The following is a 553,745-nucleotide window of genomic DNA, read 5'->3' as shown; positions in this document are numbered from 1 at the left end:
GCAGCGCAAGGGACCTGGCCTCTGCTCAGCCGGCCCTAGAGCCCAGCACAGCACCGACACACCGAGTTACTGCAGCGCAAGGGACCTGGCCTCTGCTCAGCCGGCCCTAGAGCCCAGCACAGCGCCGCCACACCGAGTTGGGACCTGGCCTCTGCTCAGCCGGCCCTAGAGCCCAGCACAGCACCGACACACCGAGTTACTGCAGCGCAAGGGACCTGGCCTCTGCTCAGCCGGCCCTAGAGCCCAGCACAGCGCCGACACACCGAGTTACTGCAGCGCAAGGGACCTGGCCTCTGCTCAGCCGGCCCGAGAGCCCAGCACAGCACCGACACACCGAGTTAGTGCAGCGCAAGGGACCTGGCCTCTGCTCAGCCGGCCCGAGAGCCCAGCACAGCACCGACACACCGAGTTACTGCAGCGCAAGGGACCTGGCCTCTGCTCAGCCGGCCCTAGAGCCCGGCACAGCGCCGACACACCGAGTTACTGCAGCGCAAGGGACCTGGCCTCTGCTCAGCCGGCCCTAGAGCCCGGCGCAGCGCCGCCACACCGAGTTACTGCAGCGCAAGGGACCTGGCCTCTGCTCAGCCGGCCCGAGAGCCCAGCACAGCACCGACACACCGAGTTACTGCAGCGCAAGGGACCTGGCCTCTGCTCAGCCGGCCCTAGAGCCCAGCACAGCGCCGCCACACCGAGTTGGGACCTGGCCTCTGCTCAGCCGGCCCTAGAGCCCGGCACAGCGCCGACACACCGAGTTAGTGCAGCGCAAGGGACCTGGCCTCTGCTCAGCCGGCCCTAGAGCCCAGCACAGCGCCGCCACACCGAGTTAGTGCAGCGCAAGGGACCTGGCCTCTGCTCAGCCGGCCCGAGAGCCCAGCACAGCGCCGCCACACCGAGTTACTGCAGCGCAAGGGACCTGGCCTCTGCTCAGCCGGCCCTAGAGCCCAGCACAGCGCCGCCACACCGAGTTACTGCAGCGCAAGGGACCTGGCCTCTGCTCAGCCGGCCCTAGAGCCCAGCACAGCGCCGCCACACCGAGTTAGTGCAGCGCAAGGGACCTGGCCTCTGCTCAGCCGGCCCTAGAGCCCGGCACAGCGCCGACACACCGAGTTAGGGCCCTGGCCTCTGCTCAGCCGGCCCTAGAGCCCAGCACAGCGCCGCCACACCGAGTTACTGCAGCGCAAGGGACCTGGCCTCTGCTCAGCCGGCCCTAGAGCCCAGCACAGCGCCGACACACCGAGTTAGTGCAGTGCAAGGGCCTCACCCGACACGGTAACATCACACATTCTAGAACACGCCCCCCCTTGGCGCGGTGCTGAGACCGTCCCTTCCAGCGCCTGCCTGAACCTACCTGCAGGAACCCCGGCCGCTGGCTGCCCGTACTGCAGCTCACCTGACGCCCCAGGCCCTGTTACCCAGGCTGTGCACTGAAAGGTATGGACCGCGCCAAGGGGGCCAGCCTAGGAACGCCCAGTCAGAGACAGCAGCACGAGCCCCCAGTGCAGAGGTTTATGGGGACTCCCTTCAGCAGCTTTTCACTTTAGCCACCTGTCAGGTAGGAAACAAAAGGGGCAGGGGGGAGCCATGTGCCGAAAACACAGCACCACAGGCAGAACTAACTACTCTAGTGCGCACTCAGCAAGTCCCACACAAAGCCAGGCCAGGCGCGTTAAGCAGCAACACGCAGGAGACCCTGCCCTGGGCCAGGCCCAAGAATCCCCAACCTGCTGCTGTTTGACTGGTAGTCACCCGCCCCTAGCAGCTGGGAGTCACCCAGGTGCCTGCCGGAGCGCTCGCTGACCACAGCAGACCCGGGCACAGAGACATGGGGGAAGGCCTCTAAGAAAACGAGTGTTTAATCAGGAAACAAGAGACGAGGGCTAAGAAACTGATTACAGGAGAGCAGGAGCCCAGCCCACAGGAACACGATTGTACAACTGAGAGTGGCCAGGGTCAGTAGGGCCCAAGCCGCTCAGCCCAGCCTCCAGGCAGCTGAGCACAGACCTGGCCTGACTGCCCAGCCTCTCCCCAGCAGCTGCTGGAGGGACTATGGAGATTGGCAGCAGGGCAACCCTGCTAGTCCTGTCTCAGCTCCTCAGCAGAAGGGCCTGGGCGCTCCGGTGGCGCCGAGCCAGGCCCAGCCTCCTGGGCAGCTCTGGCCTATGCCGCTGCCCATACAAAAGAGTTTACACGTATAAATGCCAAAATAAATATTTGCTTGAAGACAGACGCTCCCGGCCCCTGCACACACACTGCAAACCGCACGTGGGGCAGCCTCTGGGGCGCAGGGCAAAATCGAGGCTCCGCCACAAGGAAGCCAGCTCTTCGGCTTCTCGTTCCCTCCCGGCGCAGCAGGACGCGCCAGGGAAGCCGAGCGCCAGGAATGTCACGGCATCGATACGGCAGATCAGCGGCTGCCAACCAGTTCAAACTAAAATCAGGGCGAGCGTGAGGCGCGCTGGTGGGACTGGAGCTCCGCTCCCCAGGGTAGAGGCCTGCATGGCCCCGGCGGTCCGCCCGCTCACGGGGAGAAGGTGGCCATTTCCAGAGACACCCGCTGCCACAGCTCCTTGGTCTGCTTGCTGCGCTTCAGGTTCTGGAGGATGTCGTTGAACTGCATCATGCCCATGGGCGTCAGGCAGAAGGCGCTGCGGGCGCTGCGGATGGCGTTGACGAAGTCGTCGTAGTCGGCGGGCGTGAGGTGGATCAGGCGGTGGTGGATGTACTGGGACAAGGGGATGGCGTTTAGGTGGCTGCCTGCTCCCCCGTACGCGCTCAATCGCTCCCAGGGAGACAGAGCGGCCCGGGGGCTGGACGAGGGGCACTGAGTGAACAGCCAGGTCTCCTAGCAGAGTGCAGCACCAAAACCCCCTCAGCCCGCCCGCCAGACGGGCCGTCTTGTTCCTCCCAGGCCAGAATATTCGGCATCTGGCTCCCAGGGCAAGGGCCGTGGTCCTGGGACAGCGGCTGCAGGTAACCAGGGGATGATCCTTTGGGACCGTTGCAGAAACATTCCCACCAGGCCCGTGTCGTTCTCAGGCCCCGCGACACCAGAGCTGTCCCCTCACCCCACGCAGCTCCGCAGAGCAGCAGGGCTGGCTCCCTGCTGGCTGCCCTCGTGCTGCCGCCGGCCCTGCTCTCCAGCTGGGCACACGGGGCCGGGGGTTTCCACAAGCCCCTGCTCCGCCGGCCTCTGCGCACCAGCCATGAGCCTGCCAAGGGACTCCAATGGCAGCGAAAAGACCCAGGCAGAGGCAGCCAGGTGGACAGATGGAGAGAGAACCAGGAGGGGAGGGGGAAGAGGATGCAACGGAAGGGGCCCGGCGCAAGGGGCGGGGCGAGAAGGGGGGCGAGGGAAGGGACCAGCGGGGCGGGGTGAGAAGGGGGCAGCGCAGCGGGGCAAGAAAGGGGGGCGAGGGAAGGGGCGGGGCGAGAAAGGGGGCAGCGGAAGGGGGCAGCGCAGCGGGGCGAGAAGGGGGGCGAGGGAAGGGGCGGGGCGAGAAAGGGGGCAGCGGAAGGGGGCAGCGCAGCGGGGCAAGAAAGGGGGGCGAGGGAAGGGGCGGGGCGAGAAAGGGGGCAGCGGAAGGGGGCAGCGCAGCGGGGCGAGAAGGGGGGCGAGGGATGGGAAGGGGGGCGGGGCGAGAAGGGGGCAGCAGGGGGGCAGGGTGGGGCGGGGCGGGAGGGAGGGGGGCGAGAGGGGGGCGAGGGGGGGCGGGGCGGGAGAGGGAGGGGGGCAGGGGGCGCAGGGGGGCAGGGGGGGCGGGGTGGGAAGGGGGGCGGGAAGGGGGCAGCGGAAGGGGCCAGCGCAGCGGGGCGAGAAGGGGGGCGAGGGATGGGGCGGGGCGGGGCGAGAAGGGGGGCGAGGGATGGGGCGGGAAGGGGGGCGAGGGATGGGGGGAGGGGGCGGGAAGGGGGCAGCGGAAGGGGGCAGCGCAGCGGGGCGAGAAGGGGGCGAGGGAAGGGACCAGCGGGGCGGGGTGAGAAGGGGGCAGCGCAGCGGGGCAAGAAAGGGGGGCGAGGGAAGGGGCGGGGCGGGAAGGGGGCAGCGGAAGGGACCCGCGCAGCTGGGCGAGAGGCTGCCTGCAGGGGCTGCGAGCGCTCCGGGGCCCTACCTGCATGTAGGCCTGCTGGCAGCGCTGCACCAGCTGGTGGAAGGCCGGGGTGCGCAGGTGGTTGTGCACGTGGGCCGGGTTGAGCCGCTGCAGCGCCTCCATGATGATCTCCTGCAGCACGAAGGGGCTCAGCACCCCCTTGGCGGCGCCCACGCAGAACTGGTGCACGTAGTTCACCCCTGTGCAGAAGGGGAAGAGCCGGAGGCTGCCACCCAGGAGACGCAGCCCCTGGGGCCCTGCTCTGCTCGCACGGGGGGGCACGGCAGAGGGGCTGGCGGGGGAGGGAGAGGGTCCCCTTCCTGGCGCTGCTCCCAGGGGACGTGAAAGGAAACGGCCGGGCGTGGGGGGCTGGCCACCGAGCCATCAGCGAGCAGGAGGGCGGTGGCCGCAGCCCCTCCCCACGGACCCGCCTTAGGGCCTCGGCAGTCCCCAGGGCTACAGCGAGCAGCGCCGCGCTCCCGAGCTGGCAGGGGACGAGCCGTTTGCTGGGCAGCCCAGAGGGACGCAGGCCGGGGGCACAGAACCTGGCTCTGTGCTGAAGTACCACACAAAACCAGGCAGGCCCCCGAGGGCAGCCAGCCATGCAAGCAGGCCCCAGGGCGGGCCCCACAGCGAGCCTCACGCCAGTCGCTGGGGGAGCCACCCCTGGGCTCCCTGCTCCTTCACCAGGAACTTCTGTTCTTCATTGGGCGCCTCCGCCACACGGCTCCCGGTGAGCCAGGCATGTCCACAGGCTCGGGGCAGGCACAGGGCCGCAGCGGTGGCACGGGCTCTAGGTTTGTGTCCTGGACTAACACCCAGGGGTCGCTGAAAATGCCAACACAGAGCACCATGGAAACGCACAACCGGCAGATGGCTGCCGAGGAGCTGGGGCTCTCCAGCGCCCCAGGGAACGGAGGGAGAACTGGACCCGACCAGCTGTCTCCTGGTGGGCCCCGGATTCTGCCCTAGGAGAGGAGGAAGCAGGCCTTCCCTCCAGGCCCTGCATGCAGGTGAGAGCCCGACTCCCCGGCTCCTTACCCAGCTTGGCAGCCAAGCCCAGGAGCCACTTCACGTCCTCGGTGTACGGCGGGCTGCGGGAGAAGTTGTTGGGATGGTCGTTGTGAGCTCTCCGGCCAAGCATCTCCAGTGCCAGCATCCCTGCGGGAAGGGGGTCATCAGCCAACCCGCATTCCACCCGGCCCCCCGCATCTTCCCGCCCCGCCAGAGAACCCCTCCACCTGGGGAAAGGCCAAGAGCTGGCCTGGGTAGCGGCCCGCGGAGTTTCCTGGGGCTTTGCTGTATTGCCACATGGAAACATGCAGCCTTTCGGTCAAGGCAGCACGCTGGGCACTGGGCTCCAGCGGGGGGGCTACGCAAAACGGGAGTGTCTTTGTTCAGCGCAAACAGGCCGGGCCCCCCTTTGGCTCGTGGGATTAGGACGTAGCGAAGGAGGATCGTCCTCTGCCAACCAGCAGGGGAGACAGGACCTGCACTAGCGCCTGAGGACAAAGGGATGGGGGGGAGATGGAAGGGTGTGACCCAGTAGTGACGTGGGGCAGTCACTCAGGGGCCGGGTGGAGGGGCTGGCCAAGGAGAACGTCCAACGGAGACGCGTGTGGTCAGCAGGAGGTGGCAGAGACGAGTCCCCTCGTAGAGCTCCTCCCCTTCCTTCTAGAGCACTCAGCCAGACAGGAGCCTGGGGCATCCAGGGAGAAGGCCCCTCAGAGGCCCTGGGGACAGAGGCGTGCCCCGGGACCCCAGACTTGCTGGAACTGTAGTGCCATTTAATACACCAATTTGAAAAACACAAAAAAGGAAACTTACAAGTCAAACCCCTACCCCCGATAAGACACCGAGCACAGGCCACACCGACAGCCACCACAGGCGGAGAGGAGCCGAGCAGGGCTGGGGGCAGCTGTGCCCTTTAGAACACGGCACGGCAGCACGAGGCTGCAGAGGACAGGCCCTGCTCCGGGCAAAGCTCAACGCCAGTGCACTGGGCGTGCGCACACCCACAGTGGAATAGACAGGCAATTGCTCAGAGCTCCCACTCTTGTGGTAAATTCATCGGGGGTGAAGCTCCTAGCGCGGCATGAAATGCTCGTATGCGGCCTGCCCCCGCCACGGGCGCTCAGGCTGCTGCTCCAATCGGGCTCAGAACCGCTAGAGGTGGCTTTGCCCTGCCCTGCCCTGCCCGCAGTTTGCTTCTGAAACCCTGCTCTGTGTGTGTGAGCGGCTTCGAGAAAAGCCACCAGCAAGTGGCAACAGGAGTGCAGCAGCCAAGTCCCTGCTGGCTGGAGAGTGCGGACCGACCACGCCGACGCCCCAATCGAGACCAGGATGCGCAAGGAGGAGCCGGGCTGGAGAAGGGTGAGACCCGCCAGCGTGCAATTACTGCCCCGAGCACGGCACAGCAGAGACCACAGGCTCACGTGAGGACGTAACTGTCGAAGATGGGCAAGGACGGCAGCGCATTAGGACGTGTCCAACAGACTCTGCTCTCGGCCCCGTAGCAGGGAGGGCGGGGCCCAAGCTAACGCTGGCTCACGTTGCAAATCAAGGCGGCGGATTGCCCTGGAGAACAGGTTCCAGGAGTTTTTCTAAGCCAAGCCCCGTCACTGGCGGAGCAGGTTCTCCTCTGAGCACTCGTGGAAAGCGACTTCTCTGCCAGGCACCGCTGCCCCCGGCCTGTCTTTCCTGCCCCCACCTGCCGCCTTGTGTCTGTCACCCTTCCAGGAATGTCCCGTGACATTTACAACACCCGCAGGCCAGTGACCGCCCAGGGGGTTTCTGGCTAGAATCAGACACTAGAACAGGAAGGGACCTCAAGAGGTATCGAGTCCAGTCCCCGGCCCTCACAGCAGGACCCAGCACCGTCTAGACCAGCCCTGACAGGTGTCTGTGCAACCTGCTCTTCAATATCTCCAGGGATGGAGATTCCACAACCCCCCTGGGCAACTTATCCCAGCGTTTAACCACCCGGACAGGCAGGAAGTTTTTCCTAATGTCCAACTTAAACCTCCCTTGCTGCAGTTTAAGCCCAATCGTCGCTTGTTCCATCCTTAGGGGCCAAAGAAAACAATTTGTCTCCCTCCTCATTGTGACCCCCTAGTAGGTACTCGAAAACCACTGTCATGTCCCCTCTCAGGCTGCTCCTTTCCAAACTAAACAAGCCCAGTTCCTCCAGTCTTCCCTCACAGCTCATGTTCTCTAGGCCTTTCATGCATCTTGTTGCTCTTCTCTGGACTTTCTCCAATTTCTCCACATCTTTCTTGAAATGCGGGACCCAGAACTGGACACAACACTCCAACTGAGGCCTAACCAGCGCAGAGCAAAGCGGAAGAATGACTCCTCGTGTCTTGCGCACAACACTCCCGTGAGTGCAGCCCAGACTCACGTTTGCTTTTTTTGCAACAGCATCACACTGGTGACTCATTCAGCTTGTGGTCCACTCTAGCCCCTAGATCCCTTTCTGCCGTACTCCTTCCCAGACAGTCGCTTCCCATTTGGTGTGTGAGAGACTGATTGTTCCTTCCTGAGTGGAGCACTTGGCATTTGTCCTTATTAAACTTCATCCTATTTACCTCAGACCATTTCTCCAGATCATTTTGAATTACGATCCTGTCCTCCAAAGCACTCACAACCCCTCCCAGCTTGGTTTCATCTGCATACTTAATAAGCGTACTTTCTATGCCGATATCTAAATTGTTGATAAAGATATTGAACAGAGCCAGTCCCAAAAGAGATCCCTGCGGAACCCCACTTCTTATACCTTTCCAGCAGGATTGTGAACCATTAATAACTACTCTCTGAGTACGGTTATCCAGCCACTTATGCACCCACAGTAGCCCCATCTAAGTTGTGTTTCCCTCGTTTATTAAGAAGATCATGCGAGACCATGTCAAATGGCTTAGTAAAGCCTGGGTATCCCACGTCCACCGCTTCTCCCTTATCCACAAGGCTCGTTGTCCTATCAAAGAAAGCTATCGATTGGTTTGACAGGATTTGTTCTTGACAAATCCATGCTGGCTGTTCCCTATCACCTTATTATCTTCCAGGTGTTTACAGATGAATTCCTTAATGACTTGCTCCATTATCTTCCCTGGCACAGAAGTTAAACTGACTGGTCTATGTTGCCTGGGTTGTTTTTAGAGATGGGCACTGTACTCGCCCTTTTTCCAGTCTTCTGGAATCTCTCTCATCTTCCCTGATTTTTCAGAGGTGATACCTGAAGGCTCAGAGACCTCGACTATTCTAGGATGCATTAGTTGATTAGCTGTTGTCTTGCGGCCAGTTTGCCAAGAATGCATGTGGCCTTTCTGGGTGCGTGTCCATGTTTACACACATGCACGTATCAGAATCACAGAGCTAGAAGAGCCCTCAGGAGTCAAGTCCAGCCCCCCCGCCCAAGGCAGGACCAACCCAACTAAATCAACCCGGCCAGGGCTTTGTCAAGCCAAGACTTAAAAACCTCTAGGGATGGAGATTCCACCCCCTCCCTAGGGAACCCAGCCCAGCGCTTCCCCACCCCACAGGGAAATAGTTTTTCCTATTATCCAGCCTAGACCTCCCCTACTGTAACCTGAGCCCATTGCTCCTTGTTCTGCCATCTGCCACCACTGTGAACAGCCTCTCTCCAGCCTCTGTGGAACCCACTTCAGGAAGTTGCAGGCTGCTATCAAATCCCCCCTCACTCTTCTCTTCTGCAGATGAAACAAACCCAAATCCCTCAGCCTCTCCTCATGGGTATACTCTGCTCCTTCCTCCCTGGGTGCCTCCAGCATCATGGCTGGATCAGCACCAGGCACTCCCCTCTGCTCCAGAGACAGACAACTGGCTGCACCTTGACAGCTAGGCTGGGAGCAGCAGAAACCAAATCCCATTTTCCCGTGTGGCTGCTGAACACCCACTTGTCTGGATGCTGTATTTCAGTCGTCCCTGCTACCCCGACACCTGAACACCCACTTGTCTGGATGCTGTATTTCAGTCGTCCCTGCTACCCCGACACCTGAACACCCACTTGTCTGGATACTGTATTTCAGTCGTCCCTGCTACCCCGACACCCGAACACCCACTTCTCTGGATGCTGTATTTCAGTCGTCCCTGCTACCCCGACACCTGAACACCCACTTGTCTGGATGCTGTATTTCAGTCGTACCTGCCACACCTACCCTGACACCCACTTGTCAGTCGTCCCTGCCGTACCTACCCCAACACCCATTTGCCTGGAGCACTGTATTTCAGTTGTCCCTGCCGTGCCTACCCTGACTCCTGAACACTCATTTGCTGGATTACGGGACCGCGGCCACACCGCACATCCACCCACCCCTCCTGCCTGCATAGCGACAGCCGACTGACTGCTGTCAGCAGACACTGCACAGTCAGAGATGGCTCTGCTGCCACTCCCGAGTGCCTTCCCCACAGGGCCTGGCGCAGGAGGGCGAGGCCGCGGCCGGCTGTCCTTACCGACGCGGTAGGCAGAGTGGAGGTAGTGCACACCCTGGGGGCTCACAGGCTGGCTGTGCTGTTCGTCCTCGGGAGGAAAGCCCCCTGTGACAAGGGAGTTGGGCTGTGACGAAAGAGCCGTCAAGGAAGCCCCCTGGATTGCTGGGAATGTCGATCCCGCATGGACGCTCCCTACTGCAGAGAGGAAAGAGCAGATTAGCACGTACAACCTTCGGCGCCCGACTCCAAGCCGCTAACTGCCCGGGGAAAGCTGCAGACGCCCCTCAGCGGGCTGCGAGGGAGAGCAGCTCCAGGATCCCTGCTTTGCTTAAGAAACGGGGCTGGAGTCTCTTAAGGAGGGACGGTTTGCACGCAGCCCTGGCCCCAGAGCGCGCCGGGTACCCCACCCTGGGAGCCGCTCAGACTGCCCTGCCCCAGGACACGCCTTTGGGCGAAGTGGTCTCCACGCTCCCCTCCAGTCGACAAGGGCTTTGGAGCGTCAGCTGCCTCCTGTCCCCCAGCACGCTGCCCACCGGGCAGGAGGGGACAGGAAAGGGGCCAGCTTGCCAGCAGGCGCTCAGACGCCGCTCCTTCCGTCTGAGGGTGAACACCCTGGGCATCGACAGACCAACACGGGGCCTTTTGCTGGCTGACCTCCGACGTGGGCGTCTGGTTTCCCCAGCGTGGGCCTAGGCTGCGCTGCCCATGCCGGGGCCGTTTCAGCCTAGTGCGTCGGTCCCGCCTGGGATAAAGCGGGCGACTGACCCACGCGGCGTGGGGCCAGGGTACTCACTTGCGACGTTGGAAGACAGCGACAGGCCTGTCTCGGCGTGGTACGGGTGCACTGCGATCTGGGTCATGGAGGGGACGGGCACCCCAGGGAAGGACACCGCCGTAGCTGCCAGGGATGGCGTTGTTACAGAATAGGGGTACTGGGCTCCTATGAACGCTGGGTGGACACCCTAGAAAGGAAGCTGGGTAACAGTCACAGGAACAGCGGCCCATCCAGCCCAGCATCCTGTCCGCAACGGTGGCCAATGCCAGGGGCCCCAGAGGGAGCGAACAGAACTGGGAACTCCTGAGCATTGCCAGTCACCCAGCTCTGGCGTCAGAGGGTCAGGGACCCCCAGACCTCCTCGGCTAACAGCCGCCGGCAGGCCTGTCCTCCACCAACGCGCACACCTCCTTGGGGAACGCCGCAGGGAGTCCCCCAGAACCGCCTGCTGCCTAGTAACTCACTGGGTGACTTCTCACTGGTGTTACGTGAGGGGGTAACCTCTGCGTGTACCCTCCTCGCAGCCCGAGGCAGGGCAGGGCTGTTACCCCATGGAATCAAGCGACGTGTTCCATGTCACAATCTGCTGTGGCAGGTGGGACAGAACCTGCCTCTCCCGAGTTTCAGGCTTGTGCCCTCACCACGGGAACATCTGTCCTAGCTGGGCACCAGGACTAGCCAGACGAGAACCTTAGACAAGCCTGGGGCTCCAACGCCAGGAGCCTCCAGAAAGACCCCCCAAGCCTGACAGTCACTAGGAGGCAGGGGAGCCCGACACGGGGCTGACACCGTAGCTCTCTGACCCGCTCCTCCTCCCTTCCAACCCACAGGGCGGTGAACAGAACCAGGCGGACGAAGCATTTTAAAACCAGAACAGGCGCAGGAGCAAAACCGCTTCCAGCACATCCCCCTCGGCTGCCTCGCCGGCAAACGCCGCAGGCCCAGGACATTCCTGCAGCGAGCCTGGCCCGCCCCAGCCACTGCACCAGTACAAGCTGTAATGGCAGTAGCGGATACGCCACAGGCACCACCCAGCCAGAGGAACTTTACAGCTGGGAGAGATGAAGTGACTTGCCAAGGCCACCAAGTGAAGCAGTGGCAGAGCTGAGACTGGAGCGCCAGAGATCTTGGATCCCAGCCCAAACTCCTCCCTTCCAAGGAGCGGAGCGAGGCCGCTCCAGGCCACGCGGGTGACTCACCTGGGGGTATGCTGAGCCAGGCACAGGGAAGACTGCTGGGCGTGGCATGTGCTGGATTGGGTGTCCGATATACTGGGGGTTACAGGGTATATGGGTCTGCAGAGTAGTGTAGGGGTGCAGGCCCTGGGTGTGCGTATGGGCCATGGCTGGCCCGGCCATCGTGTGCTGCTGGTAGATGGTGGACCCCACCGAGATCACGGGCACAACGGTCGCCGCTGCTGTCACTGCAGCTGCCACCGTCACCGTGGTGGGCTCAGCCGCCACCCTGCTGTCCGTCAGACCACGCACGGCCTCAGAGGCTGCCCGGGCACCGCTGGCGCTGCAGCCAGTGGCTCCTTCTCGCTGTGCCGGGGTCCCCCCGACAGTCTGCTCGTACAGCCAGTACCACTGGTGTGCCACTTCAAACAGGACTTCCGGGTACACCCCTCCGCCCTTGGCCGCCTCTTCCACCGCCAGGCAGGCCTTCTCCAGCATCAGGTTGTCCTGCGACGGGGCAGAGTGGAGAACACAAGACCAGCAGCATCAGACACAGGGAAGTGCAGGGGGACAGGGCCGGGACTGCAGCTTGCCTCCGAACAGCCGCCGCCCACAGCAGGGTAACCACCGGGCGCCCGCAAGGACAGGAGACGTCTCAGTGCAGCACCGTGATCGGCACCAACCGGCTCCTGGCAAGTCCAGGCCCTTCAGAGGTCAGACTGCCCCCAAGACCCGATGCTCACCTGCTCCTTGCACTGCACCAGGGCCCTCTGGATCTCGTTTGGGTTCAGGGCATGGGCATGGGGCAGGCAGCTGAGTGCCAGTTCAGCGGCCGCGCGCACCATGTTGGAGTCCCTGGCCCGGGACGCCCTGTCTGCCAGCGACGCCACTTCCGGGGGAGTCAGGTGTCCGTCCCAGCACTCCACCAGGATGTTCAAGGCTGCGCTGCCGATCTCCATGGCCTGCCCTGGTGCCAGAGGGGAAGAGAAGGACATCACACACCCCCCTCCGCTGACCAGCATCGAGCGCCGCCAGGGAGCCTCAAGCACGTCGACTCTGAGGCCAACAGAAACCCCTTGGGCTCGCCTGCTTGGACCCGGGCCCACACAGGCCAGCGACTGCCCCAAGTCATCCCTAGCCCAGACCTGCCAGAAACAGCCCTTCGGGTTTTCAAACGGCTCAGCGAATCCACCCGCCCCTGGGCGAGCCGCTCACGCGATGCCAGCGCATCCCCTCCGACTGCGCCCAGCCCCCGGCTCCTACCCCGGGAAGGAGAAGGATGGAGACGCCTGGACTGCCCCCAAGTCCCAGGGTCCCTTGGAGAAGGCAGGCAGACCCCGAGCTTCATGCCCAAATGGCAGGGCTGAGCGGACACGAGTTGGCAGCCCTGGAATCCACGGAACCTCGGGGCCCTCCTGGGAACCGCAGCGGCAAGAGGAGACGAAAGCGGCGCCTCTGCTCTCAGGAGCCAGTCCCCTGCACCAGCAGCTCCTCCAGCACAGCTGGACTGGCCTCCGCCTGCCCCAGGCCTGCCACACTGCGGGCTGCATCGCTCACCCGGGGCGCCCAGGGTGGACTGCTCCTGGGACGGACTCAAAGCTGCAGCCAGACCTGAGCCCTGGGGGAAGCACTGAGCTGCTCTCAGTGGTACAAGCGCCAGAGGTGCCCACGCCCAGAGGCTACCCCCAAGGCCTGGCTGCTGCCGAGACACCCCTGGGATGGGGAGCAGTGCACTGAGCTGGGGTGCCTGGAAGGTGGGTCCCAGGGTGCGGTGCGCACACAGTGCGTCGTGCGTGTGGACACTGAACGGCGGGAGCCAGGCTGACTAACACACACCGGGGTAACTGCAGTGGCGGGCAGGCAAAGCGACAGGGCAGCCGAAGCAGCAGACGCTCCAGCACCATGACAGGCAGCAGGAAGGGACTGAGCGCCCCTAGACTGCGCCACGCGGGTGCCACACCCGGAGCTCCCCCTGGAGCCCGAGTGCCTGACGCCGGTGCACGTGGTGAGCGTGCTCGCCGGCCGTGGCACGAACGGGGCAGCACGCCAAGCAGCAGCTGTAGGAGGCAGCCCGTGGCCATGCTCGCCCCCGGCCAACGACACTGCTACGCCCCAGCGCCACGCCGCCCTGACCTGTGATCCAGGAGACGTGGGAGGAGTAGGTCCGTGAGAGCCAGTTGGGAGACACGAAGTTGTGCAGCCCGAGTGCATAGAGCCCGATCTCAAAGGCGCAGAGGTGGAGGTTGCGGTGGGGCCCCTGGTGCCCGCCGCTGGAGGAGGGGTGGGTGAAGATGGAGGTGCTGCTGTTCCCGCCTGCCTTGATGAGGACGGTCTTGGCCAGCTCGAAGTAGAAGTGGGCGGCTGCTTCCGAGGGCTGGTTCGGGACATGTGGGGCGTGGCTTTCCGGCCGCCTCCCTTTGTACCTGAGCGAGACGACACGGGAGCAGGCGCTTAGCTCCCTCCCCGGCTCTCCCAGGCTGCCGTGGACGGGAGGTGGCGCACGCTGGCAGCCCAGAGGGCCCTGGAGCTCACCTGCCCACTTCCACAGTCTTGGCGCGTGCTCCGCCGCTGGCTCTCCTGCTGCCACTTGACGAGGAGGAGCCCAGCGAGTCACTGGACGAGCTGCTAATGCTGTCGCTGTCCTGGCCTCTGCCCCAGGAGGTGGCTGCCCACCCCCCGCGCAGGGGCCGCCGACTGAGGGTCGGAGAGCTGTCCGAGGTGGTTTCGGGAGCACTGCTGTCTATGCTGGCCATGCCTACAAGAGCGCAGACAGCGTGGCAGAGGGTCAGCGCCTCTCTGGCGCCCTGGCACTGCCGGTGGTGGGAGCGGCGTGGAGGGTCAGGCCAAACCCAGCCAGCCGATGCCACGCCCATTTGGCAGGGCCCGACCCGGAGACCCCGGCATGCCAGCGGAGGGGAAGGGAAGCCCATTGCCACGGCGCGGTGCCACGTCCCCGCTGTATGTCCAGCACTCACCACCCAACAGCCCTTTTCTCCACCTGCGCTCCCAGGGCAAAGGACTCCTCCAAACCACCAAAGGGGGGGCCAGCTCCCAGGGCCAGCACGGGCAGTGTTCAAGGCAAGGGGCTGTACGAGAGCCAGACCCGCGTCGGCCCAATAAGAACAGCCTGCTCCGCTGGGGAGTGCACGGGGATGGTTCTGTCCCTACAGGCGGCCTTGCACCGCTCTGGATGCCACGGCCTGATCACCTCGCACCTGTATGTTTCTTCTTCTGCCTGACGGGGGAGCCCCAGCATCGCCCGTTGTATCCCCCTCGACTTCCAAGGGCCAGACGACTGGGAACCTTCCCCTCCTGTTTCACGACACCGGACTCCCCAGGCGGCTCGCAGGGAGACCTCTGAGAGCTCTCTGGACAAGGGGAAAGGAAACAGATGGACGCGTACGTGAACCCCACGCCCTGGTAAAGGCATCAACACTGCTCTCTTGCGCCACGAAACGCAGGCAGGCGAGGCACCTGCCGCTGCACAGGATAACTCCAGAGCCCCCTCCCCTGGCTGGGTGCGTGGACAGCCGCGTTCCTCACGGCGCTCTGGCTCCCATGCAGAACCCTGCCCCCAGCGAATGCGCTCAACACCGGGTCTCGGGTCCTGTCCCGGCTTGTCTATTCCTGCAAACACTTGGCAGCACCGCGACACGACCCAGAAGACGCTAAGGGAGCCGTCCCTTTTACATGGCTCCGGAGCCCCTTTGCCGTTGGCTCTCTAGGGGCCGGGCGCTAGAGCCGAGAACTGCTCTCTCGCACCGGGGGGGCATGCTTGGCGTGGGCAGCTTCACCCCAGCAGCAAGGGGCAGCGGAGGGAGTCCAGTGACAGCCCATGACAAGTCAGCCCAGGCCTCCTCCCGGTAGGAACCGGGACTTCAGCTCCCCCTCCCACCGGTACAGGGCACAACCCCCCGGAGCAGCAGACCTCTTACCTTGGGCACTCTTCTCCGCCAAGCCCTCGGAAGGGCTGCTCTGCGCTGCCGTGGCGACCCCGGCCTGCTGAGCCACCGGCGCCCCGGGCAGCTGCTGGAGCGCGGCGGCGGACTGGGCCGCGTGTTTGGAAGGAGATTTCTGATTGGCTGCTGTGGGCTTGCTGGATGAGTAGAAGGAGCTGAGAGTCTGTGGCTTGTGCGTCTGGCTCTCTCTGTCGAGCAGTTTGTCTAAAATCTTCAATGGGGAGAAAGTGTTGGGAGAGGCCGAGTGGGGGCGCCCACTGTCCCTGGGGTACGGGCAAGGCACTAGCTCGCCTTCCTGCAGGGGCAATGGACGCCGCCAGGCGAGAGTGCAAGAACCCCTGGCCACGCCCTGTAGGGACAGCAGCCAGACAGGCTCCGTACTCGGACTGCATCATTCTGGAAGGGCCGGTGCACACGGGACTGCTCCATCTGGAGCCAGAGACCCTTCCAGCGTCATTCTGACGCTTTGCTCCAGCGGTAAAACGCTTGCGGCAGGGCTCTGTACAGGCACCCGGGGACAACCTGTGAAAAGAGCCCCAGGCCTCCGAGAGCACAGGACTAGCCCTTTGGCAGGGCAAGACGGAGCAGAAGTAGCCTGAAAACCCAAAGGCAGGCGACAGCATCCCTGTGGGTGAGGGGAGAGGCCTGAGGGAGAACGAGGTGAGGGGTGCAGCCCCGGGAAGCGTGGCTCTGGGCTCCGAGAAGCGTGGCTCTGGAAGGAGAGCACAGGCAATGGCGCGCAGCCCCGTGCCAGGAGAGGGCAGCTCAGCTCCTCACCTTTTTCAGTTTAGACTGGTCATCCTTGTAAGTGATCATCAGCGCGAGAGCCAGGTCGCCCTTCTCCCTCCGGGTGCCCTCGCACAGCAGAGGGTGCTCTGCCTCGCTCACTGTGGTCTTCATGCCTGCAGAGCCGAGACCAGGAGGATGGAGACAGGTGACTTCAAGGGGCTTATCAGTATCGGAGACATTTTATCTCAGGGGTGCGCGAAGACCAGCCTGCGGGTCTGCCAGGGTTAGCCCTGGCGAGCCCCCACTGCTGGCGGGTTTGCCACTCCTGGCCAAGGGGAGCAGCGGGAAGTGGCGAGAACTGGGACACCACTTCCTGCTCTCCCATTGGCCGGGAAGAGTGATCCACGGGCCAATGGGAGCGGCCAGGGCGCCCACCTGCAGAGGCACAGGTAAATACAGCCACAGTGGAGAGCAAATCATTCTGTTAACCCTGCACACGCTCCCTTTACACTCACCCAGGTAGCTGCCTGGCACCCCCCTTGCTTGCTAACACACAGGACTGGGACCAGGGATTCTGTGTAACTCGCCCATGAAGACCCAAGCCAAGTCTGTGTCCCGCAGAGGAATTCTACTAGGCTTTAACCCCTTCCAAACTGACTGTGCGTAACTGGCAATTCCGCCAGGCCAAGCAGTCAGGCACCGCACCACAGAAGGGGCAGGATTGAGACAAGCCCCCCAGCCCCAGCAAGGTGGAGGAAAAGCTGGAGTCTTACCAAGTGCGGCAACAGCTGCCTCAAAGCCGAGCTCCTCGTCTCCAGGCATTTCGTTATTCCAGTTGCGGCTTGGGGGCCTGGACCCTGTGGGAGAAACCACTGGGGAGACAGAAAGGAAGTTAGTGAGCAGCTGAGTGAAGCCAGGACCCCACACTGCCGGGGGTCTGTATTCACTGCAAGTCACCGTCTGCCCTCACCTGGCCCTCCCAATGCGAGCCCTGCCCGGTTCTCGGCGAGCTAGGGGTGCGTGTCCCCCAGAAGCAGCAGCACTGGGGCCAGAACACGCACTGAACGGCTCCGGGCCCATTTGAGGGATGCACATGGGGATGCAATGGGGTCAGGGTCCCCATGCCCCTGGGCGACAGGCAAGCGAGGCAGGAGGCCGGCTCTGAGGGAGGGAGCAGCAGAAGTGCAGGGGAGAGAGGAGAATGGGGCTGCGACCATCAGCAGCGAGGAGCAATTTCCCCTGCAAGTTTCTTTTGGCCGCCCGGCTCAGAGCCCAAGAACAAGCCAGCGGGGCCGTACCTGGAGTGCACAGCACATCGAATATGAAGCTGGCCAGCATGAGAGGCAGGACAGGGCGGTAATCACACAAGGTCCCTTCTCTCAGCTCCTCCGCCCTTCCTCGAATGGTGTTCATCTCATTGGTGCCCAGAGGGATCTTCTTTAGCAAGGCCACAACCTCCGATTCCTGGTAGGCCAGCTTCACCTGCAGGTCCCCAGAAGGAAACCAAGAGAAGCCATCAGAGACCGTTGGCTGTAGAACAGCCTGCCCTGTGCACGCGACCAAACGGAAACGGTTGGTACCGATTCATTGGCGTCTAGCCAGCCGGACACACAAGTCTGACACATGGGCTTTCCCCTACACACAGCCTTCTCCCCTCCCTTTCCAAACAAGCACTCTGGTCTGGGGGAGGGGAGGGTCCGGCTTCACCAGGACCCGTGGAGAAGCCTCCAGCCAGACGGTCGCTAGGAAGGCAAGCCGCCAACCCCTCTCTGCAGTACAGAGCAAGGAGGCAGCAGCTGACCATACTCCGGTCACATTCCACTGCACAGACACTGCTGAACTCCCGTGGGTCCGCCTCCCGGCCACGCCCCGTGCCAGGCTTCTCACCAGGCAGAGTGTGTGGAGAGCCTCAGGGAGCAAGTTTGTTCCAAGGCTGGGGATTGGTCAGCACGTGGCAGGAGCAGCGACTCCCAGCACCGTGGTCTGAGCAGATCCCATTTCTAGAAGGCGGCACACAGGCACTGGCACACGGCCGGCGTGCACACGCCGTGTCGTCCAAACGCACGGTCTGGCAGGAGCAGCGACTCCCAGCATCGTGGTCTGAGCAGATCCCGTTTCTAGAAGGCGGCACACAGGCACTGGCGCATGGCCGGTGCATACGCCGTGTCATCCAAACGCACGTGGCAGGAGCAGCGACTCCCAGCACCGTGGTCTGAGCAGATCCCATTTCTAGAAGGCGGCACACAGGCACTGGCGCACGGCCGGCATGCACACGCCGTGTCGTCCAAACGCACGGTCTGGCAGGAGCAGCGACTCCCAGCACCGTGGTCTGAGCAGATCCCATTTCTAGAAGGCGGCACACAGGCACTGGCGCACGGCCGGCATGCACACGCCGTGTCGTCCAAACGCACGGTCTGGCAGGAGCAGCGACTCCCAGCACCGTGGTCTGAGCAGATCCCATTTCTAGAAGGCGGCACACAGGCACTGGCACACGGCCGGTGCACACGCCGTGTTGTCCAAACGCACGGTCTGGCAGGAGCAGCGACTCCCAGCACCGTGGTCTGAGCAGATCCCGTTTCTAGAAGGCGGCACACAGGCACTGGCGCACGGCCGGCGTGCACACGCCGTGTCGTCCAAACGCACGGTCTGGCAGGAGCAGCGACTCCCAGCACCGTGGTCTGAGCAGATCCCATTTCTAGAAGGCGGCACACAGGCACTGGCGCATGGCCGGTGCACACGCCGTGTCGTCCAAACGCACGGTCTGGCAGGAGCAGCGACTCCCAGCACCGTGGTCTGAGCAGATCCCATTTCTAGAAGGCGGCACACAGGCACTGGCGCACGGCCGGTGCACACGCCGTGTCGTCCAAACGCACGGTCTGGCAGGAGCAGCGACTCCCAGCACCGTGGTCTGAGCAGATCCCATTTCTACAAGGCGGCACACAGGCACTGGCGCACGGCCGGTGCACACGCCGTGTCGTCCAAACGCACGGTCTGGCAGGAGCAGCGGCCTGCAAATGGGAAGTGATCAGTTCAATTAGTGCAACTCCTGTGTGGCGCTCCAGACCGGCTTTACCGCCCAGCCGTTTCCAGTGCCTGCACAGGGTTCCACTGGCTTAAATCCAGTCACTTGAAATGCACCTTCCTCCTCCAACCAGCACTGAGCTCCCTCCCACAGAGCCAGCCCGCTGCCTCTCAGCACAGGAGTGATGCTGGCGACCAGCCTGCCTACTGCTGCGAGAACGCCCACAGGTAGGAGGCAGCGGGGAAACCCCAGCAGCATGGGGCTGCCCAGAGGCACCGCCTTTCTGAGCCCCTTGGTACCTCCAGGGCCTTGGTCGAGGCCGGGGGTCTCTGGAGCTCCAGGGCGAACATGCCAATGCGGAAGGCCAGGTTGTGGTATTCCAGCCGCTCGCTCAGCACCGTCAGCAGGAAAGCAGCCTTGGACAGCGTGTTGGTCGCCATCCACGTCTGCTTGCTGGTCGACACCTTGTTCTTCTTCCCCTGGGCGAGGAGTGGCTCATAAGAGGTCTGCAAGGGAATGAACTGGCCCCAGCAGTGCGAGGGTGGGACAGCGCTTCCCCTGCTCTGCAGGCAGGAGCACCTCCCAGCTGTGCCACGGGGAGAGCACACGGAGCAGTGCCTTGCCCCTCCGTCACTCAGCAGTTTGGGGGCGATGAACAGACCCACATTTGCACACGGCACCCTTCTGGTGCAGAACCCCCATTGCCACGGGGTCTGGGTGGCCCCTCCTGCCCTTCCCCCACATGGCGACGTAATGCTGGATGCCGGCTGGGACTATGTCCCTTCCCTTCCCATGGCAGGGACCCCACCAGCACGTGCTTAGTGCCATGCGGATTCCCAGCCACCCCTTCCTTCCTCATGTGCCCCCCCCAAAACCCCCAAGATCCCCACGCAGCTTGCGGCAGGGTCCAAGCAATGGAGCATGCTACCCAGGAGGAGACTGAGGGCTGAACAAGCACAAGCCCAGGCAAGCAACGCAGGGCTGTGGGAAGACAAGGCATTTCCCAGCACTGGCACTGCACCACACAGCGCGGCTCAGAGACGTGTCTGGCTCCAGCGGGGGACCATCGGCAGGAGCTGGTCCCTGGGGTTCCCACGTGGCAAACCAGAACCAGGGCGAGGGAGGCTGAAAGTCCCTCCAAGGCCCTGCCCTCCCTGGTGAAATGCTCCCCAGCCAGAGAGGCCCAGGGCAGGCGAGAGCCCAGCACAGGAACCAGTGCCCTTACCAGTGCTGCCGTGTCAGTGAGAGAGGTCACAAGGCAGGAGCCAACACATACAGAGTAGCCCAATGTCTGTGACTAACGCTGGCTGTTCCCTGGGCGGCGCTGACGCCTCCCGCCGTGGCGCTCGGCTGACTTCTGCGCCGCTCAGCCGGGCCGCTGCACGGGAACAAGTGGCACAAGCGGCCATTTGGGGTGTGCGCACCCCATGGGGAGCGCAGGGCCCAAACCGCCACTTGCTCCCCTGCGGCGGCCCGGCTGAGCGGCGCAGATGTCAGCCGAGCGCCACGGCGGGAGGCGAAGGGGGGCGGGGCGGTGATGTACACGCCCAGGGAGAGGGGCCTGGACAAATGTGCATCCCTGACAGAGACAGAGGAGAGCGGAGAGAGAGTGAGAGGAGGAGGGGGAGGAGAAGAGAAAGAGAGACAGAGAGAAGCAGGAGGGGGAGGAGAGCGGAGAGAGAGTGAGAGGAGGAGGGGGAGGAGAAGAGAAAGAGACAGAGAGAAGCAGGAGGGGGAGGAGAGCTGAGAGAGAGGGGGGCAGCAGTAGGAGGAGGAGAGAGAGAGAGAAAGACGGAGCGAGACCGGAGGCTCAGGAGAGAAGACCGACGTGGAGGAGAGACCTGAAAATCCCGTCTTATGACGGGCTACTTGGCTAGTCTGGCAATGAGGCCAGAAGTCCCAGCCCTAATTTCAACTCCTCGGGGGGCGGGACCCCATTGACTGGCTGCTCTGCTCAATACCCTGGTTCCTGGGAACGAGCAGCCGAACACGGCTGCTGCAAGGAGCAGGCAGAGCTGTCCCCCACTCCACTGGAGCCACGGCTGCTCTACCTTGGTGGGGGGCTGCTCCACCTTGAGATCCGGAGGGTTGGCCAGCAGGTCCCTGGCCAGGTCCACAGTCAGCCGGCACGCTTCGTTGCTGTAGCCGTGCGCGTAGAGCGCCTCCGCACAGGCAAAGAGGATCTGGAAATGAAGGGACAGCGGGTCGGACTGAATCCACGGGCTCGCAGTGGGAGGCAGCCCCGCCCAGGGTGAGGCGAGGGAAACACGCTGGCTTGTTCGTGCAGAACATTTGCTTTGAGAAGCTCTTGTGCCCCATGGCTCAGAGCAGCAGCTTGACATTTAGAAGGGCACTGGCCTGCCAGCGACATGCTTTGGGGATGCCCCATTCAAATCCACCCAAATTTGGCCAAGCGATCACCTTAAGAAAAAACGCCAGCGCGCGTCAGCTGAATTCCAGCCCCACGGGGCTCAGCGCCCTCGACTTGGCCTGCCCTCGGCCCCTGTAGCCAGGCAGGGCCCCAGAACAGAGAGCGGGGAGCCTGCCTCTCCTGTGGAGAAGGAACCTGCTTACCTGGAATGCAGAGGGGGCGAGCGCTGGCCCTGGGTGAGGGATCAGACTGGAACCAAGACACCTTGGAGAAGGGAGGGGCCTGGAAGTTGGAGGGGTTGGCTGGGCACGGAGACAAGGAGCGGAAGCTGGGAGCCAGCTGGGGCGAGGAAGCGGGGGGGGGGAGGGAATCTACCACCGAGCTGGGGGTAAGGGCACTGGGACTGGTTGGGCCAAAAGACTGGGACAAGTGCAGAAATTGTCCAAGGAGCCCAAGGAGGCAGACTGGGCCCTGGAGCAGCGGGGACAGGGAATGAGACTGGTCAGACAAGAGCGGGAAGGGAGAGCTGGAATGGGCAAAGGAACAAGGAGCCGGGCTGGCTATGGGGACAGGGAATGGACGGGGAGCCGGGATGCTGGCATGGGAGATTAGAGACGGTCAGGCAAGGAGCAGCCAGGGAGGGGAAGAGACGAGCCTTGGCCGGGGCGGGAGAAACGAGCAGACGCGCTCGCCGCGGCTAGAACACACTGCCCCGCAGAGCCTAACGCGCCAGGTCCTACCATCCGCTGAGCTTAGCAAAGAAGGGCAGATGGCTGATCCTAGTGGGGACCAAAATAACGTAGCACAGCCAGCTTCAATTCCAGCCTCTCAACCGGACCGTGCCAACGTGCAACGTTCCTTCAACGTGCTTCACGAGTGTAACACACACAGCAGTGGGGAACCCCAGGCCCACAGCTCACTTTCATGTGCCCCAGGGCCAATCTCATGTCCTTCGGTCCTTAAGCACGGGGGAGACCACAGAAATGCCACACGCTGCCCTGCCCCCAGCGCTGGCTCCACGGCTCTCATTGGCTGGGAACCATGGCCAATGGGAGCTGCAAGGCAGTACCTGTGGGCACAGGCAGCATGCACCATACACAGCTGCCTGGCCACGCCTCTAAGGGCCAGACGTGGCAGCTACTTCCAGGAGCAATGCAGAGCCAGGGCAGCCTCCTCCCCCCCCCCTCACCCCCCCCCGGGCTGTCCCCCATGATGGATTGGTCTGTGCACCAATGGCCCGCATGGAAAAAAGGTTCCCCCCCACGTGATACAAATATGAAAAATAATCCCAGGTTGCTCTTTTCCCACTGCCGCTAGCTCACCTCCATCCTGTTCTCCTGCTCCAGGGGCTTTATGCCAGCAAAGATGTCCTGCTCCTCTTCATTGCCCCCCTCCACTTTGTCCTCCTCCTCCTTGGCCACCTCCTGGGGATTCAGATAGTACACCTGGTAATCATCGTCCTCTTCTCCCTCCTGCCCGCCCCCTGCTGCGCCATTCTCGCCCGCTTCCGCCTTCCGGCCCGGCCCACCGCCGTTCTCGTCGGCAGAGGGCAGCTCGTCGTCGCCGCTGCCCGCTCCCTCTTCAGGGTCCTTGGGCGCTTTCTTGGCAGCGGGATTGCTCCTGGCGCTGGGCTCCGGCCCTTCTGAGAAGTACACCCCCCCGTCCTCTTCAAAGGTGTCCCTGTAGCTCCTGCTCACGGGGCTCTCGGTGAAGCTGAAGGTGTTACTGGCCTCCGCCCCCAGAGCCAAGCTGCTGTCGTCCAGACTCAGCTCTGCCAGATCTGGCTCCAGAGAGCTGTCCTCACTGCTCATGCGGCGTTTCCCACTGTGCTTACTGGCGACGCTTTTCCCCACCGGCAGCTTGGCCTTGCCTGCTGCTGGCTTGTACACGGCCTTCTCTCCCTCTGCCGAGAGGCGGCGCAAAGCTCGCTGCGGGGCTTCCGAGACAGCCTTCCGCTTCCCAAGGAGCTCCTTCGGGCGGACGGCTGGCTCTTGCGAAGAGGGGCGTGACCTGTCCCCAGGCTCCTGCCCCAGGCCTCTGCCTGCTTCACACGCGGTCTCTGCACATTGCAAGCGGCAGCTCCTCTGCTGGACCGCCTTCACCCAGCAGAACGAGTTCTTCTTGTCCGCGCTGCTGTAGGTGATGCCAGGGATGGGATAGGCCTCCTCCCAGTTGAAGTAGCAGGCTTCCACAGCGGGCTTGAAACCCTGGAAGAGCTTCTCCAGGGACTTCTTGTGCTGCCCCCTCTTGACATTATCTATGACTTTCAGCTGCCACTGGCGGAGCTGGGTGCAAAGGTCCCTGCGCCTGGAGCACGAGGAGAGGAAAGAGAAGCCGCTGTAAGGCACCATGACAAACCACTCCCCACCCCGCTCACAGGAAACCCGCCCGCTGCCGTAGCACGGGCCACCCCGCACGCAGGAAACCAGCAAGGCGGCGACAGAGAAGGGAACCAGCTTCTAGGCAGGCCTGCGCCATGGAAGCCCAATGCTGCCAAGTCTAGCTGGGCTGTAGGCAGGGGATTCAGGGGGAAGCGCTGCGCAGCCAAACCCCCCGAAGGTGACACTCGCAGGCTGCCCAGGCAGCGGCTGTACAGCAGGGTGGGCGGCACAGGCAGAGCCAGGCGAGGAGGTTTGCATGGGGTTTGACGCTGGACTATGCTGGCTCCCATCAGTGCCAATGGCCCTCCTCGAGTGAGCACTCAAGGGCTCAACTCATCTACATAAATGTCCACAACAAAGCAACAAGACAGCTACACCTGTCAGCTCTGCCGCGCGCTGGTCCAGCGGGAGCGGAAATGGAACGCAAAGCAAGGCCCGATACTTGGCAAAGACTGTCAGTCAGAACTAAGACCTCCCGAAGCCAATTACGCCACGAGGGTGGGTGTCATGTAACCAAACCCTGCAGTGCACTGCCACTCAGAAACCTCCCTCCGCCCGCAGAGATCAGAACTTCGTGCAGAACCATACGGGCACGTTACAAAGGGACCAGACAGACAAGACGCAGACGTTCACTTTGGAAAGCAGGGCTAGAAACGGAGGAATGCCAGCACGTAGAGCCGAAAGCGATTACGTTTCTCTCGGACAGGAGAGCGCGTCTTAGCGACAGCGCAAGTCCAACGAAGGAAGTACAATTCCATCACGAGGGGTGCAAGGCCCAAAACCAAAGTGCGTGTGGCCCACAGACTACATCAAGGCAGTGGAAAGGGACTCGAAGGAACCCGTTAAAGATGATCTGACCCTGATGCTCACCTCTGTGGGCTGATGGTTGGGTCTAGCACAGCCAGGCGCCACAGAACCACCATCTCATCGCACATGCTGGCACAGGCATGTGCAGCCACTTCCGACTGGCCATTGCTGCGCCCGGTGTGCCCGCTAGCACTGCTGTGGGAGGCGGACGTTCGCACGCTGTACCACCAACCCGTTATCTGAGGAGGAGACACATTCAGTGCAGCCGCGCCCTCCGCTCCCGGGTCCCACCCACCCACATCTGCACAGGCTGGAGGACATGAACTCTGGAAGTAAATGGCAAGTGACGAACAGGAATAGTCCGTTCTGTGGCTAGACATGCGACGCCTGGGTTTGTATTACGGGCATGAAGGCAGAGACCCATTGAAACCTGGGGGTGGATGAAACCTCAGACTAGAATCAAAGCGAGAGCAGACTGACACGGGATGGGGAAGCGCGAGGAAATATAGTCCGCAGTACAACAGTGGCAAATCCAGCACACTGGCAGTGACTGACGTTACCACCAGCTGGCTGCAGCTGAGTGCCCGACATGAAGTGAACTGGTCGGCTCAGTCTGGTCCTAAAGGACAGATGCCCTCACAAATAGCTCTCTCGTTTGCGGCATCATCAGACACAGCAGGGACTGAATGGGCCTGGACCGAGCCCTGGGATTGCCTCGCTCAATCTGAGGCAGAGGCAGGCACTGAGGAGGTCCATGGTTACACCTCTACTGTGTCCTGGGTTGTCACAATGAACCTTTTCCCTTCCACAACATCCACACAACATTGTTGTTGGTACCATTTGAACAGATTTAGAGAAAAGGCTCAGAGCTTCCCACATGCAGTGAAGCGGCTGCCATTCTGCCATCCATGGCCCTTAAGTCAAAGTGTAGCAGACGGACTCTGGCTTGGAAGCATCAGCAGAGCTAGTCACCCTGGCTGGCCAGAAGAGGTGCAGGGGTCAGAGGATCCGACATCGCCATGGGATGCAGTGGTGTACGGAGCATCACAGCCCCAGCACCCACGGGAGAGCAGTTCCTTGTGGAGGGAGGGGCACAAAGACTGGGCGTTTTTCCAAGCCAGGGATTCTAGCAGCACTGAACAGCTGTGGCCATCGCCTGGTCCCTCCTGGCCAGCGTGCTGCCCCGGAGGCACTGAATACCTGCTCGTAGGTCAGACACTGCTCAGTCAGGATCTCCAGCAGAGGGGCTGCGTTGCTGTCCCTTCGCTTGAACATCTCCCGAACAATGGAGAGCAGGTTCCAGATCCCCTCCGGCTCTCTGCCTCTCAGGGGACGGAGGAGACACGCCCACTCTGCAGCAGCTGGCGGCTCCGTGGAGGAGAGGTACATCGAGTTGACATCGCTGTGGGAATGAAAGGGGAGGGAGAACAGGAATGAGACGGGGCAAAGCACAGCCACATCCACAGAGATCCTGGGCCACCCAAGACTTGCATTTCGAGAGGGGCTTGGACAAACGTGTCACTTACGAGTTAGCATAAGAGCCAGACAGGAGCAGGCAAGTTGGACACGCTGTGCCAAGACTGAACGAGCACTAGTGGGTTTTATCTCCCCAGACTCAACACTGCCCCGCACGCGCAGACAGAACGTTACCTGGAAGAGTGACCCCATGGCCTGATGCCACTTACACACTACGGTCTGTGGAGCAGCAAAGGAGAGCACTCCCGTGGACTCTGAGCCCAATGCCACAGCCCTTTGTAGGCAGGGGTAAGTCCCTACTCTGGGGGAGGCGCCGTTTACCTGAAGACAACAGGAGAGGGCCCACAGAACTTGTGAAGGGTTTTCTTTATGTTGTCACTTAAAGTAGATTCATCCAGGTACCAGGTGCTTTGGTCTGAGGCTGAGGGACCAGCAGTGGGATCTTGAGAAAGAACAGAACAGTCGGCAGGTGTTGGAGAGTTGCCGTCTACGACCCACAGCCCAAGAGACCGCAGGCAGCAGATAAGCAGCGACTGTAACTTCACCCCATCTAGAGAGCAACAGTCTCAGAACTGTTCAGGGGGCCTGGAAACACACTGCAGTCACTGCACACAGGGTCACTGGACAACACCTTCTGCTACAAACAGCCAGCCTGTGCAGAGCCAAGAGCACACACCTGGCCTTCTCAGCAGGCTCTGTTCCCCCAGTTCACACAAACCCTTCCCACAGCCACCCCAGGAACCCAGTGACAGTCAGAGGAGACACACCCGCTTCCCACCAGACTATTCCAGCTACCTGGGGCTCCACACACTGTGTTGATGGCAGTGGACTGAGAAGACAGCAGCTCATCCAGTAGGCGCTGAGCGGTAGGAAGGATCTAAAACACAGGAGACGTATGTTGAGTGTGACCTGAAAGTGCATCCGCACACCTTGCCTTGTCACAGCCAGCCGAGACCCATGTCCATTGCTGCGACCGCGGGCCGGCTGGCCTGTCAGCCGCTGGAAACACTTGTCTGCGGGCTAGCTTTCGGGGCTCCTTTCCTAGTTGTCCACCCAGGGGCTCCTGCACGCCTGACACGTGCAACAGCCTATAAAACCCAGGAGCGCGGAGGGAACGCCCCGTGCTATTGCACTACAACCCTTCTCGCTCCACCTAGGCACCTTCCTCCGCTCAGCGTTTGCATTGCACAGCCTGCACCCTACAGGCAAACGGGGGCGCCTGGGGAGGGGAAGGGTGACTAGGAGAGCAGTGAAAGGACTGTGCAATCCCAAGCGCCGCTTCCCCCATTCTCTTGTACCCCTCGATAAGCTTCCTTTCCCGTCCCCAACTCATCCCTTAGGCTACCGAATGGCTGATTGGGTGCTGGAGCCCGGGCAGCCCCGCTGACCCAGGAGCTGCGGGGCAGGGACAGAGGCTGGCTTTCTGGCTTCAGGCCATTTGCTACCAGGATTCACCCGCACAATAACCACAACCGACTATGGAGACTGAGTGGTACAGCCACGGGTCAGACAGGACTCCTCTCTGCACCCACTCCCCATCTCCCCAGGGCAGAGTGGATCGGGTACCTGAGACTGGAGTAAAATGCTCCCTGCACACCCGCCCACATGGTCAGGAATTTGGCAACGACATGGACCCATCTTCACTTTGAGATCAAAGGAAAACAACACCCGCAAGAGGGCAGTAGGGGCGTTCCGTGCCGGAGACACAGGCCAGGCATTCAGGGAGAAGTCACTGCTAAGACCACTCACCCCTTGCAGGCTGTAGCCCCAAGGAACTCCTCACTCCACACACTAGCGCCTGAGGGGGAGACACCTCAGAAACACACTTGTGCACCCAACGGCTCCAGGGAGACAGTTCCCCAGTGCAGGTAGCTCTCAGGAGCAGGGCCCACATGCTCTCCTGCGCCATGGCACAGGCGTCATAAGGCAGAATCCCCCAAGAGCTCCAGCCCTTACACTCATGCTCCATGACCATTTCCCCTGCACACTGGGAGCGACTAGCTTCCCTGGAGTAGGACATGTTTTTCATCAGCTGGAAATAAGGAGAAAAGGCCACCTCACATGACTCGCCAGCGCTTCACAGAAGCAACGCTTTACAGCGAGTACACAAAGTACTTGCAAGTACCACACTCGACACCTTGACCCCCAGCACTGTGGGGGCCAGAAGATGAATTTGGGCAGACCCTCCCTTAAAGGCCTTTGGGAAGCGACAGCTATCCAGGATCACACGCACTATCGGAGGAGATGGGACACCTTCCATATGCCAGCCAGCCCGCCCATTCATTGCTGAGGAACACCTGCCAGCAGTACTATTCGTGTTTCCAGGGTGCCGAAGTCAACAACCTCTGGAGAGAGCAAGAAAGGCCGGTTCTCTCTCACTTCTCTTCCTGCTGGCGCATGCAACTGCATCTATCTAGAGCACAGACACAGCAGCTGTATGTCAGTGTCTTTACAGCACGGATTTGCTCTCTTGTCTGCTCCTGACCAGCTAAATACCTGTGGTGGCTGGAGTCTTGCTTGCACTGTTCTGACTGACGTTGCACGAGGTGCGAAAGGTGCTGCGTGCACATGGACAGAGCCCTCACTTCTAGTGGAAATGAGCCATGCTCCACTGTGCACCGAAAACCCAAATTCACACAGAGGAAGCAGGGGGATTGAGCGGCTCACTCTAGCGCTGCTCGACCTTTCCAGGTTAGCAAACCCTTTACTCACCATTCACACCAAAACCGCCTTACATTTACTAGTTTTCTCTCCACCTGTCTCCAACCATAAGCCTATGCTTTGCAAGAGGCAGACGGACAATCCTTGCCCTTGAAGGATAAGGTGGGTGGGGATGGGGAGTAGAGATTTAAGAATTTCAGCCGTTCACAGCTCCTGATCCACTGGTTGAGAAATACCAACTCAGGTAAAAATCTTACAGCCCATTCTCACTGATCTGAATGCAGCCCAGGTCGGTAGGGACCAAGGACGGTACTGCAGCCTGGGAGAAAGACCACGCTAGCCGCACCATGAAGCCCATCATAGCTGTCCCTCTGCTTTGCAAGCCTCAGCAGAGACAGCGAGACTGGACAGCTCAGAATCAGAAACTGAACTATCCTTCCACCCCTACCGGTGGGCGGCCTCCTTAGATGAGGGTTCAAACACTGGTGAGGCAGGGTGTGGAACGCCACTGGCCCCACAGTACATGTTCTGCAGACCATTCCCAGGGCTGGCAAATCAGGCAACTTTCCTCTGCACTAAATTCATATACAATCAAGAGGCCACCAACAGTGACTTGTGCTTGGAACACTAGGCCCTTGCCCCTTGTCATTGCTTTTCTTCTGGAAGATCACGCTCTTCATAACCATGAGCTCTGCACCTGTGTATGCCCATGTGCTGTCTCAAGACATTTTAACATTGGCTGACCAAGCACCACTCTCCTCTCCCCTGTTCGGGATAATTCTAACCCTTTACCTGCAACACAACTGTTAAACCACACACAAGCAACAAGAGAAAGCCTCCCCAGTTACTAGAAAGCGATCGGACAGGAGCTGGCTGTCTGGGGAGGAAAGCGTTACAGGCAGAGGTGAAAGCATCGGAGGGTGAGTTTAACAGGGTTCCATTGATACAAGACTGTCTCCACTTACCTGTTGTGGGAGTTCACTGATCAGGTACTGAGCAAATTTCTGTAGCTGATCTCTCTGAAGCCGAGACAAGGACTCTGAAACGGGCGCTCGCAAGCACACCGCAGATGCCTGGAGGGAGAAGAGAAGAGATGCAACAGCCCTGCTGTCCACAGGATGACTGAATCAGTGCTAGTAACGGCCATGTTTAAGCACAGGTGTTGCCAGCAGGGTTTTAGCCTTGGTGCCGGCTCCATGCGGATGTGAATGTTTCTTGATATCATGTAGGACAATGCTGTAGCCTGAACTCAAACCATCTAGGACTAGATTTTACAAAACCTGTTTTAAAGAATTTCCATGACAAGGGATTCCTACTAACTGCTATGCACAAACTCCATTATTGCTAGCAGGTGCACCAACGCTGGCAGAGAATTCACAAACAAACCTCTATCAGGACAGGATTGTTTAGCTTTTGGCAAAAGAGCGAGCCCTTGGATCACCGCTCCTTTCACCTACAGTGCTAGATGCTTCTTCATTCGAATTCTAAATTCTGTTTCTCTTCATTCCAGCCTTTTAAAAAATAGATGGTAGACAGTAAAAGCCAGGTCCATACATTCTTTCACTATGCAGAACACCATCTCCCAGCAGAAGCCATCTACATTTAAACTAGAAAAAAGCAAGAGCATTTCAATGAGTAGGACACCACTGCTAAATGACTTAGTTCTGCATCTGGGTAGGTCTGCATATAGCAATACCCAGGGCTGGCCTTACCACGAGGCGAACTGAGGCAGCCGCCTCAGGTGCCAGACTGTGGGGGGCGCCACTAGGACCCAGAGTGTAGAAAATTGTGTCTGTGTTGGTGCCTATGTAGGTAGCAGAGCAGGACCAAGAGAGGAGTGGAACATGAAGGAGGCAGAATTGAGACCTTTCCAAATTTTGACCAAAGCGAGGAGGCATGGGGGTGTCATCTGAGCTCCCCACCTCCGGCCCACAACGTTTTGGCACCTGCCCTGGCAATACCCTTTACATGAGGCTCCCTTTCCATGCTCAGGCCAGGTTCGTACTACGGGAGAAAGCCAGCAGATACGCAGCTCCAGCTACGTGAGCAGCACAGCTGGAGTCAACATACCCTGAGGTCGAATCTCCCCGGCGTTCCCACCGCAGCAGGTTGAGGGTAGAAACTCTCCCATCGACTTCCCTTGCTCCCCGTGACCCGGGGAGCCATCAGCAGTAAATGCAGTGGGTTCTTACTAGACTCGCTAAATCAAACCTTGGGAGGTCGATCTCTGCAGTGTCGGTCTCCAGGTAAGCGGAGACAAGCCCTCAGCGTGTGCAAACCAGGGATGTAAAATCCCGTCTATTTAGTTAACTCGTTAATCGGGGGCAAGGGGCCACTCCAGGCCAGGCCAGGCTCCAGCCCCCAAAGGTTAACTAACAGGTAAGCAGTGAGGGTTACCAGTCAACCATTAACACAATGCTCTCTGGCGGGAGAGATGCTGGTTTGCTTTTGTCACGGCTTAATGCCATGAATCAGGAAACCTGCTGCCTATTTGCAGCCTCCCATACCAACCTTTATTTTAGTGGAGTAACTACTTGAGAGCAGACATTTGGCTTAAAATACTCAGCTGCCACCTGGAGACTAAAAGCAGCATGCATCAGGTTACGTACATGCTGCTTCTCCATGGTGAAATGCCACTGGAAAATTAGTGAACGTTCACAGGTAGTTAGCACCTCTTTAGGTATTTATAGGCCTGAATGTGAGTAAAAGCTACTATGGACTGTAACTGCTCCATAGCAAAGCAAAAGCTTCTTTGCCTGTCCACATGCTACACTCAAATCCTCCTTAAAAAGCATTTCCAAGCTTCTGAAAAACCACGCACTCAGCAGATCAATCTGCAAGAGAAGGCTACATGGAGCGTGTCCCAACACTGCATTCTGGAACACGCTGGGGCACGGAGTGCCTCGCCGCTGCTTGTGCATCGCCATAATGGCACTAATAAAACCAATCCAGGCTCATGCCGTGAGGGTCAGCCTGGCAGGCAGCAGAAACCCTACCTGCAGCACAGCACAGAGAATGAGCAAGGGCACATGGAGATCACGACTGACAAATGCAACTCAGGACGACTGACCAGCACAAGAGCTTTCAAATCCCAAGACAGCCCAGGCTTGCAAAGATTTCCAACCCAAGACTGACCCTGTCATGACCTTGAGGGATGGGGAGCAGCCTGGGGAGTAAGGGGTTAACTGTACCTAGCTAGGTAGCAGTCAGCCAATAGAAATGCAGATAAGGATTTCAAACTGGAACAAAGGAATTTTGGGTTTTCCCTCCTTTGTCTCTGAGCCAGTTTGCCCTAGATACCGAGGGAGACAGAAGACCTGTCTCTCTCCAAGAAAAAAAAAACTTCATAATGTGTAAGTAGGGTAAAGTTTAGATACAGCCGTTAGGTTTTATTGTTTTCTGTCATGGGACTTTGGATCTGATGTCTGTGCTGTTAGAAATGGGTTTCCCTCCCTTTTGTAACTAAGTCCGGAGCCCATGGGCATCCCCATGAGTGTATTAATTGGTGACTTTCTCCATCTAGTCATTATACTTGCAACAGGAGTATTGTTGTGATAATAAAAGTGCTTTCTTTTCTATTAACCTGGTATCGGTTCAGTTCTGTGTCCTGGAAGATCTGTCCGTGGGACCTGCAGGCCTCTGACTAGGGGCCAGCAGCCACAGACTGCAACTGGTATTTTCTATTTCTTTTTCGGGCTCTTTGGAGAAGAGCTTGGGGTGCCCTGGGGTTGGTTTCAAGTGTCCACCCCTGTTTGTGGGTTCAAAAGCACTTGATGGTGGCAGCGGATTTTATCCCCAAAATCCAGGGTTTTGCGATTTTGGGGGGAAGCTTTATACCAAAGCCTGCAGAGATCAGGTTTTGGGGTGGCTTTTGCGGGCCCCCACTTTGGCATTTATCGTGCCAGAGTGGGGGAATCAGCCTTGACAGACCCTCTGCAGGCGGGAGGAGGAATACCCCCCCCCCCCCCGGGAAACACTAAACAGGGCAGAGGGGCTGTGTATCCAGTTGCAGTGGGATGAACAGTATCAAGGGACTTTCCATCCTACCTTAATTCAAACTGTGACTGTCTAGGGCCCGCATTGCCACCCAAAGGCTCCAGACTCCAAAGTGGCCTGACTCAACGATCTTGCCATTAGATAAAGAACAGACACTTCACTGGAGAGAAGGAAGCAGGGGTCTCCAAAGCCCCAATGGCACTACAGGGCAATACCTAGAGAATGACAATTGGATTTAGACCTACATTGTGTATCCGGAAGAGGCAGAGGGCCACAACATGGGCACACCACTTGGCCCCGGCCCCACATGTACAGCTGCATGAGGTGATCCTGCATCGGTCGAACATCACTGCCACGTTGTACGCCCCTTTCGGGGGCACCATCTGCGGTGGTACCACTGTGGCGCTGAGGTGGAAACCTGGTGGAGAACAGGCCAAAGTTACGGTCAAGGTGCGACACTGGGCAGTGTGCATAGGAACATGTGGGGCTGTGCACGTTTCCGATTCTTGGAACAGCAATCAGACTGGGATAGCCTCTTGTTACGTCTCAGAATGTAACACTATTTTACCAGCAAGCCATTGATTTACACCTGGCAAGAGACATCAAACCCCAGGTTTAATCTCTCGTCCAGGAAAGCTCTGTAAGCTGCCACAAAAACCTGTGGAACTTCATCAGCAGAGACGTTCCAGGCTGCACTGGGCACCTAGACTAGGCAGGGCTTAGGAGAACTGAATTCAGCCCTGCTGCACTGACGGGGAATGGGCTAGATAAATCCTAAGATGCTACTTCAAAACCAAAGGATTCCAGCCAGACCCACTTGCAGAACGTGCGAGGGATGTTCAATATCGGTTAGTTGAATAGCCGAGTAGCCTCATGAATTCTTATCGGTTACTCGACCATTCTACAGTCCCTGGGGGCGAGGCCGGCAGCCAGTGTATCAGAGGCAGCAGTGCAGGGTGCCAGGTGCGGGCTGGTCCGCAAGGGGAGCCAGTTTAAAAGCCAGCTCCCCTCGTGGGCCAGCTGCCTGTCGCCCTGCGCTGCTGCTTCTGAGAAGGTGGCCACAGTCCCTGTCTTGAGGGGGAGGGGAAAAGAGTGTCGGAGCTCCTGGACCCAGCGTGAGCCTTGACTGAGCCGGTCCACCTGCCCTCCCAGCTCCTAATACGATTTAAATGCAGAGCTGCAGCGGGGGTAGGTCCTGAACCTGTCGCGAGCCAGCACTGAGCCAGGCTGCTGGCCAGACTGCTAACAAGTGTACTGGCAAGGAGTGGGGGAGAGAGGAGTGTGTGTAGTCTACAGCACTAGAAGCTGTGTGCTTTCTTAGCGGTTCCTCCACTCCACCATTACATCCCTAGAACGTGCAGCTCTGTTGTGCCTGGGCACCTGTTGGCACTCCTCCCACGCTCAACAAGTCAGGGACGACTGATCCAAAAGGAGCAATCCCCTTGGGATTTGGCAGGCAGCCTGTGTTCTCTGGCTCTACAGCAGCTTTCATACAAATGAAAACAAATGGTCAAGAGAAATTCCAGGGACCCTCTTAAAAAGGATTATCCAGGAGAACACAGAGGCAATTCAATGACAGACTTCTGCTCAGTTCGGATGAAAGTCTCTCTCTGAACCTTGGCTTCCTGAATAGCTATTGGGGATCCCCTCGGAGCTGAGGGCTGCTGCCACCCCTCTCCGCACTCTTCTGCAGACTACAGAAGCCACGTGCCCCAGCCCCCTAAGAACGATTGTGGCCCTCCACTGGACTCTCTCCAATGTGTCCACGCCCTTTCTGTCCTGGGGGTCCAAAGCTAGACAACACTCCAGATGTGGCCTCCCCGGTGCTGAACAGAGGGGAATAGTCACTTCTATCTGCTGGCAATGCTCCTGCTAATGCAGCCCAAGGCGACTAATGGCACGTTGGAGAGAAGGGAACCCTGTGACTCCCATCCAGCTTCTCCTCCAACATAATCCCCAGGTCCTTTTCTGCAGAACTGCCACTCAGCCACTGAGGGCCAAACGGGTTGATCCGCCCACGCAGGCGCTGCCACTCCTCCGCCGCCAGGCCAATTTGGGCCTGGGAGCAGGGGGAAGCGCACAAAGGAGCGAGGAGCATGCAGTGCTTTGAAGCGCTGCCCACTCCTGGCAGGGCAGGAGGGGACTTTGCTTGCACGCTCCCCCACCCCTGGGCCCTGACTGGCCTGGGGGCAGAAGAGCACAGGAAGTCTCCTCCCATCGCCAGGGGCATAGGTATCTAGAAGGAACCTGGGGGGCAAAGAGGCTCCCCCACCTCCAGACCAATCCTGGTCTGAGGGGGAGGAAGCATACTGGCCCTGGCCCTTCCATTTGAGGCCCCACACCTTGTGGTACAGCCCAGGGCCACTCCGCAAATTTTTGAAGTGGCTCCTGGCAAAACATTATTGCCCACCCCTGCTCTACACCTTGCTGTTGCCATTTTCTTACTAGGACAAGTTTTGCTGGCAGCCTCCCTCGCAGAAAAGGAGAACCTATTGAATGTAGTTTCCCAAGCATTATTGCATTTCAGCCAATTTCCTTTTAACTCATTCTTCAAAGTCCAATAGCTATTGTACAGCTCCTCTTTCAGGGCCCTGCCAGCATTTCAGTCCAGGTATCAGTGGTTTGGATGTGCCCTCAAATGTCAACTGAAGCTAATTTGGCTCAGTTCCACTGTTTAGCTCCAGATTAGCGTGGGGCATGGTTCCCAGCCCATATACGGTCATCGAAAGAAGCACACACTGCCTCCTTCCCTAGAGCTCAGGCTATTGTTGTGACAGTCAGCCCTGGAGTAGCTGAAGCCCCTTCGCAGTGCTGAGCAGTGGCATTTTTACAGGCTACCTCGATAAGCAAAAACCACTGTGATCTACCTTCCAACCTGCCCAGGTCGACAGCAGCAGAGGGTCATTAGGCGCAGCTACAATGCCTTTAGAGTGCCTGGCATCCGGCTGAGAACTCTCTTCCAGCCCTGCCCCTGCTAGTGAGCAAGAAGTTGTGGCATGTCTGGGGTGAGTCTTTACTCTGCCACAGCCAAGTCTGAGTAATGCTTACAGGACAGAGGAAACAATCAGGGGAAATGGTGGAAGTCATGTCACTACCCTGATCCATGGGAGCCGCCTTCACCGACCCTGCTCCAGTTCTTTACTAGGACCTCTGAAGGGGCCCTTGGTTCCATTGAAACGTCATGCCCCTCTTGCAGTACAACTGCAGGCCTACAACCGTCAGTCACCTGCTCACATGGATTCATCAGAATTGCACACTTCATCTCTGCAGTACATTTATTTTATTAGCAGCGTGAACGTCATCCTGCCATTAGGAATCTAGTAATAGATTAAGTTACTGACAAAGAATTAGACCATCATGGAGACAAATGCGTTACATGACATTTCCCCAACAAGAGGCACAGATTAGATCACGCATCCAGTTTTCAGGAGAGTGCCTGCTTGTCACACTGTTTTCCACCAGGACTAACGGGGCTTCAAGAAGCCAAGTAAGCTGTCCAAAACTTCAAGGCTAAGAAGTACATAGCTCAGCAGGGCATTCAATCCTGGATGCTTCTGGTCACAGGTTCTCTGCTGTAGCCTTCAGACTACAAGAGTCCTTGGGCAAAGAAGACTGCTCTTGAGGCCGTGGTCATACCATTTGTCTGAGCTAGGATCACAGATTTTAAAGTCTCTACAGAAGTTTAGATGCAGCGTTCTTACCTATCTGCAGAGGGTCTTTGACAGCCCGCATCCGGAAAAGCTGCTCCCCCCGCTGGAATTCATCTGCACTGCCATTCGCCAAGCAGGAGTACAGCCTAAGAAAAAGCAAACAGTCCCCTTTCAAGGACAATCTTCACCAGAGAAAAGCAGAACTGCACCCCACCCCCGAGCTATGGAAACACACTTTGAATATTTGGAAACCGTTTAATTGGTTATCTGGATAGGGGAGGCATAAGAGATGAGTGACTGCAGAAAAGAGTGAAAATCCACTTGAAGTTGCCCTGTGTGAGAGAGAGACAGACAGGTCATTTAGGAACATAGACCAGCTGATGCACCATTAGACCCAAGCATCCACAGTTGTGTTCCTCTAGTTTTTATTTTGGCTAGGGACTTTTTTTTGTGGTGGAGGAGGGGGGAGGAAGGAATAGGAAAGTTACTTTTGAGGAGAGGGAATCAAATCTGTAGTTGATATTTTAAGGTATAAGCCAGCAATTTAGTGTTGGGCACATCTGAAAAAGTTTGGTTCACAACTGTATGAGCAGTTCAAATTAAGCTTTAGAGTAAATCTTAAGATTTTATTAACCAAATTCTTCACAACATGTTCGGAGCAGGTTTCCTCACGTAAAAACTATTTTTATACCAAATTAAATTAAAAGACAATTTATGAAATATTTTGCATGGTGCTTTGATCATGTAAAGAGACATTTTTATGCAGACAATGCACACAGACTACACAGATTTGATTTTAGACTTAAAAAATGTACCTGAGCTCAGGGATGAGAAATGTCATACTTGTCTCAAACATGTATTTTCAAGGCTGAGAGATGAAGAGGGGATTTAAGAGAGCAACAGCTCTTTCAAATTCATGGAAGTTGTGATGTTGCTCTGGCAAAAGAGCCAGCAAGTCAGTACAGTAAACTTCCAATAATCCGGCACCTTTAGGACCCAGGGGGTGCCGGATTATCAGATATGCAGGACTATCGGAAGGGGGGGCTATAAGGGATGGAGGGATGCCACCCCAGACCCCTCATAGCCCCCCCTTCCAATAGTCCGGCTCTGCTCCAGGCGTCCCCAATTTAGCCGCTGCTGGTCAGTTTCAGCCGCTGCTGGTCAGTTTCAGCAGTGGCTGAATCGGGGATACCTGCGGCAGAGCAGCTGGGGTGCTGCCAGGTTGGTCTCGCCGCGCCAAGGGTCGGCGCTACGGGACCAACCTGGCAGCACCCCAGCTGCTCTGCCCCAGGCTTCCCCAATTCAGCTGCTGGTCAGTTTCAGCAGCGGCTGAATGGGGAAGCCGGGCGCAGAGCAGCTCCAACTGTCCGGCTGCCCAGAGCACTTCCAGGTTCCTGATGGTGCCGGACCATGAGGAGTGCTGGAGCATTGGGATGCCGGACCAATGGAGTTTTAGTGTAGCTGTAATTTCAACATTTTGGGCAATTAATTACCGTTTCCAATTTTGTTCATATTGTGTGTTATGTTTTTGAACACACGTGCACCATCATCTGTTTGGATATTAAATAAGTTAGGGCTTGTTGATAGCCATTTTTACCTCACCTTTAAAGTGGGGGCCACGCTTTTCTATCATTTTTCTCTAACACCCTATCTACAGAAATCCTGACTCACTGTCTAAGAGATCCTGCGAGTAATCATTGACATTCCTAGGCATTCCGCCAGGGATGGTGTAGTATTTACCACAGGTGATTTTTAACCCCCAGGTAAAACCATGGTTTATACCTCCTTGGGAAAAAGCTACTAGCCACAGTTTAAGGCACTTCCGATTTTAAAAACGGTTTCATGACATGCTACTTCATGAACACACAGTTATAACACTGACACCTTGGCTTGGCATGCTCTCAAGGAAGTTACGCGTCAGGACTCACTTCAGGATTTATTGTTATACAAATGAAAGTAAAACATCGGATTGTATGAAAATCCCAGTGCAGAGCTGTAGGGTTGAAACAACCCATCAGAAGCCTGGTCCCTTTGGGCACGCAGCATTGTTTTGCAGATGGCACCAAGCCTATGCCTCCGTTCTGAGTGGATGGAGCCAAGGTTTGAAAGAGGCAGTCTATGCTTGCTGGACAATTCTTCTTCCCACTTGCCTGGTTCAAACTGGGTTCAAGTAGGTATTTCCTGTACCCTGACCTAAACGAATTCAGGAAATTGCCACGCCTGCATATTACCATAGAGCGTTGGGGCTACACCTTCTTCAGAGGCTCACATGAGTTTGACAGGCCCTTTTCCAGTTCCTGGGGTCACTTGTTACCATGACTACGTACCACTCCTTTTTAATTGAACCAGTCCTTTCTAAAGAGACAGACACCAAAATGCTTAATGAGATTTGCTGTCCTTGTACCCATTAGATACCCTGTGCAGATACCAATTTTTTTATCCACCTCTGTATCCACAAAGATGAGCTGCGGCTATCCATGGATTTGCAGGGCTCTACCCAATTGGTAAGTTATTGGATGACTTTTAAAGTTATCGCATACCAGAGCTAGCTGCCTGTATTCTTCTACAGCTCCAGTGTACGCATCTGGGACGGCTTCTCCTGGTGGGACCGTCCCCTGGCCATGTGAGTTTCCAAAGCAACTCCTGGAGCACAGCTTTACAAGCGCGTTCTGGCTGCAGACTGAATGCACACGTTCCCATCCCACAACCAGAACCATTTATGGGAGATTCCAGAAAAAGCAGCTAATAGCCAAAACCCAAAGCAACCGAAAGCAGAAAGATTACTGATCGCTACACTGGAGACCAAGTAAGGAATCCGGCCACTTGTCTGGCCCACCCTGTCCTGGCCACCCAGATGGTCAGGACCTCCCCAGTTCTTGAACTGCCATAACTAAGGGTTTGTCTAGACAACAAACAGCAATGAGACTTAGCACCTGGGTCCACGGCCTTGGGCCCGCATGACAGCACCAAAAATATCTCTGGCAACATTCAGGCTTGGGCTGGATTATGAAGCCTAGAGGGGATGGTCTTCAGACCAAGCCACTCCTCCTACACAGCTGTTTTTAGTGCCACGGTACAAGACCGAGTCTCCCGGCTGCCTCTAGGAATGCAAGTCTTGTCCAGCATTTCAGACGTGTGCAATCCTGCCTCTTCAGCAACAGATTCAAACTGTGCCGGAGATGCAGGAGTTAGAACAGCACCAAGAGAGCAAGGGACCCCAATCTGATCCAGGACTTGGAGTCTCCTCTACAGAGATGGGTGTGTTTCAAAGCCCACACAGGGCAGAACAGAACACATTACCTGATGTCCTCCTCGTTCTCCGGGAAGCTCCAGAAGGCGATGCGAAGCTGCAGCTGCTCAGGTACAGGGGGGTAGACTTTCTCCACCACCTCGAATGGAATGTGAAACGCCACCTGCTTCGCAGACAGTTCCACCAGTGGAATCACCAAACCATCTAACAGAACAAGGACCATTAGATACAGCTGCCCATAGGGAGAGCCAAACTAATCGGAGGCTGAGCTACTCCCGTTATTTCTCTCCTCCTATTGCATTTAGATACAAGTAGCAGCAGAAGACATTTCTGGAGAGTCACCTGCCAATCCAACGGCTGCGTGCAGGAAGATGCTTACCAGTAACTGGTTAACTGACAGGCTAGCCAGGCCCCTGGCACCACACTGTGGGTCACTGCAGCCTGGCTCGGCCCCCACATTCCATTTAACCCGTTCACTTCTTAACCAGGATTTTACATCTCTAGTCATAACTCAGATGTGCTGGACGCAAGACGGCTCGTGCAACGTATCACTGGAAAAGCTGTGATTTGCTGAATAGGACTAGCCCATCTGTGTAGAGTAAAATTAGGAGCCTGTGCCGATAATTTCATATTTGCTGCTTTGCACAAATGACAATTATGTCACTGCTGACACTTCAGGCACAACAATGAAAAAGGTCAGTGCTGAGGCCCATCAGTGAGAGACAATGAACCGAAAAACCCTGCTGAGAACTTGGGGTTCAGCTGGTGAAGAATAACTAGAGATGTGTGACTGTCACGTGAAACTGGAACCCGTCTTTATTTGTGGTTTTCCATGAGAGGCTGGGAGGGGATCAAACCTAGAACAAGTTATGCAAGCTCTCATATAACTGCTCAGATGCTACCCTTTATAAAATCACTTTTGTTTATTAATAAACTCAGCCTAAATAATTGTAACCAGGGGAGGGGGGAGCAAGGACTCTGAATCTCGTCACATTGACAGAGGGTGAATTTTCATTAGCTTACTCTGTATGGGATTCTATATAGCATAAAACAGATTGCTATGGGGTTTGGCTCCCAGAGGGGCTATATACTGAGTGCTGGGAGGGGGTCTCGTCCTGCACTGCTTTCGGGGTGCACCTGCAGCCTTGGAGGTGCAGCCCTGTATGTCTCGGTTGAAGAAGGCTGGAGAACTGGGCTCAAAAAGACAGTCGGGGCACCAACCCTGTCAGGGGACACAGGATCAGTGGGGTCGCAGCACAACTAACAGACAGCCCTAATAGGTACACAACGCATGGACACAGCCTGTGCGCACATCTCCACAGCACCCTGACTAGGGCAATACAAGCACAACACAACGACCTTACGAAGAGAGCGAGCAACTCAGTCAGGCAGCCACACTTGGATAGCAGTGATGCAGTCTGGGGACTGCAGCCCGGGGCCCCAAAACCAGAGACAGGCCTTACCTCAAAGCACCTCACTGCTTCACTGAGACCCACTCACCTCCCCGCACTGGGACAGCAGCTCTGGTCATGCAGTGCCCCCCTCTCCCCCCCGTGTCTAATTAATACAGCTTCAGATCTTCCATACTTAGGTCTCTGAATCTCCCTAACCAGGGTTTAGACCTCACTGGCAGGCTGAACTTAACCAATCCAGCCACAGCCTCTCCCTCCCTGCCAGCAGGCAACATTTCAAAGGAAAACCCAGCCCTGATGTCACTAAGCACTTTCCCTCGCTCTGCCCGGAGACAGCCCTCCAGTCAGAACGGTCTGCACTCCAACTCCGGAGGACCGGATAGGATGGGATGGAAACGCAGGCAGCAGAGCAGCCAAGATTTCCCCAGCACAGAAAGCCCTGTCAAATTGAGGGATTACACAAACAGATGGAAAGAGCGCACACAGCTTGCAAATGTCCACATTCCTGACCATCTGAGTGCACTGAAATTACTAGCCATGCTAAGCAGCATTCCCTTTGAATGGAGTCAGTCTGGCATTGGGTTTCCCCACACGAGAGGGATGTGAAACAGGAACCTTTAACCTGCACTGAAGAGGGGGGCTTTGTTGTGTGAAGCATTAATACTATCATTAAATCCACAGGATCTGGGCATAGCTAAATTACAAAGGAAAGGGATTGTCCCCTCCTTTACATTTAACAGAGAAACTAGTTTGGAGGAGGGGAGACCAGATCCACTCTCGTTTTCCAGCTAGTGTTTTCTACCATCTCTCTGCAATTGTCTGGCCATCAAAACCCCCTGGCCATTCTGAGACACACTGACATTTTAAAAATCACATCTGTTGCTACACTAGGTTGAAACCCAGGCACAAATTAACTCCTGAGATCTCTATAGCTAAAATATTTTGAATCATCCCTTTTTCCTTTCAATAGACTTTGCATTGAGTCCGTTTTTCCGGTTTGTCTGGGTCTTTCACACAACGCCAGAGAGGAGACGATCTAAAGACTCTTGATGTGTGATTGTAAAACTGCAAAAGCTGACGGGGATTTCGAGCAAGTGAAGCAAGTTCAGACTGCAAGTTGTAGGTAAACCGCTCAGCGAATTTAGTGCTGGTGACCTGACAAACTGGATTGGCACCAAGGGAGTCTCAGTGGAGGTAGGGAACGAGAGCCCGTCATTCTGCTGGCCTACGCGACGTGACTATTGACCCACTGGGAGTGGAAATGGGACTGTGCCCTGGATCCACAGGACTGCTGCTACACCCCAGCTTTGGAAGCAGCCCCTTCGGAGTGCTCCCCCCCAAGGGACCTCGTTCTTTCTCCAGGGTAGGCCACACATCGCTCGTCTACATCTGAACCACTGACTAATGGGGATAAACCAGCCCAATTTTCTAGTCTAGTCTGGCCTGCCCCTCGGGCTTCAGCATTCCAGCTTCACACTGTGCACTTTGGGTGGATGCAAGAATTCTGTTAACCCGGCTCCCCCCGCCCAGGGAGGTAGACTGCCTCACTGACGAAAGGGCCCCTTAGATCAGCATGTGAGGTGTCCATAAGCCTCACACATTCCCTGCAGGTAGTGAGGACACACAAACAGATGTGATGTGTCTCAGCCTTCCCCGAGAACCAACTCAGTCCACACACGCAGGGTAGCCATGAAATACACTGAAGCACACATGGGACCCATAAACGACTACAGAAATGGCCTACTTTGTTACTGAGCACTCGCCCATTCCACAGGCAGTGGGGACGCGAATGGTGAACCAGTTATCCGGTACCGGGGGCGGGAGCAGCCTCCCACCCGGGAGTTGAGAGCCAGCGGCCTGCTCCCCCTCCATCCTCGGTGAGCGGGTTTGGGCTGGAGCAGCCCCCCGCTGGGATCCCACACTTCACCAGTTCAAGGCTAGGTTTAACTGGGGTTTTTCACCCCTCCCGGGCAGTGACTTCACATACGTCTAGACTGCCCCAGAACAACTGCAGCCGGCGGAGTCGTGTTCATGAGGCGGGGCTGGAGACTGCAGGGTGCATGTCCAGGTGTGGACTGAGCTCCAGCCTAAGCCCAGATGTCTGCACTGCAATTTTAAAGCCCTGTAGCCAGAGCCGGAGACAGTTTCACTGAAGCGCACACATGCCCTTCAACTGCTGCTTAGCCTTGGCAGGGTTTCAATGGCTGACTGCGAGGTGCTCTCTAGCCTGTATCCTGACTCACCAGTCCCCAGCAAGCACCAACACAATCCCCCTCCTCCTGTGGACAAGGCTCACAAACTCGCAGCAGTAGGGCCCCTGGCCTTGAGAAACCTACAACTGGAATGGCAATCCCACAGACAGACAAATGCCTCCAGGGTCTGTATTGAGCATTCCTAAAACTGGAATAGCCACCCAGAGAAGTGGAAAAACAGATCGACAGGGCCGGACCAGTACCCAGACGACAGCTACTTCAAGATAGGCTCTACAAGAAAACAACAGGACACCACTTGTCGTCACCTTCAGCCCCCAACTTAAACCCCTCCAGCGCATGATCAACCATCTACAACCTGTCCTGGAAAATGACCACTCACTTTCGCTGGTCTTGGGGGAAAGGCCAATCCTCGCCTACAGACAACGCCCTAACCTCAAATAAGTTCTTTCCGATAACCACGCAGTACACCTCCACGCTCACCCAGGAACCCACCCCTGCAAGCAACCCTGATGCCACACATCTCTACAGGTAATATCACAGGACCTAACCACGTAAATCACCACATCAGAGTCTCATTTAACTGCACATCCACTAATGTGATCTATGTCATCAAATGCCAGCAATGCCCCTCTGACACGGATACTGGCCAAACTGGACAGTCTCTATGAGAAAGAATTAATGGACACAAATCAGACATCCAAAAAGGCAACACCCAGAAACCTGTTGAGAAACATTTTAACTTCCCCAGGCACTCATTAATGGATCTCAAAGTCACCGTATTATTCCAAACCAATTTCAAAACCCAGCTTAACAGGGAAACTACAGAACTTAAATTCAGTTACAAGTTGATTCCTACAATAGAAGCCTAAACAAAACCATTGGCTGGATGACCTGCTACATTCCACGCTCTAATGACATAAAAAACAAATAAAGGTACTTAGAGCGGGTACTAAGTATTCTTAACAGCTTCATTGAGCATGGACACTCTGACAATTTCTTTCCCCTTTTTCCTTCTCTTCCCCTTCCCCCACCCTCTCTGTACTATTTATTTGAAAACTGGACCAATCCCTTCAACTCCATCTGTGTCTTTCATCACAAAAGTTTACTTCCACGCCCCACCCCCATGGAAACCTCTCACCATTTGTGTGCGCTTCAGAATGGTGGGCACAAGGCAGTTGTAGCCGTGAGGATACCGCTTTCACGGAGGTCTAATTTAGAAAGCAAACAGCAACAGCGCTCCTCTAAATGGCCAAAGCCATCGTCAACCACTGAATAGTTCCTTGCTGCTGTCCAGGTCCACAGCCAGGTCTCAGCAGCATGACTGACATCTCATCGCCACTGTGTTCAGATGCTGCACATCTGCCAGCAACAATGGGGAATTGTTTCATTCGAGGGCTGCTTGAAGGATATTGCCATATTCAGCATCGCAGCTCTTTCCCTGCTCTGGAGTTACCATAGACTAAAGGGAGAAGGTTGTACTGCTCACAATACAGCACACAGTTCAGCGGGATCATGGCTTCTTGGGAGATGGCACACTCTTGGCTATGCGAGCCTTTTGAAAAAAAACCACAAAAATACGATGGGTTCCAGCTGAGACTAGGGAGCAGGGGTGAACACTGCACCAAGGGACAGCAAAGCCACATTTCCAGTCCCCTCTGAGAAAATGTTCTGATTCCAGTGGGGCTTTGCAAGCCCTTGCCAAAACCCCCTGCAACAAGCTGCACTATGGGATGGCTAGCCACCACATGGCATTCTTCGCAGCACTGACAAGTGCTACTGGTGAGGACACAGGCCTCTGACATGTGGCCTGGGGTGTAGTCATGCACTATTGCCGTAATTACTGCAGCAGCTGGCTGCCGACTCAAGTCTGTAGTGTAGACATGCCCTTTCTGGTTTTGAATGTAGGAACAATTTGATTTTTAAGGTAACAAGTGAGATTTTTTTCCCCAGGCAACTCATGAAAATGCAGCATTTCTACAAGGCAAGGCTGGGGAGAACTCTACCAAAAACTGAGTAGGAATATTATTTTTCTTTTCTGCTTCACAAACAAGAAGTTGTAGATTTTACACACAACCATAAAAATATTTCAGCAAACTGGGTTGAGTTTGGCAATAGGCCCAAATCAACCAAGTTGGAAGATTCTAGTTTCAACCATCTATGTTATGAAAAAATTTAAAAACAACCTATAGTCCAGCAGCACCTTAGAGACTAACAAAACATGTAGATGGTATCATGAGCTTTCATGGGTACAACCCACTTCAGATGACTGGAGTATTAAAAGTCCAGATCCATGAATAAATAAGGGAAGGCCGGGGAGAGGAAGGAGGAAGAGAAGAAAAAAAAAAGACAGTGAATTGAATTGTTCAAGTTACATGATGCCATCTACATGTTTTGTCAGTCTAAGGTGCTGCTAGACTATTTGTTGTTGTTTAAGTTTTTCCAGTTATAGACTAACTCGGCTGCCCCTTGGAAAGCTTATGTTATGAAGCACATTTCTGATTGCTCGAATAAGGTGTTTGTTTTTCCCTGAGCACTTCATTAGAAAAAATAAAAAGGGAAGGCTAGTTTTGTTCCACTTTAAGAACGAGCCTTTGTGCTATACCTGGACGCTTCAGCCCCAAAGGAATTCGAGAGAGTTGTGAGCAACTGCAAGGGGACGATTCCAAACAGACACTGAGCACCTCACTGCAGAGACTGCTCTTGGCCACTGCCACATGGAGATATACAGAACTGGTCCTACACAGAATCATTTCCAAAGTCTCTCCCTTCCCAGCAGATGTTAGCAGCTCTGAAGAGGCGGAGTGTCTGGAAGAGGCAGGCTTCTGTTAACCCATCAAACATAAGCACAGCTGAGTAGCGGAAGATTTGTCTTGAAAGAACAGACATCAAAAAATTACGCAAAGTTGGTGTGTGTTAAAAATCCCGAGCGCCCTATTAGCAGAGTGTCCATCAGAGCAATTCATTGGTTAAAAGGGTCCAGGGATAGTCAGAGGGTGGCCTTGAAGACTGATTCAACTATTTTAATTCTCAGTAGTCAACAACTGCCTCTGCCTCCTACCCCCACCCCCGCAGAGTAGAAGTAGGCTCAATGGGACATTGTGCTACACCCCTGACTGCAGATTTGCTTAAAATAGATGCGAACATTCACTGAATCCCATCCAACTCTACACCAGTTCTCCATCTATTCCTGTTTCTCTGCTGCCCACAGCAATACCCCTCACTCCGTTCTTGTGTAAAACAGTCACGACCAAACTGCACAAAAGCTTCCTTTGAGACTTTCTCATTCCAACACACACACACCCCTACCTCTCTCCTACTTTAGGAGACTAAACCAGTCTTGAAAAAGAGTATGCAAACTGCTCAGAGGTGATGTTTCTTTTCTTAGCCTGCAGAGCAGACTGACAATCAGAGCAGTGTCTGCTTCTTACGAATTTAAGGCACATTTGTGAGAAAAAGGTTCCTTTGGAGGAGAGTTCAGAATTTTTCTTTATGAGACTCTTGGAGTTTCACAGCCCTGTGTTACACAAGAGCCGAATTAAACACCAGTGGTAGCAAATTTAGTCCCTGGCAGAGTGAACGTGAAAACTTAAGAACGGCCATTCTGGGTCAGACCAAATGTCCATCTAGCCCAGGGTCCTGTCTTCCTACAGTGGCCACAGCCACGTGCCTCAGAGGGAGGGAGCTAAACAGGGAATCATCAAGTGATCTCTCCCCTGCCGCACATTCCCAGCTTCTGACAAACAGTGACCAGGGACACCCTCCTACCCATCCTGGCTAATAGCCATTGACGGACCTAGACTCCCTGAATTTATCTAGTTCTTTTTTTGAACTCTGTTAAAGTCAAATTAAATAAATTAAATTAATGGAGATTGCCTACCTCCTAGAACTGGAAGGGACCTTGAAGGTCATCAAGTCCAGTCCCCTGCCTTCACAGCAGGACCAAGTACCATCCCTGACAAATTTTTGCCCCAAATCCCTAAATGGTCTCTGCAAGGATTGAACTCACAACCCTGGGTTTAGCAGTCCATTTCCTGCCCGGCACATTTTCAGTGTAGCCCTTTGACTCCCCGGGTCTCACATCACGTCTCCTGGAGGAAGGGAGGTGGCTCACAGAAGCTAGAGACTACACGCGGAAACAACATTCTTCCATTTTCTGAGATCTTAAGTGGGACCAAGCCCACCAGTTTTTTTCAGAATCAAGAAGTGTTAATAAAAGCCACTTTGTGCTAATGAGGGACCCTTCTCTTGCCCTAAATGTGACAGGAAACAGACCTCCTCCTTCAGCAGGCTCTCTTGCATTCGGGGTAGGAAAGAGTAGGCTTAGGACAAAAGAGGGTTTTCAACTGTATGTAGTAGTCACAAGTAACATTCTCTAGAATCCACTTGTTTAATGTTACCAATTGCCCTGACAATAGCAGTGGGAAAAGCAGTCCCCAAGTGGGTGGCGAGGAGCACAGAAGTGGTGAAGACGACTAGACTTGGCATCAAATCTGTTGTCTTGAATCACAGAACACTAGAACTGGAAGGGACCTCAAGAGGTCAGAGTCCAGTCCCCTGCCCTCACGGCAGGACCAACCATCATCTACATCAGGGCAACTCAACATGCGGACCGCGGCCTGTTTGTTTGCGGCCCATGGGATGGGAGCTAAAAGAAAAAAGGAGTCAATATAACGGTCTTCTGTTGAGATGTATTTTAGTAGTTAAATTCCTGGACTGTCATTGCTCATTAAAAGTGCTGGAAATTGGGTAAATGTTGCATTTTATTAATATCAGCATAACTGACTTAAATGGGGCCTGTGTGTTGTGTGGTCTTGCCTTAATTTGGTATTCATGTCCATCACTATGAAAGAATCTATTTGCATATATATTTGCATGTACATGCAACCACACTTAAGATGCAGCCCTCAGCATGTGCTGTGAGTATCATGGTGGCCCCCAGGATTACTCAACTTTGGAAGCCCTGATCTAGATCATCTCTGAAGGATACCTATCTACCTTGCTCTTAAACATCTCCAGTGATGTATATTCTACAACCCCCCTAGGCAATTTATTCCAATGTTGAACCACCCTGCCAATGAGGAAGTTTTTTCCTAATGTCCTAACTAAACCTGCCTTGCTGCTATTAATGCCGACTGCTGCTTCTCCTATCAGAACAACAATTTTTCTCCCTCCTCCTTGTAACACCTTTTTAGGTACTTGAGAGCTGTTATGTCCCCGTCTCAGTCTTCTCTTTTCCAAGTTAAAGCAGCCCAATTCTTTCAGGTTCCCTCAGAGGTCAGGTTTTCTAGACCTTTAATCATTTTTGTTGCTCTTCTCTGGACCTTCTCCAATTTCTCCACATCTTTCTTGAAATGTGGTGCCCAGAACTGGACACAATACTCCAAGGCTATGTCTACACTCGCGGCTTCTTGCGCAAGTAATATGCAAACGAGGCTCGGCGATATTCCACGCTTAGCCTCATTTGCATATTACTTGTGCAAGAAGCCGTGAGTGTAGACATAGCCCAACTGAGGCCTAATCAGCACAGAGTGGAGCGGAGAAGATACAGAAAAAATAAAGCATGAAGATTCCACTAAGTCAAACTCAGCATGTACAGATACAGCAACATTTTCCTTAGCATATTTACTCAAAGGAAGAATCTGGTTCTCTTATACAAATTGGCAAGATGCCAGTGAGAATGGTTTGGACACACGCTGGTACTGTTTTCATGACTATATCTAAAAAGAGGTCAGATGTGCCTCCAGCTTTCCCCCACCCAGCTCTTGTTTTCCATTGTTTACATCTGGAAACCATGTAGGATGGGGGGAGGGGGCAGGACTATGTCATGGAGATTCTCATTATATACACTAGAAAATCCTGGAGAAGGTTCCATTTGTTACATCATGTCTTTACAGGCTTCATTTTACTGTCTAATAGAGCATGGCAGACTTGCCTCTCCGGTTCTCCCCCCTGCATTGTGGCCTCTAACTCTTCCCTTTTACCATTGTTCCACATTATTTCTTTCCTATGTTACACTCCATTTTCCCCAAAGAGGGGCTGGGAAACTTTCCATGACACCTGACAGAGAACTAGCGAAAGAATGATCCACGATACAGGACCATCCCGATGCTTTCCGCATTGCAACTGGTGAAGAGGCTGGATGGAATTCCACCCTAAGGTCCTGTCCCTATTTCAGTAGCAGGTGTGCTAACAGAGATGCAGCATATTCTCTCTATCCTACACCAGGGCCTGTGGATACTGCAAGCAGATGCGAGCTGGGCACATGTCTGCTATTCTACACAACCCTCACTTCCATTTTTGGATCTTGCCACGCTTTAGGAGTTCACCTAGGAAAGTGCACATGCTGGACATATAAGGTTTTTTCCACATGAAACATTCCAACACCTAGGTTGGGCATCTGTCATTCACAAAGTTTTCTATAGCAATTTTCCTTGGAGCGTAGCTGGACACAACCTTAATTCTCAAACCTATGTTTGCCTCATGTCTTAAATTTCAAGTGGCTAATAGCCAGGTAAACTGTCTTAAAGTGCAGCCAAATGCTGAAGCAGGAATAGGAAGCCACCTCATGGCTGAGCCAATGAAATATTTTTGCAATGAAAATTGTAAATACTTAATTTTAAATGCAAGCACTTCACTGGCTCAGATGAGTCAATTTCCTTTCACATCTCCTGAACTTTAAACAGCTGATAGAATTATTGGTTCTTCCTAGCTTTCAGTGACCTGAACTTCCCAGGACACAAAATCTATTGAGCAATTTAAGGCTTTTAGAAGACACACAGAAATCAGATGATAGCTTGGCCAAAATAGTGCTTATGCTTTAAAATTTGACTTTTCCTGATATGAACTGATTATAAAAGTTTCTTATTCATTTTTTAATGTAATCTTTGATAAAAATGTGTGCCATTACTTTTGGCATTTCAGGGGGGATTGGAAAGGAGTGAATGGGTTAAAGTGGCTTCAACTAAAATTGCAACTTTTTTTCTTTTTTAAACACGACAAATAGTTTAAGTAACTTTTATAATTGGATTTTAGGCTTCTTCAGATTTCAGTATTTGTGTGAAATGAATTGTAAATCTTTAATTACTATAACCACCGTTGAAAAATACGTTCCTACACTTCAAGCACCAAAAGATAAATCAGTTTTGACTGTAGGGATAGGCAACTTGGAGATATGGAGAGACAAAAAAGCTTCATAAAACTCTTGGAATTAAGTGACCATTGGACTTTTTGAAATCCACGATATTTGTATGATTTCCCCAAGTCTTCACAGAGATATCCGCCCTCTGACAAGACATGGTGAAATGTCATGATGCAGTATTTACAATATGAAACAAATGAGCAGGCGAGCCCAAGTGCAAGAACAATCAAGCTTGTAATGGAAAGCTAGCTTCAGTTTTAACCACATCTCACCATGATCAGCTCAGGGAGTGGCCTTCCTAGATTCCCCATACCACCCAGGTGTCATCTTCAGAAGGGCTTGGCAGAGCACTTACTGATACTTCCTGTGCGCTTCCCTCGTTTCTTTAATTTTGACCCAAGTCTCCCAGCACCTTCAAACTACTTTTCACATTTTGCTTGCCTGATTCTTTTTTATGTTTGTGGCTGTGTTGCTCCCAGGATACAAGAAAGACCAGATAGGTGAAATATCGGTTATTGAACCAACTTCTGTTGGCTGAAGGGACAAGCTTTCATGCTTTACCGAGCTCACCCAAAGCTGGAGAAAGTAACCAGAGCATCTGAACTAAATACAAGGTGGGACGGATTGCTTAGCGTAGGGATTTCATACATGCTATAGGAGACCAGTTAGAAAGGAGCAGGTGATTAAGCATTAGCAGATAACAGGATACCTTGCTGTAATGAATCATAAGAAGGAGCATCTCTGCTAAGTCCACATTTTTTAGTATCCAGCAGAGTCAATCATCTAGGATACTTTTGCATAGTAGTAGCTTTACCACCCCTCACACAATTTTAATAGGGGCAGGAGTCACATGTCCCCAACCCTCCATGAAAAAGAACAAAACAAGGAATTTAGAAAGACCTCTGAATAAAAGGGGAGAGAAAATCCAAGTCAAGGCAACGGCAGAAACCCACAAAACTCTAGTGAAAATAAGGGAAGCAAAATGGGTAATCTTAGGGGGAGGGTTATATCAGTCTCTACAATGTCCAATGCAACGGTGGTTAGTAGGGAAAAAAAATCAAATCTCTCCGATACATTTTTAGGATCTCTCCCTGTTCTCATTCTTGGTAGAGGGACACACACATTAAATGGTCTCAAGGGAGCCTGAAAATAATTATTTTGTGCTTCTCCAAGGAGAGGGGAATAGAATGCCAGTGTACAGGAAGGCAGATGCTTTTGATAGCTATTTACCTAATACGAGACTTCTAAAGGATGGAGCTACCGTTGGGTACAATCTGAATCACAAACACCAAACACTGAGTTTGGAAGAGAATACTGTGTTGCCCACATTTCTGCACTAAAGATTGTTCCCGTAATTGTGGTACCAAGGTGCCTGGAGGACCCAGTCATAAACCAATTGCCCCCTTCCTCCCAGCACCAGGCACACTACAGAGACAGAACAAAACCAAGCCTGACAAAGCAGTCCAACGCCTCAGTCTCGCCAGCACTGGTGATTCCGCAGCCTCCTCATACAGCCAGTTCCAGAACCCCAATCATTCCAATAACCCAAGACTTGTTTGCTAATTAAACAGAAGCATCGGGGAGAGGGAAAGGGGGGGAGAATTAGAGAGCCACCAACACCTGTAACACCCACCACAAAACAGGTGAAACGTTCCCTGGGTTGACTGGTAGTCTAAAGCAGTGGTTCTCAAACTGTGGGTTGCAATCCCAAAGGGGTCCCAGCCAGGGATGTAAAAATCCCATTTAATTAGTTAATCAGTTAAACAATGTTTAACCAGTTAACTGCTTAAATAGGAGCAGGTGGGGTCCCATGACAGGCCTCGAGGGGCTAGAGCAGACCACTGCCATGGCAGGTGGAGGGTTGCTCCAACGCCTACTGGTTATGGTTAACCGGTTGGGATCACCTGGTAAGGGTGATGCTTAGTTAACCATTCACACCCCTAATCACAACCCCATTTCACTGAGGTCGCTGGGCCAGCCTGAGACATGTTGGAACCTAGGACTGGAGCCCAAGTTCCATCCCCAGGTTCAAATCGAGCTCTCTCCCCTGACCCTGAGCCGCAGAGCTTGGGCTGTGACCCCTTCGCCCTCCCCACCTGGGATGCAGGGCTCAGTCCCAGCCCTCTCCCGGGTCATGCAGTAACTGTCATCAGAAGGGGGCTCCTGTACGACAGCGTTTGAGAAACCATCTAGAGCAGTGGTTCTTAACCTTTGAGTCCTGGGACCAGCCTGCTGCCTTCCTAAACTGCATCAGAGAGCTCAGGGAACGGAGCCGGTCCACAGACCAGAAGCTGAGAAATGCTGGTCTAGCGAAGTCCACAGAGCGGTAACATTCGAGTCCTCTCCTGAACATCGTCATGTGAGGAGAGCTATTCTCAGCAGTCTGAGCTTGCTTGCTCACTAGTTCATGTGCTTCTGTGGTGTTCTCACTAGTTTAAGCAAGTTTACGCTCCAACTGTTCAGAGCTTTTGCTGAGTGTTACGTGTAGCTTTTGCACCCTGACCACCACGTTTTTAATAGTTACTCTGTTAATATGTTGGGGAGCAGCAGTGCATCATGATGTTTGCAGAGCTGGGTGGGCAGATTGGTTAGGTGTCGAAGTAGGTTCAACCATTTCAGATAGAGCACACCGGCTCATATCTGTGTGTTCAATATGCATACAGACTGGGTTATTTGCAAAACCTCTTCTTCCAACAACACAGACAAATAGGAATTAAGTTCAGGTCATGCAACATAAAAGCCGCACCATCGCAGCAGGCCATACAGTGTGCATTTTAAACCCCATCACCCACGAGCTCTTCTATATCGGTATGCAGCACACCAGAGACACCAACTCCCATCCCTGCACGAGATCTCTCCAGTAGGGAGAGCAGTAAAACAAAGGGACAGCACATGACCTTCAAACAAGAACACACTACAACTTTCCATTACTACTTTGAGCATTTAGGGTTTGACTTCGGATCAAATTTTCACGTGTTGTGTGTTTCACAGGAACCTTGTAAGAGAAAGAATTAATGCAGTTCAAAGAGCAATATCTTCTCCTCTCTGTCCTTATTAACTAAGGAGAATTAGTCTCTGTCCTCTTTACAACACATTTTACAAATGGGCACACTCTTTTGTCCACCATTGAGTATTCTCTCTAACCCAATGGCCTCCAACCCCTCAATCATGATCAACCGGTCGATCTCGGTGTCTCCAACAGTCAATCTCCAGGTTCCCTCTGACCTGCGCACTTGTGTGGCTGCACACAAAAAATGTTAGGTCCACCCTCTTCATTTGCAGAGCTATGCAGCAGCACTCACCAACACTCACTGTCGTACTGCAACAGAAGGTGAGTGGTGGTGGCAGCGGCATGGTGAGTTCTGGCTGGGTCGCATGGTGGATGGGCAACTGCCCCCCTTTGCTTCGACTGGAGCCAGGGAACGGTGCGGATGTCCCTGCAGGGGCAGCCTTGGCAGACAGAACACCATGGCTGGCTGGCTGGGCTGCGTGACTGCCCCCTCTTGCTCTGGCTGGAGCGGGGGCGCAGTGAGGTTGTCCCTGCGGGGGCAGCCATGGCAGACAGAACGCCACGGCCGACTGGCGGGGCTACATGGCTCCTCCGGCTGGAGCACAGGCAGATAATGTGCAGTCAGAGATGTCTCATGGACATGGAGAAGAGGACAGAATGAAGAATTCTAAATACCTGGTTTTCGATGTAGATAGCACACATTACACACAGACTCCGTATTCAACACCATTGTCTTAGGCGTCATCTTGGGTTGCACGAAAATTCAAAAAGTGATTTTGGGATGAAAAAGGTTGGTGACCACTACTCTGAACTGACCATGCCCTTAGTCCTCCTTGGTCTCCGTCTCGTTCTGGCTAGATTTTCAAAGCCTGGCACCCCAAATTAGGGATGTTAAAGTGCATTTATTTGAGTGAATGGGTAAGCGCTGAAAATGGCAGAAGTTGGGGAGGGGGCACTTGGAATTGGCGGGGGAGGGCTGCTCTGCGTGGCTCTGAGGGCTGGGAGGAAGGGCCCAACACTGTGCTCAGAAACATGAACCAAGGTAACCAGAGTAGCTCTCCATGTGAATATTCAAAACCCCTGGAACTACCACTCAGAAGTATGACCTTACCCCTCCACTCCAAGGCATTAGTAATGATTTACGTATTGTGACCATTTCACGTTCGAAAGACGAGAGAGGATCACAGACCTGCACAATTTACTTTGAGTGGCTTCTTATTTTAGGGTCATCAGTGCATGACAGTTGGGACATATGACCACATACCTGCAACTCAACCAAGAAACAAGCATATCAAAGTAACCTAGCAGAGCCTGTGGAACTATTCAAGCCCCACGCAGCGGAGCAGAGATCAACAGAGCCTACCCAACAGCTCTCAGCTGTATTTTGAACTTCTGCACAATCTAGACACGGCCCCATTCTGGCAACTCGTGGGCAGCCCTTGTTTTGTGATGGAGTTGGAAAGAATACCCTCCCTTTGTTTCCCCTGCATGGACCAGTCTTACACTAAAACTAGTGGGGAATTCAACCCCTTCCTTTGCAGTGCACCAGTGTGTGCAACTGGACTGAAAGGGACACAGAAAACCAAGAGAGCCATGTTGTCTATATGCTGCGTTGGACAGGGCTCGTGTCTCCCTATCAGTATAGCATGGCTTGTGCTGCTATTTCTTATTCATTTTACCTAGGAGTGCCCAAGTACTGACACCAAAACATGCAACAGAAGCACCTCAAAAGCACCATCCAGCTTACATTTTCACTCAGCGAGATTTCCAGGCTCCTTCCTTCCCCATCATTTGCCACCCCACGACACTCGGCAGAGACACACAAAGGAGGTTAAATATCCTGGACGAGTGCCATTGTTCAAATTCACTATGCAGAGAAAAATGAAGCTGTCTTGGGAAGATGATGATTCAAAGTAAAATGCATTGTCTAGTCTAAGCAGACATTTGTGCACATCACAAAACTACCATATTTCAGCACAACATATTACAAACAAGGTTTTCTGTTCAGGAAAGACCCAGGTTTGGAAAAGCAGGAAATGCTGCAGTTCAGGGATAAGAGGTGCAGTACAAGAGTTGTGGGGAGTGTAGCCATAGAAAAGCAGGTGAGGTCATATAGGTCAGAATTAGCGTGACCCGCAGGACAAAGAGAAATGGTCATGATGTAATCAGGATTGAAACAACTCTGCCAGCATTATGCCTGGGTCCATTCAGTACGATAAGTACCAGAGTTTTGAGATAAGGTCACCAGAGGAAACAAGTGATTTTAACACAAGTGCTCGATACAAGGGTTTAATACAAACGTATCAGCTCAGACAAAAAGTTAGCAGCCTCCACTATTTGGAAACCAGCTTCTGAGGCTGGCACTGTATGTTGGGCTTTCTCCAGCAAGAAGGGAATAACTGGTAGTAGGGCAGGAATAACATCAGCTTTTGAGGCACAGCTGACACTTGTCTAGCTGAGTCACATCTTGCAATAAGGTCTCCACACCTGCCTGCTCAACAGCTACCACTGAAAGTTTGCTGCAGGCACCAGAAGGATAAAGAGAAATACAAGAGTGAGAGTGAAAGTGGGTTGCTGCACACAAAACGGGGGAGCCTACAAAATCTTTATGGAGCAGTTTTTTCAGTTAATTAGTCACAACTGGGAGCCTATGACTAATTATTCCAAGTGAAGCATGTGCCTTGCTTAGTGCAACATAGGTTTGGCTTCCCCCCCTCCAGATTCCCAAGCACACCTTTGGCAAATGCAGTGTGGGTCAGAAGAACACTACAGAAAAGCTGCATTAACAATCTCCTCCAATAGGAAACCATCACTGCATCCAAGTTTCTAGCATAATTTTTGTTCAACCTGTACTCACAACCTCCCCCTGCTAGATTTTGGCTCATGCCTTGATGTCCCAACCCCTCTCCAAGTTTCCCCATCCTGATGCAGCCCAGAAGTTTCACTCAGACTCCCAGAGCACCCCCCTGAAACTCAGGGCTCTCACCTTTCATTCTGACAGTGGGGGAGTTGGGTCCAGCTGATTGCTTCCTCCATCCTCTCCAGTTCTGGCAAAGGCTCTCCGCCTCAGAGATGAAGGAACAAAGGGAGTCTTCCTCAAAGCGGTCAGAGTCTTCAAAGGAAAACCTTTCCCCGTCCTCCCACTCTGCAAACATGAGTTCCATCACATCCAACAGGCGCGAGGAAGGAAAGAGACAAACCTGCTCACTTAAACAGGTAGATGAACATGACTCCAGGGCAACTTGATTGTTGATAAAAAAGTCCAGCTCCACTCAGGTCCCCCGTACTGCAACACCAGGAAAAAAACAAGGGCAACAACTGTCTCCAGTGCGGAGAGCAGGAAAGTGACAAAATAAGGGAAACTCATAAAAACCCCAAGGATATCAAGTTCTTTAAAAAGTTTAAAAACACGTATGTCCACAAAACATACTGAGCCCTGCAACTCAGCTAGTTCATTGAATGCTGCTTCCAGAGGGGAGATAGGCTTGTGTTTGACAGACCCAGGAAGTCGGACGGTGTCAGCTGCAAATGACCCCAAAAGTCTGATGGGGGGAGGGAAGAGGGTGTTTTGTCTTTTCACTTTAGGAAAATATATTTCTATAGATGCAGATCTCCCTGAGGTTGTGCTTTTCTCTCACTACAAGTGCAAAAAACAATCCTGCTTTCTCCCATCATAGAAAAAGGTAGTGGGGAGCTGGGGCCAGGATAATCCCTGGGATTCAATGGATGTAAAACCTCCCCAGTTCTTGTGAGGGGTTGGAATAGTGGGTGTTTTTCCCTACACACTGCCAGGAGGCAGGGGGGTGTCACAGGTGTAGTGGCCCCAGGGATAGGGGGAAGAGCAGCACCATGGGCAAGCAAAGGTCTAAAGGGAGCAGCGTCAGGGCAGGGTTGGACGAAAAAAGGGCTTTGGAGAGGAATAGTGCCCTAGGTCAATGCCCCAGGAATCAGTGCCTAGGGGAGGACAGGAGAGGTGTCCCCACAGACCAGTGGCTGGGTGTGGGGGGGCGGGCAGGGAAGGGAAGGGGAAGCAGTGACTCTGCCCAGAGGCTGCAGAGGGCAGGGAGGGGAGGAGCAGTGCCCAGGAAGAAGAACCAGGGAAGAGAAAGGCAGACGGGTGCTCCCAGGGCAGAGTGCCCGGGAGAGGAGGCGGAGAGGGCAGAGCACTGCTCCCACAGGGGGCTGGAGGAGGCAGAGTGCCCGGGGGTCAGTGGCAGGGGAGGGGCAGGGGCCCAGGAGGGACCGGGGGGGGGGGGGGGGGCAGAGTGCTGCACCCGGAGGGAGGGAGGGGGTCGATTCCCTGGGAGGGCAGAGTGCTGCGCTGGGGGGGGGGGGTCGGTGTCCGGGGGGGCCGGGAGGGGGGACCGGTGCCCGGGGGTATCCGGGGGGGGAGAGGGCCGGTGCCCGGAGGGGGGCCCAGAGGGGGGCCGGTGCCCCCGGGAGGGGGGGCCCGGCCCGGAGGCCGGTGTCCAAGGGGGGGGGGGGGCCCGGTGCCCGGGGGGGGGCTCGGGGGGGCGGTGCCCGGGGGGGGGGCCCGGGGGGGGCCGGTGTCGCTGTCCGGGGGGGCGGTGTCCAAAAGGGGGGGGGGGGCCCGGTGTCCCAGGGGGGGCCCGGGGGGGCGGTATCCAAGGGGGGGCGGTGTCCGGGGGGGGGCCCGGGGGGCGCTGTCCAGGGGTCGCTACCCGAGCGCGGGCGGCCGGCGCTGCCCCATGGGGGGCGGGGCCCGGCGGTGTCTAGCGGCCCATGGCCCCGGCTCCCCGCAGGCTCCTCTCGGGCGCAGGCCGCGGCCGGACTCCGCTCCCCGGCGCTAAGATGGCTCTACGCCGAGCCTCCGCCGGGACCGCTTCCGGCTTCCGGCGCGCCTGACACGGCCGCTCCCAGCATGCCGCGCGGCGCCTCGCGGCATGCTGGGACAGGTAGTTCCGGGGGGCGGGGAGGGAGCCCGTCGCGGTGCATGCTGGGAGGTGGGCGGCAGGGGCGGGGGCGCAGCGCGGCCAATGCCGGCTCCTCCCTACCTGCGGCTCCACCCCCAGCATCAGTCGCACATTCCCATTGGCTGGTTCTTGGCCAATGGGAGTCGGGGCGGTGCTCGCAGGTGCACTTGCCCTGGCGGGAGCGGCCCGAGGGGAGCCCCGCCCGGGGAGGCGCAGGCCTCGCAGTGGAGTTTTGCAAGGGCAGCACGTGGCAGCCCAGCCCCCGCAGTGAGGGGGGGCACCGCTGTCCTGCCCCCCCCCCCCGGGGCGCCCAGACCCGCCACGTCTCTCTGGGGCCACTGTCCCTGCCGGTACACTACAGCATTGCTGCACCCCTCCCAAGCCTGGGCCCTCCTGCTCCCCCAGCACCTCCAGATATAGGCCCAGTCTTGGAAAATGCAAGTGACCCACCTTCCTAGGGATGCTCTGTTCCCATCCAAGGCCTCTGTGGGTCTTGCAGCAGCCAAGGACCTTGCCAGCCCTACTGCTCTGGAGAGAGGAAGACCCTCCTCCCTCAAATTGCAATACACTTTGCATTGCACCTTGCAAATGGGCTCTTATGTACGTGGGAATACGGAGCATAGATCCCATTCTGAGCTGTGTGGGAAAGGTTCTGCATTCTGTGGGGTTTCCTCAGCACTGTCAGCTACACCACTCATTTGCAAGCTCATTTTGCTCCGGTGGCTGCTTTGACACACTCAGTGGCTGGTCCCTTACACATGGATTAGAATCGGATTGCCAGTCCAAACCAGCAGGGCAAGCCAAAAGTTGTTACAAAAAATGTGTGAGGATTTTAAACACCTTTTGCAATATCTAATATTCCTCTAGCTCCACAACACGCCTCTTGCATAGCGGACCTCTGTCCAGAACACACGTGGCAGAATAAAGCACTGAGCTAAGCGAACAATTCCAAGCCAGGGACAGGGCACCAAGCACTCTGCAGGAATAGAGTTCCTTTTTGAAGAGTAGTTTTACTTGAGCATTACTATGAGAAGAAGCACCCTTTGTTCAGCAGATCTGCTCATGCATGTATCCATCAGTATCCATCACTTTAGTCACTAAAGTTTTGATACTCTTTTACTTAACCACACAGCAACAATATAACCAAGAGGAAGTGAGCTGGATTCTGCTCCTTCTTGTGCATCTATGGAATTATTGGTTATGTCTGTGCAAACCCACTGGACACAATGGGGCTTCACACATGGTGCTGAGAGCAGAATTTGGCTCATCAGATCTGTTCCTGGTGAAGTGGAATGAGACAGGGATAACTTAACTTCATTCTCACTTGATCTTAAGTCCTGGACACAGAACAAGCAAGGAACCCCACAATGACACTTGAATTTTAAAAGTATATGGTTTTTAATTGGGAAGGAAAGTCTACAGGGGAAAGACACAAAACAAGTAAGATGAGGGAAATTCCTGCATGAATATTATGCCTGGAATAATATTTAGTGGAAGGAGCCATGTTCAGCTGTCCAGACAAAACTAGAAAACCCACTTTGCTTACCTCAGCTCAAGAAAGAATCTTCTTGCTCTAACAAAGCTTGTAGAAAGATGAGTGTGGGGGAGGTGAAATGGATTTAGATACTCTGAGAAACACTATTATTGGAAAGGAGAAGCAACCAGTGCCACCTATTCAATGTATATAAGCTAAGGTGGGGCTAGATACACTGCTCCACCCAGAACACAGGTGATCCCACCTACTGCTGGACGAAGATATAAATCAAAGGGAGTTAGTAGAATTGCTTTTTGGGGGAAGGTCTAGAGAAAAACAGGCTGCTAATAAAGTAAATGAGCACTGACTCCATAGAAGTCTTTTTCCCTCTTATCCTAATGAGGAAAGTCCGTATTTTCACATTGGTTAGCCAAGGTTATTTTATAGCCAGTTTGTGGAATGGTCAGTCCTAGGACTTTGCTCTGGACTAGAATAACTGAATGTAGCAACCAGAGTGTATGTTGCCCTACATATAGCTAGAAGGGGAATGGTGAGAGGCCTAAGGAGATAAAGATGGAACTAATGAGAAGCAGGAGGACGGGGGAGGGACAATAAACCTCTATAAAGGGAACAAAGCTACTTGGCTTAACAGCTCTCAAAACTGGTTTAATCTTACAACTTAATGTAGAGTGCAGGCCTTGATTGGCAAGTGCTAGTTTAGATCGGTCATTTCAGGGGAACTCCTCTTGTGGATAAAGGCTACATGCTCTGTCTGTCGGTTCCTATGGTACCTATTGCCATAACATTTGAGACCCGGAACTTACAAACATATGCTTACCTTACCCATGTGTGTAGTTCATTCACCTGACTCCAGCAGGATTACTCAGATGTTGTAAATGTCTGCAGGGGTGGGAGTCTAGTGACAGTCTCATACGCGGAGTCCAGAGTGTGGGCCAAGGGGGCGAGGCTGCTGTCCTAGCTAATAAAGGAAAAAATACTCCACCATCTGTCATGCCAATTACGATGAGCCTGTTTAGGATTTCTTGCCACCTGGCCTTTCCCACAGCGTTGCATTCTAAAAAATCAAAGCACTTCTTCTGTTAGTCTCTCTCCATCAGAAGGCATCTGAGATACCGGCTGGCTATGTGGGGAATGGATTTCATGTGCTTTTACAGAGACTTTCCCTACTTGATGCCCTGTCAGTTTATTCCTTTAATATGATTGCTTTGCTTATGTCAGGGATTCCTGGTAAAGCCCTTTTCTATGGCCCCTCTCCTGCGACACTTGGGCACATGCTTATCTTGCAACACATAAATAGCTCTGTTGAGCTCCAAGGGAGTTCTCATGTGCTTAAACTAAAGCAGCACACACAGAACGGTGTATGGGATTGGAGTCACTGGGTGTTTCTCAAGCATAGAAATCCATCCTTTAAATAAATATTCCTTTATGAAAGATTCTTATTCGGCCACTTCAGAATCTCCAATATGCAGAGACTTTTTCCCTCCCCCTTGTGAAAAGAGATTGCCTAGGAATCTGGACCTGTTTTCTTGCTAGTGTAAGAGATACTATTACTTAACATTGGCTGCTGTAATTGCTCTTTGTGCTAATAACATAGCCAAACAATTGGGTAATTACTGTACCGTGCGGAGGGGAGGATAGAGAAGGCTGCTTTTAACTGAACACAAGGGCCTGGCTCCTTAGTTGGCATAAACAGCTGTGTTTTACTGACTTCCATGGAGCTGTGCCCATTGACACCAGCTGAAAACCTGGCCTCTGAGCAATGTTTCACTTGTGCCCAGCCTCGGCACCTCTGAGCTGGAAAATAACTGCTTGTGCCCCAGCTGCTCCGTCCTCACCTCTAAGCATTAACACCAGGAAGTAGGTTTCTCTGCTCAGTTGCAAAGCAAACACTGGTGCCGCTACCAGAGGTCACTGAACAGTGTGAGAAGGAAAGTGTTCTCCTGCTGGTGTCAATGGCTGGGCCCTGTCAGCTACTGGAGAGCTGAGGAACAGTAAATTTCCATTTTTCTTTTCTCTTGCATCTGGGTGCCATATTCCACCCCCACCATGGTTAAAAGGTGTATGGGATGGTTCTCCTGACACTGGACATGCAAATCCAAATCCCTTGGCTGGACAATAGTAAACTAGCTAACATGAATCAGCCTTCTTAGTTCAGTAACAACTGTATTTTAAGTAGAACAGTTTTGCTCTCTGTCCCCCAATTAGGCTCAAGATCCCATAAGGACAAGGAAGTCTCCCTGCCAGGACCTCACATCTAGAATTAACACCTGTCAGAAGTACCTTAAGCCTGAATGACGTGGGGGATGCCTGATCTGATCCAGTAATGCCTCACTGATACAGTGGCCTTTACTAACAGCTAGCTCTTGCTTTCAAGCCCATCACAAGTTTTCTTCTGGCATTGGGACCAGCAGCACTCTGCAGTCATGGATTGTGTCTAGACTGCATCCCTTTTTTGTAAAAGGGATGCAAATTAGACACATCACAATTGCAAATGAAGCGGGGATTTAAATCCCCCCCGCTTCATTTGCATAAAAATGGCTGCCGCTTTATTCCGGCTCGGAGCTTTGCCGGAAAAAAGCGCCAGTCTAGACACGGACCTTTTGGAAAATAAAGCCTTTTCCGAAAGATCCCTTATTCCTTATTTTAAGAGGGCTACGGGATCTTTCAGAAAAGGCTTTATTTTCCAAAAGATCCGTGTCTAGACTGGCGCTTTTTTCCAGCAAAGCTCCGAGCCGGAAAAAAGCGGCAGCCATTTTTATGCAAATGAAGCAGGGGGGAATTAAATCCCCGCTTCATTTGCAATTGCGATGTGTCTAATTTGCATCCCTTTTACGGAAAAGGGATGCAGTCTAGACACAGCCATGGTGTCTGCGCCAAGCCCAAAGGGAAATGTGTTAGCTTTTAATCTCAGCTCTTTAAAGTGCATCCAGCTGCTGCAGAGACGGGAAGCTTTAGCAATATCCCAGCAATACACCCAACCAGGGAGAGCGGGATTTGAACCGACTGCGGCTTCAGAGATTATGGGGAACTGAAGAAATAAAACTCCAAGTGGAAACTTTCACATCAGTCTGGGGGCTGCAGTGCATACTGTGCATCTGCTCTGAGCACTCACGACCCAAGAGTATTTGTGCTCATGGGGGTAAGAGACATAGAAAACCCCCCTGCAGCTCCCACTGATGGCAGTTCCCGGGCAGTGGGAGTTAGTTGTAGGGCAGCGTGCGGCACCTCCCTGGCTGCCCATGTACCTAGCGGCTGTTGGGACCTGGTGGCTGCTTCCAGAAGTCATGTGGAACCAGGGCAGGTAGGGAGCCTGCCTGAGGGGAAGGGAGATCAGTGACTCAGTGGGCCCCTGGAGCCCAGGGCTCTCCAGTCCCCAGTCTGAGAAATGCTGGTCTCCGAGTGCAGAGACAGCCCTAGGACTGTATACAATGCGAACGCACCAGTGAATAGCCCGAGGGGTCACTTGGACTGGCATAAAGCTAAAATGGGGTCACAGGGAATGAAGTGGAGCATGGGGTTATGGATTTCTCAAAGAGGAGGAAAACGCAGTAGGTGTTCCCAGGAGTAATGGCGGGGGCAGAGTCATGTGCCCCCCAACACCATGGGGGGAAGGGGCCAGAGCCTCAGGGTCAGCACCTGGCCCCACACATGGAGTCCTGGCTACTGCCCAAGGCTCTGCTGCCAGCCCTATGCCAGCCACATCCAGGTCCTCCCCTCCCATGGCCCTGCTCTGGTTTCCAGCAAGGAGGGGTGGAGAGAGGCAGAGCCTGAGGGGGGGAGGTGTCCCGCCCCTCCCCGCAGAGATGGCCTTGCCGGGGGAGGCGGGGGAGTGGTCCTGTGGCCCATGCTGTTCCCCCGCAGTTGTCTCTGGGTATTCCACTGATAAGTCTGGACAAACTTTGACTCACTCTTTTCTGCTGCTGATGTGCAGAGATATTTGAATGTTTCCACAGTTAGATAAGCTGGAAAAAACCTGGTTTTGAGAAAGAAAGGGTGGCTGAGGACACTGGGATTCCACAGAAAATCTTGATGGCTGCAAAAGAGATGGGGTGAGGAAACTGCATTTTGCTTAATGTGCCTATAGAAACAATTGTCTGACTAGACTCTTCTGGAAAGCGTGCAGGGCTGCTGCCCTCTGCAAGCATTAGCAAGCTGTTGCCAGTGGAATAATGAAACATAGTTTCCAAACTGCAGCAGTGTTTTCACACACAAGCTAGACACAATTTCTGACCCCAGCTACAAGTAACAGGACAAGAGATACACTGGCGGGCGCTGCAGCACACCTTCATTAAGGAACCGCATTCATGCCGCCGTAACATCCTGCTGGGCACAGCGAGCAGGCTGCCTGATAAACCATGAGAGACAGGAAAAGCTTAAAACACAACCAACAGGACTCTGGAGTCCCTTCCAGCCCTACGACTGTATGCAGGTGTTCCCAGGAGTAATGGCGGGGGGGGAGGGGGGCACAGAGTTGTGTGGGAACAGTCCAGCAGCACCTTAGAGACTAACAAAACATGTAGACGACGTCATGAGCTTGCGTGGGTACAGCCCACTTCTTCAGATGAATTGAGTATAAAAGTCCAGATCCAAGAATAAATAGAGGAGGGGAGGGGACAGAACAGCCAGCCAGTCATAATGGCTGCCCCCAAACCAGGAACACACTCACAGTCCTTCCTGGCTCATTAGCAGCGAGACCCCTGCTCTTGCCAGCCAAGCCTCCTGTAGGATCACATCTGTCACTGCCGGGGGGAAAATCTGCCGGGTGCAAACTGGGCTCCGCAGCCACTTTCACTCGCCAGTGAGCCCCCTGGGCAGACATCAGCCTCGCATGCAGGGCTAGCCAAAGAGGCGTAGAACGTTGCCCTTGAACAGTGCTCTTCCGCTGAACAAACCGTGCCTTCCCTCAGCGTTCCCTGCGTTCGAGCACAGGTACGAGTCAGAGAGATTGCAGTTCTTAAGCGCTTGCTTCATTGTGGCAGGCCAGCTGGATGTCTCTGTCCCTGGAAAAGGGGACCCAAACTAGCTCTCGTTTTCCTTTGCTCCGTGCCAGAGTAACTAGGGTCTTGTTCGTGGCAGTCTGTAGACTGGCTGTAAAACTACGTGGGTAATTGCAGCCAATCTTGTTAAATTTCATGTCACCTGTAAATCAGGTAATTGTGATCATTCAAGTAAAAGGCGCAGGGAATGGGAAGGGAGATTCAGGGAGAGCCGGGAGTCCTAGATTTAAGTCATCAGCTATTTTCAGTTTTGCAGCTTTCTCTGATTAGGTGTCTGTCTCTAAGAACTGAAGACGGGTTAATTCGAGCTGACTGATTAGGAATGAAATCTCTCTTCCCAGTGAGCTGGGCTAAGAAGGATTCTCATTTACTATCAATTATTACAGCTAAACTTAAGGCAACCTCTCGTGTGCTTCTGGTGGGGTGATGATCACTGGGTTCTGCAGAGAGAATGATTCCACTCTTGTGTCCCCCTTCCCCCCCACAGAGTTTTGGTGTGAAATTTAACAGGGCCAGGCTACGTTCTTGGGCCTATCTTCATACGGGAGTTGCACAGGTTTATTGATGTGAAGCTGCAGCAATTGAGTGAAGTAGGTTCAGCTTTGTGTCTCAAGAGTCTAGCGCCAGTTTAGCAGGGTGCTTGTCAAGCCCGCCCAGTTCAGCACACACAGTCCCACCGGTGGAACGGCAGGTCAGTGGCTCTAGCAGTGGAGGTGCAGCTGTGGAAACACCAGAGTGACCGGAAAAGGATAGTCAGGGTCTAGCAGTTCCTCGTGGCTTGAGTGCTTGGAAGGCTCCTGTTATTAAGGGATCTCACAGAAACCTTCCGACAGGCAGGCAGGCAGCCACACGTCCGAGTGGAGCTGGAGGGAGACGGACGCTCTCGACACTGGAAGCACTGCAGCTTGAACGAGTCCCCTCCATTGCCTTGCAGATCAGAAGGGTCCCTCGCAACTGTCTAACTCGGGAGGAATGCATGAGCCCAGGCAGAGCCACTGCAGTCTCTTATCAGCATGCTATGGGAGCAGCCCTTCTGCTGGCAGCTGGCTGCTTTGAGGTCTCCCGTCCCAGGCTGAGAGGAGCGGCTCAGCCCCGGAAGATGGAAGAGGTTTCTCACGAGACCAGGCTGGCTGCTCTCCCTGTGTCTGGGGATTCGAGCAAGTGAAAACAGAGCCCAGGGGACGTGCAGCTGCACATGGAGCACCCAAGGGGCTGGGGCATTCTGCTAGCCCTGAGGCCTCTGCCCACTCAGGTCTCCACTGCATCTGGCTTCAGGAGACTCCCTTGTGAACCCATCCAGGCGGCTCAGAAATCCCCCAAACACTGTAGCCAATTGACCTTCTCAGGCCATCCCCGGACGGCCACTGCATGCAGCTGCAAACACATCGCTCCGTCCTGTTATGGCTCACACCAGCTGCTTTTGCTGCAGTGCCTTTAAACTTGCGGTAAGCCCAGCCCTGGGGTAAGTGCGCTTGGTAAGTGCATGTATAATAGCTGTTACCCTCCAACGCAAGGGCAGCTGGCCACCTGCACAGCTTCATAAGCTGCGGCATGGAATGTAATTCAGAGAGATAATCCGCACCGCATATAGCTCCAGAAAAGGGATCAGGGGCTTTGGTCAGCCTCAAGTAACAGCCAAGCCACAGCGTGTTCCCCAGCCGGTTGCTGGCACTGCTGCCGTGGGACTCAGTGACTCAATTCGCTCCACGGCAAACACAAGGCAGTATTCACTCCACCTGCCCCAGTGCTTCCCTTCCCCCCGGGGGTCAGTTCAATGGAGAGAGGAAGCTGATCTGTTGGACGGGGATTTTCTGGCAGCCTTTGGGGGCCAGCAAACCCCCAAGGAGCCACACAAGTCAGGCCTGCTGGTGCAGGCCACATGGTTACAGTGCTGCAGCTGCATCTCACATAACTGACTCTGCAGGGTCTCAGCCTTTCCCAGGGGCGCTGACCTACAGTCTAGTCCTGTACAAAACTGCCCCATCCCACAGACCTGTTTGACCGAAACTTGATGGACACATTCAGCCGGCGAGTGTTGGACACAATCAGCTGTTTGAAATAGTCGATCACCGTGCAAGCGGTGGACAGCCTGCAAGAGAATTATTCAGTTTAACATAGGTGGGGAAATCTGCTCAATTTTTAACCTGACAGGTTTACTTTAACTAAGGTCTCTTGGTGGAGCTAAGGCAAATGTGGTTTACAGCTGCTGCCTGTCAAACCTCACATGCCTGTCTGGAACCCCACCACCATGTGTCTTGAGGCTGCCTACGGTAACAGCGCTCGCGCATGGTGGCTTGTTAATTCCCCCCACAGGTGTGCTACCCCGCGCCAGTCACCTGTTCTGGCACTGAGGGGTGAAACTAGGGACATGCTATTGCACACTGATAGGATATTTACATGTAACATGTGCAGACACACTGAACCCAAAGCATGCACAGCTGGCATGAGACCCACACCTCCCCCTCCTGCACCAGCTTCATCCTGTGGTCAGGTATTATTGCTTCCCATCTGTCGCTCTAATTTGTCCCTTCACTCCTGGCTCTGCCTTGTGTTGCTAGAACTATGGGGACGCTGAGCCTTCCAGCCTGGCTTCGTTTGCATCCACCCACTCGAAAGGCATGTGCTGTCCCAATACACAGATAAAGTCCCAGGATTTTCTTATGCTGGTCACCTGCCGCAGGGTGGGAGAAACAGAAACCAAAGAAGAGTCATGGTGAACATCAGAACCCTTCTGCGCTCTGAAATTGACATTAATTCCATTCCACTGAGACTGCAGGTCAGACCCTTACGGTTACCTCAACTGACTTCAGCTAAGCAGCTGGCCGCCTGCTTCCTGAGGGGCTAACGGGGCAAGCTGGAACAGCAAGCAGACAGCACAGAGGGCCCGGGTGGCTGTGGCAGACCTGAGCTGAACTCTGCAGATTTCCTGTCGCGGTTTCACCCCTCCAGGAGCAGAGGGACAAGGACAGTTTCTCCACATGAGTCTGATGCCGTCTGTCTCCAGCTCAGAGCCGCGTCCCCGTTTCAGGTCTGGGACTACGGAGAGAGCAAAACTTCCAAGAGCCAGGCACAATCATTTCCCTGGTGGCTAAGTCTCTTCTCAGTGTTCAAGGCCCCAACAAGTCTCACACACACAGCAGCCCACTGTGGAGGCAGAAGAAACCTGCGTTTCCCAAGAACAGGCCACAGTTTGAATTTGCTGTGGGCAAGGGGGATTACATGCTGAAGAGCTCAGAGCTCAGGGACTTGCATTATAGCCTGGTCACTTTCTTGGTCTAGGGCACAAATTTGCTGACCTTAGTGTAAACTCCAGGGGAGTCTTTCCGGCCACACCCGTAACCCCAGGAAGTGATCCCCAAATGACCCAGCGTCCAGTTGACCTCTGACAGATGAGTGGCCCGCCGCTGTCACCTGGCAGCTGTCCACCCGCTTCTCTTCAGAGAGGTTTCCAGCACAGATCATGCAGTTAGTAAACTTGCCCCCGTAGCGAGCCGCAGTCTTGTCTTGGGAGAAGGGGTACCGCCCTCTGGAGCAGCGTCCTGGAACAGAACAGAACAGAACAGAACAGCAGGTCAGGTCTACCCTACGTGGCCCCCTGCTTCAGAGAAAGCTCTGAACCACCCCCAAGGAGCAGCGGGAGCACGTCTGCCTGCAGCACAGCGCTGCCCACACGTGTCGGCCCTTCCGCTTCACCCCACAGTCCCCGGCACCTGCACCTTCCCTTAGCCCTGCACCTGCCTGGTGTTCCCCTTCCCTCACTGCCCCTGCCCTCCCATCACCTGCCCCCTTGCCCTCTTCCTCCCCACTACCCACCCCCTCACCACCCTCTGCACCCTCACACGACTTGCTCCAATGCCTGCCTTCCTCATGCCCACCCCTCCTTGCAACCCCTCTTCTCCTGGCACCCATTGCCCCTCCCCTTTCCTCTCCCACCCCACCCTGTCCCTCCACTCCCACTGACACCTTCCCATCCCCTCCTCCTCCTGCCCTTTCCCCTCATTGTCTCCTCTTGCCCCCTGGCATTTGTGTCTCCTCCGCCCTGCCCCCCCCTCCCCTCAGCACAAGCCCCTTCCCCTTAGTCCTCCGCCCGCCCCTTCCGCCTTCCTGACACTCGCACCCATCAACCTCCTCTAGCTCCCTGGTTCCGGGGCTGGGCCATGGGGCGGTCGGCTGCTGGCTGGACCTGGAGCCATGCTGCTATTTTTAGTACCCTGGCCCAGTCTGGGCACACGGGGCAGCTGCCCGCCTCATGGCTCAGCCCCGGAACCAGGGAGCTAGAGGGGCTTGAGGGGTGCAGATGTGCTGGGACTCAAGCTGAGGCTGCAGTGCTATTTTTAGTACCGCGGCCCAGGCTCCAGCTACAGCAGCTAGCATGCGGGCCGCGTGGTGGCTGCCCCGCTGCTCCTGGGGCCATGTGGGTAAGTCCAAGGATTTGCCTCCCTGGGGAGGATGCTGCCTCCACCCCAGCACATCCCTTCTGCTCAGGGCTCATGCCACAGCCTGGTCTCTGCCCTCCCTGCAGCCACCCTCTCGTCTGGGCTCCTCCCTCACAAGCCCTTTCAGTTGGGAATGGAGCCTCACCGCTGCCTCCCCAGAGCGCCACGCACCTCGGGCTCAACTGTGGCCCCCCAGCCGGACGTAATGCAGGCTTCAGCACCACTTGCTTGGCAGTGCCCCAAGCAAGAGCCGTGCCGCCTGGCCACTTCACCAGTTCCTCCCAGTCTCCAGCAAGGCTGGGCCAAGCAGGGGCCTGGTGGTTCCCGGGAGGAGAGAAGGGAACTTCCGCTCATACCACCATCACGCACCCCGACGCTCTGTCTGACGTGAGCCAGGCTATGAATTGTCAGCCGGACACTCCATCAGCCGTCCCAAACTTTAAAGGGTCATATCCCCATTTTCCCCATCCATGCCCTTCCACCCCCCCAAGCCGGGGCTAGGAGTGGAACCATGGCTCTGGGGGCCCAGGAGGGCAGGCTACAGCCAGGGTAAGGGAGCCAAAGTGGGGGCCACAGCTGAGGGTGGGGCTGGGAGCATGGCCATGGCTAGGGGCCAAGGCTGGGACGGGAGCGGAGCCACAGCTGGGCTGTAGTGTGGGGCCAGTTGCCCTGCCTGGGCCCAGGTGTGGATCTGCTCTGCTCCTGGCCTTGCCCCCAGGCTCAAGGCTGGGAACTGGGACCGGGTTGAGCTGGCGCTGGGGAGGGGCTGGTTGGGGCTCCCTCCCTGCCCAGGGAGATGTCCTGGGCCTGCCACGCCCCGCTAGGTGTGTGCCCCTCACTTTGGGGCCTGTTCTATGCTGGACCACGTGACTGGGCTGAGCCTCTCCAGCTCCTCCCCCTACAGGCACGGTGCTGAGAGCAGGTTTATCCCACGCCATGGCTCTTGGCTCAGGCTGAGCATGGAGGTACATCAAGGCCAACGCAAAGGGGCCTGGGGCCGTGCCCACACCCGGCCACGTCTCTCTGGCAGCAGCTCCCGCCGCTGGTTACAGGCCAGAGCCAGACAAGCAAACCCTCTTTGGCTGGACTGGCCGGGTTCGCGGGGCAGGGGAGCGACGGGATTATCGTCCCGGCTGTCGCTGGCCCCCCGCAGCCAGACCGCCCTCCCGTTACCTTCGGAAGCAGCGTGCTGCCGTCACCGCCCAGCAGCTGTGACTCGGCGTCGCTCCACCCAGCAGCCCCCTTAGCCGCAGGGAGGCCTGCCATGGTCAAGCCCCCCTGAAAGAGAGACGGGACTGATGGGCTCCTCGCACACAAGGCTTGGGGCTGCCCTCCCCTCCCCGAGCAGGACGGGTGTGAACTAGCGCTTGGCTGGCCAGTCGAGTGGTCGGCGGAAACTCCCGACTACTCACCTAGTGGATGGGCACGGCCACGTTCCGCCCTTGGCGTGGACAAGAGCTCCCAGCGGGGAAGACCCCGCGGCGGGATGAGGGAGCCGTGTACCAAGGAGAGGGGCGCTGGTGGCAGCTTCGCTACAGGCTGCTTGCTGGCCGGAGGAGCTCCCCGAGAGGCAGGTGTCAGAGCCACGGAGCCCTCGGCAGCCTGCGGACGAGTTACCCGTCTGTTGGCAGGGTGGCTCCGGCACGGAAAGCCTCAGCACCGCTGGCATTAGCTGACCCCCAACAGCCGCAGCAGAGGGGCCTGGAGGCTGACCACTCGCACCCAGGCAGCAGGGAAGCTGGCACGGCAGTAGGCCTGGCCCGTGGACAGATTTCAGTCCTGCGGTGCCAGCAGCTCTCCAGTGGGAAAGCAGCACCCCCATTCCGGCCCCTGCGGTCTGCAGCTGTCCCAGGGAAACCTGCATCTTGTAGGTCCTCCAAAGCGCCACTGCCCCCGGCCTGCTGAACCCTGGCCGCCTTGGAGCTGGCAGGAAGGCCAGCCGAGGGCAGAACCTAAGGGCCTTGTTCCCGCCAATTAACCTTTTCCTGCACCCGTGAAGCAAGCGTGTCCCACACGTGCCAGCTGTGGAGCCTGCACAACAAAACCAGGGCAGGTAGGGGGCCCCCTCTGCTTAATCGACAACTGCTGCTGGAGCTGAGCCCCCGCGGCCGAGCCCCCGCAGCTGAGACCCCGCAGCTGAGACCCTGCACCCCGTGGCCCGCCCCCGCAGCCAACCTCTGCGCCCCGCGGCCGAGCCCCCGCAGCTGAGACCCCGCAGCTGAGACCCTGCACCCCGTGGCCAGCCCCCACAGCCAACCTGTGCGCCCCACGGCCGAGCCCCCGCAGCTGAGACCCCGCAGCTGAGACCCTGCACCCCGTGGCCAGCCCCCACAGCCAACCTGTGCGCCCCACGGCCGAGCCCCCACAGCGGAGACCCTGCAGCTGAGACCCCGCAGCTGAGATCCTGCACCCCGTGGCCCGCCCCCGCAGCCAACCTGTGCGCCCCGCGGCCGAGCCCCCGCAGCTGAGCCCCCGCAGCTGAGACCCCGCAGCTGAGATCCTGCACCCCGTGGCCCGCCCCCACAGCCAACCTGTGCACCCCGCGGCCGAGCCCCCGCAGCTGAGCCCCCGCAGCTGAGATCCTGCACCCCGTGGCCAGCCCCCACAGCCAACCTCTGTGCCCCACGGCCGAGCCCCCGCAGCCAACCTGTGCGCCCCGCGGCCGAGCCCCCGCAGCTGAGACCCTGCACCCCGTGGCCCGCCCCCGCAGCCAACCTCTGTGCCCCGTGGCTGAGCCCCTGCGGCCGAGCCCCCGCAGCTGAGACCCTGCACCCCGTGGCCCGCCCCCACAGCCAACCTCTGCGCCCCACGGCCGAGCCCCCGCAGCTGAGACCCCGCAGCTGAGATCCTGCACCCCGTGGCCCGCCCCCGCAGCCAACCTGTGCGCCCCGCGGCCGAGCCCCCACAGCTGAGACCCCGCAGCTGAGATCCTGCACCCCGTGGCCCGCCCCCACAGCCAACCTGTGCGCCCCGCGGCCGAGCCCCCGCAGCTGAGCCCCCGCAGCTGAGACCCCGCAGCTGAGATCCTGCACCCCGTGGCCAGCCCCCACAGCCAACCTCTGTGCCCCACGGCCGAGCCCCCGCAGCCAACCTGTGCGCCCCGCGGCCGAGCCCCCGCAGCTGAGACCCTGCACCCCGTGGCCCGCCCCCGCAGCCAACCTCTGTGCCCCGCGGCTGAGCCCCCGCGGCCGAGCCCCCGCAGCTGAGACCCTGCACCCCGTGGCCCGCCCCCACAGCCAACCTCTGCGCCCCACGGCCGAGCCCCCGCAGCTGAGACCCCGCAGCTGAGATCCTGCACCCCATGGCCCGCCCCCACAGCCAACCTGTGCGCCCCGCGGCCGAGCCCCCGCAGCTGAGACCCCGCAGCTGAGATCCTGCACCCCGTGGCCAGCCCCCGCAGCCAACCTGTGCGCCCCGCGGCCGAGCCCCCGCAGCTGAGACCCTGCAGCTGAGATCCTGCACCACGTGGCCAGCCCCCGCAGCCAACCTGTGCGCCCCGCGGCCGAGCCCCCGCAGCGGAGCCCCTGCAGCTGAGACCCTGCACCCCGTGGCCAGCCCCCACAGCCAACCTCTGTGCCCCGCGGCCGAGCCCCCGCAGCGGAGCCCCTGCAGCTGAGACCCTGCACCCCGTGGCCAGCCCCCACAGCCAACCTCTGTGCCCCACGGCCGAGCCCCCACAGCGGAGCCCCTGCAGCTGAGACCCTGCACCCCGTGGCCCGCCCCCACAGCCAACCTGTGCGCCCCGCGGCCGAGCCCCCACAGCGGAGCCCCTGCAGCTGAGACCCTGCACCCCGTGGCCCGCCCCCACAGCCAACCTCTGTGCCCCGCGGCCGAGCCCCCACAGCGGAGCCCCCGCAGCTGAGACCCTGCAGCTGAGACCCTGCACCCCGTGGCCAGCCCCCACAGCCAACCTCTGTGCCCCGCGGCCGAGCCCCCACAGCGGAGCCCCTGCAGCTGAGACCCTGCACCCCGTGGCCCGCCCCCGCAGCCAACCTCTGTGCCCCACGGCCGAGCCCCCGCAGCGGAGCCCCTGCAGCTGAGATCCTGCACCCCGTGGCCAGCCCCCGCAGCCAACCTGTGCGCCCCACGGCCGAGCCCCCACAGCGGAGCCCCTGCAGCTGAGACCCTGCACCCCGTGGCCCACCCCCGCAGCCAACCTCTGTGCCCCGCGGCCGAGCCCCCGCAGCTGAGACCCTGCAGCTGAGACCCTGCACCCCGTGGCCCACCCCCGCAGCCAACCTCTGTGCCCCGCGGCCGAGCCCCCGCAGCTGAGACCCTGCAGCTGAGACCCTGCACCCCGTGGCCCGCCCCCGCAGCCAACCTCTGTGCCCCGTGGCCGAGCCCCCGCAGCGGAGACCCTGCAGCTGAGACCCTGCACCCCGTGGCCCGCCCCCGCAGCCAACCTCTGTGCCCCACGGCCGAGCCCCCGCAGCCAACCTCTGTGCCCCACGGCTCAGCCCCCACAGCTGAGACCCTGCACCCTGTGCCCCACGGCCAAGCCCCCGTGCCAGGACAGAATGGGAGGCAGAGAGAGGAAAGGGAAAGAAAACGTGGGCTGCACAGAAAACCGCAGCAGCATTCAACGTGATGCAGAAATGATGCTGGGAGAGAGGGAAAGAAACAGAAACCCAAGGGGTCAACAGAACAGAAAATGAAAGAACGGTGGGAAAAGAAGAGGCGTTTCCATTCTGCCCTCCGTCTCAGCTCGCTGCAGGCAGTAAGGAATCGGAGTGCTGACTGAATGAATTCCTTCTTGTTACCTGCACTCTGCTGATGGTTTTGGCTGGGCCGTGCTCCCAAGAGAGCCTGAGAAAGACACACAGAGCAAAGGCAGAGATGACTAGCCCACGAGCTAAACATGGGCACGGCACGGACGCTGCCCAATGTCTGACTGCTCTGGGGACACCACCCTGTCACCATCTCTGTCCTGATGCTCCTATTGCTCCACTTGGAGGCCAATCACAGCTCCGCCCACAAGGACTCACCCTTCACACAGCCATGCTGCTACTCCACATAGTCAGGCTCTTCTCCACGTGCTCCAGGAGGCACAGGGCGCTGGAGCCAGTTGGAGTGGAAAGGAGAAGTAGGGGCCTGAGCAAGCTGGAGCGGGGAAAATGGGAGAATGAAAGAAATTGTTGTGCCCGCCCCCACGCAAAGCAAGAATAGCAACTTCCGGTGGCCGCGGCGGAAGCGGGCGTGAAGAGAGGCCATGGAAGCCGAGGGGGATGAACAGTCACAGCGAGAGGTCGCCCACACGCAAAACTCTGAGTGTCTGGGGGACTCAACCGGGCCCTGGCGCCTTCCCCGCTGTGCAGTTCAGTGCTGGGGAAGGTGCGCTGCTGCCCCACACCAAACAGGGCCTGGCGTGTTAGGAGCAAGCACAGGGGATATGAAAGAAAGGTCTGAGGTTTCTGAGGCTGCTGCCAGCCCCAGCTGCATATCCTGATGAGAGCAGAGGCCTTCTGGGGGTGCAACGCCACTGCTGGCGGGGGAGGGAGATCTCTGCTTTGATGGGACCTGGTGCTTTCCCAGGGTTTGCAGGCAGGTATAAACGCTTCCCAGACCAGCGGCATCAGGGGGAGGCAAAGAGACGGAGACATTTCTACTAGCTCCTTGCATTCCAGTTCCTGTCTCAATAGCCAGCAGCTTTTTCCATGACTCCTGAGCAATGATCCCTGAGTTGAAGAGAGGGCCCGTGTATCTTTAGAAGTCTAGTCATCGGGAGCTGCTCTCTCCTTTTACCGGTGCTGCCATGGCTTTGTCTCTCAGCTTCCCCTCTCACTCTGGAAAGGCGGGGAGAGAATAGTATGGCTTGAGGCAAATTCTCTTGCTGTATGAGGTACCGTGGGCCACATCTATTGTTTCAGTAACCAATTCCCATTGGTTTCAACAGGTCAGCCCTGCTTACACCAGACCCGAATCTGAGCAGCAGGGGCTGCTGACCATGGGATAGTACCAAGATCGCCTGGGAATGCATCAGTGACCTGCCAGCTCAGCTGGGACAAGGAAGAGTGTGTGGCCATGCGTAAACAGCAGCTCGGTTTTCACACGCCGTTGAGTGGGGCGCCCACCTCGCACTCGGTGTCCCACAGCCTGGAGCCCACGCAAGGGCAAGTGAACCAACACTACAGCCGCCTACAGATCTCAAAGCACTCTCCAGACCCCGGAGTGACTGCCCGCCCCAGTTCAGAGACAGGCAAGCTGAGCCACAGGAGTCCCGCACCTACCCAAAGCCCCCGGCAAGGCAGGGGACAGCACCAGAATCCATGTCTCCCGACTCCCACAGGCTGTGCACGCCCAGGCATGGAGAATGGAGCCCCTGCAGCTTGGAGACTGATGGTGACGGAAGAGTCTGCTGTCCAGACCACTGGGCAGTGTGCTGCCTCAAAGCCCCCTTCGCAGACAGCCTGTCCTACCCCTCAGCCCAGGCCAGAGAGCTATCAGTGATCAGTCCACAACGGTAACAGGAGCAGACACACAGAGACCCTCCTGCTGTGGTCAGTGCACCGCTTGAGAAAACCTGAGCCAAAGCAGCCGCACCCCATGCACCCCGCACAGCTGCCTCTGCATTGGCTTCTGAGGATGCAAAATCCCTCCCTTCTGGTCCCGAGAGAGACCTCCCCTGCAGCTTGGAGGTCTCTCTCTGCCTCCCCTTCCTGGCTGCTTCCCCGCCTCGTCTCTCTCTGCCTCCCCTTCCTGGCTGCTTCCCCGCCTCATCTCTCTCTCTCTCTGCCTCCCCTTCCTGGCTGCTTCCCCGCCTCGTCTCTCTCTCTCTCTGCCTCCCCTTCCTGGCTGCTTCCCCGCCTCGTCTCTCTCTGCCTCCCCTTCCTGGCTGCTTCCCCGCCTCGTCTCTCTCTCTCTGCCTCCCCTTCCTGGCTGCTTTCCCGCCTCGTCTCTCTCTCTCTCTGCCTCCCCTTCCCGGCAGCTTCCCCGCCTCGTCTCTCTCTCTCTCTGCCTCCCCTTCCTGGCTGCTTCCCCGCCTCGTCTCTCTCTGCCTCCCCTTCCCAGCTGCCTCTCCTTCCTGGCAAACTAAATTGCAAAGGGCCCCTTTATGCCAAAATAAGTGTCCACCCGAGGAGGCAGCTATACCAGTTAAAGTTCTCACCTTACCTTCTAACTTCTCATGTAGACAAGACCGAACTAGCTGCAAATCACCTGTCCTGTGTGCTTCTGTAGAGAAATCCCCCAGGCCTCTTTGTTTAAAGCTCATCCCTTGGTCAGGCAAACAGACACTCATCTTTCCCCCCGAGCCACCAGACGAGGCCCTGAGTACTTGTGCCAGCGGTTAGGGCATAGTTGTGGGCTCAGCGTTTGTTTAAAGGCCAGGAAGTGGCACTGGCTTCACGTTCTTCAGGAGAGGCAATCTTTTACCTCCTCAGCGTTGCAGACCCCCCCCCCCACGCAGGAGCTGTACTCCCCTCCCAACCATCATGCTTGTAACTAGTCAAGCCAGTTAATCCAGAGCAGCTTTGCTGCCTGAACCCTAACTGTAGTGCCCTGGATGTTGTTTAGGTGGGTGGACGCCAGGGAGAGAGGAGAATGTTTAGCGGCCAGACTCAAGTTACTCTCTTCCTTCTAAGACTTCAATGTCTCTCTCTAAATATATTCCCTCCACGAAGAGAGAGCTTGGAGAGCAGAGGCATTCAATCTGAATAATCACATGTATTATTTAGCAAGTCCACACTATATCAGTACAGGTCCTGCTGGCACTGTGCCCAAAAGTCAGAGAGCCTACAGGTGTTTCAGTAGGCCTTTTTTTATCTTACCCTGTGACATAGTGGGGGTACCTGGCTGGTTTCTATGCTGCTGGCTCTGGAGTAACCCCCACTGGCTGCCGTGGGTACCACGACCCAGCAAAACAGGATGAGTCACTATGCAAACCAGTATGGCCAGACACCCCCCATGGAGAGGAACAAAGGAAGGTGGAATGCTGCCCTGGCTGGGGGGCAGGGCTGGAAGAGAGGGAGTTGAGTTGCGGGCTGGGAGCATGGAGGAGACAGCCCAGGGAAAGGGGCAGGAGTTTAGGGGCCCAGTCTCCCCCATCTCAAGGGGGCCTGAGGCATCCTAGCCCAGCTCTGTGACCAGAGTACATCTGTGCTGGGCTGTATCCTGGAGAGGCAATAAACTTCCTCTATTCCACCGGCTGGTGCAGTCTGTTTGTGCCATTTCGGGGTGCAGGAGACGGGGGACCCCCAACGCGCCGTCACATACCCACAGTAATCAAAGGTAGAATGAGTGCCAGAAGACCGTTAACCCACGCCTTCATGTCTGTGTCATCCATGGGAATTCGGAATGATTCCTTGCCTCCTATGAGATCACGCTGTTCAGGGAAGTAAAGAGACATTGCCGCCTCCATACAAGATCTTATGAGATCCAGGGACACGAGAAGGATTGAAAAGCGCAATTGTGCCCAGAGTTGGTGTTAGCCAGGCTGTCAGGCAGCACAAGAAACAGGGAGAATAAGATCAAGGAATTCCAACTGGTCTGCCTAAAGCCTCCTTAGGGAAAACCAGCAAGCAAGCTTTCATTGAATTAGCCCTCCCCCATTATGCAGGCGTGAGGTGCTAGAAAAAGCCCCTGGTGCCACATGGAGCAACAGCATCATCACGTGCATCCCCCCAGGAGTGTTCCCACAGAACTCATTCAGAGGAGAGAGATAGCTGCACACCTTAAGAATCCCGGGGATCATCTGGCAGTAAGTGAACGTCTCCACAGGGATGTAAAATCCTGGTTCATCAGTTAACCATTAAACATTATTTGGAGCTGGAGCATCCCCCACCCACGGTGGGCCCCGCAGAGCTGGAGCAGCCCCTTCTGTCACAGTGGGCGGGAGGCTGCTCGAGCCCACCCGTTAATCATTCACATCCCTAGTCTCAGCATCCCAGACTCTCTGCTTACCTACTAATGTAACAGTCAGCGGGTAATCTTAGCGGCTAGACCTGCCCAGGGCACAGTCAGCATGGACACTTAATGATCGCAGCATGCCATCCAGAGCCAAGCCAACTGTCAAAGGAGTCTTCAAACAAATACCAAGCAGTGTAATGCTGAAGTGCAGTGACCAAAAGGCTGCAGCAGAGCACAGTCAGTACCTGAGCAACTGCAAGGCCCTCGCATGGCGCACTAAGGCAGTGGAAACGATATCGCAGAGACTGAAATGACCAGAGAAAGCAACTATATCAGTGGGCAGCACTGCGTAATTTACTAGTGCGATTGTAAACTTGGGGATTAGTTGGCCTGGAACAGACAGTGAAAGGGATCGCCCTGTGTTATTTGAGATGGTGGATGAAGAAGAAAAACCTGATGAGTTCCCTCTTTTTGCCCTGTCATGTAATAAGAAGCTATTCACTGATGTTCACATTGGAGGCATGAGAACAAGAACTGGTCTCTCCACTAGAGAAAAGGGCAGCATGAGGCTACGCTCAACACTAAAGTACAGAACAGAGCAGTCAGCGAGAGTGATCTTAGAATTCAGTCTCCGAGCTCCCTGCTTAGCCAAAGGATATTTGGCAACTCTCATCCACAGCGCATCATCTGGTTCGGCAGTGGTGTGGTGGCCAGGGAGATGACTGCCTCTGAAATGCAGAATGCACTACACACTCCAGACAACGTGAGAGGTGTGCCCTTCCACACAGGGCTTCTTCCCTGGATCAAGAGGTAGGGGCATCATAGTCTCTTTCTGATTCCTCTTTAAGACTCATGATGCAACAAGAAATGTCTGGCCAGGCTGTGGAACAATCCAATGAAGTCAGTGTGAATGAGATTATAGTTTAAAAAAGCACAGATAATTTGAACAAAAATTGTCCAGTGGATAGGGCGCAAGATTGGGAATTCCTTGTTTCAATTTCTCACTCGGCCCTGCTGTGTCATCTTTGATAAGTCACTTTCCCAGTCTGGACCTGCGGATTGTTGTGCTATACAGTTTACTTGCTCCAGAGACACGATCTTAGCTGGGGCCTTTCGGTGCTACCAGCAGAAATGAATCCAGATAACTTGTCTTACTACAGTTACAGATGTGCCACACTCCCCCTCATCCTGTTGTCCACTAAGACCACGTCTAGACCCACAACACTGCAGAGGCACAGCTGTACTGATGCAGCCGTGGGATTGTACCAGGTCCGGCGAAGACACTCTGTTGATGGCAGAGCATTTCCCTATCAGCATAAAAGCCACCTCTGTGAGTGGCAGATGCTATGGTAACGAGAGGAGCTCTCCACACCCATAGCGCTGTGCATACGAACACTTATGTCAGTGTAACTTGTGTTGCTCAGGGGTGGGGTTTATTCACTCCCTAGCGATGTAAGTTATGCCAACAAACTCTAGTGTAGACATTACATTACAGTGCTTTTTTGGGGCTGGGAAAATAGGTGACAGTATGCCATTCCGGGCAATACCGTCACAAAAAAGGCACTGTTACATTACCTCAGACACATAAGGGAGAGAGTCAAATTGACTAACAACAGCTCTCCAGGCCAAACTGTGGGTCTTCTTATGTGATGTTACTGTGTGATGTTACTGTAGTACAACTAAGAATGGAGCCTGACAAATCCTTTGTTTTTTCCCCTTGAAAAGCAGGTGATCTAAACTAGAACTGCCTTGGTGGAAGTCACACATGATACCCCACACACATAATGCATTCTGTGACTAAAGGGGTGCTACTCTGGGAGTTGGTCAAAGATTTCTCTCATCATAGATTAATGGAAGGTCCAAAATGTCAAGGGATAAGAGAAGCAAGATTAATACACACATGGTGACGCCCACCTTTACCAATACCAACTGTAAATTAGTTTATGACCCAAAATTGAGTTATAAACTATCTGCCAGTGATTCAAAAGTCAGGCAGGATGATTGCTGTAGAATCTGCTTGTGCCAACACACACATGCATATTCACATCCTAGTTGCGAACTCCATTTATTTCATTCCTCAAATGGCTTTATTTCATAATGAAGCAAGATTCAAGACCACATTGTGGCTGACTGAATAAACTTAGCAAACATCCCTCCTGTCATCACAAGACCCTGTGACCACTTCTCAAAGTCAAGAACCCCTGAGGAATGCTGACAAATACCTTCAGTGCCACATGCTCACTTGTACTCCTTTTAACTCCTTCTCCAAAGAGGTTACCAATGGTATCTCCTGGTCTCCAGTTACTTGGGAAAGCAAGTCTCCCTTTAAAAATCGTGTGTGATATTAGGGAACCTCTTCAGCAGTTTGTTCACTGTCTTTGAAGAAAAGTTTCCTGTCTGGCCCAGGGACTCTTGTTTGCGTCTTTCCTTGTGCTCTGCCTGAAACACAAAAGAATTAACCTCCTTTATTTGCTGAAATGATTCACGCACACACCCAGCAATCTTTCTAATGACGCAGTCATTTCCAAAGCATACCATTTGCACAATGAGCGAGTGTTAGGGTACCAATTACCTGGGCAATCCTAAGGACTGTTTTCAGAAGCCAGTGACTGCTGCCTTTATAAGACTCATGAAGCCATTTTCAATACCGGACGATTTGGATTGCCATTGCTCTTCAGTGACCAATTAAGTCCTCCTACCCCAACATTACACTTGTAAGTGGATGTTTCTGTGCAGACTGAGCAGGTACTGTCTGGTACACTGTACTAACACCAGTTATCTATCAGCAGTAGCATTTCTGATGCATCTGAACTTTCATTTGTTTTTATATTTCCAATCTGTATAGTTGGAAAAAGCTCCAAAACAACAGAACAAACCTTACAACATTCCATCATAGTTAAATTGAATCTGAAGCCAACTTGAGCTTAATGATTTGAATAGACGTAACTGCCTTGTGTTTCCCAGTGTGAGGTGGTGGGAGAGATGTTAGCCAGTGCCCAAGGGGAGCCAGCTTTTAAGCAGGCTCCCCTCCCCCAGCAAGTGCATGTTTACTGCTTGTAAACATGAATGTGTCATTTTAAAAAGTAGATTAATCAGTCTACAGCTCACTCTGTTGGGGGTAATGGCAGACCCAGGACTAGGGCTGAAAAGTTACAACATACTTGCACAAATTTACTTGCACCAATAGGCTTACGCCTCTCAGTCAAAACTCTTGGTGCAGAGGGGAGCAAATTTTTCTACCTCTCAGCACTGCAGAGTCCATAGTTAGCCAACTGTAACAGACATCAGAGCCCACTCCCCTCCCCGTTTTAAATTTTGCTCAATATCTGTTTAGTTTAACAGCTGTACTGGTCAAAAGTTGGTAAACACTTAACTACTCACATCCAAATGCTCTCAGACACACAAGAGGCAATGTGTGTTTGATCCGATGTGGATCATCTCCCTCCCCCAGGTCAGTTCAATACAAATGAAATTGCATAGTAAATGTCCTTGGCGCTACTAAAAGAATAACTGCAGGCTTCCTCCCTCCCTGCCACTAATGTAAGACAACCAAAGAGGCTTTAATTACATCTGCCTTTGCCACACAGTCACAGAATGTCTGGATCTCCTTGGCACAAGCTGCATCGTTGAACTCATTCTGCTTCCAGCAAGCCATCAGCAATGACATCTCTGTAGTACACGAGGCCTCTGGAAGGGAGAGACACCACAGTAAGAAATCTGTGACTTGGGAATAATCCACATTAACAGCCTCCGCGTTGCACAACTGTCAGGAGCGCGGGAAGAGGAGAAATCTCAGCAGGTCAGCCCGAGGAGCTGAGCCCAGGCACCGATCCGCTCTCCACTCAGGCTTTACAGCCTCCAGCCAGTACCCAGCACTTTGTGCAGAGCTTCCAAGCCACATCCCATTCTGGCAGCCCTGGCCCAGCCTCTGCTGCCAAGGGGGCTGGTACAGCGCTTCCCCCAGGCCCAGGCTGGCAGGCATGAGCGCAGGGACTGGGCAGGGCACCGGGCTGCAGGCGGTCAGCGGGGCTGCGGGGGCTGGAGCGTGCCCGGTGCCTAGCCCCCACCCCAGGCACACAGAGCCCCCAGGTCCTCCCTCATCTCCTGCCCCCGCCCCGAGACCCTCTCCCATCTCCCCCCTCCGGCACACGGGGCCCCCCAGGCCCCCCCGGTCACACGGGGCCCCCCAGGTCCCCCGGTCACACGGCCCCCCCATCTCCCACCCCCCGGTCACATGGGGCCCCCCAAGCCCCCCATCTCCCACCCCCCCCCACTCGGGGCCCCCCAGACCCCGCCCCCCCCGGTCACACGGGCCCCCCCATCTCCCACCCCCCGGTCACATGGGGCCCCCCAAGCCCCCCCATCTCCCGCCCCCCCAGTCACACGGGGCCCCCCAGACCCCGCCCCCCCGGTCACACGGGGCCCCCCAGACCCCCCCCCCCAGTCACACGGGCCCCCCCGCACTCACCGCCCAGGCGCAGCCGGCGATTGGCTACCCGGTCGGCCAGCACGAGGGGCCGGGCGGGGCGCACGGCGGGAGCGCGCTTGGGTCTCCCGGCGGCCGCGCGCCGCAGCCAGGCCGGGTACACGGGCGCCGCCATGGGCCTGTCGAGTCCGCCGCCGCCCACGTGACTCTCGCGAGCCCCAAGAGTCTGGCCCCGCCCCCTGCCGCGCGCTGGCCCCGCCCCCTGCCGCTCCCGCCTTGCCCGCTGTCCCAGCGCCCGAGGACACAGCCCCGCGCGCTCCTCGTCACGTGGGGACAGGCCCGCTGCAGAGCGCTCCCACCCTGGCTGTGTAAGTGCCCGGACCCCCCCTTGCACACGCACGTTTTCTACCATTGCAACCCACGTGTTAAACAGCGGAATTGCAGCCGGGCGGGCGATGGCAGGCTGGGGTGCAAAAAGCACAAAAACAATAACGCGCCGTGAGCCTTAAAACCAAAATTCCCCTTCTCCAATTTTCAGCTGGGCTGTACAGGCTGCCCCCGGCTTGCAATGCGATTGGCTCCGGGGGTAGCGTCGCAAGTCGGGGCATCGTAACTCAGGCCGCGTTAACGACAGGCGTCGTACGGCACTGTAAATACGGCGCCAAGGACGTAAGTCGGGGGCATCGTAACTCAGCCCGCGTTAACGACAGGCGTCGTATGGCACTGTAAATACGGCGCCAAGGACGTAAGTCGGGGGCATCGTAACTCAGGCCTGCGTTAACGACAGGCGTCGTACGGCACTGTAAATACGGCGCCAAGGACGTAAGTCGGGGGCATCGTAACTCAGGCCGCGTTAACGACAGGCGTCGTACGGCGCTGTAAATACGGCGCCAAGGACGTAAGTCGGGGGCATCGTAACTCAGGCCGCGTTAACGACAGGCGTCGTACGGCGCTGTAAATACGGCGCCAAGGACGTAAGTCGGGGGCATCGTAACTCAGGCCCACGTTAACGACAGGCGTCGTATGGCACTGTAAATACGGCGCCAAGGACGTAAGTCGGGGGCATCGTAACTCAGGCCCGCGTTAACGACAGGCGTCGTATGGCACTGTAAATATGGCGCCAAGGACGTAAGTCGGGGGCATCGTAACTCAGGCCTGCGTTACCGACAGGCGTTGTATGGCGCTGTAAATACGGCGCCAAGGACGTAAGTCGGGGGCATCGTAACTCAGGCCTGCATTAATGACAGGCGGCGTATGGCACTGTAAATACGGCGCCAAGGACGTAAGTCGGGGGCATCATAACTCAGGCCGCGTTAACGACAGGCGTCGTATGGCACTGTAAATACGGCGCCAAGGACGTAAGTCGGGGGCATCGTAACTCAGGCCTGCATTAATGACAGGCGTTGTACGGCGCTGTAAATGCGAAATTCAAACTGCATTTGCAATCTAATTATCACAAATTTGAATAAACGTGGTTAAGAGTAGGATCGGGACCTGAGTTTCAAACAGTCAAGTATATGATTGAGTAACTGGACAAAACCATTGGCATTGAAAAGAAGCATTGCGACATTCCAGCTCAAATGATAATTTTGTTTTCAAGAAGTTGAGCATGCCTGAAATACGCTTAGACTGCAAGAACCTTCATCATCACAACTACAGTGATGTTAGCACTAAGCAATAATAAATCCAGCCTTCAGATGAGACCAGGTTGTCATCTGCCAGTTGAGAAATTACAGAGGCTACGTGTACACTGCAAGGTTTTTGTGCAAAAATGGCGATTTTTGCACAAAAACCTGTGGAGCATCCACATCTCAAATGCACTTTTGCGCAAGTAAATCAGCAGTAAAACAGCAGAACAGAGAGCTTTTGCCTGTGTAGGGAAACCTCCTTCTACGAGGCATAACTCCCTTTTGTGCTACAGCTACTGCACAAAAAGGCAAGTGTGGACACTCCAGAGGGGTTTCTTGCGCAAGAAACCCCTATGGGAAAAAGCACAGGTGCTCTGATGGCCATTCATAAAAACTTCTTGCACAAGAGCATCTATGCAGTGTGAACGCTGTCTTGCACAAAAGCACATCGCTTTTGCAATGCGCTTTGAGGTGTGGATGTGCTCTTGCGCAAGAAGTTTTTGCGCAAAAACACTTGCGCAAAAGGCTTCTTGTACAAGAAGCATGTAGCGTAAATGTAGCCTAAGATTTCTTCTGCCTTGTGCAACCATCCCCAAGGAAGTTAAAAATCCCAGGCACTTTCCAAAAGGAATAGGGGTTACCTCATTTGCGCAACATTTTGAGCCCTGCATTTTCAATGTGGTGCAAACAAATAAAATACATGAAGACTACAAGATTTCTCGAGCTTCCCTGATCCATCCTGCTTCAAGACCACCCGATCCATTCCAAGACTTCAAAATTCATTTTGAGCTTCCCTGATCCTTCACAGGGAATTGAACTTGCTCCAATCTGTTCTACTCCGCCCCTTCCCAATCCTTCATGAGATACCTCCAAAATATCCCAGTTTGTCTAAAAATAAATTATTTATAATTATATTATTCTTTTATTTCCCAATAAACTTGTGTTGATCTGCTTCAAGATGCGTAAAGCATCAATTTCACTAAGCCCCACAGCTTCTCCCATCTGCCTAAGCCATTCCATTTGCTGCATATTGATACTTGGATACCACCATAATAGAACAGGCATCTGAGCAGCCACTACCTACCCCAAACTTTTCTAGCAGTCCCAACCAAACCACAGCTCTCTGTAATTCTCCCTGTATTACTCTGAGCTCTCTTGATTTTCTCTAAACTGCTCCAGGCTATCCCAATTGATCCTGATCCTAAATTGCTCAGAATTCTTTTATCCAGGCTGATCTAAAGTATTCTATGCCATCCTTGATGGTCCCTCATTTTTATCAGAACTGTCCCAATTTATCATGATTTGCTTTGAACTATTCTGAGATATTCAGATTAGTCTCTACCTATCCTGAGACACTTCAAGCCTAGCCACTTTCCAGGACAGGCTTATATACTGTACAGAAACAATTGTGGACAGAAATATGAGTTACCATATAAATTAGGGTCCCAGTCACATCAGGGCTTTGGAAAAGAATTCCACAGCCCTTCTCTTCTCACCTCCTCCAAGCCTGCAGTGCCCACCTATCTTGAAGCACCAGCTCTGACACAGCATCTGAGACAGAGGAATGCAGTTAAGGCATGACAAATGCCTTTGGTTCAGCTGGTCATATTACTAAAAGGGTTTTGTGTCTGATTAATTCCATCTGGTCAGTGGAGGTCTTGGAGCAAAATAGCTCCTTGTACACGTCTGATGAATACATTTTCTAAGGGCCCCTCAGGAGCTATCAATCATCCCAGTCAAAGCAGCTTTTAGGAATGAGAAGACAGGTAAATCATTCCGGGTAGGAAGAGCCAGGGGTTTGTTGTCTAATATGGGGTAGCTGATTGGGTGAAATCCTTGCTGAATGGATTCCAATTCAATTTACCCAAGTCTAGTGCTTTGGCAACTGTTCATTCACCCAATAAACTGTATTAGGAAACATTAGTTAAAACTGCTCTGTTAGGGAAGTGCATCTGGACAGTGAGTCTCCAGCTGTTTCACTTGGCAGATCACTTTGTGGGAGCTAGATCAATCACACAGAACACCTCATATACCAGCAGTACTTGGTGGTTCTCAGAATGTTTCATTCAGTCCTAGAAATACCACTATCAAAATTAAGTCAATGTGTCAGCCAATCGTATTTTCCAGACCAGTTTTGTCCTTCCTAGAATCACTGACCTCTGTGAAGGTTGGCAAAACAGATCAACTAAACACATAAAATACCTAACTTCCCCTGGGACATGAATCAATTTCCCTCAGATGTTTGTAGGTCTGAAGTTTATATTGTGTTGTTACAATACTTTGCGGCTTTTGCACAAAAACTTGCCACCTGTCTACACTGGCAGGGAGTTCTTGCGCAAGAACAATGACATTCGAATGTAAGAAATCAGTGCTTCCTGCGCAAGAACTATGATGCTCCTGCTCAGGAATAAGCCCTCTTGTGCAAGAGGCCAGTGTAGACAGGCAACATGAATTTCTTGTGCAAGAAAGCCCGATGGCTAAAATGGCCATCGGAGCTTTCTTGCGCAAGAGAGCATCTACACTGGCACGGGTGCTTTTGCACAAAAGCACATCTCTTGTGCAAAGGCATATGCTAGTGTAGACGCTCTCTTGCGCAAATACTTTTAATGCAAAAACTCGTGCGTTAAAAGTAGTTGCACAAAATCATGCCAGTGTAGACGTAGCCTGCATGTACATGGTGCCTTTCACATGAGTCGAGAGATGGGCACCTTAATATACCAGGATGGAGAAACTGAGAAGTGACTTGTGTCACTGTAAATCAATTATTTAATGGCAGAATTAGGGACAGAACCCAGTCTTCTTCATGGCCAGTTACAGCACTGGCTTCCTTTATTATGAGGATATGAAATGTCTCATAAAATGTAGTTAGTGGATGTGTAAAGCATGAGGTCAGAGAAGAAATACTTAATTACAACAAAGATTCCAATAGTTTTATAGCCATTAAAACAGAAGCCTCACTTATCAAAAATGTACAATGTAAATAACCTTAAATCAAATTGTAATAAGCTATCCAGCAGCATTTTTTTCACTTTAGCTGTAAATATCAGTTATTTCCAATGGCAATATTTTTTCTTTAATTGGTGGGGGTATGGGGAAAATTGATGTTTACTGAAATTTGCCAATAAAAATAAAATCCTTCCAAGCCTAATTATTTGCTCAGGTGGGATACAAACTGCGCAAGGAACAACAACCTTGTCACCACTTACCCAGAGCAACTAACCATGCCTGCTCTGCCCCAGCCCCCTGTGCTACTCCGGAAGAGCACCATGAATGAACATTCTAAGTTAGGCTACCTGAGAAGTCTCCCATGCATTCAGCTCAGGGCAAGGAAGGCCAAACTTTTGTACTCAAGTGTCAAGTGCGGAAATGTGGCAGTGGACATGGAAAGTGCTAGATAAGGCACCACGCTTTAAATGCATTTGGCCATGCAGAAAGCTGCAGGCACTGGAAAAGAATATAAAAGTGCTTGAAAGAACAGACGGAATCAAGGTTATAGAGGGGATTCAGGACCTGACAAATTTGATGTGGGTTTTGCCCATGAAAGTTCATACTATATATTTTAGTTTCTAAGGTGCCACAGGACTACTCATTTATTATTTGTACTGTATTAGTGTCTAGAAACCCCAATATGGGGATTAGCACCCCATTTTTCTGGGCAATAAACATTGTTATTGCACCTTCCATCCAAATTCTTTACCAATAAAAGAATAGAGTCTTGCAGATCAGCTGTAAAGTAGATTACTCCCATTTAGGGAAAATGAGGCAACGAGGTTAAGTGGTGTGTCCAATGCTACTCAAAACTCAAACACCCATTTTCTGCTCAGGTCTGTTTATTAGAGATATGAAAGGTTAAGCAGCAAACATCACCCTAAGCAGGTGATGCTTACCCCTGCAGGTTAACCACAGGGGCTGGAGCAGCAAAATTGATGTGTTTGGACCTTATGAATAGTTTGTAGGACGTGGCTTGTATGAGTCTCACTTATGTAACCCACATTACAGTGCAACAGCAAATGTTTGCATTGAAAATCGCTAACTGTATAACTTACCAAATAGCAAAGTACCATGAATTTAAGGCCCTGTCTACACTACCGTGGTAAGCTGACCTAAATTATGCTACTCCAGCAATGCAAACAACATAGCTGGAGTTGATATGCGTGAGACTGATTTATTGCGGTGTCTTCACTGCACTGTGCTAACCAGAGATGCTCTCCTGGAGACTTACCTTACTCATGATGCTTTGGTGTAGTACCAGTGCTCAGAGAGTGGCTTGCAGTTGATTTAGTGAGTCTTCACTAGCTCTGCTAACCAATACCCACTGCATTGACCACAGCAACATGAATTTCAGGTAAGTGTAGCTATAACCAAAGTAAAGTGTTTTCACAGAAGAAGGCCCATTGAAAGCAAATGACCCATTCTGAAGCAGCAAAGGGACCTTGTTGACTGCATCCCTTATCCCCATTCCCTCTCCCTTCACAAAAGGGAGATTGGCAGATAAACATGTCCCATAATCTTGGTTCTGTGGTGAAAGGAATACAAATCCCTGACAAGGAGAGAGTTTTACCTGCTTTAAACTTGTAAATAACTTATTTCTTCTCAGTTAAATTTTAGTTTATTGCAGGATTGGTTATACTTTGATTTGAAATCAGATACACAAATTGACCTAGGGTACAACTAACTGCTGCTTTGGGACTCTGAGTAACCTGAATATTATTGGGATTTTTGGTGCAAGTGACAATCTATCACATGATCAAACTTGCCTGGGTGACCAGATAGACTTGACTGCCCGAAGGGATGGTCTGTGACTCCATGTTAAGACTGTTACAATGTTTAACGAGTCCCTACTTGCTTCAGAGCTGATCAAATCTAATTATGGAACATACAATCAGTTTGGGGGTTTGCCCTGTTTCTTAACAGTCTGTCCTGACGTTGGCACTTGTGGCAGTGAGCCATGCCAGACAGCCTGAGATATGTATTTCATCTAAATATGGGTTCTACATTTTTAATGTTTGTTGCTGTTCAATCTTGTGCCAGACGGTACGTATAGAGTGTTTGGAACTGACACTTTAATTTAACTGAACATAAGAATGGCCACACTGGGTCAGACCAAAGACTCATCGGCTGTGTCTACACTGGCCGCTTGAATTTCCAGAAAATCACTGACGATCTCATGTAAAATCATCAGTGCTTTTCCGGAAAAACTATGCTGCTCCCATTCGGGCAAAAGTATTTTTCCGAAAGACTTTTGCCCGAAAGGGCCAGTGTAGACAGCACGGTAGTGTTTTTCGCAAAAAAGCTCCGATCGTGAAAATGGCGATCGGGGCTTTTTTGCGGAAAAGCGCGTCTAGATTGGCCACGGACGCTTTTCTGCAAAAAGTGCTTTTCCGGAAAAGCGTCCTGCCAATCTAGACACCCTTTTCCGAAAATGCTTTTAACGGAAAACTTTTCTGTTAAAAGCATTTTTGGAAAATCATGCCAGTGTAGACGTAGCCATCTAGTCCAGTATCCTGTCTGCCCACAGTGGCCCATGCCAGGTGCCGCAGAGGGGATGAACAGAACAGGGAATCATCAAGTGAAACAGGCACTTGATGATTCTGGTGCTGCTTTCACACTCCTAATCATGGAGCAATGGCTGGTTAGTGGGCCCGCCGTACACTGGTTAATGGGACCGCCACTGTCTTGCGCCTCTCCATACCCCAAAACCTCGCTGCGTAGGGATGCAAAGGGAGTCTCAGAGAATGGGCCTCATGCAGTACATTGGTTGTAGATGCAATGAATACAGCTGACCCCCTAGCCTATGCAGCAGAATCACACTAGGTCTGCTATAAGTGGGGCTTCCATTATAACATAAGACAGAACTGGATTTTCTCCCTGGAAACAATTATATGTGAGTTTGAGTAAGAAATCACAGGAGATAAGATCAGGGACAGAATGGCAGATGCAGGGGTAAGTTAGAGTCAAAGACTCTAACAGTCAAAAAAGACAAAGGTACTATTACTAAAGGACAGAAAAGCACGCAGGATAAAGCAGCACACGGACAGCTAAAGCATACAGTAAGATCCCTCGCATAAAACAGGAGAGGACCAAAAGAAATGTTTCAGTCTTCAGTTAAAAAAACCCAACAGATTTAATGCAGTGATGGTTAACCGGAAAGAAAAAGGCCACAGGGCAGCATTATCTAATGCAGTCAATAGGCAGGGCCCAGGGAAACTTTCAAGCCTAATCCCTTGCAGAAGTCATATCAGAAATGGCTATTAGTTCTGAGACCTTATGGAGTACATGCATGGTCTTGCTAAATTGTTGGAAGACTTAGGGAAGTAGATGATTTGTAGGCACCCAAGGAAAAAAAAGATGAAAATGTAAAGAATACAAGTTCATTAAACAAATCATGCTAAATTTGTGTGTGTGATTGAATACCAAGTTTAGCTGCTAAATAAAAAGCAGAAGATGGAACATATTTCCATTTTAGTAAGGCATCTTATATGGTTCCATGTAGCAGTCCATTGAAGACAGATTATTTTGGAGAAATGGATTAAAATTCTCTATTGATCAATTGAAAAATAGTATATAAAATTAATTAAAAAAGAGAAAGATAACTGCAAAGAAGCACATCTATGAAGGATTAATCAACTGTAAAAACCAGACAGCAAAGGTATACTGCCTATAGGCACAAAACAGCACTTGGTCACCATAATGGATGTTAAATGAAACAAGCCAACAATACAATATTATTGTAAAAGAGGTTGTATTAATAACAGTAATAAATGTAAATCATTCCACTGTCAACAGCCCCATGGGTATGGTTTAATTCTGAATATTGTAGTTTAAAAAACACAAACAAGAGAGGGTTTAGAAGAAAGTGACATGAAGACTTCATGATTTTTGAAAATGAGATCTTTAAGAGGATGCTTAGGAAGCTGGATAGGTTGACTAGAGAAAAGACTGAGGGGAGATATGCTAGATGTCTACAAATAGGTTAAAGGGATATTCAAATACCAGTTGTCATTTGTTCATGGGTGGGAGTAGAAATTGCACATTTCTTTCCATATCCTAATTATGAGATTTACAGGAGTAAGAAATATCAAATTTGAAGTGGTTTTTGCCAAGACCACTAAGACTGTCATCATTTAACAAAAGAGACCATTGTCTGATAGAGGAGTGGGGAAGGGAAACATGTACTATGAAATATACTATGTTGGAGGCATATTCACTAGAGGAGGGAATGCTTATCGCTGAAGTTTCATAAGGCATAACCTCTCTCCCCAGAAATTAATATAATTTCTTCACTGGAAAAATTACATATTTATAAAAAACCAGGCATTTACCAGTATCCCTGATTTTAAAAAACACCATCTTAATAGGAGGGATAAGTGCCTGGAGAAATGCCTGAATAATACTGAATACGTGCAATTAAATTCCCTGAAACAGCTTAGGATACTTCAGTTCAGCTTGATCAGATCTCTGATCCAAGTCATCTGGCACTAACTGTAATACCTTTTTGGTCAGAAGGAAATAACACTGAAAGCACAAAAAGACTGAATTCTTCTCTGACCCCAGAAGATGGTGCCTCTAGGACAGGGATGGAAATCCATTGCTGAGGTGGTGTATATGTAGGGTGAATGCAAGCCTGATCAGAGACTGACTGTCCTCAGATTCCATGAAAGGAAGGCCTCCAAAGCTGAGCAATTCCTCTTGCGTTTTGAGACTGAGTCTTCGGAGACAGGTAAAAGTCCCTTCCCTCCCAGCCTTCTGGGCAACACTGAACCAAGTGCCCATGACTATGATCCATGCTGTCTGGTCCTCTTCAGGAAGATCTCATGCATATAATCCCAAAATCTTCCCTGATGAGTCTCATTGTGGTGAATCATGGCAGTGAGAGCCTCACCCTGGTCAAGACTCTGCCAATAATCCTGAAGCCACATCTCCTTCCAGCTGAAATACAGAAGAGGGAAAGCATAACAAGCCATTATTAAGAGGGGGAGACTGAAGCTGAACACTAGGACTGAATTCCTCTCTCACTTAAAAGGGGACTATGAAGATGAAAGGAAGTTTATTAAAGATTAGAAGTACTGAGCTACTGCAGGCACACACTCTCTCTCTCTCTCTCTCTCTCTCTTAGTGATTCTTAAGATTTTTCTAATAGTGACCCCTTTCACTAAGCAAGTCTCTGAATGTGCCTCCACCCTCTTGATATATTACAAACACATTTTAATATGTAACACTATTTTAAGAGCTTAATTTATCATACATTTTATTGAATTGTTGTTATGGGCAGCCAAGGTATTTGTAACTAGTTAAGTTTAATACTGCAAAAAGATATGAAGAAACATTGTCAATAGCACTTTTCAAAGCAGACTGAATGCCCCCTTTCCACCCTTATTTCAGTTCAATCCTATTGCTTTGCAATGTAGATGCAGACCTACTGGACTCACATTCTGGGAGTCCACTAAGGCTGTGTCTACATTGCGAATTGGGGGTTCAACAATTTCTATTCTATGAAAGGTCTTCAGGCAACAGAGCCAAGCCAGCATCTTTCAACAGCATTAAATTCAATGTACTTATGATTAAAAAGATAAAATTATACCAAGTATGGCTGTACATACAAGCCTTACCCATATACCTATCTCATAGACCTGCAAAGGACCTTGAGAAGTCATCAAGCCTAGTCCCACACCCTCATGGCAGGACCAAGTGCCATCCCTGACAGATTGGCCCCCTCAAGGATTGAACTCACAACCCTGAGTTTAGGAGGCCAATGCTCAAACTATTGAGCTATCCCTCCCCCTCACATCAGAGAGTAAAGTAATAGGGTATTAGCTCTTTAAATGGTTTCAGAGTATTCTTGCTGTTATGTATGCTCGGAAGTTATCTGATCCTGCCAGGGCAGCTATCTATCTATCTAATCTATATATATATATAAAAAAACCTCCAAAATACCAAATTCCATATACATTAAGTTATTAGGAGATCTATTAACTAAAATCAATTAAGGTAAAGCAGCAGTGTGTCCTTTTTAGAAAGTAAGTCTTTTGATATTTGAATCATTCTGCTTTGGCAACAGAAATTTTCAGTATAAGGTCATGGGCCAAGTACAGCCAATGTCTTTAGTGGCTGGAAGGTTTTACTATCTGATGGTCCACTCAGACCTAAGGGGTAGGTGTCTACAACACAAAAAACATCATGAAAAATTTCTGACATCTTACTAGCCAAATTAGCAGAAATACAAAGGACTAAATGGACTATGAATTGGAAATGTTCCTCATTACTAGAAGTGATTGCTTAAGAACAGATTGGAGGTTACACTTCTGGTAAAGTTGAAGGAAGCTTACACCTGAGACTTTATGGCTGTTGCTTCCATGTAAAGGGTGTCACACATTTCAGAAATACTGTACATAGAATCATAGAACACTAGAACTCGAAGGGACCTCGAGGTCATCAAGTCCACTTCCCTGCCCTCACATCAGGACCTAGAACCATCTAAGACATTTTTCAGGGTTGGTCATCTAACCTGCTCTTAAATATCTCCAGAAATGGAGATTCCACAACCTCCCTAGGCAATTTATTTCAGCGTTTAACCACCCTGACAGGTAGGAAGTTTTTCCTAATGTCCAACCTAAACTTCTCTTGCTGCAGTTTAGGCCCATTGCTTCTTATCAAATGTGAACCGTTAATAACTACTGTGAATGGTTATCCAGCCAATTATGCACCCACCTTACAGCAGTCCCATCTAAGATGTGTTTGCCCAGCTTATTTATAAGAAGATCCTGAGACCGTATCAAATGCCTTACTAAAGTCTGGGTATACCACATCCACCACTTCTCCCTTATCCACAAGGCCCGTTATCCTATCAAAGAAAGCTATCAGATTGGTTTGACAGGATTTGTTCTTTACAAATCCATGCTGGCTGTTCCCTATCACCTTATTATCTTCCAGATGTTTGCAGATGAATTCCTTAATTACTTGCTCCATTATCTTTCCTAGCACAGAAGTTAAACTGACTGGTCTATGTTGCCTGGGTTGTTCTTATTTCCCTTTTTAGAGATGGGCACTAGATTTGCCCTTTTCCAGTCTTCTAGAATCTCTGCTGTCTTCCATAATTTTTCAAAGACGACAGCTAAAGGCTCACATAACTCCTCTATCAGCTCCTTGGTTATTCTAGGAGCATTTCATCAGCCCTGGTGACTTGCAGACATCTAACTTTTCTAAGTGATATGTAGTTTGAGACGCATTTAGGAATCCTTCAGCATCAAAAGCATTATGCAAACCTGCATTAACTAGGCCTTTTAAAACATGATTTTGCAAAAGCAACATTCATACAATACCTGTCTCCTTCAGGGATGTCCTCAATGTTTCCAAAGCCAGGCACTGGCATGGGGCATCCCATGTGTGTGACCTGAGCTATGTGGGGTTCAGGAGCAGGTACTTTCCCACGAGATTTCTTATGAGCTCTCTCAGCATCAATTCTTATGTTCTCTCTGTCACAGACGAAACACTCGAAGGCATTCAGGTAATTAGGCAAAGTCATGTCATTCACTCCCCACTCACGCCTCTCCATAGTCTCCAGCAGAAACTTGTTTGTAATGCCTCCCGGCTTCTTATACTCTAGGTATTTCAGATACTCCTCTTCATTCTGGTCCAGGAAATTAAGGAACTCTGCTAGCTCTTGGGGGCTTCCAAAATCATCCACAAGAATGATGGAGTGGTTATCAGGCATCCAGTCCCGCACCGAGGGGGAACCTCGGTATACAGGGATGGCGCCCAAATGCATTGGACGCCACAGCTTCTCGGTCATGTAGTCATTGCAGATGGCATTCTCCATGGCAAGGTGAAACTTGTACCTGGAGATAAAGTTCATGAATTCAGAATCCTCTGTGGTGGCTGTAGAGGTGTCCCTCAGCCTCTCACTGGGAAGCTCTCGGTTATTCAGGCATTTACCATAGGAGTCTACCTAAAATAGTAATAATCATCTTTACAAAAATAATTTCTCACATCTCTTGGGATAAAGGATAGAAATGCACCCTGCTCTTACCAATGGTGGAAAGTAGGGGTGCAAAATCCCGGTTAATCAGTTAACCGCTTAAACCTTAGGTCGACAATGTTTAACTCGACATAATGTTTAACTGGTTAATCGACTAACTTGGGATCTGAGCTGGGGATTGCTCGTGCTCAGCAAGAGCACCCCTAGCATGCAGGCTACGGTCCTCAGACCTGCACTTGTGCTGGCTGCTGGCACCCAGCCCTGTGCCTGGTTTGGGCTTCTGCCGGCTCCCTGACGAAACTGGAGCAGCCCGTAACTGTGGTGAGCCCTGTGGGACTGGAGCACCCAGTGTGCAGAGCTGCTCCAGCCCACACCTGTTAAGTGAGACCGGCAAGCGTTACGTGTTTAGGGGGATTCCTACCAGTTAACTTTCATATTCCTAGTGGGAAGCAGAGTGACAGGGCTGGAGGCAGAGCACTTCGCACCCCCCCACTGTGCAGTCCCAATCCCTGCTGTCAGCCCCCGCAGCCACTTGGGGAAGGGGTGCATGGGGGCGGCTGTCCCCGGCGCTGCACCCCGAGGGAGGCCCTGACCCGTGTGTACAGATGTTAAGGCGCGAAACACTCTGCTGCACCACGCGCTTCCCAGCCCGGGCACCCCAAGCCTTTCTGCCCCCCTCGGGCACGCGCGGGGGCGGGGCCCCCCTCGGGCACGCGCGGGGGCGGGGCCCCCCCTCGGGCACGCGCGGGCGGGGCTCACCGGGATGTGCCGCATGAGCTGGCGCACGTAGCGGTCGCGGTCGGAGGGCACGTCGCAGTGCGACTGCAGGTAGAGCACGGGCGCGTAGCCCCGCCGCCGCCAGCGCTGTCGCTCGGCCAGGGGCGGCGCGGCGCGGCGCAGGTAGGCGGGGCCGGGCAGCCACTGCAGGCTGAGCGGCAGGTCGGCCTCCCGCCGGAAGGTGGCGCTGTGGTTGAAGAGGCGGATGCCGGGCGCGTGCGACAGCAGGTAGTTGTTCATGGGCGACTCCTCGTGGAACAGCGCCCAGCTCTGGTGCGCGCGGCGCGGCAGCGGCGCCTCGTAGGCGCGGAAGTCGGTGCCGTAGAAGAGCAGCGCGGCCGTGCGCCGATGGGCCGCCACGTGCCGCCGCCGCGTCACCAGGCAGGAGCTGCGCGCGCAGTCGACGCGCTCGGTGTCGCCCGGGAAGTGCGGGAAGAGGCCCGCGCTCCACCACAGCAGGATGGGCAGCGCCCGGTTGGGGCGCGCGTCGCCGTTCCCGGGGCCGCGGTACGAGGCCGCGCCCACCGCGCCGAACGCCGCCCGCGGCAGCCCGGTGCTGGGCTCGAACGGGGAGCGGGGCTCGGGCTCCCAGTCGCCCGCCGCCAGCGCCGCGCCGCACGCCAGCGCCAAGCCCGCCGCCAGGCAGCAGCGCAGCCGGCAGGCCCGGCCCGGCCCGCCGCCCCGAGCGCCCATGGCCGGCGGCTCCGCTCGCGCGCCTAGCCCCGCCCCAGCCTCGCGCGCCGCCTAGCCCCGCCCCCAGCCCCAGCCTCCCGCCCCGCGCGCCGCCTAGCCCCGCCCCCAGCCTCCCGCCCCGCGCGCCGCCTAGCCCCGCCCCAGCCTCCCGCCCCGCGCGCCGTCTAGTCCCGCCCCCAGCCTCCCGCCCCGCGCGCCGCCTAGCCCCGCCCCCAGCCTCCCGCCCCGCGCGCCGCCTAGCCCCGCCCCCAGCCCCAGCCTCCCGCCCCGCGCGCCGCCTAGCCCCGCCCCAGCCTCCCGCCCCGCGCGCCGTCTAGCCCCGCCCCCAGCCTCCCGCCCCGCGCGCCGCCTAGCCCCGCCCCAGCCTCCCGCCCCGCGCGCCGCCTAGCCCCGCCCCCAGCCTCCCGCCCCGCCCGCCGTCTAGCCCCGCCCCCAGCCCCAGCTTCCCGCCCCTCCCAGAGGCGGGGCTGGGGCTGGGGCTGGGGCGCGCGCTAGCGGTTGCCAGTCCCTGGCGGGCCGTTGGGCGCCCCACTGCCAGTCCCTGCCCGGGCGGGAAGTGAGGCGGCTCCCCCTCCTGTGTCCTTGAGCCCGGCTGTGCGCGCTGCGCCCGCCTGGAGACAGGCCCGGGCCGGCTCTGCCGATGCCCAGTGTCACGCAGGGATCGACCCGAGATCACAGCGCTTCGGCCGGAGCTGACTGGCGTGTCACGTGCCATCTCCTGCCCTGTGCCTGGGAGCTGCCCCCCCTTGCTGTGCCGGGGAGGGGCAGTGATGGCAAAGCCCCCCCCCCCCCGTATCCTACCCCCACAGGCAGAGAGGGGCTGCAGCAGGACGTGGGATGGAGCTTGCTGGCTGCTTTCAGGGCAGAGGGGAGCCTGCCTTAGCCCCCCCCGCACCACCAGGCAGGAGCCCCCTGAGGTAAGCAGTGACCAGTGAGAGCACACACCCTGAGTCCTGAACCCCCTGTACATCCCGGCATCCACACTTTCCCAGAGCCTGCATAGAGAACCCCTCTGACAGCCCCACGTTCAGCTCAGAGCCCCTCCTGCACTCCCACTTCCTTAATCCAAGACCAGAGCCTCTACCCCAACCTGCTGCCCCTGCCTGGTGAAAGTGTGGGAGGATGGAGGGAAGGAGGATGGAGTGAGCAGTGGCAGGGGGCACAAAGGAGGCAGGGCAAGGGGGTTTGAGGTAGATCTTGGGCTGCACTTAAATTCAAAAAGCAATCTCATGCTTAAAAAGGTTGGAGACCACTGCACTAGAGAAACAGTAATACTAACCTAACCCCTTGGTTCAGCAAGCTCTCCGGTCAGAGTGCAACCACCTCTTAGGGAGGCAGAGTCCCCACTTCACCCAGCACTGCAGGGGTCATAAGGGTTAGCCTTAGACTGTTATGCAAAAGAGGGAGGGCTGAAATTGGTCATTAAGAGTTAGCAGGCTAGCACATGTTACAGTCTCTATCTGTGGGGAGCTATTTTTTAAACCGGCTCCCCTCATGGAGCAACTTACACCTGCCACCCTGCCCTGCTGCCTATGTATCATAGGCAGCGTGGCAGGGGGGCCCCCTGGGAATGGGGCCACAGAGTGTACTGGCTGCCAGCTTTGCCCCAGGGACTATTGAATAGTTGTGTAACTGCTAAAAATTGACGTGGTTACGTGATTATTCAATATGCGGTATCTAACATCCCTACACAGCAGGGAATGGCCATAGGAAAAAAAGCACAAAAGGATACTGGAAGCTCCAGAACAAAGTGGTGCCTGACAGGAGATTTTGCAAGTGACAAATGATGTTGCCAGGCGCTGTGAGATACATACCCACAGTGCATTACTCCCACTGTCCACGGGAGAGTTAAACATGTAGACACAGTCCATTGCTTGAGGGAACAAGCATAAACATGCTTTGGCAACTCTTTTTTGGTGATTTCTTCATGTTGACATGAGTTTCTTCTACAAGACTAATAAATTAATGTAGTATGTCCAATAAAAAGACTGGTACAGAACAGCCAATCAGCTCTTTTTATAAATATGTTAATGCAAGAAAAAGTTAGCAGCCCATTCCAGCCCTATGATTCTATGATAACAATCTGTAACCCATTTCAACTTTCCTCCAGCCTTTTCCGCTATGACAGGAGAGGTGTTAATGGGTCATTTCCCTGGAATGGGCCCTTGAAATGTGTTAACTACTTATGCTAAACAATGTATTCCACCTATTTTGCTGTCTCAGAGAAAGTGGGTCTGGCCCACGAAAGCTCATCACCCAATAAACCATCTTGTTAGTCTTTAAAGTGCTACATAGTCCTGCTTTTTGTTAGGGGTAGCCCTGTTAGTCTGTAACTAAAAAAAAAAAAAAAGTAAACAACAATGGTTCTGTAACTTCATTTGCATATTCGCATTATGGCACTATTTCAAAACAGCCCTATTTTGAAAAAAGAAACGCTGTCTAGACACGGTTATTTTGAAAGAAAACCCTTCTTCCGAAATAACTAGTAAACCTCATAAGAGGAGGAATAAGGGTTATTTCAGAAGAAGCATTTTCTTTTGAAATAACCGCGTCTAGACAGCATTTCTTTTTTTCGAAATAGCACTATTTCAAAATAGCGCCATAACGCAAATATAGCACAGGAAATTCAAATCCGCGCTTCATTTGTAATTTTGCTCAGTTGCATTTGCATCCCTCTCTGGAAAGAGGGTGCAAGTGTAGACATACTCTTAGAGACTAACTAAAAATAGATAGACATACCCTATTGTGAGCTTTCGTGGGCACAGCCCACTTCATCTAGAAGTGGATTGTGCTCACGAAAGCTCGTATCACATCACTTATTTAGCTGTGACACCTGAGAACGTTTCCCAGAGTTGAAGAGCTCAGTGTAGCTCAAAGTATTGTCTCCCTTGTCAGACATTGGTCCAATGAAAGGTATTACCTCATCTTCCTTGTCTCTCTATTTTAAAGGTAACTTATTTAAGGTCAGTTTAAAAAAAAACCCCAGTGCTATCTCTTATCACTGAGGCCAAAACATAATGGGGATTTACTAAGGATGTCATTTTTATTGTTAACATCCACACTTACATAGGAGCAGCTGAAATTGTATAAAGAGTATTGCTCATGTTTCAGGATATACAACAACTGTATCTCAGGATAAGAGACTTTATCTGCTAGCAGTGGATTCTATAATTGTTTCTTACACTTTCCTCCAAAGCTGCCAGTACTGGCTGCCGTTAAAAGATAATGGATTAGAGCAGTGATACTCAGATTGAGCCTCCTGAGTGTAGTACGGAGCTCCTGTGGCTCTTTGCAACACATTATATAGAAACACTGATATTATTATCCAATCTAAGTTATTAATCAGGATGTTTTTACTATGTTATTAACCAACATAATTGATAAGATACTTGATCATTTATGGGAGAATAATTTTTATATTTATGCACTTTCCCATCCTATTGTTTAATACTATAGTCAAAGAAACAGTGAATTCACATTATTGTGGCTTTTTTTGGTAATGATCACTAATTTGACTCCTAACTAGAGTGTCTGATATGGGTGAGCAATAATTTTTTACGTGGGGGGGCACTCCACAAATTTGGAAACTAGTCAAAGGCTGTACTCTTCCATATTAATGGAGCAGGTGCAGGGTCTGGGATGGAAGTTGGATGCAGAAGGGAGCTTGCAGTAAAGGATTGGGGTGCAGGAGAGGGAGTTTGGGTGAAGGAGGCAGTTGTGACCTGGGTTAGGGGAACTAGGGTGCAGGAGGGGGTGGAGGGGTTTGGGCTGTGACCTAGGGCAGGAGGGGGTTTTACCTTGAGGCAGGAGACTGGGGGTGGAGGATATGGGTGCAGGAGGGGGGCAGAGGGTTTGGGTTTTGTGGGGTAGGGATGAAGGGAGGGGTAAAGGGTCTGGGTTGTGAAATGGGGCAGGGGATTGGGGTGCAGGATCTGGAAGCTGATATGGGGATAGGAGGGAGCAGAGGGCAAAGGGTTGGGATGCCACAGGCAGGCTCTGGCTGGGAGACTTACTTGCTTGACTCCCAGCCAGCAGCCTTCCCAAGCAGACTCCCTGCCCGACCTGCCCTGGCTGCAGGGCCATGTGGTTTCTGAACAGCTAGAAACCTGAGGGAAGAAGGGGAGGGTGCTTCTCAAGCTGCCTGTTAACAGTGTGCAAACCCTTTCCTCCCTCTGAAGGGCTCATAGCTGTTCAAACAGCCCTGCGATGTTCTCTTTCATCAGCAGCGTGGAGGGGGTAGGCAGGGAGTTTGTGAGCCGGCATAATCTGACACAATGAGGAAAACAAATGGTTACATTATAACAAGCAATGCTAGTTTAGGCAGAGGTCCATCACTTTCTCGAATGCTTTGCTTAGGTTAAGAGAGAGGTTTGATAAAGTATTAGTAGCCAGGAAACTTTAAAGAACGGAGGTACCAGTGGTAGATTTAAAAGTGAGAGAAAGTACGAAGGGCAAAGATTTTTCACAAGGAAGACTGACCTCATAATCAGTTAAGAGACACAAGGTGACTGAGGTGATGTATTTTATTGGACTTTGGTGGTGAGAGACAAGTTGGCCACTTGAATTTGTGCAGGAACACTGACAATCTAATGTAAGATTGTCAGTGTTCTTGCGGAAATACTATGATGCTCCTGCTTGGGAAAAAGCCCTCTTGCGCAAATGCTTTTGCGCAAGAGGGCCAGTGTAGACAGGTAAAAACTATTTTGCGCAAAAAAGCCCCGATGGCGAAAATGGCGATCGGGGCTTTCTTGCGGAAAACCGCGTCTAGATTGGCACGACGCTTTTCCGCAAAAAGTGCTTTTGCGCAAAAGCATCCATGCCAATCTAGACATTATTTTCAGCAAATGCTTTTAACGGAAAAACTTCCGTTAAAAGCATTTGCAGAAAATCATGCCAGTCTAGATGCAGCCAATAGGTTAGAAAGAAAAGACCACATAGTTTAAGCCTCTGAGGTTTTGATACAAATAAGTGATGAGCAAAAAGAAAGGGAGAAACTCATGGATGGGGAGATTATAGGGCTTGTCTACACCCAAACTGGAACCTGCATTCCTCCCTAAGGTCATGTCTCCTTTCCATGTGTCGCAGGATATATACCTGCCGGTTTTCTTTCCTAAGTCCCACAGCTCCCCCAAGGAGCAGGCTTTGCACTCCCTCGACGCGAAAAGGGCACTGGCGTTTTATATTGATAGAACCAAGCCTTTTCGCAAGACTTAACTGTTTATTGCTTATGCGGACCAGATAAAAGAGATGCCAGTTTCAGCCCAGAGGATGTCAGGGTGGATATCATCCTGCATCCGGGAGTGCTATGCTCTTGTACATAGGGAGCCTTCTCGCCTGTCAGCTCACTCCACAAGGCCCACGCATAATCTGTTGCCTTTGGGGCCCACGTCCCGATCCTTGAGATCTGTTGGGCAGCCACGTGGTCCTCCGCCCATATGTTTACAGAGCATTATGCTCTCACCCAGCAGGCATAGGAGGACTCTGTTGGGTTCCCTCCTGTGAACACATAAGGGGACATGGTCGAGTGACACACAGTGTCACAGATATGTAACTTGTTCTGTGGGGTTCTGTTTTCAGTTATGCATTAAAGTTCTTGTTGCGCTTTATGTCGGAGTGAGGTTTTGGTGGTTGACTCCGACCCCGCCTCCAGGGTGGGGGTAGCTGGGTAGTCACCTACTTTGAATGGATGAGCAATCACTCGAAGAAGAAAACAGGGTTACTTACCTGTAACTGTTGTTCTTCGAGATGTGTTGCTCATGTCCATTCGATCCCCCTCCCCCCCACACACCTCCCCTGCGTCAAAGTTCCAGCAAGAAGGAACTGAGGAGGGGGAGGGCCGGCAGGGTACTTATGCTCCGCTATAGCGGTGCCCCTCCAGGGGGTGACCTGCCAGCCCGACAGGTACCACTGGGGAAAAAAGCTTCAGGGAACCGTGCACGCGGCACGCATGCACCTACTTTGAATGGACACGAGCGACATCTCGAAGAACAATAGTTTGTGCTTACGCCATTTCCTTTTCATAATTCCATCCATTCATTGCACTGATGCAAAAATCACAGCTAAGTATATTTAAGATAGTTGATTCAGCTAGGCAATTTCCATAAACACAAAGGGGTAATATCACAGAATTCCTGCAGGCACAATTTATTCCAGATAATTAATGCACAACCCATCGCTCAGCAGTGATTTTTTTGACAAATATAGGAACATGCCCTCTAACAGAATGGAATCTCTCCAGAAAATCTCATGGCAAACTAAACACTGATAGGTATTTAGCAACCATTGTCTTGTTTTCATATACAGATTACTGAAAAGATCATTTTTATCAGTATTAAATGTTCATTATCTGTTTCAGGCTGCAGACAAGTGTGTAAGAGAAAGGAGATTCACACTGAAGTGCAATGCACAGATTTCAAGTTTAGCCTAAACTGGTAAGAGTGCTGTTGCCAACTGTTTAATTAGAACTTTATTATTGGATTCAAAGAAAAAAAAGTAATTCTACCATTTTAACAATGGGATAGTTAGAGAAAAATGGGATCCTTGAGAGTCTAACTGTAGCTAATATGGTCTTAAAGTATCAACTAGAATGGGTATGGAAATAAACCAAAATGGCGTTATAATTTAACCAAGCCATCTCAGAGAAAAGGGAATGTTCTTAGCAAAATAAAGATTCAGAAGGGGGTGGAAAGTTAAACATATCCAAACAGAAAATATTTAAAAAAATACAGAACTTGATTGACAGCTGGTTGGATTGTGATCACTCACCTAAAACCCCAGCCCTTTCCTTTCCTCCCTCTTCCCCTGCCCCAAAATACAAGGTTTGGAAAAATAATCAGCAGTGTTTATTTACTAACAATGACATAAAATACATCTTAATATATTTATTTCTTTACAAATTAAAAGATGCATTGGAAAAAACAAGAGTGAAGAAAATGAAAGATTCACGTACGAACTTATTTTCCTCTCATGTTAATACTAGAAATTAGTTTTGTGGAAGTCTGTGGTTGCCAAACATTGTATTCCTGGGAAGCTCTCTTCTTCAGTTAAAAAATCCTCTATATTTTTGGTTGGATGCAGTGTGTAGGGTAAAAAAATGTCAGCCACATACATACAAAAATGCTGAAGAATTGTCTACTACATCTTCAAGGGGTTTCTCCATTAGAGTTCTTTTATTCCCCTTTGTATGTAGTGATAAGAGGGAAGACAAACTAGTGGCAGTAGAGGAAAAGCAGATTTACACACATTATAGGTCATGGGATTAAAACCACAAAGCCTTTTTTTTTGTTTTTAAACAAAATAGGTCTTATGTACAAGGACCCTATTTTGAAAACTGAAGTCCAGCTAAAACATGTCGTCTAACTGCATCCAATCTATTCACCCATTATTCTGCAAATTCTCTCATTTCTCTCATCTTCAGTGCTGCTGCTCCCTCACTAAATCCTGGGTTTTGCAAAAGCTCTGTCAGTGTTTATAGTAAATTATTCTCCTTTCAAAAATTAATGAACAAGCCCTTAGAATTTGGAATCTGATTTAGACTCATTGCTCCCCTTTGCAGGCATCTTCTCTTCCATCCTTACAGATGGAGAGTCAGAGTGGCTTACCATAAAATCGATGGGTTATCTCACTGAGGTATTTTAGGTTAATGAACAGGCTTATAAAAAGTTTGTATGCAGACGCATTGGTAGGTAGAATGGGGGCATAAGCAGTGCTGAAAAATATTCTTTCCACTGGCACCTTCCCAATAACTGAGGTCAGGTACTTGATATTACCTTCTGCAGTGCAGTTGAAACTATTTTTGCATCCCCTTCCTTGCACTCTGCAGTACAGAACAGCCTCAAGCTTGCACCAATAAAATCCTTGCTTATTTGCCATGGAGTTTGCACTAGTCTGAACAGAAAACAGCCACCTTGCCACTCAGCTCCTGTTCCCTACAGCCGTGTCACCTTGCTAAAAATATTTCCTATTTAAACTGAAACAGGGAGGAGGGTATGAACACCATGAATAAGACAGTGTAGGTAGGTTCCAACAAAACAAGTCAATGAAAAGAGGCCATAGAACAGGGAAGGGGGTAAGACGATGCTACACAGAAAAACAAGACAGGAGAGGTTGCTTGCCCAAGGAATAAAAGGTAGTTGCGTGGGTGCCATTCATGCCAATAGAAGGCACTGGTTTTACCCTCTCTCCCATTTACAATTATTTATTCTACTACATTTCTGCACCGCAACTCTTACTACAGTAGAGATGTAGAAAGGATTTGTCCTGCTAGCCCCTGGCTCACAGCTCAGTTGATGATTTTTTTTTTCAAATCAAGACAGGGCCACAAGCTGCAGTGTGTGTTCTGCATGTATTTTCCCCTAAGCTAGGAAGGGGATTTAAAAGAAATGCGTAAGTGCTCCAACTCTCACCAATCTGGCTGGGTGACCTGCCTCCTGACCTCCCCCACCTGGCTCCTCTTTACTCTTGGAGCATGCGCGCGCGCACACAAACACACAGCAACGACTAGTATTTCTGAAGAGTTATCGCTTTTTCACCCAATGCTGAATCATGTACAGTAAACTGAGAAACTACATTCATTACAACAGGGTTAGCGAGCATAGGGGGGTAGATCCTTGCTAAGTACAGGAAAAAACTTTGAGACAGGTAAAAGACCTGGGTTCAATGACCTTTTTTCTGCCCTTGCCAGGAAGTTTTGCATCTCAAATGGGGCTGGGAGAGGTTGAAAGGATCTCTGCTTAATGCAATGTGTATTAAAAATGATGGCATTGTACAGGTTTCTGGGTTGTCCTTCTTGAGGGAGCTAGGCCCTTGGAGCAGGTGGTTAGTTGAGATTGAAATGTCACTGCTGGAGTCCAGCACCACTCTCTCCTCTAGCTCAGTAGCTGCCGAATCTCCTTGTGCATGTGACAGAGGAAGTCCACATATGAAGCCCCCCCACTCATGCTTTTGTCCTCCACCAGGAAGTGTTTGAATAGCATCTCCAATTTGTCTTCTTGTTTCACAATTATTAGCTATAAGCAAACAAAAAAGATTTGAGTGTAAGTATCAGCTAATGATTCTGGTACATAAGACAACATCCAACTAATATAAGAATGTTGAGCAACTAAAATTTCCAGAACAAGAAATCACTGAAGCCACCTACTCAGAACATCTGAATTTCTGTGACTAAGGTTAACCTCAAGGAAGCGTAGTAGTATTATCGTGTCCAGGGTTGGCCACATGTTGTAGTGTTTCTAGAAATTCCAGTTTTGGCTAGGTAACCAGCAAAACTGAGGAATTCTACTTTTGATCAGTGGCCCAGTGAACAGAGCACAGGACTGAAAAAGTCAGGAGACCAAAGTTCCATTTCCTGGTTGGCTACTGTCTGACCTGAAGTCACTACACATTTGTTTTTCAAAAGCTTCAGAGGGGCAGGCAAGTTAGTCTGTACAGGATAAATTAAACAAGCAACAAACAGTCTGGTAGCACTTTAAAGACTAATATAACATGTAGATGGGATCATGAGCTTCCGTGGGCACAGCCCACTTCTTCAGTTTTCCTATCTGAACACAGGGACAGTGACTTTTAGTCACCTAACACAGTATTTTAAGATCTATGGACTACATCACGAACACACAAACTGAATAAAAATCCAAACTACAGGGGAAGTAAAGTAAAAAAAAACCCACAAAAACCTGTGTGGGGTCATGCAATATTAAGCCAGTTCTGATGAGCTGAACATCAGGACTTTCTACCATCACCAAGTAACAGCAGGGGTGCATTAGCATATGGTAGGAGGTGGCACAAGGTTGAAGGAAAAGCACCTGCAGCCACCTGACAAGTGCATCCCTAGCCCAACGTACTTCAGCTGTGCTACTAGCATTTGACTTCCTAATGTAGGTTTCTTTTCAGAAAGCCTTGTAAAGCTTTGCTGGGAGAGAAGCAGTAACACAGAGCCCTGCAAACCTGTGGCTATCTGCTTTATATCTGCATCCGCAGATGCGGTTATCTTTGGACCATGTTTGCAGATTGTGGATGGATGCAGATCCTAATTTAATATCTAGAGCCCTGTAAATATCCATGGACCATGTTTGTGGATACAAATTTTGTACGTGCAAGGCTTTAGTAATACAATGTATTTTGTCTCCACTACAGATACACAGCTGAAACAGGAATGTTATACACCCTCTTTCAAAATGCACTCTAGTTTTCCCCTTATGGACTGTGTGGAGCAAACAGGCCTTTCTGCCACTAACTGTATGACCCAATAGCTACTTCTGTATCTTCCTTTCTATTACACTACACCTACTCACACTGAGCACCCAGGTGTTTCTGATAGTACAGCATATAAAATTTAGCAGACCCAAGACTGGAGATCAAACACTGATAGAGGAACAGGCAGTCTCTCTGATGGGGTGAGGCTGTTTAAACTTGCCCTTTTCATCTTCCCTCCCAGCTTAGCTGTACTGGGTTTCTATCAACTTTTCATCTAGGAATCCTGACCTGTTTTTAAGAACAGAGCCTAATTCTTTTCTTTAAGTTCTGGACTGTAAGTTCTGCAGCTGAGCTGGAAGTAGAAGGGATGGCCTTTCCTTTTACACACCACTACTCTCACTGCTCCTGCAGCAGGGTTTCACAGGAAAATCATTGCTTCACCTCAGTGCGACTGATGAATAGCTTATACCATCACTATGAAATGTAGTCCAGTTACTTCTATGGGAATCACAATAATTTACTCAGTCTGACCCATACGACAATGTTTGTGGTGATGAGGACTCAGACATGTTCATTTGAAAGTTCACGTCTGGCTAGATCACTGCCATCTCCTTCAGGCTTCTAGTTCTAGCATCATATACTTATAGCTCTGCATATCCAGGTATCTGTGAATTATTTTTGTAGTTTGCAGCTTGGATGCAGTTACAAATTTTGTATCTGCACAGGGTTTTGCAGCATACGCTTGCTGGAAGGAGCAGCTGTCACTCAGTCCTCAATCACACTGCAGCAGCAATAGCCCACTGGGCATTCTGGAAATTGTAGTCTCCAGCCTGCTTGGACGGAGGAGAAAGCATGACTGCTCTTGTGCTGTGCTTGGTTCATTGCATGTGTTAGAGGGAAGTGCTGAATACAGGGGGACAGGATTGTAGCCTCTGCCCAAAAAAGGGAAGGAGAATTGGCAGGTGGTGGGAGGCTGCTAGTTAAAAGTAGGGGGCAGTTGACACAAGCCTTGTTTCCCTGTTGTGTGGTGACCTGTGGAGCTTTCAGTAGAGCCCTGCAAATCCAGACCTCCCCAAACAATGTATGCGGATTGCAGATCAGATGCCAACGGAAAGGGCTCTATATGACCACACCCACTGGACACCAGAAGAAAATAGAGCCCTGGCCTAATGTTAGTAGTAAATACAGTGAGCCAGAAACACAAGACAACACTATTATGCCACTATCTCACTGCCAACCACATACTTGAAATTAACCGATCTGAATCGGCAACTGAAGGCTGAGAACAGTTTAATTTTACAGATTATGGAAGTAGGATTGGTGTCACCTGCTCAGAAAAGGCAGGAGAGGGAGATTAAAGAGCCACAATTAGGGGCCACATTCTTTACCTTCATGTAGCGGGATCTTTGTGACTGGAACATGTCAATGATGGATCGCACTCTCTTCGAGAAAGAGTTTTCCAAGACTGGCAGGGTACTCTGTAAATGGGAAAGACCAGGCCCCCATTACACACACACAATTAGAGTCATGCCAATAACCAATTTTGCTTTCTTCATCATACAGGTTCAAGTCTAGGCCTTAAGGTCTGACTAGCTATTTGCAAGCCAAAAAATGTGTGAAGTCATTAGAAAGCCTTTTTATTAAAACTAGACTGCAGTCCAGGGAAGGAGTGGGCAAACTGCTTGTTCCTCCTTGGGGCCAAACTTACCAGGAAAAGCTAACAGGCACAGGAACTGAACTGCTAGGGAGCCAAGGGTCAAAGCAGGGTATAAATCTTATATACATATGCCCCTGGCCTGTCTCAGCCTCTCTCTGATTGGTCGGGGGGGTGAAGGTGAGGGGGGAGAGAGAGAAGACAGACGCTACTGTCGGTAACCCTCTTCCCATATTCCTCAAGAGGTGCAGTGGGACAACATCTGCCAAAGCCTGCTATGATTTCTAAATAAAAAACACCTCAGTCTCATGCACATGGCAGAAGGGGGACACTGTGGCACTATGCTGGCTACACAGCCAGCTTTCCCAGACTTGAAATCCGAATAGGGATACAAGGAGAGAGTTCTGAAGCTCACATTCATACCAGTTAAATCAAATGATTAAAATGTTCTTCCCCATGGGTGCTCAATGAGATTTTAGGATGACAGCTTTCTAAGCTGGATGTTCATTGCTCTGCTTATTGGAAGCCCTCCACATAGCCTGCTCCCCACATCCAGCTCACCAGAGTGCTGCTGATGCTGCTGAAGGACGATACTCCAAAGAGGTTCTGGATCAGGCTCTGCTGCACATTCACTCCTACCCACACAAAGATGTTCAGTCCATTCTCAAGCAGATACAGGTCACCCTTAGAGAGTCGCTCCTCAGAGTTCCGGATTGCAGCTGGCAAGGTGTCACTGTCAATATCTACTTTGCTCTGTTCAAATATTAAATGAATTGAACCGCTAGTTAGACATTCTTACCGTGTAACTTTTAGCTAGGAATTAAGTGTTGCAGAGCAAGAACTACACAGATGCCTGTAAGTCTTGTGAGCCACAGTGATTCCTGCCTCCAAAATCCTAAGGGGTTTTCAGTTTCTCTGACTCAGAAGGTACCTGCACATACCCCTCCTTCTAAAAAAAGGACATCAAATCATGTACCAATCTCCAAGTGGCATCAACTGGGAATGAACATCCTTCCTGTTGATTACCATGTGCAACAGATTGGAGAGGATTTCCTGCTAATGAGAACAGATGGGGCTCCTGGCTCTAGCAGCAATACTCTGTAATCCCAATTATGAACACTGGATGGGAGTGCATTCTGTAGCCAGCTTTATGCCAGGGGTCTTCCTATTTAATTCATCATCAGCAAAAACCCAAGTCCTCCTAGGCTGCAAGGATTATGGTCGTAATGTAGGGTTACGAGGATGGAAAATGAACATTTTCCAGTCTATGAAAGTGTACGCAGGACCCTGCTTACACATTCCCACAGGGCAGGAGAAGGGATAAAACCTTGTTAAATTCACACTGCGTGATAAAGAACATTCCTGATATAAAAGGCCCCAGCTAATGGCACATCTCAACTCCTCTCTCACTGCACTCTTCTCTCAAGGAAAGGTTACTCTGCTGAGTAGAGGAAGCTGGACTCTCTGGAATGAGGACTTCTCCTGTGTATCAAGGCTCAAATGGACTTGGAACACAAGCACTTACCAGAGGCAAAAGCCTGGGATAAAAGAAAACATTAGTTTCTGCTACATCCATGGAGCTGACTAATTGGCGGATGTAGGCACGGTCATCAGTGGTGACGTCTGCTCCAGGCTGCAGGACATCACTCTTCAACACACAGTTCAAGTACACAGGAAGCAGCTTCATGCATTCAGGGAGGATCAGCTACAAGATGGAGAATAAAGAGACCAAAGGTAATCAGCTACCTTAGGATATGTCTACACAGCAACATTTCAGAATAACTGACATTATTCCAAAATAACAGTCTGCATCTACACTACAAGCAGTTATTTTGACACTGTCAGGCTGGAGAACTTACTCCGACTCCTGTAACCCTCATTTTATGGGAATAAAGGAAGTCTGAGGAAGAGTGCTCTCTCGGACTTCCTGCTGCGTAGACAGCACCAAAAGCCGAAATAAGAAGTTTCAACTTATGCTACACAACTGACGTAGCTCAACTTGCATAGCTTATTTTGGCTTTAGCCCTGCTGTGTAGACATGCCCTTTCTGAATGAGACAGCAGGTCATTTCAATGCCTTACCGAAATGGAGACTGGAAAGAGTCAACAAAATGACCACAAAAGAGAGAGGGACAAACTTATGTCACAATGGATTACAGTTAAAATTCTTTAAACTTTGGGTCGTCTATGAGTTGCCACATGTAGGGAGTTCATTCAGACAGGAGCTCTCTCTGGATTATTATGGCATCCTTACTTCTGTAAGAGTTCTGATGCTGAGATTCAGACTCCGGGGAGGGTCGGGGGAGAGAGAAGAAGAGAATGACAGAATCTCAGCATCATATATCACAACTGTGCTTGAGAAATACTGAAGGAGCAGAGACATCCAAAGGATGATTGCCCAACAGTGGAAGAGGCTCCTCCCAAAACATTTTAAAAGACCCATGATTAAAGTTTAAAATATTGAAGTGTTATGCCATTCATAGAAATTTACTATCCAAGGAATAGGATTTTCTGCTAAGGAGGCCTCTCAAAGAGGTCAAGTACCATGTAAGGTACCAGCAGCTAAGAATCACGAGGTTCCTGATATTATTCTCTGTTTCTCCTGAGGTGGTAGCAACTGGCATTCCTCAATGTCAGGAAAGTCTGCCTGCAAAGTGACTCCGAACAGAGCTTCTCTTCCCAGCTACCTGGTTATAGTTCTGTACTCAGCTGCTAAGGGAAGCTCCCCACTTAGATTACAAGGAACGAGAGGAGCTGCCCCCTCATGCTGAACCTCCCTAAGCTGCCATTCAAACCAAAGCCCATGCAGTCACCTGGCCAGCAGAAGAAGGACTAGCACAGTTTTTTCGGTAACACGCCAGAATCTGTGCGCATTGGTTGATCAACGTGTCTCGCACTGTCTTGACTGGATTATTCAGAACCCCACGATACGCTGCACAGGAAGGCATGGAAAAAATATGCAGGAATGTTAAATGTTGCCAGTAATGATTTAACTTATAAAGTGATCTAAAATCTTTACACGTCTCAGAAGGACAGCCATGTTAGTCTGTCACTTTAAAAACAACAAGTAGTCCTGTGGCATCTTAGAAACTAACAAAAATATATAATAGTATCATGAGCTTTCATGGGCAAAATGCACTTCTTCAGATGTAAACTTAGAGCAACTCTCCAATGGGGGGGGGGGGGGGAGAGGAGAAACCTTTCCCTTTGTGGGGGGGAAAAAAAATCTACCCAATCCTACTGGAAATTCACAAACTCCATTTACTTTGGATACGTACTCACCATCTCCCCACCACGCACCCCTTCAAGGCCCTGTGGCACAGCCAGCCACACTTCTGGTCATGGACAACTGGAGACTCCTTGCAGACCTTGGCAATGCCATTCCCTAAGGGGCCACCAGGGGACTCTGCTGAACACAACTGACCCTCTCGCCCTCTTGGAGGGGACAGCACATATGGCTTCTGCAGTTCCAGGAAGCCCATTTAATCTGTACACTTAATACCCAATGTAGCACTGAGAATGTTCACTGGTCTCACTACTGTGTGCAGGATCTGGGAGCAGCTGTGTGTGTTTCCATGCCTGGAGCAGAGGAACTCAGGAACATGAAGGGGTAAAAATTGTGGCTTCAGGAGTGAACATGTGCAGATGGCAATAGCTATACACCCCCGCCCCCAATTCTGTTGAGACAGTCCACGGACCAGTCTTAGCATCTGACTCAACAGGCAATAAGGCTGTGCCTCTGTCAGCCCCATGTGAGAAGAGTACTATAAGCCCAGTTGTCTGGGGGACTGGAGGAGCACAAAGAGTTGAAAACTCCAACCTCTGCCTGGCCAACTCTTTGGTGCAAGGTAAAAAAATAAGTGCCACTGGCTGTGAAAGAGAACTACCATGTAGTAGTAAGATTCTAGCACTCTCCAAGACAGTCTCTTACCAAACTTGGCCAAGTAATTGATGAGCGTGTCGGTCTCACAATTCCGGTAGAGGTCAGCAAGTTGAGTGCAACAGTTCAGGGAGAGGTTGTGAATGCGGAGTCGTCGCTGTCCTGCACAGCTTGTGTACAAAAGAGCACACTAGAAGAGAGACAGGCACAAAATGACAGAATAGGTAAACAACTCAGTCCTACTATAGTAAGCAAATCAGCACATGCCATTTTGTTTCTTGGCTCTGGAGAGTAACCACATTTTAGCTACCTAAGCCTGAGAAAGGTGAACTGACTTAGGAGTACAGCAGGCCAAGCCCTTTTTGAAAAGTTGGTGGTTTTTCAGCCAAAACACTGTGCCTCTTCCTTCCTACACAAAAGCCTACATATGGTGCATTACAAAGCACTTAACACTATCAAGTCCCACCCATGTGTGAACTGCTATTCCAAACAACGTGTGGGGTTAGCTGGACAATTAAGATACTGTTCTAGCAAATAGACAAAGCATGGGGTTAGGAGGCAATAAGCAGAGTCAACAGCTTCTTTCTAGTTCTCTCTCCGTCTTGGGGAGTCCTAGAAAATGTCTGAGTGGAGAGCTTTGAAGAGTAGGTGGAATGGGAAAAGGACCCCAGGGAACCAGCTAGTTTTGTCGCTTGGGCAGAGAGGAAAGAGACTGTTCGCTGAAGTATCACCAGGAGTCAATGACAGATGATAGACAACTTGTTCTTTCTATAGGCCATCAGCACTGGGACTGGAGAGAGCCTCAGTCAAGTAAGGAACCAAGCAAACTTCATAGCAATGCAGCTATCTAGTCTGCGTGTGCACGGCTGAGAAAGTGATTCCAAAAGAGGGAACCTTAGAGCAAGTTACACAGGGCAAGGCTGTTACTCCAAAGATCAATATTCTTGTATCTCCATATGGAGGAGGTCTGGTAGGCCAGCATATTTTGGAGTTTGAATGCTCTCATCCCCCTCCCTTCATTGCAGACTGTCTTCTGCCTCACCTGAAGAAGTGCCCCGCTATCTTCACTTAGCTTGTCATCATGTTTGAATTCCACTGTGATTGTTTTATCACAGTCCAGACCTGCCAGCTCCACATCTGTCGTGTTGCTCATATAGAAAGCACCAAAGAAGTCAGTTGCTCTAATACCTGAAAGAGAAAAGGACACTCTAAATCAATCACATTTTGTAGCAGACGAGCAGGCAACATTTTGGAAATTAGGGCAGCCCTTGTCTATCAGGGACACTGGAGAGCTCTTTTTATAGCTTTTCATTCACCTTTCCCCAGGGACGTTCAAGCTTTACAAGGCAGGGTCAACAACCTAACCTCGGTATGTTCCAGGCTTTGAGTAAGTCTGACCCTTCCCAACCTACATGTTTACTGACCAGTTTATTAAGCCCCAGGCAATGCAAATACCTACCTGTGCTTGTGCGTACCCTCATCACAGCGTCAAATCCCACTTCCTTCTGGACATCTCTGCGCAAGTCATTCAGGAACCGCTCCTGATCGGTCTCCAGCTAAAACACAAAGCACCAAATCAGGCCTGACATTAAAACAATGCGAGTTGCCCCATCAGCCTCCATGCACAGTGACCAGTGGTATCTCAAATCCCCCCCTTTGCCCCCACAAGATCAGCACCACCTCACAGATCTCAAATTCCCCAAGAGCCCTGGGAGCCACTGCCTTTAAAGTTCCCAAGTAAAATATACCGAGCTAGGATTTAAGAGATCCTGATCTGCATATGTATTATTTCCAAGTATGTGTAGGGAACCCTGCTTCATGCAAGCGGCTGTGACCACCACAACTGTGACTGCTGAGAGAGGGACTCAGAGCCTTTACTGCAGAATGCCATGGGGGAGATCTACACCAGGTGCGAGAAGCAGAACTATGGCTAAGTGCTCCTGCAATCCACTGTAATGTAAACAGAAATCTCTGGCCACTGTTCACCACATACAGAGTACAGGCTTACAGTCAGTGTCTGAAGTGCTTGAATCCCTGCTAGGTCATAGAAGATTCTCAGGACATGGTAGATTCCTGTAGGATTTAGGCCCAACTACAGACAAATTTCATGACATGAAGCCTGAAACATTGTATACCATCCTAATTTCAGAGCACATTTGATCCAGCTCATATTGACAAAAGAAGCCATGAAGGGTCTATTTGGAGACTTGCCAAAGCCCTTTGTAGTTTCTCTTGAGAGCTGCCTGACGTATCTGAACTTGCTCCCCAGGCTGTGCAATTTGCCTTCCAGATTCTCCCACTCTCTCCCACTAACACTGTATCCATTTGTAATGAACGTTTATTATGAATTAAGTCTAGTTTAGCCTAGTAAGCAAGCCTTGAACTTACATTTTCATGATGCAGAAACATCACTGCTCATCTTCACTGCAGAACATTCTGATATTTTAACGGAAAAGCAAAGCTTTCCCCACATGGTAATTTAAGAAAGATACCTCTAACTATCACAAGTTTGAATGCTAAGTGAGGCTGTGGAGCCAGCACTGTGGGGAGGTTCTGCCTTGTGGACAATACACTGTGATGACTGTTGCAGGGCTGATAATGTTTTCACCTTTTATTAGATTTTTCTTATTAAGAAACTATATAGCACTAGGAACGCACAAGTGTAACTATTAATAGTTAACAAATCAGCTTATCTGTTTCCATGACCGTTACACGCTGGCTCCCATTCCCAGTGAGCTGGCTGTCACTCCACACTATGGGCTCTGCAGTATAAAATTATACTGCAGAGCCCACATTGAAGCAGACTCCCTGGAAGTGGGGCCAGCAGCCAGTGTGCACCAAAAGCCAACTCCCGGTGCGTACCTGTTTCCAGCTGCCAGCCTCACCCCCCGGGAGCCAGCTGCGCTGCGGGCTCTGCAGCACAAGCTTTATACTGCAGAGCCCACAGCATGTGTAACCACTAGGATTTTTAATGGTTACATTTTGTAACCAAATTTTTATACCCCTATGTAGCACAGGTTCATGCTGGTACAAAGTAAGTCTGAAATATAGTGCAAACAAAACAATATTAAGATTCAAGGGTAAGACAAGATCTTCACTTATGGCCTATGCCCCACCCCATGAGGGGGGAAAAAACCCCAACAGGGAACTAAGTGATGGGTTTTGTTCACTTATACAGCGCAGGTGCTAGCCTGACCCAAGAAAGCACTTACCTGGAAATAGGCGTACTTATAAATGGAGCCACCTGTCTGATAAGGGACTACCCCCAACGTTGCCACATCCAAATACTGGTTTGGAAAAAGGAACAGATCTACGCAGCAGCCCTGGGCCACACAGTCCTTGGCTAAGTTGCTGTAGAAGCTTGTCTGTGGCTGAAACAAGGTCTAGGGAAGACAGAGATTGAAAGGGAGTGGGGAAAAAAGGAATGAGAGACCAATGTAACGGCTACAAACAACATAGGTATTTATTCAGGGCATTAAGGTATGTGAGGCACCTAGAATCAATGAAGATTAGGACTGGAAAAGATCTTAGTAGATCACCTCGTTCAACTCCCTGCTCAAAACAGGGCCAACCCCAATTAAATCTTCCCAGCTAGGGCTTTGACAAGCTAGGCCTTAAAAACCCTCTAAGGATGGAGATTCCTCTTTCCTATGTAGGATTAACTAGGTACTAGCTGTAACCTTTCTACAGCGAAAGCACAGAGCTTTTTAGTTATACAATTATTCTCTCCCTTGGGGTCTGGGTTCTAGTACCACCCACTCTTGTCCCCAATGTAGAATCATTTTCTGTCCTGGTAGTGAACACACTCAGTTCCATATGGGAAGCCATGGGGAATAGGGCAGCCATTAGATAGAAGGTTTTCAGTTAGCAGCTATGGAGCCTCTACAGCTCCTTGGTTCCTTCTAGGTTATGCCAGAGCAACATGCACTTTTCTTCTGAGCAGCACATCACTTGTTACCTTTTCCTTGTCTGTGTTGATTAGCTTCCTGTCATCTCTGTTCTTCAGCTTCCCTGGGGCCTCTGCAATGGGCAGCGAGGTGTGAAAGATGAAGAGCTTGCCAGCACACTCTGCTGCCTACAGAGGAGGGGATGGAATTGCTTTGGTGAGAAACAGTGGTGAGGGACCATGGATTTCTCAAGACGAATACTTTTGGGACAGTATCATCGCTGTCTGATTCCTCTCTACTAGTTAGATATTTAACCCTTGATGGGACCAAGCAGCCAATGGGTCTATCTGTCCGAGATTAATAGCAACCATGTTTGGTAGGTGAAACAAGTACTGTCATAGGGAACGTAATGGATTTTGGAAACAGCTTCCTCAGCTTATTATTTTTAAATCTCTATTCCATGCCTGAGATCTCTTTAATGGTTAAACTGCTAGCAGGTAAATCCCCAGTCCTTAAACAGCCTGTGAATGGGATACTGAATGGCTCATCTTTGCTTTTCCTTTCAGTGTAAGCGAACACGGATAGAAATTCTCACGATCAGCCGTGTTTTCTAGGGAATTCTCACATGGTTAGCCAATGGATCCACACATACGAGTTTCAGATGAGTCAGCTATTGGGATGGGAAATCTTTGGAAATCTTCTGGGTCCTAAACCACTCAGAAGATCCCTTTGTTAAAAAAGTACCAAGTACTTATCAAGCCCAGGGACCTGACGAAATTTCATCGCAGGCAAGAATTCTAAATCACAGGTAAAAACTTGTGCAGTTTCACTTGCATAGTGTATTCTTTGCTTTTTATGGTAAACAATGAATTGAGGTTTAACAGCTGCTAACATGAACTACAGAGGTGGCTGCATTTCAGTGGTAGGGTAAGCATTTTCTACCCTTTGCATACACTTCTGAGGAGAGCAACAACCTTTTTTATGAACAGCTCTGAGAATCACTGCACAGAGGTGCTTCCACTATAAAAACAATCTTCCATTCCCCACAACAGCAGGTCAACAAACCTTCAAAGCCTCCATTCCTGCCTGAATTACTGGGGCAAAGACAGTTTCTGTTTCTCTTGTGTCCGCAAACATTTCTGGGATCTGGTCCAGCAAACTGCCAGGGAAGAAGGAAAAGGAGAATGCTCAAAGGGATTCAAAGCTCACCTGCTAAATTCACAGCTGGTGACCTTTGGGACTGAGATGCCCTGAAGATAGTGATTATTATATGATTAACCCTTCTCTAACCTGCATGCTATTGCATTTCTTAAAAACTGATCCTGTCAACTCTCCATCCACTTCCTCTGCCTGCATGTCTCCGCAGTGCATACTCTAGGGCCCCAATAGGTGCTTCTTCTAATAATTTCCTCTTCTCCTTAGAAGTTATGACTTGGGCTTCCTAGTCTTTGTCCCTCTGGAACATCACAGGAAAAGAGAAAGCAAACTCTAGTTTCTAGATTAAAGCTTCTATGGCTTTCTGTTCATTCCCCTTCAGTTGCTTCTCTGCTCAATTTCTGGTTAGTAAGTCCCAGTCTCACTCAGTTCAGCCAAACATCCCCCTTTCAGCACTCCAAGCTTAATACACTTATTAGTTTTATGTAAGCCATTCACTCAGCTCTCCTCACAGAATCTATTTGGTCAGCACAGTCCAAGTGTAGTGGTGCTATAGCCCACTCCAGCAGGGAGAGGGTCACAGACAAGCCAGAGAAGAACTGCACAATCCTGGCCTATCAGGGCAGGGAGCAGTCAACCAATCAGGGCAGGCTGGGTCCTATAAAAGGCTGCAGGGCTAAGAGGAGCTCACTCTTGCTCTGGCCAGGAAGGGAGTAGAAGCAGCTGGATAAAGCGGTGCAGGGCAGGCTCAGGGGAGCTGAAGAGAGGCTCCAGCCTGTTACTGCCCAGGCTGTGGCCTTGATACAAGGGTCACAGGAAAGCAACGCAGGGAAGGGGAGAGGAGGGCAAAAGATGCCTGCCACCAGAAGATCCCCAGGTTGGGCCTGGGTCATCCCTCCATCCCCTACACCACACCTAGCCTCTATACTGACTGTCGGTTGCCCTTGAGGCAAAAGGCTGATCTTTGGGGCTGCAGTTGGCCTCTTAGGCAGGTGCCAGAACTGAGGACTATTGATACATCCCCAGAAGTGGGGAGAACGGAATGGGTCCCTAAGAGGACGCCACGGTCCAGGGAGTGATGCAGATCTCGATGAAGGAGATATGAAAGCGGATAGTGATGATGGGTGAGTCCCTGGCCAGAAGAGGGCACCCTGGTGAGGAACAGAGCTAATTTTTGGTGTGACCAGGAGGCAGCACTGTGGCAGAGAGTCAACCCTGCTACATATCAACTCACAGAAACCTCAAACTGACTTTGAGAACTCCATTATGATCTCCTGCTCTCTAGGACATTCTGACAGTCTTCTCTAAAGAAGCCTCTCCCTATAAGTCCCACTTTGCAGCCTCCTGTCAGTTCAGTCCCAGTTCTAGTGGAGCAGGCTCAGGCAACCATGACAATGAAGACAAATACAGCTGTATTCCAAGGTGTGCATCAGTTGCTTGTACATGTTATGTGCCGGTTATTAGCTTTCAGTTTTAACTAACTGGCACAGTTTTAACTAACTGGCACAGAGGCCATCAGAAAGGCGGTATCCTGGCAAAGAAAGGACACCCAAGACACAGTGCACCTGATTTTTGCCAGCTCCATTAGTTACACCTAAAGACTCCAGAAACACTGATAGCGCCAAGCCCTGTACAAGTGGGCACTCTCAGAGCTGGAGCCTATTTCAACACAGTATGGGTCCCCGTTACCTGACAATCACTGTCCTTGACTCGTTCACATTCACCAGGAAGCCATCAAGCAGCGGCACAAACATGTCAGCTACATCTGAGACAACCATCATTTGCGGCTGGGCCAGCGAGCTCTTCACGTTATAGAAGTGCAACACTTTGTTGTAAGTGACAAAGCCCACCCGAATGGCTGACTCTTCAATGCTGCCTTCCCTGTAAAATAAAGACACTTAGTGCATCACAAGGGCCATGAAAGCACAAGAGCTACAACATGCAGAGGTCAATAAAATGACCCGGGAGCAGGAAAAGGAAGGGAAGAGAACAGGCTGCTGTACCATCATTCCTAGTGGACAGGTATCTCAGTGGTTCCTTTGTTGGATACGAACTGAACGGACCATGAAGGCAGCCACCCTCCAAGCCATCCCTTCAGGACAGGCTGACTCATGTCACTGGGCCAGTGTGGAGGCTGGCAGTGCTAGCCAGGCTCCTGCAAGCTGTCACTAGCAGTAAAAGCCTTCTAAAGAGAGAGTCTCAGAGAGACAGCCATATTAGTCTGTATCTGCAAAACAGCAAGGAGTCCTGTGGCACCTTAGACTCACATTTATTTGGGCACAAGCTTTCGTGGGTAAAACCCACTTTGTCAAATGCATCCATACAGATGCAATGCATCTGACAACGTGGTTTTTACCCTCAGTTTATACCCAAATAAATCTGCTAATCTTTAAGGTGCCACAGGACTCCTCATGGTTTTTCAAAAGGGCATGTCCCCTCTGCAAGGCATGGAGTGGTGGCAGCTTTTCTGTGGTCATCGGCTGTGACCGTACAGAACAAAGGAGTTAAGTTACCTGGGCAGGTAATCCAGGAGAGACTTCAACTCTTCACAGATCAGCCTCACCAAGCCACTCTTCACAGCATTGTAAGACACATCAATCATGAAAATGAAAGCAGGTGGGTTGGGAAACTTGTTATTCTGTGGAATACAGAAAGAAAACCATCGCCCCTTGCTTAAGAAGAGATCATACCAAGGCTAGGCTACCCAGACAAATTCATGCCATCAAAACCCCAGTAACCTCTATTTAGTAATTAGTCAAGAGTAAAAACTAAGATCCTGGTAATTCATTGCTTCTCTGCTCCCACCCAATTCAAGTACATCTGAATCCTAATGTCCGACATCACAATCATGCATGGAAGAGCTGGAATGTGGCATCCCTCGACTGAGCAGGCAGAACAGGATTGGTGTAAAGGAAGTTCCTGTTTACATGGAACAGCCCTGACGGAGTGGGAAGCAGGCCGGCAGGATTCCCCAGAACTCTCATGCTCTAGAAGACTTTGAAAGTTAGAGACTAAGCAGGGGTGTCCTTGCACTACAAAGGAAGACTTTCCTCCTCCAGAACTGGGTGCCCTTATTTCACAGAGCACGGATTCTGCTGGGAAGAGCCTGGCTCCAATCAGCACTTCCTTTCTTTGCAGTCTACATCAGAATGGGAAGTGGAGCAACAAGGCTGACTGACCACTGGAGCAACAGAGTAGTCAGTACCTCAATACTGGCATACATGGAAACAAACACACAGAAAAGAGAAGGAAGAGAGAAATTCCTTCCAGGGAGGATGGGAAGGGGGAGAGAAAGGACTTGAGGAGGTGGCAGAACTGGTGGAAAGATGTGAGCTATCAGAGGGGAATACAGCGAGCAGAGACGCAGGGATAACGGAAGAAGTAAGCTGGAAAAGAGTCAAGGGAAGGCTTTATACTCTCCAATCCCAGTCGGCCATTTTGCATGAAATTTGGGGATGTGTTTGGCTGTATTGCCAGTTCTCAGTAAAATCTAAAATATGGCCCTGACCAGGCCAGTCAAAAGCTGCAATCTTTAGAAAACTCTTTTCCTATCTTTTTCAGCAAAAAGAGGGGTCCTTCTAATACAAAACAGTAATGCACGTGTCTTTCCCCCCAAAAGTGTCTGAAAAGTTAGGGAACTGTTTACACTGACAAATGTGTAGAATCTGAAGCAGGTGAGTTTCCCAGACTATTCTAGTGTTTGAAATATGGGATCAGATTTACCGCCTTTGCATCTTTGAAACCCTCATTACAGTGTGTGACTACTGCCAGTAAATGCATTGGGGCTTGCTCTATCCCATTGCTTCTCATCTCTACTGGGGCAATTCCGACCGACTAGTAGGTCACAACCTTCCTTCTCTAGAAGGTGGCAGGCAACATTGCAGCTGCCACTGTAGAGAAATGGCATGTACTTTCCTAGATAAGGTTTTAACTACTGGTAACAATTACAGATACGATGGGACGTGCAGTCCCACTTAACAGGGATGTAAAATCTAACCTCTTCAGATGTACAAAGAGATGCTAGTGATGACATCAACTGGAAAGCCAATCCATCTGATTCAGCCTCCACTTGCTTTCTCAGAGGAGCTAGGATTTATTTAACATCACAGCACTGCATTAAATGTACACTATTGTACCTTACAGTAGCTGGCTGTGGCCAAAAACTCGTAGGAGCCCAACGATAATTCAGGTCGGTCATAGAAATCCACTCTCCTGCCAGTATGATCCAAATGCTGGAAGTAGTGAGGTGGCACTAGGGACAAAGACATCCAATTTTAGGCATGCAATTTGTTAACAATTCAACTGCCAGCAGGCTGCAAAATTGGGATGGGGGCATTCAACTATACAAAGGGAAATCTAGCCAGTGCCTTGCAGTATTGTGCACGTGACCACAACTAGGGAATCTTTATTGGCAATTCAGGAGCATTAACAGGCTCACAAGTGCTCAGTCAGAAAAGTTTCTGGACTATGGAAACAGAATAAGTGAAATTAATAAATCTAAGATGCTACTTATGTGTACAACGATGAAGAGTATACATTATAATTTGAGAAATATGTCGTCACAGAGTGAGACAGGACTGTAAGGCAAATACACAAGGCGTATGATTCAATTTACTCCCACAATCTTAACATTAGCATTTCAGATCTGAGCACTAACTGTGCCTCAATGCACTGTTAATGGACTATTTTGAAGAACAAAGAATTGCAGTGTAGAAGCCAACACAGGGTGCTGTACTGTGCTCTAGAACTTATTATGCCATGAAGGCATCCCTAATTAAATAATTTACAGTGAACCCTCGCTACTTCGCGGTTCGACCATCGCGGATTCACGACTTTGCGGACTTTTTTCATTACATTATGTATATACGTGAATCCGCGATGGTCGAACCGCGAAGTAGCGAGGGTTCACTGTACTGTGAACATAAAATTGATCCTTACCAAAACTTTAAAAAGCCTCGGGGGAAGCCGGCGGGGGGGCATCCCAGGCGCGCCTGGGCTGCTCCCCCGCCGGAGCCCCTCCGCGGCTTTCAAAGCCTCGGGGGAAGCCGGCGGGGGGGCATCCCAGGCGCGCCTGGGCTGCCCCCCCGCCGGAGCCCCTCCGCGGCTTTCAAAGCCTCGGGGGAAGCCGGCGGGGGAGCAGCCCAGGCGCGCCTGGGATGCCCCCCCGCCGGCTTCCCCCGAGGCTTTGAAAGCCGCGGAGGGGCTCCGGCGGGGGAGCAGCCCAGGCGCGCCTGGGATGCCCCCCCGCCGGCTTCCCCCGAGGCTTTGAAAGCCGCGGAGGGGCTCCGGCGGGGGAGCAGCCCAGGCGCGCCTGGGATGCCCCCCCGCCGGCTTCCCCCGAGGCTCTGAGGATCCTACTTCGCGGATTTTCATCTATCGCGGTCGGGTTTGGAACCTATCTACCGCGATAAACGAGGGTTCACTGTATTTGCAACTCCTTGAAACATCATCATCTAGAAAGGCGGCTTACCCTCAGTGACACAGCTGCAGAAGCAACACTGGAATCTCCTTCCACCCTCAATAAACTGCATAAAAGGACACATGTAGGCCTTGCACCGATTGCACCGGATAGGACCAGGTTCCCCATGGTCTACCAAATAAGGAGGGGTCTGAGGAGGGAAACACAGGTCAGGCACACAGTAGTGGGAAAAGGAAGCGTATATAGGCATCACAGAGCTTGAAACTTCCTCCTGGTAGACTATGCAGGGCTTAGCATTGTAACAGCTGTGGAATCCAAGAGTTTGGGATACATTTCTGAATTGCTGCATTGTCTCAAGTCCGTAGTACAGTTCTTCTGTAGGCTGCAGTTGCCAGAAGAGCGCAGTGAGTACCAGAAGAAATGGAGAAAGATTAAGTGCGGAAGCATTTCCTTAGATGCAGTTCTGGGAACTCTTTTTGTATACACAAAATAGACGACTCCTACGTGTTTGGACTTTGGCTCAGTGCTGTTCAAAGATTACTTCTTTCCCCACCCCCTAAGCTCCTGTGCTGAATTCTAACACCCTGCCCTCTGCACTTTATCCCAACACCATGGCAGTAACAGGACAAGCCTCTTTCTACTCCAGTCCAGTAAGAGTACGATCAACTATGTTAGACTGTCTCAAATGCCATATTCCCATTCTCACGTCAAAAATAAACTCAAGGCAAACCCATGTCCAGATACAAAGAGGCTTACAACTACTAGAATTAATTCCACTTCCAAAAGTGTAAAATAGCCACTTCACTCTGAGGCGCACTTAACCCTTGAATTCTTTGCAAAAGACTGAGAAAAAGCAACCCAGTTTGAATGTAGCTGTTCAAGAACAGGAAAACACGGATGCCTCAATTTTCAGGCTGCAATCTTATCTCAAGTAAATTAAACCAAACTGTTGTTGCTGCTGTTATTGTCCAAAATATGTGTGTGTTTGCTGTTTGGGCTACTGGGCCAAACTTACTCATTTTTCATGTGACTATTTTAGTCAGCTGTGTCGCAGCTTTAATATAAAATTAAAATACCACTACCAATGTGAAAGTCCAATCATAGACAGCTTCAAGTAAAAAGTTAAATCAGTCCACATCAGGGATGATGTCTGTCAGATTTGAAATCTAGGGCCAATCATGCTGATAGCACGTAAGTCCTCCCCTACTGCTCCCTGCTGTTGCATGCTCACTGGGGCTATGCCTACATATCTTTTGCTCCTTGTTTATCTTTAAGCCAGTAGAGAACTTCTTGATGGGGCTGGAACGCATCTGTATTTGGGCTATTCACTCATCTCTGCATCAGACCCTGGATCGTGTCTTGCTGCAGATGAGAGCATGGGCTTACTTTAGTTAAGATCAAAGTGGGAAAACTTCTCCTTGTCTTTTGTAGTACTTAATGACCAGTAAACAACATGTCCCAAAAGGTGGGTGCTCTAGCAGTTAAGTCCATGGCTTGGTCTCTACTCTACATTGGGGGAGGAGAGCAGAGTGAGCGAGTGACCTTGAGGCACAAAAGAGACTGAGCGCTCCTGGGGAAATGAATGTCAACACTTGCGCCTGAGTGTGAGGAATATGCCAACCTAATCCCTGTGCCACCCATGGCTAGGCTGATGGAAGAATGCTGGTGAATTCCCTGGGGACAGAAAAACCCCCATCCATCCCTGTAGGACACGTCTACACTATGGCATGACAGCAACTGTAGCTGAAGAGTCAGACCTCATCTTCTCCCCCCAGTTGTGGATCCCAACTGTAACGACAGACTATCCTCTTGGATTTGCTGCTGAACTCTGCCCCTTCCTTTTCCTCCTCAACAGCTCAGTTCTACGGCTTTACCCAGCCATTTCTCCTCCCTCCATCAGCCAGCAATGCAGTTCTTTAGGTTACACTCCCATTTGCTCCTATCAACCCTTTTGGCACTTCAGTGCTGCTTGTGCCCTATATCCCTCTGCCCATCCCTTGCTGCCTCTGGTGGCCTTGGCCAGAAGCCAAAAAAGCTATTTAGGGATGTAAGATATTAGTCAATTATCCAATCAGCAGAAGCTGATTGGATAGTCAACTAGTGATGTGACTAATCACTCCTTCCCTACCCACTTACTGCCTCTATCAGAGAGGGGCAGCAAAGAGGGGGAGGGAGAGGAGCAGGAGCTGGTGTTGGGGGGAAACCAGTTTAAGAGCTGGTTGCCCCCAGTACCGTCTCCACAGGGGGCAGGGGAGGTAGAGGCACAGAGGAAGCAGCACAAGTGGGGACTGAAGCAGTCTCTGCTCCTTCTGCTTCTGCTGTGAGTCTACTTTTGAAATGTACGAGAGCCCCACCAGGGCTCTTGTACATTTCAAAGGCTCAGGTGCCAGGGAGCATGGGCCCACGCTCCCTGCCAGCTTTCTTTTGAAATGTACAAGAGCCCCACTGGAGCCCTAGGAAGGGCTCTTGCTACAGCTCAAAGGCAGAGGCGCCCTTATCGACTAATTGAATATTCAACGGAAATCCCATTGACTATTTGATTAGTTAATGAATCTAAATTTAACATCCCTAAACCTACTGTTTTCCTTGCCCACACAACACACTGACCTGCAATTTTCCCCTGCCTGCTGAGAAAGAAAAGGCCACCACCAAAAGAAAACCCACACTGCAGAGGGCTAAGGAGTGCTCTGAGTGAACACAATATATCTGCACGCCACTCATTCCCAAGGCTGCAGAGACAGCCAGTTTCCTCTCAAAGCTTCAAATACTTGGCTCCTTGAATCCTGCTGTCAAACACCGATCATGTCTGTTGAGCAGGCACTTGATTTTAAATATTCTAGATTTGTCTGAATGCTTTGATTTCGACAAACTCTGTTCTCCTCCCCTCCACCCTGTACATACAACCTTAGTTCCATTTACAGCATCTCATTTCTCTCAACAGGTGCAGCATACTCAGCTGAGCACCCATCTGTTAGCAGGGCCCCTTTTCAAGGGAAGCAGCCCTTATCCTCAGCCAAGCTGTTTCTAGTGCTGGCCGGCGGAGTGAAGTCACTAAAGCAGCTTTTTGCACTTGGCCACATTTTGCTGGATATCACAAAACACATTTATTCAAAGCATGGTTACGGTTTGGAGAATGAGTAGTGGGGTGTACTTAATACTTCCCTTCCAAACAATCACTACTGCCTCATTTCTGAAATGAGGCCACAGCTAATTATCCCCTTGTAGTTCCTTTTGCCCCTCCCCCGACCCTATGTACAAGAATTAGATTCAGGGCAATTCAGATGATCAAGAGAACAGATTTCCAAAATCTACAAACTACCCTTAAAATGACAAAAGCCCTGCAAGAGAAGAGGTTCAGAACACCATACGATATTGCACTAGGTAGACTCTAGTCCGAACAGAACACAGCAAGGCACTTGCTGGCTGAGCAGACTGCACTACTCAATGTAGACATCCAACCTGCAGGGACATGGTGAATTCATGGTTAGAAGCAGCAATACAAAGACAAATAAAGCAGGCTTATAACAGCAGCGGGTATTCATAGCACTTTAGGGGAGTTAGGATTAGCCATATTCTACAGATGCAAAGTAAAGCAGCGGAGGCGTAAGACTAAATGGGGCAGAGACATGGGCAGCCCTCGGGCACATGCTCTCTGCCAGTCTATGCACTTCCATGTCCCTACACATGCATGTCAGTTAACTTGGTGCTATCTGATGTACAACCTTTGATTTGACAGCTTCAGATGGTTTCGAGTCACTGAAGTCTTCTGAAGTGTTTATAGCAAAGCGAGCCCAGCCGGAGTAAGGGCAGACAGTGAGCAAGCAGTGCTGCAACAAACAGCTTAGCCACACAGCTAATGACTTGCGTGGGGGAGGCGAAGAAGAAATTATCTGGACTCCCTGTTGATGAAGCGGTGAACTAACTACTTACTGCAGTGGTCAAATTCTTCACTTTTCATAGCACATAACACAGCCCGCTTATGTCTAAGCGTTACTTGACACTGCACATCTGTTGAGGATAGATGCTTCCTTAATCTTCACCCTCTCAAATCTCCTTACACAAAAATGTAAATTATCTAACTCCCTTAGAGAGAGAGATATTGAAAAACACATGCTACTAGGAGGTCAGAACCTCTCAACCACACATCCAGGATGTTGCTCTTACCTCATCTGTGGGCAGGGTAGCCAGTGGTTTAATGACAGCAGCTAGGGGAACCTGGGATTGTTTGGCCATGTCGGAGGTGCAGGGGATATTGTACGATGTGCATCTTATGTAGCGGGGGCTTGCATTACCTGGAGGGCAGAACAGAGGTAAGTGCAAAGCTTTAGCAAAGGTGATATCGTGGGCAACAAGTCTAATCACAATGCAGGCATCCCCGCTCTAAGGATGATAAAGATTCCACTTTTATTATAAACAGTCTGTCTGGCAGTACAGAGAAAGTGACACCACTGCAGAATTGGATTCTATAGCTAAGCACGGAATTTATGCACTTTTGAAAGTGTGGGAGTCATAAGTCAGACTGAACACAGGCAGATACAGGGAGATCTTTCCTTTCTTCACCCAGCCCCCAGATCACGCAATGCCTCCCATTCACAAGACGAAACCCCATAATACAGTTCTATTCCTAGACAGTGTCTGTTCCCATAAAATTGCCAACGCACCTCAGTCCTGATGTGTCACACCCTGCTACTCCAGGGTGGGTGCAGCTTTGTCTGGAAGTGGGTGACAGATCATGTGAGGATTCCCTGTTGTGATCCCTCCGTCTGGGGCAGCTGGCATTGGGCTGGATGGACAGTTGGAATGACCCAGCCTGGCCGTTATTATGTTTACCCATGATAAATAGGTCAAGTGCTTGCATGTGTCCATCGCAATGCCAGCGTGTGCATGCCCTCACAGCTGCTGGAATTTTTTCCCTTTGTAGTACCCATCAGGTCAACTCCAGTGCTCTGGTGCCATGTGCTCAGAGCAGCGGCGTCAAGGGCCCCAATGACTTTCAGTTCCTTCTTACTGCTTGTGACAGGCAACAACAGGTGGGTTTTTTCACATGAAATGGTAATGCATTTTCTCAGAGGCCTGGTGAGTGTACCCTGGGGTAAAGGAGCCGATTTCACCTTGGCACCTGAACCTCAGCCTGTCCAAGACAGGCCCACCTTTGAGCTGCTAGCAATGTGCTTGCTGTTGCACCTCTCCTGGAAAGTGTCTGCCTTAGTGACATCTCCAAACCCCTCCTGGCTGAAGTGATCTGAAACCTCACGTCGGAGCTCCTATATACGACTTCACAGAGTGAAGTACAGCTGTGCCTGCATCCCAAGTACTCTCAATTCCACTGCAGCAAGAACATTTCTCTCATCGTATTGCTTCCTCTTCGCATTCAAGATGGAAGAGTGTAACCCTTTAAACGGTTAGGCTTATGCTTATCAGTTCAGACTGGCACCCGGGAAACCGCCCGCTACCCCGCGCTGCTGCCTCTGAGGGATAATATGTAACTGGATCTTTGGTCACGTGCTGTTTTTTGGGGAGGACTTAAGGAGGGAAACAGTATTTTACCTTGATCTTTCACCAGGAAATTGGTTGTAACAAGGGGTGGGACCTGCCCTCTAACTCCAGTGATGAATGGCTCTGATCCACGGTTATTTCTGTCATCTTCAATTACTTGGATCTAGAAGAGAAAGCAGCATGTTAACCACAGCAGGCTCCATTCCATGGAGACAAGGGAAGGGAGGGGCGAGGGGAGACAGAATCCGGAGCGACAGAGCAGACAGACAGGGATTGGGACAAACATTACCAGTGCTAAGAACTGAGAAGCCTAGACTTAAACTTTACCAAGCCGTCAGTTCTTATTGTCTCTGAATTGGGAATAAGACTGAAGATGGGATTTTTGTTGAGATCAACCTATTTAAACCCCCTTTCCAGTTTTCTGTTTTTAGTTATTTTGAAGACTGGCATGCTTTACATTTTAAGAGCTGATCTGGACTCACTTAAAAGCAGAATTTGGCCCAAGAAAATAATTTGCAATAGCATTCAGCTGTTTACTGCTCCCCAATATACTCTGTTGCAACTACTGTCGCAGCCCATCTCCCTGGCAGCTTTGTTATAGCTTCCAAACATCTTTCAGCTTGCACTTCCTTTTTTGTCAGCCTTTTCTTTGTGAAAATACTGGCAACTGTACAGTTCAGAAAGTGAGGCTGTTCCACTGTATAGCTGACTAAACTCTGACCTAAAATATGTGAACTCAAGAATGTGATCACTTCTATACACTGCTCACTAGTTCATACTTTGAGCTATGGGGACCGAGAGCCTCGCTGGGCCCCTGGGCAAGCTGGAAGGGCCAGCTCTGCGCTCCTGGAAAGGGCAGGACCTTGGACGGAAGGGGCAGGACTGGGGCAGCTAGCCCTCAGTGCCCCCCCGAACGTGGGTTCCTCCCCGCCATCCCCCCCAAGCTGTCCCGAGTGCACTGCAGCGACAGTGCTCCAGGGGCCATTTAAAGGGCCAGGAGTCCCAGGCCCTTCTGAATCACTGGGCTGCCGAGCAATTGCCCCCTTTACGCGCACCCCGCCCCATAAGCAGGCCTGCCTGTCTGCAACTCAGACTGTTTCAGATCATCCAAGCTGAGCTCAACAGGATGGTAACAGTGTGAAATCCACTGGTCACCACCATAAACATGCTGAAGAACAAATCTCATTAGGGATTATGCATTATGAAGTTCAACAGCACTTTTGGATTCAGAATAGCCACTGAACTCTGCAATCGAATGGAAGATTATAGGAAGCACTGGGCCCTTCTGACTGCTGTCAGTACCAATGCCAAATCCAGTCTAAGAACTGATCTGGCCCCGATCCCACTGAATAACCTATCCCCACAGTTTACAACCCCTTTTACCATGCACAGTGTTCTACAGCAGGAGCTCTTGCGAGCCTTCTGCAGTCTATGTTCTACACCAGTGGGATGCTCAGCCACAGAATCAAACCAACAGTTCCAGGAAATGTCTCTTGTCAAAACTCTACAGATTAACTGAAGTTGGTGTCATCACTGATTAGATAGGAGTCATGTGACCAACTTGAGCCAATCACCAATGAGGCAGAAATGATATGGGGTAATAGAAAATCTAATCCACCATTTTCTTCCAGTCCAAAGGTAGATACTTTTCATTTAAAAGATTCTCAAAGCACATTTCTGATTTAGAAATTTAACGTTTTAATTTTTAACAGTGATACAGAATCACAGATAATGAGAGAATGTTTGTAGCTCCCCAAACTTTAGAGGGAGTCTGCTCAGAGATTCCAATGAGGAATTCATATCAAAACAAAATGGTTACTTCAAACATGAGATAATGGCATCAAATGCTGGCTCTGTACTGGCAGCTCAAGAATGAACAGTAACAAAATCCAGCTTACACAGATTGGAAAAGACTTCCACTAAGGAACAAACTGTGTACATGTAACTGTGTACACATGTAACTACTCAGACTACATTTGTCACGTGATAGATGTTCCAACTGGAACCTGATGTAGGTAGATAATTTGCTTTTAAGACTAGACGATGTTGAGGGGAAACATTCTTCATAATCTGCTTCCAAAGTGCTGCCCACTTTCTATTGCCCCTTATGTCATGACATAGGACATGATGAAATAACCAGTCTGTGTGGAGTTTATTGTATTCATTTTGATGGGGTAAGCAGAAAGGGGTGGGAAAGAAGGCTAAAGGATTAAAACTGGAGGGTTAGTCAGGTGAGGTTTATGCCACAAGCATGCACAGGTGCTCACTATCACACAGACAACAGACAGACACTGCACTTACTGGGCTAGGAATTGCATCTGGGTCTATTCTGTGCCTGGGTTTCTGCTGTGGTGGCAGCTCACTGAGTTGCTTTTAAAAAAAAAAAAGCAACAGAGTGCCACAAAAAGAAAACAAAGAGTAATAAAACAAAAAGTAACAGTGTTACTCCTCTTTGCCCAAATGTATAGCACTGGAGTTAGATATATACAATTGTACAATCATGCAACAAGAGGAAAAGAATACACCTGCTTTGATACTACACAATCTGAGCATCTGTCTTGCCACTGAACTGCTCTTGGGCTCTGAACATTATCTTGGCAGAGACAAGGGCTAACGTACTTGTTGTGTTAGAATTGGGGAGTTACACTTTAAGAACATGCTGCAACAGAGGCAGTTTATGCAAGTTTCTTGAGATTTAATGTAGCGACAGAGAAGAGAAGCAAGCAAAGCTATTAAAATGCCCCATTCCTTTCAAAAACCATGTCTACAAACAAACACTGAATCAAGGATTAAGACTTCTAGCTAACAGCATTGATCAGGTGGTAACATGAAGCCAGATTTATCTCACACCTAGCTGTAAAGTAGAGACTAAAACTATTGCCCTGAAAGTCTGTCAGCATCAGAAGCAATTCAGAAACACTGCCTGAGCAGACAGAGAAATGGAGGAGAGTCTTACAGGCTAGTGGCAGTAATTATAAGTGACTGTCATTTAACACTGCTGCTTGTGTGCACTTCCCTGCCAGCTTTTTGGAACTTCCTTTTGTTGAGAAGTCAAACTGGAGAAATAGCTTATCCTTAACTACAAGCATCTCATGGTTCTGTCCAGAACAGCCTTGGCAACAGCTAGTTAGCCTCTTTGAAGTTACATCTAGAGCAGGGGTGGACAAATAAGCCTCTGCGAGCTGGATCCAGCCTACAGCCACCCTGTCACTCCCCTGCCCCCAGGCCAATCGAGACCGAAGTCTCCTCCCCCCACCGCTAAGGCCACGCGGTGGCTAGAGAGAAATGCCAGCAGTTTAAAAAAGTTTCTCTATAGCCATTGCGTGCCCCTGGCAAGGTGAGAGACTTCATGCTCTCCTGCCCCCAGGCCCTGACTGGGGGGGAGGAGCACATGAGGTCTCCTCCTGCTGCAGCATCTAGAAGGAACTGCCAGCAGTTTTAGAACAGCTGGCAATTCCGGGGGGGGGGGGGGGGAAGAGGGAGGAGAGAAGACTTCACCCACTCCCACACCTGCAGGCCAATCAGGGTCTGGGGGGGGAAGGGGGGGACACACAAGAAGTCTCCTGGCCCTGCCCCTTCCGCCTGAGGACCAGGACCATTTCAGAAATTTATGAAGTGGGCCCCTTTTAAAAATTATCGCCCACCCTGATGTAGAGGGACAGCGAAGACAAACTTATAGCCATGCCTTTAATAAGCACTGCTGATGAGGGCGCATGTGTTCGATCAGCTCCTGTCCCGAATGCATAACAGTACTTGCAGTGAACGACTCACCATACTGTAAACAAGCTCTTCAGGCCTCCTCAAAGGAGCCACCATTGTTTTTTAACTCGCCTCTCTTCTCTCAGAAGCTGGGGAATCTCAATGTCAAGTTTAATGTAGCTTTGGGACCCAAGTCAGTTAGCCGACTGCTTTGACTCAGATAGAACTTACTTTGTTCCATCAGTGAAGTGGGAGCTTTCAGGTGACAAACCCCACAGGATATCTGACCACTGACAAGACAGATCACATATTGTGCGTAAGCCAGCAGACGTAGGCCCTTTCACAGAACCACTCTCGAAACATCAGCAATCGTCCAATTCTGTGCTGAGGGACAGCTCTGCTTTGTAAGAGGCATTATGCACTGTTCTGACAAATCCACGTCCACCTAGAAGTCCCCTGTGCACCTGCGTTTGGGTTAACAAGTCTGTAGTCTAATGAGAGTCCGTCCTCAAGAGAGGGGATCAATGTTGCTTCTGAGGAATTCTCCCCCTCCCACATGCCAACATGGAACAAAGCAGCACGCTGAAAATTAGTGCTATAAATTCAGGATTTCCTATGTTATAGGGTTAATGAGCAACAGCAAAACTATACTTGTACAGCAGCTTCCATCCCAGGTTCCAATATGCAATACAACCATTAGTCTCCACGGCCCTCTGAGGTAGGTAAGTATCCCAGTATTACAGACAAAGAAACAAAGGGAAAGCAGGCTAGTAATCTGTTTGAGGCCACAGGCTAACAAAGACGGAGTTCGGAACAGAACTCAGGTGACATGAAACCCAGTTCCATGCTCTAACCACTAGTCAATATAATCTCTTTACCAGAAGCAGTATCCTCAGAATTCCCGTTCATGGGCAGAAGCATGAAAAACAAAGTCACAAGATAGAACATCTTGTAACTCAAACTGATAGGTCCCAATGGCCTATGGGGAAGTCCGTGTTGGCGAGAACAGGATTGACTTACGGGGCTAGGAATGGAGTCTGGATCTAAGCGTTTTGGCGGGGGAGGTGGTGCAGGCTGACTCCCGTAATTTGGTGTTCCTGGGTAAGAGCCACCGTAGTTTGGTTGTGGGCCCCTAACCTGTCCAAAGGAACCTGAAAGAGAGAGACAACAGAATGAAAGCACATCGCATTGTTTGGTACTTCTACAGCACCTTGTACAATAGGGATCCCATAAACGACTAGGTCTCCCGGGAGCCTCGAATTCAAATATTACTGCAGCTGTTCTTTCCAGTCATCTTATCCACACATGGACAGCTACCTGCTCTTCACGCAATGAGGGCTGAAGAGATTTATCAGAATCTCTCAGTTGTTAACCTGTGCTTCTTGCAGAACAGTCCAGATTTAATAAATCCATCTTTGGAACCGGTTTCAGAAATGGGAAGAACCGGTCCTTTAAATCCATTAAAGAAATAAGTAATGGGTTAGATCTGCATAAAAGCCTCTATGAAAACAATGACCAAAGCAATAGCGTACCCCATATTGGACCAACAAAATAAAGAAATACTGGCAAACATGTCAGCCAACTTTTGTGGTGCCTGGGATTAGAATAGATTAAAACTCCGATACTCTAATGTACTTAGTTTTTAAATTCTGTAGTTGTTTCACTTTGCTTTATACTTCATTAATGGACATTTCTGGGGCGATACAAGGATCTCTCAGAGGCAAAAGACGACCTTAGGGTGCCAGAGCAGGGAGGTTCATCCTGTACTACAGCTCTTTATATTTAAATACTTTCATTCTTAGTTCTAAATGAGCTGCTCTGTGGTTCACCAAGGCAGACAAATCAAGGCAAAAGGAGATAAGAAGAAAGAGATAGCAGTCCACTCTTAACATGCTACAAACCTTCCCATATACATGCAGAGCGTACACTTTAATCCCCAAGCCCTGACAGTTAATTTTTGTGAATTCTCTACTTCTGAATACAGAAAAAAACAAAATGTCAACTTAACCAAAGCTCAACATATTTAATATAAATCACCAACTCCTCAAGGCAGGAGACTATCTTCTTGTGAAAAACAAGCCAGCATACGGTACTGAAGGTTAGCAATTTTTTGTACCAATGCAAGCCAGAATAATTCAGTTTCACTCAATTCTCATCTACATTGACCAAGCCACCACAGGTGATCTCAGGACTTGCCCCTGAATTCTGAGCAACTTATAAGGAGCATGCTAACAAAAACAACATAGCTAAGACACACAAATCAGGAACCAGATCACAGCGACACCCAAAACTCAACGAGCCCACACTCTCCTGCAATACAGAGAAAGCCTGCTTTGGGCGCACTAGTGCATTTGGAAGAAAGACATCCTTCAAAGGACAGGGAAAGATGGAAATCTTCAATCACTGCCAGAACCCTGGCTGAGTGAATACCAGTGGCTGACTCAGACTGCCCTATTACCTTATATGAAGTATAAAAGGAGCAGGAGGGTGACTTACCATTCTGCTGCATTTGGTATCCTGAGGGGGAAGGATGAGTGGGTGGAGGTGGTCCCTGGAGGCCAAGCACTGGAGGCCCGGGAGGAGGCCCTGACATGGCTGGATGAGGTGGTGGTGAAGACACATGATTAGGCTGGGAAGTTGGTAATCCAGTCAGAGCATGTCCAGGTAACGGTGAACCTTGCATGGTTGAAGGTCTTGGGGCCCCTGTAGTAGAAGGGTAACTGGAAGGTCCAATCCCTGTGGAGCAGGGAGGTGAGACAAAACCAGAAGCTTGAGGGGGGTGCTGAGCTGACATTGGTGGACCAGAAAAAGCAGGTTGGCCTAAGGACAGATTTGGAGACAGGCTGGTTGGAGGCAATCCATGGGACACATTTACAGGAGGGGGTCCTTGGCTTGAAGAGTAAGGTGTGTAGTGACCAGATCCAGTTGCAGTAAAGCTTCCTGAGGCTGAAGGAACTGATGTCGAGGAACCTGATGAGCAGAAATCAGTCATAATTTACTTGTACACACATACCCGGGTTAAGAGAGCACACGCAAAATCCATGCCCTCTAACGGACCTTGATCTCTTCTCCAAACCTCGTCATCCCTCAAACTACAACCTGCTCCTAAATCAGACAAACTCTCAGGGTGTGTCTAGACTACACCTCTGTTGGCATAGGGATGTAAATGAAGCACTTTAAATATCCTGTGCTTCATTTGCATAATCACATCATGGTGCTGTTTCGAACAAGTGCCATTTTGAAACTGAAACCACAGTTTAGACACAGTTTTTCCGACAACAGGGCGATTTTTCGACAACAGGGTGATTTTTTGAAAGATCCTGTACTCGAAGTGTTTCATTTACATCCCTCTGCCAACAGAGGGATGTAGTTTAGACGTAGCCTCAGAGAGACCTTCTGTAACTGAGGAGCAGGGAGGCTGGGAAAATGAAGTTTCTAACAAGGTCCTGAATCACAAGTTGTTCCCTCCCCATCCCATCCCCTAAAATGACCTGTGATCCCAGGAATATAATTTCATGCTGTCTAACATTGTGAGTCTTTCCATTAATGAACAGGGCATTATGAAGTGGGCAAAGCCAGACCGAAAAGCTACCGAAAGGCTCTGTCTACGTAACAGGCTTTACAGTGGTACAGCTGTACTTGCTGTAAAGTCTCCCATGGAGCTGCTCTTTGCCAGCATAATCCAATCACTCCTAGCAAATGCTGTTTGGTACATCGGCGGGAGAACTACTCCTGCTGACAGCATGGTCCACATCAGTTCTTTTATTGGCGCAAAGTATGTCAGTAAGAGGTGTTTTTTCAGAATCCTGACTGACAAAAGTATGGTGTAGACAAAGTCTACGAATGCAGAAAATGATATTCTTAATGCAGATTTCCTGTATCTCAAAATGTGTTACTTTCTAAAGGTATTTATATCACACTGTTTATAGCGGGAAGTTTGAGAGGTATTTTGCCAAACGTGTACAATTTGTAAACTTAAATTCCACTTGTCTCCTAAAAACAGGAAGTGTATTATTATATAGTGCAAACTAGGCTTAGTTTACACACAAGACGACCTAGTTCCATTGCTATCTTCAGCTTTCTGTAGAAGGCAATGTTTTGTCAACTGCAGCAGCAGGAATGACATGGACAACAAAGAAAAGGGTACTCAAATTCAGCTCTCCCCAGTAACTTCCTATGACTACCAGATCTATCTGAATACTACCATGACACCCAGTGTCCAAAAACACCACCTCTTCCTGGAAGAAGCTCACTGCCATTCAACAGAGAAATGGCTCCACTAGCAAAATATGAACACAGACAAAGCAACTGTACATACACAACCATAAGAGCCATAACAACTCACCATAGCCCAGTCCAGCTGGGGGAGGAGCTGAGGATGAAGTGCCTATCTGCATTCCTGCCATGTGATTGGTCAGTTGTTGTGCACTGGTTGGGGGAGGGCCATATTGCTGGAAGGTAGCTGGTTGGCTAACAGGTGTGGGTGCAGTGCCTGGTATGAATGGCTGAGATGCAGAGGGCCTGTGAGAGGAGAGAAGGAAAGAATTCAACCATTAGTGAGAGTTTCTTTTATGTGAGGAATTACAAGTTTCCATGCTTATGAAACGACTGAGTGTGTGACACACACCTCCTTGCTTTCAAGTTGTCGCAAAACCTGAGAACTAAGCATGCAGCCATGAAGTCAGATACACAGTACAATTACAGCTTCTGCGCATCTTTCAATATTCTGAAACACTTCTGCTACCAAACCCCAATGTCTCTCACAGCATCAGTATTCTTATCGATTCACATCACTACCCACAGTGCTTTTGGCGTCCCTGCAGTCTACTGGCAGAGTAGCAATGCTCTGCATGGCCAAGGGGGATACCTGCCTTGTACTTCTCAGTCTCACCCCCAGTTAGACTGGGACACCAGGACGATCAGCCATTTTGGGCTGTTGGAAAGGGAAATGCTCATTGTCAATCAATGGAGACTATGGCAGACAAATAAAGAAATGCTATCTAGCTCCTGAAAGGGTCCGTGCTCAGCCATCTTCTAAACATACTGGCATGTCAAAGGAAAACCCTCTGAGCGCCACAGGGGACACGAAGCCAGGAACAATGTTAAAAAAGTCAGTCCCACAAGGATGAATACGGTGAAGTTTAAAATAGAAGGATGATGAGCTGGAGCTAAGACAGGAATTAATGCGACTAAGAAAAATCAACATACAGAAGCTGAACAGGCTACTGGAGCATATGACAACCAAAATCTGAAGTTTTTGAACAGATAACAGTAACTACAGAGAGCCACTGTTTGCACTGAACTGTATGTATGAGTGTCTGTTTGTGCCACGTAGGTCCTTCTAGAAGCTTTCCAGAGGCAAACATTCAGATTGTGTAGCAAATTCTCCCTCCTGTGAAATGTTTTATATGCTTATCACATGACAGTATGGGAGGACACTCTCTAAGATCAATATGTAAAATCCACTGCAGGAAAACACACGGCTAACTTTTGGGCCTGCACAAAGCAGTGTATTCTTTCCACGCAAGAGAAATTTAGAGACAACATAAACCGGTTACAAAAGACAATCATTTTTGCCATGCTCACACTGCTTATGATTGCTTAATACTCATAAAGGGAGAGGGAGAGAAAAGTTATTCCATAGCTCAATGACTCATTTCCATAGTACTTGGGTTGAGAGTTTGAACTCCCTCCCCCCCCCTTCAGACTTACACACAAGAGAGACCAGCCACAGGCAGTAACTACCCACTTTCTATGCTTCAATCTTATTCTGGTCATTACAAAGACCAGAATTTTTAGTCTCCTTTCAGGGACTAAGTCTTAGAAGCATGTACGTCTGAATACTAAGTGGCCATTCTTAAAATTGGTTGGTTCAAAGTTTGGACTCCTTTCTAGTCACCTGTATTTTAAGTACATGCGATTCTTTAAATATGGTCTGCATCCAGGGGACGATACTTTCCCCTAAAAACCTAAAGACATCAACTCGGTACACATAATAACCCTGAGCTAGGTAACAGACAGACTGTTTCAGGAAGTGACATTAAGTCTCATGAGCTTGAAACTCTATTCTAAAGGAGTAAAAAAAACAGTTTAAACCTGATTTTCCAAGTGGCTGAGATGTCACTTCACACAGACGCCAAGGAAATGGGGAAAGAATCTCCGAGTTCTTTTGCTGTTTTGATTGCATTCCTTTCCATGTTAATGCAAAACAAAAAACTCTAAAGACATGTCAAAACCTCTTGCATGTCTTCAGTAGCAAAGAGATGAAAAGTGGTTTTGCCCTTTTTGGGAGGGTGGGGGAGGAGAGGAAAGAACTAGGGATGTTAAATATCAGTTAATTGAATAGTTGAGTAACCTCATGAATTCTTATCAGTTACTCGACTAGTCGATAGTCCCCAGGGGTGGGGCTGCCAGCCAGCGAGGAGCCCCCCCTCCCCCGCCCCGCCACTTCGTGCTCCTGCCTCTGTATCAGAGGCGCAGTGTGGGGTGCCAGGTGGGAGTTGATCTGTGAGGGGAGCCAGTTTAAAAACCAGCTCCCTCACGCACCAACTGCTGGTTGCCCCGCACTGCTGCCTCCTACGGGAGCTGAGCTGGGCCGCCTGCCTGGCTCCTAATACATTGTAAGTGCAACAGTGGGGGTAGGTCCCAGAACCTGCATGGGCCAGGACTGAGCCAGGCTGCTAAAAGATGTACTGGCAAGGTGTGGGGGGAAAATGCACGTAGTCTACAGCATTAACCTACAAGCTTTTGCTTGTCGGTTAATCGACTCCACTGTTACATCCCTAGAAAGAAGTATTGCACGCTAGCAGCTGAGAGAGTCAAGGTGTCCCAAGCTGCTCCTATGACTTGATCTCCTTACAAATACCTTTGCATCTGGACTGCTGAAGCTCCAATCCCATTCTGCACATCTCCTTGCCCAAACTGACTATACACCGGCTGGCCAGCAGGAACAGGTGCTCCAGAGGTTGGAGGGGGTGCTCCAGAGGGAGGAGGAGCCCTTAATGCACCTAGGGACACACAGAAATTTTAATTGCATAGATCACCTCTCAGAAATCTACTAGCACTGACCAAGTACCCCCAAAACTAAGGGAAACAAGAATCCATGTGCAAGAGGAGATGAATCACGTGTGAACAAAGACTGTGTCTACTCAGGGAGGGGGGCAGCCACAGTCCACATCCACAAAAAAAACCACAAACAGCCCCACTCCTGGGCACCACGCCAACAGCCCCAGCACTCTGGGTATTGCCGTCAGGGGTCAGATAGGAGGCTGGGAATCCCAGGGCTGGCTCCTCTGGTCTCACCTTCGAGACAGAGCCTCAAAAGCACCCAGGGACAGCACCCATCTAGCTAGGATGTCTCCACCCGTGGCAGTGCCTGGTACAGTTGCTTTGGTGTCACTGCCAGTAAGGCATGTAGGAATTCCCGGTACCACCTCTGTAGAGGCCCCCCTCCATGAGGCCCCCTCCCCACATGGGGAGCATCTGCATTCACAGCCCTCCACACAGTTTCCACACAGCTGTGGCCCTTAGCCCAAACATTTACCCTCCTCTGGTCTACACCGACCTTTCACCATTGCAGCTCCATTCATAGCAACAGCAAAAGCCCTTACGTGAACTGAATGCCATTGCTTTTAGCCACTGCTGCCCACCCCTCCCGCTCACAAGAGCTCTGGATAACATGAGGTTAAGTCTCAGCAGTGGATGTGCCCCAATGGCAGCACAACCCAAATATTGAACTGAAGACAAGGCTCCAATGTCTATCACACTGTCAGCTACAGTGGAGAGACCCCTTTTGCGCTAGTGGCTACCTTATTGCCAGCCCAAGGAAAGGAAGTGACCAGGTCACTTTCCACAAACCTTCTGGCTGATGAAATCTATTAAATGACTGTTTCCTGGCTGACTATTTGTGATGTAATTGGAAACAACATGTGAAAACTGCTGTTTCTGGAAACTTGGAGTTTTGTGGCTAACAGACATGGTCTCACATGTCAAATCAAACTGCTTCCGTTACATTGTGGACATAATTCAGCAAAACTAAGTCTGTCTTCTCTAGCAGTCCCACCCCACACAAGGTAGTGCCAGAGACCTGTCTGCACAAGCTTAGGTTTGGTATGATCATGTGAACACCACACTTACGGACACTTAGCAGCACTATCAAGTCACCTATTCACAAAAAGGAATACGTATTTGTATTATACACAGGATTAGCTGCAGAGGACTTTAATCTGATGTAGCAATTTCTGTTTTATCACAGGTGGTGCCCTGACCGTAGGCATCACTAAGGATGTTAACTAGTGGTTAATTTACTAGTCGATAGGCACTTCCGCATTCCCCCTCTGAAACGTACAACCACCCCCCACTGGGACTCTTCTACATTGCAAAGGAGGAATGCGGAACTCCACGTGCAGCCAGGGCCAGTGGGAAGTCCCACCGACTCCCAGCTGCATGCCGGTGCCAGCTTTGAAACGTACAAAAGTCCTCAGCAGAGGCTCCTGTGCATTTCAAAGAGCCAGCACAGCATGGAGCCTGGGCTCAATGGGGGACTAAGTCCTCTGCTGTCCCTGGGCTCCATGCTGTGCTGCCAATTTGAAATGCCACACAAAGCCTGGGTGATCACAGGTTCCGCGGAAATGACATGCTGGAGCCTTGGATCAAATGGGGAATCCTAGCTGATCCTGGGTTCAGCTGTGCGGCGCTGCCCCTTTGAAGTACCTCCTCTTCCCCCACCTCTGCTGCCTCTATCTGAAATTGACTAGTCAACTGACTATCCAATAATTATTTGCTTATCTGACAGTTGACTTGTCCTTAACATCCCTAGCCAGCACCAGATACGACGCAGTATGCTGCTAGCATCCGCCATCATGGAGTTCTGAAATAAACAGAGTCATAGGGGAAGCTACTTCTCAGTCCCAAGAAATTGGGTTTTGTGAGGGACTCACTCCTTATACATTCTATTCTGCCTCTATAAGCATGATCTTATTTAATCTACTGGCCTCAGAGATAGCACAGATTATGCCTCCTGTGAACAAGTTTCCCCCCCTTTATTAGTTTTAGGAGTTACCAAAATGTCACTCAATAGCCTGCCTGCCTTTCCTCACGCTAAAAGAACAAAGGGACATTTAAGTTTGCTGTCTATAACCTTTATTATTGTATCTGCCTCCAATACATCAGATCTCATTAGTCTCCTCTCTGAACAGTCCTCACACTTTTTATCTTTCCTTCCCATACAGCAGTCCCTCCAGGCCTCTAGTCATTTGAGCCCCTTCTATTTCTGCTATCTTTTTTGAGATGGGTGACAATTTCATTTAAGAAATGTTAAAAGACACTTTTTAAGTTGATTTTCAACAAAGTGGTGGAAAAGGCGGCGTTACAGATGGCAAATAGGAAACAGAGGCCGAAGACATTTGATGAAGCAAAGCTGAAGAAAGTGATATCTGGGTTTGACTGGAGCCAGACAGAAAAGTGTGATGAGGACTATAGTATCTTTGCTGACAAGCTGAGATGTTGCTTAAAAGCAGCTGAAATTGAAAAGTTGAAGGTGAAGGGAAGAATCTCGAAAGGAATGAAAAGCCTGCTGGAGAAGCGAAGAAACATGAAAAGGAGCTCAGATAACATCGAGTACTCCATTCTATGCAAGCTTATACAGCAAAAGCTGAAGGATGACTGAGAACTTCCGGAAAGAAAAACTCCTCAAAACAGCTGAATCACACAAAAGCTTCAGGACATGCAAGCGGGAATTGACGCAGTATAGGACTGAGCATAACAGCACTGAAGAACAAGGATGGAGAGACAGTAATCGACAGAGCAGGGATGGAGGAGGTCTGGTAAGGAATTCTACATAGAACTATTCAAATCAAGAATCAACGTCCCCCTCCCAATGCTCCAGGAGTCAGAAGAACGCGTCCCCCAATAATCGTCAGTGAAATGCAAAGAGTACTATACCAGATGAAGAAGGGAAAAGCTCCAGGCAAAGATGGAATAACGTCAGAAATGATTTCTGCAGGAGGCAAAAAACTTTGGAAGGCCCTCGCTTTAAGATTAAATTGATATCTTGAAGGAAAAATACCATCAAGCTGGAAGGAGTCAAATACCATCTTGCTGCATAAGAAGGGTGATCAAGAAAATCTTAAGAATTACCACCCTATATGCCCACTCTCTCATATTTACAAGCTCTTTACAAAGGTGATAACGAACCAACTTTCGCAGAGCTTGGATGAACAACAGTCAAGAGAGCAGGCAAGGTTTCGAAGAAATTTCAGCACAATCAACCATATATTTACCCGTATCCAGCTCCTAGAAAGAGCGAGGGAATACAAACTTCCGCTGTGCATTGCTTTTGTGGACTATGAAAAGGCCTTTGATAGCGTCGAGTTCAATGCAATATTAAAGGCACTCGCAGAGCAGGGCATTAACAAGCAATACATCAATTTGTTGACGGAAACGAATACTGGATGTACAACAGATATTACTCTCCTCGAAACTCCCCTCCATATCCCAATCGAGAAAGGTGTGAAGCAAGGAGATATGATTTCACCAAAACTATTCACTGCATGCCTCGAAATGGTTATGAACAAGATCAACTGGAGGAGTGATGTCAACATAAATGGAGAGTGATTATCTCATCTCAGATTTGCGGACGACATAGTATTAATTGCTGAAAGCACCAACCAATTGCAGAGCATGCTACGAAGATGTGACAAGAAAAGCAATCAGGTCGCTCTGAAAATGAACCATGCAAAACGAAATACATGCGATCAGACGTTTTACGAAAAGCCCAAATAACGACAACAAGAGAAGAAATCGAAGAAGTGGAACAGTACATATATTTAGGCCAAGAAGTTAATATGCGCCAAGACCTGAACTGAGAACTCTCGCGAAGGATTTGGGCAGGATGGTGGGCATTCAATTCCATCAAGGACATCCTCAAAGGGAAAAAATCGATAAGACCACACGTACAAATATCTTCAATTCAACAGTGCTGCCAGCCATGTCGTATGGCAGCGAAACATGGGCACTGACGAAGAGAGAAGAGCAGCAAATATTGGTAGCTGAAAGGGTAATGGAGTGAGCTATATTGGGAATTTCCCTCCTGGATCGTATTCCAAATGAAATGATTAGAGAACGCAGTGGCGTAAAAGATATTATTGTGGAAAGCAGACAAACTGCAATGGGCAGGCCACACAGCACGGCTCACAGACAATAGGTGGACCGTAATTATTGCTGAGTGGTACCTGCGAGAACAGAAAAGACCATCCCGTTGGCCTCCAAGAAGATGGGAAGATGACATTGTTAAATGTTTTGGATGAACATGGAGAAGAAAGGAGAGAGTGCAAGAAAAATGGTGGACGTGTTGTGATTGGCGCAATCTTAACGATAGCTGAAGACCAATCGATCCAGGTGAAGACACTTTTGGGGTTTCCTTCTCATAATGAGACAGACTATGAAAAACTGTTAGGGATTGTGGGATATAACCTTGCTTTGTGTCCATCCAATGCACCCAAAAAGTGTCTCTAAACTCATTCTTAGAAGGGGATAGTGGAACTATTCTCGTCAGCATAATTTAAAATGCATAAACACATGAAAAGAAGTTTTTGATGGTGATTTAATTTTGTTGATAGAAATCAGTCTCTTGCAAATTTATCACTGCTACTCATGAATGCACTTCTTTAATTGTTTCCATGCAATTGCTCCAAGAAATCACAGGAACATATTTGCTTAAAGCCGTTGGTTAAAATTTCCAGATACTATTAGTGTCACAGCTGGAAAGGAAGCCCCCCTCTTTCTTCCCATCATTATCCTCAGGCCCGTCTCCAATGCAGGCCCCATACCAGTGACAGACTTTCAACAGGGGCATTTTATTTACCAGTCACACTGCCCTAAGACTAAAGATACTTTGACCAAAAAATCTCACTCTCTCTAGTGAAATGGTTTTAGTGGATTTGCCCCAGTTTAGACCTCACAATGCCTTGAACGAAGACGACAGACAACTGAACATAGGTTTAAATCAGGCTAACTACAGGGATCCTCAGGAATTTCTACTAGAATTCTTTCTTTATACTGTAGGCATGTTTCTGGAGGGTTGCCAGGGAGCGGAACAATAAGAACACCACCAATCTTCAACTGATACACTTTGTTACTGTTCACCACCAAAATTCCCTTTAATCTTTTCCATCCATGAATGGAATAAATCTGCACATGTGCAGAATACTTTCATGTGCACCAAGGCATGCACAAACATGCTCCACCAGCAGAAACACACACACTAGTGTGGGTGCTCTACTAAGTATATGGGCGGCTTTTGAGTTTCTCCTGAGCAGTCGCACAAGCGCCCAGTCACAGGGAACTCTGTTCACCCATTCACCGGGAACTCTGTTCACCCATTCACCACTTCCTTGAAACAAAACATTCAGATCAAACATGGAAGTAACAGATTTCATAAAAACACTCAGAGAAACTATTTTTGCTGTAGGGACAGCAGGATGTCACCACCACAAACACTCCCAGAGAGAAGAAAGCCTTTACCTATGAAGTTAGGTGCAAGAATAGGAGTGTCAGAATTGAGGCAAACAGGAGAGCCCTTCGAAGGGAACCCCAAGGAAGGGAAGTAACCTGGAAAGACAAAACACATCAGCAAGTGCAGCCCAAGAGACAGTATTCAGAGGTGAAGTTGACAATGCCAGCTGAAGCTGGTTAGCTTTGGAGCAGAGGAAAACCCATGGAGATGTAGCATGGCTCTATTTATTATACCCCACAAATCCTGAAGTTCTCTCCACTGATATGCCATATTACTATTTCATCGTCTAGAAAACACCTACTCATTGTAGAGACTACAGGCTTCACTAGTATCAGGCCTGGTTAACATCAAGTATTCCAGCAGCAACCAGGCATTCAGAGACCATCGTAGGCTTGCTTTCCCCACCAAACTCATCAGAAAAGCAGCCCTCTTGTATGAAACATTCATACAAGTTCAGCCCATGGCAGATTTCTTCCACATTTCGCTAAGAAGAACTAGCTACTGGTCAACGTGTCTCCATCCCACTTATCGGTGAAACCTCATGGCATGGAACCTCTTCTACTCTGCTGCCAGCTGGGACTGTCACTACCATAAGAGTCTTGCCAGAAAATGGGGATTTCCCCTCTAAAAGCAAGTCATAGCAGCCACTATTTTCTGTCTCCGATTCCTCTCCACTGGTTTTTAAATGTAGCTCCAGCTGCAATTCTGAAATTCCATGATGTTAAATTTCTTCCAGCCCCTTGCAGTTCTGGACTGGGTCATGGACTCTACACCACACACCTTGGTATGTGGTAGGGAGGAGATGAGATGGCCAGAGAGCTGGCAGAAAAGGGGAAGAATCAGAGAAGGAAGCTGGTCAGCTCCAGAAAGTGATGCAAGCAGCAGAGCAAGGGAGAAGTCTCTGGTAAAACAACCCCGCCCCAATTCATTTTAAAGTTGCCTGCATTTCAATTATATATATGGCTGTACATCTATCAAGCCCCGGATAATACTATATCAAGTAAAACAATAAGTATTTAATCTTCAGGGGAAATTTCATGAATATGTACGTCAGTGGTTTCATGTCCCTCACATTGGGGGTCCATTCATCTAATTCAAATGGGCAATTATGTTATCTGCCCTCCCTGTGGTATTGCTTGTCTCCCTCCAATTCCTTCTCACATCTCATGTCAGGCAGTCATAGGAACAAATGTCCACTTCTGGCTGCTATGTTAATAGAGCATTGTATATTTCTCTTCCTCCTCACACAAGCTTTTTAGAGAAGCTCGTCAATTTCATGTTGGTGAGAAGCACTGGACTGATAGATTAAAGGCTCTGTCCATGAAGTATGGTAAACACGAGCAGGTAATTCAAACATCTTTCACACCATCCCACTAATACCCTTCCACTATAATCTGCAAAAACCACCTCTCAGCACTACATGGAAAAAAGACCCCAATGCTCCATTTAATCACTGGCCTCATCTTTATCATAAGCTGGTATTTTGGGATGTGGGCCCCTGTCAAATGGGAACAGGCAAGACCAAATTCACTCCACTTAAGACTGCCACGAGCCATCAGATATTGGCACCTTCCAGTCACTATTGACCTGAGCTTGTTTTGTTCTGGGGACTTAGAAGCAGAAAGGTTGATAATCCATTACCCCCAAGTTACTGAGACATTCAGTATCTTAGATTTTTGAGAATAATACTTTAGCTACATCTGTAATTGAGTAGTGCTTTGTTGTTACTGCAACCAAAATAGAGTTGAGCAGAAAGGGCTAAAAAGTAAAAACAGCCAATGGTCTTGAAAAGTACCCTCAAGCCTTACATCACTGTAGTATCCAACAAAACCAATCAGCAGTTTCATTTCATAGACATCAGAAGGGGTAAACAGAGAACATGGCATTGTTCCCCCAGAACTAACTCCCAGATTCTGATTACAGTAGGAGGACAAATATTAAACTTTCCATAGTAGTTCCTAATGAAAATCTGAACTAATGTCATCTTAGCAGAAGTGATTCCAATCATGCACACAACAGTGAAGGGCTGACAGTCATCAGTGGTTGACATAGTATTAGGTATCAATGGCAGAATTGTAGCCCATAGGAGTCCAACTTTTTTACAGACACAAGGTACATTTTTTCATGAAAATTGAGTTATTTAGTTGCTTTCCCTCCACCATAATCTAAGAGTTGTGCTCTTCAGTTGCTTTTCTGCTGGGACTGCATTGTTTTGTTACAGCTGTCTTAGAGAAGATGGAGAACGTTAGATCTGCCTTGCAAATAGAAACGAAATAAAAGCAGATCTTATTTGGATCATCACTGACAGTAAACCAATAATGTTTATTTATTCATTTATTGTTACTGGGGCCACATGTCTACTGGTCATTTCACCAACTCTACCACAGACTGAGTATGTGTAAGCCACAGATCTTTTCTGCAGATGAGTATGGAGCTGCCTCAGTCACATGCCTTTGCCACTATTACTGCTCTCAATCTAAGCTTAGCTTAGATTCCCTGTGCATTCTTGCTTCCTGACTACATGAGTGGGGGAACTATAGGGAACAAGCTGCCACTGGATTGTCTTAACTTTTAATCTGTAGGATAACAAAACATGTAAGCCCACAGTGAGCTGCTCAAATGGCATCTATGCAACAGTGTGATGCTGCATCACAACAAAACCCATCTTTTACCTTGATTTCCAAAGAGTTAGCAGGGTCATTTATATTAGCATTTAGCTAACAGCAGCCCACCAGCTCTGGAAAAGCATTTCCAATGCACCCAGAAACTCAGACTATAAGCTGCTATGTCTTGATTAAGAGTACCTGGTGGAGGAGCTGGCTGCTGATACCCCGGCATCGGACCATTGTAAGCTCCATACTGAGAATGATGAACTGCAGGCATTTGCTGCCCTCCATAACCAGACTGCTGGTATCCCTGATATCCAGGCTGAGGCTGCCCATAAGGAAGCCCTGTGTGAGCTTGCTGGTTTACACTCATTGTGTTCACATCCCCAAACTCGTCTCACCTGCAAGGAGGAGATAAGAGAGAACACAATTAGAAAACAATAGTCCAAACTGCAGCCCTTGCTATGAAAGCAGCTGAGCAGGAGCTGGCTACTAGTAAGCCTGAGAAGCTAGAGGAGGAAGTGTATTAGTAAAACATTCTCACTTGGCTTCAATGAACTAACTGCCTTTGGAATTCCTGGGAGAAGAGAATTGTTATCTACATAAAGAAAATGCTTTACAATGACCTTAAGTGCTGGTAACACCACTGAGAATCACCATCAGCACACCACCTCCTACAAAATGCCTCAAATAATACTTTGCACTTATGTCACACTGAAGAATTATTAAGCCTCACACCACCCAGAAGAAAACTATTGCCGCATTTCAGACAGAGAAGCTAAAGGAATACAGGTGTCATGCCCGAGATGAACTTCTCAACAGCAGAATGGAACTGTACTGAGGAGCTCCTAGCCCCACGCCCTGTGCTTAGCTTGTTACACCTTGCTTCCTTGATACAAATGGATGTGTACTAATTACGTCAGCGCACAGAATCCAGAATAATTTTAAAATGTCATCTTGACACTAAGTGGATATAATTTAAATCCTATTTATCTCCATAATGAAATTTAAAATGACAAATGCTCAAGAGAGACTTAACATTCAAGGGGAACACATCTCAAGCTAGGAGAGGTATATGGGCAGAGTTACATGAAGGCCAGGCCATGAAGGGTAGGGAAATATCTTTGCTTCTTTCAAAAAGGCCAGAAAGAATTCTCCATCTGCATAAGAATCAGGACTACAGAGGATTATGCCTTCTGGCCAAGCACATCAAATCTGACTCCTTGTTTTCAGGGCTGGGTTTACACTCACTCAAGCATTAGATCAATCACTTCCAATTAAGATCTCATGCAGTCCTAGCCTAGAAAGCAAGAAAAAAAACACAATATAGATACTTCTCTTAGGACCCAATATATAGAATCAAGCTTAGCTATCAAATAAATATGGGACTTTCTGGTCAAAGCCATTAGCATAATTGCCAGAGTTATGGTCAGTTGCCTTCAGAGCTACAGTGGAAAAATCTTGTGTCCAAGTAGAGAAGAAAAGGAAGCAGCTGAGAGGTTTTTTCAAAGGATGAGTAGAACAGGCAGTTCCTGGAGAGAGATCTTGGAGTCACTGTGGATTGTTCTCTGAAAACATCCACTCAATGTGCAGTGACAGTCAAAAAACAAGCAGAATGTTGGAAACCATTAAGGGATAGAGACTAAGACAGAAAATATATTGCCTCTATATAAATCCATGGCATGCCCACATTTGGATAGAGGCCATCCTCGCTATAAGACAAAGATATATTCCAAAAAATTTGGCCTTACAGTGAAACAACTTAAAGCGGGGAAGTTTTTTCCTGTGGCTGACTTCCATTTGCATGACTTAAGAGCAGAGAATGGGAGGACTTATCCGTTCCTACAAGCAACAATGACTTTAGCGTGGAATGGATGTATACTGGGGCGACTTATGGTGGGAACACTCCTGTACTGCATGCAGATGTGGTTGCCTCATCTCAAAAAAGATATACTGGAATTGGACAAGGCTCAGAAAAGGGCAACAAAATGATGACAGGCATGGAACTTCAGTCATATGAAGAGAGATGAATAAGACTGGGGCTTTTCAGCTTGGCAAAAAGATGACTAAGGGGGACATGATAGAGGTCTACAAAATCATGACTGGTGGGGAGAAAGTAAACAAGGAAAAATTATTTACTTCTTCCCATAACACAAGTAGTAACGGGTCACCAAATGAAGTTAATAGGCACCAGGCTCAAAACCAACAAAAAGTGTTACTTCATTCAATACACAGGCCAAGACTAACAGGGTTCAAAAAAGAGCTAGGTAAATTCATGGAGGTTAGGTCATGAATGACTATTAGCCAGGAAGGAAAGGAATGGTGTTGCTAGCCTTTGTTTTGTCAGGGCTGATTAATCATTTGATGATTTCCTGTTTTGTTCATTTCCCTTGGGGCACCTGGTATTGTCACAATGTAGGAACTAGTTCTTCTCAGATCAGAGAAGTCCATGGCACCAATCTTACCCCCACAGAACAGTGGAATTCACATATCTGTTAACAGCACAAGTTTGCATCAGAACTGAGAATTCCATGATGCTCACCTGAAGAAAACATTTCTGAAGGAAATTTTGAGAGAAGAGATCTGACATCCTGAAACTCAAGGCCTAACACCTGGGAAGGTTCTGAGTTAGCTGACAATCCCCTCCACTAGAGTCTTGGGAGGGGGTCAGCTACTTTATTATGCCTGGTCAGACTGATCTGACCAGCGCAGACCCACTCAAAGAACCAGCTGTGTCTTTATGGAAGTGCCTTTTTCTTACCGGGCAGCTTAATAAAACTGCTGGAATCACAGCTGGTGTTTTCTTCATTCAAAGAGTCTGACCCTAAATCAATGGAACTTGTTACTGTTCCTTTAGAGACACTTTGATGAAAGGACATGCCTTTTCAACCTGAGACTTTACAGTGCAGAAGCAAGGAAGATGTAGATGGTACCCTACCTATGCTGAAGGCACCTTTTGGGGGATGTGGTACACCAGATTTATGAGCTAACAGAGAATTTGGATACAACAGGTCCTGAAACAGAGTTTTACTATTTTTATCTGGAAATGGGTGACAGGGGTGGGATCACGTGAGGATTACCTGTTGTGATCCCTCCCTCTGGGGCATCTGGTATTGGTCACTGTTGGTAGACAGGATATTGGGCTAGATGGACCTTTGGTCTGACCCAGTATGGCTGTTCTTTTGTATGAAGTTTATCAGAAGGTCTTGCAGGCTTTATAGTCTTTAGTTAAATGCTTTTCCCTAATGCATACAAAACATATTCACCATTCTAAGGCAGGGATCACATGGGCAAGGGAAGCCGTCTCCAACCATGGTTTGGCTGACTGATCCCTCAACTTGGGCAAGACCCAAGTTGACCTATTTACAGTAATGTGACAAAAATTGTTGAAAATGTCAAGTAAAATTTTAACTTAGCCTAAACCTAACTTTAATCACACAACTATTTTAGTATCAGAGGGGTAGCTGTGTTAGTCTGGATTTGCAAAAGCGACAAGGAATCCTGTGGCATCTTATAGACTAACAGATGTTTTGGAGCATAAGCTTTCATGGGCAAAGACCCACATGCATCTGACGAAGCTTATGCTCCAATACATCTGTTAGTCTATAAGGTAGTTGTGACAAGGAGTCCTGTGGCACTTTAGCTACTTATAATAAGATTTTTGTTTATACTGCAACAGAAAAAAAAAGATGGCTCTGTGACTTATGGCAGAGAAGAAAAAACTAAAGGACTGCAAGTGTGTCTATTTACATGATCTTTGGAACATAGGCTCCAGAGACACAGATGGAACCCCAACTATTTATCAGAAAGGTTCCTCAGCACCTTGCCTATATATGCAGCTACTTCACACATCATTCTCACATCTTGCTGCCTAGGAAACTATGTGGACTTTCTTCCCTGAACTTCGCACACTTTAGTACACTTGATAAAAAGTTGTAACCGTTTAAGATTTGTACATGATAGTAGGGTCAGGAAGAAATTATGTTAAGTAGTTACAGATATGGAATAGTAAAACCAAAATATACAACCTACTAAAATTGTACTCACATAGCTCTAAACATACAAATGGCCATACTGGGTCAGACCAAAGGTCCATTTAGCCCAGTATCCTGTCTGCCAATACAAAATGCCCCAGAGGGAGTGAACACAACAGGAAATCATCACGTGATGGTTCTCCTGTCATTCATTTCCAGATAGAAGATAAACATTCTGCTTATATATATCCTTCACACAGTATTTTTTTCCAAGGCCAAACTATCCCTTTTTATATTTTGGCACACCACCAACTGTATTTTGAGCACTACTGTAGCACACACAATAAATAATCACTTTTTACAAGATGGAAAAGGTTCCAAATTACTCATTCTTCGAGCTTCCCAGTGCAACACATCATCTTCACCTAGTCTTTCAGACAGTGAGCTCTTCAGAGCAGAAACTGTCACTATACTGAGTCTTGCTCAGCAATGAGAAAATCAGCCTAAAAAATACATTGTTAACATATGAACTCACTTCCACAGGAGCCAACACCGAGTTCTTCCCTTGCCTCTTCCTTGGCGGGTTTGAGGCTGACGACAACCTCGGTCACGTTTTGTAACAAGCTCAGTTACCATCAATTAACTCTAGGGTTAAGGAGTAACAAGGCTACAGGAAGAAAACAGCCCGAGTCAGAAACTAGCAGCGAGGGCCAGAGGCCAGGAAGGAAACACAAGAGCTGTGCAGACCCCGCCTAGCCCCTCGCGTGCAGAGGCCACGGGCCCGGCGAGCGGCCAGCCCCTCCCCCCAAGCCCTCCCCCGCGGGACGCTGCACCGGCCAGGCGCGGGCCGGGAAGCGCGCAGCGAAGCAGGGCCCCGGGGAGGCGCCGCTCGGCCCCCGCCGCTCACCGGTCGCTCCTGCTTGGGCCTCCCGGCGCTGCTGTCCAGGTGCCTCCGCCGCTGGGGCCGCTTCCGGTTCCCGGCCTGCCGCTCCCGCCGGAAGTGCCCCTCCCCGCCGCTCTCTGCCACGTCCCCACTCGCGGCCAACCCCCGACGGCCGCGACACCAGACCACGCAGGGCCCGGATGTTGCGCAGGCGCCCTGAGGCCGCGCAGCTGCGGTGACCCCCCCCGCTGACTTTGACGTCGACGTCACAGGGCTCGCACGCCGGCGGCTTCGCGTCTCCCCGCTGGGGAACGCCTATATGCGTGACGTCACAGGAATGGCGCCGTAGCGGCGATGCCTGGGGAAGGACCGTGGATGCTACAAACTGCTCGCTCATTGGACCACAGCCGTGGGGTCACCAGCCAATGGGGGTCGCTCACCCACTGGGATCACAGCCCTCCAGCCAATGGGGGTCGCTCACCCACTGGGATCACCAGCCCTCCAGCCAATGGGGGTCGCTCACCCACTGGGATCACAGCCCTCCAGCCAATGGGGGTCGCTCACCCACTGGGATCACAGCCCTCCAGCCAATGGGGGTCGCTCACCCACTGGGATCACCAGCCCTCCAGCCAATGGGGGTCGCTCACCCACTGGGATCACAGCCCTCCAGCCAATGGGGGTCGCTCACCCACTGGGATCACCAGCCCTCCAGCCAATGGGGGTCGCTCACCCACTGGGATCACAGCCCTCCAGCCAATGGGGGTCGCTCACCCACTGGGATCACCAGCCCTCCAGCCAATGGGGGTCGCTCACCCACTGGGATCACAGCCCTTCAGCCAATGGGGGTCGCTCACCCACTGGGATCACCAGCCCTCCAGCCAATGGAGTCGCTACCCAAATTGGCCCCAAGTGTGGTGGTGCCATCACCATTTCAATGGACACTGAACTCAGGGATCACCAGACAGTCACCCAATGGGTCACAAAGTTGACATTGTTAGCTGCTCATCTCCTGTAACACAAGCTCAATGAGTTCACCAGCCCCAGAGCCAATGGCCTCACTTGCCCACTGGGCCAGAAGCTGTGGTGGGTCACCACCCTCTCACTGAATAGGCCATGAGCTAACTTGACCCAGTGAAGTTACCAGCCTCTTACCCATAGGTAGGGCACTACCAAATTCACAGTCCATTTTGGTCAATTTCATGGTCATATGATTATTAAACATGGTAATTCTCATTATTTCCGATATTTAAATTTGAAATGTCACATTGTTGTACTAGTAGGGGTCCTGAACCACACAGTAGTTGTGAGGGGCTTGCAAGGTTACTGTATGGGCATTGCGGTATTGCTACCCTAACTTCTGCACTGCTGCTGAGAGCAGTGCTACCTTCAGAGCTGGGCAGCTGGAGTCTGAAGGCAGAGCTGCAGCTAGCAGCTGCGCAGAAGGAAGGATAGCCTGGTATGGTGTTGCCCTTAGAGCTGGGCCCTTAGTCAGCAAATACCACTCCCTGGCCACCCAGCTCTGAAAGCAGCAGTACAGAAGTAAGGGTGACATCAGTATTGTTGGGATATGTAAAAATGAATAGGGGTCTGGGATAGTGGTAAGGGGTCAGCCACAGCAGGCATTGTCTTTAAACATGTTTTTCCCCTTTATCCTGGCAGCCTTGGTTGCACTGAACAGTGTCTTGTTTTGTCTTCGCACTTGTTCTGTAAAAATATTTGCTGGGTCAAAGTGCTTTTCTCCTCTCTAAAAGATGCTGCCAAAGACAGTATGTAATGCTGATTCAGCTAAAAACCAGTAAGCAACAAACAGGGGTGGGTATAACTGTATTCGTCACCTGCTTATTAATATTCATTGTATGCTATTTTACATTACTAAATAAGGCTTTAGGGAAAGTAATGATCGACGTGTGAATTAACATACTAAAGTAGATAAAAGGGTGTAATTGGTGCCATGTTGTTGCCACTTGGAATGATGTGTTGGGGATTCAAGGTTAACGTGCATGGGCAATAAAGCAGTTCCGTTTACCCCATCTGCTCCTGGGTCGCCTGTTTCTTCTCTAACAAGTATAGTATTTACCACCATCACTTCTGTGCTGCTGCTGGCAAAGTGCTGCCTTCAGAACTGGGCTCCTGGGCAGCAGTTGCCACTTTCTAGCTGCCCAGCTCTGAAGGCAGCACTGCTGCCAGCAGCTGCACAGAAATAAGGATGTGGATGCCCGCGGACATAAAAGTGGAAATCTGCGGATTTGCAGGGCTCTAGTTCCATGCTCTTAGCTGTGGAAGCCAGATTCCTGTTGCACCAAAAATCATTATGGCTGGTTTGTTCCCTTGCAACAAACCCCGTTGCCAGCTTTGTCCACATATTCATTCTGCTGATACCATTATTGGACCTAACCAAGTGAGCTATAAGATCAAGAACACATATTCCTGCGCATCCAGAAATATAATCTATGCTATCATGTGCCGAAAGTGTCCGTCTGCTATGTACATTGGACAAACATCTCAGACACTTCGCCAAAGGATTAATGCCCACAAAACAGATATCAGACAAGATCACAAAGAGAAAACAGTTTCTTGCCACTTTAACCAGAAAGGACACTCTCTAAATGACTTAGCCACCTGCATTCTGCTACAAAGACCTTTTACATCTGCACTTGAAAGGGAATCCTCTGAACTGTCATTCATGTTAAAATTCGACACTTACCAACAGGGACTTAACAAGTCTTTGAACTTTCTCACCCATTACCAAGACAGTTTCCTCAATTATCACCTGTAATACCATTAACTCACAAACATCCCACTCTCCCTACCTTTAATATCAGCAATTCACAGACACTTACCTTCCTTCCTCCCCCTTCCCACCCCCCCGCATCCCCCTTCTGTTCTGCAATGTGATTTGTCCTTTTCATATTTGTTCATTTTTTTAAATTCTATCCTTTGGTATATATGGTTGTGACTACTTTCTTCCACTATTTGATCTGAGGAAGTGGGTCTGGCCCACGAAAGCTCATCATCTAATAAACCATCTTGTTAGTCTTTAAAGTGCTATATTGTCCTGCATTTTGCTTCATTATGGCTGGGGACTTCCTTAGCTGCATTGGGTACCCAGGGCATCTTCCATGCCTTGTCACACACTAGGGATGTTAAGAAGGGGGAATTTAATGAATTGAGTAGTCAACACATTTTTTTCGATTACTCAATTAGTCGATAGGCAGCTGGCTCAGTCCTGGACTGGGCCAGATCTGGGACCAAACCCGCTGTGGCTCTGCAATTTAAAAGGCAGTAAGAGCCAGGCAGACTGTCCCCTGGCTCCTACTGCGTTTTAAATTGCAGAGCTGTAGCAGAGTTTGGTTCTGGACCCCGCGCGAATGGGGACCAGGCTGGGCTCCCTGCCTGCCGGGCTCCTACTACATTTTAAATGGTAGTAGCCCTGGCCCCGGGGAATGCACAGTAAGAAGAGCTCCTGCCAGTATTCACAGATATAAGGGAAAATGTTTCTCCATTCAGATTCCCTGAGCCAGGCCAACAACTGAGCCTGCTGCAAGGGAGTTTGATCTAGTGTCATATCTCTTTCTGCAGCTGTCATTTTAATGACTCCTGAGTGCTGGGTGAGCCCAGGAGCTCTCGTGGGAGTGAGAAGCAGAAATATCAGTTTTTACTGAAATGCTTAAAAGAAATCCCTCCAGCTTTAAGGGCATGAGACAAAGCTCTAGAGACAGACAGGAGGTGAGCTATTTTCAGCCACACGGTTGGAGAGATGGGGGGGGGTGAGTGAGTGAGATTGACATGACACATGTGAGGGACAACTCTGGCCCCTTACCAAAAGCAGAATCAAATACTAAATCATAGGCAGCAGAGCCGCTGAGAGTGCAGAAGAGCAGGGAGGCTGGGTTCATGGGTAGAAGCTCTCCTCTCATGCTTGAGGGAGAAAGTGAGGAGAGGGCTTTCCAGGCAATTCCAGAAAAGGTAGAGATGGAAGGGGGAGCTGCTACCCCGTAAGAGCTGGGGGTTTGCCTTGAAGAGGGGAGGAGGCTATCAGAGAAGACAAGAAACCAAAAGCACTGAAGTCATGGGAGCTGAAGATGAAGTGCTGGTCACGCTGTCTGGTGGGCCCCCCTGGGGCTTCCGGCTGCAGGGGGGCTCTGAGCAGAAAAGGCCCCTTCAGGTGTCAAAGGTAGGACTGGAGGACGGTAACTGTTCAGAGCAAGGCAGCGCACTTGATCCCAGATGTGCTAGGAGAGCCGCTGCCGTTAAGGAATGCTCTACTAACACAGAGGGTCTGAAAGGAGACGTGGGTGGGGTGGTCTGGCAGTGCGCGGGGAAGGCTGAACATTCTGAAACGTGTGTTACTGAGATGAAAATAGACAGCCAACGGGCAGGTGAGGGTCTGCTTCCACTGATGCACATCACTGCTCTGCACAGCAGAACTGTGACAATCCGGACACTTCATAAGTTGCTCAGTTCTCCTCACTTATCAGCAAAGCTGTAAAAGCAGTTCATATTACAGAGGCTTCATGATTTGTGTAACACATCCAGCAGCACATTCTGAAGTGTGCAAAACATTACAATTATTTGACAAGGGTCAAATTAACGGAACCAAAGCCATTTTGTGATACAGTGTCTGTGGCTTTTCTTTATCTGTATGTGTTCATTAACTTGCAGTATTCTACCATCACAATGGGTCTCACAGCCATCAATGCAAATCACTGTGGGTCTCCTGTTTTGGCAGAAGCTATGTAATTGCTTGCTAAGCTGAATGAGAGCAGCAGCTATTGGTTCAGAGTCCAAGAAACTGAAGGTAGGAGAGGGAAGGATGAGCAGGAATCAAGATGACCCTTGAAGTGCATGCTTACCGATGTGCAGTTGCTGTAGGTCTCTCTTTTCTTTGCTCAAAGTGATCGTAGAGGAGTGCTGAAGTATGACAGCTAGAAGAAAAATTCCTCGGCTTGCTTAATGCACAGCTACTGCCTTAGGCTTGACCCATGGATATTTAAGATGCCACGGCAGCAGCAGCAGCCGCAGCAGCAAGGGCAGGAAGTGGGTATAACCAGAAGCTTCTGGTTTCTTAGGAAGTTTGTCCCTATGTACAAGCTTTGGAAAAGGGCTTGTTCTGCAGAAGTTCAGCCAAATGACACAGAATATCATATCTTGGTCCCCAGCGGCAGGTCCCTAGAGCAGGGAAGGAGGATGATCACCACCAGGAGAATTTCTTCACATATGCTGTGGGGTCCTGACTGCTGTGGGGAAACAAAGCCAACACCAATGAGCTTAGCTAGCCAGAGGTTCTGTGCAGAATGAGGGTTTTGGCATTCCCATAAACTGTGCCAAGTCCCCAAGGTTATTTCTGTTGCCAGTTCTGCATGGCACTTAGGAAGGGGCTATCTGTGTGGCCAGGCCTGTCATACACAGTCAGGGAGGGAGCTGTCATTGAGACAGGCCTGCCCAGGTGGGATGGTATGGCATTCTGATAGTGCAGTGATGAATGGGGCATAGATGCATGAAAAGAGAGAGAGAGAGAGAGAGAGAGACAGAGAGAGAGAGAGAGAGAGATGGGAAAGAGTTATCAGTGAGCTCAGAGCTGAAAAAAGAGCTGGCTAAGAAAGAGAGATGCCAAGGTGAAAAACATTGCATTAACATACATGAACTATGACTTGTGTTGTGACTCATTCAGCAGAGACTGGATGGGGAGGGCACAGGAATAAAGGTGAACTTTGAGATGGCGCTATAGATGTTATGGACATGACTGTGCTGTAGCTAGTAGGAAATGTTTGTGCAGACAAACCAGGAGGCCTGCAAAAAAGTCCAGTGATGTGATCCTAGGGAATGTCAAGGATCACATGCAGCCCAGGAAAGCCATTGTAGGAACCCCGTGGCAGGATGTACACCCATGGGACAGTACCAGATGCTTCAATATACCCACACAAATTCTAATGATATGGCAACCAGGCCAGAGTCTAATCTGGGCCTAACGTGTGGAAATGAGCCAAGCATGATGAATGGCAGATACATGGGGACATGGGCATTGCCATACTGAGTCAGTCCAATCTTACATCCTGTTTCTTGCCATGGCCAAAGCTGGATGCCTCACAGGAAGGTTTAAAACCGCCATAGTACATCTAATTATCTGTTTACTATGGAGAAAAACTATCTCAACTCAGCTTGTTATCAGCTTCTGTCCTGAGATGTGAGACCTGATAGTCCTAGTAACTGAACCCTAGTTTCACGAGGCATAAAGGAGTGGTCGACAAAGGCGTTCCCTGTCGACTGATCCACGTCTTGACTGCTGCGCTGTGCCGACGATCAGCTGACCCAGTACAGCGTGGCGGCCATTTTTATTTTAATGAAGCCGGGGATATTTAAATAAAATAAGGGATAAGGGATCTTTCGGAAAAGGCTTTATTTTCCGCAAGATCAGCGTCTAGACTGGCACTTTTTTCCGGCAAAGCTCCATGCGGAAAAAAAGTGGCAGCCATTTTTATGCTAATGAAGCGGGGGAGATTTAAATCCCCGCTTCATTAGCAATTGCGATACGTCTAATTTACATCCCTTTTCCGAAAAAGGGATGTAGTCTAGACGTAGCCAAGATGTCTACACAGAGGATAGACATGACTTTGCCTGTATGAAGTGCAAGCTAGTTTCCATATTGGAAGAGAAGGTTAAAGGACTAGAGGTTCAAGTATTAATGCTGTGTTGCATCAGAGAAAATGGAGACTTTCTGGATAGAAATCAGGGTTTGGTACTGCAGGTGCAGTGTACTGAGGAATCAGAGGCCAGTGCAGAATGGGGAAGAAAATTGGCAGCATGTGCCCTGCAGAAGAAGGAAGAGGAGAACCCATGTATCCCCCAATGCAGTAAGAAATCATATTCAGGCTCTCTGCACAGGTATTACAGTGGAGAATGACTTGGAAGCGTTATCTGAGGGAGGGAATCAAAAGGAGACCCCGTCGAGCAGAAGATATGGGATGCATCACTCTAGGGATGGGGGTTCCAATGACCACCACTCTCAAGAGGAGGAGGTGGGTGTTGGTGTTGGGGACTCCCTTCTAAGAGGGATGGAGTCATCCATCTGCCGTATAGACCAGGAAACTCAAGAAGTGCGCTGCTTGCTTGGTGCTAGAGTTCAGGATGTGACCGCATGGCTGTTGAGACTGATCAAGCCCTAGGATTGCTACTTCTTCCTACTTCTCCACGTGGGCACCAGTGATACTGCCAGGAATGGCCCTGAGTGGGTCACTGCAGATGATGTGGCTCTGGGAAGAAGGATCAAGGAGTTTGAGGCACAAGGTGTGTTGTCCATCCTCCCAGTTGAAGGAAAAGGCCCAGGGAGGGGCCATCACATTTGGAGGTAAATGCATGGTCACCCAGGTGGTGCTGAAGAGAGAGGCTTTGGATTCTTCAATCATGGGATGTTGTTCCAGGAAGAAGGATTGCTAGGAAGAGATGGGCTCCATCTATTAAGGAGAGGGAAGAGCATCTTCACAGGGAGGTTTGTTTAACCTAGTGAGGAGAGCTTTAAACTACGTTCTCTAGGGGATGATGACCTAAGCTCTGAGGTAAGGGGGAAGTGGGATATTGAAAGAAAATGCAAGAAGAAGTGTGCAAGATTCATATGTAGAAAGCAGGACAGTCAGCTAGTTATCTTAGGTACCTGCACACGAATGCAAGAAGCTTGGGGAAACAAACGGGAAGAATCTGAAGTCCTGGCACAGTTAAGGAACTATGATGTGGCTTGGTGGGATGACTCACATGTCTGAAGCACGCCCAGGGAAGGGTATCAATTGCTCAGGAAGGAGAGTTGAGGGACAAAAGGAGGAGGAGTTGCACTGTATGTAAGAGAGCAGTGTGATTGCTCAGAGCTCCAGTATGAAACTGGAGAAAAGCCTGTTGAGAGTCTGAGAGAGAAGTGAGAGCAACAAGGGTGATGTCATGGTGGGTGTCTGCTGTAGGCCATCAGACCAGGAGGACGAGGCTTCTTTCTTGGACAACTCCCAGAAACTTCCAGCTCTCCAGCCCTGGTCCCCCCAACACCTGCTGGGAGACCTGTGCACAGACAATCCTGGAAGATTCTGGAGAGCATTGGAGCAACTTCCTGATGCAAGGCACTGAGGCCTACACCTAGGCCTAGCAGCAGTCACTGAGCCTAGGCCGTGGCCCAGGGTGGGGTCTCTCAGCACGGGTGGAGGGCTGACAAGCACAGGCAGTTGGCTCAGAATTGTGGAGGGAGGGAGAGATGGTCACCCTCGGATTGGGTGGCAGGGTGGACGCAGGCCCGCCCGCTCCACAGTGTCCCAGCCCAGGGCTCTAACAGTGGCAGCTCAGTCAGCAGGAATCTCACCCGCAACATGCTGACTTGCAGGTTGTGGTCCAGCCAGACTAAGGTCGGCTTTCGCTGGGCTACTTCCACACCTTGCTCAAATACAGAGCCTGTGGCCGTTGGGGGGCTGGAACTTCTGTGGAAGTTCCTCAGGGCCAAAGTGTCTGCAGGCCCAGCGGTCCTGACCAGTCCTCAGCATCTTTCAGGTCTACAGGAGCCTCCCAGCAAAGTAGCATGGGGCAGGCACTTGGCTCCTTTGGCAGCTGGGGCCTGACAGAGCTCCTGAACTGGCCTTTTATAGCTCTAGCCCCGCTTCCTGACTCTGGGTCAGGTGCGGGAGTGAGGCTAGGCTCTACCCAACAGGGCTCAGGGAGGGGCTCCTCCTTCTCTGGGTCAGTGGGCGGCCACTCTACCTCACTACAACGTGATTATTCCTCTCTGAGGTCACATCTGGAGTATTGCATCCAGTTCCCATCCTCCCCGACTACAGAAAGCTTGTGGTAAAATTGGAGAGTCCAGTAGAGAGCAATGAAAATGATTTGGGGGCTGGAGCACATGTCTTACAAGGAGAGGCTGGGGGATTTGGACTTGTTTAGTCTGCAGAAGAGACGAGTAAGGGGGGATTTGGGAGCAGCCTTCAACTCCCTGGGGGGAGGGGGATCCAAAGAGGATGGAGCCAGGTTGTTCTCAGTGGTGGCAGATGGCAGAATGAGGAGCAATGGTCTCAAGTTGCAGTGAAGGAGGACTAGGATGGCTATTAGGACCAAGGACTTCACTAGGAGGGTGGGGAAGTACTAGAATGGGCTACCTAGGGAGGGTATAGAATATTTTCTGTTCCTTTCCTAAGCCATCATGTAATTTGATTTGTATTCGTGTGTGTGCTACTGTTGCTGCACCTTGAGCCAACATTTTTCTTTAGCTTTTTCTCCATGATGCTGAGAAGGTTTTTTAAAGCTGCAACTGATTTCGAGTTCATCATGTTTTAAACTGCGCTTTCCAACGTATAGTCACTGAGTTTGTCTCAAGTGAATAAAGAAGTAACTTAAAAGTGGGATTTGAAGCTGCATCTCCACACAGAGACAAGGCATCTCACAAGGAGAACACAGTTTGACTAATTGTTTTAAACCTTGTGGCTACATGAAGGGATCAGATGCAGCCCCAAGAGGAGAAAGCAGCTGGGTCCGCCTGGTGGGCTCAGCTGAAACAGAACTGGCATAGCTGGCTTCTGTGCCACCCCATTTTAAACCCTCTGGTTTAAAGGGAATGCCCAGAGTGAGCTATACTCTGACCGTCATTCTGATGGGGCCAGAGTCAATCTGATGTAATTTAAAGCAGCCCTGAGGTTGCTCTAATCTACACCAGGGGGCAAACCAAGCTGGTCTCAAGATCAGGGAGATGCATAGCAATGGGCGTGGGATACCTAGACATTAGTGAGGCATTTGACACAGTCTCTGATGATCTTCTTATCAATAAACTAGGGAAATACAACCTAGATGGGGCTACTATAAGGTGGGTGCATAACTGGCTGAATAACAATTCTCAGAGAATAGTTATCAACGGTTCACAATCCTGCTGGAAGGGCATAACAAGTGGGGTTCTGCAGGGGTCTGTTTTGGGACCGGTTCTGTTCATTATCTTCATCAACTATTTAGATATTGGCATAGAGAGGATGCTTATTAAGTTTGCAGATGAAACCAAGCAGCGAGGGGTTGCAAATGCTTTTGGAAGATAGAGTCATAATTCAAAATGATCTGGACAAACTGGAGAAATAGTCTGAGGTAAATAGGATGAAGTTTAATATGGACAAATGCAAAGTGCTCCACTTAGGAAGGAACAATCTGTTTCACACACACAGAACAGGAAGCGACTGTCTAGGAAGGAGTACAGCAGAAAGGGATCTAAGGGTCAGAGTGGACCACAAGCTGAATATGAATCAACAGCGTGATGCGATTGCAAAAAAAGCAAACATGATTCTGGCATGCATTCACAGGAGTGTTGTGAGCAAGACACGAGAAGTCATTCTTCTGCTCTACTCTGAGCTGACTGGGTCTCAGCTGGAGATTATGTCCAGTTCTGGGCACCACATTTCAAGAAAGATGTGGAGAAACTGGAGAAGGTCCAGAGAAGAGCAACAAGAATGATTAAAGGCCTAGAAAACAGGAGCTATGAGGGAAGATGGAAAGAACTGGGCTTGTTTAGTTTGGAGAAGAGAAGACTGAGGGGGGACATGATAGTGGTCTTCAGGTATGTAAAAGGGTGTCACAAGGAGGAAGGAGAAAAATTGTTCTCCTTGGCCTCTGAGGATAGGACAAGAAGCAATGGGCTTAAACTGCAGCAAGGGAGGTTTAGTTTGGATACAAGGAAAAGCTTCCTGCCTGTCAGGGTGGTTAAACGTTGGGATAAGTTGCCTACAGAGGTTGTGGAATCTCCATCTCTGGAGATATTTAAGAGCAGGTTAGACAGACACCTGTCAGGGCTGGTCTAGACGGTGCTGGGTCCTGCCATGAAGGCAGGGGATTGGACTCGATGCCTTTCGAGGTCCCTTCCAGTCCTAGTATTCTATTATTTTATGATATGGCTCCCTCTGCTCATCTATGCCCAGGTTCCAGAGACCACTGTACTATCAGCAGATCTGAAGCATCAATATTAAATTGTGACAGGGCCAGCCTTGGGGTTGACTCATGCCTTAGGTTAACTGGCGGATATCACGTCTAGCAACTCACAGCCAAGTACAGTAACTCTTTTGCTCAGCATAGGCAATCAGCTGTAATGCCAGTATGGTAAAGCCACAGGTAAGGTATGATTTGGTGTGGGGGAAGGGCAGCACCAGAACTCTCAGACATGACAGGAATGAAGAGCGCATCAGAGGAAACATGCTGGACTTCAATAATTCCTGGGAAACCCACAGTGGAGAGGGTAAATGGTTTAACATGTGGCTGCAAAAGCTGCCCCCAAAGCCAATCCCAACCCACTAATAAATAAGACAAAGGGGCAACCGATGTTATTAACAAGCCACACAAGCAGATGCCCTTGCACATTGTGGCACAGAAACCATGTTGCTGGCAGCATAATGGATAACGGCCAGACATGCCGAATCCCTGCAGGCTGCACCGTGGAAAGCGCCAGCTGTTCTGACCAGCTTTCAGAGTGCTCCTCAGCAGATTTCATGGCCTCTCAGACGATAGCCGGGCTGAGGTCCCCAAGACTCCAAAGGTCTTTTGGAAGCAGTACTTAGTTTGTGGGGTGTCATAGCCAGCGCAGACAGCCCTGCAGTGTGTGTGGTCCCACAGGTGGCTGGAGTGAAAGAGGGCCGCAAGCCTGCCTGGATAGGATCAGCTCTGCTGCTGATCTGCAGGAACAGGGGACTCCTGGAATTGCTCCCTTCCTCTAGGTGAGGCACAGGGATAGGACGGTCCGGCACAGGGCAGAAGATGAACTGGACGTGGAGAACCATGGTGCAGATCTGCAGAACAGGGTTCCATCAATTGACAGTCCTGGGCCCAATTCCCTGGGATTCCCAGGGCTCAGGATCCGGGGCAAGGAAAGAGGACACACATGGCCATGCCGTCGCAGAATGGAATAGAGACGAGAGGAATGGCTGGACAAGCACGTGTGAAGTCAGAGGAAGGCTGTTCTACGCGCTTTGCGTTAGTTTTGCTGTGATGTCTGGGCCAGTTCTTAAATCACATAAATGTGTATTCAGGGTCATGCTCCAGCTGCCATGACTCCCGCTGGTTCACTTAGCTAGCGACTCAGTTTACCCTCAGTGGGAATTCCACTTCCTGGTCTCTCTTAAACTCTTCCCTTTTGACTGCATTCCCCTCCCCGTAGGACCCATGCTGGCGCTTAGGACTCAGGCTTGGCCTGCTGTCTGAGAACTGGCCCAGCGTTGCATGGGAGCAGTCTCAGATGGCTCCATTCACAGCCCGGCAGACACTAGTCTCCCCTAGGCAGCAGAAGGCTGTCAGCGGTTGCAGTGGGAATCCCCACAGGCTCATCTGATCACCTCCATGATCAAACCTAGCGCTGCCAACCCAGAGGGTCCGAGGCACCTGCAGACTCTTGCCAGCTTTGTACCAGGAGCCTTCCCGAGCACTAGAGATGGATGTTGCTCTTGCCTTATCACCTGCCTCTGGGAAAGGATTTCTGATGGGCTCTTCACCACCGCTGCGCTACCGATCCACACTGTGTGCGTTCCAGCCTTGTCCCCTCTCAACAGATTCTTCACCTAGGTGCTCCGCCAGGGCCTGTGGCACTCTGCATTTGGCTGGCCTTGGGGTACACACCGGAGGACTGTACCTGTGTCCCTCTCCTGGCATTACATCTCCATATTCTACTGGGATGATTGGGAGAGGGTTTTCTTCTCAGCCCTCATTGGCTCTCAGACTAAAAGTACCGTAGTGGTACTGTATGCGGTGATCCAGTCTGCTGTGTGTACTGCTGGTGGCTGCCAGCCTGAAGCAGTATTGTTTGCAAGGGTTTTTATTTTAAGCTTGCATGTATCTCTTGGCTGCAGGGTGAGAATATGCAGCAACTGCACTTGGTGCCCTTTCTGCAGACTAGTTTTTCTTCTCATCGTTGTTCCTGATGGCATATGAAAAACTGGGGCTCCAAGGTAGAAGTTGAACAGCAAAGTGTTCTCTTGGGTGCCTGGGCTGCCTTTGGGCAGGCAGGCCTGATTTTAATGTGATGCTCTTCTGCCTTTCCCTGCAACACCCCCTCCCCCACCATGCTATTTATACCCTGTTGATTTAGTGCTGGCAAGAGATAAAATATCAACTGCTCTGGAGACTGAGTTACTGGTTTACCCCTAGAATGCATGTGGCACGTGGCAATCCAATGTCTCCCACAGAGCTTCACTGCCGTGCCCAGAGCATAACTCAAGCCTAATAACCATTCCAGCTTTGGCCCTTCTGCTGCCAGCAAGAAGAATCAGAGGTGACAATCATGGTGCCCATTCCTGCTGTCCTCAGGCCCTGGGCTGACACCCCAGGCGCTTTCCACACAGGTCAACAACTAAAGGCCGACAACTTTTGGCCCCTCTTGTCATGGGCCTCATTCTCTTCCATGTTATTCCAGTTTTACACCACGGTGACTCCACTGCATTGAATGCTGGAGTAGCATACTGTGCAGCAAGGCCCAAGGCTGCATCCCGACTAGCAACTGACAGGCGAAAGGCTGTTACATGAAACTGAGCCATTTAATTCCTCCAGCTTTTGCCTTCCTGCTGCAAATGTGGCACTGACACGGACTGGGTCTGGTTCCCACTCTTCTTGCCCATCCCTGCCCCCACTCCTGGCATTCTAGTTCCCATCTATTCCTGGGCTCACCGTGCTCTGTCCGTCTGTTGCAGGCTCAAGTTTCCCCCACATTCCCTTTCCACAGCAGAAAAGTTCCCCTCCCTAGGAAGGAGCATTTGTCTGGGGCTAGATCTGCTTCTCAGAGCCACAGTCCTCCGAGGGCTTGCTCCTGTCAGTGGGAGCAGGGTCTGGCCTGCAAGCGGATATTGGGGAGACCTCGCATGATCTGGGTTTCTGCTGAATCATTTGTATCCCAAAAGCAGGGGCTCTCGGCTTGCTGACATATGCATCTGACTCCAGCCTTCATATAAAAACCTGATAGCTTGCTGCTTCATTCTGATTCAGGCCAAATACTTATCTGGTGCCTTCAGTGGCTATTCCTGTGTGTGGCATTATTGCTTGGCAACGCTGCTTTAACGCACTTAGTTCTCAACTTCTCTCCCCAGCGGAGTAATCAAAACCCTTTATTTTCACAGCTTCCTCTTCATCCTCTGTGGTCAGTTCTGTGCACAGATCTGTTGTCAGCCTCTAGTCTGGAGTTGGGCTTTTGGTTAGGAGACCAGCATGGCTGGTCGTTCCAGCCAGCAATACTGTCTCCATAGAGTGGTCTGTGTCTGCTGATTTCTGTTTGAACGGACTAAATAAAAACAAGGGGACTGATTCTCCTCTCATACTCATGCAAATGAGGAGAAAGCGGGTATATGTGAGATCAGAATTGGCCCTGCTATCACAAAAATTTCAGTGCCCATGTCACTAGAAAGGCCTCCCATTACTAACATGGAAATAACGTTACAAACGTAGTTCCCTTTTCACCATTGACACTTTTTGTTTTATTTTTTGCTATTCCTCAGCTTGACTACCGAAACTAGGCTGGTCATTTCACTCTCTGGTTCATATGAGTCCTGGAGGAATTCTGCAATTTTACTATGCAGAATGTTTACTATGTCTAGAAAATGTGACCTATGAAGGAAGACTGAAAGAACTGAGCTTGTTTAGTTTGGAAAGGAGAAGACAGAGGGGACATGATAGCAGTTTTCAAGTATCTAAAAGGGTGTCACAAGGAGGAGGGAGGAAAATTGTTCTCCCTGGCCCCTGAGGATAGGACAAGAAACAATGGGCTTAAACTGCAGCAAGGGAGGTTTAGGTTGGATATAAGGAAAAAACTTCCTAACTGTCAGGTGGTTAAACACTTGAATAAGTTGCCTACAAAGGTTGTGAAATCTCCATCACTGGAGATATTTAGGAGCAGGTTAGACAGACACCTGCCAGGGATGACCTAGACGGTGCTTGGTCCTGCCATGAGGGCAGGAGACTGGACTCAAAGATCTCTCGAGTTCCTTTCCAGTTCTAGTGTTCTATGATTCTATGGCTCCAAATGTAACAATAGTAGAATCCCCCAGACTGTCATATCGCGGGCAGAATTAATCCATACTATTGAAAATAAAACTGCAAACAGCAGGCTAAGCAAGAGCTATAAAATCTGCTCCGCAATGTAATCAACTTCCATTTGAGTCAGTGGGTTCAAAGATTAACTTTAACTCACCACTTCCTAGCATAACAGGGAGCGCATGGTGCTAGTGATAACACACATGTATATACAGGGCACCTCGAAGTTCCCACAAGTGTCCGACCCCTTCCCTTCTGCTAAGGTGAGGAGAGACTAGACCAGGGCAACTCAACTTTGGATACTCACAGCACGTGCTGAGGGCCGCAACTTAAGTGTGGTTGCATAGACATGCAAATATATATGCAAACATATGTAAATAGCTTCTTTCACACTGATGGGCATGAATACAAAGATGAAGGCAAAACTACACAACACGCAGGCCCCATGTAAGTCAGTTCTGCTGATATTAATAAAATGCAACAGCTCCCCGATTTCCACCCCTAGGACAGCACTTGGAATGAGAAATGACAGTCCAGGAATGTAACTAGTAAAACACATCTCAAGAGGAGACAATTCTATTGATGACTTTTTTGTTTTGGCTCCCACCTGCGAGCTGTGTGCTGAGCCCTGCGTGAACTCAAACTGCACTGCGGGCCCAAACAAAGGGGCCGCAGACACATGTTGAGTAGCCCGGGACTAGAGGCTGGATGACGGGTGTGGCAGATGGGCAGAGCCAGCCCCTCGTGCTGGCCTGCAGGCAAAGCACTGGGCTATGACACAGAGGTGGCAAGATAAAGACAATCGACTTGAAGCAAAACCCTTCCCTTCTTCCCAGCCTGGGTGAACACAGCCTCCCAACTGAAAGTCTGGGGGCAGAGATCTGAGTCCCCCCTGCCCGCATCGCGTTTTATCACTCACACCTGTGCTAAGGGCGTGCCACATGGGGTAGAGGCCGGCAGACCAGATTCTCCTTTCGCTTCCCTGGTAACAGCGGTTTGGACCCTCTTGGCACAGCTGTATGTGTGTTGCTTCCACAAGTGGCTGGCTTGGCTCGGGGAACGTGCCAGCTCAGACAAAGCTATTTTCAGTCAGGATTTTGGTTTCGATTTCATGGAAAAACACCTGTGAGAATGAAGTTTTGTAAAAGCTTTGTGGGCTTCATTCTCATTTGCACTAGGGCCCCTTATACCACGTTGGCAGCATAGAGTGGCTTTAAAATGGGTATTGTTGTAAGTTATTACAACTGGAAGGCCTGCAGCACCCTAGAAACTAACCAATTTATTTGGGCACAAGCTTTCGGGGGCAAAACCCACTTCATCAGGTGAATGAATTTTATGTTTTACCCAGGAAAGCTGCTGCCCTAATAAATCTGTTAGCCTCTCAGGTGCACAGGACTCCCTGTTGTTTTTGTAGCTACAGACGAACATGGCTACCGCTCTGAGACTTACAACTGCAAGGCCGTTTGCCACTGTGAGGTACATGGGCCCTAGTGTCAATGAGAATCAGGCCCTTTATATGTTTAACTTAGTGGCCAAACTACCTGGCAGTGTCCATTTTACCCGCACCCCTGCTTTTCAAGAAGGGGCTGCTGTTTGATGCGTCACAGTGTCCTAACGACAGGGTGCTAAGCCCAGGAACAAAAGGGCGAGTGGCACAGAGAAAGCATGTGTTCAGAGGTCAGGGCTCTGACTTCCACTCCCCAGAGCTGGCCGTGGCAAAGGCCTGTACTCAGCAGTGCTTATGTCTGCTCAGCCCCCACTTGCCCTGGCAAACTTTCGTCAGTTGAGGGAGAAGCGAGGGTTAAGCACTTGTGAACAACAAACGTTTTGCAGCTTGATTGCCAGTGTAGACAAAGCCTCCAGCCCGTGGGGGACACAGCCATGGGCCCCGGGCCTGTGCCCCTGGCACTCCCCACCAGCCCCCACACAGCACGCTAGCTGCGCTCGAGGGAGAGGGGCCCAGGAAAAGCCTTTCTATCTGTGGCACTGCAGCTCCCAGGGGCAAATTCAGCAGTGGTGTAAAAGCCACGATGAACTCTGCCCTGGGGCCCGGAGCAGCCACATTCATCCCTGCTGCCATTCCGCTGCAGCTGGGCCTGGACACCCGCCTGCTACCCCAGTGCCGATCCAAGGCAGCACCAGTGTTCGCAAAGGGGTTGCTCCAGAGTTACAGTCACGTAAGTAGGCAGGTCTCAGGGGGTGTAAATGGTAAAGTAACACAGGGAGCCCTGCAGAGGCAAAGTGGTAGGCCACATTAGAGCCTTCCCCTGGAGGTGACCAGCATTTCCTGAGGTGGGCCTGGGACTGGCAGGACAGGGGTTACCAGGTGGCTTCAAAAAAATTACCAGACACACTTGATCTCAGATAGTGAGGGGAGCTGTCCAGCAGGAAGCAGGGCTAGCAGTGAGGGGGTCGGGGGCAGTGGGGCTGATCGAGGGAGATGGGGGCGACCAGCCGGCAGGAAGCAGGGCTGGCTGGAAGGGGGTTGTGCGGAGCGGAGCTGGCTGGGGGAGATCAGGAGCAGGAGTGGGGAGAACTGGCTGGTGGGAAGCAGGGCTGATCGGGGGCAGCGGGGCTGGCCGGGAGAGATGGGGGGGGAGCCGGGGGAGATGGGGGGAGAACCAGCCGGCAGGAAGCAAGGCTGGCCGGGAGAGGGAAAAGAATCGGCCGGTGGGGAGTGGGACTGACCCGGGCGCACACAGGTCCCAGGGTGCTGCCCATCCCGTTCACGGTCCTGGCAAAGCACGAGCAAGTCCGCCCCGGGGATTCCCTCCTGCCCCAGCCCCACCTGCCCCCCCCAGCATAGTTGCATACTTCCTGGCTGGTAGACACACTGACACAGTGTGAGCGTGTCTACCAGCCAGGCACTTCGCAACTAGGTACTGATACTCCTGATAATAATAAACAGGGCTCGCCAGCCATGCGGTTCAGCGTGCTGCACATGCACTGATTGCACTGCGGCGCCATGCTGGGCTATAATCTACTCGCCCGTGGTGAGTTGCTTACCTTAATTGTCGAGCCCTGATAATAAACGTACCTAATTAGAAAATACCTGACACTTTAGATGTCCGGTATTTTCTCAATTTGTTTCCTGGACAGAACCCTCCAATACCAGACTGTCTGGTTCAGAACCAGACCCCTGGCAGCCCTAGGCAGAACAGATGGAAGGAACATGTTGAGTGGGGAGCAGGAGCTGCAGCCAGCAGGCTCCCAGCAGGCCGGGCCCCTGTCTCTTTCATTCATGCCTGCACCAACCCCAACCCTGCTGGGAGATTCCAACCAGGCAGGAGCAGCTCCCACTGATTTTGAGGAGTGTTAGGTCCCCTGGTCCCATGGCTGGCTTTGGGCCCATAGAATGCAAGATCTGGAGCCTGCTGGCTGCAGCTCCTGCTCTCCACCTCAGCGTGTTCCTTCCACCTGCCCTGCCAGTCCCAGCTGGGAGCGGTTACAAGTCAAAATTCAAACTGATCTGGACAAAGTAGAGAACTGGTCTGAGGGAAACAGGGTGAAGTTTAATAAGGACAAATGCGAAGTGCTCCATTTAGGAGGAACAATCCATCTCACACACAGAACAGGAAGCGGCTGTCTACGAAGGAATACAGCAGAAAGGGATCTAGGGGTCAGAGTGGACCACAAGCTGAATACGAGTCAGCAGTGTGATGCTGTTGCAAAAAAAGCAAACATGATTCTGGGATGCATTCACAGGAGTATTGTGAGCAAGACACGAGAGTCGTTCTTCTACTCTACCCTGTGCTGATTAGGCCTCAGTTGGAGTAGTGTGTCCAGGACTGGGCACCATATTTCAAGAAAGATGTGGAGAAATTGGAGAAGGTCCAGAGAAGAGCAAGTAGAATGATGAAAGGTCTAGAAAACAGGAGCTATGAGGGAAGACGGAAAGAACTGGGCTTAGTTAGTTTAGAAAAGAGAAGACTGAGAGGGGACATGATAGCAGGTTTTCAAGTATCTAAAAGAGTGTCACAAGGAGGAGGAAGCAAAATTGTTCTCCTTGGCCTCTGAGGATAGAACAAGCAATGGGCTTGCACTGCAGCAAGGGAGGTTCAGGTTGGACACTAGGAAAAACTTCCTGCCTGTCAGGGTGGTTGCACACTGGGATAAGTTGCCTAGGGAGGTTGTGGAATCTCCATCCCTGGAGATATTTAAGAGCAGGTTGGACAGACACCTGGCAGAGATGGTCTAGACAGTGCTGGGTCCTGCCGTTCTAGGATGCTGTGCGTGGATGATCTCTCGAGGATGATCTCTCGAAGTCCCTCCAGTTCTAGGATTTTAGGATCCTGTGCATGGCACTCATTTTGCATAACCCCCGCAGGCCATCTTACCGCTGTGACACTGCCAGCAATACCCACCTGTTCGTCAGCCTGCTCCCAGGGCCTGGTTCTCGTCTCAGCATTTCCACGCTGGGGGAACGCCACTGGCTGCAGGGGAGTGACTTCTGATTTATGCTAGTGAAAGGGAAGTGAAAACCAGGCCCCCAGGAGTAACTTACCCACCCTGGTCTCATCGGAGGGTTTGGTCCTCCTACCACACGGACATTTCCCTTACAGCATGTGGCGAAGGAGCGCACTGGACAGAGAACAGAGGGTCTCGTGCCCGGGAGATTTGAGGGGCACTTCTCTGCCAGCCAAGCCCCATGACACAGGCATCGCTGGCTAGGAATGGAGTGACCCACTCGAATTCCTGTTCGCTACTCTGTGCCTATCTTGTCTGCATTGCAAGCGCCATTTCTTCTGGCCTTAGCCCCCGTCTCTAGCGGCGACAAAGGGAAAATCCATCTGTGCACAGCGCACCTTCTGGTCGCAACCATGGGAGAGAGTTTCAGACGTCCCAGCCAGGGGAGCACAAACCCAGCCAGATTAACTGGGAAAGTGCCCCCAGTCTCCCCCAGCACAGACACCATTTGAAACCAGAGGGTGGGGGAATGAGAGGTGGGGAGAGGAGCATCCGACTGTTAATTCACACCAAGAAACTGACGCTAGCTCAGCCTGCACCTAGCAGGAGGACCCCTTCATGGGCACTGAGATTCACAAGGTCCTAAAATCAGCCAGGATTAGGGTCCACAACCCTCCTAGCAGCTCCCGGCATTTGCTGAGTGAGCAGCATCCTCTGCCTTCGTGTCACTTGTCTGAGGACAGTCTGCAGAGCAAGGACTGTCAGCCAGTCACTGAAAGTCAAGTCTCCTTCCTTCCTCCCTCTCTCCCTTCCTTCCTCCCTCTCTCCCTTCGTTCCTCCCTCCCTCCCTCCCTCCCTTCCTGCCTGCCTGCCTGCTTCTCTCGCTCCTCATCTTCCTCTGTTCCCCTCTTCCAGATCCGCAAGAGAAGCAAAGCCTGCCGGGGGGGCCTGTGGGAAAACGATGAGCTGGTGTCCATCAACGGGAAACTATGCGCTGGCCTTTCCCACGCCAGCGCCATGCACATCATCGACTCCTCCAGCGACACGCTCCACATCTGTGTAAAAAGGTAACAGCCACCGCAGTGGTCTCTGAGCAGGGAGACAGCCTCCCCCTCCCCCCCCGAGGGCAGCTCCATTCTGCACAGTAGCTGTCACACAGCTGGATGTGGGTTCACTCTAGCTAACAGAGCCAGGCAACCTTGTCCTAGTGCTTGAAAATGAGTCAGAAAAACAGTACCATGGAGCATGTTGCATTCAACAAGTACAGTCTCCTCAGGCTTCCTGGTAGTCTCTGTGCCTGCCGGGGCTGAGTAGACTGCCCAGCAACAGTGGGGAACAGAACTCAGGTCCTACTGCTGTATCTAGGGGAATCGCTGTTAGCAATACAGGGAGTATGACTCACAGATTGGCAATTGGGATCCCATCCTGCAGCACGCAGTGGTTCACAAAAGACAGCTCATCACAGCTAATAACAACATTAGTGACATTGCTTTACTTTGGATAAATGAGTATTCTGTACCAGTGGGTTTCGTCATGCAATGAAGAGAACATTTTACTAGCCCTGCATTCAATAGTAAAGTGAGTTGTAACCCACCACTTCCAAAGCTGATCACTTGTTGCTACATGGCCCCATCTCCTAGATAACTACATGGAGACTCAAAACAAGTCTCTCCCCCTCCTGAACCAGCTGTCCAGACAGGTTCTCTCTGACCCTGCTCACGTGGGTGATGCTAACTTACTTCCAAATCAGCAGCAGGGGGAAGAGGGAAGGAAGGGAGACAAACATCACTCCACTTTCAGGCTCAAGGGGCACGGCTAGCGAGAGGGAAGAGGGGTGTGAATGGGACTGCTCTCTGTCAAGAGGAGCATGTGGCCCACGCCGTGGCAGTGGCTGAAAATCCCTGAAGTAGCCCCTCAACAGAACCAAATTCCAAACTGTCCTGCCCCCTGAGCAGCGCCCATTTGCATTCAGATATCGCTCTGGCATGCACTGCACAGCTGGGCCCGCCCAGATAAGCAGCTGGCCATGGGAATTATTTTGTGAGTTAGCCAGATGGCACTAGCATGCACCCTGCAGAGCTGCAGCACTGAGCATGTCGGGGTCCCTGGACTAAACCAGGCAGCTTATCTCTAGGGTGCTACTGTCCTAGTTACAATATATAACAGTGATTCTTGGTGCTTCCACTTCTTCCCTCCCCCATAGCGCACACACAGCTCTGTCCCAACCCTCTTGCCCACTGCTCTCTCATGTTAACCCCTCCCTGTCACGGAGAGGAGGCCCAGAAGTACACTTCTCCAAATGAGCTAGATGGTGCTGGGTCCTGCCAGGAGGGCAGGGGACTGGACTCAATCACCTCTCGAGGTCCCTTCCCGTTCTAGTGTTCTGTGATTCTATGTAAGCACCTAAGACCCAGATTTTTAATGGTATGTAGGTGTTGCTCCAGTTGGCACTACAACAACTAATTGACTGGGGCTATGTCTAGACTGCAGGCTTCTTTCGGAAGAAGATTTCCGGAAGAGATCATGCAAAAAAACTTCCGAAAGAGAGCGTCTACACGGCAAAAGTGCATCGAAAAAGTGATCTGCTTTTTCGACAGACAGCGTCCACGCTGAATGGGTGCTCTCTCGCACGTAAGCTGTGATTACTGTAGATGGAGTGACCACCAGGACACCTGTGCTTTTTCCTCTTTCCTCTTCTTTCGAAAGAACATCCTCTTCCCTGTCCACACACGTCTTTTTCTGAAAGAGCTCTCTCGGAAAAAGGCTTCTTCCTCCCCCAAGAAAGAGGTTTACCAATGTCAGAAAAACCCCTCTGTTCTTTCAGGGGGTTTTCCAAAAAAACCTCTGCAGTGTAGACGTACCCTGAGAAGCCTAAGACTCATTTTCAAAGGATTTAGACCCTTAGGCGCCAAAATCCCACAGACAGTCAACTGGATTTAGGCTCCTATGTACCCAAATACCTTTAGGAAAAAGAAGGTAGGGCCTGTCATTTCAGTGTTTATAAATGTATTAAATTGGGGGTTTCAGTCCACTCAAGCACCCTTTATATTTAAAAGAGACCCACCTGCTCTGAACATGTGCAATACAAGCACCCACGAAGCTCCGCCTCCCTTACAAGGCTCATGGGAGTTAAAGTCTGTCTGCTTCACCACACACGATTTTCACATCATCTCTGCTGCACCACCTTTGCCCTGGCTGCGTGCCAGCCGCCAAGTCCTTACGTGGTGCCTGCATGACTGTGGTGCGAGCGACCAGCTCTGCACACACAGGCATACGCAGTAGAGGAGACGGAGAGACACCGTTTAGGTGAGTAGAGTGCCTAACACGCTTGAACCCCCGGGGACGTGCCCTGCTTGGCTCTCTACACACCCAAGCTGTGCCTACCACAGCTGAGACTGCCGTTTTAGTAGTGTAACATCTAGTCACCTCCCTTGTCTTGCACTGCAGCATGTAACTGCACCACAGAGGCAAGTACAGATACAGCCTGCCTTCCTCTACCAGGTGTAGCTACACCCGTACTGCGCCTGTACTGCACGTGCCACTGTGGGTGTAGGCACAACCTTGTGGGAGTTCTGATACAGCAGGTTCTGGGCAATTATAACGGCAGGACTGGGCCCCAGTGAGACACCAAGGAGCCAAATCAGGGAGTCCTGACTCAGCCTTTTGCAAGTAAAACTGCCATTGACTTTTCCTGGCAGGAACTGAGCCCTTGAGAGGTACAGTCAAAAACCAGTGCACAGGGCTGAGTTACAGCTCTCCCCAGCCAAGCTGGGGTGGTGGGCCAGGAGGATGCGCCTGGCCCCAGCTGGGGGGGCCTGCAGGCAATTAGCCTTTGAGAGGCATAGCAGCCCCCGCTGTCGGGGGGTGGGGAGGTGGGTTGCCACTTGATGTTCTTGTGTGGCAGGTATAGCTCACATGCTTTCCAGCACAGCCACGCCAGGAAGCAGGGAGATGTCCATGCGGCAGGGCCCTGGTGCAGGCCCCTGAGCTGCGCCTGCGAGCAGTGGGTTTGAATTTGGGCTGGGCCATCCAGGGGTAGGCACATAAGGCCCTGTCCCTCCCCTATGCATCCCAAAAATCCCACCATGGACTGAAATTCACCAAGTCTCTCCTCCTCTCCACAGGGCGGCTGGTGAGGACAGGTCTGGCCAGCCACTAGTGCTCTGCCCAGCCTCCCCAGTCAGCCCAGAGACAGCTGGGCCCACCCCCACCCCTCCACCCGAGCCACAGCGCCGGCGACAGCAGCAGCTGGGGAGCCTGACGTCACCTCCTGACAGCGAGGCCTACTACGGCGAGACAGACAGCGATGCCGATAACATTGCCCAGGAGAAGCACAGGAGGGCCCGCAAGAAGAGCCCTCGATCTCCACCTGGGGGCTCCAACAACAAGCCGGGCGAGCCGCAGGATGAGGTGTCCCTGTCGGAGCTGAGCGGCTATGACAGCACCCCCGAGGCAGCGGCGCAGGCCGGCCAGGGCGGAGCGGACACAAGTGGAGTGGCTGAGAAAGAACGCGGGTACCGGCCCGGCAGCCACATGGACACCCCTTTCTCAGAGAGCGAGGAGCTGCTGCAGCGGCCCCCAGCGGAGAGCAGGGAGCTCTCCCCAGAGGCCATGCTCCTGCCCCATGCCACCAAGACCATCCGAGCGGAGCGCCACCTCATCCCCATGGTGGGGCCCGTAGAGCACCCCGTCGATGAAGATTTAACCACCACCTACGCAGAGAAAGCCAAACTAGCCAGTAAGTGCCCCCTACACACCTCCCCCTCCCCTGGCCTAATCCCCTGCCCAGGCTGAAGGGCCTTCGCCTGGCTTCTCTCGCATGGAAGGAGGCAGAGCCAGGCCAGCTCTGCAGGGTCTGAGCCGGTGGCTTAGGTCTCTCAGGCTCCCCTCCAGCAGGCAGCCAGCAGTCTAGAACCCAAGCACATCCCCCCCCCCTGAGTTCTACTGACAACAGGAGGGTGATGGCTGGCCCTGGGACTGAGCAGGTTAAAGAGGATGCTGATAGTGCCCGTGCTCCATGGGAGCGACTCAGGGGTGAGTCCTGAGCCTGCCTAGGGACAAAGCAGCCCCATTCACTCGCTAGCCACTGCTGTGTCCATGCAAAGGAGCAGGGCAGATGGGCTCCAAGGGGCTCACCCCCAGCCCTCCTGCTTAAGGAGCATTGCGGGGCAGGGCCAACCCCACAGCCTGGTACCAATGGCTTATATTGCCTTGCGCCTGGTCCTTCCCCTGCCATCGCAGGGGGCCCGTCCACTTCCCTACCCCTTGGGAGGTGTTTTCTCTGCAGCTCTGTTTGCACCCGCAGGCATGCGCATGTGTCTGCACGTGGCAGTGGATGGCCAGTTCCCGTACAGGAGATTGCTTCTCGTGCCTGGGCAAATGGGCGTGCCCAGGAGGTGAAGCGAGGGGGAACTGCAGCCAAATGCCCTCACTGGAGATATTTAAACTGGGACAAACACCAGAGAATACACAAGAGGGAACAACCCTGCCCTGGCCTCTGGGTAATGGACTAGACGAGTACATCGACACTACACACTAGGCCTGGCTCTGACTCAGGTCTGAGCCCAACCCCCCTTCTGTCCACTCACAAATCAGTGTGAATCGAGTGACCCAGCAGCCAGGATCTAGCACCCTGCGAGGAAATGGGTCCAAGCCTGAGTTCTGCTATGACTTGGGTCCAAGCCCTGCTGGTTCCCGGTGTGGATGCAGCTCAAGCCGCAGGCCCTGATCAGAAGGTCTGTGCAGTGCCATACGGAAATGGCAGCATGGCTGTGAGACCCAGGCCCAGCCAGGCTAAATCCAGTTCCACACTGTAGTGTGGCTGCCCAAGTACAGGCCCACAGACAATGCAAGGTAGGCATTCTCAAGGTGACCTAACAAGAGCTTTGTATCTCACACTTCTCTGGTTCTGATTTTGAGTTTTTCCACTCAGCCTCTGCCTGCTTCATAGATCAAACTGAGCAATTGTCAGGGTTCGTGGGAATCGGGGCTGGAAGAGATCTCCAAAGTAACCAAGTCTAATCAGCTTGGGCCAGTGTGACGGAGCAAGCTGGGTCTGGGCACCGCTGAGGGCGTCCGCTCAGGGCAAATTGCTCAAACTCGGGGCTCCTTACAGCCCCAGATTGGAGACCTTCAAACAGGCCACAACCAGTCCCACCGAGTGCTCCAGCTGCCATTCCGGCCAGCCAGAAGCCTCACAAGCAAAACCCCTCCAATATCCCAGCTCTCCCTGCGCCACCATCAGCCCCAGGCCTGCACACAGGTGAGGGGTTATAGAACCTGATCCCACCTACCCCAGACAGGCCCTCTCGGCCCCAAAGAAAAAGTCACAGATCATAGAATCATAGAATAATAGGACTGGAAGGGACCTCAAGAGGTCATCGAGTCCAGCCCCCCGCCCTCAAGGCAGGACCAAGCTCCGTCTACAATCCCTGGTCAATTTCCACTTTAGAGCTTACCCACAAGGTCATGCTGAGCCAATCCTTTAGAATCTACAATCTAAAGGTTTATTAACAAAAGAAAGAAAAGTGTGAGAGTCAGGTTGTTGAGGAGAACATGTTACATGCACCAGTCACCAAGGGTATGTCTACACTACCCCCCTAGTTCGAACTAGGGGGGTAATGTATGCATACCGAACTTGCTAATGAAGCCCGGGATTTGAATTTCCCGGGCTTCATTAGCATAAAGCCGGCGCCGCCATTTTTAAAAGCCGGCTAGTGCGAACCCCATGCCGCGCGGCTACACGCGGCACGGACTAGATAGTTCGGATTAGGCTTCTAGTGGAACGAGGCGTACAGATAGTTCGGATTAGGAAGCCTAATCCAAACTATCTAGTCCGTGCCGCGTGTAGCCGCGCGGCACGGGGTTCGCACTAGCCGGCTTTTAAAAATGGCGGCGCCGGCTTTATGCTAATGAAGCCCGGGAAATTCAAATCCCGGGCTTCATTAGCAAGTTCGGTATGCATACATTACCCCCCTAGTTCGAACTAGGGGGATAGTGTAGACATACCCCAAGTTCTTGATGCAGGCTCTTAGCAGAGATGTTACAAACTGCCAGTTTAGCAGTCTCCAGTGTCCATCCTATGTCAGGATGGGTCAGCAATCCTTCCCGGCTCTCTGTCCCTCACGAGGCTGCATCTGGGATCAGTAGCAAGATTGGAGACAAGATGGAGTCTGCCTCATGGCATTTTATATCCATTCCTGGGGTCTCCCAAGCTGGAGCAGGTCACATGGTCAAGTGACCTGTCTGTGTTTCACATGCTGGCAGCCGTTATGCCCTGATTGGTTGCAGGTTTCCAGTCGCATTCCTCAGGTGTGTATTGGCCACCCTGAGAACCATTGTTCTTGTGGCCCTGCTAATCAGCATAGTCATTCATTAGACATTCCTTCTTTACAACAGGCAGTCCAGGCCCATTGCTCTGTCTCAGGCAGAGAACATTGACAGTACCAGCCCAGAGTCATGTCTCCACATTCATGACTCCACATACAGACATCACACAAATACACGAGTAGCATATATAGAATCAGTAGAACATGAGCTTTCATTTGACACCTCACATGGCCCCCTTTGGACAGACTGGGGCAAACACCCCCGGGGTGCAGCAGTGATCTGTCTGCTCACTTTAAAATCCAATAACGTGACAGCCAGCTCCTCCATCCTCATTGCTTTTGAACATTTCCATTGGTAACACCTCTGTGATCTCCTTTGATTGCTGCTCCTCTACTTGCTTTTCCAACGAGTGTGTTTTCCCTTTCATCTGATCTAAATCTGCCTTTTTCATCATTAGCTTAAGGCCATTTCTCCCTGTGTTACATTCTTCGCCGGCCTTCCTTGTCTATTTCCTTCACCCTTCTACCATTTCCTCTCAAGAACTAGCAGCAAGGAGAAGGGGAAGGAGAAATCTGGGTTCCACCTCCCTCAGTCTTGGCCATCTTACCTGCTACCCAGGCAGTATTTTAACTCCTTCCATGGTGACAGGGCAAGATCCACCCTTTCTTTAGAACTGTGACCTGGGCAGCTCTATCAATATGTTGTACAATGGCATCTGTCATGCGAGAATCCCAAACTGTTGCACAATCAGATAATACACACCTTAATTCACACTGTGCCGCAGGTCAGTCCTTTACCCCCATATTACAGATGGGGGAATGGAAGCACAGAAGCGTTAAAAGACTCGCCTGTGGTCACACAGCAAATTGGAAATAAAACCCCAACTCCCAGCTTCCTGCTCTAACCACCAGACTTGCTCCTGCTAGTAGCAAACATTTCCAGTGGCTGGAGATTGGACACAAGAAGGGGAGGGCACACAGTTATACACAGAAATTCTTTCCCAGGTGCCTGGCTGCCGGTCTTGCCCACATGCTCAGGGTCTAACTGATCAGCGTATTTGGGGTTGGGAAGGTTTCCCCTGGGTCAGACTGGCAGAGACCATGGTGGGGGAGTTACTTTCTGCAGCGTGAGGCCCAGCTCACCTGCTGCTCTGAACTAGGGTGAATGGTGGATTCTCTGTAACGTGACATCTTTAAACCAGCTATGAGGAGGTCAGTAACTCGTCCAGAGGCTAGCAGCTATTGCGAGGTGGGGGAGGCTCTGTGACAAGCAGGAGGTCAGGCTAGATGATCATGACGGTTCCATGGCAGGACCAGCAAAGGCGTTCCCAGGTCATGGTGAAGAGCACCAGGGGAACTCCTGCACCTAAAATAAATCCATCCTACAGTTTGTGGGTTTGACTGAGCCCGGGGACTTGCTGGCTGCCATGGGAGCTCGCACTATGGGCCTGCGAGGGGCACACAGCGCCCCTTGCTGCATGGGCTCAGGCCAGCCGGAGCAGCCCCACAGCAACGTGGTGCTGACCTGGAAAGCGGTGTTACTACACCGCTTGGATTCAGCACAGCTGCTGCTGGTTCTGGGGGAGCCGAGTCTGAGAGTCAGTGTTGAGGCCACTGCTACAGCGGTTTCTCTCCCTTTCTCAGAGAGATGCTGCCGTGTCTCCTTGCCCGAGAAGAGATTGCTAAAAGCTAAGCTCCCTCCTCAGGGCAGGGCCAGGAGCTATTGCTCTGCCCCCGTGTCACAAGGCAGATGCTTCCTTAGCCTGGACCCAGTGTGGCAGTAATAATAGTGCAAGGCCAGGCCTTGCCTGGCTCTGTTTGCTCCATAACCTGAGCAGAATTCATCCCTGTTTAGGCCATTTCTGCCTCCCCTGACTGAGGCTATTTTTTCCTCTTTGAATAATGTACAAGCATGAGGTGAATGCTGGGAAAGGCATGTCCAGCTGCTCTCTGCCACCCGATCGGCGAGCCCGCCATGAGCAATGGTTTTACATCAGGGCTTATTTCCAAGGATAGAGTCAGCACAGAGGGCTCCCAGGAAAGCCACACATTCAAATCACAGCATTTCGGAGGACAGAATCATCACTCACGGCCGGAGGTGACGCGCAGACGTTGCTAGCTATAGTGGGGGTGTCCTAGCGCTACTGCAGACTGAGCTAGTGCCTTCCTCTCCGGATACGCACCGGTGGGGCTTCTCTCAGCCACAGCCCTGATGGAAGAGTCCCCAGCAGCACCCCCTGGCACTTCACATGGCCTCTTAGGGTACGTCTACACTGCGGCGCTATTTTGGGATACTGGAAGTACGCCGAAATAGCTACTCTGTGTCTACTGAAGCAGCTCGTTATTTCGAAATAATGGGCGACTTATTCCAACATCCCAGTAACCCTTGAGGGTTAGGAACAGCGAGTTAGTTTGAAATCTGGTGCTGTGCAGACAGTGCCAAATGAGGAAATAAGCTGTTTTGAAATAAGCTATGCAATTTGGGTAGCGCAAAGTGCGTACTTATTTCCAGCTCAGAGTGCTGTGTGGACACACCCTTCCTGGGCTGCCTGAGAGGGTGGAGGCAAACCTTTCTGCCTGGTCAGGCCTCAGCACAACGGGTGTGATCAATGACCAGCCACAAACCCGGGGCACAGAACCCTGGGCGGGCACGGCAGGAGCAGCAAAGGTTCCCAGGCCATGGTGAAGAGCACCGGGGAACTCCTAAAAGAAATCCATTCTACAGTTCGTGGGTTTGACTGAGCCCTGGGACTTGCTGGCTGCCATGGGCGCTCGCACTATGGGCCTGCGAGGGGCATACAGTGCCCCTTGCTGCATGGGCTCAGGCCAGCTGGAGCAGCCCCACAGCAACATGGCGCTGGCCTGGAAAGCGGTGTTACTACACTGCTTGGATTCAGCACAGCTGCTGCTGATTCTGGGGGAGCGGATACACAATTTAGAGCTGCCCTCCCTTGAGAAGCCTCTTAGCTTCCTTGGGCAAACATCACCTGCCCTTTCCTGGTGCAGGATCCCCCCCTCCTGGAAGCCCAGCAAAGCCCACAGGGATGGTGGAGGGGGGGTGCACTTGGAGCCTCGGGGCAAATCAAGATTTTGGTCCGAACTGAGCTGTTTTTAAAAAGCGGACTGGACTCTGTGTGTGTGTGGTGGGGGGGATGACTCAGTGGGTCCGTATTGGGAGCACAGTGCTGGACTTACAGGCAGTGAGACTACTGGAAACCATTTCCATTGTCCAATCAAATACCTGCTTTTCGCAGAATATTGCCCCATCACATTGTAACACTGTATCTAAGCTGTATAACACTGCTGCCCGCTGGGCATGAGGTCTGTTCCATGGCTCACCTGCTCTTATGGTCAGAGGGCTTCCATTGTTAGCTTCAGCCACAGACCCCTGTCCTGCCCTGCAGCGTGTGAACAGACAACCCCATCCCTGAAGGTCCTTCTGATTCTTCTCGTTGCTCCAGTTCTCTGGTCTCTCCTTTAAAGCTTCAGCTTCTTTGTCTGCTCTGTAATTCATCATTCTCATTCTGTTGCTGCAGAGATACCCAACTGCACACAGAAGGCCAGGGGTGGTTGCAACAGGGCTATGCAGAGTCACCCCATTTCCTCCCCTGGATGAGCCTCTTGTCCAAAAACAGGGGACTAGCTGAATCCTTATCCACATTCTGTAGGAGTGTTGCACTGGACAGAGCTCATGCCACAGCTGCTATCTCCTACTTGCCTGGGGCTTTCACAGACTCAGCCTTGTAATTATGCTGTGTACTGCCTAGGACACACATAGACCTTTACATTCATGGCCTCTCCGCTCATCTCACCTCATGCAGACCTTCCAGATCACATTATAGGTCACGTCAATACCCCTCTCCACGTTTACTACCCCTCCAATTCTGGTGGTGATGGTAAATTTGATTACAGTGGCATTTAAACCTTCATCTAGGCCAGTGGGGGCATTAATAAATAATAACTAGAGATCCAATGCTCACCCACGTGATGCTCTGTCTTTAACAAGTCCTCTCTTCTCTGCTTATCTTCCAGTTTCTAACGCAGACTCTCGTCATTTCCATCTGGGCGGTATTTATCCAATGTAGCTGTTCACTGGTCTGCTTCACCTGCTGCCTTGCGCCTTGCGCTTCTTTTCACACTTGTACAAGGTGGATGTAAAATGCACCCCCATTTTCAGAGGTTCCACACTCACTCATCACAGCAGAAGGAGCTAATAGAGTTTCCCCATTAACACCAGTGGATGGTTTGATCCTGTAAGTGTAGAGCAATGGAGAACCAAGCCTGTTATGCGATGAGAAGCACAGGCAATAGTAAGGGTGGACAATGGACATATGGCTGTGGTAGCAGAGTCAAGAGGACTAAGAAGCAAAGGAGGTCGATAGGGAGCAGAGACTGGAATCAGCGGGGCTGGCACAAGCAGTCTGTAAGTTTCCATGGTTCTCCAAAGCTGTATGAGAGGCAGAACTGGGTGAAAGTTTTCAACTAAAAATATTCACACAAAAATGCGGATTTAGTGACACCAAAATGTTTCTAGTATGTGTCCATTTAGCCAAATTGCTCGTTTTAGAGAAAAAATTCTGGAAAACCCACCCAACACTGATATTTTTAAAATGCATGTTTCAATGGTTTGATGGAAAATGACTGCTTGGAAATTTCCTTTTATTAAAAAATTAGTTAAACCATTGAAAAGTGCTGAAAATGGGGGAAAAACAACTTTCTGAGGCACTGAAAATGTTGAAAACCATTTTTCAATTTAAGCTGAAATCACGGTTACTTTGTGCTTGGTCAGAATTGCTAGCAAGCTGAAAACTTTGTTATTCGCCCAGCTCAAAGATATGACTCAGACTGCAGGCCCATAGCTATGACCTCAGACTGCAGGAAACCTTTGCACCGTTTTATTGTTCTGAAATCCATCTTTCACCAACTTCTTTCCTCTCATTCACCTCATTAGAACAGTTTCTTTTGTTGCTAGCAACGCTATCGATGGCCTCAGATGTGGAACAGCTTCAGACTTTCCCACCCTTCCTCACAGAGGTGCCAACCGCAGGCAGAAGACAGATACACAGTTCAGGACTCTGGTCCCAGCTTGTTATCTTGTGGTAGGAATTTAAGTCAGTGCAGAAGTGCCTCCAAATATCTCAATTCAAACTTATCTGCGAGGCTATTTTTAGCCCCTAGAACTCAAGTCTTTCTATATATGGTGTGGAGGAAGGGTGGGGAGAATTTCCTCCTCTGCTTGAGATGGACCCAGCTGCCTAAGTGGATTCACCAGGATCCGGCACCCTGCACTGGAAAAGGAAACCCTTTTATTTTAGCCATTGCTCTGACGTACAGGCCACCCCATTCAGCGTAGCGGGCTGCCTATAAATAAACCCCTTATGCAGTGGAGGGTGTGTACAATTCCCTGGGGATGGTGACAACTGCCTCACTCCACTGCAGCGAGGGGAGCCTAATTGAGGTGTGATCTGCCTGCTACTGGCATGTAGGTACTAGGGTCATTGACCATCTGACCAGTAATTTGAACTCTGAACCTGCTGCAGCAGGGTCGGAGCTTTGCTGCTTCACCCCACAGCGCTGACAGCCGTGACTCTTCCACGGTCCCAGTCACATGCACTAAGACCGAGAAGTGCTGTTGCTCAGCGAGGCGCTGTCTGACCAATGGGTACGGTTTGGGGGTGGAAGGTGCTAACCAGTTCTGGTTCCAGTCCCTGTCCTGCTCCTTCTTGCGCAAAACCCCCTCTTGCGCAAGAGCCATTCTGCCACTTGTTTTCAGGCAGAACGGCTCTTGCACAAAAGCCCTTTGCGCAAAATGGCGGCTCATTAAGTATGCAAATGAGGTATGGAGACATTCATTGCCACTCCTCATTTGCATATGTTCTTGCACAAGACTGGCCAGTGTAGACGTAGCCTAAGTATCTTATTGGATCCACCACTTCTCCTGAACCAATTTAGGAAAGAGGCGCAGCAATGAATAGAATTAGAGCAGCATGTTTAGCTCCAGTGAAGTTACTGACACAGTCAGCTTGGAAGCACCAGCAGAAAATAAGGTGATAGATAAGAAGCAACATAGAGTAAGGAAAGCCAAAGTGATCAAACAGCCATGTGAAAAGAGAAGAGGCTTAGCGGCTGAAAGAAATGCAGTGCACACAGCACACGCTGGCCTTAGTAAGATACTTCATACAGCTCCCCATGACATTCTCCTAAGGCAACGAAAGCCATGTGGATTAGGCAGAACCGCTGTGCAGTGCTACACAATTGACTAAGAATAGAATAGAGAGAATAGTTATTAACGGTTCATGATGTCTGGCTGGGAGGGGGTTTGGACTGGAGTCCTGCCAGTATCCATTCCGGGTGCGATAGTACTACTTCTGCCTTGTCTCCCTCGCGGCCATTGGACACTCATGTGTCTCAAGCAAATGTCCTCTCCACCTCCATATTCTTGACTGCAGAAGAGAGGAGGGTTTACAACAAACAGAACTTTAACTCAGCATGTCCCCACTTCTCCCAGCACGTGGGTCTGCCTGTGGGAGAGTGGGAGGTATAATTTACAGCTCACATAGACATATCCACATTAGCTCAGATCACACTAGCAAGTGACAAATAGCAGGTTAGCCATGGCTGCAGGACACGCAAGCCACCCTGAATAAGTACCTGCGGTTTCCGATGGGATTGTACTCAGAAAGGCTGGCTCCTTGCTTGCCCATTTTAGTGCAGTCGCTCAATCGGAGCTAGCACAGGTATGTCCACCTGTGCTGGAAATTACACCTCCCACTCCAGCATGGGCATTGCAATCTCTTCTGGGCAGGGTTTTACTTGATTCTTTTGCAGTCCTGAGCACACTGCGCTTAACCGCTAAGGACAGTCAATAACACTAACACTCATTTTGGTGACTTGCGTGCAGTATGGAGAGGCGAGGCCGGTGCATGTAGCAGCATGCGAAGGAGTTGCGCAGTTGGTTCCCTGGAGGACGGGCTATTTAAATGTAGCAGGAAGCCTGACATGGGAGAAATGGGCTGAAGTCAATCAAATGCAACGAGACTCGGGACTAATCAAATGCAAAGCTACAGGCAGCGAGGATAGCTGGCTATAGTTCCCCTGAGGAGGGGCTAGGGTTCCAGTGAATGACACCCTGAATATGAGAGACACACGGTGGGGGAGGTCATATCTTTACTGAACCAACTTCTGTTGTTGGAAGAGACACGCTTTTGAGCCAGATGGAGCTTTTCTCCAGACCTGCTTTGTGTAGCTCGAAAGCGTCTCTCTTTCACCAAGGGAAGTTAGTCCAACCAGAGCTATTACCCACTTGTCTCTCATGTAACCTGGGGCTCACGTGGCTACAACAACATTGCAGATGAGGGGACACATCAGTGATGCGGTGCAAGCACAAAAAATGCAAAAGCCAGACTCGCTGCTGGGCTCTGGCTGCTTTGTGCTACTCCAGTGAGCCGTGGCAGCGATGAACCTCGCAAGAAGAAAGTCTCCCCAGTTGTAGCCTGGGGGATGCTGAGAGCAAAGTGTTGGGGAGGCAAAGCTGGCCACACATGCAGTTTTCTGAAGTGGGGAGCACTTTGCCATCCAGCCAGTGAGGCGGGCACTTTCTGACGGGAGGGACCTGGCCCGAGGGAGCAGCATCTCCCCCAGATAGTTCAGGGCTCCAGGGAGAAACAGCAAGGCTCCCAGGACTTTGCAAGAAATGGAGATGCCTTTGCTCCCGCTCTGGTTATAACTCTCACCTACTGGCACAGAAGGTTAGTTGGGTCTTAAGTCTTCCGAGCCAAGAGTTTCCAAAGTGAGTAGCGCCTTGGGCTATACATTAATAAAGGCTGATTTGCAGAAAGGGCTGAGCACCGTGTCCCTGAAAACCAGGGCTCCCTCAGGTGGTCTCTCAAATTGAACTCCTAAAAATCACTGATGACTTGAAAATCTGGACCCTCACAGTATTAAGGACCTGATTTAGCAAAGTACTTAAGTATAGACTGAATTTTAAATATGCGCTGAAGTATGACTTCAGCAGAATTTAAGCATATGGGTTAGTGCTTTGCCAAATAAGGACAGACTTAAGCACAAGCACACAGTGAAGCATGTTTTAAAACCTTTGCTGATTGAGAGCTTAAATCAGTAAACCATTTTTGATGGTTGTGTTCCAATACCTAGGATTGAGGAAAGAGCTTTTTTTGTCCTAAGAGTGATGCCTTTAATTTAAAGAAACTAACATAGTCCTTATTTATAAACTGATTGTTTGCAACTCCAACACTAGCTGTGGGTTGATAAGCCGGCAGTGAATACAGAAAAGCATTGGAGTCCAGTGGAACCTATTCAAAATCATATTTTGAAATAACCTGAAGTGTAAAGAACATGAAGTTTCCACGACCTCTAATGACTAAGTGAGTGAGTTATCTCCAACATCAGCTCTGGAAAAATGACCTTCAGAAACAGAAATAGCTGGGAAATAGAATTCCAGGGGACACCACATGAAAGAGCAGCTGTCCATAATTACTAAATCACACAAGAATAGATTCCCATTTCTGATCGTAGCAGTATACCTGCCTTCTTTTATAGAAAAACTTAAAAAACAACAAATAGTGTAGTAGCACTTCAAGACTAACAAAACATGTAGATGGGATCATGAGCTTTGGTGGGAAAACCCCACTTTTATGGAGAATACTTCATAAAGCTTTTTAGGACTTGGGTCTCTTTCAATAATAGCTCTTACTAAGTCTAATTAGTCTATGGCAAACAGTTTTAGGTATGTGAATGGTTCTGCTGGTTTTTGTTTTCACAAGTCGCAATCCTGCAATGATTTCCGCATATGCTTAACTTTAGTACAGCAAGTAGTTCCACTGATTTCAGGGTAGTAAAGATGATTTTTCTGCAGGGTCAGTGCCAAGCTTGCATAAGCTAGTCCTTATAGAATATTTCTAAAGAATCAGAACAAATCAGCATTCTACAGTGCTGGGTGGGGCAATTAAATGGCAGTGGTTCCCTGGGGCTAGTTCCTGGCAGGCTGCTGCCACTGTATTTACCTGCACCTCCGCAGGTATGGCCACTTGCAGTTCCCGTTGGTCTCCGGTTGCTGTTCCGGGCCAAAAGGAGCCATGGGAGGCAGCGCAGAACTGGACACTGCTTCCAGCAGCTCTCAGTGGCTGGGGATGGTGATCTATGGCCATTGGGAAGCGCAGGTAAATATGGTGGCAGTGGCCTGCCAGGTGCTAACCCTGGGGAACCTTAACAGACTTAGCGGAGAGCCCTGGGTTTTGAGTTCAGATGGTAGAGGAACGTAATTTTAGCCCCTAAGATGGCAGGTTCTATCCCTCGTGCTGATGGCCAAGGTCTATCTGCTCTACAATAGAAATTAACTAAAAGGGCTCTATAGAAATTAACTCTCAAAACCTATAGAGTGGCACTATATCCCTCCTGTAGAATGGTTCAACTGTCTGTTTGACTGTGATAGGGAACAAGATCCCTGCTACAGACACCCATGGGTTGGTTAAAATGGCTTGAAGAGGTTTCCATGCTCTAGGGCTACGTCTACACTGGCATGATTTTCCGAAAATGCTTTTAACGGAAAAGTTTTCTGTTAAAAGCATTTTCGGAAAAGCACGTTTAGATTGGCAGGATGCTTTTCCGCAAAAGCACTTTTTGCGGAAAAGCGTCCGTGGCCAATCTGGACACGGTTTTCCGCAAAAGAGCCCCGATCGCCATTTTCACGATCAGGGCTTTTTTGCAGAAAACAGTACTGTGCTGTTTACACTGGCCCTCTTGCGCAAATGATTTGCACAAGAGGGCTTTTGTCCGAATGGGAGCAGCACAGTATTTCCGCAAGAACACTGATGATCTTACATGAGATCGACAATGTTCTTGCGGAAATTCAAACGGCCAGTGTAGACAGCTGGCAAGTTTTTTCCGCAAAATCATCTGATTTTGCGGAAAAACTTGCCAGTCTAGACACAGCCTAAGAGATTCTATAGGACTTTTCCCTAAAATACTTTATTCCTGAATGCACAGAAGAGAATTAAATGCTATTGTTTGATCATGCTCCGAGAGCCCAGGTTTGTTAGAGCAGATCTGTTCTTCAGGGATCAAACTTCCCAAGCTCCCATTCCCTGGACTTCATGGGCTCGGCCAGTTCTTTGGCCTTTACTCTGATTGTGCGAATACTAGAGAGGAGTTGCCTGCTTCCTGGGGCACTGCGGTGCTAAATCTCTGGCTGTGACAGGAGGATTGCCTGGCAAGGCTTTTTAACAGAGAGTTGAGCTGCAGTGTGGAGTAGGGATGTTCAATATCGGTTAATTGAATAGTCGAGTAACTCCAGACATTTTATTGATTAGTCGACTATTCTACAGTCCCTGGGGGTGGGGCCAGCAGCCACTGTATCAGAGGCAGCAGTGCAGGGCGCCAGGTGGGAGCTGGTCCACGAGGGGAGCCAGTTTAAAAAACAGCTAAAAAATGTACTGCCAGGGTGAGGGGAAGAAGGGAATTTGTGTGGTCTGTAGCATTGACCTATAAGCTTTTGCTTATCAGTTAATCAACTCCACTATTACATTCCTAGTGTGGAGAGCTTTGTGAAGCCACCGCCACCCTGCTTTGAAAACAAACTCCAGCTCTGGCCTGCACATCACTCCCTACCCCACCCCCACTACCCAGGCCCAGCTGGTCCTCTCATTATTCTAACCCAATTCTATCCCACATCCCCCTCCTCGCTCCAGCGCCAGGCATTGGCACAGCTCTGCCAAGACACCCCAGTCTGTGCATCCAGGGCCTTGCTTCTAGTCCCATTCCTTGGCCCTTCCAACGGACGTACCAATACCCTTCAGCCCTTTAGGTAACAACCCCCCTGCAGCCAATCCATTCGTGGTCTCCCATACTCAACCATGAACATACAGGCAGGAGGTGCCATGCCACCCCTCTGTCAATGTAGTCCCAATCCCTGTCCTGGGTTGGCTCTCCTAGGGCACAGTGATACACACAGGAAAAGAGCAGCTCTCCCTCCTTGTCTTGATCTGAGAACGTGGTCTCTGAGTGTTTGCTGAATGGACCCCTCCTTTTGTGGGCATTTCTCCCACTCCCCATGCTGGGGGACTGGGAGCAGCCACCCAAGGATGGGTCCAGAAACTAGTACGTTTGCTACGAATGCTTCGCAAAGAAGGGCCGGAATCACGGTTCATTGTCTGACGCTTGCACAAAGATTGCCAGTAGCCAGCATAGTTTCTTATTTTTAAACCCAGGCTAGAGAGGGTGGAAAGAGGAGGGGAGAGAGTGTAAGTGGCAGGTGACAATGTCCATCACGCTGCCCAGAAATGAAGCTCAGAGACCAAAAATAGAGCGGGTGACCTCATGCTTTGGGCAGCAGTGCCGAAGAGACAAAAGAGAGGCTTTAAAAGGCTTGTGGAGCTGATAGCACAGGGCTTGGACACTTGAGAGTTTTGGTTTTGCTCCAGCAGGGAGCCACTCTGCCTCTCTCCCTATGGAGAGCTGCGAGTTAAATGGACTGTTTGACATGCCCGAGTCTCCGGGCCTGGATGCTGCTTTCAAGAGCTTGGATCAGCCCTATGCAGGTACAGACCTTCCTTCCTACCTCTGCTCTCCTCGCCAGGCGCTGTGCGTAGCCAGAGGAGCATTTCCCTCTTGTGTCTGTCTCACCGTTGTGACTTGGATCCTTGGACCATTGTGCCGGGGAGGATGGGGAAGCAAAGTGCTTTCTTGTGGTTAGCCGGGCAGTAGGAACTGAGGGGTGGGCAGGAAGCCAAGGTGTCGGGACGGGGCTGAACAAGCAGCCATAAGGGGCCAAGGAACCTCGAAGCTCAGGGAGTCCAGCTCTAGCGAGCCCAGAGGAGGCTGGGATCTCAGAATGATGCGAGATGCACTGGCCACTTGTGACTGGTGGAAAACTGAATCTGGAAATTGTTACTGAGGCAGGGCCCGGTGCTGGTGAATTGCACCCTGGAGACCTTTCAGCCTCCCCATGGCTTACAGCCCCACACTCCAGAGCCAAGACTTCACCTGTCACCTGTGCCTGCACCCACCATTTGCCAGATGTCTCCCCCACCCAAGGCGAGTGGTTCTGGACAGTGAGGCTAGCTCATTTCCTGAAAGAAAACTCAGGTGTGACAGCTGCCCTGGGTCACGGCCGGGTCCAAAGGGCAAAGCCAGGCGAGCACCAAGTCGCAGGGAGCGAAAGTGAACAGCGAGTCTTGATTCAACGACGCTGAACTGACCCACTCTGTAAGAGTGGGGGGAAGGGTTCCTAGCTCAGCGCCTGCCGGTGCAAAAGTGGCACCTGTTCTTTTCCCTTTAGCAGACTGGCATCTCTCCTCATAATTACCAGCCCTCTCGCTGCACAAGGGAGAGGGCTGGCTCCCTCTCAGCTGGGCGATGATCGGGAGAAATTCAAATGTGCCCAGCTGATTAGCAGAGCTCCCAGAGCTATGTTTGTGTTTCTAGTGGTGGTGCACATTTGCACATGCCTTGGAGCAGATAAAAACATTTATTCCGCACATGGATGGAAAAGATGTGGCAGGGTTTCCCAACCTATGGTTCGGGACCCAAATAGGGGTCACCGTTACATTTCAAAAGGGTCACCAAGTGTCTCCCCAGGTGGCTCTTAAGGAGCCATTCACACATTTTTTTAACTGCCCTGGGTCACCAAGTCTTCCTGAATTGTCAGAATGGGTAGGTCCCATCTGGCAAAGGTTGGGAACCGCTGAGCTGATCTTTTCCTTGTTGGCCCTACGGCTGGAGCTGCCTGACTAGCTATCCTGGAGCCTTGATGTTGTTTACGAAATGGTCCAGGGAAACCTATGGAGGAGTCTTCCATTGTATTCATTGAAAGCTTCCATGCATGCAACCCCCTCTGGAATTCCTGGACCTGTTTTAACAGCCTGCAGTGAGTGGACGATGCTCCTGAATGGCGTAACCTGGAGTGCCCAGACCAATGACACTTGTGGCAGCTTTGTGAACTTTGCAGAAGGGGCTGTCAGGGTGGGAAAGGGGGTGATCCAAAGGGCCACGAGGAGTCATTGGGATCATCGTTAGGAAGTTCTGTGCCCACTGCTGCCTCACGTTGTGGGCTAATTTGGCCACAACTGCTCTTCCCTGGTGCCACAAAGCCCTGCAGCAGAGCAGCCCAAGGTGAGGACTGGGGCAGCTGCACAGCTCATGTCCGGGGAGAAGTAGCAGCATCCCCAGCAGTGCATTGGTGCCCTCCCCTGCTACCTCGGCTGTGTGTGGGGTGCAGGAATGCTGCGGTTCCAAGGACAGCCAGGGGAAGGGGCTGGGCAGTTACTCCACAAGCTAGTGGAAGGTGTGGCTGCTTGAAGTGTGGAGGCTGCCGTTAAAGGGACGCAGGGCAGACGAGAGGCAGGCAAAGGCCTTTCCCCCAGTGGAACGGGTCAGGAGCAAGAAAAAAGGAAAGAGAAATCTCTTGGGGACCCTTTTCCCTTCTGGCTTCTGCTGAGTCCAGGTCTTAAGTGGTGCCTAAGAACTCTCCTCTCTCAGCTGCCCTTGGGTTCAGAGCTCCCCCTTCACCTTGCACCGGGGGCAAAGAACACATCGTCCCATCCCAGAAGCTTTGCTGGCAGCTGGCTGGCAGAGATGGTGGAAAATGACGAGCCTGTGTTTTCGGCCAAGGCCCCAACAGGTGTTGGCTTTTTCAGCAGCGAGGGCCAAGGGAGAGCCTGTGCAGAAGTCTTTCTGGCCTGGCTGACCATAGACTCCATGCAGGCTGGGCACAGGCAAGAGGCCACGGGAGAGCCATCGGCTCCGTGCTGGGACCGCCTGCCTCCATTCCCCCGGGAAACAAAGCTCTGGAAAGGGAAGGACGAGTCTGTGTGCCAGGCCTCCCACAGGGCTTCCCAGGGGTGATCACAAGTGGCTCTGCGGCCATGCAAGTTGCAAAGGTGGGATTCTAGACTCATGCTGAAATGTCCTGCTGAGTAACAGGAACACGTATCCGGTACACAGCGCGGCCATCGCTGCTGAGAGACAGTGTAACCCACACCACCTGGAGAGGGAGTAATGAGCCTGCCCTACGGCCTTCGCTACCAGCCAGCTGGCTTTTAGTACCGGTCGTAGGGGCTCATGAACTAAGCTCCAGAGACTCCAGGTTCAGTTCTGCCAGCGATATAAAAGCAGAGGGTCTGTCTGCGCAAGTTATGGGGACCGAGCCACCTCTGGCCCCTGCCACAGGCTGGCTGGCCAGGAGTGAGGGTCCCTGGCAGTAGGTGGGGAAGCCTGCCCCCTGGGGTGTGCATGAAAAAAGGGAAGGCTGCAATTTTCATTATGTTCAAGTCACTTTTCCCTAATGTTCTCGTCTGGAGTGAGGGGGGAGTGACTCCCAGTGTGGGCACCAGAAACAATCAGTCCCGTTGTTGCTCTGTAAGCCCAGCCCTCTGCAGAGCCCTGAACCTGCCTCCTTTTGTCCCTTGCAGAGCTGCACCGCAGTGAGAGCACCCAAGAGAAGAATGTGAAAGAAGCCAAAACCAAGTGCCGGACAATTGCGTCCCTGCTGACGGACGCGCCGAACCCTCACTCCAAGGGCGTGCTGATGTTCAAGAAGCGCAGGCAGAGGGCTAAGAAGTACACCTTGGTCAGCTTTGGGAGCGTTGATGAGGACCGCTGTTATGAGGAGGAGGATGGTGTCTTCCCAACCAGTGAGTCGGAGTTTGATGAGGAAGGCTTCTCAGATGCCCGAAGCTTAACAAACCACTCGGACTGGGACAACACGTACCTGGACATTGAAAAGCCCAAGCCAGAATCTGAGCAGCAGGAGGGGCAGCGGCGGCAGGGTCTGAGTGAGGCCTCTGGCAGGGGCGCCCGGCTATTTGAACAGCAGAGGGAGAGGGCAGGTCAGTATACAGTGGAGAAAGCCCCAGCTGGGAAGCCAGAGAGCCCTCCCGCATCAGCAGGGGTCAGGCCAAAGCAGAGCATGGTGAACGGAGATGTGCCCACTCCGCAGAAGGCCAACACGGCCCCTCTCAGTATCCACATGGAAGCAGTGCAGGTTCCCAGCAAGCTGCCATCTTTTACCTCTGCCCACTTCCAGGCTCCAGTGGGCAGCACTGGAGGAGGTGCCCAGCCATCCTCTGGCACAGACAGTTTCTTCAACAGATCCGCACGGCCCTTCACGCCTGGCTTTTCCGGGCAGCGCCCTGTGACTTCCTCTGTCATCTTCAGGCCTTTAGCTCCCAAGAAGAGTGTGGGGGGGCATAGCCCTGTTGCCCCCCCTTTCTCACCAGGAACCCCTGTGCCACCTCCTGCTGTGCCTGCAATGGCACATGGTGGTCCAGCAAGCGCCTCAGCGCCTCTGTATATTCCAACAGCACCAGGGGGACTGCAGCCCGCCTCTGGCGAACGTGCTTCTGAGACTAAGACACCCACCAACCCAGCCAGGACTTCCAAGGCTTCCATAGTTCTAGCCACTCCCTCTAAAGCAGGGGGGGCCGCAGTTGCAGCCACACCTCAGCCACCACGGGGGACAGCTTCTTCCTCCTTGTATATCAGCCCAGCCCCACCCCAACCCAGCACGGCGAGTAGCTCTCTGCTACCCAGCCAGCCATATCCTGTGGTTTCCCCAGCTACTCCACGACCTGCTTCTGAGACCTTAGCATCCAGGGAGCAACGCATTGCGGTGCCAGCCCCCCGCACGGGCATCTTGCAGGAGGCGCGCCGGCGAAGCACCAAGAAGCCCATGTTCAGTCCTAGAGAAGAGAAGAAGAAGAATTCGCCCAACCCCGAGCTTCTGTCTCTGGTGCAAAACCTGGATGAGAAACCCAAAGGCGACCACCCAGGGGCGGGCTTCGAGTCGGGGCCTGAGGAGGATTTCCTCAGCCTAGGAGCCGAGGCCTGCAACTTCATGCAGCCCTCAGGCCGCAAATTCAAAGCCCCCCCCCCAGTCGCCCCTAAGCCTCAGCAGCCAGGTGCCTCTGCCAGACTAGTCAACGGTGCCCATGACATGCCACAGCTGAAGGGTAAAGGGGCAGAGCTTTTTGCCAAGCGACAGAGCCGCATGGACAAGTTTGTGGTGGAGGCGGCTCCAACACCGGGCTCCAAGCCCAGGGCACCCTCTCCCACCCCTTCTCTCCCACCATCCTGGAAGTACTCCCCCAACATCCGCGCCCCACCCCCGATAGCTTACAACCCCTTGCATTCCCCCTTCTACCCCTTGGCAGCAAGCAAGTCTCAGGCTAGCAAAGCAGAGAGCAAAGTGAAGAAGGCAGCCAGCCAGAAATCGGGGATCAAGGCCATTGATTTCATGCGTCACCAGCCCTACCAGCTAAAGTCAGCCATGTTCTGTTTTGGGGAGCCCCCGAGCACTGACACACAGAGCCCTCCAACCCAGCCAGCCCAGCAGCCCAGCTCCTCTTCCACCCCAGCCAAGCAGGCGCCTGTGAAAACAGCCAGGACCTATGAGATCCGGCGGTTCTCCACCCCTGCTCCCATGCCCACTCTGAACAGCCTGGCACCCACTGTCCTCGCCCCTCGATCCGCCACCACGCTGGATGAGCCAGTATGGAGGACAGATGTGACCTCTGCACCCACCACCCCGGCCCCTTTCCAGGCTGGTCCCAGCCAGGCCCCACAGCTGAACCAAAGCTCTCCAGAGCTCGGTCAGGCGAGCCACGCGACTCTCCCACGCCCAGCCTCCTCCTCTGGCTTCCAGGTAGCTAGACCCAGGTTTTCAGCTGCCAAAACTGGAATGCAGGCCCATGTGTGGAGGCCGGGCTCCGGGTACCAGTGACCCAGGAACTGCCTCCCTCTCCCCCACATGGGCATGTCTGGTGTCTGACCAAGCTAGTTTCTGTGGCTGTTCTTTAATGCAAGCTCAATAAATTGGGACATGAAGCAAAAAGGGGGGGGGGCTCCCATTCCACCCTCACAACTCCCTTTGTTATCAGCCTGGCAGCATCCCTGGGAGCCTCCCACTGCGAGCAGAGAGAAGGCAACAATCTCCAGCCTGCCTTGGCCCCTGCTGCACGGCCGTGAACCCGGTCTCTGGGCCACAGGCAGGGAGGGGCAGAGCGTTAGCCCTTTCAGTGCCCCAGTGCGGCAGGGCTGCTGTGGGCAGCAGGGCACCGTGCACACGGAGGGCGAGGACACAACTGGGCCCTCTAGTCCCCCCAACCCCATGAAGTGAGAAACGAGGCCCCCGCCGGAGGGACAGTGTTGCCAGGCCCATAGTGGAGCAGCAGGTGCTCCAGGGGAAAGGGCCATGGTGCCTGCTCGGACACACAGTCCCCTCTTGAGGATGGCTCTGGATCACCCGGGGAGGGGCAGTTTGGGGGTGAAAGGTCATTGTGGAGGATTGTGAGCGGGAAGGAGGGGTTCCTGGGAAGCTAGAAGAGCAAAGCTACTGCCTGGTGAGGTTAGGGGGCCCTTGCAGCAGCAGACGCTGTATGTGGGAGGTGGTTGCATGGGAGTGTGCAGGGCCGGCAGGGTTGTGGCTGGCGTGGAGGTGATGAGCAATATGAAGTTCCCTGAGAACTCTGTCCACCTGGGAGGGCTGGAAGCAGTGAGGGGCAGTGCATGAGGATGCGCATTAACCAGGGAGGGGTCTGTGGGGTCTGGCAATGGCAGAAGTGCCTAAGCCCCTGGGAAGCAGTGGCCAGTCACTCACACAGCTCTCTCTGCCACGGGAGGCTAGTCACTCCCTTCCTGGCTGGGCGTAAGGCAGCTGCGCTTCCCTGCAGCAAGGGCATGCGCCCCCCACACGCTGCTGAAGCTGCAGCGAGGCTGGTGGAAGCTCTCCCCCCTCTCTGCCCATGGCTGGGCTCTGTGGTGCCAGGGTAACACCTGGGCCCATTTCTCAGGCACAGAGCTTGCAGGGCACATGCCACGGGGGGCTTGAAGGCAGAAGCCACAGACTGGAAGGAATGGCAGCCACCCCAAGGGCTGAGGGGAGCTCCGCAAAGGGCCGATTGTTAACGAGTGGGGCCTGGCTGGGAGGGAGCAGCCATGCTGCAAAGCCCTGGCCGTGTTAGCGTCTGCCCCCCGGGTGTGCTCAGCAGCCAAGCGCCACTCGCCACTGGCCTGCCAGTCTTTCCCGGAGCACGGGGGAGAACTTGCCTCGCCTCCGGGCAGAGCTGAAAGGAACTTACATTTCTTACGGGGGGGGAGGGAGAGTTCTTGGGGGGGTGCGATACCACAGAGCCTGTACAAATATTCACTGTGGGAGGAGTGCAGCGGGCAGCATCGTGTGTGGGAGCTCAGGGCAAGGGGTGGGAAGTATTGGGGGGGAGAGTCAAGTAGGGGAGCTTGAGGCTGGCCAGGACAGTGGGGACTTTGCTGCCTGGGGCTAGAGTCTGGGTGTACCACGGCCACCCCGCCCAGCGGGGGCTGTATTTGCTGCCTCGGGCCCGCCCCTGTACAGTGCCCAACAGCATCCAGCGCTCCACTCCCAGCCGGCCACTCGTACCGGCACGCCACACTGGGGCGTACTCGCACTGTCGCCTTCTGGGCACAGCAAGGAATTGTGGGAAGGTGCTGGAGGACGATCACCACTCAAGTGGCTTAGCCCGTGTCCACTCTGCAAAGCAGGTGGGTTGCCAGCCCAGCCCAAGTGAAAGCCTGACCTGGGGTTTAGCGTATAGATCCACAGGGCTGTGTGTGAACAGGAGTGAGGCTGGGGCAATAGAAGGGAAACCCTGCAGGTAGCTCCATAGCAAAGATGGACCCTTAGAAAGGCAGGGGGGCTCCAATGTCACTGGAATTCCCTGGAAGAGACGGGGACTGTTGGGAACTCCCGTTTGGCACGAGAGGCTCAGGAACGGCAGGTCTGAAAGTGGGACTGAGCAGGAGCAAGGTAGCGAGGGCGTGTAAGAGGTGAGAACGGGGGGAAGAGGGGTGTTAGACCTGGAGCCAAATCCATATTCAGAGCCAAGTTAAAGGGGGCTCCTGTCTCTCTGCAGAGCGTTTTGCTGAGCAGAGTTCCTATCAGAGCAGGATGCCACCACTGTCCCCTGGCCCGGCAAGGACCAGGACTGGAGCAGAAGGGGGCGCTGCAGGCTGAGACTGAGCCAGAACAGACATTGGGTGAGAGTCATGGTCAGCTGAGGGCTGTGTCTGTCCCGCACCCCCTGCACCATTGCTGGTTTCTGCCCCTGCTGCCACCATTTATGCAGGACGGGAGAGAGTCGGGATTTTCAGAGCCCATAGTTTTCCTTTCTCTCTCCAGCATGCTGATAGGTTACAGAATTCCAGGGACTGCAGGACAGGGACGTTCCGTAGGTCTCCTCCCTGCACTAGGGACAGGAGCGCCCGTGTGGCACTCCCCAGCAGAGGCAGGTGGCCCTGCACAGGAATGTTTGTCCCCTCACGCATGCAATACAAAGGGAAGGGGGCCCCAAGGCATTGCTTAGTCCACTTCTGCCTAGTGGTGGGGGCTCCGAACAGAAGCTTTGTGCCAATGGGCTGGCTGAGATGGAGGCACCGCATGAGTCTGGTACGAAGAAGCAGCTGCCTTTGGCCACAGCTGTTGCTCCCCACTCCCTTCCCCTGAGTTTTGATGGTTGAAGGGCAGGAACAAGACTAGGGAATGGCTGTGGGTGCCAGTGAGAAGGTGAGGCTAGGCTGAGGACAGGCTCCCAGAGGACGGCCCAGGCCCCTGCAGCAGGGCAGCTCTGTTCCCCAGTCGGATTCAGTGCACCTCTCTCCTTGGCAGTTGTGACTGGATCATTGGAGGACGTAACCCTCTGGAGAGGGGCGTGGGGGTGGCAAAGGGGAGTGTAGCTGTTCTGGATGGATAACACTGGAAAGCTGATAGTTGTGCCCCAAAGGTAAGCAGTGTCGTTTCCCTGTCAACTTCCACATCACTGTGCCAGGACATCTGTAGGGACCTCCCCCCGCCCTTTGTTTTCCACGCAGTCAGGTACAACCTAGAGGCGTTCCCTTGCTAGACTTTGTTCCCCCTCTCCGACAGAGGCGAGCAGTTCCCCTCTGTTCCTGAGAAGAAATCTGTCAGTGCTCAGCAAGGGGTGCAGAGCCGAGGGGAAGGGAGCCTGGAAGGAGCACCAGGGTTGGCTTCTATATCACTGGAAATAGCTTTCTTCTTTGTTTTGTGTTTGATTTACAGTCACTTTACACTTGTTTGTGGAGAGGAATAAACTTCGGATATGCACTTTACCCATTGCCTCTGCCACCAATTTGTTCAGATTCCAAAGCTGCCAAACCTCACTCACCTTCCCTGCACATTCCATGTGATCTCACTGTACAGAGAGCTACACAAGGAAGATGAAATTATATTTCGATTCCCTTTGATTTATAAAAATCAAAGTAGTGCCATTTAAAACAACTGAAAGGAAATGTTGTAGTTACAGAATCCACAATTAGCCTGTGGAACTCACTGCTACAAGATATCGAGGCCAAGAGATTAGCAGGGGTCAAGAAAAGGACTGGAGATTTACATGGGTAACAAGAACATCCAGAGTTTTATAACAGCATTTAATACCAACGTACATTTTAAAATACCAAAAAATAACCTTGGTACTTCAGTCTTTAAACTAACCACTATCTGAGGGGGGTTGGGAAGAAACGTTGCCACAATGCAGGCCAGTACTGCAGGAGTTAAGAGTCAGTTCCACCTGTATCTAGTTCTGCCACCTCAGTCAGGGGGTTCTCACAACATCTTTTGGTGACCTCACTATGTGGCCACCAACTCTTGCTGGTGGCCACCTGGAGATTTTTTCCTAAAATACTTGATTAACACTAGCAAAAGTAAATATGCGCACACATGCATCCACATCATTGTAATGTATGTAGGCTTTTCCTGACTCTGAAATAATGCTGTGAAAAGTGCTATTTGTAGGTTTGTTAATATCACTTTTCATAGGACACTTGCCACTTTTCACAGCCTCACAGGTAATGAGTAAGTAACACTAAACATACAACTATCACTTTTTGCAGCCTCCCATATAGCAAGTCTGCAGTGAAAGGTGATACTTGCAGGTTTGTTACTATCACTTTTCTCAGCAAGCTGCAGGATCAATTATGCCTGAGGTGCGAATGTTGGAGGGGGAATCAGCAGGATCTAGGGGCAGTGAGGGGGTGATGGATGCAGGACTGGGGGAGGCAGCAGAGGCAATGGGACTGGGTAGGGAGTCCTGCAGAGCGAGGCTGGAGTGGGAATAGGTGCCCAGGACAAAATGCCTGCTGCTCTGTGGCCAGAGCCAGCATCTGTCCCTACATGGCCAGAGCTGGCACTTGCTGCTGCATGGCCAGGGTTTAGGACCTGTGGTTGGCTCCCCACTCCTGCGTACCCAGGGCTGGTGACCAGTGCACAGGGCCAGGGACAACTGCTGAATGGCCAGTGCCCAGGCTCAGCATCCAGGGTCAGTGCCTGGGATCAGTGACCAGGGCCAAGACTCAGGGCCCGCCAGCACAGATCTGCATGGAGGATCAGTGTCTGCTGCTTCATGGCCAGGGTCTGTTCCCCATGCTGCCGGGGCCAGAGGCCAGCAGCCAGAGCTAGCGCCTGGTGTGAGTGGCCAGGGCTGGGGGTCAGAGTGAGTCGCTGCTGATCAGCACCCAGGGCTGCTGGCTGCCACCAGGGGTGGTGCCACATGGCCAGTGCCAGGGTTCAGGGCCCACTGCTGCAGACGGGTTGGAGCCTGAAGCCCAAAGGCCAGGGCCATGTGGCCAGAGCGGGGGCGGTCAGTGCTCAAAAATTATGACTGGAGCTGGGTGTTGTGCCCAAAGCCCATGGCTGGAACACTGGCCCAGGCTTCTTGGACAGGTTGTTTTTTTTGGGTGGGGGGAGGCAGCAAAGCATCACCTCCCCCATCCCCCCATTGCCCCGGATGCACTGCCCTGCCTCTGAAGAGGGGTAGTGAGCTGGGGTTTGAGAAGAGAGAGATTAACAAACCTACAGATACCAGTTTTCACAGCATTGCTGGTACGATTGACTCTACCCCAATACGTGACAATGACTTGGCTGTGTGCCTTGCATGTTTGTTATCCCGGATCTGTAGTGTTTTAGGAAAAATGTCCGTGTGGCCACCAGCCAGACTTTGTGGCCGCTCTGAGGCCACCAAAGGAGGGGTAGTGAGAAGCCCTGACCAAGAGACTGGACTCACTCCTGACAAGACAGCGCAGCTCTAGTCTCATTCATTCAGAACATGCTTGTCTATTGCTGTCACACACCCCTTCTTCAGTGCCCTTCCCGCCCCATCCCCTGGTAGCACACAGGCTGCAGCTACACTGCACGTGGGGCTGTCCCATGCCAGCTGACTCAGGTCCTCAGCTGGGGCCAAGAGGCTAGTTAACTGCAGGGCAGGTCAGGCTGGGGGGAGAGGACTCTGCAAAGAGGGACTGCCCCAGAGCTCAGGCTACGGCCCAGGAAGCCTGAATATCTACATGGCAATTAAACAGCCCCTTAGCTTCAGCCCTAGCAGCCTGAGTTAGCCGGCATAGGCCAGCCATGGGCATCTAACTGTAGCGTGCGCACATCCCTCACTGACTGCTGCCCCTTGGATCAGGACACTGTAGCATGGTGTCCGAGGGGCCCAGTTACAATATTTCTTACGGACTAGTTAGAGGGAGCATCTGGGGAACTGGAGCAGTTTGCAGAGGACATTAGATTAGAAGCTTGAGTCTCTTGTCCTGGCACATCATAGTCCTTGCTGCAGTCACTGTTCTGTGTGCTCACTGCAAGGCGGGGCTGTGACTAGTTTTGCTTCATAAAGCTGAGTGAGGAAGATTATGAACAACTCCAGGTGGCTGTAAACACACGGGAAGCCAATTGCTGTCTCTATGGCTCTGTCTGAGTCCCTGCTAATGTCATCAGCCTTCTCCAGGGCAGGTCATTCCTTTCCTCACAGAAGATCATGTCAGTGGAAGCCAAGCAAACAGACTTGACAAGACTGCGGGTCAGGGGAAGCGAGGTCAGGAGCAAGATAATGAGCCTAAAGCAAACCAGGGGATTTCTAATGGCTAAGCAGGATGCTGAGGAGGGTCCTGAACTCCAGGGTACAGCCTATAAGGGGAGCTGAAGGCCAGAAAGTTTTCCAAGGTGCTTGATGGAAGCATACACCTAAGGACAATGAGGCGTGTTGTAAGGTAACTTACGAATGATGCAGCACAGTACAGTGTACTTTCCAATGGCGTGGGATAAGCCACAGGCAATATCAAGCTATAATTTAAACAACCACTAGATGTTGCCACTGTTCTTCTCAACTGCAGCTAGAGATTTCACATTCATCAGCTGTGGTGTTAAGTCTGGGGGCTTTAAAATCTTAGGGCATATTTACCAAATCCCCCCTCCTAATCTTTTGCCCACTGGCGTTCACAGATCACAGGCAATTACTCTGAGCCACATGTGCAGGGAGGGCTGGTTGCCTCCCTGAGTTCAGGCAGCAGGTGGCCTGTTATCTCTTGCAGAGGGCGCCTGGCTTGCTGGCATGTTGGCTCCCTGGGAGTAAGGCCTCATGGAGAGTTCTTCTCCCTTCATTAAGCAAAACACTTGGGGCTGGCATCAGTCCAAATTCACAGCACCCCTACCCCGGGGCCAAAAGCATGGCCTGCCTGTAGCCATGCCTGTCTGCTCTAGCAAGCTTCAGGGGGCAGCCGAGTTAGTCTGTACGGGGGGGGGGAGGAACATAACAACAAATGGTCTGGTAGCACTTGATAGACTAACAAAATGTGTAGATGGGATCATGAGCTTTCGTGGGCACAGCCCCCTTCTTCAGATGACTGGAGTTGTGAGTTTAGGATGTGCAGACCCAGAATAAATAGGGGGGGGGAGAGACAGGGAGCAGAGGGTATAGAAAATAGGGGGGGTTAAAGGAATCAGTGAGTATCTGAAGATTGAGTAGTTAAAACGAAGCACATAAGAATCAAAGTCCACTGACAGTCAGCAGGGGCAGATGAGAGTGCCACGGGGCCCAGGGTAGCACCGCGGGCAGTGAAATTTTGCGGGGCCTCTCCTTTGACACGGCGCATGCGCTGGGCCTCGGGAAGCGCAGGGCCCGGGGCAGCCGCCCCGCTCGCCCTGCCCTAAATCCGCCACTGACAGTCAGGAAGGTCATCTAAAGAAGTGGGCTGTGCCCACGAAAGCTCATGATCCCATCTACATGCTTTGTTAGTCTTTAAGGTGCTACCAGACCATGTGTTGTTTTGCACTAGCAAGGTCACCTGCTGCTGCAGAAGGGTCTTGGAGGAAAGGCCCTAGCACGCTGCTGGCGGCACAGAAGCAGTGACACAACTAACAGTTGAGGGAAATCTTAGCTTAGGTCCCTCCCCCATGTTTGGTGCACAGAGTCTGGGCAGAATGACGTGTCCCACGAGAGGGCTCACTGTGCTTTTCAACCTGCTACTCCATCCTTTATGATCACCCCATGGTGCAGGGAATGGGTCAGTTCCCAGGTGACAAACACCTGGGCCTCATCTACTTCCCTAAGGGTTAACTGCTGCCTGGAAAGCCATGGGAAATGGGTGGAAGTGGCAGATTTTAGCATAACCCTGCTGACAGGAGGAAGGATTCTGGGTTAAATTGTCTATTTCTCTCTGGAGTATGCAGAGATCCCTCTATCAACCCTGAAAAGATACACACGCCAAGCAAAGTACACTCTTATCAGTGGGTGAGGAGAGAGTTACACCAGCAGGCAGGATGGGAAAGGGAAGAGGAGAACACAGGGTGGGGGATTTGTGAAGGGACAAGAAAGGAAAACAGGAGTTGCACTGAGCAGGGGAGAAGCAGACCCCAGGAAGCCAGGAAGCCAAGGGACAGATAATGCTGATTTTATAGACACTGCACTAAAAGGAGAGTGGCTGTGTTTTGTAGCAAAACATCCTGGAGCCCAGCAGCTTCTCATTCCACCTCTGCCACTATCCCTCTCTTCCCACCCACCAGCACAGCTGAGTGGCAGAGGCGGAATGCGAAGCTGCTGGGCTCCAGGACGTTTTGCTGCAACGTGTAGGAAGGAGGGGCAAAGCTCCCTGGACAGGACTGCCCACATCTGGGCAACTTCATTCAGCCAGGTCTAGAACAAGCCCCTCCACACACACCCCTTATGGCAGTGCCAAAGATGCCTACACTCCCCAGATGCCCAGGAAGACTGGGGCACTCCATTCTTTTGCCTTCTAGTGCTGCACTTCCCTGGCCCACTTCTCCATGGCCACAGCCCCCTCAATCTCAGCAGCCCCCCTGGAGGCCTTCTTTGTTCCACAGCATTAGAGGGTTAGAGCCTACTCTAAACACAGTTCTCCCTCCCCAAGTTCCAGGCAGCTTCTCTCTCTGCTCTGCCAGCCCTGCTGCTCTTAGGGCCCAGCAGGCCCATCTGATGGGCCACTACTCGTAGTTCTCCTAAAACGTGCTTCTCATTCAGCCTCCCCAGGGCTCTGTTAACTTCTTAGTGGCCAGTGGGGGGCAGATGCCCCACCACAATCCAATGGTTGAGAATTAACACAAGGAGAAAGAACATGTAGATTTTTAGCTATCACTACAGAAGACCCCAAAAGATAACAAGCACTACGGAGAAGGTTCCAAGCTCCTAAAGGAGCTACTGAGACGAGGATAATTGATAATGAGTCCAAACCAAAAAGCAAACAAAAACCCCACTGATGCAAGGCATGCATCCCATAACCAATTCAATACAAGCATCACACTGCGGCTACGTCTACACTGGCATGATTTTCCAAAAATGATTTTAACGGAAAACTTTTCCGTTAAAAGCATTTTCGGAAAAGCACGTCTAGATTGGCAGGATGGTTTTCCGCAAAAGCACTTTTTGTGGAAAAGCGTCCGTGGCCAATCTAGACGCGGTTTTCCGCAAAAAAGCCCCAATCGCCATTTTCACGATCGGGGCTTTTTTGCGGAAAACACTACTGTGCTGTCTACACTGGCCCTTTTGCGCAGAAGTCTTTCGGAAACAGACTTTTGCCCGAACGGGAGCAGCACAGTATTTCCGGAAAAGCACTGACGATCTTACATGAGATCGTCAGTGCTTTTCCGGAAATTCAAGCGGCCAGTGTAGACAGCTGGCAAGTTTTTCCGCAAAAGCAGATGATTTTGCGGAAAAACTTGCCAGTCTAGACACAGCCTACTAGTTTAGTAGTGTGGTAACAGCTACCAAGTCAGACATGATCTAGTTCCTCGTGATATTCAGTGTGCTACTCTTCCTGGTCTCCTTCTTTGGACCCACCTACAGTTTTTTGCCAAAAACAACTCCACTTTTCACCTATAGCGTAGGGGAGGGGGGGTTATACCAGTTGTTTCCTTATGTTCACACAAGAACTCACAGTCACCTTTGGCCTTGTGGCTTTCCAGACAAAGCTAACTCCCCCCATGCCTGCCAGTATTCACTCACTTGTCCTCCACATTTCTTCTGTTTATAGCACCACCCCAGATGGGCTGCAGCTCTAATTAGGCCTGGCTTAGGGGTTTGTGGTTCTCTCCCTGCCTGGCAGGGCAAGAGACCACATCCCCTCGCTCTACTCACTCCTGGGGACTCTCAACCCAAGGGACCCAATGAGGGGTCACTAGGCTCAGTCTGGCCTGTGGTGGGGCAGAGCAGCAGGGAGCCCATCTGTCCTGCAACCTCAACCAGGGCAGGGCAGCCAACAGCTCACAGGGCATGGCTAGCAATCAGTCCAGGCAACGACTCAGTCTCGCTGCCCCAGGCCCTCAATCAGGAATGGGGCAGCCAAGAGTTACTGTTCTACTGGTGGCTCAGAGGGGAATTAGCTCCCAGGCAGGAGCTATAACAAATGCATCTGGCACCCTGCCTCCAGCAGGTAGCAGACCTATCCAGGCCTCCAGGCTTAACAGTTGTGCAGTGAGCAGCGTGATGGGGATTCCGGGGGGGAGGGGGCAGTGACAAGTGTGGAACAGAGGAAGTGACAAGGACTTGGAGGAGCATGTCAGGGAGGCAGGCAGTGCGGGAGCTGTGTGGATGTTGGTGGCAGACGGGGAGTGACTCAGGTGCTGGGGAGAAGTGGAACAGGGAGTGACTTGGCTGCAGCGGGAAGGCCCCTAGAGAGGGAGGTGCACAGAGCAGGCAGGGCAGGGACCAGGGCAGTGACATGGGTGTGTGGAATGCAAGGCAGTACCAGAGCACGTGGGATGTCAGGATCTCCTCTAGGAGAATGGAGGGGGAGTTGTGGGGAGGCCAGTGGTAGCAGAGTGGCAGGAGACACCGCCTCCCCAGGAGGAAGGGGAGTGGTGCCTGCTTGGTTTCTGGTGGAGGATAGCGGGAGCAGCTGAACGGAGTGCTGAGGTGCACTCTTTTCCCTTCCCTTCCCGCCTCTCCCCATTGCTGGTGCTATCTGAGACCCCTTTGCTTGGTGCCATCTACTATTAATAACCATGGGATGCCTGCGTGAGCAGCCTCCAGGAGTCAAATTCACAGCACTCTGCATCAGCACTTTGTGTTGGGCAGGTCCTGGCTGAGAGCGGGTGCCCTGGATCAGCAGGGACTGAGAGCAGAGGAGGGACACACAGAGGAAGCAGCCCACCACCATCTCGCTGCTGTGGGGCCGGGGCAGAAGGGTGTGCATGTTTACCTGAGCCTGGACCAGTGAGCCGAGGTGAGTCCCCCTTACTGCCATTGGGACCCAGAGGAGGGACAGTGCTTGCAATGGCCTAGAGATTAGGGACCAGCCTCAAACTGCAGTGAGAACCAGAACATTAACTGAAAAGTTTGCCGAAGTCTGGCAGGAAGGAACTGTGCTGAAAGCAGACCAGTCCTGAGGGTAATATCCTCTTGCGGCCTTGGTCCCATGCCTGAGATGGCTGGGGAAGAGGAACCAAACTCTGCCAGCCTTCCTCTTTGTCTGGGGTCACTGAATGCTGCTTGGTCTTGGTGTAGCCCTGGGATCGCTGAACACTGCAGGATCCCTGTCCTGCCTGGAACCTCCCCAGAATGCTGCAGGTTCCCCTGCCTGGGATCAATGAAGGATTATAGAACAGTGCAGGCTTTCCCCTTCCCCTCCCTGGGATCAGTGCGTCATAGGGCACAGCCCCCTGGGGACACCTCCCCACGTGCCGCAGGGAATTCACAATTCAGGCAGGCAGGCATTTTCCCTCCATTTTTTCCACACTTCTGACCTATCAATTGTGCCCCCTTGAGAATCCCAGCCCCCACCATGTGTCCTGGCAGCATTACCCCTTCCTGTCAAGCAGAACTATCCCTCTTGTATATAGCCAAACAGATGGCCAGCTGCTCAGAGGAGAAGGCATGCAGCATGCTTTATTGGTGCACCTGCTGACACTTGATTTGGGGATATACCACGTCTGGCACTTTTATGATGTGAACTTCATAGAGATCATACCAAGCCCAACAGAAAATAAACTGTGGAAATCAAGAAGAAACTGGCCCAGCAGGATGCCTGCTGAACTGATTGGACCTGATCTGGTCTGGCTGGAATAAAAGTAAAGAAATACCGAACAATATCTGGAGGACAAAATGTCTTGCTGGCAACTGAGACCTGGCATAGAATATAGAGCCATTATTTTTAACTCAGCTCCATTTACTGCCTGCAGTTCTGTACCCATAACTAATTAAAGATGCAAAGTGCTAGGGCCCAATGACAGGATTTAGAAGTCTAGCTAGCTAAATGCTCCTGAAATTTGAAGTTTAAGTCAATGGTGCTAGTCCAGTTTACACTAGTTGAAGATTTGACCCCTAAATGTTGTTTGCACAACTCTGGGGGCCAAAGGGAAGGCTGGACTGTGCCCAGTTAAAACCATCCTCCTTAATCTTGATGCTCGATTGTGAGAGGATTTGCAGAACTCTGTTGCTTCCTCTCTCAGTCTTGCAAAGCAGATCTCTCAACCCACCCAGCCACAAAGGTGAGAGACAAGTTGTGGAATTAAATTGCCCAACCAAAGGGATGCATGAAAAGCTGAATACATAGGACACAAATGCACTTGACTTCAAAGGATTTGGAGGTTTTCCTTTAATCTGATGGCTACTTGCTTCCTTTATAAGAATGGCCCAACTGAGTTGTGCCAATAATTGTCCATCTAACCAGTATCCCCATTCGCACAGTAGCCACTGCCAGATGGCTCTGGTAACTAAAGGTTCAGGGACACCTGGAGCATGGGCTACATCTCTGACAATCTTGGCTAACAACCATTGATGGAACTATCAGTCAGCCCTTCAGGAGTAAATCATCTACTGTTTCAAGGGCCTTTTTGAAGGGCTTGCTCTCTGCTCACCTTTTGAGGGGCAGATCATCCCATGTCACACAAGTTTGTAGGACATTCATGTCTCCCAAAGTAGCTCCTGGACAGACATTCTTACAGTCAGATGATGGTCTATCACAGTGTTTCTTAAACTTTTTAAGATGGAGGAACACCAAACAATATTTTTTTTTATGAGTAACACCAAGGATTTTTTGTTAAGAAAAAAAAAAAGAGGCTGAGGAAAAGTTATTGAGCAAAAAAAAAAAATAGAGTCGAAAATAGGGTTGGGGGGGAAAGTTATTGAGGGGAAAAATTTTTTGCCTGCCCCTTTAAGGGTGGCCATTTTGAACTCTGCTGTTCTCTGCGGCACACCTCCGACTGCCTCACGGCACACCAGTGTGCCATGAAACACAGTTTAAGAAACATTGGTCTATCACAACCTAATGATGTTTGTGTAGTGGTGTTAAGTTGCGCTGAAGTGACCTCCCATCAGGATGTTTTGGCACAGACTCACGACAGAATCAGAGCGTTGCAGCTTGTTGTCCAATAGTGCTGTGAAACTGTTGCACGATGGTGGTGCAGTGTAGGAATATTATGTTATAAGATGGTGATGCCATCCTGGTGAGGTATTGGCATGTTGTGTCATGACATTAAGCCACCACAAAGCAGGTATCAGCACTTTGTGATGAGAGAACCTGGCCCTGGAGGATGGTTTGCTGCCACCTGTCTGGATTTTACCCAGACAGTCCAATTTTTGGCTTCCATGTCCAGTTTTCTGCTGGAAAGTCCAGTTCAAAAAGGGACCTGGTAACCCTAAATGGCCCCCGAACCAACCATCCAGTCACTGCAGGGCAGGGGCAGGTGACAGGTCATTGACCCACAACAGACCCTGCTTAGCCTGGGCCATCTCCTACCTGCAAGCAGGTCTCTTGAAACAATCCAGTTAGCGATGTGGAGAGAGAGGGAAGAGGAGAAAGCGAGGGGGGCAGGGCCTTGGGGGGGATTAGAGGCAGAGGAAGCACTGGGACCCGGGAAAAAAGGCAGGGCAGAGCTTTGAGGGATGAGGTGGAGCAGGGTGAGGACTTGGGAGGAAATGGTGCAGCAGGGTGGGATCTTGGGGATAGGGATGAAGAAGGCACAGGGCCTTGGGGAAAGAGGTGAGGCAGTGGGTGGGCCCATAGGAGTCTGGTTACCAGCAGTTAGAAAAGTGGCAAGTTGGCAACCCTAAGAGAGGGGGAATGCAGGTAAGAAAGGAAAGAGAGGCAAGAGAGTAGTTTCCATTCTGTCACTACAGTTTTCCAGTGTTTCACTCTCCCATCTCATTGTCTCTCTAAGTTGAAGCAGAGAACCCTTTGTGGTAATGCCCCTTGCAGGAACTCCGGCTCCTATCAAGACGAAAAAGTCCACTAAACTCATTGGGAAACTAACTCGTGAAGGTAAGATGTATGCACACAAGCGCCAGAAATCCCGAGTGGTATGTGGCTCAGTCCATCTCACACAGCTCTACAGAACAGTAGATGTGGGTGGAGCTGGGTGAAACATTTGACTGAAACTTTGTGTCAATGTCACCAAATTGTAGATTTTAAAAGAAAATCAAGACACTTCCTTCCAACATTTTTTAAAATAAATGTTTTGATTAAAAATAGCTTTTTGTTTAGAAATTTCATTCAATTTTTAAAAATGTAAAATATTTTTAAAAGCTTGACATCAAAAAGAAATGTTTCAGTTTGGGTTGAACACTGTTTTGTTCAACCCAAAGTAATTTTTTTCATTTGACAAGAATTTGGAAAAATTTCAGTTTTGTGTTGATCCAAAATTTGATGTTTTTGAACTTGCCAGAGAACCAGACAATTAGTTATTCACACAGATTAGTATGGGAGCCCCTAAACAAGACACAGAGGTGCGTGAATGTGCTGGGTTCTTACACTTGGTGGCAGATGAAGTCAGCCTCCTCAGTGATTATCAATTCTAAACTTTTCACATTGTTTGTTATGTCCCATGGTTTCCAATGCACTTACTGGTAGTTTCTGTCAGTTGCTGTGCAAGTCTGAATTACTTTTGTGGAGAAGGAACCAGGTTGTCAGGCAATGAGAAGGGAAAGGTCCTGGAAGCAATAAATATGTTCAGAGAAATCAGGAGGAGAGTCAAGCAGTGGTCACCAACCAGTTGATCGGGATCTACCGGTAGATCTTGGAGCCTCTGACAGGTGATCCTGACTGGTTTGGCCAGGGCGCTATCAAGCACTGGCACTTCAGTTGCCCCTCCACCCACTGTCATGCTGCTCCTGCCCTCTGCCTTGGAGCTGCCTCCTGCTTGCTGTGCAGAGTGTGGGAGGAAGAAGGAGGGCCCCTGATGTCAGGGTGTCCCTCCTCCCCCCACTTCTGCACCCTGTCTCCACACAGAGAAGGGGATGGAGGGAGCTCTGCAAATCTCTGTCCCTCACACATTGTGTGTGTCTGTCATTCTCAAACACACACGCTGTCCTTCACTCTCATCTCCAGACCCATCACATACATGGGGAGTGGTTGTCACTTCCATTACTGCCTGCAAAGTGTGGTATCTTTGGGTTTTGACTGGTCTGTGCATTTCATCATTTTCATTTCTTTCTTACGCTTAAATTTAATTCTTTGAGTAGTGAGTTCTAAATTGCCTAACCTGTTGTGGCTGGAGTCATCCCTGTGGTAATTGCTGCTGCTGGACGTGGCTGGCATGTCCCTGCAGCCCTTGTGGAAGGCAGAGCAGAGGGTCCCCGCATGCTGTCATTGCCTGCAGACACCACTTCTGCAGCACCCATTGATCAATAAAGGGGAACCGTGGCCAGTAGAAGCTGTGAGCTCAGTGCCTGTGGATGAGGGGCACCATGTGGTGCCATGGCTGTACATGCCAGCTGCTTTCAGGAGTGGTACAGGGCCAGGGCAGGAGCAAGCCTGCCTTAACCCCACTGCTCCACCACCCGTAAGCCATCTCAGTTAAACAGTGCCCAGCCAGAGGCCTGCTTCCTGAACCCCTGTCCCAGCCCTGAACCTCCTTCTCCACCCCCCCCCCCGCACCAAAACTCCTTCCCAGAGCTTGCACCCTGAAACCCCTCCTGGATCCCAATCTCCCTACCAGGGCTAAGCCCAGAGCCCCTCCCACACTCCCAACTTCTTGGACCAAGACCAGAGCCTGCACCCCAACCCTCTACCCCAGCCTGATGAAAGTGAGAGAGGATGGGAGAGGAAGGGGGATGGAGTGAGCAGGGTGAGGTCTTGGAGAAGGGGAAGAGCAGGGGCAGGAAGGGAGTGGGGCAAAGGTATTTGGGTTTGAGGTAGATTTTACATTGCACTTCAATTGAAAAAGTGATCCTGTGCTTGAGAATGTTGGAACCAGTGGTATATAGTGTATTTAAGCATTCTCTGATGGTAACATCTGGATACAAGGTGCAGTACACATGTTGCCAGTCGGCAAGGACTTTCAGATAGCCTCGCACACCCGCCTATGTGGTTGGCTAGTGTTCCCTCACAGGGATTTAGTTTGCTAACCTTCCCCACACAGGAGCGGTATAAACAAAGAGGGCCAAACTTAAATCCATGTTTACAAAGGGGTTACTCCAGATTTACACTGGAATAACTGAGAGCAGAATTTAGTTCTGACTATATGTGTCAGTGCCCCAATGCCTTTAATTAGCTGTGCACCAGCATGGATCTGTCTATCATTACCTCCACCCTTAATTTATTTTCCTTCTGCAATAGCAACCTCTTGATCGTCACTCACTGGTCAGTAGGCCATGTTCTCTCAATGGGGTTGCAAATAACAGGAGAATGCAGTCCTAGGGAGTGCTAGGAACACCTTACCTTGAGCAATATTGGAGGGGGTGATTTGTACACGGCTATCATGCGCCTTTTCTTCTCACTTTAAGTGGAGGGACGAGGAGATTTCCAGAGGTGCTGCAAAGTAGTAAAAAGCTAAAGGTTATTCCCTTCCCAAATTGCCAAGAGGGGCCTCAGGAATCCGCTCTGCTCAGGAGAGTTGGAAGAAGGACACCTTGATATAGGTTTTTAAGTTTGCTCCCAGGCCAACAGAAAACCCTGTGTTCACCACAACAGGCAAATATAATAACTCCAATATCTACAGAAAGTCTCTTCCCACTGGGAATGGTGGAGTGTGGAACTGGCTTGCTGCAGAGGGAGTTCCTCCAGGGATTTTGCCAGGTCACTGCCTGGGCTGGGGAAAGGAGGGGAACAGTCTCTATCAATCAGAAGAGCTGTTGTTTCAAACAGGTCAGTGCTCACTACAGAATTTTTAGTGCATGGGAACAGGGTCCACAAGCCACTTAGTGCATGGCAGGTGAGACAGCTGTAGACTTACACACCACCTTCCTCTGCATCTCCCTATTGATGAGCCCTAAAACTGCTCAGGGCCATCATGACACAAATTCTTCCCATCATCCACATTTTGTCCAAAGGATGCTTGGTTCAAGGTGCCAGCCCATCAGTCTTAGTGGGGAGAAAAACAGTTCCATGTCCTAAAGCCTAGGTCGTTGATTCACCATGCTGTTACTCCAGTTTTGTGACACTGTATTGCCATTGAAATGAATGGCTGGTTGTACACCTGTGTAGGGATGGAGAATCAAGCCCTCATTTTGTGCTTATGACCAAGTCATAACTACCTCTAAGTTAAAGGTGACCAGCAACTGAAAAAGGTAGATGTGTGCTTTCTCTTGCGCTGGATGGATAAAAAAGGCCCTTTTTAAACCCCCTCCCCCAACATTACTTCTGCACATGTATTATACTGTATATATCCAGCCATTTGAATACCCTGTTTTTGCTGGAGCACTCTTTGGAGCGCATAGGTGTTTATGATATCATAAGAGACTGGGAGTAAAGAGAGGGGGAGGGGTTTGTAATCAGAGAGGTAGAGCCTCGTTTCCAGCTGAGTTGTATGTAGCGTACAATCTAGGATGAAAAGACCTGCCACCCACTCACCATATTCTAGAGGTTGTTTTTGGCAGACATGTATTTAACTCAAAACTCTAACACACAGGCGAGAGAAAAGCTATCCTTGTGAAAAGTTTGGGATCTATGCTGTATCAACCAAACACTGAGAAAGTCCCCTCTCTCCTGCACTCTGGTCCTCTCAGGAATCCTCTAGCAAAAGTGGGGGAGAGGTGGAAAATCTTAGTCTCTTACTGGTGTTGTTTCTAGGGTAAAATGGAAGCAGCAACAACAAGATCATACAGAAGCAGAAAAGGCACAAACATTTCCCTGACCTCCCATTTTATAGATTCCCTTTCAGATTCCACCACAGACTTTCAGAGAATGGAAGGAAATATTTCTTCAGTAGCTTTGATGAGGTTTCTGATGGCCTCACTAAATGTGTGGCCTGAGGGCCGATCAGTCAGGATGATTAGAATCCCTTGACCAATAGCTAAATAGGGCCGAGAGTCACTGCATTACAATGATTTTCTATAATTAACTTCAGGGGGTGTTTTCCATGCACACAGTCAAATTAGACCTCTGTCATTTGCATGGCTGTCTGGTGGGGTTTTGTCCAGTGATCTCAGATGTCCTTGCTTGTTTCTTGCCAGTGATTTCCAGCTGGGCTGGCCCTAAGCTAGGGGTGGGCAATAGTTTTAGATGGGGGGGGGTCATGCAAGAATTTGATAAATGGTCAAGGGCTGCACTCTTCCATGGTATTAATGGAGGAGGTGCAGGGTGTGAGATGGAGGTAGGATGCAGAAGGGAGCTTGGGGTAGGGGAATGGGATGTAGTTGTGACCCAGGAGATTGGGGTGAGGTGTCTGGGAGAGGGTATGGATGCAGAAGCAGAGGTAAAGGGGGTTAGGGTTGTGACCTGGGGCAGGAGTGTAGGAGGGGAGCACAGAATTGGGGAGGGAGGGACTGGGGTTCCAGAGGCAGGCTCTAGCCAGGAGGTTCTTACCTAGGTGGCTCCCAGCCAGCAGCCCAGCAGGTCCCTCAGACATCCCATCACACCATTCAGAGTGGCTGGCCATAGGGGCAATGTGTTCCTCTGAGCACTGTGAGCCCAGGGGGAGGTCTACTTTGTGAGCTTCCTGGACTGCAAACATGGCCCAGGCAGAACTACAAGATTGTGCTGTGGGTGGGAGCAGCATGTAAAGCCTTCCCCTTCCTCCCCCCAGCTTGCAGTGCTTAGAGAAGCACATGGTTGCCACAGCCGGCTGCTTTGAGCAGTGAACAGGGACCAGGCAGACAGGGAGCCTGCCTGAGGCTTCCACTGGGCCACGGGTGGGATCTAGGCCATGGGCCATATATTGTCCACCACTGCCCTAAGCTCGGAGTATAGAAGGGTGACCAGACAGGTCACTGAGGCAGAGTGGGACGGCAGAGGGAGGACAGCTTGCACTGATTCATGTACCTCAGAAGTGAGGTGTGTCAATGCTAACACTGCCCTGATGTAACTCCCATGCACGCAGACACACTTTGGATGGGAAGCAGGGTAAATTCATCTCAGAGGACTACCAGTGGGAGAAATGGTGTGTGTAGAAAGAGAATGTCTAATGCAGACACAGACTTGCTGGTGTTTGGGAACACGGTGGAGATAGCCTGGAAGAGAGAGCTTTCTAAGGTGCATCTTCTGGTATCTTTTCCAGTCATGCCACAAGAAGGGTCCAAGCTGAACTTGGGGAAGAAGATCAGCATCCCCAGGGATGTGATGCTAGAAGAGCTCTCACTCCTCACTAATAAAGGATCCAAGATGTTCAAACTACGCCAGCTGAGGGTGGAGAAATTCATTTATGAGAATCACCCTGATGTCTTCACTGACAGTTCCGTGGTAGGTCACAAAAATGCAACCACAAGCCAGTTCCTACCCACTTGGGAATGTGAGGGAAGGTTGCATGGCTTCACTCTCACCACAGGCTAGGGGATATTCCTTGGGTGGCAGAGGGGCCCAAGATTGTGAATGAATATGCAGACTGAACTTCCTTTCCACACCAGCACTGAGCTCCTTCTGGGCACTTTTGGGATCCATTGATGGCTCAATCCCAGGAAAGCTGAACACTAGGAGAACACTGAGGCTCATGTGTAGTGCTGGTGTACAGAGCTAGAAAAGTGCATGGCTATGTACCAGTTATTATAACAACATTTCCCTTCTCACACTGGTGGCAAATGATGCATTCTGACCTAAGGTTAGCTCATCTGGACTCTCTTCCATTTTCTGGGGTATTTTCTCTTCTTGGTGTAGACCTCAGCTCAGTTTTGAGAGAAGATCCATGAAATAAAATTGAGACAGAGGCCTCCAGCAGCTGATACTGCACTTACTTTGGTTTGTTTGCTGGGAAATTAATAGAACAGTAAAGGAAAGAATGTTTAGCTTTTACTAGTATCTTGTACTGGCCCTTGTAGTGCATAAAGTCAGGTTTATGCATTTCTTCCTCCCTTTCCCACCTCTGAAAAATTCATTCTGCTGATTATTTAACCTTAGAATTGGAGCTGATCTTCTCTGTTTTTGCTGAAAAACCAATTGGAAGATTGGCACAAAAGGTTTCTCAGCCTTCATGTAAAGTAACATGGATATCAAACTTCTCACAGAAAGAGCTTTTCTCCCAGGCAGTGGCCAACAGTTTGAGTTAAACAAACAGAAGAGATCTCATAATTTCAGCAGCTCATCTCCTCTTCTGTCTGCTGTTTAAGCTTCCATCTCTTGGCATGTCATCATCCCATTTATCTTCCCGACCAGGGGCATTCAAGATTTCCTATTTCTAATAAAAGTATCAAGCTGAAAAATTGTTCTAGACAATAAAAACTTTGAGGCTTTCCTCATGATTAAAGCAGCAAATCAGGAATTCCATCTGTACTTTTAACAAGTACAATCTAGGAAGCCAAGTGTGGAGAAGCCATAAGAAAGGCTGGTTGGAGGAGGAGGAGGAAAATGCCATCAGAATAAGAAGGGGCAGTACCAAGTGGCGGTCTCAGTGAGAGTCCAGGGCTGATATTCAGGATACATGGGTTGTATCCTGTGTCCCCGTGGCAAGTCTCCAACTCTCTGATTGTTCATTTGTACAGTTATCTTATGCTGCTACCCTCACGTCCTCCTCAGAGCACTGTGCCATTTTTGTCAGTGCTTTGAAGTTTGTGGATGAAAGATGCTAGAGAAGTTGGCAGCATTGTTATAAATAGTCAACAGCCAATGCAAGTTTTTGAGGAACATGGTAAAAAAGACACATTTAAACCGATAGCCTTACACAGGTTACTACTGCATCCAAACCCCTCCTTTACCTGGGGAGCTGATGCACCTACAGCTCACATAAGGTTGCAGCACAGATTGCAGACCTAGGAAAAGCTCAGCGAGCCCCCAAATACCTGAGGCCCAAATTCACATGTCAGCCTCTGAGGCTATAGTGAGGTTCACAGAAATGACATTTTATGTGAGGTTAGAAGGTTTATGATGGGTGTACAGAAGATGAGGGCATGACCAGCTTGTCAAAAGTTGGGGTGTCCAAATTGAGAAATGCAAAGTGAACAAACTGTCCCACTTCAGGCATTTCAAATTGGGCACCAAGAAACCGAGGCACCAAAGAGTGGAAGATATTTTTGGAAATGTGGGCGTCTGAGCTTGGGATTGCCAAAGACTGGGGAATTATTCTATCTATCATAATTTACTGGCTACTGGCTACTGGATGAGCTATGAGAAATGGGGACCTTGCCTTGATTATTCTATCCCAGAATACTAAGCTTCATTCCACAGTGCTTTGGTAAAGGATCCCAGCTTCTTTCTGGATAGACACCCCTGTTGCATTGTGGCAAGGAAGGACTCCGGCCAGGGGACTCATTCACTACTATCCAGAGACTTCCTCAAGAGGGAGAGATCTTTCAAAGTGACATTGGAAGATGCTCTGTCTTGAGGAAAGGCATTTGGGGTTTTAAAAAGTTCTTAGCAAGCCTGGACTTGCCTGCATGGCCTAGCTGGAGTGGAACTATGAGGGTATCAGGTTGATGAAGGGTCTCCAAACAGGCATGGTAGTTTCCTATTTTAAAGTCCTATGTGGCTCCTTTTCAGATCTGACTTTTTCAAACCAGACACAAATCACAGCTGCCCATTGCCTTTGGTCTGCAGGGTTCAGTCTGCCCTCCTGGCTCCCCTCAGGATTAGATGGACAGGATCTGGGACATAATTTACTGGCTACTGGCTACTGGCTACTGGATGAGCTATGAGAAATGGGGACCCTTGCCTTGATTATTATGTATTTATTGCATTGTGGTAACATCTAGGAGCCACCATCTTAGACTAGAACCCCACCATGCCAGGTGCTGTACAGATCCAGGCGACAAAGATGATCCCTGCTCCAAGGAGTTTACAATCTAAGGGTATGTCTACATTACAGAGTTTTCTTGGAAAAACCTGAGTTACATCCACACTGCAATTGTGTTCTTCCCAAAGTAAATTGAAATAACAGAGGGGTTTTTCCAGAGCTGGTAATCCTCTTTCGACAAGGAAGAAGCCTTTTTCAGAAAAAAACTCTTTCGGAAAAAGGAGTGTGTAGACGGGAAAAAGGGAGTTCTTTCGAAAGAAGAGGAAAAAGGAAAAAGCACAGGTGCCCTGGTGGCCATTCCATCCATAGTAATCACAGCTTAAATGCAAGAGAGTGCCCATTCAGTGTGAACGCTATCTTTCAAAAAAGCAGATCGCTTTTTTGATGCGCTTTTGTGTGTGGACGCTCTCTTTCGGAAGAAGTTTTTTTGGAATATCTCTTCCGAAAAAGGGTTCTTCCACAAGAAGCCTGCATCTCAACATAGCATAAGTATAAGACAGAGTGGAAGCACATAGAAACAATGAGACAGTATTGGCCAGAAAGATCAGGCAGTGGTCTCAGCACATCAGCACTCTAACCCTGGCAGAGAGAATCTGGAGCAGGGATTTGGAGGAGGACAAAGAGGTAGATTTGCAGATGTTTATGGGGAACACCTCTTAAGCGTGTGGGGCAGAGAGGAGAAAGCATGCAGGTATTTGAAACTCTGGCAAGTGGGCAATAGAGATTGGCATCATGGACGAATCAGAAGTGAGCATCAAGAGCTCTATGGCAAATGAGAGATTTGCCAGGAAGGGCTTAGAAATTGCTTTTCTTCACTTTTCCTATTTGCTGCCATGGAACAGAGGAGATAGCAGAAGGGTGCAAGGAGAGGGTTGATATGGTCAGTGACAGGCTAGGGAAGTGACCTTAGCAGCGGTGCCAGAATGTGCTTGTCAGAGACAGAGAAGAGGATGGTGCTATAGCAGAGATAAGATAATGAGATGTGGGATAAGAGTTTCAGCTGTGTGGATGGATAGGAAAGGTCAACTCTCAGATGTCACACAGAGAGAACTGGCATGTTGTACAGCCAGCTTGGAGGGGAGGACCTAGAGAGGGGGCCCAGGTTATAGATCTGAGTGTCTGGCAGGATGGGGGTGTTCTCTCCAGTGCTGGAGAAAGGAAGTTATGGGGTAAAAGGATGGGGAGAGCAGGAGCTCTGTTTTAGCCAAGTAGAGCCTGAACAATCATTAGCAAGGAGCCCTCACGGAGACAGGTTGAAATTTCAGCTTGAGAAGAAGACAAGTTGGGAGTAAATGTGGTCATCCCAAACACTATCCCCACCGCTGGCCCTAATCAGCAGCCTGAGCAAAGAGACTGGAGGCCGACTGGACTACAGAGACTGAACTATCTTCCTGCCAGAGCAGGTTTCTCTGGAGCAAGGGGCAGCTGCTAGTGCTGTCTCTGTGCGGTGGTCTGATTCTTATCCCCTGGGCTGTCAATACAGTACCTGCCACTTGCACCAAATTAAAAAACGTTTTCTGACGCTCAGATTCCCTCTTCTCTGCCACTCCTTCCTTCCTCTCCATTGAATGGAAAGACATGGAAAGAGAAACTCTAGCGAGAGGTGGAAATAAGGGAGAGAGGTTGGCTTCTGTTTAACAGAGGAACAAAGCATTCCTCCTGCTACTTTATACAGGTCTCCTATCAGGATTCATGTTAGTGCCCCTAGATGCTAGAATAAAACAATGATAGAAGTAGAGAAGCCCAAAGCTGAGTAGATGGTTGTATGTAGCAGTGAATACAATGAGTTTAGTAAGCTCTCAGTCAAGCCAGAAAGGTAGAGCTAATGCAGCTTCCTGTGTCTGGCAGCGTTTATTTCAAAGAGGTCCTTAGGACTTAGATCTCTGAGGGCCCAGCTGTGAAGGGAGGAGAAGGGAGGAGGAACTGAAGCACTGAATCATCAGTCTGATTTCTGTTGTTCCTCCAGAAGAGAACAAAGAGCAGCCAGTGGCAGGAAGGGAAATGCTACCGCCCCCAAACTATACTTAGTGCTGCACAGAAGGCAGAGGAAGGCCTGGCCCCACTGAGCTAACTATGGAAACTGCCAGGTATGACGTGAGGGAGGAGTGGCAGAAGGAGGGGATGAGATGAGGATTCCAGCAATACAATCAAAGACACAACTCTCTTGGTCTGTCAGTCTATCCAAAGGAAGGAGGATGGAGATAAATAGAGATAAGGATACACATTAAACATCAGCAATATCTTCATATTTGAAGGCCTGCTCTGCACTGAGCATCAAAGCTTTCAAACAGAGGCTGTGGAATGACCAGCAGTGGAGAAATTAAAATCTGAGACTTGAGACCCATCTATTAGAAATGCTTACCTCAGTACAGTACATCTTCCCCTGACCCCCCAATGAGTCTCTGAATGGCTGTGAAGACTGTTAACCTCTTGCTCCAGGACAGGTGACATGAGGGGTGGGGAAGAAACCAGAGTCTCCCCAGAGCCGCTCTGGGAACTGCCACAGGGCAGCTCTTGAAATGAAGTGTGTCTAGACAAGCACAGGTACAATCCAGGATGAGCTGCTTAAGAGACCAGGGCAGCGTCTGGGACTACTAAATGAGAGGCAGAGAGCTGAGAGAATGGAGGAGTCCTCTGGGGAAAAGGCAGGAGCACAGTGGAGGGGAGCTGGAGACTGAAAAGGGCTGAGGCCGGGGTTGTAGCTATACTGGAGTCATTTCCAGTTCAAGGAGCTCCGATCAAGCCAGTGCACTAAAAATAGCATGTAGCCATGGTGTCAGAAGCGGAGGGAAGAACTTCCCACGATCCCACCTGAGTACCTGCCTATCCCGACAGGGGCATGCTTGTCATGCGTGCCCCTCACAGTTGGGGCTATGCTCTAGTCATGCATTCACTCATGATAGCTCTCAGGGCATGTCTCTGGGCACTAAAACTACAGCCCCAGATCCAAGTGTAGTCAGACTCCTGGCTGCGTCTAGACTGGCAGGATTTTCCACAAATGCTTTTAAAGGATACGTTTTCTGTTAAAAGCATTTGCGGAAAAGAGCGTCTAGATTGGCACGGACGCTTTTCCGCAAAAGCACTTTTTGCAGAAAAGCATCTGTGCCAATCTCAACGCAGTTTTGCGCAAGAAAGCCCCAATCACCATTTTCACCATCGGGGCTTTTTTGCGCCAAACAATACCGCGTTGTCTACACTGGCCCTCTTGCGCAAAAGCATTTGGGCAAAAGGGCTTTTGCCCAAACGGGAGCAGCATAGCATTTCCGCGAGAAGCACTGATTTCAGACAGTAGGAAGTCAGTGTTCTTGCGGAAATTCAAGTGGCCAGTGTAGACGCAGCCCTGGAGTCTTGCGCCCTACCCACAGGACCATGCTACCTCCCAAAGGAGGGTGCAGTTATTTTAATAAATTAGCATGAGATACCTGACAATCTGGGACTCTCACCCCCACACTCTCTTTATACAAGCGCATGGAAAAACTTAGCCTTGCATTAAGGGGTTCAGCTCCAATGGAGGATTTGCGGACATCTCCCTGTTCTCTCTCTCTCTCAGGAAAGCATGTGTGCTGCTCACTTACTCCCTCTTGGTGTTCCACGTCTGTTCATTTGAACTTTAAATCGCCATGGCCCAGAATAAAGGAGCATGTAACTGGCTGCTTCAGTAACTTCAGAAGCGTTATTAACAACACAGACACCAAGCATTTGGGAAGCTCTTCATCAGAGAGGTGGAAATAGAAACACATTTGGTGGCCTCAATCATTCCTTCTAGGGCACAGCAAGGAGCCATCACGGAGCTCACAGTGTCCTTTCTCAGGCACGCCCTCTGACAGCAAGGCCTTGAGATGCTCAGATGGATGGATCATTTTTCAGCACCCATTTCTCCTGAGGCACATATGGCCATGCTGGAGGATTAGCAATGGCTCCCGTGCAGGTGCTCTGCAGCTTGCAGAATTAGAGTCTTGGCTGGGAAAAAGGTTTCAAAGGCAAACACATTCCTGTTTGTTTACAACTCCTGAGACCTGTGCCTCTCTAGGGTCCAAACACAATCTGCAGTTGCTCTCTCATTAGAATATTTTGTAATGAATTTAGCACGTCTGGATGAAAAGCCCTTAGGACTGAAGGCTCTATTCCGTAGTACAGCGCAAACAGGCAGACACACAGCAAATTTCCCTGCATCTCCAAGGGCAAGAGAAGAAATCAGCCTGCTCGACCCATTCACTCCATTGCCTCTTTTCCATAACTGCCAACAAGGGGGACAATTAATACTGAGTTTCACGATGCTTTTTGTAAGGTGGTCATTAACTGAGATTACTAAACATGATGCTGATGTCCAAGCAGAAGTACCCTGTAGCCTCCCCGCCCAGGCAGACAGACACATGCTAGCTCCATGTGAGTAGCAGTGCAGACAATGTAGCATGGGCCAGCAGACCCAGGGGACCGAGATGGCTTGGAGTCAGGCAGCTGGCCAATACCACAACGTCCACATGGCTATGTCATTACCCTTGCTCCAGCAGAGCTAGCCCTGCATGCTCCCAGCTGCAGTGTAGATGCTTCCCAAACGGCTTGCAGGCAATAGCAGCCTGATTGTGAGCTGCAGGTGAAATGTTAGCCACACAGCCACTGAGATAGCCTGCTGCTACCACATTTCCCAGTAAACACCTTTACTTCCGGCATCATCGGCATGTAACAAGCAGCAGAGACGCAGCTTCCCTGTCCCATCTTTGGCCAGGGACAGTCTCCTTGGGACTCTCCTTCAAAGGTCTGCTGTCTGTTATAGGAAAGCTTCAGGCTGCAGCTAGCTTTCTTCACTTCTCACACAAGGAGGGATGAATGACACAAGACCTACCAGGACTCCAGGTCAACTCTGGAAATGGGTGACAGGGGAGGAATCACTTGATGATTTCCAGTTTTATTCATCCCCTCTGGGAAACCTGGCATTGGCCACTGTCAGAAAACAGAATACTGGGCTAGATGGACTTTTGGTCTGACCCCGCCTGGCCATTCTTACGTTCTGGATACAGGAAATAGGAAGGTTCTGCAAGAACAATTTTATTTTCTATATGACCTTTCCCATGAGCAGGTCTCCCTTTGGAGTGTCTGGATCACCAGCAGTTTTGGTGGAAAGGAGAGGAGTTTTTTAGTGACAGCTGCAATGCTATGTATTAGCACTTTGAGACAACCTCCCTTCCGCCACTCAAAACACTCCTTTATTTCAGTCTGCCTTTATTCAGCTAGGCAGTTCCCCACTTTTAACCAGACAGACACCTCTCCAGCCTTTGTATAGAGAAGAGAGCTGAAACCTCCATGATCAGTTGTCTCTATCCCCAGTGTTTTCTGACATTCGGGGAACCTAATCCTCCCTGCTCCTAAAATAGGAAGCCCATTCAGGCAGTGGCAGGAGAGATGTTCCCAAAGGCTGCCAGCAGCACCAGCTCCATTTGTTTAGCTTGCTGATGGCTGGATGCCTGGCCTGTAGCTTGGATGACCTGCTGTAAAGCTCTGTATGCTGTCATGGAGGCGTGGAGTGGAAGGTTGATAATGCCACACTGAGCCTTGTGGGGTTTTCACTTCTCAGCTATTTTTAGCTGAACAAACAGCTGGCCTTGGAAAGCCTGTTACAGTCTGAAAAGCTTCTCTTTGCTGAACTACATTAGGTACAAGAAACATGAAGAATCTTTAACCCTTTAACGAGTCATGGGATTCACATTGCCAATTGGCCACACATGGGGAATTTATGCAGGCAGTATCATAGTACATGAATGCATCTTTGGTTCATCTTCATTTGGCTATCTTCATTATTCCCCAAGTACCTATAACTTAGCACCAAATCCAAGTGCAAAGAACATGTGATACACGTAGATGGATAGTATCATGTTTTGTTTGTGATACCTGTGTCTGTGTGCAAACTCTAATATCCCAAAGGATCCACTATCTTTTACGTTCAATATGTAAAATATGTCATGTACTGTACATGGCATTGCCAGAGAGGTCCCTTCAGTTTCTGTACCACATAGGTATTTGCTGAAATCACTGCCATATCTGGCACCAAGCCCTTCCCCTACTTGGGGTCCCATCCCACAATAGGGTATGTGCCGTCTTCTCCAAAAGAAATCAATGGCCATTAAATGTGCTTAGTGCTTTGCAGAGTCAAGCCAATATTAGATGGAACAGAGTCTGTTTTTAGGTGACATGAGACTGTGTTTGTTAGCCCTTCTTAGGGCAGCAATGCCAGCTTTGTCGTTTAGACTAATGCAGGTTTCTTCCTTATCAGGCAGGCTGGCTAGAACTGGTTTGCTAATATCCACTTTCATTCATTGGTGTGATCTCTAGATTTGAGGATGATCTTTATCATGGATTTGCATATGGGTCCTGAGATGACTCAGCAATCCAATCCTGGAACCTCAAATCTGCCAGCAGACATTTCGTAGCAGGCTATCTGCCCATTGGGAGAAAGTACTTTCTTTAATATCTACTAAGCCTATAATAAAAGCTTTTTCATTCTCTTCCATGAGACTCAGTGCATGTGCAAGAGGAATGTAAGCCTTGGGTGTTCTCACAAGCTGCCATACCTCCATGTTTTCACAGTCTTCATAAAATCAAGTAAGTATAGGACTTGAAGGGGACCTGGTACATCCTTGTGGCTCATCTAGGGAATTAGCTGCACTACCTGGTCAGATGCCCCTTCCTGTGGTTTCTCCTCCATCCATCATTCCACTCACTCCAGGGCCTCCTATGTGCCAGGATTTAGCACTTTCCTCTTCAGAACTCAGCCCCTCCTCACCTGAATGACTGTAAAGTTCTCCCTCTTCTGGGGTATCATGAGTCCTTTGAGGCAAACTGTCCCCCGCAGTCCACTCCCCATGATCTGGTCTGTGCCATTCCCAGAATTCTTTATACTAGGTTCCAGTCCAGACACCTTCAGCCCAGCAACTTGAGGCTTTTACTCTCCCAGCCCTGACTGTTCCTCTCTGGACTGCGTCCTGCTTCTCTCTTTGCACCTTCCTGCTTTGCCGCCTTGTATCAGGGAATGCCTCTGCAGATCTCCTTCCCAGGCCTCCAACTGTCTCTCTTTGTAGAGCCTACCCAGCTCTTTGCCTCTGCTGGACTTCAGCAGCAGCTAGACCCTGGCACTTCCTGTTTCCTGCAGATGTAGCCTGAGGTTAATTGGCCTCATTTACCCTTTTCAGGGTTGGAGGGGAGGACACCACATCACAGACCTTGAGAATTCATCAAATCCAGCCCCCGGTACTGAGGCAGGGCCAAGTAGGCCTAACCCTGGCAGATGTCTGTCCAACCTCATCTTAACCTCCAGTGATGGAGATTACACAACCTCCCTTGGAAGCTTATTCTGGTATTTAACTATCCTGATTGTAAAAAAGCTTTTCCCTCCCTCACTTGCTGCAGACTCAGACCATTGCTTCTTGTCCTACATTGAGCACATGGTGAGTAATTGGATCACTGTCCCCTTTAGAACAGCCCTTAGCATATTTGAAGGCCGTTATCAGTTCCCCTTCAGTCTTTTCTCAAGACTGAACATGACCAGTTTTTAAGCCTTTTCTCAGATGCCAAGTTTCCTAACTGTAGTGAGCACTATTTGAATCATGAGAGGTGAGTGGGTGTTACTGACCCAAAGGGGGAAGAACCCCTCTCCAAGCCCAGTCCTGTCCCTTTAACTCCCTGGAAGCTAAGGGGCGGGGGAAGTGGTATAAAATCCCAGCCCAGGAGCTGAGTAGGGTCCCACCCATTGAAGAGGTAGCGGCCTGCCCTAAGCTCCTGAGCAGGGATGTCACTGAAGACCTTGCTGAGGCTGAGGACTGGCCCGGATTGCTGGGCCCTCACACCAAGGAGGAGACCATTTTAACCCTGCTGGAGGGTACAGACTCTGATTACCCCGAGAACCGGCAGCAACCGTGGAGCAGGTAGACACTGAGGGGGAGTTAGGATGTGGCCCTGGGGGAAGCCGATGACAGTCAGGGTTACCTCATTGTATTTTAGAGTATCAGAGTGTGGTGGACTGGATCCCTGCTGAACCCAGTGGCAGCCCTGGCTGCCACTGCTAGGGCCCTGGGCCGGGATGTGGTGGAGTAGGGAGGGCCCACGTCTGGGAGGCAGTCTCTCCCTCTCTTGCCAGTGAGCTACTATTTGATTGTCTGCCCCGCCCTGCACCAGGGCCTGGGCCTACTGAAACTGTGAACTGCTATTTATCTGCCCCATCCTGCACCAACACCTGGGCCTACTTAAAACTGTGAACCTTGTTTTGTTTGACTGCCCTGCCCTGTACTCAGGGCCTAGGCTTAAAGGGGACCACTGGACATTGATTTATGGGCCTAAGCACTGGACTGGGGCCCAGGACTGAGCCAAGCGGCTTACACTAGCCCTATGATCATGTTTGTTGCTGTCCTGTGGACTCTCCAATTTGTCCACATCTTTCCTAAAGTGGCACACCCAGAATTGGACAGAGTGTTCTGGCTGAGGTCTCCCCAGTACTAAGAAGAGCGGAACAATTCCCTCCCATGTCTTATATACGGTCAGGGAATTGCGGGGCGTGGGGCAACACCCTCTCCTGCTGCATGCCCCATGTCCACCCTACCTCCACTCCGTCCCAACTCCATTCCTTCCCCCAAGCCACACCCATGCTCTGCCCATTTGCCCGAAACCCTCTCCCCCGAGCAGCATGGAACATCAGCAAGGGTTGCTCCCCTCTCTCCTGGAGTGACCTGGCAGCCTGCTCCACTTTGCCCTGCTTCTCCATGGAGTGCAGCGGGCTGGGAGAGGGCGGCAAGCTAAGCTGAGAAGGCTGCCAGATTGTGCCTTCTCTCACTGCGGCAGTACGGGGTGGAAGAGGAGGGAGATCCTTGCTGCTGCCCTGTGCCAATCCCCCTCCCCACCCCGTAATCCTTTGGGCTGCCCTGAGACCCATCCATGAGACAGCTGAGGTAGTCACCGTGTGGCCCCCAAAGTGTGGGGTCTGGGTCGGCCCCCTGAACCATCCTATGGACCGAATGACTCTGCATACAACACTCCTGTTCGTTTGCCCCAGAATAAGATTAGCTTTTTGAAACTGCTTCAAATTATTGACTTGTATTCAGTATAATCCAAAAATCCTTTTCAGCAGCATGACCATCTAGCCAGTTGTTTCCCTTCCTGTTATTCAAGTCCTGCCTCCATCCCAGCTCTACTGGGGCTCCTCACTCCTGACTCTGCTGCTCTAGTTCAGAGTACCTGCCCAGATCTGCTAATGTGCTTCCTCTCTTCCCGCCAGCATCCCCTGCTCTTCCACACCCTGGTCTCTGATGTAGCCCTGCCAGTGCACCTAAAAAAATGACCGATAGCATCCCCTGCTATTCCATGGCTGCTCCTATACCAGATACAGGAGTGGCTCCATGCTACATATTGCAAATGTTTTGGTAATTTAGACAGATGCCCAGTAGGAACTTGGAGACCCATCAAGCTGACTTTGAGCTCCGTGCTAGGGAAACATGATTGGAATATGTCCAGTAAGAATAACTTCTACCCTTTGTTTTCCCACTCCAGGATCACTTTCAGAAGTTTATCCCAGTTGGAGGACATTACGGAGGAGAAGCTCATGGTTACTTGCACAGTGGTGGGCGGATGGTGGGTGGAGTAACCGCAGGGCAGTATGGATCTAGTAAGCTGCACTACCCTCCTGCCCCTCCTCCTAAGCCTGGGAGCAAAGGCGGTGCTGGGGGCACTGAAGCTGATCATGTCGGGGGCTCAGCTGGAAGTGGGGGAGGAGTGGATGGTGGAGGAAGTAACGATGCTGGAAAAGGCAAGTATCTCTCTACACAGTAAGAGTGAGGATGGGGTAAGGATGTCAGAATTTGGCCCATTATCAGTTAGGGATGGGAGTGGCTAAAAGAAAAGATGTGGCGAACCTTCCAAACCCAATTCTTTCTCAAAGTTTGGAAAAGTTGGGTTTAGCTTTGTCTCACAGTTTTGCTTACTTCTGCCTGGTATTAGAAGACATAAATATCAAACTTGTATCAGAATGTATCTGTCCTAGCTAAACCAAAAAAGTTGTGAAAAACCTAATAAGAAACCTTGATCGCCTCAGGCTGGTAAAGTATGTGCTAATATCCCATATTGTCCATATGGGGCTTTGCACCTTCTTCAGAAATATCCATCATTGGCCAAAGTTAGAGTTAAGTGATTTTGTTGGATCACTGGTCAGATCTGGTACATTGTTTTCTATGTGCCTATATGTTTGTTTTGTTTTGTTTTTGGATGAAAGAAGTTTAGCTAAATGCAGAGAAGTTTCAGATGAGTATCAGAACTGAACTACCAAATCATCTGAAGGTCACTTATTGCTATTCCGCTGAGGTGATAAAAATCCATTCAATATTTGTATTGACTCTTAATGATGTGTATATACCTGCCATTTAGAGCAGTGTGTGGATACAAAATTTGCATCTGCACCTGCATTTGTAAAAATGAGCCATGGATGCAAAGCAGATATCTGCGGAATTGCAGGCCTTGACTTCCACTTACTTCAGTCCTTGGTTTATTTGATCCTCCATTTACTTTGGCCAGAAACCTCTGGAAGCAAATCCCTGTATTAAATCAACTCAGCATCTTTCCTTCGTTGTGATGACTTTACACAGGTGATACTGGATAATAATTCAGTCTCTGGCTATAGAATATTGCCATTTAGACTGGTCTTAAGGGATATGGATGACAGCTCTGCCCAATTCCCATTAATCTCTTAGATGGCTTTGAAAACGTCAGCCTTAATTAATGAGGAAGCCGCCACATTTGGAACCAAGGTGGGCCTGTGAAAACAAAGTGTGCACCCTTTTGTAGACGCAAATGTATGATTCCTGTTTGTCATTGTCGTATTACTGGTCTGAGGGGCGAGATAGGCCAACCTTTTGGCTCCTGCTGCAGAAGTGGAGCCCCATTATTTCTTTCATCCTTACTGTTCTGTTGCCTTCTAAAATACCTTACTATTCCCAGGTTCTTCCCAAGGAAAATCTTGCTTATGGGCACAGGTAGGAGGGGTATTAAATGAAAGCTGAGATTCCTCTTTATAATTGCCCCAAAGCAAGGCAGGACCACAAAGAGGGATTTTGTGGCCTGAGGCAATATCCATAATGTAAGCCCCCATCCTTTCAAAAACTACCACTATAGAGAAGCTCTGGAGCAGAGACTGGGAGGGGGATTGGAGAATGAGTCTGCGCCACACCGGCCCTGTAGCAGTGACTCCTTTCCCCAGCTTCCTGCTTCAGATATTGTGACTTGGCATATGGGATCCCAGTGTCATTCACTGAAATTGGGCCTGGCCACCCCAGAGTCATGACAGAAGAGAAGGCAGGCCACACCTGAGTGGTGCTGTAACCTTGTTCACTGGGTTGTAGGACCACTTGGATTGGGAGCCCTATAAAATAGGTGGCCCAGGGTAAACTGCCCCCCTCCTTCCCCTGAAGCAGAGAGGCTTGGGGCTATAGGTTTGGCAAGGCCTAAAGGCTGGCTGTGAATGAGACAGAAAATAAATGAGCTCAAAGAAGATGGATGTGATTGGGGGGGGGGAAGAATACAAAAGCTATGCTATTCAGACTGCTGTTGACATCATAAGCACTGTTTTCAGTGCAAGCTGCAGTAGACACCCTGATGGTGGGAAGAATAACACAATGCACTTCAGCCTGATGTGATCCAAATTAAAGGAAGCCACTGTTATAAAAATAGGTGACTGGTGTCTAAGTCTTAAAGCAATCTATAAAGCACTGCTGAATTATCACCACTGGTAGCTAGATATCCTTGTGCTCAGCACACAGAGTCAATGTAATTTACCTCGCTCATAGAACTGGAAGGGACCTTGAGAAGTCATTGAATCCAGTCCCCTGCCCTCACAGCAGGACCAAGTACCATCCCTGACAGATTTGCCCCAGATACCTAAATGGCCCCCTCAAGGACTGCACTCACAACCCTGGGTTTAGCAGGCCAATGCACATACACTGAGGTTGGACACTAGGAAAAACTTCCTGTCAGGACGTCTATCAGGGATGGTCTAGACCAGACCTATTCAACACATGGCCCGCAGGCCACATGCGGTCCACAGTCTCTTTTTTTGCGGCCCATAGTGCAGTTTAAGTTTTCATGGGACTCAACATGTGGCTCATGGGTGGGATCCTTTGAACATGGCCTCCACTGGGAATACGCTCCACAACGGAGAGGCGTCTCCCAGTCAGGGTGAGGATTGAAAGACGCAAGCGGATGGGCTGGCTGGAACAGACGGGTACAGGGTGCTGGCATTTCTAGCTCCCCAGGGAAGAGGTGCCGGGAGTACTAGGGCATTGTGGGAAGTGCTGGCTGCTTAACCCTGTGGGCAGAGCCTGAGAAGTGCCGACTGGCTCACACTGGCCACTTTGAGTCCAGCGCCGCAGCTTAAGGCTTCTTCTTTGTATTAATGCCCGTCAGCGTGAAAGAAGCTATTTGCATATATATTTGCATGTCTATGCAACCACACTTAAGTTGCAGCCCTTGGCATGTGCTGTGAGTATCACTGTAGCCCCCAGGGTTTCCACAGTTGAGTAGCCCTGGTCTAGATGGTGCTTGGTCCTGTCGTGAGGGCAAGGGACTGGACCCAGTGACCTCTCTCAGACCCTTGCAGTTCTAGTGTTCTATGATTCAAGGGCATTATAGGGTCTGGGATTTGGTTTTGGCTCGTTATAGAGAGGAACTAGATGTGAAGTTTGGCTCTAGGACCAAACTCCCTCATACATTGGTGGTGTTCAGATGTAGTGTTTGTTTGGGCCCATGTAATGCAGATGGATTTTACACATCCATGCCCCCCAAATAAGAGAGGAAGAGGTTAATTTAGGCAGCAGGTAGCATTTCAGCTTTAATAAAGGCATCCCGAGACAGGAAAGTGATGGCTGATGAACAGATAGACCTTCCTAGGAAAAGAGCCTGGACAGACAGCTGGGACTTTGGGGAATGTAGCACAAAGAGGAGTTTGCCAGGACCTGGGGTGGGTTGAAGCAAGCCAGCTCTGTGATCTTATTGGGGTTTATGTTTGGATTGTATTAGGCTGTTTATTATAAATGTCTCTTTCCCTAAATTATTCCAACTGGGAGGAGGGGCTGACATAGCTTCTTAAAGGTGTGGTTCTGGCTGGGACTGCCACAGGCTGGATGAAATCCTGGCCTTATCCAATCCATGGCAAAAATCCTATTGATTTAAGTGGGCCAGGAATTCACACTCCATTTCTAGTCATCAGTTGGAATGGCATAGGAGAATGTCTTGCAAAACGCAAGGGGCCAGAGTAGAAAACCTTAGCCACCCTTTTCTGGCCTTGCTGTCCAAGATCATGTGTGTCTTCTGCTATAGAAGACACAAACTATTGTTCATAGTGCTGCATAGTGAACAACCCTTTTGTAAACCAACAGCTTGCACAAGCTACCCAGCCTCCTCTCCAGCCCTGAGGTAGTACATTTCTATGCATAATCCATGCCACATGAAGAGCTCTATAACAAAACTAGGGGGAAAAAAATCCAGTGATATTCAGTGGAGTGCTTGGCTGATTGTGTCTCCTGTGGCCAGCTATGATTTTGTTGCTCTTCTGCAGGGCTCAGGAAAAGGCCGGAGTCCATCTTCCATGTCATGTTTTCTGCAGGGGAGCAGCCCACAACTGTGGCTGATGCAAGGTCATGTCATGTTACTGACTGTTGTAAAAAAGTTAACTTTTTTACAGCATGTGTTCTGATGAAGCCCCAACAAACAGTGGCTCTCAAACTGGGGTCCCCAAAAGATAATTGTAATGGGAAAGGAAGGGGTCCATGAGATAATCTGTCAAGATGTGGTCCATCCTATTAAAAAAGTTGATCCTAGGTTTTGATTTGTGATTGGCTGGGTCAGCTGACAAAATTCACTGGCTTTGAAGTTCAATGCTTAGGACATGAAAAATGCATTTGTTCTGCAGAAATCTCACTTGATCAAAATGCTCTTCTCTTCTGTGTGTCCAGGTGACCAGGCAGGTGAAAAGTCAGGAGGTGGAAAAAAAGTGTCTATCTTTAAGACCTATATCTCTCCATGGGAGCGAGCCCTGGGCATTAGCCCTCAGGAGAAAAGTCAGTTCACCATTGACTTGTTGTCATGTGGTTCCAAATCTGATCTCCCACATTACAAGTCTTTTAACAGGTGAGGCCACTTTGGAGGTATAATGCAGGGTGCATGAGCTGTAGGACAATTCTGGATGTGGCCACTGTGGCTTTAACTGTGTTAATAGGATTTTTACACATGCCAGGTTGCAACCTCTTATGGGGCTAATTGCTGAAGGCTTTCAAAGGGAACAGGGGTTTTAGTACTAGAGACAACAAATGAGGATTCTTCTCTAGAAGCCTCTGTTCTTGGAGCAAAGGTCCTTATTTCTATTCACCTTCTCCAGAGTACATTGTACATGATTTGACATCAATTGCAAGTGACTCTAGTTGAGTCTGCATCCATGGATTTATTACCATAGCCACCTGCAGAGCTTTGCAAAAATCCCTCTTTAAGACTTAGGGGTCAAGTATTCACAGTGCTGCAGTTGAGAATCAGGCCCTTGTTGCTCATCCTTATGTGCAATAAACTATAGACATTTCTAGTACCACAGCAGCTCTGCAATGCACTTCTAGATTTTAATCAGCCCATTCCCTATCCATATTGCTGAATGAAGCAGTAAGTGTTGACTAACATATTCTATCACAAGATGAAACAGAGGCTCAAGGAGGATGAAAGGCCAGAGCTTTCCTGACTCCACATCTTTACTAGTGCCTCCGTACTACACAACCTCCTTATGGAGCCACTAGCAAGCACCCTTTTTTATACTGAAGGCACTGGAGAGGTTTATCTGTACAGTAGAATTAGTTTGTGATGTTTGATAGAGCCTCCTGCAGCTGGTGACACTTCTCTACTTGCCCCTCCAGCTCTTCACTGAAACATTAGAAATGACAATAACTTTATTTTCTAAACTGCATTGTTTAGAAATGCACTGTTTGCTGACTCCATTTGTCACCCTGACCCAGGAGTGCAATGCCTTATGGTGGGTACGAGAAGGCACGCAAGTTGATGACCTTTCAAATGCCTGAGTTTGATGTTGGCCCTTTAGTGCCAGAACCCATCATTGTCTACAATCAAGATATCAACACTAGACCCTCCTTCAACAGGACCCCAATTCCCTGGCAGGGGTCAGGAGAACCCACAGAGTACAACATTGAGATCAAAGTGCCAATGGACGGAGAAACAGAAGAGCTATAAATTCTGCTCTCTTCTTTCAACCTTTCACATTAGCAAGTCTTTTGTGGGGAGCTGAGAAATGCACTCCAGTCCCAGGGATCCTTCCTCTTCTTTGTCCTTAGGGCAGACAAGTTCCCAGTAGGTTCTAAGCTGATCTTTGCTGTGGTGTTCATCCATATCAGAAGCAGACACAGGGAAAGCACTGAAAACGAGCAAGAGTGAGTGAGCAAGAGAGATGGCTTATCTTTGTACCCACCAAGGCAAGACAAGACAAAATTATGGCCTATGTTTAATGACACTGCATGTTGCCTGGCTGCTCCATATTGAACCTGTCCTGTCACTTGTTAACAATCAATAAAGCACCGAAAGGAAATAAAACAGTCTGTTTTTTGTGTCAGGTCTGAAAAAAAATGGCTGCTCAGGCTGTACTGGAAACCGTCAAACCAAAATTAGAATGGAGCAGGAGGGCACATGGATGCCCACTGCACCAGCTACTGACACTCACTGGGGTAGCCATGGAGACTACACAAAATCTGCATCTAGAGCAAAATGTGACTGCCCACCAGCTTAGCAGCTTTAGCTTCAAAGAACATGTTATACTTATTCTGGGGACTTCCATAGTTCTCATCACAATGCAAGGGACTACCCAGATCTACACATCTTGCATGGTCTGGACTTAGCTCTCCACTAGACCAGTGTTTCCCAAACCTATGGTCTGTGGCCCAGTTCCGGGCTGTGGGAAAAAAACACCGGGCCTCAGCGTGGTTGCCGGAAGGGGCGTGGGGTGGGCTGGGAGGAGGTGGGGGGGGAGGGGAACTGGCCGCTGGGAAGCAGGGTTGGGGGCAGCGAGGCTGTCTGGCAGAGATCGGGGGGAGGGCGGGCGGCTGGTGGAAGCAGGGTGGGATGGGAGCTGGAGCTGGCTGGGGGAGATCGGGAGGAGGAGGAGGATGGGAGAATCAGCCTCCAGAAGCAGGGATGGACGGGGGTAGCGGGGCTGGCAACAGAAGATCGGGAGAAGTGGGGGAGAATTGGCTGGTTGGGAGGGGGTTGCGGGGAGTGGGGCTGGCCGGGGGAGATCGGTGGGAGGTGGGGAGGAACCGGCCACCGGAAGCCAGGCTGGATGGGTGCAGCAGGGCTGGACGGGGGAGATCGGGAGGAGGAGGATGTGAGAACCAGTCACCGGAAGCAGGGCTGGACAGCGGCAGCGGAGCTAGCCAGGGGAGATTGGGAGGAGAGTGTGTGTGTGCGCGGCAGGGAGCGAATCGGTCGGTGGGAAGCGGGACTGACCCGGGCACATGCAGACCTGGGCACAAAAGTGAGTCTGGCCCTGGGGATTCTATTTTGCCCCCCCCCCCCCACATACCCTCCGTCAAGCAGTTGCAAACTGCCTTGCTGGTAGACACACTCACACAGCATGAGCACATCTACCAGCCAGGCAGTTCGCAGCTATGGACTGATACACCTAATAATAATAAAACTTCCCTAATTAGAAAATACCGGACATTTTATATGTCCGGTATTTTCTCAATTTGTTTCCCAAACAGAACCCTCAAATACAAGACTGTCCAGTACAAATACCGGACACCTGGAACCCTACCCCTCCTTACACCCTTCCTCCTAGCCAGATACCCTACCCCCAATCTGCTCCTGCTCTTGCCTCCTGAGTGCCCATGTGGCGCCGGGTCCCCCAAGTCCTGGCCCAGGCTGGGTGGAGGATGCAGCCGGGTGAAACACTGAACATTTATTCATTTTTAATTCTTTTTTTTATATGCATTTGTATTTTGGGGCTGCAAAAAACACTACTGAAAAAAATGGGTTCAACTAAAGTAAAAAGTTTGGGAAACCCAGCTTTCTATCCATCTTATAGTCCATTTATCCAATCCATGTTCCCTTAACTTGCTGGCAAGAATACTGTAGGTGACCGTATCAAAAGCTTTCTTAAAGCTGGCAGTGGGGGCTTTGGGAGGACCAGAAAAAACTTATTTGAATATTCACCATTTGCTTAATGAATATGCAAATGAATGTTACCGGTCCTTCGAAAGCTCGTGAATGGATTTACTGGTCCCCGTGTCAAAAAGTTTGGGAACCCCTGCACTAGACTGCTTTAGTCTCATCATCTAACCCCCTAGCATCTGAGGTGCTTCTGCTGATAGTCTCGGGAGCTAGAGAAAGGGTGGTCTCTGTGACGTGCCTTGGGCTGTGGAACATATTTGTTCACCCTCTGGTCCACTACAGTCTGAGACCATTGACCCTCAGGACTCAGCATCAATAAATCCCATCTGTTTTGCAGGGAAGTGGCTGCAGGAGATGGTTTCGGGGAAGAGGCCCAGTGTACCATTTAGTGAGGAGCTCCTAGTGAGGGTCACAAAGTTCTTTCACTTTTAAAGACAGTGCAGTGTCCAAGGATTGTGTGCTCAGGACTTTTGTAAGTAAACATTAAATAGCTAAACATCTTTAAACAGCTGCTACTCTTTATTTAACTAGTGCATAGGACAAAGTGCTTTTCAAAGTCAGTAACAGCACTTAGCACAAATACAGGTATTTTCATTGAGCAAACGTAAGGCATCGCACAGGCTGAGTAAACATAACTTACTCCGTTTTATAGGTGGGGAAGTTGAGCAGGGAAGAGCAAAGAAACTTACTCAAGGTCATACAATGAATCAGTGACTAAGCTGAGGCGAGAAGCACAGTTTCTCACTATTAATCCTGTGCCTTGGTCTACTGGATCACAGTACTTCCACATGGCAACCACTACTGGCTATACACCTTTTCCAATGCATCTCAGTCATCAACTACAACAGTCCTGCTATGCTACTCCTGAGACATTACTGCTTTGCCACTGCACATTAGTCATGAGCTGCCACATCCTCCTGTACCAGCACATAGATCACACCCCTGAAGTCAGAACGGCAGTCCCTTTTGCCCTCTAAGCAAAGACTGCCAAATGGGCTAACTAGTATTTCTTGGTTGTTTCCTACTGTTGACAAGTCTACACCAGGGAATGCAACAAGCTCACTAAATGCATTTCTGTTGGTGGTGTAGATATAATATGAACTCCTTTCCACTACTGGCTTTATTTCAGTGAGCCTAACATGTGACTAATCTCACCCCTGCAAATCCCTGTTATGGATAATTTGCTACTTTTTAAATGTGTTAATCAAAATAACAAAGAATGTCAATTTATTCTGAGCTGTAGGGAACAAACCTCAGCAGTCAGTAGTGTTGTTAATTCCTTTTTATGTATTTGTGGTAGAGTAGCATTTGGGGGCTCCACGGTGTTAAATTCTGTACCAACTCATATAAAAGAGACCCTATTGGAGTGCCAACCTAGAGACACTACATGGATCTACCAGGAAGTAGGCTAAAGAGATAGATGAAAAGAGAATTCAGGGTTTATCTGAATAAGACACTGAAGCCAATTTCACCTGTTACGTTGTGGATGTAACATTTAAACCAAAGCATTCTACTGTAATCTGAGATCCCCTGCCTCCTGCAGAATACAACAGTCCAAAACCCAAAGAGCTTACCATTTAAACAGGCAAGACAGGCAAAGAATGCAAGGTGAACCAGGTGAAATGGCGCTGCCACAGAAGTTCAGTGACAAAGCCATGATTAGAAGATAGATATGACAACTCCCAGTCCAGTGCCTTCTCCACTACACTATGCTGCCTCCAAACCTTTACTGCTACACAGTGCCACTTGAATAGGAAATAAGCTGGACATCAAGTGAAATGAGTGAGGAAATTGTACATGAATTTCTTAAGCTGTTTCCTGCTCAGTGTGTGTGTGTGTGTTTGTGTAGGTCATGGACTCCACCATTACAGCCTTGCTTACCATGGTTGGTGTAGGTCTTGGATGTACAATTCTCACTCCCTTGATGTACACCTCAGCCACTTCCTCCTTCTTATAAACAATGCTTAAAAACCTTCTCATAGGGCTTAGTCCAACACCCACTGAAATCCATGAAAAGATTCCCCATTACTTCAGTGGGTGGTGGATCAGGTGCATGGTTATTGGTTAGGGTTGCCAGGTGTCCGGTATTGACCTGGACAGTCTGGTATTTTCGCCTCTTGTCCCGCAAAAAAAATTCAGAAAATACTGGACACCTCAATGTCTGGTATTTTCTGGGTTTTTTTTCCCCTGCCAGGAGGCAAAAATACCAGACACCTGGCAACCCTATGACACACTCAGCAACTGGGCCCAGTCCTCAACCCCTGCCCCCGGATCTCCTGTTTACCTGGTTCCGCAGGGAAGCTCCCTTCTGGCTGGACCAAGAAAACAAGATGGCCACTGGCAAAAAGCCTAAAGACCTGAGCAAGGGGAAACAATGCCTTCCCTGGGTCTTAGTGCTCAATCTTTCGTCTTCCTATCCCTATTCTCACTCTGCAGGCACTTCAAGGGGCCATGCTGTTTTTTTCTTTTGGAAGTAAGTGTTCAATATTTTTGGTTAAACCATCTGGCAACCCTATTATTGGTACCTATTCATTTTCTGTTCCTCTTCTCCTTTTCCCTGTATGGAATCCCCTCACATTTCCAATGGGAATTTGTATTATAATGAAAAAGTCATTTTAAAATGGAAAGCAGGAAATGATTTTTTGTTTTTGGTTTTTTTTTTTTGGGGAGGTGGGGGCTGATTTTTTTGTTTGTCTAAGCTGTTGTTTTTTGGAAATTGAGCCAAATTCCTTCAGCTGCTTTGCTGTTTTGTAAAATTAAGAGTTAAACAACAACATGCCATGTTTCTAAATACAAAAATTATTACAATCATACTTTAGAGAACAGGGAAAATGGCAGAAATTTGAAACTTTAAAGTTGGCATGTATATAGCTGATATTAAGAAACAGTGACTACACTTCTTTTGAAAACAATTCCATTTTATGGTACATAGAACAAATATCATGCACAACCAGGGCTGTCATTAAATGAACACTGGTTAGTTCACGAAAGCCCATGCTCCATTGGTGAAGGTGATAGAGATTATTAGAAGATCTGCAAACTAACAAGGACTTGCATAGCAAGGAGTTTACTAGCCTGGCAAGCTGCTCTGTTTACCTGGATTTATATCATTATGGCTGTGATGAGTTTGATCCCCTTTTTGAGGTGCCACTAGAGATACTGGTGTCCACTGAACCCACCTGTTCTACCATCCTAGATTTCCCTTACTCTGTGCTGCTGTGACAGGCTCTTACGTCTCTTTCCAGAACACACACACACACACACACACACACACACACACACACACACACACACACACACACACACACACACACACACACACACACACACACACACACACACACCTGTAGAATCAGAGTTTGCAATCAGCTCGGGAAATTACCCAACCCTTTCTTGTGTACAAACCCTCTGAAGTGTAAACCCAAAATTATATTGTCTTGCACTATACAGAAATCTATATAGGGCAAGCACATAAAATTCACCCCCTCCTTCAATGTGGAGGGAAGATATGCACAGCTCTTTGCTCCCTATCCCTCCCAGTTTCGATTGCACAAATGGGGTTATGGTATAAACAAGAAATAAATTCTTTGACTAGAAAAGGTAGATTTTAAGTCATTATAAATTATAGCAAACAGATCAAAGCAGATTACATTAGTAAATAAACTAAATCTGCAAACTGAGCTTAACCCACTAGATAGATAGGATAATTATTAGCAAATTCTCATCTTGAGTGATAAACAGGTTGGCAGATTCTTAAGACACAAACAAGTTGCCTTGGTTTTCCCAGGTTTTCATACACAAGCTAAAAATCCTTCCAGTCTGGGACAATCACTTCCCACAGTTTAGTCCTTGCCCCTTATGTGTTTCCAGGTTAGTAGTTGCAGGGACAGTGAGGTCCCACATGATGTGATTGTCCTCCTTTTACATCAAACTTCTGATAATCCGGCACCTTTAGGACCCAGGGGGTGCTGGATTATCAGATATGCCGGACTATCGGAAGAGGGGGCTATGAGTGGTCTGGGGGGTGCAACCCCAGACTCCTCATAGACCCTCCTTCTGATAGTCTGGCTCTGCCCCAGGCGTCCCCCATTCAGCCGCTGTTTCAGCAGTGGCTGAATCTGGAATGCCTGTGGCAGAACAGCTGGGGTGCTGCCAGGTTGGTCCCACAGCGCCGAGGGATGGCGCTATGGAACCAACTCAGCAGCACCACAGCTGCTCTGCCCCCGGCTTCCCCGATTCAGCTGCTGGTCAGTTTCAGCAGCGGCTGAATCGGGGAAGCCGGGCGCAGAGTAGCTCCAATTGTCCCGCTGCCTGGAGCACTTCCGGGTTCCCTATGGTGCCGGACCATCAGGAGTGCCAGAGCATTGGATGCCGGACCAATGGAGTTTTACTGTATATCTTCTTCCCATTTGCTAGAAAGTTCTTTTGCTGTGACTAGGGTCAAACAGGTCACATTGTATAATGGTATCTCTGAAAGATTTCTATTGCCAGCAGTTCCTGGGATAATCCTTGCGTGTGAGAGCATTTCCTCAATAAGCATTAACATTGTTTGACCTTTATACTGCTGTACCTGAAAGCCTGCTTGTAGGCATTTTGAAGCTTACAGCATGTTTCAGTAACATCTACACAGTCAAACTTCATAACTTTACATACAACAACATGTGCAATCAAGGGAGATATTGTCCAGATGAAGACTTTTAGAATTATACCTCAAAAGACATACTTTGTACAAAACACATCCTAATTATACGACAGTGGTGAATCTTAGGGTGTCAGAACAGGTTCTGAATATCTCTGGATTTTTTCCCTCTGTTTTTCCTGTTCAAACTTTTTTCTCTTCTATTTTTTCTTTAAAAATCCCCAAGAAATTAAATGCAGAAAAAGTTGCATTACCTCAAATTTAAGGTTGTCCACTTAAAAACACAAAAAGGCAAAAATTTAAGTTCCAAGATCAATGTGAACTCAGTTATATTTAACATGTACCCTTTCCTACTTCTGGTTTTCCTATTCGATATATAGCTTAGTACATATCCATTAATATTGATGGAGGTGCTGGATCTAAGAGTGCTGGGGACAAAAACACCCATGGCTTGAATTGTTTTCCATCATAAACAGAGGATTTACAGTTTTGTTCATTGATCTCAGCACCCGCACTATAAAGATTGTGCCAACATGACTGAACGTTGGAAAATGTGTTGTAATATGTGATGCTACAATGTGAGTTAATGTTGCTGTTGGAATCAACTTTGCATTCTCTTTTGCATCAATTTCTCTGCACAGATTCAGTATAACACCAAGATAGTTGTGTACATTTGAGAATACAGCCCTTAATTTAATTAGGTTTCTGTCTTCTCCAGTTGTTGCTGTTTATTATTTGTATTTTGGTAGCATCCTGAGGCCATAGCTCTAATTGGGGCTACATTGTGTTAAAATGCCTTCGAAATACAGAGATTCTCTATGTTGAAAAATGTGATTAAAAAGCATGAACCTTGCTGAAACCAGGTGTCACCATTAAGTTGAACTTCCCCCCTACAAATAGACACCTGCTCTTTATTGCCTCCCTTTATATATATAAAAAAAGAGCATGTAGGGTGCTATTATATAGAAGAACATGGACAGATTAGCTAAACTAGTTTATTTTCAGTCCTTTGAGTAAAAAGTGAACAATCCATTAAGATCAACATACTATACTGACTAAACTAGTTTGAGAGCTAAAATGCATGATGCTCTCTAGCTAAATATGTCAGGAGCATCAGAAACAAAATAGCCTGTTACTTGTCAGACATGGTCTATTTTTAAGCAGTCAACATTCCATAGTCAGTGAGCAGGCTTCCCAAATGGGCAGGAATTGAAATCAGTTCTCCAGGAGAATGAACTTGATCCTGGAGTTTGGTAGTAGGGCCTTCCTTACAAATTGTGGTGCTCTGTGCAGCTTGAGCAGCTACTCACAAACCCCACAAACGGAGGCCGGTCATGGGGGCGGGGGGGGGGGGGGATGGCCACCCCCTGAGGAAGCTGTGTTCAAGGACTGCATGCTTGTGGGGGCAGGAGTTGTGGAAGGCAGCCCCAGGATTGCCAGGGACAGGAGCAGGGCAGGGAGGCTGGTGAAGAAGCAGGCGGGAGGTGCAGATGCCACGTGCTATCTGAGCTGCAGGTCAGAGACAGAGCTGGGGACACCAGCACAGCTGGATTGTTTCCATTTCCACCAGAAGGAGAACCATCTGGTCAGTGGTGACTGGGTATAGTCCATGGGAGGGGGGGGAGGGGCTGGCTGGGAGACGGGGCTGACTGCTGGTACCATGGCATATTCAGCACACAACTGCGTAGGGCACCACAACATTTGGGGCTATGGTACCCCAAACTTTGTGGTGCCCTATGCAGCTGTGTATGCCTAGGTATGGCCCTGACTGCAGTAAGTATAAATCCACAGGGACCTAAAGGAAAATGATCTCCCCTTCCATTACCTAAACACAAAAATCATTTTAAGTTCCATTGAGCATAGAAGCCATCCTTGCTTGCAAAGGAGAATAGAAGTATTGCAAGCAGAACACAGTGCACTCTGCTGGGCACTTTGTTGCTTTCCTAGAATATGAGAATTGCAGAACTAGTGTTTGGGTGTGAGGGCCAGGGCTTGTTCCTAGCTCTGCCCTGGGTTCACTATCCCAGTCATAAGCAAGTTAAAACAAAATACAGGACTATGTAGCACTTTAAAGACTAACAAGATGGTTTATTAGGTGATGAGCTTTCGTGGGCCAGACCCACTTCCTCAGATCAAATAGTGGAAGAAAATAGCACAACCATATATACCAAAGGATACAATTAAAAAAAATGAGCACATATGAATTGTATCCTTTGGTATATATGGTTGTGCTATTTTCTTCCACTATTTGATCTGAGGAAGTGGGTCTGGCCCACGAAAGCTCATCACCTAATAAACCATCTTGTTAGTCTTTAAAGTGCTACATAGTCCTGTATTTTGTTTCAGCTACACCAGACTAACACGGCTACATTTCTATCACTATAAACAAGTTACTTCCTGTCTCTACACCTCAGTTACTCTATAACAGTGCTTCCCAATTGGTGCTCTGTGGAACCTTAGGGTTCCACAAAACAAAAGCAAGAGTTCTGTGAAGAGCCAGCACTCCATCACCCCCTCTTAAAGAGACAGAGCTGCAGAGGGGAGGGATAGCTCAGTGGTTTGAGCATTAGCCTGCTAAATCCAGGGTTGTGGGTTTAATCCTTGTGGAAGCCATTTAGGAATTTGGGGCAAATATTTGTCAGTTATGGTACTTGGCCCTGCTGTGAAGGCAAGGGACTGGACTCTATGATCAAGGTCCCTTCCAGTTCTAGGAAATAGGCAATCTCTCCTTAATTTATTTATTTAGCAGGAATTGCAGCACCAGGGCTTTTTTTTTTTTTTTTTGCTCAACAAAATGTGGTGGCAGGGCTTTTTTTGGTAAGGAAACCATAGGGGTCCCATGGCCAAATAAAATTGGGAAACACTGCTCTATAGCATAGAGATAATGATTTGTAAAGAGCTTGAAATTTTCAGACACATTGAACACAAAGTATTATTAATATTACTACAACACTATTTCCAGGCTAGAAAAACCATTTGTTTAAAATTGAGTAAATTAATGCATAGTATCCCCTTTCTTCTGCCAATACATTTTCAATTTCAGACTCTAGCGATCTGGATCTGCAAGTTTCCAGTTCTAGTCTGAAATTAGTTTGCTTGTCAGAACACTTATCCAACTATTCACTGTTTAATCATTCATTTTAAAATGTAGTTAAAGTCAGTAATACAAACTATGCCTGGATTTACATACTGTACAACCCTGTTGATTTTAGTGGATGTTAATGAGGGCAAAATTTGACCCAATATGCTCAGACTGTTACAGAAAAATAAAAGGGACTTTTGCCGAAGGGGAGCAGCACAGGATTTCCGCAAGAAGCGCGGATTTCTTGCAGTGGGAAGTCAGTGCTTCTGTGGAAATTCAGGCGGCCAGTGCAGACAGTGGCAGGTTTTTCTGGAGAAGCGGCTGATTTTCCGGAAAACCTGGCCAGGCTAGACGCAGCGTTTTAGCGCGTTGCTGGGAAAAGAGACTAAGCCTTGTTAAGTTTCCTTTTTAAAGGCCACCCCCACCGAGGAGACACTGCGGGGGAAGGCAGCCAGCAGGCTGCAGGGGGGGGGGGAGAGACGCCCCAGGGCGACCCCTCCAGAGCTGCGCCCCGGCCCCGCCAAGGGACCTGGCGGACGACAGGACGCTGAGCGAAAGGCGCGGCGTGGCAGGCGCCTGGGCGGGAACATGCGGCCCCCGCCTCGCCTCTCAGATCCCGAGAGCGACACAGAGGAGGCGGGTCAGAGGCGCCTCCTCATTCCCGCCCTCAGCGCCTCACCTCGGTAGCCACGCCCACTGCGCGCGCCGCTCGCCGCCATGTTGTGGTTTCTACGCAGTTGCTTTTCCTCTAGGTCCGCCTCTGGTCTCGCCCGCTTCCTCGCGAGAGCTGGGTGGTCGGGGCGCGCTCTCTCCCGCCCCTTTGCGGGGTCTCGCGGAAACGAGGAAGGATTTGGGCGCGTTCTCGCGAGAGCTGGTTGCCTTGGCGCCCCGTAGCTATAGCAGCGAGGGGAGGGGGCCGAAGCGGGGAGGATGCTACAGGCTCCGGCGGGACCCGGCTCTGGCGGGTAAGTTGTTACGGCAAGTGCTGCCTGCCCGGGCCCGCGCGGCGTAGAGCGGCTTCTCCGGGGGGCCCTGTCGCGGGAGCGAGCTGGGCCCGTCCCGCCCCTCCCGTGCCCAGGGGGAGCCTGCCCCGCGCCCAGGTCCCGGGGAGTGGGCCGGGCCGGGCCCCCAAGCGCCAGTGAGCGTGTGAGCCGGACTCGTCCCGGCCGCCGCCTGCAGGGCTGGAGGGGCCGGGGCAGCGCCGGGCGGGGGGGGGGGCTCGGCTCCGGGCCGGGGCAGCGCCGGGCGGGGGGGGGGGCTCGGCTCCGGGCCGGGGCAGCGCCGGGCGGGGGGGGGGGCTCGGCTCCGGGCCGGGGCAGCGCCGGGCGGGGGGGGGGGCTCGGCTCCGGGCCGGGGCAGCGCCGGGCGGGGGGGGGGGGCTCGGCTCCGGGCCGGGGCAGCGCCGGGCGGGGGGGGGGGCTCGGCTCCGGGCCGGGGCAGCGCCGGGCGGGGGGGGGGGCTCGGCTCCGGGCCGGGGCAGCGCCGGGCGGGGGGGGGGGCTCGGCTCCGGGCCGGGGCAGCGCCGGGCGGGGGGGGGGGCTCGGCTCCGGGCCGGGGCAGCGCCGGGCGGGGGGGGGGGGGGGGGGGGGGGGCAGCGCCGGGCGGGGGGGGGGGCTCGGCTCCGGGCCGGGGCAGCGCCGGGCGGGGGGGGGGGCTCGGCTCCGGGCCGGGGCAGCGCCGGGCGGGGGGGGGGGGCTCGGCTCCGGGCCGGGGCAGCGCCGGGCGGGGGGGGGGGGCTCGGCTCCGGGCCGGGGCAGCGCCGGGCGGGGGGGGGGGGGCTCGGCTCCGGGCCGGGGCAGCGCCGGGCGGGGGGGGGGGGCTCGGCTCCGGGCCGGGGCAGCGCCGGGCGGGGGGGGGGGCTCGGCTCCGGGCCGGGGCAGCGCCGGGCGGGGGGGGGGGCTCGGCTCCGGGCCGGGGGGGGGGGGGCTCGGCTCCGGGGCGGGGCAGCGCCGGGCGGGGGGGGGGGGGGCTCGGCTCCGGGCCGGGGCAGCGCCGGGCGGGGGGGCTGCTGGCGTGGGAAGCCCGGCGTTGCCCTTCCGGCAGCTTGTAGCCGCTGTCGGTTCCCAGTGCGCTGCATTCGCCGAACGTGGGGCCGGTTTGCGGCTTTTATTGGCCAGAAAAGATGCTCGGAATCGGACCTGACTGGTACGAGCGAGGGTGAAGCCGCTAGAAAGGATCCGGCTCTTTAAATCTGCGGGAGTGCACTCAGGACTTGCCGAAGTGGGTTGAAGTCCGAGCGAATGTGTTTAAGCCAAGGCAGAACGTTGCGTGGCTCTACCCTGCGTTCACATTGCAGCTGAGAAGAGTAATGCGTACGTTTAAGTCTCTGAATTTGGTGAGCTGTGAATAGCTAAAGGGGAGTGAGAATCTCCCCCACCTCCCAAATGAGTTTCTGAAACTAAGAATGTCTGCTATCAGGCGGGAATCTTGAAGTTTAGCACCGCGACTGTTAGCAATTAATTGTTGATAAAAGAAGGAAACAAAACTGCTGCTTAAGTTCTAGGTTGAAAGAAACTGGTTAGAAACTAAATGCAGGACAATGTAGCACTTTAAAGACTAACAAGATGGTTTATTAGATGATGAGCTTTCGTGGGCCAGACCCACTTGGTTAGAAACTAGAAGCTTGTTTCCTTTTTTGGGGTGGAACTAATGAATGGGGGAAAATGGCTTTTCTGGAGGGGAGAAAGCTATCTGGCTTTGCAGGGCATGATTTTGTTCAAATCTTATTTTTCTATGCAAAGATTATGACTCTCTTCTGTAGATTGAGTATTAGAGTCCTAAAATAAACCAAAAAAATGCACACCTCCTGCGCTCAAAAAGTTGCAATCATCATGGTTTTCTGCTACATCAGTAAGTGAGGAGGGAAGCTGTTATGGATATTAAAGGGGTGTGTATAAATTTTCAGCTACTTTTTGGTATTACAAAGCAAACTAAGGCACAGTATTTATGAAGATGTATACACATTGAAAGGAAAACATAAAAAAGCTTCATTATATGATCATTTCTGGGGAAATTTGAAAAACAAGTAATTTTAGAATAATTCTAAAATCAAATTTATTTAAATATAATTACTCTTCAGTCTCAAAAAAGGAGCCAAAACAGAAAGGTTCCTTGTTGCTATAGATTGGACTTGGAATAGCACTTGAATATCATTAGAAAATAAGAAAATGAAGAATTAACAATGACTGTTTTTTTTTCTCTAGAAAGAAAATAAATTGCTACAGTACTGAAAATTAAACTGGTGAAATAATGCATAACTTGAACAAGAAAGTTTTAAAATATAATTGACACAGAGCATAACATGAGCTAAAATAATGTGAAACTGGCCCATGCTGAGTAGTGCTCATTTAGTTGGTGAAATTAGTAATATTAATATCTACAGATTGGACTCTCCAAGAACTTCTGTTGAAGTATCTAATCAAATTTGCATTGTGTGTTCTTTTGTATTTAATTAAATATTTGTTGTCCTGTTCACCTCTAGGTGGTGCCTGTCAGGCAGGTTTGGTTCCCATCACTCACTGAGTCCTCCTCTTATTGTCATACTTGCTCACAGTTATAGGCTTAGTAGGGAATGGTGTAATTTTGCTGTTTACACTAGTGACCAGCTGAAAAAGATTCTATATTAATACTCTGTAGCCAATAAATGCAAAAACATGTTATGCTGTCCTCCCTCTGTTTTGGGTTATGTAAGCATGTTGGTGCATCTTGGGGCTAGAGCCATAAATCCATTAAGATGGATAATGGAAATTTAAATCCTCCTTTATCTAACCTTCATGCTATTGAACATTAAATCTACTTACGTGAGTTTTAATGCAGACTACTGTGAATGGTGAAAGTGTTTCTAAGGATTAAAAAACTCGCTATTCTGCTTTCAGGCTATAGTTAACTCTCAGTCCCTATGTTGCATTTATTTTTTGTTTCATTACAGTAGCTCCATCTGAGCAGATGCCTGAGATGGGCCACACTGAGTGCCATACTCAGCGCATGCTGCAAGAAACACTGTAGACAATCCCCAAAACCATGGTTTATTTTATATTGGAGTCAGTGAACCAATAGCAAAAGAACTTCTATGGTATCACACTGGTTAACAAGAAACTAAACACAATCCCTATAAGACACTTAGCCCTTGGCTCCAATCAAGGCAAGCAGGTCTAATATAATGATAAGAAAAGGAGAGAGCTCTTGAATGGTTAAGGAATCATTTACAGTAATTCCTCACTTAACACGTGCCCACTTAACACATTTTTGCGATAGCATGATTTTTTTTAGGGAATGTTTTTTGAATTACATGACCATCCATCCCCAGAATAACACAATTTCCCCAGCCGGCCCGTCGCTGGCGGCTGCGCGGCGCTTCCCCCGCCTCCCTGCAAAGTGGCGGATGGTTTGCCGCTGCCGCGCCATTCCCCGCTGACTCCCCTTTGCTGGACGCAGTGTGGGTCCTGGCAGACCCGTCACAGGAGCACACTCCCAACCCAATCCTCTTCCCTTTCCCAGAGCCAAACACCTCCCCTCCCTGCTGTAACTCAGTCCCCTTTCTCCCCCAACCTTATGTTCCGGTCCCAACAGACACCGCTGGTTGAAACACAATCCCCCCACCTTTTCCATTATTTTCAATGGGAAAATTGACCCCACATAACATGTTTTCACTTAACACGATCATTTTCTGAAACATATCTATAGTGTTAAATGAGGAATTACTGTACATACAAGTAATTTTTCAGTGTTCATAAATCAGATCCATTACAGTGATGTGGTTAAATGCTACACCAGTTTCAGACTGAGGTCCAGTAGTAGCCTCTTCTCTTCTTGTCAGTCTCCCTTCTGACATGCAACAGCTTTTATTAGAAATGGTGCTGAAATCTGCAAGTGAAATTGCCTGATACAAACTCTACTCAAAACATAGTTCAATTTAATTCATCCAGACCCAGTGGAGAAGTAGATTCTTACTTGGTGAGCACAAGCCAAAGAAATGATCAAAGACTGTGACGAGCGGTTAGTGAAGGCATGGCTGGGCAACGCCAGCACCCAAGCTCCTCCTCTATCCCTGCCCCTTCTTCTGAGGCCCTGTCCCCTTGTAATTTTAGAGACAGCATATGTCATAAATGCATATGAGCTTGAGACTCACCACATTAGAGAACCACTTTCTGCTTACATGGCTAGACTTCACACGTTAGCCCAAAAAGTTTTGGAGGAGGTTATAGTAAAAGATACTGAACTAGATTCTTATATACAAAATCAATTTTTTTGTGATTGTTGACACAAATCTTTATTAAATACATTCTTAATAAAAGGGATTATCAGTAGTGGTAGGAAAAAGCATCTCTTATGCCACACTCCTTTTTGAGGTGCGCTCCATTGAAAGGGAGCGTTCTGATAAACACAAGAAAGTGTTCACAAGAACTAGAATTAAAAGGAAATCAATTGAGTAGGACTAATTTGCAATTGATGAAGCCATCTGAAAACACTTCGAGCACCCATGGGAAAAATCACTGCAATAGACTGAAAGGAGAAATATCTGCAGGTTTAGCAGTGGTTGGGACTACAGATGATTAACATTGCAGAACTTGACAATTTCAGATACATGATTTATTCAAAGACCCAAATAATTTAATTAACAAGTAGCACCAGGATTCAACAGAAGAAATCCTTTTGTTTTAACTGTGGTTGAACAGGACACTTTCAAAATGATTCTGAGAATTCTCAAACTCCAGCCTGGTATATCAACAACTGAGTGACTTGTAGACATTCAAACCAGAGCAAATTTGAGCCAGGAAGAAAATAAACTTAACAACTCTTAGAGCAAGTCTGCTAGTCAGTGGGCTCATGAGACAGATAGTACCAAAAGTGGTGTCAGTGAAGCCATCCAGCAGTTATTGCACTTCCCTATCCTGGCTATGTTTACCTAGCTGGGGTAAAAGATAGCTGCCTAATAGATACTGGTTCTCAGGTGATCTGCATATATGAAACTTTATATTATGAGCATTTATCTTATTGAAAGTTATGGTTTATGGGCAGTATACTTCAGGTAGAAGGGACTACAATATGCAGAATTTCAAAATATTGTGTACAGAATTTTTAGTTTTTTGGTGCAGAATTTCCCCAGTAGTATAACAGTCTATAGGTACATAGACAAACATTTAACATCTATTATTGATTTCTGTTAGTACAGATAAGTGGATTAAAAATTGCTGGTCCAATACATCTCTTTGAAAGTCACATACAAGTGAATTATCCTGAAACAATTGTAATACTACTTTTTCAGTTATAGGTCACACACAGGTAGGCTAGTCTATCAGAGTCTTTTGTCATTATTAGCCTTCCTTTGTTTGTTGCATCACTTGTGATGTCATATCTAGTTATATTGTACACTTCTCAGGGCAGATATAGTCTCGCTCTACAGATATGTTTACATAGCAGCCAGCACACAGGAGCTCTTATCCTGAGGAGGGTCTAAAATAAGGATGTTAAGGACTAGTTGACTATCCAATAAGCAAATGCTTATTGGATAAACTTTAAAAAACAAGAAACAGACTGGTAGCACTTTAAAGGCTAATAAAACATGTAGATGGTATCATGAGCTTTCATGGGCACAGCCCATTTCTTCAGGTGACCAGAGTGTTGGCTGTCCAGGACCAAAATAAATAGGGGAGGAAGGGAAGGGGAATGGAAGAAGGAAAATGATAATTACCCTTTAAAAACATTGGCAAGAACTGCAACGCCAGAGGGAAAATTTCACTCTTTGCACCTGCTGTAGGAAAGCTTTCTGTTCTAGTAAAATAGCTAGCCTTTATTGCTTTCATCTCTGAGCAAGGCTGGCTTCTGCTGGGTCACCATGAGCTAAGAGAGAAAGACTAGGCATCAGTTTCACCCTGCAGGTGTGATGGAAGAGGAAAACAGGTAGAGAAGAGGATTGATGATAATCACAAAGTGATCTTCCTACAGTATCCTTTTCTAAATTATATAAAATACTGGACAGGTAAGCTAGCATAGAGATGACCATAAATGACTTAATATAGAATATTTCTTTTCATCTTTTCTAGATTTTGGGATGCTAGGCTTCTGTGCTAATTTAATACACTTTGATTATGATATGGCAAGAAAGCTTTAAACAGAAAGATCTCGCAGAATGTTTCAAAAGTGGTCAGATGCACTCTATTATCCATGTTACCCTCTTCCATGTTCTTGTCCTAATTATTTTCTTTATTTTACCTCCAACAGTAGTGACCTATATTATTAGATGTCATATAGCTCTATCTGTTTGTGTCATGGTGATAATTTTAAAAAATTCAAAATTATCCAAAAATAAGTAAACAAAATATTGATATGGACACGTGTTAGTACAATTTTGCTGCTCTTTATAGGATTATATTCAAATTTGTTTTCCTAGCAGTAGACTGAAGTTAATAGATCTCAGCATGCCACTTACAAGAACTGTGGATTTATTTTCCAATTAACAGTAGCTATAAAATCTTAGTTAATGGTTTTAAGACAAAGCTGGGTTGGCCATATGGTTGGATTTCAATGAAGATCACTGAGGATTTCTCTTGAAAAGCTCAGAATTTAAGAAATTGTTGCTATATTTAACTTCTGTGTTCTCACATGCACATTGGACAGTTGGGTTGGACAATGCTAGAGTATTCTGAAATGCCACCTCATGCTCTACTTAAAAGGACAGCAAGGATTTTAGATAAAGAAACATATGGATAGCTCAGGGGCCTGGTAATAGACTACAGAGCTTTTCTCCTGTAGGTCATTGGTTCAAATCTAGCCTCCATCAATAGTAAAGGAAAGATATTACTTAGCATCTGACAGCTGTGATCTATGTGAAATGATTAGGCAGTTTAAGTCCAATTCCTAGAGCAGGGGTGGGGAACCTTTTTTGGGTCAGGGCTGCTGACCTACAAAAAAATCAGCTGGGGGCCACACGAGTGAGAAGCCCCTGATTGAGAAGGAGGAAGACACTCCTCACATTCCCTTCACACCAGAGCCTAGGCTGGTAGATTTTATGTGCTCCAGCCTTGTGGGTAGGTGGCTGGAGTGCCAGCATGGGCTCCCCAATGCTGAGCCTTGGGTGCCAGGTCCAGTCAAGCCAGGGACCACATCCAACCCCCAGGTGGGAGGTTCCCCATCCCTGTCCTAGGGGATACAGATCATAATCTTAATTTGAATCCTTCCTGACAGTTTCATCTCAGAAGTGGCCAAAGACTGAACGGGTACGAAAAAACTATCTTCTACCCCTTTGGTGTTTATAGGCCAGTTCTAATCTTGTCAGAATAACAAGATTAAATCTGCATCACCACTGCATAAGGGAGCCCCAAGACTTGGAGTCAGGACCCCTTCTCATGGCAATTTTAGCAGCTGTAACCAGTGGAAGCTGAGCATTTGGGTGTCTGCCAAAGAGGGATTCAGATGCCACCCAGCTGATTGACAGAGTGCCCATAGCCAGCAGCCTGTGTGTCTATTGGTTGTGCACATCAACCCATGCCTCAGTGTATGGAACAAAATTTATTCTGCACATGGATTAGAGAGAACATTGGTCAAATCAGAAAGAACATTGGTCATGACTGACCAGCTCAGCCTGAAGGGAAGCCCAGGAGACTAGCTTTCCCTCCTCCACCAAGGCTGAGAACACTCCTTGGGAGTATGAAGGGAGCAGGTCTGAAAATTTGGCCAATGCCACAGATGTGTTATATGAGTACATGCTTTCAATGGCCTACTGGTTCGAAATACAGTTGAATAGACCTTTTTCATGAAGAACTTGAGTGACTTAGCCTCTCTGTTTTTAGCAAAAGGCCCCTGAAAACCCTGCCACTCGCACTGATTAGTAGTATCCATGTGGGTGGGAATACAAATGTCCATACCCATTGGAGAACGTGAAACAATGGCCATTCATTGCACTTGACAGTGGGTGGCAATGAAGTGGGGGGTCTGCCACAGGGTCTGCGTGGTATCCACAATCTTAATAAGTGGTAGGGCAATACGAAAAGGCCTGGAAGGGAGTGAGGATATCAACCATGGGATCAGCCTCCTCAACCACCTCCTCACCTTTCATGCCCAGATCTGGAGCAGCTCTGTGATGGGTTACATCATAGAAATCCCCTTGGGGTTGTCCCCTGGTGTGCTGATCAAACCACTGACTGCCTTCCTCCCTCTGGGGCTCCGTACCACCGTATCCTGCTGATCCAGAAGCTTTGTTGTCCCCAGCCAAGACACAGAGTTGGGGTTACTGCCCTCTGCAGAGCAATACAGATGCTGAACCAGTTCAGCTCCATGAGGCTTACACAGGAAACCAACATCCAAAAGGGACCAAACTCCAAATAAATCAATCTTAGCCTTTGTGAAAGCGTTACACAGAGAAAGCTCATAAGGTCAGCTCTTTTAGACTAAGGATGTTAAGTACTGGTTAATTTACTAGTTGAGTAGTTGATGGAATTTCCATCGACTACTCAATAGGCCCTTCCATGTTCCTCCTTTGAAATGTACAGACTTCCTGCTGGGAAGTCTCACTGTCTCGGGGCTGCACATGGGCATGCCAGCTTTGAAATGTACAAGAGTCCCTAGTGGGGGTTCTTGTGCATTTCAAAGCGGAAGCACCCTCATGGAGCCTAGGGTCAGCAGGGGACTCGCCAGTGGAACCTGGGTTCAGCTGGGGATTCCCCAGATGAACTCGGGATCTGCGGAAATGCCGCACATGACAGCTGCCCCTTTGAAACACCAAGGTGGCATTTCAAAGGGGCAGCTCAGCATGTATATAAAGCAACTTTCACGTAAAACTTTATTTGCACAGGATTCTGAAATACAAAATACAAAAGTGGATTCTAATTAGAGTTATTTATTTAAGAAACCTCAGTTCATTTGGGTTTGCACAAAAGTTTAAAATTTATCATCAATCTAACTGTTTAGTGTATATATATATATTTGGCTGGAAATCTTTATTTGCTATATTTCTACTTTCTCTTGCTTCTGTTCTTTTCTGTGGAGGGCATGGAGTAAAGCATGCAACATTTTACAGCTTCCTAGTTGTGGATTTCCCTTCCTCCTCCAATGTTTACTCAACTTGTCAGAATTAATTTGAGTATTGACATGAATCCCAACACAGGACTCATATTATTATGCAAAGAAATGAATAAATTACCACGTTCATGTTATGTATAATTGCACAGGCGGCAGCCATCCTTATGGTTCTGAGTGGCCTTATTTCTCTTTCACACACACATTTCCATATTTGCTTCATTGTAACAATGGAAATAGTGTTCTCGTGTTAAATGAAAGCTCTGAGAATTCTCAACCGTAAACTCAGGCTCTTCTGCATTCCAAGTACATATTGTTTTTTGTGGCGTCTTACGTGAGCTGACATTCAAGTGCTAGCAGATGACTGTTCTGGTATGAGCCTGTGATTCTAAACACTTCTGTGTTCACACCCTATGCAGTATTGCATTGTTATTTGTACTGCCTTCCAAGTCATTATTTCAAAAGTAACTATGCCCTGGTCAATAATATCTTTGTGAAATGTATGTGGCAATGCTATGTTTGAACTTAAGGATTCTGACTGATGCTGTGCTTTGAAGTCTGACTAAAACTTGTTCAAACCAGGCAAGTTAATAAACAAGTTTTTTTTTCAGTCAAAGGAAAGAGGCCAACACCTCAGACCAGATACAGCCAAATTCAGTGTGCTGTTCATTTGTATAGACGATTGCAAAAAAAAAAAAGTTATAAAATTGCAGCAGGAAACATCGTGTTCATTAAGGAGATACCTTAATAAAGATTAAATTAGTATCCTGGAGGAGGCAGGAGACTACATTCCAGGGGATCAGATTGTCTTTGTTTCCAAGATCAGACTTGTCTGTTGCTAGCATATGACTGACCTTTAGCTGCTCATTTGGGGTCAGAGCCTAGGCATAGTTTGACTGCTATAATATTTAGAAGGACAGGGTGCACCTGAATGTGGGAGCCAGTTCCCCAGGCCCTTTTCTCCCACCCCTGCCTGGAGTGATACCTCAGCTGCCCATGAGGGTGGGAATTAATTGGTTTAATGGGGAAGCCCAAGCTGCTGCGGTTTGCTGAAGTGACCTGAGTATGGGAGCTGCAGCAACTATGGCACTACCTGCTGTAGGGGTGCCACCACTCTGGTACCTATTGGTGTTCCTCCTGCTTGGGATACTGTGTTCCCAAATACCCTTCCTCCTCTATCCACTTTTCTTCCTCTTGCCCTATCCCACTCCACCCCCATTTCTTCCACCCAATCTTCCCTGCTAACCTGTGGGCACTCACCATTGTACAGGAAACAGGACGGTAACCACGCCGGGTAACCAGCATCCACGAAGGACACTGGGTTGAAAGCCCTTCTGATGCAAGCCACGCTTCAACTGACTGCAGAGTTGGATTGACTGGAATCATTACCAAGCACATTGACTTCAGTGCACAATTGCTCCACTGGCACAGGAGCCCCCACAATGCCATTAGTCATCCCTAGCCCTGAAGTGTGTGGAGGAGAGCCCTATCCTGGGAGGCCCCTCAAGTCTAATCCCCTTGAAGGGCGTGATTTGGCCTTCCCCCAAGACCATTTACAAGATACCATGACTGTCTCAGTCTATACTTCTACCCCCTTATTCAGGGTACAGCAGTTCAAGGGCTCGAGTCTGCACACCAATCGCCTCTAGGCAGGGTAACACAGCCTAGCGGCCAGAGTTCATGTCCTGGTCCCCTTTACTAGTAGCAATATGGCCTAGCGGCCAGAGTCTGTACACGAGTCCCTTCTACTAGGGGTAATATGGCCTCAGAGTCCATATACAAGTCCCTTTTTTTTAAGGGGTCTTATGGCCTAGAGGCTTAGAAGTTGTACTTAAAAGTACTGCACGCAATCTTTCCAGGGGCGAAAAGGCAAAATGCCACATTTATTGGTAGCACCTATGTCAATCAACACTTATCATATGCATATGGTATATTATACTCTCATACTCTGTCTACATTTTTTGTGGACGACGAAATGCAAGTGAAGCGCTCATTTGCAAATCCTGTGCTCTCATTTGCATATTCTCTTCTAACCCTTTTTGCAGAAGAGGCTTTTGTAGGAAAAAAACCTGCAGTGTAGACTGAGCCATTTTTCGGAAAAAACCCTTTTGTGCAAGATCCTGTAAATCTCATTTTTTGAGGTATAACAATTCGCAAAAAGGATTGGAAGAGAATATGCAAATGAGAGCATGAGATTTGCAAATGAGCACTTCATTTGCACAAACAGTGTTGACGGAGGCGCACCCCCCCCCCCATCTTGCTGTTGTTACCAATAGTTGCTCCCCCTAACTGCACTGGTCAGGGGGATTGGTGTTCCCAAATTGACAAAATGAAAACCCCGGGGTCCCTCTGCAAGATGCCTTAGATTTATAGTGTCTTCCCTCTCCTGCAGATCTCCACCAGTTAGTTATCAAATTCATATGCATCATCCGTGAGATTCATCATATGCCTGTGCAGTTAGACATCTGTAGCACTTTTTTGGGGGTTGTGTCTTAATGCTGCCACATTCTCCTTCGAAGAGGATGCTTCCAAAAGTAGGTACTTGTTGCTGACTCCCAAGGTGTCCATATGTCCAGTCTTCTTTCAATGAGCCCACTTCACAGGTCCCGTTGTTGTTGTTGTTGTTCTTGGATATGGCTTCCACCCCCTCCAACCTTTGCAAGTGCCCAGAGGTGTTGGTCTTTCGTGCCTTATCCATTCACACCTCATTCACTCAACAGGACAATCAATGAAGTAAAAGGGGGTACAAAGTCTACAAGATACAAGGTTTCTATGTCAAAAGACAATACAAAGTTTCTATGTTCTAGATGAAAGGATACAAAGTTTCTATATAAAATGACTTAATACAACAAAGCCAAACAATGCTAAAAGGACTTGATACAAAGTTAAAATAAAAATTTCAATGAGAAAATTATTAATACTGCGATTAATGAGATGTATCTACATGTTTCTTGGGTCAATCCCCTTTACTAAGGATAATACAGCTGAGAGGCCTAGTCCACAGGCCTGTAGGAAGACTTCCCCCATACAAGATAACTACAGAGGATGTAGGGGGGCCCAGGCCCTCTTGATTCCACTGGGTCCCAGCCCAGGGCCCTGTTGGCAGTGGTACAGTCCACTGCTTGCTCAGCAGGGAATCATGCCTCAACACGCTGAGTGTCCGGAGAACAGTTCCCTGCCCTGGGCTACTTCCTACCATACCTACAATTCCCTGAGCTTCAGTGTGGGATTGATACACCCCGTCATCAGAGGCTTGTAGACAGAGCTCCTTGGTGCTGAAAGGGGACCAGAGAGACTTGAGTGAGATGTGACCTGTTCAGGGCCACATACCTTCCCCACAGAGACTGGCATGGACAGAGTCAACACCTCTCCGGATCTCGAGCCTAGACTGGGGTCCATCCCTCACACCAGGGAGTGATCAAGGGAAGGCACACCTAAAAGCATCCTCCACACCAGAGGCCTTCCAGGCTGTAAAGATTCTTATGCCCAAGCAGTGCCTTCTACACCCAGGGATTGCCTCAGTCGAACCATCTAGGATAGTTGCCTTGTGGGGGAAGCCAGCATTGGATTCTGCACGGTGGTCTCCCAACTCAGTGGTAGTCTCCATTGCCAGGCCAATCCTAGACACCGAGGTGTCATTTGTCATCAGGTTGGCACTGGTCATCCAAACCTCTTACTGGAGCCCAGACGTCAGTCACTGATCTCATGGCACGGGTTCTGGGCACCATAGTCCTAGCACTTCTTGTCAGACTCACATAGCTGGTCTTTGGTATTGAGGTGTTGCTCATTGGCTCCCCATCATAGCCAGCAGGAGGGCATGGACACAGCTCCATCCTGGTCATCTTTCAAGGAATCCTTGTTCAACTCCAAGAAGGGCTCAACACTCCCTCAGAAGAGGCACTGTAACCCAGCATACCCAATCGATGTTGCTGCTAGGCTGTTTATGGGCCTGTGGCCTATCCAGTGGCAGTGCTGGAACCCTAAGTTCACTGTAGTATCAGAGCCTTTTGCTAGCCCCCTATAGAATCATAGAATACCAGAACTGGAAGAGATCTGAAGAGGTCAGCAAGTCCAGTCCCCTGCCCTCACAGCAGGACCAAGCACCATCTAAATCATCCTTGATGTCTGTCCAATCTGTTCGTAAATATCTCCAGCGATAGTCTATAAGCACCTAAAGACAGGATAGTTAAAAGAAGCAGATAAGATTTATTAACTATCCAGTCTTTAGGTGCTTATAGACCATGGCTGTGTCTACATTGGCACCCTTTTCCGGAAAAGGGATGCTAATGAGACACTTTGGAATTGCATATGCTGTGGGTGATTTAAATATCCCCCGCGGCATTTGCATGAACATGGCTGCTGCTTTTTTCTGGCTCGGGGCTTTGCCGGAGAAAAGCGCCAGTCTAGACGGGATCTTTCGGAAAATAAAGCCTTTTCCGGAAGATCCCTTATTTCTCTTAAAATCAGCAACTAAAATGATTAGGGGTTTGGAACGGGTCCCATATGAAGAGAGGTTAAAACGACTGGGACTTTTCAGTTTAGAAAAGAGGGGACTGAGGGGGGAGATGATAGTATAAAATCATGAGTGGTGTGGAGAGGGCGAATAAAGAAAAGTTATTTATTAGTTCCCATAATAGAAGAACTAGAGGACACCAAATGAAGTTAATGGGTAGCAGGTTTAAAACTAATAAAAGAAACAACAGGACTATGTAGCACTTTACAGACTAACAAGATGGTTTAATAGGTGATGAGCTTTCGTGGGCCAGACCCACTTCCTCAGATCAAATAGTGGAAGAAAATTGTCACAACCATATATACCAAAGGTTACAATTACAAAAATGAACACACATGAAAAGGACAAATCAAATTTCAGAACAGAATGGGGATGGGGGGGGGGGAGGTAAATGTCTGTGAGCTAATGATATTAGAGGTGATAATTGGGGAAGCTATCTTTGTAATGGGTAAGACAATTAGCATCTTTATTCAAACTTGAGTGTAAAGTGTCAAATTTAAGCATGAATGACAGTTCAGAGGATGGTCATTCATGCTTAAATTTGACACATTAGACTCAAGTTTGAATAAAGATGCTTATTGTCTTACCCATTACAAAGATAGCTTCCCCAGTTATCACCTCTAATATCATTAGCTCACAGACATTTACCTCCCCGCCCCCCCCCCCGCCCCATCCCCGTTCTGAAATTTGATTTGTCCTTTTCATATGTGTTCATTTTTTTAATTGTAATCTTTGGTATATATGGTTGTGACAATTTTCTTCCACTATTTGATCTGAGGAAGTGGGTCTGGCCCACGAAAGCTCATTACCTATTAAACCATCTTGTTAGTCTGTAAAGTGCTACATAGTCTGGTGTAGCTGAAACAAAAAACAGGACTAACACGGCTACATTTCTATCACTAATAAAAGAAAGTTCTTCACACAGCATGTAGTCAACCTGTGGAACTCCTTGCCAGAAGAGGCTGTGAAGGCTAGGACTATAACAGAGTTTAAAGAAAAGCTAGATAATTTCATGGAGGTTAGGTCTATAAAAGGCTATTAGCCAGGGGATAAAATTCATAGAATCATAGAATAATAGGACTAGAAGGGACCTCGAGAGGTCATCGAGTCCAGCCCCCCGCCCTCAAGGCAGGATCAAGCTCCGTCTACACCATCCCTGACAGATGTCTATCTAACCTGTTCTTAAATATCTCCAGAGAGATTCGTGTCCCTGGCCTCTGTCTGTCATAGGCTGGAGAAGGATGGCAGGAGACAAATCGCTTGATCATTGTCTTTGGTCCACCCTCTCTGGGGCACCTGATGCTGGCCACTGTCAGCAGACTGGCTACTGGTTTAGATGGACCTTTGGTCTGACCCAGTATGGCCGTTCTTATGAGTGTTCTGGAATAAAATCTTGGTTAGTAAGATAGTAATTAACACTAGGGATGTATTCTGTTTTATAGCCCAGAATGGGTTAAATTAATGTAAATTGTTTTACATTTCTTCCCTCACTTCCCAGAGTGTGTATTGATATTTGTCCAGCTGTCTGGAAATGATTTCAATGTTGATGATGAAATGGTCTTTTGCTCCAGGCACATGATTTTTATAGTAAAGGTCACTGAGCAGGCTAGGAAGACCATTGATTTTGGTTAGGGAACTGAACAGTAAAAACTGTTTGGTTTGAACCAGTTCAGGTTCTAAATCTCACACTTGTAGTTTAGGTGGTACCTTACAATTACCTGGATTGTATATGCTATGACATGTTTTACTGTATCATTCTGGAGGAAGCCAACATGAGATGATAATTAATTGTTTGATACATAAATATTATACTGCAATATTCAGAGAGCTGAAAGTGTATAGTGACCTTGGGACTTCTGGACTGGAGAGGCTGAGGTGGGCACTGCATCGCTGAGGTGAAATTCACAGCCATTGTGAGAGTCTAGGAATTCTTGCTCAATCAATATGCCACAGTAATGCATGTTGTTTGTGGTAGTGTTCCAACTTTTTGAAAAAGAAATTAGAGGTAGAATTCTAGGAAAATGGAGAGAGTGCTCAGAGTGAGTCTGCTTGGAACAGGGTAGATTGATTTAAATCAAGGAGATTTTAATAATTGATTTAAATCACTGTAGCCAGACACAAACCCCATCTTGTTTTTCCACAAACCCCATCTTGTTTCCCCTCCCCCCCCCAGAGAGCAAGAGAAAGGCAGTCAGCCTTTGATGCCCTGGGAACACAGGTTTGCTGCCTGTCCCTGACTCTACCATAAACAGAAACCAGACAGTAAATGGGCTAGCTGACGACCCGGGACCTCCCGTCGCCCTGATGGCTAGTACCAGTAATTGACACGCCTGCACTGTCCCAGGAGAGGAATCTTCGCCCATCACATACCAGAGGTGCCCATTGTCTGCATTTTCCCAGGTGTAAATTATGCTTTGCACCCTTCGTGGGAAACTTGGCATTCAAAGCCATTTTTCCTAATTGGCCACTTGAAACCAGGAAGAAGCCTACATAACCCAAGGGGTATAAAAGAGGTTCAGCAGCCCACCCCATTTGAGCTCCAATCATCTATACCTGCTGGCAGGTATTGATTGTCTCCCGAGGTCTGTGGGACGCCCAACCTCGCCCTACTTCTTCCCGAGGGATTGAGAGAAAGACGCTGGCCACGCCAAGTCTGGAACGCAGGGGTGAGAATATACCTGCTATGTGTCTATTTTGCATGCATTTAATAAGAGCTCAGAGAACCAAAGGGTTTCATGGTACCTGTAAGTGACTTCTTAGTGTAATTTCTGTTCTGTCCTTTGTAGTGTCTGTGTTATCTGTAACACAGTAGTAGCATTTAACAACTAAGTTTACCCTGTAACAATAAAATAGTAACTGTTTAAGCTTTAACCTGACTCCTTCAGTTGCTGTAACAGAACCAAGCACAATTTAAAAGAACTTCAGCCGGTCATAAGGGACTCACTGCCCTGACCGTCGGCTGACAATCACCAAGAAAAAATAATCGATTAACATCAAGTTTTCCACTGATACTAATTCACATTTTTTTAAACAATTCATAGAATCATAGAATAATAGGACTGGAAGGGACCTCGAGAGGTCATCGAGTCCAGCCCCCCGCCCTCAAGGCAGGATCAAGCTCCGTCTAACCCAAGCAACGCCAGCTAAATCTTCTAGTGTAATAGAAAATAAAAAATGACACTCGGTGGCAACTCTAGATTTCCCATACTGCAGCTTTCTTTACCATATTTTTGGGTGATAGATTCTAAACCTAGTTAACTAATTAAACAAGACATAAGGATTAGGTAAGCTAAACTTTTTTTTTTCTAGCAACTTCCGACATATCAAACAGCTTGGGAATGTACTTGTTAAATCACACAGTTACTAAAAGTTATAGAGAGACGTTTGAAGAATGACGCGTTGCAAAGTGAATCATTTAGGTTACTAACCAGTTTATCGCCATTGTTCTTCAGACATGTCCACATCTTGATCCACATCTTTTTCTCCCAACAAGCAGTTTTCCTTATGATGTTTCATTCTTGCACCTAGGCTTTGCATCTTCTTGCAGTGCTTACACTTGACATGTTTTTTTTCTTTTTTACCTAGGAAATGAATTTTTCAAAATATCCCCAGATAGGATACTCTTACACCTAGAAGCCCTGACAGTTTTTCTGTTGCAAAAATGTGGGGGAATATAGGAATTGTGCATGTGTGCTAAGTAATGTCTTCCCTTTTTCTTTCTAGTCCACTCCACTGTTCCTTTCTATAACGACTTCATCCTATATACTGTCTCTTCTGTCTTTAAAACAATGTCTTCACTAACTTGTCTACCCTGCTTGGCTCAGGACCACCACCACGTAATCTCAAAACGAAAACAATCCTCTCCAGACTGCGTCTTTCTTTGCACATGTGACTTTTGTCTGCTGAAAAACAGGAATTGACGACAGCCTAAAACTTTCAAGAAAAAAGAGCTGGTAGTTAGGCTAGACAGACTAGAGTCATTAATTCATTTTTATGAGACTATAAGTGTAGGTGTAGCATGTTTGTGATGAGATTTAATTTTAAAAATTGTTTTTTATCCATCCTGAATCCCAAGCTACCCATGCTGAGCTAATTGAACAGAGAAGGAGCCTATCTAGACAGTTAATTGAATAGTGAGCACCTGAACACGATAAAAGGCATCAGGGCTCAGTTGAAGAGAGGACCTCCGGGAGAAGCTTCAACCGATTACTGGCATAGCCATTAGCTGGTGGTTTTCAATGTTTCCAGACTAATGTACCTCTTTCAGGAAGCTGATCTGTGTAGCCCTAGTTTCACCTCATTTAAACTATTGGCTTACAAAAGTATAAAAGTGACACAGCACACTATTCACTGAACATTGCTGGCTTTCTAATTGTTACCATATAATCATGAAATTAATTATGGCCCCCCACCAGGTTGCGAAACATATAGCATATAAAACAGTACAAAATTTTAAATATGTAAGCAGAGAACTTGAAAACCAAGTCCCTTGTGTTCTGAAAGAGGCCCTTGATAAGAAAATGGGTACTCTATCTACCTCAAAGGCATGAAAGACTGGGCTGGCTTGTGGTTTGAGGAGTTTAGATATTCAGACTGGGTATCTTGACCATTAAACTGTCTTTTCTCACTAAGGGTTTGTCTATGCTAATCAAAATGTAAAAATTTCCACTGTTTATAACACTGATTCAACCCCACTTCTGCGTTTTAACATTGGGAGCCTTTTGTAAAGAGCTACATATTTAACATTGTCATGTAATTCTACTCGGAGCACTTGTGAACAACATGATAGTCTTCAAAAGTGAAGAGACAGGGCACGTGTCATCATGATGACCATGGGATGCTTGAGCCAATATTGGTTCAGCATGCTGATCAACCTTGGTGATGACCATGTCCTGGTCCCTCCCCCATGGCTGGACTTGGTCCCACAGGATCAGAGGCATCTCCTGCACCTTAACATTGCTCCCCTCTATGGAATACTGTATGACAGATCTTGGAGAAGCAAGCCTGCTCCAGTGAGGTCCAGCAAATTGTCTTTGAAAGCAAGAAGCCTTCCACTAAGGTGACCTACTATGCAAAGTGGACATCTCTGACTGGGCATCCAAGCATAGCATCTCTCTGTCATGCTTTTCTTTGTGGTCTATACTGGCTGACTCATTCCATCTTAAGAGCTAAGGGCTGGACTTCTCTTCTATTTCTGTCTTCCATCCCCCAATACAAAGTCCGTTGGTGTTCTCCCACAACATGCAGCCCTTTTCTTGAGAGGCTACGAGAGATTCTTCCTGCTGTCCCAAGCTCCTGTTCCACAGAGGTACATTGACCTTGCTGAGAACTAAATTACAACCCTTTCTTTGAGCCCATGGGCTCCTGGTTGCTTTCCCACTTGTCATGGAAGGCTGTGTTCCTTATGGCAATAATAATGGTGAGACGTGTCGGAGCTTAAAGCCTTTACATCAGAACCACCATATGCTATATTATATGAGGACAAAGTCCAACTGCGATCCCATCTGGCTTTCCTGCTGAAAGTGATGTTATCCTTCTACAGAAACCAGGACATCCTCATCCCATTGTTTTACCCCAAGCTACTAGTGAGGAAAACAGACTGAATGGCTTGGACATCAGACACACCCCAATATTTTACCTGAAGTTTTACCAAGCCCTTTCTCAGGTGACCAAAGATTTTCATTGCAACAGGGTCAGATTGAAGGGCCTTCTGGTGTTGCAGAGGATTTCCAACTAGATCACCTCCTGTGTTAGGACCTGTTATGAGCTGGCACAGGTCCCGCTGCTGATCGTGAGGGCACATTTGACCAGAGTTCAGGCATCCTCAGCGATCTTATTGGCACATGTTCCCATCTAGGACACCTGCAGAGCCACAATGTAGTCTTCTGTTCACAGTGCATTATGCCATCGCTCTACAGACCAGAGACAACTCTGGGTTCAGAAGAGCTGTGTTGTAATCTACACATCTGTGAACTCTTTTCCACCTCGGTTGGTACTGCTTGGTAGTCATCTAGTCTGGAGTGGACATAAACAAGCACTCGAAGAAGAAAAGACAGTTAACTTTTTTCCATTACTGGTTTTTTGAGATGTGCTTGCGGACAGCTGACATCAGCAAAATATCTCGCAGCCCACAATCAGATTATCCTGATGGGCTGCAGGTTGTTCACCACTGATGTAGGTGGTGCCTTGAATGAGAAATGCTACAATTCTTTCCAAATGCCCACTTGTATTCCCTCTTCTCTTCCTGCCTCACAATTGGAACAATCCCAGGACTGTCATTCATTGCATTAGACATTGTATCACTATAACCATTGTATAACTTTCAGGTAGTTTGTACAGTATTGGGTGTTAACAGAAGTACTTTAGCTGCCATCCGTCTTGAATGAAGATACTTTGCCAAATATGCAAATAATTTTTAGCGAGTTGGGGGGACTATGTGTATGTTATGGGGGACAGACTAAGGAAAGGTATTGAAAGATGAGAGGCAAGAGGGGAGATGAGGATATAAAGAGTAAGTGGACTAAAATAAAGTGAGTTGGAAAACAACATATAAAACGTGACCGGCATAATTTTTACTCTGAATGTGGGGCAGAAAAGATGGAAAGGAATTGTGCTGTTTTCAGTGCATCACTTGGCGTGCAGCAGCATGAATGATTTGACCTGCATTTTGGTTAAAAATGAATTTTTCTGTGGCTCCTCCAAGGGAGCTTTTTGTGTTCTAGCAATATGAAATAGAATGGAGGAGAACACAGAAATAGAATGATTAGGGGAAACACATTCTGCATGCTGGAAAGGGCAGTCTCTATCACTTTAAAAAGCTAGTGACCTGCTTGTTGGAGGAGGGGCAGTTTCCTGAGAATCAGGTGCATGTCTGGAGCGATGATGTCATCCTTCAACTAGACTAGCCTGAGAGAGACGGCTGCAGAGGAGGGAATGTTTTCCTAATAGCTGGCTTCCAGTTGGGAGGAGGAAACTGACAGAGCTGGAGCACTGACAGAGCAGTTTGTGAGTATCAAATATAGAACTATTGCTTAAATCATCTGAAATCAGAAACAGTGACCTGGAGTTGAAGGGGGGACACAGCTTCATTCTAAGTTGAGAATTGTGGACAGACTGTAAAAGTGTTGAGGTGATCCCTCCGTTAACAACATCTTATGCCAGCAAATGCTTTGGATATTGCTTTCATGACCTCTTCTTTCTGCAACAGTGAACAAGCTAGATGGTTTGTTCAGAGATTCAGACTGTTTTCTTACATTGAAAGAACTAGTGTTGTAGCATTTGCTTCTGGTATAGTATGGTAGCATGTGTGACACATATCATCCTTATTTAAAGTCTGAGTGGATTCTTGGTCCTCAGAGACTGTCTGATAACCTTAGTCTTTCATTGTTAGTTGTAATTGATTTAACTAATTAATGCAGGTGGGTATCAATAACAGGTAAGAGAAGCTTGACTAATGGAGAGAGATATGCTATTTTTTATTATCTTTATTTCTTGCAGGAGGCGGGGAAGAGAATGAGAAGGCAAGTATGTGTATAGTAACCTGAAATCTTAGATTTGTAAGTTTCTTGGGGGCAAAGATTGTGACTCTTGTCTCTATGCAATACCTAGTAGAATGGAACCCCAGTCTAGACTTTAGCCTCTGGCTACTACTCTAAACTATTTTCTTCTTCCCATTTTCTCTACTGTCTTAAGAACATACAGGGTGCTAAAGGTATTAAGGAGAAAGAAATGCTGTAAGATACCATTACTATGGTTGTATTTTTATTCACACACATATCATAACTTATACTGTGGCTGAGTGACTTTTCCTTCCCCTATTCTGTTTCACTGGTAATAAATAACGTTCAACCACAAACAAACAAAATATGTGAACTTCTTTGGAACGTGGATCCCTTTAAAAGTACATACTAATGTTAGGTAGTAACAAGATTTAGAGAGTGTATTCTTAACATAGGCTCCAGCCCCTAGATGGAAAAAGAGACAATATGCATGATAACTAAAGAAACAATGTGCAGAGTGCTGGTAGTCCCATCTGCCATGGATTTTTCTTTGCTCACACCTCCCAATTTCAAGAAGATTCTATAAGCAGGGGTGTACTTTTTTCTTAATCCATTTACTCCTGGCATAAAGCTGGGTGGGAGAGAAGAGGCTTCCTGCTTGTAATCCTACACTTAGGTTTTGTTTGTGTTACTGTAGCACCTCAGAGCCCCAGTCATGTGTCAAGACCCTATTGAGCTAGGTGTTGTACAAATCCAGAACAAGATGCTGGTCTTTTATCTGCATCAGAAAACCATTCACTAGAAAATGTGTTTCATACACTGATTCTTTGAAGATGGAAATAGGGTTTTTTTGCAGCATTTTTCATAAAAGATGTGTATTATCTTTTACATTTGAATCTGCACCACAGTTGTGGTGTCAAATTGTTGCTAGTACTTAAAGTATACTCTACTCTGTCCTAATGGTTTGTGATCTGAAAAATACTTAGGAAGGAGCTGCTGCTTCTATAGTAAAGTATTAAATTTGGGTAGACCAAGATAACTCAAAATGCAGAACTAGTTCCTTAGTGTTCCAGGCAAGGAACGTGCAGTGCAAGGGGAGTGTGTGCGAAGTGCCTTTCTCTCTTTCTTCGTCCATGGCTGGTCTGTACTGGGCAGGCTGCTATTCCTTGCCCCACCTGCCGATGGCAGGAGAAACCTGCGTGGAGAGGAATCCTGGCCACACTCTTTTTCCCTAATCATTCCATCTATGCTAGCCACTGAAGGGGGAGGTGGAGGAGATGTAAATACCTATAAAATGTCTCTCACACAGACACACATGCGCGGCGGTGGCGCGTGCCCTTCATGCCATTTGTGAGTCTGGTTCCTGCCAGTTCCTCCTAACCGTTCACAGTTGCAGGTGAAGCAAACCCCTTTTCCTCAATCTGACTGAAAAAATCTGTAAATAATTAGTTGATAGTTAGTTATAGTTTGTCAGCAGTTATAGCTTTATTTTCATAGTTCGTCATTTTAAAAATTATATATATATATATATATATATATATATATATATATATATATATATATATATATATATAAATTAATTGCCTTCGTTACTTATATAGTCATTTTATCTTCAAAGTTTCGGTTCTTACTTTAAATCACTCAATGCTGGGGTCCCCCGGTTTCAAAAAAATGGCGACATGCCGCAACGTAATGCCGGCATCGGACGGGCACTCAACCTGCATTAAGTGCTTGGGTGGGGGTCATGTCCCTCAGAAATGCCCACACTGTTCTAAGCGGACGGCTCGGGCCAAGCGCGATCGCGAGATGCGATTGAAAATGGTTTTTATTCAGTAAGGCCTTGCAGCCCACTGAGAGCAAGCCGTCCAGATCTCCAGCATTCCCAGGAACACGAACAGGCAAAAAGTCATCGCACCGACACTCATCCTCGGCTCGGAGAAGTGCGGGTGATAAGCCAGGGACATGCGGATTGGCCATTGGCTACCATATTCAAAGGCATAAGACAAGCCGCAGCATATCAGAGCCGAGTCTAACCCTACAAAGGGAATCGGTACTGGCACCGGCCACAGTTCCATGAGCTGACTCGGCACTGGTACTGACAAAGCAAAAGACAGCAACACCAATCAGGACAGCACCAGCATCAGAACCTACCACGGCACCGGTGCTGACACCAGCAATAAGACCAACACGGCGTCCAGCAGTACCAAGCACTCCGGCACCACCTGTGGCACCGGCACCGAGTGCCTCATCAACAACAAGTTTGGCACTGATCACCATTGCGGCACCGAGCCCAACAGCACTGAGCTCACTCGATGCACCCGCACTGCAAACAACAGTGCCGCTTCCACCTGCATCTTTGGCACTGGTACAAGACGTACCAGAGCGCCATAGACGACCTTCTCCGGGACTGGGGAAAGCCAAGCCTAAGTCTAGGAGGATAATTACGCCCTCTCCTAGCCCGGAATTGGCTGTCTTCTCTCCATAGCCTCATTTGTCAGCCTCCGGTTTCTCGGTGCCATCACAGCATGAGAGCTGGGCCACATTAACTAGCCAGCAACACAGGCACTCACCACGATATTCACCATGACCACAGCGATACTGCAGGCGCTCACTCTCCTCATTGTACGCGAGGAGTAGATCTCACTCACCTAGATTACCCACACGATCATCGTGTTCCAGATATCATCAAGTGGCTTGAAGAAGGTACTTGCCTGAGTATTCCCCAAGGAGGTATTACTAGGACAGTTTCAGCAGCGGCTGAATCAGGACGCCTGGGGCAGAGCAGCTTGGGTGCTGCTGGGTTGGTCCAGTAGCGCCAAGGAGCGGCGGCGCTACTGAACCAACCCAGCTGCTCTGCCCCAGGCGTCCCCAAGTCAGCCGCTGCTGAAACTGACCAGTGGCTGACTACAGGAAGCCCCTGCCCTGGGCTTCCTGGAATCAGCCGCTGATTGATCAGTTTCAGCAGCAGCTGACTTGGGGATGCCTGGGTTTCTTAAGTTGAATCTATATGTAAGTCAGAACTGGCATCCAGATTCAGCCGCTGTTGAAACTGATCAGTTTCAGCAGCGGCTGAATCTGGACGCCAGTTCCGACTTACATACAGATTCAACTTAAGAACAAACCTACAGTCCCTATCTTGTACGTAACCCGGGGACTGCCTGTACTAGTAAATTGTGTGGTATCAGAATACCTGCTTCTACTCTGTGTTCTCTTGAATTGTACGCAAGCTCAACGATTACCACTGAACATCTGTGGGCCAGATCCTCTTCCTGGGTAACCTGATGTAGCTTCCTGATTATAAATTGAGCTCTGCTATGCTGATATGCATCGGCTGAGGATTTGGCACTGTATCTATAATTTGGGAATGGAATCACATTTAACATCTGACTAGTTTGCCTCTGGGTGGGAGGTGAGACTAAACTCTTTTTACCACCTGATGCAAACTGCCTGGGTATTTCAGAGAGGGTTGTTTAATAAAACATGTCAAATTGGCTTTTTCCAGGTATGGCTGCAGTGGTTTTTATTGGTTTAACTTGAATATCAGATGTTACGGACACCAGGTATTGTTTTGTACTGGGGAAAACCTTTGTAAAAATGCTCATGCTGTACCTCATACCCTTCATCTCAAGGATAAAACAAAATTACAATGATAAAGCTCAATTAGAAGATCGCTAATGATAGGTATGTTGAAACTATTGGGAATTTCAGGGTGGCACCAGCCTCATAGGTGGCGGTGTACCCTTGGACACTGCCTCTTGTGCATGGGGCCCTTCACTTCTACCCCACTCCTATAGCCAGAGAATGCCCAGGATGTCCGGAACCCTGAGCCTCTCTCCCCCCCACCAGACAAGTCCAAAGCTGGCCCAGGATGTGCTGGCTGGCCCGAGCAGCCCTGACCCATAGCTGTGCTGTTGTAAAAGGATCAGAGAACAATTGTGTTGTAACAGATGACTGACTTGCATGCAGTTGTATATAGACAGGACCTTAGATGACATTGCTTCAAGTCTTAAGTTACAGAATCTAGTATTGGAAGAAGGGATGTTATCTTTTGTGTATGAAATTGTCTTCATAGACAGCCTTTATCTGGTCTGATTGATTACATGGGTTTTGAGAGACCTATGATCTTACTGGGATCTGTTCTAGAATAATTATTATTGCAAAGGAACATTTTTTTTAAATTTAGCCTTGCAACTGTGAATTCTAAATATAGGGTCCAAAAGTTGGTATGATCCTCGATTTCATTATATATTCATCTTAGAAATGATTATCTGTAGTTTGTTATATCCTGTTACCATCTGTGACGTAGTGGGGGTACCTGGCTGGTTTCTATGCTGCTGGCTCTGGGGGAACCCCCACTGGCTGCCGTGGGTACCACGACCCAGCAAAACAGGATGAGTCACTATGCAAACCAGTGGCCAGACACCCCCCCATGGAGAGGAACAAAGGAAGGTGGAATGCTGCCTTGGCTGGGGGGCAGGGCTGGAAGTTAGTGAGTTGGTTGCTGGCTGTCGGAGGGCATGGAGGAGAGCCTAGGAGAAGGGGCTGGAGTTTAGGGGCCCAGTCTCCCCCATCTCAAGGGGGCCTGAGGCATCCTAGCCCAGTTCCTGTGACCAGATTACATCTGTGCTGCGCTGTGCTGGAGGAGCAATAAACCACCCTCAATTCCACTGGCTGCTGCAGTCTGTTTGTGCCATTTCGGGGTGCAGGAGACGGGGAACCCCCAACGCGCCGTCACACCATCTCCCTCCTGTGAGAAAACATCCTTCATGTTTAATTAAACAATTTTCAGAAAACAGGCCGATTCAGTTGTCATGCTTGACTTCAGCAAATCTTTCCTTGTAAATACTATGTTGTGATGAGCTATCCATTCAAACCAGTCTGTTGTTTAGTAAAGAGATGTTTTTATAGTCTCTAATAAAAATTATGGTACTTGTTAGTAAAGTTGGAGGTGTGTGGTTTTTTTTTTTTTTTTTTGGCCTTATCTGTGTTGTCAGAGCTGCATTCTTGGCAGATGACAATGATGACCTTTCTAATTAGGTGTTCCAGTAATGAGGGAAGCCCTTGTTTTATGTTTTAACAGCTTCCTATTGTTTGGAACTGCCAATTGTCCCTCTCTCTCCTGGTATTCTAGTTCTCTCCTGCCACCTTTAGTCACCTTCTCATGCATTTATTACTTGAAGTTGGGATACTTTGTACAGTGATTGTAACTGTATGCATTTCATCCACCTCCATCCAAGCAGCAAGAACTGTAATACTGGCAGCCTGGAATCTATGCAGTAAATTCGTCTGACTTAAGAAGGTAGGACTTGTGATACGAGAAGATGTTCTTTCTTTCAGAGCTACCGGGATTGTGTCAGTCCAAATGTGTTGCCTTTTTGTCTTTACCCTAGCCTCTCACATGAATTCTCGTCTACATTGTGCTAATCGGTAGACGATGCCACTTCCACTGATGAATTTTTCCAAGATACAAATATAAGTCCCTTTTCCTTATTAAAACTCCATTGTTAACTTTATGCACATTTTCATTTGTGTGCTGTTGTATCTCTGTAAATATTTTTTTCTAAATAGAAAGATGCTTCTGGACTTTCATCCCAAACTTTGACTTCTGAGAGCATTCCTATAAACATAAGATTAAGTCAGTTCTTCAGGTTTACTAGCTGAGATTTTTTTGTAATCAAAATCCATTGCAACTTTGTTGTACAAATATGGATTTTGGCAATTCAGTTTCCCACTCTGGGACATTGTATAGACAGTGTAAATATTCATGAACAGATTGTTTTTGAAGGGCGTTGGTTAGTGACAGTTTTGTTGCAAATAGTATCTGCTACTCTTGATTTATTTAGAATGTGAAGGTTAAACTTGGCTTAGTAGAAGCAGATTTTTTAGGAAGAGTTGCCTGGCAGGCTTTTTGGACTACTTCCTTCCTTTAAAATGTCTTTTCAAAATAAATAGCTATTATGCTGTGAATTATGAAGTTTTTTAAACCTGAGCTTGAAGTTTGCAAAAAATCTAAGCATTTCTCTGTTCTGTAGACTTTGTTCCTACATGGCTTGATAGGAGGCTTTAAGTTGAGTTCTCTTGAGTCTTCTTGGAATAAATACATTTGTAGGCAGTGAAATACTGACTTCATTTCCTAGACTTGATGAGGGGAAACTGAGAGGAAGAAGGAAAGGGTTAAAAAAACAAAAAGGGTGGGGAAGAGGAGAAATAGTCTGCAGTTAGTCAGCTCTTCAGTTATTGGGCAGAACATCTGCTGAGGATTTCTCTCTAATGTAGTATCCCCGACCTTAAATGCCCTTCAAAACAATCTGTTTATGGATATTTACATTATGCAGTATTCCAGAGTGGGGACTGAATTGCCAAAATGCATGTGAATGGTTAACCTGTTAACTGGGAAGCCTCACCCATTAAGGGTTAACATGTTCCAGTTTACTGCTGGGGGTTGGGGTGCTCCAGCCAAGTAAGAGCAGTCCTGTCTGCAATGAGTCCAGACCAGGCACACTGCAACCGGGGGTGCTCCAGCCAGTTGGAGCAGCCCCTGTCTGTGATGGGAAGGGGGGCACTCCAGCCCGGCCATGGTAGCTCGGGGTGGGGGTGGGGGAGCACTTCAGCCCAGTTGGGCCTGTGCCCCCCTTTAATTAGTTAGCCAAATAAACATTAGGTTTAGCCCGTTAGCCAATTAAGCGGGATTTTACATCCCTAGTCCTTAGATATCATGTTGCTGGGTACTATAACCCCCACCCCTCTCATTTTGGGTCTGATGATCATTACTGGGATTTGCTGTGTTGTAATTTTGTGTTGGTCCCAGGATATTAAAGAGACAAGGTAGGTGAGGTAATATCTTTATTGGACCAGCTTCTGTTGATGAGAGAGACAAGCTTTCAAAGAAGAGTTCTGTGTAAGCTCAGAAGGTTCTCTTTTTCTCACAATCAGAAGGTGGCCCAATAAAATATATTACTTCGCCCACCTTGTTGCTCATTACTAGAGGGGCTTTGTAGGACACCTGGAAATAATTTTAACATCTTCTGTGATGGAAATAAAATAGGTTTTTTTTTTTTTTAAAATATCAGTAATGTTATACAGAAGAAAAGATGAAAATGTATTCTTGGGAAGGACAAGGAACTTGAAATTCTGCTGCTATACCTGGTACCGAGAAAAGATAAAATTGTGCACTAGGAATTTACTTATTATTTACAGAAGATCTGAATCTGGAGTAGATTCTTCTTGAGACTAGAAGACCCTGACTGAGGCAGAAAAATCATCAGCACCAAGAGGCTGAATGGGCATTTAATAGGATTAGTGCATTCCATTCTGCCATATGGTTGGCATCTGCTTTTGTTATTCTTTATGTTATGATTTTCTGCATAAGATAAAACCAAGTGTCAATGTTTTATTGCATTTAAACAACCTTGTTTACACTCATGTCATATACGAGTATGCTCCATTATCTCCCGCTCTAAAGCCCATCACCAAAAAAGCATTGAAAGTGTATTAGCTAAGTGTTCAACATCATTTATAAAACGTAACTGTAGTTAGGGCAGGTTGTATTTTAATATTTGTTAGTTTGTCAATGTGAATCCAAGGCTTCAGTATGCCAGTGAAGACATGTTTAAAATACAGCATGCCAATCTACATTACAGCTTTAGAAAATGAAAAGTTGAACCATTTTTAGTGAGCATGTTTTAAAAATAGTTTTTGAATACAAAGGGTGGGCAGTTTGTGAAGGGAAAATCTAGATAAGTGCTTTACACATTATTATAATTTTGTCTTTTTGGTTTGCGGTAATTTTTTTTTTAGTTACAATTAGTTCAGTCTAACTTTTTTTTGCCAAGTATTCCTCGCTGTCTTGCTGTGAAGTTAAAAAAAATGGTGAGAGATTCAGCAAAAAAGAATTGAAGTTAATTGAAAACTGGAACATAAAAATTAGTCTGATTAAAATTGGGGGTGCTAGAAGATTCTTTGATAAGAATAAAGAGTTGTGGATGGATATGCTAGAGCATGGGTGGGCAATAAGTTTTGGCTGGAAGGGGCAGGGCCAAGATGCTCCTGGGTTTCCTCGCCCACAGACCAGGATTGGTCTGGGGGTGGAGGGAGCCCGTTTGCCCTCCCCCTTTCCATTAGGCACCTGTGCCCCTGGCAGGCCGGAAGAGGCTTCACACGCTCCCCCATTCCCAGGCCAGTCAGGGCCTGGGGGCGGGGGAATGTGCAAAGCTTCTTCCCACCCTGCGAGGAATGTGTGGCACTTTGAAGTGCTGCATGCTCCTCACAGGGTCGGGGGAGGGCAAAGAAAGTTGTGCGCGGCTCCCCCGTCCCAGGCCCTGATTGGCTTGGGGGTGGGGGGAGTGCGCAAAGCCTCCTTCCACCCTACCCTCCGCATGCTCCTCACAAGGCGGTACTTTAAAGTGCCATGTGCTCCTTGCAGGGTGGGAGGAGGCTTCACATGCTCCCCAGGCCAATCAGAGCCTGGGGACGGGGGAGCTGCGCGCAACTTCCTTTGCTCTGTCCCCGCCCTGTCTACATTACATCTTATTTAGAAAAGGTGTGACCTCTCCTCCTGCCCTGCAAAGAGCACATGGTGCTTCAAAGCGCCGTGTGCTTCTGGCATGGTAGAAGGAAGCTTCGCGTGCACCCCTACCACCAGGCCTTAATTGGCCTGGGGTGGAGTCCTTTTTGCCCACCCCATGCTAGAGTTTCAATTCTTAACCTATCGTGTTCCTGTTTACCAATAAATGCAACTCTTACTCGTGTATATTGTCAAATATTTGGAAAGTAAAATTTAGCTAGAATTCCATTCTGAAGATATTGAAATTAAATTTAAAGTGTGGCTATGTTTTGCAAAGTGTCACGGTAAGATGGTGATATTTTTCTTAACAGATCTTCTCTGTGTGTACATTCACGGTCATAACTCATTTTTATCATTCAACAGTTATTGGTTTTCTTCTTAATTGTACAGTCAACATAGCTCAGAGAGATCAAACTGAGTTGGTTTCACCTCGTGCATCAGTAATACAATGGATGTAAATCAACCTATTGGCTAAACCGGTACAAATCTTAAAAAACTGCTAGTAGTCCTGCAGCACCTTAGAGGCTAACAAAAAAATGTAGATGGTATCACGAGCTTTTGTGGGCACAGCCCATACCTTTTTTGTTTTGTTTTGTTTTTGCTGCAGAATCTTGAGGAGAGATGTAAAATGGAAAGAGACCAGCTTAAATTGCTGCTTACAGGATTAGTTTACAGCACTGGTAGTAGCTCGAATAATGCCCTTATGTACTAGAATAGTTGTGCCCACTTGATCTGGAAACTGCTGATGTAAAATAAATAGAGAACCTCACAACAGTATTGTAGCAATCTTACTTCAACAACCTCACTTTAAGATGAAAACAAACGCCCAATAAATATTTCTTGGTGTCTGCTCACTGAATTTATTGGCACTGTGCCCTTCTGCATTTCATCCACCAGCCTTTCCTACTCCAAATGGCAGGCATTGTGGGAAATAATGGGGAAGGGTGCCTTTCTTCATTTTCTTTTGTGAGAACTAAATCATTATCACTCTGCATGAGTTAGTCATTCCAAGTAGCATGTTGCTCTCTGTTGATGCTGAAGCCTGGCAAGTATATTTATCACAAGCACAGTTGGTTTACAAAGATCCATAAATGCATGCTGGAAACTGAAGTATTCAAAGTGGCTTTGGCTGATAGTTCATTAAAGTCTTGAGCAAAAAACCAAGTTGTTTGAAGTTTCTTTGAAACAGTTCCTATGCACCTTTCAGCATTTAGGAATGCCGCATAACCGGCTTGCTGTTGCTGCATGTGGTAAACTCCCAAGAGCAGGATTTAATGGCTGGAGCAGGGAAATGAAAATCAGGACTACTCCCCTGTAAAACTGGGATGGCTTTATAAATATTTGTATCACTATTACATCCTCAGATAAGTCTGATAGAAGTTCAAAAAATTACTCTTAAGAATGGGTGTGAGGCTCATAAAGGGTTTGCTGCTTTAGATATTTGGGAAATTCTAGCTATGTTTTGATGGGGGTGGGGAAAAGAGGTTTATAGTTAATGGCATGCTTAGTTCTCTAAGAAGTAGCAAATTAATATATGGCGTCTCTCCACTTCTCTTTGAGTATTAGTGGTGTTGTACTCTTGAATCAGGTCATATGTAATAATGCCGTTTGGTTTACATTAGCTAGTTTTGGATGGTATTGATTTCTAAGTTATGTACTAACAGTGGGATAATACTGGAGAAACCCCAGTAAAAGCAGTAGAAAAGCTAGTTAGCGAACTACTTTCACAGTATGGCTGTGGCAAATACAAATAGACTGATTACATAAGAACTTAGTGTAGAACAGGTTTTGTCATAAATCTTGAAATTGATGTTCCCATGTGATTATTATTCATCCCATGTGGGTAAGAATGGAATGTCTCAGAGATGAGAATTTTCTCCACATTTCCTCTCTATTAGGGCTAAATGATTGTTTAAATTCACTCATGAAAAGTGCAGCTTCCTCCTTAATGTTTTTTTTGTTTCTATTTGTAGGCGCTCAATGACTTTTGGACGATGGCTTCCACCATACCTGGATTAAATTCCTTGTCCTGCAGATGACGAGCATCTTCTCTAAATAAGGAAGTTGGAGAATATCCTGCTCTGGCAAATGGGTTCTGGACTGTAACTCCACCAAGAGGAAATGCAGCTCCTCTTTCCATGTTATCTTACTTGGTTTAACTCTTCTGCAAACCCTCAAATCCGGAATAGACAATCCCCTCTTCCAAAGTGTAAACATGATTTTATAATGCTATAAATATGAATATATACATATAATTTTTTTTTAAAGATCTTTGTTAGAAACTGGCCAATTTGAAACTTCAAGGAGTATGTGCTGAGTGACGTGCTCTACCATATTCATTCTATGTAGCTTTAAAAAATATTAAAATTAACATCACCCTTATAGCATATTTCATCCATGTTTGTCCAAAACACATGCCCACAGGTTAATCTGTTTCTTGTTCTTTGTTATTTCATTTTGGGGATGTTTTTGTATTTTTGCTTTGTTTTGAAAGGTTCTGCATATACTGGGAGGTGAGTCAACACTGGCCTTGGCAGAACACCATAAAACCAAGAGAGTAATTACGTGACGCAAACCTTTGATTATTTTTTTCTCTGTAAAACTTTCTGGCACAGCTGGGCATTCCAGTTGCAAAAGAAGGAACAGGAGAAGAAACTCCTAAAGATCTGCATGAAGAGTTAGAAGAGAATTTTAACAGGGAAGTTTTACTATCCAAAATAAAAGCACTTCCCAGTACAGTTATGGAATCTCTCCTTTTTCAGCCTTCTCAGAACTGAAGTTATCTTTTTCACCACTTCTGTTGGAAGGAAGGCTTTATTTTGGGTTTGGCCTTGTCTGCTTTTTCAAAAGTTGTGTTGCTCTGTGTTCTGTAGGAGGATTATAAAAGTATTAAAAGAAGTCTTACGTTTTGCTTGTTGTGGACCCAGCTGGACCAGCAATTACACTGTCTTAAGGAGAGTTCTATTGAAGTTGCTGCTTGTTCAGAAGAAGTATGTATCAGCAAAGCAGTTGCACTTGAAAGACCATGGATTCCTTCATTTTGCTTGCTTCTGTTCTGTTGCCTATAAAGTATCATCATCCCTACATTGTCAGCAGATGAATGATATCATCCTGAGCTGGATTTAAAATAAATATATACAGCTAGCTCATGAATACCATGTGTCCACATTGAAAGAGAAATTTTGTTTAAGCTGTATTTTCAGGGGATTGGATTGTACTCCATAGTTCTCACTTTGAGTAAAGGACAGACTCTTGTCCAGTGAAAGACTTTCAGTCAAACAGAGGTACAAAAGCCTTCTTCATATTATACAGCTAAATGTGAAAGATGTCTTGGAAAAGGACTTATTTTTCTGTAGGACGGGGTGGCGTTCAGGGGATGTTCACTCCACGTAATACAACTTCCATAGCACCCAGTAAAGGTCTCAGCAATGAACCAGGCCAGAATAGCTGCTTCTTGAATAGTGCTTTGCAGGTAAGGATGCTGTATACGGCATGTCTGTCTTTGTATTTCACCATTTTTGCTTCATTTTATATTTTTACTGTTGCTAACTTGTTCTTCAAGGATCTGTCTACACAACAAATACAGCCAACTTAGGGGACTTCAGCAATGCATTGTCTCCTGATCTCAGATAGAATACAGTTTTATTTTGTAGCATAGATTAACAGTGCTTCATAACTGGAATAAAGCCCTAGATTTTTAAAATGAAAGTATATTAAATGGACACATTCAACTTAAATTACACGTATGTCTGATTTTATTTAAAATGAATAAAATTGAAGGATTAGGGAAACCTGCTTATTCATTTTTTAATGTTCAGTTTTATGTAGCACATTTAGTCAGTTATTCCTTTTGTTTATATAGGTTTTCACACAACAGGAGAAAAAAATATTTTGATGAAATAGGAAACTTGATTTTGAAATCACAAAAATTGGCAGGGCTTTTGGCAAATCTAGTTCCTGAAACTAACTAACTTTTTTGATATGAATAGATTCAGTTGATAGCATCCATTTAAAATCCCTTTTGTGAAGTTTGTATTTTTTGACTATTGAATTTGAGATCAGAGGCAGATGACTTGAGAGAAGTACTGATGTTTCGCTGGTGGGAGTTCAGTTTGAGTGAAACAAGTTGGCTGGATAAGAACTATGAACCTCTGATTCTTTAAGTCATGTGAGATGAAGAAATGTTATTTCCCTGAACTACCTTTAGTTCTTTAGATGAAGTATTCCTTCCAAGTCAAGGTGAAGTCAGAAGTTAAGTTTCTTATTAGTTTGATATGGGTAATACACTATACATTATGAATACAGTCTTTTGGATTTTTGTTCTTCTCATTGGAAAGTGTTTTTAGGCCCTGTCTGCACATCATCTATCAGGGAACACAGTTTCAACATAGTTAATTGTATCATGGGTAGGACCTAAATTTCACTGGCCTGAGATCCAAGATTTTCCATTTTAAATTCTGATCCCATGCCAAAGAAGCTGTGTGATAAGACACTAGACTTGAACTTGGGAGATCTGGGTTAAATTTCTGACTCTGCGACAGACTTCCTATGTGACCTTGGTGAAATTACTTAATTTCTCTAAGTCTCAGTTAATTAGCTGTAAAAATTAAATATGTTCTTCCTCTCATCTTTGACCATTCTTGTAAATTACTGTCTTTGGGGCAGAGATGATCTCTTACTATGTTTTCTGTGACTATCACAATGGGACCCTAATCTCATTTGGTGACTCTAAATATTACTGTAACACACAGAAATAATATGGGTGGAAGATTTAGTGAATAGTTTGCAGGCCCAATATCTTATGAAGTACCAAGACTCCAAGAAGTAGAATCTAGCACTGGAAAAATGAGATTACCAGTGCCAAATATTTCCATTTCTTTTTGGTTATGAGGTTTGTACAGTAAATTCATAGAGTACTAATTACAGTCGTATTTCCCAAAATTCAGTTCTCAGCTGATTTTATTGCTTGTCTGGAATCTAATGAGCTTCTTATTGCTGTACATCAGTCTGAAAGCTTGGGATCCCTTCAAATAGCACACTATTTTAATATTTAATGGCTCAAAAGACATTGGATGCTAAAAAATTGAAGTGGGATATAAAAAGCAAGATGGCAATCAGAATGACTAGATTTTAAAGTAGTATCTCATTTCCTTAAAATAGCTTTTACAATATTTTTATTTTGGAAAGTTTGTAAAATGTAAACTTAAATCTGAGAGACTGTTTGAATTATGGCTGCTGCTAATGACATAGGTGGTTCCTATGTTTACATTCAAGAGGAGCAACAATTACTTTGGATTCTTTCCTAAACAGAATATTTTCTTCTTTTGTTCAGTCTGTTAGAGCTCTTTGGGAGATATGTATGTCATGAGGAGCTTTAAAGTTGTACATAATCTTACAGGATGGACTGCAAGTCAAGTATAAATATTGTACATTTTGAACTTTTGGGAAGTTTGACAAATGTAATAATAAATATAACAAAGGCAAGCCTGGCTTATTGGCTATCCTATACAATAAAAACACATACTAAAAATACTTTTAAGTCACACTTGAGCATGTTCTAAAGTCCATTATTTAACAAGCTGCCAGGACTGGAAACACTTTGGAAGAGTAGTACAAAAACTTTCAGGATCAGTAAACTTTGTCTAGACAGTTGTGATGGGCCAGAAATCAGCAAGGAAATGTGCATCCCTGTGCAGATGCTATGGAAGCATTTAGTCAAATGCACAATGCAATTTGGATCAATCTTCTTTTGACATGCCAGTTTAAAGATACTACCTCCTGATGGTGGGTGTGCATTAAGGCCCCAATTAATATTATCTGAAATTAAGTTAGCAAAATAATATTGATTTAAAATTATGTATTTAGTCAGTGGTTTGAAAACATTCAGAAAGGTCAGTATTATATCAGTTTGATGGCGGTGAACACTGAAACAGAGAAGTCAAGCGATTTTCCCAAGATCACGATTTCAGTGGCTGAGCTGGGAAGAAACCTCAATTCTAATTATCATTTAGCTTTTTTCTATAATTTAACCTATTATCTCACAACAACCAATTTTAAACACTGTTTATGCTAACCCATGACAGTCAATATCATAGTTTCTAATGGGAAAAAATACCCATCCATGTTTTCTGCAGAGCTAGAAAACTTCCAGTACAACTATGTGTAAAAGACAGTTGTTGCTAGTTTGATTTCAGCTACAATGAAAATAGTACAGCACAGTTTTGGCCAGCAAGTTTCTGTGCTGCAACCACTCACACAGTAATCTTTGGTCCTTCTGACCAATGTACTGAGGCGGAGATGAAATAGTGAACAAAGGGTAGATAACGTACAGGTCAGCAGAGCTAGAAAATTAAAATTTACAAATTATTAAACAACTTGTCCTGTGAAGTGTGTATGTACATTCTTCAGAGTGTCCACAGCACTTACAACCAAGTTTTGTAGTTGGCCAATGAGAGTATGGGCTTTCTTCCAATTCCCAGAGACTTCTTCCTTCTTTTTCAGGCTTCAGTCCCGGTGCCTGTGGTCTGCTGGGGACGGTCCCCAGCAGACCACAGGCACCGAAGCGGCAGCAGCGGCGGTTCCCCGCGCTTCTGAGGCTTTGCTCTGGCAAAGCCTCAGAAGCGCGGGAACCTGCCCGGTGCCCCTGGTCTGCTGGAGACGGTCTCACCCCGTTCGTAAGTCGGATAATAAGTCGGATCCGCGTAAGTCGGGGACTGCCTGTAGAAGCGCAGGGACTCTCTGAATACAATACAATGTAATATTAGCACTATCTCTCCCTTGAACTGTCAGCTGAAAACACCTGATTCACCTCTTGCTCGTCACTTGGCTGAGCAATTCCACTGGAAAAGGCTTGTAGATTGAAAAACGTGTTACAGGATCTGAATGCACCCCCAAGAGAATTACCGCTTTAGCTACATGTGTGAGGTGCTGAGGGATGTTCTTTTGGGCAATTGAGGTAGTAAACTAGGATGTATAAGTGGTAACACTAAGGACAAGAACAATGAAAGGCAACCCTTGTTAATGAGTAGTTTCAATGGCATGAATGCTTTTTGGAAATATTTGAATTGTATATTTCAGTCAAAATGTTGTGCAAGATTTTTCTGTTCAGATTCACAAAATAACCTTTGCTTCCCTTTGATTTACAGGTTCTTTGGCACCTGGATATCTTCCGTCGGAGCTTCCGACAGATCACAACGCACAAGTGTATGGGAGAGTCTTGCATCTTTTGTGCTCTTAAGGTAAGAGATGGGAGGGGAAAAACAGCTTGGAGAAGTTGGAATTGTTTACCAGAGATTGTGAGTTGCATTGACTTAATCATTGCCACAGGGACTGGTGAGAAGGAGAGTAAATCTACTTAGATATAGGCTGCAGAGAGTCATAGGATACAATGCCATGCTTTTAGTATACTCAGCCGGTGGGTTGTGAGACTGTCATATTTCCTCAGTTCATTGTGTAGTTATCCCATATCCTTCTGGTAGTGGAGGTGTATTGAAACTAACAGGTGCCTCCATCTTATCTGAGTAGTTAAATTAATTTTTCAAATGCAGTTCTCATTTTCTAATTTGACTTTTTGATTTATAATTGCTATTCTCAGCATAGTCCCACTATCTGCCTTTCCATACGATCTGCCTAAGAGCCCAATTTCAAAGGCAGAAGTTAAGTAATAGAAAAGGTGAATGTTCAGCATCAATGAGTGTGCCACCCGTGTTGGTCAGTTATAATGATAGCAGAGAGGCAATGGTTTTCATAAGAAAAGTGTTCTGTGTAGTTTTGGTGAAAGATAATCTCTTGCCTATGAAACCTTTAGGCTTAACAGGCTTCCTTTGTCTGCCTTTATAGTAGTCTTTGGATCCAGCCCGCAGCCTGCCCCTTTGGGACCCTTAGGCAGGCTCCCTGCCTGCTGCAACCCGAGGCCACTCAGAGTGGCTGACTGCTGGGACCACAGGCCTCTAGGCACCATGCGCCCCTTTTGGGGTGGGATACTTTGTGCACTGCCCCCACTCCCAGCCTAATCATTGCACCTCCTATTGGCCAGAAACTGGCCAGTGGGAGCTGTGATTGTGTTGAGACTGAGGGGAGTGTGCAAAGTCTCTCCGTGCTCCTTCCCAGTGCTGCAGCCCCAGGTCACGCAAACCGTCTGCATGGCCTCTTCCCCAGGTCACAATTCCCCTCCCCCCGAGACCCTGCTGCACTCCCTCCCCTCTCCCAAGTCAGAATCTTCTCCTGCACCCAAACTCCCTGTCAGACATCACACTGTCTCCTGCACCCCAGTCCCCTACCCCAGGCTCCCTGCTGCGCCCAACCTCTGTCCCTTGACCACTTTCCAAATCTTGGAGTGGCTCCCCCGTCAAAAATGATTGCCCACTCCTGCTTTGTAATATAATACACACCTATTTGCAGTCACTATTGTTAAACCTATTTCACAGGAGAAACAAGTAGTTGAATATTGTAGACATGGGCATGGGAGTAAGGGGGTCTGGATTCTAATTTTGGTTCTGACACTGACTCTGTGACCTTGAGTGGATTACTTAGGCCCACATTTTCAAATGTGTCATCATTTTGGAAGCCTACAGTTTTGGGATTCTCAGCAAGTGCCTCAACTTGGACAACCAACTCCACTAATCAGAAAATTAGTCGATGTGCTTGAAAATATAGACCTCAGCCTCCCTGAGTAGCAATTTCCCCATCCCTACAATGAGGCAGTGATATTTACTTGTCAGATTGGTAGAAAGGCCTTAATGAACAGTTAAAATTGTATTGTGATAGCACTTGAAGGTGCTAAACCCGTTTTGCTAAGTACTTCACATGAACATAACAAAAGATGGTCCCTGCTCCAAAGAGTTTACATTCTGAGTATGAGACAACCGATTGATTCAGTGAAGTGGCATGGAGGGAAGGGCAAGGGGGAAGAGAGTACAGGGAAACAGTGAGATTCTAGTAAGTAAAACAGGCAGTAATCACAGTATGCTAGCTTCTAACATTGTTGAGTGACTTGTAGGCGGTATGGCAGAGGCAAGTGTAAAGGATGAATTTGAAGGAGGACAGTATAGTGGATTTTTACAGAAGGGGTCTCCCCATGTAGGGACAGCAAAGGAGAGAGCATGAAGCTGTGTAAATTGTCCATGTCTCATTTTCTATGAAAACTTGATATGGAACAGAGGTGAGGATTGATGGCTGTATATCAGGTGTTCTCAACCTTTTTTAATTTGCTGATCCCTAAAAAATGTTAAATGGTGGTGCAAACTCCTTTGGAAATATTAAACCTAGTCTGCAGGCTCCAATGGTCCACAGGCCACAGTTTGAAAACTACTGCTTTATGAGAGGAGACATGTAGAACTTAGGTAAGCTATAAGAGATGACACACAGCTTGCGATAATGATGGGAAAGAGAGTCATTGGAGGGACAAAAAGGAGAAGGTGATGTGATTGAAACAATGAGCCAGAAAATAATTGCAGCAGCTTTTTGAATGCATCTTATGCTATTGTCAAGGCCAGGATGGGAGGAGGTTTCAGTAGTTGAGGAGGAAGATAATGAAGGCCTATGAAAGTTGCAGCTGTATTAATAAGAGAGAAAAGGCTGAATGTTAGAGAAGTTGCATAGGAAGAAGTGACAGGATTTGGATGTGTCCTGGATGTATGGGTTTAGAGAGAGAGAGAGAGGCTGAGTTGCAAATGATAGATTATGGCCACAAGGACAAAGAGAATGGTGGTGTCTGCGGGGACCAAGAATGGGAAGAATGGAGAGGGTTTGGGGTAAAGTTCAAGGAATTAAGTTTTGTCTGTGCTGAGTTTTAAGCTGACAGCAGGACATCACAAGGTGAAGTCAAATTCAAGGTGAGATTTTAATTTGGATAGAAAAGGTTCCAAAATGCAGAGGTAGAGCAGTGTGCCATCAGTGTAAAGATTAGAATTGGATATGTTTTTGAATGGGGTCACCAAGAGAGATTGTGTAAAGGGAGAAGGGACTTCTTCCACCACTGAATATTGGACTGTGGATGAAGAAGATCCTCTGAAGGAAACAGAGAATGATTGACAAAGCTGGAGAACCAAGAGAGGAAAGAGTCATGAAAACCAAGAACAGTTTGGCTGGCTGGTATTAAAGGCAGTTGATAGCTCAAGGAGGACGATTAAATTTAGTTTATGAAATAAATGGTTGTGAGGTGTATAAAAATAAGCAATATTTATTAAACTGGTTAGTGGCAGATGTGGGCCCAAAACTTGAAAAATATGAGCTTATAGCCCTGTGCTTATTAAAAACACATGAAAAGGCACCACTTTGTCCTCATCCTTCCAACTTTGTATGATTGAGAATACCTGTATTCATCAGTTTCATATCTGAAATCAATGTCCGTGCTATTTAACCACAATTGTTAGCAAAATTTCTTCAGAGCCTTTGAATCATACAGAAACCCCACATGAAAAGGCACCACTTTGTCCTCATCCTTCCAACTTTGTATGATTGAGAATACCTGTATTCATCAGTTTCATATCTGAAATCAATGTCCATGCTATTTAACCACAATTGTTAGCAAAATTTCATCAGAGCCTTTGAATCATACAGAAACCCCAAATTCTTTCTGATACAGGCACTCTCTGTGTTACAAAACTTCTGACTTAGAAATATCTGCACATACAAACAGAAGCTCACCTGCAACCTCAGGGAGCAGGCAAGAGTCACAGGTGGTTGTGAGCAGTGCAAGTGCTGGCCTGAGGACTCCGGAGGAGCAGGGGGCAGTCACACAGCCATTGGCTGCAAAGAAGTGGCACTTAGAAGGGGAATCTCCCGCTTCTCTCCAGTCGCTGGCTGCACAGTTGCCACTGGAAAAACCTAAAAAACAACAAATGGACCTGCAGTACCAGAGACTAACAACAAATATAGATGGTATCATGAGCTTTCATGGGCAGAACCCACTTCTTCAGATGAATGGAGCAAGGGGTTCAGAGTTAAAAAAACAACAGGAAAAGAAGGGATGGGGAGCAAAAGAGAAGGGTAAAACAGCTTATAAATTAGAGTCCCCATGACAAATGAGGCTAATAGAGTGGGCTGTAAGTGCCCGATACTGGCTTCTTCGAGGTCTTCCGGCCCACACTTGTGCCATTCACCATCTCCTGATGAGTGGGGGCTGAGTGCAGCCTGCAGAGAGGCTCAACCTGTGTTGGATAACTGTTCCCAGAAACAAAATGCAGGACTATGTAGCACTTTAAAGACTAGCCAGATGGTTTATTAGATGATGAGCTTTCACGGGCCAGACCCACTTCCTCAGATCAAATAGTGGAAGAAAATAGTCACAACCATATGTACCAAAGGATACAATTAAAAAAAAATGAACACATATGAAAAGGACAAATCAAATTTCAGAACAGAAGGCGGATGAGGGGGGGAGAGGGGGAAAGGTAAATGTCTGTGAGCTAATGATATTAGAGGTGATAATTGGGGAGGCTATCTTTGTAATGGGTAAGATAGCCAGAATCTTTGTTGAGCCCCCCGCGTAGAGTGTCGAATTTTAGCATGAATGACAGTTCAGAGGATTCCCTTTCAAGTGCAGATTTAAAAGGCTTCTGAAGCAGGATGCAGGTAATTAAGTCGTTGAGACAGTGTCCTTTCTGGTTGAAATGGCAAGAAACTGTTTTTTCTTTGTGATCCTGTCTAATATCTGTTTTGTGGGCATTGATCCTTTGGTGAAGTGTCTGAGACGTTTGTCCAATGTACAAAGCAGATGGACACTTTCGGCACATGATAGCATAAATTATATTTCTGGATGCGCAGGAATATGTGTTTCCAGAAAGTATGTATCAGTGGATCACAATAAGGGATCAGTTCTGGGTTTGGTTCTGTTCAATATTTTCATTAATGATTTATAAAATAGCACATGGATTAAATTTATGAAGTTTGCAGATGATGCCAAAATGAGAGGTTTTGCAAGTACTTTGGAGGTTAGGATTATAATTCCAAATTATCTGGACAAACGGGACAATTGGTCTGAAGTAAATAAGATTAAATTCAATAATGACAAAAGCAAAGTACTTCACTTAGGAAGGAACAGTTAGTTGTGTATATATACAAAATGGGAAATGACTGCCTAGGAAGGAGTACTGGGGAAAGGAGTCTGGGAGTCATAAGTTTTCAAATACTTAAAAGGTTGTTACAAGAAGGACAGACAAAAATTATTCTTCTTAAACTTTGATGACAGGACAGGAAGCAATGAATTTAAATTGCAGCAAGGGAGGTTTAGGTTTGACATTAGGAAAATCTTTCTACCTGTGAGGTTTGTTGAGCACTGGAATAAAATGCCTGGGGAGGTTGTGGAATCTCCATCATTGGAAATTTTTAAGAACAGGTTAGACAGACACCTGCCAGGAATGGTCTAAAGAAAGGGCTACTCAACACGTGGGCCGCATGTGGCCTGCAGCTCATTTATTTGTGGCCCATGGTGCAGTTTGGGTTTACGCAGGGCTCAATATGTAGCCCACGGGTGGAATCCTTTGCACACGGCCTCTGCTGAGAACACGCTCCACAGTGGCGAGTCAATAGAACGGTCTTCTCTTGAGATGTGTTTTAGTAGTCAATGCTCATTACAAGTGCTGTCCTAGGGGTGGAAATAGGGTAAATGTTGCATTTTATTAATATCAGCAGAACTGACTTAAATGGGGTCTGTGTGTAGTGTAGTCTTGCCTTAATTTTTGTATTTGTGCCTATTAGTATGAAAGAAGCTATTTGCATAAATATTTGCATGTATATGCAACCACACCTAAATTGCAACCTTCGGAATGTGCTGTGAGTATTATTGTGGCTCCTGGGGCTTCCAAAATTGAGTAGCCCTGGTCTGGATAGTGCTTAGTCCTACTATGAGGGCAGGGAACTGGATCTGATGATCTCTTGAGATCTCTTCCAGTCCTGTAATTTTATGATTTTATAATTACCCCAGCTGTCTCTGCCACAGTGTGCAGTAATGCTCTCGTGATAGTAGAACAGCTTGCTGATTTATAATGAATGTTAAAGTCTGGTGTGTTCTATTTTGCTTTAGTGTTTTCTAGTGCATGACTTTCCTTTTGGTGTTTGTTTATCTCAGCTCGGGTGTGTGGGGGGAAGGAGAGTGGGGGAAATCCGTCCACTGTACTGAGCTTGCCACAAAGAGTTTGTTCTCCTTCCAGGGATTGTACTGGGAGTGTTACAGTGCCAGGATGTAGAACAGAGTGTGTTTTGTTCACAGAGAAGAATGCTGCATTGATTGATAAATTCCAGCGAGGCTGCTCTATTGGTAATTTTGTCATGTGCAACAAAAGCAAGAGGAATGTGAATTTTCTTTGTAGAAATAGTGTTCTCTAAAGTGAAAGCTGAGGACAATAGGAAGTTTGAGTTACCTTCAGAAACAAAGGTGCTCTTTCCAAATGAGACTATGACCCTACAGCAAAACAGTAGAAAAAAAATCTGAAAAATAAAAGTTTGTGTTGCAGGGTTGCATTACATTTTTTAAAATCTGTATTTGTGCTATATCTGCTTGACAAATAAATACAACTACCATATTTTCCTGAAGAATAGTAATAGAAATGTAGCCGTGTTAGTCTGGTGTAGCTGAAGCAAAATACAGGACTATGTAGCACTTTAAAGACTAACAAGATGGTTTATTAGGTGATGAGCTTTCGTGGGCCAGACCCACTTCCTCAGATCAAGTAGTGGAAGAAAATAGTCACAACCATATATACCAAAGGATACAATTTTAAAAAAATGAACACATATGAAAAGGACAAATCACATTTCAGAACAGGAGGGGGATGCGGGGGGGGGGGGGGGGAGGAAGGAAGGAAGGAAAGTGTCTGTGAATTAATTATATTAGAGGTGGGGAGAGTTAGATGTCTGTGAGCTAATGTTCTGAAATGTGATTTGTCCTTTTCATATGTGTTCATTTTTTTAATTGGTGTGGGAGAAGGGAGAAAAAGATAGTGAGAGAAATAGGTGAACCAGGTGGAAAGGGTTCCCCTAGGGGTGCCACCTGGAAAAAGGGTACCATTGAATCCGCCTGGCCTACCAACCTGGGTTTCCTCTCACAACGTGCTGTTGTGACAAGCTGCCAAGCCTTCCAGGTTTCAGGCCTGCTCTTTCACCAGCATACACCCAGATAGGGATGCACCAGACTGCAGCTGCACACAGACACTGAGATCAGCTCTGCATGGGAATGCTCAGTTAGTGAAGTGCAAAACCCCTCTTTGCAGGGTAAACCCAAAATTATACAGCCTTGCACTACATGGAGAACAATAGTGTAAACTCTTGAAATTCTCCCCTTTCCTCTGTGTGGTGTGGAATAGACCCAGCTTTCTGTCCCAAGTGATGATTTCCAGACACTAGTTTTAGACTAGACAAAACAATTTTATTAACTACAGAAGACAGATTTTAAGTGATTATAAGGGAGTGCAAACCATACATTATCTAGCAAATAAAACAAAAATACAATCTAGGCTTACTATACTAAAGATTTTGGATAGGAGGAGGAGCAACTCTCACGCTAATTATTGATATAGAAAGTTTGCAGAGATTCTTGAGGGCTAGCAACAGTTATTTGGAGTTTAAAACTCCAGGTATACCTTTCACAGGCTGGCAATCCCTCTAGCCTAGGTTCACCCTTCTTCCAGTTCAGTTCTTGTTTCTCAGGTGTTTCCAGCAGTTTTCTTGGTTAGGGAGTCAGTGAAGGAGAACACAGATGATGTCACTCCCCTGCCTTAAATAGCTTTTGTTTATGGCAGGAATCCTTTGTGACCACTTGATTTCCCATGCATTTCAATGGAAAAATGCTAGTATTCTGTGGAATCTAATGCCCAGTGACTTGGTCACCTGTCCCTGTAGTGGCACAGCTGACGTAACTCAGAGATTGTAGTGTCCTCAGGAAGGCTCCTGGTGATCGATTAGCATTTTCTAAGACCCCTTGTTCTCTCTAATGGCCCTTCCTAATCAAAACTGATTGCATTCTGTCTAGTGCATAGTTTCCCAAACTGGGGGGCGTGCAGAGATTCCAAGGGCAGCGCGAGGCGACCAGTCTCTCCCTCCTCCCCCCGGTCCAGTAAAAAAATTCAGAAAATACCATGTGAAATGTCCGGTATTTTCTGTTTTTCCTGGCTCGGGCGTCCACTGGAACACGCGTGGCTGAGGCAGGGGGAGGATGGAGCATCCCCATTCAGTTCCTTTTTTTTTTTCCCCAACAAGTTTTGCTGCTATTTTTTGGGGGTGGGGGGAGCATGTGAGGCTTTCTCAAAAATCAAAAAGGGGGCGTGATGCCGAAAAGTTTGGGAACCACTGGTCTAGTGGGCATTCCCCAGCTGTAAAAATATTTGTAATATGGACATAATATTCCTTAACTTCAGATATCAGTGATACATGCGTATGAGTAGGATAATCCTGTTCAGTTAGTCATAACCTTTGCATTCATATGTCCTATACAGGCAGTCCCCGGGTTACGTACAAGATAGGGACTGTAGGTTTGTTCTTAAGTTGAATCTGTATGTAAGTCGGAACTGGCATCCAGATTCAGCAGCTGCTGAAACTGACCGCCAGTTCTAACTTACATACAGATTCAACTGTCCCCAAGTCAGCTGCTGCTGAAACTGATCAGCGGCTGATTCCAGGAAGCCCGGGGCAGAGCAACTCTGCCTCGGGCTTCCTGTAGTCAGCGCTGGTCAGTTTCAGCAGCGGCTGACTTGGGGACGCCTGGGGCAGAGCAGGTGGGGTGCTGCTGGGTTGCTCCAGTAGCACCGCTCCTCGGCGCTACTGGACCAACCCAGCAGCACCCCAGCTGCTGTGCCCCAGGCGTCCTGATTCAGCCACTGCTGAAACTGACCAGCAGCGGCTGAATCAGGATCTGGGGCAGAGCAGCTGGGGTGCTGCCGGGTTGGTCCAGTAGTGCCCAGAGCAGCACTGCAGGACCAATCGGCAGCGCCCCAGCTGCTCTGCCCCAGGGTCCAAAACAAAAGCCTGGTCTGCTGGGGGGGGGCACACTAGCTGCGCCCCCCCCAGCAGACCAGGGACACAGGGAGCAGAGCCGCAGCAGCAGCGGGGTGCCGCGCCTCTGAGGCTTTGCTCTGGCAAAGTCTCAGAGGCGCGGGACCCCGCCACTGCTGCGGCTTCAGTCCCGGTGCCTGTGGTCTGCTGGGGATGGTCCCCAGCAGACCACAGGCACTGGGACTGAAGCGGCAGCAGCGGCGGTTCCCCGCGCTTCTGAGGCTTTGGTCTGGCAAAGCCTCAGAAGCGCGGGAACCCGCCCGGTGCCCCTGGTCTGCTGCAGATGGTCTCCAGCAGACCAGGGGCACCGGAGCAGCTTACGAACGGGGCTTTCTCGCCCCGGAGCTCGCAGGTAGCAATCCGCCACCTCGACCTCCGGGGCGAGAAAGCCCCGTTCGTAAGTGCGGATCCGACGTAAGTATATATCATAGTTATGCCTGTATATATCATAGTTATGCCATAATCATATCATATAGGTCAGTGATTCCCAACCTTTTTCCCATGGAGGCACCCCTAAAATAATTTTTCATATCCCGAGGAACCCCTACCTATGAAAATGTTTGCTTGGCCAGTAAAAGTTGACAGCGGGGAGCGCAATTAAATTACTGCTAAATTTTTTTCAAGAAAATTTATTTGTAAAGAGCTGGTTTTATATATATATGTATGTCAGCTTACATTGTAGGAAAAAAAATTGGAGCATTTTCCTGTCCCTTTTTTTTTTTTTTTTTTTTTTTTTTTTGGTACAGTAAAACTCCAATTGTCCGGCATCCAGTAGTCCGGCACCAACTGGAACCTGAAAGTGCTCTGGCCAGCCGGACAATTGGAGCTGCTGGCGGGGAACGGTGTGGGGAACGGCGAACCCTCTACTGTTTTGCAGGAAGGCAGGGGAAGCCCTGCGTTGCTCCCAAGAGTTTCCGGGAGGGGAGTGGGCTCCCCACCCCCAGGCTGCAGTAATTATCGCCGAGCAGAGGGGTGAGGGGCGGCGCTGCGGGACCAACCCAGCAGCACCCCAGCTGCTCTGTTCCACCACTTGTCTGCCGCTGGTCAGTTTCAGCAGTGGCAGCGGTGGACTTAGGGAAGCGGTGGAGCGGAGCAGCTAGGGTTCCCCGTCCACCCCCCTGGACACAGTGCGGGTCCCGGGAGACCCGTCACAGTTCCCCGCCGGAGTTCCTCCCAATACTCCAGTATATCTGATAATCCAGCACCACCTAGGTCTCAAAGGTGCCAGATTATGGGAAGTCTACTGTATTATCTAATCTTTTTTTTTTTTTTTTTTTTTTTCAAATATCAAATATCCTCCCCCTCCTGCCTCACTCTCTCTTTCTCTTCTCCTCCTCCTCCTCCTGCCTCACTCTCTTTCTCTTCTCCTCCCCCTCTTGCATCTCACTCGTGGAGCCCAAATGGCTGCTTGCTCCCACGCGGCGGCCCAACTGAGAGGCACAGAAGTCAGCCGAGTGCCACAGCAGGAGGTGAAGGGCGTGACACATGCTCCAGGCCCCGCCCAGTGTTATTTGTTCCACAGTACTTATGTCTGTTACAGCAGCATGGTATATTCACACCCCTGAATGATATAAGTTACACATCCAGCCTGCTTAATTAGTACTTCTTCTGCTGTTAAATATTTATATCTGTATCATCTATATCTAGCTTGGTTTCAGTTATTTCCACTCCAATTCATCTGATGAAGTGGGTTTTAATCATGCAAGTTCATGATTCTAGATATATGTTTGTTAGTCTCTAAGGTGCCACAGAACTACTCATTGTTTTTAAAGGTACAGATTAACACAGCTGCACCTCTGAGATAAGTTATACCGACAGAGGTGGTTGTATGTACAAGCCCTTAGACTAATGTAGTTGCAGTAGCTGGTTCAGGAAGCAATATGAGATAAGGAGAGTCACAAGGGACAGAAATTATGTAGAACCATGAAGACAAAGACAAGATGTTTGAATTTTGTTGTGGTAGAGAAGGGGGAACAAATGGAGAGATTCAGAGTGGAGTATGACATGGCTAGGTTGGGTAAGGGAGATGTTATTTTGCAAGCAGATTTTGTATGCACTGAACCAGGGTGGTGTTTATGTGTGAGGCTAAAGAGTAGGAGGCTATCATACTAGTATAAGCAGAGCACATGATCTGAGATTAAGAAAAAGATTTAGTATGGGCAATTTAAAGTGATAAAACTGCAGGGCAACCACTCCCTTCTGTCTAATGTTGTATGACAGGAAAGTCTTGCTCTGGTGAAGAGGTAAGCAAAGAGCCTATCCTGGAAAATACAGAAAAGTGCATTTAAATTCCTTGACTCCAACTGGATATTTTTATTAGGTCTCTGATGGATTAAAATATTGCTTTGTTTAAGCAGAGGGTTTAGAACTGTAAATGCACAGCAGCATTATAACACAGATTCATTATTTCGGTGTGAACCAACATGCACAATTATGTAACAGTTAAAACATTTAGTTCTTCTTTAAGTAGCATCCCTATAGATGCGCCACTACAGATGTGTCTGCACACCCCCCGCTGCAGATCACAGAATTTAAATTGCAGTCTTGCCACATATGTGCTTGAGTACAGTAATTCCTCACTTAACACGTGCCCGCTTAACACGTTTTCACTTAACACGATCATTTTCTGAAACATCATTAGTGTTAAATGAGGAATTACTGTATTTCTTCCTCAGTTCCTTCTCATTTTCACTTCTCCCCCTTCTCCCCCTACCGAGACAGAACTAAGAGCTGTCCCTTCATGGGTCACTGACTCCTGATAGTTTTGCAGATTTTAGCTTCTCTTGAAGCTTCTTTATTTTAGTACCTTGTTTTAAGCTGCCTGTGCCAAAAGAAGAAAAAAAAAGAAAGGGTTTCCTGTCCACTAATCCTGATGGTGGGAGGACCCCGCTAGACAAAGGTATTCCCAGCTCTCTAAGCTTCAAAAATACTTTACCTGCAAAGAATCTGTCCCTGGTTTTGGATTAGACAGTGCACTCGCTGCCTGGGTGAAAAGCAAAATCCAACAAAGTGTGGTTGGTGCCAGCAGATAAAACCCAAGTCCAGGAAGGATAAAGAGCCAGCTTTTCAAAGGGAAGTGTTTGGCAGAAAAGTGTATTCATCAGCCACTCCTCAGTTCCGGGTGGCTAATTATCAGGTCTTGTCCAAATTTGACTATTAGAACTGTGTGAAACTATATTGCTTTATTAATCAGCTCCCGGACTCCGAGAGAGCAATTTATGGCCATGATTAACTGGTGCAAAACCATCTTTCTGATCCACAGTAGATGTGATGGCAGTTGTGGTTATGAGAAGGGCTTTGTGGTTGCAGTTGTCTAGCTTCTCTAAAGAGGCCTAAACCATGGTGGAGGACTCTCTCTTTGGGGGAATGAAGCTGTTTGCCTAAAAGACAGATACATCTCTTCACATGTTGAAGGGTTTTCAATCAATTCTTTGTTTCCTGGGGATATTATATGATGGCCTAAAAAAGAAAATACAGCCCTAATTTTCTGCTGTAGACCAGGCTTGAGTGGAGAACTAGATTTAGAAGTTTCTTTCATTTTATGTTTACCTCACAGAACTTATTAAATCAGCTGAGAATATGTAATATTTCTAACATAAACATAAAGATGACTTTTTTCCCTCTTTCCCCACAAGGGTATCTTCAATCAGTTTCAGTGTAGCAGCGAGAAAGTTCTGCCTTCTGATGCCCTGCGCAGTGCTCTTGCAAAGACCTTTCAGGATGAGCAGCGCTTCCAGCTGGGCATCATGGATGATGCTGCTGAATGTTTTGTGAGTATGCTGTTTGTGTGTCACGCAAGGGGGGTTGACAGGCTTTGCAGGGATGTATTGAAAACACCACACTGTTGTCTTGATTTTGATAGCTGCGTACATATTCTAAAAGAGATGATCCCAAGTAGACCCGTTTGAGAAACGCTGCGGTAGAGGGTGAGGCTCGCAAATATTCTGGTCGTGGGGCCATATAAATGCCTAAATATATAAGCTGCTTCTTGGTGCCAAGGTTCAAAATAAGGAAATTAAGTGAGACAACTTTCTAAGTACAGGCAGTCCCCGGGTTACGTACAAGATAGGGACCGTAGGTTTGTTCTTAAGTTGAATTTGTATGTAAGTCGGAACTTGTACATATTGTAGGGGAAACTCTAGCCAAACATTTCTCCAGAGCTCAGTTTTATTCTCCCACACCTCACTTCCCTCAGTCCTTTATTCTCAAGCTGAGGTGTCTGCTGAGAAAAGCCGCTCCACGTCTCCCTGATCTGCTGGGGGGGGGGGGAGCTTCGTGTCTCCCTGGTCTGCTGGGGGGGGGGGGGCGCTAGCTTCGTGTCTCCCTGGTCTGCTGGGGGGAAGCAGCTAGTGCGGGGTTGCCTCACCCCGTTTGTAAGTAGGGATCCGATGTAAGTCGGATCCATGTAACCCGGGGACTGCCTGTACAGTGAAATGTCACATAGCTTCATAATAAATGTGTCCTTGTTCCTTGCATGCTTTAATCAGCTGTGCAATTGAGACTTTAGATAACCGGACATCGCCCCATTGAGATGAATGGAGCAGTTCACACTTCTGAGAGCTGTTTTATAGGCAGCCCTTAAACTGCCTATAAACTAAGGGTTTGTAGATGTGGGGATATTATACCAGTGTAATCTAAGTTGTAAATTTATACAAATATACTGTCTTAAGCCTGTCAACACTGTTTATGTAACTGCCCACTTAACTGCAGCTTTCCTGGCCCAAGTGCCTGTTCCGGATACCTGGTTGTCCATTCACATCGCACTACCTACTTACCAAGCAAACCTGGGACTATGCTGGCTTCAATAGAGCAGTATTGCAAGTCGCACGACTGAACTCGGAGCCCACCTCCAGGGATATTGCTTATGAATCATCTAGAATGGAAATGACATGAGCAAGCACTCCAAGAAAAAATGGTTACCCACCTTTCATAACTTGTTCTTCGAGATGTTTTGCTCATGTCCATTCCATTACCCACTTCTCTGCCAAAGTTGCTGGCAAGAGGGAACTGAGAGCGTGTAGGGACAGTGTTGTCTGACAGATTGCCACATGAGTGAGGCAATCCACAGATACTGCTAAGGCAAAAATCTGTGACAGCTGGAGGGCATGCATGTACCTAGAATGGAAGGGACATGAGCACACATCTCCAATTTACAAAAGGTAAGTAACCATTTTTTGTTGCAACCGTGTGTCAGGGGTATGAATAATTGAGACCTGTGAATGGTGTATGTAAGCTAAACCAAGTCCTTGTGTAGACAGTACAAGGTTGACAGAAGAATTCTTCCATCGACCCTAGTTACTACCTCCCCAGGAGGTAGATTACTTACACTGAGGGAGGAATTCTTCCTATCAACATAGGTAATGTCCACACTGACAAGCTATAGAAGCACAACTGTGCTGCTACAGCATTTTAAGTATAAGGAAGCTCTTGGTTGACAGGAGTTCTGCTGACCTAGCTGCTACAGCCTGGAGAAGGAGATTTACTACATTGATGGGAAAAGTTTCTCTTTAATGTAGGAAGCACCTAGAACATGGTGCTACAGTGGTACAACTGCAGCCATTGTAGTGCAGACATATCCCTATGCTATAATAAGGGTGTCCACATCAGTGCTGATGTCAGTTTAAATATGTTGTTGTAATTAGAAGTAGTATAACTGATTCCTTTGGGGACAAGCCTTAGGGCAGACATCACTCCATTACTTTTCACTCAGTTAACTTCAAGGTTTTCTTTGCAACCATAAGGACTAAAGACTTAGGCTGTGTCTACGCTATGCACCTTGAAGTGGCACGACTGTGCGGCTACAACTGTACCATTTTAAGGCACACAGTGTAGCCACTTTTTGTCTCCAGGGGAGGGCTCTGCTGATGACAAAATAAAAACCACCCCCACAGAGGGGCAGTGGTTTCATCAGTGGGAGAGCTCACCCGTGCTTTTCGTCACTAAAACTTTTGTTGTTCAGGGGTTGCTTTTCACACTCCTGAGCAACAAAAGGTTTAGTTATGAATGTGTAGTGATTAACATGCAGTGATTATACAGAAGGGTTACTCCAGGGTGATGATCCTGCAATTAGGTTCCTCTGCCAGGCAGTGGCACCCCACTGAGCTGCTGTGCCAATTATACTTAACGCCTAAGGTGAGCAGATGTCCTGTTTTTAAAGGGCCAGTCTCATATTTAAGCCCTCCTGCATGTGTCATGACATTTTTTTTTTAAAAAGGGCAAATTGTCCCATATTTTCCATTCTCTTGCCCCCATCAGTACTGATGGACTCTATTGCTGGCTGAATCCCTGCTTGCCAGCCAGCCACCCACCCACCAGTGGTGAGTTTTGGGGGGTGTCCAGGGGCTGACATTGGGGATGAGTATTGCAGTGCATGGGGAGCCGCCCACTCCCTCTGCTGATCTGTCTGCACAGCCCCTGCTGTGTGCTCGCTCTTGGCCATCAGGGCCCCACTCCCTGTCTCAATTCTGGCTGGTATGGTTGTGAACAGCAGTGGCTGGTGAGCATGGACAGGTGCCAGGTGGCAGCTAGTTAGGTGACCTCTCTGCTGCCCACCCTTCAACCCTTTATGTGCTCCCTCTCTTGCTGTTCTCTTCCTGCTTTGCCCCTTCCCTCTATCTCCATCCTCACTGCTCCTCCATATCCCCTAACAAGGTGTCCCACTCCCAGTGCTCTGTGAAGAGTCAACCTTTGGTCAGGGTGCTCCGCTCACCAACAGTCAGGCCAAAAAGCTCCTTTCTTCCTTCCACTGCCTCTGGCTGGGCAGGTGCACTGGGAAAGCCCAAGACTCTCCAGCCTGAGGTACTGGCTGGGAGGAGCCAAGGCCTGCGTGTGCCAAAGCCCTGCACAGCACTAGCATGGGGAAGCCTCTCCACCCCGCAGCTAAGCTCTGGAGTAGCAGGAAGCAGTTCCCATCTCTTCCCTCCTGCCCAGTGCCAAAAGGCTGCTGCTGACCACATTCTAGTGTGAACCCTGGCAGAAACCTGGGGTGCGTGAGCATGTGACCCTGTGTGCATCCTGCACATGTTGCCTTGAGAAGATACAGTGCCAGGTACTAGGAGAGTCAGGTTCATGCTGGGGGCCCAGCCAGGCATGGAGGGTAGAGAGGGCTGGGTAGGGAGGGTTGTTTCCGTCAGTCTCCCCATCCACCCCCCGTGTGATAGCGTTGTATAGGGGAGTGAGTGTGTATGATCTCTCCTTGTGTGTGGAGGAGGATAGGTGTGGGTGTGTCACCCCTCCCACCCCTTTGTGAACCTTAAAGATAAGGTTAATAAAAAGAATCCAACTTCCCAGTATTTTTTTAACAGGGTTCAATTGGATGTTAATGTGAACATTTTTATGATTGATTGCTGTTGAACTTACTTGAATGCAACTAATTTTACCAGGTGTCCCATATTCAGTATAGGGAAATATGGTCACCCTACTTACACCAAACCACCGACATTTGAGAATTTGCCAGAACAAATAATAATAGAACCTGCAGAAATGCAAGTAAATAAATAAAAAGGTCAATTGATGTAGCATTCCAGATAACATACAGAGTAGTTATTTTGTGTGAGATCAATGTTTAGTTCCTAAATGAATATAGAATGTCGGCACTCAATGCTATTATAAAATGTCACTTTTAACACAGCATTATTTATTTTAGTATTTCTGAGTTACTGTAGTGAATTATGTGCAATTCTTTTTTGTTTGTCTACAGTACAAATGATCATTACAAATTTTTCACTTTTTCCATCCTTTGGGGATAGGAGAACCTCTTGATGCGGCTTCATTTCCACATTGCAGATGAGTCAAAAGAGGACATCTGCACTGCTCAGCACTGCATTTCCCACCAGAAGTTTGCGATGACCTTGTTTGAACAGGTGTGAGCGATATCTTTGTACACACAGCAGCCCCTTCCCAGTTAGGATTAGTTTCTGAGAAATCTGGCACCATGTCTGAAGAAATGGCAGAGAGGCACAACTAGGATTGCCACTCATCAGGCTCTTACCTAGACAGTCCAGTTATTGGCTTCGGAGGGAGGTGCATTTAGGATTTCCAGGTGCCTGGTTGTCAGTGACCTGGCAACACTAATTTATGGCACCTCAACCAAAAGCTTTGTTACCACAGGACAGGGGGTGATGTTGGGTCACTAACCAATGTCAGCCCCTGCTGAGCTGGAACTGATCCCTGTGTTGAGAGCAGACGCCTTGAGAGAATCCAGTGAGTGACTAGGGAAAGGGGGCAAAGGAGAAATAAATAGGGGTGGAGCCTTCTAGGCAGTGTTCTCTCTAATTTTTTAAGTCCGTGTGCAGAATAAATTTTGTGATGTGCACCAATATGGAGGTGGTGTGTGGTGATATCGGTGCACATCACAAAATTCATTCTACACATGGCCAGTCTGTCGTAAAGGTGGGGCTGAGGGTTCAAAATGTGAGGTTCTGGGGATGCAGTCTCTGGGGTGGAGCTGGGAATGAGATGTTTGGTGTGCAAGAGGGGGGCTCCAGGCTGGGGGCAAGGGCTTTAGAATGTGGGAGCAGGCTCAGGACGGGAAGTTGGGGTGGCAGTATGGGGTCCTGGCAGGAGGTAGGGTGCAGGAGGGGGGCTCATGGTTGGGGTGTGGGGTCAGGAGAATTGCCAAGGTGGTAGAGGGGCCTTGGAGCTGGGGGAGGGGATTGAGTTGTTGAGATGCTTACCTGGAGCAGCTCCCATTTGGTGTGAGAGGAAACAAGTGACTCCGTGCTGCCCCCCATAGCTCTCATTGGTTGGAATTCCCAGCCAATGGGAGCTGTGAAGACAGAGTTTCTTGTGGTGATGTGGCTCCAGTTTGAAACTGCCACCATGCGGGGAGAGGAGTCTCTTCCCCCAGCAGCTCCATGCATGGTAGCCCTGAGCCCCTGTGTGGGGATTATTAGGCAGCTGTGCAGCCATGCAATTTAGAGGGAATCTTGATTCTGGGAGAAGAGGAGGGTCAGGCCTTGGAGGGGTCCACTTACCAGCAATATGTGACATAGTTTAGCCTTTTCACCGTATTACTTTCTCTTCCTCTTTTAGTGTGTGTGTACCAGCTGTGGTGCCACCTCCGACCCACTGCCTTTTATCCAGATGGTACATTACATCTCCACCACTTCACTCTGGTGAGTGTGGGGTTTATATGACAAAAAGAGCTCCCTTTGTTGACAGTAGTACCGTGGTCTTTGTATTTTTTTCTATTGTCCTATAATTCAACATCGAGAACAATAATTGCTCATTATTAATGGAGACCTAGGATAACTCTGGTCTAGGACATAAGGTTTCTGTGGGACAGAAAACTAGGATGGAGGGTAGATGCAGATTGATAATTTAGGTGCAATGATAGAGTTATAAGATGGTGGACCTTTATGGCAGGGAGCTACCTAGAACAGAGAAACCGATACTTGAAGAACTGAGTTAAGGAACAGGATGGGAAAGGAGTAGTGCTATAGTTCTGGGCTGCAGAGCATTGGTTCCTAGATCTGGAACAAAAAAAGGTAATACAGGATAAAACTGAATTGCATTGGTAGAATGGAACTGTGTGGTGGGCTGCACTGAAATAGCAGAGCAGTTCAGGTTCACTTTAATGGGCATTAAACCAATTTTTAGTATCTCTGTGGTTCATATGCATGAAATCCTTCCTGTCAGATTCTTTCAACACTGATTCTGCTGCAAAGCTTCTTTATTGTGGTTCCTAATAGTATTACAATTTCATTATAGGGCTTTCATTTAAAACAGAGATTTACCTGTAAAACCCTGCATCACATTTTGGCTAGGATGCATAGTAAATATTTAAATAGAAAACCAAGAGTTATTATTTTAACCTTTATCTACCAGAGGCAGCTTCATGCTGTTCCTGCACATGAAATTGGCTACGAGTTCTCAGTATTGAACAATGGGAACCTGAACATCAGGAGCACATAAAACAACGAATGATTTAAAAAAAATGCCCCAAATGAGTTTTTTGGCTAACTAGTTATTTGCTGAGCAAATACATTCAAAGCAGTATCAGCCATAAGGAAGTACTGAAAAAGGGTAGTATCCACTTGTTAAGCCTGTAGGAGTTGCATTGAATTATTAAACACCAGAATTATTTTGGCCTTTCAGATTAAAAACCACGTCACAGGTAGCCTGCTTTAAAAATTAGACAACATAAGTTATCAGCATCATTCCTCCTTTGGTGTGCTCTTGGAACTATCAGAAAACATTTTAGACTTAATTCAATCAGATGTCTTAGGTTAAAAGAAAATAAATTATGTACACATTATTCTGTATGAGATAAAAATAGAGAGGCCCAATGCTGTTTCTTTTCCCTCTATTGGTAATTCATTTATGGGTTAGTGTCATTGTAATGATATACCATAGAAAAGGAAACTTAAAGGCATAAATGAATGAATAAAAATAAGAGCTAAAATATTGAGCACAAATAAATAAGAAAATGCATGAAGTTTTGGCTTGAATCATTTCAAAGTTCTGTTGAATACGCAGTTAGGAGAACAGCTTGTTTTCCTTTCTCTACATGCTGGTGATATTACTGAAAAGAAACTGACCAGCAGTGATAAAAGGCTGATTGAGAAATGCTGATTGAGATGAAAATAAATGAACTGCCCACCTGCTGCCCAAGATGAAAGCCATGCAGTGGAGGAGTGAAAAGGGATTTGGATGCTGTCTTGAAAATCAGAAATAGCTCTTGTCATTCAAATCAGTGGGGGGAAATTATGACTGATAGTGTATCAAAAGGGTTGTGAGAATACACTGTATTCCAGGCCTGGGCAAAATATGGCCTGCTGGCCGGGTACAAGCCACCGGATCCAGCCCGTGGAGGCAGCAGGGAGGCCTGAGCAGGCTCCCCTGCTCTTCCTGCAGCCTTGTGCAGAAACGCGGCTGCCAGGCCCTGTTTCTGTTTCAAAACTGGAGTGGAGGAGGGAAGCTTCATGAGCCACCCCAGCACAATCCCGTTGGCCAGTTTCTGGCTGGCTGGGAAATGTTTTAAGCTCTGCGAACCTTAGCTCTGCAGGCAAGCAGGCTGATTTGGCTGCTGTCTGGTAAGTCTTCTGGCCACAGCTTGCCTCTGGCACCCCAGCCATTCCCTGCCCCAACCCTCTGCCCCCCTCTCAACATACCCAAACCTTCTGTCTCCCTCCTGCACCCATACCCCCTTCCAGATCTGGCACCCCAATCTCCTGCCTAGATCTCAATCCCCTTCTACCCTAGGTCACATCCCAAATCCCTGCACTCCAGTCCCCTGCCCTAGGTCACAATTGCCTCCTTCATCCAAACTCTCTCCCAGACTCTAGTCTTCTTCCTGCATCCCAGTCCCTTACCCCAAGCTCTCGTCTGCACCCAACCTCCATCCCAGATCCCGCATCTCCTCCATTAATATCATGGAAGAGTGCAGCCCTCAGCCACTTTCCAAAATGTTGGTGAGGCCCCCGTCAAAAATTATTGCTCACCCCTGCCCTAGACACTGCATCTCCTCCACAGAAGAGTACGGCCCTTCACCACTTTCCAAAATCTTGGAGTGGCCCCCCACCAAAATTATTGCCTATCCCTGCTGTATTCCCCCTTGTGGCTACTACCATCTAGGTGAACTTCTGGCTGCCATTGTTCATCCAGATAGTTTTATTAATTTAAAATATTAATATTTTTTCATAAGAATTACTAATGAGATTAAATGTATTTGCAACTTTAGAGTTTCAAGAAACATGATGTCAACAGCATGATTTATATTCATACATCCTTTATGTACATTGGTTACACTGAAACTGTTAACTTCAAAATATATTTTACTTTTCTCCACTAATGCTGCGTGTTTGCTTTTTGCAGTCTTTCAATTTGTAAACAGTGCAATTAAATGTCTGCTTCATTGTTGCTTATAATTTCACGGGTAAGATTTCACCAAGAGTTCCTCAATGTTTGGGTTGCAAATTCTGTAGAGAAGTACTTATTTGCTATAAAAATGTGTTCTAATTGGAACTTAAATATTCCCTGAAACATTTCTGTTAAGTTTTGCCTTAAAATGTCAAATTTTAAGCTAAACTTGAGTTTTGTCATTTCTCTTTAAATTTCCCATTTTCTTTCTGCAACGTAGTCACAGAAAATGCTTGAATTCCCTAATGAGATTTGTCTGTTTTATACATTTAAATATTTTCAAAATATGGACAAACTGCAAAAAATAAGCAATTAAAACATTTTGTTTACTTTTTCAGTTTTCCAACTGTGGCATAAATACTAAATGAAAATGTGTATTTATTCAACTTTTTAATAAACTTTTCTCCTCCTTGCTGTCCTCAAACTAAAGCAACCAAGCTATTTGCATGTTGGAGAGACGAGAGAAACCCACTCCAGATATGTTTGGAGAATTACTACAGAACGCCAGCACAATGGGAGATCTGCGAAACTGTCCGGTTAGTATGCTTGGCTTGACTTTTTAACAAAAGAGACAAAAGAGAGTTAGCAGATGCTGCTCTTGTGTGCCCCTGACTTTCAAGATGTAGCTCATCACAATGCTAGAGAGGTGTCAGAAATGGATGGACTGATTGTCTTTGTGGGTAATATTTCCAGAAGGTTTCATGACTCTTTGGGTAGGGGAAAAGAAAAGCTGTTATCTGTGCCCACTCTTTAACAGCTGGAGATTTGCTGAGACACAAGTTATGGAATGTGGTAAGAGAAGAGAGCAGATGATGTGAGAGGCAGAAGTTAGAAAATCTCATCCAAAGGAATAGAAGCAGATGTTGCGAGAGGCAGGACTTAGAAAATCTCATCCAAAGGAACAGAAACAACAACAGTGAAAGCTGCTTCCCATATTGGAGAGTGCTATTTTATATAGTCATTATTGGGCTTACAACAGCATGTTCGCAATGGACATAATTCTCATGGTGATCTTTTTGGTGCAAGCTACAGTATAATAATAGTACGCTTCATGAACAGCTTGCTTTGTCGACAGAACTCAATGTAGTCTGGACGCGCTTTGTCGACAGAAGTTTTGTCGACAGTATCTGTCGACAAAACTTCTGTCGACAGAAGCCTGTAGTCTAGACGTACCCTAGGAGAAGAATGGCCAAAAATATTGATGCATTTTGGTGACTATAAGCTACTGTTGTAAATTATTGGTGCTGTTAAAAATACAGCTTTGTGTAATTTTGGGTTCTGAGTCTTGTCAGTTTGGAGTGTGGTGGTGAATTTTTGAGAGGAGTAGAAGGAACTGGTGTTGATTGTAGCAGGAATAGTAATAACTGCACTAACCAAGGCTGCTGCATCATTTCTGCTCTAACCTTCTGCTTTTCAGCAGTTTATAACTTTCTGAAACTTTCACCTTTCTCATTGAAGCTTTCCATGCATAGTCTCTGGCAAAGGTGAATATTTCCTTTTCAAAAAGCTGTAGTAAAAATGCTTCAGCTCTTTGACTACAAAAGTAGATGCATATATATTTTCACATTTTAAGAAAATTGGCAAACATTTTATCAGTTCAATCAAAATATGGAAAGTTAAAATGTAGTAAATATATAGCCTCTTGTGGAAGAGGAGCCCTTTGATTTATCTGTGAATTTTTTGGTTTGACTAAATGGTTTCCTAATTGCTGCTTAGAATCATAGAATCCTAGGGCTGGAAGAGACCTCAGGAGTCATCAAGTCCAGCCCCCTGCCCAAAGCAGGACCAGTCCAAACTAAATCAACCCAGCCAGGGCTTTGTCAAGGCAGGACTTAAAAACCTATGAGGATGGAGATTCCACCACCTCCCTAGGGAACCCAGCCCAGTGCTTCACCACCCACCTAGTGAAATAGTTTTTCCTAATTTCCAACCTAGACCTCTGCCACTGTAACTTGAGACTATTGTTGCTCGTCCTGCCATCTGCCACCACTGAGAACAGCCTCTCTCCTTCCTCTTCGGAACCTCCCTTCAGGTTCAGCTGCTCCCAAATCCCCCCTCACTCTTCTGCAGACTAAATAAGCCCAAATCCCTCTGCATCTCCTCATAGGTCATGTACTCCAGCCCCCTAATAGTTTTGGTTGTCCTCTGCTGGACCCTCTCCAATGCGTCCACATCCTTTCTGTAGTGGGGGCCCCAGAATTGGATGCAATACTCCAGATGTGCCCGTCCTCCCTCCCTCCATCCCTCCCCCAGTGCTGAATAAAGGGGAATAATATCTTATCTAAATCTGCTGGCAGTGCTCCTCCTAATGCACCCTAATATGCCATTAGCCTTCTTGGCTACAAAGGCACAGTGTTGACTCATGTCCAGCTTTTCATCCACTGTAATCCCCAGGTCCTCTTCTGCTGAACTGCTACTTAGCCAGTCAGTCTCCAGCCTGTAACAATGCTTGGGTTCTTCCGTCCCAAGTGCAGGACTCTGCACTTGTCCTTGTTGAACCTCATCAGATTTCTTTTGGCCCAATCCTCTAATTTGTCTAGGTCACTCTGGACCCGATCCCTGCCCTCCAACGTATCTACCTCTCCCCCCTAGTTTAGTGTCATCTGCAAACTTGCTGAGGGTTCAATCCATCCCCTCATCCAGGTCATTAATAAAGATGGTGAACAAAACCAGCCCTAGAACTGATCCTTGGGGCACTCCACTTGAAACCGACCGCCAACCTGACATTGGGCCATTGATTACTACCCATTGGGACCGACAATCTAGCCAGCTTTCTATCCATCTTACAGTCCGTTTATCCAATCCATACTTCCTTAACTTGCTGGCAAGACTATTATGGAGACCGTATCGAAAGTTTTGCTAAAGTCAAAGTAGATCACATCCACTGACTTCCCATGTCCACAGAGCCAGTTACCTCATCATAGAAGCTAATCAGGGTGGTCAGGCACGACTTGCCCTTCGTGACTTCATGTTGACTGTTCCTGATCACCAGGGCTTGACGAACGGCGGGCGAAAGCCGCTCGCCAGCCCTGCACTGTGCATGCGCAAGACCCGCATTGCGCATGCGCGCGCCGTGAATGAATGGGGTGCCCGGCTGAAATCTACTTGCCACGGGTGAGTAGATTCATTACTTTGTAGAGCCCTGCTGATCACTTTCCCTTCTTCCAAGTGCTTCAAAATGGATTCCTTGAGGATCCCCTCCATGATTTTTCCGGGGACTGAAGTAAGGCTGACTGGTCAGTAGTTCCCTGGATTGTCTTTCTTCCCTTTTTTACAGATGGGTACTACATTTGCCTTTTTCCAATCATCTAGGACCTCTCCTGGTCTCCATGAGTTTTCAAAGATAATGGCCAAAGGCTCTGCAATGACATCTGCCAACTCCCTCGGATGCATTAAATCCGGATCCATGGATTTGTGTATGTCTAGCTTTTCTAAATAGTTCTTAACTTGTTCTTTCTCCATTGAGGGCTGCCCACCTCCCTCCTATACTGCGCTGCCTAGTGGCTTCTTCCTCTGTTGTTAGCCTCATCTTTCTCGCTATATTCTGAGAAAGCATCCTGAGTGTTAAAAGTAGCACCTCCTGTAGTGCAAGAGAGGAATCGCTGTAGGAGAACTCAGTATTCCTTCTTCCCTGTCAGAAAGTTAGGAATTTAGCTGAGCTCTTTCAGTGTAGCTCAGTAGCTCTTCAAATGGATGGGAGAAGGAAGGAAGAGAATTTGCAGTTAAGGTAATTCAGTTGCTCTGAGGTAGGCCACACAAATTCCTGGAGTGAACTTCAGCCATCTGAATGACATTTGGAAAATAGACTATCGGAGTGTGTGTGTGACAGTGGTGATTGTGTTGACTCTATTTTGTTATGTTGTATGTGATTCCTACTGTTCTGTTGTAACCTTGTGTGTGCGCCCCAGTTTCCTTGGGCACTGCACTGGTACCTGGCTAGGGATGGGAATGGTGGGTGTGGCTCTCATTGAGTGGGGAGCTGCCCCAGGCTGCCCCAATTTAGTACGTACACAACAATAGCTCAGGTTGTCTTGTAGTCTGAGCCTAGGTGCAAAATTCAGTAAGTGACACCTTTTGAAGCTAGACCAGTGGTTCTCAAAGTGCGCTCCATGGATCGCTAGTGGTCCGCAGCCACCTTCCACGGTACAAGCTCAGCCCCCTTCCTCCACTACAGGGTAGGGAGCACGCGCTGCCTCCCCACTGCATGGGAAAGGAGGGGGGGAAACAAGTTCCCCCTGCATCCCGCTGGGGGAATGGCTGTGAGGCTTTCCCCGCTGCTGCCATTGGCCGATGCTACCCCGGGCAGTGGTCTTGGCAGAGCTCAGTGGGGAAGCAGCAGCCCACATGCTGCGCCTATGCCAGGAGCCCTCCAGTGCCACCACAGCCCAGCATCTAGCCCCACCTCAGGGAGCCGGCTCTGCTAGACGGGAGATTGGCATCTGCCTCCCCATGCTGTGCTGTGGCATCTGCCCGCAGCCTCTGACGCCTCCAGGTATTGCCCAGGGGGGCTGCTGGGAAAGCCCTGCAAGTGGCAGGGCTGGCGCTGTTACACTGCAGAGTTGGGGAAACATCCAGAGGAGCCTGGAGGCCTTTCCCCCTTGGGACCTGCCCATCCTGCCTTCTGCTCAGCAGTGCAGACAGCTGCATTTCCGAGGCGGGGAGGGAGCTGCTCTGAAGGGCAGCCACAAAGTGTGGGGCTCCTCCAGAAGTCAGGGGAGGGGACTGCCTGCCTCCCCAGGAGTTCAGGGGGCTGCAGCCAGAAGGAGCGGGGTCTCTAGGGAACTCTGTCCCCGATCTTCATCCCTCACTGAAGAGCTGGTGTAAACCAAGAAATGCTTCTGTATTGCATTGTGTCCAGTGCACCCCATGCCCTGGCTTGCTCTGGACAGCCAAAAAGTTTGAGAACCTCTGAGCTAGACAGGGGAGGAGGTGGGGCTGCCCACAGTGTGGGGACTGACTGTCAAGTGTGTGAGTGCTCTCTGCTGGCTAAGAATGCACGGAGGGGGCGCAGGCCCTGGGTCCCCCTCTCCCCAAGTTGTTTTGTACTTACCTCTCCAGGTTCCTGTGTTTAACAAGTCTGAGCTACGCTGTATCCCTGTCAATGAATAACCCTTCTGTTCTTCTTGCTGGTTGAGAGTCGTGTCTGTCTGCAGACAGGGGTTCAAGGCCCGGGGATCCCCACACACTCCATAACAATGTCCTTCTCACTTCCTGAAATATAAACAACTCAGATTTCAGTATTTGGAAAAGGCCTTTTCCTACCACTACCCTGCTGTTGGCTTCTTATTACTAAACCCAGAAAAGATGCCTTGGAAAACTCAAGCTATAATCCCTTGAGCTGATTGGGCTGAAAAATACTGTAGCGAAGCTTGCAAAACGAATCCTGATGAATTCATTTGGTAAAGCAAGCCACCTTTGTAAACTGCTGTTGAAAGGAAGAGGCCCTACAAAAACTTTCGTTCTCTGGATGAAGTGTCAGGAATGATTAGATCCAGTGCTGAAATTGGCCTCTTGGCAAGTAGAAGCCTTTTAAGAAGCCTTTTGGTCCAGAGAATATGTTCAAAGCAGCTTAAAATGACCTGACATTAAGGACAGCGAGGGTAGTACAGTGACTTGTCAAGGCTAAATAGAAAGCTTTTAAAATTTTGGTATCATTAGTTGGAATTGCAATTATAATCTCTCATTTTGGATGGGAAACTTTTTTCCTGATCACAGCCCTTCTAAGTGTGTGTGTGTGTGTGTGTGTGTGTGTGTGTGTGCTTGCACAAAAAATTGTTACTATTTATTAGTATTATTTAATACGAACAAGTTTTCAATAGTGAATTGAGATTTAAAGAGAATATTATACTTGGAAAATAATTGTCAAATCTCTATTTAACAGGGTATTACCATATTCCAGGGTGAGCACTGATTTTATTAGATTAAACATACTGAATACACCAGGTACCTCTGTCAGATGTTAATATTTTAAAAAATCGGACAGGTATGGGGTTGTTGTGTTTTTTTTTTTTTTGCAGGTGAGTATCCTTTCTGAGTACCAAATAAAAGGTAACCAAATAAAGTATCTGTTTTGTCTATTTTTCTCAGTACATAATTGATGCATTAATTTTTCCATAACAACCTCCCATATTTTTTGAATCATTCCTATGTGTTAGGAAGCTGAAGGAGGATTACTAAAGAGCCATTACAACACTGTGTAATATTTGGCTACAGATTGCATCCCAGTATTCCCTAATGACCGGACAATACCTGCATAAAATCTTCTTTCACAATTTCTCCAATGCTTATCCTATTTGTGCGCTCTCTCTGTTCTTTAAACTGATGTGAGAAATTACTGAAATGGTATCTTTTAAATAATTTTTTCTGAGAATGATTGCAAATGTCTGTGCACTCCAGTGCACAACTAGAAAGTTTATAGTTTAGCAGAATCCTTCAGGGTAGTATCAGCACCCTCTGCTGTCTTGCATACATCATGCAGGCATAAAGGGATAAGCTGTCCCATACTCCCCTCAGTTCCTTACTATCACCTGTGATAGCTGTCGGAGCTCCCTGTCCTTGCACCTTCAAGTCTTTCTCAATACCTATCATAATACCATGTAAAGTTAGTTTGTAAATGTTAACAAGTTTTTCTTTTTTCTATTTTGGTGGGGTATGCTGTGCTTTCTAGGTTTCAAGTTATGCCAGATGGTGCCCCTCACCCTTGCTGCCTTAAGGGAGACTCACATGAGTGATAGTTGTGGTCAAAGCTTTAAGCCCCGTTTGAAGATAGCCAGTGCAGCCAGATTGAAATACCTGCTCCTAGAGATATCACTGTATGGCCTCCATCTGAGCCCTCACTGTTGTTCGAGGTACTAAAACATTTCAGCATTGGTCAACACACCTCCAGCTCTTCTGGTATCAAGAGACAGATCAGTGGGACTTGTGCCAAAGAATAAACATCAGAAATTGGGCTTATTGAAGGAATCAAAGTGACTGAACCCTGCTAACGAGGTAAGAGGGCATGCGAAGAGGAAGCAGTCCTCGACGCTCCCCTATAAACAGGCGAGTTCACTGATTCCAGAGTCCTAGGAGCTTGTATAGACTGACTCCCAGAGCACCTACATCTCATGAGCATTGGCTCCCAGAGCACTGGCACCTTATACCTTGGTGCTGCATACTGTCAGCTTCTGAGGCATTTGAGGCATTGGAGCTGTTGGAACCTCTTGGTGTTGATGTCACCAGTCAAGAGGCTTACCCAGCACCAGTGCCAAGGTACTTCGTCCTATGCCTTCAACTTTTCACTTACCAACTCCACTAGATGCAGCCATTGGGGGCATCAGTGAGGCCAGCTCTATCTAGACCAGCAGTTCCCAACCTTTTCCAGATGGGGACCCATTTTGACAATTCAGGAAGACTGGTGACCCAGAGCAATTCAAAAAATGCATAAATGGCTCCTTAAAAGCCACCTGGCGACCCTTTTGAAATGTAATGGCAACCCATAGTTGGGTCCTGACCCATAAATAGGAAATCTGGATCTAGAGAAAAGCCACAGAAGAAATCCCTGGCTCCATCTGAGTGTGAGCTGCATTCTCTGATGCCAACTGGTATTGCATTGCCTTTGTCTCAAGAAGAAGCTTCGTCATCATCAGGCTTTGAAGGGGATGTCCCAATATAGCTGGTCCCTTCAGGAGGAATAAGTCACCTGCTCATTCTGGTTTCTGCCCCACTTTCAGCAGGGAGTTTCAGGAGGGACATATGGCTCAGCAGGCACCTCTGGCACCAGCCATGAGTTGGCTGCTCCTGCATCCAGAACTAAGGCTCAAGGCTGTCAGTTCCCATCTCTTGGTCACTGACAGTAGCCCAGTACTAACAGGTACTAGGGTGCTGACGCAAGCAGATGACATAATACTGCCACTTGCAACTACTAGCACCACTTTTACATCTGCCGCTGCCCTCTGCACCGTTTCTTCTAATGCCTCCTGCATGCCCAACAATGTCTCTGTCTATGGCACCTGCCCCTGTACAAGGCGCACCCACGGTGCAGTCCTTAGCTCCGGCACATCTGCTGACTCAGAACATGCTGACACAGATTTTGCCCATTTTCATCTCATAGGGAACACCTACATACTTTTCATCTCTCATGTCCCATTACTCAGCATGAGCTGGTGCTGCACTGCCTCAGTTTCACCATCATGGAGACTTAATTGCCTGTCAAAGGAGTCTTTTCTCCACAATATTCTTCCCAGGTTCATATGCCTGCAAATGGGAAATGTATTAGAACATGATCTGCTCATCCCAGCAAATATCCACTCTGGTATGGTCACCTTTGGCTGGGACTAGCCATGCCTGTTCTTGGCCAATGGCCACACTAGGGTCCATGGGATTACTATAAGAGACAGGCATTTGTGGTGCTTCCTGGAGAGAAGATGATAGATCTCCCCCTCAAATTTCTCACACTGATTCTGAGCCGAAAGCCAAGTCGATTGATCCCCATGCATAGAATGTTTCTCCCAACACCTCCCCTATGGCTAAACACTCATCTGTACCACTCCAGGAGGCTACGATGCTCCAACGACATACACCTACCGACGAGTTCAGCCACTTCCACAACTTATTTAACGCAATAGCCAATGAGCTCTAGATTACTCTTGAGGAAGTTCCTCAAACCCAGAATGAGTTCACCGAGATGCTACAAGCCACCAACTCTTCGAAAATAGCTCTGCCCAGGAGAGATTCAAATGCTGTCCATCTGATTAGCAGAGCACCTACAGCTGGGTTTTATATTTCTACTGGTGGTGCACATGATGTGCACTGAGGCATGTGCCAAACCTTTATTCTGCACATGGATGGAAAAAGATGCACATGGATGGGAAAGATTAGAGGGGACATTGACCTGGACCTTGTACCTCACTTGTTTGGAAGGTGAAGTGGTGGACTTGGGGGTGGGGTCAGTGAGGTGAGTGTGTGGGGGGGGGGGGAGCAGAATTTGGGATGTGCAGGGCTGCAGCAGCCAGAGAAAGAGGCAACTTTCTCCAGCTGCAGGGCTGCTGGTGGTGGGGAGAGATAGCTCTCCTTTTCAGCCTCAGCTCTGTGGCTGCTGTGGGGGGGAGAGAACCCTACTGATAACAAAATACAAGTTGCGTGCTGTTAATTACAGTGAAAGCTTTGTTAGCCAGCCTTCTGGGGCAATAGTGGTTACAAAGCAGCTCTTCCTGGCCCTTCTCCTGAGAAGAAAGCATCTTCTTCCCCAGGAATGGGGCTGGCACAAACCTTCTCTCCAGGAGAAGAATTCAAGCTTTATTAACTGGCTAAGGGCAATGCTGGGTAATAGAGTTTTCCAGTTAGCAGAGTGCCGGCTAGCCACACTTTTACTGTATCGGAGGGGTAGCCGTGTTAGTCTGGATCTGCAAAAGCGACAAGGAGTCCTGTGGCACCTTATAGATTCACAGATTTATTGGAGCATGAGCTTTCGTTGGAGACCCCTGCTTTATATTGTCTGACATTTCTCTAATCTTAATGAATCCAGTTTGATCTGAATTTGAATAAATTGTGAGCATGGAGTGCAGTCAGGTAGCTGTTATTTTTGCTAAAATCTTTTGTCATGCTTCAGCGGTGAAACTATGTTGTTTTTAACCCCAGACATATGAAAGAACACAGAAATTTATGCCATTAATGTACAGGCAGTCCCCGGGTTACGTACAAGATAGGGACTATAGGTTTGTTCTTAAGTTGAATTTGTACGTAACTCGGAACTGGCTCCAGATTCAGCTGCTGCTGCTGAAACTAACCAGGGGCTGACTACAGGAAGCCCGAGGAAGAGTTGCTCTGCCCCCAGCTTCCTGGAATCAGCCACTGATCAGTGTCAACAGCAGCTGAATCTGGAGCCTGGGACAGAACAGCTGGGGTGCTGCCGAGTAGGTCCCCCCAGGACCAACCCAGCAACACCCCAGCTGCTCTACCCCAGGCGTCCACAACAAAACCCGGTCTGCTGGGGGGGGGGGGGGGCGCACGAGCTGTTTCTCCCCCCCCCCCCCCCCCAGCAGACCAGGGAGACCCAGAGCAAAGCCGCAGAGGCGGCGGGGTCCCGCGCCTCTGCGGCTTTGCTCCTGTCTCCTTGCTGTGCTGGGGGAGTGTCCCGCCCCCCCCCCCCCCCCCCAGCACACCAGGGAGACCCGGAGCAGCTTTTCTCGCCCCGGAGGACGCGGTGGCGGGACCGCTGCGCTCTGGGCGGTCCCGCCGCCCGTGAGCTTTGGGGCGAGAAAAGCCCCATTCGTAAGTGCGGATCCGACATAAGTCGGATCCACGTAAGTCGGGGACTGCCTGTATATGTGAAAGCGAGCCATCCTTCCAATGCCCACTGGAATCTTGAGCACCCTCCAGTTTCACCCATACCCTTTTATTTGTATATTTCACCTGAAAAGAATGGGCTCTTCACACAACAGTTTGTGCATACTGGGCAGAATTTGGCATTAGCCTTCACATAGACTTGGCTCTTCTCTTCCACATCTTCCTATATTGAGCATGTAGAATCTTCTGTATTCCAGCCGCGTTCCATATGAAGTAAGAGAAAAGCCCCTGCTGTGGCACTACAGTCAACTGTGAAGTTGTATAGTTATAAAAAAATTATACATTCAATTTTAGTTATAAAAAAAGTCCCTGTGGATTTTTGTTTCATTTCAGAGTAACTGTGGGGAAAAGATACGTATCCGTCGTGTGCTAATGAACTCTCCCCAGATCATCACCATTGGGCTGGTATGGGATTCAGACCACTCTGATCTAGCTGAGGATGTCATTCACAGCCTGGGCACCTGCCTCAAACTGGGAGATGTGAGTCTAGTGCATATTTGACAGTCTAAAAATCCCCTTTTCCCAGGACCTGTCTGTGCTGTTCACTTGTAAAAACATTTGCAGTTGTATATTCTTAATCATATATTTTAAAATGTTAATTCTAATAATTGTATATTCTTAATGTCACATTAGGTTCTTAAAAATTGAGAATGACTCTGAGTGCTAATTTTAGATCTGAATCCAAATTTTTCCCACATTCAGGGGGATTTTCTGATTTTAATTTTGGTCCAAATTATTTGTCTGTTTCTCTTCCACTATTTGTAGGGCTCTTTTCATTTGAACAATAGTGATTCCTATCTGTATTTGTAATGAAGCCAAATTGTGGTGTGGTATGTTTGGTTTGGTTTTTTTTAAAAACTTGTTCCTAAGTAACCCCATCCAGGGATTTGATCATGGCTCTGGGATTATTTTAGAGATAACGCACCAGACTGTGGGAGATTGTTTTATGTAGTATCTTAAATTTCTCAGTGACTAAATATGGCTATATTTTATTGTAGTTTGTCTCTGGAGGTCATTTCTTCTGAGGTGTTAGCACTTTTAAAATATCAAATTTGAGGTTTAAACTGTTGATTTCCACATACTAGGAATTATCACTGGTGATTCACTTGACACTGGGAGTATGTCTACATTACAAAGTTAGGCTGGTTTTTATTAAAATGAACATGGAGCCTCTGATTTAACAAGTTCAGTTCTGCATGTCCCTAGTACGTACAGAGCCACATCCTCATTATTGGGCTCATAGCTCTCAGTTCCTGGAGCTGATTGGAATTCTGTGGTAGGCTCTTCAATGCCTCATGGGCCAAAAACCTTTTCACAGATGATTATGGGTATATGCTAGCCTCCTATAATGCACTTGCCTCTGCCTCTCTCTCTCAAATCAATGGCAAGCCATCATTTTTGCAACTTATTTCTTAAGCCTGGGTTACCTGTGCAGATGCCAAAGCATGGTAAGCATTGACCCTGCTCAGCTGTATGCCTCATGCTTTACCCTGTGGATTTGCAGAGCCTAGACAGGAACTGTTGTGAAGAAGAATGTGATGCCACACAAACAGGCGGGCTGGAAGCCATGGAATGGAACAATTTGCAGATGCTGGCAACAGTCACACTTTTTGACAGGATGGAATGCTGCTTCTGGTCCTGGGAGACAAGCACTGACTAGAGGGACTGTGTAGTTATGCAGCTATGGGATGAGTGTGGCTGCAGAACTTTTATATGCATAAGAGCACTTGGATGGAACTGTGCCAAGTGCTTCCCCAGTCCTGACATGCAGTAGCCAAAGCGATCAATACAATTCTGCTAGGCAGGGTAGTGACTCTGGGAAACATGCAGGACCTAGTGGATGATTTTGCCACGATGGAGTTCCTTAACTATGGTGGGGCAATAGATAGAACAGATACACCTGTCTTGGCACCAGATCACCTTGCCAAAGAGTACATAAACTGCAAGGGATACTTCTCAATGGTGTTGCAGGCACAAGGGCTTTTTCACTGACATGAGCGTGGGGTGGATGGGAAAGGTACGTGATGCGCACATCTTTAGGAACTCCTGCCTCTTCAGAAAGATGCAAGAAGGAACTTCTTTTCCAGATAAAATTACTGTTGGTGATGTTGAAATGCCAATAGTGATCCTTGCAGACCCAGCCTACCCCTTGCTCCAATAGCTCATGAGGCTGTACACAGGCAGCCTGGACAGCCATATAAACTGAACAAGTGCATAATGGTGGTAGAATGTGCCTTTGGATATTTTAAGGCACACTGGCAGAGTTTGCTCATTAGGCTAGACCTCAGTAAAACCAATAGTCCTCTTGTTGCTGCTGCTTGCTGTGTGTGTCATTGTATCCATGAAAGCAAGGGAGGAAAAGGTTAGGGTGTTCTGGGGGATGAGGTAGATCAGCTGGCGGCCAGACACCCCAGGGAAATGAGAAGGGGCGCTGTGTTTTTATGGTTTTGAGAATCAGTTTCATGAATGACCTGCAGTGATGTTCCTTACCAAGCTGCCCCCATTGTTGCATGTGCTGCCCTGTAAACTACACCACCACTCAACCTGAGCATGCTGAGTGAACTGGGTGCTTGTTCACCTCAGATTACACGTTAAAAACAATAGCATTTAGCCCCTGTAGTGTGATTATAAATGTGCACTCACCAGAGTACCTTCCCTGCCATCACAGTCCAACAACAGTAGGTCTGGGGCAGGGTCAGAGGGAGGTGGCTCCAAAGTTAGGAAAAGGTTCGGGGTTGGTGAGGAGAGTGGATCCTCTGCTTGCCTGCCTCACAGTCTCCTCCTTTTCCTCATCAGCAATGTCCTCATTTTTCCCCAAGGCCACCTGGGGCACCTGGGAGGGATCCTTGGAGAGCTTTGGGAAACTTATGGGGTCAGTACCTCATGCAAGGAGCATGTCTGTGACTCAGAACCAGGGCAACTATTTACCTACCTTATCTTCATATATTCTTGTCTAAGCTCCTTTATTTTCACACACTCTGTTGTGTGTTCCTGGTCTAGCCCTGCTTTCCCATGCCTGTGCAATTTGGCTTTGATGTCAGCGTTTCTTCTGCTGGTTCAGAGCTCTGCCTGCCCTTGATTCTTCTCCCCACAGAGCAGTCAGCTCCTGTACACTTCATGCTGGAGCTCGCCATGCATGGTCAGCTGTGCTGGTGAGCTCTCCACATTGATCAAACAGGAAACGAACATTCAGAAGTTCACCAGAGCTTTTCCTGTGTACTTGGCTGAAGTGCAGTGGAGCTGAAAGTCCTCTACAGAGCAGTCACAGCAGAGCACTCTAGGACACCGCTGGAGGCCAGTCCCTTGAAATTAAATCAACACATTAATGTCAACTGAAGCGCTGTGCCTCTCTCAGAGGTGCAGTACAGGAGTCGATTTTAAAAGCCCTTGACATCAGCAGAAGGGGTCAGTAGTGTGGACAGACACATTACTGTCTCAACCTAATGCAGCATATGTTGACTTAACTTTTGAAGTATAGATCAGGCCTGAGAAACGAATTAAACTACTTGGCATGGATCTGCACTAAGTTGCAGATGCATCTCTTGAGAACAAGATTTATCTCTTAAAACATAAATCAGTCAGTAATGCATTGAAAAGTGACTCCAGAATATTTTTTTATGAGTCTGTCAATTCTAAATGATTTTTTCCCCAAATTTAAGTCAGCAGATGATTTTTCTGACTGCCTGGCCTGAAAATTAGGATTTGAAGGGCAGCACCTCCACTACTGTAGCCCTTAGTTGTACCTCTGCAAGGCCACTGACTTAAATTTGCTCTTGCTAGAGCAAGAACAGACTTCAGCTCCTTCTTGCATATCAGAGCGGAGTTGGTTGCCCAGAGGGGGAAGTAAAGACTAATGTTTAAAAGTCACCAAGTAAAGCCAGCAGCTACAACAGAGAGCACATAGGGACTAGGCTTTTTGTTGAGTAAGAAAGATCCATGTTTATTAATTTTCAGAGCAGAAATACACTTTAAAGTCTAATCGAAGATTACATCATAGATATAAATGCCCTGTTTACAAGGCAATTGTGGGATAAGTGTCAGGGCCCTGGATTCTGCCACTGATTTGCCATATGACGGTAGGCCAATCATTTAACTGTTCTATGATTCACTTGCTCAGTCTGGGGAAATGGTGTATAACACTTACCATGGGTCTGAAAATCATTGTTAGCTCTTCAGATGAAACAATGAGCACAAGTTTTGCATAATTTTTCTCCCTCTCTTTACTTTTGTGCACCTCTTGAAGCTCTTTTTTAGGGTAACTGATGACAGAGCAAAGCAGTCAGAACTATATTTGGTGGGAATGATCTGTTACTATGGAAAACATTACTCCACCTTCTTCTTCCAAACGAAGATCCGAAAGTGGATGTACTTTGATGATGCCCATGTCAAAGAGGTAAGGAAATGGAAGCTTTATTTTTGTAAATGCTAAGAACCCTTTGGGTATTGGTGGAGAAGCAGATCCATGCTGCTTTCCAAAGATTTCAGAAACTTTGTGTTCTCACATCTGAGGTCCTACTTAACTCCATTGCTCCTAAAGGTTTCTCTGAACAAACTCATGCTTTCTGTAAATCCTGTGGAGATGTTTTCTCCAGAAGACCTGATTTTTGCAAAAGAGGATGACCCACTCAAAATGGGAGAATCATAAAAAATAAAAAGGCTTAATGAGAAGAGTGTAAAGAGTCTGAGGAACTCAGAAGGGGAAAGAGAAGAAGAGAAAAATGAAAGTGCCCAGGATTCTGTTTCTTCTCTGTTCAAAGATATCTTCTGATTATGTGAGGGGAGAGTCCCCTGATCTACATTATTTCTGATCTTCGTGGTGTCACCTCAAACTCTTTCATTTCTGTTGACCTTTCTTGGATTTCTTAGTGCCTGCACTGCTGATGACAAAAGTTGAAACAGCTGTGAATTTCTGTATAGCAGAGACCTCCATGGCAACCTGTACCTGGTAAACTGACAACTGTTCAGTGATACTAGCGGGCCCAGATGCCCTCACTCTGGTTGTGTTTAATTGCTTGCCAGTCTTGCCTTTATGCTGTTGGTTGGAATCTTATAATTCACCTGAGGCCATGGATACATTTCTCAAACCCCACCTCTTAGCCCCTCCCATGCCCCAACAAATGGTATTGTTATTGAGTCCCTGCTCTTCAGGTTCACAGCTGAAATTTCTGGATGCAATTCCTCTCTAGTAGCTGTTCCCTGAGGCACATCATTCATCCCTCTCTTTACCAGTGCTCCCCCTTCCCTCCCCCCGCCTGTGATGAAATGCCTGGCATCAAAGCCATCAGCACTGGGATCTTGGCACATGATTATTACATTGCATTAGTTCATTGGGCTTCATCTCATGCCCCTCTCCTTATATTTCCCCTCATCACAAAGGCTCAGAAGTAAAAAGGAAAGCTTTCTTCCATAATCTCATCAAGCACAGTGTCTAAGGGAAAGCTGTAAACCATTCCCTTTTTAGAATATAAGAACATAGGAATGGCCGTACTGGGTCAGACCAAAGGTCCATCTAGCCCAGTATCCTGTCGGCCGACAGTGGCCAGCACCAGGTGCCCCAGAGAGGGTGGACCGAAGACAATGATCAAGCGATTTGTCTCCTGCCATCCCTCTCCAGCCTCTGACAGAGGCCAAAGACACCATTTTATCCCCTGGCTAATAGCCTTTTATGGACCTAACCTCAATGAAATTATCTAGCTTCTCTTTAAACTCTGTTATAGTCCTAGTCTTCACAGCCTCCTCTGGCAAGGAGTTCCACAGGTTGACTACACGCGGTGTGAAGAAGAACTTTCTTTAATTAGTTTTAAACCTGCTCCCTATTAATTTCATTTGGTGTCCTCTAGTTCTTCTATTTAGGGAACTAATAAATAACTTTTCTTTATCGGCCCTCTCCACACCACTCATGATTTTATAGACCTCTATCATATCCCCCCTCAGTCTCCTCTTTTCTAAACTGAAAAGTCCCAGTCGCTTTAACCTCTCCTCATATGGGACCCGTTCCAAACCCCTAATCATTTTAGTTGCCCTTTTCTGAACCCTTTCCAGGGCCAATATCTTTTTTGAGGTGAGGAGACCACATCTGTACACAGTATTCAAGATATGGGCGTACCATAGTTTTATACAGGGGCAGTAAGATATTCTGTGTCTTATTTTCTATCCCTTTCCTAATAATTCCTAGCATCCTATTTGCCTTTTTGACCGCCGCTGCACACTGTGTGGAAGTTTTCAGAGAACTGTTCACGATAACTCCAAGATCTCTTTCCTGATTTGTCGTAGCCAAATTAGCCCCCATCATACTGTACGTATAGTTGGGGTTATTTTTCCTGATGTGCATTACTTTACACTTATCCACGTTAAATTTCGTTTGCCATTTTGTTGCCCAGTCACTTAGATTGGTGAGATCTTTTTAAAGTTCTTCACAGTGTGCTTTGGTCTTAACTATCTTGAGCAGTTTAGTGTCGTCTGCAAACTTTGCCACCTCCCTGTTTACCCCTTTCTCCAGATCATTTATGAATAAGTTGAATAGGATTGGTCCTAGGACTGACCCTTGGGGAACACCACTAGTTACCCCTCTCCAATCTGAAAATTTACCATTTATTCCTACCCTTTGTTTCCTGTCTTTTAACCAGTTCTCAGTCCATAAAAGGATCTTCCTTCTTATCCCATGACATTTTAAGTTATGTAAGAGCCTTTGGTGAGGGACCTTGTCAAAGGCTTTCTGGAAATCTAAGTACACTATACCTACTTGATCCCCCTTGTCCACATGTTTATTGACCCCTTCAAAGAAATCTAATAGATTAGTAAGACATAATTTCCCTTTACAGAAACCATGTTGACTTTTGCCCAACAAATTCTGTTCTTCTATGTGTCTGACAATTTTATTCTTTACTATTGTTTCGACTAATTTGCTCGGTACTGAAGTTAGACTTACTGGTCTGTAATTGCCAGGATCGCCTCTACAGCCCTTTTTAAATACTGGTGTCACGTTGGCTACCTTCCAGTCATTAGGTACAGAAGCCGATTTAAAGGATAGGTTACAAACCACAGATAATAGCTCAGCAATTTCCCATTTGAGTTCTTTTAGAACCCATGGATGAATGCCATCCGGTCCCAGAGATTTGTTAACATTAAGTTTTTCTATTTGTTCCAAAACCTCCTCTTAATGACACTTCAATCCGGGACAGTTCCTCAGATTCATCACCCACAAAGGACGGTGCAGATTCAGGAATCTCCCCAACATCCTCAGCCGTGAAGACTGAAGCAAAGAAATCATTTAGTTTCTCCGCAATGGCTTTATCGTCCTTGATTGCTCCTTTTATAGCTCAATCATCTAGGGGACCCACAGGTTTTTTAGCAGGCTTCCTGCTTCTAATGTACTTAAAAAACATTTTGTTATTTCTTTTTGAGTTTTTGGCTAGCTGTTCCTCAATCTTTTTTTGCTTTTCTTATTACATTTTTACACTTCATTTGACAGTGTTTATGTTGTTTTCTATTTATCTCACTAGGATTGGACTTCCACTTCTTAAAAGATACCTTTTTGTCCCTCACTGCTTCTTTTACACGGTGGTTAAGCCACGGTGACTCTTTTTTAGGTCTCTTGCTATGCTTTTTAATTTGGGGTATACATTTAAGTTGGGCCTCTATTATGGTGTCTTTAAAAAGTTTCCTTGCAGCTTTCAGGGATTTGGCTCTAGTCACTGTGCCTTTTAATTTCTGTTTAACAAACCTCCTCATTTTTGTGTAATTCCCCTTTTTGAAATTAAATGCCAGGGTGCTGGACTGCTGAGGTGTTCTTCCCACCATAGGAATGTTGAATGTTGTTATATTATGGTCACTATTCCCAAGCGGTCCTGTAACGGTTATATCCTGGACCTGATCCTGCACTCCACTTTCATTGGTCACGTTCCTTTGCAGTGAAACCTTGCCAAGGGTAATACAGTACAATATCCGAATACTTGTGTAAGGAGCAACCCTGATGGAGCAGATGATCTGTGCATCTCAAAAAACTTGTACTAAAACATTAGGGAAGTGTTTTCAAATGAATACTGGCTGGAAGAATTAAAGTCTGGCTCACCAAAATGGAAAATACAGTCATGCTGACCTTTTGAAAAAGAAATGATTATACAGCAAGGAGCTTAACCACTTGCATGCTGGATAAATACTTATCCAATGTTTCCTGTGCTCACAATTAATCCCAATGTTGGAAATCTGTGGATAATCTTTTTTTTTTAACTTAATGCATCTTGTAAATTATGATTAATTGATAATCATTTGTACCAAAGAGATAATATTAAAAATGTGGCTTGATATTGGATAGTGAAATATTGAGAAATGTTATATGCTAACAAGTTTTTCTTAACATGAATAAACTGTATTTGAGAGAACATTAGTATAAGCCTATGTTCTAACAAACAGTAATTTATAAAACATCAAATATCTGCATTATCAAAACAAGACCTAAACTGGTGCTGATCTCTGCTAACATTAGGCTGCTGTCCAGCTGGTATCACAAATTATGTCCCTTTTCCGCAGTATGGTGGCTGTCAGAAGAAGGCACAGAAATGTCCATTTTAATTAACATCTTTACTTTCAGTAACATTTCAGAATTTATACCAAGCACAAAATGCTTCAGCAGGTGACTGTAGAGTAGGGCTCTGGGAAGAATGAGTGCAGCTTTATTATGATCACTTATCATTTGTCGCTAGCACGTTGGCCAGAATCTTAAGAGGAGGCAGGTGTGCAGGGCAGAGGATTGTACAATGCAGCATATGAAGGGATTAAGAACCAGCCTCTTGGTTTGCCTGAGAGAAAAGAGAGAAGTAACTAGAAAACCTGAGCAGTGTGGTTTTTTTCCTGATTTTTAATACAGATTGGTCCAAAGTGGAAAGATGTTGTGACCAAGTGCATCAAAGGTCATTATCAGCCTTTACTGCTGCTTTATGCAGATCCGAGAGGCACTCCAGTGTCAGTGCAAGACTTGCCCCCTCCGGTGGAATTACAGCAGTATAGCAGGACTTGCTATGACAGCGAGGACTCAGGTAAACAGTCTGAACTGGATGCTTTATGCTCATCTCCATACTAGCCTTTCTGTTTGAAAATGTTTGCTTCATTTTGGGTGATATTTACTAAGTGGGTTTCAGTCACTGACCAAAGCTGAAGTAGAGTCCTGAGAGAGATCCTCAGTATTTTAATTCTTAAACCTCCCTCTTCCAAACTATAGCTCCATAAGTTACAATGTCTGGCCTAAAATAAACACACAGAGCATTGGCTAAAGCTGAACCCAGACAAATTGGCATGGTGCTCAGAGAGAGAGAGAGAGAGAGAGAGAGAGAGAGGGAGAGAGAAATGCTTCAAAGAACCTGTGTTCTCTACAATCTCAGTTAATTTTTTTTCTGACCTCTGATTAAATCAGTCTGCCCATCTGTAGTTGTCCATCATATTGCACCCTATCCAAAGGGAAGCAGATCTTCTGGCTAATCACTGTATCTCATCATACTTACTACTGAAGCCACACTCTTTGGAGACACCATCAACTTGGTACTGTCACAAACCTCTCTGTACATTGTCCTGCAATGTCTCCCTGAGGTGTTTGGCTTCCTGTTGAATAAAGAGTCCGTTTCAAGCTCTGTGCCCTGACACTCAAAGTATTCCATGGTATTGGTCTTTGACTATCCAGGATCATCTGTTCTTTGATGGCTGCGATCTCCCACAATATTGCACAAGAACGACAAAACTTTTAACCAAAAGGAGAGGCTTGTGAGTCTAGAAGACAACTTTCACAGAAATTTGATTCTGAATATTCTTCTGCTCCCAGAAGAAACCAAAGTGGCCACGGAACTAACTGATTATGTAACCAGAGAGCTCATGTGTTCAGTTGTGCATTTCTTTAGTTTCATCACGTGTACATATGTATAGATGGGTATGTTGTACATACACACAATTCTATAAGCTATTCAAAGTATTTTTCCTGCAGACAGAGGGGAAAAAAGACAGAGAAATCTGACTATATATTTTAAAGGGGTTAGGGACAGGAAAAATGTCACACTCGATCAGACTTGTTCTCAACTTAGTACAGGAACCTGCCTTCAATAGCTGCCAGCACTAAATGCTTAAGAGGATAGATACCTTGAATCAGATATGCCCTATTTAACAGGTTGGTTTAAACACTTATGTATGAAGTTTAATGTCTTTTTTGAAAGTTCTTATAATTAACTATTATAATTCTGAATATTCTTGTTATCCATATAAATCTCCAATTCTCTTTTAGAATCTTAGTTTTTTGCCTCTGTGATACCCTGTAGGAATCCGTTCTGCAGTTTAATTTTGCTAATAGGCTTGTTCATTAATAAAGAACAAAATCATCTTGGAATTAATTTGTTGACCGTTCACTTGGATATAGGCAGTTTTCATCATGAGGTGATTTAGCAAACTTGGAGGCATTTAAATAAAAGTCAGGTTTATGCAAAAATGTATTTTTGACCTCTCCCCTAGATGAAAAGAGATCAGACCAGATGACATGAGTCTCCTTCCAGTCAACTCTACCATCTTTGAATCTGTGAATTTTGTGTAGGCTGTTCTTTTGTATCTCTTTGTTTATACACCTGCTTATTTGCTTTGGTTTGGTTTTTTCCATTCTATTCCTGTCATAAACTCTCCTGATTTGTATATTCCAAATAGAGGCTGACATTTGCCATTACTTTCTTAATTAGGGAGGGAGCCCTCCATCTCGAGTGACACCAGGACAGACTCCTCTACAGACAGTTGTCCCTATAGACACTCACACCATGAGTCTGTGGTCAGTCACTTCTCTTCTGACTCGCAGGGGACAGTCATCTACAATGTGGAGAATGACACGGCTTCGCAAAGCAGCAGGGACACAGGTAGCAGATGCCATTGTGAATCTGCATATTGCAGTAGAGCTCATGAAACAATATCTCTTTAAATACAGCCCATGGCATCCTGGCACAGGGATGCTCTTTGAAGTTCTGGAATCTGGTGGATTATGGTCTGCAATCAACAGCATGGTGCAGCTGTACAAAGCACTATTTCAAAATGTTGTCAGTGGGTTGCATGTGCAAGTGCCTGCACTAAAGTAGCTGAGGCCATATGGGAAGGGAGTCTATGCTACTGGGACCTGTATGTGGTCATCAGGGAGTTTCAGCTTAAAGTAGGCATCTGTAAAGGGTGTCCATCTGCAGTGGCGGCAAATAGAGGTCAGAGGATAACTGTGTCTGTACTGTGGAGGCAAGCTGCTGTGGGTCTGGAGTGGGAGGACAAGCTGTACTACAGAGGAAGCTCCGTGAGGGGTGTGGTGGGAGAATCTAGTTGGAGATGGGTGGTAGTCTCAAGGCGAACAGCTACCCTATCTGCTGTGGCCTATGCTTATCACAAAGCATCCAGCCTGTGACCTGGGCAGTCTGTTCCTGAATGCGGCACAGAACTATGACATGCATTTCTGATAAAGGACTGCAGGAGGTCGACGAGCAGATCTTCCCATACGCCAAAAACCTGATAGCAGTATAACTATGTGTTGTGTACACCAAACCCAGTAAGTTTCACAAAAAGGGCATACGTGTTAAATGGATAGCTCATGATTACACCAAAATTTCTCCAAGCAGCACATTTTGGTGCTATTTCACTCAAAGTTCTTGCCGTCCTGTTTGTAACAGCATACATGTATTGATCTGTGGTTCAAATCTTTTACAATTTGGATCAGAGTTGGGGAAGGTATTTCTCATAATGAGTAACTTGGACTTTGTTAACGAGTAGATTTCAAATGGGTGTTCTTCTGTGCTTTTTGATTCTTCACCATGCATTCAGTAACTGATACTTGAGGCCTTTGGCTCTGGATGATTGATATACTTTCTATTGCCTTGTTAAATATTTGGTAGCTACAGATACCACAGTAGTTATTTCAAAAAACCACTAGTTATTTCAAAATAATGTTGCCATGTAGACATAGCCTTACAATTGAAGTAGGCCAAAGAGGTGAGGGGTGGGAATGGGGATGAAAACACATGAGCAAATGAAGTTCAACATTTATATTATTAATTCCATGATTTGTGTAGTGACTCTCTCTCCTTTTATTTCTTCTCCTGCTGATTCTGTCCCATGTTTTCCCTCCAGCTCTTACCCATCAGTAACTGCCTAATTCAAAACTACCTCCTCTCTTCTGATTTAGTTTTTAGCTATATTCAGTCCCTGCCTGTTAGCTGCTTGCTACTTGGTCATCCCCCTTTGTCTTCTCCATTTCCTCCTTTCCTATTCAAGTCTTCCCCCAAAAAGTTAATCTCCCAGCCTCACGCAACCGCTCAGCCACCAAATGCTGACTCCTGTCAACGGCAACTGCTATTGAATCAGTCTGGGAGAAAGCTGGATTCTTCATTAATGGCCACTTCCCCCAATCTTCCACCCCAGAGTTCTGTGAACCCCGTCCCACATCGTCCTCCTGGGAAGGAAGACCATTGGGGTCATGTGCCCTCAAGCACCTGGGTATGTCAGGATGGGGATGGGTGGGGCTCACTAAGAGTAGCTGAGCTAGCCCTCTGCCCCTTCTGGCAGCCACTGGTCTCGAGCTAAACAGTGCATGAATTCTAACTGCTCTGCTCACACTTCTGACCTCCCCTTAGGATCTATCTCCAGTGGTTTGGTTTTGTTCCTTTCTCTAACCTCGTGCTCCCCACCTTTGAGGCTATAAAGATGCTTTTCATGGACATCACTGTTTGTCTATTAAACCATATGATTGTTTGAATGTGAGGCATTTAGTATGTAAAAATACTTGTCCAAGGCAGATTTTGCATGTGTGTGTTGAGTGCTCAGGAGAAATCCTATTAATTTAGTTATTCAGCAAAATTAAGGAAAGGTGCAAGATTGACAGCTCTGGAGATTGAAATTCATAGCCCAGTACAGCATGCACACAGATGCTGCAAACTTTTCTCATGCTTCCTCATCAGTGGCCTTTGTCCCTGGTCTAGAAGGCTCACAGTTTGGGGAACAAGATAATTCAGGCTCCATGTTCACGTAGTCCTCCGCACCTCTGCTGAGACTGCCCCATATTGTAGCAGTGGGACCATGTCCAACTTATGGATGGAAATACAGAAGTGTTGGTAAAGCTGTCAACCTCCAAATTCACAGGGGCTAACTGTGTATTTAAGGACTAGATCAATATTAAATATTCTTGCTCTAAGAGCCCCAACTCAAACAGCAGTGGTACTCTGCATATAGCTGCTGTGACAGCCCTGGAAATGCCCTAACATACCATTGCCATCAGAATGGAAACTTTTTAAAGCTAACCAAAGAAATTGTGCACTCTGAATGCAGTGTGTGCTCCTTTTATCACCATGCTAACTGCTACAAGATATCTTCTATCCTTAGACTAAACAGTTTTATGTGCCTGCTGTCATTCTGAAGCTCATGTTGTGAAAGAATGAGTTCCCCTAACACCACTTCATGGCATCTTTCCTGCTCAGCCACTTATGCCCTAATTTATCTACCACTCCCTCAGTCTTCCCTCCAGACACCCTTCTTGTTCTTTTCACATTTTCCCCATATCCATATATCTATTATCTCTCTCTAAAGAATATATACTACAAACTCACAGGATATTTGTCACATTAATCTCCATTTGTGTGGGTTGCCCTTGCATGCCCATTGTCACATCTTTATTTGTTGATGCAGTACTGTCCCTGAAAGCAAGTTCTCCTTTTGCTTCAGTGTGTTTTTTGAATTTTGATACTCATTTTAAAAGATTAATTCATCTACAAATTTGACATGGTTTCCCTGAGCTTGAACAAAGTCATTAATTGGATGTTGCATTATAAAACCCATCTCCCCTGCTTTTAACTGCATTTTTACATCTAAAGCTAACAATGGAACACTTCCAGCCCACGTAATTAATCTCATTAGCACCAATCTTACACTTTTTTTTTTTTGCTGTTACAAAAGTCTTGGTTTCTGTTATTTCCACTCCAGCTTATCTGAGGACGTGGGTTTTACCCATGAAAGCTCATTATACTATATATTTTTATTAGTCTCTAAGGTGCCACAGGACCACTTGTTGTTTTAAAAGTTATGGACTGACACAGCTACTCCTGAGACTTTCTTACAGGGAAAATCTATCTAAATTGTGAACAAATATTTTCTGACTCATTTGATGCAAAGAAAAGATTTGTGTGTGGTGTGCAAAAGCAAATTTGTGATGAGAATAAAATCAAGCTAGCCATGTGTGTTTAAGAGCTGTATGTGTTTGAGAGTGAGAGCTGCTGGAGTGTTGGTATTGCAAGATAATGGTATCCCTGGAGCATTATGAGGCAAGGTGCAATCCACTGCTTCTCGGTAGATAATCTGTCTCATTTAGCACAGTCCCTGGAGTTGCTTCATTAGTCTTTTGTGATTATTTAAAAAAACTCCTAGATAAAAATTATTTAAAATAAGTGACTTTGCTGACTAGAAGCTGCCAGTTAGCATTAGAGTGTCTGCAGTTCAGGAAGAGCAAAAAGAGCCTCCTAGTCTTAGAATATCAAACAATCAATCCAAAGACTCGTGCCATCTAAACTGTGTTCTCCTGTTCTTTCAGGACACCTGACTGACAGTGAATGTAATCAGAGGCATATTTCCAAAAAGGGATCCCTCACAGACCGCAAGAGGAGTTCTAGCCGGGCTCGGAGAAAAGGGGATGAGATGCAATCTTCAGGATACCATAGTGAAGGCAAGGGGCATTGCTTTATTTGCTTCGTTGCTCTCTGTGTTTTTATGATTGTGTGTATGTGCGCCTATCTTGCGCACTCTCTCTGTGTTTAGGTCTGTCTTGCCTCTGCTGATGTCCCTTTGTATGGCTTCAGAATGATATTGAGAATAGTGCTGCCAGTTTAAAATGAAGTGTTTTTCCTTGTGCCTTTTCCTTTGTATATTGCAGGGGAAACACTGAAGGAGAAACAAGCCCCCAGAACAGCCCCTAAACCATCCAGCAGCACCAACAGACTGAGAGAGTTTAAAGAGACAGTCAGCAATATGATACACAACAGACCAGCCCAAGCAAATCAAGGCTCTCCTTGTGGAGAGAGTGTAGCAGGTCAGTCAGAAGTACGACGCCCCAAGAACTTGCCTGTGCGTTCTCATGACTGGGAAATGGAGAGTACGAGCAGTGAATCCAAATCCAGTTCATCTAGCAAGTACCGTCCAACCTGGAGACCCAAAAGGGAGTCTCTAAACATAGACAGCATCTTCAGTAAAGACAAGAGAAGCCATTGTGGCTACACGCAACTCAGCCCCTTCTCTGAAGATGCAGGTGAGGAGGGGGAAAGAGAAGTATGTTGTTGGGTTGTAACTGGAAAGATACAGTTAGGCGCAGAATTAATCATAGTTGTCATGTAGGGATGTTAGCGTATAGTCATTTAAATAATTAACTGATCAACCTGGGCTTATTGGTTAATCCTAACGACTACATGCATCAGAGGCAGCAAGGGGTGGGGGAGGGGAGAAGGGAGGCATGAGTTGGTGCCTGTGGGTGCGTGTGCCAGCTCTGGCAGAGCCACCTGTCACCCAATGTCTCCCACAGAGGCAGCAATGCAGGAGCCAATGCTCAGGGGGATCCTCATGAGCACCAGATCTTGCACAGCCACCTCCCCGCAGCGTGGAGAGTGAGGGGGGCAGGTGGGAGCTGGTACGTTTGGAAAGTCACCTTTCAAGCTGGCTTCCGTCACATATCAGCTCCCACAGAGCTGCCCGCCCTCCTCTCTCACAGTGCTGCCTCTTTTATCAGAGGCAGCAGTGCATGGGGAGGTGGAGGCGGAAGCTGGTACGCTCCAGGAGCCGGCTTGAAAGCTGGCTCCTTGTGCATATTGGCCCTTGCAGAGTCACCTGCCCTCCATGCTGCTGCCTCTTTATTAGAGGAAGCAGGGAGGTGGGGCAGGCAGGAAATGGTGCTCGCAGGGAACCAGCTTAAAAGCTGCTGGAAAAGTATTCACTCTGCATTGAAAGAACAAAAATTTTTAGAAAATCACTAAGACTATTTATTTGTTTTTATAACAACCCACAATGGGTCAAACAATCTCCAAACAGACTATGCAAAAAGGATATCAGGATGCATCCATTTATGCTACCGAAACAACAGTCTAGCAAGAGTTTGTACACGCTGTGCCAGAGCACAGGCAACATCTGTGGCATTTCTCAGTCGCATCTCTAGCGCTGATATGTGCAGAGCAGCAAACTGGACATCAGTGCATACCTTTAGTAAACACGTGCAAGAGCGCAACAGTCCGCTTCAGTGCTAACTTTGGGCTTTCGGCGCTATCCACCATTGTTAATGTACCTCTGAGCCCCTTCCCCTTTTCTGAGGGGCACTGCTCAATAGTCACCTAGTCACCCAAAGTGGAGAAGCTATGGAGACACTCCTCAAAGAAGAAGAGAAGTTTACTCATCTGTTGCAGTAACAGAGATTCTTAGAGAAGTGTCCCTGTGGGTGGTGGTCTTCCCACCCTCCTGCCCTCTGAAGTAAGATGAAGGCCTAGAATATAAGCCCCAACCGCCTCCTGAATAACTACACCCTCTACTCAGAGTTTCATGTAGATCAGGGGTGGGTGATTAGAGGCAGCTAATGGGCCAGATCTGGCCCACCAAACCACTGGATCTGGCTTGCAGCCACCTCGCTAGCACCTTCACTACACAGCAGCTGCTGCTTTAAAGATTGGCTCTCCATGCTCTGCATGCTGGGGAGGGACTTGAAGGCTTTGTGTGCTGTCCCACCCCTTAGCAAAATCCCTTAGCTCCCATTGTCCAGTTTCTAGCCAATAGGCCCTGAGAAATTTTGCTGGAGGCAGGGACAGTGAGTGAAGTCTCCTCCCTCCCCATGCTGGAGCAGAGCCACATGCAACAGCCAACCTAGCAAAAAGGCATGGAGCTTGTCTCATGTTCCTGCTGGGCTACTGGCTGGGAGCCACCTAGGTGGTAAGCACCTTCCAGCCAGAGCCTTCCTCTGGAACCCACCCCCACTCTCCTCCCCAACTTCTTGCCCTAAGCCACCACCCAAACCCTCTGTATCCCCTCTCCCCACCTCCTCCAGGTCACAACTCCCTCCCCGACCCAGCATTCCCTCCTACACCACTCCCAGACCCTGCACCCCATGTCCCTGCCCCTGATCATAATCCCTTCCTCCACCCAAACTCCCTCAGACCCCACTCCCTCTCCTGCACCTCAGTTCTCTATCACAAGCTCCCTCACTATCCCAGACCTCGCACTCTCTCCATAGAAGTGTGGCCCTTGGCCACTTACCTAAATCTTGGGGTAACCCTTATTAAAAAGTATTGCCCACCTCAATGTAGAGTCTCTGTAGAGAAGGAACTGGCATACCGTTGGCTATGCACCACTATGTAACCACTCAGAGAAGTGCATAATGGCTACCATGTATGCACAGCCCCACTAGGCACTGCTACCACAAATCCCCCATTACAAGTGCAGTGTCAGGACACCTAAAATGAAGCACCTACAGGGACAGCCATCCTAAAGAACTTCAGTTACTGCACAGGTGAGTATCCTTTTCTTTTCCTTCCTTCAGTGAAATAGATCCTCCTTTCTGTCTTTTACTGGATTCCCCTTGACAGGGATGATTCGGTCTCCTTGCTTATAGGTTTCTTTTTTCCTTTGGATGAAGCAAGTTTCGCTAAATGGCAGGTATTAAAAACACATTGCTTGGGGAAAATCACGATGAGTCTAAAGCTTCATTTCCCTTTTTCTTCTGGAAATTACTTCATGTTTTTAGAGATGGTATAAAGATATTGTCTGGATTCTTGAAATTGTCTGGACGATTTTTATCCCTGAACACAGAACCACAGTACATTTGATTTAAACAGGGTTAGAAATCCAAAAACTAGCAGCTAACATGATAGAATTCAACCTGGCTCTTCTGCTATCTCATGTTCTTTTCTCTTGACAGCCAAGGAATTTATAGAAGATGAGCTGAAGGAACCAGCAACTCAAGGCACAAGGCCAAACCAACTAAACATCAGGTATAAGCCCTGGGGTCGGGGATGGGGCACTCAGCACCTGATGGATCAGCATCCTCGTCTGATCCAAAGGATGGAATCTGGCTATGAGAGCAGCGAACGCAATAGCAACAGCCCAGTCAGTCTGGACATGCCCTTGTCTGAGAGCTCCAGCACCCACAGGTAGATGTTAACAAAGTGCACTCTTGGACTTTTGCTTCTCTTATGGCCCTGCAAACTAGGATCTCTGAGAACTAAATTGTGGCTCTTGAATACGGAGCATAAGCATTGCCCTTCAGTCTCAGTCTGCGGCTCTTGTAGACAACAGTGCAGGCAGATTATGGGAAATAAGCTGGTAATGCTGTGCCATGGCAGCATTCCTTGTTTGGCTGGACACTAATTTCTACGTCTCAGAAGGATTTTAGGAGGGTGACTCAACCAGCTATTGGGGGGGCGGGTGGGGAGAGATGGATATAGAGAGCTCTGTCCTGAGGCTGTGTCAAAAACCAAAGTTGCAGGATGCTGGACCCAGTTTGTTTTAAATTTAGACGCTGTCTGTCACTGCTGTCCATGTGAAAAATTAATCTGGCCTATTACCTTTGACTCAGTGAAATTACTGTCTGACAGTAAGCATCCCTGTGTCAGGCTCTGTTTTGGAGCATGTGTACTGTTTAATAGACTGGCATGGGATCATGTCTCCCTGAGGACTTCATTGGGGCCTTCTGTGTACTATAGAATCCATAAACAATGAGGAGTCCTGTGGCACCTTAAAGATGAACAGATGTATTTGGGCATAAGCTTTTGTGGGTAAAAAGTGCTTCATCATGTGCTTCTAAGGAAATGTTCTCTTTAGTAGTGAAATACCCTCCAGCTGCTTCATTTCCAGGATTTAGGATCTATCCCAGTGATACTTGTAGGAAAGGGGCAGATGGTGACATAGTTGCAGTTGCAATCTTCTGTGTTCTTCAGAGAGCCACATTTCCCATCATTGCTTTGGCGAGCTCTTTTTTAATGATCTTGTACAATAAGGGAACATAGTGCCAAAATAAAGAGGAACTGGTGTTTGGATATTTTGATGCAGTTTTTGATCCGTCTTGCAGAAAATATATTACTGGAAGTTATAGTTTTTGGGTGTGTTTGGGAAAAGGGAAATAAATCTTATAGTTGGGGACCGAGAAACAGGAGCCAGATTCCTATGTAAATAAAGAATAAAATCTTAAATATTATTTGAGAAGAGGTGAATTCTTTTTTGTTCCCTTCCCCCAGGGATTTTTCCATAGAATCCTTTTAAAATACCATCTCTTTTGAAGCTGTGTGAAAATAAGGTGAAGATGAAATGTTATTGCCAGACTGAAAAAATGTAGGGCTGTCTTGTCCTTCTTTCCAGCACTCTGTACATTTCCATCCCTTGAAAAGATTGGCAAAATGTTTAACCATTGTCCCCCCCCCTCACTCCCGTTTCAAGGGATTCTCATATGAAGCGATCTAGTGGATTGGTTCCTGCCTGGCGTAATATCCCAAAGTCACATAGCAGCAGCATCTTAGAAGTGGAATCTGCTTCCTCAACTGGATGGACAAGCAGCCAGCACTCCCTAGGAAATGGTAAGAGACCTTTTCAACCCCCAATTTCCACAATCGTCGAGTTTAAAATGTAGTGAGGTAATTTCGTAATCCCTGGATATTTTTCCTTCACAGTGGAGGCAGATGCAAGAAAGGTAAAAAGACTCAGGAATCTGGTACAACTTTTTGGGACTACAGTTCTTGTTTATTGCATTACCAGTTAGTATCACCAGGAGCCTGTTAGGACATACCTTTCATTCATCTTGAGAGGCATCCTTCCTCAGGCAGTGACTTAAACTGACACACCAGAGGAAAGTAATACTCTCTCCCTCCATCCTCTCATAATTTCAGCTGCCCAACTAAACAGGTAGTTAGAATATTCCTCTCAAAATACAGCCAATTATCATTAACCATTATTGGTATCTTTTGTGAAGAAGCAAGCTTGCAACAGCATCTAGACCCAAACTTGTCAAGAATAAAAAGGAGGTAGGAAAAATAAGTAAAAAGGGTAGGGGACAATTTAAGGTAACCAGACAATGGCTTGCCTTTCCTACGGATGTTCAGTATAGATACACATTCCTTTGGAATTCAAGATTCCTGAATTATTGATTCTGAAGTTGAAGGGTGGGGTTAAGCTATCTTCTGAAAACAATACTGCAGATTTGAGTTGGGGAACACGCTTGGGTGTTCTCAGCACACCAGGTTGTTAGTTGCAGGATGATTGCTTGTTCCACATAAACCTCAGAGAGCTCAGAGTGGTTTGCTTGGCCTGCCTACCTTTCTTGCCTCATCTTAAGGGCAGGACGGTTCAGATCCTGATGAACAAGTCCACTGCAATGTTTTAGACCAATAAACTAAGTGTAGCCTGGTTGTCGGCCCTTTGCCAAGGAGCTTCCTGGCTGTGGGACTTCTGTATGCAGCCTGCTGTTCATCTTGTGGCAGCACACTTTCCAGGGACAGGAATGTGTTGGCAGGTTACCTCAGCAGGATCTTCTCCTTTTGCCATGAGAAGTCACTCCATCCGAAAATGGTTAGTGTAATCTCTCAAAGATGGGAACTCCCTGGGAATGCCCCCCCTTTTGCCATTCATAGCATACATTCTCATACACCAGTGCATGAGGAGGGCACTCCAGAGGATGCCACACCCAGTCCTCTGTGAGACCATTGAGGTAAAAAATTCTCTTGAACAACACTTATAAAAGACAGGCAAGTTTTTTCCTTTCCCTGCATTGGACTTGCCTGGGATCACCTAACGGCAATGTCAGGTAACCACACAGGTCCTTGAGCTACTGGAGGCAGCTACTGGTGCAGGAGATAGTTGGTGCTGCAACAGCACCACCATGTTGGGTGCTGGGCTGCCTCCACCTCAGGGCCCCTGTAGCAGCAGCTGAAATAGGAGTCCTGATGTAGGTTCAATGGGAGGCATGGGGAATCCAGAACTCAGAACATAGTTGAGCCATGGAAGAGAGTTAGGGGCTCCTTGGAGCTGAGCCCCAGGCAGGGGGAACTAAAGCAGAAACAGAGCACCAGGGACGTGCGTGTCCGCGTGTGTGTGCGCGCATACAACACACCTCCAATATTTGTTGGGGGCACAGACCTCCTTCAGCCCCTGGAGCCACAGGAGGAGCCAACAGTTTCTTCAACCCGAGATCAGTCTTCTGCCAGCCCTTATTACCTGCAGCATAGGTGGAGATAGGAAAATGGCAGAGCCTGGCCCCCCTGTGTTCAGTTTTATGTTCTTAGTTCATATGCCTGGAGAATACAAGTTCAGGCATGTCTGGGAGACATTGCTGAGTCCCCAAACAAGGTGGAGCAATTCCCCTGGTGTGGTCTCATGAAGGTAAGGTATGAGTTGTAGCTCTTTTGCTGGACAATGGCAGTTGATAGTTGTTTAACCCCTCAGTTACTTTGCCTTACTGTTGTCTCTGGGGAGCTAATAGCCTGCTGATCTTTCAACTTGTTTTAGTGACAAACATACAACTCGGGTTGCCAGGTATCCGGTTTTGAACCAGACAGTCCAGCATTTGAGCTTTCTGTTCAGGAAATAAATTGAGAAAATATAAGTGTCCGGTATTTTCTAAATAAGATGTAATGTAGATTGTGATGTAATGTCAAGTGTGTCTGGTATTTTTGTTGAAACCATCTTGCAACCCTACATACAACTCATAACTTCATATGAACTAAAGACGTACATATTTAGACAGAACAGAGACTTTCAGCTGATCATAAACTTTCCCCAACACCTTCCCTGGAATGCTTATATATAATATCATAATTGTATACAGATGAGAAATATTAGGGGTTACAGGGTGCTCTCCCAAGGTACAGAGTATCTCATGGTACGTCTACACTACCACCCTAGTTCGAACTAGGGTGGTAATGTAGGCAACCAGAGTTGCAAATGAAGCCCGGGATTTGAATTTCACGAGGAGTAACGGTAGTTCCGACTAGGAAACCTAGTCCGAACTACCTAGTCCGTGCTGCGTGAAGCCGCGCGGCACGGAGTCCGCACTAGCGGACATTTAAAAAGGGGGCGCCCGGCTTTATGCAAATGAAGCCCGGGAAATTCAAATCCCGGGCTTCATTTGCAACTCCGGTTGCCTACATTACCACCCTAGTTCGAACTAGGGTTGTAGTGTAGACATACCCACAGCGAGTTAATAAAATCCTTTTGTAATCATGAATTATTGGTGTTAAAGTTTCTCCTCCTGCTTCTACGAAGAGAACCTTAAATACTGATGTTTTTAAAGAGATTTTTAAAGTTCGTGCCGTAGGTGTTATGTCACAGAATTATGAGTCAGTAGTCCTCTCCATAAGGCTTTCATGCAACCATATCTAGAATATTGCAATTTGTATGTTAGTAAATGTAAGTCAGCACCATGAAAAGCAACACAAAGATTAGGGTGCTAGTGGGATTGGTTTGAGGAAGGACTGACTACATGAAGCATAGATAATTATAGAGGGCTGCAAGAACATTGGAGCTATGTAAACACCCACAATGTCAAGAAAAGGATGAAGGGCTTATAAGTAGGAATAATGGGAGGGATTTTAGTGTGGGGACGTTTTAAGTTGAATGTCCCCCCCAAATAAGAGGACAGTAAGGTTGTAAAAGTGAAGTGGTGGACACTGCATAATTTGGAACATGCAGTGGTGTTGTAGCCATGTTGGTCCCAGGATATTAGAGAGACCAGGTGGATGAAATACTATCTCTTACTAGATGGACTTCTGTTGATGAGAGAGACAAATGTATGAGCTCTTCTGCAGAGCTGGGAAATTTACTCAGGCTATGTCTACGCTGCAGCAGCACCACTATAGTGCTTGTGATGGAGATACTCTAAGCTTATGGGAAAGATCTCTTCCGTCAGCTAAGCTCCTGCCTGCACAAAAGGTAGTAGCTGACAATACTGTCTGCATTGGAGATTAGGTCAGTGTAATTTGTCACTCAGGGCTGTGGATTAGTCACACTCCAGAGTGACATAAATTATACCAAAATAACCTGTAGAGTAAACAAGGTCTCAAAGTGTCACAGGTAAATTACAAGGTGGAGTAGATTGAATTGTCCCTTGAAATATGCTGAACAAAGTGCAGTGGTCCATTAACACCTGTCCATTCATAGGGAAGAAAGGGTAGAGGTGGAAGCAGCTGGGGTTGTGTTATTAGATCATAGATTGGCTCTGCAGCTCCTACTGGCTGGGAAGCGTGGCCATAGAGAGCAGTGGGGGGAGGGAGCACACAGAGATGCCTGTTCACACCTCTGACTAGGAGCAATAGGGACATATAGCCCTTAGTTGGGAGCTGCCTGAGGTGAACACCCCCAGGATCCAGCACCCCAAAACTCCTCCTGCAGCCTCTCCCGCACCCTGAAGCTCTCATGGCCATTCCTCCACCTAGGAGCAACAGGAACATGCTGCTACCAATGAACCATAGTGAGCAAGGTGGGGAGCCTGCCAGTGCTGCACCAACCTGACTATAAACTGGACTTTCCATGAAGATTAGAAATGCTGATTTATAAAGCGTTTGGGTTGCTGCAGTGCTGGACAACACAGCTTTTACTGTCTCTGGATTTTTTTTGTCCTTTATAACTAAATACTTACTATGCTGAGTAATCTGATCCATCTTGTATTTAGCTGTGACACTCTGAATAAGTTTCCCAGACCTAAACAAGAGTTCTGTGTACCTCAAAAGCTGCTCTCTCTCACCAGAAGAAGTTGATCCAATAAAAGATATTTCCTCACCCACTTCTCATCTGAACATCAAACTAGATAAAATGTACAAAGCACAACATATAGTGGGGGAGAACTTGAATTGGCAAGGAAGTAGGCTAAAATGATCCAGTAATCTTTCCCATTTCTAAATCTTTTAGAAAAATTAATATAAAATATGTAAGCTATAATATTTAAATTAATAAAATAGCTTTTTACTAAGTGCTGCCTTTTGTGTGCTTCCGGTGGCACTTGCCTTTGTCTTCAAGTTTTCCTTGCTTCCTATATAAAATGGACTTACAGAAGATTAAAAGAGCAAAACAAGTTGAGCTGCTGCTACAGCAGAGTGTGCGTGTTGGGAATGGGGCACCCACTGAAAGTACCCATGGCTCTCTCTGGTGTTTGAAGGTGGAGAAGCGCCTGCCCCATCGAAGAGCGAACTGGATGAGTTACAGGAGGAAGTGGCAAGGAGGGCACAGGAACAGGAGCTACGCAGGAAACGGGAGAAGGAACTGGAGGCAGCAATGGGCTTTAATCCCCGTCCCAGCAGGTTCATGGACCTAGATGAACTGCAGAACCAGGGTAATTGGCCCAGGCTGGATGTGGCAGGTGTGGGGTGTTGGATGGGTTTGGAATATAGTGTTGCATATGTGGGAGGTGGAGAAGGTGTGTTTGGTCTTTTGATTTTTTCCAGTAAGTCTCTTGCTTTTTCTTCCCCATGACAATTCTACAATTATTCAACAGTAGTCTCCCATGGCGAGACAAGATGGTCTCAGAATTTATCAGAAATGTGGAGAACAGGAAGAGAATGCTGAATTTATAATGCAAAATAATCTAATTTTGGAAAAACAACAACAACAACAAAAAACCTGTGTTCTGGCCAAACACCAAACTCAACTTACCAAAACAAATATTTGAGCTACACTTAAAATTTAGGATGGTGTTGCTGTGTCACTCCAAGCTCTGACTTTTTTCCCCAACACACTTAAATCCATAGCTATCCTGGCCTAATTCCTGGAGTTGCTGTGTCCAGGTTGAAAGAAGAACATTGTCGCTCAGGAAAGTGGTGCACCTATAGGCTATTTCTAGACTACATTCTATTTTAAAAAGAAGATCTGCAAATTCTGTAGAAATTTGCATACCTTCTGATCTCACTTTCGAAAGAGGACACATTTTTCAAAAGAAAAAAAGCTCTTTCTTAAAAAATGAGGTTTACACAGTTTTTTGAAAAAGGGTTTTTTCCCCGGAAAAAAACCGCATCGACTGCTTTCACTTTTGAAAGATCCTCTTTTGAAAGTGAGATCGGAAGAAGATATGCAAATTCCCATGGCATCTGTATATCCTCTTTCAAAAAAAAAATGTAGATGTACCCATAGTGTTAAAAAAGACCATACCTACATTACAGGATTCTTAGGGTCAGCTAGGATGCCACATGTGAGTAACTGTAGATCCTCTGGTGTGGCCTTTTCCACTTGCATTGGCAGGAGATCTTCACAATTTTTGTGCTTCTCCAATCTTGCATGGTGATCAACAGTGCAATAGTTACCAGTTTGACCTCTAATTGTTGCCATAAGACTTTGGTTAATGACCCCTAGAAATGAAGAGGGCATTCACCATTCTTTGATTTGTCTTCTCACGCGGTCTACGGAATTGTGCAGATATCAGTTACAGTTGGTTAATAGTATTAAGTGTCTGTTCACAAACTTAAGTGTTACTGATTTAATTTTTTTTTAAATTCAGATTTTGAAATAAAAGGCTGCAGCCTCCAGAAAAATATGCCTTTTCATTGAGTCACTGGGAACAGTCCCAATTTGACCCTGGGTAATGGCCCACTATACATATTGTTAGAAACATCCAACTGTTTGGCATACTAGAAAGGCACCTAACATCCAAGGGTGTTATACGGTATTTGGGGGCCATGAACTCTGGCATGATAGCGAGGGAGGCTAGATGGCTCCTGAACCTTCTGGGTGGTTCATGGCTTGCTTATGCACAAGACTCCAGAACATTTCTGTCCCATTTTCCTTCCACTAAATAAATGGTTTTGCCCATGCGTTGGCCAAGTGTAAATTGCTTAGAGTCTGGCTTTCAGTGGTCACACATTTTACCTATGAAAATGCTGCTGTTTTGACTTACTGATCTACCTGACTTCTTGTTCATACTCAGCACATCTGCATTTACTAGGTTTCTCTGGAGTTCTTAAAATAAGAATTGTATATGGTAGTGAAATGTATGTTACCCATGTCAAGTAGGCTTTCTATTTTGGCTAAGTGAAATATTAATTTTTCTGCCTTCACAAGAAAGGACAAATGAGCAGATTTTGGCATGCATTGTTAAATTTTCATGAGCAATTTTGTATGCTGTTCTAATAAGTGGCTTGAGACCTGTTGTCCGTAGGTCAGAACATCTTGTTTCTCTTGAGCTCGCCTATGTTTTGGTACTTTTCAGGGGTCATCACCTTCCTTTTTTCCCCACTTTTTGAAGTTGTTCAAAAAGAATTTGTGGGTCTTGTCTCCCTGTTCTCGGCTCCTCCTCCATGTGCTCTGCTCTCTCCTCCTCCTAAGGCCGCAGAACCATTCTGCACTCCAGCAGCTTCTTATGGTGGTCAGTGTGCATTAGTGGGTGAAAGGCTCTGATATTCATTACAGTCTGCTGAAGTAGGTATCATTTCCCAGGCACCTCTGAATTGTTTCACATGGAATAAGGTGTGTTGGAGATAACTAGTCATTAAAATTGCTGGAAAGGGGTTTGCAAGCATGTTAACACAGTCTGGCCACAGCATTTGTGTGGTATTTGAGACATACTATACGCCAGGTTGGGTAAAATATGGCAAAGAGGTTCGATCAGGCCTGCCAAACATTTCCCTCCAGCCTGCTAAGTCCCACAGTGTAGCGGGGCACTCAGGCAATCTGCCTGCTGTGGCCCCAGCCACGCTACTTCCAGAAGTGGTCAGCTGCTGCTAGCAAGTGTCTTTGCACACACCTTGGAGTTGGGGTGCACCATCCTCACAGCTCCCATTGGCCAGAAATCAGACAGTGGAAGCTGCAGGGGTGGTGCCTGGCACACACAGTTCCTCAACGCCCTCCAGGCTTCAGTGGCCCACTACCAGTCCCTCCCTAGTCCTGTCTCCGGGCAGACAGCAGTCTCTCCTGGCCATTCCTCCCTGGCCAAAGGCACGCCTCTGCCTGCCCGGTTGCTTCCTGCAACCCTGCCTTGTGGTCTTATGGCCTGGGCTTCCCTGGCTCGAACTCCCCCAGCCTATTGCAGCTGCCTTGTTGCAGAACCGCGGCTGCCTCCTTGCAGCCCGGCCTTTTAGGGCTGCCTCCATGCGAGCCCTGCCCTCTGTGACTGCCTTCTTGCAACCCTGGGCCTCAGGCTGGATAGCCTGGGTTTGCTAGGCCAAAGCCTCTCTCATTGCAGGCAGGCAGGTATCTCTCCTCCTTTCAGGAGCTGCTCTTATAGTCTCCAACTGGGCCCTCCTTATTTGCCTCAGCTGGGCTTCCCCCTGACTCCAGGTCTTCCTTAAAGGGCTAGTGCAGGGCAACGCCCCGCCACACTCTGCCAAAAATTATTGCTCACCCCTGCTGTACACTGTGGGTTTTTTTTTTCTGTAACAGTAGTTGCTTTTGACATCTGAAATATCCACATCCCTAAGTGATGTTAAGATGTTCTCATCAACCTAGCTACTGCCACTTGGGGAAGTGGATTATCTATGCCACTGAGAGAACCCTTCATGTTTGCATAGGTAGCATCACACTGAAGTGCTACAATGGTGCTGCTCTAGTGTTTTCAGTACAGAGAAGACTTCTGGCATACTCTAAAACAGTGGTTCCCAACACGGTGCCTGCAGGCGCCATAGCGCCCGCTGGGGCATTTATGTGCACCCGCCCAGTGATTGGGGCTGGCCCTGCCCCAGGCATGCGGTGCATGCACAGTGCTGGCCCTGGGCGCGCGGCACATGGGCGGTCCCGCTCCAGGCACGCGGTGCGTGCGCGGCCCTGCACCCGGGCACCCAGCAGCCCTAAAAGGTTAGGGACCACTGCTCTAAAACAAAGGATTCTGTTTCCAAACAGTTTTGAAGGTTTGGCATTTATTTTCATTCCCCTTCAGAATAAAAACTACACCCTGAATTTTTTCACAAAAGTTACTCATGGAGTAGCCAGTAGCTCAGGACATTCAGCTGGGGTAGGGGAGATCCACCTTCACATCTCTGCTCTGCCTCATTTGGAGCAGGGACTTGAAGATGGATCCCCACTATCTGAGGTGAGAGCGCTAACGAGAGGATTATTATTGGCTATTCTGGGGTGCAGAGCGGGTAAGTGCATCTGTCACTTTCATCAGAAATTCTATCCTGGACCTGAAAAATCTTCCTGACAAAATTGGAATCGAAACAGATATATTTCTTCAACAAGTTTGTTCTGATGAATCAGCATGTTCTGACAAAAAAGGAATTAATCCAAAAATTCCCAGTTTGTTAACAGTCACATGAATAAGTCACTTCAAATGACTGGCCAAAGCCTGTCATTTACAGTAAAACTACTGCTCCAGACATTGGTGTAGATGCTAATAAGCCTTGACTTTGTAATCTCAACAGTAAAGTAGTAGAAATAGCACTGACTGGAATTTGGAGATATAATACCAAAGTTTGCTCTGTTACCTTGGTGTAAATTGGAAGTGACTCAACTGAAGTCAGCAGATTTACATGGTTATAACGGAGTTCTGTCTACAGCAGAAAGCTTTACATAAGATGTGATTTTTAAACAGATTAAGTTAAACCAATGCAACCTTCTATGTTAGACACTCTTATTTCAGGTCAAATGTAGCTTATTTTGGTTTAGGTTAAATTGATTCTTAATTGATGTAAATTGATCTTTTGCACAAATGCAACTAAAATCCATTTAAAATCATATAATATATTGAAGCAGCATAACTTTCTGCTGTAGACAATCACAGAGAATATAATTTGGTTGACAGTCTGGTGTTTTCTTTCATGCAGTCTTGTTTTTTTTAAAGGAATGTACAAAGTCCTGCTTCTCTGAACACTGGAGGACCAAGAACAAAAGGAGCAGTATCTTAGTATCCCAAGCCTCTTTAGCCAAAAACAGTCCCCCAAACTCTCTAGCTTTTCCCATTTTTCCAGGGTCACACTGTGCTTTCTTGTTTCTTGTCTCTGCCTGTCTCTGTACATGCACGCACACACTTACTTTACCCAAAACAATCTGCAGCAAAATCCCTCGTTACCCTGAGTAAAACACACAAACAGTGGCTTACAGTCCTTTTATCAGACAGTGCTTATGATTACCTGATCCTGACAGTTGTGTTAATTAAGGGTATGCCACACCCAGTCTCAGAGTTTGTGATTCTTGCAGTCCCCAGTGCTCCTCAACATCCTAATACCCTTTAAAAAGGAACAAGAGTTTGGGAAAGGTACAGCCTCTACAGGTAGGCTGCTACAAATGACTCCCATATGGAAAGATTCTGTGCTAACAAGTGGGAGGAAGGGTAAAGGAAAAAAAAGAATGCAAATGAAATGAAGAGTGCTGCCCCTTGCAGGGAGGAGTGATGGCTTTGAGAGGTCCATGCAGGAAGCAGACTCAGTCTTTGAAGAGTCGCTGCATCAGGAGCAGAAGGGAGATTGTGCTGCAGCTCTTGCTCTCTGTAACGAAGCTATATGTAAGTAACTAATTGCCTGAGTTACTGTGCTTTTGGCAGTTTACTAATATCACAGAACAGGTCTGTAAAATTTACTGACTAGTCATCTGAAATTCTCAGGTGGGAAAATGAGGAGTGTGCTGGTTTCTACTGGTGTGGTTGGAGCTAGTGGTTCCTCTTTCTAAGCACCATTATTTCTGGATTTTAGTCCCATTCCCCTCCACCAGCTTGGCTCCCTCTGGGCTGTTGTGTCTAGTGCAGTGGCAGTAAGAACACTGGGATGTCTGTTGTCTTGCTGCTAATTGGTGCATTTCAGCAGGCACCTAGTAGGTAATTCTTCTCCTGCTTTCTTATACACAGTAAGCAGTTTTCCCAGTCCAGAGACCAAATTACAGAGGGTTTAAGCCCTAAACCTGTCAGTACAGTATGTAGAAAAGGAGCATGAGAGAAGATGACTCCTGTCACCAACAAGAAAAGGAATGAACTGTGCTGTACTTATTCACATCTCAGGAGGAAGTGGCGGCGTCAAGATTTTGAAGGGCTAAATATTTGCTGTGAATTATGGGAGTTATGTGCTACAGCATTTTTTTGTTTGTTTCTGTATTTTATAATTTGACTGGCTGGCTATCCCACTCCAACTTCCATTCCCCACTTGCTGGTTAGTAAGATTGCAAAACAGAACAGGTAATACCATGGATTTGCTAAGGCAAAATATGTTTATAGAAATTGGCTTTTCTGTTTTACAAAACAAGATCAAGATACAGCTCTCATGAAAGTTCTGTGAGCCTGCATCCCACCTGGCTATGCTCTGATTATAAATCCTGACCAAGTTTCTGTGCACATAAAAGAACCATGATATGGGAATAAGGAGTTGTATAGATGGAAGATGAAGAATGATATAGCATTTTCTGTGAGGGCTGGAGAAAGACCCACCCTATGTTAGGAGGAGGAGGGTTTGGCTAAAAACTAGATTTTTTTTTTTTTTTTACTCATTTTGGTTTAGTTTCAGTTAATCTGTTGGACACATGGCTAACCTGAATGTGCATTAATGGAAATGAAAGCATCCTTGTAAACTTCTCTGTGGCAGCATTTGCATGGTCCATATTTTATGTTCTTGCTGCATCTTTTTTTTCTTTTTTCAATTTTAGTCCTTTTTTCTGTTTTTTGTTTCTGCTGTTTTCTTTTGCATTTTAGCTAAACTAAGACTTGCCATGCATGATGCCAGCTCTAGCACTCACAGCAGAGCCTTAGTCGATAAGAAGCTACAAATCTGTATCCGAAAAGCACGGAGCCTCCAGGATCACATGCAGCAGCAGCCATCGCAGCCGCCGCCGCCGCCACCAACCTGCCGCCCACGACAGGGGGGCACCATGACCCAATCTACAAGGTAGTCCAAGTATATCAAGTAGAGCAGATCTGAGCTGTACTGACCAGAAACATGGTCTAGAAAGAAGTAGTGAACTGTGTGTTCCCCTGGTTACTCAAAATCCTGTAGCATTCTTCTTCATGGCATGCTCAGGTCATACCATGTTATAGGAAAGCACACTTAAGTGCATCCATGGTTTTAGTAGGCTAGGTTATGTGCGCCAAGTCAAAATGAGGCCTGTAATAAGAGGCGTTTAGAAATTAATTCTCGCTGTTAGAACAGACCTGTGTACCAACAGAAAAGTGACTGTTAAAAGAAGAGATGTGTTTTAAGGTGAAATGGTAAGGTTTAAAAAAGAAAAATTAGCAAATATCTTCAGAGCTGAAATGAGTTAAACTATTGTTATAGTGAATGCCCTGAAATAACTACCATGTGGAGGGCAGTCGCATGTCTGCAGTGCTCTTAGCAGGGAAACATGCATTGAACCTTTTCTTCTAGTCCACTTCTTCATTGGTGCACTGGTGCAGCTCTTGCAGAAAAGGGTTCACTTACAACCTGTCCTTGCCCTGTCAACTTTCCTGTTGTTTGCTGACTAATCGTCCTGATGCTACCTCTGTCCCACAGCCAGGTTCTCTGCCTTACAGTTGTCTCTAGTCAAATTTAGCAGTCTCTCCAGTTTCTTCCTCAGGATACTTTCTTTTCTGCTTTTCTACTCTAGTCTGTCTACTCCATTTGAGTCTCTGCTGCTACATCTTACTCAGCCCATCCAAGCACCTAGTTGTAGCTCCATTTGACCCTCTTTTCTCTGCCATCCCCTGCCACCTCTAGAATGCTTCTTGCCCAGCTTGCATCTATTTCTTTCCTCCTTCCACTTCCCCAACGACATGCTCTGCGACCAAATGCCCAGGTGGACACTCATGTGAGCATCCCTGCAGGGACAGAAATGCCGAAACCTGTACCTAAAAAGGCTATAATTCAGGGTTTTGCTCTGTTCTTGCAGCTGTTGAATTATGAACAATGAAAGCAGATCCCTGTGCTAATTAGTGGTCCAAAGTGCCCTCTGTTGTAGGAGAAACACTGAATGCTGACATTGGGCAGTGGCAGATTTAAAGCACAGATGCATTTTTACCATTAAAGATATCTTTCTTGGGATCAAACTCAAATATATTGCATGAGTGCCCATCCCTGCTAAAGGAGCTGTCCTATTACTACTCTGTACAATAAGTTTCTACTGCAGTGAGTTTTAACTTTGTATTCAGTGAAAAATGGCTGATTATATCTTGATTTTTGTGTCTTTGCTTTGATATGTATCAACATTTTTAAAAAAGCATAATTGTTGTTACTCAGAGCTATCCCCCCATGAATGCTAGGTTGGATCTTCTGCGTGGTAGATTTTATTTCTGGATCAGGCTTGAAGTCACACAATAGTCTTTTTTGATCCTATAGGAAATAATTATCTGAATTATGCACCAGTGTTTAGCTGCACATTGTCATCATTCTGCATATCCAGATTTAAGGTTAGAGCATTAATCTAACCAACACGAAGTGCTGCTTTGAGCAGCAGCAGTTTTCAGTTTGCCAGAGATATCACTGTCTGTCAGAGTTGTTTCCAGACCTCTAATTTTATTCATATAAATGATTCCTGGACTCCTGTGACTTTCTAGTTGCATACTAGAATGCTGATTAATGCAGAAGAAATTCAAAGTGACCCAAGGACATGCATTGTATATATTTTATGTAAGATAAGTGCACATGGTTTTTAATGCTTTTAAATGTTTTCGTTAATTTATTAGATAAATAATTCAAAGTTGAAAAAAATGAGAAGGAAACTAAGGAAAATGTTTTGCATTCTATTCTATTTCTCTCCTTCCCAAAGTTATTCCCCATTACTTTAGAAAAGAGAACCTGAGAGGAATGTTGCCTGTTAAGACCATAAATATAATGATTCTCTTGCATGGTTTGTAGCAATCTCTTGGAGAGACTAATTTTGGAGGGGAATTTGTAATACTTAATTTTAATTTTTTTAAACTTTTATAATGTCCCCACATATACTCAAGCCCCTAGCCAAAGTGCACAGAATGCTTTAGAACAGTTGTAAAAATGTCACAATAAACTCTTATAATAAAAATTAGCTTTTAATATTTGAAAAAAATAAAATAGATTGAGAGTGTCACTCATTAGTAGGAAGGAAAGAAAATGAAGATGTTAAATTAACAAAAGCAATTCTTTTGGCTGAGAAGTTTTTAATTTGTTTGTGCAAAGAGAAGTGAATTGAGGTGGACATCGGGGGGATAGCCTTAGGGATAATTTTTAAAAAGAGCATTACTAATAGTTGGTTACTATTTCTGTGTATTTTAGTGAACAGACTCGCCCGCTCCAAGTACTGTTGAGCCGGGAGGTACCACTGGAACCCAACAGAGAAGTGGAATTTGGGTCCAGTTTTTTCTTCTGCCCACCTGCTTCCTGCCATGAAGTACGCTCATCATTCTATCGAGAGTCTTCCTCCCTACCTGTTCCTGCAAGCAGTCCTTCAAATGGGACCTTTCCTATCTTCCAGGCTGCTTCTGCTGATTTCAGTGACCAAGCTCCCTCTTTTCCCTATGGGCATGGGTTGGTTGAGAGACCCACGAGGACTGAGAATGATGCTCACCATGTTATGGATCTTGATGGGGCCCCATCCAAAGGGCTGGAAGACCATAGGGACTGCAGCAGCAAGCTACAAGACGTCCATGACATTACAGCTACTCTTACACCTCAGCACAAAACTAATGTTAATACAGTCAACTCTGGGTCTTTGCATACACTAGTTCCCTGTCCCCCTTCAATGCAAACATCATCTCCTAGTGAAAGCAGTCCACACAGTCCATGCTATGGACTGTCAAGCTCTGAAGTGCCTGCTAGAATAGATCAGATAGGGGACAGTCATTCCATGATCTCTGCTGCTTCATCCCTGTCACTTCAGTGCCCTCAGGCTACTTTCCAGACAGCAAACAGGCACCCCCAAGCAAACAACCGTGAAACTTTAGGGCTGCCGCAGGATGACTTCAGTAATGTGGAGACTTGCAAATCTAAGACCCATGCCATGAAGGGGCATGTTCGTTCCTTGGCAGAGCAGTTTCAGAGACTGCATGGAATGTCCCAGAAAGAAGGTGCACATGAGAGAGGGTGGGCTGCTGCAGTCTGTCAGGATGAGAAGTCTCCAGGGCAGATACAGGAGTCATTCCCCAATTCTTCAGCCTCAAGCCACAGGCAATTAATCCCTCAAAGTCAAGAAAACAAAGCCTGGTCTTCTGAAAAGTTGCACTCCTCCTTCAACGTTAGGGATGGGTTTGTTTCCTTGGAAAGGTTTAGCACTGAACTAGTTACTTCTAAGAGTCCTGGATCACACTGTGGAGACCTGTGTAGAAGAGGCGGACAGAATGTAGATGACCCCGCACTTTCCCAGGAAAGGCACACTCATGATGGAGGTGTGAGACAGGTGGATTATGGAGCTGCTACTGGCATGGATGCTTCTCTGCCTGTGGACCGTTGGGTGGACAATGTCACTAGATATTACAGTTCTCAGCTGGGCTGTAAAAATACAAAATGGCTTCCTGTGCCAGGGAGGAATCCACTCCTTTCTGATCACGGAACAATCAGAGATGACCTGCACAGGAATCCAGTGCAGTTTCACCCACACTGGAGTCAAGACATAGAGCAGGAAATCTCTGAGTTGGAGTCCCTCTATCAGGCTAGCCTCACTGGAAGGCCAGTGTTAGGAGGACTGGACAATTCCAGGCTCCCATTGAGCAAGCCAGGTGAGAACTGTGTAACTGTTTTAGATCTCATTAATGTTTTATCACGAAGCAAGACTTGGTTGGACCTTTCATCTACACAAACTTCCACCAGTTTAACTAAGGAGTGTGTATAACCTGATTTACTGAAAAAGGTACATGTTTGTCCGTAGACGTTATTTGGCACTGAGGATGGGTTATATTTCAGTTTATTTCTCTAAAATCAAGTCCTTTCAAAATGGAAATAAGAGTTTCTACATGCAGATTTGCACCTGTTTAGCTACATTTGTTTAAACACATGTACCTGTAGTTAAACCAATGGAAGTTTGTGTGTAGACAAAGCCTTGACTTGAATGAGAAGAGTTCAAATTTGAACTATATGGCAAATCTGTATGATGGAGGGACAGATTTCTGGTGTGTTTTGTAAGATGCCATATTAATGCACAAGTGGGCACAAATGTAAATGTCCACACCCTGGATTACTATATTTATGTTGCTTATGTATACATAGATGGTACATCATATCTGGTTAAAATAATTTACAGTAGTCTGATTATTGACAAAGTTCACACTGTAGAATTTCTATTGGGGGATATAAAACAGTATAAAAGCATTTATACAAAAATGTTGATTGCTCACATTTTGTACCTTTTTTTCCCTCCTAAGTACCTCTGCACATCCCTGTTTGTGGGATCCTTACACCTGTGTCTCAAGCTCTTGGTATCTTCTAGTGTACAGTGTCCATTTGAGCCACTCCTCCTTCTTCCCCAGTCACAGTTTCAAGAGTGTAAAACAGTGAGTGATCCCAAACACCCTTCCCTTCCTTCTGATCCCCAAAGGTGTAAATTGCTCGGAGAGTATGCAGTGTCCTCAGTGCATCATTTAACATGTTTTCTTTCTTCTGTCCTTCAGGGCAATATTTTTTATTTTTGTAGTTTGCCAATTAGATAGTCATCCTTCTCTCCACTTCTTTTTCTTAAGCAAAGCTGATTGTCTGACACAAGTGTTGCTGAACCTGTAAAAATGAGAAATATCCCTCCAATGACAGAGATGCTCCGGGCCTCATGGACTAAATATGTCTGTCTGGAAATAACCCTCACCAGAATGGCTCTTTGCCTCGTACAAATGGAACGGAGGTCTTTGGTTCAGTCTGGGTTGACAAATACTGTTCTAAGGAGCCAACACTATTAGGTCTGGAGAATCACTTGTTTGAAGTAGTACTGTTTCCCCAGATCTCTCCAAGTATGACTAAGTCTAGTGTTGAGGGTCTGGAAGGTGGCAAATTGTTCTGTGCTCAACGTGATTGCCACTGAGCTCCCTAGGTCTCGATGCCTTGATCTAGTCTGGTTCTGAGGACCTTGACTCTGCTCGTAACATGAAGTTTCTGGATCCATCTGAGTTGACTAAAACCAGTGCTAATGATTCAGCACCACTGTTCCTGGAAAATCACTTGCCAAAGTGTGTCTGGTTTGCATATGAGTGGCATTGAGGTCTCTGGGTTGGCCAGTTTGACCAACTTCAATTCCTAGGGCACCACTGATTTTGAGATCAGCATAATTGGAACCAAACTCTCAGGATTGACCAAGTCTAGTGCTGTCAACTGCAGTTTCAGAAGGACCCAATTCTCATCCTAATTCAGGGTCAGGTTACTGTAACATACCCAAAGGACAATCCAGAGTAATAAATAGTTGTCCCCTATAACCTAGGGTGCTCTTTACACAGCTTTGCTACTGTAACCTCCAGTTTGGGCTAGGGATGTTAAGTAGCGGTTAATAAGCTAATCAAGTAGTCAATGGACTAAACTGTAGTTACGGTAGCTCCTCGGGATGGGCTCTGGGACTGATGCAACTCTGTTTTTTAAATGTAGTAAGAGCGGTGCTGGGTACCCTGCTGTGCCTCTGCCTCCCCTGCCTTTCTCCCCCCATCCTGGAGATGGTGCTGGGGGGAACTGGCTTTTTCCACCAGAAATATAGGTCCTATACTGCCTACCCCTGCACAATACAAATTCATATAAAGTCTATATTTCTTTAATAGATATGTACATGGTTACCCCATATGGAATTTTCCCGACATTTCTGTTTAGCACAATGGATTAAATAAAACAATAAAAAAAGAGATCGACTATGAAGAACAAGGTTTTAAGTAAATACAATGAGGCATAAAAGTCAGAAATGGAAAATAAAGATAAAATGCAACTAGTGCCTAATTTAATAAGCTATGTTAAATTCAAAGCAAAGTTCTTCTCACCACATGTTCTCAACAGTCTTACTAGTAAAACTTCTTAGGCCAGGATCCCTTCTTTTTAATGGCTGCTTTATTTGGCTGCGTCTACACTAAAGAGTTTGCAGTGCCCCTGTAAGATCTCCCATGTAGGTACTTTGTGCCAATGGAGACAGCTCTCCCATCAGCTTAATTAAACCTTCCCTTAAGAGCAGCATTAGCAGCTCCTGAAAAGCTGCTCCCACTAACCTAGCACTGTCCACTCTGGTGCTTCTGTCTGTAATTCATGCTACTGGGGGTGGGGAAAACTGTTTTTTTCATATGCATGTGGGACATATTTATACTAACTTCAGTGCTAATGTAGACATAGCCTAGGTCCCGTCTCATGCAGTAAATCAATGGTTAAGGAGGGAGAAGGAGGTAATGCCTTGGAGTTTCTGCCCCTTCTTTTTTATAGTCCTGTCCCTCCTTTGAGAAGCATTTCCAGTGAAGCATAAGGTGACAGGTAGTCTGTGTGAAAGGTAACTTCATGCTATTTCTTTCCAAAGATCTAGGCTTTTGTTCCTGCCTCTTTCCTGCCAAAGAACAGCCAGTTAGCAAAGAGTCCTGTTTTATGTCTTGATCTTGTTTGGCTTGTGTAGTGGGAGAGGACATTACCAATAAAGCTAGCCTCTCTTTGACACAAAGGGTTTTCACTATTTGCCTGACTATCCTAATTATTTCTCTCAGATGTTAGGGAATCTGTGTATATAGGTACAGTTTAGTCCTCAGGAAACATGCATGCTGTTCTAGTCCTTGGAATCTGCTATAAATAGTTCCTTTTCATCCCTTCACAAAAGATGGGATCATTGGTGCTTCAGACTCCAAACCTAAAAAAGGTTCCTGAGCGAATACAGATTGCTTACCACCACATCATCTTGATGCAATGAAAACGTGAGCCACACTGTCTCAGAGGACATTGAAGATGCTTAACTGTGAAAGACAAGAGTCTCTCTTACCATGATACTCAAGTTGTTTTTCACACTTGTGACCTCCATCGGCTATAACTCTCCAGTTTATTGGAGCTCAGTCTTGTGGTTAAATTTAGATTTGTCCAAAGTCTGATGGACAACATCACACTAATGTATTACAGAAAATGACAAAGGGTGGCTTGATCTAGCCAGTTGGGTCAAGGTTTCTTTTTCCTGGGGATGCAGCTACCATCTTTTCCTGGCAGATGAGAAATTGAAGAACAGAAGAATTTTGACCAAATACAGCTATCAATTAACTGGAAAAATTCATCAGAGAAGCACAACATCAAATTCCACTTAAACAGTTCTCCTTTGCTTTTAACTTGGACTATCTTGAGGCACATTTTTGTTGTTGTTGTGAGCTTCCCACCCTCTGGGACACAGATAATCAATTTTTGATCACTCTCCAATAACCAAATCAATAAAATGGTGGTTCTGTACACCACCGGAATAGCTTGTGGTAGTTGCTTTGTCACAATGGCTGTAGCAAAGGAAAATGGATTTTCCATTGCTGAGGATACTGTGGTGAAATATTTCCGTTCTTCCAGCCTGGAGAATGAATAAGATCCAGGCCTAAAGGACTAATTGTCCATATACCATATTCTGAAAATGTACTATTCTGCAGCATCCACTCCCTAAATCTTGATTATGATGGTCTCTTGTGTCCATCTTATTCAGATCATTAGCCTCCCCTAATGATCCATATCCAGGAACTCTGACTCCATATGTTGAATATTCATGGATCTTAGATTTGGCTGTATCTTCAAGTGCTCTCCCAAAACTAATGGCTTATGGAGTGTGTGGACTAAAAGATGTAGCCAATTGTTTGTCTGTATTCATGGCTTTTTCTTAAAAATGTTCAAGAGATCAAATAACCAAATTGATTGTTTAAAGACACAACAGTAAAATATGAAAAAGAAACTTAAATACCCTCCTCCTATGAAGCAGATTCTTGCAGCACATTCACCTCATGTAGAAGGTGTGCTGCAGAGATATATATTTCAGCTAATATTTATGAATGACTTTACAAGTTACAAAACTCTTTACACACAAAAAACGTTTAGCTGCCAGCTTTGTCCTTTGTACTGATCTATAGTTTCTGATATCTAGTGTTGAATGCTGCATTCCACGTTTGCATTTCTGCCAGCTTTGTCCTTTGTACTGATCTATAGTTTCTGATATCTAGTGTTGAATGCTGCATTCCACGTTTTGATGAGCTATGAAAGTATGCCCCATCTGTACTTGGTCAAAGCCAAAGATGCATGAATGCTTTGTACAAATCTATTGTCTAATGCTGACTTCAGCAGTGCAAAGTACTGTGGAATGCTTGACAAAGGTGAACGTAACTGTGGGAAGAGCATACGTGAATTTAACTTCCCAAACCCAATATATAGTGTTGTTCTATCAATACCGTACATATAATACCTATTAATGTGGAATGTACTATGCTTAGCTTGTATATATTGGATAACAGATCTTGGTAACATATTGGGATTGGAGATCTTTCCAGCAAAGCTCAAACGTTGCCCAAATGTAGACCATTGTTATGACAAGGTGGTGTTCAGCCACCCGAAGGTATCAAAATATGCTCAACTAGGCCTTAATATGGTTTCCATAGGATAACTTCATGTGGCCTTTAACCCCAGTTTGCGAGGCTGCTCTTTGAAGCTATATATATGCTTTCAGGAGTCTTTCTTTAATTGTGGCATGTTTAGGGAGAATAACAGGTTGTAGTCACTCGTGATGTGACACTTTTTTGGGCATTTTTGCAGTCCTTGTTAATTTAGAACTCCTCAGTCCTCCTTCCTTGAGGTGGTACTCCTAGTTAAACTCCCACAAATAAGAATGTGGGGCGACCATTTGAAAAAATGAAGGTTACTTACCTTGGTAACAGAAGTTCTTTGAGATGTGCCTCAGCATGTTCATATTCCTCTACACACCTTCCCTGTGTCTTTGGGGCTTTATTTCACAATTCCTGAATGAACAGAAGGAACTGAGGAGTGAAGGGGACTGCAAGTCCTTTTAAACCTGTAAAACCCTGTGCTAGTGCAAAAAGTGGAAATGAGGAGCCCCAATGGACACTCTTAATTAGGAGATTCTGTGACTTAAGGCACTTGGATCTTGTAAGTGTGGATGTTCAAGGGCTTGTCTCAAAGGACTCCAGTGCCTGGTAAGTAACCTTCATTTATGTATATAGTTCTTTACTCCCTGTTTGAGCCAAGAATGAGATCATGAACTATGTTCCACAGGTGTGGCGTCAGATCTTGAATTTAACATCACTTTCTTTATTTCACTCCACAGCTTCTGCAAACATAACTGCGAGGAAGCTGCACCCTGTAGCCGGCATAGGTCGCTTGAAAACGCCGACAGCAGAGATTGAGCACAGTCTCTGTGGTCCCATTGTCTCTCCTGTCTCTAAGGTAGCACCTGCATTTTACTGGGGGAGGAGAGGGCCTTGAAGGTTGTGAGGGAATTGGACATTCCAGCAGCAAGAAAAGTGGAAAAATTCCATATGAGAGGCAGAGGGGTCACTAATACTGAACTTTAAAGACAGAATGTTATGTAGCCCTACTTGGGATTGAGCATTATGAAAGTGGATGACTCAGGATCAGTGTTTCACTCTAAATAGTGACTTCTTCAGGGATGTGACACAAAACAGTTTCAGAGCTACTACCTCTGATTGTACTATCATAGACTGCAGGGAACCATTTGGCATTGTAAGGAGATAGTTTCCATTAATAACTCCCAGAAATTGCCTACTCTTATTGTATCAGCTACTTTGACACGGTCTCCTATAAGAAATCATGCCATCATGCATGTTTTGAAAGTAGAAGGTTTTTAACATGGTATAATGCCCAAGTAATGTTCGTTGGACCATCTGCAGAAGACAAGGGAGCAGTAGCTGCCTTGCAGGCTCTTGTGCTGATGTTTCCAGAACCTTCCAAGCACACACTGACTCATGTGGATACTGCCCAGTTTTCGTATTCTACATCTCCTCTGAGAGGAGGCAGTTTAATATTAGCTGTAATATTTTAGTACCTATATCTGAAAGCATAGAGGCATCTCAAGAAAAAAAAAAGATTGAATATACAGTGTTGGCCAATGGAGGAACCTGCTTATCAAGCTGAGAACAGAAAGAAAGAGATAAAAAGAACCAATATTTCCCACTTCAGCATAGAACAAACCACTTGCGAAACATCACCAGAGTTGGAAGGAAGCAAATAATTATGGTGAGAAGAGAAGGCTACCACACTCTTCAGATTTTATTTTGGGATGGTCATTAATTCCAGCCCTGCATATCTGAGCTACCATAATGGAGCACAAGGCAGCAAGCAGTCTCTTGGGTTGACTCATCCCATAAGGCTTTGAATCCTGTCTTTCAGTACAGGCAGTCCCCGGGTTACGTACAAGATAGGGACTGTAGGTTTGTTCTTAAGTTGAATCTGTATGTAAGTCGGAACCGGCGTCCAGATTCAGCCGCTGCTGAAACTGACCTCCAGTTCTGACTTAAATACAGATTCAACTTAAGAACCCCAAGCGTCCCAAGTCAGCTGCTGCTGAAACTGATCAGCGGCTGATTCCAGGAAGCCTGGGGCAGAGCAACTCTGCCTCGGGCTTCCTGTAGTCAGCGCTGGTCAGTTTCAGCAGCGGCTGACTTGGGGACGCCTGGGGCAGAGCAGCTGGGGTGCTGCTGGGTTGCTCCAGTAGCACCGCTCCTCGGCACTACTGGACCAAACCAGCAGCACCCCAGCTGCTCTGCCCCAGGTGTCCTGATTCAGCCACTGCTGAAACTGACCAGCAGCGGCTGAATCAGGATCTGGGGCAGAGCAGCTGGGGTGCTGCCGGGTTGGTCCAGTAGTGCCCAGAGCGGCGCTGCAGGACCAATCGGCAGCGCCCCAGCTGCTCTGCCCCAGGGTCCACAACAAAAGCCTGGTCTGCTGGGGGGGGGGGCACACTAGCTGCGCCGCCCCCCCCCCCAGCAGACCAGGGACACGGGGAGCAGAGCCGCAGCGGCAGTGGGGTGCCGTGCCTCTGAGGCTTTGCTCTGGCAAAGTCTCAGAGGCGCGGGACCCCGCCGCGGCTGCGGCTTCAGTCCCGGTGCCCCTGGTCTGCTGAGGACCGTCTCCAGCAGACCAGGGGCACCGGGACTGAAGCCACAGCAGCGGCGGGTTCCCGCGCTTCTGAGGCTTTGCTCTGGCAAAGCCTCAGAAGCGCGGGAACCCGCCGCTGCTGCGGCTTCGCTCCCGGTGCCTGTGGTCTGCTGGGGACGGTCTCCAGCAGACCAGGGGCACCGGGAGCAGCTTACGAACGGGGCTCTCTCACCCTGGAGCTCGCAGGAAGCAATCCGCTACCTCGACCTCCGGGGCGAGAAAGCCCCGTTCGTAAGTGCGGATCCGACGTAAGGCGGATCCGCGTAAGTCGGGGACTGCCTGTAATTATAAGACATAGACTCTCAGTTGCACAAATCTGCCATGGTATATAATGTGAAAACCTGATTATGAGAATACTATTTTTATGAATGAGAACTTAAGAAACTCAGTTGATTTATTCTCTTGAGTTAGAGTTGAATGAGAGACATCAGATAAGAAACAATTAGTATATTTTACTAAGTCCATCATATTCTCATCAACCTCTTCTCCTGACTCACTGTGCAGTGCAGTTTTCCATGAAAAGATGTTTCTGAATGTGATAATGTTGTCTGCAGGTTGCATATGCCAGAGGCCATAGCAGGGAGCCAGAAGAGGAGATGTACAGTGCAGAGAATTTCCGTCGCATTGCTCGCAGTCTCAGTGGGACAGTCATCACAAACAGGGAAGAGACCTTGGTCTCCTCTCATAGTTTTGTAAGTAGTATGAACCTCAACATTGCAAAGAGATGACTTGTTAGGATGGAATTAGGAGCTGCTTTTCCTCTTCCTTTACTACTTGCTAGTGGAGTTGATGAGGGAAAGGTGAAAGCCGCACAACTGAACAGCATTGATGCCAGTTCAGAAACACGAAAATTTGTTCCAATGAGTCATTCCCTTTCTTCTCTGTTAGATGGAGAAGTCAGTTTTTATTTAAAAGCAGATAGCTTGGCTGCTGTAAGAGTCACCACACCTACAACTGTGCAAACCACAGCTTGTATGTGTGTGCTCATGAATGCGCACTAACAGAATGAAACCTGGTAAAGAGCACATTCAGTTGGAAGTTTTCTGGTTTTGCTATTGAATTACTTATATGTTCCAATTTTTAATAGAGAGCCCAGTGATTTAACAAAAGAATTCTTTAACAGTATGTACAAGGACACTTTTGCTTCCTTGTTGGTGTTTATAAGGCATATCTTCATCAAGAAATAGTGATTATACACAAAGTGCTGTCACTTACATAAAGTAAACAGCTTAAAAGAGAGAAATGTTTTTCTCTCTTGTCTTTGTAGTCTCAGGTTAGGCATAATCAATGCTTTTTTTGTGACTGTTGTACTGCCCGGTATGCATTACTGGCACCTCCATTCGCAGTACTGACCCCTCCAGTCAAAGCTTACCTGGAAAGAATGGAGCGTACCGGCACTTCTGTACGCAAATGTCCGACAGTCAGCTCGGCTGCGTGTCTTAAAGGGGCCACATCTCTTAAAAGGGCTCAACAACTTTTCCTCTGGAGTACAGGCACCCTTTTTTTTTTTAAACATAAAAAGCACTGGGCATAATGAATATGGAACTTGAAAAATGTACAGTATTTTCAGGCAAAAATTGGTTTTTTTTAAGGTTGATTATATCCAGTTTCACTGTATTTTTTCCATAAAGGAAATACAGACAGGCATGATTTAAAAAAGTTAAACAAAAGATGGTGTTAGAGTAAACTGAACTTTACTTCATCAGCTGAAAGGATTCAAAGTGATTTGGTTGTTGCCTTGCTGACCCTACTGCTCAAAGGGTAGGAGAAAATATGCTCTCTTGGTCAGCCTGATTATTCAGGGAATGAAGAATGTTGCTGGGTCTAATTGCATTGAGTAATATTTCCCTTTCAGAGTTCCACAAAATTCATGTAATTGAAAAGAGGAATTTTGGTTGAATTGTAAGTCTGAAGAAAGCAGGAACAGATTGCTGTCAGTATTTAACAGAGTGATTTCTTCAAAGAGAGGGAACTTTTTAAGAAGAGTATGCAGTAATGTGATGTATTGGGTTTGTTCTGATTTTTTTCACTTGCTCTGTTTATCCTTTTTCAAAGAAAAACTAAAAACATTGGCCTTGTTTAAAAGCTTCAGAATAAAGCTTTTGGAGAGACCAAGTTGCAAAGACAGGGTTAAGCAAGGCTGAATGTATAGCATGGGTCAAGTTTTAGGCCTCATCCTATAATACAAGTTGTACCAGTTTAACTAAAATTTGTTTTCAAATCTATTTAATTAAACCAGTGCAACTCTCGTTTAGGTAAGGCCTTATCCAAGTCTTGCATTGATGCAAAAGCTTAAACTCCACTAGCATGTCAGAAAGTTTGTCTTCCATCACTGTTTAGCACTTAGCAAAGCATGTTTGGCAAGGGAGATGTACATTTCAATAATGTACATTTTCAGGCATGGGTGGCCCAATCTTTATAAGGTGATTAGAAAAAGCAATCTGCTCTTCCCTTTCCCAGCACAAGGTTATTCTGAAATGCGAGTATGATGGTGGGGGTTTTCTGATCTGTTTAGTTACCCAAGAACCTTTCTGGGGTGGGCAGTGTTGTTACCTTGCATTTCTTCCTCTTTTGTAGAGAGATGCACGTACTTGTTGTGGTGACTCATCCATCTTTCCTTCCTGGATCCCCACCATGTTTGCTTGATTGAACCCAGCTTTGTGTTTAATCATCATTTGTGGTTTCTTTCCTCTCTCATTTTGTCAAAAGGAAGCATCAAATGTGAGGAAAATGCCAAAGGAAACCACGCACCGTTCTTCCAGCTCCACTTCCCTCCCTTTTCCCCACGATCCTTCTATGTTGCCCTCTGATCCCCACCACTACCCAACCCAGATGCAGAACCTGTACCATGATGCACTGATGCCTAGCATGGTGGGCAAGGCACGTAGACCATCAGGTAATCACAGGACTCTTCACCCTCCTGCATGATCAGAAATGCTGTTGGAGATGCTGTCCCTGATGGTGCTGAAGTACAGCTCTTTGGATCTTGTCTGCTATGGTGATGGTTTTACCAGCTGCCTGAATCCCTTCAGAAATTTGGAAGGATAAATTGCCTTTTTCTTCATTGTCCCCTTGACACTGCTTGAATGCTATGCTAAATGGATGTAACACAAAGGGACAGTCTTTTGGGTTAGAGCTATGGCTGTTAATTGTTTCAATAGTTATAGTAGTTTTCATTACATATGAAGAGGTACCTGGCCAACAAAAGCATCTGGAAAAATCAAATAGGACTCTGTTCACTAATTTATATGGCATCTATAACACACCATTTCTATTAGGTCATTAACTACAGTACACTGTTTTTAACATTAGAAGAAATGAAGCTATAAATGACGCACACATTCCTCAGAGATGACCCAAAATTGCACCCACATTTTTTACCCAAAGAATTTTGATACTTAACTATGTTTGTGGGAGGGGCAGAAAGTGATGCCTGAGGAGGAGCTAGCTATTAGTACTATAGTCTATTAGATAAGATACTTTCCTCCAAAATCACTTGTGTGAGAGATTTGTTGGAACTACAATTACTACTGATGCTAAAAATTGCTGCATGAGAGTCCATCATGAAAATGATCCAGAAACCCCCAAAACATGTGTCTCCAATTTTCTTGTTGGGCTCCTCCTTCAGTGACACTGAACATGTTACAAAAAGTGCTGACTATTACAGAAATCTGGTGTTCCATTCGTGCATATGACAGCACCTTCAGAAAGAGAGGTTGCAGCTCTTTTTTGGCGCTGGGTGGAATTACAAAAGGAAAGTGAATTGCAAGGAGTATGCAGCTTAGTTTTCACTCCTTCCATATCTTAGGTCAGTAAATGCCGGAGTGTAGGGTTGGTTCAGCTTACCATTTCACATCAGCTGTGAGCCACAGTTAGAGGTTTTGAGAGGAAAATAAAATGAAATTGATTGAACTCCCCCTTTTCCCCACAGGAGATCAGAAGAACATCCAGAAACTTTTGGTTGTGCCTGACGGGGGTGAAACTTTCCGAGGTGAAGACCACCAAGGTGTGGCACTGAACTACAGGAGTATCCCTTGCACTCAGAAATGCACTTCTTCCCAAGGGCAGAGGCCTCTTGTTGACCACCATATGGGAGATGACGCATCAAGGGTCTCTGGCCAGTGGCTGCAGATGAGCCACACTGCCAGACAAACAGCAACACTGCCTGATGAACAAACTTTGCAGGTGGGATACACTGCCCAGCCAGACAAAGGGTTACAGGAAAGTTTCCTCCAGCAGCCCACCCGACACCAAAAAATGCATGACTCCTATGCCGTCAATTGCAGGCCACCTCCTAGCACAGACTATAGCACCTTCAGAGTACCACAACGGCTCTCTAGGAATCGTGGCATCTCTCTGGTCTGCCCTGTGCCTCCTCCACATACTAAGCCCCCTGGACCAAAGAGAGTAGATATGCCCCCAGAAGAAGACTGGCGTCAGAACAGCTATACCCTTCAGCCTGGTAGACTGAGAACACTTCAAGTGCACATGATGGATGGAACTTTCTCTTCTGCCTCGGATGTGCACCGAAGGATGATGGCTTAAGCAGCAGCAGCTGACACCTTGCAGAATAATGGCTGGTGTGGGCTTATTCCACTCAGTGTGTTCCCAGGATTGATCACCCCATCGTGAGCAGACTGTCTGAACTATAGCTGTTGCTTGAGGTGCAGTTGATAGCAAGGCAGCTAACCCTTCAGTCAGCTAACTCTCTGCTAGTGTTGTCTTTAAAATGTAGCTAGACTGTATGTGGAGATGGTATTTCTTTCCCTCTATTGCTAAAGGAGGAACTCGCAGCTATCCTAGTCTCAGCACAAGCACTCTAGTCAGTAGTAGGTGTAAGGGGCACTGGCTATGGATAAGCTCACAGATTCGTGCTTATTTGAAGAAAAGATGTACCTGTTTTTAAAGAACTCCAGCATGAAACATAATTATGGTAAATTCATTGCATACAAAGCCAACATGCTCTTTTCCTTTTGTTTTCTTCTCCTCCCTCTTGTGTTCCCTACCGGAGGAAAACCTGATCCACCTTCCAGGTTCCAGCAAATATAAACACAGCAGGACTGGTGTTAGGCAAGACAAACCCAACATTCAGGGTGCTGAGACTTCAAGTCCAGACTACAGCTGTAGTTGCTACTGAGGAAGGGGGAGAGAGACATTGTCCCACACTATACCAGAACTTCCCCACTTCCCTCAGGCAGACTAAAAATGCTTCAAACAGACATGACTGTTAATGCTGCACACGTAATTACACCAATGTAAACACAGAATAAGCTTAACTATTTTAGGGTCAAACATACTTGCTTTTGTAAGTATTTTTCAAATAAATCTATGAAATAGTTCTATTTAACTGCCTGTGTAAGAATCATCTTCATTTTTTATTTGGTTTTACTTAGCAGCTGGCCTGAAAACTCTGATCTATGTTTTTAATACACTAACTGGAATAAAAAAAATTACATATAAAGTTGTTTGCAGTGTTGTTGTAGCTGTGCCGATCCCAGGATATGAAACACATCAGGTAAGAGAGGTAATACCTTTTTCCAGATCTGAAGAAGAGCTCTGTGTAGCTCAAAAGCTTGTTTCTTCCACCAATAAAAGATACTACTTCACTCACCTTGTCTCTTTCAGACATAAAGGTAATTAATTAACAAACCTTTTATAAAAAAGCACTTGTTAGAGTAGAGGACTGAATCAGGAATCCAACATTTAGTTCCTGACTCCTCCATTTGCTTGCTTTGTGGACTAGTTGCTTTGCACCACCATGCTTCATTTCCCCCTGTAAAATTGGGGTGGTTCTTCGAGTGATTGCTCATATTAGTTCCAAGCAGGAATGTGTGCACAGTCAAGTTTTTTTTTTCCTCTAGCAGTACCCGTTGGTCAGCTGTGCAGGCCCCTGAAGAGGCACCATTATGGTGCTGTATGTAGTCCACATCCTACCACTTGTGCTACCTGGTACCTGTGCTACCAGCAGACTACACTAGGCTATAGACCTTCTGTCTGTCCTGATCAGAAGCGTGTCTATAGTGAGGGAGCAATCTTTGGCACGACATCTGTTTAGAGTGGGAGCGCTGCTGGGAAGGGGACTGTGGTGGTCTGAGTGTGGGTTTGCCCCTGTGTTGGGTCCCAGAGTGGGTGGCACTGGCCTTGGCATCATATCCAGAACCATTTGGAGAGCCTCCAGCATAGATGGTAAGCATAACTGGAAACTGCTGCTGGAAGTAGGTGGTGAGGAGCATGCCTGACTGCAGCCTTCAGTTGGGGCCTTGTAGGTCAACAGGACTGCTGAACCAGGGTCTGTATCATGTCCCAGCTTGCCCTTTGCCTTCATGGGTCCAGAAATCTGCCTCTTCCTGCCTTTCTGGATGGAGCCATGGTCAGTGACTGATGCCAGCTTCCAAATGATACCACCAGTCACTGGGGAAAGGGCCAACCCATAAGGAGGGCTTTCAAGCAAATGTCCCTCTCCTTTTTTAGTAGTTGGCCTGAACGGCTTACAATCTCAGCATTTATTGATTGGGCCTCTCCCAAGCACCATAGGCAGCTGTTGTGAGGATCACTAATGGGCATAAGTCTCTTGCAGGACCACAGGACTTGAAGCCTGGGGACTGGGGCATGCTCCATTCTGAGGCAACATCACAAAAGGACCTATCAATATTTAGTAGAGACTTGTGAAGTAGCATGCAATTGTTAGGATTGCAATGGGAGCCTTTTTAAAATAAGAATGTACCATAACCTAAGGGCAGGAAAGAAAGAGCACATAGGCAAAGGGGGGCAGCTGCCTGGGAAATCTTAGAGAGTCCTCTGGTAATGGCAGATGAAACTGGAACTCCTGGCAGTATAGTGCTGTTAAAGGGAAATGTATTTAAAATGCTATTTCTGCCACTGTCCTTGGATAATTAATGGGGGAATTGATGCCACTGAGCTTAGTTATGCACATCTTGAATACTGTCTCAGGTCTAGACCCATACGTAGGGAAACAGTTGAAAACTAGAGAAAAATACAACAAAGGATAAACATCTGAGTGAACCAAGGGTTCTGGTTTAATTAGCACTGTTGTCACACTCCCATCTCAGTATCCTTTTCTTTCTTTGTCTTTCTTTCTTCTCTTCAGCATCTGAAGAAGTGAGTTGAAGCTCATGAAAACTTATGCTCAGATACCCTTATAAATGTTAGTCTTTAAAGTGCTATTGGACTCCTTGTTGTTTCTGAGTGAACTAAATTTTTTGTAGAGTTTAATGAAGAAGAGATCCAGGGGCGATAGAATCACAGTCTATTAATACCTTGTAGATAGAAATATAAATGAAGGAAGGGAATTGCTTTGTCCCAGATGGTAGAAGAGTCAGTGCCTAAGGCTAAGGAAAGAAAAGTTTGAATGAGATAATAGGGGCAGAGAGGGGGGAAAAATGCTTATATCACAGCAAATGGACAGTTCCTGGGAGAAGTTAAGACACCTTGCCTGCAGAGGTTAGCAAGCAAAGTAAGACCATGTCTATGGTATGGGGACTGTAGTAGTGCATCTGCACTGACATAACCTTGCAGTGGAGAGGCAGTCTAGAGCGATGGAAAAATGGAAATGCTTTCCATTACTATGTGAACACCACCTCTACTATGAATGGTAGCTACGTTGACAGGAGTACCCTTGCATTGACTTAACTGGGTCTGCACTGGGGTTAGGTTGACATAGTTATGTCACACTCCTGACCACTGCAGCTATATTGACTTAATTTTAAGCACAGACCAGGCCTTTAGATAAATCTCTGTGTGTGTGTGGGGGGGGGGGGAGAGAGAGGATTGAGGTGAGAAGCCCTGCAAAACATGAGAGTTGAGCCACGTGCCTTGGGCCAATCTGTTTGTTATAGGATGTGGAATGTGCTGATGGCTTGCTTAACTTCTAATTGCATCCCATCTTGCAAAAGACTGTTCATAGCAAAGGAGGATGGAAGAAGAAATTGGTGAATGAAGCACTGGGTGCAATAATTTACTGGCCAAAAAATGAAGTTTCGGTTGACTTGAAACTCTTTGTGAATTTGTAGTGAGCTCTCTGAATAGTTTTGACTGAAATGAAAGAATAGAAATGTTTCAGGAAATATCTAAACAAAACGTTGTTTTGACCCAACATGAAATGTTTCATTCTGGTTTCAGGCATTGTGAGAAGCAAAGGAGGTCTAGACTCTAATGACAGCATGGGGCCTGGGGAAGGAGGTCTTTCCTCTGCTTGATGAGAAGGGATTGGACCATGAGTTTCCAACCTCTTGAGTGAGTGCTCCAGCCATGGGGTTCTGGGATATTCTGGGATGGACTTCCTCAGTCTGTCCAGTTGTAGCTATTCCACCATAAATAGCCATTTGGAACATGGATTTGAACTTGGGACTTCAACATCCTAGGTGAATGCCCTAATAAGGAACATTTTAGACAGGTCTTACTGAGATGCAGAAGAATGGAATGTTTCATTTTAGAGTCTTGCCTTCATAATTTCACTCTCCTGACTATCTTGGCTTCCTTTGTCAGACCTGCTTTATGGCTGTAAGGTTTGCTCTGTGTATTTGTCTCATGGGATCTGGAATACATCTCTCTCTTTCCTTGGTGTTTCACTTTCCTTCTCAAAGTTTTTAAAAGTCTTCTTTGGATAATTAGATGATTCTAGGACAGCAAAACTGGCACAACAGATACATAGATTTTTAAAAAGACCATTATGATAATGTAGCCTAATTTCCTGCCTAATAGTTTCAGGGGGTTGCTCTGTTAGTCTATAACTGTGTTGTTGTTTTTTTAAATCAATGAATAGTCCTGCAGCACCTTAAAGGCTAAGAAAAAATAGATAGTCTCATGAACTTTAGTGGGCACAACACATTACTTCAGACAAATGGAGTTAAGGGGGCCAGAGTACAAATAAATAGGAAAAAAAGAGGGAATGGGGAGGGAAAGAAGGGGAAAAAATTGGCAAAAAATATTCTCAATTAGAGTGTTGATGCGAAATGATGGTTATAGAGTGGGTTCTGAGTACCTAGTGCTTAGCTTTTTATGTCATTAGGATGTGGAATGTAGCAACCCATCCAGTTCACGTCTTTAGAATGTCATCAGATTAGCATTTAACCCAGCAATTTGTGATTGAATGATAAAGCTAAACCATATTTCTTATTCTGCCTGGAGAAAATTAATTCTGTAATAAGATAAACTGAGTAAAAAACAAAATATATTTGACTGTTTCCAGTAGAGCAGGGGAGGTCTCAGTCCAAGCATCCTCTGATTAACATAACGCCCTTTCAGCTTACAAAGGGCCGTCAGCACCTCAAACATACATTGTCTCTGCCTGGGTGGCAGGTCGTGTTGATTCAATTTCATCACAAATCTTCCCTCCCCCCCTGTAGGTTGGGATGGATTGGCTTGATATCCCCAAGCTTCTTTTTGAATCTTCAGTGGTGGTAGAAAAGTGCATCCATTGTTCAAATAATGAACGGGTTACCTAGAGAAGTAGTGGAGTCTTCATCCCTAGAGGGCTACGTCTACACTGGCCCCTTTTTCGGAAGGGGCATGCTAATTTTGAAAGTGGGAATAGGGAAATCCGCGGGGGATTTAAATATCCCCCGCGATTTTAAATAAACACGTCCACCGCTTTTTTTCCGGCTTGGGGAAAAGCCGGAAAAAAAGCGTCTAGACTGGACCGATCCTCCGGAATAAAGTGGCAGACGTGTTTATTTAAATCCCCCGCGGATTTCCCTATTCCCACTTTCAAAATTAGCACGCCCCTTCCGAAAAAGGGGCCAGTGTAGACGTAGCCCGAGGTGTTTAAATCTCGGCTTGACAAAGCCCTGGCTGGGTTGATTTAGTTGGGATTGGTCCTGCCTAGAGCAGGGGCCTGGACTTGATGACCTTCTGAGGTCTCTTCCAGCTCTATGGTTCTATGATTTAACATTGAGTAAAGCAAGTGCTGACATCACTGAATAGGAAGTGAAACGGGGCTTCAGTTTCAGAAAGATTCTCAGCAGTTTATCTATTTGCCTAGATCTGGGCACACAAAATTTTTGGGAAGATGGGCTGTGTGGGCAACTTGTCAAGAGAGCAAGGCTACACCCAGCTGATACAGTTAGGCCACATGTAGGCATGTTTTTGCATTCTTAAATTCACATCACTACAGTACCCATGGCCTGGTGTAGATGGCTGTTCGTATGTTCTGGAGCTGGAGTAGAAAAAAAATGTTTATATATCATTTTAATGAGTAGTTTTGTACCATGACTAAATTTGCCTTTTTATTAGTGAGACAACAGGTTTCTATTCCAACCACAGTGTTTCCTTCACGAATGTAGTCCCTAATTTTTTGTCTACACGAATGTGCCTGTACCTCTTGTGATAGGCAATGTCCTGGACAAATCTTACCCGATCCAGTGCAAGTGTCTTAGAGCCCCCTGTGGGACTGTGACAGTGGAAGCTAGGGGAGGAGTTGAGCCGTGAGAGGCTCTTTAAAACAACGGCCAAAGCAGGAATGGCACGTAGAGGTTAAGCAGGTTTCCCAGGAAGAGGCGTACACACGTACCTTAGGACAATGTAGCACTTTAAAGACTAACAAGATGGTTTATTAGGTGAGCTTTCGTGGGGCAGACCCACTTCCTCAGATCCTCACTTCCTTAGGAACCTTTTTGATCTGAGGAAGTGGGTCTGGCCCACGAAAGCTCATCATCTAATAAACCATCTTGTTAGTCTTTAAAGTGCTACATTGTCCTGCATTTTGCTTCAGCTACCCCAGACTAACACGGCTACGTTTCTATCACACGTACCTTAGGGCCGTGCTGCGGCGGGAGCGGGGGGTAGTTTTCTCACGCTCCCTCAGGGCCGTGCTGCGGGAGGAGCGGGACGGAGAGTTTTCCCACGCTCCCTTAGCCGCCTCGTGTGGTGACGCGCGGTGCATGCCGGTCCCGAGGCGGATTGTGTCCCCTCGCTGAGACGCTCGGAGCCTTGGCTGCCGCCATGTTGCTTTGGGCCGTTGCCACCCGGGGCCTCTAGCTGCCCCCGTCCCCGCCGCCGGGGGAGGCCCCGCTCCGCCGAGCAGCGGCCGCCGGCCGGGAGCGGAGCCATGTCCGCCAAGGAGGGGAGCCGGGGGCCGCCGCCTCACGGCACCAGCGAGCGGGCCGTCAAGGGTGAGCCCCGCCAGGGAGCGGTGCGTGGGGCGCGAGCCTGAGGCGAGGCGGTGCGGGGGGCGCGTGCGCAGCGAGGGGCGATCCCCGCCACCCTGCTCGCGCCCTGCTGCGGCCGTTGCGCGCGGGCCGGCTCGCTCTGCGCGCGCGGGGGGGCCGGGTACAGCAGCGGCCGGCACGTCGCGTCCGGTCAGGGCTTTCCCCGCCGCTCCTGCCACACGGCGCGCGGCCTGGTAGCGCAGCCCGGCCTGGCCGCCTCGCCTTGGCGCTCGCCCGCTCGAGAGTCGCCCTTGGGGCAGCAGCTGTGAACGCCGGCGGAGCCGGGCTTTCCAGCCCCGCTTGCCTTTCCGCGTTACGAGCGGGGCGCTGGAAGCCGCGCGTGGCCGGGAATTGGCCACTTCCCAGCGCGCAGGAACCCCTTACGCACAGCAAGGTGGTGGTCGCTCTCCGTTGCGTGATGTAGCGATTGGCTTGGGGGGTCGCATCTGCTGGGAGACCGTTGTGCCCAGTCTGCAGCGCTCAGTGCTGCTGTCACAGCGTTGTAGTATTGCAGCCTCGCTCTGTGCGGTACTTTCTACACTCTGCAATGTGTTGCAAGACACAATTCAGACAGTTCAAGAGAGATAACAGTGCATGGGTATTTCAAGCCGCACTGAAAGACCTGCTGATTTCCCAACTCTTAACGGTTTCTATTAATCATGACCCATACTGTTAGGTGTTCCAAAATCCAAGTTAAGACTAATTTTAAGGGGGGAAGAGGCTCAGTGTATTTTTGCCACTGTCTATGTTGCATATAGAGCTATTGTAAAACTTGAATCAGGTTTTGATAGGTTCATATGACACAATTATATCTGCTATGGTTAACTGCCCACATAGCAGTATTTGCTGGGTCCAGCCACATGTCTATTGTGTTGGCCTGTCCAAAGGCACCATGCTGCACAGTTATATTGTGTCAGTGCTTTCTGGAGAAAATCTGGACAGTTAACCCATACTATCTCTGCTGCTGGTGTGAGGGGGTTGAAGAACTGAGAGCTTACTTCACAAGTGCAATGGGTTTGGGATACTCTTATAGCAAAGAACTGAAGGTAAGATAATTGGCTATAGTTATGGTGACCATATTTTCTGAACCAAAAATAAGGGACACCTTGGCCACACCCCCTGAAACCACTGGCCATGCCCCTTACCCCCTCAGGCCCCACCCACCTGGCATAGGAAGTCCCACCCCTGGGAAACAAGAATGATTAAAGGTCTAGAGAAAGTGACCTATGAAAAAAGGCTGAAAGAATTGGGTTTGTTTAGTTTAGAAAAGAGAAGACTGAGGGGGGACATGATAGCCGTTTTCAGGTATCTAAAAGGGTGTCATAAGGAGGAGGGAGAAAACTTGTTTATCTTGGCCTCTGAGGATAAAACAAGAAGCAATGGGCTTAAACTGCAGCAAGGGAGGTTTAGGTTGAACATTAGGAAAAAGTTCCTAACTGTCTGGGTAGTTAAACACTGAAATAAATTGCCCAGGGAGGTTGTGGAATCCCCATCTCTGGAGATATTTAAGAGTAGGTTAGATAAATGTCTATAAGGGATGGTCTAGACAGTATTTGGTTCTGCCATGAGGGCAGGGGACTGGACTTGATGACCTCTTGACGTCCCTTCCAGTTCTAGTATTCTATGATTCTATGAAATTATTTTTGGGGTCAAGATGAACACATGACCAGAAGTAAAGGGTGTCATGACCCCTCTAAGAACTCCTCCCACCATCCTCTGCCTATAGGGATTTGGGCCCCACAGAAGCCCCCCATGCAACTACACTGCAATTGCTTAACCCAGGGTCCAGACCTAGGGTCCCATGACAGCGCAGTGCTATGGGTCTAACCAATTCAAGATGAGATCCAGGATCTAAAATCTATTACTTTGCAGTGTAGTTGCAGTCCCATTTGACTCACAGCCTGGGAATCATCCAGAACTATTCCACCATTTCATGGGACAGCTTCCATAGTCCTCTTAATAGATATTGCCTACTTGTTCCTATTAACTGGTAATCAGAGGGGGCTGGAGCAGTTCCACACCTCCTTCAGGAAGGGGGCTGCTCCAGGGTCACACAGGGCCTGCTGCCAACAGGGGTTGCGCTCATCCAGATCAGCCCCTGTCTCTGGGGAACTCAGGGGCCCCACAGGCATGAACTGCGCCAGTGTCCAGATCAGCCTCTCTCCCTGGGGAGTCCAGCTAGCTAGGATCAAGGGCTGCTGCAAAAGGGGCTGGGAGCCAGTGGCAGCCCCAGTGTAACCTAACATTAACCAGTTAACTGATGACTGGAATTTTACATCCCAGTGAGATGTATTGCAACTGCATTTTTTGAAGTTACTGCAAAATTATCAAGTGTCCTCCATTTCCACAAGCCAGAATGACAATACTGAACCATGTCACTAACCCTCACCACCACGGCTTGAAAGGTATATTGCCTGTGGAGATATACGGAGCTGGGTTATTTTATATGTAAAGCTACTGAGAAATGTATATGTCAATACCATGATGGCAATGCCTATGTTATGTAAATAATCACCAATATTAATTGTCAAATGAGACCACTTCCCAACCTGCTTACAAAGCTCCTTATCCTATATAATTTTAAGCTAGGATTGGGCCCAAAGCAATCTGTTGATATTACCCAAGAAGATCCAGGTAATATTTAGTCATCCTTCAAAATATAAGAGACCAATCAGTCAAAGCCCCACTGCCTGATAGAGGCGATCTTTCAAGAAATTTGGAGAAACTTTGAATTTACTTCTGACAACAGTGCTCTCTCTCACTGGACATGGGGGCTTTAGTACAGATTTTACTTCATGTCAAAATAACTCAGAAATGTGTTGTCCCAGCTAACTCCATTCAAGTCTAGGCAAGGTGCAGCCCAAAGACAGAACAGATTCATTTGAAGCTGGAAGTCAAAACATCTCACCTCTTCACAGAGCTCACAAAGGGCTTGTTCACTGTGACACAACTCTTTCTGGAGAGAGTCAATACATCCTGCCTCTCTGTGGTTGCGCCAAGTGTTTTCACATGGCATCTTAACATACTGTTTAAATCATCAACTGCTTGGATGAGGAAGACTCACAAAAAGTCTGCCGGTCATCCACACCTGAGTGACAGTGATTTCACCACTGTGGTAACAGACCCGATCTCTCTGTGGGCTCTTCTGGAGGAACAGAGAGCCTGTGGAGGTCTCTCGGGGGGGGGGGGGGGGGAGACCAGGGGTACCTCTGTTTCAGTGATTCTCAACCTTTTTGAGCCAGGGGGTCCACAGACCAATGCAAACTTTTCCATGGACCACCAGTTACTAATGGAAACTCACCATTAGTTACGTCATTTAACCTGAGCCATTTTTCTAGTGCTGCAGCTAGAGAGAATGGTTTAATTTAAATTAAACATAGCATTTTAACTCTTAATCAGACTTCATTTTAAGTAAAATAAAATATTAATTTATGTCCAACACAAAAAGGTTTTGATTTTTTCTTTATCAGCTTCAGAGGGGTAGCCAAGTTACTCTGTACAGGATAAACTTTAATAACAAATAGTCTGGTAGCACTTTAAAGATTAACAAAACATGTAGATGGTATCATGAGCTTTCATGGGCACAGCCTACAGCTCTGGTCACAAAAGCTCATGATACTATCTACATGTTTTGTTAATCTTTAAAGTGCTACCAGACTATCTGTTGTTTTTTAAGGTTAGATTATTTATGGCAGGTGTGGGGAACATTTTTTGGGTCAGGGGTCATTGATCCACAGACAAATCAGTTGGGGTATGTCTACACTAGCCCCCTAGTTCGAACTAGGGTGGCTAATGTAGGCATTCGAACTTAGAAATGAAGCCCGGGACTTAAATATCCCGGGCTTCATTTGCATGTTCCCGGGCGGGCGCCATTTTTAAATCCCCTTCGTTCGAACTGACTTCCTGCGGCTACACATGGCAGTCGGAAGTTAATCCAAACTAAGTCCTTAGTTCGGATTAACTATTACACCTCATTGCAGGAGCAAATTTGCAAAAAAAAAAAAGTGGAAGAGTAAATGCATTCCCTGGATGTGGCAAGGTTTTTTTGAGATACCTCCTGTATCCAGAAAACCCCTGCAGTGTAGACATAGCCTGGGGGTAGGGTGTCTGGCCAAGGGGGAGTGTGCAGGAGTAGACTGAGGTGGTAGATGCTTCCCCCTTCCCCGGGGGGCCAACTGCTCTCCGGACCCCCCTGCCCAGCTGGGCCGCAGTGGTGCTGCTCTTCTCCCTCCCCCACCCCCCCCCCCCCCCCGCCGTCCTCCAACCCCTCTCTCCCCCACCCAGCCGGGCCCTGGGGTGGGGGGGCGGCTCTTCCCCTTCCCTGCTCAGCTGGGATGCTCTTGACCGTGCCGCTCTTTCCCCCCCCCCTCCCTTTTCGCCTTTGTCTGTCCTGTCCCGCAGCCTAGCCACTCACTCAGGCTTCTCAGGCTCCTAGAGGCACCGACTTCTGCTTCTTCTATTAGCTGGATCCCCAGCCACAGGGAAGTCCAGGAAACGTCTCTGACTCCTCCCCTGGGGAGGGAGAGGAGGAGGAGAAGCAGCGAGGGACCTTTTTCTGGGACAAACTTGAGGTTTTCCGGGGCACCCTGAAAAAACATTAAAAATCGCTTTTTCTTGTTGAGCAAGAAAAAAAGCTGCATCAGGTGCCAAAATGTGGCTGCAGCCCCTTTAAGAGCTGCGTGTCCAGGGCTCTTGTACATTTCAAAGGCTGAGGCACCACCGGTAGTGTAGGGCCAGAGGGGTTTCATCTTTCCTCACCCTATCTAGGGAAGTGGCACTTCGGCTTTGCCTCCCCTTCCTGGGGCAGCAGGGCTCTGGTGGGCTAAGGCTTCTGTGCCCCTTCTGGGGTCGTGCAGTTATTTTCATTGTCAGGAGGATGCAGTGCAATGGTTTTGAGAACCCCTTTACCACAGCATCAGAAACCCCCTTCCCGTAGCTCCAGCAAGTGTCTAGTCTACGGTGGCATAGCTGGAAGGAAAGTGGGTATGAAACTTGAATTTGTTCCTCCAGTATCTTTTCCTTTTGTTTGCATGCCAAATGGTTTGTAGGAGTTCCCTTCTTTTTTTCTGAAGTTGTCTTTTTGGACAACTCCGTGTGTTAATGCACTGATTCCCAACCTGTGGTCTGCGGACCCCTGGTGGTCCTCAATGATACTGCAGGGAGGGATCCGTGGAAAATTTAAAAACAAGGATTGGGCCCACTATTGTGGGCCCATTCCTTTTTTTCTTGTGCTTTTCTTTTTACTCCCCCAGGGAGGGAGATCCAGGAAATTTTAATAGATTTGAAAAGGGATTTGTATGCTCGAAAATGTTGGGAACCACTGTGTTAATGCATCTATCCTAGGTGTTAGCCTGCTTAATTTCAGTTCCTCACTTTGAAATTCGTTTTTATTCACTCCCCTCTGATGAAGTTGAAGCTCCTGAATGCTAAGATCCACTTTTTTTTCATGAGATCTGCCAGTTCGGTCAAAGTATTGTTTGCTACTTTTTCTGTGCACTTGTCTTCTTCTGACAGGCACCAGTCTAGGTCCCAGTTCAGGTTTTATCGGAACCTGGCTTTTATCATAAGATAATGGTTGCAATGAAGTGGATGTTATTTCATCTTTTAATTTTGCTAGGGCCACCTTTTTCCATTTCTCTCCCTATTCTTCAGGCATAGCATAGTTACCTGAAGCTTGCTGCTGACCACAAGTATTTATAACGGGATGTTACATATTTTTTTTGTAGGTTCCTTAAAGCTGTTTCCAATGTTTTATTTCTTTCCTGTGCTTTCTATCTTAGGACTGTTTGTCATCCTGCAAGCGTTCCAGGCTTCTATGGCATCTCCTGCTTCTTTTAACTTTCTTTGTTTCTGTTACTTGCCCCACCAGTTTTGTGGTGTGTTGTCTTCATCATTTAACAGCCATGATGATTATAGTTTGCAATATTCTACATTTCAAGTTTGCAGTATTCTGCGTTCTGCAGTTTCTGTCCATGCCTTACGAATTTGATTCCATGTTTCTTCCCACTATATTTTAAAATGCAAATGGGCCCACGTTGTAGGCAATCCAGCAAATCCTCTGACAACACAATCTGGACCAGTTCCCCAGATTTGTCACCTAAAAAGAATGGCTCATATTTGGAATTTCCCTCACATCTTCAATCTTGAAGACCAATGAAAACAAAAGAGCATTTAGTTTTTTCTCAGTGAGTGGCCTTATAATCCTTGAGTTCTTTAGCCTCTTGACCATTTAAAGAATTTCACTGTTGTTAAGCAGGCTTCCTGCGTCAGATACACTTAACATTTGTTTTGTTGTTGCTTTTTTAGTCTGTGGTTAGCTGTTCTTCAAACACTTTTTTGGCCTTCCTGATGAGGCCTCCTTACAGTCTCATGTCTGAGAATGGTCAAGAGTCAGGAGCCTGCTCCTACATCTCCATTACTGTGATGTGCTCTCATATAGAGACGCTCCAGCCCCATAGAATCCTAGGGCTGGAAGAGACCTCAGGAGGTCATCGAGTCCAACCCTCTGCCCAAATCAGGATCAACTCCAACTAAATCATCCCAACCAGGGCTTTGTCAAGCCAGGACTTCAAAACCTCTAGGGATGGAGATGCCACACCTCCCTAGGTAACCCATCCCAGTGCTTCACCATCCTCCTAGTGAAATAATTTATCTTAATATGCAACCTAGACCTCCCCCACTGCAACTTGAGACTATTGCTCCTCCTTCTGTCTTCTGTCACAACTGAGAACAGCTTCTCTCCATCTTCTTTGGAACCCCCCTTTCAGATAGTTGAAGGCTGCTATCAAATCCTCCCTCACTCTTTAATTTGGAAAAGAGAAGACTAAGGGGGGACATTTTAAAGGGTGTCACAAGGAGGAGGGAGAAAAATTGTTCTCCTTGGCCTCTGATAGGACAAGAAGCAATGGGTTTAAACTGCAGCAAGGGAGGTTTAGGTTGGACATTAGGAAAAACTTCCTAACTGTCAGGATGGGGAAACACTGGAATAAGTTGCCTAGGGAGGTTGTGGCATCTCCATCTCTGGAGATATTTAAGAGCAGGTTAGATAGATATCTATCTGGGATGATCTTGACAGTAGTGGGTCCTGCCATGAGGGCAGGGATCTGGACTTGATGGTCCCTCGAAGTCCCTTCCAGTTCTAGTATTCTATGATTCTCTTCTGTAGATTAAATAAGCCCAAATTGTTCATCCTCTCCTCCTTAGCCATATGCCCTAGCTCAATGTTTCTCAACCAGTGGTACGAGTATCCTTAGGGGTACTCGAGTAAAGTTGGGGAAGGGGGAGGGGTATGTCAACACAACGGAAATTTGGAGAAAACTGAATTTTTGTTTTAAGCTTTATAGTGTTTTATTATTTTTGTACTTTTTACACCCAAAAATTTCATTGCCCAACCAGCTACGATTAAGTTGTTTAAACAAATGTGTTGCAATGATACAATTTTTTTTCTATGTCTGAAAACTGTAGGTACGAGGGTATTTTTTTTTAAGGGGTACTTTATTAAAAAAAAAAAAGGTTGAGAAACACTGCTATAACTCCCTAATCATTTTTGTTGCTTTCTGCTGGACTATCCAATGTGTCCACATCCTTTCTGTAATTGGGGGCGGGGGGACGATGCAGAATTGAACACAATTGATTAAAAATTATTAAAGGCCTAGAAAACATGACCTCTGAGGGAATACTGAAAGAATTTGGGTTTGTTTAGTTTAGAAAAAAGAACCCTGAGAGGGGACATGATAGCAGTTTTCAAATATCTCAAAGGGTGCTACAAGGAGGAAGTAGAAAAATTGTTCTCCATGACCTATGATGATAGGACAAGAAGCAATGGGCTTAAATTGCAGCAAGGGAGGTTTAGGTTAGATATTAGTAAAATCTTCCTAACTGTCAAGGTGGTTAAACACTGGGATAAATTGCTTAGGGGGATTGTGGAATCTCCATAATTGGCGATACAGTAAAACTCTGATGGTCCAGCACTCCTGATGGTCCGGCACCATCAGGAACCCGGAAGTGCTCCGGGCAGCCGGACCATTGGAGCTGCTCTGCCCCCAGCTTCCCCGATTCAGCTGCTGCTAAAACTGACCAGCGGCTGAATTGGGGAAGCCGGGGGCAGAGCAGCTGGAGTGCTGCCGGGTAGGTCCCGTAGTGTTGCCCCTCGGGGCTGCGGGACCAACCCGGCAGCACCCCAGCTGTCCCCGATTCAGCTGCTGCTGAAACTGACCAGCGGCTGACTCTGGGAAGCCCGAGGCAGAGCTGCTCTGCCCCGGCTTCCTAGAATCAGCCCCTGATCAGTTTCAGCAGCAGCTGACTTGGGTACACCTCGGACAGAGCAGCTGGGGTGCTTCTGGGTTGGTCCCCGCAGCGTCCCAGCTGCTCTGTCCCAGGTGTCCTGATTCAGCTGCTGTTGAAACTGACCAGCGGCTGACTCCCGGAAGCCCGGGGCAGAGCAGCTCTGCCTCGGGCTTCCCGGAGTCAGCCGCTGATCAGTATCAGCAGCAGCTGACTTGGGGACACCTGGGGCAGAGAAGCTGGGGTGCTGCCGGGTTGGTCCAGTAGCGCCGAAGAGCGGCGCTCCAGACCAACCTGGCAGCACCTCAGCTGCTCTGCCCCAGGCGTCCCCAAGAGCAGCTGGGGTGCTGCCGGGTTGGTCTCGCTGTGCCAAGGGTCGGCGCTACCGGACCAACCCGGCAGCACTCCAGCTGCTCTGTTGCAGGCGTCTCCGATTCAGCTGCTGCTGAAACTGACCAGCAGCGGCTGAATCAGGGATGCCTGGGGCAGAGCTGGACTATCGGAAGTGGGGGCTATGAGGGGTCTGGGGTGGCATCCCCCCCACCCAACCCCACCCCAGACCCCTCATAGCCCCCCCTTCTGATAGTCTGACATATCTGATAATCCGGCACCCCCCGGGTCCTATAGGTGCTGGATTATTGGAAGTTTACTGTATATGTTTATCTAACCTGCTCTTAACTATCAGGGATGATTCTAGGCCAGAGTTTCTTATACTTTTTTTTATAAAGAATCCCCTTTTCAAAAAAAAAAAGTACCCCCAAAGCCAGGCACCCCCAGCCCCTCCGTTCTAACCCAGTGCCCCTCCCCTTCCCAAGAGCCAGGCAGTGGACATATGGTAACCCTGCCTTTGAAATGCCCTCTCTGCCACCGGCCTTGCCTTGGTGACTTGTCTGCAGGGAGCAATTGGCCTGCCAGCGCTGGGTTCGCTGCGTGAGGCTGTGCGCTCCCATCCCAGTCCCGCACCCCCCCAAGCATGGTGCCTGGGGACACCTACCCCTCGCCTCGCTAAACCAGTAGTAGGAGTATCCCGAAATAGCTCTCCTGCATCTTCACAGCAAGTCTGTTATTTCGGGCTTGCTATTCTAACATCCCTGTAAACCTCATTGTACCAGGAGTAAGGGACGTTTCGGAATAGCGCTTTATTTTGAAATTTCGCACTGTGTAGACAATTCCAAATGACAAAATAAACTATTTTGAAATACCACTGAAATAAGATACGCAATTTGAGCTACACAAATTGCGTACCTTATTTTGAGTTACAGTGAAGTGTAGACACACCTTAGGTTACCTCCCCCATTCAATAAAGCTCCCATGCCCTCTCTGGCACCAGTCACACTTACCTGTTTGTGTGCTCTTGTGTAGAGAGATTATTCTTCCAAGGGAGCGGGCCAGTAATTGACTCCTAAATTGAGAGAGCCACGTTGCTTTTTAATGGTTTAGGGATAGTACTTCATTGAATTGTGAAACAACTTTCTGAGGCACTGCTGCTGTGGGGAATACTATAGGATAGTCTGCTCTTGAAATGTCTAGGCTTATGCAGTTAGTGTCCAGAATTTTCATAGTGCATGACTGAGTTGATAATTTGATCCAGACATAACCTGCTCTGCTACAGTAATATCTTATAAATGTGTAAATTTTAAAAAGCATTCGGTAAACATTCTCACTTTGCATCACGGCTAATCAGTGTAGTTCTGTTCTGCTGTGTTTATGTCCAGTGTACTTTAAAACAAACTAAGTATTACTAATATTCATAGAATCATAGAATACTAGAACTGGAAGGGACCTTGAGAGACCGTCAAGTCCAGATACCTGCCCTCGTGGCAGGACCAAGCACCATTTTTATCATCCCTGACAGGTATCTGTCTAACCTGCTCTTAAATATCTCCAGAGATGGAGATTCCTCAACCTTCTTAGGCAATTTATTCCAGTGTTTAACCACCCTGACAGGAAGTTTTTCCTAATGTCCAACTTAAACCTCCCTTGCTGCAGTTTAAGCCCATTGCTTCTTGTCCTATCATCAGAGGCCAAGGAGAACAATACTTCCCTCCCCCCCCCCCCCCGCTCCGTGCCAGTCTTTTAGACACCTGAAAACTGCTACTATGTCCCCTCTCAGTCTTCTCTTTTCCAAACTAAACAAGTCCAATTCCTTCAGCCTTGCCTTATAACTCAGGTTTTCTAGACCTTTAATCATTTTTTTTGCTCATCTCTGGACCTTATCCAATTTCTCCACATCTTTCTTGAAATGTGGTGCCCAGAACTGGTCACAGTATTCTAATTGAGGTCTAATCAGTGTATAGAGTGGAAGAATGACTTCTCATGTCTTGTTCACAACACTCCTGTTAATGCAACCCAGAATCGTGTTTGCTTTTTTTGCAGCAGTGTCACATTGTTGACTCATATTTAGCTTGTGGTCCACTATGACTCCTAGATCCTTTTCTGCAGTACTCCTTCCTAGACAGTCACTTCCTATTCTGTATGTGTGAAACGGATTGTTCCTTCCTGAATGGAGTACTTTGCATTTGTCCTTATTAAACTTCATCCTATTTACTTCAGACCATTTCTCCAGTTTGTTCAGATCATTTTGAATTATGACCCTATCCTCCAAAGCGGTTGCAACCTCTCCCCAGTTGGTATCATCTGCAAACTTTATAAGGATACTTTTTATGCCATCATCTAAATATTTATATTCCTCATCTCTTTAAATTTTAGCTGTCCCTTTTCCACCAACACATCGCTTGACATATGAAGAAGTGTTTGATATAGATGGAAAACCTAGGGTTGACATTTTGAAGAACCACTTAGTAAAAGAAGGTCGGGTAGATGAAGAAATTGCACTTAGAATCATCAATGAGGGTGCTGCAATTCTACGAAGAGAGAAAACAATGATAGAAGTTGAAGCTCCAATTACAGGTAATACCTTTAGTTTATACCTCAGATGCATAAAGTAAAAAAAAAAAAGGCCATGACTTTTATATGAGAATGTAAGGAGGCTACATGATGAAGGCCTTTTCTTGTGGGAAAATAAATGTAAAGGTGATTTTCTCAGAACAGTCATGTTGAACTTGCCCTTAGACCAGCTTTTGTATAACTCTCTTTGGGTACTCGACATAACTTTGCATCAAAAAATGTGGAAGAAAGGAGGGAATAAAATCTGTTTGGAAAAAGCAGTAGGATTAGTAATATAATGTGAAAAGGCAAAGCAGTTTCTGTAATCGTTGTAACAATAATAAATGTCAATGAAAAGATGTAATAATCCAGAAGAGAAAAGTGAGTGTGAAAGAGAAGATTGGATTGTACTGCAGTCTAAAATTTGTGGGATGGCACAAGAGCATCCATTTGCTGAAACAGGTGTTTTGAAGATCTGAAGGAGAATATTCATGATTCTTCTACCTTAAGAATTCTAGTTTTCATGTGAAACATGATGATTTCTTGGTAGTCTGAATTCAAAGAAGTTAAGATCAACCTGATAAAATTGTGTACTAAGTAGTACAATGTATAGGACCTTATCCAGATGGAATGTTGAAATGGCTTTTGTTTTTGAAAAGGTACTGTAGTACTTTCAGGTTCTGACCACTCACAAACCATATTTGACTTAGATAAAGATGCTACTCTAATCTTTTGAATTTTTTATTTTTAAAGAGACAAATAGCCAGATAGAAATTACGTTGTTTATATTATGTAGCTGCCATTCAGAGTGGAAAAATTTGATTTTATGGAATCTTTTTATTTTGGATATTTTTAAAGATTTAATACATTTTTTTTCTAAAAATAAAACATTCATGTTAACAGATTTAACTGTAGCAACCTATGTATGGGTCTAAACTTATTATACTCTATTAAAATAATTAAAATTGAATTATAAAAATATTTTAGTAGTACATTTGCTGCCCAAGTCTTAAAGTCAAACCATTGAATTGCTGGAAGTCACTGTCTAAGCACTTGGAATCAGAGTTTGTTGAATTGTTAAACCAGCTTTTGACAACAGTAGCCTCTTCTGCGGGTATAGAGAGAACATGATCTTCATTTCTGTTTACTCAGCTAGTTCATTTGAATGAGAAGCTCATTCAGAATTGAGAAATCAATTGGGAATTGAAAAAAGCAGGAGAGCTTGTTTTCCAGTCTATCAATAAAAATTAAGAAACAAAAACTGATCTGGTAGTACTTTAGAGACTAACAAAACAAGTAGATGGTATCATGAGCTTTCGTGGGCACAGCCCACTTCTTCAGATGATAGAGTTTTGAGTTTAGGATGGACTGTGCCCACAAAAGCTCATGATACCATCTACATGTTTTGTTAGTTTATAAAGTGCTACCAGATGAGTTTTTGTTTAAGTTTATCCTGTACAGAATAACTTGGCTACCCCCTGAAGCAATAAAAATTAAGTCGGCGATGAGTTATAAAATCTTGAAAAACATGGTGACCAGAAATAATCCATTAATTTCACTAATTACTGGTAATATTTTCTTTTAAAAAAAACAGTTAGTTTTACATGTAAAATGTTTTGATAAACCTTCTTTTAATTATGAAATAATTTAAAATAAATGAGCAAATTTAATTGAATTCTAATTTCCATCGCAGTGCAGCTTGACATGAGTACAAAATTAATCCTTTAATAAAGAAAAATTGTTCACCATTTTCTAAAATAATTGAAAATGAAAAATTTTAATACATTTATTTTAAACCAGTGTTTCTCATCCAGTGGTACGAGTACCCTTAGGGATACTTGAGATAAATCTGTGGGGTACATCAACACAACTGAAATTTGGAGAAAACTGAATTTTTGTTCAGTTTCACAGCGCTTTTGTACTTTTTACACCCAAAAATTTCATCGTCCACCCGGCTACGATCAAGTTGTTTCAACAGATGTGTTGCAACGGTAGAAAAAAATGTTGTGTGTCTGAAAATTGTAGGTACTGGGGGTACTTATAATTTTTGTTAAAGGGGGTACTTTTTTTAAAAAAAAGTTTGAGAAACACTGTGTTAAACTATATAATTGCTTAAATAAATGTGTCAATGTTCAGGATTCAGCGGGGTAGCTGAGTCAGTCTGTAACAGGAAAAACGTAAACAACAAATAGACTAGTAGCACCTTAAAGACTAACAAAAACATGAGGTTTTGTGGGCGCAACCCACTTCTTCAGATGACTGGAGTATTAGAAGTCCAGATCCAAGAATAAGTAAGGGAAGGGTAGGGGGAAGGAGAGGAAAAAAGGGGGGGGAAAGAAAAAACAGAGACAGACAGGGTATGTCTACATTGCAAAGTTAATTGGAAATAACAGCCATTATTTCGAATTAACTTTAATAACGTCTATACATGCAAACCGCTATTTCGAAATTAATTCAAAATAGCGGAGCGCTTAATTTGAATTTGGTAAACCTCATTCTACGAGGAGTAACGCCAAATTCGAAATAGGGGGCCTCCAGCCCTTCCCAGGGAGCCCTGGTGGCCTCTCTGGGCACAACCAGGAAAACTTACTCTCCTCTCCCCCAGCCCTGGAGCCATTAAAGGGGTAGAACCTTGCCACAGTGCCTGTGCCAGCTCCAAGCCTGCCAGCCCAGAGCCAGCAGTGGCCTCCGGGACCCCTGACCCAGTGGCCCCAAAACATGAACCAGCAAGCCACTGGCAGCCAGCCCTCCACCACTCCCCAGGAGCAGTCTGCCAGCTCCCAGGAGCCTGGCAGGGGCTGGAGAAGGCGGGTGCCTTCCTGGTCCAGGGTGGAGATCATGGACCTTATTCAGGTTTGCGGGGGATGCCCCCAACGTCCATGATCTCCACACTAGATGGGGGAATGCGACCGTCTATGGCAGGATAGCTGCCAGCCTGGCCACCAAAGGCCACATGCGAACCCAGGAGCAGGTTTGCATGAAAATCAAGTTGGTCCGGCGAGACCCTGGACCCTGAGCTTCCCCTCCCCCTTCTTCCCCTTGCTTCCCCATTCCTGTTCCCTCCTCCCAGGTTTTCCCCTCTCCTCTCCCACCTTCTCTCTTCCCCTCTCCCACCTCCTTTTCCCAGATTCCTCAGAGGTTCATTCCTCCCCCACCCCCAGGTTTTGTTCAATAAACCCAGTTTCTATTTTTGAACATACGTGTCTTTTGTTTGACATCAGGAAGGGGGGCTAGGGAAGTGTAAGTGGAAGGACGTGAGGGAGAAATGGGGCACGAGCCCCTGGTGGGGAGGACCGGGGTGGTGCTGAGGGCTCCTCGGGGTGAATGCTCTCCCGCAGGGCCTCCTGGATCCTGACAGCCCCCCAATGGACCCCACCCCGGATGGCAGCCTGCAGCAGGTGCAGCCAGGCTGATGGCAACGACCCCCGAGATGCACTTGTGTGCCCAAGGGCAGCTCTGGCTCCATATGGCTGAGTGCTGTGGTATCCTGAGTCCGGGAGCTCCAAGATAGGACTGATTTGCTGTCCCTCATCAAGGTAGACAAGCAAGCAGGGAACCCTGAGAACTGTCTCTCTGGGGTGGGAGTAGGGTCTCTTTAAGCACGGAGCTCAGTAAGCCTCAGGCAGCAGCCCCACACACTAAGTACTAACCTGATGCCCTGCTGGCACTGGTTCCGGCCAGCCTTAACTTTGGTTCAGGGTCCACTCAGTGTGGATGTGCTACTTTGAAATAGCAAAACGCTATTTCGAAATAGGTTTTGTGTGTAGATGCATTAATTTGAATTAACTATTTCGAATTAAGTTAACTCGAATTAACTCTGTAGTGTAGACATACCCAAGGTGAGTAGATAGTTCCAATAGTTACAAGAGGCTGATAAGAACAATTAGCACCTCCATTGTTTGTTTGTTTTGTTAAGTCATTAGGATGTGCAAGATAGTGTGGGAGCTGTCCAATGTCCCTATTCATACCATTTACATAAGAATTAAACTTGTAAATGAAGTTAAGTTCCAATCCTTCCCTGTGTATTTGGCTTGTGGAATTGGCCTGAAGCAACATGGTGACTTGGAGATCCATTAATGAGTGTCCAAGCAGATTAAAGTGTTCTCCCACAGGTTTTTGTGTATTGCATATGTTAAGGATATAAGAGTTTAACTGTTTAACAGTTAACCAATAAACATCAGTGACCTTGTTTCAGATACAGTTAAATTTTTCGCCGGCACACGAGAGCTGTCACGCCTAAACCAGCTCACAGCATGCACCGGCTCACGGCTGTTAGCCCTGCTTCCGGTGGGGCCAGCTGCGCTACAGACTCTTTGGTATAAGCTTTATACTGCAGGGCCCGCAGCATATGTAATCACTAGGATTTTTAACAGTTACATGATTACTTTTTACACCATTTTTTACATCCCTAGCCTAGATATAGCATATCCTCCTGTTTAGCAAAAAACAAAACATAAATTTAACATAAAAGCTATCAACATTTTTTTTTGGTGATCAGACAAGAAAAATGAACCTTTCTTTAAAAAAATGTTATGTATCTGTAATTAGTTTATAAATATAATTTCCCCCCATAAATAAGTGACTTCTTGTTTATTTAAACAGTATTTTTGTTTCAGTATGTGGTGATATTCATGGCCAGTTCTTCGATCTAATGAAGCTATTTGAAGTTGGAGGATCACCTGCTAATACAAGATACCTCTTCCTTGGTGACTATGTAGACAGAGGTTATTTTAGTATAGAGGTAACTGTATACATTAATTTGCTCTGTCCTAAATCTTACTGAAAGAAAACTTATTATATTCTTGTACAATCCTTAACATAGTTTATCTGACATCTGAATATGAATTCTTCACCTCATCCCAAAGACCGTTGACAGATATAGATTAGTCCCTCAGCCTGCCCTTTTGAAACCATGATCCTCCCTGCCTTTCCATAGTCATCTTTGCAGAGAATAGACTATTTGGCATCTGTAGTGTTCACACTCCATGCTACTCTATTAACATGTAGCTAGGGGCCCTAAATGTTCTTTATCCTGTTGCTTCTGATATTCTCTCACCCTTAATTGGAAATGTTGGAGAATTGTTTGAGTTAAAGTTGGGCGGTAGATTAAATTTAGAATTTAACTTGACTTGAAATTTAAAAGTTAAATTTAAATTTTAAATTTAAAAGTTATTTTTTTAAAAAGTTTGACACAAATTAAGTTGTAAATATACTTGTTCGTATAGCTTTTATGTAGTCTATGCTAGGGCTTGATTCCTGCTATTTTGTTGTGTTTTAAAATTGTTTAATGTTTCAGAACTGGAATACATATATACCAGCACTGTGCACACATCTGAATGTTTTGGGTTGTTAAGGGCTGATAATGGAGTGATGCCTCAGAAATATAAGGAATAGTGTCAAGGGCCAGGGTTGCCCCCCCCCCTTTACAATAATTACCACCCTGCTGGAGGGGTGAGGGGTCCGGGCCCACCCTCTCTCCGGGCCCTGACCCAGGACCCTAACGCCAGGAGTGGGTCTCCTGACGGTAACAGGCGGGGGTTCTGCCCCCAAACATGCCCGTTCCCGGGTTCCGTGGCCCGGCCTGGGTCTGGTTCACCCTGCCGGCCTGTTATCGGCCAGTCCCCTGTCTGGGGCGTCTTCCCTCCTTACCTCTCACACCGCTCCTCCCCCCTCCCCCCGCTCGTCCCCTGGGTTCTTTTTATCCCATTCCCCACCGTCCCCGGCCGATGCCCTCACTTCTGGGCGCGCCTCCCTAGGCGCGTCCTGAGGACGTGCCTCCGGCTCTGGCCCCTGCTGTCTCGGAGCGTCCGCCGCCGCCGCGGCAGTTCCCTCACCGCCCGCCGTGGTTTGCCGCGCTTGGAAGCGGCGGGGTTGCTTCACCCCGTCGCACTCTGCCTCCGGCCCCAGCTGTCCCGGCGCGCCCGCCGCAGCGGTGGGGGTTTCTTCACCGCTCGCCGTGGGTTGCCGCGCTTGGCAGTGGCGGGGTTGCTTCACCCCGTCACAAATAGTTAAAAATGAAAACTACTCTCTCTTGAGTTTTACATTCCATGAATTTTGCCTGTTTTGGTTGATTACAGAAATGCATCTGCTTCTAGTGTTTACACGGTGTGTTTGACAAATGTGAAGACAGCATTTACACCCTTGTAGAACACCTAGAAACAATGTATTTTAAACATTGGAATTTACTCAAGCTTCATAGACACAAGTTATTAGATGCTGTAGAGTTGGGACTAGATTCAGTAGTTAATAAAAGCAGACTCATTTTATTCCCATAGGCAGCAGGGATGCTTTTAATGCTTTCGATACTAAATAGTATAAACTTAAAAAACCCCACTGAATAGTTCATAAAGAGATTTGCCTTTTTCCCATAAATTCACTCATTTGCTTCAGTGCTGTACAGAATAACTACTAATGGATCAGAACAGTTCACAGGGGTATCTGACTGGAGCAGGATTTGTGCAAGAGCATGGGATGGTTATGTTTTGTGGACCTGTGCAAAGGAAAGAAAAGGATATTAAATCCCTTTCAAAATTCCTGCTATAAGCTTTGTTTGTTTATCGAACAGCTTTTGCCACCTTATTTTTTTTGTTTTTGATCACTTTTAAATCTCTTAGTTTATTCTGTCTGTAAACTTTGATAAATAAAATGTTCAGCCCCGATAAGAAAAATGCTTGGTCTCTATTCTAATTTTGTGTTCAGAGACCTATTCCTAAACAGTTCATTTTGAAGCATGTTTATTTCAGTAACTCCTTTCAGTGTTAAAATAAAACCTTAGCCTAGGCCAGCAGTGGTTGAATGCTGCAGTAACACTTTGACAGGAACCTGAAGGCACAACCTGCTCTATACAGTGTAGTCAGATGCCCTAACTTTTAATATCAAAGGGAGAATCCTGTGGAAATTAACGGTTTCAGCAAGAAGTGAGTCCAAGCTACTTTGACCAAGATGAAGTTTTGCACATTTGGACCTGAAAAATTGTCAGTATTCCATTTCCATATTAAAAGTAAGACAGTGTGAAAGGCTTTGTGGGTCACATTGAGGCAACCCCTCACTTCTTATAAAATAAATGTCAGTGTGGAAAAGGTACTGCTACAACAATTGTGTGTTATTAAAAAGGATGCTTTTTTTATTTTGTACATACCCTTTGCTATAAAGGCAAATTTATTTTTACTACTGCATGAATTGACATTAAAGTGCAAATCTCCAATAATTTGTTTAAATAATTCCCCAATGCAATTTTACTCCTGGGTGAATTCTGCGCTACAGCACATGAGCATAATTTATAAGCTATGCATTTTTAATTTTTTTTTTTTAGCAGAAAAAAGCTGCTGGAATGTTGCTGCAATTCTGCCTTTTGCCCACCATAGGGTGCTGTGGCACTAGAACACAGCAGCCGCTCCCAGCCAGCTAGGGAAGCGAGAGCCTGCAGAGTCACCTTCACAGCACCTGTTGGACCAAGTCAAAAGACAGGGGGTATGGGGAGATAGACAGCATGGGGCTGCTGAGGGATCAGTGAGGGGCCCATAAGGGCTAGTGAGGGAGGACAGGCTTGGGCAGGGGTTGAATGGGAGTGGAGGTGCAGGGCCAGATGGACAGAAGGGTAGGGGCTGCAGAGCTACAGTGGGAAAGCAATTTTTGGATGGGGGCACAGAGACACATAGGGGCAAAGGGAGGGGTGCAGGACCACATAGAAACAAGAAGCCTGGGATACAGGAAGAATTAGAAGCCCTGGTCTAGTCAAAGAACTATGATTTGATTGGAATAACTGAGACTTGGTGGGATGCCTCACATGACTGGACACTGTCATGGAAGGTATAAACTGTTCGGGAAGAACAGGCGGGGGAGAAAAGGAGGAGGAGTTGCACTGTATGTAAGAGAGCTGTATGATTGCTCAGAGCTCCATTATATAGAGGGAGAAAAGTCTGTTGAGAGTCTATGGGTTAAGTTTAGAGGCCGAAGCAAAAGGGGTGATGTTGTGGTTGGCTTCTGTTATAGACCACCAACCAGATCAGGTGGATGAGGTAGACAAGGCTTTCTTCAGACAACTAAGAGAAGCTTCCAGATCACAGGCCCTGGTTCTCACATCTGTTGGGAGACCAATACAGCAGTACACAGACAATCCAGGAAGTTTTTGGAGCATGTTGGGGATAACTTCCTGGTACAAGTTCTGAAGGATCCGACCAGGGGCCATGCGCAGCTTGACCTGCTGCTCACAAACAGGGAGGAACTAATAGGAGAAGTAGATGTGGGTGGCAATCTGGGAAGCAGTGATCATGAGATGATAGATTTCAGGATCCTGACAAAAGGAAGAAAGGAGAGTAGGAAAATACACATCCTGGACTTCAGAAAAGCAGACTTTGACTTCCTCAGAGAACTAATAGGCAGGATCTCCTGGGATGCTAACATGAAGGGGACAAGAGTCTAGAAGAGCTGGCAGTATTTTAAAGAAGCCTTATTAAAGGCACAGGAAAAAACCATCCCGATGCGCAATAAGAAAAGCAAATATGGTAGGCGACTAGATTGGCTTACCGGGAAAATCCTTGATGATCTTAAACACAAAAAGGAAGCTTATAAGAAGTGGAAACTTGGACAGATAACTAGGGAGGAGTATAAATATATTGCTCAAGAATGCAGGGGAATAATCAGCAAGGCGAAAATACTGAGGGAGTTGGCAAATGTCATTGCAAAGCCTTTGGCCATAATCGTTGAAAACTCGAGGCGATTGGGAGAGATCCCGGATAACTGGAAAAAGGCAAATATAGTGTCCATCTTTGAAAAAGGGAAGAAGGACGATCCAGGGAACTACTGACCAGTCAGCCTTACCTCAGTCCCTGGAAAAATCATGGAGGGGATCCTCAAGGAATCCATTTTGAAGCACTTGGAAGAGGGGAAAGAGATCAGGATAGTCAACATGGATTGACCAAGGGCAAGTCATGCCTGACAAATCTGATTAGCTTCTATGATGAGGTAACTGGCTCTGTCGACATGGGGAAGTCAGTGGATGTGATACATCTTGACTAGCAAAGCTTTTGATTCGGTCTCCTACACTGTTCTTGCCAGCAAGTTAAGGAAGTATGGGTTGGATAAATGGACTGTAAGGTGGATAGAAAGCTGGCTAGGTTGTTGGGCCCAACGGGTAGTAATCAATGGCTCAATGTCAGGTTGGCGGTCAGTTTCAAGTGGAGTGCTCCAAGGATTGCTTCTAGGGCCGATTTTGTTCAACATCTTTATGAGGGGATGGATTGCACCCTCAGCACGTTTGCAGATGAAACTTAAAGAGAGGTAGATACATTGGAGGGCAGGGATCAGGTCCAGAGTGACCTTGACAGATTAGAGGATTGGGCCAAAAGAAATCTGATGAGGTTCAACAAGGACAAGTGCAGAGTCCTGCACTTGGGACTGAAGAACCCAAGCATTGTTACAGGCTGGAGACCGACTGGTTAAGTAGCAGTTCAGCAGAAAAGGACCTGGGGATTACAGTGGATGAGAAGCTGGATATGAATCAATAGTGTGCCTTTGTAGCCAAGAAGGCTAATGGCATATTAGGGTGCATTAGGAGGAGCATTGCCAGCAGATCTAGATAAGTGATTATTCCCGTTTATTCAGCACTGGTGAGGCTACATCTGGAATATTGTGTCTAGTTCTGGGCCCCCCATTATAGAAAGGATGTGGACGCATTGGAGAGGGTCCAGCGGAGGTTAACCAAAATGAATAGGGGGCTGGAGCACATGACCTGCGAGGAGAGGCTGAGGGAGTTGGCTTTGTTTAGTCTGTGAAGAGAAGAGTGAGGGGGGATTTAATAGCAGCCTTGAACTTCCTGAAGGGAGGTTCCAAAGAGGATGGAGAGAGGCTGTTCTCAGTAGTGACGGATGGCAGAAAAAGGAGCAATGGTCTCAAGTTACAGTGGAGGAGGTCTAGGTTGGATATTAGGAAATACTGTTTCACTAGGAGGGTGGTGAAGTACTGGAATGCGTTATCTAGGGACGTGGTGGAATATCCATCCCTAGAGGTTTTATGTCTCGGCTTGACAAAGCCCTGGTTGGGTTGATTTAATTGGTCCTGCTTTAGGACGGGGCTGGATTTGATGACCTCCTGAGGTCTCTTCCAGCTCTATGATTCTGTAGGGGGTTGGCTGAGTAGAGGCACATGTGCACATGAGGAGAAGGTAACTCAGTGGGGATGGAGGCTTACATAAGGACAGGGCAGGTGTGCCTGACTGAATGGAATACGCTAGGGGTCAGGCAGGGTCTACATGGGGTAACCTCCTAACAGTCCCTCCCTGCTCTCCAAAGAAATCTGTTCACTCAGGCTCCTTCCTAGCAGTTACTTCCCTCTCTCTCAGTTCCTCCATTACCCTTGATTCCCTCAAGCCTTTGCACTGCTTCCGAGGTGTGTGGGAAATACTGTTCTGTGCCGTTGTTTAAATGAATTAGTACTCAAAGTTCTGTGTGAATATACCTAGTAAGGAATCTACTTGTTAAAAAAACATTTTCTGAATCATTTTTGTTGTCTCTGTTGTTACAGCTATACTTAATAACAGGTATTTTGAAATAAATGACCAACATAATTAAAACTGGTGTGATTTACATTGTGCTATTGTGACAAATAAAATCTGTACAATTTGAAAATATTGCACAGAATTTTAAATTGTTGCAGAATTTTCAATTTTTGGCGCAGAATTTCCCTAGGAGTAACGGGAGATAAATGATTAAAGAACTATGCCAGTCTCTTTTCTTTCCAGTATGTGTGCTCATTTAATGTTTGTTCAGTGTGTGCAATGCTATATATTTCTGTAGAGATTTGCTTATTGCTAATATTTACTTTTTACATTTGTAAGTCTCCAGGCTCTCCCATCTGTTGATTAGCATGCCCTTTCTTACAGACTTTCAGCAGATTGGACTGCTGGCTGGAAAACATTAACAAAATATTAATATTCTTTGAAATATGGCAGAACAATTCATACCTATGGAAATATTGAAAGACTGGAAGATTTTTAATTAACACGTAAAAATGTGGAGATTTTGCTTAATATATGTATTCTTTAAGGACAGTTTTGCTGTCATTTGAATTAATCTTTGGGGTCTTTATATTAAAAGTAATCTTGGATTTATTTCATGGTAAAATTGTTACTTTAATTTTTTTAAACATCTTTTTTTTTGCCATTCCACACAAGGTATTTTTTTATAAAAACATAGCAAATAATAAATTTAGACTTGTTCTTTGTCTTAAAAAAAAAACAAAAATAACCTTTGACTAAGGTTAGTGTAGTTGGAAACTTTTTATTGCTATGCTTAATCTAAAAAGTGCATTAGAATAATATAAAAAAATGTAAGCAATAGATTGTCAACTTTCTTATCTAGATAGTAATGGATCCTAAATTGAGGAACTTTTCGCCCTTTATGTTCCCCTGAAAATAGGGGGAGTATGGTTGTTTTTTTCCCTATAATTGCAGTATTGGTAAAATAAAGTTCATTACTGTGATTTCACCATATACTATGTATAATCTTTGAATAAAATTAACTTTCCAGTTTTGCTAAATCACTAATGTTTAACAACAAATTGTTTAAAAAAAATAAAAAGTGAAGGGTAATCTCTAGGGCCTCTTCTACACTACAGTGGAAGTTTGAAGTGAGATAGTTGAAGTAAATTACATAGCTGGAGTCGACATATTTCGCGTTTCCGCACCATCCACACAGCAGGAGGCCAGTGGGAGCAAACGCTCCTATCAGCTTCCCTTACTCCTCTGAGGAGCAGGAGTACTGGCACCAAAAGGAACACACTCTGGCTATGTCTACACTTTAGGGGTTTTGCACAAAAACAGCCGTTTTTGCGCAAAACCCCACGGAGCACCCACATTTCAAGCGCGTTTTTGCTAAAGAAAATTTACAAGTAAAATGGCAGAACAGAGGGCTTTTTGCGGTGTAGGTATACCTCTTTCTACAAGAAATAACTCCTTTTTGCACTAGAGTTCTTGCGCAAAAAGGTGTGTGGACGCTCCTCAGGGGTTTCTTGTGCAAAAGGCACAGGTGCTGGCCATCAGAACTTTCTTACGCAAGAGTGTCCATGCAGTGTGGACGCTCTCTTGCGTAAAAGCACATCGTTTTTGCGATGTGTTTTTGAGGTGTGGACGCGCTTTTGTGCAAGATGTTTTTGCGGAAGATCTTCTTGTGCAAAACCCCTGCAGTGTAGACAAAGTCTCTGAGTTTGATTTAGGAGGCTGAGACAAAGCTCCCATGAACACTTGGTGTGTCCTGTGCTTCCTGGAGGATTTTGCTTTCATCAGAGACTCACAGCAGCCAACAGTTTTAGGCACTATGCCTAGGGCTTTAGTTTGCTGTTCGTTGAGCTCTTTTCATCATTGGCCAGCACATAGTAAAACAGAGAATAAACTCCACTACAGTTGGCAGGTGTCCGGTTTTGAACCGGACAGTCCAGTACTTGAGCTTTCTGTTCAGGAAACAAATTGAGAAAATATAAATGTCCGGTATTTTCTAAATAAGATGTAATGTAGATTGTGATGTAATGTCAAGTGTGTCGGGTATTTTTGTTGAAACCATCTGGCAACCCTAAACTCCACAATCCTTTTTCCCAAGTGAAAATAGGGAGCAGGGTGGGAACCTGGTTCCAGCTCAGGATCCTGTAATAGTAGCTGCCTGTGTTAATCCCCAACTCCTGCTATAAGACCGCCCCAAAACCCCCAGGCTACTTCCCCAGTACCAACTCTCCGGTTCGTCATCTTATTGTTCAGTTGTTGTCTCCTTTCTTCCTACTACCAATGGCACTCTCCTCCATTCTCTCAGCTATACACATGCCCCAGTTGTAGGCAAAACTGCTTTTATAGCCAGTCTGAGCTGGTTTTCTTAATTACCTCCAGGTGTCTCGGCAGGCCTGGTCAGTTAGCCCCAGGTATTCCACTGCCTCTGGTGGTTCTAAACCATTCCTCCCTGTTACTCTGGGAACAGAGATCTTCTCAGTCTGAGACTTATAGATCTCCCCTCCAATACTTTTTTATAGCCTTCCATTCTGACCCTGTCACAGAGTCTATACAAGGCCCACTAAATCAAATCCCAGTAGATCAACTGTGGCAGCATCTATCTTCTGCGTAGTGTAGAAATGACCGTGGTGTTATGGATACAACCATAAACTTTTTTTCTTCTTTGAGTGATGTCCCTGTGGGTGCTCCACTGTAGGTGCTGGGCTTGCCCCGGTGCCGCAGGACAGAGATGTTCAAAGACCTGATCAGACCGCGCATGCGTGGGGGGGTGGGGAGGTGTCTTGCGGCGTTAGCGCTCTCCCGTGCTGCACGATCCGCAGTTCCTCTCAACCGCCTCAGGCTTCAGACAGAGCAGATCTTCTCTCTTCATTATCAACCCCTTGTGAGACAAAACCAGTTAAATTCCTCAGCTTTTTTGTTTTTCTGGTTCATACCTGTTGACATTACTGTTCTCATTCTAGTTTTCAAAAGAAAAAAACCCAAAACACCGCTATATATATTTCTTAAAAAGTACACCATCAAGTTTTCATTCTTCCTTTCCCAGTTATAATCTTCCTTTTGTATATAGTTCGTCTTACCAAAAAAAGGGGGGGGGGTAAAGTAAATATACACATCAAATATGCCTGGGTCCCCAGGCTTCAAAAAATGCTCTCTTTGCCACAACGCCATGCTGGCCTTGAATGGCCATGAGGCTTGTATCCGCTGCCTGGGCGAGATCCATGTACCGCAGAAATGCGTACATTGCTCAAAACTGACTGTTAGGGCCTGCCGTGATCGAGAAATGTGGCTTAGGATGAATGTTTTTGATAAAGCTCTTCAGCCTGCAGGATCATCCTCTCCACCAAGTAACAGTCAGCAGCCGCAAAAGAGGAGTGCCTTGTCTCCAACTTGAGCACCCCCGAAAAACACTAAGCTATCCCCCACTAGATCGCTGCCCTTAACTTCCCAGGGCAGAGCTAGCTCAGCGGTTAAGTCAGTCACTTCGCTTATGAGTGCCTGTTCATCTTCTAAACCACCCAAAAAGGCCAATCCGCCTGAAACATCGGGTCACTTAGCCGCAACTTCTTCAGCGGCGGCACCGGCGGTATCCGCACCTAAGCCATCAGCACTGACCATGGTGACGGAACCACATGCACATTCGGCACTGATAAGACATGCTTCTGCATCCCCAGAGTTAGATTCGGCACCGCCTGTTCAGCCGGCACCAACCCCGGCATGGAAGCAAATGGAACTGATCCTGGCACGGCAGCAAATGGTGCCAACTACGGCGCGGAACCGAGAGCCTCTCAACCCTCCTTGTCACCACCCGGCACTGCCGGCGCATGGCCAAGAGACAGAACAGAGGCGAGAGGTACCGACTTGGCCACATTGGCAAGCGGCCCCAGGCTCAGTGCCAGAGCACACGGCACCGACCTCAATACGCCAGGCAGCCTCGGCACCGGAGTAATTGGCACTGGCCAAAGCATGAGCAAAGACTCACCATCTTCGTAGTCCTTCTCCAGTTTCACCGCCTCTTGCATTTTCGCTGACGCCGTCGCCCTCTCCACCTTCACCATCAAGCAGAAGATCTCCCTAGCTTTCTAGGAGATATGCTTCACCTGATAGGCTACCATCTCTGCTCCTGACACCCCCAAAAGTTACCAGAAGATACTCTCACTGTTTCTCTGCTTCTCCCTCTCCACTTCCCAGAAGATCTTATTCTCCTTCTCCATCCCTCCATTCATGGAGATCATTTTCTAGGCATGACTGTACGAGGCACCATCCTTACAGGTGCTCTCCCTCACGGTGATCGTACAATCACCAGGACAGCTATGACTACTCACGTTACCACAGGGAATATTCACCGCGTTATCATCATTACTGTTACTTTCCAAGATCCCCACCAAGGTCCACTACGGGATATTCCTCCTCCAGGCATCCCCCACTGTCGGCCCCTCCATTTCCAGATCAGGACCCACTGCCAACCCACCCTCCTCCTTCTGACCAGGAGGAGAGGCAATTAACTGCAGCAGATTCACAAACCCCTGAAGTATCTCCCATGGATCAGTTCTCCTCGCCGGATGAGGCAGTCATACCTGGTGATGTCTCTCCACCAGATGATTTAAGGCAATTCCAGGACCTTTTTAAAAGGGGGGTGGCAGCTTCGCAGGAAATACAACTAACTGAAATTATAGAAAAACAACATCGCCTACTTAAGAATGTACAGACAACCAGAGTGCCAAATTAGCTATACCTCTGGATGAAGCGATGTTAGAGGTGGCCAGTGAATTATGGCAAACCTCTGCCCTCCCAACTAACAGACGTGCTGACAAGAAGTACTTCGTGCTCCCGAGAAAGTCAGTTTTTATTTACCCCCCACAACCCAACTTCCTTGTATTTGATGAGGCGGATCAAAGAGCAAAAGCGCTGCAATATAAAAGCAACGCAGCGGACAAAGAGTTGAAAAGGCTCGATTTATTTGGCAGGAAGTGTATACTTCTTCAGCACTACTCCTTAGAATTGCCAATTACCTCGCACACTTATCAAACCATAATTTTGACAATTAGGCGAAGTTGACTGCCTTAATGGAAGCACCGCCAGATTCCAAAAGACCGCTGCTCAAGTCCATCGTTCAGGAAGGCTACGCTTCTACACGAGCAAGTCTGCAAATAGCTATGGACATCGCTGACACGGCAGCTTGCACTACCACTACTTCTGTAGTTATGAGAAGGGCCTCATTTCTTCAGTCCGCAGGAGTCCCTAGAGAGTTGCAGACAAAAGTAGAAAATCTGCCTTTTGATAAAGACAAATTATTTGTCGAAAAGACAGATTCCGTTCAACATTCTAGTAAAGTCTCTAGAACAGCACTTACATCGTTGGTATGTACACCCCACCGTTCAGAAGAAGGCGTCATACACCATTCCAAAGATGGTATGATTACTTCCACACTAGACAGCAGTGGCAACACCAGCAACGACGGTTCGACCAACCATGTCATCCTCAACGTCAAAGACCACTGAGACAGCAGAACCCTACCAGCTGTACACAAATTCAACCCGGCAGCAAACAGCATGTTTGACGTGTTGGTCGAGAGCAAGCAGACAACCCTCCCAAGCCTCCATGTGTTCCACCATTAGCTAAGGCCCTTCTACCATTAATGGCTCAGCATTACCACCAACAGATGGGTTCTGGAAATAATCCAGTCTGGGTATACCATCCCATTTCTTTCTCTTCCTCCCACTGCCCCACCATCCCCATCCCTTTTCAGAGACCCATCTCGTGAGGACTTACTATGCACTGAAATCACCCACCTGCTTTATATAGGTGTGATAGAAAGAGTGCTTCTTCAGTTTCAAGGGAGAGGATTCTACTCCTGCTATTTTTTGGTACAAAAGAAAACTGGTGGATGGAGACCGATATTAGACCTCCAACAGCTGAACAAATACCTCCACAAACAACGCTTCAAGATGGTGACCTTAGCCTCTATACTACCTACTCTGGAGTGGGGCGATTGGTTTGCTGCTCTCAACCTCAAAGATGCTTATTTTCACGTAACAATTCATCCTGTGCACAGGAAATTTCTACATTTCAGTCAGTACAGATCACTTTCAGTATCAAGTTCTACGCTTTGGCCTCGCAACAGCACCCAGGGTGTTCACAAAGACTCTGGCAGTAGTAGCTGTACATCTGCGACACAGAGGGGTGATAATATACCCCTACCTAGACGATTGCCTTATAAAAGCAGGCTCGTAGGCGGAAATGTCCGAAATGGTGTGGATTACGAGCGAAACCTTCCTTTTTTAGGCCTCTTTGTCAACGATGACAAGTCCACTCTTTAACGTACCCAGAATATAGAATTCATAGGCGCTTGCCTGGACTCCATTTCAACAAGAGTTTACCTACCCATCGACAGATTTCAGACAATACAAAAACTACTAGACAAACTTTTCTACAAATGTTCAGTACAGATTATAACAGTGCTCAGATTGATGGGCCACGTGGCCTCCACAACATACGTCGTACCCCAGGCCAGATTACATTTTCGGACGCTACAAAACTGGCTGCACAAAATCTACAACCCGATGAAGCACAATGTACACAGGGTAGTGACCATTCCCTGTGTAGCCAAATCCTCTCTCCACTGGTGGACCAGACACAACAACTTCTTGTGAGGCACCCGGTTTCGTCAGCCTCCACCCCGTTGCCACATTACCACATACGCCTCCCTCATTGGCTGAGATGCTCATATGGGCAAACTTTCCATCCAAGGCCGCTGGTTGCCGCAGGAGTCTCTGCTACATATAAATTTGCTAGAGCTCAGAGCAGTTGCCAGCGCCTGCAGACATTTTCACACATACCTTTGCAACTCTATCTACCATGGGGTTTCTCACAGACAATATAGTGACCATGTATTACATAAATCGTCAGGGAGGCGCACGGTCCTGATCGCTGTATGCAGCATCAACCCAATTATGGAACTGGTGCATTGCCAACGGCATAACCCTTGTGGCGTCTTATTTACCAACACAATAGCGGATTCCCTGAGCAGGAATTTCGCAACAGACCATGAATGGGAGATTCACCAGGGAGTCCTCCTTTCTATATTTTGACAGTGCGGCACTCCTGAAATAGACCTATTTGCCACTGCCAACAAGAAGTGTCACCGTTACTGCTCCAGGGTGGGCCTCAGTCTCAATTCCTTGGGGGACGCCTTCCTCCACAACTGGAGAGTTCCTCTCATGTACGCTTTTCCCGCCTATGCGTCTTACCTCCAGAGTCCTCCAGAAAATCAAACTAGACAAAGCCCCGGTGACATTAATAGCGCCCGCGTGGGCACATCAACATTGGTATCCACTCCTCCTATGACTGGCCCTATGCCCGCCATATCACCTCCCATTAATCCCGAACCTCCTCGCTCAGGACCACAGCTCTCTCCTACATCCACAGCTGCATACACTTCACCTTTCATTGTGGTGCCTAGTTGGCTAAATGCTTCCGAGGCTCTCTGCTCTGACCAGGTCAAGAACATTCTCATCCATAGTAGGAAACAGAACATACGATCTACTTACCTTGCAAAATGGACATGATTCACCTCCTGGTGCTCTCAACACAATATGGATCCTCAAACAGTACCCATCCATGTTATTCTGGATTATGTGATGCACCTAAAACAGAGTGGATTGGCCTTAGCATTTCTGAGAGTCCATCTTGCGGCATTGACATCCTTTTGACACCCAATAGATGGCACATTGTTATTCACCCACCCTCTCACTAAGAGATTTCTTAACGGTCTAATAAACCTGAACCCGCCTACACGTGCTACTTCCTCTCCCTTGTGGAGTCTGGACTTAGTACTTGGGACTCTCACAGCACCACCTTTTGAGCCTCTAGCTTCATTTCCTCTCCAGACCCTCACGATGAAATTGGTTTTTCTGATCACCATCACCTCTGCGTGACGTGCGAGTGAGATTCCATCTCTTATGGCAGTACCTCTGTACACCATTTTTAACAGAGACAGTGTGATCCTGAGACATCACCCAGCCGTGATCCCTAAGGTCTCTTCGGACTTCCACCTTAACGAGCCAGTGGTCTTACCGGCTTTTTACCCGAAACCACATGCATCATCATGTGAGGCAGTTTTCCACGCATTAGATGTGCGCAAAGCACTAGCCTTTTACATAGAGCACACAGAAACCTTAAGGAAAACTGACAGGTTACTAGTCTCCCTTGCTGAACATTCCAAGGGAGAGCCTTTATCATCCCAACAGATATCCGACATTATTGTTTCCTGCATAACCCACTGTTATGCTGTATGAAATGTGCCATTCCACAGCACCCTAGAGCCCACTCTACGATGGCGGTAGCAACTTCCATTGCTTTCCTGAAAGGTGTCCTTCTTTCTGATATTTGTAGAGCAGCCACTTGGGCTTCTCACAACATGTTTGCCAAGCACTATGCTATCCAGTGCAGGTGGCTTCTTGATACTTCCGTAGCATCTGCTGTACTTTCATCCATGAATAGATAATAGCCTCCAAATCCCACTTTCCTTTCCACGGGTGGGTACTGCTACTGAGTCACCTACAGTGGAGCACCCACAGGGACATAACTTGAAGAAGAAAGCGAAGTTACTCATCTTGATGTAGTAACTGTTGTTCTTCGAGTTGTGTGTCTCTGTGGGTGCTCGACTACCCACCTGCCTCCCCGCTTCGGAGTCTGTTTCTGTCTATTGCAGCTCCTGAGGCGGGTCTGAAAAACTGGATAAGACCGGATTGTGCAGTGCGGGAGAGCACTAACGCCGTGAGACACCCCCTCTCCTCTCCTGGCGCATGCGTGGTCCAATCGGGTATGGGTTTGAACATCTCCGTTCTGCGGTGCCGAGGCAAGCCCAGCACCTACTGTGGAGCACTCACGGGGAGACACATCTTGAAGAACAACAGTTACTGCACCAAGGTGAGTAACTTCGCTTTGTGGTGCTGCCACAGTTTTTATGACAAAACAATTCCTCTCCCTTCTTTTGCCAGATAATCTCTAAAATCCTTACTTTGAGGTCAGATTTTATGAACAGTAGATGTCTCCACAAATAAACTCATCAGAATTGTACTAAATGATAGTATCTTTTTTGTGTGTGAACATCCACTGAAGTATATTTTTTTCCTGAGGCCTGTTTTTAATTTTATTTAGGGAAAGTAAAAATTGCGTGCATAATTCAGATAATGAATTTGCCTGCTGACTCAGGAAAGCAATGTTATGAAATGATCATTGTTGTCAACATTTGAAATAGAAGTCATTGATAATATTCATTTACTTCATAAGGGGACAGTATTTTCATTGTTAATAACCTTTCTAAAAAATTGTAAATTAATCTTTGTCATTGGATACCTTTTGTTTTTAACAGTGTGTGTTGTACTTATGGGTCTTGAAGATTCTGTATCCAAATACATTATTTCTTTTGAGAGGCAATCATGAATGCAGACACCTCACAGAATATTTTACCTTTAAGCAAGAATGTAAGTACTGTATAGGAATGTAGTATTGCCAAACTAGTACTTTCAGTCTGATGTTGTTTTTCTGAAGAGGTAATTTTATCTAAAAATGCTGTTAAGGGACTGCTCTTGCAAACGTTCTCACTCGTAGTTGCATTGAGTTAAGTGGAACAACAAGCAGTTATAAGCATGGTGGGAGCAAGTGTGTGCAGAACTGAACTGTGTATTTGTATATTAACATCCATGCAGCTTTTAAAATCTTTTGGGGCTTAATTTTTATGGAAATGTTTGTGGAAAATCAGCACAGAAGTCAATAACCTTGTCACTCAAAAGATCTCAAACTCACCATTTATAGCTGCTTATTCTATATAATTGGCAAGCATGATTTTAAAAGTTATTTTCATTTTTCTGAATTATTTAACACTTTTTAGTTTAAAAATGTGTGTCTATTTTATATTTGAGGATGCAGAGGAAGGGGCAAATACAAGTTTAAAGTTTTGTAAAGTGTTTTTTTTTCTTGAAGCAGCCAATGTCTTGATTTTTAAGCTTAATAAAATGTGCTGTTTTTCTGATTTTTAGGATTTGCGATAGAAGAATGTTTTTACATTTAGAGCAGTTTCTTCATTTTATGTAATAGTCGTTGTTTTTTCTTCTCTACAGGTAAAATAAAGTATTCAGAAAGAGTCTATGATGCTTGTATGGAAGCTTTTGATTGCCTTCCTCTTGCTGCACTTTTAAACCAACAGTTTCTTTGTGTTCATGGTGGACTTTCACCTGAAATAAACACACTTGATGACATTAAGAGAGTGAGTATGTCTTTGTTTCTAAAATAAATGGGGATGGGGGGATTTGTGTGATTCCTTTCAATGGTCACTCTCTTGTGAGCCGGCCAGTGTATTAGTCTTTGGTTTTTACTGGCTCTTTATAAGCGCAAGACAGGATCCCCACACTTGGATTGTAGAGCAGGGTTTTTTTTAAAAAAATATTGTTGTGAAGAAGATGAGTAATCACAGATTTTATTATATCAAGCACATAGCCATAATTGCAGTTAAACAACTTAATTTCTAGAGTAATGTTATTGTACCAAAAAATTTATTAGAGTTTGGTCTTTTAATTCATGCACACACTTTAAGTTACTTACTGTAGAAGGGCTAGAGTTTTATTAGCATGTTGCAGGATTGAGTTTGTAAACACTAAGCGTTGCCTTAAAAATCAATTGATGTATTAAAGTAACCAGGCTTGAGTTGCGTTTCACAGCTGTATGTAGAATTATATTTTAAGTACTTTAAATTTTGTATATTTGACATTTATTTATGCCATTTTCTAACATATTACCTCTAACTTTTGGCAAAGCTTTTATATTGGATTTCTATATCAAAGAAATATTAGAAGTCCACATGACCATTCTGATTTGACTCCCTTAAGTTTATTTAGAAAAACAAAATTTATATTGAGAACCAGAAATTTTTGATAAAAGCAGATTTCAGTTTTAAAATAGGATAGTTCTCACTAAATATAGCTATATCATGTAAAGAATGTATGCAATGAATCATACTTTGTAGTTTGATTTGTTTTCTTCTCATAAGAGATTTCTTTCGAAATATAAATGTAATTTTAATTTGAAAACGTGTATTTCTAACTTGATAATGTGGATTTATATTTTTCTCTGAAATACCTTGCACTTGTAAAGTTGTAATCTAATGTAATAATTCAACAACCTGAATTACTCTTATGGACAATCGGTAGAGCATTTATTTCACCAGCAGCCTTTTGAAATAGTCCTGTTTGTATGGAAAGTGCTGTAGTTATAGGTAATTAAAGATGATGAGCATATGTCTTCAAAAAATTGCTTGATGTTAAATAGTTAGTGTATCAGTGGTTTCATTTTAGTGGAATACAAGTTTTGGGATATCAAGCTTTCTGGCTGATAATTCCTACATGTTTGTCAGTGGGTTTTACCTCATATAGATTATTAATATCAGGTGGTGATGGTCCTATCATATTACAATTTTTAATCTTCTATTGCTTTCTCTTTTGAATATTTTTTTGCAGTTTGTTTGCACATAACTAAACTTTTTTCATCTGACATTTTGAGCATAGCATTTGATTCCTTCTCCATAAGAGTGTTACTGATTATTAAGGGTGAGGCTTACTGGGTAAACGGTTAACTGGTTACCTGTTCACATCCTTATCTGCAATTAATAAAGGTCCTGAAAGGAGGTCGTCTTTCACCCTGTGTTGGCAGGTCTGCTTTTAAAAGGTGGCAGCAAGGGGTGGGAAAGGAAGAATTGTGTAACTGGTAACAAGCCAACTGCATGAAAAATGAAAAACCAAGTCAGTCTTGGTTCCTAAAAAATGTTCTAGTCTGCTTTTTTTTTTGTCATCTATGAGTTGTGTGATGCGTTAGGAGAAATTGATAATATGTTATTGGTTCTGCTGGGGAAGCTGAATTTTGGAGATCACAGGCCAAGAAAGCCAAAGAAGAATCACCATTTACATTTCTGTTGTAAAGCTCTCTGAATTTTACAGTTCTGTTTATACTGAGTGATTCTTACACCACAGGGAAATACCATCTTTCTGTAAAGATCTGGCTAATTTAATTTCTGTATTTCTTTACCACTTGTCAAACTTTTAAGAATGGAGCCCTGTACTGAAGCTTATGTCTTCTCATACAAAGGTGTAATAGTAGCTATAATGGGCAAGATTCATTCAGATACCTTAGGAGATATTGACAGCGAGAGAGTTTCTGACTCTAGGGGTGTATCTAGACTACGCTGAATGGTCGAAAGAGGATATGCAAATTTCATATGAATTTGCATATCTTCTTCCGATCACACTTTCGATTGTGGCTTTTAAGACGCGGCTTTTTCAGCGAACCCCCCTTTTGTAGAAAAGCCACATAAACCTCATTTTTTTAAGGAAGAGTGGCTTTTCGACGAAGGGGGCAGCTCACCAAAAAAGCCGCGTCTTAATTACTTTGCGCTTTCGAAAGTGAATCAGAAGAAGATATGCAAATTCCTGTGGAATTTGCATATCCTCTTTTGACCATTCGGCATAGTCTAGAAACGCCCTAGAAATTAGGATAATTTCTATGTTTGAGTTGCTCAACATCTTCCATTATAAAAGAGTCTTAGAACCTTTTCTTTTTTTGAGCTCTCAGATCTCCATTGTGTGCAGCAAGTTTTGATCACAGCAGGTTAATAGCCCTGGGTTTGAGGAAGTGCCTTTTGCATGTGCCAGGAAATTCCATTTATGTTTGGCTAGGTTATAAATAATTGAAAATCTTCATTTTCTGACCATCGCTTGTGTTGTACAGATACATTTTGGTAGCACACCAAACACCCTGAATCTTCTAAGACTGGTGGCACTAGTGGTAACAAATCACAGGAGCATAAGCTGCATTAGAAATCCTGGGAACAGAAACTTAGCTTAGCGGCTGCCAAAAGATGACTCCAACAACTCTTGCTCAACCCAACATATGAACTAATAATCCTCCTCTCTGGAGGACACCACATGGAGCAGAAGCCCTTCCATTGCCAGGGAATAGGATGAAATCTTGTTGAGCAGAAATAAATGCAAATTACTGGGAACTAGAAGAGAATTAGTTCTAAATTAACTTTTTTGCTGACTGATATTTACAGTATTGTACTCTTTGCAACTATTAAGCTCTGTATCATACCCCCACTAAAATGCTCCACAATATGAGACTAGAACCCAGCTCTTTAATATATCAGACACACATCCACTTAGCCGCACAGTCTCTCAGAACCTGCCACATCTTTGTCCTTTTCTATGTTGTCTGTAAAATGGAGTGACTTGTCTATATGTAAAACAGTGTTTCAGAGTGTTGTACATCCATGCTCCTTTTGTGTCTGGTTCACAGGGAATAATAGCTTTCTCTTCCTGACCGCTAATACAGTTAGTCCCATAATTTTTCTCTCTGGTCACTGGAAAAGGAACCGAGCCACTAAAGTAAGTGTTTCCAAATGGGTCAGAAAGGACTTTACTGAAGCCTTTTAAAGAAAAAGTAAAAAGTCTCCTCCAAATTTAAGGCCCATTCCACAAGGTTCACAGCAATGTTATGTCAGAGCAATAAAGCTTTCTATGAAAAAAATCTGCAGAGATCTTTACATGATTGTTTAATCAAGGAATGAAGAAATAGTCTAATGTGGATGTTTCTTTGGATGCTGCATTTGGTTGTCTGGTCATGCTAGCTGGTAGTTCTTCTGAATTCCCTTTTATTGTACTTTTTCTATGCTGCTATTGCTTACTAATTCCGATTGGAAAGGACAATTTTGTTCCTTCTTTGTAAATTTACTTTCTCAAAACTTACACCTCCATCAGTCTGGAGGTTTCCTAACCTCTTCTAATAATTAATTCTTCATTGTTCTCTATTGTTGTATGTTCAAGTCATCGTATTGTTTTTGGCATGCCTTTGCCTTGCACAGAAGAAAAAATTTTTTTACTACCTGTCTCCTATTATGGGTGCTATTTACTCTGAAATACTTTGGCTTTGGTGGATATATAAACGATAAAGGTAAAGAAGCAAAATTGGCCTATATAATATTTAAATCAACTTTGTGGTTTTTTTTTAAACAGCTAGATAGATTCAAAGAGCCTCCTGCATTTGGACCAATGTGTGACATATTGTGGTCAGATCCCTCAGAAGATTTTGGAAATGAAAAATCACAAGAGCACTTCAATCATAATACAGTCAGGGGATGCTCCTATTTTTATAGGTAAAAAGAAATCTAGGATTTAATTAATATTTTAGTACTAAGAGTTACATGTTGCTAAAAAAAAAATTTTATACTCATAGTTGTTTTCATTTTACAGCTATCCAGCGGTTTGTGAATTTTTGCAAAATAACAATTTGTTGTCCATAATTAGAGCTCACGAAGCACAAGACGCAGGGTAAGTGTTTTGGGGCCTTACAAAAATTATTCAATAATACAAAATAATCGTTTGTTTGATACAAATGAAGCTGTTTGTTTTACAGGTATAGAATGTACAGAAAAAGCCAAACTACGGGTTTTCCATCATTAATAACAATTTTTTCTGCACCTAATTACTTGGATGTCTATAATAATAAAGGTAAGAATTTACTGCTAAGGAGATTGTATTAAATTAAAACTTCTTTCAAAAAATAGTTTGACAATAACACCATACAAAATCATGTTTTTCCATGCATTGACAAAAATCCAAGCTCCCAAGCCCCTTGAGTCAAACTAATACAATATGAAAAAAACACACATGGGCACAGTTACTCGCATGTGTGAAGTAAACTACATCTAGATATAAAACAAAGCGTGCTTTTCCTTTTTTAGAAGTACCCACTGTGACATTATCCAGGTTGCAAACTGGACTGATGGACAGCTCCATCCCTTCAGTTCTCCAACCTAAGGTTCCTTTTATACCTCTTTGCTGTGAGCAATCACTTCTGGCATACCAACACCCAGCTTCCAGAATGTAAATCACTCCCGGCTATATTATATGAGCTATACCCATGAACTATACTTCAGGGCAACACTAGCAAACTTCCAGTTCAGATTTTCCCCAAGAAATGTGAGTGTTGTACTGCTTATCTCCTCCTGGACAGTACAAGCTCATATAAAGTCTCTAATTTAATTAATAGAACATGATGTGTACAAATGTTATTCAAATGATGTTTCCCAAACACTTCAAACACACAGGGTTTAGGTTTAGTAACTACTCACTGAACATTGTCCCAGTTAATGATGTTTCATTTTACATTGCTTGTTTAAAGTTGTGCAATGCTCCCTTATTAGCTCATTTGGCTGCCTAATTCCATTACTTGCAAGATATTTAAATCCCCGCTTCATTAGCAATTTTGGTCGGCTACATTTGCATCCCTAGCTCAAGCTTGGGAGCAAGTGTAGACGTACCCTTAGTGAAAGATTCCTCATCACATGGAGTGCAACATCTATAAGTTCCCACTGATCCCTCTGGTCCCATGAGTAATACACAAAATACAGACAGACGAGGCCAAGGTCATATCCGAGTTATGGGCATGATAAATGTCCCATGAGTTCTCCCTTTTCAAATGACCTTCAACCAATTCTGAAGAAACTCTGCCTGAAAGTGAGGCTTCTGCATGGTTCCATCATAGTGAGTTAACCTGCTTGGAACAAGTCAAACAAGTATTACTAAACAGCAGGAGATAGAAAATGCATCTCCAAAAATGGAAAAGATTCTCCTCATGATGTCCAGAAAATCAGCTGACTGCTACTACAGAATCTCTGCCACTAATGGAGGACTATATAGTAGAGTTGAAATGCCCAGGCCTATAAAAGTGGTCATTTTTTGGTCACTATTGCTTCCTCAGGTGAGTAAGTGAGATGGGGTCCTCTTGGCTAGGGGTAGGCAGTAAGCTGGAGGCAGTTTGCTAGGGGTAGTCCCTAGGCTGCCACCACTTTATTTACCTGCTCCTCTGCAGGTATGCGCACGTGCAGCTCCTGTTGGCCATGGATTGCTGTTCCCAGGAATGGAAGCTGTGGGAAGTGGCACGAACTGGGACACTGCCTCCCATAGCTCCATTAACTGGGAATGGCAATCTGCATCCAATGGGAGCTTGCAAGTTCCAGTACATGCAGAGGTCCATGTAAATAGAGCAGCAGTGGGCAGTTACTGCCCACTGCTGTTCTTGGCTAATCCTTCCAACACAATCATAGAATCACAGAATAATAGGACTGGAAGGGACCCCAAGAGGTCATCGAGTCCAGCCCCCCGCCCTCAAGGCAGGACCAAGCTCCGTCTACACCATCCCTGACAGATGTCTATCTAACCTGTTCTTAAATATCTCCAGAGAGGGAGATTCCACCACCTCCCTTGGCAATTTATTCCAATATTTGACCACCCTGACAGTTAGGAATTTTTTCCTAATGTCCAATCTAAACCTCCCCTGCTGCACTTTAAGCCCATTACTCCTTGTCCTGTCCTCAGAAACCAAGAGGAACAAATTTTCGCCTTCCTCCTTGTGACACCCTTTTAGATATTTGAAAACCGCTATCATGTCCCCTCTTAATCTTCTTTTTTCCAAACTAAACAAGCCCAGTTCATGAAGCCTGGCTTCATAGGTCATGTTCTCTAAACCTTTAATCATTCTTGTCGCTCTTCTCTGTACCCTTTCCAATTTCTCCACATCTTTCTTGAAATGTGGCGCCCAGAACTGGACACAGTACTTCAGCTGAGGCCTAACTAGTGCAGAGTAGAGCGGCAGAATGACTTTACGAGTTTTGCTTACAACACACCTGTTGATACAACCTAGAATCATATTTGTAACGGGCTGTGTGGAAGGAGACATGGAAAGACGTGTTAGAGAAGCAAAAACAGTGGGATACAGCTGGAGACAGAGGGCAGCCTGAGGCCTGACTAGGCATCATAAGTAAGAAGGGGACAGAATTAGATAGAGCTTTTAAAGTGATGAAAAGAAACTGAAATTTGATTGTGAATGTGCACCCTGCATTTAGTTGATTAAAAGGTGAGATGATTAAAATTTAGAGCCAGTTTGACTGTTATTTTGAGTTGGATATTTGTGACAGTACCTGAAATGGCACTTTTTCTGATTTTTTTTCTTTTTATGTCCATTATTAAGTCTCAGCGCAATTTTGCATTCTCCTTAAAAATTACCTCTTAGCAAAGCTCTTGATTAGAAATGTGTTCCTTCATAATCATGAGTAAAGGAACATAGAGTGTCTCTTGTCTGTATTTTTACATAGGGTGCAATATAATCATAAATATAGGAAAAGATCATCTAATCTTCCCGATAGTTTTGTTTTTATTACACTTAGTGTTAAGGATAAAAATTCTTAATTTTGAAATGTTGTTTTGCAGCTGCTGTGTTAAAATATGAAAATAATGTGATGAATATTCGACAGTTCAATTGCTCTCCACACCCTTATTGGTTACCAAATTTTATGGATGTCTTCACTTGGTCATTGCCATTTGTTGGAGAAAAAGGTAGAGAACTATGCTGTATAAGTAAAATACATGAAGGTCTTTGTGTTTTGTGTGGGTGGTGCAGGTTTATGTTTATCTAAGAAAACAAGTGCATGCTTTCTCTTAAGGAACTATGTCCATCATTGCAACCTAATCCGTTCCCTTTCTCAGTAAGGTGCAGACTTGTGAACACTTTCCCCAAAAGATCTTTTGCACCGTTTTGTAACTCCCATGTGAAAGTCCTGTGACATATTCATGAAGAATTGTTATCTGGGACATGACAGAGGGCTTATCTAGACTATGCTGAAGTTTCAAAAGAGGAATTCCACAGGAATTTGCATATCTTCTTCGAAAGCGGGGCTTTTGAAAGTGAAAGTAGTTGGGATGCGGTTTTTCAGCACCCCCCCTTTTCGAAAAGCCACTGTGCCTCAGAAAATGAAGTTTACGCAGCTTTTCAAAAGGGGGGGGTTGCTGAAAAAAACCACGTCCTGACTACTTTCACTTTTGAAAGCTCTGCTTTCGAAAGTGAGATTGGAAGAAGATAATTTGCATCTCCTCTTTCGAAACTTCAGTGTAATCTAGATGAGCCCTCTGTGTACAACTGGTAGTTCTCTTTTTCACCTGGCTTTTGACAGGTAGTTGAATTTTGTCTGATGGAACAGAAGACCGAATAGATGTGTTTAGAAGGTATAAAGGCACTTGTCTGCATAGTTTTAATGAACCCCCCCCTTCCTTCTGAAGTAGATCTCTGAAGCAACACACAATATCAATAAACTATTTCTGTTCTGCATCATAATCTGTCACACTTTACTAATCTTACGTGGCATAGAATAGTGGTCACCAGCCTGTCGATAGTCATTGACTGGTAAATCCTGGAACCTCTGCCAGTCGGTTGCAATCCTCAGATAGAAGTTGTCTGTGCCTGCCTGGCCCCACGCTGCTCCCAGAAGCAGTGTCTGCAGCTCCTGCAAGGAAGAAAGGGTGGGGAGTCAGCTCCGTGCTGCTTCCACCTACGGCACTGTCCAAGCAGCTTCTGTCGGCTGAGAACTGATTAATGGGGGTGTCACTTGCAGCCACCATGCAGTAGCATGGAGGGCTCCCCCGCACACAGGTGTCTCACACAGAGGGTGTCTGAACTCAGCCAGCCAACATTTCCAGGGGCAGCATGTGGTTACCTGTAGTGATTGCTTCCTGACTGCAGCCTACGCCCTCCTGTTCTGTGCCAGCCTCCTGCACCCAAACTCCCTTCAAAAGGCCACACTCCTCACCACCACCTGCACCCAGTGCTCTACCCCAGCTTGGAGCTCCCTTCTGCACCCAGAGTGTTGGGCGCAAGATCTGAGAGAGAGTTTGGGTGTAGGAGGGGACTCCAGACTGAGGCAAACTCCCTCCCAGAGCTTGCACTCCTCTCTCTTTCACCCCAGTACAGTGCCTAAAGCCCTCTCCAGCACCCAAACTCCCTCCCAGAGCATTGGGTACAGAGGGGTGTGAGGGATGTGGGCTCGGGGAGTGAGTTCAGGTGTTGGAGGGAGCTCCGGGCTGGGGCAAACTCCCAGAGCTTGCACTCCTTGCTCCTGCACCCCAAAACTCTGCCACGGATACTCTGTCTGAGCCTGCACCCGAATCCCTTGCCCCAGCCAGGTGAAAGTGAGGGGAGGGAGGGGAATGGAGTAGGTGGGCTTTGGCGGAAAGGGTGGGGTAGAACCTGGGTTGCCCATAATTTCAAAAAGTGATCTTTGACATAGAACTCTTAATTATTGTCTAGTTAAGATGGATGTTCTTTTAACATTCTGCAGTGTCTAAAGATTTACCTTTGAAGGGCAATTTTTACATATCTATTACAATTATATTTTAGGAGAACAATTATATCTCCATTCTACCTCCCTCCCTCCAGAGCTAGCAATTTTAAATGTAGGACAGTTGGACTCCAGGTAGGTTTAAGTAAAAAGCAGTTGTGGATGGACATTAGGTTGTCCTTTTCAACATCCCACCAATATATACTACAGTATCTTGGTGAAGAGGATATATCTGAAAAGTACTCCTGAGACAAGTTGCATAAATGCAGGACTCTAGATTTGGGTTAATATTCCCTTCTGAGAGAAATCACAATCAGATAATGTAGATTTTTTTTTAATATACTCAGTGTATGTAGCAAATTATGCTTTTGAAATAAAAGAATGAGAGTTGGAAAGTTTTCTGTTCATGTTGTGATGAAATCTAAACATCAAGAATTTACATAGTGACTTTTTGGACAATTTATTATTAAATACAATAAATATATTCTTTATGTGGTTTGAAAGACACTGAGAGGGTAGCTGATGAACATGTGGATTATTTTTAACCGTTCATTGTTTATTTGGGATATTATTTGATTTTGCTCACTTGAGGTTTTGGTTATTAGATAAGGTTAATGTCAGCATTTTTTTTGTCCAGTGATTGTGCACCCACTACTGCAACCACAGTGCAAGTTAGTAAAGGCCCTTGTATTTTTTTTCTGTTGGCTTTCAGAAATGCAAGAAAATTCATTTTAATCCGAAGGTTAAATCTAACTTTGTCAGTTGGAAGAAATTTATGGCAAATCCATTTTAAATTATCATAGTGTTCATGAGAAAATAAAGGCAGCAGGGTCCATTGCCTTTCAGCTCATGTAGAAATATTTTGTGTGTTTATAAAATTTTCTTTTCAGACCTACTTAATTTATATTTTCGCATTTTTCAGCTTTATCTCCATTTTACTGTTGTTATTACTCCCCAGTGAATCCTTTTGTTGCCCTAATCTTTTATAGCTAACTTAAACAAAGCTCATAATTCAAAGTGGATCACCATAGTAATCCCAATAGATCACCAATTCTAGTTTCAGTAAACTGCTCTTTTATATCAAAGCATTTCCAGTCATGACAATTAACATTTTATATTTCAAAGGCACCTAAAATCAAGATCGGCTGGGCAAACATTCTTTCCATTTTGGTTAGTAAAACTGCACACATGCTGGGAATGTAAGTGGGAAAAGAGGGAAGCCTGTGAAGTTATTGCAGGACTTTGTCATTTTGTTGTGTTATGTTCCATGAATGTGCACATTAGGAAAAGCCGATTGCTGAGAGCTGAACAAATACGTACTGGAGTGAAAAATTTTGTCAGTTGTAAGTGCAGACAATTTGTAACACCTCACACATGAATGGAATAAGTAGCAGTGTACACCCAATTCATTCATTATTATTCTTCTGAACACAGTAACAGAAATGTTGGTGAACGTTCTCAGCATTTGCTCTGATGATGAATTAATGACTGAGGGAGAAGATCAATTTGACGGTAAGGTCACCTTGACATCTAAAGTACTATATTTTCCTGGAAGCATATCTGTCGTAGTGGTTCAGACTTTGACCAATTACAATTTTTCCCAACATATAATATATTATCTATGGGATTTTTTTCCCCTTTATATGGCACTTTTATACTGATAGGCAAAAAAGCATTTTCTTTTTACATTTAGGATTCTTTCTCGCATAAGCCATTAGTGGGTGATAATGGTACAAATAAAGATCACAAAATAAACATCGTAACTTCTAATCTTAAGTAAAAAGTTCTCAAAGTTTATCAATATTTACAAATTAAGATGATTGTTTACAATAAGTGTTTTCTTGATATACAATATTAATAAACTTTTTAGAAATACATGTTGGACCTTGCTGGTCTGGCACCCTTGGGACCTGACTGGTCCTGAACGAGGGGACTTGCCGGACCAGGGAAGGTCCCCCATTCTCCCCCACGTGGCATGTGCAGCCACTAGGCTAGGGCTCCAGCTTGCCCCCGCTGCTACCCCAGTTTGCCAGGGCTCTCCATGGCCCCACTGCTCCTGCAGCTGGAGCACCACAGCCTGAGCTGCACAGCCGGGACGGAGTTACGTGGCTGTCACTGGGGCTGGAGTTACTCAGCTGCTGGAGCCAGAACGCATCCGGAGCTCCACTTTGGAGAAAGGGTTAGAGCTCCCTGGTTGCCACTGGGGTCAGAGCTCCCTGTCCATGGCCGTGACCAGGCTAGAGCTACCCGGTTACTGGAGCCAGGGAGCTCTGTTGGGGACAGAACTCCCCACAATGCCATCTGTCTGTCCCCCCATTATGGTGCTTCTGCCCAGCCACCAGACCTCCCTCTTCCTGGGCTCTCTGGTCCAGGAACATCCATGGTCCATGCCAGACCACGGATGTTGCCAGACAGTGTGTCTCGGTTAAGGGAGGTACAACCTGTAACAGTATATTGGTAATTTACAACATTTAAAGAATACCCAGCTGTTATAAGAAGCTCTTAAAGTAAATTTACATTAAGAAATTTATTTGCACCCTTGGAAACAGCTGGTGTCCCTAATACAGATTAAAAAAAATCTTTTTTGTGAGGCAAGAAATTATAGCTGTGGAGAAAAAAAATGAACTCTCAAATGTTTTAACTCGGTTGTTGTGTTTTTAAAGCAGAAAAGATTGGAAGAGGAGCTATTGTGTCACACAGATACCTTGTACAGTAAAATTCCGATAATCCAGCACCTTTAGGACATATGGGATGCCAGATTATCAGATATGACGGACTATCAGAAGGGGGGGCTATGAGAAGGGTGGGGTTGGGTGGGATGCCACCCCAGACCCCTCATAGCCCCCCCCTTCTGTTAGTTCGGCTCTGCCCCAGGCGTCCCTGATTCAGCCGCCACTGGTCAGTTTCAGCAGCGGTTGAATCGGGAACGCCTGCGGCAGTGCAGCTGGGGTGCTGCTGGCTTGGTCCGGTAGCACTGCCCCCCCCCCCCCCCCCGCCAGGTGCTGCGAGACCAACCTGACAGCACCCCAGCTGCTCTGCCCCCGGCTTCCTTGACTCAGCTGCTGGTCAGTTTCAGCAGCGGCTGAATCGGGGAAGCCGGGCACAGAGCAGCTCCAGTTGTCCGGCTGTCCCAGCACTTCCGGGTTCCTGATGGTGCCGGACCATCAGGAGTGCCGGAGCATTGGATGCCGGACCAATGGAGTTTTACTGTATTTACCAAACTGTAAAAACCGATGGTACATGTAGTCTAGTGCCATGGCCTATAATTTTTGCTTCGACACAGTACAATGGATCCTTTCAGATGTGTACAATAGTAAGATGCCATCACTTGTAATGTAGTATAATAGTCTTGATTAGGGATGTAAATGGTTAACCAGTTACTCAGTAAGTATTTGGCTTACCAGAATGCTAACTAGGTGATAGGTTAATGGGACAGAAAGGGTGGTGGGAACCTGGACAGGTCAGGGTAGCAGGTGGGGCCCAGCAGCGTGGCTCCCTCCAGCAGTCCAGCCCTGCCATGCACCCCAGCAGCCTCGCCTGCAGCCCTAGTCCCAGGCAAGATCCCAGCCCCACCTGTGCTGCAGTGGATGTTTTGAACAATACTTACATCCCTAATCTTGATAAATAATATTATGGTGGGGTTGCATCACAGAAGTCCCTTTGAGGTTGTTCCTAAGTCTACTAATCAAGCCACTGATGTCTGCATTCCTGCTCTCTGGGGCTCCCCACTACCCTGTCCTGCTGGTCCAGAAGTTCTGGTCTCCCCCGGCCAAGGCACAGAGTTGGGGTAAAATCCCCCTGTTGAACTTGACAGATACTGAACCAGCTCATCTCTGGGAGGGCTCAGCTATAAGAGCCCAGCACCCAGGAAACCAACCCCCTAAAGGGGACCAAACCCCCAAACAAATCTGTATTATGTGGTGTAAAACTTTTATACAGAAAAAGCTCATAAGGTTCACCCTTTTTATCAATGAGAGAGATGCTGAGTGGATGTCTCCCCCTCCCCCCCCCCCCAGATTACAATTATTTACAATAGGCTTGATAATAAACAAGTCTTTATTAAGTATAAAAAATAGAATTTAAATGGTTGCAAGTGAAAACAGTCAGATCAGAGTAAATTACTAAGTTAAAATAAACAAAAAATACCAGTTAACCTTAAATCACTAAGAAACGTGTTACATGCACATTCTTACCTTAAACAGTTGTTCTAAACATCTTTTTCACAACTAAGCAGCCTCCTAGATGGCTAACCAATTCTTAGATGCTCTCAGCAGGCATCTGAGGTGGTAAGTGGGTCTACTGATGTCTGGCAACTGCCCCTGTTGTTTGGTTTCTCCCTGCCCCACGTGCCTTTTGCCCAAGACGGGAATTCTTTGTGCTTAGTTCAAATGTCTCTCACCTCAAGTGGAAAAGTAGCAAAGCCAAAATGGGTATCAATCTCAGGTGGCCTGGCCACATTTCTTTCCAAGACTAACCATAGTTTGGGCTTTCAGGAAGAAGAGAATCGTTCACAGGTCTTTGGCTAGATCACCGAGCCACTAAATTTCCAGAGCATCAAAACCGACCCTCATTTAGCACATTTAGAATGATAAACTGATCTGCACCTCTGACTGCACAAACAAGAATGATACATATACAAAAACAGGATATACAGATTCAGCAGATTGTAACTTTAAAATTGATATGGTTACACGGGGCATTTTGTCTAAGGTGTCTTTGAGTGATGCATATTCATAAGCCAGTTTTCATAAAGCATGGGGGAATCCCATGACAAACATTATTTAGGGTACTGTTCAACAAAACATATTCAAAAATTACCAGAATTTATTTTACTTGAAGAATAGTTAATTGGGGCTCTCTGGTTTAGCAACATCCATGTTTTGGCAGGACCCAGGGATGTTCCAGGATCAGAGAGGCCTGGCATGCTGCAGGGCTGGGAACCCAGCACAATGTGGGGCTGGGGAGACCCCAGTGCACAGCCTGGCTGGGCTGGGAGCCGGGAGGCTGCTGCCTTGATGGAGGGAGGGGCAGCCGGGAGCTGGGGAGCCAGTGCATGGCTTAGCTGGGCTGCAGGTGTGGGGAGCTGAGAAGGTCTGAATATGGCCCAGCTGGGCTGTGGGGAGAGGGAAGCTGGGCTGCAGTAAGGTCGGAAAGGGGGGTAGGAAGCCCAGCATGTGACTCAGCTGGCCTGCCTAGGGGAGCCAATGAGCCCGGTGGGGCTAACAGCAGGGGAGTGAGAAATTACCTCCCCAGATCCAGCAAAATCCCTCATCCAGGATCAGTGAGGTCCTGAGGGTGCCGGGCCTGGGAGGTCTAACTTGTACACATGGATAAACAGTAATTGTTACAAAAAAACCTCTTCTTGACACACACTCTGTTTTGGGGGCTTCCAAATTTGATCCTTACTTATATTAAAAACAGTAACAAAGAAACTGTACTGTGGTAAGAGCTGTGTTTTCATCTTGAAGGTTATGATGATCTGTGAGCGCTACCTGAACTTTCCTGGCACTTAGGATGTTGCTAGAAACATGAAAATTAAAAATACACCCTTGAATCTTGATACTTAAACATACATTATTACTCACATGAGTAATCCTATTGCATTTGGGGGCAGAGGTTCTCTCATGCATGATTATTTTGCCCTCTAGAACAGCCGTGGCCAGTCCATGGCTCATGAGCCGCATGCAGCTCTTGCCCCCCAAAAGTACGGCTCGCGAAGCCACTCCCTCCCCCCCCCCCCCCCCCGGCTTCCCTGTGCTTACTGGGTCGGAGAAGCAGGGTTTTAAAAATGGCACCCAAGATGTCAGCTGTCTAAAGGGGACAACCTCCTTTTTTAAACAAACTTTTTTTTAAAAAAAATTTTTTGGTTTTGTTGCACAAGTCTGTTCTAGGTGGGGCTTTTTTTTTTTTTTTTTTTTTTTTTTTCTGCTTAACAATTCTGATATGGCTCTTCGCATTTTTTCCTTAGCTGTTTTGGCTATCTTTGTTAAATGGGTTGGCTACCTCTGCTCTAGAATGACAGGTTTTCTTATAGATTTTGTCTACACTTAAAAGTTTAAAGCACAGCTGCAGCAGTGTGCCCACAGTATGAGCACTCGTGGAGAGTGCTCCCAAAGCCTGTTGTACTCCATAGGGGGAGTAGCTAACCTCAGCATAGCCCAATTTACACTGGCACTGTACAATGCTGTTAGTTTCCGTGTTCAGGGGATGTTTTTTCACACCCCCGAGCCAAAAAGTTGCAGTGCTGTGAAGTGCCAATGTAGGCTTAGCCTGTGTTTCTGCAGCAAAGACTAACTTGCTATGATCCCTTTTATGTATTGGAGTTGAACTATTTCCTAATTTTGTGTGTTGAACTGTTTCTTCACATGACTCTACCTTTCAAGCGCAACTGGTTAAGCGGCCACCAGCCATGTGACCACCTCCCAGCCCAGGAAAGACCAGGACCACCTCTGGCCCTGCATACCCCTGCTCCGCCCTCGCTCAACCCTCCCTCTTCCCTGCCATTGTCCTGCGCCCACCTTGTCTGAGTGATGCAGCATGTGGGACTAGCAGAGCCAGCACTGGCAGCAAGTTGCCGGCCCTACACACTCACCAGCATTGGTTGGGCGAGTGGAGCAAGGCTGCCCCACTTTTCTGTGCATCTCCAGCTGCATCACTCCGCTTCCCGCGGTTGAGTGCAGGGAGGTCCCTCCCCTCCCCTGAGTGACATGACTGGAGGAGCAAAGCAAACTGGGGCCATTGCTCCACTTGCCTTGCCACTGCCAGTGAGTACGAGGGGCTGGGCACCAGGCTCCCCTCTCCCCACTGGCTGCTGGCCTGCCTCTTGCTTCCCTCCCCCCTCCACAATATGCTGTTGAGGGGCATGTTCCCACTCCATGCATTACTTATGCTAACTGTGTACTGTCTTTTATCTTCTCTTCATAACTAGTTTCCAGATACTTGACAAATTTTCCTTACTTATCAGAATTGTAAAATGTATCCAATGTTTTCCACTTCTTCTTCTTTTTCAAGAGGTCCTCATGGATGCTCCATGCTTGGTCTTGGTGATGTCCTGGAGCCTGGATTGGAGATTTTGAAGCATTCCCTTCTGGGCCGCACACGTGCAGCGCAAACCAGCGCTCGCTGTGCTAGTAGGCATGTGCATCCCGATTCCTCCAGTTCTTTCTCAACCGCCCTTCACTTGAGACATAGCTCCAAGTTAGTTAGTGTTATTCTTATGTAGTTAGTTAATTGTAGTTTAAAAAAAAAAATTTTTTTTGTCATGTCCGGCTCTCTGGGTTTTAAACGGTGCATCTCTTACAGAGACACAGTCCCAATCTCTGATGGCCACTTGCAATGTGTCAGATATTTAGGGGGAGCACCATTCATCACAAGATTGTCCCCTCTGTGCCAAACTCAAGGCCAGGACTCGCAGGGACAGGCACCTTCTCCTAAACTGATCCTACTGGAAAAAAAGGCACACTCTGCTTCGGATGCAGCAAGGCAGCCCAGGGAGGTACGCCCAACCCCAGCTTTCCCTCAGGGCAAAAAGGCACCAAAAAAGAGGAATTCTTTTGTGTCACATCATCAGCCTTCCTCCAGAAAGCTGTTTCCACCCCAACCATTGGCACAGGGGTCCCACATCAGCACTTACGATGCGCTGGGCACCTCAAGTGTTCAGGCATCATCAGCTGCCGGCGGCACTGACTGCAAAGGGCCTAAACGTCACCCTAAAACCATACATGTACAGACCACAGTACTGTCATCTACCTCAGTACTGTCTCATACATCAGCAGTTCCGACGACTTCAGCGGTACCGATAACTACGACACCGACATCACTATCGACACTGCGCCCGAAGGCACCAACCACTTCTGCACTGATGGTGCCCTTCATTCCTTGGCACCATCTGCACCAACCAGAGCTGCAGCACCGATCGTATACTTGGTATTGCCAACATACCAGTGATCTAGTCCATCCACGCCGAACACACCGTCAGCATTGTATAGACATACATTACAAACTGATCCTTACAGCACCGTTGCCATACATGCGAAACACTGACTTAGCAGTAACATCTGCCCCTCAGTCACTGCTTTTTGGCACAAATGCTTCATTGGTACCGATGACATCACATGCTCTATCCTAAGGATGAAAAAGACTAGTCGACTATCCAATAAGCATTTGCTTATCAGATAGAATTTTGACTAGTTGACATTCCCCCCCTTTGCTGCCTCCATAAAATAAGATAAGGGGTACTTCAAAGTCGCAGTGCCGTCATTTTGAAACCCCTAGACAGCTTTTCAAAGGTACAGCCGTGGAGCCCGGGATCAGCTGGGGACTTCCCAGCTGATCCTGGGTTCCAGGGAAGTGCTGTGCGGAGCCTGGGGTCATCTGGGGAGTCCCCAGCTAATCCTCGGTTCCACTGCCCCTTTAAAACAGGCGGAGATGGCAGTTTCAAAAGGGAAGCCCTCCAGATACATCACCACCTACCAATTCATAATCTTCACCAGATGAGGCTGTGATGCCACCTCCACCGTCAGCTGCAGACGACTTTGAGCACTTTAACGAACTCTTTAAGAGAGTTGTGACTGAGCTCAAAATCGCCATGGAAGGAGTGGCGCAACTCCATCATAACCTCACTGATATATTCCTGACTGCTCCATCCTACAAAATTGCCCTCCCCATCAGTCCCGCCATTTTGGATCCAGCCAACACAATTTGGCAAACTCCTACATCGATTCCATCTACATACAAGTGTTCAGACAAGAAATACTATGTACCTGCCAATACCTCAGAATTTCTCTTTACTCATCCCACACCAAACTCTCTAGTGGTGGAAGCTGTACACCAGGGGGCGAAACAACATCGCTTTCGTACCACTCCACCAGACAAAGACACTAAGAGGCTTGGCCTATTTGTGCATGAGACGTATACTTCTGCAACTTTACAGTTCAGAATTTCAAACTGTTCAGCCTTGCTAGCGAAATAAGACTTTCGCAATTACTCCAAACTCATGGAGTTTGCTGATGACATCCCTGAGGCAAAGAGACCTCAATTCACCGGCATGTTATCAGAGGGGCACCTCATTTCCCAAGCTGTCCTCCAGGCAGCACTTGACGCCGCTGACACTGCTGCGAGAACCATGGTCACCTCCATTGTGATGTGTAGAGCCTTCTGGGTTTCCCTGGCCACATTCCCGTATGAGAGCCAATCCACAGTGGAAGACTTGCCATTTGATCAAGAGAAGCTATTTGCAGCTAAGACCAATGAAGTCCTCAACACTATGAAGGACTCCCATGCCACTCTCTTCACATTAGGGATACATATGCCTGCCAGTAGGTGGAGACAACACCGGTATCAGCCCTATCAGCGGCCATGCTACCTGGCCTATGTTATCCTGCTGAATATGCTAGGCAGAAATCGAACCCAGCCTCAGAGGTGAAGACAGTCTCTCGGCTCAGCCCCTCAACCACTACTGACCAATAGGCAAATTTGAATGCATGGTTGAGGGCCTCAAAAACCCCGTACAAATTTCAATGCAGAGAATGACCACACAAACCTTCCAAAATCGGCTTTGCCCATTTTACCACCAGTGGGCTTACATCACCTCAGACAGATGGGTGCTCGACATTATTCTGTCTGGTTCCATCATCCCATTTCTCTCCAACCCTTCTATCCACCCTCCTACCCCGTCCTTCTTCAGGAACCCCTCTCATGCTACGACAGGAGATGCTTCATCTATTAGATCTAGGAGCCATAAAACTGGTTCCACAAGAGCACAGAGGCAGGGGCTTCTATTCCTGCTACTTTCTGACTCAAAAGAAATCAGGAGGCTAGAGGCCAATTCTGGAACTATGCAAACTGAACAAATATGTCAAGACGCAACACTTTCGCATGGTCACTCTATCATTAACCTGGCATTGCAACAAGGCGATTGGTTTTCAGCCCTAGACCTCCAGGATGCATACTTTCATATCCTGATTCATCCTGCCCACAGAAAATTCTTGAGGTTGACAGTAGGCCAGGACCACTACCAATACCAAGCCCTACCCTTTGGTCTGTCAATGGCCCTTTGGCTTTTCTCTAAGTATTGCTGTAGTCACAGTGTGTCATCACTCTATGGGAATAATCGTATTCCCCATCTCAACAACTGCCTTCTCAAGTCAACATCCCAGACGGAATTGGCACGCCTTATAGCAGTGACCATACAATGCTTTCAAAATTTAGGCTTCCAAATAAACAGGAGAAAGTGTTCCATTCACCCTTCCCAGAACATACAATTAATTGGGGCCTGCCTAGATTCCATGTGTCCTTGAGCCTATCTACCTCACGAAAGATTCCTCTTCATTCAGGCGCTAGCTACAATGATCTACCGTGTCTCTCGCACCACAGCCAAGGATTGTGTGGAAGAAAACAAGCCTTCACTCTGCGTTGTGTTTAAGCAACAAGTAGCCAGAGGCAATTTTATTACAAGCTGCAGCAAGGGAAAAACTGGTTCGGACAGAGGGGGAGCCCCCCCCCCCCCCCTTCCGAGGCAGATCTTCGAATACAAGCAATTATGAAGCAGTTTATATACTGTCTATTAGATATAATGACAATAACAATTAGTCTCCTTCCCATTACAAACACCAATGGCTAACAGTTATTTAGTTCCACCCAGATGCTCCTTATCTCAAGGTCCCTGCCGGAGTCAGCATTCTATCCTTATCTCCGTATGGAGGCGAGAGGCAAAGGCAGCGTCTAATTACAGATCTCGCGTTGTCAGGCCACAGACTTAGCCTGACTCTTGCTCTCTTGTTAACAAGACCAAGATGGCTGCACACAAATTCCCTTATTCCCTTTTCCTGCCTCCACAATTGTTTGCAACTTCTTGGCCACATGGCGGCCACAACATTAGTAATATTGCATGCTCAACTTCACATGTGCTGCCTACAAGTTTGCGTTTCCAGAGTATACGAGCCTTGGAAACACCCTATATCGGTCTCGCTCACAATACTACACGAGGTCAAAACATCACTCCTTTGGTGGCCCAAACCAGCCAATCTTTGCACGGGTGCCCTGTTTCTTCAGCCTTTCCCCTTGTGCATGATTACAACAGATGTTTCCCTCACCAGATGGGGTGCTCACTTCCGAGATCAGACTGCCCAAGGCCTCTGGTCAACTTCAGAGATGTCTTTACACATAAATCTATTAGAACTGCATGCCGTACACAATGCTTGCAGATATTTCCTGCCTTCCATTGCCAACAAACATGTTGTGTCCTCACAGACAACATTGCCTGAGTCTTCTATATCAACACACAGGGCAGAGCCAGATCTCCATCCCTTTGCACCGAAGCCATAAAGCTGTGGAATTTTTGTATCAGCTGCAACATCCACCTCTCCGCAATTCACATACCAGGTGTCTCCATTGTGACGGTGGATGCTCTTAGCAAACACTTTTCCCTAACATCACGAAGGGGTGCTCGATCTCTTGATAGCATGCTCCCATTTTCACAAATGGTGCCTACCATGAATAGATCTGTTTGCAGTGCCACACAATACCAAATGCACTCAGTTTTGCTCAAGAGCGGGCATAGGGACAAGATCTCTTGGGGATGCCTTCCTTATCCAATGGAGTTACGACCTTGCTTACGTCCCCTCCCTCCCCACTTCTGGCCAAGATCATTCAGAAGATCAGGACAGATGGCTCCACAGTCATCCTGATAACTCCCGCCTGGTGAAGACAACCGTGGTGTCCCTTCCTGCTCAGAATGTCAATTTGCACACTCATCACTCTTCCTCTCCAACACAATCTAATCACTCTGGGGCAAACAACCCAAACCTACCTGGATCTATGCAAGCTACATCTAACAGCATGGTTACTCCGTGGCTCTTCCACTTAGAACTAGACCTCCCGGAACAGGTTCAAACAATCCTCATCCACAGCCTTACAAGTGGAAGCGATTCTCAGCATGGTGTACATCGAAGGTGTAACCCAATGTCAACCCAATGTCAACACACCTGTCCTTCATCCTTGATTATCTACTCACCTTAAGCAATCAGCACGCTCGTTTAGCTCTATCAGGGTATACCTAGGTACATTACAGCCTTCCACTACAAAATTGATGGATGCTCCATGTTTACTCACCCTATCATCAAAAGGTTTCTCAGAGGATTGCATCTTTTACATCCTGATATCATACAACCAGTGCCTGCCTGGGATCTTGGGCTAGTACTGTGAGCCCTGGCCTTTTGAGCCCCTCATTTCCTGCTCCCTTTCACACCTCTCCATGAAAGTTGCATTCCTGGTTGCTGCCACATTGGCCCCCCACGTTGGAGACATAATGGCACTTCATGGCTGACTCACCTTTTTACAGTATTTCATTCTGATAGGGTGGTTACCCTTTGCACACATCCAAAATTCTTACCAAAGGTTCCTTCAACATTCCATATAAATGAACCTGTAAACCTACCTGTATTCTTCCTTAAAGCCACACACAAATGCATTTAAGTCTGCCATGCATACCCTCGATGTTCGAGTGTTGTCTTCTTATCTAGAAAGAACTAGGACCTTCAGACAGTCACCTCACCTATTCCTCACATTTGCCGATTGAGTTAAGGGACACCCCATATCGAAACAGAGGCTCTCAAAATGGATTACAGGCTGTATAAAAATTGCTTACACGCTCCAGGGCCTACAACCACCATCACGCTTGACAGCTCATTCCACCAGGGCAGTATCCGCTTCCACAGCGTTCCTATGTCATGTGCCACTAATGGACATTTACAAGGCAGCCACCTGGGCAACGCAATGTACCTTTGCCAAGCATTATACACTTTCCTACATGGGCGACACTGCAGTGGGCTCTGTTGTGTTATCCTCTGCTTACTGTAACATTCTGAAGCCCTAACCACCAAGGGACTTGTTAATCACCAAGTGTGGAGCAGCCATGAGGACCTCTCGAAGAAGAAGAAACGAAGGTTACTTACCTTGCTTAGTAACTGGAGTTCTTCACGATGGTGTCCCTATGGATGCTCCAGGGCCTACCCTCCACCCCTCTGCTTCGGACCTGGGGGTCTCCAGCGTAGAGAAGGAACTGGAGGGTTCAGGCCGTGCACGCATGGTGCCTACTAGCACAGTGCATGCTGGTTCGTGCTACGCATGTGCAGCCCGGCAGGGACTGCTTCAAAATCTCCAATCCAGGTGTTGGGATTGGACCAAGACCAAGCATGGAGTCTCCACAAGGACACCATCTTGAAGAACTCCAGTTACTGCACAAGGTGAGTAGCCTTCATATCTTTATTCACCTAATACCTTTGTAGTGTGGCCATTTTCCATTTCCTTCTCTTTTCTTTTCTAAATTCATTCTTTGTTACACTGACAGGTAAAATATCTTTTTTTATTATTATTATTTCTCTCACTTTTTTCTTCATCGTTCACTTCTTTTTTTTTTCTGCACTCTCCATCTGAAGAACAACTCTCATATGGCAATAAAAAAGGTACAGACCAGACAGAATAATAATGATTTGAAATATGACTTAATAGAACCATAATGTGAATAGGATAGTACAGAACACATATATGTACTGAGATACATAAATAGAATTTTTGTTTTATTACCAGTCTGTTAAAACTACTTATGATTTGTATTTATGTCATCAGAAGTCATATTCCAAAACCATTTGTCTTTCTGTGCATGAAAAATTTTCTCCTTTCTTCCATTCCTCTTTTCTTTATATAGAATGTCATTCTTTTGTGTCTCTAATAGTTTATCTTTGGACCTGCATGAGTAGGGAGCAGTTTGTTTTATTTTTTATAATGATTTTTAGTGTGGATATTTTACTTTAAAATTATGCATGAAATATGTTTAGAAAATGTTCCAAAATCTTGTTTGTATGGTACCTTTAGCATCTTCTAACTAGTTTTAAATAGAAAAAAGTAATATGTATGCCATGCAGTTTTATAGAGGTGTTGATCTAATAATTGAAAATACATTTGTTAAATTAAGTTTATAGTAGCTAACAAATATTTTCCCAAATCCCAAACTGTACTGTTCAGAAATATTTTTCTGATTGTGATAATTTTTTGAAGAAAATATTTGAAATCTGTACAAATCCTGTCACTGGAAGGAAATATTTTTAATTATACTGAACACATCAAAAGGTTCATGTGATATTTGTAATGGTTATGTGAATCTTTTGGAGAATAGTAATATTGCTGGATGTGTTTCAGACTAATAATTGTATTGCACAGTTAATAGGACCAGTATATAGGATTCTGGTTGTGCCTCATAATCAAATGAAACTTAAGCAGCCAGAGGACCTGTCTAAGGAAGGGCAGCCTTCATAAGTTGCCTATGGGACACCACATTGCCTGGAATCTATTACAGTACCATCTGCTGCAGCTTTCTTCCCAGCACACTTGGTACACCAAGGTACATGGAGGGCTGGGAGGCAGGCAGAGCAGCAGGTGCCTGCATCAGGATAATTCTTCCCCAGCCAGAACGGGGGATTTTAGGGTACCTTTATTTCACCTCATCACTTTCATCACCTTCATGAATTGCAAAGGTGCTCTGGAGAAGGAGTAAATACCTCCCCCAGCTCCCCAGTAAACTAGTTCATGTTTTATAGTGTTTTAAACATTTTAAAAAATATATTAACTTTTTTTAGATTTTCATTGGCAATGGAAAATACCCTTCTGCTAGTGGAGTAAAGTAGAGCTTGATCCAGCCAACAGTAGTCTCCTTTCACCTGCCATGTGCTCCTTGGGCTCTCCAGCCATAAAGGCTGTTCCCTTTTTTCTACTGGTTGCTGCCCCTTGCCTTTCGTTTTTGGCTAGAGCATTTCTTTCAGTGAATTGGCTGATATGTGTATCCCCAGCTATCCCATGTCTGCTGTTTTTTCCTTTTTTCCTTTGATCCTTCAGGGTCTCCTTTTTTCTTCTTGCCCCTGGTTGCTTTACCTGCTTTTGCTTCTGTTCATCAGAAGGCTGCATGCACCGAGAAGTGGGGTCTTCACTGGATGCATGCATATTGTGGATTCCTTCTACAGATGCATTCTTTGGATAGGAATGGGCAGAATCTAGTGTTTGCAGCTTTTTCTCTGTCCACTGCTCCTTTCCTCTGCTCTGTGTCCCTGTGAAATAGTTTGGCACCCGCCTTGTAGGGTGCCCATCCGCCAAGTTGGAGAACATTTGTTTAGCCTTTGGGTTGTGAGAGGAGTGAAATAGCTAACATGGCATTCTAAGTTCACCCTCCACCTTTTGTCTTGCCTTGCTTAAATGCAACATATAATCCCCATGTACCACAATTTGGCTGGTTTCTTTCCCAGATACCTAAATATTCAGAGGAGAATTTTGAAGTGACCATAGCTTTAATGGTGTTGATTGGTCCCTGGCTGAGCACTCATTTGAGAGTCACCAAGTGAAAGGAAAAATTAGCTGTGGGAACCTCCTTCTGCCCACAGTAAACTAAACCAAAATAATTGGTAGGGATGAAGAGGGAGCTCCTGCACTGTAGCAGCTCAAACGGAGACAGTGATGTCCCTCTATTTCTCATTCTGAAGTAGAGATGTAAAATTCTGTTTAATTGGCTAACCGGTTAAACATATTGTTTAACCAGTTAGCTGATTAACGGGAGCGGGGAGGGACATGACTGGGGTGGGGAGGACCTGGGCCTGCCACAGGTAGGGGCTGCTTCAGCCAGGCTGGAGCAGCCCCTGTCCGCAGCGGGCCCCCCATGGGGCTGGATTGGTCCTCTGCGAGTGACAGAAAAGGAGCTGCTCCAGCCCCCCCAGGTAACCTTAACTGGTAAGCCTCACCTGTTAAGGGTGAGGCTTACTGGTTAAACCTTCACATTCCTACTCTGAGATAGGGATGTAAAACGCTGTTTAACTGGCTAACTGGTTCAACACATTGTTGAACCTGTTAACTCAGTGGTTCCCAACCACCAGTCCATGGACCCCTGCTTGCTGGCACTCTGCCAGGCCACACCAGTTGCTGGGGACCTCTGCCCACCGGGGAGCACCGTTCCCCATAAGCTGCGCACACACTAAAAATTCTCCTCCCACCGTGAGTGGCGCTGCAGACTGCCCCAGTGTGTTGCAGCTGGAGCCAGGCCATGGTGAGGTTCTCCTTACTGGGGCAGCCTCAACTCCACCCCTGTTTCAGCTGGCGGGGCTGCATGACCAGCTGCTGCTCTGTGTTCTTTCCATTGCGGGTGTCGTATTCAGGACCTGGGAGGGGAGCCTTCACGGCCATGAGCATCCCTGACTTTATTGACATTACCAAGGAGGATCAGGTTAGAGGCCCCGGGCAACTGTGCTGGGTGTCCGTGATTTCTGCCCCTCCTCTGGCAGGACCCGGCTTCCCCTGCAGGGTCTCCTCTGCCAGCTCCAGCCTGCACCACGTGTCTGGCCACTTCCCAACATCGCAGGGCACTGCAGCTGGCAACGCCAGGCGAGGGAGCCCAGCTTCCTGACTCAAACCAGCAGGTGTCGGGGGGCTAGTACCACCCGGCTGTTGGGTGGGTGCTGCGAGCCAGAGATGCGCATAGGCTGATTGACTCTGCGTCTCTAGGCCCCAACTGCTAAAGGCCTGGGGAGGAACTCTAGACCACCAGAAATGTGCGCCCACCTCTGTCGCCTGTGCCGCAGACACTGCTGATCCCGTCTGTGTGTCGTGGGCTGGGCTGTTGCCAGGCCTGGCAGTGTAGGGGCGGGTTATCTTCCTGGCCACAGAAGAGCGCTTTGCTGCGTGGTGGGAGGGCTGTGCTGAGCATTGCACCGCAGGTGCTGCAACCCAGGCAACAGTGCTCAGCTGGCGGCTGGGAGACAGTGCAGAGCTAGGTGAGGGGGGGTGGGCTAGTGCTGGGGAGCTTTGGGAGTGGGGGACTCTAAGAGATGGGGGGCTGGCACTGGAGGAGTTCTGGGGGTGAGGCTAGTACTGTGGGGCCATAGGGGCATGGCTGGCAGTGGAGGGTTCTGGGAATGAGGCTAATATTGGGGACTGGGGGCTGGCATTGGGGGAAGGCTCTGGGGGGGTTGGGTGTATTGGGGCTCTGGAAACAGGAGGCTGGCACTGGGGGGGTCTGGTGATAATGAAGGATCTAAGGGGTGGGGGACTGGCACTGGGTGGGTTTGGTGCAGGGGACTCGGGGCTCAGTGGCTGATGCTGGGGGGCAGTGAAGGGGGTGGGGGGCTCTAGGGGTTAGGGCTGGCTCTGGGGGACTCTAGAGGCCAAGGCTTTTGAAGGACCGGTAAGACTTTATTTGAATATTTGCGTATTCATTGTTAAATAATAAATATGCAAATGTTACCAGTCTGCCAAAAGTTTGTGAATGAGTTTGCAAGTCCCTGGTATCAAAAAGGTTGGGAACCACTAAGTTAACTGATTAACTTAGACAGGACTGCTCTGGTACAGACAGGGGGTATAGACAGAACTGATCCGGTCTCCTGGCTGGAGCAGACCCTGTCTGTGGGGCGCCTGGGCAGAAGAACAGAACCCCTGTCCACAGCAGGCCCCTCCCATGGGGCTGGAGCAGCCCTTGGCCTACTGAAGGTAGGGAGCTGCTTCAGCTCCCACTGGTTAACTGGTTAAACATTCACATCCCTATTCCGAAGCCTCCTTGGTAATTTATTTGCATCTTTCCCAACCAGCTGTCCCTCTCTTCTGTGGAATATGCTGCATTTATTTCAGTCCTTTGGTAAGGATAAATCCTGCGGATGGTGCAAATTTATGAACAAGAATAGATACTCCCTACAGCTGGGAAGTAGAGGAGTCCTCACGTATTCCAGCTGACTGCCACGGGACACTTGGGTGCATGTATGCATACGTGTGTTGGAAGCCTATGCCAGAGAATCAGTACCAGAAAGTCTCCTTTTGTGTCTTGTCAATGTCAGCTGCTGCTATCTTGTATCAGGAGGGCTTGTCTGATTCAAGTGTCAATGAAGATTTCAGTAATAGAAAAGCCATGAGAATGAAACGTGATAGTAGTTTTGATGACATTCACTAGATTCACTTGAGGTTTTTTCTTTGTGGATGAGGCATTGGTTTTACTGGCCTCTTAAGATGAGGAAGACCAGTTTTATAATCAATACACACTGAAATGTTTTGGGTGTTGGACTTGAGATACTTGTTGAATTTACAAAGTTGTATTAAATCAATGTACTTGAATTGTAGCGCTCTCTTCATGAGCTTGAGACCCTCTTTTATTCCATTGAAAGTAGGTACAGCTGCAGCACGAAAAGAAATCATTAGAAACAAAATACGTGCAATTGGCAAGATGGCAAGAGTCTTCTCTGTTCTCAGGTAATTCCACATTCTGTCTCTCCCCAATTTCCTCTATTGAAAGAGAAAAATCTAGTCCAGGCCATTGTATGTAAAGCATTCTTTGTGCAAATCCATAAGCAATAGCTTAGTTAAAATTCTGGCTTCACAGATAGTTTTAAGATTGCTGATGTTGGAGTATTTGGAGAAAAAATGGGTTTGTATTTTGAAAGTTACCATTTAGACTGAGAGAAAATGGAGTTTTGAATCAACATTAATCACTGTGTCCTAACTATAGATGTCTGTCCGTCCATACCTTATGAACAGATACTGAAATAACAATTGTACAACAAAGGGGATCAGGGTTAGATAGGAAAATGTCCCAAAGCTCAGGACTAGTCTGCTACAGATTGTAATACAGTACACTTCTGTAGCTGCCAAACTTTCTTCAGAGTGTGAGTTTACTGAAAAAACAGGAGATCAGATAGAGATCGTGTTTGTCAGACTTAACTTCCGAGACTTACAGAATCTTTGGACCAGAGTGTGAGCAACCTGATCGCACTGATGAGTTCCAGAAAGGAAAAGACAGTCAACTGAGTGTCTAACAGATAATTTCTTGTCCATATTGGAAAGCTTGCCTGTTGTTAGCCCTTTGAAGTTTGAACTGTATTAAATCTTGACATGGATAAAAAAAATAGCAAAAATATACATTTCCTTATTTTATTTAAATTTCTTATTTAAGTGACTTTATAATGAGGAGACTGCCATTTCATTTCTTTCACCATAGGGAAGAGAGTGAAAGTGTGCTGACACTCAAGGGTTTGACTCCCACTGGAATGCTACCTAGCGGAGTGTTGGCTGGAGGACGTCAGACTCTGCAAAGTGGTAATGATGTTATGCAACTTGCTGTGCCTCAGATGGACTGGGGCACATCTCATTCTTTTGCTAGCACTACACATAATGCATGCAGGGAATTTCTAATGCTTTTCAGTTCTTGTCTTAGCGGCTGAGATGAGCATAGAATTATGTGAAATGGATACCTAACCAGGGTATAAAACTAAAAGCAAATAGTTAGTAGTGGTAGACCAGTATTGTCAGTCTGAGCTTCCTTCATTTAAGCATTTTCAGGTGGCACAAGTGTTTCAGCTGTGGGGTGACTGTTTAGGGCTGTTAATGGATTCTAGAGTCATTTGGTCATTACAGTACAATGTAATTCTTCATTTTTACTTGTCCACTTTTCATTCACACAGTTTTATTACAGATGTGTTACTAGTTTTAATTGGTGAATGTCAATTTTGATGCTAGTATTAACATAAAGCTGCAGGCTGCTGAGCTTCATTTTTTCACTTCATTGACCGATTGAAATGTGCTGCGTTTTGTACCCTGGTAATTAATGCCAAAGTTTGTTCTCTGTTGTTTGTCAAATGTTCTGTGTATAATTGACTTCCCTGAATTGTCCTTGTAACATGCTGTTTCCTTCTTCTGCAGATGTAGCTGCTTTCTTAGGTCTGTCTGTCTCTCTCTAGTTACAGCTGTATGTCTGTATAAGTGTTAAAATTAAACCACTCTTCTAGACACTTGTCTGTCTCTTGATGTAGAAACAACATTGTAGCACCTTGTTTTTGAGGCTTGCTGCATTTACTGCTGCACATTGTCTGTGCATTTTGAAGATTAATGTAATTGAAAATATTGAGAATTGAGAATAAAGGGATTGGATTTAAATTTTGTAAAGTCAAAATCAAAGGGTGTTTAAGTGTGCATATATTTTTGCATGACAATAAAAAGAACTCTACACAAAACATACCTGCAATCTGGCTCATTGAATATTTTTGTAAAAGTTGATATATTTTTTGTTTTTAAACATGGAATCAACTTTTCAGAAGACCATAATAGATTTAACTAGGCATAGCAAGAATATCACAACACTCTTACAAAATGTATCAAATGGATGAAGTCCAGAATTATGTTTGTTGTAATGGATAACTAAAATATCAGCTGGGAAACTGGACTTTACATGTGCAGCACTTTTTAGCATAAATTACTTGAATGCATTTAAACTTTGTCTTGGGTATTTGTATAGTGCCAAACACTGTCTGGGCACTGATTTCTAGCAGTATAGAAAACTTTTAATATATGAACAGAGTCACATTTTACAGTCTGTTTTCCAAGAGTAGCTACTTTTTGTCATTTTGAAATTTAGATACCTATAATGAAAAATTCAGAACATTCAAATCAGGTTTTCTAAAGTTTTATACTAAACTTTCAGTTAATTTATCAGAGCTCTTCTTCAGTGGCTTTGAACTATAAATGTTACATTTTAAAAATAACTTTTTGATGGGTGCACATCTACAAATTAAGTTTGTGTTCTTTTTATGTATGTGATTGTTTTGTAAATGTCTGTAACAACAAATGGTGTCTGTTCCTCAATCCATCCAGATTGAATAGGTTCCAAAAGAATAGGTTATAATTTCTGTTTGTATTTTCTTTGTTTAGTGAGACTTTGTTTTGTTTTTAATTGAATCTGTGTTCCAATTTCCTCTCCCTCATTTCCCAGTTTTTCTTCATATATTGCACTATAAACACCTGAGAGAGGATCAAACTGACTAGGAAAAAAATGTTTTGTTAACATATGCAAAACATTATCACTAGAAGAGAAAACTGGACATTTGGAAAGTATGCAAGAGAGGTTTTTGGGGGGAAGAGAAAAGGAGGATGTTTTCAGCGACTCCAAAATGCTTTATTGTGATATTCCTTGATACACTGAATCAATACATTGGCTATTTCATCATTGTTTCACTGTTTCAAAATAATCAAGTTAACTTTTCTTAAAGTGTTTTCATTCTTACTGATCAGCGTTTACAATTTATTAAATATGTATGCACCCTTTAAACAGAATCTAGGGAAAAATATTTTAAACATAAATACATTCGTTTCCAAACTACAACAAGAAAAGTTCTGAAGTAAAACAACTATAATAGAACCTCACTAATTACACTTTGTTGAATCATCACAAAATTGGTGAACTCTGCACTTCTTGGCAAATATTTAGTAGCCAACGCTATAGTGAGCGTTTACGTTGAAAATATTTCATTATTTTTAGAAAATACATTTACCAGTATACTATGAAATATAACAACTAACCTACATTTGAGAAAATACATGAAAAGTATATTTTGTAATGTATAATCCTTGCTTTTCTTTGTTTTTGTTCACTTGCGAATTCAGTAATGATCAATGGGTTTCCCATTCATTAACACTAATTAGCAAAGTTCTCTTGTGATAATTGGAAAAACCATCTGTTTCCATCTGTATGCATAGTCAAGCCTTAATCTGTGCCCTGTGTAGTTTTAGATTAGTGGGGTATCTGGTTCAAGTGATTTGGGCTGGAACTTTTTTAAAAATCAGAATAGATAAAGTGTATCCAGATATATTTCTAAATGTAATAGTTAAGTACAAGCACAGATATCAGTAAACCAAATTAAGCAGTTTTGAATTGGTGTTTCAGAAGTGTAATTTCGACCTAACTTCAGATTTTTCACAAATGCCTAGTCAGAGCTGTTTCATTTTAAAGCAAACAAAAAGTGGGCACAGTAGATCTTAAAGGGACAATAATAAACTCTGTACTAAGTTATTAGATGAGACCAGATGGAACCAGTGCCCTGTGAATCTACAGCTATGCCCAAACTAATTTTGTTCAGGGTTGGCCTTGGGGAGAGTTGATTGTCTGAGGAAGAATGTAGCATAGGACACCTAAAATGATAGCCAGTCTAAAGTATCTAAGTTGTGAGGAAAGGTTTAAATAAACATAAATTCTGAACATCATGAAAGGGATAGAGTAAATAGGCACATATTTTTTGCTGGTAAGAGCAGTGGAAACAGCCTAAAAATTAAATAGTATAAGAACTACCTCACACAAAAGAAAGCATATTAAACACTTGAGAAACATCTGGATTAATTTCTGGAAAGGGTATTGAGTGGAATTTAAGATTGTTGGTATTAAGATGATATTTTTAAGAGGGAAGATATTTTAAGCAACATTGCCTGTATCCATAACATTTTTATGTGGAGTGGAGTTATGCATTTAATAATATATTGCTAACATGAGCAAATTCAGATAACTTTTCATTTTACTTGGGCGTCATTATTTTAATGATACTGTAAGATGTGACTTTTCTAGTGCCATTTATTCAGCAGAATGAAGTTGTCACCATTTATCTAAAAGGAAGTTAGCATTTTGATTAACCTACACCCGGATTCAGCAAGAAACTTAAGCACATGTCTTTCTTTAAGATCATGAATAGTCCCAGTGAAATCAGTTGGACTGATCAAGCACTTAAGTACTTTCCTAATCTTACTCTGGTTACCACTCTGACCATTACTCAAAGGAATGAGAAGATATTTTTATAGGCCTAGATATTGCATTAGAACTGACTTTTTATCAAGGGGAGAGTCTTAGAACTGCAGAAAATAAAAGTACCATGCTACCTGTCCTTAGAATCTCTAGTGAAGTTGAGAATTTTCCTTCAATACGGATTTCAGGGTTGGACCTACTGTCGATCTTTTACTTAAAAGATTGAAAACAAAGGCCTCATGAATAACAAGATACGATGGAGAGAGGTTTGGTGCTGTAATTTATATAGCTGACTGGCAATATAAAAAGACAAGAAACTACATGTTTGGTTCGCTTTTAAGATATTCCTAAAAGTAATTTAATTTTTGCTATCTGGGGACATTTTTATCATAAAAATGGGGGAACACCCCCCCCCCCAGTCACACAAATGGCTATTTGATTTACCCCTGAGAGATTTTTCTCTTTGAATAAGGACAGCAAGCTTTTTATAACTCTAAATATAAAGGTTGTAAAAGTACTATATTATGAATAGAAGGTATTTGTGCAGATGACTTTTTATAAGACACGTTTTCCAAAGCAACACTGTGGAAATTATAGTTATTTGAACACTGTGATTTTAAAACATAAAGTAAATAATGTAGATAGCTGTGTTCTGTTTAGTTTCTTACTCAAGATATACTTCACTAATTTGAAGAATTATTAAATCTGTTCAGATTGAATCACAAATTAATCATTTTTTTTCTTACTTTCCCAAGATTCATTTTAATACCTCATGTTCCAATTCCTTTGTTAAGAATCAGTTTAGCAAACAATTTTTAGCACTGTGTAAGTTGTCTGTTGAATGGAGAAACTTCTTAAATGTCTGTTTTTTGAAAGTAAGATTGATGGAAGGCAGATGCACAGAATTATTTATGCTCATTAGTGAAATGTATCCAATTTTTCCCTGTGACGATTTAGTAATATGTAGTTTACATAGCAAGGCAGTACTAAAAAGATGACTATGGTCTTGCTAGTCTTATTAGGTCTAATAATTTTACATTAAAGCAGGCAGTTGTATATATTGTATAGTGATACCTTGTGCAAAATATGACCTTGAAGAATCCGCACATACAAAAAGGTACAGCTGTTTTCACAACTACTTAACTTCATAAACACTAGCTGGTCAGTTGGAGCCATGTCTACACTACCGACCTTAGCATGGTACAGCTGCAGCTGTGCTACTGTATGGACTCCTGTTGACATAATCAATCCATCTGTTGTCCTCCCTCCCCCCACCCATGAGCATTAGAAGCTATGTTGGAAGAAGACATTCTCCTGGTGAAATAGCACTATCTACAGTGTTGCTTCTGTCAGTGAAACTCATGTCCCTCAGAGAGGTGGGGTTTTTATACCCCAACTGAGAAAAGTGCTAGTGTAGCGGTAGCCTAGATCTTTGGAAAGTTGACAGTGTAAATTCATCCACCAAAGTATGTCAGTGTGCCTGTCCAAAGCTACTTCAGCTATAAACATCTCGATGGACTTCCCTGAATGTGAGTTGCTATTTGGCAGTTAGTAAAGGTGACTTGTTAGATTTTTATTTGCATGCTCTAATATAGAATCATAGAGCTGGAAGAGACCTCACAACGTCATCAAGTCCAGCCCCCTGCCCAAGGCAGGACCAATCCTAACTATATCTGACTTTTCTTTTATGAGTTCAGTTTGAACCATAAGATCCCTTTGTAATTCAGAATTCAGTGCTGAAATCCAAGTTCTGAGTTCAGCTTCTGAGTGCAAAAGATGTGTTCAAGGATCGTTTTGTCAAACATTAAATAAAGGATAAAATCCACTTGCACTAAATTAGTGTTTTGTCTTACTAATAAAACACCAATAGTCTTAATTTTGCTCCTTCATAATATGTTTCTCAGAAACATGGAGTCAGTAATGTACTATGGACCTTCAGAGAATTTATAGAAACCAAACTATGCCCCTAGCTTAATAGTATTTAGTGTTGCATGTTAGTTTTATGTAAAGAAATAATCAGGCAGTTATATATAATTAGGTAGATTAAGTTGCATTATATGATTGTTGCATTTGATAAACTGTCACTTAAGATATAGGGGTCACTTCAATTTTTAAAAAAAGTCTTAACTCTTGCAGTAAAATATGCAGTCAGATTTGGGCTTGGGTGATATATTAAAATGATCATTGACTTTTCTGCTATGCGATATTACACTCTTCATCTTTTTCATTCATTTTGCATGCAACTGCTCACTTCTGTACAGCCACAGTAGAGGCAATTGAGGCTGAAAAAGGTATGATCAGAGTCTTTGCCAGTGGCAGAAATCTTTGGCATCTGGGTGGGAATTCAAAAGTATTCTGTGTGCCTGTGTCTTACATTCAACTTGCACAACCAGAGATGAATACTAGCTGTATTGATTCATCCCTTATATATGTGATATTAATTTCTTACCTAGCATAATTATTGCCTTTGAAAATGTTTCAGAGAAATCATTTTGGTTTTCCCCCCGTTTCTTTGCAAAATGTGCAATAGTCTTTTACTTTTTATTTCTGTAAAGCATGTTGTGATATGTGGTTTGTGTCTTAGTGACTTAAAAAGTGGTAGTGTTGAATTTTGTTTATCTCTGGGTTTGTTTTGGGTTGGGGGGAGTTATTTATGCATGTTTCTTTTGATAAAGTTTATTTTAAAGGCTTGAAACCTAATCTTTTCATCACTTTCCATAATGCATTTGGTAGTGCAAGACATAGCATTATAGAGTTCCTGCTTTTACAGTGAAGTTTTGAAAGTTAGTTTGCTGACCAAATTTGTTTATAGTAGGTACCCACACCTGACTATGTAAGGCATAGGAAAATACTGTGCTGTTGTACCAAATATGTTGCTGTAAAGGCACCCTTTGTTAATGTTAACATTATTACAACCTCACAAAATTTTAGGGCATGTAAATAAGTGCCTTTTCCATGCACATTTTGATTTCCTGTATCACCGTGTTAAATGAAGTGAATGACAAACCGCATAGTAATTGGGAGACTCACCTTAGTATGTTTCAAATTTGGTCACAAAACACCATTTATTGACACTTTTTACATTATGGAAGTCAAATATCCAAAATGTTACCAAGACCAAATCAGTGAATACTGCACACAGGCATCTAAGAGGAAATTTTGTTTCTAATTTTTAGGGCTTGTCATATGATCAGCAATTTTACATCTAAAAATTCATCTGAGTAAGAAGGCATTTCCTGCTTCATTTGAAATGATGTGTGGAAGAGTAATAGCTACTTTCCCATTTAAAACAGTGCCCAGCTGATGACATCTAAGACTGTGGTTGTGTCCATTTCAGCCATTCACATGATTAGAACAGAGTTAGCACTGTATTCTGCAGTTTGGCCTGCGTGAAAACTGCAGGATCTGAATGTTGATTTATATGCAAAATCTGAAGGCTTTTTTTTTTTTTTTAAATGCTCATGCTGCTTTGCCAGGCTGCACTTGCTGGGCTGCTTATTGACATTCCGTTGAAGTGAACGGGATGTTAAAGTGAGCCTGAGACAGCAGCAAAGCAACTGGTCACACCAGGAGTGCCTAGCATCAAAGCAGGTTTAAGCCCCCTTGATTCTTATCTGACAAATATTTGTCATCTACTATTCTGGTTGTCAGTTGAAATGGTAATTTCCATTGAACAGCCCAGGAAAGCACAATAGATACATTTTTACGAAATACAATTGTAGATCTATAAAAGTTCCTTTGGCTAATTTCCTAGCTGTCTTTTAAAATCAATTGATTTGACAAAGTATATACTTTCCACTTATTTTTCCGTTACTGACCTATGAAATTTGCATTTTGTTAAGCAATACGAGGATTTTCTCCGCAACATAAAATCTGCAGTTTTGAAGAGGCAAAAGGTTTGGATAGGATCAATGAGAGAATGCCACCAAGAAAAGATGCTCTTCAGCAAGATGGTATTAATTCTATAAACACAACAAATGCCAATGGAAACAATGGGACTGGCAACAACAATGCACAGTGACCACATCAGCTTCTCGTTTACTTCTATGTCTTGCCTGAGAATTCCTAAATTACTGCTTTTTGACATGACAACGATGAAATAGCCAGGGGGATCAGTCAAACTGACTTCTTAATATGATGTGGAAAACCTAACTCGATCCCGCTGAAGACAAACCATCATGTATTTAAGGCAACAGCCCCTCTCTATAAGTGATGACGGAACATCTGTGAGCATGCTTCATATATTTACAGAAATTCCAACATTGACAGCTGAATCTTAAGGAGAGCTATGGGGCAGTGATTGGGCTGTTTTACTAAAGCACATCTAGAGTAGCATTTTTATGCATATCATAGTCAACATTTTTAAGTTTACAAAATGGGATTTTCTTTTCAGTAAAGCTAGTTGTTTTTTCAATCTGATACAACCCTAAGAGCTACTATTTATTAATGGACATTGATTTCATGAAGTGTCTTTAAAACCATAGATTACAATAGTCTTAAAAAATCTGAGGCTGCAAACACTCTATGTTAAATGGAAAAAAATGCCAAAAATTTCAGTTGGTCATTCTGTAAAATGCTGACCTCAGGTGTTCTCCTTAGATGTTGCTAACTCTGTATTATATTCACTGTATTTTTTAGTTAAGGTTTATGAGAAGATTTCTATGTAGGAATGTTTATTACTTGAACACAGATTTTAAAAAAATATTTAATGTAGAATCTCTTATGCCCAGCTTTTGAGACTCTCCCCCACCTTGAATTTAAATATATATATAAATATATATAAATATTAATTTTAAAAGTCTGAAAAATAATGCAGTTGTTAATTTTACGGTACTTTTAATTGAACTTTGTACATTATGTTAAAGTACATTTTGATTCATATCAAGTCTGTAAAGCTTGGCTTTGTATTTTGTGTATGCATGTTTTCATTTTGCAAATATTTAATATATAGACCTCTGATTACCAGAACAACATCTATAGATTATATAGATGGTATGGGTACTTTTAGTTTATTGTGAGTATTAAAGTTGCTTAAATAGATGATAATCACTGGGCAAGCTGAATAGTTACACACTTTTTATTATTTTTCTTAATTCTGTAAAGGAAACTGAAAATGTTATGGAAATATTTTTGTTTAGACAGTGCAGCACATAAGCATTTGTTCTGGCATTAGTGAAAGTGTAAAATCGAGACTGCATGTGTTTTGATAGCTACCAGGACTGCTTGGTTAAACTAAAAATTGAAACCATATGCTGATTTGTTCACAAATAATGAACTGTACTGATTGCCACTGTACTTTGTTATATTTTGACATTTGCTACCTACCTTTCTCATCCCCTGGAACACAACTTGAAACTGAATTCACTAGAGTTCATCTCCTTTTTGTTTGCCAAAAAGTACAAGCTGTACAAACTCCCGTCTCAGCTGAAAATTTTATGCATGTTCTGAATTATTCAAGTATTTTATAAACAGTAGCACACAATAAATTTTGTGCATGGACTGCTGCTCCTAACATTGTGTTTTTGTTTTGTTTTTTTGAGCAGTATTTTCATAAGCATTTTAAATTAGCAGAAAAACGGGTATAGTGTAAATGGTCACTTAGTTCCACTCTAAAGCAATACTTTAATATAATTTAAGCTTAAATTGTCATCTTGAATTTTTGCTTCCATTTCCAATAATTTTTGTTATTTAGTGGGTTCTTGCACATACAATACTTCAGAATTTTTCTCTGTTAAACTTAACATCCAGTGATGGCTTGTATAAACCTGCAAGGAAGCACAATGTTAGGGTTTATGCAAATGAAAAAAAAACAAACCCTGTTCATTATTGATGCCTTTTGTATTTGCTCAGTGGTTGAGAATGACCATTTGTGATGTCAAATAAGAAGGCTTGAGAATCAATAGCTCCGCAGTGTCCAACATGCTAGCAACTAGCCACATGTGACTATTTGGCCAGTTGAGTGTGGCTAGTTCGCAGTAACAGTAGCCACTATAGTGACTACTGCTTCAGAACTGGTTGGACACCACGGCAATAGTTGATATGGTAAGGTTGAATTTTGCTTTTCTGTTTTGGTTGAAAGTAAATGAGAAAATCTACTAAAAAAGACCATAATGTATTCTGAACTATAACCCATTAGAGTAATGATACTGATACACCACAAAAAACCTTCATGTTCTGATTTTACTTTCTTATTTTAGATGCAGTTTAATTGGAAATAGCGGTGAATAGTCTGAAAACAGAAGGATGAGTGACAGACAAAGGTAAGTGTTATCAGTAGACCATATGTATGAGCTATGTAGTCTCTGATACTTGGCATTGGGAGAGAGCAAAATTTGCACCAGTATATCAGCGTATAAACATTTAACTTGGACAGTGGTCTGCCAGTTCTGCCTTTTGATGGTGTGAATTGGAAAAATCCACCGGTCCTTAGCCAGTTGTCTTTTTAATTAATTAATTCTCTATGACCAATTTTGATAAGGCATGCACTTGCACATACAAAATAGAATACAATTAACACCTCATACCCTGTGAATACAATCCCAAGGCATAGAATGATCCCAGGATGTGTAGAGAGCGACACCAAAGCTTAATGTAATTAGAAAGTCTGTTAAAAATAGATATGCCTCATTGAGATTGGTTTTGCCTGAATCTCAACTTGCTCTGTGGATCACTATTTTACTAGACACCTTTAGGCAGAGAAATCTGCTTCTGGATGGTAACTGTGTATCAGTAAAAGGCAGATAAAGGAGCAGCTCCTGACTGACTGAGATTGAATACTCTGAGCTATACTGTACATACTTCCTAACACTGATCCCAGTAGTGTCCCGGTCACATGCATTAAACATTTGTCAGTGGATGCATTGTCATCTCTATTGCTGTGTGTAGTGTTGGTCCCAGGATGTTAGAGAGTCAAGGTGCGTGAGGTTATATCTTCTATTGGACCAACTTCTGTTGGTGAGATAGGTGAGCTTTCAAGCTTACATAGAGATCTTCTTCAGGTCTGGAACACTACTCAGAGTGTCACAGGTAAACAGAAAGTAGAACAGATTGTTTGGCATAACTAGTTAACACTTTTATACTGGCTAGGGATGAGTTGTATCTTCAGAGACTATTGCTGCCCATTATGAGGAGAGTAAGGGGCATTAGTGTAACTGAAAATAAGGCACAACATGTTTATTCTGGTAATAGACCATCGCCTACCACTCCATGGCAGACTCCCAAGCAGTTGTTTTTTTCAGATCTGTGAAAGACTTGCTGTCACCTAGTGACCTGAACGGGAAACTGAATGCCCATTTATGCTGCACTATAGATTCTAGTGGTGTGAATGCAATCCCATTATCCAAAACTACAGTGTTTAATCATTTATATTATTAAATTGCTATTGCCTGGTATGTGTGTTGATCCATGAAAATGTCGCTTAACCAAATTCTAATGTAAGGGTGGGGAGCCCAGGGGCCAGATGTGGTCTCTGGCTTGCCTGGATCCGGCCTCTGGGGCTCAGGGTTCTTTCAATTGGAGCAGCATGTGCACTCTTGAGGTTTCAGTAAAAGAGTTAGTCCCTTCTGTTTTTGTTATGAAGAAGTTCAGTCTGAGATCAGAATATTTTAAAACATTTTTGAGCAGTTGTAGAATAAGCTGTCTTAGCTGACTTTTCTAAAGTGGCCCTGTCAGTTTAATTATGGCAACACGTTCAACTGCGGCTGACTTAGCTGGACCTTGATAAATTTGCAATATCCTACATGTCCATGTAAGATCTTAAGTTTCACTCTGTTATATTAGCAAACATTTTCCCTTGGTAGATAATTTATACTCATTCGTAGTTGATGTGAAGTTTGCTAATCTAGAACTGTGTTCCTCACTGGGGACAGGAACTGAGATTACTACCAAACGGTTATTTTTGAACAGTCTTTCTGGAGTGACTCTTTGCTTCTTGACTTTTAAAACATGTCAGGAATGGGAGAGAGGACTTTGCTTATGTGTAACTGCTTTGTAATCACTCCAATCCTTGCTCCTCAATGCATGAACCCAAGAGCTGAGACTATGCAGGGGTAGGCCTTATTTGTTCCATTCCCATTTTGAATGCCTTTGGTGGTGAGTTTTAGGTGCCATTCCAACAACCAATTTAAAAATAAATCAGACTAATTCTTTCAGATTAGTGTATCTCATGGGCTTTTTTCAAATAACTCAGTTTTGCTTCTGTTTCTGTTACAGTTTGGGACTGCTAAGCTTAAAGCATCACCCAGCTAAAAATCAATTGCTAGTGAAAAGTGCCAGATTGAGGGCACTTTTAATAACCAGTTCTGTCTTTATTCATGGGTGAGCTGTGGCACTGGCAGATGCAGTGCAAGTTTCTCTCCCCTGCTTTGCTGTTTTGCTCGCACTCTGTCCGGAAGAAGCCTCTGGGAGTGAGAGAGGTGCTTAGTGACTGGGCACATTCAGTTTTTAGTCTATGCTGAGACTGCCCATCTGGTGGCGTATTGCTGTTGTGATTTTTATGTTATGGCCATCTGTACTGTCAATGGAGTGGAACTAATTAATTGAATATCATTTAGCAACATCTGTCACCGGGTCACTATGTAGGCACAATTTAGACACATTTGTGGTAAATGGAAATGTGTGTGGGATTTAGACTCTGAGTCATTCACTACAGCTGTAGTAATAGGTTTTGGTGCCTGGATCAGCAAAGGTATTTACCAGGCTTGTTCTCACTGAATAGTTATTTTCTTTCCCATCTTCAGCCAAGTATTCATTGCTGCTCTTCTGCCCCTGATGTGCTGGGGCAGTGACGGTGATTGTGTCTGATAAACAGCATGAGACCAGAATAAGCTGTGGGCTCTCGTGCTTAACTGAGAAGCCTGCTTCCATGTTGTTCATGTGGAAATTCTGCACCACTGTGTAGAATTTGTGTTCCTGCAGATTTGTTTTTCTTTATGGAAAAGGCACTGAAGAGGCACTACAGTTGCACCTTTTACCCACATGGGGTTACTGGGGCTCCAGAACAGAGAGCAGCTGACTGAAGGGCTGTAGCAGCCAGCAGCAGATAAATGAGAAGCTGCGTTCCTCACAGTACTCTTCCTGCAGGGCCAGGTGAGGACCAGATAGTGGGCCTCTTGGGGTTGCTGGGAGGGATAAATTTGAGCTGGGGCTGAATGGGAGTGGGAGTGCAGAGACTAGGGATGTGAACGTGTAACCATGATGAGCCTGGGCCTCACCCCTCCAAAAAAACCCACTCCTATTTCATGCTTCTGCAACCCATACCCAATAACCCTCTAGGTTGACTTCTTGGCTACTTGCTTCTCCCTTCAACTCCTCTGTTACCCCAGCTCTCCAAGCCTTTGCATGGCTTGACAGGTGCACTGTAGTTTAAATGAATTATTATTCAGAATTCTGTATTAGTATGCCAACTAAGGAATCTAGTTGTAAAAAAACAAAAAAAACCTTTTCCTGAATCTTGTTTTCTGTATTGTTAGGCATACTTGCTGACAAGTATTTTTGAAATAAATTACCAAAATAATCGAAACTGGCATGATTATATTTTTGACAAAATATGCAGAGTTTTTTTAACACTGAATTCCCCCAGGAGCAGCATCTGTATCCTGTCATCAGAATTTGATTGTCTCTTCAGCCCCACAAAATCTGCTCTCTTCCCTTTGATGGATTAGTGTAAAGATAGGTTGTGATGCCAAGTCAGGGTTCCCCCAAATCCTGCAGCCCCATAGCAGCAAGAGCACTCTCCACCAGCCAGAGAATAGAAAGGGTTTATTGCTCCTCCAGGATACAGCACAGCATAGATGTGATATTGCTACAGGAGTCTGGACTAGGATGCCTCAGATCCCTTGGGTTAGGGAGGTCTATCACCCCCCTAGACCTCCAGCCCTCAGTTTAGGCTCACTCCCTCCTGTTTCCCAGCCAGCAACTGCTCCTTCCCCTGAAACCCCTCTCCTTTGTTCCTTGCTTGCCTTCAACTGGTTAGACAGGTTGGGTCTTTGCCTGCTGACTTAAGGCAGCCATCCTGCTGGGCAGTGCTACAGGTACCGACCAGTAGGGGGTCAACCCCAGCCCACACACAGCCACCAGTGGTTGCCTAGAGGCTATGGCCTGCCCACTACATCACACAAGTATCTCAAGTTGAAGTAGTGCTCTAGAATGGTCTGGCTCATGAAGTTTCTTACCATTAACTTTACCTGCACTCATGTAAAAGCTATTTATTCTTCTTCGAGTGGTGTCCCCGTGGGTGCTCCACTCCAGGTGAAGGGTCACCCTGAGCCGCAGATTGGAGCCTTGCAAAGCTGTTTCCCCCGTTGGGCTGTGTATGTGCAGGGGGCATCTCGAGACGCTTCCGCCTAATTGCTAGCGCGCGGCTCAACCCTCTCCTTTTCAATTCCTCGTCAGCTGACAGAGCTAACAGGATCTCCCTGTCAGCCTCTTACTATCTTACTGTTAGTCAGATTTATCATAGTTCCCCTATTTGTAGTTCCAAGTTAGTTTTTTTTTTTTTTTAAAAGAAAATGAGGGAAACTAACAATAATAATGAAGCTAATTATAATCTCCCCTCAGGGATTTGAACACGCTCCCATGTGAAGCCTCTGTGAACCGGAGCTCTCTCAGCTACTTTAAAAAAAAAAAGAGAGAGAGAGAGAGAGAGAGAGAGAGAGAGAGAGAGAAAAGAAAAAGACGGCAACAAAAGAAGAGACAGAAATAAAGACAAACAAACAGCAAAATAAGAGAGAAGAAGAAGAGAACCAGATATGTTTGGGTCCTCAGGATTTAAAAAATGTGAACAGTGCCGCGCGCCCATGCCGCCTGCAGAATGTATCCGGTGTCTGTAGGAAAATAGAGCCTCATCATCTCGCTCTCTTCCACCTTCCTCCTCCCCAAAACACAGCGGAGGAGAGGCACAGGGTAGTATGAGGACCTCCGCTAGCAAAGTGACTGGAAGATTCTCAGCACTGGGACCAGTGCGCGCTTCCTCGGAGCTGGCAGAAGCCCGAGAACTCTCTAAAGCTGCGGCTCCACTTAAAACCACGGCACCGCAAAAGAAAACGCTGCACTCTTTAAAGCTGGCAACGGGCATGATTCTACACCTGCACTGACAGCGAGCACAGGTAGGCAGCCAGATGAGGCTGCTCTAGAACTGCCTCAAGCTGCTACTAAAAGTCACAGCAGGCAGCAACATTCATGCCTGCCTTTTGCAGAGCACTCACCTGCAAGATCTTTATCTAGACATTCTCCACATACATCTAGGTCACCAATATCACTTCAGGAAAGCTCTTTACCTGACGACGACCGAGAAATTATATTCTCCTGGCACCGCACGTCGCCTAGGAGATCACGCGTATATCACTACAGGGCTGTACCACACCAAAGCCCGTGGCACCCATACTGGGCTTACCCACCCCCATCTTATCCACCACACTGGGGACCTTGGGACCATATAGACGCCGGTTCTCAGCCCACTCCATACCAGTGAGGAAAAGCTTGCCCCCGCCACGGTCCCTATCTCCCACAAAGGATTCAGAGGAGGATGAACAAATTTCAGATAACCTGATGCCACAAGCAGTCGAAGCGGTTATACCGTCTGACACTGTGGCAATTGACGACCTCAAGCAAAATTCAATAATTATTGAAAAGAGTAGTGACAAGTCAACAAGTTTCCCTGCAAGAAGTACAGGAGAAACAGCACCGATTGTTAAAAAACTTACATCCCACATTACATGGCAAAATTACCTTACCAATAGATGAGGCAATCATGGAAACTTCAGAAGAACTGTGGAAAACACCTGCATCCATTCAACCCACTAATAAAAGAGTAGACATAAAGTACTTTGTTCCCCCAAAGGACAATGAATTTTTGTTTGCACGTCCACAAGTAAACTCTTTAGTTGTGGAATCAGCACAACAAAGATCTAAGCTACTGCAATACAGAACCGGCAACCAGGACAAGGACCACAAGAAGTTAGATTTATTCGGCAAGAAAATCCTCTTCTTCCACCTTACAATTAAGAATCTCAAATTATTCTGCTCTGCTAGCAAATCATGATTTTGACAGTTATTCTAAAGTAGGAGAACTGATGCAACATCTCCCTGAATCCAAAAGATCAATTTTTAAAGCAATAGTCCATGAAGGGCATACAATCGCTCGCACACCGCTCTACAGACTGCAATGGATATCGCAGACACCGCAGCTAGGGTGACAGCTATAGCAGTGGTAATGTGCAGGTTTTCCTGGCTATAGTCCTTTGGGGTTCCCCGTGAACTCCAACCCAGAGGAGAAGATTTGCCATTCGACAAACTAAAGTTGTTTGCGGCTACAAAAGCAGAAATTCTCCACAACAGCAAAAACTCAAGAACCACACTTCACATTTTGGGCATGTACACACCACTTTATAAATGGAAACAATACAACCGAAACAGATACGGGCACTAAAATCAACCACAGAGGCCAGGGCTGGCCTTACCATGAGGCGAACTGAGGTGGCTGCCTCAGGTGCCAGACTTTTGAGGGGTGGGGCCACCACTAGGACCCAGAGTGTAGAAAATTGTGTCTGCTGCTGGTGCATCTGTATTCTCTCTGCTCTAGATGCACTGAGATGGTGGGGTGCTGTGCTGGAGGAAGGAGGGCACAGGAGACATAAAAGGCAGGCAGGAGAAAAGATGGCATGGGGGTGTCATTTGAGCTCCCTGCCTCGGGTGCCAAAATGTTGTGGGCCGGCCCTGACAGAGGCCCTATGAATATAGCAGACCAAGGCAACGGGCACAGAGAAGGCACTCCAACCAAGGCTACCCTCCAAATACCCAGCCCTCAAAGCAGCAAATTCGAAGATGTGGTTGAGGGTCTGCAAGACCTCCCTCAAGATCTGATGCCAGGACAACACGGCCATCTCTTTACCCTCTGGTTATGTCTGTTCCTTCCACAATGTGAATCTATAACATCAGACCGCTGGGTTCTAGAAATAATTTGAGTAGGATATACCATCCCATTTACTACTGTCCCACCAACCTTATCCTCTACCCTGTCCCTCTTCAGGGACCACTCTCATGAGACCCTACTAAAATAAGATATTGATCGCCTCCTCACGATCGGAGCCATAGAAAGGATACTCAAGGAATTCCATGGAAGGGGGTTCTACTCAATTTCTTGACAGAGAAGAAAAATGGGTTTGAAGACCTTTTTTAGATCTCCGCAAACTGAACAAGTTTCTCAAGAAACAGCGTTTCAAGATGGTCACGCTCACAGTGATCTTTCCTGTGCTAGATCAAGGGGACTGGTTCGCAGCCCTCAACCTGCAAGACACGTACTTTCATGTATCCATCCATCCATCTAGCACACAGACGCTACCTGCTTTACCCTTGGACCAGAACATTTCCAATACGAAGTTCTCCCTTTCAGCCTTTCATCACCTCCGAGAGTATTTTCGAAGGTACTAGCAGTTGTTGCCGCAAACCTCGGACAACAGGATGTAATCATATTTCCCTACCTAGACGGCTGCCTCAAAGGGATCATCACAGGATGAAACCGCCTCCATGATAAGCACAACCAGAGCCCTCCTCAGTCATCTAGGCCTTCTAGTCAACGAACACAAATCAACATTGCATCCAGTCCAAGACAGAGTTTATTGGCGCACACCTGAACTCAATCACAGCTCAAGCATACCTACCTTAGCCATATTTTACAACTATACAAGAAATTATAAACATGATATTTACAACCTCTACCACCACGATACTTACCTGCCTCCAGCTAATGGGCCACATGGCTGCTACTACTTACGTAGTCACATCTTGAAGAACACTTGTTATTGCACAAGGTAAGTAATTACCTTATTTGAACAATCTTTACATCTCACTTATGTGTTGGTTTCCCATTTTGTGATCTTTAATTTTTAAAGTGTCATTTAGCAGTATTAGGTGCCAGGGAACTCAAGTTCCAGCCAGTGACTTCTTCCAAGCACCCAGTAACCCTTGCCTCCCCCAAGGTATATAACTCTTTACATACAATATCACAGTTCTGTATAGAAAGCATGCCATGTGAGGTATCAGTAAAGGTTATGAACTGTTCACCCAGGGACCTACAATGTCTCATCTCCATAAGGCCACACCAGGAGAATTGTTAAACTTTTCTTGGGGACTCGGCCATGCCCAGCAGATATGCTCAGACTTGTATTCTCCAAAGTTGGAAGCCTGCAAGAGTGCTAAGCACTGTTTCCCCTTCTCCTGCCCTCTTCTCCCCCAAATTCAGAGGGCACTGAATGTTATGAATTATATAGGAGCAGGTTATTCCAAAGCAACAGGCAGCTGCAACTGATCCACCCCTAAATTAGAGTGATGTGTACACTACAGACCTAGGTCAACATACTGTGGTGGTGCACGTCCTCATCAGGAGCATTTTCACTGACTTAAGAGGGGCAGGCTGGGGAGTTGAAAGCCCAGCTTCCTTTCAGAAGAGATGGGTTTCCCCACCCCACCAAGAGTGGGGAGGGGGGAATAGGCTGGAGCTTCTCATCTCTTCCCCTCCTCCGCCAAATCCCTAACTTTGCCTGCTCTGCACAGGGAACGGGACAGTCTTATCAATTTCCTGGGTGCCCTAGCCATGAAATTGTCAAGGCTGCCTGACAATAGGTAGGAGACTTCTTGCACTGGGTCTCAGCAGAGCTCAGTGTTCAAAGAACCCACCCCACCCCACCCCCACTGTCTTCTCAGTTTCACAGCAGAAAATGTGAATGACCAGCAAATATAAGGAACACAGTGTCTGCACAGGCAGTTTTTGCTCCTACCTACACCACTGTAAGGCCATCTCTCATGGCAGTGCAGTTACTATGTCGGTATAATAGGGCACTTACATCAGTAGTAGGAAAGCTGTAGTGTAGGGAGTGACATTAGGCAGCATATGTTTACCTAATTACGTTGACCTACCTGTGTAGTGTAAGACTAGAAGTAAGGTTCCCACAAAGTTACACATTTGAAAGCTTTCCCACTAGTTGGTGTCTACACATTTTAAGGGGGTACTGTCAAGTTAAATCACTTAACATTTTTCCATGGTGTTAAAAACTTCATACTATTTGCTAATAATTCTACTTTGAGTATGCCATCTTTGTCCATGCAAAGATAGTTTGCCTTCTAGCACACAGGTTTGGGTTTAAACATTCACATGCAGTGTTATACATTTAAGACTAACCAATAATTTTTTTTTATAACAGCCTGTCCAGTCATACATGAATGTTAGTTCATTTGAGTAAATTAGATTTGAGTTATTCCTTCAATAAGTCCCTCTCTCTGTTCTTCATTTGGCACTACTCAGCTGACCAAGGGCAGAAGAACCTTGCAGAAAAACAACTCGACTATAATGGCTGCTCGAAGGAACTGAATGTGTTTTGCTGTAGCGCAAAAATGACACAAGGTAAATGACAGATTAATTGTTTATATTGTAGACTATATAAATGTGCTCTAAATTAAACATGAATGATTATTTTACAGTTTCCTTAAGGCATACTTGGTTATGCAATGTTAAATCATTCTTAGATGCTATAGTTGTTCCCCCCCCTTAAGCTCATTACATATCCTTCACTTTGTAAATATGTACATCTTTTCTATTGACCAACGATTGCCAGCAGCAAATTCCTGTAGTCCCCACTTGTATCACTTGATATCATTGTAGCCAAAGTCTTCTGGTACATCTGTGTGAACAACTGTTTGATTTGTACAAGATCAATCTGTGTTAAAGAAATAAGATACAAAATAAAATTTCAGAGGGGTAGCTGAGTTAGACTAACAGAAAAAACTTAAAACAACAAATAGACTAGCAGCACCTTAAAGACTAACAAAACATGTAGCTGGTGGTTTGAGCTTTCGTGGGCACAGCCCACTTCTTCAGATGACAGGAGTGCTAGAAGTCCAGATCCAAGAAACATTGAAGATCTTAGATCTGGACTTAACACTGCTGCCATCTGATGAAGTGGGCTGTGCCCACGAAAGCTCATGATACCAGAGAAATAAGACAGGCATGAAATACTTCCAATGTAATCAGTGCACAGTATGGGGTAAGTCAGTAGTAGACTGAGTCCTCTTGTGCTTCATTCCCTTGTACCCCATAGCAGACCAGACAATGCAAGCAAGGAGGCAGGAGGTGCACCTGATATATGACATCCTCTCAAGAGCTATACAAAGGGTATTATGTCAAAGCTGCTCCTACCCTCTTGTCCTTCCTGGTAGTTCTGAGGGTAGATGAGTCTTGCTAGTGCCAACACTTCAGTCAAGCTCTATGCAGATACTGATTCCTATCCATGGACAGAAATTTGTATCTGCAGGGGCAAAGGAAAAGAAGGTGCTGCTGCTTCTAGGAGCCAGTGCCCTGAGGCTGTACTATGCCTACCAGGGCTGATAACCTAACAGGACATGCAGCCATGTGGCAAGGCCCTATGCTGCAGCCTCTTGGAGCAAAGGTCCATTCCTCGCCCTCTTGTTGATGCTTTAGTGAGATGAAAATCCTCTAGGCCACGTCAACAGGAGACACATCAGGATCCCTGCCCATTACACTAAACAGGTTCATCACTTTGAAACACGAAGTAGCAGAAGAGTCTTTCAGTGAAATAACTCCTATATTACATATCAATGGAGGAGACTTGCACCATTACCCATGTCTCAGCCAGGCTCTGTGAGGAAGACAATGCATACTTCCCGACAGGGAGACTCCCCCCACAAAAGACACATAACAGAACTCAAAAAGCATCGCATCTCATCTCACTTAAATGCTAGCACCATCCTCACAAGTCTGGGAGCCTCTACTTCATCATACCATTCAGAAACACTGAGTTAAGCTTAACTACTATCTGGGTTTGAAGCAATGAGAAGGAAGGAGACAGCCACCAAACAGGCTAAGCAAGCTCAATTGCCTCCAATCAAACACTGAAGAACTTTCCTAGTAGATGTGCATTGGTAACAAATGGACAGGTACTCCTGGGGGAGTACTGCAACATTGCACACAGCAGACTTTTGCAGGAATTAACATGTGTATGTAGAGTTTCCTTTCCCACACAGCAATTATCTGCATGTTGCTGGTCACCATGAGGGGGCTGCTGGGCCTGGCAGGGGAGAAGGCAGAGAAAGGAACTGGGCTGTCATAAGGGGTTCTTGCTCTCCTTGGAGAATTGCACATCTGTATTGATAGATACTTGCTGAGAGTTAGAAATAAATTATCAAACTAATTGCAAGTGGGGTGGTAATGTATGTAGTGTTGACAAATAACATTTTAGCAAGGGTCAGTAACCTTTTCCAATCTTCACCTGGCCAGTGCTAGGCTGCTGCACCAAGACAGGACAAGGTGCCAGGCCAGAATTGCTGCAGCCAGATCATGGCCTCCCCTCCTAGCCATGCTGTAGTAGGAGAGGAGCTGTTACCAGCCCCAGGATCAGGAGCAGGGGGACAGGATGCTGTAACGAGATGGGGGCCAGGCCTCATCGTAAATAAGTAAAGTATGTCCAAAATAAAAGATTTCACCATTGTCTTTATTGATGGCAGAGTTGGGGGCCCACACACACAAGAAGCAACTGAAACACCTCACTTTCCTAGTGTTCCAACCACATAGGGGAGAGAAGGGGCAGGAAGGACTGAGGATCAAGGGTTAGTGGATTTTGTCTAGAGCCTAGGGGGACCTGAGTGGAGCCAAAAATGAGGGGTTAGTGTGCAGTACAGGGCAGCCAGCAAGTGTGGATAGAGGTGCAGGAGAGAGTGAGGGTGCAAGGTCTGGTCAGGAAGAAGGGTGCAGGAGGCGGCTAAGCATGAGTGGAAGCAGGGGCCCATTTGCTTTCATGCCACTCCCAGTATCATGTTCCAGGCACTGCTTCTTGCTGCTTCCATTGGCAAGATTCCAGCCGCTGGGCATAACAGAGAAAGCCTCCAGGCTGCCCGGCCCTGCACTGCCATACCCTAGCCACAGGACGGGGAAGCAGCAGCATGTGCAGCACCTGCCAGCTGTGCTTCTTCCCTGCATGCTGACTCTTCCTCCCCCCAAGGAAGCAAGTGCTGGTGTTCTAATCTTGGGGGAGGAGGACATGAGGCTGAAGCAGTAAGTTTGAACTGCAGAAGAGCCACATGTGGCTCCTGACTGAGCCATATTTGGCTTTGGAGCTAAGGGCTGCTGAACCCTGGTGTACAGAATTTTAAAAGGCTGGTATTGTAGGCAGAATGCCTGTGGAACTCCTTGCCAGAGGATGTTGTGAAGGCCAGAATTTTAACAGAGTTTGAAAGAGAGCTAGATAAAATTCATGGAGAATAGGTCCATCAAGGCTACTGGCTGAACAGGCAGGGATGGTGTCCCTAATCTGTCAGAAGCAAGGAATGGGTGACTTGAGGGAAGGAGAGTCTAGCACTTCATTACCTGTTCTGTCCATTCCCTCTGGAGCACCTGGCAATGGCCACAGTCAGCAGACTATCAACCTTTGCTCTGACCCAGTATGGTCATTCTTATGTACTTTAATAGACTGCTTTGTGAATATTTGCAAGTAAATTTGTGCAGCTGATTCTCATAGTAAGAACTATAACTGCATTGATTAATTCTGCTCCATGTAAGTGATACGAAGCATAAAAATGGTTAGGATACACTGATTTTTCACTATGTGACGTGAACAGCCAACATTTTTTAAATTCCTGCTTCCTCCTCATTTTTTGAACACAAAAAGGAAGATTCTTACCTCACTGCGAGTGACGACAATTCTGACAAGCGTAGAGTCATCTGTGCCAGCTCCTTTCATGGAATGGTAAATCCTGTCAGCAAAGAAGGCTGGGCGATTTAGAGCACATTGCACTAAAAGAAAGCATAGTTACAGGATTCTTTTAAATAATGCACACAGGCAGGCACTTTTCACATGGTTGTATTTTACAGAATTAAATACTTGATCTAGCAGATGGTATCCTGAATGTTTTGAAACAGATCCTCTTACTGCTTTGATTCTTCCTCATGCCAAACCTGGGCAGGTCACAGCTCAGCAATTGTGTGTGTTGGGTAAGTTATATTCTACGCATTTCATCTTATTTCCTTGATGTTTGGAAACATGACTATTTTGTTACTGAATCTTTCAGTTTAAGCCCTGTTGTTATACTGGTTAAATACACACTGTTGGTGGATATGAAATTAAGTTCCACTAAGCGTGGATCCATTTTTACACAGCTTGGAACACAGGATACACCATCAATGTTAGTTGGCCAAATCACTGTATAACTCAGTTCAGCCATAAAGACAGCACTTTTGACAATTAAAGAAACCTTAATTCAATAACAAAACTAATGTAAGGGGAAACTTAATTCATTGGGTAATTGGTATGGCGACAAAGGCTGTAAAATCACCATTAATCAGTTAACAGGTTAAACATTAGGTAACCTAATGTTAACCGACTTAGCAAGATGCTCATTAGGTGGCCGGTTACCCATTCACATCCCTGACACTCAAAAGATTTTTACCTCTTGCTTAAGTATCAATGGAAAATTACCACCATCCACTGGCTGTGAAACATCTCTGTTCAGTCCTTACTGGATAGAGCTCCACATCATAAGAATGCCAATTAACAGGCCACCATTAATTTCAATTTAAAAAGTTCTCTCAATAAGCACTGATCTTTTAACAGTGTTTCAAATGGAGCAGAGTTTAGAAGGGCTCTGTATAGCAAACCTGGAGCACCAACATCAAGGGTGGCTGGAGGAAGGTCACCACCTTGCATCAGTGGCTGATACAAAGAAAGAATGGATTCTACAAAAGACCAGCAGTTTGGGGCTTTCTAAACTTTGAGAATCCTTTTTCAATAAACAATGCCAAATCCATCATGCTAAGGGCTCTCCCCAGCTCAGCGCTGTGAAAAATTTGTCACAGATGGTAAAAATGATTATTGTAGGGGAGGGGCAGAGCTGGGGACATCCCAGACTAGGTTCCCACTGCTAGTCCTGGCCCAGGCTCGGGAGGAACAGCCTCTTTCTATGACGGGCCATGCCAAAGCCAGGTCAGACCCACTTCTTGGAACCAACCCCAGCTGCAGGAAGCTCCGTGGCTGCTGGCTGGGACGACAACTGACACAGGCAGGAATCTGCTTGAACAATCCCGAATGAGGGAGTTTGCTGGACCAGGAGAAGTCAATTCTGGTCCCCCTGCCACTGGTATCCCAACCCAGCTGTGTTCCCAGCCCAAGCCACTCCCTCACCTCACCACCAGCTCTACTTCCAGCCCTTGCCAGCCTGGCTGGGCTGCCGGATGCGACTGCCAGCTTGGCCTCCCTGCCAGGCTCCCGAATACTTCCAGTTTAGAGAAGTGGAACATGTAGCTAATTTGTTTTGAGTTAATTGCAGGTATTGACTGTGCTTAATTAATAGCCCTAAGATCTTTACATCTCCAATTAGTCATAAATACCATTTTTAAAAGCAAGAAAAGTCTGTTACCAATAGTCTTCAAGCCATCTTCTACATTTCCAGAAAACTCCCGGCCAATGCTGCTCAAGAGATCACGATTGGCAATCTGCACATAACAGTTCAAGGGATTAGGGGTTTTCTTGTTTCAACGTGTGGGGATGGAAATGGGGGCAAATTCAGTCCTGGGATATGCAGAGCAAACTCATTCAAAGTGAATGGAGTTTCACGTGTTTTAACCCCAGGGTTGAACTTAGTTCATAATCATGAATAGAAGATTATGAACAGAAGAATTTCTACCTGAGAATATGCTTCAACTGTAGCTTTCAGTTGGGGGAAACTTCTGGTTGCCAGAATCATGTTAAAGCAAGACTCATCGGTTCCAAGCTTCCCTTCACCAGCTTGATAGAGGCGCTGAGCATCTTCCTGAGCTTTCTGGTAGTTCACAGATGGATTCTCATCCCTGTTGCCCTGCAAGAGAAGACATTAGCTGCTGAATCAGTAACAGAATTTTGTGTTCCTTAGCATCTCTTACAGGCTTACCGAAAGGTCATCTGGTTCAAACCGGGAAATTAAACCGTGAAATCCACTCTTTCTTGGCAGCTGTTTCCTTAACTGGAGGCAGGATGGACATGTACAGGACCAGGAGTCAGAACTGCAAGCCTATCTATCACCCAGCTCAGTCAAAGACACACTATGACCCCCCCAAATGTTTTTGTACTCCTTTGTAAAAGGAGAGTTCTTCCCTTTATTCAGCTTTGCTGCTAAGAGGAGTGCCTTAGTTATTTGTAAAGTGCTTTGATATCCTCAAATGAAAAAAGTCATATGGAAGTACCAAGTATTATGCGTATTGTGACATATGGTGATTGCTCCAAATCTCTGTCCACTCAGCCATAGATTGTCCTAAAATAGCTGTTTGGCTATAGCATATTGGAATTCTGAATTCAAATGTATTTCAGGCTCTTCAGTTATTAGAAATGGAAGACAAGATATACTCATTCGATCTTGAAAGGAAGTAGGTATTAAATTCCTTCTAGCTGCCTCTTATGAAGAGGCATATGCAGTCTATTTTCACTTTTCTGCCTCATCCTGTGCTTTTAAGTGGCAATTTGAAAAACATGCCTTTTCATTTATAGTGATTTCTTATAAGGTGAACATAGAAAAATGGCCTGAAACTGTCCACAGAGCACAACTTAAAAACCTTAAGTCATCTGGGTCAACAGCTCTGTAACTTGGAATTGTCTCACATTTTAGCCCCTGCAGCTTATTAATATTTAAGCAGAAAACATGGGCTAAATTTTCACTTCATTTTTTCTGCTTCTAGCTCCACTGGTTGCAAAAAGACCCTTTCAAACATCAATGAATGCAGCATTGTTGACTTTACAGAGAAAGGCAAAAATCCCCAGAAAATATCTGTGGTCATTAATGGCAGCTCTCACAAGGTGACATACATTCAGGCCCACCGGTGGGGCAAAGGGGGCAGCTGCCCTGAGGCCTGATGATTCAAAATGGACTTGAGGCTCCCAGCTGCTGCCACCTCTACTGCCAGATAACAGAGCCTGGAGCCCCAGGCCCTTTAAATCACAGCTGGAGTGCTGCACTCTGGGCAGCTCTCAGTGCTTCCTGGGGAATGGGGGGTCAGGATGGCATGCACTGGGCAGCGCTGAGGGCTGATTGCCCCAGCCCCACCCCTTGTGGGAGGCCCCATCTCTTCCATGAGTGCAGCGGGGCCCCCGGATACACTCATGATGTCATTAAAGTGGAAATGTCAATAACTGTAAAACAGCTAGGGTCAACAAGACAGACATTTGCTGTCAGAAGAGGTGAGGAAGGGTATCAGTGTGTCTGAGACTTTATGGAACTGCAACAAGGGAAGCATCCATTTTCATCAACCAAAGAGGGGCGTGCATTTACCCCTGCCCCCCCTCCCATTTTCCGGTCCTACAAAATGCAACACTGCTAGGAGTACAAACTACCACAGGACATGGCTTGCTGGCTTATAGCCAGTTGGGGAGGGTCAGATACCTGCCATGTCTGTGGAAGATACTGGTACTACTAACACTGAAAAGTGCCCAGTGCATCAGTACACTACATACGTCACACAATGGGCAGGCTCCCTGGCCCAGCTGAGTTCAATGATAGTTGCACTATCTGCATGGCGCACATAAGGGTATTAGAACAGTTGGAAGACTGAGCGGAAAACTAACACTGAGTGGCAGTGAGTTTTAAGCTGAATGCCTACTTAGCACACTCCCTTGGCTTCTCTCAAGTCTTCTATGTATTACAACAGTCATATTAGGAGATAGTTTCTGGGACTTGTGTTTCAGTACACGATTCCTACTTTGTGCCAAACCATAGTTTGGTCTTACATTGTAAGAGGGACTGCACCCTACTAGAACCATGTTCTTGAATGATAGAAGAAGTCCCCAGACTCCAACATAATTCAACACAGGTATGCAGGGGCAAGATTAGAAAGGCAAAGGCACAAAACAAGCTAAATGTGGCTACGCATAAAGGGTAACAAGAAGATGTTCTACAACATGGGTTTCCAAACTGGGGTGTGAAGAAATTTCAGTGGGGGCGCAAGGCGACCCAGCCACACATACCTCCGTCAATCCCACCCTAAGTTTTGCTGCTTTTTTTTTGTGGAAGGGGGGCATGAGGGTTTGTCAAAAATCAAAAAGGGGGCGTGATGCCGAAAAGTTTGGGAACCACGGTTCTACAAGTATATTAGGAGCAAGAGGAAGACCAAGGACAGGGTAGGCCCACTGCTCAGTGAAGAGGGAGAAACAATAACAGGAAACTTGGAAATGGCAGAGGTGGACATTAGGAAAAACTTCCTGTCAGGGTGGTTAAACACAGGAATAAATTGCCTAGGGGGGTTGTGGAATCCCATCATTGGAGATTGTCTAAACTGCTCTTAACTGTCAGGGATGATCTACACAGTGTTTGGTCCTACCGTGAGGGTAGGGGACTGGACTCAATGACCTCTTGAGGTCCCTTCCATTTCTATGATTCTAGAGTACTGTAGCAGCAGTCTAGATAGGAACAAGTTATGGTGCAAGACCAAACACCGTGATTTAAAGGCATTCATCATGCCTATAGTGCTGTAACTGGTTCACTCAACTCAGTAGAAATTCCTGGGTAGAAGGTACTTTTCTTTCCAACCTCAGGGCAACCTTATGTTGTCAATCTGCTATAAAGACATAGTCCGGTGCCACATAACTACTTACAGAAGCTGGCTCTGATTAGGCATACACAGACAATTCATTCGGATAATCTCTCAATACTATTCTTCAAACTATAAAAACATGGCAACTCTTTAGAACCAGTTTTTGTTAACTGTAAGCATCAGATATGGAGCAATAACTCACTCCACTCTGCATTTTGTACTGTAACAGCAGCTTTGGTTACCTTACAGCTTTAGTTTCCCAACAAACTCAGCATTGTCCAAAAAAGTGCACTGTGGCTCACCTGGCACATGGATACAAGTAATCGTTCAAAGTGTCCTGAGGTATCTGCTCTAATATCCTGTTCAATGTCTCTTCCAAATTCCGTTTTGTAAGTCCTGACTATGTTTTGAATTTCCTGGTTCGTCCTCGTACAAAGAATCTCAATCAACACTCTCTCCTGAGTGCCTGCTCCCTATAGGAAGAGAAAGAGAAAATATTAATGCAACAAAATCTACTTACCTATCTTCTTTACAATTTTCTGTGACATTATAAAAATCAACTGTTACTTTTACTGTCAGTCATTCATTACATTTTGCAACCACTTTTTAATGTTATCTAAATTGAAAGAACAGCATCTGTGCCTCCCTTCTCATAATTCTAAATCCTCTCTGATCTCTAACGCAAAATTTAAGATGTGGGCTTGAGGTTGTTTTTTTGTTTAACAACTGTTGAGATAGTAGTTGTGAGAAACAGAGAGCATGAACAATGGGCTGAGGCACAGTCAATTAGAGAAAAGGACAATTTGAGAGAGGAAATTAATATTCTTAACCATTAGTCGTAAGGGACGTCGAGAAGTAATCTAGTCCCACCCCTTGTGCTGAGGCAGGACAGTTGTTGGTCTAATCTGTTCTTAAAGCCCTCCAATAATTCGGATTCCATATCCTCCTTTAGAAGTCTATTCCAGTGCTTAACTATTCTTAAAGTTGGAAGGTTTTTCTTCATAGATACCCTACATTTCCCTTGCTGCAGATTAAGCCTATTACTTCTCATCCTACCATTAACTACCTTATTTTATATTGTGAACTAACAATCCCCTTCTAATACGTACTTTGAAACAAAGTATGACTTACTAAATCAATATTAGAAACAGAACATGTGTATTACGAGTAGTTCCCCATTCCACATGTAGCATCTCCACTGGCATAAGTGGGAGCGTCATTAATATGCCCCTTTTTAATCCATACAAAAAAACCCCACTACATAGCAAATTGTGCTACAGGCCTTCTTCGCTATGCCTAGACTGCAGAGCTTTTCTGGGATACCAGAAAAGCGCTGCCGCGTCCAGGGAACATGTCCGCTTTTTTGGAACAGTTTCTGAAAAAGCAGGCGCGTTCTTTCAGCATCCCTGTATTCCTCTCAGTGAAAGGAATAAGAGATGTTCCAAAATAGGGTTTTTTTTCCCAAAATTTGGCCCAACGTAGATGGATTAAATTTCAGAAAAACCTCTTCTGAAGAAAGAGCAGAAAAAGATTACAGTTCACAATTTGAGTATCTTTTTCCGATATAACTGCAGTCTAGACGTAGCCCTTTTCATAGTCACCCTTATCCCTCTGCCTTTATTATTTAGAAGGCTAAGCTCTTCAGGGCAGGGGCCAGTTCCTACTGTTTGTAGGGAGCTTATCACAATGTGGGGAGGAGGGGGAGATGTCTGATTAACTGGAGTAGGCAGAGCCTCTGTACCATAAGAGTAAATCAAGGACGTCTCTTTCACCAGCCCTAAAACACATCTTATTGAACCCTATGCTGTTCTGTAGAAATATAATTTATTATCATCATCACCACCACCAGCTCACGAGTTAAAAATGGAATTTCTCAAATATTTCCCCTCATCTCTATTAACATCTTAACAGCACGAACAATTTTATGAAAATTCACTAACCCCCAAGTGACAAAGCATTATTACATTTTTGAGAAGTCACTCACAGAAAGATACTCTGTTATCCTTAATGCAGTTTTACTTTGTTCCTTTCCACCCCCCACCCTCCCCCAGGTGTATGTATATGTAAAAAGTGCTGATTCACAGGATCTAATCTGTATCTTTGTATGCATACAGGAAAATAATGAATTGCATACTAATTAATTTGTGATCCTAAAAATGATAAAATGGTGCTAGTGCTGCCTGATGGTCAGTACCTGAAATAGGCTTTAAAATACCAACTGCAAATTAATGAGAATAGTTTTAATTTCTCTGCATTCCACAGAAGGAAGGGTTTTGACCCTTTTCATTTCACAGTGGTGGTGGGGTCATCAACAGATATGGAGTTTTTCCTGAAGCCTCACTTACCTATTCTGTCAGCAGACGTTCTAGCAACAATGCAGCCTGGAAAAGCAATCTAAAAGCAGTGAAAGTGTAAGAGTTGACTTCCCATGTCACATATTAATTGATCTTGGCTCTTTAATATGACCACTTAGAAGTTTCCTGTTCTGCAGCTATATGGTAATCTGTATAGACAGCTAGAAACTATAAGTAAACGAATTTGGATGCTGATATAAAAGTTACTGAAATGTCCAAAACCCAAGAAGTTCAAAACCATTTCCACCACTGTTACTTTCTACTGACTTTGTTCATAAGACTTGCCAAAAGGACTCTACACTCAGAGCTGTCTTAAAGATTTGGGACTAGTCAGCAGTTACCAAAATTGTCACGTCTTGTAAGATAGGAGGTGTCTAATTTAGCATTTTATTCATGATAAAAATACCTTCATTGCATGACGTAAACTCCAGGCATCATAATAGGTAGGTGGCATGAACAAGGCTAGGATCAGTTCTTCCATGTTTCCACTTAGTTCAGACTTCAGATCTTTAATTAAATCCTATCCAATTACAAAAAGAAGTAAGAGGTTCACATATGTAGCACATGAATAGTGTGATAATTAGGAAGGGGTTGAAGACGCTGTAGTTAGATGTTCAGATTTGCTGGAGGTTTTAGGCTGGGGTTAGTGTTCAGGTGACCACTCTAGGCATTAATACTGCTTATTTAAACTGCTGTAAACGACAAGCTGTCTACGCAAGATTTTAAGAACAAAACGGCAGAAGTATCACAAAATTAGCTGATTTTTCAAAAATTCCATTATTTTAATGAAAAGGATGCGACATCGTGCAACATCTGCTCTGATAGAACGAGAAAATAGGGTCATTTGAATTCTGGATCCAGAATTCAAACAAACTCTGCTCCCACAAAATTCAAAAGTTGTTTGGATTAGAGGTGGCAAAACTCCAAGCTGTATATTTTGATTATGTACTAAAAATAAGCTAAGTCTTGGTCTGTTTTTCACGTTAGTTTCAAATACCACATGGCTTTTATTCTTTGGGACAAAGTATTGTAGTGAAGTAACATTAAGTAAAATATACAAATTGTCATTTCACTGCTGGATAGCGCCATGGTCCTGCAACAAAGCAGCTCTGTAGCTATTCAGGTTCCATCTACAGCACTCACCCTCAGCTATACACTTCATGACTGGTAAATTATTGAAATATACACGGTCATCTATCTGCCTTCCATCTAAAATCGGATACAGGGCTGCCTTTGCTAGTTTATTATGTCCTCTCAAAAAGGAAAGTCAGCCTATAGAATTCCTGTCACAGCTGAACCTGTGCTGTCTCCGAGTTGCATCTGTTGGTGAAAGCTGTATTGAAGATTGAATAGTTCACCCTTTAATTAACAGAGACCTTGCTCATCTTTACAAGTGTCACATCTAACCTCTCCAATTCTGACAGACTCCAGGGCTCTTCTTAACTGAAGGCGCTTTATCTTTAATAAAGAAACTATTATCAATTTCTAAGGCTACTTCTGCACTGGCTAATGAATGACAACACCTTTATCATTCAGGAATTAAAATGACACTCCCCCAAAAGTCAAAAGTTTTGCCTTTGACAAATGTCTATGTGAACACACTTTGTCAGTAGGAGCGCTCCCCTGAAAAACAAAGCTAACACCACTCATTGTGGGTGGAAGTATTTTGTCAGCAAAAGAACCAACGCACAAGCTATACCATGCAACTTTTAGTGACATGGCTGAGAATACAAAGTTTTCAACACGCTGAATAAACACTACTTTCTCCTTCTGAATTAATTAGATTAATTCACTGATAGCAGTGGGGTCATAATTGTTCTAATTCTCCAATTGCCCATAAAATCTTTTAGGAAAAACAGGGTAGATAAAAAACTTAATCTCAACCATAAGACATGTAGAAACATGTGTTCTTCCTTAAAATCAAATACATTTGGGCCTTCTTTATTGTTCAAAAAAGACAAATCAGCACAGACCCAATTTTATTTTAAAATGTGTTATCTAATCTTATCATAGTACTCCAGTGAGGCTTAATCAGTGCTGCTTAGAGATGAATTATTTCACTTGGTTTATTCATTTCATATTGAAACTAACATATTCTAATACCTGCTTGAGTGCAACATTTTTATAGAGTTTGCTTAAACCATCATAGAGCAGTATCTGAGTTATACAAGCTATGTTATCACCACCTCTAATAGGTCAACCTCCATGGTCAATTCCTGGTTCGCATTTGGTACAAAATTCTATTTACTTCTGTAGTAGTTCTGGCTGAGTAAGGACTGTAGAGAGACTGTCTCTCTACTACGTAAATAGTTTTTCAAGGAACACTTTACATTGATTCTTGCTAATTTTATTATATTGATTTCAGAATTTCTTTCCAGTTAATTAAGAACTTAGTCTGTATTTTAATATTAGCTACCAAAGTAGTCTATGTGTCTTCCACCGAGGTCTAATTTGAATTTGATTATGTTCTGCCCTTCAAATAATAAAAATAAAGGAAACCATGTTTGGTTATGGAAAGACACTACTTGAAGAAATCCTGCCAATTTGTTAGAGTGGTATTGAAGTTCCCAAAGCTACTGGCAGAACAAGAAATGTAGCTAACTATATACAGAAATGTAAAAAACAATTGTCAGGTGAATTCCATCTGGGACTAAAATACCAGGTATCACTGTCAATTTGTTTATTGGTTAGAAGAGCAATCAATGTACATACCTTGCCATACATAGTCTTGAAAGCAGCCTTAATTTTTTGCCTTTGATCGTTGGAGCGATTGGCCACAACATTAATGATAGCCTGCTCATCAGTTCCTAGGAAATAAAAAGTCAAGTAGTAAAAACATATTCCTCCAAAATTGTCAAAATTCTGAAATTGTAAAATGAACAAGTACGATGTTTATTTGTCAATGATTTGTGTGTGTGTGTATAAAATAAATACACTTACAAGGGTAGTTTTCAAAAGCATCAAGAGAGAATTAGGAGTCTTTATATAGAACTATAAATATTTTACCGATGGGTAAAATATCTATTTTCAATTAGAAGAAAAGGAAATTGCCTTTAACTTCTTGGCTCAATGAGCATTAACTCTGTAGTAATCACTAAGTATAAATCTCCTTCTTACCAAATCCCTTCATAGCTTTGCGCAGTATTTCGGCATCCCTCCCGGCATCAAAGTTGGGCGCCGCTTGAATTGTGCCCTGGGTACTTTGAGTCATTGCTGTGGGCTAAGAATGAATGAGTTATGCATTATCAGTCAATGTATATAATGCAAAGTATTAATGTAATGTAGCATTAAACTTTACACTTAATATTTCAGAGAGAGAGAGAGAGAGAGAGAGAGAGAGAGGAGGAGCTCGTCTACTTTTCCCCCATACACTCCTTGGAAGGGGGGGGGGGGACTCCTAATCAAGTTAGGAAGGCCTTGTATTGCAATGAGCAGTCTTAGTCCACTAGTGCCACATTAACACTGGTTTGCACAGTTGCATTGCTGAGGAGATGTTCTGAATGCAAACTCAGCGACAAAACTTCTTTCCAATACATATTGCTGATCTCCAGGGGGCATTCTGAAGTGCAGCACTTCCACTGAAGTCAGTGGGCTTTCCAAACAGACCACATGCAGAATACTGAAGAAAGTTTCTATGTGGCTCAAAGACGACCACGTGACTTGCTTTTAGAAACGTTCTATGCAAGAAGGAAAGCCAATAGAGTACAGATCCTTTCACAAGCACACAGCCTAAGTAGCTGCCTTGTGCACTGGAGTTTCTGTAGGGGACTGACAGAAAAGAAAATCTCTCTCAGAGCACACTGCATCTGCTATGCTACTAATTCCCTTGTCTGGCCATGTCAGCCACCATTCAGTCCACAAAATGGTGAACCCACCAACCCTGTTCCCAATATTTCCCTGGCCCACTCCAATCTGTCTGTGATGGGGCATTCAATTTTCTTCATGGAAATATGCTTATGAATATGAATGACGTACCTGGAATATGCATATGCAAAATACTTCGCATGAGATATCATTGGAAAGATTGTAGTCTACTGAATATGATTATCCCATTTGTATGCACGTATCATTTTTGTAGACCACGTTAGGGATAATGAACTGTGTAATAGAGCTTAAACTTCCTGTGAACCTGTGGGTCACCCAAGTATGGAAACAGGGAGCCTTGCAGAGACATGACCATGTCAACTGATGCTGGGATCCATCTTGGATGCTGTATTTCCCCACAAGAGCAGAGGGAAAGTTCAGACTGAACAGAAATGATTCCCACCTTTTGCAAAACCTATTTAAGGGTGGGAGTGAGGTAATCTTGGTCATCAGTACTCCCCAGGTACCCCACCCAAAATGACTGCTGGAAACAATTAAGACTGAGCCTGGGGAGATTGGGCCCAGGCTGGAAGGATGTCTGGCCTGTGAAGATTATTAGAACAACTTTGAGGTTAAGCTATTACATGTAACGAGTTTATTTAGTGCAGGGGTGTCCAAACTTTTTTCAAAGAGGGCCAGATTTGAAGAAGTGAACATGCGTGAGGGCCGTCCCCGCGCACTCAGCCCCAAGGCAGAGGGCCCGCAGGGTCGGAGGCGGGCGGAGAGCGCAGGGCATGCCGGCCTCATGGCGGCCCGGGGGCAGGGCGAACCCACAGCCGAGCGGGGGAGCGGGGCTGCGGACATGCCCTACAGGGCAGACTCTAGGGCCGTGGAGGCCATGGGCGGCGGCGGCGCGGCTGGAAGCGGCACGCTGGGCGTGCCAGTTCAAAAGAGCGCTGGGGAGCCAGGAGAGGGGGCGGAAGCGGGGGCCGTATTAAATTGGAACACGGGCCGCAATTGGCCCGCGGGCCGGACTTTGGACATGCCTGATTTAGTGTATCAAGCTTAGCTTGCATGTTCAGTTTTATTTTCCTTACTAATTTACCTTGTTGTGTGTGCTTTCTTATGATTGCTTACATCCTACCTTTTATACTTAATAAAATCATTTTATTAATAAACCCAGTGGAAATAACTGTTATCGGGAGGTGGGGGGGGATAAGGAGCGCTCTGTACGTTGAGAAAGAGGGCAAATTTCATGAGCTGTACAGCTCTCCATATAACCGGAGATGGATTTTCTGAGTTCAACTCCTAGAGGGGCTCTGTGCTTGAGTGCAGGGACAAGGTCTCCCACTGTGCTGCTTACTGTGTGCCCCTGCAGCCTTGGGGGTGTGGCCCTACACCTGTGCTAAAGCAGGATGGAGAGGTAGGCTCAGGAAGATAGGGTTACGAGATCCCTTCCCCAGGATGTCAGGGGAAGCAGGCTCAGTGGGGTCTAAGCACATCAGGTGATAGTCCCAAGGGGATTTAGACCTGTCACACTGTCCCAAAGCACATTAGTAGTCCAAACAGAACTGTGTTCTCTGCTGTGCAGTCCTCACACAAGGCAAGTGATTGCACCAATTCCACTGCATCTTTGCACGACTATGCTTGGCTGGATGGGGAATGCACAAGATATGTGCCCCAGCAAAGGAAAACCATGGCTTCTTGCAGGTGCTTAACATGAGATTAAATTTAAATGTTTTCTCATCCCCTTAATTGAAAAATTTCACATAATTACTTCTCATTATAATTTCCTGAATGAAAATGGGCAGAGCCATTTGCCCAGCTGTGTTAGAATGTATTATTGGCAGTAGGGATGAGATAGTGTACATGTTTAAACAGTTAACCGATAAACCTAGGCTCATCAGTTAATCTTCACAGTCACACACAAGACTCCTCCAATGATGTTGCCTCTGTATCAGAGGCAGCGGTGCAGGGTGGGGAGATGCAGCAGCTCCCACAGAGCCACCTCTCCCACACCGGCAAATGTGTAACCACTGAAAAATTCAGTGGTTACAGGTTTACCCAAAAACACCCACCTTTAACCTCCTTAATTGGCAGTATAAAATGATAAAACCATGAACAAAGTGTTTTCCATTCAAAGGAAATTAGCCATTTTGCAAGGCTGTCTGACACAGTAGAATAAATTATTACCTCTCATGCCAGCCAAACTTTCCCCCAAAAGATTATTAGTTAAACTGATTACAAGTAACCAATGTAAGTACTGATTTTGATACATTGTGTAACTGGAAATAAAAAGAAGCCATTCATTTTGAAAACTTTCAGCCAGATCCTGGTCCCCATCAATACCCTGCTATAACCCACTGTTCCATCCAAATCAGAGGGAACATCAAGCATTTGTTATTCAAAAACAGCGTTAGACACATACTGCACTATTTGGTAACATCATGATACTCAAGATCGCAAAGAGAATCTGCCTTCCATGGTTCCTATCAGCTCAGTACCTTTGAATATATGGAAATGTTGCCTCTCATAACAGGTCCTCTGATACCATAGTGTGCAACACATACAAGGCCATTACTAAGCACATTGTACCACTGTCTGCAGAATTAATGCCCTCTGCTCTCCTTCTCTGCCCTCCACCCACCCACAGAGAACTATTCCTAAGAGACAGTATTTTACATTGCTATCCCCCAAACATAATTGTCATTTCCACCATGCAAACTGTAAAGTGCTGCCCAGCTGTATTATGAAAATAGTATAACACACACCTGAGTAGGCACTGGAGAAGGTACTTGTCCACCAGGGTATCCCACTTAAAAGAGAAAGTTTTTTCTTAAAACAGTGTTATAGTGTAATGTATCATCTTATTTCATAATGTATCACTTTGCACACACAGCCTCTGGTTTTACACATGAAGTTGCCTATATTAACTCTTGCAGAACCTCCAGGAATGACTAGCAATAGCCAATAAGCCACAAAAGTGCTCCAGTGTACACGGTGGTAAGAAAACATCTGGAGTACTAAGTGATTTTACTAGTGCTGTGGAAATTAGTGAAATCTCTCCCTTCTAAATCCTGCTCCCTATGACAAAAGCTAGGAAACTCAGAGCTAGTGAACAACCTGCATTCTAAATGAGCTCTGCAGGTCACTATTAAATATATTCTAATAACTGACTAGAGTGAAGAATAAATCACTTACAAATGTCTTTAATATTTAAGTGATACACTGAGAATTCTAAAAGCAAAATAAGACCAAAGTAATCTGGTTTTCCTTTAGAACTCACTGCTCCAGCCTGGCCCTGTCCACTGTGGGCCCAGGTGTATTGTAGGCAGGGGCTGCTCCAGACCTGAGCAGCCCCTGCCTGAGGGGCACCCAAGCCTCTGGCGAACAGAGGTTGTTCTGTATGATCAGCAGGAGGGGAGCTGCTCCAGCCCCCACTGGTAAATGGTTAACTAGAATGGGTAAGCATTTACCAGTTAACCTTTTACATATCTAATTCTGGTTTTCACATTTCACCAATGGTCTTCTGGATCCAGAGGCAACAGCATCCCAAACACCATAGGAAAATATTTAAACTTGAGTGTTTCGATTAATCACAGTTAACTCATGCAATTAAACTAAAAAAAATGGGATTAAAAATGTGTATTTTGCTCACTATTATTTTAGTACAAATATTTGCACTGTAAAAGTGAAGAACATATTTCACCTCAAGTACTGTAGTGGAATTTCTTTATTGTGAAAGTACAACTTAGAAATGAAGATTTTTATTACATAACTGTACATGGAAACAATGTAAAAACGACAGAAATTATAAATCCACTTAGTCCTACTTATTCAGAGAGTCAGTCACTAAGACAAACAAGTATTTTCATTTATGGGAGATAATGCCCATTTTTATTTAGAATGTCCTCTTATACATTCCAGAGGACATGCTTCCATGCTGATGACACTAGTAAAAAAAAAAATGGGTTAATTAAATTGGTGCATGAACTTCTTGGGGAAAAACTGTATGTTGCCTGTTCTGTTTTACTCACATTTTGCCATCTCTTGCATGTTACAGCAATCTCAGATGATGACCCAGCACGTTCATTTTTAAGAATGCTTTCAGTGCAGACTTCACAACAAAATGAACAGGTACCAATATGAGATTTCTAAAGATAGCTACAGCTTTTGACTCAAGACATAATCTGAAGTACCTTCCAAAATCTGACACACAAGGTGAAAAGAGTTTTTTCCAGAAGTCTTAAAAGAGCAACACTCCAATGAAAAAACTACAGAACCTGAACCACCAGGAAAAAAAAAAACCCAACACCTGGTGGCATCTGACTCCAATGATTAAATGAGCATGAGACAATCTGCCCTACTTTAAACACAACATGTCATCAGCAAGAGAACATATCCTCTGAAATGGCTGAAGAAATACGAACATGAATAGAAATACTTCAGGTAACACTGTAAATGAGAAGTGGGCAGCATTTTCCCCAGAAAATGTCAACAAACTTGTTTGTCTGAGCAACCAGCTGAACAAGTAGCAGGACTGAGTGGACTTTTAGGCACTAAAGTTTTACTGTTTAATACAGTTATTTTTGTACACAATTCTACATTTGTAAGTTCAGCTTTAGCATGAAAGAGACCGCACTACAATATTCCTATTGGATGAATTGAAAAATACTTTTTTTACAGTGCAAATATTTGTAATAAAAAATATAAAGTGAGCATTGTGCACTGTGTTTTGGTTTTTTGTAACAAATATATTTGAAATTGTAAAAAAAAAATATTGAAACAGTATTCTATTATTCGTTAATAGCACCATGATTAATTGTATGATTAATGATTAATTGTTTAATCACCTGACAGCCCTAATTTAAACAGTAACAGGAAACATGCCTTTTCAGATATATCTAGTATTTCTTTAGATTTGAGTTCTTCTGTCAGTCATTCACTGGGCTTCAAAATCATCAGGTGTTGTCTGCAGCATTTAGCTGCAATAGCTAGAAACAGCAGAGGTTGCTGAGAGTATCACTTCAGTTTCTTAATCTCGAACCCTTTGGTGCAACTCATGACTTTTTTGGTATCTGCCTAGGATTCATATGCTCACACACACGCGCACACACAGTCCCATTACCCACTTGGTATTTGGGCTGGTCCACCTCCTCCATAGCTTTGAGACGGAGGCTGAGGATAACCACCAAAGCCAGATCCATTAGGAGCAACACCAAACCCAGGACCTGTAGGAGCTGGAGGGAGGGGGAGGAGGAAAGTGAAAAAATAGAGGTTTGTGAATAATTTAAATTTTAGTTGATTACTTATAAAAGGAGAGTAGGATCTAGTACAATGCAACTGTAACCACAAATCTTTTGACAGACAACAGCTTAGTAATGTACACAAAGATATGAAAAGTTACTGCCATGCCTCATTATTTCAGACACCAGATTGGAATAGAAGTAGCATATAATCGTAACATTTCTGATTATCTTCATCTCCTTTCAAAATAATTTGGTGCTCCGTTTGGGTTGGATTAATTTAGGTGAAGTGTATTGAGAAGCAGATCTGTTTGTTTTCTCCTTTGGAATAATGTTAAACTTGGGAAAATCCATGTATGTTTGCTTCATAAAGCTGACTGATTGATTTCTGGTAATTGTCAGACAAACAATAACACTAGTTGAGGGACAGGCTTTCTTGAGAATTGTGTTTGGTTATTCAAAACCCAATCAGTCAGAGTTTGGCTCTGGAGAGAAGCAGAGCAGAAAACAAGAATAAATAAATGTTTACCAAGACCACATGGATAATAAATACAAGACAAGCTCACAGCGGACACAGATGAGAATTATTTCTTTTTAAATGGGGAAGAGGCAGAAAAAAAGGGGTGAATAAAACACACTCAGTGTTTACAGCCTTGTTATCAAAATTAATAACATTTCTGAACCCATGGCAGCAACCATAAAGCTCTTTCCCTAATAAAGTATGTGAAAAAATTATTTGAATATTATACGATACGTTTATATAGGCCCTTTAATTAGAGCATAAATAATCAGTAGCAAGAGGATTATTACTTACCCACTACCTGAAACAGAAGCATAGAGACACTAAGCAATTTGACCATGATCACGCAGTTAGTCAGTGGCATAACTGGAAATGACTCCTGCTTCTTCACCAAAGGGTGGAGCTACAACATGGGCTGCATCTTAGAGCAAAGGGCCAGCTCCAGGGACAGACCACCAGAATTGATAGCTGAAAGATCTTCTGGAGTTTTCAGAACTTTAATTCTCTATTATATCTGGTTTCTATGAGGAACTTCATATACCCCGGTTTACATTAATTTTCTGGATTTTTCCCCTTCGAATTTTCTCACCTAACCATGCTAATAGCTGCTCTTTTGCTCCCTTCACAGCTCTCCTCTGTCTTTTTACTTTGAGCACATAACAGCCATACTGGGTCAGACCAAAGGTCCATCTATGCCAGTATCCCGTCTTCTAACTGTGGCCAATGGCAGGTGCCCCAGAGATAATGAACAGAACAGGTGATCCACCCTCTGACATTCATTCCCAGCTTCTGACAAACAGCTAGATAGGAACACTATCCCTGCTCAGCCTGGCTAAAGAGCCATTAATGGACCTATCCTCCATGAATTTATCTAGTTCTTTTTTGAACTCTGTTAAAAGTCCTAGTCTTCACAACAGCCTCTGGTAAGAAGTTCCACAGGTTGACTGTGCATTGTGTGAAAAAATTCTTCCTGTTGTTTTAAACCTGCTACCTATTGCACACTCTCCCCCCCACTCCATTTTCGCCCTCTACCTTCTCAACCTCATCCCTGCTGCCAACAAAACCCAGCTTGCTGATAGCGACTGGACTGGTGACAAACTCCACCTATTCCTCTTCCTACTCCCTTCCTCTAACCCCAATTAAAAACAAAACAAGCACACTCATTTGTTTGTATCCCCATTCCCTACCCTGTTGTATCTCAGACCAAGTCCTTCAGGACACCAGTTGCTTTTTTCCATGTCTCTAGAAAGTCCAACACTTAGGCGTTTGGGTGCCATCACAATTAACTACTCCACAAACCCAGCCCTGTGTACCAATCCCCCGCAATAACAACAAAAAACTACTTTTTGCGTTTTATGAACCAAACCCAGGGACTGATTATGATGAAATAACCTGTGAATATTACCTCCGGGATATGATGGCATCCCCCCAGGTTGGGGAACTCCAGGGTAACCTCCAGGTGCGGGATATCCTGCAGCTCCTGGGAACCCACCAGCTGGGGGCACTGCAGGATATGCACTACCTCCCATAGGCGGGAAGCCTCCAGGAACAGCAGGATAGGGATACTGACCAGCAGGTGAATAAACAGACTCTTGTCCTGGAGGCTGAAAACAGACAACAGACAACTTATCTGCTAGACACAGAGGGGAATAAAGACATGTTCTCTAAAGCTACAAAAACATACACAACTTAATTAACAGTGAGGTCTGACTTGACACTTAGAGAAATTCAAAAATCTGCATTGTTGCTTTAACTAATTACTGAGTTTAAAAAACAGTACTGATACGGAAGCATCAAAAGGTATTCATCTTGTCACGTGTCAGCCTGATCTTTAACACTCTAATAGCAAGACAAGCAGTAAATGAATACGTCTTGAGACAAGTGTCTCAGAGGGAAGATCCTGTGAGTCAATAGCCAGAAATATGCAATCCATATAGCTCATGGTTTCGCGCGGTTCTGAGTTCTGCGCATGCGCAGATCGCTCTGCGCCGACTCTTCCGGGTTGTAATCTACTCGCCATGGGTGAGTAGATTACATTATTTGTCGAGCTCTCTCATGACAATATAAATAAAACTGGTTGTTTGTAAATCAATTCTGTGCAGGTGCTATTCCCAAACTGCTCTGCAAACACAGCCCACACATTACATACAGTTCATACTAGCTCACTTCCTGAGATTTGGTTTTATTAATAGAAATTAACAACAACAAAATTCTATTTAACACTGCTCAGGCTTGGCTGCTCCCACAATTCGTATGTCTGGATAGCTCAGCTGACATATTAGAGTCTTCATGAACAGAAGGCCATGCCTACCTCTCCTGTATTTACTTGAGGGAGTCAGGCTTATGTGAATTTTGCTTTCCCAGCAGAAGCAACACCTGCTAACGAAGTGCGGCATTCAGGAAGTCTCTTTCAGCGTGTGACATGACTTCATGGCCTATTGGGATTAGTGATGTGAATGCTTAACCAGTGGGGGGCGGAAGCAGCTCCCCACCCGCCATGGATAGGGGGCTGCTTCAGTCCTTTGGGGTGCCAGGTGAGGATAGGGGCTGTTCCGGATGTCCAGCCCAGGCACCCCACAGGAAGGGGCTTCTAATCCATCCACAGGTTTCTAGATTTGTTTTTGATACTCTTCTGATGGACTGAAGTTTGTTTTGGAGCTTTTTGGAAATGAAGACCATATAACACTCAAGGCTACACTGTCAGTCTCAGTTTCCTAGGCTGTCATGCACTATGTTTTAAAGTCTGTACCACTGCACAATGCAAAATTTTGCAGAAACTAACAGTGTGAGTGCAGAATTTCCTCTCCAGCACTGCTAAATAAGCTGCAGCAAGCTGACCACTCCTAGAGACCACGGGTCTCAGCACAGCCCAGCTTGCACATAGAAAACACTGCTGGGAGGAGGAAGAGACAGCTAGAGGTTCCTGATAGCTGCAGTTCCCAGCACATCCAGTAGAAAGGAGACAGCAACGTGCAGGAAATTTCACACAAGCCCGGAACTAAAACATCAGGCTGTTTCCCCCTATGGCTCTCTAGAGATACTCATTACCCGTGGCTCTCACTGAAATTAATGGGAACTGCAGTTCTCAGTACCTCTGAAAAATGAGACTACAGATCTACAGAGTATCAGAGTGGAACCTGAACCACACCCAGATGTGTAAACTCCATGAAAGGATGATCTAGATTCAGATATTCTCTGTGTAACAGGCTGAAACAAAACCCCAGATCAGAAGATCCTTGAACTTCCATATACATGGGGAGTGAGTTACAAAGTTTAGATTCAAATGAAAATCCAAACTACTGAATAAACACTGCTCCTATGACAAGAGGCACAGGATTATCCAGGAAAACAAAGAAAAGTCAAGAGAATGGACACGTTACCAAAAAAAAAAAAAAAAAAAAATCACTACAACTGAGCCAAACTTCTCTCACCATAGCAAATAATGAAAGAGCTTTCTCTTAGGAGACCATTAAATGTTCTGAATGCACATTACTGGAATATGCTTTGTTGCTTTACCAGAGTGGTCATAATTCTTTACTGCATTAGACTATCTGCACTCAAGCTCATGAACATCTTGAGGGATGAGACCAGAGACTATAAGTCTAGAAGTAATATTCTGCATAAAAGTAATGACCAGGGCTCGACAATTAATGTAATCTACTCGCCCGTGGCGAGTAGATTTTAGCCTGGCACAGCCGCGCAACAGCTGGTAATGACTAATTACCACTTGGCGAGCCCTGGTAATGACTAATATTCCCCCAGCACATGGTACGATAGAGGAGAAAGACACAAAAGTGTGGCCTACCCTGAAAGTACAAGGCATTTAAAAAACAGACAGTACTTACGGGATATCCAGGGAAAGCAGGATAGCCTGAAGGAGGGTAGCCTGGGTAGGACATTCTGAAAGAGAACAACATTTTCAGTGACTCACTGTTGGATTTAAAGTACAGTAGCATTAGCTGTTTGTGTGCTAAGCACCCATTATCTTTCTTAGCTGTGGAAGTCAGCACTTTACTGATATGTATGAATTTTACTGGCCAGCTATTTAAAAAAAAAAAGCCTTTTTATTTCAGAACTTTTCAGACACATGAAACGGATACCAATAGAAAACCACATATCAATCACGCAACTCAGTGCCATTCTTGTTTAACAAGAGGAATACTGGGAGGAAGAGAACTGCTTCCCAGGAAAGTGTTCTATAAGGCTATGTCTACACTACAAGGTTTTTGCGCAAAAATGGCCATTTTTGTGCAAAAACCTGAGGTGTGTCCACACCTCAAGTGCATTTTTGCACAAGAAAATCTATAGTCAACAGAAGAGAGGGCTTTTTGCAGTGTAGGTACACCTCCTTCTACGAGGCATAACTCCATCTTGCGCTACAGCTCTTGCGCAAAAAGGCATGTGTGGATGCTCCACAAGTGTTTCTTGCGCAAAAATAGCCTCTCTGAAAAAGCACAGGTGCTCTGATGGCCATTCTGTGAATGGCCATCAGAGCTTTCTTGTGCAAAAGCGTCCATGCAGTGCAGATGTTCTCTTGTGCAAAAGCGATATGCTTTGAGGTGTGGACGCACTTTTGTACAAGACGTTTTTGTGCAAGAACTCTTCCACAAAAGACTTCTTGAGCAAAAACCCTGCAGCGTAGACACAGCCTAAGGTGTCTGGTGAGAAGCAGAGTACTCCCACCTCTTTTTGCCCTTAACTCCTGTTAAAGTTAAGGGCGTTCTGCACCTTCCAAGATCAGAAGATAGAAAAGGAACTGTTATAAATCAGTTTCATAAATGAATACAAATATGTTTCAATATAATCTACTCCTAGCACAGAAATAAGCATCTATTTCACACACCACAGTCAGTGAGCAAAGATGACAGATCAAGTAGCAGGATACAATTTCTTAAAACACGCCACAGCATCAGTGTTTCTCACAAATTATGCGGTCTTTACTGCTGCAACTGCCAGGGCATCAGGAAAGGCAAAACAGGAGGGTTTGGTTCTTTAAATCCAAGATGATAAAAATAATGAGGATAGTTGTTCCACTTCAATTGTTGCCTAACCGAGCCAGCAAATCAGAGTTATCATCTGTGTATTTAGCTCTTGTATGTGGTATTATTCCAGTGTTTATTAACCACTTCTCAGCTACCTGCTTTCTTTAAAATAATTTACAAAACTGAACCACACCAGACTCCCACTGAAGCAAAAATGGCCATTCATAAAAACTTCTCCTAGAATGAACATGACTCTCAGCTCATAATTATCATAGAATATTAGAACTGCAAGGGACCTTGACAGATCTGCAAGTCCAGTCCCCTGCCCTCACAGCAGGACCAAGCACCATCTAGATCATCCCTGATAGATGCCTGTCTAACCTACTCTTAAATATTTCCAGTGATGGAGATTCCACAACTGTTAGGCAATTTATTCCAGTGTTTAACCACCCTGATAGGCAGGATGTTTTTCCTAATGTCCAACCTAAACCTCCCTTGCTGCAGTTTAAGCCCACTGCTTTTTGTCCTATCCTCAGAGGCCAAGGAGAACAAATTTCTCCCTCCTCCTGGTAAAAACCTTTTAGATACTTGAAAACCACTATCATGTCCCCTCTCTTCTCTTTTCTAAACTAAACAAGCCCAATTATTTCAGTCTTCCCTTATAGGTCATGTTTTCTAGACCTTTAATCATTTATGTTGCTCTTCTTTGGCCCTTCTCCAATTTCTCCACACCTTCCTTGAAATGTGGTGCCCAGAACAGGACACAATACTCCAAGTGAGGCCTAATCAGTGTAGAGTAGAGCAGAAGAATGACTTCTTGTGTCTTGCTCACAACACTCCTGTTAATACATACCAGGGTAGGAATGGGGGAGAGAGCATCTTGGAGGCCAGTGTCTAGGCACTGGGGGGGGTTATTCCTGATGCAAAGGAAATGAGTTGGGAGGGAGGCAAAGGATGATGACCCTCAAAGTGGGCAAACTTGGAGAAGTGGTGGGTTTGTGTGTACAGATGCAATGCAAAATAACACGTGACTACTTAACATTAATTACCATAATGAATATAAAAATAAATTAATTGCCATAATATGCAAATGTTTCTATACCCATCCACCACAAGTTTTTGAATGAGTTTGCCAGCGCGCAGTATAAACGTGGTTGGGAACCTCCATTCTACAGTACACCACTTAAATCCTGCAATTAGCAAGGAGAGTATTTACAGATCCAGTAGCTCCATCCAGTACCTTGCACAATCTGCATGGAAGGGCTGGAGCTACTATTTCAGCTTAGAAACCAGAGCAGCAGCAACCCCTGCTCCTGGATTGAGGGAATCAATTTAACCTCTGCATTTTACCTGAATAGAAACTGAACATGTAGATTGTACGAAGGTGGGGTGACTTTGACCCCTACGTTTTCAATATACAACATTCTATAGTAGTGGTTCCCAACAGTACTGCAGGGATCTGTGGCAAGTTTAAAAATAAAGATCAGGCCCACTATGGTTGGCCCAATCCTTACTTTTCCTCCCCCTCTCCCCCGCCTTCTACAAGGAGGGGGAGGGTCCATGAAACGTTAATAGATTGAAAAGGAGTCCATATGCTAAAAGAGGTTGGGAAGCATTGTTCTATAGAAACCAACGGCCCATCTAGCCAGTATCTCATCTCCTGACTGGCCAGCAGCAGGTGCCTCAGAGGGGGTGAGCAGAACAGTTCATCAATTGATCCAACTCCTGTCACCCATCTACAGCTTCTGGCAAAGAGAAGGGCATGTAACTTGCTCATACGACCCCGGACTCCCATCTTGCACCATACTTTTCCACAAACCAAGGCTGACAGCATCCTTTCCACATGGGGAAAAAGTAAAAAGAACCTTTGAAGCATCTCCATTTTACCTCTTTCCTGCTCTGATCTCTGGACTATAGACTTACCCTAGCCAAAGACCCAAGGACCTTCCGATCTTTTGGAAGTTACTAGAGACATTACAAGTTTGCAGTTTGTTTACTCTAGGATTTCCAGGTTTCTGGTTTTGAAGGGAACAGCTGATTGAAAACATGGTTGTAAAATCCTGATTAATCATTTAACAGGTTAAATCTAAGGGGCAGGCAAGAAGCAGCTCCTGCCCCTATCAGTTAACCAAAACCAGTAAGCCTTACCTATTAAAGTTTAACTGGTTAACTTTTTATATCCCTAAATCATTACCAAATAAAAATTACTAACACTGAAAAACAAATATTTTTAGCTTGTCTAGTTTGCTTAATTCCATTAATAAATTATAGCCTTAACTAGTAAGCTTGCCACTCAAGGGAAACTAAAGGAAGTTTATGAAACCAAGGTATAGTTCCCTTAACATAAGTTTTAAAATACCAGATATTAAATGCATTATATAGATCTGAGCTATATCACAGTTTGGCTGTACTGCAAAATCAACTGTTGAAGGATCTGGTTGCAACACTTGTTTCCCCAAAACAAATAAAACAGACCAGTTTATCAAGTTGTCAAAATCTCTGATTAGCAAATTAACTGCCAGTTCACGCTTGTGACCTCTGTAACACTGCCAACATATGCAAATAAAGCTGCCTCTCCTTAGCTTGTTTAAACTCCCTCCCATGTGTCTATTTATTCACCTGTTGTGTAAATTGTTTACTGCAAGCTTTCTGGGGCAGGGACTGTGTCTTATAACAATTCTCATGAGGCCCTAACCACTATTTTGGTGTCTTTAGGCAACACCTACCGCAAATACAAAAAAAGCGTTTGTGTTTCTTGGCCTGCTTTTTTAATTTTTATTTGAAAATAATTATTTAAAAGTTATTCAAATGGTTTGCATGGACACCACAGTTCAATAATACCTCCCATATTACAACTAGACTGGCATACACAACTCTCCAATCTGGTTCAATCCTCAACCACGGCTCAAATACTGTTGTAAACAGTTTTCAAAAATTAACCTGGCAATAACATTTACTGAAATAGCTTTCAGTATGTGCAGATATTTTTCAGAAGAGAAACTGAATCACTTGCATAATATTGCACTACGTACTTATTAAACAATAGCCAGCTGCATGAACACAGCACATGAACTGACTTATCTCTTGCATGCCTTAGAATAGCATTTCTCAGTCTTTTTGATACCAGGGACCATCTTCTTGCTGCCTTCCTAAATAGTATAAGGGAGATCTCACAGACCAGTCCACTGGTTTAGAGTATCCCAAAGCAACACTGAGACTTCACCCTTTGTTAAGGGAGTTTTTTATTACAAAACTGATTCAGTCAACAGAAGCCTTTTTTAAGAATGTAGCTTAAGTTTCAGGATTTTTTCTTAACAGTTTGTGAAGCATGAAAGCATTTTCGTTGAAGCATTATTCAAATATTCTTATAATCCACCCTGAGACACAGGTCAGCAAATAATATTGACCACTGGAGTTTCAAAACTCTAGAATTATGGATCATGATTTTCTTTTTTTCTGTTCAAAAAAGTAAAATTGCCTTTTAAGTGTTAAGAAAAACGTATGTTTATTACACCATGAATGAGTTAGTTGGAAGACAGACACAAACAAGTGCTTGAAAAAAATATACTGTACTAGAGAATAAATAGGCAAGTTTTCCTGATAAAAGGAGTCTAAATCATCTTTCAGTTTCAATACATTTCTACCCTCACAACGGCAAGGACAATGTTTGAAATGGGAACCAAATGTAAACAAATGCAGTGCTGTCTTCTCTAGTCTGCAAGCCACTCTACAGTCAGCCTCCCCTTTTGGTCATAACCTCTGGAAGAAGCAGAGAAACAAGACTGATAAGAGGGGGTAACTATTATTACCCTGGACAACTATGAAAAGGACAAGAATTGTGTTAGTTTCACAATGGCCCGGTTTGGAAAAAAATATGAGCAGCAGGGCAGGTGCTAGAGCTATTGGCACTGGATTCCAACAGCGGTCCTCCCTCGCTCCTGGTCTTTGCTAAGGGCCTAGGACTAGTACAAATATTGTACTATGTACCACTGAGAGCTCTCAATTGCCTCCTTCCTAGAAAGTGTAATCCAAAAGCCACTCTAGAACTTTAGTTTTCAATTTGTTTGTTAGCCACCCTCTGTCTGCAATTTCTGCAGCCCCCAAAGTTTTCCTCCTTTGCAAAAGCAGCAGGAAAGAGATGTGGACAGTAAAGCAAAAACATTAAAAATCTAATAGAAAGAGCAATACAAAGTTGTAGCTGATCCATTTTATTGGGTGAACTTGAAAATAAAAGGGCAAATTTAAGACTACCTACCAGTCTTAACTTGGTCGTAGGAAAATACACAAAGGATTAAGAGGAACATAAGAGCATCAACACATTATTTCAGCTCCTAATTATGCAAGCAGACAAGTCCGAGAAGAGCTTTGCGGACGGAAGCCAAGTGTGAAAGGGGTTTGCAGAGTAAGCACGAAGACGCGGTCTCTCCGGCGTCTACAGAGCTAATCCCAGCACGGGAACGATTTACGCGTCTCTGCGCCAGGAATCCAGCCAGGAGACCGAGCTCGGCTCGAGGGCAGCGCGCCCCGTGATCGCCGCGGGGCTCTCCGGAGCTCGGGAACAAGCCGGAGTCTCGTTTTCCAGGCGGGCGCTAGGAAGGGCGAGGGGAGGCGGAGAACGGGGCCTCGCCGTGGGCAGAGCGGCCCGCACAGCGTCTGCGCTACGACGAGGCCCCGTCCCGTCTGACGCCAGCTCGCGGGCCCCGGCCCGGCCCAGCCCAGCCCGAAGCCGCCGGGCCGCGCCGGAGCCCCCTCCACGCCAGTCTCCGCCGGGCGGGCAGGACTCGGCCGTCCCCGCGGTGCTGCCAGGCCCCGGGGCTCTGCGCCCGCCCGCCCCGCTCACCCCGGGGAGGGGGCCCAGCCCTGAGCCGCCCCCCACTCACCTGAGCCGCGAACCCGCCGCCTCCGCACCGCCCGCAAAATGGAGCCCGGGCCGCCCCGCCCCGCCCCGCCCCGCCCCTCTAGCGCCTCAGGCGGGGGCGCTGGGAGCCGCGCGCCTCTCCCCTCAGGCCAGCGGGGAGCGCGCGCCGGGCCGCTTCCCCCACCCACAGCGCGAGGCCGCCGCTTGCGGGGGGTCCCGGGGTCCCGCCCCCGCCCCGCCAGCGTCTGGTGCGAGTCCCCGGGAGCGCAGGGCCGGGCACAGGGCGGCCCCTGGGCCTGTCTTAGCAGTGACCAGCCGGGGGGCTGCGAATCGCCGCCCCGTCTCTACACGTCCCTTGTGACTGAGCGTCCCCGGCCGCAGGCGCTTTGCCGACGCGCGAGGCTTCTCCTCAGCCCGGCTGCTGCAGCACAGCTCGCTTAACGGGCAGCAACCCGCCAACGGAATTCTAGGAGCACCTCATCAGCGGCGCATCCCATCTGTGCCAGGGCGGGAAACCTCGGCCCCGCTTGTCGGGATCCAGCCCCAAGGCGCAGGGCTGAGCCAGGCTGCCCCGCCAGCCTCCCTGCTGCCCCGCACAAGGCTGGAGCACACCATGTATTAGCCTGGGGCTCGGCTGGGGGGAGTGTCTTTCTCCTCAGGAAGGAGGTGAGTTAGTGAGGGCTTGAGTTGGGGTGGGTAGGAGAGATTATCACTTGTGTATGGCCCCTGACTGATTTTTCTCTGGTCATCAGGCCTGCAAACAGCAATTCCAGGCCTCAGGGCAGAGTTGTCTGTAAGACACACAGGCAATGCCAGATGCAGTCTGCCTGACACTTAGGCAGTGCTGCAACATCACTGCTGGGTGAGCTCATCCAACATGGCCAGAACTTCCATACTGGCTAATCACACAAACCCAATGACCCCTGTCCCACCCCATCCATCTCCCTCCCTCAGACACTCCCTCTCCTCCCCTTTCCAGGCTGGGGCAGGGACACAAGCTTTAAGAGATTTTAGGTGGAGAAGGCTCAGCACTGGAGCAGGGAGTTAGGGTACAGGGAGATACAGGCTCTTTGGCAAGGCATTTGGATATGAGGGGCTCTGGGCTGAGGCTAGGGCAAGGAGCTGGAGTGCAGAAGGAGGTGCAGACTCTGGGAGGAGTTGGGGGATGCGAGAGGAGATGCAGGCTTTGGGGGAATGTAGGTGCAGGAGGGGGTACAGACTCTGGAACCATTGGGTGTGGGTGCTAGGCTGGTGCAGGAGGGCAAAGGCTACAAGTTAGTCTCTAGCTATTAGAGAATGACAACAATGGAAGAAGCAAATTATCTCACATCTACCTAATGGCAGGATTTTACACCTCCCTCTGGATCACATGGGGAGGACACCAGGAGAGGAAAGATACTGGACTGGATAGAAACCCTCCTTCCACCCCTCTGTGGAAAAAAATGAGTTTACCTAGCAAACAGCAGCTACTTTGTAGAAAACAATAGTCAATGTCTTGAGTACATAGTGTACCTAGAGAGAGTCAGCAGATGCTAACAAGCATGTAAGAACAAATTCACCTTCATTGGGGAGTATATTTACTCACCATCTTTTTGACTTCCTACTTCTGAAAGAGAACCCTTCTCCCCAAATTGTCAGCAGCACACAAAGCAAAATTATCTTATTTCAATAGCCTCCCCACACACATTGGAGTAGTGGCATTCCCCCAACATCTACAGGAGGCACAATAGAATTGAGGGCTGCATGTACAGACCTAGATAACTTGTGTTTTTGTAGTACTCATCCTCTGAAATTCTAAAGGTATTTTACAAAAGGTGAATATGCCAGTTTGTTTGGGGGAGCTGGGAAACCAAAAGCACAGAGCTTACGCAAAGGCTGCCCAGCAAGTCAATAGCAAATCTAGGAACAGACCCTAGGATTCCTGGCTGCAAGTCTTATGCACTAGCCCTTAGACACCATTGCCTCCCAAAGTGCAATACAAAATGTAAGTGATGAGGCAGCAATTGTCCTGGTTTTAATATATTAAATTTCAGTCAACTGCTATCAGTCACTCTCCCCCACTTTGTATCAGCAACGGTTCTGGTGATCTTTGCACCAACAGATTAAAGTACAAAAAGCCAGCAGCATGTGTCACTGAAGTGAGTCTAAAATATCTACTATCAAAACTTCTGCACCATCTTGTGACCACAGTAATTACAATGCAGCAACAGTAGTGAAGCTTGGCTAAACTGACTTACCCAGCCATGTGTGCAAGAAGCCAGTTCTGTTCAGCTGATAAGTAGAAAGAATATTGTGTTTGTTTAGTGGCAGAGGAAGGGCCACTCCCCACTGAATCATCTGGTTAGAAATCCCTCCCACAACACTAGTGAGCAGCAAACTTCAACTAAAGGATTTGTAGGTGGACTGCATCCATTATTTCTCTGGCTCTGCTAGGTGAAGCCACGCTAAAAAGCTTACTCTGCCTGCAATCACCACAATGCATGGAGCAGGTCTGATTCTGCTGTGTTATTTTGGCATGAGCATGTCAAGACATAGCTCAAGCTTATGGCAGCAAAAAGTGTGACATGTCAGTGCAGCTATTTGCCTGATTTTGTAATTGGTCACACCTCTTGAAATACAGTCATCTAGACAGGCAAGTTTTAACATGAGCCTCTATTTTTACTTTGCTTAAGCACACACATCTTGAAGTAGCACAGTGCAAATTTTTCCATAATTTCTTACTCTACTCCCACATGAGTGGTCATCAACACTATAATTGCTCTGAACAATGTAGCATTAGGCCACTTCATAGTGCTCGTGCAAAAAATCTGATGCAATATGCCATGCAAATATGGAACACCTCTTGATTATGCTAACCAACTGTACCAAAGAACTCAAAGAACTACAGTAGAACAGAGTACAGAAAAGCAATGTAAGAACTAGGGGTCACCAAATGAACTACGCAAGTTTAAAACAAAAGAAAATGTCTTTGCACAATGCAGTCAATCTGTGGAACTCTGTCAGAAGAGCTTGTGAAAGCCAAGACTAACAGGATTCAAAAAAAGAATTAAGTAAGTTAATGGAGGATAGGCCCATCAATGGCTGTGAGCCAAGATGGCATCCCTAGCCTCTGCCAGAAGCCGAGAATAAAGCAACAGGGACTAGATCACTTGATGATTACTTGTTACGTTCATTCCCTCTAGGGCACCTGGCATTGTCCATCATCAGAAGACAGGATACTGGGCAAGCTGGATCTTTGGTCTGACCCAGTATGGCCATGCTTATTTTCAGTTAGGAGCAGGGCTTGTTTGTCTGTTTGTGGCTTGACATCGGCATCACAGTGAGAACAGTGTAGTAGAAAGAGCCTGAGATCAGTGGGCTCTGATGGAAGGTCTAGCACCCAAATTAAAGTCAAGCCCTGGGCTTTTACAAAGCCAATGCCTGCAGGTTCACTGTCCAATACATGAACTCAGCAAGAACAAGATTGGCATTGACACAAACACACCTAAGGATTAAGTATTCATGTAAACACATGCCAGAGCATCCTAGGACCATATCAATGGGAATATATTCCTCAAAGAAGATAAGGACACACTGACCACTCAAAGAGCAGGTCAGGCTAATAGGATGTTTTGATCAAACATGTACAAGGTAAAAGCTGGTAACCAACCACTTCAGAGGGGCAATACAGAATTTGTTTGTATGAGTGTATAAAGAGGGGGTCTCAGAGGGGATGTGTCTGTCCAGCAAAAGGGAAAATCCTACTATTGACTGAGCTGGTCCATCGTAATGGGGGAACACGTACGATTGATTCTGTAGTCTCTACAGCACTTTCCAAAGTGGCATGCCAAGATTTAATTCTCCTGCCCTGGGCCTCTCGGGGGAGTGGGGTGGAGGGAGAAGAGGGGCTTTCTCCACCACACACTCCGTGGACCACCTGGGTCAATGCAAACCTTTCTGTGGACCATCTATTTCTAATGGAAATTCACTGTTAATTACATAATTATGCCCAAGCCATTTTGCAAGTGCTGCAGTTAGGGAGAACAATTTAATTTAAACTATTAAACAGATTAAGTGTTTTAACTCTCTCATGTTAGTTTATCAAACTTTAATTTAAATAAATTATAATATCTTACAAAAGGTTTCAATGTTTTCTTTATTAATGGCAGGGGTCACTGACCCACAGAAAGATCAGTTGGGGACCACACAACTCAGAAGCAAAAAAACTCCTCTCAAAACCCCCTACCCTCACTGATGTGGCCTGCAACAAAGACTCTGACAGTCCAGCCCCCACAGGGTGAGGGGAAGGGAGGAACTGAGGTTCAGGGCTTCCCATAGGCCAGATTTACTTTTCTGGGGTTCCAGAGTTGGTGGATTTTGTGGCCCCCCTTAGGGTCTGTGGTGGGAACAAAAATGAGGGGCTCAGTGTGCAAGACAGGGTTGCCAGCGAGTGGGATAGGGCTGCAGGATCTGGGCAGGAGGTGGGGTCTAGGATGTGGTGAGGAGAGCAGTCTGGAAAGGAGTACGAGAGGGAATTTGAGGGCGAGAGGGGGTTGGGGGAGTAATGCAGAAAAGATGAGAGGGTGAGAATGCAGCCAAATTGCTAGCTGGGAAGGAAGGCAAAATGGGGAGTAAAGGAAAATGCAGCTTCTCCAAAGTAAAATTGTAAATCCCCCCCCCCCATCTTCCCTGTGCTCCAGCCTTGCTCCCCTCAGCCCATGATCCCGCCCAGCCTGATCCCCTGCATTGCCCCATGCCCCTCAATGCAACCCCTGCCCCCTCCCGTTCTGCCCCCACATCCTCCTTCACCCCTCCCCATCCCTGTGCCCCCAGTGCACTCACTAGAGGCAGCAGCGCTGGGCAAGGAGAGGTGGTGGGGGATAGTCTCTTCTCTGCTCAGCCCAGCCCTTTGCCTGTATCTCCGTGGCAGATGGAGCCTGGGGCTGCCCAGAGCTGGCTCCAGCCCAGTCGAGTGCAGTGGACTGCTAGGGAAGGGGCTCCCCATCCCCACAGACATCCTACAGGGAGCAGCGCAGGCCCAGCTCTACAGAGGAGGCCCCCCACTCCCCTCCTGAAGCAGGAGGCAGAGCTAGGGATACACGCGTATCCCACCTCCCTGTACCCCACAGAAGGAAGCCAGAGCTGGTGCTGCACAGAGGGTGGGGGGAGCAAGGCTGAGCTCCCACCCCACCTGCTAGTAAAAATCAGCTTGCTTGCCACTTGTGGTCTACAGGGGTGTCTGGACTACAGGGTTTTGTCGACAGAAGTGGACTTTTGTTGACAAAACTATACCTGCATCTTCACTAGCGCCGAGTTCTGTCAACATTATATCGACAGAACTCAGCAGTTTTGTTGACGGTGGTAAACCTCATTCTATAAGGAATAACACCTTTTGTCGACAGAAGGCATTATTGCGTCTACACTCTCATGTCAAAAAAAGCAGCTTGCTTTGTCGACAGAACTTGATGTAGTCTAGAGGCGCTTTGTTGACAGTTTTGTCGACAAAGCCTGTAGTCTAGACGTATCCCAGGATATTAGGACTATGCTTCAGCAACCAACCGGGCTTAAGTATCTTCACTCTTGAAATGAGTCTGTGCTGCTCTTGGGCAGTTTGATTGGAACCTACTAGCGGGCCCCAAGTTAGCTGCCAGAGCTAGTGCAGTACCTAGAGAGAATACCACATGCAGCTAACAACTGATGAGGGGCCGCCCAAGTCAATGGTTTGAAAGGCTTAGCAGTCTCACTGTCTAAGTTTCACCATGAGGACCATATCACAGCGAGGGAGAATGCTTATCAGGCCTTCAACATATTCTAATGAAAATAAAAGCAAAAACAAACAATTTTTTAGTCTCCTTTGTAAATGCACCAGTCTGTTCCTGCATGTACGGTAACATGGCTGACTCATGATCACATCCTGAGCCTCATTTATGCTGTACTAAAAGACTTACCCAGCATTGCTCAGGTCCTTCAGGTCAGGGAGCTGGCAGTGTGGGAGATGCATGAGTAAAGACAGAGGGTTGGGGATGTGGGATGCTCAGGGCAGGAGACAGGAGATGTGGAGGGTGCAAGAGTCAGGGTTGGAGAGGAATAAGGGACTCAGAGTGGAGGAACAGGGGACTCAAGGCAGGGGATGGGAGTGACTGTCAGTTTCTCCCTGACACTGTGTGGCCTGGAGGCTGTTCAGGCTGCTCACTGATGCTCCCCTTGCTGCCCTCTGTAGTCATGCATGAGTATAACAGTCCCTACTATCCCAATCCTCCCTTTCAGTTTGATACAAAACAATTACCTTCTATGCACATCCCACTATCCTGGCACAAGCAAACCCTGACCTTGCTTTAAGTTATGATAAGAGGAAGTTGCACATCAGATTTGGTGGTCCTAGCTCTTATTGTTTAGGAGAAGTTCTTGAACAAACTGACTCTCAGCCAGATAGATATTTCTAAAATATATAGTAAGATTTTGCAGCTTTAGCTATTTGTATAGTAGCATCCTCTAGTACTCTGCATTACTATGTATGCACAGGATCCACTAAAATTATTTAAGTACATATTGAGATGTCATTCTTGGACATACTACAAGTATAATGAACCAATTTTCTCTAGCCGGTTGATCTCCTTTAACTGCCTCTTTCTCTGAATCATTATAGTAGAAGTCTGCTGAAAGCTACGTATTGAAGTTAAATAACAAAGATTAAGTGAAGCACTCCAAAAATCAGGGAGTGAAAGGTAAGACATTGTAGGAATGAGGTATTTAAAATATTGAGTGAACTTATCTCCACCTCATTTAACATACACATTCCATTTCCTTGACAATACAGTAAGAATCTTAAGTTTTGTTAAAAGAAATTTCAACTGTCTGGACACTTTACAAACTCTGCAAGAGATATCACCTCTTCTCTGCTTCCTAGAAGTTGTGTAAATTTTCTTCCGAGATGCATAGCAAAGACGACAACCGTCTAAATGGATATTGCGGTAATACATGGCTTTATTTGAACAGAAAGCACACTACCACACAAAAGCTGCCATTCTGAAACTGGTTAGAAAATAGGGACAGAAAATCCATCACTAGAAAACCCAAGAAGCAGAGCTTTTCCTAAAAGGATACCCAGTAACCTAAAAAAAACCCTGCATGGATAAAAGCATAAATGGAATTGCTGAAAAATTTAAATTTTCATTTCCACTAAATGATATGGCACTACATTCTATGGCTCCGTACGCATGCTATGGTGCATCCAGCTGACCCTATTCATTACCTGGGATCTCTTCTCTGGGAACTCTACTCAGCATTGCTGCTCCACATTGATGAAGATCTCCTCCCACTCCACATTATATAATATGGGATATAAAGGTGGTTGTTTTTATCATGTAATTAGTCAATCCTACATCCAATTTAAAGGTGTCTATTACCATTTCAAAATGTTGACATGCTTCTTTGTATACTGTTATCTTAAACAGTGTAACACACAACTTCCCTTTTCATTTTGAGAACTTTGTACTTTAATGTAGTCTGTCGATGGCACTCTGTTAACTGAAACCAATACAGTTTCATAATTTCAACCCATAAAGTGTTATTGGGGGAAATCAAGCTTATTTCACCATTGTCATATAGCACAGTGAACTGCAAAAGGAAACAATTAAGGCCAACTTGCAAGACTATTTTGCTTGGAGAACTAATAAAATAGCAACATCATAAGAGTTGAAAGACTGTAAATTGAAGAATTAAGAGGGAAAATGAATTTTTGTTCGTTCAAACTTGTTTAAACAAAGCCATGTTTAACATTTAACTCTAGTGACTAAACACACTGGAAAAAGGAAACCTTTAATGTAAAGTCAATATTCATCCATTTTGAGCTTTAAATTAAGATGCCAGAAAGCACAATAAACCTCCTGGAGATCTCAGCAAACCTCTACCAAAGCTATGAGTGTCTACAGGCCTTTGTCAGATATACAGAAGCAGAGAGGACACAACCAGTTTTTTAAAAACATTCTTTACAGGCCACCATTAAGAGCCAGATTTGAATTGTGCATCTCATTTCAAAATATGTATCTGAGAAATTAACAGATGGAGCCAGTGCAATACTAGCTTTAACATTCAGCTGTGAATCACAGTACAAAGACAAAAATATGGAAGTTATAATTATTTGTGCTGTCTGGCAGGAGCCTCTCAGGCTCTCTTCTTTGAATCCTCTGGTGTGCTAATATTTACAAATGACCAGGCAAGGAAGTTACTCTAGCAGATACATCTGCTCAATGACAAGTCTGACTTCAAGTGTGAGGTCAGTTACCAACCTCACTTTTCACCTCACTTCAATAACCAACTTCTACTTTGTTTCTGCATACTGTGTTCTACAACTCTGTGTTCTTCCACAAATGATTCAACATATAGGTGACTCTCAGCTGACTGTACTGCTCCTGCTCAGATTCTGGTGCCAGGCAAAAGCTACTGTACAGAAACAGTGACCAGCATCTAGCATAATGGAACCTTGGTCCAGGATGAGGGCTCCCAGGCACTATGAACATTCTGAAGACCTGAATGAAGAGAATTTTTCTTGTCCAACTGCCTTCTGGTAACCATGAAGGTACTTCAAGGCATACTTGAAGGCAAGTAGAGTGACTGACCCCAGAGGCATACTATAGAACTTGGCTCGCTCCCGTGAGCTCTAATTTCATCTCCCGAAATGAATATTTTGAAAAGACACTATCACTACATAGTGAGACAGAAGAGACACCTACATATAAAAAGTCGCTCTTACAAGTGGAAAAGAAATTTTATTTAGACTCAGCAATCCTCACAATACAATGGAGTTGGTTTGTTAAATACATGGTCAGTCTGGGACAGTAGTTCATAAGCACTGAAGAGGAGCCATCGACTCTATTTTTAGCAATGGGCTCACACCCAATTTGATTCAATGTCTGAACCACAGGGCAGAATGTGAATCAGAGGAATACTGGGGGATACTGAGTCATTTAGGCAGATACATTATGGTCCAACTGAATTCAATAGCAAAACAGAATGCTGGGAGAGTAGCTCTGCTGTGTCTTCAGGCTCTCAGGTGTGACAAGGCAGGGAGCTCCTTATAAGCTCAGAAGTTTTTCATTGAGAGCAATCTGTGACTGCGTGAGGTTTGCCAAGTAGGTCACCATCAGCAGATCCTGAGAAAGAAAAATGGACAGCAGTTAGACTGATTAGAGTAACAAAGAGAAGAGAGAAAGGAGTGATGTCAGAGACGTGCAAATGTGCTTCATTAAAGGAATTTACAAATAGTGCAGTTGCTAAGCACTATTCTTCAGAGTGACACCTTTGGCTCCACAACTTATTTTCCATTTCAGACACTCACTGGTCTGGAATACCGACCATTCACATAAGATTCAGCACTCAGAGTACTTTTTATCTATAGCCCTCAGAGCATTGCAAGCATTATTCTCATTTCACAGACAGAGAAGTAGCAACTTGTGCCCTTAGCAATCTCTGACCACCTTACACAGCAGTGATTCCCTTTATCCAACAATGAACTGAAGTAGTTGCTTAATAGCACACACCACCACTACACAGGACTGCAAAAGAATACGTGAACACTCTAGTCCAGGGATTCTCAAACTGTGGGTTGGGACCTGAAAGTGGGTCATGACCCTATTTTAATGGAGTTGTCAAGGTGTAGTAATTTGTTATCAGAGGAGGGTCTCAGTGCAAATGAAGTTTGACTGGAGTAGCAGCTCTCAATCAAAACTGCAGGGAGAATGAAGGGAAACAGTAATTACAAATACTGGATTTTAGCTAGAACCTGAGGGGCAAAAACCCTATCCCTAGGGAAAGTGATCAGGGCCTTCGTGGGTATAACACAGCCAATGCATTCCCCAAGGCAGCATGCGTGTGGGGGGGGTGTCAATGAATCAAACCCAACTCAGAGGATATGCTCCTACTGAATAACTACCACCTTCTGCTGTAACTAGTTGATCCCTGGATGTCTCATCCAACTACTAAACTAGTTGGATCCTGCTTATAACACTTGCCACTTCTACAAACAGTGCACTTGAGAGTAGGGTTCTAATTTATAGCTGGGCAAACTGAGAACAGAGGTTGTGACTTTCTCCATTTATCACAGGAAGATGAGCTGGGAACTGAATCAGGGCTCAATCCCATTGCTTAGGGCATGGATACACTCTGCTTAGCTTGTTAGAGCTGGCAGGCTCATACCAGGTTTGTCATGGGCAACACGCACATCACAAAGTCCTTTGAAAAAAAAATTGAAGCCTAAGGTTACTGGTCAAAAATATTAGGCACCTCACCTTTTACCCCAGATGCCAGTCATCTTTCAAATCCAGACTACAGTAAGAGCAGGCTATTTACACTCTTGTCCTAAACATTTCATGTCTCTAGACAATGCAATAGCTTTCAAGTTATGCACACAAATCCAAGCAAGTTTAAGAAGGCGTCCTTTTCCTTTAATTGTTGAAAGGCTGCCTTAAGAAGTCCTCATCTCTCCCAAGTAGCTTGGCTATCCTATTTCCAATTTTTGTTACTAGTTAAAAAGAGTTTATCTAGTCACCAGTCTGGTTTTGCCTTTTTTGGGGGCTATCAGGTGCATTCCTTCAGCCTAATGCCTGATAAGTTACTAAGAATCCTTGTTCACATCAGATCCTCAGCCATGAAGAATGTGATTACTGGAGACTGGGAAAGGGCCACATCTTTCTTGAAAGATGTGGACAGGAATTCAACTCTCAATGGGTAGAAATTCCATGCTTGGATAATAAAGAGTATAGCAGCAGGTGTGCACTACCAATAACCGGACTAGGATGGTGTAGATTATGAAATGTTCAGAGAGAGTAGACACACTATAAAGGCAGAAAACCCAATAATAATGGATTTCAACTCTCAATATATTAATTGGATACATGTCACCTCAAGATGGGATGCAGAGATAAAATTTCTAGACTCCATTAATGACTGCTTCTTGCATTAGCTAGTACTGGAATCCACTTAAGTGGAGCACAGAATCTGGTCCAAGAGGTGAACAGAGCTGAACCTCTCAGCAATAGCAGCTATAATGGAAGTAAATGCAACATCCCTGAAGGAGGGAAAATTCCAAAGAAACCCACACAGTAGCATTTAACCTCAAAATAAGAAACCACGCAAAAATGAAAAAGCTAGTTAGAGAAATTAAAAGGAACAGTCATTCGACTGAAATGCCGTCAAGCTGCAGAGACACTTATTTAAGACTATTAACAGATGCTCAAACTAAATGTATACCCAAAATTCAAAATGGCTTAACAAGAAAGCAAGATAGGTTGTTCGTGACAAAAAGGCATTCTTTAAAAATGGATATCAAATCCTACCGAGGAACATAAGGAACAAACTCTGGCAAATCGTGTGTAAAAAGGATAGTATGGCAAGAATTTGAAGAGCAACTAGCAAAAGAGAAAAAAATTGCAAGTGAATAAGAAAAAGGAATTCTGTCAAAATCTGTGGTGGTCTGGGAAAAATGATCTTTTAGCCCCTCAATCAAGGAAGAGGAAGACCATTACAGAGAAACTAAATTAATTCTTTGCATCAGTCTTCTCTGCAGAAGAGCTGAAGGAGATAGCTATACAAGCCATTCTTTTTCAGGGACAAATCAGATGAACTGTCCCAGCTGGAGGTGTCGATAGAGATGGTTTTGGAAAAAAGTAAGAAGTGAAACAGTAATAGGTCACCCAGGACAAGATGGGTATGCCCATATCTTGAATGCTACATGCAGTTTTGGCGATCCCATCTCAGAAAAGATACATTAGAACTGGACAATGTACAGAAACTGGACAGTAATAAAAATGATTAGGGTATGGAAGATCTTCCATAAATGGAAAGATTCAAGAGTCCGTGGAACTCACTGCCAGGGGATGTCATGAAGGTCAAAAGTATTAACAGGTTCAATAAGGAATCAGCTCTACTCGGGAAGGGGGATTTTGGGGCGGGGGGGAGAGGAGAGAAATCAACAACAGCGAATAGCCAAAATGGCCAACAATGTGACCCCATGCTCTGGATCTGCTGGATGACAGGGGATGGATTATTCAGTAACTGCCTTGTTCCCTCCCTTGCAGGAGGCATAATGGATCTGTCGAAAAAGGCTTTCTATCAAACAGATCTCCCTCTAAACTGCCACTTTTTGCAGACAAACTGCTAAGTCGGCAAAACACTGCAGTCATTTTTATGCAAACTAAGCACGGGATACAGGAGTAACAGGACTCACGTTGATATTGCTGTTCAGCATTGTCTCAAAATCTTCCGGTGAAATCTTCGGCACCTGATTAATAAGATCCATCAGGAAGCGTCCAACAGTGTTGTCAGCAGCCACTTTACCTGACTAACCATAAAATAAAGACATTTCACAATGACCAAGATACAACAAACTTGCTGCACCGAACTGGAAGAGCTTAGACACAAAGAAAGCTCTCATCTTCCCCTGTATGAATTGGAATAGAGCCATACATTCTTTATTATCAACTGTGACCACCTGTTACACACAGGCTATAGAAATTCCCCCAAGTAATTCCTAGAGCACAGCTTTTATATTAGGGATATGAACAACTGGTCGAGTAGTTGACCATCCGATAAGCAAATGTTTATTTGATAGTCAACACACTAGTCAACTAGGTGTTGCCCGCCTCCTTGCTGTTTGTCAGAAAGAGGCAGCAAAAGGGAAGGAGGAGGGGGCGCTTCAAAGCATCAGCACCATGTGGAGCCCAGAGCCAGCTGGGGAGTCCCCAGGTTGCACTTCAAAGCGGCAGTGCCATCTGGAGCCCAGGATCAGCTAGAGACTTCCGCCAGTGACCCAGGGCTCCGTGTGGCACCGCTGCCTTGAAACACCACGTGGAGCCTGACACTGGGCTCCCGCAGCATTTCAAAGTGGCAGCACCACATGGAGCTGGGGAGTCCTCAGTTGACCCCATGCTCCCCACAGTGCTTTCACTTTTGAAGTGTACCAACAGCCCTAAGGCTGTTGCTACACTTCAAAGCAGAGGCGCCCTTATCAATTATTCAATTAGTCAATTAATTGAAATGTAACAGTCATGTTTTATATAAACAATCCAACAAACAAAAATTGTCTGTAATGGAGAATCCACCATGACCCTTGGTAACCTGTTCCAATGATTCCTCACAGTTAAAAATGTCTGCCTTATTTATGATCAGAGTTGTCAAGCTTCAACTTCCAGCTGTGTGACTATTACAGCTCTCTGCTAAAGTTAAGAGCCCATCATTAAATGTTCATTCCAATGTAGGTATTTACCGATTAATCAAATCAGTCCTTAACTTTCCCTTTGTTAAACTAAATAACCTGAGCTGCTTAAATCTACAACAAGGCGAGCTCTCTAATCCTTTAATCATTCTTATGGCTCCTCTCTAAAGAGTCTCCAATTTATCAACATCCTTCTTGAATGGTAGGCACCAGCACTAGACACAGTATTCCAACAGCAGTGGCTCCTACTCCATTCATCCCTATTTATGCGTCCCAGAATCACACAAGCCCTTTTGGCCACATCAGCACAGACATTAGGCTTACCAGCACATCCTCTGCATACTGCAGCACTGTGCTCAGGGTATCCTGGATCCGGGCTGACGCCGCCCCCACTTGCTGCAAGTCACTGGACAAGCCAATCACTCGACTGGGGCTCAAACAGGTTTTCATGATGAGATCAACTGTGCCCAAGAGGAGAGAGACTGAGAAACTGGCTGCCACAAGGTTCAACTGCCAGCCACTTCCCAGAGATTTCTAGGATGACACCTGCTGCAGCAACAAAGGAAATGCTTGTCCAATGCTTCATTAACAATGTAATACTGGCATTTCCGCAGGGACAGACTGGTTTACTTGGGGGAACAACAGAGGACACATGTACAAGTCCCACTGACATAAAGTTCAGTATCTGACCATTTTAATGCCTAAACCTGAAACTGCAGGCACCCAATCTTGAAAGTTTTGGCCTCAGTCATGGAGGTGTAGGGAGTCACTGTGCCCACATCTCTTCTGCCACCAGATTGACTCTCAGCCAGCAGGTAGATCAGAAGGTTCATTAGTTCACAGGGATACAGCGTAGAACAGATTTGTTAGCATTGGAACCAGAAGTGGCCATTACAATCTATTTTGGGGAAAGAAGGCCCCAGAACCAGGGCCCAGGGCCCCCTCCCTGTATCCTAAACTCACAGAGATTCACACTCAGCAGCTGGTCTCAGCCCTGCATGCTGCCCCATGTGGCGTAGTGGCAGGTACTGTCTGCTCTGTAACCCAGTGGGGTGTGGTAGTGGTACCTGGCTGGTTGCTAGGCTTGGGCAGTGGGCTGTGGGTGACCTCCCCTGGTGGCTATTTGTAGCACGGCCCAGCAGGACAGAGAACGAGTCACTAGGCAAGGGTCTCAACCTGTCCCAAGAGTTGCCTCCCAGGGAGAGACACAAAGGGAAGAAGGTGGGGTCCAACCCCTGGCTGGGGGCAGAGCTGGAAGAGAGTTAGTTTCAGTCTGGGAAGCAGGGGAGAAGGGGCTAGGGAGGGGGCTGGGATTGCAGGACCCAGCCACCCCCCATCTCAAAGGGGGGGGGGGGGGGAAGGGACCCTGAGGCCTCCTAGCCCCAGTTCCTGTAACCAGATTGCATCTGTGCTGTAACTTGGAGAAGCAATAAACTCCCTCTATTCTACTAGCTGGTGGAGTCTGTTCGTGCCACTACAGGGGTGCAGGAGAAGGGATACCCCAACGCGCCATCACACCCCACCTCCAGCTTTGTACAGCTTCACCAGGCAAAAGGTGTCATTTGGTCACACACCTCTCCCAGGCTCAGGTTACCATGAGCCTGGGCCATTGTGAACCTCCTCGCCTCAGCATCCTCTCTCAATGAGTCAAACCCAGAATTCCCATCCCCTTCTAGAGAGCAGTGCAATGCCCAGGGAAACTGACACACACACAAACACGTTCGTACGTTACTACAGAACAGTAGAAATCACAGGCAACACAACAAGCAAACAGTGAATACAATCCCCACTTCATCACAGCCTCCATCCTGAGAAGCATCAGATTACTACTTGATCTGAGAAAGAGTGATGTACTCCAACCATTTTTAATCAGGTCCAAGCAACAACAATACTGCCTTCCTGGCACCCACTACAGCTACAGCCTCCCTGTGCAACTCAAATCCTCCGATAAGTCCCAATTATTTCGACATCTCCTGGGCTCATTTCACTTCCAGTAAGATGACCTCATGATATATACAATCTCACTTTAGGAGGAGTAATTTAAGGGACACTAATTTGAATCTAGATCCTAATAGAAAATAGCAATGCCCAAGCCCTCCTCTTCTGTGGCTTTACAATAATATTTTCCAGTTTTGTGTTTCTCTCTGCCAGGTTGCTGGAAGAGACTCACAAATTGAAAGCGTGACATCAATGGTCCCCAAATATTTTACCTTGAACCCTCTTAACCCTGCCCATACCCCCGACCATTTCCCAGAGCTGGAAGCAGGACTACAGCAATGCCAACAAGGATAAGGGGGCTGGAAGCTGAGTGCCCAGCTCCCATGGGAACTGGCCTGGGCCTCAGTCAGCTCCTCTTTCTTCCAAATATTCCTCTAGTTTGGGGACCTCTGGACAACACAGAGTGCTGTCAAATTGGAGAATTACTTTGTGACTTTTTTCTAACTCTGATATACAATCTCAGGTGCTCCCAGTAAAAAATTAATTGGGAAAAAACATGCAGAGTGAGATTTAATTGCCAGCATCCCTTAAAAAACAAAAAATCAGTTTCTTGTCCCATGTCAGTTCTGACAAACAGAACTCACATGAAACATGCCAAGTACTAGGCATGTACCTTATCACAGCTGAAGGCTTCTGAACAAAAGACAGCTGGTGGCCTGCGGGTGAGAGCTCCCAGTGTATTTAATCTCTGCCTTCATCTCTCCCCAGTTTTGTCTACAATCTCTTTGCTGCTTTTGAGTGTGGTTTTGTGGCCTACGTTTTGACATGGTGTTTCTCTTCCTCACCCTCCCAAACACTACTTTTCTAATCCATTCAAAAGCTTCTATCTTACGGCACAGCTCATTGCTCTGCATCCACTGCACAATTCCTACATCTGTGCCACTATGCCCCCAAAATGCTGGACCATTTTGACTTTCACATATCCCCAGCACCCTGTCCGACAGCACCATTCCATTAGCATGCAACAGCTACAAGAACTCCCCTACTATGGGGTGCAAGGAAATGAGAGAGGATGAGGCACTGGAACGAAGGCAAAGACTTCTGAAGCAGCACTCAGGTATGCACAGTGGAGAGTCATATCCCTGTGATCCCCAGACCCACAAATCAAGCACCCAACTATCTGGTTAGGACCAACAAGAAAACCAAGCCAGCTTACCTCCTATCCGCTCAGTGTCATAGTAAACATACTTCACTGTCAGAGGTGTGAACATCACCCCCATGGTCTTACCAGGGACCCCCATTGGAGCACTAGAAAAGACCAGATTTACATAACATAGCATAAGTAATAGGCAATCAACATGTCAAGAACAAGTACTGCAGAACCAATTTTGCTTCCTTCTTTGACCTGATTATCGATCTCCTGAATTGGGGACAGCAGTAGTGAAATGTGGTCTAGATGAAATGACTATTAAATGGTACAGAACTGTCATTATACAAAGAGTAATTATCAGTGATTCACTGTCAACATGGAAGTGCTTATCTAGTGGGGTCCCATAGGGATCAGTCCTGGTCCAATACTACATATGCTATTTTCATTCATGCCTTGGATAAAAAGTGGAGAAATGCTTATAAAGCACATCACATTTTATGAAGTAGGGAGGCATTGCAAGTACTTTGGAAGACAATTAGAATTCAAGAGGATCTTGAAAACTGGACAGTAATCAAAATACAAAAATCAATAAAGATAAAGGCAAAGTACTTCATTTAGGAAGAAAAAAGTCAAACAAATATAAAATAGAAACTAACTGGCTAGACTGTACTGCAGAAAAGGATAACGAATCACAAACTGAGTATGAGCCACCATGTTATAGTTGTGAAAATAAAATTATCTGCTGTATTAACAGGAGTGTTGCACATAAGAGATGGGAGGGGACTGTTCTGCCATACCCTGCAATGGTGAGGCCTCATCTGGAGTACTATGGCTAGTTTGGGGTTCTACACTTTAAGATGTGGCTAAATAAGAGAATCCAGGAGAACAAAAGTGATTGGATTAAAAATTTTGACATTCAATGAAAGATTAGAAAAATTGGGCACAATTAGAAAAGACAAGTAGGGGTGAGGGTGAACCCGATAAGTCTTCAGATACATGAGGGCTATGATCATTCTCCATGTCCACTGAAGGTAGGACAGGAAGTAATGCTCTTAATCTGCAGTAAGGGAGAGTTAGGTTAGGGATTAGGAAAAATGTCTGGTTATTGGAGTCAAAGTATTTGAATAGACTTCTTAGGGAGGCTGTGGAATCCTCATAACTGGAAGATCTAGGTGTATGTGGTCCTGCTGCAGTGCTGGATGGACTAGAGGAATTTGAGGTCCTTCCAGCCTTACATTTCTATGCTCTGCAGACATAACCCTTCATCTTATTTGCCTCCCCTAGCACTAAAACAGAAGAGACCAAGCTGGTTACTCATTCTTACGAAGAACAGCATTCATGCTTGTGGAGAGCTGTAATTGTTCTCTTACACAGCTGTAAGCCCAGAGAAATTCTAGGGTTTCCCAGGGGTTCTCCTTGGGACTCAAAACTTATTACTAGGGCCCTACCAATTTAATGACTATGAAAAGTGTGTCATGTACTGGACCAGAAATAAGCCAATCTCCATGAAATTTAAGCTTCCCCTTGGTTGCTAGGAATGCCCCACACAAGAGGCTCCTAGCAACAAGTCCTGGCTGGGCTGGAGATGGAGAGGACTTGTCCTTTCCCTGCATGGCTGCTGTTATTCTCGAAGAGAGATTATACCTGCCTCAGAGAGCCTCCTTGCTGTTGCTGCAGCTGGAGGAAACTTGTCAGATATTCCCTTGCTCCTGGGACAACCCCAACCAGGGAACTCTTAGTTGTGAGTTCCAGATGGGCTGGGGAAAGACAAGATTTGTCCTTCCTTGCACAGAGGCTAAGGGTGGGAAGGGACTTCAGACCCAACTCAAAAGTGTGGGACCCTCTCCCATAGTTATACCACCATGACATTTCAGATTTAACAGCAGAAAACATAAAACTGACTAATTTTGATCAATTTAATGGCCAGAGGGATTTAAAATGCACTATGAATTTGGTAGGGCCCTACAGATTACATTTTTCCTGTAGTTTATATAGTTTTCAAGGTGGGGGGGGGAGGGCGCGGAGTCAAGGGATTCAGATAATTGAAAGGAAATTACAGAAATGACACTTACTAATCATTCATCTGCGGCAGTCAAGCCATTCACAAAACATTATTAGTTCTGCCAAGTGTGACAAGTACTAATCCTAATGGGAAAACGGAAGTTCAGAGATTAAGTCACTTGAACACAGCTCCACAATCAAAGACACAGCTGAGATCAGAACCAGGAGACCCAGTTCATAGCCTCTGCTCTGTACATTGGACAATACTGCCTTAAATAGGACAATTAACTAAGCTCCCTACCCTAGTCTGTCCCTTTTCGGTAATCCCACTGGAGATCATCCTTTCCAAAGTGTAACCCCCAAAATACCTGAGATAGGCTTTAATGCTCATGCGTCCATTCTGGAGACTGGTGTCCACAGTGAGATGGATTGGATTGTGTGCTTCCCGGCTATAATACTCATGGATCAGGACAGAGTGCTCTGTAATGTCATGGCCAGTAGCGTACCTGAGAAAAAACACAATTTAAGAACCTGAGAATCCTGAGCATCCAACACTCCAGAGTGTAGTTATTAACGGTTCATAATCCTGCTGGAAGGGCATAACAAGTGGGGTGCCATAGGGGTCTGTTTTTGGGACCAGTTCTGTTCAATATCTTCATCAATGGTTTAGATATAGGGATAGAGAATACGCTTATTAAGTTTGCAGATACCACCAAGCTGGGAGGAGTTGCAACTGGTTTGGAGGATAGGGTCATAATTCAAAATGATCTGGACAAACTGGAGAAACAGTCTGAAGTAAATAGGATGAAGTTTAATAAGGACAAATGCAAAGTACTCCACTTAGGAAGGACCAATCCGTTTCACACATACCGAATGGGAAGCGACTGTCTAGGAAGGAGTACTGTGGAAAGGGATCTAGGGGTCATAGTGGACCACAAGCTAAATATGAGTCAACAGTGTGACGCTGTTGCAAAAAACCCCCACCAAAATGTGATTCTGGAATACATCAACAGGAGTGTTGTGAGCAAAACACAAGTAGTTATTCTTCTGCTCTGCACTGATTAGGCCTCAATTGAAGTACTGTGTCCAGTTCTGGGCAACACATTTCAAGAAATATCCGGAAAAATTGGAGAAGGTCCAGAGAAGAGCAACAATAATGATTAAAGGTCTAGAAAACATGAGCTATGAGGGAAGACTGAAAGAACTGGGCTTGTTTAGTTTGGAAAGGAGAAGACTGAGAAGGGACATGATAGCTGTTTTCAGGTATCTAAAAGGGTGTCACAAGGAGGAGGGAGAAAAATTATTCTCTTAGGCCTCTGAGGATAGGACAAGAAACAATGGGCTTAAACTGTAGCAAGGGACGCTTAGGCTGGACATTAGGAAAAACTTCCTGTCACGGTGGTTAAACACTGGAATAAATTGCCTAGGCTGGTTGTGGAATTTCCATCTCTGGAGATATTTAAGAGCAGGTTCAATAGACATCTATCAGGGATGGTCTAGACCAGTGGTTGAAAAAAAGGTTGCGCACCACAACCCCCATATTTCATTGTACTTATGTCACAACCCCCAAGGTAATTTGAGCAGCACGGCACTTAGATTCGGGAGGCTGGGGCTTATCCACCACTATGGCGACCCCCTAGGAAGACATCTACGATCCCCTTGGAGGTTGCAACCCATGGGTTGTGCACCACTGGTCTAGATGGTACTGCACCCTGTCATGAGGGCATGGGACTGGACTCAATGACTTCTCGAGGTGCCTTCCAGTTCTAGTGTTCAGTGATTCAGGAACAAATGAAAACTGGTTCACAAAGCCTCAGTTTGTAGGGAACCAACTATAGTTCTCCACATTCCACTCTCAAGAAGTCTATGCTGCGCAGTTCCCTACAATACTTCACCTGATTTCCCAACAATGCTTGGATGAAAAGTCCAGTATCAGAAGATATGGCCCAACTATATATTTTTTATTCATTTCCCACAACACCTAGTTTTACCTTTAAACAACGTATCCCATTCTTGATATTTATATTCTATATCCATAGCAGTCATTTCAACAAAATGTAAATTTTGAATAAGCAGCAATGCAGCGTACACAATTTCAAGGTGCATAATGTGGCCACACAACTGCTAAGCACAGGTCAGTTATACATTTGCAGCAGGGAATATGACTTACCACCCCAAAATGATTTCAGTAGGGGAAACCTTCTTGTGCAGCTCGTACATATTCTTGGCAAACTCCATATCCACAGCCACCTGAGAACCAGAACAAAGCAGCATGAGGCAATGAGCTGCAGGAGCAAGTAAACAACAAGCAGTGAAACAGGTTATCATCGCCAACCAGGACTACAGAAAAATCTTCCTTTAGTAGTTACCAGCTCACCACAAGCAGAATTAGAGCTTCATTGGCCTCCGTATGCTAGGATAATGTGGGAGGATTTCACAGAAAGCCCCTGCCAATATACCACACATGTTGATTGCTCTAGTCACACAAGACACAGTGAATTCTAGAGTCACATGCACTAACTCAGGCACCGACCGATCCAGGCCTTTCAGAATCCCAAAGACAACAGGTGAAATGCAGGAAAGCCATGCTAAGTGTAGCATGAGGCACTTGTCCTGGCACATGCAGCTAGCCCACTAAGAGTCCACATCTTCCACTGGAGACTGCCAAGTGCTTCACGTGCTATCATGCCATTTAGTCACCCAACTCGCTGTGACCAAGTGCTCAGGAAGCAGAGGCCCAGACCACCACTCACCTCATCTTCAGACTCATTGTGTGGGACAGAGAAGCAATTGGTGACTTCCACTGAGTGTTTGTCCACGGTGCCTGCAGAGCAGAGAATGAGCCTGAGGAAGGTGCCAGGCGGGATCATATTCCCCAGACCCACTACCCCTGTGGGCAGCTCAGACTCCCTGGGGTCATTCCTGGGAGGGGATGTGGACCAACCTGGGGAGCCTACAAACGCAGGTGTGTGGGGGGGGGGGGGGAAGAGGGGATGGTCGGTGGGGGAACCGGGGGGGGGGGGGGGCGGGGGAGAGAAATAGCGGGATACGGCCGGTGGGGGAGAAAAAGGGCCGGAGATTGGGGGGGGGGGGGGCTCTGTCAGGCTTGGCCCAGTGGAGGGAAGGGGGCCCGCTCTGTGGGGCCAAGAGAGTTGGAGAATGAGGAGTGGGGTGCGAGGGGGGGCTCTGTGGGGCCCAGCGAGTTGGAGAATGAGGAGTGGGGTGCGAGGGAGGGCTCTGTGGGGCCCAGCGAGTTGGAGAATGAGGAGTGGGGTGCGAGGGAGGGCTCTGTGGGGCCCAGCGAGTTGGAGAATGAGGAGTGGGGCCTCTGCCGAGCTCGGCGCGGTGGGAGAGGAGATAGAGGGCCGGAGTTGTGGAGAGGAATCTGTCGGACCCGGCCGGGTAGTAGGAGGGCCACGGGGGGACGCTCTGTCGAGCCTGGTGCGGTGGGGAGGAGGGTCCCGGGTACCGCGAGCGTGTGGGCTCTGGCGGGCCGGGGGAGGGGGGGGGGGGGCCGGGGGGGGGGAGGGGGCGGGGGGGGGGGGGGGCCGGGCTCTGGCGGGCCGGGGGAGGGGGGCGGGGGGGGGGCTCTGGCGGGGGGGGCCGGGGGGGGGGCTGGCGGGGGGGGGGCTGGCGGGCTCTGGCGGTCTGGGGGAGGGGGGGCAGGGGAGGGGGAGGGGGGGCTCTGGCCGGGCTCTGGCGGGCCGGGGGGGGGCGGGCTGGCGGGGGGGGGGCTCTGGCGGGCCGGGCTCTGGCGGGCCGGGGGGGCTCTGGCGGGCCGGGCTCTGGCGGGCCGGGGGGGGCGGGGGGGGGGGGGGGGGGGCTCTGGCGGGTTGGGGGAGGGGGGGGGGGGGGGGCTCTGGCGGGCCGGGGGGCCTCTGGCGGGCAGGGGGGCGGGGGGCTCTGGCGGGCCGGGGGGGGGGCGGGAGCGTGTGGGCTCTGGCGGGCCGGGGGGGGCTCTGGGGGGGGGGGCTCTGGCGGGCGGGGGGGCGGGGGGGCTCTGGCGGGCGGGGGGGGGGGGGGCGGGACCGGCTTTTACCCAGCAAGGTGCCGATGACGCGGGCCGCGCCCTCGTTGCGCCGCTCGAAGCTGTCCACGATGGAGGCCAGGATGACCGGGTGCAGCCGCACCACGCGGCCGCCGGGGAAGGGGCCGGGCAGCGCGGCGGGGCCGGGCGGGCCCGGGGCCGCTGTCGGTAGCGCCGCAGGAGGCGCTGAGCCGGCCGATGGCGGTGCGGCGGCGGGGCTCGGGGCGGCGGGGGCGGGAGCTGCTGCTACCGCCACCGGGTCCGGATCCTGGGCCGGGGCCGGGGATGGAGACACCGCCGCCATTTTGCAAAGAAAGGGGCGAAATTTTTCACGCTAGTGCTAATAGGCTGAGCCAGACGCCTGTCACCACCCTTGCCTTCTCATTGGGTGGAATGTGAGGCCCGCTCGCCTCCTCGCCTATTAACCAACCAGGAGGGGGCAGAGGCGGACGGAGAGACTCCTTCACCATTGGCTGATACTGACAATTGTGCCCGCCCAAAAGTGTGCAAAACCCTTTGTCATTGGCTGTGGTGTTGCTTGGGCCCGCCCTGCCGCAGGCTCCGCCGCGTGGCCCGGAGAAATGAAGCCAAGGGAGCCTGTGGGGTGGGGAATTTGGAGAATTCATGGTGGCCGGGCCCGGAAGGGGCGGGGCCTGTGGCGGAAGGGGCGGGGCTGCGGTTAGGTAGCCAGGGTGTGAGGGGGGGGTCGTGTGTTACGGCCGCACCCCGAGCCCAGGCTCCCTGCGGGGCGCGGTAGCCACAAGGGCGCCCGGCCCGGCCCCTGGGGCTTCTCTCCCGCAGGGGGGCCCCGAGCGCAGCGTGAGGGGCAGGCGCTGGGCGACGCGGGGTTTAGGGCCCTGCTGCTGAGGTGTCTGAAGTGCATTGGGGGGGGGGGGGGGGGGGGGGGCTGCCCTCCGTCCCAGGGGCAGGGCCAGAGCGGGAGAGAGGGGGGGGCAGTTAAAGAGCGGGAGAGGGGGGGGGGCAGTTAAAGAGCGGGAGAGAGGGGGGGGGAGGGGGGGGGAGGGGGGGCAGTTAAAGAGCGGGAGAGAGGGGGGGGCAGTTAAAGAGCGGGAGAGAGGGGGGGGCAGTTAAAGAGCGGGAGAGAGGGGGGGCAGTTAAAGAGCGGGAGGGGGGGGGGCAGTTAAAGAGCGGGAGAGAGGGGGGGCAGTTAAAGAGCGGGAGAGAGGGGGGGCAGTTAAAGAGCGGGAGAGGGGGGGGGCAGTTAAAGAGCTCTGCTCTGACACTCAGCTCGTGATAAGAAAGTCTCCGCGGGGTGGCGGGGTGTATACACGCAGTCACGAGAAGGTTACATCCTATCAGACAGCATTCACTGTCTGCAGCCCACGTTTCCCATGTTCCTAAATCACATGCGTTACAGGCATGATTGGATTTACTGATCGCTGCTGAGAGAGGCAATTTTATTTTCCTCTTTCATTAACAATTAGCTTTCAACAATTGTGACCTTCATCCTGTATTATCTCTTAACGTGAATTCATAGTAATTTAACTGCTATGTACTCTGAAATGCGATGTAGATAGGCACATGCATAATACCTTGTTTACCTCAATTCTTATTGTTTGTATTTTCATATGTAAGGGGACTGTTGGCCCCTTACTCACACCCAGTGAGTATTTTGCTTGGTAAGCGCCCAGTCTCAAATGAAGGGGAAGGGTTTTTGAGAAATCAGAACCATGAAACTGAGCCCCAGGAGCAAAGAGAGAGTCCAGTCTACATGTCAGCCTGACTGCCAGGCCAAGGAGGGAGTGAGGAGGCTCGGGTGAGTCCCGTCCTCTGTCACAGCTTAATTTCTTGGGTCAGACAGAGTGGGTCTGAACTAAGGAGACATTTGCCTGAGCTGAACTGGGAGGATTCATGGCACCCAGAGACACAGCCCAGCAGCAGAGCCATGCTGGGAGCAGGGCTGCAGGGGTCAGAGAAGCAGCCCAGAAGCTGGAGGCAATGTGGCAGAGCATGGAGCTGGGGCTGGAGCATGCTGGGGCTGGTGCAGAGAGCAGGGAGATCCTGGGCAAAGGCCCAGCGCAGGGGTACTCCACTAGCCAAGAGGCGTTGCAGACCAAATATCCTTCTAGCCCAGTATCCTGTCTCCCAACAGTGGCCAAGGACAGGTGCCCCAGAGGGAATGAACAGAACAGGTAACCATCAATTGATTCCTCCCCTCGTTGCCCATTCCCAACCTCTGACAAATAGAGGCTTGGGACACCATACCTACCCATCCTGGCTGATAGCCTTTGATGGACCTAACCTCCATGACTCTATCTAGCTTTTCTTTGAACCCTGTTAGTGTTGGCCTTCACAACATCCCCTAGCAAGGAGTTTGACCAGTTGACTATGTGTTGTGTAAAGAAATACTTCCTTTTGTTTGTTTCATACCTGTGCTTAATAATTTCATTTGTTGAATCCTAATTGTCCTCCACTAGTTTCCTCTGTAACCGTGGGCAGGCCACTCAGACCCTCAAAGGTTATTTTAGGTGCCTAAATCTCCTTAATTTAAAAAGAAATTAGGAGTCTAAATACCTTTTTGAAGACATTGTTCTGAATCTGTGCCTCAGTTTCCCCACCTATAACATCAGGGGTGTCATATTATGGCCTTACTTCACTGGAGTATTGTGAGGATGAATGCATTAATGACTGAGATGCTTGGATTCTACAGTGATTTTTGGGAGAGGGAAGATCTGTATAAATACCTGACCTTCAGAGAGTTGCATTACTTGCTCCTCTTTATTAAATACTGTTTCTGTGGAGAGACTGACAAACCTGGCTATCTAGAACCTCTAAGCCATGCTACTCTCATCTCTTTTAAAAGACAGTTGGTGACAGGATTGAGTAGGTCCTAAGGCGTCCTGCTACACCTAGCCTCCAAAAGTGCAGTAGAGACGCAGCCAATCAGAGCCCAGCAGGCTAGTATAAGATGAGCTGCAAGGCATGAGTGAAGACAGTTCCTTGCTAGAATTGAAGGAGCGTGGATGGTGTTCCAGGCTGGCTACTGGAATGCCACAAGGACAAGTCCCTGAGGTAAGGGGGAAGAATATAAGGAAGCCATGGGAAAGTGGCTCAGGGACTTATAGCAGCCTTCTGCATTATCCCTTTAATAAATGGCATTGCAGCTATCTATAAGGTCCCTGGGCTGGGACTCACAATCAAGGGTAGGCCTGAATTCTCCTCCCCCACACTCACATCCACTTGGGAAGTGGCCTTGACTTTGAGGCACTCCAGAAGTGGACTAAACTGTTGTGGCCTGACTGAAAAGCTGGTGCCAGAAAAGCCCTGAGAGGATGAAGACATGTCCTCCAAGGAAGGAATCTTGGGACACCACTGTATTCCAGAGCAGGGACAAGCAGACGCATTACAGAGGGCACAGGGAGGCCCATTGTACTTGTACTCCCAAAGGGGTTTGCATTGCTTTTCTCTCATAAACAGGCTGTGTATGACTTTTCCAGGGGGCTGAGTGAGAGAAGACCCACCACACACAGCTAGAGAGTGCACAGGAAGATGCACTTGGCCAGTCGGTGCTCGTGTGAGGTGAGTGAAGCACATTTACAGAACCTCAGATCTTTAAGGTGGTGCTTTCTGTAACTTGGTTTGAAACTAGTGAATGTAACTCCATAGTGCTTCTCCAGCAAATCAGTTTTAAAGAAAGCCACTGGAAACATGTTTAGATCTAAGCTTCCTGAGTTATTTTCTTTCTTTTTATCAGTGTTGGAAGTCTTTCCAGGGGTCTAACCTTTTGTATGCTTCATGGCTTATTCATATAAACATTTTCTGGGAAGACCAAAAATGTGTTAGTTTATTCATTGATCCCCTCTTCCAAATAACCCAAGATTATGCAAGGATTGTTTTTAAATGCAGAAGGCAAGTTTAAGTGAATAACACCCATTTGGCAGCGATACTTGTCTTGTGACTCTAGAGGTAAGTTGCAAAAAACTGGATAAGGCAGTGAAGGGGTGAGGAAAGGACTGCGGAGCCATTGGGTAATAAGCAGCATGGTTGAACCAGAGACCATTTAATGTTCTGTTAAAGGTGTAGTTCAAGAACTCACACAAAGAAAAGGAGGGAGAACAGGAAGGTTAAAAGACAGACAGAAGCTTAGCACCACATAAGCGTGTGTGGGGAGGGAGAACAGTCTAGGTTAAAAAGTGTGTTTTGTAGCAGCTGAAGAACCTGCTTCCCCAGTAGCATGTAGTGTTCTGTGTGACAGGGCTGAGCAGGCATCCGCTCCTAAGCAGATGACAAGGACTCCTCGTGGTGAAGAGATGACCCACAGAGGAGAGTAATTCACCTGAAGAGATGCCCCGATGACAAGCAGCATAGTCTGTTGCTTTAGAGAATGGGACCAGGAGGTATGTGACCTGCATTAACTCGTTCGACGTGGCGCTAGTGTATTTGTATTCAGTCACCCACGTGATCCACGCTCCCTGAGAGTGAGTACGGGGATTTACGGTGGAATATAACAGGCGATCACATCACTGACTGACTTCGCGTGCAGCACTGAGTAGTGACCTCATCATCCCCACTTTCTGGCTAACCTGACATTACACAGGGACACTTATTGTGGCAAACAAATGAAAATTGTTTTCAATAAAATTCATAAATGTTTCAGTACTTACAATTATTTTTTTAAATCATACAATGTTATTGTAATGGAATTTTCTCGCAGAACCCTTCTTTTCACTTTGTGGAACCCGGGGTTCCGTGGAACACCATTTGGGAAGCACTGGCTTAATTGTACCTTGCAACAAAGGAGGCAGTGCAGGCTTGAGCATAACTATTCTATGTTCATACCTACCCCGTGACCCAAGGGATCAGCTGTGTTTAGGCCCTCCAACAGCACTTCTGGGCCCCAGGGCAGAAATCAGTGGGCATCTTGCACATCCTCCCCAAGCTGGAGAAGCCCCAAGTGCCTCACCCTGACCTTGCCAGAAGAGCCCTGTGCTGCCCCATCCCAACCTCAGCCTGCTGGAATGAGTTCTAGGGGAGCTGCATTGGGCCTCCCCTCCCGTCCCTAGATTTAACCTGCCTGCTCTGGAGAAAGCAGGAGCAGTATCTCTTGATTCAAAGACACTTTTGATATGCCCCATGCAGGTTCTGGGCCCCAGTAATCCAGCCCCAGAACCTGCATGGGAAATATCAAAAGCATCTTTGAATCAAGAGAAGTTTTTCAACAGAATTACTTGTGGGATGTTTCTTGAGAACTAGCTTATGCTCTGAAATTGTCTTAAAGAAAGGGATAATGCAAATGTTTATGGTTGTCCTATCCCTGGACTGGCAAAACTTACGGGAAACTCACTTCCTTTGCCATCTAGCTCCTTTAATTAAAGGATACAGCCTTAATTGGTGGATCACAACCTGAGGATTGCCTCAAAATATCTCAGTAATGGACAGTTATACCCTCAAGCCAAATCTCTCTCAGGGATTCATTTGTGTATTCCAAGGGAGGAAGCAAATTCCAGGAGCACACTCCCTTGAAATAAATCTGGTATGAAAACTTAATTGCACAGACCTTCCAAAAAACGTTCCCATGGGTAATATTGGTGTGTTCAGCTCCCTCAAAGTGCCTTCATTACAAAATAAGAGCCAGATGTTTGTCTCCCTTTTAGTGAACTCTGCCTTACCCTGTTTACATGGAAACCTCGTTCTCCTGCTTACCTTGCAAGCAAAACACTGTACGGACAGCTTAGTGTGTGGCACAGTTCAAACCCAATAAGAAGGGAAACTCCCAATAGATGGTAGCCAGACAGAGCTGGCAAAGGACTGCTACCTCTGACTGTTGGGAACAGAAGGAAAATATACTCTAGATCTTAACTGCAGTGCACAGTAAAATCATACCAGATGGTGCTTCCTGTCTGCAGGGTCAAGGAACCCACATGAATAAACTTTAGTCTGTTTACTGTAAATGGGTCCGCTGTTGATGGCTGAAGAATCTGGTTAGGGAATGCTAAGTCTTTCAGGCTAGGCACTTGCATAGAGCCTTTGAACACTACCATAATACTATCGGTACATGTTAATAGGGATGAAACCAGTAAGGCTCTATGGAAATTACTCAATTCCTGATTTTCTGGGGGGAGGAGGGGAGAGAGATGAGGATAGAATATGAGAGATTCTACTACAAAGACCTTTTACATCTGCACTTGAAAGGGAATCCTCTGAACTGTCATTCATGTTAAAATTCGACACTTTCCAACAAGGACTTAACAAACATTTGAACTATCTCACCCATTACCAAGACAAGTATCAGAGGGGTAGCCGTGTTAGTCTGAATCTGCAAAAGCGACCAGATCAGCTGCTAGAAGTGGGCCTCATCCTCCTTGATTGGATCCACCTGGTCATCTCCAGCCTGATCCTGGCCTGCATATTTATTCCTGCCTCTGGAAATTTCCACTACATGCATCTGACGAAGTGGGTCTTTGCCCACGAAAGCTTATGCTCCTACACTTCAGTTAGTCTATAAGGTGCCACAGGACTCCTCGTCGCTATTACCAAGACAGTTTCCCCAATTATCACCTCTAATACCATTAACTCACAAACATCCCACTCTCCCTACCTCTAATATCATCAATTCACAGACACTTACCTTCCTTCCTCCCCCCCCCCCACCGCATCCCCCTCCTGTTCTGCAATGTGATTTGTCCTTTTCATATTTGTTCATTTTTTTAATTGTATCCTTTGGTATATATGGTTGTGACTACTTTCTTCCACTATTTGATCTGAGGAAGTGGGTCTGGCCCACGAAAGCTCATCACCTAATAAACCATCTTGTTAGTCTTTAAAGTGCTACATTGTCCTGCATTTTGCTTCAACTACCCCAGACTAACACGGCTACATTTCTATCAGAGATTCTCCAGGCTTTTCATCTACCCTGCAGAATTCCATGGCAGGGAATTCCATTGGTAATGGCTGCTGTGTGTCTGACTTGCTCTCTCTTCAGTCAGCCAGCTCTTCGATATCACATCCTTGCTGTGACATTGCACCCCATATTCTTCACGTGGTGGTATTCTGATCTATTATGTCATGATTCTGATGCATGTGGTACACTGGAAAAGTTTAAACAACAACAAATAGACTAGTAGCACCTTAAAGACTAACAAAACCTGTGGATGGTATCATGAACTTTCGTGGGTGCAACCCACTTCTTCAGATCACAGGACTATTAGAAGTCCAGATCCATGAATAAATAAGGGGAGGGGGGAGGAGGAAAAAAATGAAAAGAGAGAGACAGTGAGTAGATAGTTACAAGAGGCTGATAAGAACAATTGGCACCTCCTTTGTTTGGTTAAGTCATAGGATGTGGAAGGTAGCATGTGAGCCAGCTGATGTCCTTGTTCATACCATTTGCATAAGAATTAAACTTGTAAATGAAGTTAAGTTCTAGTCCTTCTCTGTGTATTTGGCTTGTGGAATTGGCCTGAGACAAAACAATGACTTGGAGATCCGTTATTGACTGTCCAGGTAGAGTAAAGTGTTCTCTAACAGGTTTCTGTGTATTACCTTTTTGGATATCTGATGTGTCCATTAATTCTTTCCTGTAGAGACTATCCAGTTTGGCCAATATACATGTCAGTAGGGCATAGATCTGTAAGCGAGGATTGGCCTTTCCCCCAAGACCTGTGAGACTGAGGGGTTACTTTCCAGGATAGGTTATAGATTGTTGATAATGCGGTGGAGGGGTTTAAGTTGTGGACTGTAGGTGATGACAAGTGGAATTCCCTTGTTTTCTTTTTTATGCCTGTCTTGAAGTAGTTTATGTCTGGGTACTTTTTTTGGCTCGATGGATCTGTTTTTTTTTTTTTTCCCCTTCTCTTCTCTGGGTGGGGTATTTTAGTTTTATGAATGCTCTATATAGATCCTGTAGGTGTATGTCTCTGTCTGTGGGATTGGAGCAAATCCGGTTGTATCTTAGGGCTTGTTTGTATACAGTAGATTGAGAAATATGTCTGGGATGGAAGCTAGAGGCATGAAGGTAAGTGTACATAAGAACAGCCATACTGGGTAAGACCAAAGGCCATCTAGCCCAGTATTCTGTCTGCCAACAGTGGCTAGTACCAGATGACCCATAAAGATGCCATAAAGATATTGGAATATTATGGTGCCGTGTGGGTGCCCATGGCTGTGCCGCTGACTCGAAGATACAGATTGTCTCCGAATCGGAATTAGTTGTGGGTGAGGATAAAGTCTCAGAGCTCTGTAGCCAGGCGTGCAGTGCTGTCATCGGGGTAGTGTTCCTGATGACCTGTAATCCATCTTCATATGGAATGTTGATGTAAAGAGCGTCTCTCCTGCGAGTAATGCACCGGCAGCTGAGGAGCAAAGCCCCAGTGCTCCACTTCCTGCTGCCAGTGAGCATGGGAAGGCCTGACACTAGCTGCAGGCACCAGGCCTCTTCGCTAGTCACCCAGGCCACCCATAAGCTCTGGCCCTTTGCCCCTCCCACCTGCAAAATTGGCAGGGGCATGTGGACTCTCAGTCCCATGTGTCACCAGTGACAACATTCATTTATCTTTCAAAAGCAATTGCGGTCAATAACAGATTTGGATCACACCAGCCAGGCTAGATGTTGTATGTTACATGTGTGCTGTGTGAAACGGGTGACAAATGCATATTGTTCTACTGAGACTGTGAAAGAGGGTCTTATTGGCTAATGAACCTTTTTTCTAAAAAGCAGACAGCAGTCAACAAGCTATAAAGATGCCTGTGAATGAGTTGAGGCCCCCGCGGATGTCCCATCATACCTCTCTAGATCAAACATTTCTCTGTGGTAGTGGGAATCTCCTTCCTACAGCTATACAAAGGGTTGGCATGAATGCAATGCTTGTCTTATAGTGATAGAGATGTAGCCGTGTTAGTCTGGGGTAGCTGAAGCAAAATGCAGGACAATGTAGCACTTTAAAGACTAACAAGATGGTTTATTAGATGATGAGCTTTCGTGGGCCAGACCCACTTCCTCAGATCGGCATGAATAAACTGGCCCTAACAAGCGGTACTTCACTAACTTTTTAGAAGCAGCATGTAATTGAATCACTTATCACTGAATTCTAACCAGCTTTCAACGGCACAAATCTCAGTTCAGCATCTGAAAAGAGTGCACTACTACAGACCATAATGAGGACTGGTTGGCTGAGGTGGCTGGTAATTGGATACAAAACTGCTCGGCTCTAGGGCACTGGCTTAAATCTTGCCCAGACAGATATTGCCAGAAAGCAATTATCTGTTGGCTAGTGATCTGATGTAAAATTAAATGTCTTGGTGGCCTTTGTCCAGTTGAAGTGTGACCGAATGTATGCCATCATGCACCCTCCACATACTATGATAATTTTTGTACAAAGTGTATGTAGAATCTGAAGACTCATAAGTTGCTGGTCATTGTTTTACTGATACAGTGTTGCTACATGCATTTTTATGTGAAGTTAAGGTTCAACTGTGATATTCTAAAACATGTTCCAAACTGAGGTTGGCAAACAGGTCCCTGAAGAAGAGAAGGTGTGCTCTGCTTAAAAGCAAGTTAAGCAGTAAACAAAGTGATCAAGCAGGGAGGGAAACAAAGGCTACTGAAGCAAGGAACATTCTTCTACATACAGACTGTCTCCTAAATCTCAGCTAGAAATATTTTCTTGAATGGGGGACTGACACATTAAGAAGGAGAGACAAACACCCTAAGGCAACCTCTCTTGCCTGTCACATTCACAACACTAAAAGTGACAAAGGGAGCATCTGTTGAACTCTGGGAGGAGTCGTCCTGACCCAAGTGATGACTGGGTTCAATGCAAAGCGTTCAGAGGGACTGGAGCAGTTTGAGACTCATCACTGCAGCGCCTCCCACTGGCCACTCTGGGAATTAGCTGAGTCTTGTCTCAGAGCGCCATCTCCTGACAGTGTCTTGACAACTGTTACCTTTCTCTCTTCTCCACCATTCATCAGGAACCACATCCTTCCCACACCTCTGCACCTTTCTCTAAGGGTATTGCGCTGCAGCAGTACCCCCGCACTCTGGGGTCTTCCCTCCCACAGATCCCCAACTCTCTGTGCCCTTCTTGCCTCAGTGACCCACTGCAGCCATTATCTTGCCCCTGTCTGAGGGGCAAACAGCAGCATGAAATGGCCTCTCCTCATTGGCAGGTGTGTGTGGACCTCTGATGCCTTCTTCTCTGGCTGCTTCCCAAATCCCCTGATGCTAGGCCTCAGCCTAGGGATTATTCAAGCCTGAGCTCCCCTGGCTCACCCTGCCTTTCCCCAGCACTGCTCTGTCCAAGGTACCCTGTACTAGCAGGCAGCAGGTCCCTCTCCCTCCAGAGTTGGAGCAAGAATGAGCTTAACCTGGCCAACCATCTTTTTTTATACAGCTCTGTTGGGCACTGATTGGCTGCCTCAAGTCCTCTCCCAATTGGCTTCTGGGATCAGCCCTCTCCAGAGATGTTTTAACTCTTTATACTCCAGTGTGGGAGGTGGTGGTGGGGGAGTCAATAAGACTGCTGAGAGCATATGATGAGAAACCTTGTTTGAATCCGATATAGTTTGTTAGGTACCAGTAGCATTTTAATTTTTTTGTTGTAATTAGGAATGTTAAATTTAGATTAATGGGCTAATCGAATAGTTGATGCAATTGGAATCGACTACTCGATTAGTCAACAAGGGTGCCTTTGCCTTTGAAGTGTAACAGCAGCCCCAGGGAGGCAAAAGTGATGCGGGAACATGGGGACTCAAGCAGTCACCCGCTGGCCCTGTGCTCCCTGCAGCGTTTCAAAGTGGCAGCACTGCATGGTGAGTCCCCATCTGACCCCGGGTGCCATGCAGCTCTGCCACTTTGAAATGCCACGGGGAGCTCAGCGTCAGGCTCCACGCAGCATTTCAAAGTGATAGCGCTGCATGGAGCCCAGGGTCTGGCCCCAGGGTCCACGCGGCGCTGCTGTTTTGAAGCACCCCATCCTATCCACCCACCTTGCTGCCTCTTTCTGATAGAGGCAGCAAGTGGGGTGGGGGAAGAGACTAGTGTGTCGACTATCCAATAAGCATTTGCTTATCGGCTAGTCGACTAGTCATTCACAACCCTACTTGTAACCATTTCTGACTGTTATGCCACAATTCTTGTACTCATTTAAAAATCTCTCTTTGTAGCTAATAAACTTGTTTCATTGTTCTAATCAGTCCAGCAGGTTCAAGTTGAAATGGTTGGCAATGGTTGGCAAACTCCATTTGGGATGGCAAGTTGTGTGCATATTTCCTTTAAAGAAATAACAAGCTCTATATAAACGTATACTATCCAGTGGCTGATTGTGACTTGCCTGCCTGAGGCTGTTCATGAGCCTTCCAGACTGGAGGCTACCACAGCAAAGCAGTTTAAAGGGTCCTGTTTTTCCCAGGAATTGAATTCAGAGTGGTGTTTGGACGGGGTGAGGAATTGAAGTCAGGGTGAGGGCAATATATTGAAGGATGAAACCATGAGGGCAAAGGTGGGCAGTATGGCACTATAGTTAAACCTCAAATGTTTCATGACCATTTTATTAGATTTAGCTCATGTTTTAAATTCAAAGTTGGCTACTCAAGTTTACTGTGAAGCACTACATCTATTTCCAGCAATTTTGCCTTCAGGGTTGAGAATTGGCACAAAAAGAGAAAACTCTTTAAATGATGACTAGACAGTCAGGCCTGGCTAATCCAAATTGGTTTTTAAAGCCCCCTTTGGATTAATAGATCAGCAACGTATGCTTCCTATTGGTTTGCTTATACTCTGAGCCTTTGGCTACCCAGATATCCGGATTACCAGGGGGTCTCTGTTGTAACAATGAACTGAATCCCTCCTTATCCTTTAGTCTCTCTTTTTTTAAACTCATCTCTCCATCATTGCTGAGTGCTTTGTGTTTAACCAAATGGGATGCACTGCTGAACTCATCTGTACATGTCAATTAATCACTGCAGGGGAAAAAATTGCATTACCTAGGGCTGTCCAGCACTGCCACTGTTATGAAATCTCCACTAGGCTGCTCCATGCTGCCATTTTGGATCCACATCTCACCACCCTTCCAGCTACTTCCTGACTTGTTGCAGACTTTTAAAAACTCTGTTTATAAAGCACATTGAATAAACCTGCCTTGAATGCAATCAGTGCGTAACTAACACAGGCTACAAACTCAAGCTAGTCTAGCAGACACTGATCAAAAAGTTCTATGTGGGCCATGGCAAGGGGTGGAGTGCAGCTGTGGCTGGCACAGAATCTGTCTTGGGGGTGTGGTGAGGAAGTGAGTGAAGCAGATGGTGGAGGTGGTGCTGGGTTGGGGTGGAGCAAGGCTGGAATCATTGCACTCCTTCCCAACCCCCAGGGGGTGCTGATGTTCCCCATGGTTTGAGAACCAATGGCTTATGCAATGGTCCGTTGGGCACTAAGCCTTTACAGCACATACCAGTTCTCTTGAATTCTAAATGGTGGCCACGGTTTCATAGCAGCTGCAGTACCATAAGAAGCCCCTGCTTTGCCCCATGGGGATCTGCCACCTGACTGCTCCTGGATTCGTTTAAAAGGCTAATTGATGGAATGGACTTAGGCAAACAATTTTCAACGGCTGGGCTAAAATCTTTATCCTTTTATTTCAAAGCTGCCTCCAGCACATCTTTCTGATTGATTATTCTGCTCACAGATTAGTTATACAGGCTTACCCCAGGACTTCAGGCCTGGTACCGGCTGGGAGCCGGTTTAAAAACTGGCTCCCGGAGAGCTGCTGGCTCCCTGCACTGCTCCTGTTGTGTCTGCGGGGGCTGCCCCACATGTAACCATTGAAATTTTCATCAGTTACACACTTGAGTTACATGCTTTTTATCAGCCCTACAACAGACAAGTGTAAGGTGCTACACTTTGGGAAGAAAAGCAAATGCACAAATACAGAAGAGGGGAAAACTGTCGTGGCATCAGCACTGCTGAGCAAGGGTGCCAGAACCTGTGTAGAAGTTGGAGTGGGGGGGGGGGGTGGTAGAAGTAAGGAGATGGGGGCACCGTTACCCCCACAAACTGCAAGCCTCAGGCAGGTTCTGCTTCATGCTTTGCCTCCCCATTTTTAACAGGCATAGTTTGGGGCCGCCCAAGGCTCGCAGTGTGGTGGGGGACTATGCTGCCCCTTCTCAAACCACACCCATGTTAAAATCTGGGGCATGGCCCTTTGAGCTCCCCCCGTTCCTGCACTGTTACAGCTGAGAAGGATCTTTGAGTTGTGGTGGCTCTCAACCTCAACAAGAGTAAGTAATACAGAGCTGTTGCAAAAAAAGCAAATGCAATTGTAGGTTGAATTAGCAAAGTCATAATATGCAAGTTGCGGGAGGTGATAGTTGTGATGGTTTCAGTTGCTGGGACCCCCTTAGGACGGACACTGGATGTGCTGAATTACCACTGAGCCTACCTTCCTGCCATCATGGACGCCTCTCAACTCTGTCCTGCTGAGCCAGGCCCTCAGACCTCCTCCAGCAGTGACACAATACTAGGATCACAGTCCTCAGTCATATGACATGGACGCTGAGATCAGCTCAGCTCTGGGCAGGCTCAGCCAAAGGGACTTGCCTCAGCACCCAGGTGCACAGCCCCACTGGGACCAGAACTGCAGATAAATCCATTTCACTCTATGTAAAGTTTTGTACAGGCTAAACTCCTGTTGGTCACCCTCTCTCTCAAATTAGAGAGATCTGTTTATTAATGAACAGTGACTTTATTAAGCATAAATGGTAGTGACGACTTAAATCCTAGAGAGCACACAGAACAACGTAGGCTACTAAGCAAAATAAAACAAGCTACACTTAATACACGTAACACCTTACCCTCAACGTTGTTCTTATAAGCTTCCCACTCTGCACCATATCCTTCCCCCAGTTCAGTTTTAGTTGTTTCTAGCAGCCACCTGGGGAGAACTGACAACCTAGATTACTTCACTCCCCACTCTTAACTAGGCTTTGCATAAGATGGGAATCCTTTTGTGTTAAGTCCAGCCCCTTCCCAGCTTCTCACACCCCTTCAAACGGTGTGAGATGGATTTCAGTTTCAGGGGGTATGGTCACATGTCTTGGTAACAGCCACCATCGCTCCTCCTTCCAGGCTTTCAGGAAAAAACAGTCTTTTCACAAATCATTGTTCTGAGTTTTGGGCCATTAATTTATACTTTATATTTCTAACTTCAAATACAGGAATGATACATACGTACAAATGGGATAATCGTTTTCAATAGATTACAAGCTTACCAATGACATCTCACATGAAGTATTTTGCATAAAGCGTATTCCAGTTATGTCACATGCATATTTTCATGAATCCTGTGCAATGCCCCATCACAATAGTATGTCTGTATTCAGTGCAAATTAGTCCACAGCTGGAGTACTGTGTCCAATTTTGGTCACCAATGTGTCAGAAAGGATGTAGAGAAACTGGAAAGGAGCCAGAGGTGAGTGACCATGATTGTAAGAGGGATGGAATGCAGCCATATAAGCAAAGGCTGAAGGAATGGGGCATGTTTAGTTTGGAAAAGAGGCGATTGTGGGAGACATGATAGGAGTCTTCAAATACTTGAAAGACTGCCACAAAAAAGATGAAGAAACGTTGTTCTTTTGCCACAGAAGGCAGGACAAGAAGCAGTAGTTTCAAACTAAAGCTCAGCAGATTTGGATTAAATCTTAAGAGAAAACTTATTGGTAAGAACAGTAGGCCAATGGAATAGATGCCTAGGGAGGTTGCGGAAGCTCCTTCGCTGGAGAGTTTCAAAAGGAGGCAGGAGAGCCATCTGTCTTGGATGGTTTAGTTACAGCAAGTTCTGCCTCTTGGCAAGGGGTTACACTAGGTGACCCTTGTGGTCCCTTGTATCCTTAGTGCTCTATGAAGTATGTGCTTGTGGTCCAAATCAGGAAGGAGAGGATGACATATGAGTTGGGAAATGCAGCACAAACCATGAGATCTAGTGAATTCTCAATGCATAGCTGTGGTGAATAGTTCAAGGGCAGCACAAAGCGTGGAATATGCTGGCACAAAACATTCATCAACTAAGGACCACACTTATAAAATCAGTCAGGTCAGACATTCCCAAACAGAACCTGATAAACTGGTCACTAAATAGTTCCTTTGTGTCCTTTCCAGGAACATTCATTGCTGCAGCTCTGCAGAATGTAATAGCTCATTAACTTTGTGTTGGAAGCTTGAGACTGAAAATGCATTTAGAATTCCGGATTTGTGTTTGAGAACTTTCTATAAAACTGCAGTCAGATTCAATTACCTGTCTTCAGTTGAACAATGTATTTTTGAATAGCTCTACTTAAATCAGTGGGATTATTCAGGTGCTACCCAAGAAGAGAAAAAAAATCATAATCTGGCTGGAGCCTTTGGAGTATATTTTCCTTAGCTGCCTAGTTGTAGGTATTTAGAATATCTTCTGCACCTGCACAAAGTGAGCATAACACATTCAACTTGGGTAGCATTTAAGGGACAACCCTTGCATCCACTGATTGTGTCACTGTCACACAAAATAACCTGGGAATATCTCCTTTGTAGGACTGCTTTCCTTAGGGCTTATCTAGATGAGAAAATGAATGGAGTGTTAAAATGTCAGATGTGTTACCACTTAACCCTTAGTGTAAGGAAATAAGTAATTTAAAAGCGTTGGCTGATTGTGGTTAAATTTAGGCTTCCCCTTATGTAATAAATATTAGAGGTCTGAAGTGACAGTGTGAATGTTCATAGAATGAATAAAAGTAACAAGAATAAAACGAGTGAGTGAATAAAATAATTGAATTACCATTGGTGGTGATTGAAATTAATTCACAAATGTTGTCTTATAGTGCTCATCCAATGATATAGATAAAAAATTGTCTTGCCTTATTATAACATGTTTCAGAATGCAAATTCAGTGCTTGCTAATTGGGTTTCTGAAGAGTTAAGAAAACCATTAAAATAAGTTTAATAGCAAAACCCTAAATACAGGACATGTTAGATCTTCAGGCTGCTTTTGCCTAATAAGCCACAAATTCTACAGGATTATCTCTTAAAAAGATAAATGTATGAAGCTAATGGCTCTATGAAGCATGATTTAAAGAACTAGCAGTACTTGTACATTACTTTTAAACTACACTGTATATAAAACATTGACTAATGGAGTTCAGCAATACAAGTCCATTTGTAGGGTTCTACCAATCAGATGAACACTGCATTGAGGAATTCATGAACAATTTTAACCCTGTTGTGGATGTCACTTATATTTCAGACACACAACCAGCTCTCAGTAACAACTTCCTCTCAGAAATTATGCTCATATTTTTTACTTTTACTGAACTGCTCAATTTGTTCCAACTATCCTGCTGGGAGAATTGTGTGGGTGGAATCTCTAAAGTAAGTTGGAGCTTTATTTCCATATTGCTCAAGTAATTGAATTGATTTCTTGATTAAAAAGCAGTTGCTGTATTTCTGTTTGTCTGGATTCCTACTGTTACTTCAAATAGAATTAACTTAATGCACTTTTTCAATATGGCTATGAAAGCTCCCCTGGTGAGAAGGACTCTCATGCCATTTGTGAACTGTAATAAATATATCTTTGAGGTTCATGGTTTTTACTGAAATTGGTAGAGTGCAGAGAAAACCCCTTTTCTTGCTGGTCAGAACATATCTGCTACTAGAAGACTCTTTAACGCAGCAGACAGAGACAAAGACCTAGTGGCTGGAAGCTGAAATCAGAAAATTCATATTGGAATATTACACAAATTAGGTAATTGGTCACAGGCACAAAATCCCAAGAGATGCTGTAAGGGTAAGCTTTCCATTTCTTGGAGTCAAGACTGGTTCTCTTTCTGAAAGATGCCCCCTAGCGGTATGTCTACACTACAGTGTTATTTTGAAATAACGCGTCTATACACAAAATGCATTTCGAAATAGCGTGTCCACACTAAGTGGACTCTGAATCGCATTTAAGGCTGGCCAGAACCAGTTCCGGCAGGGCACCAGGTCAGGACTTACTGTGTGGGGCTGCTGCCTAAGGCTGAGGTCTGTGCTTAAAGGGACCCCCCCCCCTCCCCCCCCCCCGGACAGCCAATTCTCAGGTTTCCCTGCTTGCTTGTCTACCTCGATGAGGGACAGCAAAGCATTTTGTCTCTGCGTGCTCTGATTGCCATCAGCACTCTGCAACATGGAGCCAGAGCTGCCCCTGGGCACTCTGGTGCTTCTTTTGGATGCATTGTTGCGAGCCTGGCTGCACTTTCTGCAGGCTGCCATCTGGTCTATCGGGGGGCTGTCAGTATCCAGGAAGCCCTGCGGGAGAGCTTCCACTTGAGGAGCACTAAGCCTCCCTGGTCTGCCCCACTGGGCGTTTGTGCCCCATTCCTTCCTCACATCCTTCCACTTACCCCTCCCTAACCCTCCTTCCTGATAGTGAAAATACATGTATTTTATTTTACAACACAAACACTCTTTATTTAACAAAATGGGGGGAGGGAATGAAACTCTGGTGAGACTAGGGAAAGGAGGTGGGAGAGGGGAGAAGAGAGGGTGGGAGGGGGAAACCTGGGAGGAGGGAGCTGAAAGGGGGAAGAAGGGGGAAGGGAAGCTCAGGGCTCAGGGTTGGGGGTCTCGCCGGACCAACTTGATTTTCATGCAAACCTGCTCCTGGGTTCGCATGTGGCCTTTGGTGGCCAGGCTGGCAGCTATCCTGCCCTAGACGGCCACGTTCCTCCATCTAGTGTGGAGATCATGGACATTGGGGGCATCCCCCCAACACCTGAATAATCTCCACTCTGGACCAGGAAGGCTTCTGCCTTCTCCAGGCCCTGGCAGGCTCCTGGGAGCTGGCAGTCTGCTCCTGGGGAGCGGTGGAGGGCTGGCTGCCAGTGCCTTCCTGGCTCATGTTTTGGAGCCACTGGGCTAGGGGCAGTGACTGCTGGCTCCTGGACTGGCAGGCTTGGAGCTGGCACAGGCGCTGTGGCCAGAGTCTACCCCTTTAAGGGCTCCGGGGGGGGGGGGCGAGAAGTGTTCTTGGTTGAGGCAGGAGTGGCCACCAGGGCACCCTGGGAAGACTGGAGGCTCCCTATTTTGAAATAAGTGTCTACACAGCACTTATTTCGAAATAGCTATTTCAAATTTGGCGTTATTCCTCGTAGAATGAGGTTTACCAAATTCAAAATAAGTGCTCTGCTATTTCAAATTAATTTCGAAATAGCAGTTTGGCTGTGTAGATGCTAAGAAAGTTATTTCGAAATAAGGGCTGTTATTCCGAAATAACTTTGCTGTGTAGACATACCCTTGTAGACTAATACTACTAGGATGAGTTGTCACCCGAGGGGTGCAGTCGGGAAGCCATGAAAAACCACTGTGTCCATCTAGCCTCTTAGTTGGACTAACCCTCCTCACACAGTTTGCTTCATGCATATGGTTGCCAGGTGTCCAGTATTGAACCGGACAGTTCGGTATTTTCACCTCCTGCTCAGTTAAAAAAAATTCAGGAAATACCGGACACCTAAAATGTCTGCTGTTTTCTGATATATTTTTTCCTGGCCAGGGAGGCGAAAATACTGGGTGCTTACCGGGTTCCGCAGGGGAGCTATCTGGCTTGGCGCAGGGAGGCAAGATGGCGGGTGGCGACCAGCAGCCTGCTAAGGCTAAAAAGCCTCAAACGCGTTTCTTATAGGGGCCATCCTGTGGGTTTTTTTGTGTGTGTGTGTGTTGTTATATTTGTTCGTTTTTTTTTTTTTTTTTTTATAAACCATCTGGCACCCTATTCATGCAGGCACAGCCAATCTTACCTGGGCCCTCTTATTACTCAACACAACAGCAGGTGGTGCCACACACCCAAACTGAGCTACACGAGAGTGCTTACCTAAGCCTCCCAAGACCAAACAGCAGACCCGGGCCAGTTTCCCAGCATACACCTGCTCTGGAGACGAAACCCAAAACTATATTGTCTTGCACTGCACAGGGATCTGTAAGTGTATACGCGTTGATGTGGGGAGGAACAGGAACACCTGGGGTAGCCAGGCTAAGTTTTTTTTCCCCCCAGACACTTCACTGAATAGTATTATTCAGTTTCCCTCAGGAAAGTGCAACTTAGAAATGGAGATTGTTTGTTACATAGCTGCACTCAGAAACAAAACAATGTAAAATATAGAGCCTACACCAGGCATGTCAAACTCCAAGCCTACCAAGGGCTGCACAAACAAACGGATAGCTTTCGGGGCCACCAAAGAAAATGTACTTGTATCAGAAAGTCATAATTATTTATTATAGATCATGTTTTAGGTAGATTTTAAAATTTTTCAGGTCTTGTTTTAATAATACAATAATATGATGTGTAAAATTATTTGCCCAAATAAAATAATTTTTAAATTAAATATAAGTTTAAGGCACTTTTAAATTTTTTATATGATATATAACTTGTTTTGTTGAAATAAAGACAAGTATAGACTGTGGTTACTCAAATAGAATAGGCTTCTATGAAAATTTCAGACACTTTGTAAGCTTGAGATTTTGCATAAACATATAATCATGCAACTGCAAAAAATTGATTTGATATAAAATTAATATACATTTTGTGGTTTTATGTGGGAATAAATAAATAAAAAACAAAGTATTAACAAAATATCCTCTCCTCTCCCCCAGAGCCAGGCATTCCCATACCCCGTTCTAACGCAATCTCCCTCCACTTCCCCAGAACCCCCTCTCCTCTAACTCAATGCCTCTCTCCCCCAAAGCCAGAATCACATCCCCTTCTAACCCAATATACGGGTCCCGGAGCTGCCGCTGCCGCCACACATTTCTTCCTCAGGTTCTGGGGCGGCATGAGCACAGTGGCCAGCTATGAGCAGGCACTTGATGCCTGTGCAGAGTGGCCCAGCCGGCCATGAGCATGTGCTGGAGCACCCAGTGCAAAGCGGGCCCGGCAGGTCGTTGCTGTGATCTGCACTTGGCCACGGGCTCAGAGCAGCCAGCGGGCTGCACTTTATTTTTTTATAAAATGTAGTGGTGGGCTGCAAAAAATTTCGATCAGGCTGCATGTGGCCCTCCAGAGGCCTGTTTGACATGCCTCGCCTACAAGACCACTCAGTCCTACTTATTTAGCCAGTCCCTGAGACAAACAAGTTTGTTATGTTTATTGGAGATAGAGCCACCCACTTCTTATTTACAGTGTCACAAAGAACAAGCATTCTTATGTCAATTTTGTAGCCAGCATTGTAAGGTATTTACATGCGAGATATGCTAAACATTCATGTTCCCCTTCGTGCCTTGGTCACCATTTCATAGGATGTGCTTCCATGCTGCTGCTGATCATCAAAAATGCATTAATGAAATTTGAGACTGAACTCCTGGTTCTGTTTTACCCCCGTTCTGCCACGCACTTCATGTTATAGAAGTCTCCGAGTATCTGTGCTCTTTGGAGGCCACACACCTTTTGGGGGAGGGGGACCCTCTGCACATTGTCTGTGCTGCAAGCATGGCGCAGGCAGTTGCCATTGGGGCACGGCAGGCAGGGAGCTTGCTCGAGGCTCCCACTGGGCGGCAGGATGGTGGCGGTCCGGCTCTAGCACGCAGATTGTATTTTGCACACTCCTGTTAGAATGGGGACCTTTGCTTCTATATATATAGTCCATTACGGACAATGGAATGAACGACTCACTTCAGCAGGCTTTGGGCAGAGCTGGTTATTCATGGGGTAACCCCACTGTCTTCATAGGGCTCCGGCCCCACAGTGCAGGGGGTTGGTGGGAGCTTCTTGCCGAGTTGCTGCTCAGGGATGGGAACCTCCTGGTGCTCTGCCCACCAAAATCATTCACTTTGTGCATGACTGTGCTAGCTGAGGGGTCCATGGGAATTGGGGGCCCTGCTGCAAGTGATGGGCATCTCAGGTACTTGCAGCCACTGGTCAGAGTGTGCAGCTGCCAAGGGCCAGTGCTGAGGAGTTAAGAGTCCCAAGTGCTGCCTTGCCAGGTTCAAGCCTGCTCAGCCTTGGAACTGCCTCTCTCCTGTGGCCAGTAGCTGCAGCTGTCTAAGGCTGGTCCCTGGCAAGTGGCCCCAGGTGTCTGAGTGCTGGGGCCATGAAGCCAGGAGCAGATACAGAAACTGGAGTTAACCTCAAGGAACAGAGTCACCAATGGGAAAGGAATGTGCAGGGGAGCAGGTGCAAGGGAGAAGGGAGACAAGCATTGGGAGAGGAGGTGGTGGCCAGGTGATGGACTAGCATGTAGATGGGAGCAGAGGAACAAAGGCAGGTGAGTTCAGGTTCCTGGGGGGCCAGTGCTCATTCGGGGGAAATGGTGTTTGCAAGTGAACCGGGAGGAATAGTTTCTGGACAGATCACAACATTGCTTTGTTCTTATCGGAGGGTTTCTTTATTTCCTTGCCAACGTTCCTGGCTGTTTCTATTTTTTATTTGTTTTTAATGTGAGCTTCCCCCTCGTTAATTGCACACCCTTTGATTGAGCTTATATCAAAGTAATTCTCTCTGAATAAATCACTTGCAGGGCATGGACCTAATGTTACTACTTGTATATTGTAATCTCTTAATTTGATGATACATGAAAAAGAAGCTTGCCTCTCTAGCTCGTTAGATTCCCAGGACTAATCGCAGACGATGTCAGTCTCCGCTAAATCACTAGTAAAAAGTTTAAGCCTGGGCACTGATGTTTTCTATTTACTCCCAGAGCAAGGACTTCATAAGCAGCTTCAGGGCCAACTTCCCTTTCTGCCCCACTTGAAGTGTTTCTACCCTTCCCTGGTGGGGCCCATCTCTGGGACCCGTCATTAACTCTGTAGGATCCATTCCGATGTGAGGCAGTCTCATGTCACATGAATCTGACATGCAGAAACTGAGGCAGAGAGAGGGCAAGGCCAGGATTTTAACTGATGCGCATGCACACATCACTCCCCTCCCTCTCCCCCCCCTCACCTGTCAAATCTATTCTCCTGATAGCTTTCATAGTTTACTTCACCCCCGATGTGGGGGCCAGAGCCAGAGCCTGGCTCTTCGCGCTTCCTGGCCACGTGCACAGATCTGTTATGGGGAGTGGCAGTTGCAGTCACCCAGGGTGCAGGTAGCCTGAAGAGGGGAATAAAAATGGCCATTGTGTTTCCTTTCTCCTTTGCATGGTAACATTGCCAGGGCTGCAGTCTGGCCCGTGTGCTCCTAATCTGCGGTTGACAGCACTTCGTACATCAACTATGAACTTGGCTCCAGGAGTCTTGACTGGAAATCTCCTGTTCCAGCCACGATACACACTCCTGCCTTCACTCTATTGTTTAGAGCTGGGGAGAACTGATAGCCGAGAAGTGATAAGGCATCTGTAACTGCTGCACAGGCTTCATTTGCGGTCTGGCTGCTTTTGATAATGGCTAATGATGATTGCAAAGCTTCTTGCTATTCGGCAGGGTGGATCCATTCCAGAGCAGGAGATGCTTGCTGGGTGTCCAGCAAACAATGGATTTGGTTTCAGCTGTTGTTTCTGTTGGCTGGCCAGCTCCTGATAACATCTCCTGCCTGCACACAGGACAGAGCTTGAGATAATGGCTTTCATGGTTCACCCGGTCAGGTCAGAGTTTGTTCTAAGGAGGCAGAAGTCTATTTTTGGAATGAAATGAGAAGAGGCAACACAATTATAAGCACACTCGTCCTGTTTACTGCATGCCTTCCGACCTCAGCCCTCCATCTGAAATGGCTTTTCAAGATGCAACCGTATTGTGTACACCAGTGGTCACCAGCCAGGAGATTGGGATCTACTGGTAGAGCCTGGAACCTCTGGCAAGAGAGCCTCCTGGCCAAACCAGTCAGGGTCCCAGGAGCCAGCACTTCAGCTGTCCCTCCCCTAATTTCCCTGCTGCTCCTGCTCTCTGCCTTGGAGCTGCCCCCGGGGAGCCTCCTGCCCTCCCTTGGAGAAGGTGCAGGGAAGGAGGCAGGGCAAAGACATTTGAGTTTGAGGTGGATCCTGGATTCACTTACATTCCAAAAAGTGTTTTGTGTTTAAAGGTGGGAGATCTCTGGTTTACACTGAAGCGTAGCTACTTTATGGTATCGGGCAGTAGCATCACCATTTCTGTCTAGTCCCCTGTCCTTCCTGTGCAATGGGTTTGAAGGTGCAATGTGTTACTTGGGCTAATTTATGCCTGGTATAAATTGAGTCAACTGCGGTGAATTTACTCCCTTAAATATTTCCTTAGCACTGCTGAAGGCGTATCTGTCCTAGCTAGGGATGGGTTGATCACATCAAATAATTAAAAGCTGATTCATCTCAATTGTTCTGAGGATCAAAAGTTTAAATTCTTTTTCTTGCATTACTTTGGTTCTGACTCTGGCCAGATCATGGTCCTCATAGTTTAAAACAGGTTCTTCTAGAGTGTGTCCAAGGCAGGGGGAGAAAGACAGAGTAATGTCTTGCTAGATTTCTGGTGCTCTGCTCCAGGTGAATGACTGGTTTCCTGCAGTAGAAGACTCCGTATCCTAGTCTGCCTAAATTTGTGATGAGCTGCTGAACTCTTGCACCTTTGGTTCTTAACAGCAGCTGATTCAAGAAAGTGCTTAAACCCCATAGACTTTAATGAGACTGAAGCACATCCTTTAAATGCCTTTCCAGTCTCCAGACTCTGAGACTTTCCCAGCAGTTGGATCCAAATCTGGGTCTGACGGCGCGTTGGGGTTTTCCCGTCTCCTGTACCCCTGTAATGACACGGACAGACTCCACCAGCCAGTAGAATCGAGGGAATTTATTGCTTCTCCAGGTTACAGCACAGAGGTAGTTCAGACTAGGAAGCCAAAAAGTTTCACATTTCACGAGGAGTAACAGTAGTTCGGAATAGGAAGCCTAGTCCGAACTACCTAGTCCGTGCCACGTGTAGCCGCGCGGCACGGAGTCCGCACTAGCGGACATGTAAAAATGGCAGCGCCCGGCAAGATGCAAATGAAGCCCCGGAAATTCAAATCCCGGGCTTCATTTGCAACTCCGGTTGCCTACATTACCACCCTAGTTCGAACTAGGGTGGTAGTGTAGACATACCCTAACAGAAAAAATTTTAAAGCTTTGTATGTGGTGTCAGATAAGTCCAAGGACTTGGTGGATGATGATTAACTCACGTGACTAACTCCAAAAAATTAATGGCAATTAAAAAAAATTAATCCTGATTAATCAGTTTTACTCACACTATTAAACAATGGAATACCAATTGAAAGTTTAATATTTTGAATATTTAATATTTTTCAAGTGACTGCTTGTTTTATACTTATAGTGCTTGTTTCACCTTTATGATGCTCAATTTACATATAGTTCATTTGAAGTCCCTCCTGATGGCATTATAATGGAGCTGGAAAGGGTTGTTTCTGATTGGCTGAACCCAGGATTAGGAGCCAATAAAAACAAGTGGCAAACCTACTGAGCAACAAGATACCCGGCTTCCTTGAAGCCAATCAGTGATTAGCTGAGGCTCAGCATGCCTGCCATTCTCCCTGGCTTTCAATCTTTAATACATTTAGGGAAATGCCACTATCTGAGAGAACAGTTAATACAGTAAGGCATTAAGTGAGAGGTAACATGGTCTAGTGCAGTGGTCCCCAACCTTTTGCATGCAGGGGCCATGCGTGCTCCCGGGGCACAAGAAAGGCTCGGGCCAGCCCTGGTCACTAGGTGGGCGCACACATGCCCCGGTGGGCACCGTGGCACCCACAGGCACCGCATTGGGGACCACTAGTCTCTAGTGGCTAAGCCCCTGGCTGGAGGCAATAGATCGGGTTCTACTCCACTACTGTCATTTGACTTAGAAATGAATGTCAGAAACCTGACTAGATTAAAAATTCCCCTGAAGCCCAGAGCAGGTGCTTGAAAGCTTTTTCATACCATTGGCCACTTGAGAGCTAGAGGCATCGTCCTGTGCTTGATCCCACAGACTGCCCCTCCCAGAAATAATCACATAGCAGTCGCTTACACAAAGAAGTCAAATTAGGAAAGTATTTAATATGATTCATTATCTGGAAACCAAATGCCTGCACAAACCAGTCATTAACTGCTGGCCTGGAAAATAAAATGTTACTGAGGATATAATAATTGTTCCTGGCGCTTACATATAACCTTTAAATGACAAAAGTGTTGGACGGGTAGCTGAGTTAGACTGTAACAGGAAAAATTTTAAAACAACCAACCAATAGTCTAATAGCACCTGAAAGACTAACAAAACATGTAGATGGTATCATGAGCTTTCATGGGCACAGCCCACTTGTTCAGCTGTCTAATGACAGATAGCAAAGTCCATTGGATAGGAGGGTAGGTGGCATTACCCTATTTCCTCATCTGAAATTGATCTCACTTCACCTTTGTAATGTCACCAACGTTGCCACTCAGACCAGTGTCCTCGCCACAGAGCCCAGGCTGTCTCTCGCTGACTGTTCTAGGTAAACTCAATCATTTGACTTTGGAAAACTAAATGCTTCTGGAATCAAGTTTTCCTGTGGTAAGAACTGCCTCTTTGTCAGGCTATTTCCTTGTCATGTCTCTAACTTGTTGAATATGATTATAACAGCAGTGGGACCGAACTAAAAATATCAGCATGAGGCTTTGTTCCGAAGTTCTTTAAATTCCATTTCATTTGAAAGAGCTTGAGAACAGCTTCTGCTAATACAAAATCTAAGCCAAGATATTCTCAGGTCTTCATTATCATGGAATCTGAATGGACTCTCACAAATTCATCTATAATTGTCTTGTGTAGTTCTGATGCATCCTACACACCAGGGTGATGGGGTTAACTTTTGTTGTTGGCTCTGTGCTGGCACAAATCACAGACTAAAAGGCAGACACACTTCTCTGGGGCATTAAACACCTTATATTGACAATGGAAATTCAACTGAAGGTTGCCCAGGCAAACAGCTGCTGTCCAAGTTGTGAAGGGCTGCAGACTGTTTAATGGCACTTGTTTGAGTGCAGTAGGGGATAGCAGGATAAAACTGGTACCACATTTTTTCACGAGAAGTTGGAAAGCTCACTGATCACACCCTGAACTTTACTACAGCAATCACTCCCTTGGCATCAGAGCGAGGTTCCTTCATAACAACATGAATCGATTTCCTTCCTTTTTGCCTCTGGGCAGAACCGGCTTCTGGGACTGAGAGTCACATTGTTACCCCTGCAGTGAGGAGTCTTGCATTATACTAGCTGGGAGGTTAGCCCCCTATTACCACCTGCCTTTTAGATACTTAAGAAAGCTTCTTCAGGGTATACCAGCCCTGTCTTTGCCTGGCACATTAGCAAAAGTACACTCTTGTCCTCCAGTCCCTGGAAACCTTTCCTTGTGATATCCAGACTCTGACACTGGATGTGCATAGAAGTTTCAGCCCCCCTGCACCCAAAGGTGCAGGCTATCCACGTTTACCAGTTTTACCTTAAACCATCGCTTCTGTATAATGAGCATTTGCAATAAACAGGAGCAGGTTTATTGAATAAAGAGCAGAGATTGCACTAGAAATAAGACAGTGATGGAAACAGATGGTTACCTTGCAAAGACATGAAACACACGGTAGGGCCTGCCTTGTTAATAGTTCCCATGCTCATCTAAGAAAAGAGCCAGCTGGCTCCACAAGCGTCAGATCCAGTCTTTCCTAAAAGGCCCCTGCTCTACAAGATGGCTGCAGTCAGATTCCTGTGATAAACTAACTCTGTCATTTCTCCTTCTTATCAGCCTTTTTACCTTAGAATGGTTTTGATTGTTACAGGTTGCTGGTTTCCCTTGGACTTTTCTGGGTGGGTTGGTGCGAAGGTGGACAGTGGAGCACTACTCTCTACAATGGGCTAGTCAGGGGGAGGGGTCAACGCCCTTGTTCTTGAACCAGTCATCAGGGAGACATAGGGCTCCCTGGCAACTCACTTTCACTCCCAGACTAGAGCACGTAGTTTCATAGTTATGCTGTTAGCCTGCACACACATCTTGCAGTGGTTATGACAGTGAATAAGTTACTGGTTTTCAGTGGAGACCTCGCATGCTTCGCTGTCTGGATAAATACCCTGAAAATGGCACGTTATATGTAGTGAGTTGGTCAAAGCTGAGTTGCTTGCAAAGGACTCACTCTTCAATGCCTGTTGGTACAGATAAAACAAAATACAGGACTATGTAGCACTTTAAAGACTAACAAGATGGTTTATTAGAGAGCTTTCGTGGGCCAGCCCCACTTCCTCAGATCAAGATGGCTCTCTAGGCAACAAGCCCCATCCTGAAATAGTGGCTAAAATCGCCAGTGATTTCAGTTGAAAATACCTCAACTGGCCTTTCCTGAGGCACCTGCATTCAACCTGGATGGCATCCATAGCGGAATGGGAGGCAGTCATGCGTTAACAGGAGGGTTGAAACTTCCAAAGGCTTGGCTTGCTCTGGGAGGATTGCTCATCTCTAGTGCTTACAAGCATCAAAAGAACTTCTCCTGCGCCCAGCCAGAGGCACCGCAGGGGCCCATTCTGAGAAGTGTTAAGCACGAGAGTGAGATGAGCAAGCCCTGCATGGGCTCAGCACCTTTGAAAAACCACCCCAATGCATTTGAAGTGGAGTCTCTACAGTTGGTGGCCACCAGCTATATTGTAACATTGGCTTCCATGTTTCTTCCTGTCACTTTTCTTTCTTCCTTGCGATTACTTACCTCACAATACCATTATCTCCGAACCTCCATTACCACATTCCAGCCGCACAGTAAATTACACCCAGGGAAAGGTTCCATTTCCCCACATGCAATTCACCTGACAGCTCTACAGGCACTGAAATACTGATTTGTGCATTCACCGTGTCAGCTTTAAATGTCCTGTTAGTCAATGTGAGCACAACGTGCAACATTGGTGTTTTGGGGAAATGGAGTCACTGATGAGTTATTCTGTATGTAACCCTTCTGCTGGATAGGGCCGGCAGAAACCAGGGTGAGGGTCAATATCTAGGGGTCCATCTCACACAGAACTGGCTCAAGTCCCCACCCAGTAGCCTGGGAAATTCACACACCCTGGGCGCCTCTGAGAGGCAATGCTTCCCCACTCACACGCACAGAGTCTGAGTGTAGAAAATAAACTTTTAATGAAAGAGAGAGAAGTGACATGGCATTAACTTGGGAAAATACCATGGACAGAGTTCATAACTCCCCATGAGTAACCGTCCCAGCTCAAATGGATTGAGCAATGTCTTTTGCCTCTCAGGCTCACTAGTCCAACAAGGTTAGAGTTCCATTCACTTACCCAAACTTTCCCCGTACCCCACTTCAAACGCCCCACTTACAGCTCTGTCCAGTCAGTGCAGACCCAGACACATCCCCCCGATGACTTCCTTCATAGAGCCTGATGTGATGCCACCTGTGTGCTGCCCCTTGGTCATTCCCACCAGCTGCTCCACTGGCTGCCTGCTGCCGCTCCTACCGGCCACCTGCCGGTTGATCCTGCCAGTCACTCCACTGGCTGCAATGGGTCCGGCTCCAGGCCAAACCAGTGACTTCAGTTCTTAGTGATTTCAACTCTTTTGCCACCACCTAGGCTGGCAAAAGATTCCAGCTGCCACTGGACTAGCAAAAAGACTCCTCATGGGGTCTGCTTTAGGTCTGTCCTTAAAACAAGGGGAAAGAGGCAGGCTGAGCCAGTCTTACAGCTCACACCTGGCAGGGATGAAGCAGGCTGACTCAAGCCCTTTAGCCCTTTCCCCCACAACTCCATTCACTCAACTCTGGAAGGGGGAGGCTTGTTCCTCTGAGACCTCTTACAATGATAGTGTCTCTCCTGCAAGCATTGGTGTCATATTTTACAGTTCCCACATTTAGGGGTAGCATGATTTGTGACCCCTACAACATCCCCAAATTATTTACAATACATCACATTCCATTCCAACACTGATCCTCCATCAGCCCTGGCTGAATTGGATTTACATAACCACACCTCGGATTCCTTCCCCCTCCTGGCATGAGCTGTATTTACATATCAACAGTTAATTATCTTGCAGATCTAAACAATTGGAGTGAGCATACCCACCCCCAGGGCAGCTCTCTCCTTTTAGCTGGTTGATTGTAAGCAGTAATTCAGCCCCTGCTTATGTACACGAATAATATCCCATGCTGTCTTCTGTGCAGCAAAACCAAAGAATCACATTTGAATGCAATTCACACACCAGAGCCGGCCCGAGCCATTCTTGCGGCCCGGGTGCCGGGCATGCGGCGCATGCGCGACCCTGCCCAGCCCACCCCTTACAATCGGGCGCCCCAGGCTATCGCCTGGTTGGCCCATAGCTTGGGCCGGCTCTGTCATACACTGGCTGCTCATTTTGAACTGCAATCCAGAGAATTTGTCAGGACAAATTGATAAGCCTCTGACAATATGGTGTGAAGGTCAGAGTACGTGAGCCAGAGTAGGAAATACTTTGTCCTCGTTCTAGTTCTGTCAATGGTCTTGAGCAAGTCACTTTCCATCCCTATGTCTCCAATTCTCCATATTTAAAATAGGGATGACTAACAGCACTTACCTACCTTTGACACAAACGTTAATTCATGCTTGTGCAATGCTTTCAACATGCTGCACACTAAGTTTTAACTAGAGAAGTGCACCACTCTATCCGGGTCTGATAACCAAAATATAATCTGTGCTAGCAAGTTCAGAAATGGGTTTCTCTGATGGAGACTCCATGTGATTTACTAGCATATAGCAGGGCTACTCAACTTTAGAAGTCCCGGGGGCCACAATGAAACTCAGAGCACATGCCCAGGGCCCTGTGAGTGGCAGAACGGTCTGCCATTCCCTCGGTGGGGAATCCAACCAAAACACACCAAGGATCTCTGGGTGGGAGAGGGTGCAGGAGCGGCCTCTCTTGGGCCATTTCCCACCTGCTCTGATGGGCTGTCTTCCCATGTGGTCGCAGGGTACTCTGGTTCCTCGAGAGCTGCACTCCCCTGGTAGTCTGTGGTGGGTACGTCCCAAGCAGCACTGGGGCCTCTGCTGTTCTTCCCTCAGGCATCTGGCTGCTGCTGATCAGGAGGTCTATCCTGGGGCCCTTCTCCTCCGGCAGTCAGCCCAGACTGAGCCTCTTCCCAGGCTTTTATACCTGGACTATAGTCTGAGCATGCCCAGAAGGGCTGCGGGTGCAGGGCTTCTTCAGCCAGGATAACCTGGCTAAACCCTGTAAGTTCAGTGTGGGGCTGGTACACCCTGTCACAATCCTGTTATTTTAAGGGGATATTTTAAGAGCAGTTGGGGAACTGAAATCCACCCTCTGACTTAGTGCAGAGCACGAGCCTGCTAGGTAACACCTGTCCTCCCCTCCTTCCCGCCTGGCCGTGGCTGCTATCCCAGCCTGTGAGCTAAGAGGACAAAACTCCCACTCCCAGCCCTCCATATGTGTAGGCCTAGACCTGCAGCCCTCCCGTGGGTTGGCCAAAGCCCACCTTTGTGCTCTGGCCTGCGTAGTCAGAAGAATCAAGAAGACTCTCCCATGGTGTGCAAAGGGTTCAACGTTGCCTCTGCTCAGCTTCTGGATGCACAGTTGTCTCTGGGTCTGAAGTGCTGCAAAGAGCCTCGTTAGCTCTGAGGCAATTTACTATGGTTTCAAGTGACAGCAGCTACTACCAAGGTGATCCACATTGATACCACTTTACATGATGCAACTACACCAATATCCTTGGACTGGTGGGGAAGTCCCCAACTGTCAGGTCACTTTCAGGTGTGGGACAGGGCAGTGGAAGATTTATTGAACTTGTGTAAATATGTCAGAAAAGCTAATGCATCCACCTCTCCAATTAACTGATTTAATCCCTACAGCAGCAGTCAGACTGATTGCAAAAGGTGATGTAACTTCCTATTTAATGTATGAAATACATCAGTGGGAGAGAACTTCTGGGGGCGGGGCGGGGCGTTGGGGGGAGGGGCACAAAGTAGTTTCTGTTAGAAGAAGGATTATGTCCATGCAGAGCTGTCATGTGGACAAGCTCCATGAAACAGTGGAGAAAAGGTAGCTTGTGGGGGAATCCCAGGAAGTGGAATAGACTCAAAAAAAGACAACCTGTGATATGTGGAGGGAAATAAGGAGAAACAAAAGGGGAAAGAAAAATCAAAGCAGGGGAATGGAGCAAGTAATATATAAAATAAATGGAAGGTGAACTTTAGATGCTACTCTGAATTGGTGACCTCAGGGCGACTTGGCTATTTCTAGAACAACAAAAAAGGGAATGTTTTCTGCTTTGGCTGAGGAGTGACATCTCTTTCACAGACCCCATCTCCACCTGGGATTCATAAGATAAACTGAAACTTATTATTGAATAGCTTCTGACAGGTCTGTCAGGGTGGACCAAGGTGACATTTGGATCTGGATGAGATTTAGGCAGAGCTTGGATCTGTAGGGATTTGGCTTGGTAACGCAGCCCCGTACAGTGGTAGTGTGACCTATAGTTTGGGAATCTGCCCTAAAGCCTTTAATCAGTAACACTGCCTTTTCCCATCTGTGATACCCACAGAGGTTTCCTACTCACTATTATTGAAGGATATTTTCTGTTTACAGCAAAGAATATTTTAATAAACTAAAGTAACCCCTCTCTCCACCCTTTCTGTAGCACATTGTGTGCCAAATGCAGACTGGCTGTCTAATAGTGGGTGTGAAACCAAGCTTGGCTGCTTTCCTCTGAAGCACCTTCACCATTTCTAGCAGACACAGAAAAAATTCCCCATCGAGCTTCATGCAGCCACCCTCTTCTCTTCCTTCTCATGCCTCTTGGAGACCCATTTCTGCAGCAGTGGCTACAGAACACTGCTATTTGCCATTGGTTATATCGGGGGCCACAAAAATGATGGATTTATGCAAACACTCCTGTCTTTACTGTTAATTGCCTCCCCACTTCACCTCCTGCACATTTTCTTTGTACCCACCTGTTGTGTCATCTTGTGAGCCTCAATTGTGAAAGCACAGGCATGGGAATTGTCTTTGTTCTGCTTGTTTGTGCAGTGCCAGGTGCAGCAGGGTGGCTGACTGCTAACTAGTGCCGTAGGCATGACCACAATAAAGACAGTGACAGGTAACGTGGTCTGAAGAATAAAGTGGAAGTACATATTTACCAAAATAACTGGAGAGTGTTTCATAAATACTCATGAAAACTCATGGCCAGATTTACTGGTCAGGCCAAGCTGTGCTCAGTACCAGGCTAGGAGGAGAGAGGAAGACGGCTTTAAGTATTCTTTGCAAACTCAGACCCTGGACCAGTCCTCAGTGTAATAAAGAGCAGCCTCAGAGCTGCACTATCTTAAGGGGAAGCGGGGGGAATAAGAAGAAGGGGTGGGAGAGGAAGGGGCTTTTGCGGTGGGGGAGGGTGGAAGAGGAAGAAAGGGGAAGGGCTGGAAGGGGCTTGTATGGAGGGGGAAGAAAGGGGAAGGCAGCAAAGAGACAGAGTAGAGGAGACACAAATGCTAGGGGGAAGTGGAGACAATGAGGAAAAGGGCAGGAGGGGAGGTGTCAGTGGGAGGAAGGACAGGGTGATGCTGGAAGAGGAGAGGGTAAGAGCATTGGGTATTGGAGGGGGAGGTGCTGGGAGAAGGCCTGACAGAAGGGGTAGGCATGAGGAGTGTGGGGTTGGAGCAAGTCATGTGTGAGGGCAGAGGGGCATGAGGGGAATGGGGGCAGACGGTGGTGAGGGGGTGGGCATCAGGGAAAAAAGGGCAAAGGGGGCAGAGGCAGTGAGGGAAGGGGGAGGCACCAGGAGGGTGCAGGGGTAAGGGAAGGTGCAGGTGCCAGGGGATTCTGGGGGTGAAGCAGAAGGGCAGACACCTGCAGGGGAGGGACCAGCACCAGAGGAGAGAGGCAGGGCAGGTGTGTAGAGGGAGGTGTTAGGAGAGGGGATGAGGAGGGGTAGCTCACATGATCAGAGTGGAGCTACTGGAGGAGTGGGCACAGGGGGGAGAGAAGGGCTGGTGGAGGAGGGGCAGGTCTCTGGAAGGCTGAGGGCAGTAAGAAGGGCAGGAGTCAGGACAGCAGAGGAGAGTGAGGGGTTGGGGGGCAGCAGGCACCAGGGGAGTTGATGGAGCAAGGGGAGGAGACATGGCAGCAGAGGGGAAAGGTAGATATTTATTAATAATGTGGGTGCCACATTGGCACATCCAAACAAGCCACATGAACTCAGTACTGGTGCACAACACAAAATTCATTCTGCTCACGGGAGGAAACTCTTAGAGGGAACACTCCGCCCCCCTCATCCCTGCCTCTCCGCCCCCACATTAATGTCACGCACATTGGATTAATGCAATTGCAGGTTAGTTGCATGGGGGGGGGGCAAACTAAACCCTATTGGTAGGAGGATGGCGGGAAAAGTCCTTGGGTCGGGGGTCACATAACACTTTTTACTTTTGGTCATGTGCCCATCTTGCCTGGAGAGGGTTACCTCCAGGGGCGTGGCTAATGGGGGCCAGGGGCGTGGTTAATGGGTCAGGGGTGTGGCTAATGGGGGGTGTCAAAGTGCATTTAAAAAAAATTCTTTGGGTGCACACCTTAATGAAACGTGCCGCGCACGCCTATGCTTTCAGCTGACTTTGTCCTATGCACTAGGGGTGAAAAACAAACATGGCGAAGAAGCTGACTCTGTTAGCACTGAAGATTCGTTTACGGAGGAGGACTTCTCTTAAGGAACAAGTTAGAGCAGCTTTAGGGCTGCTTTGAACTGCTGTGAAAGAGCCAAAAACATGATTCGAGAGCTGTGTCCCCTCTAATCTTTTCCATCTATCTGCAGAATATTTTTGTGCACCGAGGGACATGCCTAGCTGTGGGCATTCTGCGAATCAGCTGGGCCGCATTGGAATCTCTCCTGAGTGGCTGCACAAGCGCCCAGTTTACAGGGAACACTGGCTGAGATTACACTCTAGTCTATAGGGGATAGTAGCAGGCATACTAGGGATTCAGAGAGCTGGGGAGCACATCAGGTTTGATAAGATAAATTCCATGTTCACCCTGGCTACGTCTACACTGGCCCCTTTTCCGGAAGGGGCATGTAAATTTCACCTATCGTAGTAGGGAAATCCGCGGGGGATTTAAATATCCCCCGCGGCATTTAAATAAAAATGTCCGCCGCTTTTTTCCGGCTTTTAAAAAAGCCGGAAAAGAGCGTCTACACTGGCCCCGATCCTCCGGAAAAAGCGCCCTTTTCCGGAGGCTCTTATTCCTACTTTGAAGGAAAAGGGCGCTTTTTCCGGAGGATCGGGGCCAGTGTAGACGCTCTTTTCCGGCTTTTTTAAAAGCCGGAAAAAAGCGGCGGACATTTTTATTTAAATGCCGCGGGGGATATTTAAATCCCCCGCGGATTTCCCTACTACGATAGGTGAAATTTACATGCCCCTTCCGGAAAAGGGGCCAGTGTAGACGAGCCCCCTGTGTGTACAGAGCTAAGGACTTTAAGCACGAGAGTGGCTTACCGGCACTTAAAAATCTTAAAGGGGGACATGGTATATTTAACAGAACCAGATCCTTTTCCCATTAAAACCAATGGCAAAACATTGATGTCAATGGGCCAGGATTGGGCCAAAACTAGTGTATGGAGTGTTTTTATTTGTCCTGCAGTTATACATGAGTGAGACAATTAGAATGTTATGCAAACACTGACTTTGCTATATAATCCTACCCTGACTGCCACCTTGTTTCCTAGGCTTTCCCGTGCTGCAGTATTCCTAGAGGAGCTGAGGGTAAACTGGCTTGCAGCCATATAGAGCTGTCTTGCTGAAGCAGAATATCCTTTTATGTGGTTTTCAGCTTCATTTTTTTTGGTCAGCATGATTTAGAGCAACTCTTGGGATACCTTGCGTATTGTGTGAAATGTGTGTGCCTGTTGTCCTAGCTGGCGCAAGTGAAGTTAATTCTTTTTGCAGAGCTATTGCAAGTGATGTATGTTAATGACACCAGACTTCTTCAGGAAAGACTCCTCCTGGAACGTATTGGCAGAGCAACTGTTTTCCATACCTTAAATTCCTCAATCCCCCACTTTCCCCCATCTGGATTGCTTCCAGTTGGAGATACCCTAGGGGCAACCCAGCATCTTTGCTTGCTTAAACTTTAGCCTGTACTTCCATGGCGTATGGCCTGCTTTCCTTGCAAGGTGCTGAATACCTCCTGTGAGTCTGTGGAAGATGTTGGGTGCTCAGCACTTTTGTAAATAAGGTCATTTATTTCAGTACCTCAGTGTGGACTTAGAAGCCTAATTTACACTCCCCTTTTTAATAATTATTGTAATGGCCAAAGCTACTCGCAAACCTTCAGTAACTATGGCTGGACATTTCAAAGGAGCCTAAGGGAGTTAGGAAGTCAAATCCCACTGAAACGGACCACCTAAATTCCTTTGTTTTGTTTGAAAATCCCAACCTACGTACATGCCTGTAAATAATGTAGCATTGCTTACGTCCTTCAGGATTTACTTGCAGAAGATGTCTGCTCTATGCAACCATTTCTCAGCATGCAGGCTTGCTTAGTATCTCTGCTTGTTTGCAACTGACATGCCAATGGGACCAGGACACAGGCTTAAGAATGGCCGGGTTGAGAGTGGCTTACTCTTCTAACACAGAAGGGCATGAATTTTGAAAATCTCAGTATGGCTGCAGTTCATAACTGGAGAGTGGGAGTTTGGGGGAGTACTGGAGGGTTACTCATGTTTCTCACAGGGTAAAAGAGGAGTTTAAAGAAGAAAGCCTCTGTGACTCTGCATCTCAGAGTCAAAGAGGCTTGTTTTTCTCTGCTGAATAATTTGGTCCAATGCTGAAACTCTAGCAACTTTTTGCAGGGCATCTGCAGTGAGCTTCAAACCAAGCTGGCTTGCTAGAGACCTGCAGGGGACGTTTGTCTCTGTATGCAAGGGGTTGCTGCTATAAACCCTATCCCTGCTGTGAGTTGTTCGTTATGAGTGCAAATCTTTAAGCATCAAAATGGAACCATAGATCCATTGGATAATATTTGTTACTTTTCAACATCATTTTTGTTAAGTGAATATCCCCCACCCCTCACCATTCTCCTGTGGGAAAAAATAGTTCCTGGCCATTTATAAGACTGGTGATGCTCATCAAATCGCAGATCTATTATAGATGTGGGATCAGTCCAGAACAACATGTGAAGAGTGGCGGGGAGGAGGGGGGGGGAGAGGAGAGCTGTCTGCAGTAGGTGAAATACTGTTACAGGATATAACTTAGGGACATGTCAGTCCCTGCAGTAACACCCCTGACTTCTGCGTGTGTGCAGTAGGGATGCATTTCCCTCGCCCCCATTAACTGTTGCTTGAGATTCCCTGTCTGACAGAGTGTAACAGCCTCTGTGTCAGCAAAGGAACTGCAAAGGCTGCTAGTTCTTCTATGGAAATCACCATAGATGTGTTGCTCTTTGGGCTTGTCTACATAAGGCATCTTATCAGAATTGCTATTCCTCATTAGCCAGCCCCAGTTTGCCTCAAGTATAAATGCTCCTAGCTTGCAACAAGAGTGCCTCAGTTATAATGAGCTTAATCCATTTTGGAAGCTAATTTGGAATAAGGCCTCTTATTTTGGAATAAGAGTGTCCATACATGGAGTTAATTGGTAATAGTTCATCCATTTTAAATCCACACCCTACTTTATTCTGCATTAATTTGCCTGTGTAGACAAGTCTTTACTTTTTATTATGTAATAAATCCAGTGACTAGTGAGCTCAGTCTAGTGTGTCTCTTGCCCCTTGTCACAAGTACCACTTCTTCCTTTCTATGGTTTCCATTCCACATCTTACCCAGTCATCGAATGGCAGTGTGAGGCTTTGTTCTGGGCTGGGCTGGGCTGGGCTGGGCCCCTTACTGACTCAGGCTGCCAGAGTCAACAGGACCTCCCATTTCCCATAAATCATATCCATGTGTGATTTTACAGCACATTCTATGGGCTGCTCACAGCTGACAAGCCAATGCGGCAGATGTGAATTGCTGGTTGTGCTTTATAGGACATGGACCACACACAGAGCTCTGAAAGCTGAGAAGTCAAAGGGGAGAATTAATCTAATGTGGAATGGCTTTTTACAATATGAGTGAGCGAGCATGTAAGAGAAAACAGACCCCTTTTGCCCCCCGTCCTTGGTTTTGCATAGATTATGCTTAACTGCTAACTTACTTCAAGGTGATCACATTGCTGTTGGTCTGTGTGTTAAAATGCATTCTAGGATTAACTCCATCAATGTAGGTGGGATGTGTGTTAAAATGCATTCTAGGATTAACTCCATCAATGTAGGTGGCATGTCATCAGGCAGGAGCAATGTTCCCTGTAATAGTTCCCATTCATGTGTGCAATAATTTTTGTTATATGCACTGAGGCACATGTGGATGTGTACCACCAATAGAAACACATGCTGAAGGCGCTCTACTAAATAGCTGGCTCACATTTGAATCTCTCCTGGGTGGCTGCCCAAGCACTCAGATTACAGGGAACACTGGGCAGGAGTCTGGCCCATTGTTTTTAAACAAAATAAACGAGATACGTGTATTTCCATATTCCAGTGTATGTATAATTAATAAGTAGTTGTTTTGTTTGTTCCCATGCCTCAGTGGGTCTTCCCCTGGCATAGAGAGTCCCCAGTAGGCACAGAGCTGGTGTCATGATATAAGGAAATAGTTTTTCACAAGGTATGTGATTAGACTGGGGAACTCATTGCCACAGGATATTGCAGAAGACAAGATCTTAGCAAGATCTAAACTGGAAATGGATTCTTATATAGATAACACTGATGACCAGGTTTATTATACTTAATGTTAAAAGAGAATATTGGATGGAAAGAATATAAAAATCCATGCTTCATGGCTAAAAGAGCCTGACTATGAGGGATCAGGATGAGATTTTCATAGGAGCAGATTATCCCACATCTGACTACTGTGAAGACTTCGGTACCTTCCCCTGAAATATTTAGTACTGATCAGAGACAGGACATTAAACTAGGTGAGTCATATGTTTGGCAATTTCTGTATTCCTGCCCCACTCTCTGTGCAGACCCAGGGATGGGGATATGCTGAGGATGCCACTGAACTCTGGCTGTTCTTGGGTACTACATTGCCCCGGGGGAGGGCGGGGGGACGACACTATACACATCCCCTGTACTTTAGAGCAGTCCTAGACCTAACTTAGATGTGAGCGGAGGTCATAGCTGCTTTGCATCATAGTGGCAAAAACCAGCGGGAATGCACAGGTCTGTATGGGGCCACCGGTGCTGGATGCATGGATTGTGTTAGACTGCAGCTCCGTTCCCCCTTCCAATCAATGATTGCCAGTGAAAGGTGACAGCTGCTGAGTCAGTCCCTCCTTCCACCACTCTAACCTGGTACATGATGATCAAGACAGGCTTTCTGCATGCTGCCCCACCCAGACTCCTCAGCCTTGGCCTGAAGGGACCCCTGTAAGAAGCTGCAGGTTGTGCGTAACAGTGGCCACCAATGCTGCCCACTGAAATGACAGGAAATAGGATCACGTGTGCAATCCTTAGAACCACAGCCTCCGCTCAGTGCTTCAAGAAATTCCAGATCAACTCTGACTTTGTAGCAGAGGGGCCACTTTCTTCAAGAAGTTGCAGGGGAGCACAGACATTTTTTGCAGGACCATTGCCCTCTGCTCATCACTTCTCCAGCAGGGTCCAGCACTGCAAACAGAGTTTGGTAAGCAAAGATGCCCAGCAGTTTCCTTGACTTCTGCACCTTCTTATCCTCTTATTGCAAGCTCCCCTTCCCCCCATTTGTCCCCTGCCCTCCACTTGTGATAGCCTCCCTGTCCTGGGAGCTGTCGCCTCATATCTATGGTTCATGGCCAATTTCACAGTCATAGGACTTTAAAAACTGTTTTCAGATATTTAACTCCGAAATGTCACAGTGTTGTAATTGTAGGAGTCCTGACCCGAAAAGGAGTTGTGAGGGGGTTGCAAGGATATGGTAGAGAGGTTGCAGTGTTGCTACCCTTACTTCTGCACTGCTGCTGGCAACAGTGCTGCCTTCAGAGCTGGAGAGCGTCAGCTGCTGGCCAGGAGCCCAGCTCTGAAGGCAGAACCACCAGCAGCAGCGCAGAAGGAAGGGTTGCGTGATATGATATTGTCACCCTTACTTCTGCGCTGCTGCCTGCAAAGCTGGGCCCTCACTCAGTGGTTCCCCTACAAGTCCCTTTTCGGGAAATCTGGATTGTATGGGGTAAAAGCGCACAAAAGGCCAGATTTTATTGGCGGAGACTTGATTTCGCAGTCCGTGATGCGTTTTTCATGGCAATGATAATTTGGTAGGCTCTACACAGAATTCTTTTTTCACAAGGCAAGAACATGAGCTGGCTGCAACTGGGAGCCCCTGATGCAGCCTTATTTCTGCCCAGCATGAGGATGGGGGGAAAGCATTGGACTAAAAATGCAGCTGGATCAGTCAGTTGATTGACAGCTAGCAAGGGGTGGGAGAACTCAGCTGAGCGACTGCCCAACCAGCCCTGGTTCTCCTCTTTCTTCCCCTCTGCTGCCTCCTCTCCGTCTCTGCAAAAGTTAAGACGTGGGTGGAGTGATTACTGCTCCTATCCCAAGATGAACATTGGGTTGGGGAGTTGTCTTCTGTTCCTCTCCTATAATTACTATGGTTATTCACAGTATCTGCTTGGGGCAAAAATCTGTCTCCCCAGACTGGGTAAATCTGCTATCAGATTAGTTTTGTGCCTATGAGGACTCATTAGCACTAAGCACCTAGTCACAATACCTCACAAAACCTAGCATGGTGGGGCCTGGAGCTTGCTGGCCTCTAGATCAGGGTTTCCCAACCTATATATCACCATTACATTTCAAAAGGGCTGCCAGGTGTCTCCCCAGGTGGCTCTTAAGGAGCCATTCACACACTTTTTTGAATTGCCCTCGGTCACCAAGTCTTCCTGAACTGTCAAAATGGGTCCCCATCTGGAAAAGGTTGGGAACCACTGCTCTAGATATTGCTACTGTATATAAATGTTTAATGGCAAATGCAATTTCCATCGTCCAGTCAATTAGTCTTCCATGCGAGCTGCCAGCTAGGAATGTTGTCTGCTTCTTATTTTTATTGAGCTCACTAGACTATGGCCTAAGAGCAATCACCACGCTGTAGCCAGACCAATGAAATTCTGTGCTAGCAACAGCACCTGGCACTGAGAATCATATTTGGCTTCTAAGCAATGATCCAGTGGTGGACACTCTGATTCTCATCAAGCAGAAGAAAGCGCCTTATTGGAAACCAGAGAAGGTGCTTAGAGAACCTGCTGCCCTGGTGGACAGTTGAGATAATCAAGGGACTGTTCAGTGTAATTCTTAGAACTCGGGACACATTTCTTTCCTGGAAAATGCAGTCTCCTCTAATGGGAGTTTAAATAATCATGTTTGTATGGGACAATCAGTGCACACATTTTAATGACTTGGAGACTTGGGCAGTTGCAAGGGTCTGTGGTCTAGTGGCTAGAGTAGTGGACTGGGATTTGGGCAGACTTGGGTGCCTAGTTCTGCCAATGATCCACTTTGTGATCTTCACCAAGGTACATCATTTCTTTGAGCCTCAGTTTTCCTATCTCTTAACATGGAGATAATGCTGCTTACTTCCCTTAGTACATAAGTTTGGAATCTCTGGATGAACAATGCTATGTAATGATAGAGTACAGATTCCATCCTCAAGTAGGGGAGAGGTTGGTATCCGTTCCCTTCGTCAGTCAGAAACTCCAAATTAGATCTGAGAAATGTTTCAGTAGGAGATGGTTTGATGTTGCTTCTAATCATGTTACAGGGATGTGGCTGTTTTATCCTGTGTGTGTAGGATGTAACACAGAACATGCCCCAGGTGGAGAGGGTTAATCAGTAAACTGTAGCTCTTGATTACCCAGTGATTTAGGCTGCCTCTTCCAGAGTTCCTCCACAAATTTACAGGTTTGTTTGAAGCCAAGGGAAGGCTTCAGATATACAATTACAAGTCAGTGCATTAGCTCCTCAAAGGTTTGGGGGTGTCCTGATCAGTATTTATAAATCTCACCCATCTATTTCAAAATTCGCTGCGATGGAGAGATACATGGAAAAGTGCAGCCCCAGTCACTAACGTGCCAGAAAGCCTTCTAGATTTGCATTGCTCAGAGAAATCCTTGGGTAGCAAACAGGAGCTATATTGTAGCTATAGTCTGGGAGACAGATTCAGTCCTGCTGTTTGCAGATGGCATTTCATTGACATTAGAACACTAGAACTGGAAGGGACCTCAAGTGATCATCAAGTCCAGTCCTCTGCCCTCACGGCAGGACTAAGCACCATATAGACCATCCCGGATAGAAGTCTGTCTAACTTGTTCTTAAATATCTCCAGTGATGGAGATTCCACAAACTCCTTAGGCAATTTATTCCTGTGTTTAACCATTTCTACAGGAAGTTTTTCCTACCGTTCAACCTAAACCTCCCTTGCTGCAATTTAAGCTCCATTGCTTCTTGTCCTCTCCTCAGAGGCAAAGGAGACCAATTTTTCTCCCTCCTCCTTGTAACACCTTTTTAGGTGTCTGAAAACCACTATCATGTCCCCTCTTGGTCTTCTTTCCAAACAAAACAAGCCCAATTCTTTCAGTTTTCCCTCGTAGCTCATGTTTTCTAGACCTTTAATCATTTTTGTTGCTCTTCTCTGGACTCTCTCCAATATCTCCACATCTTTCTTGAATTGTGGTGTCCAGAACTGGACACAACATGCCAATTGAGGCCTGATCAGCGCAGAGTAGAGTGGAAGAATGACTTATTGGCTGCGTCTAGACTCACAAGTTTCTCCGCAAAAGCAACTGCTTTTGTGGAAAAACTTGCCAGCTGTCTACACTGGCCGCTTGAATTTGTGCAAGAACACTGACGATCTAATGCAAGATTGTCAGTGTTCTTGCGCAAATACTATGATGCTCCCGCTCAGGGATAAGCCCTCTTGCGCAAATGCTTTTGCGCAAGAAGGCCAGTGTAGACAGGTAAAACTGTTTTGCGCAAAAAAACCCCAATGGCGATTGGGGCTTTCTTGCACAAAACCGCGTCTAGATTGGCACGGACGCTCTTTTCCGCAAATGCTTTTAATGGAAAAACTTTTCTGTTAAAAGCATTTGCGGAAAATCATGCCAGTCTAGACGCAGCCATTGTGTCTTGCTCACAACACTCCTGTTAATGCCTCTCAGAATCATGTTTGCTTTTTTTTACAAGTGTCACACTGTTGGCTCATGTTTAACTTGTGGTCCACTATGACCCCTTTCCACCGCACTCCTTCCTAGACAGTCGCTTCCCATTCTGTGTGTGTGACACTGATTAGTGGAGGAAAGTGGTGACTGCTTATGTCAATAATGAATGTGATCCCTGATTTTTAGCATCCAGGCTGCTTGTGGAGATTTAGAAGTTTTGCCCACAGTGCAGTTAAAAACTCATCGGTGGCCTATGCCAGCAGACTCAGACTCGGGCCAGGAGGCCATTTAATTGCAGTGTAGATATTCTGGCTCGAGTGCAGCCTGAGTTCTGGGTCCCTCCCACCTTACAGGGTCCTAGAGTGCAGGCTCCAACCCAAACCTGAACATCTGCACCACAGTTAAACAGCCTCTCAGCCCAAGTCAACCACCCTGGGCCAGCCGCAGGCATCTAATTGCAGTGTAGCCATACTCAAAATGAGAGCGACAAGGGTTGAGGCAGCATGAACCAAGGCACGTTTCCAGCCTCTCTCTGAGCCAGGAGTCTCATTATTTTGAAACCAAGTGATAACACCTACACTAGCTAAATGGATAAATCAGTTAATAAAAATTGATGCTTGCATTTGTAGAGCACCTTCCACCTAGAAGCCTCCTACAGCATTTTGCAAATTCCGGATAAAATGTGAGCAACCTGAACATTTAACAGAAGGACATGGGTTCCTAGTCTCCTAGGAGTTGAAAGCTCTGCCTTGGACAAGTAACTTCCCCATGTTTTTCAACAGTCTCTAATATTTGCTATGTCTAGGTGTGTGAGGGAGCAGGGAAAGGAGGGGCTGGTATCCCAGGAATTAAAGAAAGCCTCTGGACCCAGCTAGCCCTGCCCCACTTTGCCTGCAGCCAATGCCAGGCCTGGAGGGAGGAGAAAATGAAGGAGGCTGGTTCAGAAGTCTGGGCCTGATTAGCAAAGAGGTAGGAACCTGGTTCAGCAATCTAAGGACATAAACCAGAGCCTGTCCACTTAGGAGAAAGTACGTCCCCAACCCTACCCCTCTGGTAAAAGGGGGGAACCTACAGAGAAGCCCCACCTAAGGGGAGTTTGGACTCCCAAATTTAAGGACTTTAAGAGGAAGTGGTTTGGAGTTTCTGGACCAGGATCACAGGGGACAGTGTGCCAGTGCCCCCTTTTCCCACCTGCTTACTCAGTGATCTAGCTAGTAGGCTATACAGCCGCCATGGACCTGGCCACATGGTAATATGATAATCTATCCGCAAAACACATACCAGTTGCTCGGGCGGGTCTCCCTCATAGCTTGGATAGGAGTCCTATTCTCACCACTGTTATGCAGCCATGAAAATGTGGTGACAGTCGCTTAACTGTTGAAGATGGGGAAATGAAAGAGAATTTCCTCAGTCTAAAATGGCATTGGGATTTTTAGGAAGGCAGAACTGCCAGGCATACTGAGATTCAGGTCAAAATGTTCCAAGAGAGCATAGGATGCTTCAAGTGAAATTTCCCCGAGCCAGCAAGACTAACAACTCAACTCCTGCAACAAGTGTAGTGGGACATTTAATGCGGAAGCCTGGTCAGGACTTTGGTGCCACCTCTGCATTTTCATCTGTAATCCCGGGGCACCATTTCCCACGGATGCTCTGAAAAAATGTTCTGGAAAGTGGAGTGAGCCAAGAAGATAATCAGCTCAGTGATTAGTACTTTATTTTAAGATAAATTCCTCAAAGGAGAAATATGCAGTAGCACAAGATTTACACACAGTATCTTGTGTGGAGTGAAAACTCCTGGGAGATGGCTGGCTGTAGTTGTCTTCTGTAGCTCCCATGCAATCCCTTCACAGGAATGTAAGAACATAAGAATGGCCCTACTGCATCAGACCAAAAGTCCATTAAGCCCAATGTCCTGTCTTCTGACAGTGACCAATGCCAGGTGTCCCAAAGAGAATGAACAGAACAGGTAAACATCAAGTGATCCCTCCCCTGTCATCCATTCACAGCTTCTGGCAGACAGAGGCTAGGGACATCATCCCTGCCCAGCCTGGCTAGTAGCCATTGATGGACCTTATAAAAGATAGGATCAAAGAAATACTCTTAGTATTTTTCCCCATTGTGCTGATCATGCCACTGTTCCATATCTCTAATCATTTACTGGGCATTTTGTTGCCATTTTCTTAAACTTTTCCAATTCCAAGATATCTTTTCTGAGATGTGACTGCATATGAATGCAATACTCAAGATGTGGGTATACCATGGATGTATATAGGGGCACTATGGTATTTTCTATCTTATTATCTGTCCCTTTCTTCATAGTTCCCAACAGTCTTCTGTTATATATAACTTAGATAGGGCCACGATAAGGTGGGTGCATAATTGGCTGGATAACCGTAGTCAGAGAGTTGTTGTTAACGGTTCTAAATCCTGCTGGAAAGGGATAACAAGTGGAGTTCCTCAAGGGTCTGTTTTGGGACCCGTACTATTCAATATCTTCATCAATGATGTAGATATTGGGATAGAGAGTACTCTTATTAAGTTTGCAGATGATACCAAACTGGGTGGGGTTGCGACTTCTTTGGAGGATAGGGACATAATTCAAAATGACCTTAGCAAGTTAGAGAAATGGTCAGAGGTAAACAGGATGAGGTTTAATAAAGAGAAATGCAAAGTGCTCCACTTAGGAAGGAACAATCAGTTCCATACATACAAGATGGGAAGCGACTGTCTAGGAAGGAGCATGGCGGAAAGGGATCTAGGGGTCATAGTGGACCACAAGTTGAATATGAGTCAACAGTGTGATGCTGTTGCAAAAAAAGCAAATATGATTCTAGGTTGTATCAACAGGTGTGTTGTAAGCAAAACTCGTAAAGTCATTCTGCCGCTCTATTCTGCACTAGTTAGGCCTCAGCTGGAGTACTGTGTCCAGTTCTGGGCGCCACATTTCAAGAAAGATGTGGAGAAATTGGAAAGGGTACAGAGAAGAGCGACAAGAATGATTAAAGGTCTAGAGAACATGACCTATGAAGCCAGGCTTCATGAACTGGGCTTGTTTAGTTTGGAAAAAAGAAGATTAAGGGGGGACATGATAGCGGTTTTCAAATATCTAAAAGGGTGTCACAAGGAGGAAGGCGAAAATTTGTTCCTCTTGGTTTCTGAGGACAGGACAAGGAGTAATGGGCTTAAAGTGCAGCAGGGGAGGTTTAGATTGGACATTAGGAAAAAATTCCTAACTGTCAGGGTGGTCAAATATTGGAATAAATTGCCAAGGGAGGTGGTGGAATCTCCCTCTCTGGAGATATTTAAGAACAGGTTAGATAGACATCTGTCAGGGATGGTGTAGACGGAGCTTGATCCTGCCTTGAGGGCGGGGGGCTGGACTCGATGACCTCTCGAGGTCCCTTCCAGTCCTATTATTCTATGATTCTATGATTCTATGATTCTCTTTTTTGACTGCCGCTGCATATTGAGTGGATGTTTTCAGAGAACTATCCCAGATGATTCCAAAATCTCTCTCTTGATTGGGAACTAGATTAGCTGTTATCATTTTATTCTTCAATGAGAACTGCAAGTATGCAGTGTTGTGAAAATTAGGCTCCTTTTATGCTGTTTCACATTAAGTATCCAAAAACGAAAGACTCCAAAATCAGTGGCTACTCTTGGAATAGTTTGACCAAAATCTGTGTGTGTCAGTATCTCAGCTTTGAAATGGGAATAATAAAATTTACCTATTTAATTAGGCTTTCTGGCATTTTGAGAATTGCTTTGTTAATGCTTGCAAAATCTCTAGAGATTCACCCACGGAAGGCTCAATGGAAATGTGAAATATTATTTTATTGTTAATAATTGTGTTAAAACCAGGGCTGCCAGGAGGGGGAGAAAGGGAGGGAGCAAGTGGGGCAGTTTGCCCCAGGCCCCAGATCCCGCAGGGGCCCCCATGAGAATGTCTGAGGTCTGAGACGGGGAGTGCCAGGAAGGGGCCCCCGAAATTGCTTTGCCCCAGCCCTCCTGAATCCTCTGGGCAGCCATGGTTAAAAGGTACATTGTAAAACCTTCCTATTGTTTATTATGACTTACTGTGCAAGATAATTGCAAAACGAAGAGCTAGCATTGCTCATTAGCTTAGAACAGATGAAGGAAACCACACCTAGTCCACAGTTGATACTTTCTCAGCCCTTAGTTTTATTTCTGGCTTTCCAATCCAATTACAATTGCTTTGCTTGCTTTCTTTACACTGCATTTACTTTAGGCTTGTGTGTGTTTTTTTTTTTGCGGGGGGGGGGGGGGGGGAATCAAGAACCCTTTCCATTTGATGGAAATGCTGGTGGGAGGAAACTATTAATTACCAGCAGAGACTAACCACCAAGCTGCTATCCCAAATTGCTTTTAGTCTTCCATGTGGCAAGTGATAACTGATAAATCAAGCTGGCTGATTTTATATTGCGACGTTAAGGGTGAGATTTAAAGTTCATAGATTTGATGCATGGTTTTGGCTTTTATGTAAGATTAATTTCTAATAATACTTGGTTCTAGTCTGGCCAGAAATAAGACAAGAGTCTTTTTGATCGGTATTTCAGAACTCTTCTTTCAGGTTAACACCTGGGATACAAAAAATATAAGGAAGATGGAAGTGAAAAATCCCTAAAAGATATAAGCCAATTGACCTTATTAAATTTGTTTTGGATAAAACCTCTTTCTCCAATATAAATCTTTGCCCAAAATACAATTTGTCCATCCCTAGTTTCAATACTAACAGAGGGGATCCAAACTCAGAAGGTGATACACTACATTCCCTGTTGAGGAACTTCCAGGTCTGTGCTACCCTATGACAGTGTGTGTAGGCGTAAGTCATTAGCTCTTAGTAGTTGCTAGGTTACTTCTCAAGACGTGTTCAAACCAGTGAGTTCTGATTTGAGATGAACAGATATAAATAAAGAAAAAAATATGTGCAGATTTGCGTAGATGAAAATCTTAAATACTCCTTGTTTCAGAGTTATGTACAGTAACCAGGCAACAACAGAATAATACCTACAGGACCACTGAGCACAGTCAAAACTAACTAAAAGCACTTTAACTTGCCCTGAACAAGCTTCAGAGCAAGCATGGATACTGAAATGACTTGTTGGTGGATTAGGAGTAGTATAAGAAATCTAGAGAATTTGGATCTCATCGCAATTAACTTGCCATCAGAAAATAAAAAGGTAAACTTTATTCAATTCGTTGCTGCTAGGAATGCACCCAGCTCTAGTTCTAATGATGTATTCTAAGTGTTTCCTTGAGTGAGCTTATAGTTAGTGGATAGTTTGTAAGGAACATAAGAACGGCCATACCGGGTCAGACCAAAGGTCCATCCAGCCCAGTACTCTGTCTGCTGACAGTGGCCAATGCCAGGTGTCCCAGAGGAAGTGACTGGAACAGGTAATGATCAAGCCATCTCTCTCCTGCCATCCATCTTCACCCTTTGACAAACAGAGGCTAGGGACACCATTCCTTACCCAGCCTGGCTAATAGCCATTTATGGACTTAATCTCCATGAATTTATCTAGTTCTCTTTTTAAACCCTGTTATAGTCCTAGCCTTCACAACCTCCTCAGGCAAGGAGTTCCACAGATTGACTTTGCGCTGTGTGAAGAAGAACTTCTTTTTATTTGTTTTAAACCTGCTGCCCATTAGTTTCATTTGGTGGCCCCTAGTTCTTATATTATGGGGAAAAGTAAATAACTTTTCCTTATTCATTTTCTTCACACCACTCATGATTTTATAGACCTCTATCATATCCCCCCTTAGTCTCCTCTTTTCCAAGCTGAAAAGTCCTAGTCTGTTTAATCTCTCCTCATATGGGACCTGTTCCAAACCCCTACTCATTTTAGTTTCCCTTCTCTGAACTTTTTCTAATGTCAGTATATCATTTTTTGAGATGAGGAGACCACATCTGTATGCAGTATTTAAGATGTGGGCGTACCATGGATTTATATAAGGGCAATAAGATATTCTCCATCCCCTTTTTAATGATTCCTAACATTCTGTTTGCTTTTTTGATTGTCACTGCACACTGCGTGGACGTCTTTAGAGAACTATCCACGGTGACTCCAAGATCGCTTTCCTGATTAGTTGTAGCTAAATTAGCCCCCATCATATTATATGTATAGTTGGGGTTATTTTTTCCAATGTGCATTACTTCACATTTATCCACATTAAATTTCATTTGCCATTTTGTTGCCCAGTCACTTAGATTGGTGAAATCTTTTTAAAGTTCTTCACAGTCTGCTTTGGTCTTAACTACCTTGAGCAGTTTAGTGTCGTCTGCAAACTTTGCCACCTCCCTGTTTACCCCTTTCTCCAGATCATTTATGAATAAGTTGAATAGGATTGGTCCTAGGACTGACCCTTGGGGAACACCACTAGTTACCCCTCTCCAATCTGAAAATTTACCATTTATTCCTACCCTTTGTTTCCTGTCTTTTAACCAGTTCTCAGTCCATAAAAGGATCTTCCTTCTTATCCCATGACATTTTAAGTTATGTAAGAGCCTTTGGTGAGGGACCTTGTCAAAGGCTTTCTGGAAATCTAAGTACACTATACCTACTTGATCCCCCTTGTCCACATGTTTATTGACCCCTTCAAAGAAATCTAATAGATTAGTAAGACATAATTTCCCTTTACAGAAACCATGTTGACTTTTGCCCAACAAATTCTGTTCTTCTATGTGTCTGACAATTTTATTCTTTACTATTGTTTCAACTAATTTGCCCAGTACTGATGTTAGACTTACCTGTCTGTAATTGCCGGGATCGCCTCTAGAGCCCTTTTTAAATATTGGCGTTACATTAGCTATCTTCCAGTTATTGGGTACAGAAGCTGATTTAAAGGATAGGTTACAAACCAGAGTTAATAGTTCCGCAATATCACATTTGAGTTCTTTCAGAACTCTTGGGTGAATGCCATTGGTCCTGGTGACTTGTTATTGTTAAATTTACCAATTAATTCCAAAACCTCCTTTAATGACACTTCAATCTGTGACAGGTCCTCAGATTTGTCACCTACAGAGGACGGATCAGGTTTGGGAATCTCCCAAACATCCTCAGCCGTGAAGACTGAAGCAAAGAATTCATTTAGTTTCTCCGCAATGACTTTATCATCTTTAAGTGCTCCTTTTGTATCTTGATTGTCCAGGGGCCCTGTTGGTTGTTTAGCCAGCTTCCTGCTTCTGATGTACTTAAACATTTTGTTATTACCTTTTGAGTTTTTGGCTAGCCGTTCTTCAAACTCCTTTTTGGCTTTTCTTATTACATTTTTACACTTAATTTGCCAGTGTTTATGCTCCTTTCTATTTACCTCACTAGGATTTGACTTCCACTTTTTAAAAGATGCCTTTTTATCTCTCACTGCTTCTTTTACCTGGTTGTTAAACCACGGTGGCTCTTTTTTAGTTCTTCTACTATGTTTTTTAACATGGGGTATACATTTAAGTTGGGCCTCTATTATGGTGTCTTTGAAAAGTGTCCATGCAGTTTGCAGGGATTTTACTTTAGTCATTGTACCTTTTAATTTTGTTTAACTAACCTCCTCATTTTTACATAGTTCCTGTTTTTGAAATTAAATGCCACAGTGTTGGGCTGCTGAGGTGTTCTTCCCACCACTGGAATGTTAAATGTTATTATATTATGGTCACTATTTCCAAGCGGTCCTTTTATAGTTACCTCTTGGACCAGATCGTGTGCGCCACTCAGGACTAAATCGAGAATTGCCTCTCCCCTCATGGGTTCCTGTACCAGCTGCTCCAAGAAGCAGTTGCTTAAGGTATCAAGAAATTTTGTGTCTGCATCTCGTCCTGAGGTGACCCGCACGACCTGTTCTGTCCTTTCAATATATTTTGTACCCAGGAATGATTGTGTCCCATTGATTGTCCTCACTCCACCAGGTTTCTGTGATGTCTATTATAGCAGTATCCTCCTTTAACATGAGGCACTCTAGTTCACCCATCTTATTTTTTAGACTTCTAGCATTTGTGTACAAGCACTTTAAAAACTCGTTACTGTTTATTTGTCTGCCCTTTTCTGATGCGACAGATTCTTTTTTATGTGAACGTTTTTCGTCTGATCTGGCCCATACTTTATCCTCTTCCATCCTTTCCTCCTGACTAAAATCTAGAGAATCTCTATCAATAGACTCTCCTCTATCCTATCTCTGTCCAATCCACGTGCTCCTCTGCACCAATCGGCTTTCCCCCATCTCTTAGTTTAAAAACTGCACTGCGACCTTTTTAATGTTAAGTGCCAGCAGTCTAGATCCACTTTGGTTTAGGTGGAGCCCATCTTACCTGTATAGGCTCCCCCTCTCCCAAAAGTTTCCCCAGTTTCTTATAAAGCTAAACCCCTCCTCCCTACACCATCGTCTCATCCATGCATTGAGACTCTGAAGCTCTGCCTGCCTATCTGGCCCTGTGCATGGAACTGGAAGCATTTCTGAGAATGCCACCATAGAGGTCCTGGATTTCAGTCTCTTTCCTAGCAGCCAAAATTTGGCCTCCAGGATGTCTCTGCTACCCTTCCCTATGTCATTGGTACCTACATGTATCACAACCACCGGCTCCTCCCTAGCACTACACATAAGTCTATCTAGATGCCTCCAGAGATCCGCAACCTTCGCACCAGGCAGGCAAATCACCATACGGTTCTCCCGATCATCGCAAACCCAGCTATCTACATTTCTAATGATCGACTCTCCCATTACTAACAACTGCCTTTTCCCAGTGACTGGAGCTCCCTCCCCCGGAGAGGTAACCTCAGTGCAAGAGGATACCCCAACATCTGGAAGGAGGATCCCAACTATGGGAAGGTTTCCCTCTGCTCCCGTTGACTGCTCTCCCCTGAGCCTTTCATCCTCCTTAACAGTGCTAGGGCTGTCTGACCGGAGGTGGGACAATTCTAATGTATCCCAGAAAGCCTCATCTACGTACCTCTCTGCCTCCCTCAGCTCCTTCAGTTCAGCCACCCTGGCGTCCAAAGCCCGTAAGCGGTCTCTGAGGGCCAGGAGCTCCTTGCACCGAATGCACACACACGCTATCCGCCCATAGGGCAGGTAATCATATATGCTACATGAGTGCAATAAACAGGATAGCCCCCACACTGCTGCTGGGCTTCTGCCTGCATTCTCTCCTACAGCTACCTAGGTTATTGATAGGGTTTCTAGTTAAATCAGGAAATTTTGATTAAAACCTTTAAACTAAACTATAAAGACTGGCAAGTGTACCTTGGCTCCTTCCAAACTTCCTCTCAAAACTCCCTGTTTGCTGCCCCTGATTGCAAAGCTTCCTGTCGTTGACTCACTGCTTTATAAAGCCCTGGCCTTCCTGATAGTCCCACCCCCTGACTAAGGCTTAGCCAATTAACAGAGGCTTCTAGATTTCAAACCTTTAGAAGCTCACAGCTTCTAACTGCTGGCCACAGCACATATGAAAAGAGTTTCTCTGGACAGTTTGGCGCTGGCACCAGAAAAGCCATGCAGTCTACTCTATATGATTGTGTAATGGACCCTCACACCTAAGTTGTCCTGTGGGCTCTGTGATTTTGCTGATAGAAAACAAAATTCCCTTCTCTGCAACAGCCATGGTGCAGTGTGACATGTTAGCATCTCTTTCAGTCTTCCTTTCCCACCCACGCACCCTGACACCAAGTGATCATTTAATCCTTTGTTACAGGGGAACTCTTTCAGAAGCACTGGAGTTTGGTAGCTCCTCATCACTTACCTAAGAAGTATGACATTTTAAGACTTATATTTGTGAAGATCTTTGCATAAAATGAGCAGAAATCTTCACAGCCCTGTGGAAAACCTTTAGAGCAGGGCTACTCAACACGTGGCCTGTGGACCACATGCGGCCTGCGGTTCCTTTGCATGCAGCCCGCGATGCCTTGAACCACTTCCTGGGCTGCCTGCCTGCCTCATTGCTGGGGCTCCAGCGGCAGCACTGAGCCGTAAGCCAAGCTGCACGGCTTTGAGACAAACCGCCTTTGCAGGAGCTGCCAGCCAGCCGGGGGGGTGGGGGGCAATGGGTGATGACAGAGCACGTCTGCTGCATCTGCCACAGCAGCAGCGCCTCCGCGCGAGCAGAGCCATGTGGCACGGCACTGCGACAGACCACATTGGCGCGTGCACTGGAGCTGCTGGCCAGCGGGAGAGGGGGCCAAAAGGCGGTGGCAGAGCACATCTGCCACAGTGGCAGCACCTCATTCCAGGAGGAGTAACAGTTAATTCGAACTAAGGACTTAGTTGGAATTACCGTTTCACTGCTGCGTGTAGCTGCGGGCAGTTACTTCGGATTAGTGGAATGTAAAAAATGGCGACCAGATGGGAACATGCAAATAAAGCCTGGGATATTTAAATCCCGGGCTTCATTTGCAACTTTGAATGCCTACATTAGCCTCCCTAGTTCGAACTATGGAGCTAGTGTAGACAGACCCTTAGAGTGTTCTGGCATGTACTGACACTGGTTTAACTAAATCAACTGACAGACACTGCTCTAAAATTGATGCATCTGGTAAAACAGACAAAGTCCCAGGCACAGAGGTGAAGTGACATGCTCAAGGCACTCTCTTAATCTATGGAACAGTCAGCAATAGAATCCAGGTACTTGACTAGAGTTGGTGAAAGATTTTCACCTGAAACTTTTTTCCAACTAAAAATGGACACTTGGGTTGGTCAAAACCATTTAGCAGATGAGGGGTTATTTAGAAGACTTGGTCTGGGTGACACACAACTGAGTGGGAGTCAATGATGAAATGCTGCCACAAAAAGGTAAATGTCATTCCGGGGATGCTAACAGGCGTGTTACATGTAAGATATGAAAGGCCATTGTCTTGCTGTGCGTGGCACTGGTGAGGTCTCAGCTGGAGGCATGGGACTGGTTTGGGGCCCTATACCTTAGGAAGTCTGTGGACAAAAAGGAGAGTCCAGAAGAGAGCAACAAATATGATCAAAAGTTTAGAAAACCTGACTTCTGAGGAAAGGTTGAAAGAATTTGGCAGATTTGGTCTGGAAAAGAACAAGTTTGGGGAGGGGGAAGCATTTGCAGTCTTCCAAGATATAAAAGGTTGTTAGAAAGATGGTGGTGATCAGTAGTTCTTCATGTCCACAGAGGGTAGAACAAGAAACAATGGACATAATCTGCAGCAGGAGAGAGTTCACTTAGATGTCTGGAAAAACTTTCTAACTATCAGGGTAGATCAGCTTTGGTTACCAAAGGAGGCTTTAAAAGAGCAGTTGTACAAACATCTGTGTTGGTAGTCTAGGTGTACTTAACCCTGTCTTGGCAGATGACTTCTGGGGTTTCCTCCCAGCCCTACATTGCTGTGATAGAAAACAGGAAGAAAAATCAGAATTGTCCAATTATTTGTCTAACTCAAAAATATTCAGACTTTTTTTGATTTTCTGAAAATTCTGGAATATTTTGGGTATAGTTTGATGTGAACCGAATTCCCCTCCCTTCAATTTTTTGCAATTGCCAACAAACTGAAGAATCAGTTATTCCCACAGCTCTACTCCAGACTGAATGCATGCTCTTCCGTCCATCCTGCCCTGCCCAGCATAGACGGAGAAGCAAAGGCGTAATGAGAGTATTTTTGTGCCTGGGGACAAAGGCAAAATTTGTGCCCCCCAACTCCCAGCTGGACCCCCCCTTGCCTGTCCCGCCACCACGTGGAGCTCCCTCCGGTGCATGGGGCTTTTCTGCTTCCAGCCAGACTGACGCACCCTCTGGCCAATTGGCGGCTGCAGTTTCTCAGAGGAGTGGGCTACAGGTGAGGACCTGGATGCCGCTGCCCAATGGGCGGTGTCTCAGACTGACTGGTGGCGAAGGGGAAAGTGGGGGTGGTAGTCGCAGACGGGGCCTATGCTCCAGCTGCGTTCTGTGTATGCTCAGTCTGAACCCCAGCCCAGTGCGCTGCCCCCGCCGGGCGCTTCACACTCAGTTTCAATTTCCTGCAGGCGCGGAAGTGGCTGGTGCCTTCAGGGTCCTAGCGCCATCCTTCCCTCCACTATCTGGCCGGTGCCCGCGAGGTCCTAGGACTCGTAGCACCGTCCTTCCCTCCACTATCTGGCCGGCGCCCGCGAGGTCCTAGGACTCGTAGCACCGTCCTTCCCTCCACTATCTGGCCGGCGCCCGCGAGGTCCTAGGACTCGTAGCGCCGTCCTTCCCTCCACTATCTGGCCGGCGCCCACGAGGTCCTAGGACTCATAGCACCGTCCTTCCCTCCACTATCTGGCCGGCGCCCACGAGGTCCTAGGACTCATAGCACCGTCCTTCCCTCCACTATCTGGCCGGCGCCCGCGAGGTCCTAGGACTCGTAGCACCGTCCTTCCCTCCACTATCTGGCCGGCGCCCGCGAGGTCCTAGGACTCGTAGCGCCGTCCTTCCCTCCACTATCTGGCCGGCGCCCGCAAGGTCCTAGGACTCGTAGCGCCGTCCTTCCCTCCACTATCTGGCCGGCGCCCGCGAGGTCCTAGGACTCGTAGCGCCGTCCTTCCCTCCACTATCTGGCCGGTGCCCGCAAGGTCCTAGGACTCGTAGCGCCGTCCTTCCCTCCACTATCTGGCCGGTGCCCGCAAGGTCCTAGGACTCGTAGCGCCGTCCTTCCCTCCACTATCTGGCCGGCGCCCGCGAGGTCCTAGGACTCGTAGCACCGTCCTTCCCTCCACTATCTGGCCGGCGCCCGCGAGGTCCTAGGACTCATAGCACCGTCCTTCCCTCCACTATCTGGCCGGTGCCCGCGAGGTCCTAGGACACGTAGCACCGTCCTTCCCTCCACTATCTGGCCGGTGCCCGCAAGGTCCTAGGACTCGTAGCACCGTCCTTCCCTCCACTATCTGGCCGGCGCCCGCGAGGTCCTAGGACTCATAGCACCGTCCTTCCCTCCACTATCTGGCCGGCGCCCGCGAGGTCCTAGGACTCGTAGCACCGTCCTTCCCTCCACTATCTGGCCGGCGCCCGCGAGGTCCTAGGACTCGTAGCACCGTCCTTCCCTCCACTATCTGGCCGGCGCCCGCGAGGTCCTAGGACTCGTAGCACCGTCCTTCCCTCCACTATCTGGCCAGTGCCCGCAAGGTCCTAGGACTCGTAGCACCGTCCTTCCCTCCACTATCTGGCCGGCGCCCGCAAGGTCCTAGGACTCGTAGCGCCGTCCTTCCCTCCACTATCTGGCCGGTGCCCGCGAGGTCCTAGGACTCGTAGCACCGTCCTTCCCTCCACTATGTGGCCGGCGCCCGCAAGGTCCTAGGACTCGTAGCACCGTCCTTCCCTCCACTATCTGGCCGGCGCCCGCAAGGTCCTAGGACTCGTAGCACCGTCCTTCCCTCCACTATCTGGCCGGTGCCCGCGAGGTCCTAGGACTCGTAGCACCGTCCTTCCCTCCACTATCTGGCCGGTGCCCGCAAGGTCCTAGGACTCGTAGCACAGTCCTTCCCTCCACTATCTGGCCGGTGCCCGCGAGGTCCTAGGACTCGTAGCACCGTCCTTCCCTCCACTATCTGGCCGGTGCCCGCGAGGTCCTAGGACTCGTAGCGCCATCCTTCCCTCCACTATCTGGCCGGTGCCCGCAAGGTCCTAGGACTCGTAGCGCCATCCTTCCCTCCACTATCTGGCCGGCGCCCGCAAGGTCCTAGGACTCGTAGCACCGTCCTTCCCTCCACTATCTGGCCGGCGCCCGCAAGGTCCTAGGACTCGTAGCACCGTCCTTCCCTCCACTATCTGGCCGGTGCCCGCAAGGTCCTAGGACTCGTAGCACCGTCCTTCCCTCCACTATCTGGCCGGTGCCCGCAAGGTCCTAGGACTCGTAGCACCGTCCTTCCCTCCACTATCTGGCCGGTGCCCGCAAGGTCCTAGGACTCGTAGCACCGTCCTTCCCTCCACTATCTGGCCGGCGCCCGCGAGGTCCTAGGACTCGTAGCACCATCCTTCCCTCCACTATCTGGCCGGCGCCCGCAAGGTCCTAGGACTCGTAGCACCGTCCTTCCCTCCACTATCTGGCCGGCGCCCGCGAGGTCCTAGGACTCGTAGCGCCGTCCTTCCCTCCACTATCTGGCCGGCGCCCGCGAGGTCCTAGGACTCGTAGCACCGTCCTTCCCTCCACTATCTGGCCGGCGCCCGCGAGGTCCTAGGACTCGTAGCACCGTCCTTCCCTCCACTATCTGGCCGGCGCCCGCGAGGTCCTAGGACTCATAGCACCGTCCTTCCCTCCACTATCTGGCCGGCGCCCGCGAGGTCCTAGGACTCATAGCACAGTCCTTCCCTCCACTATCTGGCCGGCGCCCGCGAGGTCCTAGGACTCGTAGCACCGTCCTTCCCTCCACTATCTGGCCGGCGCCCACGAGGTCCTAGGACTCGTAGCACCGTCCTTCCCTCCACTATCTGGCCAGCGCCCGCGAGGTCCTAGGACTCGTAGCACCGTCCTTCCCTCCACTATCTGGCCAGCGCCCGTGAGGTCCTAGGACTCGTAGCACCGTCCTTCCCTCTGGTGTCTGGCCGGCGCCCGCGAGGTCCTAGGACTCGTAGCACCGTCCTTCCCTCCGGTGTCTGGCCAGCGCCCGCGAGGTCCTAGGACTTGTAGCGCCGTCCTTCCCTCCGGTGTCTGGCCAGCGCCCGTGAGGTCCTAGGACTCGTAGCGCCGTCCTTCCCTCCGGTGTCTGGCCAGCGCCCGCGAGGTCCTAGGACTCGTAGCGCCGTCCTTCCCTCCGCTGTCTGGCCGGCATCAGTGGGGTCGTAGGACTCCTAGCACCGTCCTTCCCTCTGCTGCTAATTGGCGCCCCTCTAGCATGGCCCCCAGGGGCAACTACCCGTTTGCCCCCCCCCCCCACCGTAATGCCGCTGGGGAGAAGGGGAGAGTAAAGGAGCATGGAGGGGAAAGGGTGGGAAGAGCAGCACAGGAAGGATTTTAGATGCAAAGGATCATTCTTCCATAAGGAAAACTGCTGGTTCTCCACTGTACCGTTCCTAGCCAATGGGAGTGTGGAGTCAGTGCTCAGGGTGGGGATACTGCATGTGGCGATCCCCTGGCCTGGCTTCCCCTGAGCTGGCTGCAGGAAGATGTGGCTGCTTCTGGCAGCCTGCCAGAGGCTGGTTGGGCAGACCGAATGTTAGCTGCCTAAACCTCCCAGTTTCATTTCAGATAGAACCTGATGCCGGGAGACTCCCAGCAAAGCCGAAAGGTTTGGCAGCTCTGTTTCTAGACTTCTGTGGGCCCTGCAGTGCTTATCACGGCGATAGGGTTGCCAGGTGTCCAGTTTTGAACCAGTCAGTCCAGTATTTGAGCTCTCTGTTCGGGAAACAAATTAAGAAAATAGAAACGAGAAAATAGAAATGTCGGATATTTTCTAAATAGATGTTATGTAGATTGTGATGTCATGTCAAGTTGTTGAAATCATCTGGCAACCCTACACGGCGAGCAATGCACAGGGCCAGGGTCACACCCAGCAAACCACATCTCTGCCCTGAGCAGGAGTTTCAGACCAGCACCGGATTTACCCTGGTGCTGCTAGCTCCAGGCCCAGGCTCAGGTGGGATCCATACCTTTCGCTTTCTCCCCCCTCCCAGCAGAGCAGCACGGATCCAGCATGGGAGGGCAGACCAAAGGGACCCTGGGAGCTGTAGTTCCTTGGGCAGCTCCCTGACTAGACAGCTGGCCCTAGAGCAGGGAAGGGACTACATTTCCCAGCATTCCCTTGGCTGCTTGTGACAGGAAAGGGAGGGGGAGGCTGTGAGACTGGAGGGCGGGCTGCTAGAAGGGGGTGGTGCTGAGAGTGGGGAAGATGCATGCCCAGGCGAGAGGGACCAGCTTTGCCCTTAGGAGCCGTTCCCAGGCTGGATTAGGGTGCTGGTGGCTTGGCTGCCAGCACCCAGAGAAGGAATTGGGTGGGCAATTTTATCGCAGTCCGACGCCTCCCAAGGCAGGTCTGTGCACCCCAGGCGGAGAGGTTAATACGATAAGGGAGAGGATGCTCTGCTAGAGGCCTGGGCAGCTTTCGGTACAGTTCCGAGCACGCAGGAGGATTTGACTCGACTCCCCCCGCCATAGATGCAGAAATGGGCTTTTCCTTTCCAGGTTTATCTGATACTCGGGGCATCCAGCACCTGCCTTCCAGCTTTGAACAGCCTCAAAATTCAGGAGTGCTCAAGTTCAGCTTGGGCTGCTGTTACTTCATGTCTCCCAAATCAAACACTAGCTGAAGAGAAAGCAGGATCAAACCAAGCAATGAATGCTGGCGCCTCCCCTGGCAGGGGAGAGGAGACTTTGCGTGCTCCTCCCACCCCAAGCCTGAATAGGCCTGCGGCGGAGGGATGTACGCAAAGTCTCCTCCTGCCCTGCTTCTAAGCACCGCACGCTGCTTGCAGGACGAGGGCAGGGTGGGAGAAGACTTCACGTGCTCTGCCCGTCCCCAGGCCAATCAGGGCTTGAGGGCGGGGGGAGCACGCAAAGTCTTCTGCTCTGCAAGGGGCTTAGCACTTAAAGTCAACCACCAGCTGCTGCTCAGCTGGCAGCTGACTAAGCACAGTGCTTAGTTGCAGTCTTGCAGGGCAGGGGAAGAGAGCAAGAGAC

At 47.3% G+C, this 553,745-nt stretch overlaps 10 protein-coding genes and 1 long non-coding RNA gene across 32 annotated transcripts; 5 read left to right on the top strand and 6 right to left on the bottom strand.

Moving 5' to 3' along the window:
- Positions 1 to 1,837: 1,837 nt before the first annotated feature.
- On the bottom strand, positions 1,838 to 57,784 carry ZSWIM8 (zinc finger SWIM-type containing 8). 2 transcript variants are annotated; one of them, XM_075934632.2, is made up of 26 exons: positions 56,548 to 57,784; positions 39,839 to 39,992; positions 36,590 to 36,684; positions 33,134 to 33,306; positions 29,858 to 29,965; positions 27,027 to 27,108; positions 26,553 to 26,673; positions 25,956 to 26,157; positions 24,819 to 24,994; positions 22,890 to 23,874; positions 21,248 to 21,379; positions 19,496 to 19,675; positions 17,473 to 17,656; positions 16,948 to 17,046; positions 16,223 to 16,347; positions 15,422 to 15,656; positions 14,702 to 14,854; positions 14,019 to 14,241; positions 13,620 to 13,909; positions 12,230 to 12,453; positions 11,511 to 11,993; positions 10,330 to 10,498; positions 9,558 to 9,731; positions 5,130 to 5,249; positions 4,110 to 4,288; positions 1,838 to 2,722 (listed from the first exon to the last, which is right to left on the bottom strand). In XM_075934632.2, exons 1-26 carry the CDS (start codon positions 56,723 to 56,725, stop codon positions 2,519 to 2,521), a joined length of 5,448 nt encoding a protein of 1,815 aa, XP_075790747.2. In that variant the 5' UTR covers positions 56,726 to 57,784; the 3' UTR covers positions 1,838 to 2,518. The 2 variants fall into 2 exon arrangements, with proteins under 2 accessions (XP_075790747.2, XP_089636129.1); XM_089780003.1 differs by lacking the exon at positions 39,839 to 39,992.
- Positions 57,785 to 80,315: 22,531 nt separating this feature from the next.
- Positions 80,316 to 82,910, bottom strand: CHCHD1 (coiled-coil-helix-coiled-coil-helix domain containing 1). Its single transcript, XM_075934633.2, has 3 exons — positions 82,736 to 82,910; positions 81,836 to 81,954; positions 80,316 to 80,706 (listed from the first exon to the last, which is right to left on the bottom strand). The coding sequence occupies exons 1-3, from the start codon at positions 82,866 to 82,868 to the stop codon at positions 80,593 to 80,595; spliced, it is 366 nt and encodes a 121-aa protein (XP_075790748.2). The 5' UTR covers positions 82,869 to 82,910; the 3' UTR covers positions 80,316 to 80,592.
- An 8,136-nt stretch (positions 82,911 to 91,046) lies between these two features.
- On the bottom strand, positions 91,047 to 96,798 carry POFUT4 (protein O-fucosyltransferase 4). The gene is made up of 3 exons (XM_006135925.4): positions 96,056 to 96,798; positions 94,641 to 95,266; positions 91,047 to 92,250 (listed from the first exon to the last, which is right to left on the bottom strand). Exons 1-3 carry the CDS (start codon positions 96,764 to 96,766, stop codon positions 92,097 to 92,099), a joined length of 1,491 nt encoding a protein of 496 aa, XP_006135987.3. The 5' UTR covers positions 96,767 to 96,798; the 3' UTR covers positions 91,047 to 92,096.
- A 6,795-nt stretch (positions 96,799 to 103,593) lies between these two features.
- Positions 103,594 to 211,861, bottom strand: SEC24C (SEC24 homolog C, COPII component). 5 transcript variants are annotated; one of them, XM_075935697.2, is made up of 26 exons: positions 152,148 to 152,287; positions 151,776 to 151,907; positions 147,465 to 147,667; positions 144,669 to 144,755; positions 139,012 to 139,153; positions 136,492 to 136,667; positions 134,643 to 135,116; positions 133,167 to 133,297; positions 130,749 to 130,817; positions 128,499 to 128,610; positions 127,116 to 127,243; positions 123,003 to 123,141; positions 121,669 to 121,784; positions 120,046 to 120,170; positions 119,222 to 119,413; positions 117,443 to 117,536; positions 116,449 to 116,565; positions 115,703 to 115,873; positions 113,950 to 114,046; positions 113,533 to 113,678; positions 112,542 to 112,680; positions 111,424 to 111,542; positions 110,137 to 110,316; positions 109,173 to 109,364; positions 108,346 to 108,435; positions 103,594 to 105,774 (listed from the first exon to the last, which is right to left on the bottom strand). In XM_075935697.2, the coding sequence occupies exons 3-26, from the start codon at positions 147,637 to 147,639 to the stop codon at positions 105,634 to 105,636; spliced, it is 3,552 nt and encodes a 1,183-aa protein (XP_075791812.1). In that variant the 5' UTR covers positions 147,640 to 147,667; positions 151,776 to 151,907; positions 152,148 to 152,287; the 3' UTR covers positions 103,594 to 105,633. The 5 variants fall into 5 exon arrangements, with proteins under 5 accessions (XP_075791812.1, XP_075791810.1, XP_075791813.1 ...); XM_075935695.2 differs by lacking the exon at positions 151,776 to 151,907 and having other exon boundaries at positions 152,148 to 152,284; XM_075935698.2 differs by lacking the exons at positions 130,749 to 130,817; positions 151,776 to 151,907 and having other exon boundaries at positions 152,148 to 152,284.
- On the top strand, positions 155,967 to 198,973 carry SYNPO2L (synaptopodin 2 like). The gene is made up of 4 exons (XM_006135908.5): positions 155,967 to 156,297; positions 172,446 to 172,597; positions 175,655 to 176,268; positions 193,285 to 198,973. Exons 1-4 carry the CDS (start codon positions 156,193 to 156,195, stop codon positions 195,591 to 195,593), a joined length of 3,180 nt encoding a protein of 1,059 aa, XP_006135970.3. The 5' UTR covers positions 155,967 to 156,192; the 3' UTR covers positions 195,594 to 198,973.
- Positions 206,190 to 232,707, top strand: MYOZ1 (myozenin 1). Its single transcript, XM_006135912.5, has 6 exons — positions 206,190 to 206,371; positions 209,307 to 209,407; positions 214,581 to 214,762; positions 226,773 to 227,028; positions 231,221 to 231,395; positions 232,262 to 232,707. Exons 2-6 carry the CDS (start codon positions 209,332 to 209,334, stop codon positions 232,491 to 232,493), a joined length of 921 nt encoding a protein of 306 aa, XP_006135974.1. The 5' UTR covers positions 206,190 to 206,371; positions 209,307 to 209,331; the 3' UTR covers positions 232,494 to 232,707.
- Positions 232,708 to 242,884: 10,177 nt separating this feature from the next.
- On the top strand, positions 242,885 to 358,280 carry USP54 (ubiquitin specific peptidase 54). Its single transcript, XM_075935634.2, has 23 exons — positions 242,885 to 243,111; positions 274,709 to 276,207; positions 279,881 to 279,973; positions 292,358 to 292,492; positions 296,471 to 296,584; positions 297,756 to 297,838; positions 301,015 to 301,120; positions 311,244 to 311,390; positions 315,154 to 315,303; positions 319,777 to 319,945; positions 321,617 to 321,787; positions 325,483 to 325,614; positions 325,822 to 326,193; positions 328,837 to 329,068; positions 330,351 to 330,487; positions 335,056 to 335,229; positions 340,201 to 340,320; positions 341,494 to 341,686; positions 344,024 to 345,462; positions 350,970 to 351,088; positions 353,374 to 353,511; positions 355,529 to 355,715; positions 356,751 to 358,280. Exons 2-23 carry the CDS (start codon positions 276,061 to 276,063, stop codon positions 357,362 to 357,364), a joined length of 5,172 nt encoding a protein of 1,723 aa, XP_075791749.2. The 5' UTR covers positions 242,885 to 243,111; positions 274,709 to 276,060; the 3' UTR covers positions 357,365 to 358,280.
- A 5,366-nt stretch (positions 358,281 to 363,646) lies between these two features.
- PPP3CB (protein phosphatase 3 catalytic subunit beta) lies at positions 363,647 to 438,094 on the top strand. Of its 12 annotated transcripts, none has more exons than XR_012905749.2 (16): positions 363,659 to 363,948; positions 374,977 to 375,177; positions 379,770 to 379,894; positions 395,019 to 395,130; positions 395,767 to 395,912; positions 399,706 to 399,845; positions 399,943 to 400,020; positions 400,106 to 400,200; positions 402,961 to 403,086; positions 406,296 to 406,373; positions 418,298 to 418,324; positions 423,047 to 423,131; positions 423,877 to 423,974; positions 433,638 to 433,700; positions 436,380 to 436,527; positions 437,998 to 438,094. XR_012905749.2 is itself a non-coding variant. In XM_075935717.2 (15 exons), the coding sequence occupies exons 1-15, from the start codon at positions 363,885 to 363,887 to the stop codon at positions 431,459 to 431,461; spliced, it is 1,581 nt and encodes a 526-aa protein (XP_075791832.1). In that variant the 5' UTR covers positions 363,656 to 363,884; the 3' UTR covers positions 431,462 to 432,952. The 12 variants fall into 12 exon arrangements, 9 of the variants coding, with proteins under 9 accessions (XP_075791839.1, XP_075791832.1, XP_075791831.1 ...); XR_012905750.2 differs by having other exon boundaries at positions 436,357 to 436,527; XM_075935717.2 differs by lacking the exons at positions 433,638 to 433,700; positions 436,380 to 436,527; positions 437,998 to 438,094 and adding exons at positions 429,702 to 429,731; positions 431,283 to 432,952 and having other exon boundaries at positions 363,656 to 363,948; positions 423,050 to 423,131.
- A 4,748-nt stretch (positions 438,095 to 442,842) lies between these two features.
- ANXA7 (annexin A7) lies at positions 442,843 to 475,123 on the bottom strand. Of its 4 annotated transcripts, none has more exons than XM_006135914.5 (13): positions 474,999 to 475,123; positions 466,767 to 466,821; positions 464,327 to 464,525; positions 462,288 to 462,395; positions 459,927 to 459,970; positions 456,469 to 456,571; positions 456,064 to 456,158; positions 453,758 to 453,871; positions 451,300 to 451,470; positions 448,126 to 448,296; positions 447,859 to 447,934; positions 446,127 to 446,239; positions 442,843 to 443,150 (listed from the first exon to the last, which is right to left on the bottom strand). In XM_006135914.5, the coding sequence occupies exons 1-13, from the start codon at positions 475,004 to 475,006 to the stop codon at positions 443,028 to 443,030; spliced, it is 1,380 nt and encodes a 459-aa protein (XP_006135976.1). In that variant the 5' UTR covers positions 475,007 to 475,123; the 3' UTR covers positions 442,843 to 443,027. The 4 variants fall into 4 exon arrangements, with proteins under 4 accessions (XP_006135976.1, XP_006135975.2, XP_075791830.1 ...); XM_006135913.5 differs by lacking the exon at positions 474,999 to 475,123 and adding an exon at positions 473,238 to 473,298; XM_075935715.2 differs by lacking the exon at positions 474,999 to 475,123 and adding an exon at positions 472,784 to 472,892.
- A 6,365-nt stretch (positions 475,124 to 481,488) lies between these two features.
- EIF3F (eukaryotic translation initiation factor 3 subunit F) lies at positions 481,489 to 495,385 on the bottom strand. The gene is made up of 8 exons (XM_075935735.2): positions 495,079 to 495,385; positions 493,793 to 493,863; positions 493,210 to 493,289; positions 491,408 to 491,545; positions 489,105 to 489,196; positions 486,275 to 486,411; positions 484,964 to 485,077; positions 481,489 to 481,892 (listed from the first exon to the last, which is right to left on the bottom strand). The coding sequence occupies exons 1-8, from the start codon at positions 495,368 to 495,370 to the stop codon at positions 481,815 to 481,817; spliced, it is 1,002 nt and encodes a 333-aa protein (XP_075791850.2). The 5' UTR covers positions 495,371 to 495,385; the 3' UTR covers positions 481,489 to 481,814.
- A 360-nt stretch (positions 495,386 to 495,745) lies between these two features.
- Positions 495,746 to 499,690, top strand: LOC112543535 (uncharacterized). 3 transcript variants are annotated; one of them, XR_012905755.2, is made up of 3 exons: positions 495,746 to 495,934; positions 496,663 to 498,606; positions 499,283 to 499,690. It is a non-coding gene; the product is annotated as an uncharacterized LOC112543535 (long non-coding RNA). The 3 variants fall into 3 exon arrangements; XR_012905756.2 differs by lacking the exon at positions 495,746 to 495,934 and having other exon boundaries at positions 496,262 to 497,219; positions 497,891 to 498,606; positions 499,283 to 499,684; XR_012905754.2 differs by lacking the exon at positions 495,746 to 495,934 and having other exon boundaries at positions 496,265 to 498,099; positions 498,525 to 498,606; positions 499,283 to 499,677.
- The last annotated feature ends 54,055 nt before the right edge of the window (positions 499,691 to 553,745 follow it).

Source organism: Pelodiscus sinensis, chromosome 8 (genome assembly GCF_052426305.1).
Source record: "Pelodiscus sinensis isolate ZL-2025 chromosome 8, ASM5242630v1, whole genome shotgun sequence".
Lineage (NCBI taxonomy): Eukaryota > Metazoa > Chordata > Testudines > Trionychidae > Pelodiscus > Pelodiscus sinensis.
Note: the sequence above shows the minus strand (reverse complement) of the source record. Positions and strands in the feature narration are given on the sequence as shown.

Coding starts and splice junctions, on each gene's coding strand:
- CHCHD1 (XM_075934633.2), bottom strand. CDS start 82,868: ATGGCGGCGCCCGTGTACCCGGCCTGGCTGCGGCGCGCGGCCGCCGGG. Junction 81,955..82,735: donor TCGCCGGCTGCGCCTGGGCG/GTGAGTGCGGGG, acceptor TCTCCCTTCCAG/AGGCCTCGTGTACTACAGAG. Junction 80,707..81,835: donor ACTGTGTGGCAAAGGCAGAT/GTAATTAAAGCC, acceptor TTTGTGTTTCAG/GCAGAGCACAAGGAAAGACG.
- ZSWIM8 (XM_075934632.2), bottom strand. CDS start 56,725: ATGGAACTCATGTTTGCAGAGTGGGAGGACGGGGAAAGGTTTTCCTTT. Junction 21,380..22,889: donor AGCAGGAGAACAGGATGGAG/GTGAGCTAGCGG, acceptor CTTCATTTCCAG/ATCCTCTTTGCCTGTGCGGA. Junction 14,242..14,701: donor GCAGAAGAAGAAACATACAG/GTGCGAGGTGAT, acceptor GCGCTCTTGTAG/GCATGGCCAGCATAGACAGC.
- PPP3CB (XM_075935716.2), top strand. CDS start 363,885: ATGTCCGCCAAGGAGGGGAGCCGGGGGCCGCCGCCTCACGGCACCAGC. Junction 406,374..418,297: donor GGGAGAAGATCAATTTGACG/GTAAGGTCACCT, acceptor CTCCATCTGAAG/AACAACTCTCATATGGCAAT. Junction 423,975..429,701: donor ACGTCAGACTCTGCAAAGTG/GTAATGATGTTA, acceptor ACTTCTGTACAG/CCACAGTAGAGGCAATTGAG.
- EIF3F (XM_075935735.2), bottom strand. CDS start 495,370: ATGGCGGCGGTGTCTCCATCCCCGGCCCCGGCCCAGGATCCGGACCCG. Junction 485,078..486,274: donor AGTATGCAGAGGATGTGCTG/GTAAGCCTAATG, acceptor TTTTATGGTTAG/TCAGGTAAAGTGGCTGCTGA. Junction 481,893..484,963: donor TGCTGAACAGCAATATCAAC/GTGAGTCCTGTT, acceptor TTTCTTTCTCAG/GATCTGCTGATGGTGACCTA.
- ANXA7 (XM_006135914.5), bottom strand. Junction 464,526..466,766: donor CTGCTTTCCCTGGATATCCC/GTAAGTACTGTC, acceptor GTCTGTTTTCAG/CCTCCAGGACAAGAGTCTGT. Junction 443,151..446,126: donor TTGTCGTCACTCGCAGTGAG/GTAAGAATCTTC, acceptor TCTTTAACACAG/ATTGATCTTGTACAAATCAA.
- USP54 (XM_075935634.2), top strand. CDS start 276,061: ATGTCTTGGAAAAGGACTTATTTTTCTGTAGGACGGGGTGGCGTTCAG. Junction 319,946..321,616: donor CTATGACAGCGAGGACTCAG/GTAAACAGTCTG, acceptor TTTCTTAATTAG/GGAGGGAGCCCTCCATCTCG. Junction 335,230..340,200: donor AGATGAACTGCAGAACCAGG/GTAATTGGCCCA, acceptor TGCCCCTTGCAG/GGAGGAGTGATGGCTTTGAG.
- MYOZ1 (XM_006135912.5), top strand. CDS start 209,332: ATGCCCCTTGCAGGAACTCCGGCTCCTATCAAGACGAAAAAGTCCACT. Junction 214,763..226,772: donor TCTTCACTGACAGTTCCGTG/GTAGGTCACAAA, acceptor TTCCCACTCCAG/GATCACTTTCAGAAGTTTAT. Junction 231,396..232,261: donor CATTACAAGTCTTTTAACAG/GTGAGGCCACTT, acceptor ACCCTGACCCAG/GAGTGCAATGCCTTATGGTG.
- POFUT4 (XM_006135925.4), bottom strand. CDS start 96,766: ATGGGCGCTCGGGGCGGCGGGCCGGGCCGGGCCTGCCGGCTGCGCTGC. Junction 95,267..96,055: donor AGCTCATGCGGCACATCCCG/GTGAGCCCCGCC, acceptor TTACTATTTTAG/GTAGACTCCTATGGTAAATG. Junction 92,251..94,640: donor GACATCCCTGAAGGAGACAG/GTATTGTATGAA, acceptor TCTGTATTTCAG/CTGGAAGGAGATGTGGCTTC.
- SEC24C (XM_075935697.2), bottom strand. CDS start 147,639: ATGAGTGTAAACCAGCAAGCTCACACAGGGCTTCCTTATGGGCAGCCT. Junction 123,142..127,115: donor CTACCCTGCCCACAGATGAG/GTAAGAGCAACA, acceptor TTCCCTCCTCAG/ACCCCTCCTTATTTGGTAGA. Junction 108,436..109,172: donor GCAGCATCAGCAGCACTCTG/GTGAGCTGGATG, acceptor TCCCATTTACAG/AGTACCCTGCCAGTCTTGGA.
- SYNPO2L (XM_006135908.5), top strand. CDS start 156,193: ATGGGAGCTGAAGATGAAGTGCTGGTCACGCTGTCTGGTGGGCCCCCC. Junction 172,598..175,654: donor CTCCACATCTGTGTAAAAAG/GTAACAGCCACC, acceptor TCCTCTCCACAG/GGCGGCTGGTGAGGACAGGT. Junction 176,269..193,284: donor AGAGAAAGCCAAACTAGCCA/GTAAGTGCCCCC, acceptor TGTCCCTTGCAG/AGCTGCACCGCAGTGAGAGC.